This window comes from Lynx canadensis, chromosome A2 (assembly GCF_007474595.2).
Source record: "Lynx canadensis isolate LIC74 chromosome A2, mLynCan4.pri.v2, whole genome shotgun sequence".
NCBI classification, from domain to species: domain Eukaryota; kingdom Metazoa; phylum Chordata; class Mammalia; order Carnivora; family Felidae; genus Lynx; species Lynx canadensis.
The window spans coordinates 46,215,152-46,791,867 of record NC_044304.2 but is presented as its reverse complement, the minus strand read 5'-3'; the positions used below and the strand labels follow the sequence as shown (position 1 = coordinate 46,791,867).

At 42.2% G+C, this 576,716-nt stretch overlaps 2 protein-coding genes, 1 long non-coding RNA gene and 1 pseudogene across 12 annotated transcripts; 1 reads left to right on the top strand and 3 right to left on the bottom strand.

Moving 5' to 3' along the window:
- Positions 1-46,215: 46,215 nt before the first annotated feature.
- LOC115501293 lies at positions 46,216-49,001 on the bottom strand (annotated as a pseudogene).
- A 62,874-nt stretch (positions 49,002-111,875) lies between these two features.
- BHLHE40 (basic helix-loop-helix family member e40) lies at positions 111,876-117,806 on the bottom strand. Its single transcript, XM_030307288.1, has 5 exons — positions 117,244-117,806; positions 117,007-117,076; positions 116,641-116,748; positions 115,469-115,592; positions 111,876-114,186 (listed from the first exon to the last, which is right to left on the bottom strand). Exons 1-5 carry the CDS (start codon positions 117,321-117,323, stop codon positions 113,327-113,329), a joined length of 1,242 nt encoding a protein of 413 aa, XP_030163148.1. The 5' UTR covers positions 117,324-117,806; the 3' UTR covers positions 111,876-113,326.
- Positions 117,807-212,996: 95,190 nt separating this feature from the next.
- On the top strand, positions 212,997-233,637 carry LOC115508505. Of its 5 annotated transcripts, XR_003967025.1 has the most exons (7): positions 212,997-214,650; positions 214,830-214,922; positions 217,306-218,234; positions 230,578-231,458; positions 232,252-232,384; positions 232,612-232,649; positions 232,753-233,637. It is a non-coding gene; the product is annotated as an uncharacterized LOC115508505 (long non-coding RNA). The 5 variants fall into 5 exon arrangements; XR_003967023.1 differs by having other exon boundaries at positions 232,612-233,637; XR_003967024.1 differs by lacking the exon at positions 232,252-232,384 and having other exon boundaries at positions 232,753-233,636.
- ITPR1 (inositol 1,4,5-trisphosphate receptor type 1) lies at positions 218,364-547,449 on the bottom strand. 6 transcript variants are annotated; one of them, XM_030307281.1, is made up of 62 exons: positions 547,205-547,449; positions 546,352-546,422; positions 525,021-525,128; positions 519,785-519,855; positions 427,773-427,888; positions 418,340-418,426; positions 415,968-416,126; positions 413,973-414,071; positions 412,870-412,953; positions 412,615-412,761; positions 408,243-408,338; positions 406,706-406,750; positions 402,645-402,799; positions 394,760-394,859; positions 393,186-393,346; positions 392,545-392,686; positions 390,474-390,632; positions 388,180-388,352; positions 386,853-386,972; positions 385,133-385,327; positions 382,291-382,542; positions 381,238-381,379; positions 380,011-380,164; positions 378,823-379,010; positions 375,579-375,717; positions 374,851-374,905; positions 372,590-372,755; positions 372,320-372,490; positions 371,755-371,820; positions 370,088-370,225; positions 366,535-366,660; positions 363,980-364,180; positions 361,637-361,888; positions 360,159-360,284; positions 357,805-357,933; positions 353,438-353,558; positions 350,783-350,967; positions 346,606-346,754; positions 345,516-345,627; positions 339,610-339,642; positions 331,866-331,901; positions 330,667-330,717; positions 325,166-325,298; positions 322,966-323,156; positions 292,429-292,609; positions 290,472-290,725; positions 284,310-284,510; positions 282,427-282,537; positions 280,187-280,282; positions 277,557-277,679; positions 276,368-276,472; positions 273,326-273,518; positions 266,699-266,821; positions 260,385-260,560; positions 256,058-256,222; positions 251,200-251,395; positions 249,757-249,849; positions 248,410-248,549; positions 247,682-247,847; positions 244,618-244,778; positions 226,676-226,837; positions 218,364-219,689 (listed from the first exon to the last, which is right to left on the bottom strand). In XM_030307281.1, the coding sequence occupies exons 3-62, from the start codon at positions 525,110-525,112 to the stop codon at positions 219,603-219,605; spliced, it is 8,250 nt and encodes a 2,749-aa protein (XP_030163141.1). In that variant the 5' UTR covers positions 525,113-525,128; positions 546,352-546,422; positions 547,205-547,449; the 3' UTR covers positions 218,364-219,602. The 6 variants fall into 6 exon arrangements, with proteins under 6 accessions (XP_030163141.1, XP_030163142.1, XP_030163143.1 ...); XM_030307282.1 differs by having other exon boundaries at positions 330,667-330,714; XM_030307283.1 differs by lacking the exon at positions 406,706-406,750.
- Positions 547,450-576,716: the final 29,267 nt, after the last annotated feature.

The following is a 576,716-nucleotide window of genomic DNA, read 5'->3' as shown; positions in this document are numbered from 1 at the left end:
AGAAAAGAAAGAAACCACATTTCCATTGTAGCAAACCAAGACTTAACAGCAGGAATGTGACCTTCACCCAGTCAATCTGGAATTTCCTGACCAGCACTAGTGAGGTCATCTGCAAGATAGACCACTGTCCTGGCCCCAAAGGAAGGTGACCTTACCTGCAACAATCCTTTCTTTGCTTTTACTAATAACTTCCTTGTCCTGCTCCTGTTTCTGCCTATAAAAGTCTTCCATTTTGCACAGCTGCTCAAAGCTCCCTTCTGCTCGCTAGATAAGATACTTCCAGGTTCGAGAACTGCTGAATAAAGCCAATTAGATCTTCAAATTTATGCAGCTGAGTTTGGGTTTGAACAAATGTGGTGGCAGCAGTCGGATCCCAAGCGAACTTCTGATGGCGTTTGGAAACTGTGAGCAACACAGGCATGGTACCAGTGAATGCTGGGAATTCTCTGTCTTGCTCACTGTTGCTCAAGGTAAGTTCTCTCAGTTCTCAGCTCTGCTCTTTGCGGGTTGAGTTCCCTAATTTGCTTTCCACTATTTCTTAATTGGTTGGAAGCCCCAGCCCTTGGTTTTGTCCCCATATTCCCAGGTTCTACGTTGGGAACTGTTGGTAACAGCTGTAGTACCCCACCTTTTTTCTTTTTTTCAATAATCAGTCTGCAGTCCTCAGTCTTTGAAGTTTGTTAGTTCAGTCCCCAGATTCCACATAAAGAGCACAGTGGTTACCAGCTGAAGGTAGGCTGGGTCCAACATGGGTACCAGAACTAGACTGGGATTGGATTGAGTCTGACTTAAGCTGGGTCCAGTGGGTAAAGGCTATTGCTGATGGGAATCTCAGAAGCCAAAAAAGCCAAAAAATTGGTGGCCATGAGTCAACCATTTTTGTTCTATTTTTTTTTTTTTTTAATGCTTATGTTTGAAGGAGAGAGAGACAGAGTGTGAGCTGGGAAGGGGCAGAGAGAGAGAGACACAGAATCCGAAGCAGGCTCCAGGTGCCAAGATGTCAGCAGAGAGCCCGACATAGGGCTTGAGCTCATGAACCCTGAGATCATGACCTGAGCTGAAGTCGGGGGCTTAACTAACTGGGCCACTCAGGCACCCCAGGTGGTGAACTGAACATTTAAAAGCTGTGAAGAGTGCTGGCCACCTAACCCAAGGAGTTCTGTGTTATAATAAGTTGGTCACAGAATGGGTTAGATTGCTACCAGGTCACCTGCCAACCTCAAGAAAATTTCCATGCAATGAGGTACACTGAAAGGTGCACCCAACCCAGAGATGCATCCGTTTCAAGTATTAACCTGGCTTCATGAGACACAAAAATTCTTAGCTAAAATAAATTAGCTTAGAAATTAGAAAAAAGTAGATTTTTTAAATCTACGGAGTAAGTTACACCACTTCCAGCATACTTGCTTATTTCATGTCTAAAAATGATAGTCCCAGGGGGCACCTGGCTGTGCAATTGATTAAATTTCCAACTCTGGATTTTGACTCAGGTCACGATCTCACAGTTGATGGGTTTAATCAAGTTGTAAGCGCAGAGCCTGTCTGGAATTCTCTCTCTCTCTCTCTCTCTCTCTCTCTCTCTCTCTCTCTCTCTCTCTCTCTCTCTCTCTCTCTCTCTCTCTCTCTCTCTGTCTCTCTCTCTCTCTCTGTCTCTCAAAAATAAATAAATAAACATTAAAGAAAAAAGGAAAGGAAGAGTTCCTAAATTAAACAGAGTGGGGTACCTAGTTTAATTGTTATGTAGAAGCTTCCAATGGGGCTTCAAAATTTCAAAATAGCTTCACTGAAAGAGTCATGACAAAAGGCTAATGAAAAGTTAAAGACACAAGAGATATCTGAAACAAAAGACTGTGAGACAAATGTGACTCCTCCTTCTACTCCCTCTGTCCTTTACTTGAGTGCTCACAGTCTCCTAATCCTCTCTCTGAATTGCCTTTCCACCCTGAAGAGACTCTTAGCTACCTTTTAAAATACAGCCACCGGAGCTTCAGGAAGTCCTCCTAAGGCATCTTTCACTCCTTAGTCAAAGGTAAAACTTAGGGCTGTAGGTAAAAAAAAATTTCTAAATCTAGGGAGGATCCCCAGAAGTTTTTTTTTTTTAAGAATTTCGAATCAATATCCGGACTTAAGCACCCAGTCTGCCAGATCTTTACCAGCTCATGCACATGTTGGTAGGACCTAGTAAAGCCCAAAAATGGGTGCAGGAGGCAAAAATGGCTAAACCCCAAGGATGAGGTTCGAGATCCTTGATCTTCAATGTGTTTCCCTTATGGACCAGCAAAAGCTGGCAAAATAGTAACTGATCTTTTACAAGCCATTCAGAGAATCATCCCTGCCTGCCCTGGGTAGTCTAATATCCAAACATGCAAACAAAAGAGATAAACCTGTGGGAAACATTAAGACCTGTTTGGAAGCTCTCTTCCTAGGGCATCCTGGGGTCCATACAATAAAGAAGGTCACCCAGCCTGCTCCAACTGCCTTATTTGTAAATGGATTATTTCCTGAGATTAGTGGATTGGTAAAAGGGCAGAAAATATGGGAAGCCACCAGTCTGACCCAATTTAGGGCCACAGCTGAGTAGTTTGAAGGGACTTTGGGGGGGTGCCTGGGTGCCTCAGTCAGTTACACATCTGACTCTTGATTTCAGCTCAGGTCCTGATTTCACAGTTTGTGAGATCAAGCCTGGCATTGGGCTCAGCACTGATAATGAAGAGCCTGCTTGGGATTCTCCTCACTCTCTCTCTGTCCCTCCCCCACTTATGCTTTCTCTATCTCTCTCTCTAAAAATAAGTAAGCATTTATTTATTCTTTGAAGTCTGCTGGTTCAGTTCTTTCCCTAGTCCCCAGATTCCACATAGAGAACACGGTGGTTACCAGCTGAAAGGCTAGGTCCAACATGGGTACCAGAACTAGACTAGGATTAGACTGAGTCTGACTTATGCTGGGTCCAGTGAGAAAAGGCTACTGCTAATGAGAATCTCAGAAGCCAAAAAAGCCACAAAATTGGTGGTCATGAATCAACCATTTAAAAAAAAATTTTTTTCAGTATTTATTTTGAAGGAGAGACAGAGCATGAGCAGGGGAGGGGCACAAAGAGAGAGAGAGAGAGAGACAGAATCCAAATCCAAAGCAGGCTCCAGGTGCCAAGCTGTCAGCATAGAGCCCGACATAAGGCTCAAACTCATGAACCAAGAGATCTCAATGAACTTCGAGAATCATGTGAGCTGAAGTCAGAGGCTTAACCAACTGAGCCACCCAGGCGCCCCGGTCAGAAGTCGAACATTTAAAATCTGTTCGAGTTCCGGGTGAAAAAAACTGAATGTACATGTGTTATTAAAAGGTTAACTAAAAAAGAACTTTGGAACAAGATTAAAGGTCAGCCAGCGATTTGCTTTACTAATGTGAGAAATAAACCCACTGACCCAATCAAAGTGATGAAGGTTTGAGGTGATGGTGGGGTGGTCCAGAGCTGATGGCCAAGAAGGAATTCTTTGGTGCAAAAAGGTAAAGATTTTATTAAAGCATGGGGACAGGGCCCGTGGGCAGGAAGAGCTGCACTGTAAGTGTGGGGGTGACCATTTTATGGAGTCAGGGGAGATAAAGTCAAGAGGGAGTTTCCGAAGAGACTTTGACATGCTAAAGACTTACTGGTGGCCTAGCTATTGTCAATCTAAGGTTGTTTTTCCCTCTCGCAAGGAAGTAACGTTGAGACTGGAGGGAGTTTCTGGACTTCAGGCTGTTGATAGGATTGCCTTTTTCTGGTAAACTGGTAGAGATTCTTATCAGTTTAACCTTTTGTTTTTTGTCCTTGGAGTGTCCAAGGAATATCACACACGTCCCACCTGGGAGGGAGATGGTGCTGCTAACTTGTTTGTCCTCAGCCTGCCTCATGCTCCCTCATCAAAAGGAGGGACCCAGAGACTCCGAGCACAGTGAAGCAAGGCTTCAGTCAATGTTCTTGAAAGGGCAGGTGTCCGATGGACAGGCCCTTGGGATGGTTACAGCAGTCAGTTTATTTCCTAGTGTGCAAGTCCCTCTCCTGATTCCTCATTGACTGAGTACTAGAGAGGGTACAGCCTTACTCGAAAGTCGCCTATGCCCATGTAAGGCAAAAAGTAGTTTGATTAGAGCAAATGTACATTCCTTGAGGTGACGCAGAGACTTCGGTTCTTTGGCATTGTTCATTGCAAAGCCTGCGAAAATTAACCCCATGAAATGGAGAAGGGATGAAGAACCAGGAAGTGAAGTGTCTAAGGTTTGGGACTCATTGTGGGGGAGAGGAGTTTGTACATATTTCCAAAAGGTTGTAAACGTATTGTTAACTAGACAGTACAGCTTTTATTTCATTCTTCTTAAAATGAGTCATCTTCCTTCTCACATCACCAGAACACTCCAAAGCCAAAGCCAGGCACTTAGCATAACACGTTGGCCTCCTGCATCGCACCCTCCTAGGAGTCCATCACCAAATTCGGGTCCAAGGATCAATATCTCAGCTGTAATCAACTGCGACACTGGAAAAAAGGTTGTCCTCAAAGGTTCTACCTTTGAGTTTGAGGTTAAATTCTTTAACATCCAATTTAATCCTCCTTATCTATACTGGAAGGAGGGCTCTTCCCAAAGTTGATGGGACTCTGAGGGATTTTTCTGATAAGCTGATGCATTATTTCCTTAAACAGCCAAGGGGAAACTGAAATGAAAATTAATGGCTATGCAGCATTGCCAGAAATATTTACGGTTTGTGCCTGCTGAAAACTGACAAGATATTTAGAAGGATTTAACAACTCTATGATCAGAAATTTGGCCAAATTGGAAGCTAATATACAGAACCTGATAGGAATTTTTTAAAGGCTTTTTCCCCTAAGCTAAATGTAGCCAGCGGAAAAGGAAAACATTCTAACTTAGGTGAGTATGTTAGTCCTTGATATCATTAGATGGCAACACAATTCTTTGAGGAATTCAAGAAAGGTGTCCTTTTTTCTTTTTCTTTACAAATCTATTCTTTACAGGACCACAGGTGCAGTTCTAGAAACAATTCAAAGTCCATCTATCCTTTTTACCAACCCCTAAACCTCCTCCCCTATTTATCTCAAAAGATGTGTAGGAAATTTTTTTTTTCTGTGCCGTTGTGATGTAATGTTCTACTGGGATCTTATCCAGAACTCTAATCGGGATCATCTCTTTGATACCCAAACTTCAGGGAGGTAATTCCTATCAAAAGAAAAAAAAGGGGGGGGGAAAGGTCATTTGGAACTTGACTTGGCAAGGACAAATACAAACCTTCAGTGTCTACTCCACCAATTTTAACACAAAAAGCTAGAGGGCGCGGTGGTGGGAGGGGGGGCAGACATCAAACAGGGGCCACCAGGGCCAGCACAGCGGTGATCTCACAGGTCCTGGATGCCTGGTCCCTTAGTTTCCACACCAGTTTGAAGCGGTTTGTCATATGCTTCCTGCACAACATTTTCTTCTCTATCCTTGAAACTGGATTACTGTGGCTTCCTGGTGACATAAATCTTTTTGCAGTGTTTTATACCCTTGGACATATTGCTGTATTAGCCAGCACATGCTTTTTTTTTTTTTTTTTAAGCTAGTATATGCTTTTTAATGCAACCCATGAAGCAACTGAAGAAAACGTTTGAAACAACAAGATTACTTGCAATAGTTGTTATGCTTTTGTGCTTCGTAGTTCCCTCCTGTGGCACGAGACAGGACTGGCCTTATTATACTGCACATTGCAGTTCTCCTGGATGACTTGGTATATAGCCTGTCGTACATCCCATATGCAAGGGATGCAGTAATTAAATGCTATTCATTCTCTTAAGTTGAAAATCAGGAACTCTTTGAAAAGAACATTGGAATGTTGATGTTGTTCTGTTTTTGGTGACGTATGTTTTTCCTGATACAGTAATCACTCCCAAAACGATTGCTGTAGCTAAGAAGGGCCGGGCCTGGTTAGTACTTGGATGGGAGACCAAAACGATTGCCATGACAGGTTAAGACCCATTTTGTGTATTGGTGAAAACTACATGCGTGATTAAACTGTTAAATACTTGTAACGTGGAAAAAAAATACAAAAAGCTGTAATCATCTGAGCAGGTAACCTTAATCTATTCTATCTGCCAGGAAAACAATTTAGATCCAATTCTTTTATAACTGGTAAGTTTTGTATTAGTGTACCTAGGCACCCCAATATGTGGTATTTTCTACCTCCAGATGGTATTGCCAAAATTAATCTGTAAAAGAGCTCTATTTAGTTGGCTTAAAGAAAATTAAGTGCTTATATAAATTGAATTCTCAAAAATATGAGGGGCACCTGGGTGGTTCAGTCGGTTAAGCCTCCAACTCTTGATTTCCGCTCAGGTTACGATCTCATGGTTCGTGAGTTCAAGCCCCATGTCAGGCTCTGCACTGACAGTGCAGAGTCTGCTTGGGCTTCCCTCTCTCTCTCTCTCTCTCTCTCTCTCTCTCTCTGCCCCTTCCCCACTCAGTCTTTCTTTCTCTCTCAAGAATAAATAAATAAACATAAAAAAATATGTGGTGGAACTAACCCTGATGGTTTTCAGATTCACATGATCTGGCAAAATATTCAATATTAAAGCTAGTTCTATTTTGTTGGTTTAATTAAAACAGTTGTGTCTTTGGGGTGTCTGGGTGGCTCAGTTGGTTAAGAGTCTGACTTCGGCTCAGGTCATGATCTCATGGTCCTGCTTTGGATTCTGTGTCTCCCTCTCTCTCTGTCCCTCCCCTGCTCACACTGTCTCTCTCTTTCAAAAATAAATAATAATAAAACATTAAAAAATAGGTGTGTCTTTACAGTTAGTGTTAGAGTACTTTATTCTACATAGGCTTACTAAAAGTCTGTTAACCTTAAAAATAGACGCTGCCAGTTATATTAACAGCAAAAGATGGATTTATTTTGAAAAAAAAAAAAAAAGAACTGCAGTATGGGGCAAGCAAACTGCAGGAAAACCATAGGCAAGTCCAGGGAAAGAAGAAGAGGCATGCTTTTTGGGGAGAAAAGGGGTAAATTGGGAAGGCTGTTATGAACTAAAAGCCCATTGGTATAAACTGGGAGTTCACAGTATGGTAGCTTCACACTGGCAGAAATGTTGCCCAGGGAGATGAGGAAAGTTTCTCATGCTCTGGCTGGAGTAGTAGAGCAGCCTCCATGTGTAAGGTCAAGTCCATGTAAGGTCAAGCCCATCTCTCCCTGTTGGGTCTGCAATTGACTATGAGTGGTAGTGTATGAGAGCTCCCCCTGCCCAAATCTCAGGACTTCATGTGAATGGCTTTCGTTTTCTTTTTTTTCAGGGTTTATTTTTGAGAGAATGTAAAGGTTGGGGGCGGGGATTTTGAAGGGGACAGAGGATCCAAAGCAGGCTCTGCGCTGACAGCAGGGAGCCCAATATGGGGCCCAAACTAATGAACCTCAAGATCAGGACCTGAGCCGAAGTTGGACGCTTGACCGACTGAACCACACAGGTGCCCCTTTAATGACTTCCCATTACCAATTTTCACAGGTCAAATAAGTTCATAGTATCTCTGTTGCAAAATCTGTCAGCAAGAAAATTAGCTTGAGATGATGGCTGACTTTGTCTAATAACTCATGAAGTTTTTGTGAGTAGTCTAAACAATTATTGGAAGGGAATGATTTAGATAGATGTAAGTGGGATAAGAGTTTTTAGGTGCGATAATTAAGTTTATGGTATATGTCTTTAAAAATAGCTTCCAAAAATCTTTTTGTGTAGGATGTCCCAATCGGATGGAGGGCTAGCAAATGTGAGGCATCCCAACTGTTTGGGAGCCAGTGGTGGGGGCAGTTAAAGAATTCACTCAAGGCAGAAAAAAGGAGAAGTTTATAGAATACACCGCAAGGGAACCATGGACAGGACAGCAAAGGAGAGACTGTCTGCCACAAGGTGGTGGTTAGAGGCCACAGTTATAGGGTGGAGTGAGGAAGTATGGGAACATATGGGATTTTCCCTTTTTTGGTAATCTTAGGAACTGTGTCTTGCTGTAATTGGTCAGTTAGAGCCTGTGGCTCTTTCGAGGTGGGTCTCTTAATGAGCCTGTTGGTATCCAGCTGGGTGGTCACTGTGGGCTTACTCTGGTATGCACTGCTAAAGCCTATTGCCTAAAAGTGGCCTTTACAACCAACGAAATGGGAAAAGATATTTGCAAATGACATATTGGACAAAGGGCTAGTATCCAAAATTTATAAAGAGCTCACCAAGCTCCACACCCGAAAAACAAATAATCCAGTGAAGAAATGGGCAGAAAACATGAATAGACACTTCTCTAAAGAAGACATCCAGATGGCCAACAGGCACATGAAAAGATGCTCAATGTCGCTCCTCATCAGGGAAATACAAGCCAAAACCACACTCAGATACCACCTCACGCCAGTCAGAGTGGCTAAAATGAACAAATCAGGAGACTATAGATGCTGGAGAGGATGTGGAGAAACGGGAACCCTCTTGCACTGTTGGTGGGAATGCAAACTGGTGCAGCCGCTCTGGAAAACAGTGTGGAGGTTCCTCAAAAAATTAAAAATAGATCTACCCTATGACCCAGCAATAGCACTGCTAGGAATTTACCCAAGGGATACAGGAGTGCTGATACATAGGGGCACTTGCACCCTGATGTTTATAGCAGCCCTTTCAACAATAGCCAAATTATGGAAAGAGCCTAAATGTCCATCCACTGATGAATGGATAAAGAAATAGTGGTTTATACACACAATGGAGTACTACATGGCAATGAGAAAGAATGAAATATGGCCTTTTGTAGCAACGTGGATGGAACTGGAGAGTGTTATGCTAAGTGAAGTAAGTTATAGAGAGAAAGACAGATACCATATGGTTTCACTCTTATGTGGATCCTGAGAAACTTAACAGAAGACCATGAGGGAGGTGAAGGGGAAAAAAAGTTACAGAGTGGGAAGGAGGTAAACGATAAGAGACTCTTAAAAACTGAGAACAAACTGGGGGTTGATGGGGAGTGGGAGGGAAGGGAGGATGGGCAATGGGTATTGAGGAGAGCACCTGTTGGAATGAGCACTGGGTGTTGTATGGAAACCAATTTGACAATAAATTTCGTATTTAAAAAATAAAATAAAATCATGAATGGATGTTAAAAAAATAAATAAATAAAAGTGGCCTTTAGATCTTGGTAACTTGAAACCTTTGAGTTTTGCTAAGTTGAATGATGTCAATTCATTGACTATCTAAATCATTTCCAAATAGAACATGAATTACTAAGCATAGATTTGCCTACTTTTGTCTTGTTACAGAGAAACTAAAGATAAATTTGACTCTGTTAGGAAACATGTTTTGTGCCATGTGAAAAGATTCTATGACAAAGAAGCATATGCTTTGAGAAATTATAAAATGTATCCCCTAATTTGCCAATCTAAAGAATATTGGTGTAACAGTTCACAATAGGTTGCTTCTTAGTTTTCACAAGAAAGTAAGGTTTCTAAGGGTTAAGATTTCTAATTAAGGTACATAATTAAAGCTATCAGAAATAATAATATAAAGGAAGAAAGGCACCTGGGTGGCTCAGTCAATTAAAGGTCTGACTCTTGGTTTTACTGGGGTCATGATCTCATGGTTTGTGAGTCTGATCTCCATGTTGGTCTCCACGCTGACAGCATGGAGCCTCCTTGGAGTTCTCCCTCTCTCCCCCCTACCCCGTCTCTCTCTCTGCCCCTCCCCCACTCTCATTTTTTCCTCTCTCTCTCAAAAAAAAAAAAAGGAAACAACTCTGTATGCAAGGAAGGTAGAATGTATTTTGGGGTAAGAAAAGATATGAAATATGATGATGCATTTTGGCTACAGGGAGAGTAAGTTAATTTGCTATCCAGGTCATAATTGCTTTTTTGGCGGTTTTGATTACTAGCTGGTATTATGATTTCTTAGGTAAAAGTATGCATGTTGGAATCAAACAGGTATGCGTTTGCATCCTATTTCTCTCACTTCTGACTTTTGGCAAATTACTTCACCTCCCTGAGCCTAAAATGGCAACTATAATATCTACCCCTCAGGGTTGTCATGAGAGTCAAATGCACTGATATACTAAAATCTCTTAGCACAGTACTCTGCTGATAGAAAGTGCTCATTAAATGCCAATATTTTTACTTCTCACATCCAAGATTCCAATGCCTAATGTGGACATTCCCTTCTGGGTGTTGCTGTGACAGGCATGCTACCCAGAAAATGACTGACATAGTCCCCTCTTGCTAAGAGCTCGCATTCTATAACAGCACGTCCTGGGAATCCTTGCTGGAATGTTCTCACAATCACTTCAGGAGCACTTAGTATACTTCGGGTGGTTGCAGTGTGAAGGCCAGGGTTTCTGAACCTCAGCACTACTGGCATTTGGGACCGGATAATTCTGTGTTATGGACAGCCATCCTGTGCAGTGTAAAATCTCTCGCACCATCCCTGGCCTCCATCCACTAGGTGTCAGTAGGACACCCTGGCCCCCAGTTATGACAACCAAAAGGGTCTCCAGACATTGCCAGATATCTCTGGGTGGCAAAAATTGCCTCCAGTTGAAAACCACTGGATTCAACAATAGTTTTGTTTTGTTTTGCTATTTCTCACTGTCTTGTCCTTTAAACCCACTCTAGGGCAATAGCATATACCAAGGTGGGAGTGGTCCCCGACCTCCCGTGCAGAAGGAGAGTTTTATCACTGACTTTGTTCGAGGTTGCCAGCACAGGGGTAATAAAAAGCAGATAAACTGTTATTGGTTTATTATTGTGTTTACCTTCTCTACACGCAATGTACCCCTTTAACCAGTGTCCCCTTGGTATGCCATTCTTCCCCTGCCCCTGTCACTCTTATGTAACAAAAACATCCTGCTGTCCCCTTAAATCACTGCACATACTCCAATATGCCAAGTCTTAAGAACCCGAAAAACAATTTATTTCAGTCTGAGCCAGTGCACACTAGACCTCTGGAAAGGGGCACAGGGCAAGATTGGCTACTTCTCTTTCCTGGTGTATTTGCTTCCTAGAGCTGCCATAAATGAAGGACCACAGACTGAGTGGCTTAAACTGCAGAAACGTATAATTTCACAGCCTCGAGGCTAGAAGTCTGAGACCTAGGTGTCGGCAGGCTGGTTCCTTCCGTGGACTGTGACAGAGACTCTGTTCCAGGCCTCTCCCCTAGCTTCCGGGGATTTGCTAGCCGTCTTTGGTGTTGTGTGGCTTGTAGAGGCATCACCCCATCCCTGTCTTCATCTTCACATGCCTTCATTCTCCTTGTGTGTGTGTCTATCTCTGTGTCCAAATTCTTCCTTTTTATAAGGACCCCACCCTAATGACTGCATTTTCACTTGATTACTTCTATAAATTTCTTATTTTCGAATATGGTTACATTCTGAGGCATTGGAGATTAAAGCGTTAACATATCACTTTGCCGGGAAGACACAATTCAATCCATAACACCTGCTTAAGTGGCTACCCCTATTCTTCCATCAGTATGATTAACATGTAATTTATCATCCAAAACGAGACCCTTTTGAAAAGTGAAAGGGTGCTGTTGATAATTATACCAGGAGTTCAGATGTAAATCAGAACTGTCCTGAGGCGCCTGGGTGGCGCAGTCGGTTAAGCGTCCGACTTCAGCCAGGTCACGATCTCGCGGTCCGTGAGTTCGAGCCCCGCGTCAGGCTCTGGGCTGATGGCTCAGAGCCTGGAGCCTGTTTCCGATTCTGTGTCTCCCTCTCTCTCTGCCCCTCCCCCATTCATGCTCTGTCTCTCTCTGTCCCAAAAATAAATAAAAACGTTGAAAAAAATTAAAAAAAAAAAACTGTCCTGGTCAAACTGTGCTACATTGTCTCTCAACCCATGAAGTATCAGACCTAGTGGAGGTGGAGAGTGGGGTATGTGAGCCAGAAAGTTCTGACTCGACCATCATTGCCATGATAGATGCTGGCACTTTCTGGGTGTGACAGATGTTTCACGCTGACTCTTACTCTCATGGAGCACTGGCAATATCTCATCAATTCGCTGGATTGGGGCCAACCCATCTCTATTCCAGCAGGTGGCTTGAGGATTCCTTCCTTTGGGATCGGAGTAGCCAGGAGTCTATTTTCTGCCGAGGTCTCCTCATACCATGAGGAAGCATCCACGGATGCCCCACTCCAGTTATCTCCATAGATAATCCACATCTGGTCCCCTGGAAACACTCACCATACTTGGCCTCACAAACCACGGGCACAAAACTGCCCCTTGTGTCCTCAGTCAGAACACCTAGCCAACTCCTGTGCCACATGTCTTAGATTACAGAGGCAGGAGTCCACTTTATTGCCCAGCTTCTCCAAGGGGTTCATTTAAAGCCCCTTTCCCTAGCTTTAAGGTGAGGAGTAGTACCCCCACAAACTCCTTCACTGGGGGTGAGGGTGAAGGAAGGGCTATCCTCACATCAGCTTTCTCCAAACACTCTTTTCCTTTAACCCGCCCCCCCCCCGCCCTGGGCCCCTTTACTACCCTCTTTGGGGTGAAAGGCTCAGCATCTCAAAGCCATCCCTTTTACAAGTCCTCCAAGGCGATCTTACCCAGTCAGTTAAGGGTCTCACTTCCGCTCAGGTCGTGATCTCCCAGTTAGTGTGTTCCAGCCCCATGTCCGGCTCTATACTGACAGCTCAGAGCTTGAGCCCGCTTCAGCTTCTGTGTCTCCCTCTCTCTCTCCACCCCTCCCCCACCTCTCAAAAATCAAAATAAACGTTAAAAAAAAAAAAACTTAAATTTTGGCACTTCAGCCAAAGGCAGAACAAAATGGTTTCATCATAACCATCTTTTACCCGTGACCTGGCGCAGGGATTGTCTTACTCAACCTGGCATCCCCAGCGTCTACCTCCAGGTCTGACATCTGGTAGGGAGGTCTGTGTTTCCCAATGAATTAAGTAACCGCCAGATTACATTCATCTTAACATTGTGATCTCCTTCCGTTAACAGTATTTCAGTTGGTTTTATTAAACCCCTAAATCAACCTTTGATAATGAAATAAAGAGACAGGGGTAGAAAAGCGAGATATACGTGAACTTCTGCCTAGCTTCAGAAAGGACGCCTCTCATTTCCGCAGGTTGGCTTGCTCAGGCCTTGAGCTGGACGGAAGGGATGCGCCCCCGCTGCGAGGCTTCCCACGGTCCCGCGCCCGCGCCGCAGCCTTTTAGCTCCAGCTGGCGGCTGCAGGGCGCACTGCAGGGGCTCCTCCTGGCAGCAAGAAGCAGAAGCAATGTTCTGACGCGCAGCGGGATCGTCTGGGAGGCTGGGAAAGGTTTTCATCCGCTGCCAAGTCAAGTTCAAAGGCGGCCTGCAAGCTTTCAGGATAGACACGTCGGTCCAAAATACCCCAGGCGTTGACCAGGCCTAGGCAGGTGGTCTGCTCTGCCGATGTTCCGGGGGAGGACTGAATCAGGGCATCCAAAGAAAACTTTGTTAATGACATCGGGTTCTGCACACTGCTCTGGGGCCGAAAATATGCTATGGAACAGAAGCACTTAAATAGACATTTAAGATTTATTTTAAAAGTCCATTATTATTTTACTAGTTGCTTGTAGGGGGAGATAAAGGCAGTGGGAAAAAATTTTTGGCATGAGAGGTATTTTTTATAAAATAATTTACATAATACATATCAGAAGTAATGTCTGATTGGTATAAAATACTTCCAACAACTCAGATGTATGTGAGTAGGAAATACAATCACCATCCCTTCCCTCATCACCCCTCAGCTTCGCTTCCTAGAGGTAATTGCTCTTGACAGTTGGGTTAGTTTTCTTTAGTGATAGTAGTATCAATGATAATAATCATAATAGCAAAAATGGACCAAGGACTCATTTCTGCGCCAGGCACTGTGCTAGATGCTTCACCTAGACTGAATCGTCATATCCTTTCCATGTCATGAATACTTTTAGTACTCCTGCTTATAGATCTAAAAAACCAAGGTTAAAGAGAAGGGAGGTAACTGAGATTGCTCAGCTTTCTGCATATTTTCCACATGTGTTTACAAACATCTATTATGCAAGTACATATGTATGGGCTAATGTATGCTTTCTGTTATATAACATTCTTTTATGGAACTTGCCTTTTTTGCACTGAACCTATTATGCACTTTTATATCAGGATTTATGACTCTGCCTCCTTCCACTGAGCAAGACAGTCTCTCTAAACCTCAATTTCCCTGTTATTATCAGCACAAAAGTTAACCCATGTATGTGAAATAGTTGGCTGGCACATAATAGGTCCTCAAGAAATTACAACTATTAATATAGTGATTAGTGTTACTAGTTAATGTTCAAGTGGACCACCATTAAAGGAGGTGTTTTTTGTTTGTTTTAATTTAATATGATCATCCTAATGCAACTAAAATCTACCGAATTTAAATGACCTGCCGGTTGTTTCTGGGTGTTTTGCCTGGAGGGTTTGGTTGCGTGGAGGGTTCAGAAAGAAAACGGAAAAAAAATAAACAGTTGGGAATGAATGTTTAAGGGACTGTTTAATGAGGCTCAGAGAAGCAAACAAAAAATACAAAACAAGCAAAATCTCAGGAAAAAAAAACTCCGACATCAGGAGATCAAGCCTGGAGGCTCTCCCCTCACCCAAATCCCTCTGGCTACTTGAGATCAGCTCCTGGGTCTGGGTGAGGTCTGCTTAGGACCTATCACCAGGTGAGCCTTTAATGGAAGCCTCTCTCACAGAGCTCAGTTACCAACCGAGAATAATGTGGACACACTCTCTTTTTGTCCTATCTTTAGTGTGCTATTCTTTCATAAAATAGTAAATTACAGTTGGCCTCAAGCAGGGGTTGCAAATTAAAACCACTGATTTTTAAGTTCCAAAGGAGGTTACCATTGTCATAAGGGGTAGGGAGGGATTCTGGATGCTGCTGCTTCCAGGTAGAAAATAGATTTGATATCTCCTGCTAATTTCTTCTTGCTTCTGCTGAAACAAAACAACAAATTAAAAATCCTCTGAAATTGTAGTTTCACTCAACAAACATGTATAGAGCACCTGCTATGTTCCAGGCATTATTATAGGCAATGAGATATCAGGGAACAAAACAGAAAAAAAGAAAACCCTCCTGGAGTGTCCATTCTAGTGGTCTGAATCTCCAACGTGCCAAGAAAACCACAGTTCCTGATCTGTTTTCAGTAACACAACAACCCATCTATGGCATACATAGTAATTTAATTCTTTATGCTTATTTAACCAATACAAGTTGCCTCGTGATCTCCAGGTTAGTAGTGATTTTATGCCTTTGAATAGGGACCAGCTCACAGCCTTACATGTCAAGATTAAAAGGAAGTCTGGGGGTTCCTGGGTGGCTCAGTGGTTGAGTGTCCCATTTTTGATTTCGACTTAGGTCATGATCCTAGAGTCTGGGCATGGAGCCTGCTTAAGATTCTTTCACTCCCTCTGCCTCCCTCCCCTGCTCGCTTGAGCTTTCTCTCTTTCTAAAAATAAATTAAAAAGGGAGTCTGGTATCTGTCTCTTGTGGTGTTGTCTCTACCATGGCACGTCAGGATTCCATAAGGGACCTCAGAGTTGAAGAAGGAGGTCTGCTATAATTCCAATGGGAAGCATCCTGAATTCTCAGTTCAGGCTGAGAATTTACCCGGGCTGCTAATGTTCCAAACTACCATTTGATATTATTGTCAGAAACAAGTCACCTGCCACAGATGTGACCTAAAATATTAAACCGTCTGTGTAACATGGGCACCAACCAATCAGAAGAGAGGCCGGCTATAGTGCCCCTGCAGGGTGCTAGAACCTTCACCATGCCTAGCATTCGCCTTTGATTACTAGATCATGGACACCAGGGGGAGGGAACCTGGTGAGAAGGTCAGGTAAAGGGAACACTTGAGGGGAAGGGGGATTAAGGCAACAGCTACTGAACAACCATTACAAAAGCATTTCATTGTGTTGACTCCTCATATAGCCGTACCTGTACATATAGTTAAATGGCTTGCTTGTCTGTCAAGTTGGTCTGCTTACTATGGGAGTGGATTCTTACATGCCAATTTCATGCCCTACAATGGGTCCTTTGAAGAAAGGTGGATCATGACTTCTTTTCCTTTGATGCCAACCTTGGCCTAAGGAGCCCTTTACTACACTACAATATTTGAACCCAGTTCTTACAAACATCCTCCCATGAGGTAATCCCTCCTCAAAAGGGCTGCCCCTATGTAGGCTTAGCAGGAATTTGCTGATTTCACTCTCCTTTCTAGGCAATATCATTGGCCCCACCACAAAAAGCCCTTGACACATAGACTGTGCATGTGCCCTACACACATGCACACACACACACACACACACACACACACAGGCTACATGTATTACAAGGGTTCTCAAACTTCAGTGCACATAAGGAGCAGCTGAGGAAACTTCAAATGCAGATATCAAGGGATTTCCTGTCTACACCCCTAGAGTTTCTAATTAATTAGGCATTGAGTGGGACAGATTTTTGTATTTTATTTTATTTTTCTTTTAATTTTTTTTAACATTTATTTATTTTTGACAGATGGAGAGACAGAGCACAAGTGGGGGAGGGGCAGAGAGAGAATAAGACACAGAATCCAAAGCAGGCTCCAGGCTCTGAGCTGATGCAGGGCTCGAACTCACAAACCATGAGATCATGACCCGAACCAAAGTTGGTTGCCCAACCGACTGAGCCACCCAGGCGCCCCAGAGTTTTGTATTTTAAACAAAATGTCCTCACAATAGGTAGATGTTGATGCAGATGATAAGACAGAAACAAACACCAGTTGGTCACTAGCAAGCACTTTAGCTCCATTCATAAATCACTTTGTGTTTTGCAAAGCAATGACAGATATGTTGCCCTTTCCATAGCCCTAATACTGAACAGAGAAGTAAATTATAAACTCTGACTTGGGTTAGGTCTCATTCTATTAGTCTTTTTCCTTTAAGTCATCTGTGGCAAACATGCCCAGAGATTTATTATGAGATTGGAAGTTACTGCCAGGATACAGTGGAACTAGAAGTAGCATGGTACATTTCCCCAGCCGTGTAATCGCTCTACCTCATGCTCCTTTGATTGATAGTCATGGAGAGACTTAAGGCACAGGAGATAGCCTGATTCAAGTACCCATCCTTATGTTTATGCATTTAGGACATATATTTCCTACAAAAGAGGTTATAATTGGTCAGCTCCCTACCACACAAAGTGGAATGCCTCTTCTGAACAGTTTCATGCCCCACACAGCCTCAGAGGGTCGAGGTGCTTATGTTCAGATGATTTGGGCACCATCTCTGATCTGATGAGACATGGCTTGAGATGTGAGTTAATTTTTCAAGTTATGCGACAGCTCTTGGAAGAAGGCCTCTCATGGGGATATTCTCCTCAGAAAGAGCTAAGAACCAGGCAGTCTTTTGAAGATTCATGGAGACCTCCTGACTTCTCCAAGTGTTTTTCCATTGACTGGGGGCATGTGGTATATACATGCAATGGAATGCTATTCAGCTTTTATTTTATTTTTTTTAATTTATGTATTTATCTAAGTAATGTCTATACCCAACATGGGTCTCTAACTCGTGACTCTGAGATTGAGTTGCATGCTCTTCCAGGTGCTCCTATTCAACCCTTAAAGAGAAGGGAACCCTACCCATGTGTGACAACATGGATAAAGCTGGAGGACATGATACTAAGTGAAATAACCAGTCACAGATGGACAAGCACTACATGATTCCACTTATATGAGGTATCTAAAACAAGTCAAAATCAGAAAATCAGACATTGGAATAGTGGTTACCAGGGGATGGGGGATGGGGAAATGGGGACTTATTTATCAATAGTCATTAAGTTTCAGTTAAGTAAGATGCATAAACTCTAGAGATCTATCGCACAACATTGTACTGGTGTCAACAAGACACCAATTGACTTAAAATTTGCTAAGAGGAAAGGAGATTTTTCACACCTAAACCTTGCTTTTCATCACGTTGATTGTTCACTTCTCTCACTTCTCCTCCAGGAACTTCAAAATTCATTACTTGTGATTTACAAAAAAAGTCTCTTCATTAAATTATTTCATTCCCCTTCTTCCATTCAGATTTTTTCTTCAATTTTGAAAACGTGTGTGTGTGTGTGTGTGTGTGTGTGTGTTACTTTTTTAAGTCATCTGGTCAAATGAACACAGGATTTGGTCTTTCAACACCTATTGAAATGACAAAAAAGACAAAAAACGTGGGTTGGTTTTGTTTTTGTTTTTTTTTTAATACCACTTAAAATAAAACTATGAAGGAAAACAAAATAAGGGAGCCAGGAGCAGAGCTAAAATTTGGGGGAAATTCTAAAAGGTAGAATTTGGTGGATGGAGAAAAGAGTGGAGGGAAAGTATTTGAATAAAGAACAATCCTTCCAGGGGCGCCTGGGTGGCGCAGTCGGTTAAGCGTCCGACTTCAGCCAGGTCACGATCTCGCGGTCTGTGAGTTCGAGCCCCGCGTCAGGCTCTGGGCTGATGGCTCGGAGCCTGGAGCCTGTTTCCGATTCTGTGTCTCCCTCTCTCTCTGCCCCTCCCCTGTTCATGCTCTGTCTCTCTCTGTCCCAAAAATAAATAAACGTTGAAAAAAAAATTTTAAAAAAAAAAAAAAAAAAAAAAAAAAAGAACAATCCTTCCCAAGGAGAAAGAAGCTTGAGAGTGGACGTCTTTAGGAAAGGGCAGTTTGGATGCCATGGCTACAGTCAAGAGCCTTGTTCTGGTTATCTATTGGTTGTTACAAACTATCGAAAACTTAAAACAATGACTATTTATTTGGCTTGCAAATCAGCAGTTTAGGCAGCATTCAGCAGGGACAGCTTACGTCTGCTCCTCTCAGCCCTGGAGTAATTCTATTTTTTTTTAAATGTTTATTTATTTTGAGAGAGAGAGAGAGCAAGAGAGAGCACGAGTGGGGGAGCGTCAGAGAGAAAGAGAGAGAATCTGAAGCAGGCTCCAGGCTCTGAGCTGTCAGCACAGAGCCTGAAGCAGGGCTAGAACTCATGAACTGTGAGATCATGACCTGAGCCAAAGTTGGCTTTTCAACCGTCTGAGCCACCCAGGCACCCCAGCAAAGGAGTAATTCAATGGCGGGGGCTCCATCCCCAAGGTCTCCCAGGGCATCTCTATCTCCATGTGGTTTCTCTAGATTGTCCCTCTAGTGTGGTAGCTTCAGGACAGCTAGGCTTATTACATGGCAGCTGAGGGCTCCAAAGGGGCATGTTCTGAGAGACAGCCAGGCAGAAACTGTATTGCTCTTATGACTTACCTTTGTGAATTCACTTCTACTGTCGACAGACCTTCCCCAACTCAAGGAGAGGTAACATATATCCCACCTCTTGATGAAACTATGTCAACATCATGTTATAAGAAGAGTATTTTTGAAATATCCAAACTTCCATCTTTGAAAAATCTAAATTAGCCATCTTTGAAATATCCAACCTGCCACAAAGAGTCTTTAGACTAACTGGACCAGGTAATTAAGGAAAACCAAAAACAATGAAGAGAAGGATCAAGATGAATAAAAAACTGACCTGAGAAAAAAGAAAAAAAAAATATCTAGGGAACACAGAATCAATTTTTTAATAAGAACTAACTGGTGTCATCAAAATTATTTGCGAATATTTTATACCTATAAAATAATTTAGGTTGATATGAAAAAGAAATCATCAGAATAAAAGAATCTGATCAAAATAGCCAAAATTAAATATTGAATGGACTGACTGAATACTAGAACAGATGAGGTGAGGAGTAAGACATTAACCAAAAGATAAGCTTTGACAACATGAAGAAAAATGAACCTCGAATGCTTTCTTACACCATACACAAAAATAAACTCAAAATGGATGTAAGACCTAAAGGTAATACAGGAAGCCATCAAAATCCTAGAGGAAAAAGCAGGCAAAAACCTCTTTGACCTTGGCCTCAGCAACTTCTTATTCAACACATCTCCAGAGGCAAGGGAAACAAAAGCAAAAATGAACTATTGGGATCTCATCAGAAAAAAAAGCTTTTGCACAGCAAAGGAAACAGTCAGCAAAACTAAAAGGCACCCACAGGAATGGGAGGAGATATTTGTAAGTGCCGTATCAGATAAAGGGTTAGTATCCAAAATCTATAAAGAACTTATCAAACTCGACAAACAATCCAGTGAAGAAATGGGCAAAAGACATGAATAGACACTTTGCCAAAGAAGACATCCAGATGGCTAACAGACACATGAAAAATGCTCAACATCACTCATCATCAAGGAAATACAAAGCAAAACCACAATGAGATACCACCTCAAACTTGTCAGAATGGCTTACATTAACAACTCAGGCAACAACAGATGTTGGCAAGGATGCATTGAAAGAGGAACTCTTTTGCACTGCTGGTGGGAATGCAAACTGGTGCAGCCACTCTGGAAAACAGTGTGGAGGTTCCTCAAATGGTTAAAAATAGAACTACCCTACAACCCAGCCATTGCACTACTAGCCATATATCCAGGGGATACAGGTTTGCTGTTTGGAAGGAACACATGCACCCCAATGTTGATAGCAGCGCTCTCGACAATCACCAAAGTATAGAAAGACCCCAAATGTCCATCGACAGAAATAAGTCAGTCAGAGAAAGACAAATCTACCGAATCACTGGAATCTACTCCTGAAATCATTATTGCACTCTGTGCTAACTAATTTGGATGTAATTAAAAAAGAAAACAGGAGTATTCTAAAACTTCAAAAAAAAAAAAAAAAAGATAAGCTTTGAATAAATCCCCTATGATGTAGAGCAAAAACAAAGAGGTGAAAAATACCTTTTTAAAGTTAAAGCTGGTATTTACCCAAAAGAATTAAAAACTTATATCCATACAAAAACTTGCATATAGATGTTTACAGAAGTTTTCTTTATGATTGCCCAAATTTTTAAGCAACCAAAGTGTCCTTCAGTAGGTAAATGGGTAAGTAAACTGTGGTACACCCAACAATGGAATATTTTTCAGCACTCAAAACAAATGAGCTATCAAGCCATTAGAAGATATGGAGGAAACTTGAATGCATATTACTAAGTGAAAAAATCCAATCTGAAAAGGCTACTCATTGTATGATTCCAATACTATGACATTGTGGAAAAGGCAAAACTACAGAGACAATAAAAAGACCAGTGGTTGCAATGGGTTCGGGGGTAGGAGGAGAGATAAATAGGCAGAGCACAGGGGATTTTTAGGGTAATGAAAATAGTCTGCATGATATTATAATGGTAGATACATGCTCTTGTATGTTTGTCCAGACCCATAGAATGTACAACACAAGGAATGAACCCTAAGGTAGACTGTCAGTCATTATGGTATGTCAATGTAGGTTCATCCTTGGTTAAAAAAAAAAGAAAAAGCAGTCACATTCTGGTGAGTGATGTTGATGATGTGGGATGCTGGGCAAAAAGAGGGGGGAAAAATGTAACATACAAGAAAAGTCCACTGGGTCCCAACTTCTGTGTAGCAGGACTATCAGAAACAGATAACAGAGATAACAGAGAGGAGGACTTAATTTCCCCAAATAGAATAAATATCCTTCATCCTCAAGATGAAGAAAGGTGTGGCCCTTTGGGAGTCCAAAAGATCTCTGAGTACTAAATTGGAAGAATTAAAACAGGTTCATGAATAGAAAGATACCACTGAATTTTCAGAATTCTAAAGATAAAATAAAAAGTTACTCAAGAAACATCCATACTCTTTGTATCACAAAGGCTAAATAGGTTACCTACAAAACAAAGAACCACACTGGCGCTAAACTTCTGTTCAGCAAACATGGATTCCAGAAGTCAGTGAAGTAATGTTTTCTAATTATGAATGAAAAAGTTTTTGACCCTAGTTTTTGACCCTAGACAGCCAACATAAATCGAACAACAGGAAGATACATTCATATACACTAAGGTGCATGTACTCCCAGTTTCAAAAGTAAGATTCAAGGGGGGCCTGGGTGGCTCAGTCAGTTAAGCCTCCGACTCTTGATTTCAGCTCAGGTCATGATCTAGCAGTTCCTGAGTTCGAGCCCCATGTGGGGCTTGCACTAACAGTGCAGAGCACAGTGCAGAGCCTGCTCGTGATTCTCTCTCTCTCCCCCTCTCTCTCTGCCTCTCCCCTGCTTGTGCTCTCTCTCTTCAACACAAATAAACTTTAAAAACAATCTGTCTTAAATAAATAAATAAACGTAAAATTCTAAAAGAAATATTCAACTACAAGAAGATACTGTTATACACACGCCAGAATGGCCAACACGAAAAAGACTAAAACTCTCAAGTGTTGGTGAAGATGTGGATCAGCTGGAACTCTCATACATTGCTGATGACAGTGCAAAATGATACAGCCACAACAGAAAAACTGTGTGGCATCTTTTTCTAAAGTCCAACATGTACTTACTCTATAACCTAGCAAATAGCACTCCTAGGCACATACACAAGAGAAATAAAAGCATATGTGCACAGAAAGATTTGTACACAAAGGTTTATAGTAGCTTTATCCATAAGAGTCAAAATCTAGGAAAAAATTTTTTAAAAAATAAAAACAGAAGAATGGAAAAACACGCAACTCACTTGTAGAAAAAAATAAAGTACCAATCCTCACAACAATATGGATAAATCTTTAATACATTATGTTGAGCAAAAGAAGCCGGACAGTAAACAGGTCTGGCTCCATTTAAAAGGAGTTCTAGAAGGGTGCCTGGGTGGCTCAGTCTTTTGAGTGTCTGACTTCGGCTCAGGTCATGATATCACAGCTCGTGGGTTCGAGCTCCGCGTTGGGCTCTGTGCTGACAGCTTGGAGCCTGGAGCTGCTTCGGATTCCGTGCCTTTCTCTCTCTGCCCCAATCCACTCACATTCTGTCTCTGTCTCTCTCAAGAATAAATAAACATTTAAAAAATATTTAAAAAATAAATAAAAGGAATTCTAGAACAGGCAAAAATAAACAGTGGTGAACAAAGTCAGACCAGTGGTACTAGGAGGGGGAGGGGGCATATTTGACTAGAAAGGAGCAAAAGGGAGCTTTCTAGAGTTATAAGAACATTGTATATCTTGATCTTGATGGTGTATACATATTTAAAAAGGCTAATTAGCGGTACACTTAAGATTTTTACATTTTCCTATATGTAAACTATACCTCCATGAAGTACTGTTAAAAGAAAAAAAATCAGGAGATAAAATTCATTAGTTTTTCTTTCAATGTTCGTTTATTTTTGAGATAGAGAGACAGAGTGTGAGTGGGGAGGGGCAGAGAGAGAGGGAGAAACAGAAAATGAAGCAGGATCCAAGCTGCCAGTACAGAGCCTGACATGGACCTAGGAGCCTAGGTGGCTCAGTTGGTTAAACATCCGACTTCGGCTCAGGTCACGATCTCATGGTTCGTGTGTTCGAGCCCTGTGTCGGGCTCTGTGCTGACAGCTCAGAGCCTGGAACCCGCTTCAGATTCTGTGTCTGCCCCTCTCCTGCTTGCACTCTGTCTCTTTCTCTCAAAATAAATAAAGCATTAAAAATTCTAAAAAAAATAATTGGCTGTAAAAAAGGGGATTGAAGGGAGAGCCAAGTTTGACACTTGAAGGTGATTCTCAGGAATGCTTGGTGCTGTCAGCTGTGATGGAGAATAAAGGACCAGGAGCAAGGCTCTGAGAGCTGGGGTTCTCTGTCAGTAACACAGGATGGCAGGGTAGGCTCTGTTGCAAGTAATGCCTTACCACCAATATCTACCAAAGTTGTAAATGGCATGTTTTAATATCTTTAAGCCAGTAATTATGACTTTTCTACCATGAGGGCATTAAAAAAAATTTTTAATGTTCATTTATTTTTGGAGAGATAGAGAGACAGAGTATGAACAGGGGAGGGATAGAGAGAGTAGGAGACCCAGAATCCGAAGCAGGCTCCAGGCTCTGAGCTGTCAGCACAGAGCCCAAGGCAGGGCTTGAACCCACAAACCATGAGATCATGACCTGAACTGAAATCGGACACTTAACTGACTGAGCCACCCAGGTGCCCCTACCGTGAGGGCATTTTAAACACTTACATTCCAATGTATAATCTCTGATGGGGAATCAAGGGGTGAAGTTCAGACAGCAAAATAGGAATGTGAATCACCTATAGTTCATCTATGCCAGAATGACCTGTCAAGGAGATTAAAGTATTCACGTGCTTACAGGACACCTTTATGGTTACTATGCAATAAAATAAACCAAAACACAGAACAACAAATTAAGTGACAATAAGACATTCAAGCAAAATAAGAAAGAAATTCAGGAAGAAGCTAGGGTAAGATGAAAAGAAGCAGTGGTAGTTAAGTATGTCTCAGAAGAAGAGGAATCTAAAAAGTACTGAAGGGAGATAGCCCTGAGCACTGAGGCTCAAGACATCTCCTGCCAAGTGGCTGAAGGTTAAGGGCACAATATTACATTTTCTTCTCTATGGATCCAATCAGGCTAATTAGTTCTGTGGTAAATAGTGATTACTTATGGTAATATTATAATAGTTTTCTTCAGTTTACAATTTTAGGTGAGTACTAGGGGCCCTTGGGTGGCCCAGTCAATTAAGTGTCCAACTTCGGTTCAGGTCATGATCTCGCAGTTTGTGGGTTCAAGCCCGCATGGGTCTCTGTGCTGACAGCTCAGGGCCTGGAACCTGCTTTGGATTGTGTTTCCCTCTCTGTCTGACCCTCCCCTGCTCACGCACTCACTTTATCAAAAATAAATAAACATAAAAATATTTTTAATTTTAGGTAAATAATAAAAGAATTATAATCCTGCCAGTAAAAAAATAAAAATAATGAAAATTGGAAAAAAAAAACAGTGGAGGTAAGAACCGGGCGAAAATGCTAATGTGCTAATTTCCACTTCTTTCCCTGGGGAGCATCGAGAGAAAACTGTCTAAATTCCAAAAATAAATCAAGATAGGATTACATTATTTTAGGTCATAAATATCACCACTGTAAGAATTAAGAATAATACTTAAGGGGGAAGGAAGAGTGTTAGATACACAGGTGATAGAGAAGCCCTACTGAGTTCTTTGTAACTCACAGTGTGAAGGCAACAGATTCCAACGACAGTTGATGAAACAGGATATAAATATACTATTTGAAAAAAATATTAACTACTTACAAGTGGTTAAAAATGGTCATCTTTAGGAGTGAGTGATGGATTCAGGATGGGAACGTCAGTTGGAAATGTTAACTTTTTAGTCCCTTCTCGGCGGCTAAAATCAGGAACATCATGGGGCAGACATTTACCTTTATTTTTTGTTTGTTTAGAGTGGCTGATGGGAAAGGCAAAGCCTTCCTGCACCTGACCCCCCAGGCTTCCCCTGGGTGTCTTCCATGCCTGCCCTCTCCCTTTGCTTTAGCTTTCATGAGCCTTGTCAGGATTCAAAGCACCAAGTATCTCATGTGACTGTCCTGAGATCACATATGAGAACTACCACTTGGAGGGCTTAAAAGGGGTTACAGTCAAATCCGAATGCTGGTTGATGGCCTACATTAATACTCCTGACATTTCTTGTCAGAGATGCCGGTTAGGGAGTAGAAGGAAGCCAGCTTACATCACTATTATTGTAAAAATTTACTTAAGGGGCTCCTGGGTGGCTCAGTTGGTTGAATGTCCGACTCTTGGTTTCCACTCTGGTCACGATCTCACAGTTCTTGAGTTTGAGCCCTGTGTCGGGCTCAGCACTGATGGCGCTGAGCCGGCTTGGGATCCTCTATCTCCTTCTCTCTCTGCCCACCCTTCCCTCACTGCTCTCTCTCTCTCAAAAATAAATAAATGTTTTTATTTTCACTTTTGTTAATGTTTATGTATTTTTGGGAGAGAGAGTGGGGGAAGGGCAGAAAGGGAGGGAGATAGAGGATCCCAGGCAGGCTTCGTGCTAACAGCAGAGAACCTGATGTGGGGCTCGGACCTGCAAACCGTGACATCATGACCTGAACCGAAGCTGGACACTTAACGGACTGAACCACCTGTGTGCCCCTGAAATAAATAAACATTTTAAAAAAAAAGAGAGAAAAAGTTATTTTAAAAATTTACAGCTAAGGTGGGGCACCTGGGTGGTTCAGTCCGTTAAGCGTCCAACTTCGGCTCAGGTCATGATCTCAAGCTTTATGAGTTGAAGCCCCGTGTTAGTCTCTGTGTGGACAGCTCAGAGCCTACAGCCTGCTTCGGATTCTGAGTCTCCCTCTCTCTCTGCCCCCTCCTGCTCACACTCTGTCTCTGTCTCTCTCAAAAATAAGTAAACATTAAAAAAGATTTTTAAAAAATTTACAGCTAAGAGAAAGTTACTAGTAACAAAGGCATTCATGTTAGCAAGGAACTTCCACGTCTTCCCTCTCCCATTTGCTCCCTCTCCCCTCCCCAAACACACAGAGCCTTCCTCCTTCCATAAAGGAGCTTCCTCTCAAGCAAGGTTCTCAACCCTGAGGGGTAAAGACGTGCACTTGGACATACATGGGTATAATGTTGGTTATTAAATAACCTACAATTCAAGGATATTAAAGCTCTTACAATTTATAGGACAGTTCAACCAAGAACTGACCTGCCCAACATATCAGTGGAAACCATTAAGAAACACCTCACTAGGGTGACACCCCTGCCTCTGTCCCTCTCCTTCCCAGTCTCAGGGAAGGAGTGACTTCTTTAACTGATGGCTTTGGGAGGAGGACAGAGCAGGGTCGCTCAGGTCTGATGGGATCTAGTCTCCTGGGGATCTGCCAGCCTGAAGAGGGGCTGAATTGGAGCCTGCTTCTCACTGGGCAGTAGGCTGCCCAGGAGGCTCTGGTGGAGTGAGAAGCTCTGGAATCCGTTCATATCACTGTCTGGGTGGGAAAAGCTGCTAATTCCAGCAGAATGTTAGCAAGCCCTTCGGAACGCGGTTCTGAAGTCGTGGTCTGCAGTTACCTTTATCAGTAATAAAATTGACTTTTTAAATCTCCATTTATCCATCTCTTGTGTCTTATTTCCTAATAGTTTTGAACTGGGAAGGGAATCAAGAAATGCTATTTATTGGCTTCAACATCAAAAAACAAAAGTTTGAGAGACGAGAAAATACGGAGGGATGTAAATGTCAATATTCTTTGGATTCTTCAGTTATTTTGAATTTAGAAATGTCTATCACTTGGCATGATTTCTGCTACTCAGGTGGATGTCAGGATGCTGAAATAGTATTTTTATTTTTAAAATTACACCCAGCCTAACTCTAAAACAGACTTGAGGCTGCTTGTTAAAAAAATACACACAATTGCATAAGATTTGATTTCATGTTTATTTTTTATTTTTTATTTTTTTGTTTTTTTTTTGTTTTTTTGTTTTTATTTTTTTAATGTTTCTCTATTTTTGAGAGAGAGAGAGAGAGAGAGAGAGTGAGTGAGCATGAGCAGGAGAGGGGCAGAGAGACAGGGAGACCCAGAATCGGAAGCAGGCACCAGGCTCCGAGCTGTCAGCACAGAGCCCGATGCGGGGCTCGAACCCACGAACTGTGAGATCATGACCTGAGCCGAAGTCGGTCGCTCAACCACCTGAGCCACCCAGGCGCCCCGATTTCATGTTTAAAAATATAAGAATGGGCATTAAGGAATCTACTCCTGAAACCATTGTTGCACTATATGCTGACTAACTTGGATGTAAATTAAAAAATAAACTAATTAAAAATAAATAAATAAATAAATAAATAAATAAATAAAAATATAAGAATACAGGGAAAAATCAGAGTCCAATAACAAGCTGAAGCTATGAAGCACATGCTCTCCAGTGTTGTGTGATTATTCAAGGTAGGCAGGAAATAAAGCACTAAACTTTCAGGTAGCCAGAACAAAAAGGAGTGTATGACTCTTTTCTTTTTTTTTTTTAGTTTTTTAAGTTATTTATTTATTTTTGATAGAGACAGAGACAGGGAATTAGGGAAGGGCAGAGAGAGAGGAAGAGAGAGAATCCCAGCATGCTCCACACTGTCAGTGCAGAGCGAGATGCAGGGCTCAAACTCCCGAACTATGAGATCATGACCTGAACCAAAAGCAAGAGTCGGACACTCAACCGACTGAGCCACCCATGTGCATGGTATACAATTATTTTCAAGGCTGATTTTGCCCAGTGAATATAATATTAAATTTATTTTAGCTGACACACACATTATGTACATATAAACACACACACACACACACACACACACATAGTGACTTTCAGAAAAGAGTCAGAATTACTGGCACTGACTGCAAGAACTTTCTTCAGAAGTCCTCATAAAAGGGGTACCGGCTGATGTAATGGAGATATCTCCAACAAGATCTCTGAAGAAAATATAACCGTAAATTGTTTTCAGCTTTTCTTATGGTTTCCTTCAATGCAAGGCATGAACATTATGCCAAACCATAATTTAATAAATGGGCTCTTTCAGGGACGAAGACAACTGAAGAAAACTGCTCTCTGATGGTCTGGCTTGATGCCCAAATTTACAAGAGATAGACTGTTTCATCATTTATAAATATTTTTGAATAGCAGCTATTATCTCCTGTATGTGATAAAAGTTCAAATTCTATACTACCAATACACCATCATCCTTGCAAGGACATAAATCATTCCAAATCTTGGACTTTGTTTTTTATTAAAAAGCACTTGAAAACCTAAATGTTTTTTGCTTAGGATTACACTGCTTGGATTTTTTTTTTTTCAACACTAACAATGTACTCCCTCTGTTATCTTTTTCTTGGTTGTCTATACTCTCTGATCTTCAAAGTATAAATTCATCATACAACGTTTGGTATGGAAGAATGTTCACTGAGGTGAGATGACAAACCATTATAACTTCCTATTTATATGTAGGGAAAAAAAGAAAGGAAAGAAGGAGGAAAGGGAAGGAGGGAGGGAAAGAAGATAGGGAGGGAGAAAGGATCAATCAATCAAGCTTAACCTCACACAATATTCAAATGACTTTCTGGAAACATGTATGAGAGCACTCTTTGGGGTTCATCTGCTCTATTGGACACCTCCTATGTGCCACTTCAAAATCCCCTGGCCCCCCCAAGATGTAAGGGGTGAGTTCCATCGCTCTGTGGAACTAATATCATGGCTTGCCCTGTGGATCTCTTTCTTCTTGTTCTTTGGGAACCTCCTCTCCACAGTCCAGAAAAGTGTGGGTGTTTTTGGCCACAAAGCCACTCTTGACCAGGGCAGGACAAGAGCCAATGGCTAAGTGAGTCTCTTTTGTCCCACAGGCCACAGCTCTGAAATGACTCCATAAGGCTTCCACAAGGTTGAGGTGAGATGAAGTACCCACTTCCCTTAACCAGCACAGTGGGAGGGGCAACTCGGTAGAGATTCTTGTACTGGTTTTCCCTCCTTTTCACTTCCCAATATTGCCTCACTGTTCCCTGGGACCATATTCCCAAATGCACTAGCTGAAGCAAGACTTTGTATCAGGCTCTCCATCTGGGGGTAAACAGCAAGACATCTGCTTCTAGAGTATTTTACTGTGTTCTCATTTATATGGATTTATAGATTTTGTCCTTCAATCTTCCACATAATGAATAAATACCTTTAAAAGATTCCTGTGGCAAAGGTACTGACTGAAGACAAACCAAGAATGCAAACACAAGACAACAAGAAAATAGCAAAGCTGAGTCCTCCTTACTGTATGAATTGCCAATGAGACCCAGAGGAGAAAAAATCAATTTTAGCCTTAATAATAAATAAAAATAAATAATTTGAAATATGCTTATCTTTGTTTCATTATTTTAAAACTCCAGGGAACAGCATTGAAGTTTTTTTGCGACTTGAGTCCATGAAATACAGCCAGATCAACACTAAACCATCCTGCACACCTAGAAAACTAATTTGAGGATTAACACAACAATCTGCACAACCTGAACCACAGAACTCAGCAGGCATGTGGCAGAGAGGTGAACTGGGGGAGAAGCTGCAGAGGGCAGGGAGCTGTTTTTGCTTGCGGAGAGAGGACGGAGATGGGGGGGGGGAGAGTATAAGGAAAGCACCCCCCAAAAGCAGCTGGAGAGAAAACGGAAAAGTGGAAACAGCCACATGGACTGAACTAAAAAGGGAGAAAGTAGAAAGGAGAGGGTTTAAATTCCATGAAGACTGTAAACAGGGGGAGCACAGAGTCTGAAACTCTGCAGCTTGATACCTGGTGGTGCTCTGGTGGGAAGGGTGAATCTCCAGGAGCAGACTGAAGTCTGGGGGACTCTTTGGGCCACAAAGGGAGAGGAGGTTCCCCTGCTGGGGGGGACTCCCCCACAGGCAAAGGTGGCAGCAGACCCTGAAGAACAACCACATTTGCTGGTGCTGGAACAAGGTTGTTAAGGGTGAAGCCTGGTGCCAGATGTGTGTTGTGATTTGACATAGTCCCTGAAAAGCTGCTGCTACACTATCTTAGAAATTTTCTGGGGCAGCTGGCACCGAGCCGTAGTCTCTGGGCAATGGCAGCAGCACGTCCCACAATGTTCCTGTGCGCGGCCGGCAGCTGGCCATTGCTTGGTGAGACCCTCCCGCAGAGAGGCAGAACAGGTCAAAGCCGAGGTACCTCAGAAATAAGGCGTTGGGAAACACAGCCGCATCTGAGATAAAACTCAGGAGGGAGGTGCTGCCTGCAATCTGACGGCTTGGTCATGGACAGTGTAAAATTGGGAATGGACAGAAGCTGAAGACAAAGGACGGGTGCACAACTGCTGATCAGGGAAAACAGACTTAGGATACTAAAGAATGGTAGCTGAGTGACGTCATTTTCACCGCTCCCACGCATGCCCATACACTCCTACAAGCCCACAACAATCCACCCCCAGTAAGCTAAGCAGCGCCATCTAGTGGAGAATGGAATGTTACACTAAGCCCTGCCCAACTGGGCCGACCTCGCTCTTCAGGATCACAAGTCTCTCTGCCTGCTTAATTTACGGACTATAAAGTGCTTCATAGGTTGACTTCCAGGGGAAAACAAGGTAATCTCAATCATATTTCAGTCTGTTCTCTGGTCATCTATTCAATTTTCTTTTTTTTTTTCTTTTTCATTTCTTTATTTTTCTTGAACACAGAAAGAGAAAAAAATAATTTTTATTTTCAATTTTTACTAAAAATATTTTTAATTTTTTTCTACTTATATTTTTACTTTTTTGTAAATTTTTCAATTCTATTTAATTTCATCATTTCATTTATTCTATTTCATTATGTTCATTTTTTTCAAATTTTCAAATGTTTCCTTTTTTTTTCCCTTCTTTTCCCCTTTGTTCTCTAATCTCTTAAGTCCCTTTCAACCCCCAGACCAAAACACACCTAGGATCTAGCATCATTTATTTGATTGTGTGTGTGTGTGTGTGTGTGTGTGTGTGTGTGTTTTTAATTTTTTAATTTAATTTTTTTAATTTAATTTCTTTTTACCTCATCAATTCCTTTTTCCTTCCTTCAAAATGAGGAAACAAAGGAATTCACCCAGAAAGAAAGAACAGGAAGAAATCTTTGGTGCTAGAATGTTCTAAATATCTTGATTTGAGTCATTATACATACTTCCTATTTGTGGTAGCAAGGTTATACCTCAATGAAAGTTTTACAAGATAAATTAGATATGCTCCTGCCCTCAAGAATATTATACTCTAGCTGGAAAAGTAAGGCATGTGAAAACAAACCAAAATAGAAGGCAAGATATCTTAAAAAGTGGTGGGATCTAGGGAACATTATGGCTAAGAGTTAGGGGTGTAGGACTCCACATCAGCAGGTCTTGGATTTGAAACTAGCTCCTCATTTGCCAATTTTGTGAGCTTGGGTCTCTCACTTCATTTCTGTGAGTTCATTTGTGTGAACTCATTAGAGTTTCCTTCTCTATGAAGTGTGAGTCATGGTACCCGCCTGCCAGGTTCCCAGTGATGTTGTGACAAGATCCCTTACACAAAACACTTAGCACAGGGCCTGGTACACAGAAAGTTCAGCAAGTTTCAGCTCACATTGTAATTATTTTTAAAAATTATCACAATATGCTGAGTATAAATTCTCATAGCCACATTAGCCCACAAGCCACATGTGAACCTTTCTTTATTTGTCCACACTTCCATTAGCCTCCACCCAGGCCCTTGTTCTGCTGCCTGGCCAAAACCCCCAAATCTCAGTTCTAGGTTTCTCAGTGATTTGGCTATAAGCCTAGTCACTTCATCTTTTCTATTTCCCAGATGGGGAGGGGCTTTAGGGTGTGTCACTGCACCAGGGACATGGCTGGTCCATGCTGACATCCAATGTGATCTCACTTATTCCATCAGAATCCTGTCCTCAAGGGCCTGGCAATGGCACCCCTCCACACTGTCCCTGACCCCCCAGCCCTTAGACTTCAGCCATCTTTCTACTGGGTGCGTTATCACCACAGTGGAAGATGTGGCCACGGTTTAGCTTGGCAGGAGCTAAATGCTCTCATCACTTAATGCAGACAATAGATGTGGTGAACATATTGTAATGCATATAATTATTGCACCATTATGTTGTACCCCTGAAACTAACGCAATATTATATGTAACTCTATTTCAATTGAAAAATAAAATAAACAATAGACATTTTAAATAATGGAAAATGCTAGGTCCCACAAAGCTAACCAAACTCTCACCACCATGGGACACTTCTAAATTGCTGTTCTACGACTTTTTTTTTTTTTTTTGGCCACTAATCTCTCTCTGGTTACCCAGTGTTCCCATCCTCCAAAACCAGCTATCAAGAGACTTACAAATCTAGGGGAAAAAAATCACAAACTGGATTAGCACATCACTAAAGTACTTCATTTTTCATATAAACAATCAAAAGAATGAGCGGGCAAGGCAGACATGGGGAGGTAAGGAGAGAGGATGATGATGATAATAGTGATAAAAGATGTATTTGTTATATGCTAGCTACTGTGCTAAGAACTTTCTTTTTTTAAAAAAAAAATGGGATTTTTTTTTTTTACTTTTGGTATTGCCTCATATAATTTCTATATTTTTTTTCCTTTAATGGGAAATCACAGCAGATTACAGCAGAAAATATTCTAGTTCTAGTTCTCCTAGCACAATCAGCCGTGGTGCTATTCAGTCCAAAGCAGGATTTCCCCCTTGCTCAGGAAGTTCTCATACGTTAGTTAGCTCATTGAATCTTCCTAATACCAAATGAGTAAGTACTATAATCATCTCCACTTTAAAGATGAGAGCAGAGAAGATTTTACATGAGAAAGAAATGCACTGCTCCTGGTTAAGCCTCCATTCTTTTGGGTATCTCACATCCAAACCTAATACTGAGACAGTCATTAGCTGTCTTGTTTTACTACCTAGGCCTGTGTCCTTCTTTATCTCTGTTGTTCGCATGATGCCATTATCATGATGTTCTCATGATACTCACTGTATACCCAACAGGTATACAGCAGTCACGGAAAGAGCACGCTCAACTGGAATTTTTTTTTAATTAATAGATTTTACTTTTTGAAGCAGTTTTAGGCTCACAGAAAAATGGAGTGGAAAGTAGAGGGAGTTCCCTTATATCCCCTGCCCTCGCAGACCCACAGCCTCTCCCATTATCATTATCCTAACACCAGAGTGGTGCCTTAGTTACAATTGATGAACCTGCATTGACACACCATTATCACCCAAAGTCCATAGTTCACATCAGGGCCCACTCTTAGTATTGTACATTCTATGGGTTTGGACAAATGTATGATGGCATTCCTATTAATTAAAAAGAAGCCTCCATTTTCTATGGAAAAAACATAAAGCCAGACATCGGAGTTACTAATTTTAATAGCCACTTATCGTTTTTATAGGGTGCTCAATAACAGAATTTTCTACTCCATATTCCAGAGAAGCCTGTTTCAGGTGATATTAATAGGTGCCTGCAATAAAAGGGGATTTTTTAAAGCTTTTATATTTATATTTATATTACTTGTAAAAAAATTCTCTATCTATCTATCTATCAAGTTTGGGAAACAATTCATATGCTCTCCTCACAGATGTTCTACTCACCTGCCTACCACAGTCTCGGTAGAATATTAAAGATAATAAGAAATCATGCAAGAGAGTAACGGGCCTAACTGGGCTTAGCAACTCTTTTGGAGACACCCCTGTTGAACACATCTCTCTCTGTACAGACCTAGTCAATTGAATCCTGCCGGATACCAGGTTTGCTTGGTCCTTCTCAGTGAGTGTAGCGCCCTTACTTTACAGACGAGGATGGTGGCTGCTTAAATTGCCCAGCTGGCTGGCAGCCCCTGTTAGGATCCTAAGTCAGGCCTCCTGATAACTTTTACAGAAATCCTTGTGATAAAACTGGCTGAGTTTTCAGTCAGTTCAGGTCACAAGGTAACTTTGTGGATTGGGGTGAAGCATTCAGTCTCCAGTGAGAACCAGTAGCAAACACAGCCTTTTATAAGGAGAATAGTTATCGTCAGAGGATGATACAGCTTATTGTCTGGATCCTAAGATTCTCTGCTGTGAATTACCTATGGGGGCCTGTGAACAGTTCCAAATATCTCTCTGCAGTAGACATTTCAAGCACCTTCCCATCAGCTGTCTCATCATGTTATATGGTCTTCTTATGTTCTAGGCCCTGCATAAGACTGACAGATTTTGGGGTTACACAGCAGTGAGTGGGTTAGGCATAAGGGTCTGGAGCCTGGCAATAGGCCACAACCAACATGCTTGCTAAAGGCAAAGGAAATATGGAATGGGTAGAAGAAAGCAGTTATAAATATCACCTATGACCATGTGATCAGTTGCAAAAACCAGGGGTGTGATAGTTATGAGCCTTCTACCTTATTTCGACATGAATACAGTTGTTAATATACCAACCAATTTTCCCTTCGTCCATTGCTCTATCATCTAACATAAGATGTATTAATAGTCGTAAACCTTATATTTCAGTATTTAAGCTACTGGGCAGACACTTGGCATGTTTTTGGGTAAGAGAGACAAATCGTACTGTTTCCAACCACAGCATTTCCCATTGGTTAGGTTTTCAGCTATCAAAGAAGTACTGAATGTGAAATGGGAACAAAATTCAAAGGAGTCTAATTCAGCTAGTACTCATATAACTTAGAAATAATATTGCCAAAAAAAAAAAAAAAGAATATTGCCTTGGGGTGCCTGGGTGGCTCAGTCGGTTGAGCATCTTGATTTCGTCTCAGGTCATGATCTCAAGGTTCATTAGATTCAGCTCCACACCAGGCTCTGTGTTGACAGCACAGTCTCCTTGGATTTCTCTCACTCCCTCTCTCTCTGCCCCTCCCCTGCTCACTCACAGGAGTGTATGCCCCTTCTCGCTCTCTCAAAATAAGTAAATAAATTTTTAAAAAAGAAATAATACTGTCTTTGTCCATGTGACATAATTCTGCATCCTTTGAAAACCAAGTGTACAACAAGGTTCAAGGAAATCGGTGTTTTGCATTGGAGAATAAATAATGAAATGCCACTTGGGGGAACTCGTGCTCTCAGCCTTCTTAGAACTTACAAGCAGAAGAGACTTTTCGTTGATACCAAGAGATGGGTTGTGGTGGGGGGACGTTCTATGCAGAAATGGTTTTCAGTGCCAGGTGACTCATTTTTAAACAACTTCTACATTTGGCAGATGGTGATAATGCCAGCACTTAACGACAGAACTGAGTAAATCAGGACGGCATGTTTCCACACTTCTCAGATGCTTATTTCTAAACATTATGTAAAAACCATGTCTTTGAGTACCTCTCTCCAGTGAGTCACAGAGCCCAAGCAAGGCTGCTGCTTCCGGAGTCCATGTTGCCCTCCTGTTGAAATGCTGTAATGGACCACACTGACTGGAACAGGGAGAAAGGTCCAGATGCTTGCTGCAGATGCTGAAAACATCAGGCCATGGAGTATATTTACCACAAAGATTTTCTGTCTTGATCATTTCTCACACGAATACTGTCATATTAACAAGAGCTTCAAGTCTTCATCACATTTTCAGGTATTACAGACAAATTAAATTATAAATCCATAGAACCTATGGGATAGAAGGAGCTTATAGTCATTGAGGCTGGGACAGAAGGTAACTAACTTTTTACCAAACATTTTATGCTCCCTCTTCCATGGGGCAGAGTTGATGCTAAGAAATGGCTTAGCATCCCAGGGAGGTATTGCATTTCCCACACCCTTTCATTTGTGAAAGGCCATGTGCCTAGTATCGGCCAATAGAATGTGAGCAAAAAGTGATGTGTGTCACTTCTGGGCAAGGTAGGTAAGAAGAGGGTGTGCCATTTCTTCTCTTTCCCCTCCCTTCTGGAGGCAGAGGCCTCCATGTCTCTAAGAAGTGACAGAGCCATGAGATGAGATAAGCCTGGGTCCCTGAATCACCTCATGGAGGGAAGCCACCAGGAACGCTTTTTATCAGATTGCTATATGAGCAACGAAGACATTTTACTATATTAAACCACTGAAATTGGGGGGGGGGGGGGTTTGGTCATTCTAGTAGCTAACCTAACACAGAGGCCAACTTCCATCTCTGTGTTTAATTCTCTTTATAACTCATAGGAAGATGAGTGGGAATACCCAGAAGGAACGTGTATAACGTCAAGATGATGGACATTGGTGTCAGGTAGACTAGGTCCTGAATTCCATTTTTAAGGCTAAACTATGTGCTCTTGGAAAGCTCAATGAACTTTTCAGGGCCTTGGTTTCCTAATCTGTAAAATAGGCATAGTAATAGTACTTATGTCATAATGTTGCTGAAAGAAATAAAGTTGTTCATTCTTGTAAGACACTAAGCATTCACAAAATGAAGGCTTTTGCTCTTATTGGCATCATCCTGTGAGTGATCATCCTACTTATGATGGTGGTAATTTTAAAGAGATCAATTTGCAAGTTTTTGTTGTAATCAGTCACTTTCTAGAGGGCCAGAGGAACTTAGGGACACAAGTGGCTTCCCTAACTAGATACCAGAACCTTAGAAAACTGGTTGGGGTAGTAGAATTGGAACATAAGGTCCTAGCAGATTCAGGCACCAGGAACCCAGAGAATAAACATCAAATTTCTTAACAATGCCCATGGTCCTTTAGTGCAGAGGAGATGGGAGCCGCTGTTTCCAAGATGTACAGGTGAGGTTGTCTGGGGTGTGAGGCCATGCGTTGAGGGGCTCTCAGCGCAGGGCTGTTCTCTGGCTGGGCCTCAAGAAATGGGATCCTCTACTAAGGCCTCTCAGGAAACCCCAGAGATGTTCTCGGTGACACTGAAAAGAGGAAGCACCAATACTGGGAGAAAGCTTGTGAGGAAAGCAGCAAAGGACAGGGCTAGTCAGAAGTCCACATTCCCTGAAACAATCAATAGTTTCCTGCCTTCAGTTCCTTTATCTGCTCCTTCAGCTCTGCTTTGATCCCTGGAGCCCTCTCTCTTTGTCCTTTTAGCACAAGTCTAGAGCACAGACTCTCTGCTGACCCCCCTGTCACCCATGGCCTCAGGGCACTCCTCGTTTGGCATCAAGAGTCTGAAGGAAAACTTCCCTTCCCTTGCTTTGCCTAGATGCCAGGGTTGGAAGAGCAAAAGCAGATGTTTGACCCAAAACTGCTACAAAGATGAGAACAGCCTGGTTCCTGTCTTCCCTGTGAGTGATAATGGGAAGAGTGATAATTCAGATCCTGTCTCTGTCTGATTCCAAGATCCCTTGAGCCAAGCTGGCCTTCATGAACCTGGAACCACCCACTGCTTCAGACCCACTTCCTGAAAACAAAGGAGGGAAGAAAAGAAAAAAAGAGAAACATAAGCTCCTGTTCAGCACCTTAGGCAAGTGACACTGCTGGCCCAGGCTAACTTCTCTATCTGGCTTTCTTTTTCTCCTGTTTTTGTATAGCTGTTGTAATTTACAAGTTCGTATTTGAATTTGAACAGATTAACCCTGGTGGGGCTGGGAGACAGTGGGGGAAGAGTCTCCAGAATGTGAGGGACAACCAAAAAAATTTCAAAACAATGTATTTTCCAGATTCCTGTCTTTATAACAAAATGAATAATTGACCCTCAAAAGAAGGCAGGCAAGAAGGAAGGAATGAAGGAAGGAAGGAAGGAAGGAAGGAAGGAAAAGAGAAGGAGCTCTTCAGAGTAAATAGTAATTTATCTTGTGCTTACCTTGCATTCTGGTTTTCAGCACCTGCAAGACTGATAACCTTGAAGAAAATGAAGCTATGAAATTAGCAGGTAAGTGACTCTTCCCCGCCAAAACACACACCTGAGGCAGTCCATTCCAGCTCTGGACCATTCTATTAAAAATTTTCCTTTACACTGAGACAAAATCTATGTGCTGGTATTGTTCCACCCCTGGTCTTCTCCCCTGTCTTGGATCCACACAGAACAAGTCTAAACTTGCCTTCACATGTGAAAGTCCAGAGTGAAGGCCTGTCCATGCATGATAGAGGGAAAGAGGGGCCTTTGTGGAGGGTTAGTTCTCTGGGGACAGTTGTCTCCTTTGGAGCAGTAACAGGCAACTTTATCCATGTCTTTATTTGAGAAATACTAAAGGACTCTCAACCCCAAATCTTCCTCCCAAACTCCAGTATTGGCCTCTTTTATCATTACCTTATTCTTCCTCAGTGTCCCCTTATGTGGATCATAAGCTAGAGGGAACTGGACTCAAGATAGTTAGGTTTGGAGGTGAAGGCATGAGAGGTGACTCAGTTTGTGTCGGAATGCAGCTAGAGAGCCCCCCAAATACCAGAGATGCTAATATCCAATCAACACAAAGCACAGCTTCTCCATCATCACGAGGGCACTCAGCTAGGACAGGAACAGGAACCCAGGAACACCTCCTACTACTCATCATGTTCTGACATTTATTTCTCAGCCCAGCTTTCCCTGTCCCACTCACCTCTGTCTACTGTCTTCTTTTCTAGAATGCGCCTTCCAAAAACTGCTGCAGATGCTAAGGGAGATAAGAGATTTGAGACAAAAGAGAGGATATTTATTTATTCAGGACCTAAATGCCTTAAAGTCTACTCATTGTTAATCCTTCTTAGTAGAACTTATTCTCTGATTTCCTCATTGTTTTTACTCATATCTTCCCCAAATGACAAATAATGTTACTGATTTGTCACCGCCCATCCTTTCCTTTCTCAGGGTAAAAGCTCTCTGAGTTTCCTCTGATGGGCCACCCTTCTCAGTCCACATGGTTCTTTGAAGACTGACCACACACAACTTACCATCCCAGGGGTGAACTGAAGACGATGGCCTGACCAACCAGAGTCATGGTGATTGGCTTCGGGGTGGAAACATGGTGGGAGTCAGCCCAAGGAGAGTGTGCACTGGGACTTTTGCTGGAACTAGTAGCAAAAACGTGCTGAATTTGCTAAGTTAATTGACATAAACCTGGAGCAGCTGGTGGTCATTCTGGGAAAGATGAGCATGAAGAAAACACTGAGGGGAGAAGGAACAAGAATGAAGAAATACAGGTATTGGCTTGTGGCTTGCTTGAGTTGCATATCTCTCTGGCATCCACAGAATTCTGAGGAATACTTGACCCCAGCAAGTCTCAAATTTTTGGGTCTCAAGACCCCTTTGCACTTCTGAAATTTATTAATGACCCCAAAGAGCTTATACTTATGTGAATTGTCTGTATTGATATTTGTCAGCCTGGGAATGAAAATTGGAAAATTTTAAAAATTGCTACTTCATAAAACTAATAACAAACCCATGACATGTTAATAGAAATAATGTTTTATGAAAAATAACTATGTTTTTCAAAACAATATCTTTAGTGAGGAGTATGGCTCCGTTTTACATTTTTTTCGATTCCCTTACCATGTCTGGCTTATTAGGATATACCTGAATTCTCATACATGCTTCTACATTAATGTATTGCCATATGTTGTTTTGGTTAAATTGCTTAAAGAAGACCCAGCTCACAGAGATATGTATCATTGGAAAAGAGAGGGATATTTTAATAAACTTTTCAGGGAGTTGTGAATACTCTTTTTTGATATCACTCCAAAACTTGACAAGGGGTACTTTCTTAAAGATTAGTTAACAATGTGGAATCTGAAACTACAAAATGAACTTTTCTTATTTTTTTTTTTTAAGTAGGCTCTATGTCCAGCATGGAACCCAACGTGGGGCTTGAGCTCTCAACCCTGAGACCAAGACCTGAGCTGAGATCAAGGTTCTGACACTTAACCAACTGAGCCACCCAAGTGGCCTGGACTTCTCATATTCTGTACACTCATGAGAGAATGGGAGTGACAGAAGGAAAAATAATATCTTAGAATAAGAGGAAAATAGTTTTCATTTTGTGGCCCTTCTGAAGGAGTTTCAGGGACCTCCAGGGGTTCCTGGACCATACTTTGAGAACAGCTGCTCCAGCCTAATCCTTACCAACTCTGACTCTGTATGCATTTTTCTAACATAAACTTCTAAAGAAACAGGACTGATTTGGCTCATTCAGCCACCATTCAGTAAGATCCCTGGTAGTTACTCAACAAACACTACTGGGCTCCAAGCATCATGCTAAGAACTGAGAATACAGAGGTGAGCAAAACAGAACTGGAGCCTACTCGCACGTTGCTGACAGCCTGGTGTGGCACGCAGACATTAATCAAACAATAGAGGTTTACTATAACCATATTGTAAAGTTGGTTACCACAACGTAACCATATTGCTAGGTGACAATACTGGCATCAGTGTCATGAAGGAAGCTACAAAGAGCATCAAGTCAGAGAGTTGAAAGGGATTGGTTCCTTAGTGAAGTGACTTTCAGGAGAGAAAAGGACAAGTAGTCACTTGCTGACAGGGGTTGGGGGTGATGGTGTAGGAATGTGGCTTGCTTCAGAGAAGAAATAGTATGTGAAGTGTCTTAGGGAGGGAGAAGCTTCAGGAAGCCAGCATGACTGGAAAGGGAAGGTGGAGAAGAGCACATTGCGAGAAGAGTCTGGAGAGGTAGACAGACGCCATCTGTGAGAGCACTTGCAAAACACCATCTTCTCGGGCTACTGGCCGACCTATAAAGGACCGCCTTTCAGTCAGGCGCTTGTCACTGGTCCAGTCACCAGGAACTACAGATGCAGGGTGGTAGCCCATGCCTAAGGGACCACTCAAAGGGGACTGTCCAAGTGGGGTCACGGTCTCCTCCAAAAACGGATTCCATGTCTCATTGCTTCACGGTTGCCTGATGCACACCCTTCCTCCAATTTGGAAGCCTTGAAGATCTTCTATATTTGCTGGTTCATCCATGTTTGATGTTCAGTAGGGACACTATCATAGGTGGGGCTGTCAATGGGGTAGATTCTGAGATAGAGATTAGCAGCAAGATGTTAATCAGGTAGTGCTCTTGGAAAGGAAACCACAGAAGTAGGGAGTGGACAGAGGGAGAACTGACAGGCAAGGCAGACTCAACAAGGTCTCAGCCAATCTCATGGGCTCTGAAGTCCTTCTGAATTGTCTCAAGTTACAGCAACTCCCGAGGGAGGCATGACCTAGGAAGTAAGCATGACAAGGCAAGGCTGTTTTCCTTAGTTAATGTGATCCCCAGTGTGGGCTGATGACAGAAGGCTGTCTTTGAGCATCATTGCCAGCTCCTGAGGGAGTAATCCTTCTTCCCTGAAGGAAGATCGGTGCATCAGAGCCTGCCACAATCATGAATCCACTCAACAAGAATCATGATGGTGTTTATAAGGACAGCAGTGGCCAAGAGGTCAGAGGGACTGAGTTCTAGGGCTGGCTTTCCATAAATCAATCTCACATAAAAACTTGTAGCTGATGGACTGGATCCACTCTGTTTGTATCCCCACTTTATCTCACGTCTTTTCTCTCTCACCAACCCGCTCCATCCATACAGGCCTTCATTCTAGTCTCTCAATGCTCCAAGCTCAGGGCTACTTTGGGGCTTTGCACTGTTGATAGGAATTATCTTATTTGCACATTACACTAGAATACATGCCCCAGGAGTGTAGGGACGTTGTTCTTTGTGACCTCAGAGCCTGGAACACAGTAGGCATCAAAGTATTTGCTGAGAAGACCAACAAGGGGCACAAAGCAAAGTGGGGCGTATTGGGCTGCTAGAGTTGCCATAACCAAGTATCACAGAGCAGTGGCTTCAACAACAGATGTGTATCCTCTCACAGTTCTGCAGGCTAGAAGTCTGAAGCCAGTGTCAGGAGAGTGAGTTTTCTTCTGAGGACTGTTTCCTTGGTTTGCAAATGGCTGTCTTCTTCCTCCTGCCTTCACATGGTTCTCTGTACAGATGCGTGTCAAATTTCCTCATCTTAGAAGGACACCAGTTATGCTAGATAAGGGTCCACTCAATGGATCTCATTTACCTTAATTACCTCCTTAAAGTACCCCATTTCCAAACACAGTCACATGCTGAGGTGCTGGGGGATTAGGATTTCAATATACAAATTTGGGAGGAGGGGAGTATGTCACAGTGCAGTCCATAACAGTGGGGGACACAAAAAGGCTATGTTATGGATTTTCCTCTCTTAGAAGCATAGCTATATTCCAAACAGAGCGTGACAAAACACTAGCCAGCATTTTTGAGTCCTTACGACATACCAGGTACTGTACAGGTACTTACAGGCATTCTTATTTCCCCTCACAAACACCTGTTGAAGTGGGTAATATTACATCCAGTTTACTGACAAGAAGACAGGGGCTCAGAGATCTTAAGTACTTGCTCAAGGTCACAGAGTGGGCCAGGGGAGAAGCTGAAACTTGAATGTAGATCTCCTGACCCTAAGCCTACACAATTTACCATTTCTAGAGAATACCTGTTTATCCTCACAGCCTCCTAACCGCAAGATTTAAATTGCTAACATCCTGCATCAACAGAGCTATAATCAGCTTAATTACATGGTATTTGTGATGTTCTCTCTAAGTCACCTGTAGCCCTCTCCAAGAGAAGGGAATCGTCCGGGAAAAAAAAACAGAAGCCAGATGTTGCCCACAGTCAGGGTAGAGGAGCATCAACAAACATCTTCTTTGCTCCCAGCATTGTCAAGGCTAATGCTTTGGTTCTCTCCCTGAAACTTAAACCAAAATCAGAACTTACTTCATTCTCTGTTTCATTAGCTTGGTATAGGCCCAAGATAAGGTTAAAAATCAAAGAGTCTGAGAAACTGCAACCAATTACCCTGAAAAATATGCTAGCCTGAACAGATTTATTCAACGTTGCTTAGTGGGTGGCTTCACAGCACGGAGGCCAAGATTATCATCTGCTTGGCTTTGCCTTTGATTATTCATTGACTGGGATGGCTTTCTTACCATAAGCTGATATAGTCTCCCGTCTCAGAAAAGGGGGGGAAAATACATAACACCACACTGGCTGATTCATTTCAAACAGAATGTTTTTTAAGAGAGACAGACCTGTGGTACTAATGAATATTCCCTGTTTTTCCTTTGAATTCACAGCAGGAGATAAATGAAAATTTTAGCAATGGGTGGAGGGGTGCTGGTAGAATGTTCTTACTGATTCCATTGGGTGTATATCCAAACAAACATTATAACTGCATGTCATAAGCCACGCACTGTGCTACATACTGTCCCAAATGATCTCCTTTTGCTTTTGCATAAAACCTCACAGGTAGCTGTTGTCATCCTTATTGTATAGATGAGGAAACTGAGTCTTTAGAACTGCATTGTCCAGGTGTGCCTCGTGGCTCAGTAGGTTTAAGCGTCCACTTCGCTCAGGTCATGATCTCACAGTTCACAGGTTTGAGCCCCCCCCCCCGTCCGGTTCAGTGCTGATAGCTCAGAGCCTGGATCCGGCTTTGGATTCTGTGTGTGTGTGTGTGTGTGTGTCTCTCTGCCCTTCCCCTGCTTGTGCTCTGTCCTCTCTCTCTCTCTCTCTCTCTCAAAAATAAATAAATATTAAAAAAAAAAAAAAAGAACTGCATTGTCCAATATGGTAGTCACTAGCCACGGATGGCTATGAAGTTTTTAAAAGTCAGTTCTTTATTTACAACAGCCACATTTTAAGTGCTCAACAGCCATATGTGGCTAGGGCTACCACATGGCATGGCACGATATAGAACATTTTCATCATCACAGAAAGTTTACTGGACACACTCCTCTAGGATCTACAGGCAAAGAGACTTGATATTTGCTTAAGCAAAGACAAGATTCCAATCTAGTCCTCTCTGCTCCAAGTCCATGTTCTTCCCACTATTGCAACACACCCATGCCATCTGTGATCTTCCTTCGCAGTAGGGGAACGATCAGCGACCCAGGGGCAGCAACACTGACCCCGATTTCTTTGGTAATCCCATGAACTAAAAACTTTTTTCTGCCCTAAAGGGTGTGTTGGGAAATGCTAAGAAATGGCCAGCAGGTGGGTGTGTGTGTCCCATGTCTCATAACGTGCACCATCTCAAGGCCCTGCTAAAAAAGGTGTTTGCAAAAGCCAAAAACTTGTTTGTTTGGATAAAGGACTTGAATAGATATTTCACCAAAGACAGATATATAAATTGCCAATAAGCTTATGAAAAAATATTCAATGTCATTAATCTTTGGGGAAATGCAAATCAAAACCACAATGAGATACCACTTCATAGTCATTAGAATGGCTATAGAAAAAAGGAAGATGGAAGGGAGGAGAGGAGAGTGGAGAGGAGAGGAGAGGAGAGGAGAGGAGAGGATAGAGGAGATGTTCTTTTCTATTTCTTTTTCTTTCTTGTTTTCTTCGACCTCACTTACCGTCACTTCTTATTCCCCCCCGAAAAATCTGAACGGAAGGGAAGGAATACTTCTGCTTGTTAGCAGAAAGTAACAAGTTTGTTGTGGTGATGAAGAAATTGGAATCCTTGCACATTGTTCAAGGAAATGTAATAACACAGCCGCTGTGGAAAACAGTGTGGCAGTTCCTCAAGAAATTAAACAGGAATTGCCATAAGATACAGCAATCCCAGGTGTAGGATGTACCCAAAGGAATTGAAAGCAGGGAGTTGGAGAGCTAACTGCACACCAATGTCCATAGCCATATTACTCACAATAGCCAAAAGGTGGAAACAACCCAAATGTCAATCGATGGATGAACAGATAAACAAAATGTGATACATCCATACAGTGAAATATTTTTTGGCCTTTAAAAGGGATCGAAGCCTGATACATGCTATATGTGGATAAATCTTGAAAACATGCTAAGTGAAATAAACCCCGGAAAAATAGGATTAATATATACATGACTGGACTTACAGGAGGTACCCAGAGCAGTCAAATTCATAGATGGAAAACAGAATGTCAGTTATCAGGTACTATAGGGAAAGGATAAAAGAAGAGTTAATGTTTAATGGGTACAACAGTTTCAATTTGGGAAGATGAAAAAAGTCTTGTAGACGAATAGTAGTGTTGGTTATGCAACCGTGGAAGGGACTTATGCCACTGATTGTATACCTAGAATGGTTAAAATAGTAAATTTTATGTTATGTGTATCTTCCACAATACAATTTTGTAAAAATTACAACAAGTTGGGGGTGCCTGGGTGGCTGTCAGATAAGTGGCCGACTTCAGCTCAGTTACGGTCTCACAGTTCGTGGTTTCGAGCCCCACGTCAGGCTCGGTGCTGACAGCTGAGAGCCTGGAGCTGCTGTGGATTCTGTGTCTCCTTCTCTCTCTAACCCTCCCCTCTCACGCTCTCTGTCCATCTCTGAAAAATAAACATTTAAAAAATAATTATAAAAAATAAAACAGGATAGGGTACCTGCGTGGCTCAGTTGGTTAAGTGTCTGACTCTTGGTTTTAGCTCAGGTCATGATCTCACGGGTTCCTGAGACGTGGTCTCCACCCTCTCAGTGGGAAGCCTGCTTGGGATTCTCTCTCTGCCCCTCCCCACTCTCTCAAAATAGGTAAATAAACTTAAAAAAATAATAAAATAAATAATAAATAGGATAAATAAGTAGTAAATAGGATAAAAATCTTTCTTTTTGCAGTTTTCTAGTTGGGGTTTGGTTGCTAGGTAGGGAGAATCCTACACGGTACAGAAAAAAAGGGAAGGGCCACACCTCAGTGCCATGCCTGGCTCTTCCCATGTTACGCACAAAGAAAGATGATCCAGACATTAGTCTAGCATCCTTACATCATGTCTTTGATGGCCAAGTGCAACTTCACTTGCAAAGATACCTTCTTTTCCCAAGATGTGGGCCTTCCAGGAGCTCAGAAAATATGTGGGACAACAGATGTCCATTGCCCATCTCCAGAAATGCTGCTGTGAAGTGAGGCATGGCCTTTAAGAATTATTCTGTCTACCCCCTCCCATGATTAATAGGCATGAGAGTTAACTGCTCCCCACTCAGGCCTACCTGTTTGTGATATTTTCCTCTCCATTCCCTTCGCCAAGATCCAGTCCAAAATTCATGTGTTCCAGGGTGTTGCCACAAAGCTGGTGATGCAGCTCCTGTGAGGTGTAGTGTAGGACATGGAGGGAATGGGTGGCCAGAGAGGTTCCACCTAGGGTCCCACTTTCTATCACAAAAAACAGAGGGCTGTCTCTCAGAAAGTTGCTCTTGTCCATCATCCTTGTCTGAGTTCTTGAAAGTTTCCACATAGCAAAGCACCTGCAAAGGATTTTGATCACGGTGGTTCTAGACTTGTAGGAACCAGTGGTTCCCCAGCTCATATCTGTCTCCACAGATCCCAGAGCAAGGCCACAGGAAGTGGGGGAGCTTACTTTCCAGAATCACCATGGTGGCCAGACCTGAGCCCTCCAAAGCTTGTCCCGCTCATGGGCCACCTGTCAGTGTGTGTCATCCTTCATGGTGATGAACAGGTGGAGCATAAGCAGTGTGGCGATGATGGCAAAGGCAAAGTAGTCCATGCCAAACACAAAGGGCAAGCTCACTTCATAGTTGGAAGGCCCATCAATGATGGTGAGGAAAAGTTGAAAAGTGCTGAAGAGTGCCATGGGATAGTTGTGGAATTGCCCCCAGACTTGTTAGGTCCTCTGTCTGGAAAATGACATAGAATGCAGAGGCAAATCCTGGAAAAAAACTAAGCCATCAGCTGACAGAAAGGCATTAGGTCTTCAAAAATCATCAGCCAGGGGCACCTGGCTGGCTCAGTCTGTAAAGCATGTGACTCTTGGTCTCCAGGTTATGAGTTTGACCCCCACACTGAGTTAGAGATTACTTAAAAAAAAAATAAAGGGGTGCCTGAGTGGCTCAGTCAGTTGAGTATCCAACTCTTGATTTCGACTCAGGTCATGATCTCACAGTTGGTGGGATTTGAGCCCCCTGTTGGGCTCTGCACTGAAAGCGCAGAGCCTGCTTGGGATTCTCTCTCTGTCTCTCTCTACCCCTCCCCTGTGCACTCTCTCTCTTTCTCTCTAGAAATAAGTAAATGAACATTTAAAAAAAGAAAAATGATATGCTTGAGAAGAAGGTTTGAGTCACTTCCGTTGTTTTTAATTAAATTAAGTAAGTAAATAAATAAATAAATAAATAAAATGAGTGCCTAGGTGGCTCAGTCAGTTAAGCATCCAACTTTGGCTCCGATCATGGTCTCACAGTTCATGAGTTCGAGCCCTGTTTCAGGCTTTCTGCTGTCAGCATGGAGCCTGCTTCAGATCCTCTGTCCCCTTCTTTCTCTGCACCTACCCCACTCATGCTCTGTCTCTCTCTGTCTGTCTGTCAAAAATAAACGAACATTAAAAAAAATAAAAACAAAACAAAATCATCTTCTGGATCATAATATTGAAAGCACAGAGGATTCCAGATGGAATGCTCAGTGAAGTATGTAACACCACACAAGCCAGCATCAGGGTGACAGACATGGGTGCCGCCACCTCCCCTTCCATGTGGGACAGCCGCATCCCCATGTTCACTGGTACTATGTAGGCATCAGTGATGATAAGGACATGGAATGGCCCCCAGAGGACAGTCTGTCTAAAATAGCAATAGGCACCAACCCTGAAGACACTCAGGGTCTCTGGGAGCAGGTTGATGACAACCTTGGTATTGGTCACCAACTCCCCCATGAGCCAGATTTTGTCCTGGTGAGTCACATAGGCCTCCTAGAGTGGTCTCTGTTGGAAAATGGTGTTATCTCAGGAATCTGTGCAGTTGCCAATTCAGAACTTGAGGGGGCAGTAGACATAGCAGATCATATAGAGCAGGTACAAGGCACCCAGAACATAAAACAACCACTGACCATATTTCTTCCACTTGAAGCTTGCTAGTTGCTTCACTGGGGTCCGTTCTAGGATCTGGTGAGTCACCTGCTTCTTGGGGGAGACCATGAGCTCTAGAAAGGATGTGTCCTCTCCCAGGAGTTGGTTTCTGTGAGATCGTAGAGAGTGGCGGTCAGTGCTCATATGTCCACTGGATAACGCTTCTACTTCTACATCAGGTGCTAGAACATCACAATGTGGCCCTCCACTCTTGCTGGCTTGAAGGGGGTGAGACCCCCGTGAGTGGGCATGAGGTCCAAGGACTACAGGAGGTCCCAGCTCCCATCATAGGACAGGAGCAGATTATATATCTGGCAGGCAAAGATTTTGTTGGGCTGGAGGATGAGAATGTGCAAGATGATGTTTCCCAGGGAGTCCTGGGCCTGGATGCTGGCTCTGGGCTCGATGAGCAACCTCACAAAAGACAGAGGAATGCTCCCCAAGTAGAATGAGGTTTGCAGGAGCCTGGTGGAAAGCTGTGCCTGTAGCTCTTACAGAGATGCCAGTCCCATGGGCAGGCAAGGCTCACACCAAGTTCATGTTCTGGTTCACGATGGTTATGTGCAGAGCAGTCCAACCTACAGATGGCTCACACATGGGGAGCTCTGTGACCGTCTCCGGGCAGTCTCTGCCAGCACCATGGCATTGTCACAGAGGGCTGCTATAGGCAGCACCATCTCCCCCAGGCCTCCTCTTCATCCAAAGTCACAGGTTCATTCCAGTGAAAGTTTCTTTGGGAAACACAGGTGATTTTCCTTGGCTGCCTGAAGCAGTGGAGACTCTTGAGCCCTCTTTGTTGCAGCATACAGGCTTTGTCCAGATGCTGATCCCAGCCCTGCTCCCTGACCAGCCAGGAGGTCAGAAGTCTGGGGTTGGATCCAGAACTGCCTTCTGCCTTTGGCAGAAGGGGCCCCCATGCCTTCTCCTTTCAGGCACTGGCAGGTTACAGAAGTTCGGTACAAGTAACGGGTCTAGGACTCAGCAGCAGCTGAGAAGGAGGCAGGGTCTGGGGTTGGGACTGAGCGTGAGTATATCTTCCACGTGACTTGTGTATGCAGCTTGTAGTTTGTGGCTGTGGGGTGTGTGTGTGTGTGTACGTGTGTGTGTGTGACCAAACACTTGTTTGGTTGCAAAACATAGCCAAGAGATACCATTGGCATTGTGCACTCTTTATCTTTCTCTCTCTCCCCTCCCTGCTCTCTTTATGTTCTTCTTATCACTCAGAAACTGCAGTAAAGATGTTTACAAACTGGAAAATACAGCCAGCCACCTTCCAATGTCAGTTCCCTTGGCTTTAAATATATCCGTTTGTGGACAGACCCATCCCTGAAACTGTATTTATCTGTCTGCTTGATATCACACTTGAACACCAAAGAGGCATTTCAAAATGAATGTGACCAAAACAGGATTCTCACTTCCCTGACCCCTCTGCCTCCCAAACATGTTCTTTGCCCGTCTTCCCTATTTCTATAAATAACACCATCATTCACATAGTTATTGAGGCCCAAACCTAGGCGTTGGTCCTTTAGTGATCCCTTTCTCTCTCTCTCTTCTCTCTCTCTCCTCTCTCTCTCTCTCTCTCTCCCCCTCTTCACACACACACACACACACACACACACACGCGCGCGCATGAGCACATGCACACCACATCACTCCATCTGCACAGCCTAGTGGTTCTACTTCAGAAAGGAACCTCAAACCTACTTACTTCTCCCCATTTCCACAGCACCTCCCTCATCTAAGCTGTCATCTTCTTTGGCCTGGGTAGCTGCAATGGCTTTTAAGTGGTCTCTGTGCTTGACCTTTGTCCTTCTCTAAACCAAATCAGAACAAGTCACTCTGTTTAGAATAAACCGATCCTACAGTTCTTGTAGGCCTACAAGACCCTACAAGGTCTGGCCCCTGCTTGCTTGTACGATCTCGCCTCCTAGACTCTCCTGGTTGGTCACTATCTGTTGTTCCTCACGTGGCTCCTCAAGTACCCTAAGCCCATTCTTACCTCAGGACCTTTGCATGAGCTCTGGTCTTGATTCAGGGGTCCTCACCACAGAGAGACCTTCCCTGATGACTCTATCTAAAGTGGCCTTCTTGTTCCAGTCTTTAAACCATCACACTATTTCTATCCTCCAGAACATGCACCCCAGGGGTGCCTGGGTGGCTCAGTCAGTTGGGTGTCCAACTCTTGATCTTGGCTCAGGTCTTGATATCAGGGTTGTGATTTCAAGCCCTGCAGTGGATGTGAAGCTTACTTAAGAGAAGAAGAAGAAGAAGAAGAAGAAGAAGAAGAAGAAGATCATGCACCCCAATTTTAAATGATATAGATGCTGTTTCCTTACTTGTTCCTTGGCTTGGTGTTGGTGTCCCACACTAGACTCTAAGCTCTTCTTCCCCACTGGAATTTGAACTCAAATCAAACCAACTCCAAAGTTCCAGTACATTTCAAAAGAGAAGGAAAAATGCATCCATAAGAGCTCATCTATATGAAAGCATATTATTTTCCTTTAAAATTGCCCTCATGTCTTCCTATCTTCAAAACCCCTTTGGCACTCTTGCTCTGGATTTTTTTTCAGAGCCAAGCTACTCAAACACTTGATCACAACATGGTTCTAAATGGGCTGTGATACAGTTCGTGGGTTTGAGCCCCACATCGGGCTCCACCCTGGCAGCCTGCTTGGGATTCTCTCTCTCTGTCTCTCTCTCTGCCCCTCCCCTGTTTTCTCTGTGTCTCTCTCTCAAAATAAATAAACTTAAATTTTTTTTAAATGGGCTGTGATACAAGAAGTGGAAAATAACACATTTTAGAACAGTGTCAATTTAATCCCTTTTTTTATTGAAAAATTTTAAAGTTTATTTATTTTGAGAAAGAGAGAGCACACGAACTAGTGGGAGAGGGGCAAAGAGAGAGGGAGAGATAATCCCAAGTAGGCTCCTTGCAATCAGCACAGACATGGGGCTCGCACTCACGAACCATGAGATCACAACCTGAGCTGAAATCAAGAGTCGGATCCTTAACCTATGGAGCCACCCAGACGCCCTTAATCTCTTTCCTCTGAATTGAAGGCATTCATAAAAATATTTCTGACTCTCCATGTACATACCCACTTCACACACGCATACACCTTCCATGGATGTATTTTAAGTCTGGAAGGAGAATCACTAAATTGTTAACAATTGTATAACTAATTGTTATAATTGTTCGTTATAAGGAGAGGGGAACTTTCAAAACCCACTATTACTCCTCTAACAGTTGCCTCAGGGAAGAGAGATTCCCAAACCGAGAGGGAGGAGCAAGGCTAATTTTCAACTGGAACGTACCAGTGTGGGCACTGGTCACAGCCAGCCTTCACTTTTATTGGACTGTGCTCGTGCCACACCATCTTTTATTTTTTTTAAAATACAATTTATTGGCAAGTTAGCTAACATACAGTGCACACAGTGTGCTCTTGGCTTCGGGGAAAGGGAAACCTTCTTGCACTGTTGGTGGGAATGCAAACTGGTGCAGCCACTCTGGAAAACAATGTGGAGGTTCCTCAAAAAATTAAAAATAGAACTACCCTATGACTAGCAATAGCACTAATTTATCCAAAGGATACATGCCATCTTTTAAATGTTTTCGCTGATATCCAGAGGAGGTTTTGCTTTGTTGTACAACACACTTCTATATAATTTAAATTCAGTACTATGCACATGCATTGATTCAATCCTCTTACCTCAAGCTCACATCACGTACTTGGCAAAATTCAGCTCGGCCCAATACTGAGCATCTACTGGGAGCCCTGTACTAAGTGCTGTGGAGAGGCAAAGATGGATAAAACACAATCTCTGCCCCAAGCCTCACAGTCCGTGACCGAAAATATCATCACCCAGCTTGATCACTGACCTTGACCTCAAAAATTTAGTCTGACAACCTGTTGGCTCTTTTCAAAGAACAAAACCTTTTTCCACAAGCAAAACCCTAGAAAATTCTCAAGGAGGGGAGGAAAAAGAAAATCCTGCCTTGCCTCTGAAAATAATTCCAAGAGAAGAATACCCAAAGTCTTTGGAGAAAATGTAGCCAATAAAATAAGTCCTTGGTTCCCAAAAAGGCTTGAACAGGACTATCATTTATCTGGTGTATATATTCTGGCACCAAAAACATGCATACACACACACACACACACACACACACACACACAACTCAGCCAAACAAACAAAAAACCCTCATTCCATTTCCTGAAAACTGGAGTTTTTAGTTCTATCACAACTCTTTTTTATTAAAACAAATGTTTCTGGGGGATGCTTGGATGGCTCAGTTGATTAAACGTCTGGCTTCTGCTTTCAGCTCAGGTAGTGAGATCAAGCCCCAAATTGGGGCTTAAGATTCTTTCTCTGTCCCTGTGCCCTTTCCCCCCACTAGAACTCTCTCTCTCTCTCTCTCTTTCAAATAAAAAATTAAAAAAAATATTTCTGTAACATTGCCTTTGCTATCCTGAACTGAAATTCTACCCACAAAACATTTCTAAAAATCAGTATATTGCTCTAAATGTCATATAAGGAAGAAATAAAAGATATGATTTAAAGTACAATGTGCATTTCAATATGAGAGTGCTCAGATTATTCAAGAAGACACTGACAAGTCAAATGTTTGCACCTACTTTTAATGAATACGTGTGCATTTCAGAAGAGTGAGACAATACTCAACAGAGAGTTGGCCATTTTGCTTTATATGTGCTATTTCCAAATAAGGGCTGAATAGACATACATAAAATTTCCACAAATGAGACAGCTATTAGTAAGGACTGATGCAGTTGTGTGGCTCTAGTGATTCAGGTCCTGAGTGTGGTACTGCCGTTAATGACGTCATTCTCCAAAATGGCGGACAACTCTTAGTAAAGTGATAGAAGGTTGCTTTCATGTATACAGTAGTAGCATTCCTCAGAATGCTTGGTGACTATTAAAACCATACTGGGGCCACCTGGGTGGCTTATCCGGTTGAGCATCCAACTTTGGCCAGGTCATGATCTCAGGGTTTGTGAGTTTGAGTCCTACGTTGGGCTCTGTGCTGAGAGCTCAGAGCCTGGAGCTTACTTTGTTTGTTTGTTTGTTTTTAAATTTTTTAATGTTTATTTATTTTTGACAGAGAGAGAGAGAGAGAGAGAGAGACAGGGTATGAGTGGGGGAGGGGCAGAGAGAGAGGGAGACAGAATCTGAAACAGGCTCCAGACTCCACCTGTCAGCACAGAGCCCTATGCAGGGCTCGAACTCACAGACTGCGACGTCATGACCTGAGCCGAAGTCGGAGGCTCAACCGACTGAGCCACCCAAGCGCCCCGGAGCTTACTTTGGATTCTGTGTCTCCCTCTCTCTCTCTGGCCTTCCCCACTTATACTCTGTCTGTCTCTATCTCTCAAAAATAAATAAACATTTTAGAAACTTTAAAAAATAAAGCAAATTTTAAAAATATTGGTATTTTGTGTTTATATGGAAAAAATAGGGAGGATCTATGTTAACATAATGAAAAATAAGTTCTCACCTGTGTATATGCCCAGCGGAATGTTTCAAAAAGGGACACACTTCCACTCCTTGTGCCACAGGCCTGTCTCGCACTGGCTCCCAAAGCCAGTGGGACATGGGACCCCTCCATCTTCAACCCCACACCCCTACAACCCTTATGTAAACCAAAAGCACCTTTACAAGGAAACATCCCCTGAGGATGGTGCCACCCCTTTGAGAAGGACTTCCTTGAAGTCACAGCTCTTAGGAGAACCTCTGGTCTTTCAGACATTTTGGGGGTTTTACTGCAATGCAGGATGCTATCTATCATCCAGCTGGGAATCCAAGAGGTAGCAGCAGAAGAAATGATGTTAGCTCCAGGAAAGAAAAAACCTACCCTTTTGAGTGATGGTCTAAACCTCAAGCAGTTGGTGAAACTCCAGCTCCAAAGAGCACACAATACTGGGGAAACACATCGTGACAGGAAGAAACTAGGCCAACAGATGACAGGGACAGGCTCTGCAAGACATGATAGGGCATGTAAGAACAGGAAAGTGAGCTTGCTGTAGCCACAGAGAAACTTGGGGCTGTAGAGCAGGATTCCACCCACAGGACAAGGCCCCCGTTGTTGAAGAATCACATTGTGTAAGGACTTCTCTAGAAATTCAGAGACAGAGTGGTAAGAATAGAGGGTATTCGCTAAGAATGTGAGCTTTAGGGGACACCTGGGTGGCTCAGCCAGTTAAGCGTCTGACTCTTGATTCTGGCTTAGGTCCTGATCTCATGGTTTGTGGGTTTGAGCCCTGCGTTGGGCTCTGCACTGGCGACATGGAGCCTGCTTGGGATTCTCTTTTTCCCTCTTTCTCTGCCCCTCTCCCACTAGCACAGGTGTACTTTCTGTCTCCCAGAAAAAAAAAAATGTGTGTCTTAAGATTAGGCACACTCAAATGCCAGCCCCTCCACTGATAAGTGTGATCTTGGGGCGGTTATATGATCTCCCTTTGATTCAGTTTCCTCATCTATGAAATGGGCGCTAATGATAGCCCTATGGCATGGGGTTGTTCGGGGGTGAGAGGAGATCATAGGTAAGGTGCTTAGCATGCTGCCTGGGGGGCCTGTGAGCTGCTCAAGAGCGAGATTATCTAGTTCTGTTCCCTTTTATCCCTGGGAGTAGTTGGTGCTTAGCAGGCACAGATCAACCCTATTTGCATGAACTGACCGGGAAATCCCTGTAAAAGGTACCATTCTCACTATCAAGAATGATATAGAGAAAAGGAACCAGATACTGGAGCCCAGGTAGGAAGCGGGTACTTGGTTTGTACTGGGACGCAAGATTGCAGGCAGTATCCGTCACAAGAAGAGGAAATCACCCTTGCAATTGAACCAAGGCTCCTGAAACTACCGGTCTCAGTGCCTGGGGGCTGTTGAGATCCTCCGAAAAAGCCATGCAGGCCCACCATGGGGGCGCTGAACAGCCGCTGGGCACCACGGTGCACAGGGAGGAGGCCTCCACCAGACCCAGGGGAGCACTCTGCTGGCCCGCAGACCTGTGGCCCCATAACAGGAAGGGCGGACCTGTCTTCTCCCCTCTAGGAACTGGACATAGCAAAACTCACCGGGAGTCATGCACAGCAAGAGGAAAGTAGGCCAGCCCTGGCTCCTTCCCCCTTACCGGCTCCATATCACGTCACTCTTCCCTTTGTGTTCTGAGCTCCAGCCGCACTGGCCATTTCCTTGTTTCTCGAAAATGCTAAGCTTCCCCACCCACATCCCCACCGCCCACTCTTTGCCTGGCTGATTTCTGCTCACCCTTCAGGTCTCAGTTCAAACATCACTTCCTCAGACAGGCTGTCCCTAAACCCCCAGAATAGGTGTGGGGCCCTCCCACCTAGTCTCATCCTTATCAGTTTCTAGCCTTTTGTGTCTTCACATCTCATGCAATTGCAATTATTGTTGGTATAGGAATCTGCTCCGTGTTCATCTCTCCCACTAGGGTGGACACTCCTGAGGGCAGATACGACATCGAGTCTGTTAACCCATGTCCTTTGATATGTAGCCCAGTGCCTGGTACAGGGTTAGCCTTCAGTAGATGTCAGTTGGAGAAGAAATTGGATGGGAAGGGGGAACGAACTGCAAAACTCAGAGTGGGGTTACTGGGTTTGTCCTAAAAGATAATCAGATCAGAGACTAACTCAACTCTTAAGAAAACCAGGCCACCGACATTCCTGATTGAATATTCATTTTGCAGCAATTTCTCACCCTATTTCAAGACCTAGCTCCCAGTGAAGATTTATGTCATCCTCTTCTCTCAGACGCAAATGGCTGTGGGAGCAAATACTTTGATTTATTTCCCTCTCCTCCCTGCTGTCCAGCAAGATGCCATGAGCAATGTCAGGTGTCCCATCTCTTTGATCTTGCTGGTGAGAAAATGCATTCGCTACAAAGTCCCAGGCAGAAACGAAGGCTGAAAAACAGATTCCTCTCTAGCTAGGTGCATCCTCCACTATCCCACCACCACACAAACAAACCCCCGCCAAGCATTTTAGAATCTGCCAAGTGAGACACCTGGGCACCATTTTCTGGCTCATGGGCAAGAAATCACAGTTTATTTCTAGAGATTTCTTCATTGCTTTTTTTTTTTTTTTCCTCCTGCATCATCACTTTGGGAAGTTCAGGTCCTTTTAGGTGCTTACAGGGTGCAGGCAGAGAACAGTTGGCCCTAAAAGTCCAGCTCTTGTTAAAGGCACAGAAATGGCAATTTCCCAGCATTTGGCTTCTGATATCTAATTATCGTCCCCAATCACTGAACTCTCCTGTTTAATCCTCCCAACAGCTCTGTGGAACAGGTACTATTATTGTATCCATTTTACAGATGACAAAAACTGAGGCAAGTTGAGGTAACTTCCCAGACCCACATGACCAGCCAGAGGTGACAGTACCTGTCAAACCCAGGTCTCTGGCTCTGCGGCCTGGTCTCTTAAGTGCCACACTTTGTGGCAAGAATAATTGCTACTTATAGAGTACTTTGATGGTCAAATTGGTTAATTAATGGAATAGCAGTAGCAACAATACCAATGAGAATAATCATAGCTAAGTGTTCAATGATTGTTACCTGCTATTGTTATTGTTGTTATGTTATGATCCCTGATTTTAAAATATCATCTTAAGGAGAGGGAGAGGCCATCCCTCTGAAGACACTTCTCTACTCTTTGGCCTCTGCCTGGGGTCTGGTCACAGAGGCAGGTGTGTGTGTGTGTGTGTGTGTGTGTGTGTGACTGAGCCATCTGACTGTTGAGGTGGCCGTGACCCAATTGTTCAGTTCCCCCTGGGTCAAGGGGGCACCATCACATGGGCCCCAGAAACACCCAAGTGGGATTTGAGATGCACCCATGAAGGTGACAAACCCCAGCTTCTATTACCAGTTCCTAGAACTAGGCTGTTTCCCCACGTAGCGTCCTGTTATGATTCATATGCAGTGAGAGCTGAATGACAAGTTCAAGTCTTTCTTTTTTTAAATATGCTGACCTGAAGGGACCTTGGGAAAATAGATGGAGCATTTTTCATAGCAGAAGACTCCTTTAGAAAACCTGGAGTGATTTCAAAGAGAAATAATTTATATACATACATATCTCAAAACCAGTGTATAATGGCAAACATAATCCTTTCTTTCATGATTTTTAAAATATGGCAATTCTCTATTGTAAAGAAGATGGCTATCTAGGCGGAAGCTCAGTCAGGAATGGGAATGCTAGGATCAGCGACTCACGCACAGGGGAGGCAATTCATGAATGCAGGGAGCTCTGGGTGTGGGACCATTCAGACCTGGCTTCAAATCTTGGCTCCACTACTTAATAAGTAGTTATTAATACTAAGTAGCTCTAAAACTTGAGGCAAGTTTTTTGTAATTTCTCTAAACGAAATAGGATAGTCATATCCATATCTACCTGGTAGACATCTCATGGGAGAGTTAAAAAAAAAATCCAGTCCTTCAAGTGAACAGAGGAAGTACGATTTAGCAGTGAAGGCCCTTAAGTCTGCAACCAGACCTAAGATAAAATCCAAGTTCAACCACCTCATTGTGACTTTGGATGGGTGGCTCAGGCTTAGCTTCCTTGAGCTTCATCCATGGGAAAGCCACCTCCCGCCAAGAGTTGGAGTGAGAATTATGTGTGATGTAGTGCTTAACTCAGTGCTGGTACTTTAGGAGGGTCTCCAAAAAAGGTAGGGCCACCTATTAGGCATGGGCAGGTCCAGACCCTGCGCTTGTTTATGATCTGGCCAGAGGTTTGAAGTGAACTGCCCAGGCAGGATTGGGCTGCAGTTGAGGGCAGGTTTCGAGATCCAACATGGAAGAGGGCAGGCTGCGAGGTCCAACATGGAAGAAGGAATAGCATGTTGGTGGGCCCTTGTCTGCTCTACCCTGCAACCCTCCTAAGACCTGCTTCTCCATTTCTCCACCCCACGAATTGGATTCTCATGTTTGGGCGCTTAGGATATTTATCAGTGTGTCTATCAGCAAAGGCTGAGGGAAGGGCTGAATTCTAAATTGATGCCAATATTCCTTATGGAGATGAGGTTAAAAAATTTGGTGGCCTGAGAGTCCTAAGACATTTTGCTTTGACCCTAGAATAATGGAGAGTTGCTTCAAAGACAATTTGGCGTCATTCCTTGTCTAGGTAAATTTAGCCCTGGATATAGTTGCAGATTAGTACACCTGCTCTTTTTTCCTTGTCACAAAGTGGGCACTCTTCCTAGTTTTCACAAAGGGATCTTCAGTTGACGTCAGAAAGGGATTCAGCAATTAGCCAATTGGATCATGGAAATCCTATTTGTACCAGGGCTGATTGATGTTGAACCTCTTCTTCTTTTGCCCTCCCCAAAGGACTTAAAAAAAAAATAATAATTCTCACATTCCACTCTGTAACTGTACTTGATGGATAAACAGGCAGTGTAGTAAAGTAATACTTGGGAGTCTGATGTATATCTAATGTCACATTTCTTATCTGTGAAACAAGACAGGAAAACCTACCTCATAAGTTTAATGTGAAGATTCAGAACAGTTATCCCTTTCACCTCCTCCCACTGACCTCTCCCTTCCTGGAGCCTGGGCCACCAGGCACTGTTAGTTTTCTACTCAGCTGTGATTCCATACTCCTATCTCAGAAACAAGATCCCAATTTGGTTCACTCTCCTTTAAGTGGCCATGTTATTTATTTGGGGGGACAGGAAGAACTGGTCCCTTCGGCAGTCCTAGGGAATGAATCTTGCTTCGTTTAAGCCAGTCCTGGCAATCTTGATCTCCTGTCCAGCAGGTAGTTTAGAAAAGAGTGCAGGATACAGTTCGGCCAATGAAACGGGAAAGTCTGCCCAGGAGCCTCTGGGAAGGTTTTTGTTGTTTTAAAAGAGGGATACAAGGGTGCCTGGGTGGCTCAGTCGGTTGAACGTCCGACTTCGGCTCAGGTCATGATCTTGCGGTCCGTGGGTTCGAGCCCTGCGTCGGGCTCTGTGCTGACAGCTCAGAGCCTGGAGCCTGTTTCAAATTCTGTGTCTTCCTCTTTCTCTGACCCTCCTCTGTTCATGTTCTCTCTCTGTCTCAAAAATAAGTAAATGTTAAAAAAAATTTTTTTAAATAAAAAAATAAAAAAGGGATACGAGACAGGTATGTTTCCCTTTCTATCTCTGAGTGTTGTCATCTGTCTGAATGAAGGCAGCCATCTTCAGACCATGAGGAGAGCCATCCTACAAGGTTCAGGCAAAAAACTGAGAAAGGCAGGGCAGAAAACAAAATTCATTTACTTTCTTGATCAGTGAATGAATTAAGCCAGCAACTCCCTGATATTTGGGCTCCTTGCTATATAAAACAATAAATATCTTCATTGTTTTACCCATTTGTGAACCGTTACTAATGGTCAAAGGTGTCCTTCACGGTGGTTATCAGGACTGTTTGCAATTATTTGCATTCTCTGTCTCTAGGCACATGATACCTTTGACATAAGGTATAAATATTTGGCTTGCTTTGGTCAACGAAACATGAGTGGAAGTGCTGTGTGTCACTTCTAGTTGAAGGCTAGTATGTGCCAGTATGATTTTCCACACTCTCTTGACATGCTTGGGCCATCAACAAAATATAGACGAAGCCTCTACCAATCCGAGTTCCCCAGTGACTGATAAGCAAAAACTCCTGCATCCAACATTACACATGTAGCATGAGCAAGAAAGAGACTTGATTGTGTTAAGCCAATGAAGTTTGGAGGGTGCTTGTTGCTGAAACACAGTCTAGACTTTCCTGACTGCTACAAACTGATACATTCAAATAAAAGAATAGAGACTCTGGCAGGGAAGGTGATAGGAGGTAAAGAGATCCACCAACAGAAGGTTAATCTTTGTGCTGTGAAAAGTCTGATTCGTTTCTAGATAATTCATTCTAAGACCAGACTATTGTACAAAATTCTTATCCCCTGGCCATATTGCCTTTAAGAATCGGGCTCCATCCCTCAGGAATACTAGACAGAGAAGCCACACTAGGGAGTAAATGAAAGAAAAGGCTAGACCCTGGGTGGAAGCATGGGACCATGACACTGAATGACGCAGGGAGCTTGGGTAATGGAGATAAGAAGAGGAAAGGTTTGGGGAGGTCCTATTGGGCTCCTAGAGTGTTGAGACCCAGGGTTTACTCAAGTGGTTGGACATGGATTGACTAGAGGAGAGAAATTACCCCTAAATTCCTCTGTCCTCGCTTAGAATTAGCCACTCAAACCCAAAGCAAACTCTTCTAGTTACAATGTATGAAGTTTGGCTAAGAGTAAGTCGATCACTAATAAATGATGTATTAGTTTGCTAGGGCTGCTATAACAAAATGTTACAGACTGAGCAGCTTAAATAACACAATTTTTATTTTCTCAGAGTCCTAGAAGAAGTTCAAGATCAATGAAGGTGAGACGTTCAAGATCAATGTGCCAGCAGGAGTGGTTTCTTCTGAGGCCTCTCTTCTTGGCTTGTGGTCGGCCACCTTCTCTCTGTGGGTGACATGGTCTCCCCTCTGTGTTTACCTGTGTCCAGTCTCCTCTTCTTATAAGGACATCAGTCATTTTGGATTACAGCCCACTCATATGACCTCATTTTATCTTAATCAATTCTTGAATGGTTCTATCTCCAAACACAGTCACGTCCTAGTCACACACTGGGGATTGGACTTCACCATATGAATCCAAGGCTGGGAGGAGGGACACAATTCAGTGCATAAGAGACGATAACATCTTTCCTTTTCACAATAAGAGTAATAGTGCAAAGATCATATACGTAAGGTGTCTGGCACTCAGTCATTCCAGTGAAAGGTAATTATTAATACTGTTGGGTTGTTTGACTCTCTACAGGTTCATAAAGTCCCTGAATTCAGGCACTGTGCTCCTGTGCTTCTTTGTGGTCTATGCAGCTAATAGTCTATCATACACTCAAAACATACAGTGCAGTGGTTAAGAGCATGGGCTTTAAAGCCAAATACACTCAAGCTCAAATTCTGACTTAGTCCTTTTGTGGCTGTGTAACTTTAGGCAAGTCACTAAAATTGCCTCTGACTGTGTCCTCCTCAGTATATTATTTTCATATCGCCTATCTGCATTAGTTTCCTAAAGCTGCGGCAACAAATTACTACAAGGTTAGTGGCTTAACCAACAGATTTATTACCTTACAGTCATGGAGGTCAGAAGTCCAGAACTACTCTCATGGGGATAAAATCAAGGAATGTGCAGGGCTGTGTGCCTTCTGGTGGCTCTAAGGGAGAATCTGTATTCTTGCTTACAGAGGCCATCCACATTCCTTGGTTCATGACACCTTTCCTGATTTATTTATTTATTTATTTAGAGAGACAGCATGTGCACATGAGTGGGGCAGGGGCAGAGAGAGAGAGAGAGAGAGAGAGAAAGAGAAAATCTTAAGCAGGCTCCACTCTCAGCACAGAGCCTGACACATAGCTTCATCCCACAATCCTGGGATCATGACCTGAGCCGAAATCAATAATCAGATGCTCATTTGGCTGAGCCACCCAGGCATCCCACCTTGCCATCCAGCAAATGCATCTCCCCAACCTATACCTCTGTCATGACATCTCTTTCTCTGACCCTGTCTCCCCTGTGTCTGTCTTTCACATATAAGGACCCTCGCAACTACAGTGAGATAACCCAGAGTAAACTCCCATGTCAGTGCCAACTGACTAGCAACCTTAATTCCACCTACAACCTTAAAACCTCTTTGCCATGTAATTTAACATATTCCAGGTTCTAAGGAGGGGATGTGGATATGGCTGGGGCTCTTTGTTTTGCCTACTGTATTACCTCTCAGAATTGTGAAGGCCAAATGAAATCATATATGCAAAGTGTTTAGGACTGTGTTTGGCACAATGAATAATCAATAAACAATGTTCTTTGCTTCTTAAGATTTCATTCCATGCAAAAAAAATAATAATAATTCATTCCATGCAATTATTCGTTGAAGGTCAATATAATTTGGGAAAATATGGCCTGGTGCAAATGAGTTACTTTAAAATTCAGGCAGAATTTGTTTTGGTGTAGTTATGTCCAGGATCATAGCATCTTCAAGCAAAAAAAAAAAAAAAAAAAAAAAAAAAAAAAATGCAATAAATCATCAGAGTCAACTCTCTAATTTTACTAAAGAGCCCACTGAGGCCTGAAGGTGCCTATAAGTGGCAGAATAAGGACTAAAAGCTAAATTTTTGGTATGACACAATAGTTTAATGTGTAATCAGGAGGCTATATTTTTTTTTTAATTTAAGTTTATTTTATTTGAGAGAGAGAGAGAGAAGGAGCAGGGGAGAGGAAGAGAGAGGGCGAGAGAAAATCCCAAGCAGGCTCCACACTGTCAGCACAGAGCCCAATGCGGGTCTTGAACTCATGAACCATGAGATCATGACCTGAACTGAAACCAAGAGTTGGACACTTAACCAGACACCACAGGAGACAATATTTTAACAGTTATTTTTACTACCATTCCTCTTCCTAATCCAGGAACACTATAACCTGGATAGTGGTCCAGATCGGTCAGCAAAATCATAATTTCTTGCATTTAAATAGCATTATTCTCCTAGTGAAGTTAAAAAACCTTACACCGTAGCACTTCCTCTAGAAATAAGAGGCCTGGTTAATCATGGATAGTGACCTTATTTTTTTGCCCTGATCAGTGGTATTTCCTTTGCGTTCTACTCTCCAACTCATTCCATGATAAACCACTCAGTCCATTGTCTCCAACCTCCTCTTCTGGGTGGCCACATGACCCAGGCTTGGTGAGGCAGAGGCATCCCTGGGATTTTTACAAGAGCCATTGGAGATATCTGTCTTTCGGAGCGCCACCTTGGGGCCACCAGCGGCCATCTCATTTATCACATAAAGAAAGAAGCATAATGAAATTGTCTGAAAGCCAAACACCCAAAGACGCGTATTCATAAGGTTCATAAAAATAAACCTTTTTATTTTTTTGCTTAAACCAGTTTCACCTGAATATCTGCAACTTGTGTTTGAAAGAGTCCTCATTTTTTACATTTTTAATTGAAGTATAGTTGACATATAATGTTATATTAGTTTCAGGTGTACAACTTAGCGATTTGACAATTGCATATACTACAAAATGCTCACCACAAGAAGTGTATTTATCATCTGTCATCATGCAAATTACTACAGTGTTATTGACTATATTCCCTATGCTGTACTTTTCATACCTGTGACTTATTTATCTTATAACTAGAAGTTTGTATTTCTTAATCTCATTACCCTATTTTGCCTATCCCCCCCCCACTAACACAACTGTTATCAATGTAAAGCCTTTTTTTTAATTTAATCTCTAATGGAAAATGACTTATAAATTGGAAAGTTTCAGTTCTTAGTAAGTGACTTATGAAACAATACCAAAAGGATTTAGAGAACCATTCATTTTTAAAAGTTTAAGTGTGGTAATCCTTGGAAAATTAAAGAAATCTATTTTGGGGCATCTGGATAGTTCAGCTGGGTGAGCATCTGATTTCAGCTCAAGTCTTGATCTTATGGTTCATGAGTTCGAGCCCCGCATAGGGCTCGCTGCTGACAGTGTGGAGCCCGCTTGGGATCCTCTGTCCCCTTCTCTCTCTGCCCTTCCCCCACTCATGCTCTCTCAAAAATAAATAAACATTAAAACAAAGAAAGAAATATGTTAATTAACTTGGATTTAGATTTTTTTAAGTGGAAAAAAATAAATAACAGTTACAAGGCACAAAAAGGAAAGACAGAAAGAGAAAGAAAGAAAGAAAGAAAGAAAGAAAGAAAGAAAGAAAGAAAGAAATTTTGATGTGACTAAAGTCTCCTAAATTGTATAAGCTAGGAATATGAGTGTACATTCAGTTATTCTAAAAATACTTACTGTGTACTTACTATATGCCAGGTACCACTAAGAGCAGGAAAACAATCAGGGTTCATTTTCCTTCTTTTTACATAAGTAATTTATGTTTATAGTGGCAATTTGGAAAATACAGGCATGAAGAAAGTAAACTAAAATTATGTAAAATTCAATCATCCAGAAGTTATTACCACTATTTTGATGTATACTGACCCAGACTTTTTTCTCCACACAGGTAATAATAACTATTATTTATCGAGTGCCCCATCCATGCTAAGCATTAGGCTCAATGCCTTATGTGGATCACTATTTCCTTGATTCCCACAATAATTCAATGGAGCAGTGACTTTCATTATCCCGACTTTATAGTTTGGTAAACCGAGACACCGCAAAGTTAAGGCACTTGTACAGGATCACACGGCTAGTAAACAGTAGTGTGGAGTTGAATGAGATAGTCTTACTATTTTAATACAAAAAAAAAATACCACCATACTTTTTCATATCTTGCTTTCTTTGCTCAAAAGCATATCTTAAAGATGTTTCCACGCAATAAGTCTACCACTGCATTTTGAAACACTGAACTTCAAATCACTCAACCAAATGCTAATGTGGACTGCAGGCTCATTCTAACTTTCCCACAACTGTGGTGCTCGTAGTCCAGGAGAGGCCTGGTGATTTCCATGAGCCTCATTTGCCAACCAGAAACACACAGGACTTCGTAATCTGCCACTCACCTCTCCCTACACTGTGAGATCTATCTTCTAACCACCCTGAACTGCTGGCCTTCTCCTGATAAGGCGTGACCTTTCGCATGGCTGCATCTTTAACCAAAGTGCTTCTGTTCTTCTTCTGCCAGCGATTCCCAATCCTTAAATGTCACCCATCCTATTTCCTGATCCCTGGCCTGGTGCTTTATCACCTGGGCCAGCCACTTGGGACACCAACATTATAAATAGACAAGGGCCACACTGCTACTGTGTCTAGCGCAGTATACTACCATTATTCTCAGATGTGTTTCTAAAGTGCAAGGCATTTCTTGTTCATCTTGGAAACCCCAAGGCCTACCAGTGTGCTTGGCACTTAGGTCAACAATTATTATAACTGAATTATTAATAATAGCAACCGCAGCAGTGGTGATAGCTGCTTTCTATTGGGCTTTTACTCTGTTCTAGGCACGGTGGCTAGTTGCCTCATGTGTGCTGTTTTAGTTAACACACGCCTATCTAAAGTAGTATTCTTATAGTCTCCTTTTCTGGATAAGGAAACTGAATCTCTCAGAAGGCAATTAACTCATCAAGATTACTATAAATAAAAGAACTAGGATTTGAGTACGGTCCAAGCACAAAGCCCATACCCTTAATTATCATACGCGAAGCCTCCTGCATCACTATGACTTATATCCATCCATTCTTCGAACAAATATTTACTGAGCACCTGCTATATGCTGGCCCTGGATGTAGAGCAAGATACACACAGTCCCTGCCTTCCAGAAACTGATGATCTAATGAATCAAATGAAATTTGAGTAAGCATCAGAATCACCTGGAGTGCACATTGAAAGTGCAGATTGCCTAGCTTTGGAGATTCTGATTCAAGCTATCTGGGAAAGAGCTCAGGAATCTGTATTTACATTAGGTCCCAGGCAGAGCTGACATTCAGCCAGTAGACTGGCATGGCCCCACTGGTTGTTAAAATATTGACATTATTTCCAAACCAGTTGCTACACATACATGGCTCCTGAGTGTAGGTGACCAACTGTCCTAGGTTTGCCTGGGAATGTTCCAGTTTCAGCAATGAACACCCTGGGGAAAACAGGACGCTTGTTTATCACATCTGAGTGTCTCCTGCCACTCTAGTTAACCCTGGTTTTTCCCAGATCTGCCATGGCTGAGAGACTACAGGGTTAAAGCCTGGCATAGGATGGGTCCCTCTGTTCGTAAAGGCTGTCAGTTCTGATTAGTGGAGGTCCTTGCCTTTTCTGCCGTTACATAGTTTGAATATCACCTCTGGCCCAAGTGATTCTGTTGCAGGCGGCCCACAGACCACTCTTTGAGAAATACTACTCCAGTTGCCTGATGCCAGAGTAGGCATTGAGAAGATTTTTGAAAATGTAATGCTAGAAACCTTTGTATGATGTTTCATATGGGCCAGGAACCATAAGACCTCTACACAAATTAGCTCATCCAATCCTCACTACGATGCTAAGGAGATACTGTTACCATCCCCATTTTATAGATGCAGTAACTGAGGCCCAAAGAGGTTCAGCAACGTGCACAAGATCACATAGCTACGGAGGGGCAAAGCCAGGATCGAATACGGCCTGGCTCCAGAGGCTGACCAGCAAGCAAGCCAAGCCAAGTGCTCACACACGACAGACCTAGGCTCTTTGTTACAGCCAAAGCCCCAGAAGACCCTGTCCCTCTGCAGCACACCTGGAGCCACCATCTTGTTCTGAGCCTCCAGTGTCCAGATTGGAGCCGAGGACACACGGTGCAAAGGCTCCGGGGCCCAAAGGCAGCACTGCGTTCTTCCTTCTGATAATTGCTCCTGGAGAAGCTGTTTTCAGTCCTCCCAGAGGCTCTCCTCACATGGCAGCAAACCCCGGGTATCAACCATATTTAGGAGCGAGGGATTGAAACATATGTCAGAGCCAGAGAGAGGAACCAAGTGACAGCCTTCTTCTGGGAAGGAGTGTGAGTTTTTTACAGGCAGGGCTGCTTTTTCAGTGAACTTCTCCTCTTCATTTTCGAGTCCACCTGTTACCAGACCAGATGGCCCCCGCTAGCCTTTTCTTTTACAGGCTTCAAATAAAACGCAACACCCTCTGAGATTTAACCGAATTCCACCCACTGACGCTAGCTCCCTCTTTACCCAGGTGCTCTTAAAGTCAGAAAATTTGACACGTACACAAGCTGACATTCACAATGGGGTAGAGGAGGCCCAGGTGGGTGCTCAGACTTTCAGGGAGCCCTTCGATAACTGCTTCCTGGGCTCTCACTGTGCACCGAGCACCGTGCTAGGTTTGCGGGTACAGATGAGGGAGGCGGCAACCCCCTCTGCCCCTCCTGGAGTTTGCAGGCCAGTGGCCACCAAAATAGCATCATTCACTTTCGTTGAGAGAGGTGCTCTGAAGACATGAGTGTGACCTGAGGGTGTTGGCCAGAGCGGGGCGATCTATTGGTGATCAGGAGGAGCCTTCACCTAAAAGGTGATGCATAAAAGCTGCTGCAACCAGAAGGAAAAAAAGTAGGCGCTGGCTCAGAATGGGGGAAGGGAAAAGATATTCCGAATACAAGGGTCTGTGTTTGCAAGAAGGCCCAAAACCTGTAACACACCGTCCGAGTCATGAGGGGACAGGGGCACAGAGCCGCTGCGGAGGAAGGCAGACGTGCCGGGACTCGCTGGCTTAGTGAAACATGTGGCCGTTGTCCCGAGGGTACAGCAGCATTCCAAACAGCGGAATGACACGGGGAGAGCTGCATTTTTAAAAGACTTCCTTTTGACCTACAGCTAATCAGCAGCGGAGGCAGAGCTGGGCCCTGAATTCAAGTCTCTCCTCTCCCTGTGCGGTATTCTTTCTCACCAGCCCAGATGGATTTGTGTTCGAGGAACCTTGTTCCATTTATGTCCAAACACGTTACGAACGTCTGCATCTTCTGCATCGTCAGAGCGAAGGAGAGCTCAAAATGCAGGCCCACACAGATGGCCTGAGCTACACCCTGGCTCTCTTACTTCGAGCTGTGTGGTCTTGAGCAAGTTAATGAACACTTTGGGCCTCAGTTTCTCATCTGGAAAATGAAAATAAAAATCCAGTTCAAATCACTGTTATGTAAATTGAAAATGGTAATGCATATAATGTGTTTGACCTAAAATCCATACTCAGTAAATAGGAACTCTTGTAACTAGAACTCCTGGGCTCCTGGGTGGTTCAGTTGGTTAAGCATCTGACTCTTGATTTCAGATCAGGTCATGATCTCACAGTTCGTGAGTTTGAGCCCCCCACATTGGGCTTTGCGCTAACAGTATGGATCCTGCTGGAATTCTCTCTCTCCTCTGTCTCTGCTCCTCCCCCACTCGCACATGCACTTTCTCTGTCTCTCTCTGTCTCTCTTTCCCTCCCTCTCAAAATAAATAAACAAACTAATTTTAAAAAACTGGAACTCCCTTCTCTGAAGGGAGCCAACAATTTTTCCTGAAGTTTTCTACACATGTTTTCTTAAGGTCTTCCAAGATGAAAGTCACCACTGCGTTTTGTTTTCCCAGCAAGCCTTCTTTAGTCCGGGAAGGCTCATTCCTGCTCTGGTTGCAGGGAATAATCCAGGCCTGGCCAATCATAGTGCTTCATCCCCATTATGGACTGGGTTATTGATTCAAAGAGGATCAGTGATAATCATGGCCTGGCCAGGGTCCATATACGGATGCCGTGAGCACAAAGTTCTCTCTTTCTCACAGTTGAGGCTTCTGGCAACCATGTTAACCAGAGGCCAACACACAGAGAGAAATTAGAAAAGCGGATCCGAGAGTCAGATGAACAGAGAGGGAGTTTGGGCAGCACTGAGTTGCTGGGTCTAGCCCCTGAGGTCATGGTTGTCACAGCTGTGTGTGTGCATGGTTTTTTTTTTTTTTTTTTTTTTTATCAGTTCTGTGAACTACCTCAACCACCCTGCAAGTTTCTCAAGTCACCGAATCCCCATCTTGCTTTAAACCAAATTGAGAGGAGCTTTGACACTTTCAACCAAAAGAGTTCTGACAAACTGTCTATCAGTCAGGGTCACAGGCAATTCTGAATCATCGACTTAAAGCCCCAATGTTCAAAGAGACCTCAAAAGGTCATCCAGGACAGAGATTCAAAAAACAAAAAAACAAAAACAAGAAAAAAAAACACACAACTCTGGTTTTCAGCAGCAAAATCTTCTTGTCAATCTTTAGGAACCCAAAAATATAAAACAAATAAAAGAGGAAGTGCTTTGTAGCTGCGAGAGGGTGCAGGGTACCCTTAGCCCTGTCTGTCATCTCCTGATTCTGTCCACCTCGCCTGTATCCATCTGGAAGCTAATCAGCTGGCCCAACTTGCGACATCAGGGATCACCTTGACCGCATCTTTGACACCTGGTACTCAAGCCTCAACTGAACACGTCCACAGCAGGCAGCTGAGGAAGCCTCAAGGCAATCCATTTCCTTTTGCAGACTTCTCTGATAGCAACATGGTTCCTCATCTGCCTCCTGGTGATACTCACCCATGGCCCTGAGTCCTCTGGGGTGAAACAGGGCTAATTAAACACACCTATCCTATGGCAGTTCTTCCTGAAGACAATTTTTATGTCCCACTTAGTTCCTGGCTTATGCATCCTTGGTTCCTTCTGACTATTCCTCGTGGGACCTCATGTCCAGCTGGTGAGATGCCTAAAATAGGCAGACTGCTGTACAAGGTGTGATTTAAGGAGGGACAGAGAAACAGAAGGTTTAGAGAAAGTGTTTATTGAAACACAGACACACACACACACACACACACACACACACAAGTTTATGGCACCCCCATTACTTCTCCTGTGTGGCATTCTCCCTGTGTTGGGCACTGTGCACAGGGCTGTGCACACCTCCTCTTTCTCCTTCAACCCTCACAACACATCCATGAATTTAGGGATTATTTTAATGTTAAAAGACAAGGCCTAGAGGAATTAAAGTATCTTGCTCAAGTTCAAGGACTAGGATTTGAATTCAGGTCTCACCTGACTCCAAAGCTGGGGATTTTAGGAGTATTTTTCTTTTTTTTTTTTTTTTTAATTTTTTTTTTAAGTTGATTTATTTTTGACAGAGACAGAGTGCAAGCATGAGCTGGGGAGATGCAGAGAGAGAGGGAGACACAGAATCCGAAGTAGGCTCCAAGCTCCAAGCTGTCAGCACAAAGCCTGACGCGGGGCTCAAACTCACAAACTGCAAGATCATGACCTGGGCCGAAGTCAGATGCTTAACCAACTTAGCCACCCAGGCACCCCAGGAGTATTTCTATTAGAAGACATGGCTCTCTATGCTATTGACCATCCAGTCCTGGAAGATGATAAAATGGAGCACTGAAAGGATAGCATAGTGCAGATAAATTTTGCAGGCTTTATATCACTGTGGTTGGGACACAAGGCAGACACCTCCTTTGCAGGTAAACCTTAGAGAAAATTCTCTTTTTTAATTTATGGGTTTTTTTAATGTGTATTTTTGAGAGAGAGAGACAGAGACAGAGTACCAGCAGAGGAAGGGCACAGAGAGAGGGAGACACAGAATCTGAAGGAGGCTCCAGGCTCTGAGCTGTCAGCACAGAGCCTGACACGGGCCTCGAACCCACGAACCATGAGATCATGACCTGAACCGAAGTCGGACACTTAAACGACTGAGCCAACCAGGTGCACCTAAATTATGTTTTTAACTGAAGTGTAACTGACATACAATAGCCTATTCGTTTTAGGTGTGCATCATAATGATTTGATATTTTTATTCATAATGAAATGATCCCCATGGTAAGTCTAGTTACCACCTATCACCATACAAAGTTATTTCTAAATTATTGACTATATTCCCCATGCTGCACGTTACATCCCGTGACTTATTTATTTTTATAACTAGAAGTTTGTATCTCCTAATCCCCTTCACCTATTTTAACACTCTCCCAAACCCCTTCTCTGGTAACCAACAGTTTGTTTTCTGTATCTATGAGTCTGTTTCTGTTTTGTTTGGGCATTCATTTTGTCGTTTAGATTCCACACATGAATGAAATCATATAGTATTTGTCTTTTGGAGACACTTGTGTTTAAACATAAGATAGTCATTGCATGTTAGAGATGATTTAATCTGTTATTTGAGCAAGTCATCAAAGAAGGTGTGGGGTTTTGGGGTTGGAATGACAAGGCGTGACTGTCTACGTGACCAAACTGATCCCAGTTAACCCAGCTTCCCTTTTTTCTTGCCCATAGAGAATCTTTAAGGTCTTTCCTACCACGAACCCCACTTTAGTACCACCATGCTCAAGGAAGAGAATCTGGGGAGCAGAGAACTGGCTTTCTCCACCTAGGAGCCCCTGGTTTCACCAGTAAGGAACCCGGTCTCTGCTTCCTGCTTCCTGGCTTCAGGGTCGCATCAGCCTTCCCTGGTTGTGTCTGGTGCTCTTTTAAAACACATCTTGGGGCACCTGACTGGCTCATTTGGTAGAGCACACGACTCTTGATCTTGGGGTCGTGAATTCAAGCCCCACACTGGGTGTAGAGATTACTTAAGGAAGCTTAAAAAAATTGAAACTCAAATTTAAAAACAAAAAACCCCCCCAAAATAAAAAAAAAATTGAAGTGCCAGGTGTGAACCCTAAGAGCAATTGTAGCAATACTACTCTTAATGACTTTTCTTGAGCAATTGCTGGGCATAGGCACACACATCCTCTCCTTGAGCACTCACAACGTGCTTACCAAGCAGATACTGCTATGATCCCCTTTTGACAGACATGGACATTGAGGTCTGGGGAAGGGTAGGTAATACACTGAGGTTTCTTGCCCCAGGTTGTCCATTTGTTAATGGCATGGCTGATATTCGAATTCTGATTTTGATCTAAAGACAGCTATCTCTCTATAGTATGTGGGGAAGAAAAGGTTTCAAAACAGTATAGAACTTTATTCAGCAATGAAAGGAACAAAGCATTTTACATGCCACAGCAGGGGTGAATGTCACGATAATTATGCTGGGTAAAGGAAGCTAGATGAAAATGTACACACTTTATGATTAAAGTGACTTGATACATTCAATTGATAGAATTCTAGAAAACGCAGACTGATAGAGAGTAACAGAAAGCAAATCAGCAGTCACCAGTGGCTGGAAGGGACAGGAGGGAGACATTGTCAAGACATAAGTAACCTTGGAGAGTGATGGGATCCATTCTCTTGACTCTCTGGATTGTGGTGATGGTTTTCCAGCTATATAGAAATGTCAAAACTATGGGGCGCCTGGCTGGCTCAGTTGGTGGAGCACACGACTCTTGATATCAGGTAGTGAGCTCGAGTCCCACATTGGATGTAGAGATAACTTTAAAATAAAAGCTTAAAAAAACAGAAAGAAATGTCAAATCCATCAACGTGTACAGTTTAAATGCATGTAGTTTATTGTATGGCAATTATATCTTGATAACGCTTTAAAAACTCAATTAGGCATGATACTGGTTTGACTTTTTAAAAAATTTTTTAACATTTATTCATTTTTGGGAGACAGAGAGAGAAAGCATGAGTGGGGAAGGGGCAGAGGGAGGGAGACACAGAATCCGAAGCAGGCTCCAGGCTCTGAGCTGTCAGCACAGGGCCCGATGTGGGGCTTGAACTCACAAATTGTGAGATCATGACCTGAGCCGAAGTCAGACGCTCACCCGACTGGACCACCCAGGCGCCCCAGATTCTGGTTTGATTTTTAAGGGGAAAATGAAAACATATACAATGCATATGTATATAGATATGTTAATATATGACTTCACATGACTCACAAGGCCCTTTGTCATCTGGTCCCTGACCCTTTCCCCAGCATCATTTCTCACCACCCACCTTCCTGCCCTCCATCTCCCAAGCATTCTCTCACCTCCTGGCTTTCTCACTTGTTTTTATGCCCTCTGCCTGGGACACTGTCTCAACTCCTTGCCTTTCCTTGGTTAACTCCTCTTGACTTTTTAGGCCTCAGCTAAGATGTCCTCACCTCCCTCAGACCAAATCACTTCCTTTTTGCGCCTGGTGTTATAATGGTTTAAGCCTTTTCTCTGAAGTTACCTTGCAAGTTCTGTGAAGGCAAGAGACTGTCTTTGGTTTGTGGAGGTATTCTTAATAAGTAGCACCAAGCCTGGCACACAGTAGGTATTCGCCAGATATGTGCTTGAATGAATGACCAAAACAGTACTTTAAAATCCTAGTGAATAAGAACCATTTCTATATACTAACCTAACAGTTTGTCAAAGCACATGTGATTGATATTCTCCAATCCGCAGGCCAGCATAATGTTAGCAGTGATTATCAAAATAACATGCTCACAGAGCAGTTAAGAATATAACATTAAGAGTCATTCAGGCCTAGTTCTACCAGTTGCCAGCTAAGTAACCTTGGGCAAGTTAGTTTATCTCTCTGAACCTCTGTTTATTTCCACACATAACAGGGATAGAGATATTCTGCCATTGTTATGAAGTTTCAAGCAGATAATGCATGGGAACCGCTTAGTGTGAAACCTGCACACAGTCGGTGCTCAGTTACTATTGCACCAGCATTGCTGCTCAGACCAGCTGAATACCATCTGGCAACAAATGCCTCACACTCATTCTGACTCTCTTCTTTTACGGAGCATTTCTTGTATGCTACCTCAGCTGCCCCTACGGGAACCTTGCAGGGAGGTGACACAGTTGTTATTACCCATTTTATTATTTTTTAAAAATGTTTATTCACTTTTGAGAGACAGAGAGTGCGAGCAGGGGTGGGGGAGAGAGAGAGGGAGACACAGAATCCAAGCAGGCTCCAGGCTCTGAGCTGTCAGCACAGAGCCCGATACGGGGCTCGAACTCACAGACTGGGAGATCATGACCTGAGCCAAAGTCAGACGCTTAACTGACTAAGCTATCCAGGCACCCCATTTCCAATCCATTTGAAAGGGAAGCTAAGGGACACCTGTGTGGCTCAGTCACTTGAGCATCCAACTCTTTAGGCTCAGGTCATGATCCCAGGGTCTTGGGACTGTGCCCTGTGTCGGGCTGGAGATTCTCTCTCTCTCTCTCTCTCTCTCTCTCTCTCTCTCTCTCTCTCTCTCTCTCCTTCCCCTCTCCCCTTCTCATGCTCTCTTTCTCTCTCTCAAAAAAAAAAAAAAAATTAAAAGCAAAATAATGGGAAGCTGAGGCCCAGAATCGCTAAATAGCTTTACCAAAATTACAGATAAGGCAAACAGAGGCACCAAGGGCCAATCCTGTAACAGTTTAGCATCCTACAGAGGCTAGCTGCTGGGGTCTTGTCTGCTCCTTGGACATAAAAGTGACTGAAGGCCCCTATCTACCTCCCTCCTGAGGCAAGCTCAAGTTTGTCTGGAAGTTCCTGGGACTCTGTGTTCTCTCAGCCACCAGGCTGAATCCTGTTCCTACCATTTTATCTCAGTTGCATCTCACCTCAAGCAGCTGATAACTTCTGTCCGCTCAGCTCCAACGGCAGGTGGAACATCGCCTCCCTTCCTCAGTCCTTACGCTAAACTCTTCCCAAACTCCCTCACCTAACATCCCTACCCCCCGGCCTGTACACCATTTCTCCCCCTTGCTCCCTCACACTTGCGGCTTCTCCGTTCCCCAAGACTGCCCTCCCTCTGGGCTGTTCCTTTCCCACAAAAATACCGAAATATCCCCATTTGATTAGGCAAGACACTTCACGTTCACACACACACACACACACACACACACACCCTCCTCAGATATCATCTACCTTGAAGCTCAGGGCTCAGCCAAAAAAAAAAAGAAAAAAAGGCCCACCTAAAGCTGGCTCCCACCTCATTTATCTCAGAGTTTGGAAGATTTGCCTTGTTTGGCTGAACACAAAAGCCTGTTCAGTGGTGTATCCAACTTAATTTTTTTCCTGTTATTAAAAAAATGGATACATTTCACATAAAACCCTGGTTTCAGGCTTTTTTTTTTTTTTTTTTAAATGGGAAGCTACAACAACACGGGGGGCCCCACTCCAACATGGCAGCAATAAGCTGAAGTGGAGTGATGGCTGCCCCCCTGGCCAGGAAAGACCTCCACACTTCACCAGAATCCACCTGGCTCCTGGGTTTGTGTGAATCAAAAGTCTGGCCTCTGGAAGCGTTTGAGTTGTAATCCCTTCTCTGGTAATATAACCCAACTGGCAGAGGTTTTACGTCAGTCTTCTTCCTTCCCTTCTGTAAGTGGAAAGACCCAGTATAGAGATATTCATTTTTCCACTGATGTAAATTATACTACCACCCCAAATTAGATAGCAGAAACAGTTACATGCAGTTTGGTTTTAAATATATTTTCCACCCCAATGCAAAAATGTTATACAGCATATTTAGAATCTTTCCCCCTCTCACAGTAAAGGTTTTTTTCATGACAACTAAAATTCCCATTATTCAACTGTCTACCATGTGCTTTCAGATTTGGGGATGACTCTAGCTGATTCCAGAATTGTAACTGAAGAAGCATCATTTCTATCTTGTCAGTAGCCTGCAACAATGCAGCCCCTAGCATGTTTGATTCAATGCACATTAACTGAATTGTTCTTCACTGTTCAAAGCTCAATGCATGTTTTCCAAGGCAGCTCCCATCCCTCTTAGGCCTGACTCTGATTTTGCTACCTCTCCCAATTTACAAGTTAGCTGACCCTCAATTTCTTCCAACCTGCCTTAGCCTGCAGCAGAGATAAGTTGGTCCTGTGTAAACTTTCTCTCTCACTGCTGACATCGACTATCCATCTGATTTGTTTTCACCTGAGGAGTGCCCCACAAACGCGCTCTGAAAGGGCAGAACAAACCCTAAAGCAGCAGTTCCCAAAGTGCAGATCCCTGGGCCAGCCGCATGGGCAGCACTTGGGAACTTGCTGGAAACTCAGACTCTCGGCTCCACCCCAGAACTACTGAATCCAGATCTGAATTTTAACAAAATCCCCAGTTGATTCTTAAATAAATAAATTTCTTTAGTGAAGAGGACAGTGAAGTAAATAAAAGAGAGGGTGATACCACAGCGGCTAGGGAGAGGCCGCTTTACATACAGCAGCTGTTCTCAAACTTTTTTGGTCTCAGGAGCCATTTATACTCTTAAAGATTGTTGAGGACCCTAATGAACTTTTTCTTTTTTTTAAGTTTATTTATTTTGAGAGAGCGCGCACCGTGGGAGGCACAGGGAGAGCGAGAGGGAGAGAGAGAGAGAGAGAGAGAGAGAGAGAGAGAGAGAGAATCCCAAGCAGGTTCCACACTATCAAAGTGTAGAGCCTTGAATTCACAAACCGGGAGATCACCGCCGGAGCTGAAATCAAGAGTCAGCTGCTTTAAACGACTGAGCCACCCAGGTGCCCCCACCCTGATGAGCTTTTTAAACGTAAGCTATATATCTGTGGGTACTTGCCATTTTAGAAATTAAAACAAATACTTTTTAAAAGTATTGTTGATGCGTTGAAAAATGGTAAGCATTACATATTAACATATATTTTATGAAAGTAGCTCTATCTTCTAAAACCAATAGAATTAATGAGAAGAGGGGCAGTGTTTTTACGTCTTTGCAAATCTCTTTGGATGTCTCCCTTAATAGAAGACAGCTGGGTCCTCCTATCTGCTCTCTTGCAGCATCACGTGTTGTGTGGTCTTTGAAACACTCTACTGCACCCTTGGGAGTGAAACAGTGAAAATGGCAAATATTGTCCGAATATTGTTATGAAAACAGTTTTGGCTTTGCATAACCCTGAAAGGGTAGAAGTCCCCAGACCACTGGAATCGGTGACGTGAGGCGGTGATGGAGAAAGGCCTCACAGCTCAGCGGCATATAAAGCAAGTTCTCAGTGATGGGTCCTTTGTGGGAAGACTTTTCATTTTAAACAACATAGAGGCTGTGCAGCAAGGGTGTCAATGTGACTGCGGGTCCCACCTTTGTCCTGGAGTGGCTGCGGGACGATGGATAGTTCCCTTGCCCTCTCTGAGCTTCAGTTTCCCGGTCTGTTTTACGAGGAGCGCGATCTCTAAAATTCCAGCCCGGTCGCAGCTCCCCACCCCCACCCCAAGTGTGTGGGAGGTCCCACCGGGAACTGTGGAGTAACTGCGTCGTTTGCCCAGCAGAGGGCGATGGAGACCAGCCCTGGCTGGACACCTTACACTCCACCGGCCCTTCGCCGCCTCCCCACCCAGACATAAGATCGCCTCGTGATCAGGGCGGTTTCCTTGGCACCAGTTGGCACCGGCTATCTCAGGCAACCTGGGCCATCTCCGGGTAGCGGCTGGGAGCCTAAGAGCCCTTCACATTGACCCACACGTGGTCAGGTTGGGATGCTCTGATTCCCCCAGGAGGTCTGGGAAGAGCCGAAGGGAAGAAGTGGTGGAGGCAGACACATTTTTTTCCCCTTCTGGGCCTTTCGGTGAGGAACCACCCAGGAGCTGTTGACTCCTCACTGGGAAAACCGGGCGCGGTGGCCGGAAGGGAACAAGACGGAGCGCTGTGCCAGCTCTCCCAGGGGGCTGCGTGCCTGCAGGCGCGGGGCTGTGCTTGCATCAGCACTGCCAGGGCTGGGGCAGTGGCCGCCAGCGACGTCAGCCGCCTTCCCAGAAGAATTCCACTGCCTGCGGCCAGAGGCCCGGGCGGTGTGGGGGCGGGGGCTTTTGGTTTCGGAGGATGACACTACTTGCTAGCCGCGTCTCCACTGTTGTCATGGAGACGACGGCATCCCGACAGCCTTGGTGAGGCCATCCTGCCTGTGACCCGGACCTACTCAGGAAACCACGAGTTCTACGGGTGCTGACCCAATGAGATGGTCCTGCCGGTCCTGGTTCTTCCCTGGGGACGCCCTGCTGGACCTCCTTCCTTATTATACAGCATTATCCAGACTCGAAGCACTCTTAGAAACAACCCCCACCCCCAGAAAATCGAAGCCCAAAGAAGAGCAGAAGAGCCCTAACACAGGATGTGCCTGGCAAAACAGACTTTTCAATCCTCTCAATTCTTGTGTGTGTGTGTGTGTGTGTGTGTGTGTGTGTGTGTGATCTTTATTTCTATGAAGCAGTTTCTTACGATTCTCTCAAAACATCAACTAAAATGGTGGATATGACCCTTGGTCTCCAGAATTGATGCATTTTACTGCCCTGAAACTGCATTTAGTCTTCAATTATGTGTTAAAAACGATTGAGAAGATCAGAGCAAAAATAATCCTAAAGAAGGAATAAGAAATAGATGATAATTATTTAAATGCAGCTGGGGCGCCTGGGTGGCTCAGTCTGTTAAGCATCTGACTTGAGCTCAGGTCATGATCTCGGGCTCTGTGCTGACAGCTCAGAGCCTGGATCCTGCTTCAGATTCTGTATCTCCCTCTCTCTTTCTGCCCCTTCCCCTCTCACAGTCTGTCTATCTCAAAAATAAACACACATGAAAAAAAAATTTTAGTAATAATAATTTAAATGCAGCTAACATTGAATGCCCACTATAGGTCAGGCACTGTGCTAAACCCTGTACAGTCATTACCACATTTGGTATTCACAACTCTCTGAGGTGGGTTTTATTGTTTTGATCCACACTTTGCAGAAAAAGGAACTGAGGCACAACAAGGTAAAGTAACTTGTCCATGTCCTACAGCTAGTAGTTTAATATTTAGTAATTAATAGAATCATATCCTGATCTGTAGTAGGCATTCAACACAATTGCACTCTGCTTTGGAAAGATTGGAAGGAGGGTAGTGAACACAAACATCCCAAGAAAACCTCATTCATTCGTACTGTTTCCATCTAACATTTCTTAAAATTTGAAAGCAGGCTAGGGGAGGGTTCCTATTTTCTCCATGGGAAAAAAAGTTGCTAAGCAAGTATTATAAACCAAGTGAGGATATTTTCATAGGACACTTTGGAGTTTAGAAAGCCCTTTGCTACCAAAGATTTAACTTCATCTTCACAACACTCCTGAGGAGTAGTAAGAACTGGTCATCTGAGCCCCATTTACAGGGAATTTTTGCTTTTCACAGAAAACCTTTTAACCACTAAATATAAAAGTGGTCTTCAGGGACACAAGCCTAGACCACACATAATAGCCAAAAAGTGGAAACAACCCAAATGTCCATCAACTGATGAATGAATAAATAAAATATGGTATATACATCTAATGGAATATTATTCAGCCTTAAAAGTAAATAAATATTCTGACACATGTTACAACATGGAAGAAGCTTGAAGACATTATGGTCGGTGAAATAAACCAGTCACAAAAGGGAAAATTTTGTAGGATTTCACTTTTATGAGGTACCTAGAATAGACAGTTTTACAGAGACAGAAAGTAAAATAGAGGTTATCAGGGGCTGGAGCGGGGGAGGGGTGGGAATTGTTGTTTAATGGCCATACAGTTTCCGTTTGGGAGAGCAAAAAAGTATAGAAATTGATGGTGGTGGTAGTTGCACAACATTGTAAATGTACTAGACGCCACACCATCGTCTACTTAAAGATGGTCAAAATGATAAATTTTGTTATGTATATTTTGCCACAGTGAAAAAAAAAATAAAGAAAACCAAGCACGTCAGTGCTCTCCATTCTTATTCCACTTTGTCTTTTAAAAGGGGATTCTCATGTGTTCATTCAAGCAGGAGCAGCTCTAACCTAAGACCCACTTCTTGACTTTGCAGGGTTGTGCCTCCGCTTGAAAGTAAGAAAACGTCACACCTTTAAAAATAGCTCACAATCGTGTGTTTTCACTAAATACAGGAGACTGGTATTCCCCTCAGGTATTCCAAATGAGCAAGATCTGGCAGGGCAGGGGGAGGATTGGGGTGAGTCACTGGTTTGGCAGGTGAGGTCATCATGGGGTGACCGTCTGCATGCAGCAGGCTCCCCACCTCCCACACCTCCCATCTTCCCCCCTCAGGGGTGGCTAAGTCAACAGCCAGCTTAGCTGGGAGTCTGGCTGCTCTGGTGTGAAGTTCAGTGGGAAACGTTCCTCCTTATGACTCCGTGACTCAACACCCCAACAGATGGGTTCACGAAGGCTCTGGTAACCAAAGCCAACTCCGAGGTTGAGACTCTGGACTGCCAAGTCATGGTCTATAAGCAGAAGAGGGGAGACATACATCCTTGGGAAGGGAGAGGAGAGAGCTTGCTTGTTGGAATGCTAAATATCTAAGAAATGATGGAACTGTTCTACTTATCTTGATTATCCCGATTAAGACAACTTAAGAGAGTGGCACACGGAAGGGGACAGTAAATATTTGCTGAATGATTCTTACTTTGGAGGAGTTCAACCACTAGAACAATTCTAAAGTACTAGTAAAACATATATAGTTTTAGGTTTTTATCAACTCTTGTTTTCTCAAAAAGGCACCAGAATTAGAGCTTGATATGTTTTTGTGGAATTGACACAGGTTTCATGTGGGCACCGATGGTACCAATACAAAGAACCATGATGTTTATTATGTAGGTGACTAGGTTATAAATAAGTGGTAATGTGAGGCGACTTTCTTGGACATGTTTGTACACTCATCTAGCAACCATTAGCGAAGATACCATGCGTGTAAGATGAAAGAGAGTGAGAAAGAGAAAGTTTTTGATTTATTTGTTTTGTCTTTTTCCTCTTTGGTCTCTAAAATGTTGAGTCAATCTGGTATGGTTTAAGGTACACGAGCCTTAGTGTAAGGCAAGCCTTGTATTAGGCAGGGACTCTAGGTAGCAAGGGGCATAGGATGGATTCAAATTAGCTGGGGGGGGGGGGGAAGCAAACGATGGCTTCAGGCATAGCTATATCTAGGTGCCCAAATGATAGTGTTAAGGATCTGTTGTTCTACGTCTCTCAACTCTGCCTTCATAAGCAAACATGATGGCCAAAAATCTTCCCAGTAGCTCTGGGCTTACATTCTGCAGGCCTAAGAAGTCTCATTAAAAAGAAATCTTCCTTCCCAACAAAATTATCTCACAGACTAAGAACCTCACACACTGAGAAAGAGGTAGATGCTGTTTCCATAATAAAAGGTGGTGGTTGCTGGGCAGGCAAAAATAATAGGTGTCTACTCCCTGGGCATAAATGTATATGTGTGGGAGAGAGGGTTTATCGTTTAGGTGTCACTTTCCTAGTTTGTCGGTGAGTCAATGGGGGGGGGGGGTGGGGCGGTGAAAGGTTTGTGCCCTGGACTCAGCAGCCCCAGGTCAAAACTCTGGCTTTCCACTAGCTCTGTGGCCTCCAGCAATTCACTTAAAAGAGATCATAGCTAATAACTACCGTGTTTTGAACATGAGATAGTTGCTAAGCATTTGGTGCGTTATCTCATTTACTTGACAGTTCTGCAAAGTATTATTATTGTTGCATTTTATAGATGAGGAAGCTGAGGTCCAGAGGGATTAAGTGACCCACCCAAGGTCACAAAGCTAGTAGGGGTCGTTCCAGCTCAAGTCACTCTGACTCAAAGTATGTTCTCTGGGTCTCACTCTCCTTGCCTGCAAAACGGGTATGAGATGGAGGAGAAGAAGGAGGTAGAGAAAGATGAAGAAGAAAAGGAGGAATAACAGTAAAATGCCCATAAGAAATTAAGTATGCAATAAATCTAGTTCTCTTCATCTGTTTCTTCCACTCTCTTCTTCCCTTGCTTCCTGTCTGGTTTTTTTCTTCTTTCTTTCTTTCTTTCTTTCTTTCTTTCTTTCTTTCTTTCTTTCTTTCATACTGTCCTAACTTCTCCTTCCTTCCTCCCTCCTTCCCTCCCATCCTTCCCCCTTTCCTTCCTTCTCCCCCCGCCTCCCCCCACTTCTTTTTTCCTTTTTCTAGCCTCTTTTCAGAGTCCTAGCCTGGTTTAGGGTGCTATTTATGAATCACAATGGAGGCAGGACAAATACTGGGGCTGTGTTCATTACTGCACACATCCTCACAAATATGGCACCTCTAGAGGAACCCACAGCCATGAACCCCAGTGCAGCACTCTGGTTTGCACAAGTTAGAGTTCTAGTTCTGGGAACTAGAACCAAGGCGAATGGCATTCCGTCAAAGCCCACCTCATGCCTCCATACTGGCGGATCTTTGCTTGAAACCTCTGCTAATTTGTTTAATTTGAACTACTCTGGCTGAGGTCAGGCACTGGCAGGAACACCCTCTCTCACTGGTTTTGGCTTCAGCCCTTGCCTGACCTCTTGAGCCCGCCTGGAGGCCCCGTGAAAGGGAAAGGAAGTGAGGGCCAAGTGAAGACCGCCTTGGGGCTTTGAGATAAGCACCTTTCATTTGGACGTGTTGTAACTAGAAATCAAGAAGAGTTGACATTCAGCAGAGAGAGCTGGACTGTACCCGGATGCTGGGCTGCTGGGGGTGGGGGCTGGGTCTCCCAGGCAGAGGCAGGGGTGACACCTAGGATGAGGCCTTTCTGAGGAAGGCCAGGTGGTAGGGGAGGGGAGAGGACTTGGAAAACAATAACCCTCTAGCTCCTTAATAACCATTTTATAGAGTTCAGGTCTTGGGGACAGGAAGTCCACAGAGGTGGGGCAGAGGTAAGGGCTTTGTCTCCCCACAACATCCCCCAAAACTCCATCACTCCCAGACTCCCCCACGACAGCTCATGGAATGTGTGTGAGTGTGCGAGCCATTCTGCACATGCCCACAAGCCCACGCCCAAGACTCTGGGGTCATTCGGGTTCCCCACTTGGGTGCGCCCTGCCCTTGGGTTCACCCTCTCCCCTCTTGGGGTGCCACACTAGCAGCAGAAATTGCCTCCTACTCACCCCTCTCCAGCCTAGGGGGAAAGGCTCTTGTGAAGCAGAGTGAGGGTTGAGGAAAGGGGGTCCTGGGCAGCTCACACTTAGGACAGCTCAACCCTGACACAGAGCACTTGTAATCCCCATTTCTGTAGATGAGGAAACTGAGACCGAGGGGTTAGCTAATAGGAACACGCAGTGTCTGCTAGCTGATTTCTTTAAATTCATAGATTTCCATCACCCTCAAGATGCCAGGCACCTGGCACCGTGATTTCCTCACTAGCACTTCTCACGCTTTAATGTGCACATACGTTACCTGGGGAGCTCGTTAAAATGCAGATTCTGATTCAGCAGGTCGGGGAGGGGCCTGAGATCCTGCATTTCTGACCAGACAGGGGACACCACTGCTGCTCTGGGACCACACTCTGAGTAGCAAGCCTCTGTTTTCAGCTGCCTTTGTCATGAGCCTGGAGCGGAGTACATTTAAGCTCGGCACTCAAGCAGCAGCCAGCGATGGGAGGGCTAGTGCTGTGCTATATGAATTGAGATGTGCTGTGAGTATAAAATATACACCAGATTTTGAAGATTTAGTGAGAATAAAGTGATGTAAAATGTCTCTTCAAAAACTTTTTTGTATTGGGGCGCCTGGGTGGCTCAGTCGGTTAAGTGTCTGACTCTTGATTTTGGCTCAGGTCATGATCTCACAGTTCACAAGTTCCAGCCCCACATTGGACTCTGCGCTGAGAGTGCAAGACCTGCTTGAGATTCTCTCTCTCTCCCTCTTTCCCTGTTCCTCCCCTGCTTATGCTCTCTCAAAAAAAAAAATATATATATATATATGTGTATATATATATATATATATAAACTTAAAAAACTTTTTGTGTTATTACATGTTACAATGATAGTATTTTAGATATACTAGGTAAATAGAATATATTCTAAAACTTATTCCACCTGTATCTTTTTTTCTTTTTTAACGTGGGTACTAGAAAATTTTAAATTGTGCACATGGCTTGCATCATATTTTCACTGAATAACTCTGGTCTAACGCAGTGGTTCTCAACCAGGCAGGAGCGATTTTGCGCCCCCCAGGGGATATTTGGTGATGTCTGGGACATTTTCGGTTGTCATAAATAAGAGTGTTGTTGCTGGCATCTAATGGGCAGGGGCCACAGATGCAAAGCATCCTACGATGCATAGGACAGGCCTTCACAACCAAGAATTCTCCAGCCTAAAATGTCAATCCTGCCAATGTTGCAAAATTCTGGTCTAGAATCATCTGTACTGTCTCTGAAATTATTTATTTTATTATTTGTCCATTCATGGCTTTTGTCACCTCTGCTAGCATGAGTCCCATGAGATCAGGGACGTCGCCTGCCCATGGATCCTAGAACAGTGCCTGCTGTGAGGCACACACATTCTGTAATATACACGGAGACTCAACCACCTGAGCCAACCAGGTGGTTTCAATTCATCCATGCAAATTAGCAGGGCTCAGCAGCCACGGGCATCGGGCATCCTCGGAGTACAGTGAGATGGCTCCACCCTGAAATCAAGCTAGGACAAGACAGACTCTGAACGTCTTGGCTGGATTGCCCTCCCAACTGCATATTAATCAATCTATCAGCAGCAGGCATTAACCCAGGGAGCAGAGATAGGAATTGTCTCTGAAAGGCTGTCGGTCTTTGCCTGCCTGCCCAGCCACACCCTGGCAGGCCTTTCACAGATCAGACTGCATCGGTTTCCAGGGACTTTGGGTTTCAAAGGGCTGGCTCCAGCCCATCTGATCTACCGCCTTTCCTTAGCTGCTGCGCCTGAGGAAGCCCAGACCCAGGATTTCTAAGGAAGAGTCATCTCTCAGACTCTCCCTTCACAAGAGGCCGGTGGGTGGGGAGGGTGAGGCCAGAAGAACAACTTGGGTCCACCCAGGGTGTGCAAGGGAACAGAACCAGGGCAGATTAGTTTCTCTTGTTCAGATAACTCTTTAATCTTTGGTGTAAAGTATTGAAAGCCAGGGTTCTGGGCCTTCTCCTTTCCTACTCATCACTCCCCAAGGTGGGGCCCTGTCCTGGTGGGAGTCCAGAGCCCAGGTCTGGCCCCAGAGGTGGCCTGTATGACCTTGGTAAGTGAGGAAAATGCTCGAGGTCTCAGAGTTCTCTTCTGTAAGATGGAGGGAGGGGAGTGGGGGCATGGGTTGTGCTGATCTTTACATTTTCTAGCATTTTGGGGCACCTGGGTGGTTCAGTCGGTTGAGTGTCCGACTTCGGCTCAGGTCATGATCTTACCGTTCATGGGTTCGAGCCCCACATAGGCCTTGCTGCTGTCAACACAGTCTGCTGGGGATACTTGTCCCCCTCTCTCTGCCCCTCCCCCATTCTCTCTCTCTGTCTCTCTCTTAAAAATAAATAAACATTTAAAATAAAAAAAAAATAAAACAGAGGCGCCTGGGTGGCTCAGTCGGTTAAGCGTCTGACTTCGGCTCAGGTCACAATCTCACAGTTCGTGGGTTCAAGCCCTGCATCCAGCTCTGTACTGACCGCTCAGAGCCTGGAGCCTGCTTTGGATTCTGTGTCTCCCTCTCTCTGCTCCTCCCCCACTCACAGTCTTTCTCTCTCTCTCTCTCTCTCTCTCAAAAATAAATAAACAGTAAAAAAAAATAAATAAATAAGATACAAAAAATAAAACAAATCTTCTAGCATTTTGCTTTAGTCCTCAAGGAGGAGTCTGGGCTCCTTAGCAGAACCAAGTTTTACTCCTGTCAGCCTCCTGTGTCCCAGCCTGCATCCACGTCTTGCCTCATGTTATAGATGCGTCCCCGGCTCCAGCTGCAATGGTGCACCTTCAGTTTCATTAGCGTGTCTTGCTCCCTCTTGCCTTCCAGGCTTTGCACCTGTTATTCGGCTTGCTCTTCTGCGGAGTCTTCTCGAGTAGGGCTTGAAAGGATGTGCTGTGGGTCACACAGCATGCGTTGACTGTGTGCCCTTCAGCGAGTTCCTTTCTCTGTGCCTCGGTGTCTTCTGGGAAAGGAGAATAAGGTACCTGATTTATAGGGTTGTTGCGCTGGTTAAGTGAGGTGACTCTTGTGGAGTTGTTAGAAACAGTGCCAAACACCTCGAAAGCAACAGGGGGAAAAAGCTCCAGTCATCGTTACTATCATTTCTGGAAACTGTTCCCACTCATGTCTCAGGAATCAGCTCAGTGGTCACCTCTTGGAGGAAGCGTTCCCTGATTCCTACCTGCCAGCTGAGGGAGCTGCCCCTGCTCTGGGTTCTGACTCACCCCGGACTCACCTCAGTCACCACCCTTATCGCCTGTGTGCTAACTGCCTGTTTACTCGTCTTGCTCCCCTCAATGGACTGTCACTTCCTTTAGTAGAGGTTGGAAATGGACTACCTGCCAGCCGAAACCACAGGTGTGCTTTAACCAGACTACATGGGAATTTGGAAACATTTTTATTTATTTTTGAGAGAGAGAGAAAGACCACAAGTCAGGGAGGGGCAGAGAGAGAGAGAGAGAGAGACGGGGAGACACAGATTCCTAGGGAGGCTCCAGGCTCTGAGCCGTCAGTGCAGAGCCTGACTCAGGGCTCGAACTCATGAACCCCTAGATCATAACCTGAGGCGATGTCAGACGCTTAACCCACTGAGCCACCCGGGCGTCTCTGGAAACATTTTAATGGAATGCTGAACTTTGAAAATTGGGTGATTCTTTTAAAAATAAGATGTATTTTAAAAATCTGCCGGGCACCTGGGTGGCTCAGTCGGTGGAGCGTCCGACTTCAGCCCAGGTCATGATCTTGCTCTCCATGAGGTCCAGCCCCGTGTCAGGCTCTGTGCTGACAGCTCAAAGCCTGGAGCCTACTTCCGATTCTGTGACTCTCTCTCTGTCCCTCCCCTGCTCATGCTCTGTCTCTCAAAAATAAACAAACATTAAACTAAATAAATAAAAATTAAAAATTAAAAAAAAAATAAGGTCTGCTACAAAAAAAAAACCAGGATGATTTTACATAAAAACCCAGATTTCCGGCTTTGCTTGGAAAATTAGAAACTGCGCTAACCCAAGCCACCATCGTCACCTGCACCTGCAGGAATGTCACCTTCAGCGGGCTTGCACTGTTGTTTGCTGCAGGCCCAACCCAGCCCAATTAGCTCACACCCTCTGCCCCAGAAATCCAGTAAGATAAGCCTGTCCTCTTAATCTGGGAATTTCTGAGAGTAAAAGGGGGATTTTATTCATAACCACAAATCAACGGGACAGTTCAGGAAAAACTGGACCACATACTACCACCACCCCCAACTACAGGGCAGGGGCCTGGGGCGTCTTTGGGTCCCACACCACATACTTCCTGCCACATAAATGCTCAGTAAATGGTAATAACAACCACTGGTGTTCCTGACCATTTGTTACATGTGTTAACGCATGCGGTTCTCCCCAGCACCTTGTGAGGTAGGAACTATTGTCTGCATTTTGCAGTTGAGGAAACTGAGGCATGATAAATTAGTCATCTCTCTCAACTGCACAACTAGGAAGTGGGGAACCAAGGCAGTCTGGGGTCTAGAAGCATACTATGTGTTGGCCAAATCAAGAAACAACTCTCAAGGTTCCTCTCAGCTATAAAAATCTGTGGTTCTTTCTGGTTGTTGGTTTTTTGGGTTTTTTTTTTTTTTCCTGTTATTTTCTCTCCTCTGCCCACCCCCTCCCAAGGCTCTCTCTCCTTTTCTCCTGTCCTTTCCCTGACTTGTATATTCCCTTGGCTCTCGCAATTTCTCCCTCTGTGTCTTTTCTCAGTCTTGTTTGGCCTCCGTCACCATGTCTCCTGTGTTTGCTCCTGAGCACAGTTTCTGTCTGTATTTCTCACGCTCCTTCTCTCTTTGGACTCTCTCGCCGTCTCTCTTACCATGTCCCTGCTCTCCTTTTTTCTCTTCTCCTCCTCCTCTTCCTCTCCCTCTTGCTCTCATGCATTCTTACCAACCATGACTAAACAAACACTTTTGTGGTAGTGGAATATGTTTTCAGTAACTCCCCGTTGGTCTTGGCTTTTGCAGGAATCCGACAAGCCAGGCTCTGTGCCTTCTCCACGCTTTGTGGAGAACTGTGGACAGAGCTACAGGAGCCTGCAGCTGGGAGACCCAGACTTCAGGGGACGTGCCAGTCACTACCCACCCCCCCCCCCGCCGCCCCCATCACTTCCAGCCTGTGTCTCTGTCCCCTTAGGAACAGTGGCTGAGATCTTCACGCCTTTCAGCAGACAGCCTGCAGAAAGGGAAGCTGGTCTGGGCTCAGGTCTTCCTTTCCAACGGACTGACAGGTAAGTAGGATTAATGGCGTGTCTTTCTGTCTGGTGAGAGCAAGACAACCAGAGTACCTTTGCCACAAAAACAATCCCTCCAATGAATGTGATCAACGCACATGAAACAAATGTCTTTTGAAGGGAGAAGACAGTCTTGGAAAATTATCTTGAAGGCAAGAAAAAAAGGCAACTTTTCTTTCCTTTCCTTTTCTTTTCTTTTCTTTTCTTTTTTTTACAAACAAGCAAGGAGAAAAGGTATGGGGTGGGAGAAAGTGGTTCTCCTCGCCAGCAGCCAGCAAGAAGAATGAAGGGGAAGGCACTGCAGAGGGGAAAGAGGGGAAGGGAAATTAAACAGGAGTCAGTGGGCGGCAGTCAAAGGAGGAGAGGTTGAGAGAGGGGGAAGGAAGGGGCAGGGGTGACAGATTTTTAAAAATTCAAGGTGACCCTTCAGCAGCGTCAGGCTGAGGCAGCCGCCTGGTTGGCTCTGCTCGAATGAACACGCATTTGCTGCGGAAGGAAGGAGGAGGAGACGCCAGAGAAAGACCACACAGATGTAGATGCCCAGGCTGGAATCCCAGACTGGGCTCCGCCCTCTTTTCACCTTGGTTTCCAAATGGGTGTTCTGGCGTCCTGGAGGGGAAGTGTTCAGACAGAGCTCGGTTGGTGGCAGTGAGTCAAGGCCCCACCCAGCCCGCTGCCGGCCCCAGGGGGCCTCTCGCCTGCAGGTTGGCAGCTGCTGGATGTTATCAGGACAGAGCCAGGCAGCAGGGGCATGGCAGGCCATTTGAGTTCACTCCCAATGATCTGTGGCCACAGGGTCTAGCTCCAGAGCTCTGTCGTGTGGGTGGCTCCATCCATTCTGGCAAGTAATGGTGAGCTGGCTGCTGAGCCTTTGCGATTTCAATGTGAACAGTGAGAGGCAAACAGCCTTGCAGAGTGGAATCAGCCTAGCTGCAAAGATCTGTCGCCCAACAGTTTATTACTCACCCACCTCTTCAACGGTAAGCCCCGAGAGGGCAGGAACACTGTTGTGGACCCCACTTCAAAAGGGCACTTGACATGCCGGCTGGTATACAGTAGGAGCTCAAAACTGAATGCATGAATCAGGATGCATTCAAATCTCCCTCTGCTCCCCTTCCTACTGGTTGTGGGTGACTCTGCTCAGTCCCTTAACCTCCCCAGCTGCCACTTCCCTCGCCAGTACAATGGGATAGGACTGGTCAAAGTGTAGACTAGATGTCTCATTGTCCCTCCTCAACTTAGTGAAGTCAGGCAGTGGGGGGGGGGGGGGGGAGGCACGCCATCTATCACTGTGGCTCGTATATGGCAGGCATGCAAACAGAGGAGATACTTTACAGTGTGGAAAATCTGCAGCTTCTGTTGCTGGTAGTTCCAGGTATGTCGTACAGATGTTACTTTTCAGGAAGACAGTGTGGCGATGTGGTTAAGAGCTCATGCTCTGGAGGCCCATGACTTGGGTTCAAGTCCTGTCTGCACCGCTCACTCCCTGTGTGATTCTGGGCAAGCGTGTATGTACAATAGAGTTGCCGTGCGTCCTAAATGAGATAAATCCCATGCGGTCCCTGGCATGTAGTAGGTGCTCAATTTGTGTTAGTCATTATCACTGGTTTCCACTACCAAAACCTGTGAGGTGGACAACCAGACTGTCCCCAGGGTGCAAAAGAGGAAACCCTAGCTGGCCAGGTGGAGAGGCGTGCCTGCCGGCCAAACCAGAACTAGACGTCTCCTGCCCCCAAGGCCCACCACAGCTGCCAGAAATAAGGTGGCGTATCACAGTGCCTGCCTCCACCCCTCGCCCCGGTGGAGAAGTGAAACACAAACCAGCCAGTGTCAGAAAGAAGAGAAGGAACCAACTGAGGTGAAGAGAGTAGAGCGGCCCCCAAATCCTGTCAAAAGGACAGTCCAGGACAAGGTCAAGTCCAGGGCGACGAGAGGGTGGAGGCAGTGGGAGGATAGTGTGACAAGAAGAGGTCTGGTGGCTGAGTCGGCCAGGGGCAAGGGGTGCAAAGCTGATCCTGAGAATGCGGAAGGAAGCCCTTTTATCAGCATTAACAAGAACAGAGAGGGAAGTTGTTTGCATCTGGCCAGATACCTCGGCTCTGACCTCCTGTCTCTAAGAAAAGGGTCCCTGCAACTTTGTTTTCAAGTCTCTTGGGAGAAAACACATGGCCCGGATTCTTAGAAGCTGTCCTCACCCTCACTGTCAGTGGCTTTTTGACCAGCTCCGAGGAATGGGCCTTCTGCCTGCTGTATCTTCGGCCTCTGATGAGAGTTGACATTTCCGAGGCTTTCAGCCTGTCTATTTTACAGGTGAAAACTGAGGCTGGAACCTGGCCTCTCTGGCCCTCGTGACCAGAGAAGACCTTAGTGGCTTCACCTGCCGGGCCTCAGTTTCCCCATCTGCAAAGTGGAGGTGTGTAGGCTACATTTTCCTTTCAGCCCTTCCTCTTCCTCTCTCTCCAGAGCAAAGGATATGGAATTTGAAGGCAAAAGTCACCCTGATCAAATGGTATGGATTACTCAATAACACAGCACTGAGGTCAGCCTCTGGAAGCGATTGAAGATGGCCCCGGGGATCTGAGATTCCAAACCCCACAGGCAAGCAGAAGTGTTCCCTCCCACACTGGGCCACCTCCCTTCCTGAGCAATTCTGCCCCGATTCTGTGGGTAAAAGCAGCTGTGCTTTCTGCAGAGTTCCGACAGATGCCAAGCACATTGTAGGTCTTAACACCAGGGAGGATGCTCCATCTATACAGAGCACCCACTGAGTGAGAGGCGAGAGTCACCGTGTCTTTCCTCCTCGCAACAACCCTAGGCGAGACACACATGCTTACTATGCACATTTGGTATCCATGGAAGCTGAGGCCCACAGAGGCACCTTGCCCGGGGTCATACACAGGTGACAAAGCAGAGACGAAACCCAACCTGACTGATTCTTTCTGACGGAGCCAGTCCGTTGAAATCAACACCAGGTGATTAGTAGAAGATGTGTAATTTTCTTTCTTTCTTTCTTTTTAAATATAAAGCATTTCCCTCATATAATGAAGAGGGATTACTCGCATTTTAAAAGGGAGCAACCAGGGGCACCTGGGTGGCTCAGTCGGTTAAGCGGCCAACTTCAGCTCAGGTCATGATCTCTCTGCTCCTGAGTTTGAGCCCCGCGTCAGGCTCTGTGCTGACAGCTCGGAGCCCGGAGCCGCTTTGCATTCTGTGTGTCCCTCTTCCTCTTTACCCCTCCCCTACTCATGCTCTGTCTCCCTCTGTCTCAAAAATAAATAAACATTAAAAAAGATTTTTTTTAAAGGGAGCAACTAATCAAAGCATAACATGATATATTGTCTGCAATTTGATCTACACGAATCCAGTTTGGGGGGAAATAGAAATAAAGCAACATTGTGCAGGCATTGATATTTCTTGAAGCTGGGTATTGGGTGTGAGTTTGTTTACACCATTCTCTCCCGTTGTGAACATGTTTGAGGATGTCCCTGATCATTTAAAAACGTAATTTACACTTAACATGTAAAAAGTAATTAATTCAGGATAAAGGAACTAGCCCTGGAAAGGCCCTGTCCCCTAGGGGTGGGGGTAGGGTATGGCCCCGCCCCACAGCTGAAAGCACTTTAAGGGTGCCTCGAGAAGATATTCATTATGGCCTCCTGGTTCTGCTCTGCCCGGACCACAAGGGCCCTCTCTGCATCCAAGAGAACAATCTTCCCCAAACTGCCAGCCAAGTGCAGATGCATGTTAGGGTTCCTGAAGCCGCACTGCGGTCTTTTGAGGGAGTTTGGAACCATATGTGGCTCATGTTCACTCAGGCAGGAGATTTGGGAGTCTCTTGTAAATGTGCCAGCAAAGGCACAGAGGCTGTGCACGTCCTGGGACAGTCTGGAACTTGGGCAAGACAAGATCACCGACTTCCAAATGATGGCCAAGTGTCTGGCCAAGTGTCTGGGAGTGGCCCCTCTCCACAGGCCCCGAAGGTCTAGTGCATTCTGCAACCTTCACTCGGTGTGCTCTCGGGGCTTGTCCTTCCGGACTCCCCAGAAACAAGGATACCTCCTGTTTACAACCGTCCTTGTCTGCAACTGCTCCCTCCTCACACAAGTGGAATTCACTTCTCTGTTGGCCTTCATTAAGTTAAGGTATTTATTCAATAATTCTTTACTGAACACCAACTATATGCACTGGGGTTATAGCACATAGCAAGCAGGTAGGTAGGTAGATGATAGATGGCATAGATAACATAGGTACCTATCTCCAAGAGCTTCTGATTTTCTAGGAGAGAAAGGCAATAATCAACTATTAATACAATTAATCATTGGATTAGAATTCTGACAAGTGCTTTAGAGAAGTGCAGGGGCTGTGGGGCATCATAAGGAAGAATAATATCTAATGGGGTGGGGGCGTGCAGAGGATTCAACGAAGGCCTCTTGGAGAGAATAGCGTCTAAACTGGAGATCTGAGGCATTCGCTGGCCCAACAGGGAAAAGGGGTTATTCCTGACGGAGGAAACAGCATGTGCAAAGGCCAGAAGCATGGCTTGTTGAAGGAAGTAAAGGAACACAGTATGGACTATGTAGTCCTTTTATTTATTTTTTTTTAAGTTTATTTATTTATTTTGAGATAGAGAAAGAGAGAGAGAGGACATGTGCGCTCACGCTAGTGGGGGAGGGGCAGAGACAGACTCCCAAGCAGGCTCCACGGGCTGCCACTGCCCAGCTCGGTTGACTCGGGGCTCATTCTCACTAACCATGAGATCCTGTGACCTGAGCTGAGATGAAGAGACAGAAGCTTAACCGGCTGAGCCACCAAGGCGCCCCTGTCTTAAGGAGTACAAGGGAGGAGAAGATGCTTGAGAAGAAGCTGGTGGCAGAGAGCAAAAGAGCTTGAAAGTCAAGTTAAGGATGATGAGGTTCTCATGAGGTTGCATGTGTATGCAAACATTGTTCTTTTAAACCTGAAGTGATTACTGTGGTTGAAGGGGGCTGAATGGCTCAGAGCAGGGCAAATGTGGATGCTGCAGGGCCTGGGCTAGCTCATGTGGCACATTTGTGAGAGTTAGGAGAAAGCACCCTTCAAGAAAGACACAGCCCTCTAGACTCATGCTTGGGAAATGGAGCCTAGCCTGAATTTCAGCATCTTTTAGCTCTGAGCCTATACCCTTGTGCAGTGAACAACCCGTACAACTGTACATAATAGACATGCATTCTGGGAAGTAGAGAAATCAGAATGCTGTAGAACATTTGTTGTCACATCTGCTTCCTCCACTTTCAGTACCTTGAATTCTGAGTTCTTGAGCTCCATATTCATCTTTGTAACTCCAGTGTACATAGGACACGCTCCAAATGTTTGCTGAATGGATCCTTCTTTGGTCACCTTTTTTTTCCTTTAGACTTTCTGTTCTCTTGTTTTTTTCTACTTAATTCATAATGACTTCTTTTTAATGCACACCTGCTAGGTGTTAGGAAGCACTGTGTTAGACACTTTGCCTTTTTAGTCTTCCAAATATCTTATCCACTGTCCATTTGATAGTGACTAGGGCCATGGTCACTTCTTGGTGACCCACTTCTTAGGTGGGCAGGGAGCAGGTCATACTGTGTGTGAATCTTTCAAGTCCCCAGGGCATGGAGAGGGGGTGGGGGACAGCATATCTCCTGGTAAAGATTCTTGTGGTTGAGTCTCTAAACTTTGAACTCTGGAACGTCAGAGCTGAAATGGACCATTTGGGACTTCATTTTACAGATGGGTCACTGGGGCCCAGAAAAAGGCTGGAAATTGCTCCAAGTCACTAAGTCAGAGCCAGAGAAGGACTCAAAACCAGGTCCCTTGACAGGTTTGGAAGAAGTAGATAGATATCAGGAGTGGAGATTAGAAGAGACAGACCAATGGGGGAAACAGCTCTCTCCAGATGGTATCTGGCCAGGATAGTTATCAGGCTGCCAGGGTTAGGGCAGGACACCGGAGAGTCCTTGGAGACTATCTAAAGGGGAAGAGAAGGTAGAGAAAACAGGACTTCCTGAAGGAACGGGTGGGTCTCTAAACTGGAATCCATCTGGATCCAGCCCGGCTGTGAAGTTTCCAGACACAAAGTGCAATTTCTTGTTTTGGTCCTGGTCAACCTAGAGACCCTTGACCACCAGCCTGCACAGTCTTCACCAACAGTGAGCCACTGACCGCCTGCTCTTCGGGCAGAGGAGGAAGGCAGAGAGGAGGCCCAGTTCCCTGTTCCCAGGGCCTCCCGCCACAGGCACTCTCGGTGGGGGCCCGCACCCCGGTCCTCTGTTGGTGCCGGCTCAGGGGTTTTCCTGGTTCTGAGTCTGCATCACAGCTCCTCTTATGTCACATTGCCTTGGGTCCCACCAGCATTGCCCTGAGCTGGAAAATCCCTCAGAGCCCGAGCAGCCCGTGACCATAAAGGCAGGAAGCTGTGACACGGAGGCACGCAGGGTGTGAGGTTTATTCTTGGTGTGTGGTTGGAAAGGGCGGGGCTGAGCAGGGGTGGAGTGGGATGGGATAGTCAGGAGAGAGCAGAGAAATCCAAAAAGAAGGAACCCCAGAGAATTTCAGGCTAGTTTTCCTTCCCAGAGCATCCCCTTTGCTTCTGGCTCCCAGGACTGTCTCCCTACCTTGGGACTCCACAGCGGCACCTCTTGGGGGACATCTCGGGATCTAGGGTCCAACTTCTCAATTCAGGGAGCCCGATCTATGGGGCTGGGGAGTAGTAGCAATGGTAGTAATGCAAGTAACAGTTGTCATTAATCACATACTTTCTAGATGCCAGTACAGTGCCTGACACACAGGTAGCCCTCAATAAATGCAGCCTTGTTTTAATTCACATATCTACCTAAGAAGTAGGTATCAATCCCATTTTTCAGATGGGATAGCTGAGGCTCAAAGTGCATAAATTTCCCATTTCCCAAATGTCACACAGCTATTCATTTGTCCATGCAATCAGCCATACTTACTGATCCCACCCATGCAGTGGCTACAGTCCTAGATGAGAGGAATAGAGCCCTGAGAGCACTTCCTGTCACCAAGTTTATTCGTGTATGTTCTAGAGAAGGGTGAATAAATAAGCAAGTCAACAAGGAAAGTAATTGCAGATTGGGATAGGAGGCAAGCTAGGTGAGGAAATAGAGAGTATGAATGTGATGGTGTTTTAGAAAAAAGGTTAAGGGAAGGCTTTTTTTCAGAAGTGCCGTACGAACTATGGTTGGGTGGGTGAGGACCCTGGGAAAGGTTGTTCTCAGCAGGACTAACTGGGAGAGCAAAGGTCCTGGGGTGGGAAAGAATCCAGTGGGTTTCCAGGATGTCCAAGGAGGGACTGAGGTGTGAAGGGAGAAGCATGGAGTGGGGGGTGGGGCAGCAGGGCCTGGGTCACAACATCTTGTAGACCACAGGAAAGGGATCGGTTTGTCAGGGACTGTCAGTAGCAGAGGCTGGATTTTAATCCATAATTTTAGGCCAGCACAGGCTCTGCCCCTTTGGCCCAGGCCTCGGTCCTCATTCCCCTAGGTCACCTCCACTTGCAGAGGGTCATAGGGTGGACACAGACATGCCCATTGCCCAGCGCAGGAGCCTCTCAGGCCTGCTGGTTCCCCACTGAACAACAGGAACAAACTCGAATTATCAGACAATCAGACCTAAGGAAGACTTAGGAAGAACCAACCCAAGACTCTCCCTGCAGACTTCTGGGTCTCCTCTCTGCCTCCACTTACCAATCCGTCACAGTGGTATCAAGATTGGCCTGACCTGGGTTCAGATCCTACCCTCATTACCAGTGGGACAGCGGACAAGTGGTTTAATTGCCTCTCTGAGCCCCCCTTCCCTCACCTGTGAAGTGGGCTAATACCTGTCTGCTCTCACAGGGATGTGGGTGAACAGACAACAGGATAGGAGTAGCGTCAGAAAACATGGAGAGCCTGCTCTGGGTCAAGCATGTGCTCGTTGCTTTACGGGCATTAACTCACTTTATCCTTGTATCAACAACGTGGGATCGGTGTTGTTAGCAGATCCAGCTTCGTGGGCATGTGGCCCGTGCAATCACGCAGGGCCACCCTGCACATCAAAGGGCCCCACATTTGGTTTCATGTTGCCATGCCATGCCATGAAATTCTTAATTTTTCAACAAGGGGTCCCACATTGTCATTTTTACTCTGAACCCTACAAGTTATGCAGCTGGCCCTGATTATTTTATATTCATCCATAAATTCAAGAGCTATTTATTAAGCCAGGCATGGTTTAAGGCCCTGAGGAGACAGGAGTCAACAAACAGAATTTCTCACCCTCACGGAGCTTACTTTGTGTCATTTGCCAGAGAGAACCCATGTTCAGAGAAGGTTAGTACCTGCTTAAGGTCACACAGGGAGCAAGGGGGTGCCCAGGTTCCAAGTCAGAGCATAAACCGCAATAGCGTCCATCCCCACCCCTACCCGGCCTGCCCCAGCATAAGGCTGGAAAGTGTTTAACAGGGTGCCCGGTAAAGAAATAGGGAATACTGTTGTTCTAAGAGCTTTAAATGTATTAACGCATTTAGTTACAACCCCGGTTTACAGACAAGGAAATGGAGTCTTAGAAGAATTTAAATAATTTGCCCAGAGTCGCTGGTAAAACACAGGGCTGAGATTAGGAACCCAAGTAGACTGGCCTAGAGCCATGCTCCTAGCCTCTTCAGCATATTGTCTTTTGAAATAATCATTCAGAAAATGATGCGTTTTATAACTATTTTATCACCACCATTTTCATTTTTGTCTCTGGGGCCCCGTGCACACATGACACAAATCACTTTGTGCAGAATGAAAGGTTAACACATGAATGAGCAGATTCATTCAACATGTGTGGCACCCTGCCACAGCACCCCAACCATTGGTCCTTCACTCCCAGCCTTTCTGTCTTGACTTGAGCCAGTGATGAAATCTCTCAGTGCTCAGGATGTAGAAAACAGGGTCGTGCCTTCCAGTAAACAGGCCAGGGCTTGAAGGGAGGGGGTGCTGTGGGGAGGAGTTCACAGCGATGTTTATCACTGAGTAAAAGCCTTCCTTTTCCTCCCTATGGGATGACATGATGATGGGGCTCCTGTAGCAGAGGTTCCCTCCCCTAGAGGCTGTCACTGCTCAGAGGGTCTCATCTCCCATGCTTGGGCTGATTGGAGGATTGTATCAGGCAGACAGTCTGTAAGCACTGGGTGGTTTCTAGAGCTCTGGAAGAGACTACTGCCCAGACTTCACATCATGCTCACTGATGCTGGACATCCCCTGTCATTCATTCATTATTCAGCAAGTAGTTATTGCATGCCTACTATGTGTCAAACACTTTTCTAGAAACTGGGAAATAAAACAGACAAAAAAAAAAAGCCCTCAGGCAGCTTATATTCTTGTCAAAGATATTTCCACTGGAAATTCTTTTGAATGGATGGCAGACATTGGGAAATTTACCTTGTTGGTTGCTGGATATTTTTTCACTCATAAATAAAATTGAGTTTTGTCTAGGACATAGATGAGGCTTTTTTTTTTAATTGTTTCAGGTGGGAGAGTAGATCTGGGGAGAAAGGCTATAGGCCTAGGAGGAGGAAGACTCCTATTAGTTATTATTAGTTATTAGTTATTCATGTGAACGAATTTATAAGATCCTTTCTGAGGCATTGTGGTAACAGGATGGGAAGCCCTCGTAGACACTAGAGTAGAAGCTAGGACTCAGAAGAAAAATCCAAAATTGCTCTTGTAGCCATTATTTCGTTTGAACTCATCACAATCTTGCAAATCGGCCAACAAGTCAAGAGCTTCTATTTCCATTTTATAGATGAGGGAGGTGAGGCTTGGTTGGAGAGCTCAGATGACTGGCTAGTTAAGACTCAGGGCTACTCATGTCTCCCCTAGAGTTCCTTCCAACAAACCTCGGGTCAGGGGTCACGGTCCAGTGAGGGAGAACAAAGGGCATCGATGATCCCCAGCACTTGTGCTGACTTGGTTATTTCACACACCGCTGGCTTTGCTCCTTCTACTTCAGGTTTTTCTGAGAAAACAGCCTTGGGGCAGAAGCCAGTACAGCTCAGGTCCCCTGAGCAGCAGCCACAGGGTTAGGAAGAATGTTGATTCCTTGAGGGCAGGGACCATGGCAGGGGAGATGGTGGGGGTGGGGAGCAGTACCTAGAACACAGCCTGATCCCTAGTAGGTTTTTAAGGAATATTCGTTGAACAACAAGACACAAAGGAATGGATTTGGGAGTTAAATAGACAGTAATAAACACCTGCCTCAGTGACTTCATCTGTAAAATGGAAACAGAGATTCCTTGCCTTTTAATGCTATTTTTAAATTTTGTTGATGTGCTTTATGCTCCATGAGGGCAGGGTTTTTTTTTTTTCTGTTTTATTTAACTACTGGTATATCCCCAGTATCTTAAACAGTACCTGTCACATAGTAGGTCCTTAAGAAATACGTGTTGGGTGAATGGACAAGAGTGAAACATCTAGGTTTCAGTGAATGTGCCTAAACAGGATCCAGCATAGCACTACGCTTAACAGCAGGGAATTTGAGGTCAGACCTGAGTTTGACTCCTGGCTCTACCACTTATTAGCTATATAACCTCAAAAAAAGATCTCTGAACCTCAATTTCCCGAGGATATATAGTGAGGAGAGTCATCTTGTCTGCATAAGGTGTCCTGAGGCTTAAGTGAGGTTCTATGTATAAAGTGCTTAGCTTAGTACCAGGAATACAAAAAAAAAAAATTCCTAAATTATTAAAGTTTTCATATGTCTAAGAGTGAGGGTGCATTTTTTTAAGGGCCATTTTTCTCCAAAAGGACTTTTATCCCCGAGACTACCCCCCAAAGACCCCAGAGGTTGTTCTCCTGAGACATGAGGCTGCATGGAAAATTAATGTCTGTCAAATCTCCTGTTGGCAACTTAGGAACGCCTTGAGCCTACGAGGCAGCACCCCGTCATGCCTTGCACCAGCTTGCTCCTGATGCAGCTGGATTCACTGTGGGGGCGCCAGCCTCTGCTCAGTGCTCTGGTCTTCAACAGCCTTTTGAAACTGGGATGTGCCTTCTCTTGTCTTGTTGGCCTGGCCTCAAAGCTAACAAGCAGCCTGTTCCTGCACCAGGGTGAAGTGGGTGCTCGAGAGATCACCAGTGGAGATAGTGAGTGAAATCTAGTCCCCCAGCAAAGGCAGCCAGCAGATAAAGTGACCGCTGCAGGCTCTACCGTTCCCTCTGGGGCCCGTCCATGCTCATCAATGGATCTAGTCTAATTCATAGGCCAGAGTTTTGGACTTCCTGGGCTCAGCCTCTTGAGCCCATGGGCATCATGAATATTTGTCAATTTTTGCCTTCGAAACTTTGGTCATTATCAAGGAAGATTGCATGGCTTTGAAAAGAAGCCAAGGAGGCTGACCTTGCTGTAGACTGCAAGGCAGGGGAGGACTCCCAAAGGTGATTAGACAAGCCTCTGACACCAGAGGGTGAGGACTCAGAAGATAAGGTAGGAAGGGTGCTGGTCACAGAGAAAGCTCTCGACTCATGAAAGCAATTATTATGTTGATTTAAGAAGGAGATTCCAGACCTAAGTGTCCATATTTCCTTTTGACATTCAAAAGATAACCCAGGTTTGAGGCTCATTCATACCTCACTTATTTGGAGACCTTTCTGGTGCTTAGTCTCAGGCTTCACTACTTCTCTGTGACTTTACTCCCCATCTGTTCCTCACCACTGCAAGCTCCCTTAAACACATGTGTATGTGTGCGTCTGCAGCTTGCTGGTGTGCTTTCATTCATTCATTCAAAAATATGCAGTATGGTCTAATGGTTAGGAGCACACCTGGGAGCCAGGGGGCTAGAGGTCACTCAGACACTTGCTAGCCTACCCGCTTACAGGTAATGGGTGACCTACCCACTTACTCTCTCTGCCTCAGCCCTCTCTCACCTTCAGAATGGGCATAAGAGTACCAACTTCATAAGGTTGGGTGATAGTCAGCTAAATGATTACCCACAAAGCATTAGAATAGGGCCCGGCATAGAGTAAGCACTCAGTATACATACTGTTCTTAATCTCTAACAGCCAAGGCAAAAAGGAGAAATGAGGGGTGATGAACCTGGGGGTAAGTCATGTAAGCACAGGAAAAGCAGAAGTGTAGTCAGACCTTGGGACAGCTGAAGGGTTTTCCCATTCTGTCTCTTTCTGTCTCTCCCATCTTTAAATTTTTTTTTTTTTTCAACGTTTATTTATTTTTGGGACAGAGAGAGACAGAGCATGAATGGGGGAGGGGCAGAGAGAGAGGGAGACACAGAATCAGAAACAGGCTCCAGGCTCCGAGCCATCAGCCCAGAGCCCGACGCGGGGCTCGAACTCCCGGACCGAGAGATTGTGACCTGGCTGAAGTCGGACGCTTAACCGACTGCGCCACCCAGGCGCCCCTCTGTCTCTCCCATCTTGTCTCTGCCTGTCAGCTTCATTCGGTCACAGCAGCCCCCTCTATATGGCAGGAAACATGGCCTCCAAAGCATCCTATTTCCTTAGAGAGAGACTAAATTTTCTACCCCAGATTCAATAATACCCCGCCCCATGCCCGGCCAATAAATAAATAAATAAATAAATAAATTCCCAGGGAAATATTCTGATTGGCCCAGTTTGGGTCACGTGTTTATTCCCCCCACCCCCCCTCCAATAATCAGCTTTGAGGGGAGGGAGGGAGATGGAGTTGCACAGCACAGACACAGCCACCAGGGGGCCTTTACCCAGGTATCAGGAACCCCCTGTGAGGGAAGCCCCCACTTGAGCCCTTGAGACTATCTGATACTGTCTTCTAACCACTCCTAGCACTTTTATTGTGTACTGGCTGGAATGAATGCCATTTCCCCGAGTAAACTAGAAGTCCCATAAGAAGAAAAATGATGTTGGACACTATTTTCATTCCTTCTGTCTTCCCTCTCACCCTGCCTGTCACACACAGGATGGCAACGTGAAGCACACTGCTAGTCACATGGTCATGGAATGTCCCAGATAAGGAAAGAGGTTGAAGAACTAAGGCACAGAGACAGCAATTTGCCCAATGTCACACAGCTCAAACTAGACTCCAGGTCACTTGCCCTGTGATTTCTGATAGCTTTCCCTCTCTTCTAAGGTTAAGGCTGCAGTCCTCATCCTCACAAGGAAACTTCCACCTAGCCCAGGCACTTCCTGTCTCCCCAGGCTTATCTCATACATTCTGTACATCCCCAAGGTGGTCATTATTTGTATTATTTTTATAGTTGCCCGAGGAGCCCATACTGATCCACTTTCCTCTCATTAGAGATAAAGGGATTTGCGCCTCTGCATTCCAGCCAGAGTGGCTTTCTTTCTGAAATTTGCCTCACTCCCCTCACCTTCAGGGCTTTTGCACTTGCAGCTTCCTCTGCATGGAACACTATATTGGTTTGCTGGGGCTGCTGCAACACAGGACCACAGATCGGGTGACTTAAACAGCAGAAATTTATGTGCTCAAGTTGCGGAGGCTAGAAATCCAGAATTAAGGTCTTGGCAGGGTGGATTCCTCCTGAAGGCTTCGAGGGAGATCCTGTTCCAGGTCTCTCCCCCAGCACCAGCCTCTGGTGAATTTCTGGCCATCTTTGGCATTCCTTGGCTGATAGATGCATCACTCGGTCAGAGTGCCTTCATCCTCACATGGCCTTCTCCCTGTATCATGTCTGTCTCTGTGTCCAAACTGCCCCTTTTTACTAGGACACCAGTCATATTGGAGGAAGGCCCACCCTAACAACCTCAGATTAACTTGCTTACCTCTGTAATCACCCCATTTCCAAAGAAGGTCACATTCCAAGGTATCGGTGTGGGGACACAATTCAATCCAAAACAAGCACGCTGCTTACACTCTTCCCCGCTCCAACCAGACAGCTCCTCCTTATCTATTCCATCTCAGGCAAGCCTTCTCTGACACCAGGCCCTGCCGCCTTCTCTTGCGTACTCTTCCTTCATATTTGTCATGGATTGTTGGTATCTGCTAATGTAATTATCTGGCAAGCACCCATGTCCCCCCTCAGACTCTCCACTTCCCAGATATAGGAGCATGACTGTTGTGTGCCCTGCTACAGCCCCAAAGCCCAGAACTTGGGCTTCCAATAAAGGGTATCAGTAAATATCTCTGGCCTGAATGAATGATAGATTGAGAGAGGGGAGTCTTTGCTAGTCACAAAAATGAAAAGGAGGTGGAAGCCAGAGCCTCAGACGTGGAGAGGCTAGTGTTGCCTCCAGAGAGAAAGAATTTATTCCATGAGCCACCAAGGGCCAAAACCCTGCCCACACACACCCTTCCCACCTTTGAGGAGCAGTCATCGCCTCTCCTCTCCCAACAGGTACACTGCATAGCTGTGCAGGGAAGGCTTCGAGAACCTTAGGGAAGCTGGAGGTGAGTCAGAAGGGACTGTAAAGTGAACAGCTCTGAAACTTAACCCCTGGCCTGGAGCTGGGAGGGAGGCAGGTTCATGGAAGGTAACAGTGTTTGCTTTAAGATCCAAGGGGCCCTAGGCAGCAGCATCATTCAGGAAAGCATTCTAGCTGGCAAGGGGCCAAGTGAGCCCCAAGCTCCAGGTACCTGGGCTCGCTGTGCCACCATGGCCTGCGAAAGGTGGCAGGATGGACTCCGCAGGGTACACCCCTTCCCCAGTGAGCCTTCCACAGGGTCACCCGTGTTGGAGATGCAGCTATAACCTTTGTGGCCTCCACTTTCTCTTGTGTAAGTGAGGGACAGTGTCATCAGTGGAAGCAACTCAACCTATCCCCAGCAGGAGAATTCCAGCCCCCAGGCTTCCCAGGACCCCCCTGGGAGCATGCCATAGGCAATAGGATCCCAAAGGGAAAAAACGAAGCCCTCCCAAAACCCAGCCCAGGACCAGGGCCAAGCTGGAAAAAGTGACTTCCCAGCCAGTCACCACGTTTTACCCCAGTGAAAGGCTGACTCATTGCAACAGGCCTGGGCTGGCTCTGACTCGAGCCGGTGGCTTGGAACATGCCTGGACAGTGAGCGCCTTGTCTGAGAGGCTGGTCCATGAGAAGCCACGGGTCGGGGGAGCCCAGGCCACTGCCCTGGGAAACACCCGAATGAGGCCTCAGGAGCCCCCAGGGAAGCGGTGGTTGGGGGGACACCTCCTCACACCCACAAACTCTCAGAGGCTGGCATAACACATGCTGGATAAGGTTCGGAGAGGCTCTAAGACCCCAGGGTGAGTTAAGCCCTAATGTCCTGAGGCATAAATGTCATGGTGCTCTCTCCCCACAGGAAATTCAAACAGAAAACAACACTAAACAAAATAAATGTAGAAAAACTTGACAAGGTCTTGATTTTTTTCATGAGATTGTCTCAGTAGTTTCCTCTGAAATATCAAAAACATTATTTTTCAGTACTGGGGGCAGTGGGAGAGAGCTGGGGCTGCTTCCTCAGGGCCCTTCAGTGCACCTGTGTAGTGGTTAACTCAGCACCATGCCGAGTGCGGCCTGTCTCTGATGGATGCCCCAGACCCTCTTCTCTCTTCAGGACATCGTCCATGTTGTCATCCAGGGCTCTTTGGCAAGGACTTTTGAGTCATGTGTTGGCTTAAATCCTGGCTGTGCCATCTGTTTGCCATGTGACCTTGGGTAAGTCACTTGATCTCACTGAGTCTCAATTTCTGTACATGTAAAAATGGAAATTACACAAGGTAATGCACACATCGTGCCGGGTATAGTACTTAGCACAGCGTCTGGTATATATACTAGATCTCTTCCAGCTTCTCCCTTTATCCCCTACAACGCTTCTTTCCGGCAAGAACGTCATCAGTCATTTGCACTTTAGTACAAATAAGCTCCTATAAGTGTCATTCGTTGTTTTCATTCACTTACCCAACAAATGCTTGTGCACCTTCCTTGCACCTGATTTGAGCTGGGTGCTACTACTCTGTGTACACAACTGTTTCTGTAAGATCACCAATATGCCCATTTGGTAGTAGAGGAAACTGAGATTCGAGAAGGTGAGAGAATGTTCCCAAAGTCACACAGCAGAGTCTAAGTTCACTTGTTCATTCAGGAAACAATGACTGAAATTTCTTTCAGGATCGGTACTAGGGACACAGCAGTGAATGTGTTGGACCCCTATCTTAAGATTCTCGTGGGCTACTCTGTGTATCTTACCTTTTGTCATCGCTCTCATTGTTCAAGTCCTTTTAAAAGCTTGTGTATGTGGGAAGGGAGAGCCTTCCCCTTCTGACCAATTGACTGTTGGATGGAGTTGCCTTCTTCCTGGTGTGGAGGACTGGCCCTGCCCAAGGCTGAGCTGACAAACCAAAAGAGCCTGCTGACTTTTCTTTCCATATCTTTCTGGGGCTCTGCTGAGTGTAGATTTCCAAGACTACCTAGGAAGAATTCCATTCTTGTCCTTTTTTTGCACTTCATGATACATATCACAGACACAATACATGTTCGTTATTAAAAAAAAAAAAAAGAAAATACACAAAAGCAAAAATTCTCAAAGTAACAATAACTCTAAGTGCTGCTAAGATGGTTAAAATTTTGCTATATTGTCTGCCAGACCTTCCTCTTATGCAATTATAACACAATTAATAATGATAATAATGATGATGATAACACTAATTTTCACTAACCCTGACCAGAACTTCCTTTGTGCCAGAGACAGTTCTAAGCATCTTAGACATTTTGGCTAATTTAATCCTTACAGCAACTCAGCAGATTATTGCTGCCTTCATTTTTATGGGTACAGAAATTGAGGCAGAGAAAGAGAAAATTTAAAAGTATGGATGTTATTCTTTATTTTAAAAATAGGATCATTCTGAAGACAGTTTTGTGACCTACTTTTTCCCTTCACAATAAACATATTTTCCCAACATACTTTTTCATGGCTATTTAGTATTTCAGCATTTACACAAACCATAAATTACTCAATTACTCAACCAGTCTTCTCTAGGTCATTTTTTCTGATTTTTTTTTTTTTTACTATGACACAGAAATGCCCATCCTTGCAGCTAAATATATGAACACCTAATTAATAACTTCCTTAGAATAACTCCTAGAGATAGAATCACTTGGGCTGAAGATGTACATGTTCCAAGGCTTCTGACATCTTTTGCGAACTACCTCCCAGACAGGCAACTCTCCTGAGTTGCTAAAGGAATATTAACTATCACCGCTCATGGAAGACAGCTTTGCTAATACCCATCATAATGACAGCCGCTCATGCTACCAATCCAGCAATCCCGCTTCTGGGAGTTTACCCCGTAAGTATTGTTGTACACATTCAAAATGATACATGTATAAAATTACTCCTTGCAGCCCTGTTGGTAATAGTAAAATATCAGAAATAACCCAAATGTCCATAATAAGGAACTGGTCAATAAATGATAGTATAGCTATACAATGATATCCTGTGAAGTTGTGAAAAAGAATTAAAAGCCTTTCTATGTATTCATGGGGATAGCTGCCAAGACATAGTAAATTAAAAATAAGTGCAAAATGGTGTCGATAGCATGTTATTTTTTAAGTTTATTTATTTATGTTTGAGACAGGGAGAACACAGGCATGAGTGGGGGAGGAGCAAAGAGAGAGGGGAGGAGAGAGCATCCCAAGCAGGCACGGAGCCTGATGCAGGGCTTCAACTCACAAACCATGAGATCATGACCTGATCAAAAGTCAGACGCTTAACCAACTGAGCCACTTAGGCTCGCCAGCATGTTATTTTTGTATGAAGAAACGATAGCCTGCGTTCATATTTGCACCTATAAACATAAATAAGCACTAAGAGAAGTTAAAACAGTGTCTAGCTGCTTACTTGTAAGTGGCTTTGGTGAGGCCAGGGGGACCGGATAAAAGAAGATGAATCAGGACAGGAGAGAAATTTTTTTCACTGATCTCTTTTTATGTTTTTAGATTTTGAAACCATTCTGTGCTTATACTCAGACAATTAGTCTTTAAAAATTGCCTTCTAGGAGATGTCAAGTGAAGTGTGTGCATTTTTGATAACTGTGTGTTTCTGGTGACTGTACAGTTTGAAATACTGCTTTTTTTTAATCAAGTTTTATAAAAAAAATAAAATAAATGGAAATTGTCTTCCAGTATTCTTAAGTTATTTTAGGTATGATAATGCTATTGTAGTAATTTTTTAAAGAATGCTTACCTTTTAGAGATTATATATTAAAATATTTATAAATGAAGTTATTTAATGTCCAGATTTGCTTCTAAATAATATATAAGCAGGGGAGGCAGATCAGTACATATATTACAGATGAAATTGATGGGGCATGACTTGATGATTGTTAAAGCCAAGTGATTGATACAAAGAGGGTTCATTATGCTCTTCTATGTATTTAAAAAAAAATTTAATGTTTATTTATTTATTTTTGAGACAGAGAGAGACAGAGAGCATGAATGGGGGAGGGTCAGAGAGAGAAGGAGACACAGAATCCCAAGCAGACTCCAGGCTCTGAGCTGTCAGCACAGAGCCTGACATGGGGCTTGAACTCACGGACTGTAAGATCATGACCTGAGCCGAAGTAGGACGCTTAACCGACAAAGCCATCCAGGCGCCCCACTTCTGTGTATTTTTTTAAAAAATAATTTATCGAAGGGCTCCTGGGTGGCTCAGTCAGTTAAGAGACCAACTTTTGGTTTCGGCTCAGGTCATGATCTCACAACTCGTGGGTTCGAGCCCTACATTTAGCTCTGCGTTGACAGTGCGGAGCCTGCTTGGGATTTTCTGTCTCCCTCTGTCTCTGCCCCTCCCTCTCTCTCTCTCTCTCTCTCTCTGTCTCTCTATCAAAAATAAACAAATAAACATTGAAAAATAATTTATCAAGGTGAGATTCACATAAAATTAACCATTTTAAAGTGGACAATTCGGTGGCACTTAGCATGTTCATAAACTTGTGCAACTACCCCATCTATCTAGTTCCAAAATATCTCCATCACTTCCAACTAAAACCGCTGTACCCATTAAGTATTTTTTCCCCATTTCTTCCTCCCTCAAGCCCCTGGGAGCCACCAGTCTTTGTTCTGTCACTGTGGATTTATCTAGTCTCAATATTTTATGTAAATGGAATCACACAAGGTATGACTCTTTGTCTGGCTTCTTTTACTGAGTGTAATGTTTTTGCGGCTCATCCACATTTTAAGATATATCAGTACTTCGTTCCTTTTTAGTCTAATAATACATAGAGACCACATTTTGTTTATCCATTCATCTACTGGTGAACATTTGGGCTGTTTCCACCTTTTGGCTATTGTGAGTAGTGTTGTTATGTGTGTGCATGTACATGTACTTTGTTGGAGTACCTGTTTTCAATTCTTTTGGGGACCTACCTAGGTGTGGACTTGCAGGGTTGTATGGTAATTCTATATTTAACTTTTTGAGGAAGCACTAATGTGTTTCCCAAAGCAGCCGAAACATTCTACATTCCTGATAGCAGCGTATGAAGGTTCCAATTTCTCCACATCCTCGACAACACTTGTTATTTTCCGTTTTGTTTTTTCTTCATTACAACCATCCTAGTGGGTGTGAAGTGATATCTCACTGTGGTTTTGATTTGCATTTCCCTGATGACTAATGATGTTGAGCATCTTTTCATGTGCTTCTTGGCCATTTGTATATCTTCTTTAGAGAAATGTCTATTCAAGTCCTCTGCCTATTTTTAAATTGGGTCATTTTCCTTTTTGTTGTTGCTGTCTACTTTTATATATGTTTTAAATGCTCCATAGTAAAAAAAAAAAAAAAAAGATGTAAAAATATTAGATATTTTATTTAAAACTTTAAAAAATGTTTTTTTTTTTTTTCTGGAAAGAGAGTACTTTTCCCTCTTTCTCTCCCCCACATGTGAATTCCCCAGAGACCCTTGCATAATCCCTATCTCCATATGCCATTCATAATGTGATTTCAAAAAACTATTTGTTCTTCAAACAAACAAATAAATAAGCATAAGTTTCTTCCCTTTTGCCTTTTCAAGGATGAATGGGGGATGGGAGAGCAGGGCTGGGGCTTAGGAGTAACAGAGGCTGGCTGTCCCTGCCACTTTGGCCTCAGCCTGGGGCTGACCCCCCCCTCCCCCCCCCACCTAGAAGCCTGGTAATTCATTCCCTGATGTCCCACCTCAATGTCTTTGCTAAGATTCCTCCGGGAAGGGAGGGTCCCATCTATAGCAGGAGAAACCTTCTGGGCCCAAATCCAGCGACATCACAAGACTGGATGGCCCAGCCGCGAGACAAGCATGTCAGTGGCTTCCATAGCCAATGGGAGAGGCTTCGCCCAGCTCATGTTCCCCTGTGGTAGTTGGGCCAAACAGATGGCTTGGGATAAACAGGGGGGTGGTGCTGGGTTGGGGGGGTGGGGTGGAGGTGGCTTTGAGTGGCCTTAGCCTCCCTCTGGATCCTAGAGAAAGAGGCAGGGGACATGAAGGCCATGCCTGAGGAATGGGCTATCGTTTGGTGCCTTCCAAACATGCGTGTGATGTTTTTAGCAGTGGAACTCTTGTTCGGACCAATCATTAAAATATATAAGTCAGAGAAGAAGGAAAGAGGGAGCAGCTCCAGCTGAAGAGGCAGTGAGAAGCCCAGAGCCTTCTCTCCCTCCATGCCACGTGGCACCTCTGGGAATTCTGGGTCTCAGGAGAACACTCCGATCCCGTTAACACATAGTCTTTATATGAAAGCACTTGGGAACTCAACACATTCTGTCTCTTTGAACCTTGCAGTGGGTTCCAGAGCCCTGAGGAGAAACTAATAGCAAGGCAAACTCCAACCAGAGATACTGGCTCTATTCTCCAAAGTGCGGTGGCCTCTTGCTTACCCCTCACCAGCCGAGCACTGGGGAAGTGGTCAAGGGCTGGAGAGACACGCTAGGGTTTGGGTGGGCTGAAGGAAGCTGAGAGGGACAGTGGGTGCAGTGGCCTGGTCTCCAAGCCTGCTCAGGTCCCCTTCTAGGGAGAGAGGGTGGAACTCAGTCTGCCTCCCTCTCTCCCTCCTTCCCTCTGGCAGAGCTGCCTTGGGCCCCAGGCATCTCTACCCTACCTCTCCTAACCTTAAGAGAGATGTGAGCACACCCCTATTCCCACCGCAGAAAATAGGACATAGAATTCCCTCAAACCCAGATCCTGATTCTCAGCACAATCAATCTGTAGGATGCCCCTAAATGTCCCCCAATTCCTGTGGGTTTCGTTCTTTAGAGAATGGGCCCATTTTATTTTTGTACTGCAGGATGGTATGTGGGGGCATTTGTAAGGAAACAAAGAGTTGGGCAAGTAACTTAACTCTCCGCGTTTGTTACGTCTTCTGCCCACGGGGGATCAGCGTACCTACTCCACGGGGCTGTTGTGAGGGTTACATGAGTTCATGCATATCCAAGCCCAGCAGTAGCTCAGTTTAGAAGCAGTTCCATACCAGAGAAAGGGCATGATACTTGCTGTCTCTTCCATGAAGTGTCACCTCAGATAAGGCATTTCCTCTCTCTGAGCTTCAGTTTTCTCATCTGTAAAATGGGCATATTAATATCTACCCTTCATAGTTACCAGAGGAAATAGAGATAATTCACACAAAGTGCTTAATATCGTGCTTGGCACAGGGAAAGTACTCAAAATATGGTAAGAACAGTTGTAATTATCACTACTTTTACTTTTATTATTATTATTATCATTTCACTAGAAGGGCAATGTGGGTTAAGCACATAGACACGGGAGTCAAACTGCCTGGGTTTAAATTCCACTTCACCTCTGGAGCTGTGCTACCTTATGCAAGTTACTTAACCTCTCTGTGCCTATATTTTTAAAAACCACATAAGGGGAATAATACTTGTACCTATCTCATGGAGTTGCTGCAAGAATTCAGTGATTGTATGTGGAGCGCTTTGAAGAGTGCCTGGCAAATTATAAATTCTACAAATGTGTTTGCTGTTAACAGTTCTGTTATTATTATTATTATTATTATTATTTATTATTATTATCAACAACCAAACTCTGAAAGTCTTCACCTTGGATCCGATTGACAGCCACAATGCAACATTAATGGTTTGGCAACTCAGAAGCTGTGTAACTTCAGGCAAATTACCTCCCCTCTCTGAGCCTGCTTTTATTTGTCTCCAAAATGCGAGTTGTAATACCACCTATAATGGTGCTTCTAGGTTGTTAGGCTTCATTAACGAGCGATGACCCGTGGGAAGCTCCTAGCTTGTAGTTAATTAGGCCCTTGTCCCAATGCCCTGACTAAATCCAGCTCCCCACCCCACCCCTGAGGGAAAGCGCTTGGATTCCTTCCTTCTGGGTGCGAAGGGGGGAGGGGGGGCTGCCCGGCACCCGCTGCCAGGCCCTATTCTGGGGGCCGAGCGATCCCGTGGCCGTGCCAAGCTTCCCCGGGGATCAGGTTTCTGCTGACGCGGTGCCAGGCACGTCTGCTTCCAGGAACCGGCAGCCGCATTTAGCCGCGGGCCGCACATGAAAGGGCTGCAGTCGGAAACGTGACGTTGTGTCAACAGGCGAGGCAGGTCAGCGCTGGGTGAGACCATCCCGGCAGGCCCGGAGGGTCACGCCCTGTCTGAAGGCGGCCAGATCCCAGGCCTGGGCTCCCCTGCCTCTCGCCACCTCTCTCCGGCGGCCTCAGAGCCCAGCACTTCACCCCCTCACACTCACACCCCTTTTAAACAGAGGCCCTCTTTGTACCCAATGGGCAAAGGACTGGGGTGGAAGCCTCTCCTCGCATCTCGCTCTGAGCTACTTGGAACCTGCTGCAACTGGGCTAGAAGGCAAGGCAAGGGCAAAGGGGGCAGAGGGACAGCTGCTACTTTTAGGGGTGTGCGACAGGGCAGGCTCGTGGGGGGGGGTGGGGATTCTGGGCTGAGGATGTGTCTGAAGCCTCAAACCCTTTCTTAGTTGAGGTTGCTCCAACCACTTCCTTCAGTCCCCACAGCTACTCCTTGAGTTATGGCCCCGGAAAGAGAGAGAGGCATGCAAAACGAGTTTGGCCCTGGTGTCAACCCCATGTTCCATCTCCAGAATAAACTTGACTTGTTTGGGTTTTTACCAAAGAAGTCTAGCTAGAAAAGCCTAGCAATTCATGGAGGCATTTCAGGGGTTTAGCAGGTAGGAGAGCTGGAGGCCCAGGCCCTAAGGATCTAGGAGAAAGCGGGATTTCCAGAATTTGCCATCTGTCTTGCTGTAGAACATGTGAGAAGGGCTCAGGATCCTTATTTTACCTAATCAAGAATAGGCATGGAAGGGAGATGATGGGCCACCAGCTCATCTCTGGACGCCTTGTGCAGGGCTCCTTCCGTGACACCATGCTGCCTGGGGAGGACTGTGTTTTTTACAGCCTGCATTCTGCATCTCACACAGCCAGGCAACTCTCACTCTTGCCTGCTGGCTCATCAGATGGCAGGGAAGCAAAGTCCTGCCGGGCAGGTGGCGCCTTGACCTGGCTGAGAACTCCCTGGGGGCACGTTCCCCACTTAGGCTCCAGACACCCAGAGGGTTCTAGAAGACTCCTGTGCTTGGGGATCTGAAGCATGGCAAACCAGGCACTGGCCGTCAGGACATCCCTTAGAGGGAGAAGGGGAGAAGCAAAAATACTCGACTGGGTCATTTCCCACTTCTTTTCCCGTGGAATTTTTTTTTTTTTTTTTCTCATAAGAGCGCTTGACTAAGGAACACCGATATTCATTCACGCACAAACACACCCAATGAGAGGAAGTCCAGGAAGGATGTAGAACATAATTATGGAATGTTGCCTTCAGCAGCAATAAGGCAGGATATGGCAAATCCATTAGACATTGCTAGACTCAAAAAAGTTAGACTGGCTTGGCAGAGGTACTATCCCCAGCACCAATTATTATTGCATAATAATCCATTAAATCTTTTCTCCATGTGCCTCCCCCTCCAGCAAGCTCCCCAGACCCTAAGGCCCAACCATCCCACATTTTGATTTTCTGTCAAGTTCTTAAGGACCGTGTCAAAAACAGGCTGGGGTGGGGGACAATGTACTTTTTTTTTGCTTAACTCTGAAAGGAGGCACAGGGTGACTATGAACCTCTAACAAAGGTTAGTTAAAAAAAACAAATTAAATATTTACCTACGAAATTGACCAAGTTTATTCTGTCTGATTGAATACGAGACTCATTAAAAGCTGAATGAAATGATGCCAAGATTAAGTAGTTGTTGCCTACAGCCAAAAGGGGAGGGCAGGAGACAGCCATATCACACGACTGAGCTATTTTTAAAGATGCAAAAGACCATCTTTCTCTTCCACAGGAAAAGGATTATTTTATTAAGTATTTTAAAACAACTACTTAACATTGACTCATAGATAAAAATATTTACAATTTCACACCTTCAGGAAGGTTCCAAAATATAAACACTGTACCTCTCCCTAGAGAAAAAAATTATTCTTCTCTTCAAAAACAGGGATACATTCATTTTTCTCACTTTGTAGATCAAGTAATTATACAAATAAACATCTGAAACATTTTCCTTTCAATATATTTATATAATATATATTTATAACAGTTTTACAAATAAAGGCAATGACTTTATACCAAAATAAAAACAGGAAAAGAAAAAGTTAAAACACGATCGGCGATCAAGCATAGTGCATTTTGAAAAGCTGGTGCAGGGCTAGCTGGACAAGTCAGAAAACAAGTACTCTGGACCAAAAATAAAACTTCTTTGAAGGAGGCAGAATCCTTTTTAGCAATAAGGACGCTCCCTATGCCGTCGGTGAGGGGAATTAGCCTGCAGAAAGGATCTTGCTGTGCCGAGAGCTGGTTAGGCCTTTAAGCTAAGCTTGGTGAAAAGCAGTTTTAAGGATAGAACTGAAACCCGAATCTAGCTCTGCTTGTTGAAGGTAGCAGTTTGTTACTTGGCTTTATGCATTTTGGGGGTACTGGAACTTAGGCACCTGCGTCTCTCAGACCCTGCTTTGGTTCTCCAGACAGCGAGATTGTTTTCTAGGTGAGACCTAGAAACAGGTGCCAGAGGCCCCAGGGACTCCTCCCTCTTTCCCTGGCAGCTCAGCCTTATCAGGGGGCCCTTTTCAGTTCCTTATTAAGCTAATCACTGCGAAAGCCTGAGTAGGGAACTACATTCTCTTTATTCATCAGAGGCAGGGGTGGGGGGCAGACCTGTAGAAATCTCCCCAAACCACTACCGTGCTATGCCAGTGTCTGCTACCTCACCGCTTAGCAGAAAGCTCAGTGTGGCTGCCCTCTCCCCATTTGGTGAGTCACGGCAACAATAAAAGGGAGAAGGGTGGGGTCATAAGAGCTGGCTGGGAACTGCGCTCTGGAAAGCCCTCTTTTGAAAGTACCTTTTTCTCAAAGCCACAGACCCGGCTCCCAAAATGAAGACTGACTCACAGACCAAGAGTCTGAAGCTTTTGAATATCCAGCTGATTTGTATGTTATCGGAGGGGGCTATTTTCTGGGTGGGGGAAAGTCCAGAGGTCTGCTACAATCCCCCCTATATCTCCTGATGTCAGGCAATCCTTCATATCTTCCCTATGCCAAAAGGAGCTTTAATGTTCTATACCAACCCACCAATGCACATGCGTGCATGTGCACACACATGCACCCCAAATCTTCTCTCCATGCCTCAGATTATCTCAGCATACACACTAGAACAATCTTGCTGCAGTCACACTTTGGGGGGGGGGTGAAGTAGGGAGGAAAGAGAGCAGAGTGGCAGGGTCCCTTAGTCTTTGGTTTCTAAGTTTAAAGGGGGGATCTGCTTCAAAGCCTGGAGCAGGGCAGAAGAGTCGATGGCTGGATGGGCTGGCAAGGGAGAAGGGAGTCTCTGGGGCATGAGCAAGGGGGCTGAGATCTTGTCTGGGTTCATGAAGCTGGTGAGGGCTGCAGCAGAGGCGTTGAGGCCTGGGTACAACACTGGGACGGAGGTGGGATACCAGCACTTCTCCAGCATGGGTAAGTAGGCGGTTGCGGACGGCGGGATCAGATAGAAGGGCAGACAGAAGGGAGGTTGGTGTGGGTGTGGGCCCAGGAACGGGGAACTGATCAGGTCACTGCCAGTGAAATGGCCTTCATCATCTGACAGCTGCATTCTGCTCTTTTTCGTTGGTGGTTCTTCAGATTCTTGCTTAATAACACCGATCCTTTCTCCCATGGTGAACCTACTACGTCCATGATCACTTTTGAAGTACGGCTGCTCACCACGTAAGTCACTCTTCTCGGACTCTCCTCCATAGCCACTGTCTGTGTCCGTGTCACTGCCACTCTGCTCCCCACTCGAGTGAGCAAAAGTCCGCTGGATGACCGGCACACAGTTTTTCCCAGGGCCTTCGGAGCCTTTGGCTAGGGAGCTGGGTTTCTCCTTGAAGTCCATGGCTTTGGGAGCTGGGTCCGACGGCTTCCTGGAGGTACCACCCTGTAGCAGCTCTGAGACCACACGGTGCAGGTGGGTGACAAGCTGTGAAGACTTCAGGTCCCGAGTGTTCTCATGCTTGGCCAGGTACTGAAGCACCTCCCGGGCACACGTCTGGAAACCTGAGCAGAACATCTCTTGACCTGCTTCCACATTTCTCCCCGACAGCTCACCTGGATCAACACAGATCCAAAGGAAGACATTTCAGAAGGCCCTGTGGTTCAGCCGCATCCCATACCTCAAAGACTGAGAGCTTTCCTTTTTTTTAAGAGCACCTGCTGATGTGTGTCCCTAACTCCAAAAGTAATCTCAGAAAAAATGTGGATTACACCGAGAAGTATAAATACAACAAAAATAATCCATCATCCTGCCACCCAGAGGTAAACTATGAGTTGTGATGGCTACATAATATCCCATCATAGAAACAGAACATAATTTATAGAGATGGACTATTTTCCCTCTTTTTCAATTTAGAGCTTGTTCCCACATCCTCCTATGTTTATAACAAGAGTCATTTTACAGAACATCAACCCTACCATATTGCACAGAGACCAGTCAAAAAATGAGATGAAGAATAAAGGAACAATGTCCCCTAAGTAAGCTTATTTTCAATTATAAAAGTTACAGCCATGCTGGGATCTTTACATTTCAAAGCTATTTCAAAGCCTTTTCCATGTATTCTATCCCCAACCCCCAAGAAATTAGGTATGTTCATCTTCCTATTTTCCATGAGGGAACTGGCAGAAAAAAAGCACTTGCTAGGTTTTGGGGATTCTCATCATACTAGTCTTGGAAAGATGGGGGAGAAGAATGGAACGAGGCAGTGGGTAGAAGAACTTCTCCCCAGTCTGTTCAGTATTATTTGGAACGGGTGAAACTAGAAGGTTACAAGGTGACGGTGATTCTCTGGAAGTCAGTAGAAACTAATGATGAAACTTCAGTGGTTTCATTAGATTGTGCAACGCACCGAGATACCTAGTGGCTATTCAGGGAACCACATGAAATGCAGGAAAAACTCCTGCTGTCATCCTGCCAGGATCATACCACACACGGAGTGATAAGGAAGTACAGAAACAGGAAAACACTGGGGCATACCCATGATTTATTCTCCAGTGAAAGAGGACGAAGAAGACCGACTGTAAAACACCCATGATACAAATTAGAGGTGCCTTGGCATTTTAAACAGGAGGGGGAAAATGTCCCAGAACCCAGAAACCCTTAAACCAAAATGCCACAAAAATATTTTATCATTTGACTAATACCTATTCATGCCAGGTGGAACACAGCAACATTCCAAATGAAAAGTCTGACCTTTTAGGAGAGATAAAATGACATCTCCCCCGACGAATGTGCATAAGCAATTTGTTGTAGGAATGTTTCTTATACCAGATGTTGAGCCCACAGGCTATTTGCGCTACAACTCTTAGGTGATGGTAACCAGACTCGGGCACTCACCAGCTTGTAAACCGCTCTGCAGGGCAATGATTTTCTGCTGCTGCTGATCAATTAGGTTTGTTAGTGCTTTCACATGCTTCAACGTAAGTTCAAGAACCACTGCTTTTTCCAAGTGACCCAAAGTCTGGAATAAAAAGAGCCTTAGTCAGCAGTGAGCTTTGAGAAGTCCCACCTCTGGGACGCTTATTAGCAATGGGAAACATCTCTAAAGGGAAAAAGAAAAAAAAAAAAAAGAAAGAGAAAGAAAGAAGGAAAGAAGGAAAGAAGGAAAGAAAGAAAGAAAGAAAGAGGAAGGAAGGAAGGAAGAAAGAAGGAAAGAAAGGAAGAAAGGAAGGAAGAAAGAAAGAAACAGCCTTTCCTGGTTGACTACATTTAGTTTTAAGTTTGGAGATGATGTTTTTAAAAAGTGTGTGTGTATACGTCAATACATATGCACACACTTCTGATTAAAGAGTAAAAAAGAAGTGTCATTTATCTTTGGAGGCATTTTGGAAGAGGCAGCTACATCAGCTCTGACAGATAAATTTCTCCAGCAGCCACTGCTGACCTTAACTCAGGGGAATCCGGAGATAACATTTCTCTGCCGTGGTGTCAACCTCAGGAGGGACTTCTACCGTGTCTGGCAGCCAAGAGGCTTCCCCTAGCTTCTTTCCTGACACCCTTTCATAACTTGCAGCTCATCCAGCCTTTTACTTCCTCCTTAAATACATTTTTTTCCCCTTTCCCCAACCAAAGGCTGCCAAGCCGTTGGCTACTGACAAGAAAGGACAGGACATAGAAATCACGCACCAAAAACAAGTCCTCTTTATTTTTAAAAAGGAAAAGGTGGCGAGAAGGGGGTAAATAAAATCTGTGTGTTGCTTGGTTTTACCCAAGTCAGCAAAACTAAAAAACCCTGAAAATCACCAGAAAGGAAAGGCTTAGACTCTTGAAAACGAAGGCTAGTTGGTACTGGAGCCAACTTGGAGAAGCCCAAGTGGTTCTCACTTCATTTGCTGAGGACGCCAGAAAATTCCAGGGCTGGGGAAGGGTACCCCCAAACAGAGCCACCCGCCAGCTCCGAGCCGGCCATCTGCTCTGCAGTTCCCTGAGGGGCCTGCAGGCGGCGAGTGACCCCCGCCCGCCCTCTGGGCAAAAGAGCTGCCTTGGAGAGGGGCCAGCTTCTCACTTACTGTAAGTTTGAGATGTTCGGGTAGGAGATCCTTCAGCTGGGCGATGCACTCGTTAATCCGGTCACGTCTCTTTTTCTCGATGAGCCGGTGCGGCAGTTTGTAGGTCTCCTGCGAGGCGCACGGGGAGGCGGTGGGCGCCAGACCAAGCGGGTAGTGAAGCCCCTCTCCTCCCTCACCCGGCAGCGGGATAAGAGTTGGGGCAGCGAAGTCACACCCAGAACCACTTTCTGTCCCTTCTTCTCCAAGCATTTAATAGAACCACCGATCCCACACCGTGCATACCCCCGCCAAGCTCAAAGTGAGAAAACTTTTCTTGGAAACTGCGCGCGCCAGGGGCTGGGGTCCCGAGAGGTGCGGTGTTCTTACCTTGCTGTCCTCGCTCCGCTTTATTCCTCTCTTCGACTTGAACACTTGGTACATGTGGGCAAAATCCATCCTGCAGGGAGAGGGGCCAGGTAGGGTCGTGACTTTGCGTGCGCACAGGCTGCAGGAGCCCTGGCGGGTAAGAGCCCCCGGATGCGCCCGAAGCTGCTCCGAGTTGAGAGCGGCGCAGAACGTAGGGTTGGAGCCGAGGCTTGAAGGCGCCAGGGAGTGCCAACTTACCCAGGTAGGTCTCCGGGCTCCAGTCCTGGAGCTTTGGGCAGGCAGGCAGGGGGCGGTTGCGCGCTGGGGATCCGCTCCATGGCGCGGCGAGCCGGGGCCACTGTGCACTCCTGTCTGCAGTAGCGGAACGTCGGGGTGAGGACTGTCCTGCAAGGGGCTTCCGGGAGGTCTCTCCGCAAGGGTTCCTCTGAGTCTGAGCTCTGAAATCCGCTGGGCTGCGGGGCGCTGCGGCTTTGAGGTGCTGCTTCAGTTGGGGGCGTGCATGGTGTCCCCGCGGCCTCTGGCTCCGGCTCTGCGCACAGACTGGCGGTGTGTGCTCCCTGCGCCGTCTGCGCGGTGCGAGCCAAGTGAATGAGAAGTGGGGCGGGCGGGGAGGCGGGAGGGAGCGCGGAGGGGGGGGCGGTTAGGGCGGAGGGGGGTGGGGGGGCGAGCTGAGGAGTAATGGAGAGGCTGCGGGCTGGGTTAAATGGGAGCGAGTGGGTGGGTTGGAGCTACGTGTTCTACCCTGTGACTCCAGGCACGTCTGGCCGCTGCCAGGGAGGGAAGGAGCGACCTGCCCGCCCTCCCCCGGCTTCATCACATGAGTCTCACGTGTTGGACAACGCTCCCGCGGCTGCGAGGGAGCCCCCACCCCCAGCCCCGGCCCCCAGGTGTCTGCGGCTGCGGCTGCCTTTCCCCGAAGAGGGGGTGGCAGCGCGGCCCGGGTCCTGCCCAGCCGGGTGGGGGGCGCGGAAGCTGGAAGGGGCCGGGGAGCCGCTGGGACCGGGGGGGGGGTGGTTAGTAACGTGGGCGAACCTGCCCCAGGGAAATGAAGTAAGTTCCCGTCTCCTGGGAGGGAACGGGGGAGGACGGATCCGCCCGCGTCTGACTCAAGCCGGGAGAGGAATATCCCCTCGCTCGCTCCAGCCCAACCCTCTTCCTCCTCCCCCGCCCGGCCGGCTCCGAGGAACCGGCGCGCAGCGGAGGGAGGCGCCCGGCCCCCCTGCCTTCCCCAGAGGCTGGTGTTTCTTTCCGTCCCGGCTTCCCCGCCCCCACCCCTCAGCCGGGCGTCCAGGAATTGCCCGCCGTGGGGAGGGGCCTAGGGGCGGGGCGGATGTCACCCCATGGGAAGCGGGCCGCCAGCCAAGCGCAGGGGCAGCCGAGGCCGCCGCCGAGCACGCTGCGCGCACCTGACCGCCGAGCGTGTGCGCCACGGGCCCCTCGCTCCCCCGGAGCTTCGCTCCTGGGTGCAGCCGGCGGGCACCCTCTTGCGCGTACCCCCTGGGTGTCCCAGTGCCCATCTCCACCCGACTTCGACAAGTCCAACGCTGAAAGATACCGGGCGCCGTGCCCTGCGTTCCCTCCCTCCCCTGCCCTCCCCAGAGCAGAGGCTCCCGGGTCGCCTCCCCTCCGGCTGCAACGTTACACAACTGCGGCGGCGACGCCTGCCCCGCAGCAGCACGGGGCGTGACGCTTCACGTGGCCGGGGCTCGGCCTCAGGGCAGTCGACTGCGAGCCCCTCTGCGCCGGCCATGGGCCGGAGACCCCGGGGACCGGGACGCTGTGTGCCCGCCAGGGTGGGCCATCCCTCCGCCTGCCAGGAGCTTGGGCGGCGCTGTTGGCGGTCTGCACCCAGAGCGGGAGGGAAGAGAGAGACTAGGACAAACTGTCCATCACATTGAAATCCTAGCATTCATTCAGTGGATACACATTTGCTGAGCCCCCTACTCTGTGCCAGGCGTTGTGCCCGTTGCTAGAGATACTGTTGGGAGTCCAATAGAGTCCACCCTTGAATTTACAGGAGCCTCTGGAAAGAGGATAAATTGGGCAATGAGGGGAAGGCGGCCCTGGGAAAATTATAGAGGTGCCAGTGGCAGAGAAAAAAAGAGAAGTTTGTTTTGTTTTCAAATTTTATTTAATACGGACCAAGATGCCTTGGAAGAGGAGGAGGGGGAAGAAGCTAACCCATTGCCCTCAGCTTGGCGCAGAAAGGCCTCCCGCAAGGGGCCCCAGACCTCTGCAATGTGCGCGGGCGGGGGCCCCCACCTACCTCCGCCGGCAAAGTCCGGTCTCTGTGACCTTCTAACTCAGCCTGGAGCAGGGAAAACAGCTGAAACTCCAAGCCCGCGGTGTGAGCCGCGCTGATGCAGTCAGAGGAGGGAGCCAGTGGAAATTCATGACTAAAATAAGGCCTGGCTGGGGATTTCACTGACCTCTGTGCTGCCCTGCCCTGCAAGTTCGGGGAGTTGAGAGATGACTGTAAGCCGTTCCCACCGCGCCTCGGGTCAGTCACCCCGCTGCTGAGTGGCCTGGCTGTGGGAAGGATTGAAAAAAAACGGGGTCGCCGCTGGGCCTGGGTGAAGTTTAGCCTGGGGCGCAGTTTGGGGGTGTCAGTCTTAATTGGCAGTGTCCTTGACAACCTAGAGAACTGGGATTCACACTTTGACCAAACTGGGAGTGGATTTCCTCCAGGTCGCTTTGGAGAGCTCCCACTTCCTGTTTATGTTTCACAAGCGTCGAACTCATTAGCAAGTGTGAGAAATGCCTCCTTTTCTAGCTGCTAACCGGCTTGTGACCTCTTTTGGGGGCTCAGGGATCCTTCCTTCGCAGAATGTACTTTTGCTGGTTTCTGTTGTCGGCCATCTTTAGGGAGGGAATGACGGCACTCAACTTCCTGCCAGGAGGTGGGCAGCAGAGAAGGAGAAGGAGGGGACTGGCCTGCCCTGGGTTTGTGCTTTCAATCTAGGGCGACCTGCTTCACTGTGACTTTAATACGGGTGAAGAATTGTCATGACTGCATCAAAACCACAGTTCCATCAGGAAAGAAGCACTAGGGGAGGAAGGAACACTTGTCCCTGAGCTGTCATATACGCCGCGCACCCCGTGCCAGTCGTGAACTCAAACATTTGAGCTTCCAAGCCTCAATGTCATTCTTAGATGCTTTGATGTTATCAATACTTTTTGTCCTTACCCGTTCTACAGTTGGAAATAACAAAATGTATGCATTTCCTACTTTTTGTATCAAATGTATTCTCAAACTTCAAGAAATATCTCAAGAAAAAAAGAAGGAAAGGGAGAGAGAGGTGGGGGGAGATGGGGAGGAAGAGAAGTGGGGAGGAGGAGAAGTGGGGAGGAAGAAAGGTGGGGGGAGGGAGGGAGGGAAGGAAGGAAGGAAGGAAGGAAGGAAGGAAGGAAGGAAGCAAGCAAAGGATCTCCACCCTACCAAAGTTTTTCTTCTCTCAATAGCTTGTGATTATTTTTTCATTAATAAACAAAATAATTCCTTCCCAGCCTGTGTCTTTACACCTTGGAAAATCTTAAACTTTCATTCTGTCAGCTTTTGTAGATACTTGTTTAATGCTGTTGTAGTTTTTAGACTGTCTGTAAAAACTTTGGTCTATGTTAATTCATTTACTCACCACCACCTTATAAGGCAGCTATTAGCTCATTCTTACATTGATTTAACACAGCTTTATTGAGAACCACTATATGCCAGGCATTGAATTATGTCCTAGGAATACGTGTGTGTCCTCTTAAGGAAATTGAGGCTCAGGGAGGTTAAATAACCTGCCCCAGAGGGTTAGATCTGGAATTAGACCCTAGGTTTGTTTGGCTTCAAAGCCTGTACTCTTAATCACTACATTCTTGGCTGCTTGGTAGGGTTGTATGTGTTGTGTACTGTTCAACTCTAGGGGGAGCCATTCACATCACAGTCTGTGTGAGAGCACCCTCTAGAGTTGTGCATTATAACATTGAGCAGCTGCACTGGGTAATGGTGACATTTTGTAGCTCTCCCCTCTGTTTTGTCTCTTTTACATGTAGAGAAAACATAATTTTGTACAGAGAAGGACAAGAGTCTCCTTTTATTTTCCTACTGAGACTCAGCATTTTGAAGGTATGATGCTGTGTGTTGGGAAGAGTCTGTACTGTTACCAGGTTCCTTCCTGTGTAAGAAGTTGGAGCTCATAGCCTCCTGCATTTACCCACACCTTTTTTGCTCAGATATCATCACTTTTTGCCTATTTATGAATCCTCAAATTTTTAAAATCACATTTCACATATCACATTTTTATACATCATGATCCAATAAACACACAAAAACACACACACTTTAAGTACATTTAAGCATAAGGCAGCCAAGTCCAGGGCAGGGCTATAACAATAAGTCACCACTACCCTCTGTCTCTTACTCCTGAGTAACCATTGCTAACTTAAAGAGAAACTTAAACCATTTAAGAAGAAGCCAGCTCAGTGTATTTCAGACATAAATTTTACAAAACAAAATTCCCTTGATATATGAATTCTGGTATTTGCTAGTCTACTCCATTTTATTTAAAAAGTATTCTGGTCTTTACTTAACAAATTGATTTTACAACTCACCAGCAAATCCTAACCTACAGTTTGAACCTACAGTTTGAAAACATGCTCTTTCCACTAGTGATGTATTGTAATTTTAGCTGGTTCCCATCAGAAAGAAGTCAATAGCATTTGTATATCTGAAGATCTTTCAAATCACTTGTAAAAATGTTACATAAGGCTGCTGGCCCTGGTTGAATTCAATGTTATAAATGTCTCCATTCAGGATATCTTGCCTTATGCTCAAATGTAGGAGTAAAAATATTCAGAGTTTCATCAATGCATATAATGTTATATGTTGATGAAATGTAGTTCCTTCGTTCAGTGAAGGAAGTTTTCTTCTATTGCTAGAGCTCTGTGAGAGTTTATCATGAAAGGAGGTTGAATTTGTCAAATGCTTTTTCTGCATCCAATGAGAAATTCGTATGGTTTTTCTCTTTCATTTTGTTAATATCATGAGTTACGATACTTTTGAATGTTAAGCCAACCTTGAATTCCTGAAGAAGTCTATCTTGATCAGTGTATTATCCTTATTTTTATTTCCAGATTTGCTTTGCTTTGCTAATATTTGCTGGGGATTTTTGTGTCTATGATTGTGAAGGATATACATCCGTAGTTTTTCTTTTCTCATAATCTTTGTCAGGTTTTAGTATCAGAGTAATGCTACCCTCATAAAATAAGTTGGGAAATATTCCTTCTCTTTTTTGTAAGACCTGATGTAGGATTGGTACTGCTTCTTTCTTACATACCAGGAGAAGATTCCTGGGCCTGGAATTTTCTTTGGGGGAAGGTTTTTACTATGTATACATTTTCTATAATACGTGTCAGATATATACTTTTTGTTTTTTCTCAGTTGGTAATTTTTGTTTTTTAAGGAATTTGTCTATTTCACTGGAATTTGTCAATATGTTGGTATAAAGTTTTATCCTTTTAATGTCTATATGATCTATAGTGATAAACACTTTTTACTCTTAAAAATTTTTTTTGTTAATTTGTGTTTCCTTTTTTTTCCTTGATCATCTTGCTAAGAGTTATATCAGTTGTATGAATCTTTACAAACATCCAAATTTTGATTTTGTTGATTTTCTCTATTGTTTGTTCATTTTATATTTGATTAATTTTCTTTCTTTTTCTTATTCTCTTTCTTCTAGCTATTTTGGATTTCATTTCCTCCAATTTTTCTAGTTTCTTGTGATGTAAGGTAATATCACTGATTTTAAACCTTTCTTCTTAATAAGTATTTAAAGCTAAAATTTTTCCTCTAAGCACTGCTTTCACAGAACCCCACAATAGTGGGATTTGTGTTTTACTTATCATTCAGGTGAAAATATGTTCTAATAGTTATTATCAGTCTTCTTTGATTCATAGGTTATTTAGAAGGGTATGTTTAATTCCCAAATCTTTGTGAATTTTTCAGATAACTTTTTTCTTTCTCTTTTGAAGTAATTATAGAATCATAGGAAGTTACAATAATAATACAGAGTAGTTGTATGCATCCTGCACTCATCCTGCACTCATCCTGCTTGGCACCATTTTACTGTCTATAATACAATGTTAAAACAAGGAAATTAGTATGGGCACAATCTACCGACAGTTTTCAGATTTCACCCATTTTACATGCACTCACGTGTGTGTGTGTGTGTGTGTGTGTGCGTGTTTCTAGTTCTATGAAATTGTTATCACATGCATAGATTAATGTAACTACTGCCACCATCAAGATGCAAAACTATCCTATTACTACAAAGTCCCCTCATGCTATCCCTTTGTAGTCATACTCATTCCTTTCTCCTCCCATATCTCTAATGTTTGACAACCATTAATCTGTTCTCCATCTCTATAATATTCTCATTCTAAGAATGATACATAAATGGAATCATACAGTATTTAACCTCTGGGGTAAAATTTTTTTTCTGCTCAGCATAATCTCTTGAGATCCATCCAAGTGGTTATGTGTATCAGTAGTAAGTTTTGATGAGTGGTATTTCATGATATAGCATGGATTGTTTACCCATTCACCCACGGAAGGACAGTTGACTTGTTCCCATTTTTTGTTATTATAAAACTGTGAATATTTTCTTTTTTATTTTATTTAATCTATTTTTAAAATTTACATCCAAGTTAGTTAGCATATTGTGCAACAATGATTTCAGGAGTGGATTCCTTAATGTCCCTTACCCATTTAGCCCATACAGCCCCTCCAGTAACCCTCTGTTTGTTCTCCGTATTTGAGTCTCTTATGTTTTGTCCCCTTCCCTGTTTTTATATTATTTTTGCTTCCCTTCCCTTATGTTCATCTGTTTTGTATCTTAAAGTCCTCATATGAGTGAAGTCACATGATATTTGTCTCTCTCTGACTGACTAATTTAGCTTAGCGTAATACCCTCTAGTTCCATATATGTAATTGCACATGGCAAGATTTCATTCTTTTTTATTGCCAAGTAATACTTCATTGTATATATATACCATATCTTCTTTATCCATTCAGCCATCGGTGGACATTTGGGCTCCTTCCATACTTTGGCTATTGTCGGTAGCGCTGCTATAAACATTGGGGTGCATGTGCCCCTTCAAAACAGCACACCTGTATCCTTTGGATAAACACATAGTAGTGCAATTGCTGGGTCATTGGGTAGTTCTATTTTTCATTTTTTGAGGAACCTCCAAACCGTTTTCCAGAGTGGCTGCACCAGCTTGCATTCCCACCAACAATGCAAAAGAGATCCTCTTTCTATGCATCCTCGCCAACATCTGTTGTTGCCTGAGTTGTTAATGTTAGCCATTCTGACAGGTGTGAGGTGGTATCTCATTGTGGTTTTGCTTTGTATTTCCCTGATGATAAGTGATGTTGAGCATTTTTTCATGTGTCTGTTGGCCATCTGGATGTCTTCTTTGGAGAAGTGTCTATTCATGTCTTTTGCCCATTTCTTCCCTGGATTGTTTGTATTTTGGGTGTTGAGTTTGAGAAGTTCTTTATAGATTTTGGATACTAACCCTTTATCTGATATGTCATTTGCAAATATCTTCTCCCATTCCTTTGGTTCCCTTTTAGTTTTGCTGATAGTTTCCTTCGCTGTGCAGAAGCTTTTTATTTTGATGAGGTCCCCATAGTTCATTTTTGCTTTTGCTGCGGCTGAGCTCAAAGAGGTTTTGCCTGCTTTCTCCTCGAGGATTTTGATGGCTTCCTGTCTTACATTTAGGTCTTTCATCCATTTTGAGTTTATTTTTGTGTATGGTGTAAGAAAGTGGTCCAGGTTCATTTTTCTGCATGTCGCTGTCCAGTTTTCCCAGCACCACTTGCTGAAGAGACTGTCTTTATTCCATTGAATATTCTTTCCTGCTTTGTCAAAGATTAGTTGGCCATACGTTTGTGCTCCATTTCTGGGTTCTCTAGTCTGTTCAACTGATCTGAGTGTCTGTTTTAGTGCCAGTACCATACTGGCTTGATGATTACAGCTTTGTAATACAACTTGAAGTCCGTCTACTGTGAATAATTTTCTACACATGTTTATGTGGACATAAGTTTTCTTCTCTGAGATAAATGCCCAGGAGTATAATTCCTGGGTCATATAGTAATTTATGTTTAGTTTGTAAAGAAACTGACCAACTATTTACTGGAGAGGCTATACCATTTTATCTTCACAATTGCAAGGAATGAAAGATCTAGTTTTTCTTTATCCCTACCAACATTTGCTGTTGTCACTAGTTTTAATTTTAGCTTGTCCAAATAGGTGTGTAATGCCAAATATCTTTTTTATGTTGGTTTCTACTTTATTACTATTGGGTCAGAAAACATACTCTATTAGATTTTAATTCTTTGACATTTATGAAGATGTCTTTCATTACCCAGCATATAATCTATCTTGATGAATGTTCCCTGTGGGTTTGAAAGAATGTGTATTCTGTAATTGGGTGCAATATTTTGTCAAGTCGGTATTTTATTGAGTTGGTTGACAGTGCTATTCAAGTATACCTCTCTACTGATTTTTTTTTTTCTCTGTGTGTCCTGAAATTACTGAGACAAGAGTATTAAAATCTCTTCAACTATGAGTGAAGATTTGTCCATTTCTGTCTTTTTTTTCTTTATACGTTTTGGAACTCTGTTATTAGTTGCAAATATGTTTAGGATTGATATGTCTTCTCAATTTTAAAATCATTAAAATTTTTTCCTCTTTTCTTCCAGTATTATTCTTATTCTTAAGTCCAGTATTATTCTTTTATCCTTGTCTGATATTAATATAATTACATAAGCTTTTTTTTGTTTGTTTTTTTTAAGTAGGATCCACACCCAACATGGGGCTTGAATTCATGACCCATGATCATAAGTGGCGTGCTATACAGACTAAGCCAGACAGGTGCCCCCACACTGGCTTTTTTATACTTAGTGATTGAATGATATATGTTTCTCTACCCTTATGCTTGCAATATGTGTCTTTATAATTGAATTATATATTATTAAGCCACATGTTGCTTTTATATCAGTCTGACAATCTTTGCCTTTTTATTGCAGTATTTAATATATTCATATTAGAGGTAATCATTAATACAGTTGGGTTTAAATCTCCCATCTTGATGTTTATTTTCTATGTGCCCTATTTATTCTTTGTTTCTGTTTCTACTTTTCTACCTCCTTTGGGTTTATTGCATTTTTGAAGCATTCCATTTTATCTCCTGTTTTTAAGTATACTTCTTTGTGGTATATTCTAGTGGCTGTTCCTGAGCAGTGGTTCTTAAACTGTACATACTTTAGAAAACAGCTGGAGGTCTTATTAAAATATAGATTTCTGGGCCATACCCCCAGAGTTTCTTACTCAGTGGGTCTGTGATAGAGCTCAAAAATTTGCATGTCTGAAAACATAAGAGACTCTTAAATACAGTGAACTAACAGAGGGTTGCTGGAGGGGTTGTGGGAGGGAGGATGGGCTAAACGGGGAAAGGGCATTAAGGAATCTACTTCTGAAATCATTGTTGCACCATATGCTAACTAACTTGGATGTGAATTTAAAAAAAAAATTTGCATGTCTGCTAAGTTCTCAGATGCCAATGACGATGTGTATCTGGGGACCATACTTTGGTAATTTCTGCTGTAGAGATTATACTCTATCTTTAAGTTATCACAATCTATGTTCAAATACCATGCTGACAAATACTATTATACAACTTTATAGATGTATAAGAATCTTACCATATAATTCTATTTATTCCTCCTCTTAACCTTCGTGCTCCTGTTATTTCCATTTTACTTCTGCATAAATTATAAACCTCATAATATATTGGGTTTTTTTTCTTGAAACACTCAATAGTATTTTAAAATATCATGCATGCAGATAAATAGATATAGATGCACATATATTACTTTAAAAAGGTCTCGGGACACCTGGGTACCTCAGTCAGTTAAGTGTGTGACTTTGGCTCAGGTTATGATCTCGTGGTTTGTGGGTTCGAGCCCCATGGCGGGCTCTGTACTGACAGCTCAGAGCCTGGAGCCTCCTTCAGATTCTGTGTCTCCCTCTCTCTCTGTCCCTCCCCCGCTCACACTCTGTCTCTCTCTCTCTCAAGAAAAACTTTTTTTTTTAAAGGTCTTTAACATTTGTTAAAGAGCATTTCTTAGCACTTTAAGGATATTCTATTGTCTTCTGGCCTCCACTAATTCCAGTGAAAAGTCACCTGTTATTCATACCATCAATCCTTTATGTTTATACCTTTTATCCCCTTTCAGATTTACTGCTTACCATTGCTTTTCACCATTTTTGCTATGATTTGTTTAGGTGTGGTTTTCCCTGTATTTATTCTGTTTGGGGTGTGCTGTTTCCTGGTTCTGTAAGTTGGTATTTTTCATCAGGTTTGATAAGTCTTAGCTAACAAAACCTCAATGGTTTCTTCTGTCATGTTGTCTCTCTTATTTCTGGGACACCATTTACACATTGGGTTGTTTGAAACAACAACCCCTTTTATATCAGTCTGACAATCTTTGCCTTTTTATTGCAGTGTTTAATATATTTATATATGAGGTAATCATTAATACAGTTGAGTTTAAATCTTCCATCTTGGTATTTTTTCTACGTATCCTATATATTCTTTGTTTCTGTTTCTACTTTTCTACCTCCTTTTGACTTTATTGAGCTTATTGTCCAATGCTCAGGTTCCTCTGCTATTGAGTCTGCTACTAAGCGCAACTTCTAAGCTATTTCTGGATCTGCTTCTATTGCTTCTTTTATATATTAACCACAAGACACATTTTGTTGGTTTTCTGTAGGTCTTAGATTTTTTTTTCTTTTTTAATTTTTTTTAACATTCATTCATTCATTTTTGAGAGTGAGAGAGCATGAGCAGGGGAGAGGCAGAGAGAGTGGGAAACACAGAATCTGAAGCAGGCTCCAGGCTTTGAGTTGTCAGCACAGAGCCCGATGTGGGGCTTGAACTCATGGACCGCCAGATCATGACCTGAGCTGAAGTCGGACGTTTAGCTGACTGAGCCACCCAGGCAACCCTATAGGTCTTAGATTTTTATTGTGTGCTTCGTATCTTGTAGGAAAGCAAAGTAGAACAGAAAGTAAGTATTTACCTCCAGAAAGAGCAAGCCCCTTCTGTGAAAGGCTGAGTCAGTCTGATCTGTAATTGAGCTGGGCCAGGGCTCTGTCATAGCTTTAGTTAGATTCATTTCCCTGCTGCTTTCAAATGTTTTCAGAGTGAGATTAGGACTTCCCCTTCCGCGAAGTCTGAGATCTGAGCTCTGGTGAGAATTTTGAGATCTTACCTGTACTTCAAAACCAAGCTAACAGGTATGAGAACTGAGGGAAATCTCTCCCTGCTCTACTACCTGGATGATAACTTTCTGATTTCTCTTTGCCTTTTGCCCCCTTGTTTCTGCCCCTCTGGAGATCTCCTCCAGCCCTTTTGTGCCTCTCAGTCGTTTGCAGATCCCTGGACTTTGTGAAAGCCAAAAATTCCTCAAGGAGTGAACCAGGCCTTTTATGGCTCTGGTGTCTGCCTGAGGCCTGGGAACACTGCTGCAAGGAGGGAAGGATGGAAAAAGGACCTGTGGAGAGGGTTTGGGCAGCTCCCTAGGAGTTCAGCCAAGAGTTTGGCTTTGTACATGGAGTGGTGGCAACTGCAGAGAATATTCAAGGGGTTACAAATGAGCACCTGAATTCCCCTGCCCCGCTTTTCCTTCTAATAGCCAGGTAGATTTGTTTTCACCAAAAGAGACTTACCAGTTGGAATTTTGTAGTTACGATATTAGCTATTGGTCCTATGTTTTTTACAGAACTAATTAATACCTCAGTAGAAGAGAAAATAAAATTTCCTTCAGTTTCTGAACTTAGTAATGCAGTACTAATCTCAAACAAAGATGATTACAGTCCAGATTGCCTTGTTAGGAAGAAAGCATGGAGAAATCTGGAAAATAATGACAAACCAGCTGAAGGTACAGATTCAATTTAATAAAACTTTACCACTCAAAAAGATGTAGAGGGAAATAATCTAAAGTTTTGGTGACATCTAGTTAAAGAGAATTTAAGGGATTGCAGTATTTATTTAATCAAAAACATTTACTGAGAGTTTTCTATGTACCAGACACTATATGTGAATAAAATTTTTATGACTTTACTCTCATGGTGCTTGTGGATGGCAATTTTATTACTTTAAAGCACGTAAGTAACTTGAACTAGGCTAACTAATTATTGCATGCTATTCCCTTGGGGCAACTGTTTAATGAGTAGACAAGAACTATTGAAAAATTACCATGATTTTTGCATACAAACAAAGGCATTTTAACTGGAAATTAATTTGTTCTCTTAAGTGCTTAAATCATATTTCTTCAGATATTATCCACCCGATTCCTTTTCTTGAGCAGTGCCCTTACCCTCTTCAATGGCAAAGATAAAGTTGAAGCTGACCTCTAGCCAGTTAGCACAGTGTTTTCAAAGAGTAAGGACTTATAAATGGTGAATGATAAAAAAGATTAAGAGGTCCAAGGGGCACCTGGGTGGTTCAGTCGGTTAAGCTGCCGACTTCAGTTCAGGTCATGATCTTTCGGTTCATGAGTTTGAGCCCCGAGTCGGGCTCTGTTCTGACAGCTCGGAGCCTGGAGCCTGCTTCGGATTCTGTGTTTCCCTCTCTCTCTGCCCCTCCCCCACTCACACTCTGTCTCAAAAATAAATAAACATTAAAAATTTTTTTTAAAAAAGAGGTCCAAGAAAGCAGAATGATATTTTTAGTAGTTAGAACCAGTGCTTTGGTGCAAGAAGACCAATGAGGATGAGAGCCTTGTGGGAGTTACTTAAAACCTCAATTTACTCTTCTGTAAGATGAGGTAACAATGGTAGCTATCTCATGGGGTCCTTGTGAGGATCAAATTAAATATGTTTAAAAGACTCTCATGGTGCTTGGCACATACTAATGACTCAATGTTTGTCAATACTATTTATTTTTATTAGTAGAATGCCAAGAATTGCTTAGCATATCTGAGCAGAATTTTCTCTGCGAAAGGTATTGACATTGACCTCAGATTCTAAGACTGGAAGGGTTTCGTATGCAAATTGTCCATTGCTTTTGGAACCAGCAGCAAGGTAACAATTTGGGAATCCTAAGCTTTTTGCCCAATAAAACATTGACCTTGTTGTGTTGCCCTTCCCCAGCATGGTGAAGTTTCCAGAGTAACCTAATACGTTTTAGTTGTTGTTGTTCATGAACAAAGCAAACCTTAAATTTTAGCTTTTAAGTATATAAAAAAATCAATAGGGGTGCCTGGGTCGTTCGGTTGGTTGACTCTTGATTTGGGCTCAGGTCACGATCCCACAACTGTGAGTTGAGTTCCTGGATTAGCATGGAGCCTGCTTAACATTCTCTCTCTCTCTCTCTCTCTCTCTTGCTTTGCCCCTTCCCTGTGCATTCTCTCTTTCTCTCTCTCTTAAAAACAGAAATAAAAAATAAATAGATGATTCTGAGGAATATAAATTAATGTTTATAAGAATTGTGACTGAACTGAAAACAAAATGATTAGACCTATGTGAAAGTACCTTCCCTTAGAATCTAAGCAAAGTCATGGAAATTTTTAGAATTAACCTACATAAATTCATTCCACAAAGAGGCAGTTCCATGGAAGTGTTCAGAGCTCTGTGGTTTTGTCTACAGGGTGCTGAAACTTTTGAACAATTCAAACAATTGGCCAGTATTTTTTAAAAATAAAATAAAATAAAAGCTGTTTTACAGATGGGCCCAGTAAGTTAAGACATCTGATCCAATGGCCAGCTGTGCCTGGGTGGACTTTGCCTGGATGTATCTTTTTAAATAGTTTAGCAATAATAGGGATTTGTGATAAGAGTAGCAAAGAAAAATAGACAAGTTGTATTTAATAAAGCTCCTAATAAATACAGTATGAAACTCTGCCAACACATACTTTATTTAAAAAAAATCGTCCAGGACTATTCATATTACAAAATGTGGTTAACTCTTGATTATGTATAAGAGATTATATACCGGTTCATTCAACACAGATTTATTGAATGCTGAATTCATCTGCTTGGGCTGACATAATAAAATACTATAGACTGGGTAGCTCCAACAACAGAAATTTATTGTCTCATTGTTCTGGAGGCTGGAAGTGTGAGATCAAGGTGCCAGCATGGTCGGATTCTTGTGAAGACTCCCTTCCTGGCTTGCAGACAGCTGCCTTCTCACCGTGTCTGTGCGTGGCAGAGAGAAAGGGAGAGAGCAAGCTCTCTGGTGTCTCCTCTTATAAGGGCACTAGTCCCATCACAAGGGCCCCACCCTTATGACCTTACTTAATATTACTTACCTTCCAAAGGCCCCAACTCCAGATATTATTACACTGGGCCTTAGGGCTTCAACATACAAATTTTGGGGGAACACAGTTTAGTCCCTAGCAAGTGCCTTCCTGTGGTTGGTACTGGAAATACAAATATTATCTCTGTCCTCCTGGAGGAGGGGAAATAGACAATAAGTGAATAAACAAGTACGGTCAATTGATTTCTGAACATGATGACTGCCGTGAAGGAAATGAAGGGGGTCTCCAGAGGGAAGATAATGGAGCAAGAGATGAGGAGGCCACTGGCACTTCTGATGATGAAACATTTAAGCTGAGACGAAGCAATAAGAGGGAGCCAAACACCAGAGACCAGCCAGGAGAAGGGTATTCCATAGAAGGGACCATGAGGGCCAAAGCCCTGAGGTGGCAGGGGCTTGCCACGCTCTAGGAGTAGACACAAGTCTTTTGTGATTTAAGGGTCATGAGTGACACAAGAGGAGATTGTAGTGGTAGCGAAGGGCTGGATTATCTGATTATCTCCATTTTTTTTCTTTTAATTAATTAACTAATTAATTAATCTTTAAATTTACAATAATGATTTCAGGAGTAGAATCCAGTAATTCATCCCCTACGTATAACACCCAGTGCTCATCCCAACAAGTGTCCTCCTTAATGCCCATCACCCATTTAGTCCATCCCCCCACCCAATACCCCTCCAGCAACCCTCAGTTTGTTCTGTGTATTTAGGAGTCTCTTATGGTTTGCCTTCTTCTCTGTTTTTATCTTGTTTTTCCCTCCTTTCCCTTATGTTCATCTGTTTTGTTTCTTAAATTCCACATATGAGTGAAATCATAGGATATTTGTCTTTCTCTGACTGACTAATTTCGCTTAGCATAATACACTCTAGTTCCATTCACATAGTTGCAAATGGCAAGATTTCATTCTTTTTGATTGCCGAGTAATACTCCATTGTATATATATACCACATCTTCTTTATCCATTCATCCATTGATGGACATTTGAGCTCTTTCCGTACTTTGGCCATTGTGGATAGTGCTGCTATAAACATGGGGATGCATGTACCCCTTTGAAACAGCACACCTGTGTCCTTTGGATAAACATGTAGTAGTACAATTGCTCGGTCATAGGGTAGTTTTATTTTTAATTTTTTGAAGAACCTCCATACCGTTGTCCAGAGTGGCTGCCCCAGATTGTATTCCCACCAGCAGTGCAAAAGCGTTCCTGTTTCTCTGTATCCTCGCCAACATCTGTTGTTGCCTGAATTGTTAATTTTAGCCATTCTGACAGGTGTGAGGTGGTATCCCATTGTGGTTTTGACTTGTGTTTCCCTGATGATGAGTGATGTTGAGCATCTTTTCATGTGCTTGTTGGCCATCTGGATGTCTTCTTTGGAAAAGTGTCTATTCATGTCTTTTGCCTGTTTCTTCATTGGATGATTTGTTTTCTGGGTGTTGGGTTTGATAAATTCTCAATAGATTTTGGATACTAACCCTTTATCTAATATGTCATTTGCAAATATCTTCTCCCATTCGTTGGTTGCCTTTTAGTTTTGCTGATTGTTTCCTTCACCGTGCAGAAGCTTTTTATCTTGATGAGGTCCCAATAGTTCATTTTTTCTCCAGTTTTGCTAATAATAATACCGAGGCATTTATTCGTACCTTGTTATGAGCTAAACTCAATCACCTACAATACTGTAGAATGTCTGTTAATAATTCAGCTTCCTCAATTCACTTTGCCTACACTGATAACTTTTGACCCTAAGATGCTTAACCACCTATTTAGAAAGACTCAAGGGGTGCCTGGGTGGCTCAGTTGGCCAACCCTTGACCTCAGCTCAGGCCATGATATCACGGTTCATGGGTTGGAGCCCCATGTCATTGGGCTCTGTGCTGACAGCTCGAAGCTTGCCTGGGACTCTTTCTCTCACTCTGCCCCTCTTTCTCTCAAAATGAATAAACTTTTTTAAAAAGGGTATTTAAAAAGAAAGACTCAAGATGTATAGTGTCATCACCAGCATGAGACAAGTCAAGCCCAGTCAGTTACCTGAGGCAGGTTGTCAGTCACCACACTGAGACCAGCTGGGGATAAGCAGCCATGCACAGTGGTGTGACCAATTAAACACTGACTTTGTTGGACTGGAGACTGTCCTGAGCTTAGGTGCAGTGTGACTCGCTAGAACTGAGGAAGCAAAGTAGCCCATATAGAATTAACGCCCACATGGTTTGCCTGCCTCTGTAATCAAGCTCACCCTAACCCTAACTCAACAGGTGTATTTCCCTCCTCATTTGGTACAAGACATCTTTTATCTTGGCACAAGAGCCCAAGGATCTTTGTTTACAGCCCTGATGTTATGCCAATGACATTCTTGAGAGGTAGAAACTATTTGCTTCCTTGGGCTTTTGAGAAGTTCAATAATTTTCCCTAACTGACATCACCAAGTGTTCAGGAGTAGAATTCAAGTTCCTTCTCATCCAGAAAGGTACTTTCTTCTTTTTTTACTCTCTATTTATTTATTTTGATAGAGAGAGAGAGTGTAAGTGAGCACAGAAGCAGAGGAGGGGCAGAGAGAGAGAGGGAGAGAGAGAATCCCAAACAGGTTCCACGCTGTCATCGCAGAGCCCAACTCAGGGCTTGAGCTCATGGAACCATGAGGTCATGACCTAAGCAGAAATCAAGAGTCGGACTCTTAATCGACTGAGCCACTGAGATGCCCCAAAAGGTAGTTTCTGTCTGCTTTCATGTGGTGTGGTGAAAGGGTTCGTGAAAAGTATGTGATGATAAAATGCAAAAGCAGCGTATAAAATTGGCTGCTTTTGACCTCCAGTGTCTGCCGTCTGGAGGGTAAGGTTTAGTGACTTTTCTGGGCTGGGTACATTGCATGGATCCTCATCAATTCAACTGCTTGATTATAGAAAGTACTGAATGTATTTACTAACATCTAAGTACTAACTGAGATGTTTAGTCATTGAGGGAAAGTGTGTATTGTTACTTAAGGGTCTGATCTAATAATGCAAATACTGGAAAGAGAAGGAATATTTGAAAATTCATGAGGGGCAGGACAAATGGATCATGTCATGTACCAATGCAGGTGTAGTCCCCATTTACACCAATGAGTCAGATGAAATCCGGAGAAACACAACAATTCTTTCAGCTTTATAGACCTGGAGTGTGGAACTTCTGATGCCAACTCTCAGGAACCAGTTATTGCCCCAGGAGTGTAGAGACATTTAGTGAATGCAGTAACCTTTTTATTTAAAAAAATTTTTTTAATGTTTATTTTTTTGAGAGACAGAGAGATACAGAATGCAAGTGGGGGGTGGGGGCAGAGAAAGAGGGAGACACAGAATCCAGAGCAGGCTCCAGGCTCTGAGCTGTCAGCACAGAGCTCGACACAGGGCTTGAACTCATGAACCATGAGATCATGACCTGAGCCGAAGTCAGATATTTAACTGACTGAGCCACCCAGGCGCCCCAACAGTAACCATTTTAATTCTGCAAATATGCCCTTTGTGCTTTTTAATTCTTTCATGAACTGGACTATAATGTAGAACTATTAAATACCATTTGCTTGTATTAGAGTCTAATTAGATTAATAAACAACCAAATGAAGCTTTGTTTATTACCTTATATTTCAGTGTGCCATCTGAATGGGTATGGTTACCTTACGATGTGGTATTTAAAAGCCATGTACTTTGCTACATTTATTTGGATTGAGTTTACCACAAAGTGTTTTTACTTAAAAAAAAAAAAAAACAAACAGCCCAGGATTTAAGATGACACTGAACTCAGGAGTATATATTTCTTATTTTTTTAAACTTTATTTATTTATTTTGTGAGAGAGAAAGCACGAGCAGGGGAGGGGCAGAGAGAGAGTGAGAGAGAGAGAATCCCAAGCAGGCTCCATGGTGTCAACACAGAGCCCAGCTCCGGGCTGGAACTCATGAACCGTGAGATCATGACCTGAGCCAAAGTCAGACGCTTAATGGACTGAGCCACCCTAGTGCCCCTGTACACACTTTCTTGAACAAATGATTTGTGCTTAGGCTTTTGCCCCACCCAGCCTTAGTCATTAGCTTTAAGATCAAACAGGACTTTACATTGGGAGGGATATCAATGAGGAAACCGTACAAATGGAAAATAGGAAAGATTTCAGCAGAAAATCTGGCTCAGAAGAGAAACTCTGAAAAGAAGTGGGGGGCCTCTCTCTGATTCTCACCTGTTAATCCTGTAATTCTTTCCCTGGCTTCTCTTCCATTCGTACATTCACTCACTCATTCATTCAATTTATTGAGTGCCAGACATTGTCCTTTGGGAATTGTCATTAAGGAATCTTTTATTGACTTCCTCTTAGTCTGTGTTGTTTTCAAGAATGAAAGAAACAGCAACCAGTGACTTCTGGTATGTGGAACAGATGAGTCCCATTTAAACTTCCTTTCCCTGAATTAGCTCAAAGGGGCAGCCTGGCTCTTTCAGAACACCAATCCGTCTCCAATGCCCTTGGCCAGATATCCACAGAAGGCTCTGGCTCTGGGACAGGGCCAAGAAAAGACGAGGACTCTAACGCTGAGCCAGATTCTCTACAAAATGTGTAAAAGAAGATCCGGAAATGTTTGTTGCCACCTTCAAAATGATGACCCCTGACTAAATGTTGCCATTGAGGAACGGCCACAGAAAGTTTCCCAAACTGTGTTCATGGGAGATTTGTTTCAGTGGTGGTGGCAGGTGTTTCTTCTGGTCTGGGGCTGGGGTGTAGCAAGGGAGGTACCTAGGACAGAAAACCGAAGGGGACACTCACTCTTGCTCAAGTGCTTTTGTGCAAGTGGGCGCTTTCTTAAATGCTGTGTCCTACGTGCCTCCCTTGCCTAACCCTATTTCCGGCCTTGCAAGTAATTCTTTTTTTTTTATTCCCCCCATTTCTTCCCCAAAGAATCCACTGGCAAATAAATTTAGAAAATATGGCTCGCCATATACAGTCTGTTCTTCAATTCTCCATCTGCATTTTCTGGTTTATACTCAGTGCACAGCTGTCTCTTACGGGCCCTGAGAACTCCTGCAGTAAAGAAATCCTATAAGCCTAGTTAACCCTGCATTTCCCCAATGTATTTGTGGAATTATTTTTGCTTTTTAAAAGGAATACTTATTAACATCTCATGGGACCTTTTGGAAGTTGGTTAAGAGCTACCTCAGAATGGTTGCATATGGAACATACTCTATTTTGAAAACTTTTCTTTGTTGAGTAATAGCTATTTTCTATTCTGGTTTTGGGTTCATTTGCAGGTTGCACTAATTCCTCCAGCATCTGAATAAGGGAAGGGTTAGAATGTTTAGTCATCCCTCCCAGTTCCCAGATTATCAATTCATTTATTCAACCAACATCAATTAGGCACCTACTATCATCTAGGAATCCAAAGGTGAGTGAAATAGAGTTCTTTATCCCTGAGGGACTAAGGAGGAGTGGAATAAGTCCAAATACAGTTTGATAATCGCTATAAAAGAGCAAAAGACAAATAAGAAAAGTGGCTCATGAAAATATCCTTTTATGATTACGCCACCAGACTAAATTGGCTGCTTCCTAGAGAAGAGCTATTTACAATAGTTTTCGATCTTATAACACCCAGCAGGGGCTATGCACATAAGAGATAATAAATATTTGTCAAGTGACAGTTGAGAAAAAAAATCTTACAATTTAATAGATGTACACTTGGTTGTAGTATCTATTAGGGATCCTTGGAAGAGGATCCCTTGCAAGAGGGATCACATTGAAAAGAAAAAAACGAAAAGTGTGTACTGACCCCTCTAAGTTTCTGTTTCCCTCTCCATAAAATAAGGATAAAGGCACTAATTTCATGGGGTTCTTGGGAGGACAAAATGAGAAGGTACAAAAAGCAGCTGTGTTCCCTGGCATGTCAATAAGCTACAGTTATATTATGACTACAATACAGTGTGCTTTTTATCCACAAAGTTGCTAAAAATGGCCCACTCTGATTTGACAGAGGTCACCTAGAGCTTTATACAGTTTCATCCATGGTCTCTCCTTGTTGAGAACACCGTTTTGAAAGGCTGGGATGAACACATGTATCTCTGGGTAACACTGCACACACGCAGACACACACACACACACACGGACACCATACCACACCCACTACCAACACCACACACGTACAATACACCACACACACACTTGCACAACCGAATACATAACACACACATACCCCACACCCCAGTACACACACCACACCACACATACAGCGCTGCCCCCAAATGCATACCACACACACACCACGCCACACAGACAACACACACACTACAACTCACCCAACACACACATACCACACATCCAGTCATACAACACGATACATAATACACACACACCCTCCCTCCACACTCCACAATACATACACCAAACCACATACAGGGCTCTACCCCCCAAAACAGACCACACACACACTTACACAACACAATATAAAATACATGTACAACACACTGCTTCCACAATATATACACCAAAACACGCACAACCCTACCCCTAAATACACACCAGAAACACACACTGCACACGCACACCTGCGTGCATATACACACCGTCCCTCCCCCCAAAGGCACTAACAGTAGCTCCCTAAATAATCTGATTTCCCCAATCTGCAATGTAAACTTGCTGTGAAAGAGTCAGGTTGGTCATTCCTCTGAAGGCTGTTTTGAGACACAAAGCAGGCAGGGTAACTAGAGGAAAGCCGTGAGCACCCATCAGCAAGACCAAGGACACATTACTTGCGGTTAGCTTTAAATTCCTCGGCCGGCTCTCTGTAGTGTTCTCTTCGGACACCTCGCTGATTTCTGCTGGATCATATAATTAGCTGAATTGACTATCATCCCCACTAGTCTACATGCTCCCTGAGAAACAGCTTTGAGCCACATTCACCATGATATCGCTGGCTACTTACCCTTGTAGTGTTTTCTAAATTGGAACAGGCATTCCAATTGCACGAGTGACTTGAAAAAAAAGTACCGATTTTCTCCTAAATCTCAAGGAAAGGGACACAGTGAGCTCTGTTTACAAGCCTTTTTGGGAGATTTTAGGCAGCCAGTGTGGTGTTTGGGATGCACAGCCCCAGAGTGCTGTGCTCCAGGTCTTACTCATGGTTAGCTTTCATGCAAAAAAAAAAAAAAAAAAGAAGACGAATGTATGAGAATGCCAGGACTTGACAAATAAGGCGTTTTGCCGGGTGCCTAGATGGCTCAGTCTGTTAAGCATCTGATCCATTATTTTGACTCAGGTCATGATCTCACAGTTTGTGAGATAGAGCCCCATGTTGGGCTCTGTGCTGATGGTGCAGAGCCTGCTTGGGATTCTCTCTCTCCTTCTCTCTCTGTCCCTCCTCTTTGCTCTCTCTCTCTCTCTCTCTCAAAATAAATAAACATTAAAAAAAAAAAAGCATTTTGCAGAGGTGTGTGTGTGTGTGTGTGTGCGTGTGTGTGCATATGTGCCACATGATTTACAAAATAGAGATTGGTCTGTAGTACAAGATGTTGCCTGTGTCCGGGACCAGGTGACCCAGAAGCCAGAAGATCACCAGGAGGAAACTGGTACCACAGGGTGGCAGTAACTTGAAGAAGCCTGAAGCAAAGTGGATCCCTCCCATTTTGCCTGAGGCTCACCCCGTAAAACAGCACAGCTACCAACTGCAATAGGCTTCATTCTTTTGGTTGCTGGTTACAGGCAGCCCCAGGTTTACATCATCCTGTCCAAAGGATCCTAGAGGAGAGTAAGAGATTTTCTCTCCAAGAATCCACAAGTAAAATATTAGGAAAGGAGCCTGATTGGTCCAGCTAAGGTCACTTACCTTTCCCTGGCCTAATCACTGTGGCCTCAAGGCTGGAGTGTATTGCTGGCCAATCCAACTTTGGCCAGGGGACAGGGTCCTGCAATCAGCAACCCTGATGGAAGCACCTGGAGGGGAGGCAGCAGTTCCTTGAAGGAATGGTGGCCACTCCCAGAAGATCTCAAAGGGATGGCTGTGGGGATGAAATACATGTCTGCTCCCAGCCATGACTCTGATCTGCTTTAACCTCAGGCGGTCAGCTAGCTCCAAAAGGATGCAGTCCATCCCCCAGGTAAAGCTTCTTAACCCTCTCTGTTGAAGAGACTTTCACCTCCAAGTATCCTTGAAGATTGTGTGTTTTTATTTCCTTGCATCTAGAGTCAGAGCTCAAAGCAAGCATGGTCAGTCTAAACATCTTTTGGAAGTCTAGTGTTTCAAAGAAAATATCTTGAACTGTGTTATCCCCATTTGATGCCAAAAATTATGGTTTCCCCCTCAAATTTTTATTTTGAAAAATCTTGAACCTACAGAATACTTGAAAAAAACAGTATAATCAACATCTGATTTAACAGATTTAACAATTGTTAACATTTTGTCACACCCATTTGATTTCTCTCTCTTCTCATGTGTATGTAGAAAGATAGAGACCTACACAAAAATAAAAATATTTCCTTTCTTTTTTCTTAACCAGTTAAGAGATGGTTGCAGGTATGATGACACTTTACCCCTGAATACTTATATCTACAAAGAAGACATTCTCCCACATAATCTCTAGCTAAATGATATGTTCAAGAAATTGAACATGGTTGTACTATTATTACCTAACATATAGTCTATATTCAAATTCCCCCCAAGTGTCTCAGTAATGTCCTATAAAGTTATTTCCCCCAGCTCTGGGATCCAATCAAGCATGACACATTGCATTTTGTTGTCTTATTTTTTTAGTCTCCTTTTTTGTCTTTCATGTCATTGATATTTTTGGATCCCAAGCTCCAGTGGCAAATGTTCCTTAATTTGGAACTCTGAGTCTTTCCTTATGATGAGATTCAACATTTTTGGATGGAATACTATGTACTTCTCAGTGTATTCCCTTAGGGGCACATGATATCAGTGTGTGCAATTATTGGCCATGTTCACTTTGATCACTTGATTAATCTAGTACCTGCTAAGTCTATCATTATAACAATACAGTTTCCTTGTATAATTAATAAGTAATTCACATACGATCATGTGAATACCTTGTTTTCCAACAACCTTCCACCTTATGGTGATTTTTTGTCTGAACCCATTATTACTATGGTGATTGTAAAATGGTTATTTTTCTATTTCTGCTATTTCTCCCACATTTATTAGTTGGTATTATTCTGTTAAAAAGAAGCTTTCTCTCTACTCAATATTAATTTTTATTTTTATTAGCAAGATGGACTAGTGGATTTTTAAAATTTAATGTGTTACAATCCATTTCTATTTTTATTCATTCTGCTGCTCATAGTGTCTGAAATTTGGCCAGCGAAAGTACCTTCATGGTGGCTCCTCTGTCCTTTGGAGATACCATATCAGCTTTTGAAAGTGTCTTTAGTGTCTGGCAGAAGATGTTCCAGAATGGCATTGTATTTTCTCTGCTTATCCTGGAATCGGCCATTTCTCCAAGGAGCCCTGATTCTTTTTTTGGTGTTTAGAAATCAAGGTATAGGTGGTGGGTGTACCCATTACTATTGGAATGACACTGCTTCCACATTCAGTAGAATAGAACCTGGGAATACATGTATGTATATGCATGCACATACACACATATACCCCCACATATCTATAGCTATTTCTATGTCTGTCTACACATATTAAAAACTGTGAGATCATACTGTTAGCCTCAGTTCCAAGCAAACACTACAGAATTCATTCTATTCTTCTCCCTTTCCATGTTTTACAACTCTGTTCTTGAACAGTGAAATAGATATATAGATATTTATATAGAAGATAACATTTAATCTTGCAAACACTGTGCTATATCCATAGAATGGAATTCTACTTGGTAAAATAGAGGAATGTGCTAATGCTCAATGTGGATTAATGGATGAATCTAAAAAATTATGTTGACCAAAAGAATCAGACACACAAAAATCAGACATGTATATTGGGTACATTGTATATTCCATTTATACAAAGTCCAAGAATAAGCAAAGCTCATCTATGGTGATAGAAATCAGAAAAAGTGGCTGTGTCTGGAGATAGTGGGAGAATTGACTTGAAAGAAACACAGGGGAACTTTCAAGGGTGATGGAAATGCTCTAGATCTTGTTCTGAGTGGTGGTTGCACAGGTGTATTCAATTGTCAAAATTCATTGAACTGAACACTTAAGATGTGTACAGTTTAATGTATCTAAATTATCTTGATAAAAAGACAAGTATAAAAATATGAAAAATAGCTCTTAAATGAAATGTCACTCTTAATAAGAAAATGCAAATTAAAACAGCACTGAAATACCACGTTCACTTATTCAAATGGCAAAAATAGAAACTTGACAATACACGCTGTTGGTGAGACCATGGGTAAAATAGGCAATAATATCTAAAAATTTCTGGGGCACCTGGGTGGCTACTGACTTTGGCTCAGGGCATGATCTCATAGTTCATGGGTTCGAGCCCCACATCGGGCTCTGTGCGGGCAACTCGGAGCCTGGAGCCTGCTTCAGATTCTGTGTCTCCCTCTCCCTCTTCTCCTCCCTGGTTCATGCTCTCTCTCTCTCTCTCTCTCTCTCAAAAATAAGTAAATATTAAAAAAAAAATTTAATATCTAAAAATTCCTAATTCCTAAAAGTATCTAAAAATATTTTTAAATAGCTGTATTTGCCCTTTGCTCCATCTCACTTCTGGGAATTTATCCTGACTATATAGTCTGCTGCTAAGTTTCCATATAGACTTGAGTCTATTTCTGGATTTCCTATTCTTTTGTGCTAGTCTTTCTATTTATGTTATAATATTATACAGTTTTAATTATAGAAGTTCATAGTAAGTTTTAATGTCCACCAGGGCTAGTCCTCCCTCCTTGCCTTTCTTTTTCAGTTTTTCTAGCTACTCTTGTGTGCTTTATATTTAAAATATGGGTGAAGTTTAAAAGCAACTTGTCTAGCTCTAGAAGCAAAAGTTTAATGGTATTTATTTTTATTTTTCATTTTCTTTAAATCCAAGTTAGTTAACATACAGTTTAATAATGGTTTCAGGAATAGAATTTAGTGATTCATCACTTACATATAACACCCAGTGTTCATTCCAACAAGGGCCTTCTGTAATGCCCATCACCCATTTAGCCCATCCCCCCACTCAACACCCCTCCAGCAACCCTCAGTTTGTTCTCTGTATTTAAGAGTCTCTTATGGTTTGCCTCCCTCTCTGTTTTTATCTTATTTTTCCTTCCCTTCCCTTATGTTCATCTGTTTTGTTTCTTAATTTCCACATATGAATGAAATCATGTGATATTTGCCTTTCTTTGACTGAATTTCACTTAACATAATACATTCTGGTCCCAACCACATTGTTGCAAATGGCAAGATTTCATTCTTTTTGATCACTGAGTAATATTCCATTGTATATATATACCACATCTCTTTTATCCATTCCTCAGTGGATGGACTTTTGGGATCTTTCTATACTTTGGCCCTTGTTGATAATGCTACTATAAACATTGAGGTGCATGTGCCCCTTCGAATCAGTATTTTTGTATCCTTTGGATAAATACTTAGTAGTGCAATTGCTGGTCATAGGGTATCTCTATTTTTAATTTTTTGAAGAATCTCCATATTGTTGTCCAGAGTGGCTGCACCAGTTTTCATTCCCACCAGCAGTGCGAAAGTGTTCCCCTTTCTATGCATCCTCATTTACATCTGTTGTTTCCTGGGTGGTTAATTTTAGCCATTCTGACAGGCACAAAGTGGTATCTTATTGTGATTTTGATTTGTATTTCCCTGATGATGAGCTATGTTGAGCATTTTTTCATGTGTCATTAGCCATCTGGATGTCTTCTTTGGAAAAGTGTCTGTTCATGTCTTTTGCCCATTTCATCACTGGATTATTTGTTTTTTGAGTGAGTTTGATAAGTTTTTTTTAAAAATAGATTTTGGATACTAACCCTTCATTTGATATGACATTTGCAAATATCTTCTTCCATTCCAGCAGTTGCCATTTAGTTTTGATTGTTTCCTTCTCTGTGCAGAAACTTTTTATCTAGATGAAGTCCCAATAGTTCATTTTTGGTTTTGTTTCACTTGCTTCTGGACACATGTCTAGTAAGAAGTTGCTGTGGCCAAGGTCACAGAGGTTGTTGCCTGTTTTCTCCTCTAGGATTTCAATGGTTTCCTGTCTTACATTTAGTTCTTTCATCCATTGTGAGTTTATTTTTGTGTATGGTGTAAGACAGTGGTCCAGGTTCATTCTTCTGCATGTTGCTGTCTAGTTTTCCCAACACCATTTGCTGAAGAGACTGTCTTTTCTCCATTAGATATTCTATCCTGCTTTGTTGAATAGTAGTTGGCCATACATTTGTGGGTCCATGTCTGGGTTCTCTATTCTGTTCCATTGGTCTATGTGTCTTTTTTTTTGTGCCAGTACCATACTGTCTTGATGATTACAGCTTTGTAATACAACTTGAAGTCCAGAATTGTTATGCTTCCACTTTGGTTTTCTTTTTCAACATTACTTTGGCTATTCAGGGCTTAATGGCATTTCTATTGGATTGCATTACATTTATAATTTAGGGATAAGTGACATCTTTATGATGGGGCATACTTTCCAAAAACAAGGGATGTCTTTCCATAAAGTTTACTTTTACATCTTTCAGGAGTGTTTTAAAGATTTCCTCATAGAACTGATACACATTTCTTGTTAATACCCAAGCATTTTAGCTTTGTTGTTGTTGCTGTTGTCATTGAGGCTTTTGTTTTCAAAATCTCTTCTAATTGGTTATTCTTTGTCAATATGAAGCTATTGATTTCTGTGGGTTAGTTTTATATCCTGATATATCATTGAATTATTTTATTATTTAAGTTTTATCATTGAATCTCTGGAGTTTTGCATATCTACTATCATATCATCTACATAGATCATTTTACTTCCGCTTTTCTAATTCTTATGCCTCAAATTGCTTCCACCTGTCTAAGTTCATTGGCTGATACTTCCAATATTGTGTTAAATAGTAGTAGAGATAGTTGGCATCCTTACCATACTTTAGTGGTAACATCTCTAATGTTTTCCAATTAAATAAAAAGCTGGCTTTTGGACTTAGGTATGCTTTATTATATTAAGGAAATATCTATCTTCTTATTTTATTGAGTATTGGAATGAATATTGAATTTTATCAAAAGCCTTTGTGGCATTTAGGGAAACAATCATATAACTTTTCTTCTTTAAAAAAATTTTTAATGTTTATTTATTTTTGAAAGAGAGAGAGAGAGACAGCATGAGCAGGGGAGGGGCACAGAGAAGAGGGAGACACAGAATTCGAAGAAGGCTCCAGGTTCCAAGCTGTCAGCACAGAGCCCGACGCAGGGCTCAAACTCACAAACTGCGAGATCATGACCTGATCCGAAGTCAAACGCTTAACGGACTGAGCCACCCAGACACCCCTAACTTTTCTTCTTATACTAATATGGTGAATTATGTTAAAGGATTTCCTAACACCAAACCATTTTTGCATTCCTAAAATAAATTCCGCTTGATCATGATATATTTTTAAATGAGGTGTTTTGTGGGTTTTTTATGCATCAATATTCATAAGTGAGTCTGATCTTTAGGTTTTTGGTGTGCGCTATATTTATTAGGTTTAAGTATAAATGTTAATCTTTATAAAAAATTTAGAAGTTTCTATTTTCTATGCTCTGGAATAATTCATATAGCATTGGGATTATTCAAATTTGAAAGTTTGATAGAAATCCCCTGTGAAATCATCTGAGTGTGGTGATTTTTTATGGGGTAGTTCTTTGAAATAGTCCTTAATACTCCTATGAAAATTTGTCTGCTTAAACATTTTCTCTCTACTAAAGTCAGTTTTGTAAAACTGTATTTCTAGGAAGTTATCCATTTCATCTAAGTTTTCAATTTTATTTGTGAAGGATTGTGAGTATGGTCTCATGCTTTAAAAAATTTCCTCCCCTTAAAACTTTTCACTTTTCTTTTTTATTTATTTATGCCTTTTTGTCTTCTTGATTAGGTTAGCTAGTGTTTTCCTCCACTTCCAAGGAACTATTTTTTTAATTTATTAATTAGTTATACTATTTTTCTGGGGTTTTTACCCTGTTAATTAATATGTATTACTTCTTTCCTTGCGCTTTCTTTTGGTTGACTTAGTTGTTGGTTTTCTAGCTGTTATCAGTTGGCATTTCATTCGCTTGTTTTCTGTCTTTTATTATTATTTACATAAGTATTTAAGGCTATGAATTTTCCTCTGATCGCTGCTCTAATGTATCCTCTAGTTTCTCATATGTAATACTTTCATTATTGTCATTTTTTAGAAATCCTGCTTTTGTGGTTTTTACTTCCACTTTCACGTAAGTGTGGTTTAATTGAGTGTTTTAATTTTCACCTCTAAAGGTCTTTAAAATATTTTGTAGTTTTATTGTATTGAGGTCACAATAATGTTTTAAATTACTTACTAGTTAAAACATTTTTCTCTGGAAATATTAAATTAAAATTAATATGAAGAAGATGTGCTAATTCATCTGGTGACATCTTGTAGCCCCTGGCATATGAGCACATATTTAGTATTTTCTGGTCATACTTTTTAACGGATAGAACCTTCTCATAATGTTCTAATATTACTTTCTTATCAATAAAGCCTTTGTGGCATTTATCAATAAAACTATTTGATTAAAATAGTCTGGATAGGGCACCTGGGTGGCTCAGTCGGTTAAGCAACTCACTTCGGCTCAGGTCATGATCCCACGGTTTGTGGGTTCGAGCCCCACATCAGGCTCTGTGCTGACAGCTCAAAGCCTAGAGCCTGCTTCGGATTCTGTGTCTCCTGCTCCTGCTCTCTCTCTCTCTCTCTCTTAAAAACAAATAAAAAAAAATTAAAATAGTCTGGATAAATCAAGCCATATTGTCAACCTAAAATATGTATGTATGTATATATGTGTATATATATATATATATATATACACATATATATATATATGGTATGTGATATAATATATTATATATATTATATGTATCTTTTCTTATGGCTCAATATTTTTATGAGAACTAAATTCCTACCTTTTTTTTCAGTCCACTGAAAATATTTGCTCTCTGCAGTCTTTGTTTTCTGTAGGGTCAAGGTCATGTAAGGGGCTACAGTTCTACATTAAGGACAAAGTGATGGTCGTATATACCACAACCTAGCACAACGCCCAACCATTAGTGTGTTCAATAAAAATTTTAAAAATCGATGAACAGATGAATGAATATACTACATATAGATTATAATTTACTTACTTTCGCAAAATAATATCACTCTGATAGATCATCAAGTAGTTAAGTATGAATGCTTTGATCTTACTGCTAATAACCCCTTTCCTATCACGCTTATAATCTAGGTTTAATGGGTTGGGGTGCCTTATAACTTAAGTACAGTGTGTTGAAAAGAGCATTTTCAAGGGTGAGTACAAGAAGACTAGAGTTTTCTCAGGCTAATGAGAAGGAAGTAATTTCTCAGCCTGTCTTAAAATAACAACTCATACACTCTTTCAATTGATGATACAAAAAAAACAACTCTTGAAAGGATCAGTGTTGGAGAGAAAAGATGGCTTCACAAGTCACTGAATCTTTTCCCCAGGTAAGTGTCTCTAGACAGAATATGGAAGGAAACATAGTTTTATTTTATTTTATTTTATTTTAATTTTATTTTGTTTTATTTTGTTTTATTTTATTTCATTTCACTTTATCTTATTTTACTTTATTTTATTTTGGAAGTATTTTATTTATTTCATTTCTTTTTCTTTTTTCTTTTTTTAAGTAGGCTCCATGACCAACATGAGGCTTGAACTCATGACCCTGAGATTAAGAGTCATGCTCTACTGACTGAGCCAGGCACCCCTGGAATATAGTTTTAATAAGCAAAAACCTCAGAATTATGTGGCAGTGTGTTGCATTTGATAGCCTCCAGTTAACCATGCCTTCTGGTATTTATACCCTTGAATAGCTCCCTTCCTTGAATCTGAGCAGGCCCTGGGACTCACTTTAGCTGACAGAATACAGTGGAAGTGATGCTATGCAAGCTCCAGGCCTAAACTTTAGAAGGCCTGACAACTTCCACTTCACTTTTGGAACCAGACACTGTGTTGTCAACAGCCCAAGCCACATGAAGAAGAAACATAGAGGAGTACCAAGGGACTCCAGGAGCGAGCCATCTTGGATATACCACCATAGTTGAGCCTCAAAATCCTGAGTGGGCAAATTATGGCTTTCAGTCAAATGTGGCCTACCACCTGATTTTGTAAATAAAGTTTTATTGGAACATAGCCATGCCCATTCATTTATATATCATCTGTGGCTGCTTTCTCCCTACAGTGGCAGCACTCAAGAGTCACGATAGAGCCCTTACAACTTGCAAAGCCTGAAATATTTTCTGTTTGACCCTTGGGAGGGAAGTTTGCTGACCCCTATCCCAGATGGTTGCAGCCCCAGCTGACATCATGTGAAGCAGAATGCCCACCTGAACCAAATCAACCCGCAGAATGCTGAGTGCTAGCCAAATGGTTTGCTGTCTGAAATCATTAAGTTTTGGGATGGTTTGTTATACAGCAACAACTGAAACAAATGATAAAACCTGATATCTATATTTCATAAGCTTGATGATTTCATGGCTTAGCTTTTTACTTTCTTTCCTTTTTGCTTAACTTTTAGTATGTTCTATTGAAATTTTTCTAATTTGTCTCGGTCACGTGTCACTGAAACCTCTCTCACCAAGGTCAACACACTCCTTGTTACTAAATCCATTGGATGTTCTTCAGTCGTCATGTTGTTAGACTCTTGGTCAGCATTTGACACTGTTGGCTATTTCTTTCATCTTGAAACACTTCCCCTTTTATTTGTTTAAATCATAACCTCCTACCTTTCTTTTGTCTTCTATGAAGTTCTTTATCAATTTCTTTTTAGGGGAGCTGATCCTCTATCTACCACTTAATGTTATAGTTCCTCAGGATTCCTTCCCTTCTTAGACTTCATTCAGCATTTAACTAATAGATATTGAGCCTACTAAACACTAGGCACTGTTCTAAGTTCGTGGGATCTGTCAGTGAACAAAATAAACAAAAACTCCCTGCCCTGGGAGAAAATTTTAAATGTATACATAATAAAATACATTATTACAGAAGCTTGAATTTAATGTATGTTTTAGAAAAGAAAAGAAAATGGGATTAGAGAGTATGGGGTGGGGGGGGGGAGGATTTAAAGAAAGGTGGTCAGAATAGAGATCTGAATCATCTAACTCAGAAAGCATCTCTTTGAGATGATGACATTTGAACAAAGCCTTTGAAAAAAAGTGGTAAAGAAGCAGGCATGTGGATATACAGAGAAAGAACATTCCAGGCAGAGGGAGCAACAGTGCAAAGACAGTCAGGCAAGGAACGTGCCTGCAGTGTATGAGAACAGGTCAGATGCCCCTGTGGTAGCAATGAGCAAACAGTAGGAGATGAAGTCTGAGAGAGAATTGTCTCCAGATCCTGTAGGGCCTTGTAAGCCACTGTCAAGACCTTGTCTCTTCTCAGTGAGATGGGATGTCACTGGGGCATTTTGAGGAGATGAATCAAGTTATCAAGGAGACCACTCTAGCTGCTCACTTGAGAGGGGAATGGGACTGGCAGTAATGGCAGCAGAGCCTCCGAGAGGGCAGACCAACAGGGTGCAAGCAGAAACCAAGAGGAGTGCTAGTGTCTTCTCACTCGACACGCTTTTCCTAGACCATCCAAGGTACTGGTGCTGCCATGTTTCTAATTATCATTCATGTGCTGCTACTCCCAGGTCTATTTTTCCAGCCCAAATCTCTCTCCTGAGTTTCAGACTCACATATGCAAAGACCTGCTGGCCATCTCCTCTCCCTGTATTCTGTAGGCACCTCAGACTCTATTGTTTCCTCTAAAGCCTTTGTCCCCATCTTGTTTCCTCTGCATCACCACTAAAGCCATGCAGCCACACCTTCTTGTTAAAGGCATTCTTTTTAAGAGGCCACTGCTAACACATATGTTAGTGAACAATCTTTGCTGGCCTATAAATGCTTTGGGTTCCATTAACATGTCATTATGGTTTAGTTTATCAGATTTTTCTGCCTATAATGGTGGCGTGAAGGATAAGACATAGTATAGATAGGTTTTAATTGGGACAAGATGATGGAATGCTCTCTTAGGAGACAGTTCAGGGCAAGGCGCCATATTGGGAGAGGGTACTAAATGCCCTGAAGACAGAGGATGGAACTGCAAAGGGAATTCTCTACATTTTACAATTTTGCCCAACAGAGGCACTGTCATTGTGTATTATGAAGACACATAATTCTGAAATTGTCACTTTTGTTACAAATAGTACATTTATCACATAGCAAGAGTTGGGCTCTGTATATATCACAGACTTTGAATTTGTGAATTCAATTTTCTACCATCTCTCGCAGGAATTTTTTTTGTCCACTCCCCATTATAATTTTAGAATTTAGCATTCATTCTTTTGACTTTTAGCAAAGAAACCAGTTTTGTTCTGGAAAATATTTTGTCAGAGGGTGTGTGATGCCTTTTTCCATGATCTTGTTTTTTTTTTTTTTTTTAATTTGTAAAGGAGCTTAAGAAATATCTTAATCTTTTCTCTTATAAATTTTTTTTAAATAACTGATACAAGGGAAGTAAGTCTTCCTAGGTTATATTTTTCCCATATTATACTTATGTGTGGGAAAGAGTCTTGTAAAAACCATTAATGTGAAACTAACTAGGCCAATGAGAGCTATTATTTTTTATTAGAAAATCAGCTGCAAAATGAATGTTTAAAGGCAAGCTTAGCATAGTTAAAAATGTAATTAAGTCTCATTCCTTGACACTTGAAAGCTCTGTCTTATTTATTCATCATATTCAACAATATTTATCAAAGGCTTGCTCTGTCCCAGGCAGCATGCTTTTGCTAGGGATAGAGTATAAACAAAACAGAGAAGGAGCTTGCTACCATGGAGCTTAATTCTAGTGGGGAAGGCAGACAATAAAACAGTAAAAATAATTACTACTTGTAATAAGTGCTAGGAAGGAAATAAACAGAGTGGTGTTGGAGGAGAGAGAGAGAGAGGTGAGAGAGAGAGGTAGACCCCCAGACAGACATGGGGAGGCTGCTTGAAGAAGGGCCTCTCTGAGATAGATGAATTTGAGTCCAGTACTGAAGGGTGAAATTGAGGCTGCCAAGAGAGCTAGGAAAGCCTCCCTGACAGAGGGCCCAACAGGAACAAAGGCCTAGAGGCCAGAAAGTCTTCGTGTTCAAGAAACAGAAAGGAGGCCACCATGGCCACAGTGAAGTGACCAAGAATGACAGAGGCACAGGACAGGCAGCAAAGAGGGGTGGGAGCCAGATTGTGCACGATATGTATGCCTTGGTAAGGAATTTGGGTTTTATTCTGAGTGTGATGGCCAGACCATGAAGAGCTTCTGCAAAGGAATGTGGTGACCAGATGCTGTTTTTCTCTTTCTAAAAAAAAAAAAAAAATTGTGGCAAAACATACATAACATAAATTGTACTATTTTAACCATTTTAAGTGGACAATTAATGGCATTAATGTATTCATAATGTTGTACAACCATCACCACTACTCATTTCCAGAACTTTTTCATTATCCCAAATGGAAATTTCCGTACCCATTAAAAGTTACTGTGGGCTACCTCAGTTGAGAATCATTTTTTGTTCTTTTAACTTTTCTATACCCATTATGATTTTTTTTAGGCTCTCCCTAGGTAGAGACTGTGATGGCGACTCCACAAATTCTGTCGCTAAATCTTGTCCTCAGACCTGTAGTCCAGACTGGAGCCCAGGGGAGTGCAAGCTGATGCTTCTGGTTGGGGGTGCGTGGGAAGTAGCAGCTGGATTTTAGACCAGTTCCAAGCAAATAATCTTCCTCGTGTCAAAAATCAGCCACACCACTGTGGAAAATAGTTTGGCAGTTTTTCAAAACATTAAAACAGGGGCGCCTGGGTGGCTCAGTCGGTTGAGCGTCTGACTTCGGCTCAGGTCATGATCTCACGGTCCGTGAGTTCGAGCCCCGCGTCGGGCTCTGTGCTGACAGCTCAGAGCCTGGAGCCTGTTTCAGATTCTGTGTCTCCCTCTCTCTGCCCCTCCCCCGTTCATGCTCTGTCTCTCTCTGTCTCAAAAATAAATAAACATTAAAAGTTAAAAAAAAAACAACAACATTAAAACATAAAACGATCATATGACCAGCAATTCCACTCCTAGGTACCTACCCAAGAGAAATGAGAACCTGTGTTCCCACAAAGACTTGCACATGGATGTTCATAGAAACTTTATTCATAATAGTCCCAAATGGAAACAACCTAAGTGTCCATCAACCATTGAAGGGGGAGACACAATGTGGCATATCCATGCAATGGACTACTTTATAGCATCCAAAAGCAACAAGCCTCCAACACGTGTTCCATCATGGAAGCTCAGAGACATGATGAGTGAAAGAAGCCGTACACAAGAAAGCACGTATTGTATTTGGATGAAATATACAGAAAAGGCAAATTTATAAAGACAGGCGCTAAATGAGAACGTGTGGTTAGAACAGGGAAGGGAAATCAATAGTAAATGGGCATGAGAGATGGATCTGTCTTGGGTCAGTAAGATGAAACTATACTTAACACGGATTTATGATTATAGTTGTATCACTTGGTAAAGTTACTAAATATCATTGATACACTTGATATGGGTGAATTTTATGTATATAGTCTGATACTTAATGCTCTTTGGAAGATAAAAGATGCTCTGCTGGACCAATGTTGAGACCTTTTTTTTTTAAATTTTTTAAATGTTTTATTTTATTTTTTAAGAGACAGAGAGGGACAGAGAGAGAGGGAGATACAGAGTCCAAAGGAGGCTCCAGGCTCTGAGCTGTCAGCACAGAGCCAGATGCAGGGCTCAAACCCAGGAATGGGAGATCATGACCTGAGCTGAAGCTGGATGCTCAACCGACTGAGCCACCCAGGCACCAATGTTGAAACTTTTTTATTGAGCAGAGTGGGAGGGAAAACCTGTCCTAACATTGCTGACATCTTGCTTAATCTGCGAAGATCTTATTTTGAAAGGTTCTCAATCTCTCTATTTTAAAAAAGAATTAAAGCCTCTAAGGCCATTTTTTAAAATGTTTATTTATTTATTTATTTATTTATTTATTTATTTATTTAGAGAGGGTGCAGAGGGCAAGCGCATGAATGGGGTAGGGGCAGAGAGAGGGAGAGAGAGAGAGAGAGTCCTAGGCAGGCTCCACACAGTCAGCACAGAGCTCCACGTGGGTTCCATTCCTTATGAGATCATGACCTGAGCTGAAATCAAAAGTCAGCTGCCTAACTGACTGAGCCACCCATGCACCCGTCTCAGGCCATTTTTTTTTAAATGTGAATTATTTCAGTTTTACCCAATAACTGCAATTCTTATTTCTGTCAGTTTTTCCTGACCAAGATTCAGGATCTGAAATAATTTCTGTTCCCTGAACTATTTATGTTTGCCGCCATGAAAATTGGTTATCCCAAAGATTACTGATGAAGATTTCACTGTTGGTGATATAATGGGTTTGAGGAATTTTTTTTTAATTTTTTTTCTTCTTTTCAACGTTTTTATTTATTTTTGGGACAGAGAGAGACAGAGCATGAACGGGGGAGAGGCAGAGAGAGAGGGAGACACAGAATCGGAAACAGGCTCCAGGCTCCGAGCCATCCGCCCAGAGCCTGACGCGGGGCTCGAACTCGCGGACCGCGAGATCGTGACCTGGCTGAAGTTGGACGCTTAACCGACTGCGCCACCCAGGCGCCCCGGAATTTGTTTTTTAAACTTTCAGAGAGGCATTTGTTCCTCAAAAGGCTAGAAGGTTCTGACAAATACGATGAGGTGGGTAGGGGAACCCTTCATAAGAGAACTTGACCGATGTTTGCTAAAATCCTGTGCTTGGCTGTTATTGAAAACTATCTTCGAATTAATTTTAGTTTTATAGGGTATGGTAGGAAAAGAAGGGCTATTTTACTAAAATCTTTTTGTAAAGTATCATTTTAGAAAGAATTCAAGAACAAAGGCCTATGGTGTGATCTTGGGTAAGTCTAATTATTTCCATTTTCCCTCTTTTTCATCTATACCGTGGGGACAGAATCTACCTGAAATAAGGCAACATACAGAAGCACCCAGAACAGAGATTGCCAACAGTTGTTGCAAATCCAACTCTATAGTGTTTTGTTTTGTTTTGTTTTTATTCTCATGGAAAATACTATTGGCGGTAGTTTGTGCGGTATTGATTTATTTGGCTTTTTTTGTTGTTGTTGTTCTATTTACACAGTCATTTCTTCTCAAAAAACAAACAAACAAACAAAAAACCCCAGAATGATGGGGCACCTGGGTGACTCAATCACTTAAGCGTCTGGCTCTTGATTTTGTCTCAAGTTATGATCTCACGGTTTGTGAGTTTGAGCCCGGCAGTGGGTTCTGTGCTGACTGCTTGGGGCCTGCTTAGGATTCTCTGTCTCTGTCTCTCTCTCTCCCCCTTCCCTGCTTGGTCTCTCTCTCTCTCTCAAAAATACATAAACCTTTAAAAAAAGAGAAACAGAATGAAAACCCTTCTATACCATGGCTTTTGAAAGAACAAAGTGATAATCATCATCTGCATCATCATCACCATAAACAATAGACATTTATTTATAAATGTAGGATGGGGTTGTTGTTATGAGTGGGAGCTGGGTCAGCCTACTTGGGTTTGAATTCCCACTCTTCCATTGCTAACTCAAGTAACCTTGAACAACTCACTTAGCTTCCCTTTGCCTGCCTTCCATTAATAAATTTGGACTCATTAAGGTACTTTTGTCATAGGACAAATATTGGAAGATACAATGTGTAAAAAGCACAACGTGGTGTAAAAATGGAACCAAAATGATGACGATGAGGAGGTATCGATCTTTAGACTCTGTATGAGACCCTCCCCTTCAGTAGCTAGCAATCTCTGTACTTTAATTCTAAATTTTATGTGACTTTAGTGAGTTTTGAACTGATAAACTTCGGGTTTCCTTGCTCATAAATGGAAACCACTATTGTAGTTTTTTTTTTTTTTTTTAATTTTTTTTTTCAACGTTTATTTATTTTTGGGACAGAGAGAGACAGAGCATGAACGGGGGAGGGGCAGAGAGAGAAGGAGACACAGAATCGGAAACAGGCTCCAGGCTCCGAGCCATCAGCCCAGAGCCTGACGCGGGGCTCGAACTCACGGACCGCGAGATCGTGACCTGGCTGAAGTCGGACGCTTAACCGACTGCGCCACCCAGGCGCCCCCCACTATTGTAGTTTTAATGAAAGGCAGAGAAATGTATTGTCTGACTCTTCTCTCCTTTAGGTTTGAGGAGGTATGTGTAGTTGGCAGGTCCAAGGAAGACTTGAATTAAGCATTGCTTATCTTCATCTCTTGGAACCTCCTTTTAGGAGTCTTCTCTCTCTTCCCCTTCCAGACTTTTCTCTGGATGATTAGGGTCTTCTTGTTGCCTCCTGTGGATGACTGGAAAACATGACAAAAATATTTTACAGGTACTTCCATCAAAAGGTAGAGTCTATATGTCCATACTTGGGGTCTGGGCTGTTCTAGTAACTTTCACTGACCAACAGAAGTGCCCAAAGTGATAGCATGCAAATCCAGGAGTTGCAACAGGCCTTTCAGCCTCTGCCTTTGCCTCTTTGAACACTTCCGTGTGACCACCACACCATGAAGAATCCTAGCATGAAAGACCATGAGAAGAGAGAGGCCTATACATTCCAGCTTTTCCAGCTGAGTCCTTTGGAGTCCAGCCTCTTCTGATTCACCTGCTGCCTGTGGCCACATGAGTGAGCACAGATGAGACAGATGTGACCCAAAGAATTGTTAAAATAGTAAACCATAGACCATTGATTGTCCTGAGTATATTCCTAGGAGTGTAATTGCTGGGTTGTGTGATAGCTCTCTGTTTGACTATTTGAGAAATTGTGTTTTTGTTTTGTTGTTGTTTTGAGAGAGAGAGAGACCATGAATGGGGGAGGGGCAGAGAAAGAATCCCAAGCAGGCTCTGCATTGTCAGTGCAGAGCCCAATGCAGGGCTCAATCTCACAAACCATGAGATTGTGACATGACCCAAAATCAAGAGTTGCATGCCTAACCAACTGAGCCACCCAGGCACCCCACTGAGAAATTGTTAAGATGTTTTCCACAGTGGCTGCACCATGTCACGTTCCCACCAGCAATGTATGAAGGTTCTAATTTCTCTGTATCCTCATCAAAATGTGTTATTTTCTGTTTTTATTTGTATTTGTTTTTATAGTCTTCCTAGTGAGTGTTTATTGCTAGTGTATGGAAATACAACTGCATTTTGTATATTGATTTGGTGTTATGCAACTTTGCTGAACTGGTTTATTAGCTCTAATGGGCTTTTTGTTGGATTTTTACGGGTTTTCAATGTATAAGTCTTGTTACCTGTGAATAGAGACAGTTTTACTTCTTCCTTTCCAGTCTGATTTTCATTTCTTTTTCTTGCCTAATTGTACTAGAACTTCCAGTACTATGTTGAATAGAAGTGGTAAAATCAGATATCCTTATCTTTCTCCTAATCTTAGGAGGAAAACTTTCTTTCACCATTAAGTATAGGGTTAGCTTTTGATGTTCCATAGACACAGCACAAGGGTTTTTATGTGTTCTTCCAGGGATGATTTAGTCATACATAAGATAATAGGTATTAACATAACCGTTAGATGCAATGTGTAGACCTTGACTGGTTGCAGTTATAATATATAAATTATATATACATAATAAAAATATAAAATAAATAATAAAATATATAATATATATATTTCATAATATCGACTTTTTATTTTATTTATTTTTTTTTAATTTTATTTAAACGTTTATTTATTTTTGAGACAGAGAGAGACAGAGCATGAACAGGGGAGGGTCAGAGAGAGAGGGAGACACAGATCTGAAACAGGCTCCAGGCTCTGAGCTGTCAGCCCAGAGCCCGACGCGGGGCTCGAACTCACAGACCGTGAGCTCATGACCTGAGCCGAAGTCGGACGCTTAACCGACTGAGCCACCCAGGTGCCCCTAATATCGACTTTTTAAAGAGGCTAAGCTACTTGACTTTTGGAGTGTCCCAGACTCTAGATTTGTCTGATTGTTTCCTCATGGTATTGTTTACTGTGTGCTTTTATTCCCGGTATTTTCTGTAAGTGTGAAGGTTAATCCTAAAGGTTTGATTAGATCCAGGTTAAATATTTTTGGAAGAACATTTAGTAGGTGATTCTATATACTTATTGCATCCTATCAGGAGGCATGTGATGTCAAGTTCTAACTCTAGCCGTGAGATTAAGTTTGATCACTTAAGTGGTGTCCAATGGAACTGTCCTTTGGAAAAGTACATTTTCCCCTTTCTGGCTCTGAAATAACCACTCCTTTAACCATGAGAGAATATTGAAGACTTGGATTTGGGGGTGCGGGGATAGGAAACCATTTGCTTTTTTGTCTTCCTCATATATCCTAATTCCAACTAGTGTTCAGACAACTTTTAGGTACAAATATAAATCAAAAACATTAAAACTTTTTTTTTTTAATTTTTAGAGAGAAAGAGCACATGAGTGCAGAGGGAGAGAAAGAGTCCCAAGCAGGAGCCATGCTCAGCATGGAGCCTGACGTGGGCTCAATCCCACAACCCCAGAATCATGACCTGAGCCAAAATTAAGAGTCTGACGCTCAACTGACGAGGCACCCCCACAAATAGAAATTTAGAAGCAAGCATGCAATAGATCGTGTGACATTCTGTAATTTGGAGTAGTAGGTCATGGTCAGTCAGCTTCTTACTCTGGGATCAGTGGAAAGGTCATTGTGTTAGAAATAAAAATAGGGATCAAAATTCCAGTTTCTGATCTCCCACTAACTAGCCATGTTACCTGAACTCATTTAATGTCTCTGGGTTCCAGTTTCTTCATCCATGACTCAAGGTGGTCTTTAGAATCCCCTACCTTAGAGTCTTCAGAATCATGAGTTATGATTCTGTGGTTTCACTCCATTTCAATTAGTGAAAAATATTAGATCACATTTATTAGCCACACAATGTGGGAGCTTTCATTTCTCTCCAAAATTAAAACACTTGGGAATTTCAATTAATCTCATGATTAGGAACTGCCTACTCCATTTGGATGCTCAGTAAGTATTCTTGTGAGCCAGGTACTAGTTTTGATGAGGAGTCTACTTTGCTTTCATCATCATGTTTTATTTTAATTTTAATGTTTCCCTTTATTCTCCATGACCTAAGAAAATTGTTGGGCAGCTGGGTTACTTTTTCTCAGTCCTGCAACTTGAATTGTGTCCATGTCCTAACCCCCAGGACCTCAGAATGTGAGTTGTCTGGAAATAAGGTCATTACAGATGTAATTAATTAAGTTAAAATAAAGTTCTTAGGGTGGGCTTTAATCATATGACTGGTATCCTTGTTAAAAGAGGGAAAGTTGGACACACACACACACACACACGGAGAATGCCACTTGAAGGTGAAGGCATAGACTGAGGTGATAGATACATAAGCCAAGGAGTGCCAGATTGCTTGCAAACCTCCAAAGTGAATAGAGAGGCCTGGAACAAATTCTTCCTGATAGCTTTCAGAAAGAACCATCTCCACTACCACCTAGACCTTGGGTTTCTAGCCTCCAGAACTGTGAGACAATACATTTCTGTTGTCTAAACCACTCAGTTTTTGGTACTGCCTATGGAAGCCCTGGCAAACTAATATACTTGCTATCTCTGATCTGGTAAGGAATCCCTTGAGGAAATGTAATACTAGCCTATGTGGAAAGTAAAGAATTCACAGGCTTTCTCTTATGTAGATGTCAGAAGCCTGACCCCAGGTTGAAAATGTCTCTTTTTTTTCTTCTTCAAATTCTAACTCAGGCCAGACATGTCTTCTGAACTGTTCGTGGTGACTTTACTGTTATTGTGTCTCTGCTACGTTTTGTGCAAATGTACACAGGAGTGTGTATGTGCTTGCAGGCACATATATATGTGAACGCTAACCTTGTCCTTTCAACAGATTTTGACTTTTGATACCAAGGACACAAAGAGAGACTAGAACAGAATTTAAATATCTTAGTTGTGTTACCATACATATGGTCACATCTACAATACAAAAAAATTATAACCAGACTTTTGACTGAAAATTTCAATAATCGCTTACACTTCCTGCATGGATATATAGAAAGATTTCAGCCATAGAGAGGCACAGAGGGGCCCAGCTAAGTAAAAAAGACCTCTGAAGAATACAGATGATCTAGACATTTTCATTCATTTCTAAGCTTTGCCATAATCTTAGAATGTAGAGCTCTCACTACATGTTATATTTCAGTAAGTAGTTTGAAAAGCACACAGACGCAAAAATACTTTGGTTCAGATGAGTGGCTTCAGAAAACTATATGGATCTAGTGTTTTTTTGTTTTTTGTTTTTTTGGGGGGGGTTTTTTTGAGCATTTCTTGCTTCATCTATTCTAACAGTATAATTCAGTATGCTCTGAAAGATTTTCCTCCCCTGTGCCCTGATGATCACTATGGCCCCTTTCATTTACAAAATGTTACCAGTCTAACATAAATAATGGCATAAGTAGTTGGTGTTAACATGGATTTTTCAAATATGACTTTTCAAGGTTGACATTCTCATATAAGCCCTCATTGGTGATGTGTAACAACAAAATCATCTTGCAAATTTAACAAACAAGTCTAGGTTTTGTTATCAAAATTTTAACTGTCCGTGTCTTTGATTATGTGCTGTGGAAATAAGAGAGAACTTAACCAGGGAGTTGATGGATATGAATAAAAAAGGGACAATAATAGGATTTTTATACTTATTCATAAGGAGAAGGTCACAAAGATCTGCATTATCTGCAATTAATGCCCTGTGTCAATATAAGCGAAATGTACTCGTCTGCCTGAAAAGAACTCGAAAAACTTAAGGTTTTAAAGGAATTCTGTTTTATAGAAGGTAAAGTGACTTGTGATGAATGGAGAGTTTGTGTGGAATCCTTGATCTGGTCTTAATTCCTTGAGGAAATATAATAGCCCTTAGGGAAAGTAGAAACAAAACAATACAAAACAGCCTTTCTCTTGCATAGTTGTCAGAACCCTGATCAGGTTGAAAAAGTCTGTTTTTCCTTTTCTTTGCAAATTTTATCTCAGACTAAACACATTTTTCTGAGCTGTTCATGGGGTACTTTGCTGCTGTTGTGTCTCCAATAGGTTCTGTGCCCATGTACATGTGCACATGTGAACCTGTCTAGATGCCACAGGGCCACAACAAAACTGTAACATCTGTGATTGAGGTTAGAATGGTTTTCTCAGGGGCATCTGGATGGCTCGGTTGGTTAAGCGTTGGACTCTTGGTTTCGGCTCAGGTCATGATCTCGCAGGTTCGTGAGTTCAAGCCCCACGTAGGGCTCTGTGGTGACAGTGAGGAGCCTGCTACAAATTCTCTTTCTCCCTCTCTCTCTGCCCCTCCCCTGATCATTCTCAAAAATAAAGAAATAAACTTACAAAAAAAAAATCTTCAGGGTTACCTGGGTGGCTCAGTTGGTTGAGCTTCCGACATCGGCTTGGGTCCCGATGTCACAGTTTGTGAGTTTGAGCCCGGCATTGGGCTCGCTGCTGTCAGCACAGAGCCCGCTTCAGATCTTCTGTTCCCCTCTCTCTCTGTCTCTCCCCCGCTCACACTTTCATACTCAAAAATAAATAAAACATTAAAAAAAAAATTTTTTTTAAATCTTCAAAAAAAAAAAAAAAAGAATGGTTTTCTCAGGCACACAGTAGAACGTCATTAACCAGACGTTATACACAACACTCAACTTCTCCGGTGGTATAAAAAGAACGGAGACTTCAGATTTTCCTCTTAAGATTCATGGTGTTACAAAGACAAATGAAAACCAAAATGAACTCCTACAAGCCCAAAGGACTTTAACATAACTTTGACACCATCAGCCTAAAATACTCCCTAGTCTCGTGGAAGTTCTAATAAATTCTGGAGGAGGCATTCATCCAGGGTAAAAATTTATTCCATAAAAATTGTCTTTTCTTTAGGGATGCTTCTGGAAATATCAACACTTATCTCACAAATGGCTCCAAAAATGACTCCATAGTCCATAATTTATCTTTACAAGCATGTATCCTGAGATTCTGGCTCCAGCAGTGTGGGGTTCAAAACCCAAAGAGGTACAAGCAGGACTGTGACTTGTAACACAAACGTGATAATAACTGGTGATCAAATGTAATCTGACCCAAGATTTTCTAATGATGATACAGGGTTACAATTTGGGGGCTTCAACAAGGTTGTAGATAACACATTTTTAAATACCGATGTTTTTATGATCTCATTTCATATCTGTCAGTTCAGGTTTTCAGGATATCCATCAGTGTATATGGAACATTGTGCCACTGGTTTGACTTTTCCAGGATCCAAATGCTTGTTTTCAAACCTGTGCTGAGTTGGGTTCCTGAATTATGCTAGTGCATTTTGAATGTTCACATATCTGGCAAACAGATTATTTTTCTATTTACAAATTCACTTCTTTTGTTGTTTTCTAGGCAGTGTGGGCTACCAAACACAAATTTGGTGAGGCTTTAAGAAATGTGGGAGGATTAATTATTTAATATGGTGAACTATTCCTGTTTTGTTCACAGTAACAATCTGTCTTCAGACACCCCAGGACATGCCCTGTATTTGGACTCTTTCTCCCCCAAACTCATCAGTGTTAGCAGATATTTAAGGACTCAACAAGACAATTATGGATAAAGTACTAACTAGTACTCACAAGACCTAACTAAGGCTCGTATACATTTAAGCAGCTCATAATAAGAGAGGGCAGAGATGGGAATGCTTCATCTACTCAACCAAGGATGACCAGTATCCACACTGGTCTTTAAGGGTCAGGTGATGCTTACAGTGTGTATATGCATGCACCATTCTGAACCTGGTGTGAATTATCCAAATGATTTCCCCCTTTCTTCCTTCTAAACCTCAGTTTAGAAATCCTGCTGGGAAGGCTTTCTCCACCAGCCTAATACAGGGCGTGGGTCAGGGCTACCATGTTGCCCAACTAGAAGGGTACCATTCACATTGTGTTTTCAGTGGATGGTGCCCCTGGAGTTAATGCAATGAGGCAGACCTTCCCACATGTCCCTCTTGTGTGCTATCAGAGCACCCTGGGCTTACCTCTTCCTCTGACTTTACCCATCTGGACTGCAACTGCCTGTTTCCTTGTCCATCTCCCCTCCTTAAGAGCAGGGACTGTCTTCCTTTTATAGGGCTGAACTTGGCAGAGTATGCACTTAGTACAGGTTTATAAAGGACTAACGTGAGTTGTTCAATTGGGAGACCCTGGATCCTGCACTCCCCGACATCCAGCCCTGATCAGCCAGTAGGAGTGGTCTTGTTTTATTCTTTTAATTTTTATATATTAAAAATTTTTTTTTCATGTTTATTTATTTTTGAGAGAGAGACAGACAGACAGAGTATGAGCAGGGGAGGAGCAGAGAGAAAGGGAGACACAGAATCCAAAGCAGGCTCCAGCCCCAAGCTGTCAGCACAGAACCTGACGCGGGGCTCGAACTCAAAGACTGTGAGATCCTAACCTGAGTTGAAGTTGGACACCCAACCAACTGAGCCACCCAAGTGCCCCTGTGGTCTTGTTTTAGAAAAAGGTGCTACTCAATCCATATGGCGGCTTCCTGTTCCCTGTCACTTATGAGCATTACCTCCTGCCAGGCCCAGTGCCCTGTGGACCTTCTGAGAGAATGGGGCTGCCTGAGGGGCTGGAATGGGAGACAGGAGTTAAAGAAACCCAGGTGCTCCCCGCTTGGTTGGCAACAGGGTTTTAAACAGAAGCACTTCCACCCCCTCCTACAACCCCTTCTCTTTTCTAAGGTGGACCTGTCAATCCTAAATGCCGTTTTTTTAATGGCAGAGGATTATATAACCAGTGAAGACTGTTTTTTTTATTTATTTAATATTTTATGAGTATATAAGTATAGATGGAAGTATCAAAATCATTGACATCAAAAAAGTTGGTTCAGCTTTGTGGAAAACAAATCCTTCTGCTGTAGTACATTTTTCCATTAAAAAAGAAAAAAAGAAAAACTGATTTTCAGAGTCCTGCCAACAACACTCTAAATGTAAGTGCTAGATTTGCAAATAGGCTTATATTCAAATTTAGAGAATATGCATATTCAGAGACTTATTATTCAGGAAATATTTGGTTATCTTCAGACTAAGTAAAACTTTTGGCTAAAAATAAAAGGGGTAACATATAAATAGTGGGGAAAGTTAGGGAGCATGCCATCACAAGAATAAAACAGAGAGAAAGAGGTAAGGAGAACTGCGTGTTGTTTGAATTGTCTTTACCACTACCTGAAATTCAATTAAATTTAACAAATATTAACTGGGTGCCTAGCATGCAGAGGGTGGGAAAATGCAGTCTTGACTCCCATGTTCTTCGAGTTGAGTAGGCAGGATATAATGAAACAATGAGACTGATTCATCCTCTCCTGCACCATTATGAAGAGCAGGTGTAATTCAGCGTTTGGACTTCTTCAGTTCCAGAGGTGGCCTCTGATTGGTTTAAGCCTATTATGGTAGCCCCACCCCCTAATCAATGATTGGTTCAGGCACTCAGCAGGCCACAGTGGTTGGTTTAGGAATGACTGTGTGACCCAGTTAAAGCCAATGAAACACCAAAGAGAGTTTTTTTCCTCAGGGTTTCAGGGAATGTTTCCTCTCCTACGACAGAGAATAGATAGTAGTCTTCCAAGAGCCCCTGTTGTATATGAATAAATGGCCCCAAATCATCGCAGCCTCTGGCCATTTGTCTGAGGATAGAAGATGTGAGCAAAGATAGGTAGCATCAAGAAAATCACAGAGAAATGGATGGAGAACTTTGATCAAGCCTTGCCTGAAGCTGTACTACCTACTTATTTTAGTTATGAGTCAACAGATCTTTTTTATTGTTTAAGACAGTTGGAGTTGTCTTTTTTTTTTTTCATACTAACTGATACAAGTGATAAGCACACTGATATTTGTAACACTGGTCAAAATATATGATAAATAATGTTCAGGTTATACGAAAAGAACAAAGCAGATTCCATCAGAGATGGGATCTTGATGCTAGTAATCATAGAGTTCAATAAGAAATATATTATCAACTAGAAATTAAACTAGGCTTATGATGATGAATTACCAGCCTACAGAACAAATAGCAAACATTAAATAAGAGAAACCTAAGTTAGAAATGAATCATAGAATTTGAGAGTTGGAAGAGATCTTAAAGCTTAGATAGGAAAGCCCCTAGGTTTCCTGTACAGAAATAGGCCCCTAGAGGTTAAGTAACTTGCCCAAAGTCACAGAACTGAATTGAGCAAGACTGAGGACCTAGTTTTCTTGAATTCCAAATGGGGTTCTTTCTGCCACAGTTTCCTCTCTAAAGATAGGAAATGAAATAGGAAAATGGTATTTTAAAATGTCAGCATTGGAAGAGGAGAGAGGAAAATTCTGCATTTTTATTTAACAGGAATTTAGGAAGCTTATAATAGAAATTTTGGATATTTTGTTTTTAAATCAGACCGTGGCCTTTAGTAAAAGGTTGAGCATATGCTACCATGTGGAACCACCTGGGGTGGCACTGTTGCTAAGCGTCCCACCTAAAGTAAGGCAGTGCTGGTTCAACTCATTCTCGACCCAAACCCTGACTCCCCTTCCCCCCCTAGAGCTGTCAGTCAGCTGGCTATCACCAGAGTTAGACTATACATTATTTTACAAGATCGAAAGTCAGTCTATCAGGGGTCACGAGCAATAGTGCGTTCAGCCTGGTGCTGCCCCAATATAAGTAGTAAGGGATGTTTCTCTCTCTTCCTCCACATATCGAGCAAGGTAGGAGATTCCAATAGAACTGTATTACGCTAAAACTGCAACAAAGCAGATCTCGATTTAGAACTGTGTTCTGGTCTCAGGTGTTCTATTTTAATTGCTCTAAGATCTTAGACATGTTTAATCTCTGGGCCTCCATTTCCTCATCTGTTAAATAACAACTGTCCTGCCCACCTTTCGGGGTTGCTATGAAGATCAAAAGAGCTAATGATTGTGAAAGCAGAGGGTGAATTCTACAACCCTGTTATCATGATCTGCTTCATACCCCCTCGGTTTAAAGATCAGGGGGCCAAGAGCAGCTGAGTGATTTCCTGAGGACTGTTAGTGACAGGTAGAGGTACCCCTTCCTGAGAACAGTGAGAGCCGACCTCCAGCACAGAGATTCATAATTACCTACAAAACAGCCACAAGATTTGCTAGATTTTCTCAGCAACTACCTAATGAAGCTCCATATGAGCACTGGATTATACCCTCTCTCTTAGAATGATGCCCCAAGTATAATTAAACATTATATACAATGTCAAGAGAGATTGGTAAGAACAATCTAGCCAAAAGAAGCCCGTTTTAAAAAGTTGCCGGCACTATTTTGCTTTTTAGCTAAAGAAAGGAAAAATGCTCAAAGAATGAGTAGGAAGTCTGATGAAGGAAATGAAAATGATTTCTTGTGGACTTGCATTAATATTACAGTCATCCAACAAATCATTCTCTTCTTCAAGGAAGAAGAATTTCTTCTTCAGGGAAGAATTTCCTAAATTCTCCTTCCACCCGAGTTGGTGAGCCCTCATACTTGAGGCATTTACCCATAACTTAGCTAGAGTCTCCAGAGTTAACAGTTTAAACAAGTGACGTCTTGGCTTAGCCAAAAGGACTCTAAGATCTTAGGGTCTATCATATTAACATTCTTTCTATACTCTGTCTTATGTATTTGTCTGTTTGCTGCTTCCACAGCCGGATCTGAAGCAGTTTATACAAATATCTCCTCTGTCCAAGAATAAGATAAGTGGAGCGAGTATGGAGAAAGAAAAAAAAAATGTGGGTAAGGAAATGTGATGAACTGCCAAGACATAGATACCCAATAGCCCACCTCAGTTGCCGGAAGTGGGGGAAAAAAAGAAAAAGAATGAAACCAACCAACCAACCAACAAAAAACAAAAAACACCAAAAAGCAAATTCTAGGCTTTCTAGAAGCCAAGAGCAAAGACAATCTTTGCTACCTGGTGATTGCCATGTGGCTCACACTCAGCGGCCTGTGTGGGGATGGAGGGCAGGGGCCGAAGGCAAGCTTGGCTTATAGCCGATGCAGTGCACCCCTGTGGCATCATACTAGTGAAAGCATTAAAGTTCACCCTGAACTCTGAATATTCACTTTTAAAACATCCATCTGCCATCCACCCACTGAACCCAGTGAAGTGGCTGCCTCACTTCTCCAGTGAGTACCCTATTTACAGATTCTCCTACCTCCAGCAAAGTGGGCACTACCCAAATTCAAAGGCTGTATTTGCTCCCAGGGAAGCCACTTGGAGAGTCTGCTAATTCACTGCCCTAGGCAACTGCTTGTTTCATCTCTGTTCTTTTCCCAGCCGGAGTCTTTGTTCCAACTTATTTGTATGAGTTAATGCTTCTTGATATCCAGAGGCCTATTCCAGAGCTCACTCATTAGTCAAATCTGTTTTTTCACTCATCAATTATATTCTTTTGTAAACTCGCTAATCCAAAGGAAAGTGAGTTAGGTAATTTGGAAAAACAAACAAACAAACAAGTGTTTAAATATTGGTATTATAATGTTTTCATGAAAAGTGCTTCTCTAAATTAGAGTCAGGGTGCATATGTGAATAATGCAAGTGGATGTGGAATTTTAGGAACAGGTCTTTATTCCTGGGTCCCATCTCCCTAGAGTTTCTCTCCTCTGATGTTCCTTTTTAACAACCGTACTGTATATAAATAACTTTATTCCTTGTTGAAAAAATAGAAGTGTGAAATGATAGGACAATGGGTGTGTATGGGAGGTAGGATTGAGACATTTGAAGTAGGAAAAGGATGGGCAATACGAACTGGGCAGCTTGATTTAGCTGTGTCTATAATCATTATTTAGTGACAATTTTTTTTATCACCATCTGCCTTGCTAATCACGGTTTAAGAACTAGGACCTTAATTCAACCTCTACAGATTGTTTTAAAGTATTTGGTCTATCTAACCACTGATGAGAAATTACCAGAACCTTTCAGAGAAAATTTTTAATTCATTTACACAGACTTGAATGTTTAAATTACATGAACATATCATCACTTTTATTTTAGTCAGTTTTCTTCTCTTGTTTTGATCTGCCGTTTGACTTTTTGCCTTGCCAACCCAGATTCAACTGTCTTCAAAGATGTCTTTAGCTATCATTTAAAAAATCAGCTCTCTTTTCTTTGGATAATTTTGCAACCTGGAGAATTCAAACAACATTGTCTAGTTGTGTTGTTGACTCATGTGCAATCTTCAAAAAAATACATCATTTTTGTGTGGCTGATTAGGTTTTGTAGCAAGGTTCTCATAAACATATGCTCTTTGGAGAGTAGCGATAATTCCGTCTGTTTTTCTTTCCTGTTCTTTGTAATACACAAGGTGGAGGATGTACAGATGTACAGGGGATGGAAATTACTCAAACTCTCCATACCTTAAAAATGCATTTTAGATAGAAAAGATTTTTGTTATTTGTGTTGAACAGTACAGTTTAGGAAAAGGAACCATAAATCTATAAAACGTATCTATTGGAATGTTTTCTATGGATTCTAGTGTTTTTTTTTTTCTTGGCCATCTGTTGCTACAAACTAACAAATGAGAAATAGCAATTATTATGAAAGCAGAAAAACCAAAGAGTGGTTCTCTCCAGTTTTGGAATAGGTTATACTGCTTTGTATTCATCTTTATCTGAAGATGTCAAATATCAGCGGAAACCTCAATGCCTCTATGGGGCAGATAATTTTGTGTTATTTTCTAGAGGAGGATAATGATAGACTGAGAGGTTAATTAAGTCCTGAGGTCATATCGCCATAACACAAAATAAGATTTATAGTTCAAATTCGAGGAGCAGAAGTAGGATTGGCTATGAAACCACATCAACAGAGATTCCCAGATTTTTGACACCAAGGCTATGTTTATTTGACATAAAGATAGGCAGGTCGACTGGCTAAAATTTTTCTCCATCTCTCCAGTCTTCCCTCCACTTAATCAAATAAAACATAAGCTCCTCTTGCTCTCTCCAAAGTTTTATCTGTAAAACAGGAATTGTAATACTAATACTTACCTCCTAGAGTTGTTTTCAGGAAGAAATGAGAAAATGGAAATATCTTATTACAGACACTAGCACTTAGTAGGTACCAATGAACGTTAACTGCTATTATCGTTGTGATCAGATCATAAAGAAAATAAATGGAGGACTTCAAAACTCCTGACGGGGGAATGTTAAAAGAATGCTTGCTTAGTTTACAAAAGAGAAAGTTTTCTATTGTTTCTTCCAAAAGATTGGCAGGGATAAAATATGCTTCTTCATGACCTGAGCCAAAATCAAGAGTCGGATACTTAACCAACTGAGGCACCCAGGTGCCCCATGTTCCTTATGATTTTCTTAATAACATTTTCTTTTCTCTAACTTACTTTATTGTAAGAATACAGTACATGAAACATATAAAAAATATGTGTTAATCGACTACCAATGTTATCGGTAAACCTTCTGGTCAACAGTAGACTAATAGTTAAGTAGTTAAGTTTTCAGAGAGTCAAAACTTATACTTGGGTTTTCAATTGTGCAGGAGCTCAGTGCCCTTAACCCCTGCATTGTTCAAGAGTCAACTAAATATACAGAAAAGAATACAAAATATAAAAAAGAAAATGAAAGCTACACAGGATTCAAAAAAGGTATACGTGTAATCAAAGTCCGAGAAGGAGAGGAGAGAAAGACCGGAAAAATGAATTCAACAGGAGGAGGTGGTCAACAGCCACACCCCTCAAAAAAAAAAAAAAAATATGCTTCTGTATCCTGTCATGCGTTATTATCTATCTAGCATCTATGTATTATTATCTATAATTTTCTGTTTTCATCTTTTATCTATTATCTATCATTACCTATGATCCTGTCTATTTTGTAAGAATAAATTTTTATCCTGTAACTCTTCATTTACCCACGACCAACTGACGAGTCAAAAACAGTATCGTTGGGATAACAAAGGAGAAACACAGAGGAGGTAGCCAGCAGCCACTTATGAAATTGCCAATATTTGATAATTTTTGACTTAAATAAGTGGCAATTTCCTAAGACTCAACCTAATAGACTCTGAATACAGCCACATCCAGGCTAAGAGTTAAAAACCAGAGAGACTATTTTCTACTGTTTCTTCTCACCTACTTCCAAAGGATATGGAACAAACATAGCAGAAAACCAACAATTGAATAGGAAATAGTAATTCACCAGGATAGTACAAACTGTAGAGGATACCCAATGTCTGCTTATTGTATTTTCCATCTTCAAAAGCCATTTTAAATATAGCAAATGTTATTTTCTAAATGTAAAATATAAGCAAATATCAAATGATATATATTTTTTAATTATGGCTATTTCTACCATGAAAACCCACTATCTTTTAATGAGACAAAGATATTTTAAAAATTTACCATAGATCAGCTTCACTTTCAGAGGACAAGCCTATTTTTAATAAAATTCTCTATTGTTTTAGCCCATGTATTTTTATTATGTGTTAAATAGCTCTAATTTTGAAGAGTATTATTATAAGATAATTTTGGACCTTTCTTCTTGCTGTTTTCAGCTTCCTTAATTGGTTGCCTAGCTAACAGAAACATTAGCTAGAAACACCTAGCTATTTGAAATATTATGGCTTCGCTGTCAAAAGGGAGAAGTCAACCGGCTTCTTAAGCGTGTCTTCGAAGCTGGGACTATCACACTTCAGCAGACCCTTTTTTCATACAGGCTGAGCAACCATCCATTATAGTGTGTATGCCCTCTCCCAGGACGGACTAACTCCAGCACACCAATAAAATCATGACATGCCCTCCAACACACAGTTACATTTCACTGAAGTTCAAGGGTTTTCAGATGTGACATCTTTACGAGAATTTCCTATGTCAAAGTTTCACGACTCACACACTCTGGCAAATTACCAGGACACTATTCTCAGTTGGATCTCCTCAGGAGAACAGGCTGAAGTATTAACGTGAGGGTTTTTGAAAGGCTCCCTATGGCACCTTTGCTGAAAAGATATTAAACCAAACAGCTGCTGATATGGAAACCGGCTGTTTGAACTGTAACTTGGTTAGATATGTTAATAGGGGAAGACTATGATGTCTGACGAACGTGACGCAGGAAGTGACTAAACAATTAATGCTTATTACTTTGCAGTTTTCCTGGGGCCGGGGAGGTGGTGAGGGTGGTATCGTGTGGGCACTAAACTGTAACCCAGGTCAGTGAGACTTGAAAGGGACCATTTCTTTGTTCTTTCTAGAGTTTCAGGCATTATAAATATTAACTTGTCCAAGATCCTACTTCAGAGCAATCATTGACAGGACAAATGAAACATTTTGCAACACCTTAAAAAAAACAATCCTATCAGTGTTACAGAGCTCGTTTTATTATCCTGCTTCCTAAGAAAGCCAGGAGGCCTCAATAGCTCTGGCAGAATTTCTGTAAAGGTGATGGAATTTGGCCCTTTAATGACGCAAAAAGATGTACGCATGGATTTTGCAAGTTCATGCTTCCACATACATAAATGCTGGATTTAATCCAGGTTTTAACTGTTTGGACTTTTAAAATAACACAAATATAGATACCGTAATATGGAATTTCACTTAAAAGTACAAAGAGTTCAGCATATAGAAATGTACTGGGGCTCTGTGCACCATTGATCTTTCACAATATTAGAAAACTGTAAGAAAGGGTTTTCCCTTACAATTACTGTCATTTTCTCACCAGTAGAAAAATGATCAATTATGCAACATGTTTATAAATACAAAATAAGCAATTTCCAACATGATTAAGACCATTGATGATAATGCAAGAAATAATTACTAAGCCAGGGTCAGGCAAATTATGGTCTGCCAACTCACCTGGGAGCTAAGGATGTTTGTTTTTATGTTTTTATGTTTTTATTTTACTTATTTCAAAAAAGTTTTTTTAATGTTTATTTATTTTTTGAGACAGAGAGAGACAGAGCGAGCAGGGTAGGGTCAGAGAGAAAGGGAGACACAGAGTCTGAAATAGGCTCCAGGCTCTGAGCTGTCAGCACAGAGCCCCATGCGGGGGCTTGAACTCACGAACCGCGAGATCATGACCTGAGCCTAAGTCGGACGCTTAACCGACTGAGCCACCCAAGTGTCCCTGTTTTTATGTTTTTAAAGGGTGTAACAAAGCAAAGAAGAATCAACAGTGACTATTCATAGTCGGCAGAGTCCAAAATGTTTCCTAATCTGTCTTTTACAGATTTTTACCTGTAGTAATAAGCAGTTCCAAACTCTATGAGGTGAACTGCGCTTGCCATCTCAGATCATGTGTAAAGATGAATAAAACCTTCTGTGCCTGTAAGTAGTTTATAATCTACACGTCCAGGGCATAAGGCTAGTAAGTAAGCTAGACCTTGAAAGAAGATGATGTCAGATAAGGGCTTCAAAGGAACAGGCCCCAGGGTTGGTGGGAAAATAGGGAGTGGCCTCTTAGGAGGGTGATTCTTAAAATGAACCTTGAAGACAATAGAAGATTTTGAAGGATACCGGTGGGGGGATGAAGAGGGGATCGGAGAGACCAGAATGCAGGGGTGTTTCTGTAACCAGTGGGTGATCCACTCTCAGAAGCACTTAGGTGGCTGAAGGTGGCCTACCAGAATGGAAAGTGAAGGTAAGTGGTGTGTGACAGAGACTGTGATAAGGAGTTTGTGTGGAATGGAGAAATTCATTCTCTTAGAGACCCAAAGGACAATTCATATTTTTACTTTGGTTTCTGCTATTACTGTACTCTGTTAGGGTCACAGGGAACTGTTTTTTGATAATCAGTGAAAAGGAAGGAGATAGTCCCTCTTAGGCCTGGTGCATCTAGTAAATGAATGGCTTTTGTCTGTAGGCCATGAATAATAACATTAGTATATGCAGTTACCAAGTCGCCATTAAAAAAGCAAGCAGAGTTTCAGTCTACTCATCAGAATTCTTGAAAGCCTGTTTTCAAGACAGTTCAAACAGAAGCGAGGCAGCCCAGGTTGGTAAGGCCACCAGGAACACGGAACATGGAGTTCTGAGTTTGCCCTTGACTCAGTGCGTGACCTTCGGCAAACCACTCAACTTCTCACTATCTCAGCTTCCTTGGCAATAAAATGGGGATAACAGATCTTAGCCACCTCATAGGAGTGTGACAAAGAGTAATAAATGTCTGCAAAAAGCTTTCAAGATAAGTGCTCCTGAAAACTGGGGGAGGGAGTTGGGGAGAAGTTCTCTTTCAAGAGTTTAGGTGAAAAAATGAGATTCTTCAAAATTAAAAGAGGACACAGTTTGCAGCTTCTGAGCCAAGAGCTTTGCAAAATAGAAGGGATTACCTATGAATTGTACAGAACCCACAGACTGCTGAAGGTACATGTAAACTACCAGTAGAATTCTGTGACTGTATTTTCTAAATTAAAATCAGGAGACAAATTATTTTGGTGGGAGAGAATATTGAAAATCAGACAATACCGCCCTAGACAGGGTGGCTACATACGACTACTATATCTGTACTCCAAAGCTTAGAATGTTCCACTCAGTTCTCCTGCGTATTATTCAGTTACAAAGTTGCAGAGAGAAAAACATCCCTTTCTCCACTTCTTTTTCTCTTCAGACTTTTTTCTTTTTTTAAGTTTATTTATTTATTATTAAGAGAGAGAGCACAAGCTGGGCAGGGGCAGAGAGAGGGGGCGACTCAGAATCCAAAGCAGACTGCAGGCTCTGAGCTGTCAGCCCTGAGCCCAACACAGGGCTCGAAAGGGGCTCGAACTCACGGACCATGAGATCGTGACCTGAGCTGAAGTCGGACGCTTAAGCGACTGAGCCACCTAGGCACCCGTCTCTTCAGACTTTCACAATCCGTCCTAGAGAGGGACAGTGGCAGTAGCATCTACCCTGCTGTAAAGGCTGCCTCATAGCTAACGGTCTGTCATTGGCCCTTAGAGGCCAAGGGAGATACTAAATTTCCTAAAAAGCTGAAGAAGCAGCCCTGAGATATGCAGCTTCTGGAGCAGACCACTGGGGATACCAGACATGCTCTGCACTGCTCTGGAAATTTTGGGTGGTGAGATATTTCTTAGTATTCTTGCCTTCCCCTATCCCCACCCCTTCTTCCCTCTCCCTCCCTTCCTCTTTCTTGCTCTCTCTCTCTCTTCCTTTCTTAAGGGAATCTTTTACTTTATAGTTGGCTAAACTGGAGAGACAAGCCAAAATAGTTCAATTTGCAATTTGCTGTCTTGTTGGGAGGACAATAGCTCAAAACCACGAAGCCCTGAGTTTGACCCTAGCACTCTGTGGCTACTGTTGACTCATCCTGATAATTATCAGATTGAATCTTCTCTACTGGTTTGATAATAACAGCGAGTGGAAAAAGAACTTCAATCAAATGTTCATGCCTAATAATCGGTCTCCTGATTGCCTGTGTAGACTCTTGGTTCTCTTAATTTTCCTGGTATGGATAAGAATCTTGATTGCTATTGATGCAATCCTTGGGTGCTGCTAGGTGAAAATCTTAGGTCCACTGTTTTCGGGCCCTTGGAGAATGCTGCCTGAATAAAGAAGGGAGCAAAAAAGACAGAAGTACCAGTTGGAGGTGGCTGGAATAGGAGAACGTGCCCTCTGATGAAATCTTGATTTTATGTGGCTTTTCTTTATAATAGGACGGCTAAATAGGAAGTTTAGCTGGAATGTGACTGCCATGATTCTACCTTTCTTATTTTTTGGAGCTCTCATCCACTGATGCTCCCTGCCACTTATAACTTTCATCACTTTTTCCTCAAGGGAAAGAAAACGTACCTCTCTGACTCAGCAGCATGCCAAGGCCATTTGAGCCTTCCAAACGTTCCAAAGGAACATTGATTTGAATTCACCTGCTTAAACAATTAGTCTCTAAGATGGCAGCTTGCAACTTCCTTAAAGTAATGGTGTGGGTTTAAAAATTGTTTTAATTTTTCAGCTCATATTTATTCGTCTGGTTGCATGTGGTCTTTCAAGCCTGATACTCTGCTGAATTACTCTCTATGTTAAAGTAAAATGGGAAGAAGACCAAATTTCTGTTCAGTGGAACTATGCATTTTCTGACACTGAATCACTTGCACATCCATAGTAAAAATTACGTATGGATGACCCACCATTCCACTCAACAATGTGTAAGTTATATACACTTATATGTATATAACCTCTGAGTGATATATAAGTGTGTATATGTACACCAAAGAATTACATTATTCACAGCAGCACTGATCTTACTAGTCAAAAATTAGAGATGACCCAAATGTCTATCAACTGTAGAGTGGATAAATAAACTGTGGCATCCTTATAAAGGGGAATGTTACATAGTAGAGAGAAAGAATGAGCTCCTGATATACACAACATAGAAGAATTTCAAAGAAAATGCTGAGCAAAAGAAGTCAGACACAAAAGAACACATACTAATGAATCCGTTTACATGAAGTCCATAAACAGTTAAAATTAGTCTACATTTTGTATTCTGATGGAAATCTGAATGGTGGGGTTCTTTGGGGTAGGGGATATAGTTCCTTAAGGGAAGTCCTGTAGTCTGGCGATGGTTACACAGCACTGAGCAGTACAATAGTGATTTGTAAACTTTTATGTATCTATGGTATACTATAATAATGATTTAATTAGAAATATACAGAGTCATTATTATCAGTTTTGGTTTCATGTTATTTCACTTTTCATCAGAATGAAATTCACATTCATCAGAATGTTGTGCAAATGTTCTTAAGCTGAAAAAAATAGGAGACCCAACTTAAAATGGTTTAAACCAAGGGTTGGCAAACATTTCCTGTAAAGGAAAAAATAGTAAAGACTGTAGGTTTTGGGGGCCATGTGGCTTCTTGTGAGTACTCAGCTCTGTGTTGTAGCAGGAAAGCAGCTATAGACAATAGGTAATGTGGGAACCATCTTAGAATTCTGCCTTCTATGAAACAACTCTAATCTGAAACATTAAATCAGGGAATAGCACAGTAGAAAATTGCACATTTGGAAGAAATAGGCTTTATTTGGCATTCTCCTTGCTTGGAAGATTTATATTTAAAATCCAATTCCACAAAAACAAAGGTTACATGAAAGTCCCATAAGATCTTTAGCTATCCACTGTAGCAAGACTGTCAAAATACCAAATTAAATACCAAAGAAAATACTGAACTGTTTACATTAAAAACAATCAAAGTGACAAGGGCTTTTTAAAAACTTTAATTGTTATTTATCTATTTCTAGACTCGGTAATGCCCTCACAGCGTTCACATTTCCAAAGATAAAGGGATGTGCAGAGAAAAATCTCTTTCCTAGTTGTTTCTTTTCTGGAGATAACTGATGACTGCAGTTTCTGGTTTACTTTTTACTTTGCAATAGGCCATGGAAATCGTTTCACATCAGTTCATGAAGAGCTTTCTCATCCTTTTTAACAGCTGCATAATGTTCCATTGTAGAGATGTAACCCAGTATAACAAATTTCCTGTTGGTAAACATTTAAATTGTTGCTAATCTTTTAGATTAGATTGTTCCTAATCTTTCTTTTAGAAAGTTCCGAATCTTTTGCTACTACAGAAAACTGTGTATTAAATAACTTAGTACCCACATTATTTAACACATGTTTGAGCACACATATAGGATAAATCACTGAAGTGAGATTGCTGCATTAAAATATAGGTAAGCTTATGATTGTGATATCTAGTGCCAAATTGCCATGATAGTATTGTGCCAATTTAAACTTTCAGCAGTAAAATTGGAGTACTTGTTTACCATGCTTGTTTCAACAGCGAATTTTACTTGAGTTTACCCAATCTGACATGTGAAAATGATATCTTGTTACGAGTGACCTGGAACTTCCTTCTATTTATTTCTTTTTCTGCAGAATGTCTTTTTTTATTGAAATGTTGATGTTTTTTCTTATTAGTTTGTAGGAATCCTTTATCTGTTATATGAATTGCAATTTTTTTTGTTTATTTTTTTGTCTTTCAATTTTGCCAATGTTTTGTTGTTGTTGTTTTGCCATATAGAAGTGTTAGGTTTCGTGTATATTTCAATTTTTTAAATGGATTCTGGCTTTTATTCTATACTTCAAAGGGCTTACCCTATTCCAAGAGTACATAAAAAGTTGCCTAACAATTTATTCTGCCATACTCAGAATTTTCTTTCCCCTTCTTTATTTCTAAAAATGTTAATCCATTTGGAATTTATCATGGTGAAAGATGCAAGGTCTGAATCCAACTTTAATATTTTCCCCCCAGAGAGCTATTCAATTGCTTGAACACCATGTATTGAATGATATCATTTTATTATATACTAAATTTCTTATGTATTTGAGTGCATTTCTGTTCCATCGAGCTACTGTCTATGCATGTAGCATGCCTTTTCAATTATTACAGCTTTACATTTTAGTACTTAATGCAGCTAGGTTAACCCTTGTTTTTTTGGGGGGGGTGGATTTTCCTGTATACTTTGGCATGTTTATTTCTTCATATTAATGTTATAGTAAGTGTATATCATTTCCTAAAAACTTTTTAACATCGATATATATGTTTACATTTAGAGATAATTTAGGGAGAATTGACATCTTTATAAAGTCTTTTAAAAAAATTTTTTAATGTTTATTTTTGGGAGAGAGAGGGTGGGAGAGAGAGAGAGACAGAATGTGAGCAGGCGAGGAGCAGAGAGAGAGGGAGACACAGAATCCACGAAGCAGGTTCCAGGCTCTGAGCTGTCAGCACAGAGCCTGATGCAGGGATCGAACTCATGAACCGTAAGTTCGTGACCTGAGCCAAAGTCAGATGTTTAACTAACTGAGCCACCCAGGCGCTCCTATAAAGTCTTTTTAATTTTTTTTTATTTTATATATTTTTTTAACGTTTATTTATTTTTGAGAAGAGAGAGACAGAGCATGAGTGGGAAAGGGGCAGAGTGAGGGAGACACAGAATCTGAAACAGGCTCCAGGCTCTGAGCTGTCAGCACAGAGCCCGACGCGGGGCTCGAACTCACGGACCGTGAGATCATGACCTGAGCCGTAGTCGGACGCTCAACCGACTGAGCCACCCAGACGCCCCTATAAAGTCTTTTTTATATAAAAACATAAATATTCTCTGATTTGTTCAAGTGTTCTTTTTGACCCTCGGTAACTTGAAAAGTCTTCGTACAGCTCTTCACTTCTCAGGTTTTTTCCTGGGAATTTAATCTTTTTGTTGCTAATGCAAATGGAGTCCTTTCTTCACTTTTATTTTCTGATTGTTGTTTCAAGGACTTTAGAAACCAAAGAAAAAATGTATATTTAGCTAAATACATGGAATATTCTAAACCATGATAAGTAACCATAGCCCTTGTAATTTAATTCTGTTCAAAATAGTGGAAAGGGGGAATAAAAAACCCATTCCCAAATTCATACAAGTAGAAAGATATTAAGAATAAATTAAAATCTTTTTAAAGTTGTTTCTTGATTCACGTTTTAACCTTAAAATAGAATCCATATAATTTTCTCGTTCTCACACATCATTCACTGTTCATCTTCTGCCTGGTAGGGTACACATGTTTTTACTCAGTGCTTCTCAAGGTGCTGTGCTAATTGCCTACCTCTCCCCAGGGGAAGGCTGGCAGCTCAGCTATTCTCTTCTTTCTCACCTAGATCTTAAGGGACAAATGCTGCTGGGGACTGGAGTTTACAGCTCATGCAAAGGAGCTGGCTGATGCCTCCCCCCTGCTGTCACCTGCCAGCTCCCCTCAACAATAGCCTGGGAAAGCAGTCTGTCTCCAGGAAATCCCAGCTCTACCGAGAACTGAGAACATTTCCAAGGTCAGCTGGAAAGAAGAAGGAAGTTCTCAGAGGACTTCCAGATTTGTAACCTGGGAGGATACGGGATGGACGACTAAGTTGTTCTGGGAGGGCAGCCTGGAGCTGGGAAGACACTGGGCTGTGTAGCCGTAGGGTAGTTTTTCCTTTAGTGAGTGGCCACTAAAGGTTCTCATCTTTTTTATCTTGCTCTCAGCCTTAGAACTGAGTTAGTAGGCTCTCTGACTTTGGAAGAACCACTGATTGGGCTAGGAAAGGAGAGAGTAGGGTGCCTTCTCACCTCTCCTTTCAAGCAGGGAAAAGACTGGAAGCCATAACCTTCTCTTCCTGGCAACCAAATAGCCTTTTTACAGGCAAAACTCTACTGATCCCATTGCTTGGCTTAAATGGTAGTCTCTATATTTCTTAGAAGGCAGTCAAGAGGTCTTTTGCATAATAATAGTAAGAAGAAGAAGAAAAGCTACTGTATTTGGAGTGCCATGCTCTGTCTCTGTCCCTAACGTGGATTCCCTTATTTTAATCCTCACAATGGCCTTACAAGTCAAATATTACTATATTTCTGATTCACAGATGAGGAAAGTTAGGTTGAGGGACATTACATAACATTGCAGAAGACAGAGTTGGAATTTGAAATCAAGTATCTGATCTTAATGATCATGCTTTTTACTATCACACTTCAGTCTTCTGAAAATGAATGGCAAATCTCAATTTTTGAAATAAGGATGAAAGAAGAGGTTAACATTTTTCTATATATTAAGTATTTCTTCCTATAATTTTACACATTAATATATCCCTTTTAAAAATGTAGGTTTTACTTAATACTGACAGAGCTCATGTCTGTGAGGGATGTTGTAAAGTCCATTCACAAGCATACAATATTTTTTGCTTTTAACGATAGATATACTCAGATAGACATTGAAGTATAAGTAACAGATCAGCCAGCATGTTTATTCTACAACGTTCCAAAGACTATTCTACTTGTGACTATAATTCTGTACTCATGGTTTGTAACATTCTTCCAGAGATGTCAGATGTGTGTGTATGCCTGTGTGTGTGAGTGTGTGTGTGTGTTTATGAATAATGTGATTTCCTTGTGGGTGTGAATTTCATCCTCTCTGTGATTCCTGTGCCCTAACCATATTGCTAGGCAACACAAAGCAACACACATCCCACATTCTCCTAATTCCGTTTAATGTTTCACCAATGGACCTTTGCTTTTATATGCAACCAGAATCACACCAGTGTGTTTAGGGTTTGGATTTTTAAATACTCAGGTGTTCACTCTGATCAAACCAAATGACCATAACTATCAGAAACTGGCAGAAAAAAGGAAGACCTGGCATAAGGCAAATACACATATTTGTTTTAAGAGTTCGGTGATAATTCATTAGTAAAATTGAATGTGATTCTTGCAGGTGGTATCAAGGAGAGAGAGAGAATGCCGGCTTCCTTCCAAAGTGTACCTAGGACTTGCAGGGGGATGGAACATGGAATACTCTTTCTGATATTGGTGATGTTGCACATATATAATTTGCTAGATGAAAATGAGGTGCCCATCTCCTTTGTCAGCAGAGAGACCAATATTTTCAGGTCAGCTTCCAGCTTAGAAGAATACAGTGAATGTACTCGTCGTTATAATTCCTTGTCACAAGCTAAAGTCCCTTACAGTCCTCCTGCCCTCTGTTCCTAGGGAAAGGCCAGAGGGAGGCTTCAGTAGGCATGACGAATACTGGAACTGGGCCCACCATGGACAAACATGGATCTTCATCACTACAAAAAAGGTCCCTTGATGTTTGTTCCCCCATCCCTTCAAGCCAAACCTCAGAGAACCACAGGAAGAACTTTCAAGTCTTTATGCTGCTGATTAGCAGTACTTAAGAGGTAGCACTGCACAAGTCAGAAAGTCCTATGTTGACACTCTGAAACTGACACTTTACCTGTAAAAGCAAACATCATATTATAACACCTAAGTTGCAGACTTAGAAAAAAGGACAACAAAATTTTTGCCAGTTGAGAGATGACAATTGGAAATGAGGCCACTGGGAAGAACAACACATATGGGAAAGTATGATTGTATTAGTTACCTAAAGCTGTGTAACAATTTCCCCCAAAACTTAAAACAATAAGAAACGTTTATTAGTTCACACAGTTTCAGTGGGTTTAGAGCTGAAGAGTGCCTTCGCCTGTTGATTTCGTCTCATGATCTCTTACGAGTTCACAGTTAAGAGGACAGCCAATGCTGCAGTCATTTGAAGGTTTGACTGGGGCTGGAAAATCCACTTTCAAGATGGTTTATTCGTATAATTGGTAAGTCAGTGCTGGCTGTTGGCAAGAGGATTCACTTGCTCACCATTTGGCTTCTTATGTGTCCTCAAAACATAGTATCTAGCTTCTCCAGAGTGGAAAATCCAAGAGAGAACCACACAGAAGCCCAGTGCTTCTATAAAGTAGCGTTGGAAGTCATCAGCTCCACAGTATCCTATTGGTTATTTAGGTCATCCCTGTTCAATGCAGCAGTGGACCACGTAAGGGTGTAAACGACAGGAAGTGAGGATCATTGGGGGCTATCCTGGAGGCTGGCCACCATAATGATAGAGTTGTTTCTGAGAGGAGATTCATGGATTTGTTGAATGTTTGATCGCACTGGATCAGTGGTCTCAATACAAGCTGCAAGCAGTGTCTGTATCAGAATCACCTGAGGCACTTTAAATATTGGTCTCCCTGGCCTCTTCCCCAAATAGCCTGATTCAATCAGGGATGCTGCCCAGACTTGACAATTACTGGATTATGTGGTCTCCAAGGTCAAGTCCAACCTTAACCCTGTTCCCTAAAGTCTCTAGATCATAGGTGTTACTTAGGGAGTTCGTTTAAAATGCAGATTTCCAGGTCCTACCTCCAGTTTCCTGAATCAGAACCTCTAGGGAGGTCCCTAAAAATCTGTATTTATGCTTAAATTTTAAAAATTTTGACGAAGTCATTCAACATGATTGGAAATTCTATTTTTTTTCATGTTTATTTATTTTTGAGAGGGAGACAGGGTGCAAGCAGGGAGGGGGCAGAGAGAGAGGGAGACACGGAATCCGAAGCAGGCTCCCGGCTCTGAGCTGTCAGCACAGAACCTGATGCGGGGCTCGAACCCATGGGTTGTGAGATCATGAGCAGTGCTGAAGTCCTATCTTAACTGACTGAGCCACCCAGGCACCCATCGAAATTCTAAAGAGCATAAAAGAATGTCATTAAAAAGTGTTCTTCCCAACTTTGTTCTCCCCAAATCCCAATCCACCTTTCTAGAGAAAGTGATCAGTATTGCTGTGTGTGTGTGTGTGTTTGCGTGTATTCTCTCAGCAAATGAATATATAAAACATATATAACATATATATGTGTATGTATGTGTGTGTGTATATATATACATATATAAATCTGTATTTAAAATTTTTTTATATTTTATTTATTTTTGAGAGAGAGAGACAGAGTACTAGCAGGGGAGGGGCAGAGGGAGAGGGAGACACAGAATCCGAAGCAGGCTGCAGGCTCCAGGCTCTGAGCTGTCAACACAGAGCCCAACACGGGGCTTGAACTCGTGAACCACGAGATCATGACCTGAGCTGAAGTTGGAAGCTTAACTAACTGAGTCCCACCCAGGCGCCCCTAAATGTGTATATTTTTAATTTTTTTAAAGGCAAATCCAAAATCAAAAGCATATATGGTGAAAAGCAAGTCCATTCCTGGTCCTAATCACCAGCTCTCCCCTTCAAATTCAAACACTTTTACCAGTTTCTTGTATGTTTCTTTCTTTTTCAGAGCCAGGTCTCTGTCATTTTAATAAGTGACTTCTAATCTGGTGTGTTTGGGACACCCTAAGTCCATTGTAATAAGTTGAAGTAGCTAGAAAACTTCATTTGGCTATTCATGAGTTGTATAAAATGCATTTAGTTGGATTCTATCGTGGGTATTATACTTAGATTCATTCACTTAACCATCATTTACAAAGGCCTATGATGTGCGTGGCCCAGTCAGTGGTGAACAATGAACCCAGCTCACAGAAGCTCACGGTCTAATAGAAGAAACAGCGGCTTTCAGCCCAAGTGCTGTCAGAAAGTTGGGCACAGGGTGCCACAGCAGTTCACTGGCACTGGAGGTGAGTGAAGGCTCTGGAAGAAAGGGGTTTGCCTAGTGGGGCAAGAAGGATGATAAGGTGGTGCTAATTGGGCAAATGAGGAAGCAATCCTTCCTGGCAAAGAGAAAGGAAAAATACAAGGGGTACCAAGTTTTGATCTAGCACACTGTTCTCAGGCAACCTTAAAGTGTTTTGGTGTTTATGTGCAGGAGAGGCTCAAGGTGACACAAGGGAGGTAAACTGAGGTCAAAATAAGAGGGCAGGACATATGATGGCTCTGTAAGTCAGGTGTTAAATTTGGGTATGATATAATCAGTGCAAAAAATGGATTTTGGGGGTGACTGACTGGCTCAGTCAGCAGACCATGTGAGTCTTGATCAGAGGGTTGGGAGTTCAAGCCCCACACTGGACATAGAGCTTACTTTAAAAAAATATATTAAAAAAATTGATTTGAATGCAAAAAAAAAATGTATTGGAAAGGGTAAGAGTGGGAGGTAGGGAGATGATTTAGGAAGTTGTTGTCAGAGAAGATAGGTATGGCCTGATTTAGATGGCCGTTGTAGGGATGGAAAAAATGAGAAACATTTTGAAGTTATTTGAAAGGTAGATTTAGCGGGACTTGGTGATTGATAGGGGATGGAACTGGGTCACTCCCAAATTTCTAGCATGTGCAGTTAGGTGTTTTGCCCTCTTCTGAGGGGAACACAGGTGGGAAAGCCCTTTGGGAGGAGACATTTGGGAGAATGAAGGATGAGTTTGCCATTTTGAGTTTGAGGAAGAGAGAGCAAACAACTAGATGAAAATATAGTGTCCGACTGAGAAATAAGCATTGGTCGGTGGTGGTCAGTGGCAGGACAAGCATCTCCTACTTTGTCTTTAAGCCTTGCACTTCACCTCTACTCCTGCTTTTGTCCTGCCTCCCACCCTCTCCCATCCCTTCTAAAGCAGGCTGGTAGTACGGATGGTAGACGGATGGTCCTGCGTCATAAGCTACTGCCTTCACAAAATTCAGTGGCCGGCCAACAGTGTATTCGTTCAGTCGATTATAAATGTTTACCTGATGGCTCCATGTTTACCAGAATGGTGTACAAAGCGGACTCTAAATCTTTTTTAGTTTTTAGATTACTGTGGGTACTGATGCTACCTCTTCAGTATTGCACTGGCCACCGATTGCACTGTGGATTTTTCTGAAACAAGGTAAGCCTGCAGCCATAGCTTTCTTTGCCTTTTGGAGTTATTAATTCTCGTTGCCAGAATTAGTAGAGCTTACTAATTAGGGTTGAAAATGCTCACCTTTGTTTTGTGCTGTGAACAACCAGCCAGATGCATTTTAAGTTGAGAGGGTGACTAAGAAAATAAGATCTTTGCTATTGTACAGAGAAATCTGAAGAATTTTATCCATTCTTCAGTTCTTGCTAAATGGCTCATTGTATGCTATCTGTATGGTATGGGTCTAGGACAGATTTCTCTCTGAACTTCACAGCATGGGTGGAAGAGAGTAATTTGGCCTTTCCTTTTTCCTGGCAGTCGGTGCCAGTCCATTTATATGGTATGTTCACAGGAGAGCTGACAAGTGTTGAGAGGTTTTATTTGATATGCATTTTTTTTAAGTAGAAAAAAATCCATAAAAATAGGTACTTTTAAGCTAGTTTTCCTAGTTAGTCTTAAGGTCATAACCCATTCTGTTTCACTAAAAAATTCCACCTCAAACTGACCAACTCCCTATGTTAAATTCTTTGGGCTGTGTTTAATATTTATGATGAAACCATGTACTACAGGGACAGTTTTTAATGATATAAATGCAAAATCACATTATTTTTCTGTGTAACTTGTAAAAGCCATTCCTTCTAAAATGGGGCTGCTTATGCTAATTTGTTATAGTTAGTGAGTTGCAGGCAGCTCTGTGAATTTACTTTTCTTGGCAGTTCTAGAATATCCTGCCATAACACATACTGAAAAACTGTTTGACGGATTATGAAAATCTGGATGTACTAAAGGTACATCTTGTGCAAACCATAAGATAAATACATGATTACATCTTTAAAAATCTGTTATCTCATCAGGTTAAGGAAATTGTCATTATAACAACCCAAAGAAAATTAAACTGTTTTGAGTAGAAGATATACTTTCCATTTGTAATGTCTGTAAATATTTTTAATATCCAATGCTGGTTCAATTTTGCTGGTCTTTCTGAATATACTGCCTGCTGGAGGTAAAGTGTATTCCATCTAGAACCCACCTTACAGATGGGGGGAGCACATCATTGCTCTAGTTGATATTCTTAGTAAAGTGTAAGAAATACTAGTTGTTAGGATTATTGGTGTAAAATATATTTTGAAATCTTATCATTACTCTTAATGAGGCCAACCAAGTCCTATTACTTCAAAGACATTGAATTACCAGGCCTGTCAATATTAGATTTGCCACTGATATGTGTTTTTTCATTAGTAATAAACAAAAAAAGTATATAATTTGGTTCGATTATGTATTAGCTTCATGTAACCAGCTTCTTTGAAAGAGTCTCTAACCTCTAGCACCTTGCATTTCTAACAGATGAAAAGGTGTTGGGGGAAAAAAACAAAGGCAATTCATTTGTTCATTTATTAAAAAAAAAAATATATATATATACATATATATATATGGATATATATGTATATATTGAGAAGCTGTTATGTAAAAGGCATTCTGTTACACTTTCTTAGGGCCTGAGGAATATACCTTGATGAATAGGACAGATTTGGTTCATATCTTTGCATTCTATCAGGGAGACAATCATGAAATGACCAATTATACAATTAATTCTTTAGCAATTATTAGAAGTATTTTAGAAGATACCTATAGGGTGGGTTGAGGACAGATAACTAGAGTGGGGAGGAGAAGCAAGCTTGTTTTAAGGGAGTTTTTAAAGTTGAAGTTGCATTTGGAATGAATTGGAATAAAATCTTCATCATGTCAATTAAAAAAAGAAGAAGAGTTCTAATATTTAAAGGTAAAAAACCGAACCATCTCTAAGAGAAATATGGTGTGGTTTGATAAGAATCTTAATACAGACAGGAAAATATTCTTGTGTGTGCTAAAGACAGCATCTTAACACTTGAAGGAATGATTTTTAACCTTACGATAAGAGTAAGATATTATATTCTACTTTAGAAGGAGGAAAAATGGGTAAGAAATGCAGATGGCCAATTAACTTCTGAGTCAAACTTTATTGCTTATGCACGTGGTAAAATATGTAAAACTTAACATAAAAAACTTTAACATGTTTATATGTTTATAAATGCTTCCAATTGATTAAAATACTTCAGTAACAAGGTTAGTCTCCTTGATTAGTGAATGTTCTTACATATTTCGAAGCAAAATGGAATGATTTTTATCTGCAGCTGAAGCATAAGAACAGAGTTGTACAATGAGAGCCTAAACTGACTAAGAAAAGTCAGGGATGAGATTAATTTTTGCGATTAGGTAAAAATATTAATTTACCTTTAATTTTTGAATAGGTAATATATACATTATTTTTAAAATGCCAGAAATCCAGAAATTAAAGTCCCTTTCTCTCCTTCCTGTTTCCTACCTACCCTGTTCCCAACCATTCTAGACCACATATAGAAACAACCAAACACTTGAAATTATTATTACTTATGCATAAATACAGGTTACTTAGTACATACTAGCAAATCTCAAATTTAATCTCTTTTAACCCATCCACTATGGATAAGCATTTCGGGTTGTTTCCAATAAGCAGCTCTATAATGAACAACTTTGTGTGTGGTCATTTCACACATACCTTCACAGAGGGAGAATTGCTAGTCAAGGAATATAATCATTAATAATTTCAGTAGTTACTGCCAGAATGGCCTAGGGCTTGTACCAGTTTTCACTTCAGCAGCAATATACAAGAATGTATATTTTCTACTTGGTGTTATCCATCTTTTAGATTTTTTTGTGAATGATTGGAGAAAATGGCATCTCATTTTCTCATTGTTTATCTCTTTTTCAGATTTTCAGTTGGGCTGTTAATTGTTTTTGTTTTTTTTTTCCTCCCTCATTTTGAAGAAGCTCTTTTATATTAGGAAGGTAAGCTCTTTAGTAATATGAGCTAAAAGTATTTTCGTCTCACCTTATCATTTGTATTTTGATTTGCCTGTGGTGGCTTTTGCTGCAGCAGTTTTTTGTTTGTTTGTTTGTTTGTTTGTTTTGTAGTTGAATTCATCAATATTTTCTTTTATGGCTTTTGGGTTTGGCTTATAGCTAGGAAGGACAACTATCTTCAGGATTACTAAGAGAATAACTTACTTTTTTGCCAGGGCTTGAGTACTTTGTCATTGTTTGTCTTCAAATCTTTTATCCATTTCAAATTTGTCCTGGTGTAAGATATGAGTTTTCCTCCTAAAATGGTACCCAGTTATCTCAATATCCAGTACTGAATTGCTCATAGTTCCATACTCCCTTGTGATGTCATTTGTATCCCATATGTATTTGGATCAATTTCTACACTTTTATTTTTTAACATATATATTTTTACACATTTCAACTCAAAAATATTCCCATGCTGTTTCTGTGTTTAGGCTCCTTTTAGGTAACTGGAGTATTTAATTCGTTATTTGAAGAAAAAAAATTTTTAATGTTTATTTATTTTTGAGAGAGAGAGAGACAGAGTGTGAGCAGGGGAGGGGCAGAGAGAGAGCGGGGGACACAGAATCCGAAGCAGGGTCCAGGCTCTGAGCTGTCAGAATAGAGCCCGATGCGGGGCTTGAACCCACGGACCGTGAGATCACAACCTGAGTTGAAGTTGGATGCTTAACCAACCGAGCCACCCATACGCCCTTTAACTTGTTATTTTAAATATGGTTTTTCCTATTAATAAACTTTGCATTTGTTGCTTCCCTTGAGCAACATCTTTAGAAAGTTACACAAAGTGAAAAAAAATGTATGCACGATTATGTGAAAATATTATTCACAGCAGAGCAAATTCTACAAAGCCTGAAATCTTGTAAAAAAGAAAAACCTATTTCAAGGGAAATCCCCTCAATCTCAGGGAACCTCCATATACTCAGACCAGAAGTGTTTTTTGGTTATACATAATACATTTTAAAGAGAAAGATGGATCAGTTGGGCATTACATCGACCTCAGAATCCCTTGGTGAGGTTACTTAAAGATTTAACCCTAAATCACATTTATTGCAGCCTGGTTTTGTCACTTTTAAAATATATTTTTAATTTGGAAACCACAGCGGGCTGGTTACATAATACGTGAAATTGCAGGATTTTGGTGACAATATCAGGCCCGCAGGTTTTAGATAATCACAAGCAAAGTCATGTTGCTTCCTTCATGGAAAAGGAAGAGAAGCAGAGATATGTCTGTCTGATTATTTATTCTCTGTGGGGTGTACACAGATTATTTCTGGTGTAATTTAATCTGGAAGATTATATAGCTGAGAATAAGAGATCAAATAGACATCCTCCAGACATCAGAATCTCATGAGTCAGTTGTAAACACGAGGCACACAGGCTGCGTCTGACACTGGACAACTCACTCAAGTTCTATTCCTGACTTTCCTTCATCAAATAAGGTCTGCTTGAAAAGCCTGAAGTTAGCATTCAGATAGACAGGGAAGTGCCGAAACCAGCTGACTTTCTGTAAATGAAATCAATAGAATGGTGACTTGGAATACTTTTTTTTTCTTGGTTATTTTGCTAGGTTGTCACCATGAATGGCCCAAACCTAAGTCAGCTCTGTGACTCCTCCTGGGGGGCGGGGGGGGGGGGGAGACGTCAACACTAGCCTTTTACGGTGTTTATTGAATAATTTTCAGAGCATATGGTGAATTTAATATAGACTTGGCTATTTATAAGAATACAATGACTACGTGACAATTTGGGAAGGATTCTGTAGTATGCTAGAAAAAAGAGAAGGCGGTTCCATTACTATCAGACATGGAGTGGAACTTAGTTTTAGCTGGATCCTACATACAAAATGGCAATTAAAAAAATCAAAGGTACTTTTTAAGTGTGTATCAGAATATCTTTCTTCTTCTGATTATTGATCCTGAAATTAAAATGAACACATCAAAAGTGCAGGTCTAATCTCCTCATCAGAAACATAATACAATTACTTGAGAATCATTAACTATACACTGAATAGGTTTCTCTTAATGTTTATTTATTTATTTTGAGAGAGAGGGAGTTCGCATACATGAGCAGGGGAGGGGCAGAGAGAGAGGGAGAAAGAGAAAATCCCAAGCAGGCTCCACACTGTCAGCCCAGAGCCCAACGCAGGGCTCTATCTCACCAACCATGAGATCATGACCTGAACCGAAATCAAGAGTCAGATGTTTAAGACTGAGCCACCCAGGTGCCCATAAAATGAATAGTTCTGTCTGTAAATAACAACACATATAACATAAATACATAAAGTCAAAATTAATTTTAAAGTTCCTCAGCTCTATATTTTCCATGATCAAAAGGGAGAAAAAGTGAGCATTACTGAGAAAATGTCCGAAATCTCTTTTTAAAGACATTTTATTAAATATGAGCACCGAACTATTTTCTTGTATGAAATGATTGACCAATGTGTGATTTTTCCCCCCAAAGATAAGGAAATAGGCAAATCAAAATTAGGATTAAGAGACTGGATGATTTAAATGCTATGTTTAATTAAATGTTCTTCATGCTCTAAAAATAGTGCTTTGTTGGGCCTGCCTGCACAATAGTGAAACCACCTACAGGTGTTAACCTGTAATAAGTAAGTATACAGTAACTATACAGTTGATAAGAAGTGAATTGATAGTTCCTATTGATGAGTAAAGAAAATACTGGAATAAGAGGGAAGAAGAGAGGAGCTGTCAAATTGCTAGTAAGAGGCAAAGAATGGATGAAACAGTAGCTTATGGTGATTATTTTGTGGTAAAGCAATGAAGGCCAGGATTACAGGTTATATTTATTTTTATAACCTTCAGTGCCTTGTATGGCTTTCACTGTTTGCTGATTTTGTTGCCTGAGCAGCTTGAATCTCCCTGTTTGATTTCTTTTTAGTGGTTCTTCATTTAAACTTCAAATTTCTGGCGTGCCTGGGTGGCTCAGTCAGTTAAGCGTCTAACTTTGGCTCAGGCCAGCATCTTGTGGTATGTAAGTTCCAGCCCCATGTCCAGCTCTGTGCTAACAGCTCGGAGCCTGGAGCCAGCTTCAGATTCTGTGTCTCCCTCTCTCTCTGCCCCTCCCCCAATCGTGCTCTGTCTTTCTCTCTCTCAAAAATCAATAAACATTAAACTTCAAATTCCTTTCTGATTAGTGTGTATAATAGAAAACAATTACATTTAAAATTTAAAACTCCCTCTCCTGATATTTTAGACATCCTAAGGCTTGTGGTTTTTTAATTAATGTGATTTATTAAGCACGTTCTATGCCTAAGGGGGTAAGACTTGGTCCCTATTCTGGAAGCAAATGATTTTGTCTGAGGGACATAGTTGATGCTTTCTTCCATGTAATAGTTAAGTCTATATTAAGGGTTTAAGATGATTCCAGTCACAGAATTTCAGAAATAGGAAGGCTACATGAATGATCATTTCAGGAAAGTGTCCCTGTTTCATGAAGGATTCCTTAGGAATCCAAGAATTGGATTGTGTTTAGGAAAGAATGAAGGGTAGGACTTAAGGGATTCGAGAACTTTGTACATAAACTTGAAAAAATTGCTTACATGGGGCGTTGTCACTGGGGGCACTTTGAGGGTATAGGGTATGGGAACAATACTCCCCCTGAATCATTTCTTTTCCTAGAATTTTTTCCCGAGTTTGTAGCTGAAGATGCCTTAGAGGGAGTAGAGGTGATACCAGAGAATGGATAGAATTAGATTTGAAGAAGAAAGTGGTGGTTTCAGGAGGTTCACTTCAGCTTCCGAATCTGGGAAAAGATAACCTGTCCAGGGAAGTATGAAAATACTGTCTCTCAGGAAGCTGGCATTGGAAGGAATTTCAGTAGAACTCAGGGAAAGACAAAAAGCACCTTTGTTTTTGATAGGAATTGGAGATAGAAGCAGATAATTTGACATCATTATGGGGCTGCTTTTGTCTCTGCTTACATTCTCAGCAGGCTTCCTGGAAGGCTTTCCAGCCGACTGGGATCTTCTGGTTTTCTGTCTTAGACATCTTCCTTCCAGCAATTAATTAAAACACAGGAGCACAATTCCTGATCTGTTCATCTCTAGCAATAACCTCTTCCTTTGAAAGAGAACCCCTCACATTCAGAGTCCTGTCTCTGCTTTCTGCTCAGCTTCTATCCCAGAATGTCCCTCTGAAGTCCAAGGTACAACTCTGAATTCTAGGAATTCTCTGACCTTTGCTCTGGTTCCAGAATGAACATTTGCCTGATTCAATACTCAGGTCATTCTTTACAAATAAGTACATTCTAAACCAGCCTATGCAAACTACTATAATACTACTGGACTTTTTCTTACAGGTCTGAATTTTCTAGAAATGAATGTTTCTTCAGCAATGTTAGCAAATCTACAGTCTCAAGGTGTCTGCCAAATCTTACCTCTGTTAAGCATTTTGTTGCTTAGTGAATTATTCTTTTGATTCTTTTAATCTATTTACAGCCGAAAGCTATGATAATTTGCTATGGTCCGTATGTCACCCTGACCCTCATTTAACAAATATGAGTGTTCTAACTATGTGTGTGGCACTAAAATGCTTTGTTCTTGCTCTGAGTAAAGCACTATAATGACCCTCCTTGTTTTTTGGGAAACGGGGGGTGCTGCTTATCCAACACGTTTCTGTGTTTGACTTACCATCATAATTTTTCTTCTTTTCGTTTAGAGTTTTCTGTATTTGGGGGAGTTTCTATACTGATTGTGTATATATATTTAAAATTAAATATAAAATTAAAAGATCATCTGAAACCTAAATAGAAACGTCATGCCCCCAGACCAACAAAAATGGCACACACGTACGTATGTACACACACACACACACACACACACACACACAAACTGTAACTTTTAAGTAAAGGTTCACAGCGAGGGAGTTTTAATAATAGTGATATTTGATGTTGGCCTATCATTTTACCATTCAATAGTTGTTTTCATTTCCTTATATTGGAGGTGGAATAGCTTAGTAGTTAGAGGTCAGTTCACATCTTGCCTTTACCACATACCAGGTATGACCTGGGCAAGGCACTGAATTTTTCTAAGCCTCAGTTTGATCTCTGTACCTGTCTCGTAAAGTTATTGTGAGGATTTGGTGGAGCAAAGCATATAATGTGCCAAGAGGGTAGAGATCATAGGAAATGTTCACTTCATGTTACTTATTGTCTGACCTTTCTGTTCCCCCCACAACACTCTTGTGGACAAGTAGGCCCGGTGGGATGACCTTCATTTTACCAAGAAGAAAAAGTGTGCTCAGAGACATTAGGTGAAATGACAAGCAATTCTTCAGTTATTAAACAGTTTCAATTGCACTATCAATGCCAGGACTGGAAAGGGCCATCAAGTGAGTTTACTGGGACCTTTCTCTAGGGTGGAGTAAACAGACAGGAAACCTGAAACTCCTGTTGAACTACTCTTGTGGGTTTCAGAGAACCCCTAAAGATCTGATACCATCAGACATTCTACATAGTCACAGAGCCAATGGCCTAAAGTTCAATTTGAGCTGAACATTTGAACAAGGCAGGTTCAAATCATTCTTCACTTTTTTGGGGGAGGGGGGAAGTTATGCAAAGAAAGGATATTAATTTGTAACTTCCTCACTTTTATGTGAAAATTACTTGTCTTAGGATTTCTGCGAGTGCATAGTTACTTTAAAAACTCAGCTTCATTGGTTGACGTGGCTTTGCAAAAGGGACACACACAGAGGCTTGGAACCTCAGGGTGCTGGCTGGCCCTTGCCTTACTTGGCCACATGTGTTGATCCAGCAGCTTTATATGAGACAGGGCTCCTCTTTTTAAGCTACTTGAAAAGTAATTCATCTCATCAACTTGTGGCAAAGATGCCCTCTGTGGTTTCTTTGCAGCAATTTTATTTGTTTCACTAGATTAAAGTTACCTCCTCACAGCATACTTTTGCCATTCTTTGGCCTGTAACCCAATTTTATTTTTTTCTAACAAATACTTTCTGACACAAATTCATTCCTTTGAAAATGACCTCAAATAGTAAAACATTTTAGCTAGGAACAAACTCCCCCCTCACTCAGTTGTTGTGCTGCTTGCAAAAATAATCTTGGACTGCTCAGCTTTAAGGGAGATAAACTATGTAAGTGAAAAATTCCCAATAAATAGTTAAAGGGTGACAATCGCATTATTAAAGATTTTGTTGTTGTTGTTCAGTGATGGATTCTGTGAGTTATACACTGAATTTATAGGCATGAAATGTTAGAAGTCAGCGGACCAGCAAAATCTTTGAAATCACATTGTTGAGGAGACCATTTAAAATGCAAACATTTGATATATACCAAAGTTTTCGGCAATGTAGCTATTTGGTAAACTTGAAAATGGCATCTCCAAAGATAGTCTGCAAAGCCGATGTTAAAAAATTCATAATGGGTGCCTGGGTGGCTCGTTGGTTAAGCGTCTGACTTCAGCTCAGGTCGTGACCTCATTTGTGAGTTCGAGCCCCGCACCTGCTCTCAGCACAGAGCCTGCTTCAGATCTTCTGTCACCCTCTCTCTCTGACTCCCCCCCTCTTAAAAATAAATAAACATTTATAAAAAAAGAATTATAAAAAGTTCATAAAATCCTATCTTCAGGTTATGATGAAAACATAGTTTAGGAAAATAACCTGAAAAAACTAGGTTAAGAGATCAGACCTCAGATAGACAGGTATTTAACATCGGTACAATAATCTGCAGAGTATACGGATATTCTTACTGGATATTTATTTTTACTCATAACAGTTTCAAAACAATTACAAAATGCCATAGAAGTATAACAGCTCTTCTCTGATTGGTACATGTCCTGGGGCATGTTTTTGCAGTAACAGAAAAGTTAGTTTTCTGCTCACACATAAACTTCACTTTGGCTAAGTGCTAGGCACCATATGTATACCAAAATTACAGTGGGATACTGCACACTTTACTTCCTGTCCTGAGCATTTAAGTGTTGCTAGGCAACAGTTAAAAAGGCGCTGCGTGCTTTTGGTGTGGCGTTGCCAGATTACAAACAAAATACCTGGTGAACTGGGTTGAGAAACTGGAAATCCCTCAGGAATAAAAGATAGCGAATGAATGTGCTGTGTGCGTCCGCATTGGATGTGCGTGTAGAAATGTAAGTTATTCGCATTCGTCCAAAACTGGTTATAGAGCCTACAAAACGAATTTTCTTTAAAATATGTGGTTGCCAGAGCCAGATTAAATTCACAATGTCTCAACCTTGCTATGAATACCCTACTTGTTTCAACTGTAAGCAGTGAATCTATTTTTTAAAAGAAGGGGCAGGTTTACAAAACAGCAGTAACAGTAGATTATTCACATTCCCCTTTCCCCAGTTGTCCTCCAAATCTCTGGGCAAAAAGGAGATATACTATGACCCCCAAACATGTCCTCTATAAGGAAAATGAATTAACTCTCACAAGTATTGCAATCAGCAATAACATTCTTTTAAAACATCAGAGCTCCTGGAATTCGTCTTTCTATCAAGATTTTATTCCTAGCATGAAGTTCAGATGTGGAGTTTGGAAGCTGGGTCAGGCAAGATTGTGTTTTCCAAATATGGCGGCCCTAACCTAGCCTTTCCCACATGCTCTTCTAACAGTATGATGTTGGCACTCCTCCATCAAGGGGGGGGGGGGCTCCTATTTCCTTGAATATGGGTAGGCCAGTGACAGGGCAGAAAGGACATTATCTGACTTCCAAATCTAAGTCATGCAAAGTGATACAGCTTCTGCTGGGATCCTTTCCTTAGGACTGTGTCTTAGGATCACTGAACAGATGTAAGAACACCAGCCAGCCTGAAGCAATTGAGCTGGGGAGACCACATGGGAAGCTCCATGGAGACAGTAATCTCAGAGAAGCCCAGCTGTTGTAGCCTCCAGCTGCTCAAGTTTCCTTCTCACCACCAATCTCCACATGGGAGAGAGCCAGCCTTCTAGTCAGCCCTACCTGATGCTGAGTATGCAGCATGACTGTCCTCATGGAGGTGTGCCCAAATTGCAAAGTAGTGAGCAAGAGGAGAAAGGTTATCTTAAGCCACTAAGTTTTCTGGTGGTCTGTGATGCATCATGAGATAGCCAGAACATTAAGACCTGGACAAAATTTTGTGATAGTTAAATGGTAAGTATAAGTTAACATAACCATAGTAAGGTTGGTTGATCAGCAAATTAATATACTAATTTACACCCTCAGTGTCTGAGTTAATTTAAAGCAGAAAACCATCTTGTCTTGATAAGATACACAGAAGTGTTGGTTGACCACGTTCCTTCATAAGACTTCTGAGACCTAACCGTGGTCTAATGTTATGATTTCTTAATTATGATAATCAAGTGAACAGAATAAGGCAGAAGATGTAGCAGTCTTTCAGTTGTGTATTTCTCATGATTCTCTGGGTCAGGAATTGGGGTAGAGTTCAGTTGGGTAGGTCTTCTGCTCCATGTGATTTTGTGGGGGTAACTCATTCAGCTATGTTCAGCCTGTGGCTGGGCTGGGCTGGAAGGCCTAAGGAGGCTTCCCTCATGTCTGCTGCTCTTCCACATGTCCTCTCCATCCATGTGCTGAGGCTCATCACTCAGCAGTCAAGCCCAGCTTCGTTAAAGCATGGAGGCTGGCTTCCTAGAGCAGGAGGCAGGAGCTGCCAGACCTTTTAGGGCCTGAACTGGGAAGACCCAGAATGTTACTTGCACTGCATCCTGTTGGTTAAATGAAGTCACAAACCAAGTCAAGGGGTGGAAAGAGACCACTTGTTGATGGATGCTGTGTCTTGCACATCCATCGGTGAAGTGGGAGGAAACTGATGGTTATTTGGGGGATAAATGGGAAGAGTAATTGTCTCTAAAGAGAGAGAGTGGTTCTCATCCTAGTTCTGCTATTCTAACTAGCTATGTGGTGTTGGCCAGGTCACCTATTAATATGCTTAACCAGTTTGCACACATGCCAGGTGAGAGGAATGAGCCATGAACTCCAAAAGTCCTTCTCATCAGGGCAGAGGCTACATTAAGCCTGGAAGGTGGGGGTGGAAGGGGATGTAAACAGAAACATGATTAATGAATTCTTCAATTGTTCTCTCCTGGGCTATTGTTAACCTGTGTTTAACCTTTAGCTGTGGTCTGGCTAACTAGTGACATCTCCCTAATCAATCATCATATGATCTCCGCTCTTGAGGGATCAAATGTTCCTGTTACAATCTACCCTCCCCTTTCTCTGCCTTCTCCTCGTCAGCCTGATGGGATGGGAAATCAAAATGCTGTTCTTTTTCACAGCTGTTATTATCTTTTACAGGGAGCAGGAGGCACTAGGGCTTCAAAGGGAGTTGGGGTAGGGATGCTGGAACAAAGATTTGACAAAATAATTTAGCCAACTTTATAAACATTGTGTTGACCAGTATGAACCCTGAAGCAAACTGAAAGATTTTTGTGTTTCTAAAAGTCTTCAACCAGGAGCTTTATAATTTTGAAATATACAGCTTCTTCAGCAAGTATTCTAGAAAAACCTTCATTTTAGGAGGATTATAGGTTGCCACAGGGACACTCCTGAACTAGATCTGGGATCATTATTTGGTGAGATGTAGTACGTATAGGATCTATGGTAGGTGTACAAGGAGCTCCTTAAGGAGCTCATCATTCAGTAAGTTATCTAGTACCTTCCAACCTAAGTTGTGGACCTAAGTTTGACGTGGCATTGGAGCCCTTACAGGCTGTATCGCTCCAGGAATTTCAGCAACAGCATCCAGATTTAGGCAGAGACCTGTGTACCTTACCCAGTTACTCCTTCACTATAGCCATTGACTTTCAATTTGGGGGTAGGGTGGACACATTAAAGCAATGTGTACTGAGGTCTACTGGATCCCAGATTATCTTTCCAGTACTAAACTATCAAACCCTCCTTGTGTCCTTCCAACTTTATTTCCAGAACTGTCAGGACTCTTCAAATGAGGAGATGGTAATGTTTTTTGATCACAATGTATGCATCTTCATGCCCAAGAATATGGCTTCTCATTACTGTAAGAACATAGAATAATCTGCTAGATCTGCCACTCTATTTTTTTGTCTTCATTCTTTCTCTAAGCTCTAGTTATCTCCCCTCACCAGCATCTCCTTATCTTCCTTTCCTTGACACACATCTCCATCTCTCACACACCCTATTTCCAGGGATTCCATTCTGCCAAAATTTCAACTCAGGCTATACAAATCCAAATGCAGTAAAGATATTCTTCCAAACATTATGAAGAAAGATGTGATTAAAAGCATTCACTAAAGGGGTGCCTTGATGGCTCATTTGGTTAAGTGTCTGACTCTTGATTTCAGCTCAGGTTTTGATCTCATGGTCGTGGAATTGAGCCCTGCAATGGGCTCTATGCTGACAGTCAGACCCTGCTTGGGATTCTCTCTCTCTCCTCTCCCCACCAACTGCCTGGATCACACACACACACACTGTTTCTCAAAATAAATAAATGAACTTAAAAAAAAAAAAAGGCATTCAGTAAACAATGAGTTCTAAAATCTCAGGAGGAGAGGGTGGCAAAGAGGAACCAGAACATTAAGATCTCAAATCTGTGAAGGTTTTTTTATTTGTTCAAATCTCATTGTTCCTTAATCCTTCTCCCATTCTTACAACTGTCTGAAAAAATCTTCAGTAAAACTACCCACCCTAAGAGAAGATAGAAAGAAAAGCAGGAGGAGGAGCCATTCTGTATTAACAAGAAAATGACATTTGGAGGTAGAGGAGCAGATCTGGGGTCTTTGCACCCAGGTAACAACCTAAAAAAACTGTCCACGGGAACTCATAATCAAGCACAACTATATGCTGCTAGATGTGACAAATGGGGGACATATGTTCGGCTAGGTCCTATGTCAGCAGTGTCCCATTTTGCCAGAGGCCATCATGACAGCTTCGAAGCAGTGTTAAAACCAACAAAAATACTTCGTGTTCCTAAGGGGTAGGTGGCTTGGTTGAGGGACCCGTGGCATAAGAATATACACAACTGACATAGGTACGTATGTCAGGTTTTGAACACAGCAACATGGTCTAGATACAGTCTTATCTTTTCTTCATAAAACCATGCACGAGAAAGCTGCACAAGAATACCTGGAATTGCGTTAAGTTAATGATAGAAGTCTAAGTGTCACTGAAGTTCTAAGGGGGCCCTGAACTAGCCTACAGAGAACGCCACTGGCCAGGTGGGTGCCTTCGAATGAGATGATCTTTATGAGCCTGCTATTCCTACTGGAAGATCAGAGACCTGGCCCACAGCGGTGCTCAATACATGATCATTACTGGTCCACGTGTAGCTACTCTAGACAGAGTTAGTGAGGGTTCAAGTAATTTAGCCATAAAATGGGAAAGCCTGGAGTTCTTTCTGACTTCCCCCAAAAGGGCGGTGTGTGCAGCCCACGACACCTACTTCCTTCCTTTTCCAGGGAACTGGCCCTTTCCCCACAAAGCACTGCCCCCACATCGCGTCTTCCCCCGCTTTCCACTAGTGCTTGTGGCCTCAGTTACCTCAACCAAGTTTCAAACTCCGCCTCCCCCACCTCTACCAGCCGCGCGCGCGCGCGCGCGCGCACACACACACACACACACACACACACACAGGGCACGCAAAGAAGCGGTGCACACGCCACAGCAGGGAGGAACACGGGCCAGCTGGGGGTCCAGCTCTCCCTCGAGGGAGTGCGGCAGCAAGGGGGCGTGGCGAACGCGAGGCCCGTTTTGCAATTGGTGGCTGCAGGGCCGCGTGGAGCCCCACGTGACCAGTGGGCTCGAGGGCCCACGGGCCTACTGGCTACGGGCCCGGGCGCGCAGACGTGCTCAGCTGGGCTGGGACGTGGGCGGAGGTGGTAAAGGGGTAAAGGCGGAGGAGGGAGTGTCTGCGAACAGGCAACACATGCCTGGCGTGGTGCCTTGCAGCTGGCGGCGGGTGGGGCCGGCGGGCGGGCGGCTGCTTTCCCCTGTCCGCGGACGCTGCGGACGGGAAACGATCCGGGTGGGGAGCACCCCTGCCCAGACCCCTTCCTCTGAAAGTCTGCGGGATCCAGGGGCCGGGTAAGCCAGGTAGAAGCTCGGGACCATGTTACACACAGACCTTGAGAATCGCAAAGATCAACCCTCTAGGCTTCTCTCTGCCCATTACGGACTCTGTGATCTCTGGCAAGTCAGTTAGCCTGGGCCTCAGTTTCCCCACTTTTCCAGGGGGCTTGCGACCTGACAGTGGCCATGAAGAACAGAAAGTTCACTTCACAATCACTCCTTGCCTAGTGAGTATTTAGAGCACCTAAGTCATGCCCTCGCCCTCAGGGAAACAGGTGCCTAGTTAAGGCACTGAAGACCAAAGTTTCATGGTGGTTTAGTGCCAGTGCTTTGGAGTGGGCCCCCTGGTGGGTCTTCAGCACTGCCTGTGTGAGCTTGGGCCTCACTTTCCTTATCAGGGCACAAAACGTGCTTCAAAGACCATGAAAAGATAATGTGGGGCGGTTACGTTGTCCTGGGCACGTAGTAGTCTCCTAACACTAGTTAGAGGCTGAGGCAGCGCAAACGGCTTGTAAGTGCAGTTGCTCATTTCAAAGCCGTTGGAATGTCTGGGAATACAAGCACAGTGTGGGAGATGGGGGTGCACGCCCGCAGAACAGAGGTTGATTTTTGTTTTCTAGGCTAGCCAGAGTGAAGGAATGCAGTTATTAATTTATTAAGCACATTCCTATCTCTCCCTGCCTTAGAAAAAGGCTTCTGTGGGGCGCCTGGGTGGCGCAGTCGGTTAAGCGTCCGACTTCAGCCAGGTCACGATCTTGCGGTCCGTGAGTTCGAGCCCCGCGTCAGGCTTTGGGCTGGGCTGATGGCTCAGAGCCTGGAGCCTGTTTCCGATTCTGTGTCTCCCTCTCTCTCTGCCCCTCCCCCGTTCATGCTCTGTCTCTCTCTGTCCCAAAAATAAATAAACGTTGAAAAAAAAAAATTTAAAAAAAATAAAAAAAAAAAAAAAAGAAAAAGGCTTCTGAGCCTTTCCGAATCTCTAGTTGGTAGTGTTTCAGAACTAATAGAGGAGACATTTAACTGATTTTTCTGAATTCACTCTTACATTTAGACCAGTTCTGATGATCAAGAAGGAAAATGATTCATTTGCATTTCGGGCAGTTAATAGTGTATTGTAACAATTTGGGATGAAACTGTCAGTACTTAACAGGAAAGTTGGCAAAAACAGATAGTCTTCAACTGTTACCGTGGCTCAATGTTGAAAGCTTAAAAGATATTCGTGTTCTGTACTGTGTTTACCTCTTTCTTTTGGTCTCAATAATACCCTGCCTCCCATATCTCTAGGTGGTCCTTAAAAGCTGTTATTTATTACTTTTTTGTAGGCATGCATTTTGACCTTAATCTCACCTTTTCTTACCAGTAACTAAGATCCTGTTGCTACAAGAGTTCAGGGAAAATCCATTTGTAATATTATTTGGAGAAGGGTGACCACACCCTGACTTCAGCAGAGTGTTGAGTAAATCAAGCTACTGTTCTTTCTGGAAAAAACCTGCAGCTGAAACTGGGATTAGGGATAAAGAAATGCAGCTGGATTTTGCCTCTTGAGTGCCAGTGATAGTTTCTGTTTATGATCTGTTTATCATACAACATGCTTTGCCAGAATATGACCATTTTTTTGTAAGCCTACCATGACTACACATAGTATGTGATGCCTTGTGTCTGAAGTATGTATAAATAGCTGATTGATCTTGACCTGTTGAGTGAATGGGAGATGTTTGCGTAAAGCAGTAGCTTGTCTCCACATAGGTCTTTGTTGAAAAAAGTAGCCATTGATTGATGATATCTAATTGAAAGCATATGAGAGATTCCAGGATTTGACTTTTTCGTTATTTGCAATTATTCATTTTAATATTGTAAACAGTTGTAGAGTGGGCCTGTTTATGTTCCAGTTTCCTGAAATTGGCTTTAAAGAATTAGTTGTCCTTGGTCTCGCTCACTATTTCAGTTCAGCATACAGTATAGTATGCTGAATAACTGCAACAATCGTAATAAACATTTGTTGAGCATGTAGTATTTATGTTGACAGTTTATATGCTTTATTTATTTATTTATTTATTTACTTATTAAGTACCCTCCAGGCCCAGAGTGGGGCTTGAACTCACGACCCTGAGATCAAGACTTAAGCTGAGACCAAGAATGGGAAGCTTAACTGACTGAACCAACCAGGTGCCCCTATATATATAATTTATATCCATTACCTCACCATATTGGACACTGGGGAATCAAACTGTTTATTATATGTTCCTCCACCTCAGAAATTGTATCACCTGTTTTCTCTGTTTTTGTTTGTTTGCACTTTTTTTTTAATCTTTATTTTTGAGAGAGTGAGAGAGAGACAGAGTGAGAGCAGGGGAGCAACAGAGAGAGAGGGAGACAGAATCCAAAGCAAGCTCCAAGCCCTGAGCTGTCAGCACAGAGCCTGATGCAAGACACGAACCCACGAACTGTGAGATCATGACCTGAGCCGAAGTCGGACACTTAACCGTCTGAGCCACCCAGGCGCCCCATGTTTGGTTGTTTTTTTAAATTTTTTTTTTTTTTTAACGTTTATTTATTTTTGAGACAGAGAGAGACAGAGCATGAACGGGGGAGGGGCAGAGAGAGAGGGAGACACAGAATTGGAAGCAGGCTCCAGGCTCTGAGCCATCAGCCCAGAGCCCGACGCGGGGCTCGAACTCACGGGCCGCGAGATCGTGACCTGGCTGAAGTCGGACGCTTAACCGACTGCGCCACCCAGGCGCCCCTGGTTGTTTTTTTAAAGAAAAAAGAATCTTCCTGAAAAGTTAGGCTTTTCAATTGTGATAGAAATCCTGGATGTTTATATTGTTTCTTTGAGAAATACTTGTCTTTAACATTTTATTTTTTTCTTTGTCTCAAATGAAATAACTAAATCTTGCAATGTTAGTGTGGGTCTTAGCCAAAACTGATTATTTTTTTACTTTAATAAAGGGATCAAGAATTTAATTTAACGCATAGCAGGTCCTTAAGAATTTACTAATAAGGTTGATATTGGCTTATAAAAGTTTTCAGACAAGAGTTTTTACTTCAGAAAAGGAAAGGTAAATTTGTTTATCCTCTGTTTCATTAAAATAAAAACAATAAATTTGAAAATGCAGGAAATTAGTTATAGAGAGCACTGATAGATGAAAATAAGCCATTAGACTTTGGGCACCATGGATTGGTTTATGATACCTACATGTATATTTGTACATAATGATAGACGTGTTTGTATATATAGCTTTGTTGGATTTACAAAATGCTTTTACTCTGTCTCCTTTCATCTAATTCTCCTATATCACTTTGATAAAAATAATTGCTTAACTCATGTAAGAAATGAAAAAATTTCAGGGGTTCCTGGGTGGCTCAGGGGAACCTGGGTGGTTCCTGGTTGAGCCTCCGACTTCAGCTCAGGTCATGATCTCATGGTTTACGGGTTTGAGCCCCACGTTGGGCTCTGTGCTGACAGCTTGGAGCCTGGAGCCTACTTGGGATTCTGTGTCTCCCTCTCTCTCTGCCCCTCCCCCCTCATGCTCTGTCTCTCTCTCCTTCAAAAATAAACATTAAAAAAAAAAAAGAAAAAATTTCAGAGGAGATGAAGGGAATTGCCCAATGTTTTTTGAATCCAAGTTAAATATAAAGACATGGATAGGTTAAAAGTAAAAGAGAAAACATATACTACTCAAAACTCTAATGAAAAGAAAGATGAAGTGGCTGTATTAGTACCAAAGTAGACATCAGATCAAGAAATACTATCGGGAAAGATAAAGAGCATTGCATAATGAGTAAAGGGTCAATTCCTCAAGAATATATAACAATCAAAATGTGAATACCCTGGGGCTCCTGGGTGGCTCAGTCGGTTGAGCGTCTGACTTCAGCTCAGGTCACAGTCCATGAGTTCGAGCTGCGTGTTGGGCTCTGTGCTGACAGCTCAGAGCCTGGAGCCTGCTTTGGATTCTATGTCTCCTCTCTCTGCACCTCCCCTGCTCACACTGTGTCTCTCTCTCAAAAATACATAAAATTAAAGAAAAAATTAAAAAAAAATAAAATAAAAATAAATGTGAATACACTTAACACAAGTGAAAGAACCTAAAGGTGAAATAGACAAATACACAGTTTCAGTTGGAGATGTCAACAGTCCTACTTCAGTAATCCATAGAACTAGTATGTAGAAGATGAATAGGGATGTAGAAAACCTAAGCAGCCCTACCAACCAACTTGGTTGAATTGACTTTGAAAGGATACTACATCCAACAACAGCAGAATACACATTCTTTTCAAGTGCATATGGAAAATTCACAATGTTAGATATTCTGGGCCATAAAATGAACCTCAAAAAATTTAAAGAAATATGATTTCTCTGGTCATACATGAATTAAATGAGAAATCAATAACAATATCCCAATAATCTCCAAATATTTGGAGATTAAATGACACACTTCTAAGTAACCCATGAGTCAAAGACAAAGGCATAATGGAAATTAAAAATTATTTTGAATGGCAATGAAAATGTAACACGTCAAAATGTATAGGACTAAGCTAAAGCAGTGCTTAGAGGGAAATGCATGGCATTAAAATACATTAGAAAACAAAAAATACTTCAAATCGATGTTCTCAGCCTGTACCTTAAGAAACTAAAAAACAGAAGAGCAAATTAAGCCCCAAAGAAGAAGAAACTAGGAAATAATGAAAATAAGAGCATAAAGTTTGAAATAAAAATAGATAAAATTTGAAACAAAAATAAAGTCACTAAAACCAAAAGCTGGTATTTGAAAGATAAAATTGACAAACCTTTAGCTAGACTTGTCAGGAGAAAACAGAAGATACAAATGTTAATATTACAAATGAAAAAGAGAATATTACTATATGTTCTACAGAAATTTAATATTCCCTATTAAAATGCTAATAGGGAATATTATGAACAATTTCTGTCAGTAAACTTGATAGGTGAAATGGACAAATTCCTTGAAAGACTACTGAAGCTTACTTAAGAACTAATAAAGAATCTGAAAACCTTTCCTGCAAGATAAGCTTCACTTGGGCAGTTTTACAAGTGTTTAAGGAAGAAATAATACCAATTCTGTATAAACTCTTCTAGAAATAGTAAAGGAGAGAACACTTCCCACTTAATTTTATGAGGCCAGGATTAACAACTCAGGCCCATTAGGATAGCTACTATCAAAAATGAACAAATCAATAAAAGTAAGTGTTGATGAGGATGTGGAGAACTAGAAACCCTTGTGCCCAGTTGATGGGAATATAAAATGATAGCTGCTATGGAAAATGGTATGGTGGTTACTCAAAAAATTAAAAATGGAATTACCATATGACCCAGCAGTTTCAGTTCTGGGTTTATACCCAAAATAATTGAAACTAGGATCTTAAATATTTGTACACCTACATTCATAGCATTATTCGCAGTAGCTAAAATGTGGAAACACTCCAGTGTCCATCAATGAATAAATGCATAGGCAAACCGTGGTACATACGAAAGTGGAATTTTTAAAAAATCTTTTTTAAATGTTTATTTTTGAGAGAGAGACAGAGTGTGAGCAGGGGAGGGGCAGAGAGAGAAGGAGACCCAGAATCCGAAGCAGGCTCCAGGCTCTGAGCTGTCAGCGCAGAGCCGGATGTGGGGCTCAAACCCACAAACCGTGAGATCATGACCTGAGCTGAAGTCAGATGCTTAGCCAACTGAGCCACCCAGGCACCCCCATACAGTGGAATATTATTTAGCCTTAAGAAGGCAGGAAATTCTCATGTATGCTACAACGTGGATAAACCTTTAGACATTATGCTAAATGAGGTAAGCTAGTCACAAAATGACAAATACTATATGAGTCTAATTTACATGAGATAGAGGAGTCAAAATCATAGACACAAAGCAGAATGGTGGTTTGCAGGGGTCTGGGGAAGGCAGAATGGGGATTTATTGTTTATGGGTACAAAGTTTGGTTTTGCAAGATGAAAAGAGGTGTGGAGATAGATGGTGGTGATGATTGCACACATTATGAATTTCTGTAATACTACTGAACTATCTTAAAAATAGTCATGATGGGGGCACCTGGTTGGCTCAGTGGGTTAAATGTCTGGCTCTGGATTTCAACTTAGGTCATGATATCATGGTCGTGAGATAGAGCCTGGTGTCAGGCTCCGTGCTGGGTATGGAGTCTGCTTAAGAGTCTCTCTCTCCTGAGGCGTCTGGGTGACTCAGTTAAGCATCTGACTTTGGTTCAGGTCATGATCTCATGGTTTGTGAGTTTGAGCCCCACATCGAGCTCTGTGCTGACAATTCGGAGCCTGGAGCCTGCTTTGGATTCTGTGTCTCCCTCTCTCTCTGCCTGTCCCCCACTTGCGCTTCATCTCTTTTTCTCTCTCAAGAATAAGTAAACGTTAAAAAAAAAAAAAAAAAAAAGTCTCCCTCTGTCCCTCCCCTGCTGACTCTCTCTCAAATTTTTTTTTAAATGGTCACTATGGTAAATTTCATGTTATATATATTCTATCACAAAAATGATTGAAAGATCCACTGTATAAAAAGAATAATAAATACATCATGACCAAGTGGGGTTTATCACAAGATGCAAAGTTGGTTGACTATTTGTAAATCAGTCAATGCAATTTACCTTATCAACAGACTAAATAAGAAAAACCATATGATGATCATCTCAGTAGATGCAGAAATAGCATTTTACTAACATCTATCATTCATTCATCACAAAACTCTCAGAAAAGTAGAAATAAAAGTAAACTTCCTTTACTTGATAAAGGGCATGTATGAAACATCTGTAGTAAGGATGTTGGCTGTCACCTCTCCTAAAGGAAATAGGTATATGGATTGGAAAGGGAGAAATAAAATGCCTTTATTGGTAGATAGCATGGTTGTCTATGTAGAAAATTCCAAAGAATTTACAAAAAAAGTACTGTATCTAGTAGAAAGTTTAGCCAGAAAGATACAAGGTCAATATATGAAAATCAATGCTACTTTTCTGACAGAATATTTTGAACTTTAAAACTTTTAAGTGCTTTTTATAATAACATCTAAACAGTTAAAATCGTGATAAATGTAACAAAATATCTGCAAGATTTGTATGCTGAAAACTACAAAACTGATGACAAATCAAAGGAGACCTAAATTAGTGGAGCATTGGACTGTGTTCATGGATTGGAAGACTGAATATTGTCAAAATATCATTTCTTACCAAATTGTTAAGACTGAATAGGTTCATTGAAATTCTAATCACAATCTTAGTATTCTTTTTTGTGGAAATTGGGCTCTTCTAAAAATTTATTTATTTTCAAATGAAATGTAGCTGACATAGAATATTATATTAGTTTCAGGTGTACAACATGATTCAACATTTATATACATTAAGAAATGCTTAAGTATAGTTATATCTGTCCTTATACAAAGTTATTACAATATTGACTATATTCCCTATGCCATACTTCAGACCTCTGTTACTTATTTTATAACTGGCACTTTGTACATCTTAATTGCCCTCATCTATTTCACTCATCCCTCTGCTCCCCCCCTCCACTTTGGCAACCACCAGTTGGTTCTCTGTATTTGTGACTCTGTTTGTTTTGTTTGTTCATTTGTTTTTTAGATTTCACATACAAGTGAAAACATATGCTATTTGTCTTTCTCTGTCTAATTTATTTCACTTAGCATAATACCCTCTGGGTCCATCCATGTTTGCAAATGGCAAGATTTCATTTCTTTTTATGGCTGAGTAATGTTCCACATACATACATACATACAACATTTTCTTTATCCATTCATCTGTGGGTGGACCTTTAGGTTGCTTCCATATCTTGGCTATTGTAAATACTGCTTCAGGAAATGTAGGGGTGTATATATATTTTCAAATTAGTGTTTTCATTTTTTTCTGGTAAACCAGAAGTGGAATTATTGGATCATATGGTATTTGTATTTTTAATTTTTTGAGGAAACTTCATACTGTTTTTCATGGTAGCTGCACCAGTTTATATTCCCATGAATAGTATATGAGGGTTCCCTTTTCTCCACATCCTCAGCAACACTTGTTATTTCTTTTTGATACCAACCATTCTGACAGGTTTGAGGTAACACCTCATTCTGATTTTGGTTTGCATTTCCCTGATGATTACTGATGTTGAGCATCTTTCCATGTGTCTCTTGGCCCTCTGTATGTCTTCTTTGCAGAAATGTCTATTCAGATCTTCTGCACATTTTTTAAATCAGCTTGGGTTTTTTTGTTTGTTTTGCATTGAGTTGTGTAAGTTCTTTATATGTTTTGGATATTAGCCTCTTCCAGATTTGTCATTTTCAAATATTTTCTCCCATTCACTAAGTTGCCTTTTCATGTTGTTGATGGTTTCCTTCACTGTACACAAAAGTTTTAGTTTGATGTAGTCCCAATAGTTCATTTTTACTTTTGTTTCCTTGACTCAGATCCAAAAACATTGGTAAGAGGAGTGTCCAGGAGTGTACCGCCTATGTGTTTTCTTAGAAGTTTTATGGTTTCAAGTCTTATATTTAGGTCTTTAATCCATTTTCAGTTTATTTTTGTATTTAGCGTAAGAAAATGGTCCAGTTGCATTCTTTTCTGTGTAGTGGTACAGTTTTCTCAACACTATTCATTGAAGTGTTGTATATTCTTTTCCCCATTGTATATTCTTGCCTCCTTTGTCATAGATTAATTGACCACATAAACATGGGTTTATTTCTGGACTCTGTATTCTGTTCCATTGACCTATTGGGTCTGTTTTTATGCCAATACCATACTGTTTTGACTGCTGTGGCTTTGTAGTATAGTTTGAAATCTGGCTGTGTGGTACCTCCATCTTTCTCCTTCTTTCTCACAATTATTTTGGCTCTTTGGAGTCTTCTGTAGTTCCATGCAGATTTTAGGATTATTTGTTCTAGTTTTGTGAGAAATCTATTGGTATTTTGGTGGGGATTGTGTTGAATCTGTAGATTGCTTTGGGTAGTATTGACATTTAAAAAATATTCTTCCAACCATGAGCATGGTATACCTTTCCTTTCATTTGTGTCTTACTCAATTTCTTTTATCAGTATCTTAGACTTTTCAGAGTACTGATCTTTCACCTCCTTGGTTAAATTTATTCCTAGTATTTCATTTCTCTTTGATATAAATGGAATTGTTCTCTTTTGCTAGTTTGGTATTAGTATATAGAAACACAACCGATTTCTGTGCATTAATTTGTATCCTCCAACTTTACTAACTTCATTTATTCTAAAAGTTTTTGGTGGAGTCTTTAGGGTTTTCTGTATGTAGTATTATATCATCTGCAAATAGTGATAATTTTCATTTTTTATTACCAATTTGGATATCTTTTATTCATTTAATTGTCTGATGCTGTGGCTACAACTTCTAGTACAGTGTTGAATAAAAGTAGTGAAAGTGAACATCCTTGTTTTGTTCCTGTTCTTAGAAGAAAGCTTTCAGCTTTTCACCATTGAGTATGATGTTAGCTTGGCTTTATAGTATATGCTGTTTATTATGTTAAGGTATGTTCCCTCTACACCCACTTGGTTGAGAGTTTTTATCATGAAACTTAAAATTTTGTCAGATACTTTTTCTAAATTTTTTTTTTCAACGTTTATTTATTTTTGGGACAGAGAGAGACAGAGCATGAACGGGGGAGGGGCAGAGAGAGAGGGAGACACAGAATCGGAAACAGGCTCCAGGCTCTGAGCCATCAGCCCAGAGCCCGACGCGGGGCTCGAACTCACGGACCGTGAGATCGTGACCTGGCTGAAGTCGGACGCCCAACCGACTGCGCCACCCAGGCGCCCCTGTCAGATACTTTTTCTGCATCTATTGAGGTGATCATAGGTTTTTTAATCCTTATTAATCTCTTATATCACATTAATTAATTTGCAGATCTTGAACCATCCTTGTATTCCTGGCATAAATCTTACTTGATTTGGTGGTTAATGATCCTTTTAATGTTTAACTCATTTGCTAATATTTTGTTGAGTTTTGCATCTGTGGTTCATCAGGGATATTTCTTTTTGGTAGTGTCTTTGGTTTTGGTAACAGAGTAATCCTAGCCTTGTAGAATGAATTTAGAAGTATTCTTTTTAATTATTTGGAATAGTTTGAGAAGGATAGGTATTAACTCTTTTTTAAATTGTAGAATTTACCTGTGAAACCATCTGTTCCTAGACTTGAATTTTTTGATTATTTATTTAATTTAATGACTTTTTACTAATTTTTTTTTCAGATTTTCTATTGCTTGCTGATTTAGTCTGTATGTTTATATGGATTTATCCATTTTGTTTTTCTAGGTTGTCCAGTTTGTTGGCATATAATTTTTTGTAGTAGCCTTTTAAAATCCTTTATATTTCTGTGGTCCAACAGACTATTTGCAATATTTATATAGAGAGATAAAGAACTTACTACAACCAAAATAATTTTGAAAAAGAAAAAGCAAAATTGGAAGACTCATGCTACCTGATTTCAAGACTCACTATAGAGTTACAGTAATTAAGACCGTGTGATTTTTTTTAAACCTATGCTAAAAAATACATGTTATATGAGATCTACCTTCTGTAATTTTGTTTTGTTTCTTTTTAAGGTCTATTTATTTATTTTGAGGGGAAGAGGGGCAGAGAAGGAGAGAGAATCCCATGTGGACTCCACACTGATGGTGCGGGGTTTGAACTCACAAACTGTGAGATCATGACCTGAGCTGAAATCAAGAGTCGGATGCTTAACCAACTGAGCCATCCAGGTGCCTCTACTCTCAATAAATGTTTAACGGTACAACACAGTATTGTTAACTGTAGGCACAGTGTTATATAGCAGATCTCTAGAACTTTTCAATCTTCCATGACTGGAGGATTAATTATACTCATTGAATAGCAACTCCTTATTTCCACCTCTCCTCAGACTTTGGCAACCACTGTTGTATTTTGTGCTTTGATGACTTCAACCAGTTTAGATACCCCATATAAGTGGAATCTTGCAATGTTTGTCTATGACTAGCTTATTTCACTTAGCTTAATGTCTTCAAGTTCCATCCGTTTTCTGGCATATGACAAGGTTTCCTTCCTTTTATGGCTGAATAATATTTCACTGTTTGTATATACTACATTTTCTTTATACTCTGTTTTCTTTATCCATTCATCTTTGAACATTTAGGTCGTTTCCCTCCCTTGGCTATTGTCAACAATGCTGTAGTAAACCTGGGAGTGCAGATATCTTTTTGAGAACATGTTTCAAATTTTTTTGGATTAATACCCAGAAGTGGGGTTGGTGGATCAAAAGGTAGTTTTATTTAAAATTATTTTGAGTAGCATTCATAGTGTTCTTCATAGTGGCTGCACCGTTCTAAATTTCCACCAGTAGTACACAGTGGTTCCAGTTTGCCTACACGTGTTAGTTTTCTTGATAGTGCCTATCCTAATAGGGGTGAGGTGTTATCTCATTGTGGTTTTGATTTGCATCTCCCTGATGTTTAATGATGTTGAGCATCTTTTCATATATTTACTGGCCATTTGTATATCTTATTTGGAAAAGTCTCTATTCAAATCTCTTGGCCATTTTTAATCAAATTATTTGTGTTTTTGTGCTTTTGAGTTCTAGGAGTGCCTTACATATTTTGGATATTAATCCCTTATAAATTTGCAAAAGGTTTTTTCCCTTTGGATAGATTGCTTTTTCACTCTATTGATTTTTTTTTTTGTACAGGAGCTTTTTAGTTTCATACAGCCTCAGTTTGTCTGTTTTTGCATCTATTGCTTATACTTTTGGTGTCACATTCAAGAAATCATTGATAAGACCAATGTCATGAAGCTTTTCCCGGGGTTTTTTTTCCCCCCGTTTTTTTTCTTGGTGCCCTTGTTGAAGATCGTTGGCCATATATGAAGACAAGGTGATATTGGTGAAAGGATAGACACACAGGTCAATGGAACAGAGTCCAGAAAAAGAAACGTGGCCAAAGGTGCCAAGGTAACTCATTGGAGTAAAAGATGGTCTTTTCACAAAATGGTGCTAGAAGAATTGGATGTCCATATTTTAAAAAAATGAACCTTGATCTATACTTTAAACACAGACAAAAATTAACTCAAAATGTATCATAGACCAAAATGTAAAATCAAAACTGTAACACTTCTAGAACTTCCTGTCCATATGGTAGCTACATGTGGCTATTTAAATTTAAATAATTAAAACTAAATACAATTTTAAAATTCAGCTCTTAGTTCTAGCCACATGTCAAGTCCTCAGTAGCTATGTGTGGTTAGCTATAGCTAGTGTATTGGTTAGCTTGGAGTATAGCACATTTTCATCATCACAGAAAGCGTTATTGTCTACTGCTGTTCTGGAAGAAAACAAAGGAGAAAAATCTTTGGGATCTTAGTTAGACAAAGACTTCTTAGGACACAAAAAACATGAACCACAAAAGAGAAAAATGATAAGTTCTATCAAAATTAAAAAACTTTGGATCATTGAAAAGCTGTGCTAAGAAAATAAAAAGATAAGCCATAGACCAGGAAAAAAAGTATTTGCCAAACATATATTTGATAAAGAATTGGCAACCAGAATATAAAAAATGAAACTTTAAAAATTCAGTAATAGTAAAAGAAATAAAAAGGTAAGCAAAAAAATTTGTACAGACACCAAAGAAGAGATGAGGATGGCATATTTTTAAAATTTTAAAAATCTTACCCAGGTATGTATTAGCTTGTTTCCCTCCCCCATCAACAAGGAGTATTGGCTGGTCCAGTTTTGTTTTCTTTAAATTTAAATGGGTCTTTCTTACTTTTAAAGGGTTAGTTAATCCTCACAGTTAAACTGAGGAAAATAAGATTGTGTGTGTGTGTGTGTGTGTGTGTGTGTGTGTGTGTGTGTGTCTGAAAAAGCAAACACATCTGTTTTATAGTTGCTTTTGGTTGTCCAAGAGTATCAATAGTGAAGTTAAAAGCAAGCAACATAACCATCTTAGGCGATCATACATAGCTTTATCAGCTTTTATGATCGGGTTAATGAGCTGACCTTTTAGCCTATTTGGACCATAAGAAAATGTGTTCTTCCTAATTGTATTCAAATCAGTTAAGCTTGAAAACAGATGGGAGATTTGCTGTTCTACTCTTAAACCTAAGTGCTTGCCTAGATTCTGCTGAGGCATATATGGTAGGCAGAATAATGGCCGCCTTAAAGACGTCCACAACCTAATGCCCGAGCCCTATGAATATGTTATGTTCCATGGCAAAGGGTTTTTGCAGATGTGATTATGTTGAGGGATTTGACATGGGAAAACACAACTGGCCGTTTCAGGTTTGGAGACGGGAGCCGGCCACAGTGAAACTGGGGCTGCCTCTGGAAGCGACAAAGGCAAACAAGTAGATTCTCCCCTAAGGCCTCTGGAAGCAATCTGCTGAGCCATTTTAGACTTAGCCAGCCAGAAGTATAATTGTGTTGTTTAAGTCATTAAACTTTTGGTAATTTGTTATGGCAGCAATAGAAAACAAATGTGGTATAACTATAGGACTGCCCATTTGCAAGTTCTAGAACACAATTTTTTGTAAGCAGGAGCACATCTTTTTTTTTTTTCTTTTAAGTCTTGTAGCCAGCCCTACAGGGCTCTCCAGTGAGCATATTTTTTTTTGCTCTTACGCTCCTACTCAACTCTGTCAAATGGTACTCAGTTCCCAAAGTGTGCACATTGCGTGTGCCAAAAAGGATAAAGGTCTTGTGATGCAGCCCACGCATGAGCAGTGCTTCTCAGACTACGGACTGTGGACAGCCTGCATCAGAATTACCTGGGGAGCAAATGAAAAATGCAAATTGTTGGGGCACCTGGGTGGCTCAGTCAGTTGAGTGTCTGACTTCAGCTCGGGTCATGATCTGACGGTTTGTGGGTTTGAGTCCAGCATTAGTCTCAGTGCTGACAGCTCAGAACCTGCTTCAAATTCTGTGTCTCCCCCTCTTTCTGCCCCTCCCCCACTCACGCTCTGTCTCTCTCAAAAATAAACATTAAAAAAAATGCAAATTCTTGGACCTGGCCCTTTTACCCCTCAACCCCACCCCCCAATAGTTTGTAGAAAATTTTTGGTCAAGTTTACTGAGGTATAATTTACATATAGTAAAACTTACCCCTTTTAATAGTTCTATGAATTTTGAAAACCTTATGTAGTCATGTAACTACTAACACATCGAAGATCTTTCTGTCACCCAATATATTTCCCTAGTGTCCCTTTGTAATAAATCTTCTTGTCATACCTCCTGTCTACGGCAACCGCTGATCCTGATTTCTGCCCCTGTCATTTTACCATTTCCAGAATGTCCTATACCTGGAATGACACATGAGTGTAGCCTTTTGAATCTGACTTCATTTATTTAACGTAATGCTTTTGAGATTCATCCATGTTGTATATATGTTCATATGTAAATGAACCATAATTCTTTGTTACCTAAAATGGCCATAACTTCCTTCTGTTACCTAAATTGTGTTCTGTCTCTTCTGGGATAATCTGAGAACTGCTACAGTCCTCCACGGATTGTGGAGGGAGGGTGTCTTTTAGGGTTGTTAGAGGAGGGGGTATGGTGGAGAGAGGAGTGTGGGAGCACACGTGAGTCTGAATTTACACCTTCATGGAAAGAACACAGTCACATTAACCTGTTACAAAAATTGAAAGCAGGGAAAGATGGGGTTACTTGATTAGAGAGAGCCATAGAAGATGGTTTAGAGGTGTGGAGCAGGACTGTTGGAGCCAAAGAGTTAAAATAAATGGTTAGTTGTAGGATTAAATCGTCAATTAGCAGTAGAAGGAGTAGTGCCTGATTGTTCTAAATAGAACATCCTTTGGGCCACTGCTAGATATTCCTTCTTTTTTGAAAGACTCCTAGGCTCCAAAACCCTCAAGCAGATTAAGTGAAGATTTGCAAAGAGTATTTCCCCCCCCATCAATGTATTGAGCCCCTGTGTTAGGCGCCTGTGATTCAGAAATGAACTAGTGCAGCCCTGACCCTTAAGAACTTTTACTTTCCTTTGTGTCTCTTAGGATTTTTATCTGGTATGTGGAGCTCTTCCCCCAAACAGGTGGGCAAGGAAGAAGTGGAGGCCCCAGCATCTTCTCCGCAGGTCTGCACCTGGTGCAGTGAAGCAGGGGCATAGAGAAGAGTGTGTCTGTGATCTGCCATGGATTCCCAGGTCTGATGTTTTGGTTTACCTTTCTGAATTGGTTTTTTTCTTCTATAAGATAGGGGTGTACAGGAAAGACAAAAACGCTATTTTTTAATTTTAATTTTTTAAAAAATACAATTTATTGTCACATTGGCTAACATACAGTGTGTAAAGTGTGCTCTTAGTTTTGGGGGTAGATTCCTGTGGTTCATCACTTACATACAATACCTAGTGCTCATCCCAACAAAAAAATGCTATTTTAAAAAGCTGGTTGCTTTTTGACTTGGGATCTCAGGACAATAGAATTAGAGTCTTTTTCTTTCTTGGGGTGGTTTTGTTTTTGTTTGTTTGTTTTTGTTTTTGTTTTTTTTTTCGGTCTGGTCAAGGTAAAGGGCTAATTGAGATAGGAGTGGTTAGGACCTGGGGACTAAAATTGCTCTGCATAAAGAAATAAGAACTTTTTGTTTTTAATTGAGGCTGGAGGGAAATTTTTTTATTTTGCTTTTGTTTGGGCAGGAGTGGTGAGAGAGTGGGCCCTAGCAGTAGGGTAGACATGAGAAGTTGCTCCTCCAGTGGCGAGAAGGAAGGGGGCGTGAGTTTGATGTCTGATTGTCTATTTTAAGTAGTTTCCTATTCACCATTAGAATCTTTCTCTGGTAAAGATGTGCTCGCATGACACCCAGATGTTCATGTGTTTTGGAGACTGAATAGAGAGGGCTGCATCAGCAGTAGGGGTGAAGTGAAATAGAAGGGAGATGATGAGAATTGGGTTGCAGTTGGGGTTTAGGATCAAAAGTAACAAGGAATCATTGGGCACTTTTTAGCGCCCTCCCTAGGATCCTTGAAATCATTAAGGAGAGGGCTGGGTCCCAACAGTTATGTGAGATCTGGTCTAAAATAGGCATTTGAATGTTAAATGAAAGATAGTATACTTTGGGAGCATGCAGATGTCAGGGAGAATAATCTACTGACCAGGGTTGGAAGGTGTAAATGTGGATGTAGGTGAAGGCACTTCATAAACTAGGGAAACACATGATCTTACACAAGATAAAACCTCTTTCCATGAAGAATATTTTGAAGTCAGATTTGAATTCAACACTGATCATGAATATAAGAATAATTATCTGGAAGTCATGAGCTATGATAGTTTTCTTTCTGTGTGAAGTCAGTTCAGACTGATAGTTAAAACACAATTGGATGTTAGAGATACAATTTGAAAAAATGGCTCCATATGACCCAGTGTTTCAGGTTAAGATGTGAGATTTAGGATCCCATGGTATATCAGGCCCATTTAGTGGGAACAGAAAGCAGCTTTGGTCATTTAATATTTAGCTGAGACTATGGATAGGTAAGAGAAAAAGGAAGTGATGATGTTGCAAAGCAACGGGAAAGAGCATGTATAGGATATATAGACACTCAACATATATTGTCTTTACTGCTCATTCTTGTCCAAAGAAGTGGTGATACGTCCATTCTTTAGATGGGGGTGGGGGAAAGGTGACATTTACACTGATGGAAGGATTTGCTCCAAGTTATAGCGCTGAAGTGGCAGAACTCCTGCAGACTGTCACCAAGGTCAAGGTCCTTGTTATGTTCATCTCACCATGCTGCCATGTGGGCTCTGAATACATCAGTGCTTAGCCTCCAAGCCTTGTGTGCTTCCAGACTCCTTGTCCCCATTTCACACCACATCTCCATTGTTTTTCTTCCTGAGAATTTTTAAAGAAGGCTTCTGACAAGACTTGATGAGATGCTACAGCTGACAAGCATGTGAAAAAGGATGAAATAACTTGAGGTCTGGAGTGAACAGTTACATTCCTGGATTGTTGAAAGGCCCATTCTTTACATGGGATCAACCATCTTTGGTGAGGTAATGACATAAGTGCTGGCAAACTCTTTCCATTAGTGGTTCTTGCATACAGTATGCACTTCTTATGTTGGGGGCTCTTTTTTTTTGTTGTTGTTGTTGTTCAGAATTCACCTTAGGGGTTTTCTCAAACTCTGCATTCTTATTCTGTAGTGGTTTTTAGCTTTCTTTTTTCTTTCCAGGCTGGGTGGATGATGCAGTTTCACTTCTAGGTGTTAGGATTCTCTTTCACACTGGTTTGTCATGACCTTAAAGTATTTTAAGTTTCTCCTTTGGTAAGTTTTTCTTCCTTGTCTTTTTTTTTTTTTTGTCTTTTTTTTTTTTTTTTTTTTAATGTAGTGCCCCAGTAAGCTAGACATTTATTTTACGAAATGGGTTTAAAATGCCAGCGCCTGGAGAATTTATATTCCATAAGCATTGTTGGAGTTGACAAATGTCAAAACTCACCAGGAATCTGCCTTTGTATTTTATTTTGGCAGGTTTTGGGGTCCAGACTAGAAGGCTAGTTAGGGTTCTGAATTGCCTTTAGGTTGCAGGAATTGCTAATGTGATATATAATACCAAAGAAGGAAGAATGTTATGATCATAATGGTCTTGATTTATAGTTGCCATCATAGCTCTCCCCAGTAGGTAACTGATGAGGCCTAATAGTCGTTTTGAGCTGCAACCACCCACAAAAACCACACACATGGCATTTTACTCAAAACTCTACTTTAACCACTACTTTGTGATGCAAAACTGGTGGAATTTTGGGTACTTTCTGTAAAATTGAAATCTTGATGGGGGTTTTCCAACATTCTAGTTGATTGTTAGCAAATTATCAGTATACTGAACAAGAGCAAAGAAGGGTTTGCTAATAAACACCTGCTTCTGTGGTAAGATAGGGTGCCAGTCTATATCTGAATATTTTCACTTGGAGGAAGCTACCTTCATTGAGAGAACAGATTCTCCTTTTGAAAAATGCAGTTGAGTAAGAGGTATTTACATGAGACCTATAGTTGTAAAAGAGAGATTTTAGAAGCTTCTTGTCTTTGCCACAGTTTACAGTGTTGACACAGTATTCATATTCAATATTTTCTAACTTGTAGATCCCCTTGTAAAAAAGATTTGAAAAGAAAAGCAAATCAATTTGCATTGTAGGACAAAATGCAATTCTCCCTAAGAACTCTCTGTGGAGGGAGAACTGTTAGGGGAACTGATCTCTGATGAGATACTGCAGCCCAATTCTGGAAGACAGGTAGCAAGTGGGAAGAGCACTTTGTGTGTTTGCCTAAGTCAGGAGATCTTTGTTTATTCTGGAGCTGAGTCCTTAGGCCAATTACTTTACCTAAGTCTCCATTTCTTTTTCTTTCTTTTTTTTGAAAATAATCTCTGTACCCAACATGGGGCTTGAACTCATGGCCCTGAGATTGAGTCGCATGCTCTACTGCTTGAGCCAGCCAGGCACCCCTCTAAGTTTCAGTTTCCTGTCTTTATAATTAAAGTATCACTCTTGCTGTGTGCTTTGGTGGATACAACATATTGTCTCAGGAGTCCTTTGTTACATCCTGTGTTATGTAAAGATGACTTTTATTGCCATAAAATTTACATCTTCTATCAAGCACATATTTTTTAGAATCTGTAAAAACATTATTTTAGCAAAACCCAACTCTACTTTTAGAAGCATGTAGTTCTGCCCCTTTTGTATGTAGTAGTTTTGAAGGAGTAAATTTCCATCAGTGCAGCCCAGAAGTCAGCCTTAAAATAACTGTCAGAAACTTTCAGGCTCTTTCTCATTAATACATTGTCATGCTCAGGAGGACAGAGAAATCTAAAATTGAGTTTTTAACAGGTTAATTCCTTAGTTTACTGTGAAGATCTTGATGATTTCCCACCAGCACATAAGTAAAGCTTTGTTTAGTTTGCCTCACTGCATAGACTGTTGGTTAGCTTCCAGAAATAAAGCATGCTTGTTTTATAATTTATGTTAGGAAATATTTAAACAGGATGAAAGAACAGTTTTTATAAGACCCAACTCAAGGAATCCATTTTCAGAAAGTACAACCAAATAAAAAAAACTGGCTGAGTGAAGAACAATGAATAAGGATCATGAACTTGGAAACAAACCAATTAAGTTGAATGAAATTTGTAAAGAATGAAATAAAAGAAGTTGCATTTTGTATGTGTGTGGGGTGACTAGAACAGAGTTCTAAGAAAAATTTTATGGGATGGAATATCATTTAAAGCTTTAGGATCCAGCAAAGAGTAGAATCTTCATTTGTAGGGGGTGGGGGGAAGGAAGGTTTATCACCACGGTTTTATATACAGAAGCAGCAAAGGTCAAGATACTGTAAATGTTAGAAAAGTGTAATGGAATTTCTCAGACCCTTTGACTTAACAAATGGTTTAGTTAAGAAAATTGGCAAAATCTTGAAATTTGGATTGGGGCCATAGCAGACTTTTACATTGAAGGCCAAAAAGACTTTCTTGTGTATTAGCACTGTATTACCACATTTGTTACTCAGCCTGATAACACCAGACAACTTTGAAGGTGACTTGGACCTCCATCATTGAAATGGAAGTGTTGAAAAAGCAACATCTGGAGAAAGGTGAAATCACAATTACACATCAAAGGCCATATAAGTTTTAACTTCAGATTTTATGTTTCAATTATACTAGCTTTGTGTTCACGCCCAAACTCCAAGGGTAGGATCTACCACATAGAGGGTGGAGTGGCATTCCAATTCCATTTATTTTCTGCTGAAGCTGGCACATTGAATGAAGATTTATATCTTAAGTGACAGGATTCAGACGAAACACGACAAACCTGTAAAATCTGCAACGTGGACGTGTCAATGCAGAACTTTCCGATGAACTGGATGGGGCCAGGAAGACAAACCACACACACTGTCACGTTGTGCTGGGCAGCATGACAGATCAAAGAGAATCCCAAGGAAGAGCAAGTCCTTGCTGGCTGCAGTGCACGTGGTGGGGGGTTCAGCACAGACTGCTGTTTGGTTTACGGATTCAGGTGTGCGTCTATCTTGGGCCTGCCTTTTTATGGAAAAATTTTGTGAAGATACACTGCACTGACTGGAAAATTATTCACTTGTTTTTTAATCAAATTTATTGAGTGGAAGCATTGGTTATGAAACTAGTCATTTCACTGGACTTTAATCCTGACCTAGTTGCCAACAATGGGTGGTAATTATTCTTATTTACCAAAGCATAGAGAGAATCTGTGTTAAAAGAGCAACCCAGGCAGGCACTGCTTTGAGGAGGGAACAAGTTTTACCACCTTGAGATGAATTAGTTTTGTGAAACATCTCTGATTGTCTTGCTGAAGGACTCCAACCACTGGACATGAATGGAAGCGTGCGGCAACTTTGTACTGCAGACAGCAAGTTAAAGCCCCCCGCCCCCCCACGCCCAGGAAAGCTCAGGAGTCAGGGGCCTCAGCAGAACACGCTCCTGACTTTACCACTGTGTGCCATGGTGCTCCTGACAGCCTGGTTGGCCGTCACTCATCTAGAAGAATGAATGAACCTCGTATTAAGCGCTCCTCGCTGTTGGTTCAAGTAGATCTCCTCAGAGTTCTCACTAATCAGGTAAGCATCTTCTGAATTAATCTGGTGACCAAACCAGTTGTACTTTAAATTGGTCCCAAAGAAAATATGTAATTGGAATAGCTGTTAAGACACAAAGAAATGCCAAAATGAAAGCCACCAGTCTGCCACTGTATTCTGCATCATTAAATATTTATTTTTATATATGCATTTACAAACTTGACTCATTTCAGAACTCTGCTTTCAGTACACTTTTAAACTTTTTGCAGAGAGATTCTCTTGTAAAATGAGATCCATGTACAAAACTAGGCGACAGATATAAAAGTTTCCTTTCATACTTTTCATCCATCAAGGAAAGAAATCATGTGACAAGGAAATAAAACCAAAACGTGGCTCTTTCACAAGAATAACATGTCAGTGTTCAACTAGGAGTTCTAATGGGATAGATGATATTTCCTCTTTATATGGATGTATATACTTTAATACTTCTTAGCTACTATAGCATGTTGGTTCAAATGAAGAAGAAAATCTACTGTTTGGACTAGATAATCTAGACACCATCAATTATTCATTTCTTTATAATGTGACACCAAAATTCACCTAGGAGATGACATTGATTGGCCAGCAGTGTGCATTTTTTCCAAACGTTGCATCAAAAGTTCCTTTTAAAAAACTCATTAACTTCACAAGCTAAAGTCTGAGCTTCTAATTTAGCTCTCTTATTTAAAGAAATAGTTTAAATGATCAGTTCAGAAGCTTAAAATTATCTTTGAAACTAAAGTTGCTTTTCTCAAAATGAATGCTGACTTGGAGCACTGTCACTATGAGACAGAGGCACTAATGCCACGAGCAACGAGAAACAGTATCACCACAGGATAATTACATGGTACAAAATGCCCAGGGGCCTGAAACTCACTATTAATATGATTTTGGCAGCAGCATTTGATATTTAACCATTTATTACATAGTATTAACACACCAGCTTCAAAGATGTGCACTCCCTTTAGGACACTCAGGAGTTACAAATTTATTGTGATTGCATAATTCGTATTGCACAGTTTTATAAAAAACATAAATACTGGCTATTCTAGTTTTAAATACAAAATACATGTCATATAGTTTAAATCTATAATCTGGTTCAAGTGCAAATCAGGTGCTTTCTTTAGTCCTTCCAAAAAAGGCATTTTTAATATTTTTGGCACAAATGAAATTTCATCATGCCAACAATTCTAATTACAATACATATATCCAAACCTTTAGAGTAGCAATCATATACATACAGTATAAAACTGATTATTTACAAATGTACTAAGCATTACTGTAATCTTTGTGGGTGAATCAGAACTAATTAGCCATACCCACACTAATGATCATTAAAAAAGGTAAATAAGATTCCTTAATTTCATTTGCTTATGCTGGTTGCTGTGGGTTGACATTCATATGAGGAGGATGTCCTAGAAGACCAATTCTTTGTTTCTGCTTCCTTTGTTCTGTCATCTGGAAAGTTAAAAAGTTTCATCATTAGACCCAGACACTTCCTGTACGTCAGATCATATACTGAACCATAGATTTACCTCTGTGGTTATGGTTTATACTGAAACCCACTTTCTACAAATAGTGTACCGTCACTAAATCAAACACACAGAACTTCAAAAGGGACATCTTCCTAGGCAGAATGGGGAATTCTGTGACCTAGTCATGCAATGTGGCAGTCAGAACTATTGCTATTTGTTCATAAGGAAACAAAAAACGGTAAAAGCACTGGATTCTTGATTGTTTATCAAATCCATTTCCAAATGATTGAAAGGTTCATTGGAAACTGGTGGCTTTGTATGGTGGTGTCAGCACACCAAACTATCAAGAGAAGCAGTGTGCTGAGAATTCTAGGTTTGGCAGGATTAGATCCATGAGTTTCAGGGGTTCCTGATTCCATTACTCAATGATGCCAGAGTAAACCTGGTTTGAGAGAAAAAAATTATATAGTTCACTTTGGAAGATGAAGAATGTCCTCACATCTCACTGAGATTCAGAGTGACTAAATGCCATAAACAGTGCTCTGGCACTCATTGGGGTCTACTCTTTGCCACCCACAGACCCAGGACTGCTTAAGGTCAGGAGAGACCTTTCCTAACACGGGTCAAATGAAAAAGTGCTTTCAAAACGCCAAACAGGAGGTTGTTACTATTCATTTCGCTGCTGAACTAAATCACGTCTCATATTGATGGGCAGCTAGCTCTGTTCCAGGTATTTTAGGGCACATTTAGTTCTCTGCATTAACATTTTTCTTAACCCGGCACGTCCTGGCTCTGGATTTGATACTGGGCATTTACAAGGAGTATTTGCAAAAAGTAGCTTTTTATAAAGAATTGAACTAGGATATTCCAGCTAGCCTCTAAAGTTTCTCTAGATGAATGACAAATCTTTTAAGTGTTATATATTCCACTACACAGATTCAGCTGAGGAAAGAGAACCTGATTTTGACACATGGGATAAATTCACAATTAGATTACAATATAATCAGTAATGCAATAATCTTACTGTCTGATACTTCACAGTATGATCCCTTAGATCCTCCCCCTCTCCCCCAAGGGAAGGGGACACACACACACACACACACACACACACACACACACACACTTTGATTCTCCCACTCCTTCCCCTTGGCAGTTAACCCAGAGAGGGAATCCAATGTTAACAATCTCAAGCATTCTAATGGATTTAGGAATCTTGGTGGCCGCAAGCCCTATTGATGGCTACTTTATTTAAATATTTGCTTAAAGTTACTGAGGGCTTTCAACCGTGAAAGTTGGCTATTACAACTTTTTCTGTAATTTTTCTATAAATTACTTGCATTTGAGATGTTTGCATATGTGTTCATACCTGTGGGTTAAATCAGCTTTTCTTAACTTTTCAATCTGTTGGTTATTCAGTCATGCTCTTAAATATAAAAGCCTCTACAACTGTATTTCCTGTAACAGACGAGTCTTCAGCTGATGGGCACACCACCACCCTTCCCACTTCTGTCTACAACTATCACTTGACACCTCATTGCTGGTCCTATTCTAACTTTCTAGGTTTGCCTTCCTAAGATAATGATCACATGGCCCACCCTCCCTCTTAAACCTTAAAACTCCCTATTGGTTGTAGGTTAGTGGCCAAATTATTTACTCAGGCAGTCCTATTCCTGGTAATTTCAAGTACCTAGTATATACCTATCTAATTTTGTTTTCTGTTTCTGTAGAATACCGGTTCTTTAACTTTGGCAGGAGCCAGAATCACACAGAAGGTTTGTTAAGACACAGATCAAAGGGCCCACAAACAGAGTTTCTGATTCAGTAGGCCTAGGGTAGGACCCATGAATCTGCACTTCTGACAAGTAACAAGTGACAGTTATGTTGTTGGTCTGGGACCACACTGATGCTTCAGAACTTTCCACTGGTTATCTCGGAAAGTGGCCAAAGATCACTTTAGGTGTATTTTCATATTCTTGAACATCCCAAAAAATTATTTTGGGTCCATATATCATCATTTTTCTCAAAGAAGGTTAAGATCCTGGATAAGATTCTCTACAGTTGAGTACACAGTAGGCACACAAATTTATCTGAATTCTGTTTTGATCAACCATGGCCTTTTAAATAGAATATCCTTTAAGTGACTAATAAATGAGAAGAGGGCAACTGCTAAAGGATTTAGCCCTTGTGACAGTGGGCATAATCCAATGACGATAAAGAAACAAAACAAAGGTGTCAATCTGGCCTGTAAAAAACCAAGCTCAACACTGCTAGCCAGTTAAGTTTCCCCGGCCCATTAGTGCATATTCTCACATAACTTTTGGCTTTATGAGCTCAGTTCTACCTACCTACCTACATAATTCACACATAAACTCTTCGTGTGTGTGTGTGTGTATAATAATCTTTAAAGCATATTATCTGTTGTTGTTACCTTTATCAAAGCAAATGGAAGTAATGACCAAAGTGAAACATTCATATTCTTGGAGTATCCTCTCTGGATATTTGAAGCAAAACTGACTCAATAAAAATATCCATCAGATTCTGACCTAAGGTAACCATATACACAATGTGAATACTGAAAAATCTATTTGGGATAGCGTGAACTCATTGTGATAGATATGTTTAAAATTCTGAAGATTCCCATTTAGCGGAGGATAAACATTTGAAAGAGCCGCCTTCTTCATATCTATATGAATATAAAAACTAGCTTGAATTTTAGCATTCCTTCTTTTGACTCAGTCTAAACAAGAGGCAAAGAATATTGCAGTTTTACAAATCAGATGCAGCCAAACATCCGAAAGATCTTTCCTGAAAACACTAACTGGCCTCAACAACAGAAGGCTGGCAAGGGACTGACTGCTCACCAACAGCACGTGGATGCCACGATCTGGTTTCTAACACATCTCCTGAGTCCGAAAAACTGCTTTCCTGTCTTGGACCTGTCAAGGTCTCGGATACTCAGGGTCTAAATAGCCAGGAAACTCTAAAATCAGCCATGCTTCTAACAATGAGCCTAAGACACCGAGTAAAAAACAAACAAACAAACAAACAAAAAAAAAAACGCAATGCAAGTCTCAGATGCATCTTGTTTCCCACTCTACACTGTTAGGTGTAGGAAGAGAACAGGTTGTATGCATCTTTCTAACCCCAGAGCCTAAGGCGCCACCTCGCAATTCTATTTCCTAAATGGTGTTTCAAAGAATGAACTGAATTAATCAGAACACAGTGCCATTCCTGGAGCATGCCATGCGCCTTCATGCCTTTGCTCATGCTGCTTCCTTTCCCAGGAGGACCCCGACTACGTTCCTCTGTTAGCACAAAAGTCACCTACTGGTAAGACAGGAGAATCTGGAGGCTCAAGTCCTTCCTTACTCTGAGCCTCAGACAGGACTCAATGGCTCTTGTCTGTGCTCCCTCAAGCTGTATTCATGTCTTGGGTGGGTCATTCCACTTTTTACGTGGTATCATACTGTCCAGTCTATTTCTTTGTCTGTCTTGCTAGATTATAGGACCCCCTAGAGGGCAGTTGCTTTCGTGGTTCCAGAACAGTGTAAGGAACAGAGGCACTCAGTAAACTTTAATATTCCATTTTCTAACTGTAGGCAGTTATACTCATCTTTTGTTATTTTCCCTTCCTTAAGCAATTAATATTCACCAGATAACCCTCTGGCATGAAAAGTGCCAAACACTGTAACATGCTAATGTGATCTGAGTTTTCAAGCACTTTTTGTATTCCTAATAACAACAAATAAGGGTCATTGTCCCATAAGAAGCCAGTCACATTTTCAACAAAGTGAAGCCTTCTCTCGATACTTGCTCTTTTGCATTATGAAGAAAACATACCAAAAAAAAAAAAAAAAAAAAAAAAAAAAAAAAAAAAAAAAAGCAGCTTCTTACATCAGTTCTCCTCCTTGGAATAAGAATGTAAGAGAATCACATTTAGTATTCAGAACCTCTTGGGAGGGAAGCTTCAAAATGAGACGCATCATTAAAGTAATACTTAGAATAGCAATTCTAATCAACCGCTCTTGGCAAGAGTAGGATAAGTGACACGGCCAACCAGGTTTTCACTTCTATCCTTCACAAGAACTTTTTCTCCTCAAATTGGTATTTTAAGAAAAAAATCACCAAAGAGGTCAACAGCAGTATAGATTATAACCAAAGACATTCACATTTAAACTATCATTGCTCCATTATGCCGCTTTTTGGACCAGAAGATCGAAAAAAATATCTCAGTGATGAAGCAATTTTTGTGTTTTCCAGCACTTTTACCAGTGAATGGTATTCTTTCATAGCCATTTTGAAAAGTTATCTATCACAGTTTCTTGCTCATTAATCATTCGTTGGCTTTTATTTTTTAATTCAAAAAAATTGCTTCCCTCAGAGGGCAGGAATTCTTACAATTGCCATTTAAGAACCAGCCACTCTAACATCTCTGCATGATTTTTTATGCAGAACAATTTAAGAAATCTTTGACTGCTATTTCACCAAATTTAATAAAATTCAAAATTTCTAACTTGATTCTTAAATGGCTTAAAGGTTTGTTACAAGTTACATAATCAAAAGAAAATGCTGACTAACTCCTTTTGAAAGAAACACATTTCCCCAATAAAAGTAGCTGTGCTGAATTTTTCCTGGGCACCTTTTTAAAACCTAAGCAGATCAATGCTCGTAAAGGAACTGGAGAATACATTACTGGTTTCCTCATACCTCTTTTTAGGTTATAATGTCTTCCAAGAAAAAACAGTTTATATTCATTCACAGGGGAAGGGCTCTCCGAGGGGTGGGTCCAACTACCAACTTTAAAACAGAAAATGTAAAAAGGGCCAAAACCAAGCAGTTTAAACCATACTGGCTTTAATGTTGCTTAATGAACCCGAGTCCATATGCAATCAAGTTTCACATACCTTGTTTAAGCTAAAATGTAGGTTTAATAGAAACAATTCTACCTCGGCTTTTAAACATGCCAAGTTTCTGCTATGCACAGCTGTGTGAAATGGCAACGCCAAGAAATTTAAGTGTGTGATGCAGTTTCTGAAACTTTAAAGGCTTTTTTTTTTTAAAGAGTAAGAATCTAAACAACCTGAAAGGCAGACAGGGTACGGTGACAAAACAAATGAAAACAAAAATATATGTGACATACAAAAATCAAACCCAGACAGGAGGATCAGGAGTTCCAGCCTTGGCACTGTCCTAGAGAGCCAGAGAGGCCTCCTACGAGCCTCCTGTGCGCCTCAGTACCCTCCTGTGTACAAGGAGGGGAGAGGTGACAGGACAGCCATGGTCCTGGGTGCCCTCCTTCACCTCCGACACCTCCTGCTAATTCCTTGGCCCACCCCACACCTGTGACAGGAGCTCGACAGTTCCTTTATTTAAGTCTGTATTAGATCGATTTCTCTAAGGTTTTTATTTACAACAGTTGATTTAACTAAGGTTCTCGCAGCCACAGGTCTGGCAAAAGGGGGACAGGAACTAAAGCAAGCACTGCTGGATGTGTTAACAAGTTCGCCTCACTCTTGAGGGGGGCAAACAGGAGCAGGGGAGCACGTTTGCCACAGCCAGTGTGGTTCTCTGCAGTATTTGTCAAGTGTGTCCCAGGATGGGGAGAAAGCTTGTGACATAGGAAGCAAGGGAATCGAGTTAGATCTTCATAGTTTTACTCCTCTAGGTTATTCATTTTAGGTGGCTACCACGCTCAGCGCTAGAGACAGCCTTCACAACCAAGCCTTTCTGTGGCCATTTGTCTTTTTTACTCACATCTTAATACAGGCCAAAGAAAAGAACTTTGAGGACAAATGGTGTCTGGGGGCATAGTTCGGAATAATTTAGTTGGAAAAGAAATACATTTCCAAGTAGAATTGTTAAAAGTTCTCTGCAAACCAAGTCCAAGGAGAGTTTATTTCAGACAGGCTGTTCACTGGTTGTGTGCCTAAGGGTTGAAAATCACCTGTGGGTAGATCTTGCAACTTGGCTCCAGGGCAGCCTTGCCTGATCACTACTGCTGTGCAAAATTTATCATCTTGTCCGTGGAGTTGATTAAAAAGCTTTAAAAAACCCTTACAGGATGCTGACCTGTTCCCACGTCTGTACTGGATTATCCCAGTCAGCTTCAGCACAGCACCTGCTCACCACCCAGGTGCAAGTCGCTGACCCACAGCTGCAGCCCATCAGTGGATAACCACTGGATAACAGTGCAAGTGTTCATTTTAAGGGGGTCAGAAGGAGGAACAAAGCACACAGGCTTTGGAACAAATCTCTCCCTCCTCCCACTTCCTTAAAGGGACCAGTGTTTACCTTATGGATGGATGGGGAGCAGGATGGAGTAGTGCTTCTGTATTAAGCTCTGTAGGGAGCAGGGATGGGTCCATATTGTCTGTGGTTTTATCCTTAGCACCTGGCATAATGCCTGCACTGTGGTAGTCACTCAATAAGGACTTGGCCAAAAAAGGAACCAGAAGGAGCTCTACCACGACTATGGTTTATCCCAGCATGCTGAATCTAAATATCCTGGGTGAAGAGTTGATAGATTTGAAGACTAGAAAGCAAAACTAGAAACAGCTTTTAGTCTGTCAGTAAGTGAAGTAAAAAGAGTATGGCTTTGCAGGTTATGTTTTCTGTACAGCACTTCCCTGAAGTCGTTTGCATTTTCCCATTTTCTGGTTTTGTTTTTCACGTTAAAACCTTGCACTAGCAGCACTGAAAACAGTGTCAGGGGCTCATCCTGAGAAAGGGCAGTGAAGGGGTGTGGAAAGGAAATGGGGAGACCAGGTGAGTTTCTTCTCCGTGGCCCGGATCCCTCTTCTACATCCAGATGGTGGAAACGTCAGCACTTTAACCTGAGCACTACTGACTTCGCCTCGTCAAATCTGGTGTGTCTGGTAGTGAGTGGGGTGTGTGTGTGTGTGTGTGTGTGTGTGTGTGTGTACGCATGCGCATGTGTGTTTGTGGGTAGATGGGGTTTCTTTTCTTTACCTGATCCTTTAATTCTGACAGCTGGCCGGAAAGGTTAGTGACAAGCTTCATGGTGGACTCCAGCTTCTCCTGCAGGTTCCTCAGCTCATTCTGCTCCCCTTCAGAGTCACTGCTGACCAGGGACATGGCTCTCATCCTGGGGAACCAGTCAAGGTTTCTTTCCTAGAATCCACATTAAAAAAAAAAAAGTCATTTCCAAGAGTACAGATGAGAAAGGCGATGCTACCACGCCGTCTTGTCTCTGGGCTGTCTTTCATTAGGTTCTCTGTTCCAGGACTAATGTGCTGTGCATGTTACAACACCATTCAGTTAATACCTTTTTAATTGATTATCATTGAATCCTCAGTTCTTAGCAGTCCCTTTAGAACTAAATGCAGGGGAGAAGGTAGGTTTCCGAACAGCTTCCCTAATCTGTAAATAGGAGTGTAGCCACTGCGTGACCTGGCTAACGAGTGGTGGGTTTTAAAACTGTGGTAAAATATATAGAACATAAAAATTTCCATTTAAGTCACTTCTGTCTGTACAGTTCAATGGCATTAAGTGCATTCACAGTGTTGTGTAACCGTCGTCACCCTCTACACTTCGGGAATTTCATCTTCCCCATGTGAATCTCCAACCCCATTAAACACTAACTCTCTCACCCCTGCCAACCACCATTCTGTTTGCCGTCTCTATGAATGTGACTGCTCTAGATACCTCACACTGTGCCGTGTATTTTTAAAAGCATTATACTTGGAAAATGATTTGCAAACACTCTGAAAGTGGAATGAATTTTGAGATCCCAAGTGTTCTGGCATTTACCGGATATGCGTATGAGCACATTTGCTTGGTAGGGAATTGTCAGGAGGCCGAAAATGGGGAAGGGGCTTCTTGTTCAGTTCCCCTGTGAGCTTATGGAAATTACTCTTCTATTCTTGTTTCCTTTTCCTCCCAGCTTGACGTCATTGACAGGTGCCATTAGTTGGTATAAGAAAGGCCCATTCAGTCTCCTCTCCTGTCCATCTCCATCCTTTCTTTTGACATCTACAGCTTACACCTGAAAACAGCTTTTCTCACTGCTGGTTAACAAATGGACCAAGACTCCTCCTCCCACCTCTCTTCCTTCTGCCCACATAGGCCTTTCTCCTAAAAAGTATGCATCATAGATAAGTTCTGTACAGAGAGGCAGGAATGAATAGTAAAAGCTTAATCAGCACAAGATAAGGGGTGAGAAAATTGACTCAGTTCCATAACTATCTGGTGTCATTTCTAACTGGGACCATTTTGTACTTATCAAGATAAATTTTACTTGACATTCTAACACAAACCTTGCCATCCCCTCACCCCCTACCAACACACACACACACACACACACACACACACACACAATTTGTTATTGCTGCTTTGTATACACCAGAGGTCAGCAGAATTTTTCTGTATAGTATTTTCTGATAGTAAATATCTTTGGCTCTGTGGACCATATGGTCTCTGTCACAGTTACTCTGCTGTTGTAGCCCGAAAACAGCCATAGGCAATACATAAATGAATGAGTATAGCTGTATTCCAATAAAACTTTATTTGCGAGTGTTGGTGGCAGCAGACTGGGTTTGGCCCATAGGCTGGAGTTTGCCAACCTCTGGCATATACAGAAGGCATCAGCGTACTTAGACAAAATTCCATGAGACATGTCTAAGTATCAAACAGCAACCAAGACAACCTAGCAATACTGAAGTCAAGTAAGAACGAGTTGAAAAATATTACAAAGAAGGCATACCACACTGGTAACATGGCATCACATGTCTTTGAAAATGTTTGCTTAAACATCTGGGGAGTCTGGTAAGTAGGAACTCACTAGCCCTTCAGCATCATGAGTGCAGGAACTACCTTAGTATAGTGACCAAAACATTGTAGACACTTGATAAATACTTGTGGAAGGGAGGAACGATAGACCCTCTCTGTTGCCTGCATGGGCCCTCATAGCAAATGCTTTAGTGGTGAGCCTCAGTGGCTGAGAAAGATTGCTGAGGAGAAAATGATCTCTACCTTACTGTACCAAACACCCTGTGATCAGCACGTCACTCACATGCAACAACATCAACCTGTGTTCATCTTCATCAGTCTCCCCCCACAGTGTTATGGGCAAAAAGACCATTCCATAAAATATTCCAAAGATGACCAGCCTAAAAATCTGAGCTGTTTCTATGTCTATAATCAGTTTTCTGTGTGTGTCTAGAGCAAAGACGAGGAGAACAGATATGTGAAAACATTTAAGCTTGGCATTGCCACTGAAAGGCAGCTAAGGTAACCTGTCACTGATTATATTCACTGCTCTGGTGTCTTTCAGACACGGCACACCTTCCTACTGAAGAAACATCCCATGTTCAGTGTCCAACTCTACATGAGGAATGAACCTAAGTATTCAGAAAAGGGCACACATAGGGCGCAGTGGCTGGTGCTTACTTACTGCCACTAGGGTGAACGAGCCTGTGGAGGGAGGAGAAGGTGTGGGCTGGGTTAATGAAACTGTGAGCCCAAATCACTAACGCAGTAAGATCACACACGCACAAGGCCGGCCCAGCTATTAGATGCCCCACGGACCCACAGTGACTGCTATAAATTTTCACACACTGATCTCCTCCCAGGAGAACAAGCTGAAGAGGAAAGATCCAATGTTCTGCTTACACTGTCAGACTCAGAGGTGCATACTGGACACACCATCCATTGGGACATGACAGAATGTCATGCCAAGGAGTTCAGAGATCACTAATGCCATTGCTGTGTCTATAATGCAGCAAGCTGAGCCCTGAAAGAGAAAGTAACTTGTCCTTGGGAGCAAGGGACCTAACAAATTCCCTGTATTTCAAAGGGGACCCTGAAAATTATCTGATGTTGATGAGCTGTATACTGCTAATATTTAGTGTATTTTGAGGTGAAGTATTTGCTAGTTCTTTGGATTAAAATAAAAAGTTAAAGCATTATTTTAGTTCCCTGGAAGGACATATTTTAAAAACAACATATTCAACCTATATTGAGTGGTCACTTATGTGCATGGTGCTGAGGGTAGAGCAGTGAGCCACATATACATGGTCACTGCCTCCTGGACCTCGTTAAAGTGGAAATGGCTTTCATACCTGAGTATGAGATAGGCTTTCCGCCATCACAGCACTTGCTATTTAATGAGCGTGGACATACACATTACAAAAGAAGAATGGGATAAAGCAGGCTATGCTCTGTCGAATGAGTGGCAGAGAGTAGGGCCAAAGTCAGAACTGACCAGCAGTGATGATGACTGGTTGGAATTCTCTTGGGCGAAGGCAGGGACCTGAAGGGTCAGTGCTTGGCCGAACTAAACGCAAACATGAGGGCATTCTCAACAAAGTGGAACTGGCCCAGGGAGGAAACCAGTTTGGATGGAAGTGGGGGCAGCTCAGACTGCAGAATATGTGATCGAGGTGTAGGACAGACCAATGCACGTAACAGGAGTAACTCGGGGCACGGAAAAAGGGGGCCTGGGTCAGGGGGCGGCCAAGGGAAGGAGAAGCAAAGAGGTGACCTGGGGCCCCTGTGAGCCTGCCTGCCCAGATGCGGGAAGAGGGACATGCACACACTACTTTAGCAGGTGGCAGAACTCACCTGTAGCTACTTCACTACTGACCTGCAAATTAATGTTCAACTGTGTAAACTGGTTAGAGTGTGCATCACAAGTCTGACTTGCAAATCTTTCCTATGTTCATTTGCTTAGCAAGCCTCCCACAGAATAGACAACACACATTTCCAACACACATTAATGAAGTCTTCCAAAGAATACAGAAAATCGATGCAAGAGTCTGCACACAGATTAAAGTTTAAGCAACAGTTTCTTTGCTGTATTCCAACAGCAAGTGACCAAATGACTACAGATTAAAAGAAATTTTTCATTGTAGGTTCCCACCGTCTTTGGCAGATTTGATTCCTGGACTCCCACAGAAGGATTTCAGAGAAGTCTTTGAACAAATGCAAGAGGCACAAACTTCACCTAACAACCGTTTACTGAAACATGTGTAACTTCTGTGCCTGGCATAGGGCTGAGTGCTGAGGGTCTGAAGCAAGACAGGTCCCTGCCCCCAAGGTGCTGTAGTGCACAGCCTGCAGTCACGGAGCAGGTCTTAGAGCATGGTTCTTCACTTGTGAGGGACTCCAGAGCTGTGAGTGCCTAATGAGAACCTGCTGATCAAGTGAACGGGGCCGACCAGTATCAGGATGGCTGCTACTGGCATCTGTGCAACTCGTCTCCACGGTGAAGAAGATGATGGACTCAGATCCTCTTTGTTTTTGCTCTATTTGTGCTTCTGTACATGAGATACCGGTAACCCTGGAGCATGAAGGCCTTTCCCAAGGAGTACATAAAGCCACAGACAGAAAAGAATGCATTTTTCTTAGAATGTCCATATCATTCAATGATGAATTATGGAAAAGACTTTTATATTGAACTCAAAATATGCCCTGCGACATAACATGAAATTAAATCAAAATTTCAAAATAAAATCTAAGATTTTAAAGAAGTGTCATATTTGCCGCCTAAGGCCACTTTGGGCCATGTGCCCTGATCCCAGGGATAAACCTTCATTCTGCATCTCAGGAGAATCCTTCATTGTAGAGCTAGGACAAGGATTTCCTGGTCTAGATAGTGACTGGTTACCTACCACCTTACAGGCTCTCCCTCGATGCCTTCCTCCAACTCTACTATCTAACAATGAAGTCTAACGTGGGGGAATCCCACTAAAATCCTAAACCAGAGGAAACAAGGTCAACTGCAGAAATTCAGGTACTCTGGATGGCATGTATTATTAGCTTTTCTGCACTGATGTACGTAAATCCCCAATTCTGAGGTTCTAGGTATTGCCAGGAATTTAATTAAAACATTACCCTGAGCTGTTAAGTCAAATCTCAAATTACCAAGGAGTACCAAGTAGCTAAAATTAATTAGCAATTCTAGCCAAACTATTCTTTCAACTTCCATTTGCTTGGGTGCCCTGCACAGGAGGATATGCTGGGATGCAGGGTGAGGTTGCTCTCGGACACGCTCCCCCTCTGTAGACGATCTGAATCTCTGATGGAAAATGTTGAGGCTACCCCAATAACTAGTGGAGGGGCCAAGAGCACACCTGAATCCAGTTACTTTGTATTGAGCTCACACCTTCATACAAAATGCCACGCTTGCTTTCGTGCTACAGGACTTCAGTGAAGCCTGTCACGTAGGGCTCTCCAGCTAGTCAGAGTCTGAAGGTCTCAAAGTGTTTGCAGAATGCTACCTTTATCTGTAGTGAAGATCAGAAATATGTCTCAGTGTCCTGGCTTCTGCATTTTTAAAAAAAATCATCTTCAACTGCAGCATTTTGTTTATACATGAATTCAGTGTGTGTGTGTGTGTGTGTGTGTGTGTGTGTGTGTGTGTGTGCGCGCGCGTGTGCGCACGCACACGCAGGAAGGTGGGGCTGGGGGAGGCTGTTGGTTCACTGAGCGTCTGTCAGCAGCCTCTGTCACTCTGGGTCTGAGACATCCCTCCGTGCTTCCCTCGCTTTCCTTGCTGCTGGCATCTCACATACCAATGTCATTAGGCACTGTCTGCCCCGGTCCTTCTACAATCCAGCCCGTGCAGTTCCCGTCACAGCAAGTGCTTCCTCTGTCAGAGCAGACAAACTGACTGAAGCCACAGCCGGAAGCACGCTGACCACAAGTGCTAAAGTTCTGGTTAGTTCTTTTCTAGGTAAAGTTGGAAAAGTCCCTGCAAAGGCAAACATTGAAGTTTTAGACACGGGGGCGGTACTGACCTCTTGAAATGTCCTTGACTGGAAAGAGGGAGGGTGTGTGTGAGTGAGAGACACAGACAGAGAGGAGGAGGAGAGGAAGTTGGATTGTATGATGCAAATGCTAATCATTCTGAGAAGAGTTTTTTTTTTTTTTTTCCTTCTTCCCAGGTTCAACTGAAGAGGCTGTTCTAAGAAAGACTACTGAGGTAATCAGTCACCTTCCTCAGAGAAAGTCTGCTCAGGTAGTCTTGTTTAGTTTACCATGTAAACAATGGAACATTTACTGTTGAATCCTTTATTCTTCTATAGCCTGATGGGAGACTTGACATTTTTTGGTGGGGGCATGACGGACAAAGAGACCTGGGGCCTCTCTTTCCTTCATAGTCCCCTCTGAGGAGATCAAAGAAGGTAAACACTGTCCTTTCGATCAGACGGCAAGTGTGTTTCTACTCAGCTTACCAAGCAGGAGGACACACCAGGGTTTCCCAGAATGCCTAGGGACACCCAGGATGAGAGCGCAGAGGAGGCAGGGGAGGACTGAAGATCATCCTTTAACTTTCCAAAAGCAGGAATATAGGACACTTAATAAACCTTAAATCACTTGCCCCTTTTGTAGGGAGGGGTGATTATTTTTTACTGAACGGGACTAAAATAATCCGTAGAGCTCACTTTTTTAAGATCACAGCAAAAAATAGAACCCCAAATCTGTTGCTTTCGGTGAACAACGGTGATAATGATCTCTATGCTCAGTGACTCTAGAAGCTATTTATAGCAATTATTATACATTCAGAAAAAACTAAACTAAAAAATGGATCCCAGGTATGGACATGGTAAAAAGATCATGGGGTTGGGGAGAGGGAGGGATGAATAAATAGGGGGAGCACAGAGGGTTTTTAGAGCAGTGAAGCTATTCTGTTTGCTGCTGTAATGGTGGATACATGGCATTATACATGTGTCAAAACCTATAGAAGGTACAACACCAAGAGTGAATCCTAATGTAAATTCTGGTCTGTAGCTAATAATAATGTGTCATCTTGGTTCATCAGTGGAAACAAACATACCACAGTAATGCAACATGTTAATAACAGGAGAAACTGGGTGGGAGTGAGGCAGGGAGGGGGGAGTGTACAGGAACTCTGTGCTTTCTGCTCTGTTTTTATGTAAACCTAAAAGTGCTGTAAAAAATAAAGTCTATTAAAAACAATAGATCCCACACCTGGAATTTGTTGGCCAGTCCCTAATTCAAGGATCCACACTTCCCTCTGTTCCCAAAGTACAGTGAACTCAAACCACTTACGGTATCCCTGCATTTCACAGGTGTGTTTCTACAACAGCCTGTGACATGAGTTTGTCATCAGGAAGAGTCATAGCCTGAATCAAAAGCTCAGGACTTGAAGTCACAGTGCCGCAGTGTGTTATAGACAGTGCACCAGTGAATGGGTTGGTTAACCAACCTGGGTCTCCGTTTCTGTGTTTTGAGAAAGAGATCATGGGCTACCCCCACAGAGTTACCGTGTTAAGGATCAAATGGATGTGACAAAGTGTCCCATAAGCTGGAAAGCATTATGCAAAAGTATTCTAAATCGGTGTCATCAGCCTAAGGTCTCAAAGCTAGTGTGGAGTCAACCCTGCAATCCACATTTTGACTCCAGGAGTAGTGACTCCGTGTCAGGTTCCTTCCTTTCTACGGCATTCCATTTTAGAGATACAGAATTTCTCTTTTGGCAATGCAGCCATATGAAGGTTACCCACACGACTCCCAACTTTAGGTGTCAGAGTGGTTCTGTTCTTGAGCTCTGAATGACATTACCAAAGCAGGCCACATTATATAATCTTCAGCTGGGCTGGAGTGACCACTTACCCTTCCCAGACTCGGTTAATAGTTGTTCTTGGATGATACAGTGTAACAAAGGCCCTCGCCAGCATAGAGAACCGCACCCATTTCTGATGAAATCCCTAAGAAAAGCCAGCTGCAGAATCACTGGTTTAAGTCATTGTAGGCCCTCAGGTGAAGCGATTTCTGGGCCCCCACTGAGACTCTGAGAAAGCAATGCTTGCCACTCCAAGTGAGGAAGCCAGGGGCCACACAGAAGAGAAAGGTGGGGCTGGCAGACGGTGTTGGACAAGGCATGGCTGACCCACTGGAGGTTCCTAATAGAGAACACTTAGGGTAACCTGCCCCCGGTCAAGCTGGTTCATGACCCTTTGCCCCGGCAGCTTCCCCAGCATATTCAGTTAGCTATGAAATCTAGCAGAACATTCCCAGAGGTTATGTATGGGATTTTAGCAATTTTTATTGTTTTTTTTCTGTATTCTTTTCTGGATTCCATGACTTTTTCCAGAAGTCTACTTAAACAGCTTTCCAAATTTCTTTGCTGTTGTTTCAGGAAAAAATACTTGGGATTTTTGAATATACATACACATACGTATACACTCATAAACCTCACTATTGTAAGGTTGTTGTATGTAAGCTGCTTCATATACAACAATGTTCCTTCGAACAGTGTTAGTCATCCTATAGGTCTACATGTTGTCAAACTCTTGCCTGAAATGGTTTTCCTTAAGGTCAGCCCTGCCTAGATAGACTCCCAGAAAAGAGAAAAATGTCATCTCTCTCACCATTGACATGACTCCAGTGAGAGCTGAGGGACAAGTCACTGGCACTGTTACTGACGTGGGAGTGGCTTGGAGGAAATGTGCCACAGAGCTCCAGCTCTTAAGAGTGAAAGAGATCACCAGCTGTGTGCAGGCTCTCTAAATTCCTCAGTCCTTTCCAAATCCCTCATTTTACTGACCTGACCCGGGCACCCTGACCCCAAAGATTTACCGGCTTGTTCACACAGGCGTCCTCTCTCCCTCCTCACACCCTCATCCCTGCTCTAGACAGAGACCCTCTTTAGTAGTTCACGGACTCCTACCACTGCTTTGCAAGTTGCTTCGCTGAATTACAATGCTAAAGACGGCCTAAGAGACCCTGATTCAACTTTCTCACTTTATATGGGGGTCACACCAAGGCCCTGAGAAGAAGTGGGTGTGTGAAAGGAGAAACTGAGAGCCTTGTCCACTTGTGTAATGTGCACATACATAGGACTGTACCTAAATACTAATAACTCTTCATTCTCACATTCCTTAGTGACTTGTTAGCCGGCTTCATTATAAAGGGATATCTTAAAGAATCCTAAACGTATGTACAGTTGACGCTTGAACATCCCAGGGATTTAAGGGTGCTGACTCCCACAGGTGAGAATCTGCATATGATTTCTGACTCACCCAAAACTTAACAATTAGCCTACTGTTGCCCAGAAGCCTTACCAATAAACAGTCTATATTATTTTCTGTGTTATATGCATTACATACTGTAATTTCACGGTCAGGTAAGCTGTATCAGGTACAGTCAGTCTTTAGATTCAGGGGAAAACGGCACTCTAAGTGCAGTGAGGGTGTCTGAGACTGCAGGGGGCAAGGAAGGCAGCTCGGTGGGCGCTGTACTAGGGGAAAGAGCAGGAGGCACCTCCAGTATGTGGAGGGGAGGAAAATACGTTTTTGCACTTCCCATGTCTGCTGAGTTGGGGGAAATATGTGAGTAAATATGTATATACAAATACAAGCGTGTACAGACACATCAATTCCTACATACATCCCTGGACTAGCTCACAATGGGGAGACTGTCACCAGTGGTGGAGGCAGTCCTCAGCTGAATGATCCAACAGTTGCTACGTACCTCTCTCAGATTCTGCACAGGCTCTAAGTGAGCATAGATAATCCTTTCCGATTATGGCTCTGTTCCACTCATTCTTACCAATGGTGCCTTGCACACCCTCTATGAAGGTCAGAGTGTGGAAAATTCAGAGAGAGCTGGGAGGTCAGTGCAGACCAAGGGTCCCAATGCCAAGTGCTTTGTAAGAAGAAGCACGCACCTGTGAAGTGCACAGCAGGGCAAGGGGTGACTTGTTAGCCTCTAGACTAGAGGGCAGAGCGTGTGATAAGCCTGGGCAGGGAATCATAGCTCAGCAACTGCTCTGTGCAGCCGCCACGGACAGAAACCCAAGCTCAAGTGCAGAGGGTGGGGCGCGAGCATGTCTGGCTGGTTGGGAGGCGAGTCCGGTGCTGCTGACACGCTGTTTCCAGCCACCGAACGGCAAGTGCCAAATCCCTCTCCACTTCTCCCTTGCTCTAATATTCTCGCGCTCTGACATGGTGTCAGCTAACTTCAGAAAGCATTCTGGGAATTGTACTGGAGCACAGCACGGGCTGTATCCACACCCACGGCGAAGGGCTTTCGGAGCCTGAGGCACATTTAATCAAGGCTTGTGGCCCCCCAGGTTAGACAGGGAAGCTGACGATGCAGCACTACCAGCGCTGAAATGTCTGTCCCTGGAACTGATGAAGGCACTCTCTTCCTCTCAGCAACCTCACCGGAATCCCAGAATAAAAGTCGGAATCCGGGGCGCCTGGGTGTCTCAGTCGGTTAAGTGTCCAACTTCGGCTCAGGTCATGATCTGGCGGTCCGTGAGTTCAAGCCCCGCATCAGGCTCTGTGCTAACCACCCAGAGCCTGAAGCCTGTTTCCGATTCTGTGTCTCCCTCTCTCTCTGACCCTCCCCCGTTCAGGCTCTGTCTCTCTCTGTCTCAAAAATAAATAAACGTTAAAAAAAAAAATTAAAAAAAAAAGTCGGAATCCACTACTGCACATCTGCACGAAAGCACAGGGTTTCCATGTCACTCAATCACCAGCCAGGACATGCCCGCCTGGCACGCGATGAGGCAGGTGGTTGTGGGGAGGTGGGTGCACAGTCTGCTGACCTCTTCTGGCACTGTACTCTCAGTCCTGGCTACTAGGGACTCCCCATTTCTCATTGCCTTGAGCTGAGACCCTTCGGGTTGACGTTTACGTTCACTTTTCTGCTCACAAGACCACTACCAGCATTCCCTCCTTGCAGACGGACTCACTCTTATCTGATTATGAAACACAAGTAATTCCTGGTTTCCATTTCTGTCCCGAGTTATTTCCTTTCGTCCCTTCACGGAGCTCCTCGGGCAGAAAGCTGCTGCCCTCACTTCGCCAAGTGCCCGCCTGCAGATTTTCTAGCACCAAGGCTCTCTCTTGGGTCAAGAAAGGTGCAAGACTTGGGTCATTTCCCCTCTTAAAAGAAGTCGGTGACATGTAGGTAATTCAGTTCCTATTCTGATCTTTTGCCCTTGTTAACACACTGCTTTCTGACGTGCTTGCTTCCTGTGTCTTCTTAGCTAATACAGATCAACATGATCTGCTAAGGCCAGATGCCCTATGGCTTTGAATCTTCTTACAGTATTTCCTCATCGATGTTTAGTAGTGCTTTATTTGCTAAGAGAATTTCTTTGCTTGGAAAATTTAACTGGAGGTATTTTCTAGCAAAAACATCTCCCTCTTACATGTTTTTTTAAGAGTTTATTTCTTTATTTTGAGAGAGAAGAACAGACAGAGCATGTGATCGTGGGAACGAGTGGGGAAGGGGCAGAGGGAGAGAAAGAATCCCAAGCAGGCTCTGTGCGGTCAGCATGTTGTTCCACACGGATCTTGATCTCATGAATCATGACATATGACCTGAGACTAAATCAAGGGTCGGATGCTTAACTGACTGAGCCACCTCCTACATAGTTTTTTGATGCAAATTGAAAAGGGCTTTCAGCAAAGCATTTTCCAGGAATGGAGGCTCCTGGACTCTCTCCTCTTATGTGAAAGAAGGCACTATTTTCTAACAGCATTTCACCAGCTGCCATGACACTACTTTTGATTTAGAAGATTGTTTCTTTGCTTTTATATCCCCATACAACTAGTTTCTGAAGAGGTCAAGTGAATTAATACAAGCTGGAACAAATTGAGAAGTCTCTAGTGGAATAGTGTGTGAGAGCATGCGTGGGGAAGGGAGGGAGGAAGACAGAGAGAGAGGAAGAGGGAGGGAGGGAGGGAGGGAGAGCGTGGTCTGTTCTCACTATGAGAAAAAGTCAGCACCAGGCTTAAAGGATGATGGATCAGACACTCTAATTATCAGGGAGTTCTAACCATTCAGATGAGTCACTCGGGTGTGGAAGCCCGTCTGTCTATGGTTCTGGTGAATTTTCCTTCCCCTTACCTTAGACACCTCTCCCCCCTCAAATAATGGCCACGAAAGGAACGAGCATTCCCTGTTCCAGGCTCAGGTGAAGGTAAGGAGGTTCATCAGATTTTACCGAGTTAGAATTAACACATAATTTCAGATACACCCTTCGCAAGAGTTGGCTCTGCCTTTCCTGAACTCCCGTCATTCCTATAACCCCTGTAGTATTCGACTCAAGGGGGTTCCCTAACTAGCTGTGCTGGCGGCAGCTCAGGGAATTAACACTCATCTACTGCACAGAGCTTCTATCTCATTGATTTATGCGTTAGCCACTCAGCACCACCCAGGGGGTCAGTCTTCCTCACCCTTCTCCCAACCCCCAGTGGGGCCTTTGCTGGGCCTTGCCTCTTTTGAAGGTGGCTAATTCAGCACCACCCGGATGGAAGGAGGCCCTTGGGGGATGAGCCAGTCCAAGGCAGGAAAACCAGATTCAGCCTGACCAACAGCTGCAGGTTCTTGACACTGAGGGCTGCGTGTCAACGCAGAGGGAAACCACACTGTATATGCACAGGTCAGGACAGCCCCAGGGTGGGTTCTGTCAGCACCAGCCCTTCCTAGCAGGGTGACCCTGCAGAAGCTGCTCAACCTTTCTGGGCCCCAGTTTCCCATCTGTAAAATGGTAATGGTGCTATCTACAATGCTGTTATGGGGAGTAATTGGGATCATGTGTGCAAAGCATTTATATCAGTACGTAATGATTAAACATGGCCTGTTATCAGAGTTATTATCCAGTCTGCCTTGTTACGGCAGAGTACAGCAGAGTCCACTCCTCTGGAAGCAGCCTTTCTCAGGACACTCAGGCTGCGGTAGGAGAAGGTTCTCCCCAGCTGGCCCGGTGGTCAGTTAACATGCCATATGGGAGAAGAGAAGGGTCAGGAGCAGCTCCAGGTAGCAGGGGATGTTGAAATCAGACCCACAGCATTCTCTCTTATCACCCTGCAATTCACTCAAAAACACAATTCTGAAAGTAGAACTTATTTTTGAAGGTAGAATTCCAAGTACAGAGGGGAAATCTAGATTTCATTAATAAAATCTGTACTTGTATAGTTTAAGTTATAGTCTGGTCTTTACCAATCTTCCTTCTTAATATTCCTGGAGTTTCTAACTTTCAGGAATAACTTATTCTGCTTAACAAAGTAAGCACTGGCTTTTCTCCTGAGGTTGACTGTCACAGAAAATTGGGCTGCTGCATCTTTGCTGGGAATCATATATGTGATCTTTTATGTACGACATGCCCAATGTGCAGTATTTAAATTCCTTCAGGCAAAGATACAACTAACTTATCACTTATCCAGGTTAAATATATCTGATTGTGTCATTATCTATGGACTAACAAATTCTCATTTCAGTCAGCAGTGGGTACAAATCAAAGAATGTTGAATTACTGAAAAAGAGCGTGTGCTACAGGAGCGCCTGAGTGGCTCGGTGGGTTAAGGGTCTGACTTTGGCTGAGGTCATGATCCCATAGGTTCATGAGTTTGAGCCCTACGTCGGACTCTGTGCTAACAGCTCAGAGCCTGGAGCCTGCTTTGGAGACTGTGTCTCCCTCCTTCTCTGCCTTTCCCTGGCTAGTGCTCTCTCTCTCAAAAATAACTAAACCTTAAAAAAAAAAAATTTAAAAAGTATGCGACATAAATTACTGTGAAAATTTGAATGCAGTTCAGGGCTAATAAAACTGCTTATCATAAAAGGCTATCACTAAAACTCCACATGGTAGCACAAAAATCAAGTTCCTATGGGGAGAGGAAGGAAACTCAGGGTTTTTTTCTCTTGCTTTGAACTGCCAGGGCTGAGTGAGGTCATTCCGTAGTCACATTTCTCTGAAAGTACAGCTCTGTCTGGGGCCTGAGTCAACGAATCTGAGACTGCATCTCCAGAAGGAGCGATACTGGGCGATCCGTACAGAGTCACAGGGGAGGCCTCGCTTCCCCTCTGAGGCGCTGGTTACAGCCCACCTCCCATCACGTGTATGGAGTCGAGGGACGAATCCACCAGGGAGCCAAGTCCAGTCGTGACAGAACCCAACATACAGAACTCAGGGGCCACTCCCCAAGTTACCTGAACCCCTGGTCCTGGGCTGTGAATGTGAGTGGAGGACACCTCTAGACACACAGATTGTGTGTTTAGTCACAAGTATGGAGGCCAGTTCGATGGAGAACGAATGCTACTGTCAACTTTGTCCTATCTCAACATTTAACAGCACTTAAGATGTTAAATTTAAGAGCCATGAAGAAGCCGGAATTTTCCATGGGAGGAACTTCTTGGAGTCAGGATGCCCATTCTGACTTTTCTAAGCAACAGTGTGCCAACAGCCAAGACATCTTACACAGTTGTGGAAGTGTAGGACGCGATGCTTGCGTCAGCTCTCTGTCAGCACTGCACTCTGTTTCCCTGCTGACTGCTCTGTCCGTCCATCTGGCCCTTCTGTCATCCACCCCCGGGTTCCCCGTATTCATCTCATTCCCACCACCCAGTGGACCTGTGAGGTGGTATTAACCCCACTTACAGACAGTAACTCAGGTCAGGGAAGTCCCCTGACTTCCTGGAGCGACATGGCTAGGAAGGAGCAGAGTCAAAACTCACATCTTGGATTCTCTGCCTCCAAATCCAATGCTTAGGGAGGAAGGACTTCATGGGAGGCGTCAGCCTGGCCTTGGCTCTGCCAGGGATAGCCTCATCTCTACTGAAAGGAGAGAGGGCAAGGAGAGAGAAGAGAATATACAATCTTCTCTTCTGTTCAGACGAGAGTTAATTTGTGGGTGAACATGTGGGTGCTGAGTCCTCTACCGTGATCTTCACACGCTCCTTCTTTCCCTCCTGAGATGGCAAGAAACACAGTGTTTCCTTGTTTTTTGAGATGAAAACCTATTCGCCCTCCCTGACACCCCTGTTGGCAGGGAGCTGTTTTCAGGGCAGCTGTGAAGCTCCTCCCCCTCCGCACTGACCACCTGGGGCCTCTTCTGCTCCAGGCTTCTGGGTTGTCTATAGGCAGCTGGTACTTCACAGTTCTTAATGAGTCTCTGGGATCTTAATTCATGAGCTGAGGGAGAGCTAAAGACCCCCGGCCTCCAGCCAGTGGGCTAGAGGTGGTTTTCCTGAGAAAACCAAGTCCCAGAAGAGCCTGTCTCACTGAGATCTTTTGGGACATGAGGTAAGTGAAAGAGTAGGTGAGCGGCCAGCTGACTCTTTCTTCCATCTCTGACATGGTTAGCTGCCCTTCTCTCTCCTTGATCCCAGAGTAATAGAGGTGGCTTCTCAGAGAGATCACCTGGCTTTTCCTCCCTGGGTGGAGGGCAGGATGCCTGCCTCCTCGGGGGGAATGTTCAGAGGACCTCCTCTCCTGGCTGTGGCTGCCCTGCAGGGTATGACTGAATGGGTCCACCACGTAGGCATGCCCCTCGCAGCTCTGAGTTCCCACGGACTTCCAGCTGAACACCCCCAGGACCCAACCTCCTGTGGCCAGTGTTCTCCGGGGAGTCCCTAGCAGGGATGCGTGCAACCTTAACACTAGGCACCACTGAAAATGGTGTCGGCAAAAGGCACTGCCTTTCAGCCAGTGGATCTAACGCTTTTCCTGAGCCCTCGCTAAGGGCACAAAACGTCTGGTTCCTCAGCAACTCTGACATTTCAGAGTTAACAATCTTTTGATGCTACATATTTTTAGGTCTTTTGACAAGAAGTTCTTGTACAATTTAAGAATGATGTGGATGAGGAAAGCACACTGAATGCTGGATTTTTTCAAAGCATGGCCAAGCAGTGGGCTCTGAGCAGGCTGGGTGGTGACTTCCGGCACTTAATCCTCACCAGGTGACGGCTCACAAGGCCCCTTTACGTGATTGAGACAGAAACCTAAAAGTGCACCAGAATCTTCTCTGACTGTAAAGTAAGGGGATTAACAGAAAACTTTAAAACTGGCCCCTAAAGATTTAAAGATAGGACACAAACACTTCTGAGAGAAGCACACAAAGTGAGGGAGAAAAAGAATGCGGAAAAGGGTAAAAACTAGAGGTACTCTCCTCTCTGCGTTATAGGACTTAATGCAAATGAAGCGACTTATGTGTGTGTATGCAGACCAGTCTCTGTCAGCATCATGCTGACAGAATGTCTTCGTTTGGCAACATCAACAACTGCAGGAAAAGAAAGGCGCTGAGAACTTTTTCAGTTGATGTGTCCTGACCCTGGAGACCTAACGGGAAATCTGCACTGGCGACCATCAGAATTCCTAACCTTAAAAACCAGTCCCGTCCCAGGCCAGCCCAGTGCTGCCGGCTCCCTCCTCGTCTACGGTCTAGCGTGGCTGTCCCCGATCCCTGGTTCCCTCCTTCTGGGCAAGCTACCTAACCCTGAGCGTGGCTTTCATCTGTAAGAGAGAAAGAACATCTATTGACCGCATTCTGGAACTCGCATCTTTCTCTCATTCCTTATGTTTTTTTTTCCCCCTCCCCCACCTCTGCTAATTGGTGACTCTCTCTCTTTCAAAACCCCTTAAAAGTCATCTCCTCTGTCAAGCCTCATCGATTTCTCTTGGAGAGAACCTCCAAGTTCTCTCGGATTGGTTCCCCACTTAAGGTAATTTTAATTACAAACACAGTAAAATATGTGAAAGAGCTTTACAAGCCAGAAAATGCTAAATGCTTACAGAGTATTAGGAATACCTGTCCTTAGCACCCACATCACCAGTTTAGAGGATCATTTCTCAAATCAGCATCTGTTTTGTCTCTTCAGTTAGGTTCTCACTACTCCAAGCATGACCCACCAACCAGAAGCGTGGGCACCCCCTGGTAGCTTGCTGGAGCTGCCCCACCTCAAGTCCTGACAGTGCCCGCTGAATCACAATCAAAACTCTAAACCTGTCTCAGATGATTTGTATGTACACTGAGTTTCAGAAGCATGGCATTAGACTTTAAGGACCTCAAAGGTACAGACGGCACAGTATCCCCAGAAAGCCTTCCAGAACCCAGAGTCCTTTGAGCTGGTGTCAAATGGGGGTTTTCAAGACTATTACCACATGACTGCTGACCTGCCAGCAAGAAAAGAACGAACCTGGCTGCATCTGCTGCATACAATGATATTTATACGAACACACATCACCTGAGATTTCTTTAGATAAAAAGCTTTACAATCACATCTGCATAAAAAACACAGAAGGGTTCATTTAGGATAACTCATTATCGGGCTGAGTGCTTAAGTCCTTGGCAACTGGAAGGAGAGTCAACGAACTGTGTAGTCTTTCTTACGAGCTAACGGCTCCCTCTCCCCCAAGTGAGCTAGTGCAAATCACAAAGGCTCCCCAGACTTCACAGATCATGCCTCCTCACTTTACCGAGGCCCCTGAACGTTTTAACGAAGTTCAGAAACCACACGTATGAAAGGACAGCTGGCCTGGGACTCTTATGGCACACGTTTCGTGCCTCCACAAAGCCCTGACTGAGAAGAGTGCTCTGGAAACTGCAGCAGCTCCCCCTCCTCCCAGGACATGGCGGTCACGCTCCCCAACAGCAACAAGATTAATTTGGGATTCCAGTTCCTCTGTCATATGATCCCTTTATGATGATTAGCGAAGCATCTCCCAGAAAGGGTAGGCCGAGGCCAAACAAACCAAGCTGAATTACAACGACTGATCATTTTTAAAAGCTATCTCTTAGGGACAGGTCTTATTTAAGGAGAAAACAGAAAAGCAGCCATAATGAAGAGAAGAGGCTGAGTACACAGAGATGGGAAATCAGGCTACAGAGTTAGATCTAGGTGAAAACTCCAGTCCCAGTTAGGTGGCTGTGCATGAACCTCTTAGAGCCTCACCGTTTCCTCCTTTAAAGTGTAGATGATACCACCTGCCCGGTGCTTCTGAAGTTCACTTGAGAGGACGCACAAAGTTCTAGAGTTTAATACCTGAACTATGATAAGAGCCCATTAAGCGTGAGATGTTATTTTCCTGCCGTGTGACCTGCCCGCTGGCTCCCAGCACCAGGCCGTGAGCCGCGAGGACAGACCTGCTGTCTGGCCCCAGCGCGAGCTGCCTCCAGGAGCTTCCTGCTCACCTTGATCATTTCTGCCACATAACTCTCGGGCCCGGTGTACTCTGTAGAGTCCTTCACTTTCACCAGCACGATGAAGCACAGATAGTGCCACATGTTGTGTTCTTCCTTGATGTGCTCTTCAAAGGTGACAGTCTTGTTGTCAAACTTGTCTCTTTCCAAGCCTAAGGAGAGACAGAAAGCCCCCGGCCCCAAGTGAGCAGCCATGGTCTAGAAAAATCTGTGAGAGAACTGTCCAGAGAGGAGTCTGTGGTTCCAGCTCCCATCTTGGTGAAGAATTGTATTCTGTTGGCCTTCTACATGCATTCCCTTTTACATCACAGCAGGAAAGACACAGGATGTGAGAGAGATGGACTTCGGTCTGAGTCCCACCTCTGACCCTTACCGGTCACTGTTTAGTTTCCACGTGCCTCAGTTGCTCCATCAGGGAACAGGGGACTGCCGTCTGCGTTCTAGGAGTGCTCAGGCTTAAATGAGCACAGGTGTGACCTGCTCATGCATAGCAGGCAACTGGTGAATGTGAGGTCCCTTCTCCCAGGGAGATGCCAAAATGTACACATGTTAAAAGATTTTTGAAGAGACAGAATGAGGACAAAAAGAACTTTAAGCACATTTTGAACTCTAGCTGGTAAGTTTGTTTTGCAGAGGTCTGGGTGAGCAATTGTGAGACTAGTTTCTGTATATTCTTGGATCGATCAAAGAACTATGTGGTATATCATGGGAGCCAGATTTCTCACTGTCAAAGAAGAGAGCACAAATATGGAAAGGGAGAAAGATAAACACCGTAACGTTGAATTGGAATTAGAGCTATGGGTATGAACTCATCCTTTTTCATATGTATATAAAATAGATACAGAAATGTGTCAATACATATGTATGTGTATACAAACACCCAGGTGTATGCATTTACATGTGTACTCCTCATCTGCACCCTAATAACCCTTCTGGGGTCTGGCAGTGGCACTCCAGCAGGAATGAGCACACCTAGATCCCAGATCTTCTAGATTTTAGCTTCCAAATACCATTCTCTGCTAAAAAGAACCAGGACTTTTTGGAGAAATGGGTGATACCAGGGTTGGGTCAGGGAAGTACAAGTTAAGCTTGAAATGAACAGCTCATGGAACTAAAAATGTAAGGAAAGTACATAAAAAATTATGGTGCCATGGTAAAACAGAAACCACACTGAAGGGCCTCTTGCTGGACAAATCTGGGGAAATCTGATTATTAAAGCAAATAATGATACTGAAGGATTATAATCCATTGAAATAAATAAAAATATAGGAATCCATGTTGTTACAAATCCAAAAGTACTTACACATATATAGTATACATACATAATGAGAAGAGAGAGTTTTTATTTAAAAGAACAAGCCAGTTAACAAAGGCAAAAATAGTAAAATGAGAAAATCATCATTGGAGAGCCATCCTAATAAAAGACTCGGGCAGAAATCATTAGTGGACATTAAAGCTACTGGATTAATGTTTAATTTGAGGGATAGTGGGGTATTTACATGATCTCAAAGTATCTCCCCATAAAATGTTTCTTAATTACAAAGAGATAAAAACCTAACTTAGTGGAAAAACCTGGCAATTATCACCTTAACCTAGTGATCAGAGTTCATGTCACTGGTTATGAGTGGGCATCTCATGCCTCCTGAAATGATGCACTGAGGAGAAAAAAAACAGATTTCTTTGATGTTCCTATAAAAAAATGCATACCCCACTTCTATTGTGAGGAAACATCAGAGAAACCAAAACCAAGGGACATTCTACACAGTAAATGACCAAACTCTTAAAAAATGTCAATGGAGGCTAATGAGCCGTGACAAGTGAATGCAATGACGTGACCTGGGCTTTCATTTGCTGTACAGGACATTTCTGGGATAAAGGGTGAAATCTGAATAGGGTCTGGAGATTGAGTGATAACATGGTATCTTTGTTAATTTCCTAATTTTGATAACCATGCTGTGTGTGTGTGTGTGCGTGTGTCTGTGTGTATATATACAGCTTACTATTTAGGAAATATATATTGAAATATTTAGGGATAAAGATACATCATGCCAGCCAATCTCTGACTTTTCGGAAAAACTATGAGTAAAGCAGATTAGGTAAATTATTACTATTTGGGGAGTCTGGTTAACGAGTGTATAGAAATTCTTTGTACTGCTCTAATCACTTTTCTGTAACTCTGGAATTATTTCAAAACAAAAGGCTTTAAGTGGTTTTCAGGGGGCAAAAAGCAAAGATTTAAGTTTTGAAATGGAAAATGCTCATTTTGTGAGCATCTGTACCAATAGGAAATTTATATATTCAGTAACTATATTATGAATAATCCTGAAATGACTACTCAGCTCCCAGATCCCTACATGATTAGTTTACATTTACATATACTTTTCTGCAGTTATAGTGACAATGGTTTCTTGGGTATCCCCTGTACCTCTCTTCTGTTGCAGTTTACTGCTCATCATCGAGCACCTACAATGTGCAGGTTCTGTGCTAGCTGTGTTACATAAACTGACTCTTGTAGCCCCACAATAATGCAAAGAAGTACATATTATTGCATCCATTTCACAGATGAGCAGTTCAAGTTCAGAGAACTGAAGGGACTATACCATGATTACACGACTACTAAGTTGCAGTAACTTAATCAGAACCCAGGTCTGACTCCTGACACCTTCACCATACACTCTAAGAGGAATATTCTTTCACTTAATGCCTGATACCATCTGCAGTGAAGACATCCACAGGCTGGAACCGGACGAAGATCTCCATTCTGGTTACTTAGGACGGGACCAGGAGATGCTCGGCAGCCCAACAAACACAAGACCATAAGCCATGTTCATTTCCGATCCTGTGCGATCACATCCCCGCCACCCCACACTTCGTTCCTTAAAACAAACTGGCACAGGCAACCCCTACAGGGAACTGACGGGCACTCCAAACACTGCCCGGCAGAGGCAGAACCGAAGTCCACCCGACGCCAAGGCCAGAGATGCTAGGGCAAGAGGGCAGCGCCTCTCCCACAGAAAGCCCGCGCTTCCCTGCTGAGGCTGGCTGCCACACTCACCACAGATAAAGCACGTGGTCTTTAAGATCTCCTCTTTCTTCTGCTTTTCACTCCTCAGGTCAGCAAAGGTGTCAATGATGACCCCGAAAATCAGATTAAGGACGATGATGATGACCATGAAGAAGAACAAGAGGTCATAGATTACTCTGGCAGCAAAGAGGGGCTCCTGGAAAAGAGGCGTTGCCATCAGCAACGTGACCCACCATCCTCTGGCCCACAGAGCTCAGGGCAGAAGGAGGAGGACTCGACGCGCCCGACATTCAGGGCTCACCCTCACCCTATTGGTCTGCTCTGTCACAAGTTAAATTGGGCATCAAACTTGAAAAGTCACAACTGTGTCCCTTTTCAAGCCCTTTGCCCAGACTGTCGGTTCTGCAAGTGTTGTGTGGCATGTGCACAAGAACAGCTTCCTGGGATCTAAGGTGTCTGGGAGATGTGCTGAGGCAGGCCAGACCCAGCCCTGCACGAGCATTTCAGTACGTGGAGTGGGCGGGGCTTTCCACAAAGAGGGTTTCCCTGCACCCTGATACTAAGGCCATGGATGGAGGGGAGAGAAGCCTCAACTGGCCAGTCCTGCACGTCTCCTCATCACTACTCCAGCTCTGCCTCTGTCTTCGGTTTCCATGCAAGCTCTCTGCGTGCTGCTCCCCACCCCCACCCAGCTCTGCCTTCCCTTCGGGATCCAGCCACCTCCCCCCACCTCTGCCTTCCCGTCAGGATCCAGCTACCTCTTTGGATGGTTTCCTGAGCACGTCTCCTACTCCGCCCCCGCTCCTCAGCCCGTGACTCAGCACCGTGACAATGCACATCAGAAGTGTCTCACACGTGTGCTCCTTGTCTTGCTCCGTCTCTTCTGTGAGGACCAGCTCTATGAATGTGGTAAGAAACAACAGATTTACAGCATGTGGGAAAAGACGTACCATGATTTTGACACTGTCTTTCCTGAATGCCATCTTGCCAGCTGACAGACACATGGGAACAAGAAAGAGTAAAACTAAGGAATCAGGTATCAAATACTTTCTTTCAAATATCTGAGGTTACCTGGGGGCAATTCTGTTTTCATCACCAACCCCTGCTAGTTTCTCAAGCCAAATCACAAGTGCCCTTCCCTATATTAAATCTATAATATTCCCTATCCTTCTCAGATTTTAAACTCCAGTCCCAGCTCAGAACAGGTGTTTGACCTTAGATAAGTTGCTTAATACTCTGAGTCAGGAGCATCTTGTCTCTCAGCTGAGGGTAATCCCATAGGACCCAAGCTCCTCACTGGCTAAACCCAGCAACGTTTTACAGCAGGTCCTCTAGATAAATCACTTTATATTGGACGCTGTCCATTCATTCTTCATCATTTTTGGAAAAAGAACCATGTCTTGCTGCCTATCTTGTTCTTTTCTCCAGTTGCAGTGATAATGGTCTTGCTAAAAACACAGATCACTCCTGGATTTCAACAACTTCCATTCATCCTTTGGATGTAGTTTAACCTTCTTAGCCTAACATGTAAGATCCTTCATGATCTGGCCTACTGATGACCCATCTGGCTTCATTTCTTACTACTACTCTTCCTCATGATCATTGTATCCCTCAACATGGTATATTCTACCTCAAAGTCTTTGGACACCTTATTCCCTTTAACTGGAACACTCACTCCTCCTCCTCTGTCCAAGATTTTACCATTTTAGTTTAGCTATCACCTCCTTGGGGATTCTCTTACTCCAGTATTAGGCTGGGTGCCTCTCTTCTGTATTCTGTCCTTGTTCCTAGCATTAGCATACTCTCCAGTCATCAGCAAGGTGCCTGCCTGGCTGCCTACCCCACTACACTGGCGTATCTTAGAGTATATATAGCACAGTCCCTGGCAACTAGAGGGCACCCAGGAAATAGTGGCTGAATCAATCAAGCAGGTATTAGACCTTCTTCCCTTTCATCTCCCTCCTCTCTCCCAGTCTTTACTCTTTGCTATTGGCCTTACTTCTCAAGAGTAAATCTGCTTCCATCTGCTTCCAATGTCATGTGCGCCCTCTAAGCTTCAAGAGGGGCCTGTCACTAACACGGGGCTTAAGGCTACACATTCCTACCTTCTTTGGGTGCAGGAGAGGAACAGTTCTCCCCAGTCTCCACCCTACACACGTCAGAATACAGGAACTCGCTTGCCAAACTCTCTCCGGCTTCTGGGAGAGAGAGGAAATTTTATGATGAACAATCTGGCAGCATATGGTTAAAATGTTTGAAGTCCCCAATTCACGGCTGATTAAACAATTCTTTACATAAATAACACCCTACATTCCTGCATATAAATTCAAGGCAGAGATGCAATTTACACTTTCATTTGGTGATCTGGATGGGAAAGAAGCCAGAAATGTCAATTCCTGTAGGCTTACTAGAAATATCGCACTTAAATAGCACCTCTCCAACTTTAAAGACACACAGCTGAAACTCTTCGACAAATACTACTGAGCGTACAGACTCCAGCAAGATTTACACCAAGTCTGCACGGAAAGCATCAGCAGGCATGAGCGGAAATCCAAGGTCCAGACCAGTTTAGTTCAGAACCCTAAGATGGTTGGCAGGAAATTTCAGTCAGTGTCAACTTGGAAGCTGGAATAACATGCCAAGAATGCAGCATTTAGAAAAAGGCTGCCTGGCGCAGCCAGTGATAATAATTCTACTTTGTTCCTTGGACTCGGGGCCTCTGGTTACCTGATAAAAAACCAGTAACATTTCACTTAACGGTGTTAAAATATTGTGATTGACACAAAGGAAGACTTGGGTATCACTCACTCAAGTATATAATCATTTTATTTCATTCTCAAAACTGTTCTTGCTCTATATAAAAATAATACACATTGTCAAACTTGTATATAGTAAACAAGCCCCAGAGACAGCCACTGCTGGGGGAGGGGGGGGTGTATATTCTTCCATATTTTAAAGGACGTATGTGAGCTTTTAATTTTTAAAAATATATACGTGGATCCTATTATAGTTATTATTCTGCAGTTTCCCATATATTTGTGGGTGCTTTTCATTGAAGGATTATAAAGATGTGTCTTAACTGTAGGGCAAGCCACCCCAGAGGACTGCAGTCTAATAAAACACTTGATATTTAGACTGCTTCCAGTTTCCCAGTGGAGTCAGCATCCTTCATACACATCATTTCTGCATGCACAGGCAGAAGGCTTTTCCTTTAAGGATCAATTCCTAGAAGTAGATTTACCAAGCCAGAGGGATACACCCTCCTATCTTTCAACATATATGGTCAAACTGTTTTTGAATAAGTCCTATTAGTTTAAAATATGACTTTAGGCAATAAAGTAAGTGTAGGCTCTGGACACTCCCACTCAGCATTTGATATATCCTACCACCCTTTGAATAAAGCGACGACTAAGCCCTCTATTCAGAATTCATGCTCTCAGTGCTGGGGAGATACCTACACTGCTAAAGTCATCATTCTCTTTTAGTTCACTTACAATTAAGAAATATTTTTTTAACATTAAAAAAAAGATGAGAAGACTCAAACTCACCTGGAAGAGCTGTTTCATTGGGCAACCTGTCTACTTCCAAGATAAAATCATCTTTGAAGAAAAGATAGCCCACTATTGAGAACAGGTAAACCAGGATCAAAGCCAGAACTGCTGTCAAGATGATGGACCGGCCATTGCGAGTGACACTTTTAATGACATTAAGCAGAGTCTCTTCTCTGTATACCAAATCAAAAAGCTTTAAAAACAAAGAAGACAATGCGATGGTTTTAAGAAACCTCTATATTAGATGTATGTATGTAGATTACATATCTCATAATGACAACTTGATTTATAGAGAATTTACCCTTTTAACAACTCAGAAGCATTCTACTGTTTTCTTAACACTTCATACTTGCCTGTCTTAATGAAAACTGAGATAAGGGAAATAAGCATAGGAAAGGAAGGAGGGAACCAGTTGGAATTTCAAGAGTTACTCAGACAGTTTAGAGGTGCTTGTAGAGGGAACAAATACAGGGTGGTACCAGTGAGTTTCAGCAAGCAAGGGAGAGGAAAGTGATGAGTGTGCATTCATGGAGTAGTTACTGAGCTTCTGCTAAGGGCCAGCCACTCTGGAAGCGGGAGTGGGCAAGCCCTGGTCCTTGTCCTCCCAGAGCTGAGAGCCTCAAGGAGAAGGCCACACCCAACCGGGCAGTGCAGGCAGTGGGCACTGTGGAGTTAAGAGGTGCAAATCTTAGTTCAACCACAGGACATCACAACAGCAAGCTAGGTTCTTTCTCCTTCCCTCTGAGCCTCTGTTTCCTCATGTGCAGACGGGAGGACAGAGAGTTGTAGTGAACAAGAGCTACGTGATGTATATACTGTGTATGGTACATCCCGTATGGCCAGCCTTACATGCTGAGTGCCTCATGGTAAATGGCAATTATAATTTCCTGATGAAGGGACTAGGCCAAGGTCCCAAAGCTCATGGCAGGATCACTGGTGGTGGTAATACAAGAGGAAGTCTAAACCTTTCCCATTTCTCTAGTGGCAGGGCGAGGCAGAGATCCCCTGAAGTGCACTGTGGGTTCAGTCTAGGCTTGCCCTCTGCAAAGAGACTTCCTCTGTGCAAGAAGTTGGCCTGTAGGTACTTCTAGGTATGGGGGGACTGATGGGTTGTTTTTTCAGATATTTGGCTGGAGAAAGAATAAAGAGACATGGAGGAGAACTCTGTGGGCTAATTCTTGGACCTGGGGGCTAGTTTTAATCTGGCCTCTGTGCTGACATCGACTGCATTTTCTGAAGGTTTTGCCTCCACTTGGCTTTTGGGAATGACTGCACAGCCAAGTGAGTCAGGGGACAAGGGTTTCAATCCTCACTCTGCTTTTAATTTGCAGCAAGATGTTGGCGGAGCTCTGTAACCTCTCTGGACCTCAGTTTCCTCATCTGTAAAATCAGCGGAATGAAATAGCTGATCTCTGAGTCCCTTCCAATTTATAGCTTTACATCTGAGTTCATTTTCTGGTCAATTAGCCCTTCTGCCTCCATAACGCCAATCTGTGTCCTGAGACCTGCGTGAAGGACACTGGGTAAAGGAGCATAGTCAAAAGGAAGGAAGGAAGCAAGGAAGAGGTGTTTCATCAATTGAAGAGTACAAAAGGCTAATGTTGCTATTAACGTTGGTTAAATATTTTCCAACAAGCCGCTATGAAGCAGCAAGTGAGAGCAACTTCAGACAATCAACAAATGACGCTTGTTTTGGCGGGGCGGTAAGAACTCTAAGATTATATAGCCACCAAGTTCTTGAAACGACAAGTGATTTTTTTTTTTTCCTCACTCACCTATAACTTCTGGCTTTGAAACAATGGATATGCATTACTTTATACAGGAAAAACTGTCTTCTAATTAGTGAATTACCCGTTTAATGAAGAAAACTTTGAAAACAGAGAAAAGCACACAGAAAACCAAAAATCACCAATAACTCCACCATCTATAGACATCGACTCAAGTTCTCTCCTTCTGCCTTTATTAGAAAAAATGTAATATATATAATATACCGTAATAGTGGCATACAGTCAGGCTCTTTCACCAAGCAATCACAAACATTTTCACGTCAAAAATAATCACCTAGAATGTCAGTATATGGAAAAACCACAGTTTACTTAACCGAAGTATTTACCTTTTTTTTAAAAAACAGTCAAGATGTTTTAAATTGCATGTCATTAAAAATAATGCTGTGATGCACATTCTGTACTTGCCTCTATACATACTTGTCCAGTTATTTCTTTTTGGAGAACTTCCAGAAAGGAAATTGTTGGGCCAAATGTTGTAACAGACTATGTCGCCCCATTGCGTTCCCAAAAGGCTGTACTGCATAGTCCATGCTGTCAGAGGCCGGTGCCTGCTGTTGCACACCCACCTGAGACCCGAGCATGCTCATGCCTCTGAACCTTTCCATACATCAGAGGCATGGCTCAGGATCTCATTGCTGTTTTAACTAGCAGGTATTTGTTTAGCGTTGAGGATGAACAATCTTCTAGGTTTACTGACCATATGGATTTCTTCTTCTGTTACCTGTCCATCTACAAACTTCACACAGTTTCATCTCAGGGTGTTAATATTTTTTACGGATTTGCCTGGATGCAGGCTCGAGACAAGGTTCAGCCAGTCTGGGGGTCCGACCCTCCCACTGTGCCTTTCTGGCCTGCTGGTGTGGTGTTTTCACAGCCCTGGGACATATGGGTTTTCCCTGCTGAAGGTCTCTTTCCAGTTCCTCTCTGTCATCGACTCGCCTTACTTGTGGAATAACTTGAATGGTTTCAGTATTCTGTCTGTGATTCTCAATAAACATGTTAAATACCACTTTTGACACCAAAAGCAACAAGTCACCTGAGGTCACAGACAAGTCAAGGCCCAGAAGCACATATGAGAGGCATCTAGCCACAATCGAGTTTGATGCTAGTACGTTTTCTACAAGGGAACTGAGCTCAGGTGTCCTGAGGCTCGGGGTTACTCTGTGACAGATCAGAGATGTGACAGCACAAATGCAGACTGCACTGGGAGATAACAGATGCATGCAGCAGGGACTTCTTCACGAGCTCCAGTGAAAGGCAGTTCAGGGCTGTGCTTCAGAAGTGACTGGGCAATCAACAGAGCTAAGTTGCTATCTGGTCTGTGGCACTTCCTGGGTGACTTTGGTAAGTCACTTAACCTTGCCAACCCTCGGTTTCACCATCTGTAATTTGGAGATACCATCTACCTCCGCAGTCGCTGTGAGAGACTGTATGAAAACAGCACACAGCACATGTTCAGTAAATGGCTATAACGATGACTTTCTGGACTGTAAGGCCTGTGAGGGAAGATAGGATATCGGTTTGGCTTACCACGACATCCCCACACGTAGCACTGGCTGGCACTGCAAATGACCAAAAGGAGAGGACTTGAATGTATGGAGAAGGAAATGAAACCAATGAGACATAAAGTGTAGAATCGCCTGTCTCTTGGGAGAGATCCCTCAATTGGGACGACAGAGACCTGTACGTGAACTCGGCCTCCCTGCCCAGGAGGACTTGGGTCTTCCCGACTCAAATACCAGATGTTCATCCAGGGACATCGCTGCAGGAGACCAACAGGCTCAGAACTATACACAGGGCTCTCAAGATTTCTGATACACAGTGACCAAAATAGGCCCCATAATGGCCATCACAAGTACATCCAGAGACCTCTTTGCCTAAAACCTCAAAGTCTAGCCAGACCTATTTTAAAATGAGGTAAAAGAATCCATTTCCCTCAGCCTGCCAACATATACCACTAATGGAATGAGCTAATCCTGATGACCTGAATGGTGAATTCTTTATGGTGTTTTGGATGGCAGAGGAAGTAAGCGATGACAAAGACAGTAATAATAGCTAGAATTGCTAAGCATTTCTCGTGTCGTAGTGCTATTCTAAGGCCCTGACGTGCACAGTTGCACATAATCCCTGTGATGGCCCTGTGAGGGGGATGGCTTGTTTTCATTTTGTGGATGGGGAAACTGAGGCACAGAGCAATTAAATAGCCAGTCCAGAGACCACACGGAGGACACCTCCCAGATTTTTCTTTGTTCTGCTGTTTGCAAATTAAGTCCCTCACTTTGAGTCAACACTTGGGCTTTGATCATTTTTTAACCGCACTCACATTTTAATACTTCCAGTCGCTTTATGGATGGATTTGCTGGCAAATAGGTCAATTTTATCCTTCCTGTCACTTGATGTAGGTATAGGCAAAGGTTTCTTATCTATAACTCTACAGGTATAGATTCCCTCTAATGACAGGAGATCGAGTAGATATTTGGTCTATAATTTAAAAACCTAGTCAGGAGGAAGGAAGGTGATCGAACCAACTCATTTTACGGACTATCAAGACATTATTCCCTTGGCTCAGATTGGAACAAAATCACTTCCAATGAAAAGGTCTTCTGGACCAATAAATCTACTGAGCTCAATGTCATGAATCTAGGGACTTAGAAAATAGCTCCTACTCTTTTTCTGTCACTACACGTCCTCCCTGGGAAGTGGACCCCGTGAGAATTATCAGAAGATGACGGTTTCAACAACATTCTCCTCAGTAAGTGCTGGCTGAGTCCAAGAAAGAAAGACAAAGACACAATGGAGGGAACATCCTCTGATCCAGACTGTAGGCACTGTCTACCACTGACAAGTAAAAGGTCCAACGTGCACCATGATCCCACACCTCCCTCTCTCCTGCTAGCTGCCCTGCTCCCTGAGGAGCTTTCCTCTCCAGATCCCCAAAATGAGGCATGTGACCTCCTGTGAGACCAGACATACCAATCACCACTAAAAGGAGGGGTCTGTGATGAGACACAGGTCACAGGGCACTCCTGGTGCTCAACATGTAAGATCCTTCCACACCAGGAACTCACCAGCAAACTGTAGAAGAACTCGTGGACGAAGAGCCCCATGGCGCAGATCAGCAGATATAACAAATGGTAAAGGAACTCAACATCCAGAACCATGGCTCGGTAGCCTCTGGTGAACGTTCCACAGTTGCCCACAAAGCTCATCAGAAAGATGATTTTATTGCAGACCTGAGAATGATGACAGGAACAGCCACATAAGAATGGATCATGCCGAACTTCAGACTTTGTGACAGCTGACGGCCATTTTCACTCAAGGTATTTTAGCAACTATACCCGAGCAAAGCTTCCTTTTGCACCCAAGTGCCCACCAAACACGCCAAGAACCATTTTGCAGATCTAAGTCATATCATTACTTTGCTTTTCAGGCATATTTCAAATTATGTGGTAGTCAAATAACTTCAGGAGCAACAGTAATCAAGTGGCATTTGTATATGACAAAAACAAAATTAACACATACTGAAATTATGATTTTCGAAATGAGATATGAATCATTTCTAACATTCTTATATGACTTAGTCAAACACATAAGTGACCTCAATCTATGAACCCTGTGATCAGCATAAATATTAGCATTTTCTGAATTTCTGTTACATTCTAGGCATTATAAGGGTTGCAGTGTAAAGAGAAGCAGTTGGTTTTTGTCTTTTATTACTCCTAATTCATAGGGGAAATAAGAATTTTCTGGAGGAAAAAAACAGTAAGGGAGACTTCAGGATGAATTGTATACCTCTGCCCCCTCTTCTGGGAATAACTTATAATTTTCCTTTGGGGATCTGTCCCTTTCCATCTATCAGTCCTTGAAATCTGGGCAGGGCTCCACCCAGTTGATTGGAATATACTACTTCCCGGGCAATGTGGATTGGTTCAAGGACAGTCACATGACCAAATGGAACCAATGATACCCAATGAAACCTTTTGCAGCAATAGACAACTTTGTTCTTTCCTTCCGACCTTGAACCTGACAGAAAGTAAGCTTTGAAGCTGCTGGCATCCATCTTGCCATACCAATGAGCCTCGGGGTACAATCAATGCAGACCCAAAAGATGCAACTGGATGCTGAGGCTACTGCCTGGGCAACGGTATTCAGCTGCACCTAAAGCTAGGATCTTCCTTTCTCAGTCACATGAAACTATGCATTTTTTCCTTTGCTTAGACTGGCATGGATTAGGTTTCCCAACATTTGTAACTGGAGGTCGATCTACTCTGTTATAGTCCCACCTTGAACAGAAACCCCAAGCCTAGAACGCTGTCTCTAGCAACATGGTGACAGAAAAACTCGAACCAAGAGAAGGCTGAAGAGAAAGCTTTTCAGATGTATGCGGTAAAACCATCTTCTGCTGCCCTAGCTACCTTGGCTGTAGGTACTAGGGAAATTTTGCCAGTTAATCTGGTGGGTCAGTGTAAGTGAGCTTCTCAGCAATCAGATAAGAGCGAAAGCCCACACCCAAAGAGAAAGTCAGGCTTTCTCAGACAGGATAAAGATTCAGTCTACCAGTTTTGTTTTTTTCTAGTATTCTAGCTGTCGGTAGTACAGGATCTTTCATAGGGTGAGGGAGTATCACTGGCTCTGGATGATCTGTGTTGATGAGGTTTGGGGAGGGCGGGGTGGGGGGTGGGGGACGGCCATGCTCTGGTTTACATTCCAGGACCTCAAACCTGCCAGGGCTCTGAACAGCTCAGCAGAGCAATTCACTTCACTTGAATCCACTCAAGCCCCTTAACAACTTCTGCCCTGGTTGCCTCTATTGCTTCAGCAGCAAATAAGGGTCAGTCTTGGTCCAAGACCAGTGTCCCCACCTCCGACGGATCCTGCTTAAGGAGTCTGACATCTGGCTTCCGGACCCACCTCCCCACCGTAGCAGCTCCGCCCCAGTCTCCAGGACTCTGCCAGGGCACATGCAGCAGTCTGTCTGCCCTTAGCACCTAATCCCAGCGCCTGCAACATGACAGGGCTCAGCAGCCCCCCTTTCCCAGTGCCCCTCCATGTCCCCCTTCCCGCCCCCGTGCCTGGCTGTCAGGACACCACCTCGTCGTGCTTTGCCAGCCCCTGCAGGCCAGCATACCTTCTCTGCGCAAAGCCACCCTTTCGTCTCCTACATACTCCACGTGATCACTTCCCTTTTTTGGTTCACTCTGAACAGTTACTTATGCTAGTTATTTCAGCTCTCCCCACTCAGCTAATGTGACTAGAAATGGCAATTAATTGTCTAATTTAAGTCTTTCCCCCAACTGATGTATGTAACAGAAGAGAGAACCATGCAATGATTAAAGCCCAGAAACACAAAACAACCAGACGGCCGATACAGGACAACCACCTCTGAACTGCTGAGTTTTCCCCTTTTTCTTTACTTGTTTATTCTGTATTTCCTTCTTAAGTGGCTTCCTCTTCCCTTCTGCAGCACTGATGAGTCTTTGTCACTCTGCTCATACATTTCCAAATGCCACAGCTAACATCAATGACTTGCTTTGTCACCTCAAGCCTAGTAAGTCGACAGTTTAAGTGCGTTTTCACCCTGAAAACTAGGTCTCCGCATGACTTCCTTTCTGTCCGTTGCCTCGTTCTTTTTCCAGTCATGTGGGATTGAAGATGTGGAGCTGGAATCGCCTCCCTCGTCTCCCCGTCAAGACGGTCACGCCTTCTCGGCCTGGAGAAGAGGCCCCAGCGCAAGGTGCCCCCATGGCTTTCTGGTGTAAGGCTTGGCCTCTACACCCACCGCACATTACTGTTTCCTTTACAGCTGTGGCATCAGTCCCTTCCTTCCTGCTTCCACACTATGACCAAGACCCGGGCTTGTCACGCCTACTCACAAGCTCTGCTGGGGGTCCTAAGTGGTCCACCTGCCTCCAGTCCCTCCCACTTGAATCCACATCACACGCCACTACTTGAGGGCATTTTGCCAAGAATACTTCTTTGTATATACCATGTCTTTGCTCAGAAAAACTTGAGTCATTTCCCACTACTGGGAATAGAGTTTCCCAACCTATATTCTACCACACTAATTCCACGTGATACTTAAAATGTGGGCCAGTAAGTTTAGGAAACACAGATACACTGTTTCCCTTTCTTAGAGATTCATAACCCTTATCGTGCATGTTAAAGTGTCTCAGAAATCCTACAGTAAAAACCCTTTTATTTTGTTTAATGCAGCCTCTCCCTCACTGACTGGATCATGGAACCCCCTTCTCACCTAAGATTTATCAACTTGAAACATGCTCTGGAAGTGCTGACCTGGAGGATGAGGTCCAAGGGCATTCTCCTCAAATGCAGTGCCCTGGTGACCTGTACCGGGGTCAGGTCCCACACAGCCCTCCCTGAACCACACGGAGGGGAGCTCTACTGCTGGCCACCTCTTCAGAGTGTCCTGGGCCTTCCCTACTGCTTCGGCCTGTGGGGCGTCTCGGAAAATGCTCTTCTCTATCCCTGCTTTCAGGCCCATCCTTTCCATTCTACAACAGAGCTGCAATCCTGCCTCATCCCCTGGGGCTCACTGGCTTGAAGTGGTCCCTGCTCCCCTAATGTCCTTGCTGCCTCTGCCATATGAACACACCCATTTGGGGACACTTACTGATGCAACGAATTACTACATTAGTCTTATTTTGTTACATCACTTCCATTTTTGTACAGTGACCTTAGCTTCCTTATATGAACAGGGCAGAAACCTCTGGAAAGCAGTTTCAATCCCCACACTGCCTCACATATCCAAACTTTCTACTTCTGTTCACCAGGAAACCCCTCCGATTTATGGTCCTGTGTCAGCTGTCTCCACTTGCTAAGAAGTCCCCCTGCAGGGTCAGTTGGCACTTATCCTTCAACTACAGTGAAGGAGCACTTTCAAACTTCACCACTGACTTCGAAATAACGGATCTGCTCCTCACCTGTATATGTGCTCCATTTCTGTTTCAGCGATTCCTCCTGCCTCTTCTCTTGATTCTGTGCGGCCCTCACACAAGTGGGTGTGCTGTATTAATATCCGATCATTTGACGTATTACACTGGCTAAAATCTCCCGTCCCAGCAAAGCTTTGACCTGACTGGGAGAACTAATTTACATCTCAACTGCTCTCCCTCTTCCTCCCTTACTTCTGAGAGGGATTTTCCCTAAAAAGGAGACTATCGATGCCCAGATAACAGATTAAGAGGTTCACTGGACCATGAGAAGGTTAAGAGGGAGATGTCCACCCACACTGCTCTTGCTTCTGCTATTTTAACAGTTGACCCCAACAGTCTTTTTCTGCCCTGAAAACACAGGGCAAGATTCCGGGAACCAGAATGGAAGGCGTTCCTGTTTGCATGTCAACAAGCAAGTGGCCACGAAGGTATTCCTACTTACGTTGAAAGCTCCCAGAAGAAACAACGTGGGTTGTAACCCAACCGAAAATATCAACCGGAGAATTGTGGAGGCAATTAAGGCCCGGATGCCATGGGGCTTGGGGAGGGCAATGACAATGGCCAGAGAGATGAGCATGGCTGTCCACAGCAGTCCTGACCAGTGTGGCTCCAGTGTTCCTGGAAAGACAAGTGGGGCTCTCAGAGATCAGCATTTCACCGAGTAAGCAAAGACAGACCAAAATGGGTATAATGACACTTTCTTCAATTAACAAATGGGCCTCATTGTCCAAATTCTTACCTCCAATTCTGTGCCCCTCGACATAACCCATCATACCCATGTCTTCTCACTGGCAAGCCTTGACCAATGTTCGTTCTACCTGGGGAATTCTTCTCCCCTTCCTATTCATCTTAGGTCTTCACCATCAACTCATCCCCACCTCCTTCCTCTTCAGAAAACTATGCCAGGTGCCCCTCCCTCTCTGTGTTCTCATTCCCCACCCTGGTCATCCGTATACAACACTATTTTTCTGGGTGTCAGTTTACCTGTCTTTCTCTACCCTCCACCCCTACCCTAAATGCCCCCCAGCCAGGTTCCAAATTCCCTGAGGGAAGCACTGGGCACCCAGTAGGAACTAATCAGATGGATTTGTTCCATCAATAAAATCCATACATGTATCACATTTCACTCTTCAGGAAGATGAACTGGAAGCCTAAACTTCTAATTTCTATTAAAAGTATGCAAAGGAAAATTGCAGGTCTCCTGCCTGAATCAGATTTCTTCAAGGGAAGGAGGAAGGCAACTTCCGTATCATTAACATCATCCTACAATTAGATTATCCTTGTAGTCAAAGAGCTTATACCAGTTTTTGTCATCTCTTGCTATTTCAAGTTCTATTTAGAGTGTCCCACGAGACGGCTTAGTTATATAACATGAGCCAACACGGCTAAAAATATAGTTCTGTAAAACACTCATTAAAAAAAATAAAACCCTATTTCAAATGCTGTCACATTTTGAGTCTCCTTCAGATGTAAACAAGCAGCACTACATGATCAAGGCCACTTATATAAAGGAGTTTCGCTTCTCCAGAACTGCTGGGATTGAAGCCCCACCCAGGAAAGAGACTCGCTTGTGAGTTACAGCTCTTCCACGAGCCTGCTGGCTGCCCTAGTTCACTCTGTCCATGTCCGCCGAGACACTTTTTCTCTAGAAACTGTTCCCCCTACTCCCAACCACTTCCCTCTTCCCTTTTTATATCCTTCAAAAGGAAAACCTGATTAGAAATGGGCACAGAGAGGCAGAAGCTTCTGGGAAATTCAGGAAGACATGGATATTGAGGCATATGTCACTTCCTGTGCATTTAACAATGGTTAGGTATCACAGGAAGCTGTTGACACTGATCCTCATTTATTTGATCCTCCCATCCAGCTGAACAATTGTCTTCACCGTACTCTGGAGGAAACAGAGTCTTGGTTACATGTCTTGCCCAAGGTGACAGAGCACATGGCTGGAGTGTGTAAGCCTCTGAAGTTGATGGTCCTTAATGGCCAATTAAAAAAACAACAACAACGCATAAAACCCACCGATTTTAAGCTCATAACGTGATGAGTTCTGGCAGTTTATATAGTCATAGACCACAAGTAACTGCCAACACAATCAAGATGTAAGCATTTTTCCGACCCTACAGGGTTTCCTTGTGTTCTTTGCAGCTGCCCCATCTCCACCCTGACACAACCACTGACCTCCCTTCCATCACTAGGGCCTTGCATTCTCCACGATTTCATAAAAATGGAAACATAATCATATTAGTAGGTAGGCTTTTAATTCTTTCACTTAACAAATTTCTGAGATTCAGTCAGGTTATTTTGTATGTAAGTATTTTGTTCTTTCTGTCGGCGTAATATTCCATAATATGGATATACCACAATTTACTTATCCACTCAACAATTAATGGGTATTTGTTGTCTCCAATTTGTGTTCTTATAAATAACGTTACTGGGAACATTCAAGTACACATCTTGAAACTGGCGTAAGTTTTTGTTTCCCTTGGGCAAATGCATGGAAATAGATATGTGGATCATAAGAATATGTTTAACTTTCTAAGACACAACCATACTGTTTTCCAGAGTGAATGCACTATTGCGTAGTACATGGGGTTCCACTTGCTCTAAGTCGGCACCAATACTTGGTGGAATCAGTGTTTGTATGTATGTGTATATACAAATATGTATCTGTTTTTTCAGTATTTTCAATTGTAGCCATTCTAGTAGGTTTCTAGTGGTATGTCATTGTAGTTTTCATTCACATGTCTCCGATAACTACTGATAATGAATATCTTTTAAAAAAAAATTTTTTAGCATTTATTTATTTTTGAAAGACACAGCATGAGCAGGGGAGGGGCAGAGAGAGAGGGAGACACAGAATCTGAAGCAGGCTCCAGGCTCTGAGTTGTCAGCAGAGCCCGACGTGGGGCCTGAACCCATGAACGGTGAAATCATGACCTAAGATGAAGTCGTATGCTCAACCGATTAAGCCACCCAGGCATGCTCCCCACTCTTTTAAAAAAGTTTTTTAAACATGTGATGTTGAATATCTTTTTATGTGCTATTGCCCATTCTTCTGTGAAATATCTCATCAAATCTTCTGCCCACTGTTCTAACTGCGTAGTCTTTTTATTACTGAATTGTAAGAGTTCTTTATTCTGGATATTAGCCTTTGGTCAGATATATATTTTGTATATATTTTCTCCCAGTCCGTGTACTCTAAGTGTCTCAGTCATTTTCTCTAAGTGTCTAATCACCATCTGGGGTACCTGGGTGGCTCAGTTGGTTAAGTGTCTGACCTTGACTCAGATCATGATCTTGTGGTGAGTTCTGAGCCCCGTGTCAGGCTCTGTGCAGACAACTCAGAGCATGGAGCCTGCTTAGGATTCTGCATCTCCCCCTCTCTCTGCCCCTCTCCTGTTTGCACTCTTTCTCTCTCTCAGAAATAAACATTAAAAAGATTTTTTTTAATTAAAAAAAATCACCATCTTAAACTGCCTAAAGATCTCAGCATAATAAATGGGACCAGTACAGTGGATGTACCTAAATCCTGAAGAGGCCAAAATAAAAACCTGTTGTCTCCCGACTATAAAAGCAGTGTTAAAAAATGCTAGATTTTAAAAAACCAATTATAGAAAGACATCTTTAAGACAATTGGAGAAACATGAATATGGACAGGCTATTACATGATTTACTGTTAGTTCTGTTAGATATGATAATGTTATGGTAATTATACATATTTTGAAATATTCTTAGAAGTTAGAGATGCACACTGAAATATTTATGGGCAAAACAACAAGATGTCTAGACTTCTTTAAAATCTTTCAAAATACAGTTGGAGAATAGATGAAATAAGATTGACAAAATGTTGGTAGTTGTTAAAGCTGGGTTAACAGATACATGGCAGTGAATTAACTGTTATTATTTGTGTGTATATTTGAAACTTTCAAAAATGAAAAAGTTTAAAAGGCAGTAATACATTTGCTTTGATCATAGTAGCATGCTCACAAGTTCAGTAAACAATGTGAATCTGCCCAGGTTTCATGCTTTCCAAAGGCTGTGTGACTCATCAGTTCTAAAATAAAGGGGGAAAAGGATACTTTTGAAAAGGAGCTTTTAAGGCCACCAGTATTCTTGGCAGCCAGAGGCCTAATAAGCCACAGAGCCATATCAGCACTCATAAAAAAAAAAAAAAAAGTGGGGGGGGGGGGGAAACATTCAACTGGGACATTTTAGAAATCCTGGTTTTAGGGTTCAACATGAACAAATACTCATCTCAAAGAAGTATTTTCAGGTAACCAACCAGATCTTATTTCAAGGCAGGCCTAACACACCCCTCCTCTTGAAGATGGTTAATAGTGAACATAGAAGATGCCCCCAACATGTCTTACAAAAGAGAAAAATAAATCTGAGAGTGAATTGATGTGTTGGAAGTGAGCTCAGTCACTGTATAATGGAAAAGGCTTCCTGAGGTCAGATCAATCTCCTTCTTTCCTGGGAGATCTAATTATGCTTTTCCATTTAATCCATCCACATGAAGTTTCTAAAGCCCACACTACCAAAACAGAAAGTCTCAACTACTACGGATCAACCAGATCACCACTGTAGAATTGGAGGGACTTTTAACAATCATCTCCTCACTGGGTCTTGAACTTGTATGGGCGGGAAACAGGATGCCCCCGAGATCCTGACTGGGTCAACCACTATTTTTCCCTGAACCACACGGCAATTCCCCAATTCACACCAAGGTTTCCCAACTACTGGGTCATTTTAAGTATCTTTTAATAGAGAGGATAAGGAAGACTAACAGAAGCTGCCTGCCCAGAGTCACGTGGTAAATGAGTGGCAGAGTCAGGCCTGGATGGTGACTCTGGACTTTGTAGATCAAGTATTCCGTTGGATGAGGCTTACCACAGAAGGGGAGGGGAGCTGTCAACTGCCTCCCTTCAGACAAGGTCCTCAACGTTTTCACAAACGACCAATGAGGAAAATTGTCAAGGTGTATAATAAAAGCTAATTTTAAGTGTTGTGAAAGAAATGGGGAATTGGGGCGCCTGGGTGGCGCAGTCGGTTAAGCGTCCGACTTCAGCCAGGTCACGATCTCGCGGTCCGTGAGTTCGAGCCCCGCGTCGGGCTCTGGGCTGATGGCTCAGAGCCTGGAGCCTGTTTCCGATTCTGTGTCTCCCTCTCTCTCTGCCCCTCCCCCGTTCATGCTCTGTCTCTCTCTGTCCCAAAAATAAATAAACGTTGAAAAAAAAAAAATTAAAAAAAAAAAAAAAAAAAAAAGAAATGGGGAATAAAGGAAAACACATCCAAGGTAATGGTTGAAGAATCAGTGATGATAAGCATGACAACTTTCCTGAAATGGAAAGAGGGCAAGGCTCTTCTGTCACTCTATTTCATGCTCTTATCTCTGCTGACCGGCAGCCTGGCTGAGCACATGTCCTCTCCGAGCAAACCTCACAGCCCTGTGGATCTGCAGAATCTTTTCACACAGGGGTGTTTATGATCCCTGACATGGCACTTAAAAGGAAAATACCCCCAGACTTGTGTTTAGGTAGTGCTTTTGGGGAGGGGGGTGGAAATCACTCAAACAAGGATTTCAAGGTAACTGAAGGCCAAGCAGAAAAGCTAACTCCTCAAATGGGTATGTTGGATACCTAAGCATCACAGAACAAGTTACCACTTTCAAAATGGACCTTAAACAGACTGTAAGTATAGACATGCTGTCTCATCATGTATACCCATCTGCATTATTAGGCTCAAGAGCTAAGCCTGGAACTGCTCTACTGTTTTGGTGTCTTACTTTTGGGCTCCATTCCCTGTATTTCACAAAAGGTGGCTACTGGTCAGTTGTTACATATGTACATGAGACAATCTGCTAGGTAGGTCTGATGAAAAATGTAGCTGAGAAAGAGATCTCTCAAGAGGCTGTACAACGTGTCAGAAAAGGGGCCATGGATGTATAACAGGAGAGGGGCTTCTGCTGGGCCCCAGAACCCCGCAAATGTAAATAACTCTAGAACACTGTCAAGCAAATGGAGGAGCCACAAAGAGAAAAATAAATGGCCCTCCTGACTTGTTTGCCTGTTCTCAGAGAAATATGTAGAATGCACATGGCAGGGGACTAGAAAGAGAGAGGGGCTGGGGAGGATATCCATAAAGATCATGGACATGTTCTACTGCGAGAATGATGGCATAGAGCTCTTAATAGCCTAACCATCCAGGGAGATGCAGTCTTTAGTCATTCAAGTCCCGTCTCATCAAGCCCCCTGCCAAAAAAAAAAAAAAAAAAAGAAAAAGAAAAAAAAAATTCCAGACATGCCTTACAAATTCTTTAGTTTGAAATCAATTCTCTAAATATGGGATGGGGAAAATCATCTACAGGACTGAACATCAAAATGTCTATGTTCTAGGGTTAGCCTTGCCACTAGCTAGCTGTGCAGCTTTGGCTAAATCTCTCAACTTCTCTGAGACGAGAGTTTCCCAATATCTAAAACAAGGAGGCTGACTGAGACTATTTCTTACAGGTTTCGGAGTGTACAACTTCTTCTCGGTCTTTCCTGCTAGATAAATGTGGACACAAAATTTATATTGTTTTAAGTGAGATTTAAAACTAAATCTGTGGTAAAAGCTGCAATCCCATCTTGTCTGAAAATGGGTAACTGAGATCCCGTAATATTGCACCAATACTTCCAGGGATCATATTTAAGATGCAAGTCATAACCTTCCTGCTACTTCTAGTAGTTTCTTTGAAATAGAAAATATGGGTACCTCCTCGAACTCCTTTAAATGGGTAGAAAAACGCCACAAGCAGGTTCATCAGGACAGCCAGGTTAAATGAAATGCTGCTCCAGAAAGACATGTTGCGGGCACACCAATACAGAACGGGCTGGGCTGTGAAAACAAAGACCAAACCATGTAAGGTTCGATTCAGAATGCTGGGAATGCCACTTGGCCCTTCCTCCCGCTCTGCCCCACAAGCCCACTTTTGTTCCTGGTTTTTACCACAACAGTAAGAAAAATGATCATTTGTTTTGAGGTTGACTCACAGGCTCACAACGACATCAGATTGGTTTATTTCTGTTTGGAGTACTTATTGGAACAGAAGATGTATTTGGGGTCAAGGAAGCAAAGAAAAGGAGAAAAGTTGGAACATCTAAAAACCCTGCATGCCCCAGTCAATACCACCAGTTATGGAATCTGGGGGTTGTCCAGAGTTCATGCACTGAATCCTCAATCAACCACTGAATCTGGGACCAGAGGAGATGCTCAGACAGACCCAAGAACTTAATCAGCCTTTTAGAAGCGTGGGGCTCCAGTTGGAGGGACACAGAGCATCCAGAATTGGCCGAGCTGGGCTCCAGACTAGGGTGGCTACCATTTCCATACTCCCGTCTTGCTCAAAATCCTCCACTAACTTACAGATCCTTTGCCTGACATTGAGCCATCTGCCCTTTTCCTCAAGTCTGATGATCACGCCAGGGGCAGGGAGCTGCTGACTCGGGAAGTGAGCAGCAGAGCTCCCATTCTCAAAGGCTACCATGGAGAGAGGATGTGGTACCAAAGCCATCACTAATAGGCGAGAGACACTTTCCATACTGCTGCCATCTTATACAGGCAATACCACACTGGCTGGGCATGCTCAGTGTTAGAACAACAGGCCTCTGGCCACATTGTGTGTGGTGGTGCTTCCTTTTCCACTGAATTCTTTTCCAGTGGTGCCTTATACTTCGGATGATGCTCAAATATAGATATGGTAGGAATAATTTCAGTCTCCATGCCAGAAGCAGAGTTTCTAATACGTAGACTCATTCAACATTATCTCCCTCCAAACAAGTATGGAGTATGGGAGAATGGGTCTCTATGGTGTGTTTCTCTTTCCCAATGAAGTCATCACTTAACTTTAGGACAGCAGCCAATGATATATTCAATGGCCCTATAATGATCCCTAGAGCAGCAGCCAAGTCTTTGAAAGCTTCTCTCCAAAATAAAGTTATGCCACAATTAAACAGAGCCCTGGGTAATTTAATAATTGCTCAATTCATGTTTGTACTTGGGAAACAGGAAATATTTCCAAAGTCTAGAGTTTTAGGGTTACAAGCACCATCTACTTTAAAAATCTCTTTTACAAATGAGGGAAACTGAGGCCCAGCAGGGGGTGGAAGTTATGGAGGAGATATCATCACCCAGGTCAGTGATCCTTTGGGGCTAGTGACAAGGACAAAGGTAAGTGGCTCATGTCAACATTCAGAAGAGGAGCTGACCAGAATTCAATCAATCTCCAGTAACAATTAACTTTTTTTTTTCAAAGCAAAGTGGTGAAACAAATTTAAGATGACAAATCATCTGCCCTGGAAACAATAGATACTAGTGTTTCTTCTGGGAATGAAGCCCATTTCTGATCTGGATATGTAGACTCCAGAAGAGCTGGGTGGCAAGAATGGCAAAGGGTTGGTAATGGTTGAAACTGAGCAGTGGGTACATGGGAATTTATAATGTCCTCTCCACGTTTGCGTATTTGTAAAAAGCTCGTATGGAGTAAAAGAAAAATAGGAAATGGCAAAGCTCAGTAATGGTCTATGTAAGCCAAAATTCTCTTCAGAGGGGCTCTCAATATCAAATATAAGAGCAGCCACTGTAGGATGCTTTAATTGTAATAAATGACCCTCAACTATGGCATGCAGCTCACAAATAAATCATGTATTTACAAAGCTAACACATTTGAACTGTAGTATCATTCTGAATATGATGAATATTCAGTCCTTCAAATCAACTGAGTATCTATCAAGGTGCAAAAAGATACTTAGAGACCAACCTTGACATGCACTGTCTTCTATTTACACATGAAACTGTGATCCCATTTAACTTTCCAGACTCTTTTTTCTCCTGCTTCTCTTCCCCAGATAGGCCACCTTTACATCCCAGTCTAGTGATGCTCCCTGAATGCATGTGGTACCTTGAGCCTCTGTGCACTGTCCCCGTGCTATTTCAAAAATATGTCCCCAAAGTCTTTGATCCTCACCTTTTCAAGGGGTGCAGCTTATCCCCTTTCCCTTGAGTGTGGGCTGGACTTAGTCACCACTTCTAAGACAGTACAGAAGTGATGGGCGTGTTTCCTGAGACTAGGTCATAAAAGGCACTGCAGCTTCCTCCTTTACCTCTCCTCAGTCATGTGCTCTGAGGAGACCAACCACCATTTTGTGTGGAACTCAAGCAGCCCTACAGAGGGGCCCAGGTGTACAAGAAATGAGGCCTCCTACCAATGGCCATGTGAGTGAGCAGAGAAATGGGTCCTCCAGGTCCATCAAACCTTCAGATGAGGAGGGCCTGGCTGCCATCTTGACTGCAACCTCATGAAAAACCCTGAGTCAGAACAACCCAGCTGAGCCACTCCCAAACTCTGGACACTGAGAAACTGTGAGGAAATAGATATTTATTGTTTTAAGCCACTAAGTGTTTTTGTTTTTTTCATTTTTTAATGTTTATTTAGTTTTAAGAGAGAGACAGAGTGCAAGCAGGGGGAGGGGCAGAGTGACGGAGACTCAGAATCTGAAGCAGGCTCCAGGCTCTGAGCTGTCGGCACAGAGCCCGATGTGGGGCTTAAACACAAACCAGGAGATCATGACCTGAGCCGAGGTTGGATGCTTCCCCGACTGTGCCACCCAGGCACCCCTAAGCCACTAAGTTTTGAGGTAAGTTGTCATACAGCAATATAATGCAACTAATGTACATTGTGGGATGGGAAAATAGCAGCCCTCCCCGCCCCCCCCCAGGATGTCCACATCCTCATTTTCAGAATCAATAAATATGTTACCTTTCATGGGAAAATGGACTTCACAGATGTAATACAGTTAAGGATCTGGAGATGGGGAAATTATCCTGAATTATCCAGTGGGCCCAACATAATGACAAACATGCTTACAAGCAAAGGAAGGGTGTGGGAGTGTCAGAGACAGGGTCCTGCAGTGTGAGCAGGGCTCTCCTGGCCACAGCTGGCTTTGCAGATGGAGGAAGAGGCCAAGAGCCAAACAATGCGAAAGCAGCCCCTAGAAGCTGGAAAAAGCTAGAGCCTCTAGAAGGCAGATAGTCCTGACAACACTTGAATTTTAGCCCGAGGAGAACCTTTGTAGAGTTCTGGCCTCCGGAAATGTAAGATAGTAAATGTATGTTATGGTAAGCCTCCAGGTTTGTGGTAATTTGTTACAGTAGCAATTGGAAATGAATACACCTTCCCTCTCCCCAAACTCTCAGGCTTGTGTTTATCCAAGTGCTATCTATCCTCCCAGATGCTGTTCAGTTCCCGCCTTTTCTCAGAAGGCTGCCTTTCCCATACTTCCATGGCGTGTCACTGCTTAATTACAGTCCTGCTCATCATCAGGCGGCTCAATTATAGCCACTTAAAAATATGCCTGCATTGCTTGCGCCCATCACATGGTATGTTCACACAGGAAGGAATCACAGCTTAAACACCGATGAACCCCCCCTGCTGTACTCCGTAGCATGTTTTCTACTTAGGATGGGCAAAAGTTGGCTGAGTGGATATACCTACTACCTCACAGTAAAAACACAGAATGCCACAATCCCATTTAGGCAGGTCAGTCTAAATTACTGAACCCCAGGGCATCATGTGGTAACCCTCTTCTCCAGCCTTTGTGTCTGGGCTGTGCTCGGGGACCTGGACTCCAGAATTCCCTAGCTCTATTTGGATGGGTGTGATAACCATGAGGGAAAACCCCACGCAGGAATACGTCAGCATATGTAACCGGGCCTCTGTTTTCCCTTTCATGATCTTCTCATTCTCTGAGCCCAGAGTTTTACTTCACTGGGGCTGGGAACTTCAGGAGAAGGTGTCAGAGAGGCACGGGTGAGAAAGGATGTGAACATATCGAACGGGCTGTGCGTGTGTGTGTGTGTGTGTGTGCGCGCACACATGTGCATGTTCTGTGAGAAGAGCAGCGAAGAGGGCTTCAGGAGACCATAGGAATTGAGTATCATAAGATTTGCAGAAGAAATTACTAAGCAACAGCAGCCTGGGACAGACTTGACTTTACATCTGAGCCCTAGCTCCAGATGTACCAAAGCACAGGTGGTTCTGTGACACTTTCAGGAAAGGGGAAAGCAGCTTCATGAATAAAGCAGAAATTTTCTTCCTACAGATTTATTAGAAGAGAAACAGGCTACTAAGAGAGAAGAGTGTTTTTCATTTTAATTGCACTTCTAACGAGGGCATTTCTCCCCTCCCTAAATACGCATATCATGTTTCATCCAGTTACTGTTTTCAATTTCTCTCTTACCAGCAGATAGCTTTGAAGCCAATTAAAATCTTTCAGTTGACAACTATAGCTGTGTTTAAGCTATACTGAAACAAAGGCAGACTAAGCAAGAGGAGGCATTAGCTACAATGCAACACACATCGAAGGATGATGACGTGAGCACTCCACAATCAATGAGTCAATCAATCTTCATTCCCCACTTTGTAGGTGGGGGTCTGGGAGCAGTGAAGTCATCTGCTCAGGGCCACACAGCCAGTGGGGAGCAGAAGCGGAATGGAAGTGAGATTCCCCCGCCTCTTGGGGCTGAGGTCTTCCTCCTGTGCCTGCGTGAAGACAACCGTCTCATAAAGAGCGATCAAAAGGTATCTATCCTCACAAGAAAAGGTGAAAACCCTTCTGTCGGTTCCCAAGCCTCCTGGAGAGCCTAGCATGTATTTCTATGTTTTCATAGGCTCCCAGAATTGTGGGAATGAATATACCTGGCCAGTCTTAGTAGACCCATACACTGATCAGAGCAAAGTCACAGTTTTAGTAACTACGGTGGAGGTCTGGACACGGGGATTCAGGATTATCCCTTGATGCAGGAATCGCAGACCACCCCAGTGAGGCTAAGAGCTGAAAACACAAGAGTGCAAAGTGGATAGGGTCTATGCCTACCTTACTTTGCTATTTTTTTTCTGTGTTCACCTAAGCGTTGTGTTGTGTGGGTGTTCAAGGCTACTCATGGCGCTTGAGCTGGAGGAGCTTGGATGAAGGACACACTGATATCGGTTAGAAGTGCACCCTAAATCTTCTGAAGTCCCTACCAAGGAGAACATGCAAGCTGGTCTTCTAAAGGCCTCCTGGCCTCTTGGTCAGACACCAAGCATGGGACTGGGTAATGAATGGGTGTGGCCAGGAAACATTTTCTTTACTTTTTCTTTCCTTCCTTCCTTCCTTCCTTCCTTTTTTAAAGATTTTGAGTATCTCTACATTCAATGTGGGGCTTGAACTCACGACCCTAAAATAAAGAATCGTATGTTCTACTGACTGAGCCAGCCAGATGCACCCCAGAAAACATTTTCTAAGTTCGAAAGTGCTGGATGATGAGGTAGCCTTAGAGATGAGTGAGAATGTTGTGGGGTGGGGGTGTGATGAGAACAGGTCTTCTGGCTGACGTGTGTGCACAACCCTCTTTGCCACTGGCCAAACCTAAGGGTGCAGGGAGGTAGGGAGAAGACTGGTGAAGTGAAAGAAGCATGCAGTGAAGGCTGGTCCGTTCTGGCTCAAGCTGGTGGGAGGCAGGAAGAGGACAGAAGCTCCCAGAAACTGACCTCCAATTCCGCTTCCACTCCCGCAGCCCCACCCCGCACAAAGAGCCCAAAAGATCACAACTGTAGCTGGAATCCAGGGTTTCAAATAAAAAAACCTGGCTCCTGACTAACAGACAGAAATAAAGCACAGTCCTTTCTAAGTTGGTCACAACAGTTGGTGCGGAGTGTACTGTCAGTACTGAAGGATCCCATTAAAATCCTAATGAAAACCAGGAGCTGAGAAGCCCTCTGGGACAGCCCTATAAAAGTGTTTTAGATGAGTTATTTCAGCCCGACTGGCCAGGCATCGCAGTGGGACTAGGTGGTGAGCAACGATGCGTCTTATGTGGCAAATGATTCCACTGCCTATAAAATGATTACAGTAGAGTCTAAAACCTGAGCTACACCTGTAAAAGGGAGAGACCAGTGTCTTCAGAGCAGGTGAGCTAGTAAATGAGCAGTCAAGCTGGCTGAATTTCCTGCTCAAGTGCACCATCCTGAGAGCTCAAAGCCTTGCTTTTTCTCCCTTCCTTTTATTTTCTACATCAAGATACCAAAAAACGACATTCTGAAAGTCTTCCACAGAGCTCTCCAATCAAATAAAATCAAATGGTGAATGAAGGAAGACTTTTCTGGGGAGATGCCTCCCCAAGGCCAGAGCCCATTGATCAGCTACAAAGGTATCTAGGTCTGCCCGGCGCTCAGAGGTAGAAGTACTGTAAATTATTCTAGCTCTGGTCCAACTGGAGGCACACCCACCACCATCAAGCTGAGGTCTCTGAAACCCCAGGAGGACATCGCTCTGACGTGTTGTGGATGCAGTGCTGACCCACCTCTCAGTTTCTTTTGCCAGTTCATTTCATTGAAGAGGTCCTCGGACCGCAGGAAGAAGTCATTGATCTTGCTGCCTTGTTCATCCCTCTCTGTAGTATAGTATATTCGTAGTTTTGACTCCTTGGTTAGGAATTCACATATGCTGGGCACAGGGAACACAATCTGTTCCATGGTTCGGTCTAATCTGACAATCTAGGGTGGAAAAATAGAGGAGCTTTAACGGTCATTTTCAAAAACCTTTCACTGAGGATCTCTGCAATCGGTCATGGGCTCAGTATTCAAGACTGAATATAATACGAACCTGTTCTGGAGCCTTCTCAGACTGGGCTGTGTCTCTCAGATTTATATAAAAAACAGTTTGGGCAAGTCTCCAAGAAGAGTTTTTGTTTGTTTTGTTTTGTTTTTTAAGCTGAGACCCATTGCTTTTACTGTGATTAACTTTTGTCTCCATTTAAACTGTGTTTTGTGCATAAAACCAAATGAGGCTCTAGACTAGGGCTGTCCAATAGAACTTTCTGTAATGATGGAATGGTTCTATATCTAAGCATCTGCCCCGTGCAAAAGGTGGCCACTAGTCACACGTGGCCATTGAGCACTGGCACATGTGGCTAGTGCAACTGACAAACTGAGTATTTAATTTTAATTAAACAGCCACACATGACTAATGATTACTATATTGGACAGTACAGCACCAGACCGTGGTGCAAACCTCTCCTAAACTTCTCTGATGGCAAAATTAGGTGTTTTCTTTTTTCTCCTAAATAGGAACTTTAAAAAAGAGAATTTTGGTTTATCCAGTTGCATTGGCCTCCTATGATGTCACAGCATCTAAGATGTACAGGGCATGAACTAGTATGGCCATTTAACACTGGCACAGCGTTCACTGTTCTTTGAACCAGCTATGTCGAGCCCTGGAGTAGACACCTTACAGGTTTTCTCTGTGCCCTTCCTAGACTGGCTCAATCTCCAGACAGGAGGTAGTCTGGTCAGGATTGTGCAGATTCTAGGACACTGTATTTAGTCACCATCCTGGGGAGTTGGCATTTTAAAAGGGGTACAGGTTGTGGTACAATAGGAGCATGACCTCTCTTTATTCTTTCACCCCAGAGGCTGGAGAAGTCAGGTGAGGGCCAATGCCCTTTACAAGAAGATCTGGTTCTCACTTTTCCAACACTTTTGCTCCCTGACACAGCAAGGGAAGTGACTCAGGTCCAGTTGTAGTGGAAAACTCTCTCAGACATGAGACAGGTTCCCACAGCCCTACCTCTATAAATTCTGGGAGGCACGATCTTTAGACCAGTGGTTCCCCAATCTAGCTGCAGATCAGGTTACAGGAAACTTCACTGTCATAATGATTCTGGTTCTTCAGTCAACCTCATTTAAATGGAATTGTGGTTTGAGGATTGGTGACTGGAACCTGCCCACAGGTGATGCTTCTATTTGAATAGGCTCAGGGACTGAGTCTGTACTGGAGTCTGCCTGTTGTGCAGTCAAGTGGCCTCTGGATCTTCCTAAGCTGAACGACTATGATGTGAGAAGTGCTTTAGTTGTCAAGAGGGAAAGGATGATGACACTGGAGGCCCCCTGACAAGAACTAAGTCCCAGACTCCAGACACACCCAGGCTAACTCCCATGATCAAAGCACTCTATGAGGAAGCCCCAGGGAGTAATGGGGTATTTTCCAGCTTTTCACAGGTAACTTCTTCAGGAAACTGGAAGAAATGGGTGGCTAGCCAAGGGTAGGATTTGAGAGCAAGGGACACCATGCCTGACCATTTCTCCTCATCATTTCATATCTGTCCGCACCTCCTTTTCAGGAGACTTACAACCGGGAGTCAGGAGAACACACTTCAATCCCTCCCCAGCTCTAACAGGCCTGGGTGACCTTGTTCATGCCTCGGAACCTCATCAAGCTTCAGTCTTCTCTCCAGTGAACCAAGGAGCTCTGACATCCTACACTGCAAACACCTGAAGCCTGTCTTTTAAGGGCTCCAGAGGACAGAGTAGGGCTGCCATCAAGCTTCTCACTGTTAACAATAAATTAAGAGTATTTGCCCACATGCACTGCCATGGTCAACTCATCAGTAAAATGACACATTTTATTAGAACAGCCCAGACACCTGATACATTTGGTAAGAATATATTCTTAAAAATTCTCCATCCTGAACATTTCATATGGCCCAAAGGAGTCTGTTAGCCCTTCAAAATCGCTGTTCCAGCAATGATCCTCAATCTGTGCACTTCTTTGTTAGCCAAACAAGGCACACCATGCCTCACTGCCTAGAGCCTGGAGACACAAGTCTGGGTTCAACGCAGGTAACAAAATGCACCCACAGGTTCTGGGGTCAGCCAGACCTGGATTACAACCGCAGTTCTGCCACTGCTAGCTGGGCAAATGAAACGACCTCTCTGAGTCTTATTTCAGAGTTTCCCTCTCTGCAAAATGCAAGATGGCCCCATTGAGTTCACAGAGGATCAGTAAGGTATGGTGTGTGTGTGTGTGTGTGTGTGTGTGTGTGTGTGCGTGTGTAATGCAGATCTGACTGTACCATTCCTCTTTGTAAAACTCTCCCTCAGTTCTGCTTGGCTCTGCCAGTAAATCCAGACTTCTCAAAAGGATGGTGGACAGGATTCTGCGGGCCCAGAGCCACTGGTCTTTCCTTTCGGACCTTGTGTTGTTCACCGGTTTCCAGCTCCCCGTCTTCCCCTAGCGTCTCCCTCCTCAGGGCCTCCACTTGTCGTTATTCCCCAGGTGTGAGAAACTCTTCCCTCCAAGCTCTGCCTGCTTCAATCCAATTTTTCCTAAGGTCTGTGCTTAAATGCCTTTCTTCAGAAAAGGCCTCTGTGACCAGCACAATCCATAGCAGGTCCCTCTGCTGGACTTTCTTACAATACTTTCTACTTGTCCTCACAGCCTTGTCAGAATGCATAACCAACACGTTGCTGTTCAGACGAATGACTGTGTGCCAGCCCCAGCACAGGGCAGAGTCCACTGCAGGCCCTCAACACAGGCCCGAGCCCTGAGTTCCCTCTGTTTTTACCTCTATCTGGGCTGTGTGCTTGGCATAAAACTCCAGAGCTTCATCCCCATCCACTTGGCCACCAGGTTTCAGCATGGTCTGGAGTTCTTTGTTATGCCGAGCCAACTAGAACACAAGTTCAGAAAACGGGGGGAGTCACTGTCACTTTGCGACGGGCACACGTGCGCCCCTTTCCATTGTGGGGCATAAAGAATGCATCATACACAGTGGTAAGCTGAAGGGCAAAGATGGCGGGAGGCTTGCTACGTCCTGTCAAGGTATGCTCTGCACAGCAGCTATTTTGGGAGCGTGGGACAACAGCATGGAGAAAGCTCATGCCCACATGAGGTCCCACTTTCCCCCAATTTCTTCAGCCACGTGGGAGAGAGATGGGGTTTTCTGTACAGCCACACAGGTCTCCACTCAGAAAGTTCTGAAACCCACTGAGTGGCAAAACATGGGTAGTGGAAGAGACGTGGGACAGGAGATGGTTTTCTCTTCTTCTGCCAGCACGCCGTAGCAGGGCATACCATCCCACCCAATTCTGTTACTGCTTTATTCCTAAGTCCTCTAGCCCAGCGGGTGAAAGGGACAGGAAGCACAAGCCTGCAGCAGAGTTACAAGCTGCCCACACACATCAGCGAGCTCAAGGCATATCAGCCTCCAGAAAAAGAAAGTATCTTCAAAAGCCCAGACACTTGGGAAGAGAGTTATGAAACAGGGCATTCTGGTGCCAGGGTAGGAAGAATTACTACTCCCCACCCCCCACCCCCCAAAAGCAAACACAAAGAACTCATAATGACAGGTTAGTTCCCAAAGATTTTTAAACGTGATAGGAGGCAAGGCAGCTGAGGTTTATTTCTTAGATTGTTAAGATAGACTCATCAATATTTATGAAAAGCCTAAGACTCCTTTCAACTGTCTCCAAACACAGTCATAAACTATGTAAGTGTCAAGGCTCAGTGCGAAGGCTTTTAAGAAACGTGGGGATTTCCAAGGACATGACCCTCGCATGGGAAAATGGAAGAGCCCTGGAACGCGGGACATTGGGTCAGGCTGCCACGAGTACCTGTGAACCACATCACCATGAATACAAACAGCCCCAGGTTAAACCCTTAGGAGAGAACCAAGTTGAAGCGTACATTCTGCTGGGAATTCTGGCAGTGAAGGCAAACCGTGCCTGACTCGGGGACCCAGGGACAGGTCATACCTGATGAGCTAATATGTAGATGTTGTGCCCCACGTTCCTGGGGGAGGCAGCTCCGTCCTCACCATTTTCTCCATCCTCAAATTCCACTTCGCCTTGCATGTAGGCTTTCTTGATCACTTCCACCTGTAAGAGTGGTCAAACAAAGGAAGCTCTTGTTTCAAGGAAGACCCACACAGGACTGCCATCTTAGAGTCTGCCCTCTTGGGGCAGACAGTGCTCATCAGGCTCAGCATTTGCTTCCTATCAGGTTTGGACACAGCCTCAGAATCCTTCTCAACACGGTCACGGGCAGTCTCTACCAATCAACTTCCGCGGACATAAGAAATTAAACCCCGGTGCTATAACTAGACCAAGAGGTATTATGTCTCCTTAGAAGGGGACAATGGTTATAGAAGCTCCCTGAAACAATAAAATATGACACAAATGTAGACAAGAAGCCAGACTTTTCCTATCTCCACATTCCCTCCTACCATCTTTCTCCAACCTCCGACCTTTGCCATTTCAAGGGACAACTAGTAGGAAATCCACTAACCTTTAGCAAGAGCTAGCCAAACTGTCATCTCCAATTCCACATTTTCCCATCTACGTTTCTCTGTCCCTATTCCATGTAAAAATAACACCATCAACAAATAACATCTACTCAGGCCTTTCTCCGTGCCAAGCACACTGTGTTTAGTATTTCAACATTCTTTTGGGGAATTTAATACTCATCCTCATTTTATGAAATATCAACAATTCCCAGTTATTATGGATGAGGAAACAGACTCAGGGCAGTAAAGAGGCACTCCTGAAATCATATGGCTAATGAGCTGAGACTTGATCTCAAATGTGCTACCAGAGGACCCATGCATGTCACTGGTTTCACGCTCAGAGCACATTCCCTAGTACATTTTTGTACTTGTCTACTGCTCCCACCTACCTCAGTGCCCTACCCAGTGCCCAGGGGCTGGGTCTCCTCGTTTCTCAATCCCTCCCTGGTGCCCAGAAAAACGCCATGGACAAAGTAGGGCCTGGCCAATGTTTATCAAATGAACAAATCATTCAAGATTTAATCAAAGAATAAGAACAAAATGCCTTCAACCCCTAAGTTGAACTGAAAATTAATCATTTTCTTTAATGATTCAGAAGGCATTTCAGCTTCCTGCATTGCCACAACGCTATTACCCCGAATTATTTCTCATTATCCAAGACCAAGCATGCAGAGGGCCGTACATTTCTGTACTGACACCGGGTCAGGCCCTGAAAAATAAATTTGGAGAAAAGTTCCTTGAGATTCCCGCTCTCTGAGCTCGATTTCCTGTTAGTTCTAATACCAAATTGAATAGACAACATGTTGCATGGAACGAGTGCCAGAATTCACACGGATGCATGCACATATGTGCAGAAGTGTCCTGGACATTAGTTTCTCTTCTATGTGAATTCTTAGAACCCAGTTGTTCCAGCAAGCCCTTGACTTCCTGTGAGCTGTGAATGATGTTCCCCAACCACAAGGGGGCATCCCAGGAGTCTGTGGCATGCGTGACCCTGGGGGCTGACATTAATCCCATCAAGGCAGGGGGGTGTTGTTGGTCTATGAGAGTTGGAATGGGGTCTCTGCGAAGTTATTCTGTCCTACTCACGAGGGACACCTGGAGCTCCCCCCAAGCCTGTTACATAAGTTGTTATGTAAACTCGGGGAGGACATCCATCTCAGGCTGAGAACTCACTCCTGACCTCAGAGATCAAAGAGCTGGGCTCACTGTTAACTTTATTTCAAGGAATACATGAAGGGACTTTAGCCTGGCCCCCAGCGCACACAGGTCACCAGGCGAGAGAAAAGTTTTAGTGCCCTCATTTAGTTCTGTCGGTTACAGTTTATTTGTGTGGGAAGAAGTCCAAATAGAGTTCTCTCCTCAGCCCGTCTCATGGTCTCTGAGAGCTGCCTGTCTCACAGGTTGTAGCGCTAACCCCTGCCCTGGAAGTCACGGCCCATCGTGAATATCACCCTGCAAAAATAAGCAAGATTGGTTTTTCCTATATGTATTTAAAAAAAAAAAAAAAAGCCCTCAGAACATCAGCTCCCAACAAACATTCTTCTGTTGCCCAAACTATTGGCAGCCAGAAGAGATGGGGATTCTCTAGCTCTGGACACAGACAAGGTACAGAGAGCAGTAGTGAAGAACGAAGGAGGGGGAAGGAGCTACAAGTCACGGAGGGCACTGGGCACTGGGCTAAGGGCCTGATGCGAACTGTCTCATCTTCAACAGCCCTCAGGCCTGCATGACATCATCATCTTCCTTTAAGGGATGAGGAAACTATGGTGCAGAGCAGTCAGGAGCCTGCCCAAGGTGAGCCACCAGAAAGGGAAAGCCAGGCCCCCAGATTGCTCGCTGCACCATCTTGCAGGAGGGACAACAGGCAAGGGTGGCTGCCGCTGGCAGCTATGCAGCAGGGAGAGGGCAGATGCCACTTATTCAAAGTAGTACTTCACTTTTCCAGCCGAGTCGTAGACCTGAATCCAATGTTGTCTTTATACTTGTGATCTGTGGCATCTTTAAGAAAGCTCAAGGAAGCAGGTTCCTTTTCTGTCACAGATGCTGTTCTGACTCTCTGCATGGAGTCATGGCTGGGAGACCAGCCATCCAACTCACCAGTTCTTTTGGCCTCATGTTGTAAAGTATCCGCTCTGCATTCTCGCTGTCGTGCCTGCTCTCCATGATGGCCAGCAGCAACTTGGAAGCATTGTTCTAATTGGACAAAGAAAGGGAGGAGGAAATGGAGAGGAGCAGCATGGGGGTTCTGGCCTGAATGTGTGTGCCCCATCGGTGCAAGCCCTGCATCCTGGCTAAACGGACGTTTTATCCCATGGAAGACCTGTGGGTCTAGGACAGCAAAAACCACCTGTATGCAACAGAAAACGTGCTACTACAGACCCCAAAACCATGTCCGTGGACCCTGATTTGGGTCAAAGAGGAACATAGTTGTTTGGGCATACTTTCTCCCTAATGCTACCTTATAGAAGTCTTGGTGGAAATTGGAAATTGTTTTAAATGTTCATTTATTTTTGATAGCGGTGTGTGAGAGAGAGAGAGAGAGAGAGAGAGAGAGAGCGCGCGCGCGCACGCGCGCGCCAATGGGGGGAGGGGCAGAGAGAGGGGAGGGGAAAGAGGAATAGAAGCGGGCTCTATGCTGACAGCAGTAAGTCTGATGTGGGGCTCAAACTCATGACTCAAGCCGAAGTCAGATGCTCAACTGACTGAGCCACCCGGGTGCCCCAAAATTGGAAATTTAAGGGTCTTGTGGGTGTGTGTTGGCACTCTCATGGTGATTGTGGTTGGAAAGAATCTGCTATATAGACCCACGATGCCTTCAGGGCAGGTGTGGTTATAAACCTTGTTATTCAGCCTCGCAGGGCAGAGGAGGCAGGCAATTAAGGTAATTCCTCCCTTTTTAAAAATAATGCTATCAGCTCTCATAACCCCCAATATTATAACTGGAGCATAGCCGACAGCAATTAACAAAAGTGACCCAAAGGAACCGAATATATGCCAAATCCTAATTTCCCATTAGATCAGAGTTTTCACGTGCCCACATCCTGCACTTCTTGGCTTGACCTCATTTTAGGGACTGAGCCTAGGATAACCTGCATGGTTCTTTGTGTACAGGATTGTAAAGTTCTTGGTATGCTGTGTTAAGAGAGGGCAGTATTTTTTTCCTCCCCAAGTACAGGTCACAGCAATTCAATCAGGATGCTGTGCTACCAACTGATGGCTTTTCAGAGCACACACATTTCTATCATAATCCACAGATTACGAGATTAGTTGGAAAAGTCACTGAAACGCTGATCAGTAGCATATGAAATTCTGGTCATTTCAGGCTCTCATTATATACATTCTGATAAATGGGAGCCCGGCACATGAGCTTGAATAATGTTCAAGTCAATTCTACAACACAATTTGTCAAAGGAAGTAAAAATAGCTCACATACAAAAAATCCATTTAAATCATACACCCAAATCAATGATCCGTTTGGACTCTCAGCTCTAAACAATGAAGGAAAAATAAAAATAACTGTGCAATTCCTGTGGACTTCTGTGTTAACATCTTCCCTAATGACCTCTCTTTCCTATGACACTGTTTATGCAATCAATACAGATCAGCTTTAGAGCTAAACCCTGCAGTTCTAGGCTCTTCTGTGGTGATGACAAAAAGTTCCCTGTTGCATATGGGCGTAAGATAGAGGACGGATCTCAACATGACCCAACATGGGAACAGTTAAAAAGGAAACGTGCTCAGTGAGGCCAACACATTTTGAAATACACTTTAGACACCAAGACAGGTTGCAAGTTTAATCTTTGGACTCTTAAAGAATCTTTGGAAGCTCTGGGTACAAATGAGGGTTTTATTTTGTTTTTTGAGGAGTATGCTTAAGAAAGCAACATCAGAAGTAGTATCCTGTCTTTATTTTTTTAATTAAAAAATCTTTAATGTTTTATTTTTGAGAGACAGAGAGAGACAGAGCATGAGTGGGGAAAGGAAAATGAGAGACAGAGGGAGACACAAAATCTGAAGTAGGCTCCAGGCTCTGGGCTGTTAGCACAGAGCCTGACGCAGGGCTCGAATCCACGAGCCGCGAGATCATGGCCTGAGCCAAAGTCAGACACTTAACCAACTAAGCCATGCAGGCGCCCCAGGAGTATCCTGTCTTAAGACTCTTATTTGGAGGGCCAGACTGAAGTTCTGCATTTCAGTCAGAACTTACAACATGGACCATTCGTTTATCTAAGAGAACTGTATTTAGTTTCATAACACTGACCATATCACGTGCTGAGGCAAAACACAAAGTAACTATTTTCACATGCTCCTGTCTTTTGCTTTCAATTCCTACTTGCCTTCAGTTCCAATACAAGGTCCATCCTCTTCTTTCCCAAAGGATTGATGTCATTAAGGATCAGGGCTGTGATGATGTCAATGCCATTGGATTCATGGGTGGCTATGCAGTTCTGAGAAAACACGCACACACACAAACACACACATACACAGATCTTTACACAAATGCTGGTCATAAATCAGATGTCAAAAGCCAACAGGCTCAACTGCTATTTCAACACAATGCGTGCCACTCCTAGTAATGTCTCTAGGGGAGAGCTGCAAATTTTCCGTGAGAAAGTGGTAAAAATAAAAGACAGATGAAAATCGCTAGTTTCAGAATTAACAGTAAACAGCAGGAAAGTCCCCATGCACTGTAACTGATAAATTAGTCGTGTCTAATCCAAATAGTGCAATACAGTTGGCTTTTGTTCTTAAGGGAAAATACAGTGTGTGACTGATTCTGAGTCCTGAGCCCTGTTTTCCCCTTTAAAGGTGTGTTCCATTCTCTCTACTTCACTCGGCTTTCGTATTGCATACTTTTGCTTAAGACTTAAGCCTGGAAAGCAAGTTTCCTGTTTAATTCACACAATACCAAGATTAATCATCTTCCTCCAGGTAAGGTCCCCATTTGCAACAGAATCCACTCTAGTATGTTCCTTTTGACAGACCCATGTTTGGCAGAAAAGCAAACTTGAGGTTATAAGGAAATTCACTTAGATGTTAGATAAAGCCTTTTCCTCCAAGCCTGCTGTAATTTTTTTTTGTTCCTTTTCATTTTAACTTTGACTATACCATCTGTCTCACCAGTGAACCAGGCGAGGAAAGTGGATCCAACAACAAGTGAGCCTGGTACTTATAGCCAACTATGACCAGGTGTGTTTGAAAAACAAAAGGTTGTCCCTTTTGTAAAGCATTTTTCTCCCCTGAGTGAAGGTCCTGGCCTTGTTCCCCATGTAACATAGCGTATCACACCTTCCCGGTCTACTGGATTTAGGACTGGCAATTTCCGGGTCCATCTATCCCCCAGGACAGAGCTCGGTTGAGTTAAAAATCATAATCATCCTAGTATCAATGCAAAAACTCACGAAGTTTGCAATATGTCATGGATAAAAGCAACAATTTTACTCTAGGAACCATTGGGTTCCCCTCCAAAAATCTACTTCTTGAGAGGCCAAAATCAAGACTAATGGGTCATTCATTCTTTTCTCTGAATGTGGTGTTTAAATTTCAACCAAACATTTTCTCATACTGTTTTCAAGCTGTCTTGTGTGTAGCAAGGTTTCTCTCTCTAGGTAGGTTTCAATCTTTTTCCATTAAGTAGCTTTCCTAGTGTTCAAAATAGAGCCCAGTTCTTGTGTGTCTTAATTTAACACCAACTTTATTATTTTTTTTTTTAATTTTTTTTTTTCAACGTTTATTTATTTTTGGGACAGAGAGAGACAGAGCATGAACGGGGGAGGGGCAGAGAGAGAGGGAGACACAGAATCGGAAACAGGCTCCAGGCTCTGAGCTATCAGCCCAGAGCCCGACGCGGGGCTCGAACTCACGGACCGCGAGATCGTGACCTGGCTGAAGTCGGACGCTTAACCGACTGCGCCACCCAGGCGCCCCCCAACTTTATTATTTATCTCTAGTCAAGTTAGTTAAGTTTGGACATTCAAGCCAAGCCAAGCCAAGCATGGAGACCAAGGATAAGTCCTCCAATGCCTGTGGTTAGGTCAATCTTGAAGCATAATAAAGCACCAAAGCTCCTTCTTGACTGCTGGAAAAAAGATCTCTAGTTGTTGCGACCTCCTAGTCCAATAGGCAAATGCTGTGTGACTTCTGAACTAGTTCCTGTCAATAACATTTCCAAAATGATGAACTTTGTTTTTTCCCCACCCCCAAATAAAAATGGAGGTACCTGGTTCTCATGGCACGGTCCTTGACAGTATTCAGTCAGACTTTCCAGGGTTTGGTTGATAAGGGCTACGTTCTTTTCGTTTATATAGAGCCCGAGAAGACCAAGACCTCCAGTAGTGCTTCCGCAAATACAGTCCAGGAACTGTAGTGTCTCACACACCAAATTGTAATTGGTCTTGTTATTTTGACAACGAAGGAAGTTCTACAATTGGGCAGTCCCCAGCATCGGGGCAGCAAAATAGGAGAGAAGAGGGAAAAGGTCATACATAGTGACATTTTGCTAGTATCTAATTCGTTGATGTCCAGAATTGATCAGCAGTTATGAAGAGAGATGCAGCACCGGAGAAAAGAGCCCCCAAGATGGTCAACTGTGGACTTGATCTATGGCAATGGCCACCAAACACAGGAGCTTGTCCTCCAAGGTACTTTTCTATGTGATGCTGGGGGAGGAAGGGTCCTCTTCGACAGCCCACTTCAGATGCCTAAAGCCTTTCAGAGTTCTCCTTTCTCTCTTTCCCACTCCAGCCCATGCTCCTCCCAGCAAGTATCAGGTTCAGAGGCATTTGACATTTCAAGAGGCAATGGTTATGTTTAAAAGATGATGGTGTAGTCTGGATGCTGAATGCCTACAGCCTAGTACTGGGGATGGCTCATCACAAAATAAGGTGTCATAAGCTGACCTGAGCCCACTGCCATGGCAGGAAGCTAGGTTGTCTTTTTTTGGCTATTTCCATTAATTCTTAAAGGAAGGGGCAGGAATGAGTAAATGTTTGTGCGCTTGTGCCCAAATATATGTTCTCCAGCTAAACAGATCATGTTAACAAGAGATGTAAGAGCAGGTACTTCCTCCATAAAATCAAGTAAACCACATTCAACCACCTCACAAAGCAGAGTCTATTTTGATGAAGAGGAGATTTTTGTCAGTGACTCTTCTTAAAAAGAAGCAAAAATTAACTGCAAATATTCTTTTAAGCAAAATTATAAAAGTTACGTTTACCATAGATGACTGGTACTATATAAAAAGATACAAACAAAAGATAAAATAAATGTCAAAGATACCTTTGATGTGGTAATTCCACTTCTATAAAATAATGACTTCTATTCACAAAGTATGTATTGGAAGTTCACTATAGCACTGTTTACAATAGTCAAGAACTGAAAACAACCTAAACGCCCATCAAATGGGGAGTAGTTAAATAAATTATAGCATATCAACATCATTTACTATTACAATTTTAGAAACACCAAGCGAGGTCAATATCTGCCAAAATGGAAAGATCTCTAGGACATACTGTTAAAATTTAAAAAAAAACTAGAAGGTAAATAGCAAATTAATATGTATACACTGCTCCCATTCAAAAATATAGAAGAATGACTGGAAAGATACAACCAACCAGTTGGTTTGTTGTCCAAACCAACAATAGTTCTGAGTAGAGAGGTAGGGATGGGGAGAGGGACAATTCTTTTTAACTAAATACTTACTTATATCTAAACTTTTATAGAAAGACCCTATTCAAGTATTCCTTGTAAAATTAAAATATAAATATACAGATTAAAAGCTGGTAACAAAGTTTAATGCTTGACCCATCAAACTAACCATTTCCCCCTAGCCCCCACATAACTTTAGTCCTTTATGCTCGTCTGTCTAATTAGTCTAAAAATTGAACAATCTTCCAGGTCTGGAAGGGCGGTGGAGCAAAGGACAGATGATTTGGAACCATGTGGGCTTTCATAAGGGGATTGTTTTTCTAAGGGCCATGGAAAGCCACAGTAGGGTCCCACAGCCATTCCTCGATCCAGCTGCCCAGGGAAGGTGCTACCTGTTGGAGGGCCTAGCTGAGCCCCTTATCATGCAGAGAGGAATAGAGATGTATTCAGGAAGAGAACAGGAAACAGCCTGGCTGTCCAAGGCTGAAATTCATAGCATGGCTCTCCAGGCCATCTGCCTCTTAAACTCGTGTTTAAGAGTATTCCTCATTCTCTTTCCTCTGGGGCTTTAGCCACGCTATTCTCTCTGCCTGCCACCCTGATGACTCCTCTTCCTTCAGGATGGGGTCTCAAGTCACTTGTTTGAGGCAGCCCGTCTGAGTCTCCATCCTGACTCCAACAAGATCAGAAATGGCACACACCTCTCTTGGCCCTCCTTACACTTTGTGATGTGCTTATAGAGATGTCTGTCAGCTCTGCCCAGGACCATGCTGACAGCACGGGGTGCCTGGCAGCAGGCACAGGGACCAGAACATGCCAGGTGCTTCATCAACACTGGCTAAAATAATCTGAATTAAATTGAAGGGATGGAGGAAAGGAGACCTAGGAAGTCTTCAAGGCTGTTATGTTTCAACTCCCCATGAAGACAGCTGGCTGCCCTTTCTTGAAAGCCTCTCCCATAGCTCATGGTTTTTGCAGGGTGTTGAGCCACAATGTCTCCTTCCCTAGTTCAGATCCATTTCCTTTTGTCCTCTACAAAAATAGATGGGTGTCACTCACTAGGAGGCTCACAGGGACTGTTTCCATGTTCAGGGAATAGATCTCACCCTTAGTGCACAGTACCCTGCCTTGTTTAGGCTGGAGAAGACCTGTTCTTTCTGTGGTCTTCCTTGGAGGGCAAGGGGCCAAGTCGATATGTGTGAATTAAGAAATGAAAGACTTCAAGTCTGTTCTCACACAGCTGTCAGTGGCCAGAGACCTGCATTCCGTAACCCAGGTGAAAAGCAAAGCCAACCTTTCAGGGGAAGGTTCAAAAGCACAGGCAAAATGGCTCAAGAATAGTCCTTCCCACCAAGTTTCTTACTAATGTGAATGAAGCTTGCTTAAGGCAGCCACTGCCTGTTTGGCAAAGCCAAACGCAGTGGCCTTATCTCTACTGAGCATTTACCAACAGGAAAGTTAAGGTTATAAATATGACAAGCAATGCTGGGCAAATTCAAAAGGCTGGATTCCTTCTCCTCAGGGTTTATCTCCACTTGTTTATACCAGGGAGGCAATCATTCTGTCCTCATGAGAATGTCTTCTCCTCCCTTTGGTACACAAGAAAACCGTGACCCAGAGATCCACCATCTGGTCTGGAACACAGCCAACAGGGTGGTGTTCAGAGTAGCTGAATCCCGCTCAAAACCGTAATTTTGAGAACAAGATTTCTACAAATGTAATTTTATCAACATCTCTAGATGATTCTAACCTTCATCCTTGTGAACCACTGGTTTAAGATCATTGGTTTTCCAACTGGGCCCTATAGGACTCTGGGGGAAACCCAGAATGCCCTGCCTCTCAGGGCTCTGGTAGGTAAGGGAGAAAAGGAAAGTTCTTGTCATCTGTAGTTTCTACTCTGAACAGAGAAGTCTGGCTTTCATCTGCTTTACTTACTACATTTCTGCATAAGATCTTAAACAGAGGATTCTGTGGCCAAAACCAAAAAGTGTAACACCACTGACTTGGATAATCTTTATGATACTTTCAAAGATTAAGCTGCTAAGACTTTTTTTTTAAGTTGCTAAGACTAAAAAAAAGAAAAAAAAATACACACACACACACACACACACACACACACACACACTAAAATATACTATATACTCCCCTTTCACTCAATACTACTGAATATACTATACACTCCCCTTTCACTCAATACTACTGTTTTCCATAGAGCAATGTGTTGGAGAATCAAGTGTATGAACGGACTCATTAACAGGTCCTTCTGCCCATGGGGTTCTTAGGGCCTTAGGTCAAAGCAGAGTTTCGTGACGAGCTAAGGTGAAAAATAGAAACTGTGATGACTTCCAGATGAGAAAAGGTGAACTCCAGCAATGAAAGCCTTACTCTGCTTCCACAGCGGGATGTGCATGTGCTGGTGAAGACGTGAAATCAAGAGGTGGGCAGGGGGCTGTGAGAACAGGTGTGCGAAACCAGAACCATCAGGACGGCCTCTCCAACATCTGTGGAGGGATTTTACTCAAGGTAGTCTTGTGTTAGTTCAGGACTCAGCAGATATGAGCTCCTCTGAGAAGCCTTCCTAGACCCAGCAAAGGGGGCTGGTTTGCCTGCTCTGAACCCACAAAACCCCTAAGATGACACCACGACAGCACTCAGCATGCTGCACAGCAATCTTGGGTTTCCCCGGGTGGCTCCTGCCCTAGACTCTCAGGTCTGTGAGGGAAAGGGTGAGGTCTCTATTGCCACCAATGCCAGGCACAGAGCAGGTATTCACCGAGATGATGAAATAAACATACATGCACAGGCACAGTCTCAACCCACTTCCCTCCAGAGCCCGAGGTTGGTGGAGACCAGTGACAGCAGTACAGGGGAACAGTACAGGGCTCTGACCACTCAGCTCAGCCTAGAAATAGCCCCAGCAGCAGGGAGGTCCCCCCATCCACAAAGATACCACAAATGACTTTGCTTTCCTGCTGGTAGGACAGCCTGGCTTTCCCTGGTGTCATTCACACTCCCATGGCCAGTCTCCCTTGTGACTAATGGTGTACGTATGGAAGGTGGAAAGGACAGAGCTGGCCTGCAGACACAAGAACACCAGCCAATGAGACAATAACCAATCCCTGCATCTTTGAGTCATGAGTACTTTGTTCAACCCGACTGAGCTACACAGTTCCCAGGCCAGTGGATCTAGGGCCAACACGGTCCAAGTCCAAAGTAGGAATATTTGAGCAACAGGCAAGGAAAAAAAAAAGAGCCAGGATCCCACACTCAGACACAGAGAGGGATCAAGCGGGGAAGGTCAATGGAGGAAGTGAATGAACAGCAAAATGGAAGACAATGGGGGTTAGGGAAAACTCTTTCAGTTTTAAATATGGGCCAAATCTGGCCAATTGATGATGACCTTGGATACACCTCCCTTTTCAAAGCTCAGGCTCTTCAGACCAATGTGATTAAAAATAAAAAGCAGTGTAGAAGTAATTAATTAATACTGCAGACTTCACCCAGTTACATTTCATTATTCTGTCTTACCATGTAACAATGTAATTTCTTACTCAACTTCTCCAGGCAGAGACTCTGTGGCAAGTTTTAAGTATGAGGGATTTATGGCCCTGACCCTGAATGGTCTGGCTACAGGTGACATATGAAAGGCCATCAAATCATCTGATAAAGTCAGCAATACAAATATTTTAAGACAGCACCTTTAACTTGCCACGTGTGGACTAGAATTTTCTTTTCATACCATCATTATTCAAAGAACTAAAGTATCACTGCCAACTTGTTTATTTTAGGAGAAAATATTCTATCTTAGCAGAGTTGTTCAGACACACTTTTCTTGTTAATCCTCAATCCCTTTTAGGCACAGAAGGGTGTTTTTCCCAAAAGCCAACAGCAAAACCAGGCAATGGCCAAGGACCTGGTACTCTAGCATGCTTCTCCTAAGCAGTGAGGGGCTACACAGATCTATTCCCATTCAGTAAAAAGAAACTTATCTCTGGAATCCACCCTTAGCCGTTCCATATAGGCTTCGCTGGTGGGCAAACTTTGCAAAGGAGAAAATATGCTATCTTAACGTAGTTCTTTAACACATGAGCATTACCATCTCCCAGATGGTCTGGGTTCAAGTCCCAGCTCTGCACTCCCTAACTATGTCCCCTGAACCTCAGTTCCCTCATCTGTAAAACAAGTACAAGGGGATCAGCAACACTTAGTATCCAACATACCCTAAGTGCCTGATAAACATTGGCCATTGTTTTCTTTCCAACAATAATAAAAAAGTGAACAGAAGATTTCTGGAATAATCAGTTCAACACATATATTTGAGCACCGATTTGTGTAAACCCTGGTAGGCCACTTCATTCAACCAACCATTGCTTAAATGAATTGAAACTTTCTATGTGTCAGATTTTCTAAGTCTCGTATATTTAATCATCCATCCATCCATCCATCCAAGTTTTACCTGTGCCAAACAGGGGCATGCTACCACATGCACGCACACAGAGGTACACACCCACGTTTAAATATGTACGAAGTAGGCACCTGTACTGGTGAACAAGAGATTTGGTTCCTGTCCCTGAGGAGATGGTGTGGAAGACAGAGAGACAAACACCTCAGTTGCCCATATGTCAGAACCATTCTGGGCCCTCAACTCAAGGATGCTGGTGGCGGGGAGAGGAGCTGAGACGTCTGAGGCTGCCGGCAGCTCTGAGGAGCTGCAACTCCCAGGGCCCAGCCTCACCTGCAGGTCTCGGTTGTGGTTTTCACACAGGAGCTGCAGGAACCGGAGAATGGGCTGCATGATGGTGATGACCGCACTCATCTCCAGGTCATCCTTGGTCTTGTCCGCCGTAGCCTGGGCACCTTCCCCAGACGGGTAGTGATCGTCGGGGTCAGCCTCCCTCCTGAAGGTGGTGAAGGCTTTCCTCGTGGCAGCAGAGGCCTCCAGGAGCTGATCTCGGACCTCTTCTGTTATTTGTGTTGAGGGCTCTTTGGCTGGAATGCAAACGTGAGATGATCAATGCTGCTCACGCCTCAGGAGTACTATTCACTGCATGAAAGAAGAGGTTCAAATATCTAAGTTCAGGTATTCATATAAATCTTCAAGGCTGGCAAAATACTCCATGAAGTCACTTCTCTTAGTCCTTAGGATTAAAACTGAGTCAAGCCATGCCAACTTGCTCATGGCTCTGACATTTCATCTATGCTTGCTCTGTGTTTTAGAGGAAAAGCCTTAGCATCAGCTTTGTCAACCTCACAAACCTGGGCCTCAGTGTCCTCATCCGTAAAACAGGGAGAACATCAGTAAATTCTACCCGGAGAAGCTTCTGAGAGAGTCAACACTATCAATGGTTCCAACTGTAATTACTGCTATTGTAATGACAACTGACTGAGCCCTTTATTAAGTGTGGAGACACTGTGGTTAAGCACCTGATGTATATTATCTCATCTAATCCTCAGAGTAACCCTGTGAGGTAAATAGGCATTAGCTTTAAGAAGGTGACACTCTGCACCCAGACTGCCTGGGTTTGAACGCTGGCTCTGCTGCCTACTTGCTACATAGCCTTAACAAGGACAAGTTAATCTCTGTGCCTCAGTTTCCTCATCAGTAAAATGGGGATAACAATCCTATCTATTTTACAGGGTTAACTTCAGTTATAAGTGAACTAAAGGATGTAATAAAGGACTTTGAACAGTACCTGGTTCATAGGAAGCACTTAGCAAATATTAGCCTTCTTCTCTTAATTCTGATTCTAGACCAGTGGTTATAAACTGAGGCTGATTTTTCCCCCATCCCCACCCAGGGGACAATTAGCAAAATCTGGAGACACTTTCAGTTGGCAGTGGGAGCAGGCTAATGGCATCTACTGGGTAGACTACGCTGTTTAACATATGCTGTTAAACATCCTACAGTGCACAGGACAGCCCCCTCCAGCAACGAATTCTCCAAATGCCAAATGCACTGTGGCTCAGAAACCCAGTTCTAAACATAAAAAAAAAAAAAAAAAAAAAAAAAGAGACTCAGAGCGGCTAAGTCACCTGCTCACGGCCATTTTACTCCAACCCTGGTGCATCTAACTAAGTATTATTTCTCTTTAAGTGACATCATGCATACAACTTTAGAAACTTTCAAATATTTTTTAACATAAGGGAGAATTAGCTGACAAAGGATAGACACCCAGTTTTAAAGTGTATATCTTCGGGTCCCCTGGGTGGCTCAGTCGGTTAAGCATCCGACTTCGGCTCAGGTCACGATCTCATGGTCCGTGGGTTCGAGCCCCGTGTCAGGCTCTGTGCTGATGGCTCGGAGCCTGGAGCCTGCTTTGGATTCTGTGTCTCCCTCTCTCTCTCTGCTCCTCCCCCATTCATGCTCTGTCTCTCTCTGTCTCAAAAATAAACATTAAAAAAAAAATAAAGTATCTTCATTAACGTTTTGTAACATTAAATTAAAAATTACAGAGAAAATTACAAATGGATTTCCTGCCAATAAAACCCTGTCACCAAGAAGAAGGTATGTTAATTTTTTTTTCTTTTTATAGAAGAAGAAACACCAAGGCACAGCAATTCAGCTCAGGTTACTCGGGAAGAATTAGATCATAACCAGAATGGTGTGCTTCTTTCTGAAAGCCTGAGACAGAATAAAGTTTGGAGTCTAGAAGTCCAGCTGGTGAGAGGGCCATGCGCAGGAGAGCGCTTACCTTTTTTCCGTGATGGGGCATCCCTGTCTATCTCATCATCTTTCTTTTTATTCCCCAAGTCACTGGTGTTCACAGTCACTGTTGCCTTGATTTCCTGCTGGGCCACCTTCATTCGGTCATAGAAGACCTTGAAGAATTTTTCCGACTTCTTATCTTCTGTTAACCGGCAGAAAAAGGAGTGCTGCCAAAGAAAACCCACGGATTTTCAACACTGTGACAGATTAGTGATTGAATCCCACTCAGGACACCAAAACCTCATGGAGACCGGAGCCAGCCAACAAAACCTCACAAACAGTTTATAGTTCAGACCAAAGTTAAACATGGTTCTATGCACTATCATTCTCTGGATTGTATGGCCTGAGGTTTTCTAAACAGGGACCTTAAAGCAACCTGCCATGGATGTCTTTGATGGAGCAGTCATATAGGCTTGGGAAGCATGCTAAGGGGTGTTGGGGAGATTCCAGTCTACTAAGAACAAGCCCCTGCAAAACAACGCCATTAACAAAGGAAACAATGTATTTGTTTGGTAATTACTGTAGGTCCAGTCATGTGTTTAAGGACTTCCAAGAGTCCCTCCACTCTGCACAGCCTTGTGAATATACACAGATGAGTAAGATGTGCTACCTTCCCCTATAGGGCTCCATACCAGGTTAACAAGTCCCTAAGTAAGACAAAAATGTGCACATAAGAAGGGTTCTAGGAGCTACACAGTTACATCACAGAAGCTCAGAGCTGGCAAGGAGGACGGTGGGCTAGAGCGATCTCAAAATCTTTGTAGAAAAGGTGATTTTCAAATCTTGTCTAGAAGGACAGGTAAAGAGTGGTTAGATGAAGAAGCTCAAAGTTAACAGGTAGCTTGCCTCTTGGATGCACATTTGTTTTTGGACCCACTGCAAGCAATCATATACACTGTTGATATAAAAACACAATATGGTGTCTCAACTTCATTTATGAGTGTTCGTTTTTCACCCCTTGCAAACACCACGCTGTTGTGAATTATTTACATAAAAATACAATACGGTCATTTCCAGAGGAATAAAACAAAGCTCCAAACAATATATTTGCTTCTCTCAGTTGGATCTTTCTGCCAATTTCATATCCTCCCCCATTTGGAAAGATGGCATTTCCCTACAGAAGGTAGACCTAGGCTTGCAATCCTAGAAAAAAGTAAAATCTTACCAGCCTTTGCAACCCCTTAACTCCTCAATCTCTCCCTCCCTCCCAACACACACCTGCTGCCAGATTCAGCAGGCCCTGGGAAAGCCACCATGTTTCCATCTGCCAGAAGGCAACTGCAGTCACCATGACCCTTCTTCTAGCCACTAGCCCATATGCTGTATTGACAAATGTCAGTCTCCTTTGCCTACAAAGCACTTCCTGATTGTGCTGTTTCCTCTCCCTCCCCTGTTCTTCTTTACTTCTGGTTGTTTCCAACATACAGCACAAGATCCATCCTTCCCACTTGTGCTTCCTGGTTCTATCTTTTCCCCTCCAACTACTCTCAAGGCCGGTACAAGTCACTGCCTGCTTACTGCTTGGTTGTACTGTGTGTCACTGAGTCCACTAAGACTCCCACACTCTCTGAACCAAGCTCAAATCTTTAGCGTCCTCGATTGCCCTTTACCACCTTGTATTTTCTTACAGGTTTCTTATTACTTCATCCATCGTTCCATTCATTTACCCCTTCATCCATGCACCTATGCATCCATCTATCTGTTCATCCATCCAGTATTTACTGTGCACCTGTCATGAGTTGGACACTACGCCCATCGCAGAAGATAACAACAGTGAACAAAAAGGGGCCTGGACCCTGCTGCCTTCCATGAAATTGGCAGCCTGGTAAGGACAGACATAGTAATTCAATAATCGCCCTAATGATGTTTTACTAAAGTAGCCATTTATCCTTATGACCCTGACCCAAGAGAATGGGTTAATGGGCTAATACTGTGGCAGATGCTCAGTGCCACCGCCTTGCTCTTCCTTGCTTTGCATGGCTCTTCCCGTGGCTGGGTCCCCTCAGTGTTTGTATCCCCAGTAACATCACCTCCTCAGTGAAGCCATCTCTCATAATCCTCCCTGAAGCAGCAACCCAGGCAACTGCTTATTCTCCCATGCTTTGTTTTATTTTCTACTTAGCAACTGGTATCTGTTGTATTTGTGCTTTACCTACTTACTGCATGTGTTAAGCAGAATGTAAGTTCCAAGAGGGTAGGTGCCTCACCTCTATGGTTCACAGCTGTCTCCAGAGCACCCAGAGGAGGCCCAGCACATAGAAGGAGCTTCCTAATTATCTGACAAAAGAATAAATACAACCCAATACTTCATGGCTCCTTTTAACTATAGCCTCCCAATCAGATCCTGCTTATATTCAGTGGCTGTGCCAGATGTGAATCCTCAACAGAGACTAATTCTAGAAAACTTAATTAATCAAGATATGAAAAATCAAGTTCTAATCGTTCACTCCTTTGAGAGCTGATACATCCACCAACAAAAGAAGTGTGGGGATGAAGCACACAACCTACAGCCACCTACCTAACTGGGGTGACTACAGTTTCCACCAAAATGAACCAATACAGCGTCTCGCCCACATGGGGTCATGGGGTGACAGCACCAGAAGGTGGCTGCTCAGGGCAATTAACTTGAGTTGCTACCCCATTAATCTTCTCGCTGTATGGAGGCAACTGAACAAAGCATCCTTTGGACAATCTGGTCACTCAGAAAAAACAAATGCACTTTAAGTAGGTGAGCAAAAAGATAAATAACTAAAGCCTTCCATCTGTCATATTTAACAGGGCAACACAGCACAGACTGACGGCCAGCTACAAACCGCACTGCTTAACGTCTAGCCGGTTAACCCAACAGATGTCAACTGATAGCGTCAGGGTAAGAAAGCCTCTTATGAAATGGGAGAAGGGCAAGTGACTGAGGATTACACACTTCTATATATGTTTTGCAATGGCCAGTATATTTATTTTACATTATTTATATCAGTCCTTAGTCTCTCAAGGATCTGAAGCAGCTTTATAAACAGAATGTGGTCAACAAAATAATAAAGTAGACACGAGGGTACAGAGGCATCAAGAAGCACAGAGAACTGGAATGAAACAAGGGTGGTGCCTGGAAGATGGAAGAAATGATTCAGGGCAGTCCTAAGTCTCTGAGGTACCCGCCTATCAAGCTAAAATGGGAGGCATACTCCACCAGGGTTATTATTAAGTATCAAAAAGAAAGATGCTGCCACTGCCTAAAAGGAAGGAAAGCATTCTTTAATGACAGGGTTAGAGGGCAGGCTTTCCAGTCAGACCGCCTGGGTTCAAGTGCCGGGTCCCTCACTCACTAGCTCTGTGCAAGTTACTCACCTCTCTGGACCCACGTGGAAGGGCTGCTCCCATGTACACCAAGTGCTCAGCACAGGGCCCAATGAGCATCAGTTTTTTTGTACCGCCATCACATCAGTAGGACGTGGAAGCCCCACGGTGAAGGCATCCCCCTCAGTGGCTAGGGCAGGATAGCAAAGCGTGAGCATTCTGTCTCCAGAGTCAGAGACACTTGGGTTTCAGCACTACCACTCATGAGCTTGTGTCACCTTAAAAAGTGACATCTCTGAAACCTAAATTTTCTCATCTGAAAAATGGGCATGGTAACAGTACCTCACAGTGGTTATGAAGCTCTAATGAGATAATCACAGTAAAACGCACAAGGGCCAGTATTTCCTGACTGTTTATGAGGTGCCAGGAACTCAGAGTAAAACTTGCGTGTGGTGTCTCACCAAAAATCCTACAGAGGCAGTTATTTCTCCTTGGAGATCAGGGGACCCTAAAAGATAATGGGCATCAAGTATTTAGCACACCCCCAAGATGCCCACACCGTGACAAATGTAACCTTGCCAAGACGCTGGTGAGACCCAAGAGCTGTCGCTTCAGGTCTCCTGCCTGAGAATCTAAATAAAGATACTCTGGAAGGAAGAAGCTTGGTCTCCAAAAGGGAAGCAGTACTATCTTGTGTAAGAGGAGAAGTGAAAAGTGACAGCAGTGCAGAAGAACTAAGATACCTCCCCCACAGAGGCAGGATGTGCCACGGGAGAAACGAGGGGCTGAGGAACAGGGGCCCTCAGCCAGAGGCTCGTGGAGACAGTCACTGCCCCTCCCTACTGGACTTGGCGAGCCCAGAGCCCTGCACACAGTTCAAAGGCCTGTTTGTTCAACCTCTTACTGTGATGCTCTGTTTGGAGGGCTTGGGAGGAAAAGGGGACACCCCCCTCTCAGGACTGTTTCCCCAGATGCAGGTTGGACCTCAGAATGGAGGCAGCGGGGGGCTGGTCCTCCCAGACCTCAGGCTCTCAAAACAGGGCCTTTCCACACGCCACGTATCCACTCCTCCGTGAACCTACGAATCACCCCTTTCTCCATCTAAGAACCAGTAGGCAGGTAGAGACTGTTTTGCTTTTGCAAAGGTTTTGCTGCACCCCACCTGGCAGATTTGAGGTAACCATTTGGTGGATGCCCCTGGAGAGTGTGAGTGGGGAGATTAAAGGGAAACAAGAAAACTTTCTGGACTGAAAGAAATATCCTAATTAGGCTGGCGGTAGACAGAAAGGTGTGGTAGGCATAACAGCAACAACAAGACTATACCTGGGACCTGTGAACATGTCACCTTACAGGGCAAAGGGAAACAAAGTTGCAGACGGGATGGAGGTTGCTCATCAGCTGACCTTAAAATAGGGGTATTATCCTAGAATGTTCAGGGAGGCAATCTAATCATAAAGGTCCTTAGGAGAGGAAGAGGAAGTCAGATGCCATAAGAGAAGGACTCCATTAGCACTGCTGGCTATAAGGATGGAGGACGGGGCCATGACCCAAGGAATCCAGGTGGCCTCTACAGGAAAAGGAAAGGAAACAGAGTCTCCAGGGGAGAATTCAGAAAAAAACGCAGCCTTGCCAACACGTGCATTTCAGCCCACTTAAGACTCATGTCAAACTCGAGATAAAAAAATCTGGTTGTTTTAAATCACTAAGTTTGTAGTAATTTGTTACAGCAGCCATAGAAAACGAGTAGAGCTATAAACATTTGTCAAATCTGATCAAACCATACACTTACCATCTATGCACATTAGAGTCTATAAATTATGTCACAACAAAAAGGGAGAGATGGTAAAAAGATGGGCTTTGTTCCCAGAAAGCTCGAGTACTAGGTAAAGTTGTCCAGAGAAGGGGCTACCCTCCGAGGCCATCCCCACCGCAGATGGATCTGTGATGCTGCCCTCACCGCTGCCCTTTCATTACCCTCCAAGTGTCTCCACAACACATGGGACCTCAAAGCCCCTTGCATGCAAGCTGTCTTGTCAGCATGTTAGGAGACTGCCAAGACAGATATCATCATTCATAAATCCGTCACATTATATATCAAAGAGTTGGGTTAGGAGAGGTCAGGGTCTTCCTGCTCCCCCGTCCTGGGCTCTTTCTACCATCCTTCCTTTTTAAGGAACACATGGAAGCCCGGCCCCAGTGGTTGGACAGGGAACTCAGAGGAAATGCAGGCTGCTTTGGAGGGCAGACCCATAGAACCAACTCCAACCTCACAGACAAAGGGTCTGCTTGGAGTAGCTTTAAGGAAGTCGGGGGTTGGAGCAGATGAGCAAGTGACCAGAGGCAGTGGCCACATCCATGGCAGCTCTGGAGGGCAGTGGTGGCCACGGGGGGGGGGGGGGGGGGAGGGGGGTTGCTAGGCGTGGCTATTGTAAGCCAAGCTGAAAGACAAGAACCACAGAAAAATACTTATCACAAAATGTTAAAGCAGGAAGCACTCTATTCCGGCAGTTTCCATTTCCAAAGCTGTTCCCAGCAGAGAAATCCCATTCCCCGCCTCCCTCCGCAAACACCATCTTAGGGAAAGATGCCATGTTGAAGGGAGATACACACAGAACTGTTCAGCTTGAAGCAGGGTGGGAAGAACCGTCTCTCTGCCACTGGAACTCCTCCTTAAAACGGCAGGCCCAGGAGGTCTCTTTAGAAACCACCACTTCAGTCTGGCCCTCCACATTTTACAGAGGAGGCGATTGAGGCCTAGAGGGGCAAAGGGACAGACCAAGGACACAGAATCCTTGGCTCCTGACCATCCATGCCAGTCACTTTATGACCACGCTAGGCTGTGGCTGGGTGACACGATGGCCTGAGTGCACACTCCTGCCCTCAGATAACTGTCAGGTGGCCACAGGTGGCCCTCATTGGGCTACTTAAGCTGTAGAGGTTCTAAGGAACTGAGGTCTTAGTTTTAAATAATAATGAAAACATCGTTTCAGGTTGCTCGAAAATAGTAAGATATTGCCTTGGCAGCCACCCACTATGGCCACTTAAATCCTTGCAAAGAAATGGAACATGGTTTATGACAAGCCCACCCAGCTATTGAAATAAGAGGCACCCTGAAGTCAGACACTTACAGACAGTGGCAGCTATTCTAGGAACAGGCAGGCAGTGTGCAGGAGGGGGTGGGCGGACACTTTTCTTCAGGTGCAAGAGGTCACAGTCTCAATGACACTGCAGGCAGGGGGTCCCAGAGCAGAATGGAAAACAGGCCTTCCCTATGCTCTGGACACACACCAGGGAAGGTACGAGAATGAGCACCTTATTGAAAAGCCATCTTCCCCAGAGTTCAGAGACTTGAGGGGCAAAGACAGACTTTGTACCCCAGAACACAGAGCCAGCCAGCCAGCCTGCACCTATAGGAACACAAGGCCTTTGAGAAGGAAGCAGCCCTTTATAGGTGACTTAACTCAAAGAATGGGGAATGGCAGGAAGCAGAGGTAGACGTCATCCCAGATGGAGCCTGTCAGAAGCAGGGAGAATCCGGGGGCAGTGGTAAACAGCACCAATGGGACAGCTTCAAAACTTTGATCCTGCCCCAAAGGAAAGCATTTCCATGTTGAGGTTGGCCCACCTTCTAGAAGCCCTTGTACTAGGCCTGGAGGGAATCCAGAGGATGAGCTTTTCCATTTCACTGTCTAGTACTACATGACTTGACCACCAAAGCCCATGAGGTTCCCTCTGGTCACTTATCTGCTGTAAAATGAATTAAACTCTCTGAGTCCCACAATTTGAAGAATGTGACTGCTGAACAGATTCCTCCACATAGTCAGATTTCTCTCTTCTCACTCTACCTCTGAAACAAAAGGATCTCAGACTTGGCCTTGGGAGTCTTGGGGACTTGAGGAGACATCTCCAACCAGACCTTCCCAGTTTGAACAGATCCTCTCCGGGTGTCACAGTAACAGCAATGGCTACCTGTGGAGTTCTCTTCCTGTACCTGCGGTTAACTGAAAGTTTACCACTTCCTGGGGACCTCCTTTCTATAAACTATGCTATAGTGAATGGTAATTGAACAGTTCCTATTTTTTAAGCACTAGGTATTTTATACATATTATCTCATTTAATCCTTACAACTATCCCATGAAGTATGTATATGTATTGTTATTAATCCCACTTTACAGATCAGGAATCTGAGGCTCAAAGAGGTTAAATAACTTGCCAAGTCACACAGCTAGGAAATGGTAGTGGTGCCCCAGGACTTAGTCCCCATTTGTCTGTTGCGTCAGCCCATGCTCTAGACCACTCCGCTTTGTTAAATACCTCTCACCTGAGCAAGTCTGTCAACCTCTAAACACTTTCTAACTTTTTATAATCCAGCCCCCACCCCACCCACCCCCAGTCTCCCAACTGCACAAACAGACTATTCTCACAGTAAAGAAGAGCTATGGTAGATACACATGTGAATGTCCCAACTTTCCTCTGAGGCTTGATGCACTTGTTAAGATGGGCTCCCAAATAAGGTCCCTCTGCTAGTTGAAGATTTGCCAGGGCTGTGGGTTATATGTGAACAAAACCATGGTCACACAATGACAGCTATAGGTCTTGAGTCTTTTTCTAGAAACCAAGGACAACAATCAAAACCCAAGACCATGAACCCTGAACTAGGTGATAAAGCACACGTGATTAGGCATAGCTGCTTGGAGAACTGTAGGTCTGGAAACTTACATTTTAGCCTTCTCTCCCCACTAACCAGCTGCCTGACCTGGGCAATTTACTTAACTGCATTTATGCCCTCAGTTCCTTATCTGAACAAGGAGACTCTTACCACCTGCCTTGTCTGCATCACGTGGAAGCTAGGGGCCCATCAAGGTTGCAGCTAGGAAACATTATGTGTGAAGAACACTTTGATTACCATGGGATCCTATTCAAACCCAAGGTGCTGCTGTTATCTTTTCAATTCCCCTTTCAAAGGAAGGGTATTAGAACATAAGACAGGTGGATCAACCTATGCGCTGGGTGGTACATGATGAGCAAAGTCTAGTGTGCAAAAATCATCCAAGGATAAACAATTCTAGCTGATACTGGCAGGTCAAGATGGCCTCTAAATGGACAGCAAAAATACAGTAAATAACAATTCTCAGTAACTGTCACAATAAAGGAAGTTAAAAAAAATTCCAGCTGGTATTTTATTAGTTACAGAAACCATTCAGATTTCTTTATACATAAAAATAAACAATTTTCCTTCCATTTCTCAAAGTTTAATGTAACCCAAGGCACAATACAAGCTTGATGTCAAATGTTCCCCTTAGATAGTCCCTAATCTTTCAACACAAACTATTTTTCCTTTATTTACTTACTTATTTAATTTATTTTTTATTTATTTATTTTTTTTACCATTCTTTATTTGGGGAAAAGTCTGATGAATGAAAAGGGTCTAATAATTAATAAAGTGGTCAAGAATCAAATACTCCCCTGGTATAAATGATCACTCTAAGAAGGAAATTTCTTGCAAGGTTTGAGATGGTTTTTAACCAGTAAACATCAGGAACTTTCAGCTCACCAAGCTGTGTGAGGACGTCTCCAGCTTTAATGAGTTTAGAAATAATACACATTCAAGGCAGAAAATAAAGAAGTGATGAAGCAAACCAACTCTGGGTTAGAAAGATATCCACATTTCAAGTTCATTTTTCTGAGAGAAAGTTCTCCCTCATCTAAACCATATAGCTGTCTTTTGAGGACTTACACAAATGCCCTATTTCAATTACTCTGCCAGCTAGGGCTGGACAGAGGCCACCTTCTGGTACAAGACAGATTTCTAATGCCTGAGAGAAGAGGTGGGGGACAAGGAGATCCTCACTCGAATTAGTCTGGTCACTGAGCTCCGAGTAAGGGCCTGAACTTCCAGGTCAAGGCCAAAGCAGTGGCTCTTCATGATGCTTCTTAAGTTGAATTAATTTTGGGTTTAGCAAGCAGAGAAGTCCAACCTGCTCTATAAAAACCACTCTTCTCCTGGGATGGAAAGCTTAACAACTCTCCTTTTTTTTTGTTGCCCAGTGCCCACAGGAATCAGCACCTGTGAAGAAAGTCTGCCCTGTTTGGTAAGGAGGCTGGTCCCCCCTCAGTGTGGATCAAAACACTAACAGTTTCTCAAATATTCATCAACAAACAACTAACAAAGTGTACTCCCGCCCCCAATATTTAAAGGTGCTTTCTTACATAGTCCCTGTGTATACAGGTAAACTGTAAGTAAACATCTCTAGCAATATTTAACAGAAATATCAAACAGTTTTCAGAAAGGCAGGTCAGGCATCCTTCTAGAGGACCTTGGACCTTTGACCAAGGGAAAAGACATTAAGGAGACTCCACATTTTCTCTGGGTTCAATTCTCAAAACCCACCATCTTTTGTGTGTGTGTGATGGCACTGTCTCTTCTAGCCAAAGATGGAAGAGAAAAACATAAAGTCTCTAGAGGAAAAGACGACCAATGGAATGTGAAATAGTTCCAACCCCCAAACTTGCCCGACGTCACAGTGGACTGTAGTAGGTACCTCCTCAGGAATCTTCTTCGAGGGCAAGAAGGCATCATGGTTGCTCTTCACGTCAACATGAGGCTTATAATAAGGAAAGGTGGGTGTGTATAGCAAACAAGACTTTGATTAGACTTGATGAAGGACTTTTGTTAAAGCACTCAGGGAGGTTTGAGAATCTGTCCACGGACATCTACTCAACTAAAGAAGACGATGAGAACAATCTCAAGTGCATGCCTGAGGCTGCAGGAGGGGCTCATCAGCCTTCAGGAGTGCCCTCCATGCCTGCTTCTAGGACTCAATGAAAAGTAACTTCTGGCGGTTAGGGTGCTCACAGGTCCCATTTTGGCTGCCCACAGACTTGCCATGGCATCTGTAACACGAGTGCACAGGAGCCTTCTCGGCGAGCCTCCAACTTGTGCCATCAGGCCTGAGAAGACATGTGTTGGAAAACTCTTAACACCCCAAATTTCGACTATGCATCCACCCTAGAGGGCACAGGGGGCCAAGGCTGAGTCTGTCTGTTCCCTCCCACTTCACTCAGGGTGACATCTGTGCTACTGAGAAAGAGGACTAACACACGAATTGGATGGTAAGAACTTTGGTCTTTGCTCTTCTTTCCATTCCGTGTGCTGAGGGCCATTAATCAACATTGACCGACTTTTCCTGCCCTAAAACCTACAAAGTTCCCCAGGGCATCCAACTTGAGCTCTGTATCCTTCACACACCCATTTCCCGTGTTTGCACAGAGAGCGGCAGGGGCTCCAAGGAAGGGCTCTGTATCCCTCACACTTAGCAAGGTCCAAGTGGATGGGAAGGGATGGCTGAGGAGATGGGTAGGTTGGGACAGGTCATTTGTTAGCATGCAGCCTCAGTTCCCTCATGTGTAATGGGGGAAGGAAGAGAAGTACCACCCTGCTGAGAGGCCTGCCGGATGGAGTAAAGGAGGCACCATGGATGAGAGCCTGGCAGAGGCCTGGTACGTGGTGGAGTTTTATACTGGCCACTTTCCCTTCTCTGCTCTCAACAAATCTATGACAAATCCACTCGACCATAAAATCCAAAGAAAAATAAATCCACTCCGGCCTGCCAGGGGCAAGGACACTGGCTGGCAAAGAGCAAAACATCAACCAGAGTGAGTGCCTTCCTGATGGAGATTCCAGTCACCCTGAGTCCTCTGCCCAGCTCAACCAACTCTCAGGTGACAGCTCCCCTGTGAACCCCAAAGAAGAAGCTCCAGGACTTGCATCTCCCAACCCCACAGGCCCATTTCACTAGGTACTAGCCCACCATGTAGCTTCCTTGTGGCTGCAGAGAACATACTTGGGATTTGACAGTAAAATATACAGATGGCCAAGAGGATGGAGACGGCAGGATGAAATAACACAGCACTCATCTGTGTAAGTGCTGCGTAATATATTATGGCTTTGGCTTCAGTAACGTGTATCCAAGCAAATGATGGCCAGAGCCAACTTGGTGCCCTTTAGAAGCACTGACTAGGGGTTGGCAGGGGCCACAGAGATCACTTAATCCAGCCTCCCACCTGACGACAGGCATATTACCGGGGTCCAGCCATCATTAGATGCCCTGCTTCCCCCACCCCTCCCCGATGCTATGCTTCGACCACCTTGACCTCCTTCAGCTCTGGCAATAGACCAAGCCCACACCAACCTGTCTGTCTGAACACCCTTGCCCTCTGCTCTTTACATGGCTGGTTCTCATCTGTTAGGTTTGGGCTTAAAGGGCACCTCCTTGGAGAAGCCTTTCCTGACCATCCTAAGTGGGTTCTCCTTGACATTCTACACCCTGGTTGCTTCCTTCCTCATGCTTCTCCCAGTGTGTTAATTATTTAGCTGGTTTACTAGCCATGTCTCCCACTAGACTGTAAGCTCCTAAAGGGCAAGGACTCACTACATCAAGGCCAACTCATACAATGCCTGGCACCCACTAGGTGCTCAGTGAGTATCTGCTCCCTTGAGGAATGCACAATTCTGAAGGAGATTTATTTCCAAAAACCTTAAAGTGAATCAAGCTTTGCATGACAGTAGCTAAAGTTTAACTCAATTACCCAAAGATCCCTGTCTGCGAAAGCCCAAAGTCCTGCCAAATGGAGAAAATGAAGCATTCCAAAGACCAGGTGAAGGTGGCTGATGTGGCCTTCTAGCCTCTCACAGGCTTATCAGGTTTGTACACATGCCTCTGTGATAGGCTCAGGCTACCTGAGATCCTTAATCCATCTAGTTAACTGTTAACTACTCTGGCCCCACTGACACCTGCATTAGTAACTATGGAGCGGGAAGGACAATCAATTGTGAGCCTTCCACCGACTCCCCGACATAACTACAGCCTCTTGGGCTGAACAGTTTGTGGGGTTGTGTTGCAAGGAGGCTAATAAAAACATATTTCTCAAACACTGTATGGTGAGGGCAACTGAAATGCATCCTCCTCAAATGCAATCTAATTTTTTTTTTTTTTACATCCTGAATGCAGAGGGAAGCAAACAGCTTGAAGATGTTAGATGGTTTATAGAACTACCCCTTCAGTGTCTGGGCCATCTTGATGGAAGCAAGTTTAAAACCCAGGCATAAGAAAGTGGTAGAAACATCAAGAGAACCTTTGCCATTTTCAAAAAGGAACCTGGGGGGCCCTTAGGAAACATAAGTGGGCAGAGATTTATCAGTGAAAAGAAGGGTCGTGGCAGAAGTCCCCAAGCCAGCTGTGGAGGTCTGTTAGGTTCTGAGGCCTAGGTTCCTTACTTCTGCACCAGGTGCCTTTCCTCTCGCCAGGGCAGGATTCACACTGTTGGCAGTTTCTAACAAGAAAAATATTTTCAACCATGAAGTTAACTCTGCTGGAAGAGCTCCAAAGGGAAAGTCCCTCCAGTTACTCCAAGGAAAAAAAAATTACCTTCTTGGTCTGGAATCTGGGGATATTTTATGCAGATGTCTCTAACAGAAGTTAATAAAGGGAAGTCAGCTTGCCTTTGATTATTCAAACAGGCTACTGCTATTAAGAGTTGCACAACTCTTGGGCAAGGCAGGGGTGGGTTCTGGCTTTTTTTTTTTTTTTTTTTTTAAGCCTGTCCTCATGGCAACTACTTATTCTTTTCTAAGAATATTTCATTCTAACTTCCCTACTCACATCTTTCCAATACCTCTCTTCTGGCGGGAATGTGGCCAGTAACATGAGGCCAGCTCAGAAGGCTCTGTGGTGGGCACTCCTGGTGCCTGCCACATAGGGGTTCTGAGAATGACAGTTCCATGTCCCTGCTGAGAACTGGATGGAGGAGCCACTATTCTTTTCTTCCTCTCTTTTTTTTGGGGGGGGGGTGCAGGCTGAATAATTTCAACCTGGAAGGTAACAGAAGTTGCCCAAGCTCTAGGAATTATCACTGTGGGACAAACGCATTCTCTTATTTTCATGTGGTTCTATTTTATAATGTGCTAGGTGACACAGGAGACATCCACCCGCCTAGGGCAAGAGCACACAGGAGGATGGAGGGAAAAACAAACAGCCCTTCTCCTCTGGGGCATAGCAACTGTTCATACAACTGACAATGGAATCCACCTGGTTTGGGGGCAATCCAACAGGGAAGAGTAAATTTCTATTGGGTGAGATTAAAGATGTCTGGGATAGGTCCCTATTATGGAGGGGCTGGGCAATAAAAAAAAAAAAAAGAAAACCATGAGAAAATAGGGGAGGGTGAAAACAATATACCTTAGCGGAAACTCTTCTGATGTCCTGGAGCTACACAATGCAGAGCTCTTGGTGGGGGGTGGAGGTGGGGGGAAAGGAAAAATATTCTGTTTCCGGAGACAGCTCCAAGAATCATGAGTAGGTGTGAGAAACAAGGAAGCTTATAGATTACAAAAAAAAGAAGAAAAAAAAAAAAAAAGAAAGAAAAGGGGGGAAAGGAAGGAGTCAGGGAAGAGGGGGGTGAGATCTCTGGGAGACAGGAGAATTAAAGAACACCATGGCAACAAGTCCGTCCACCTACCCTGGCCGCCCACCCACAGCCAGATTCTTTGCTGACGCACTTGAGAACAAGCTGGTTCCTACCAGCTCAGGAAGGTGAGCAAACCCAGAGAGCTCATTAAATCCCTTCTCAGCGACTCTTGTCTGCCTGCAGATAGTGAGCAAGGAGGATATAAATAGAAGTTATATAACATCTCTTTGTTGATTCCTGTGCTTACCAAAAAAATGCAGCATGACCTTGTTTTTTCTGAAGCGTTTTCCTCAGCCTACTGGTTGAGGACTTTAATCAAGTTAGGATCATCTTAAAGTTTAAATAGCAGGACATAGATTTCCAAGTTAAGGGTACTCAGGACAATAGCCGAGTTCGGAACCCTCAGGGTCAAGTCCTCCTCAGGTATACAAAAATATCCAATAGCTATTAAAAAACTTTTTTAAAGAATTGTGTGCTTCTCCTTAGAATGTTTCCTGATGATGCTAGGGGTAATATTAATTCCCAAGAGCAAAGAACCATTAATAAATTGGCTTCTTTGGTTTTCCAAAGGAGGTCAGAGCACTTAAAAAACACAAATATATAAATGTTTAAAGCTAACTGATGGCTTCTAAATGCCTCCAGGCATAATCAGCACACCTTTCCTCTCTTAAAAGGCAAGACATTAAGGGTCCAGTGGATGTCCTCAGAGACACCTTCAAAAGTAAGCACTGAAGGAAACACAAATGTGCCCTGAAATCCAGCCCAACTTGGCCAGTCCTCCAGTGTCTGCTGGGACTTCTGAACAGACTCCTGCTTTGGCGCCTTTGCAGAGAGGTATTTAATAGGAGTGTGTGCTTACAGGATGCGCTGCACAGCTCAGTTACTCTGATACCTCGTCTAACCTGTTGATGCCACATAACTCTTAGAAACTGTTGCCATGGGAACTTGTCCCTCTCCGGCATTCGTCAAGAAATGTTACAGGTGCTAGAGAATTCAATGCCTTTAGTCTCAGTAAGCTTTGTCTGAGTCTTGCAAGGTGTGGCTTCAACCAAGAGGACTTTCAAACCCATGATGGAGGGTTTTGAATACAAATGTCTTCAAAGGACAGGGGTTCACTGCACAGGGCATGGAAGGGAGGCATGTCTGTGCTGGGATAGCCTGAGATTACATATAGGCCCCACTAAGCATTTAAATTCTATATACAGTGTTTTCAACGCATCATATCAGCTAAACAAAGATCGTGTAGGGCTCTAAGTAGCTCAGATGGTGACCCCAGCAAGAGATGTAGTGGCTGTCATCCCTGAAATGGGATTTCCTTTCTCATCAGAACTGGTGGGTGGGCAACAACACAATAATGCATAAATTCAAGTAAGGCAAGAGTCTACATCCCTGGTCGGATCTCTAGTCCAGGGACAGTCACTTGAAATGCTTCAGCCCATCTCTCAACTGAGTTGCTTTAAGCCTCCTGCCTTCTCTTCTTATAAATTCCTGCCAGAAAAACAGGATCTACCTTCTACAATATGAACAGTGCAGATCTGGTAGGAACCAACACATCTCCATGTCCCGACGCAGCAATGTTGCCAGGTAACAAATGTAGAAATATACTCAGAAAACTGTATGTGACAATATACAACCTCCGCGCTGCAGCTGATAACCGAGGGAGTGTTAAAACACCATGTTCTCTTAACACTTGGGCTTTTGGTGTGAAAATAAAATTAAACGGGATACTTCCTCTTGTAAATATAAGACAGGCATACAACTCACACATGCATCCACTAATTGGAAATAGTAGAGGGGCTTGCAACAGCCATCTGCAATGTGCCCTGTCTTTCACTCCCCATTCTCCCCGCCAACATGAATTCCAGAAAACTCAAAACTGAGCAAGAGCCCTTCTTTTATCAGGGAGAAGTTCACCTTTGACCACAAAAAGATACTCAATAAAGACACCAGTGGAAACTAAAGGAAGGCTCTTACATTATTATAAAATTCCTCATGTTTCCATCGTGTGGGTTTGTAAGACAACTTTTATAATTCGTGGCCTAACCAAGCAGTGATTCCTTGCTTCTTAGATCAAAAAACCAGTACATCCTGGCCCTAGCCCCAACGAGAACAAGACAGACACTGCTCTCTACTGTGTGTAGCCCATGAGTGGAAACAGGCTAAGCCCCTGACATTGGACTCCTGTATCTCAAAGACTTTCTAGCATGGTAGAGAGTTGGGAGATTTTGGAGAGGCAGACCTGGGTTCAAATCTCAGCTGTGCTAATAGGGTGACTTTGAATAAGAGCTCTGGCTCTTTTGAGACTCATTTTCCTCACATGTAACTAGAGCTCCCGGACCTAGCCCAGGGGAACTACATAACAGTACCACGTATAGCTCCTGCCCTCTTCCTTTATCTTTGCCCCCAAGTGAATACTGTCCAACCAATCAACGACTCAAATATGAGGAGAATCCAGTGCAATGAGCCTCTTTGTGCAAAATGGGTAAAACGTGAGATCTAACAAGCCTCTCATTATGCCAGAGTACATGTGCTTTTTTTTTTTTTTTTTTTTTTTAAATTTTTTTTTCAACGTTTTTTATTTACTTTTGGGACAGAGAGAGACAGAGCATGAACGGGTGAGGGGCAGAGAGAGAGGGAGACACAGAATCGGAAACAGGCTCCAGGCTCCGAGCCATCAGCCCAGAGCCTGACACGGGGCTCGAACTCACAGACCGCGAGATCGTGACCTGGCTGAAGTCGGACGCTTAACCGACTGCGCCACCCAGGTGCCCCCATGTGCTTCTTTATATACAAGTAAAAAACAAAACTTGTTAATAATGTAACCTAACCTTTCATATAAGCCCTAATTAAATGAGCTGCCACTCTCTCCACAGAGAGGAAGTTATGCAATAGAGTTTCCTTGTCATTAACTTTCATAGACCTGGGAACGTGGAATTTGATAGAGGTGAAGCAGCATGTATAACACTTACAGTTTTTATTTAGCAAACAAGACACTAAGCCTAAAAGAAAGACTTTCACGGTTTCCTTCTCTGTCATTCACAAGCCAATATTATAACCAAAGCAAAGACACCAGCCACACGAGCTGTCTTCTCATGTGCTTCTCACAGCACCCTCCACAGAGTCCATCCACCAAACGAGCAACCAAGAGTGAAGCCACAAATTCTAATTTGCCTGATAGTAGGCAAGGTCCTCAAAAGGGGTCCAGAGCCCCTTTTCTTGGTCTCCAGGGAGGGGAATGTGGACCATGTCTGTGCCAGGGAAATTAATGGAGGCTTCTCATACACCATGGAAGCACCAACACAGAGAGAAGACAACTCAGGCTGTGGCAAGAAATAAACCCAGACACAACTACCAGCTACCTCAGTGGCCCTGAACAACTACCATGACCTCCTGGATCCTTTATTTCCCCTTTGGAAAAAGGGTTCATGGCAGTACCTACCCACACAGGATCACCAAAGAGAGTAACTGAGATCAAGCGGAGAAGGCATGTAGCATACCTCCTGGAACACGCACACTCATATTCTGGTACTCGTTACCATTACTACTATCTCTAGTTATTAAGAACAAGAAAACAGAGACCTTTAGTGTTTCTGGCATCATAAGGATGTTTCTCCAAAGTGACACTATATATTTCCCTTAGACTCAGATAAACCTAATTCCCTTTCACCCCTAAATTTAGATGGTGCCCCTTTATAACTGTTACAACCAGTAACAACAAATTTTTACATCCTTATGTTTATGTTCAAAAAACAATAATAAGGCTAACATACCATGATGGCCATATAAGGGTCAGAACTTCTGTTCATTCAGTGGATATTTACTGAGCACCCACCATGGTCCAGGTGCTGAGGAGTAAGACAGAGGTTTGATCCTGGAAGAAATTACATTCTTGGGTGGGTGAGTGGAGAGAAAAACGTACTACTGACAAGTAACCATAAGCAATTACTGCGTGTTAAGCACCATGGTGAGCTGAGCATCTTCCACATATTACCTCATTTGGATCTCAGAAGAAGCCTCGGGAGTAGGATTCTCTACAATGACATTATGTACAAATGAGGTTCCCCTTCATCTAACACATATGAGGTGTTTTCTGGTTTTTTTTAAATTTTTTTTATGTTTATTTTTGAGACAGAGAAAGACAGAGCACGAATGGGGGAGGGACAGAGAGAGAGGGAGACAAAGAATCTGAAGCAGGCTCCAGGCTCTGAGCTGTCAGCACAGAACCCGATGCGGGGCTTGAACTCACAGACCGTGAGATCATGACCTGAGCCGAAGTCGGATGCTTAACCGACTGAGCCACCCAGGCGCCCCACACACAGGTCATTTTCTATGGAACTTGGAGGTCAACACAAACTTGCTTTCTGTTCTCTCGGGTCTTACAATGAACTTTCACTTCAAGTGTGGTGATCGCTATAATGAATGAACAGCCTATCGGTGGAGACCACTACTTCTGCCTCCAGGGGATCAAGAGAAAGTTTCCAAAGCAGGAGACATTTCAGACAGGGTTTGCTAAGTATTCCAGGCAAAGGGAAACAGGACACATCCTACATGGAGCAGAGGCATCTGAGTACACAGAAGGGACTGGCAAATGAACAGATGTAGCTCCAAGACAATGAGCGTGGGGGAGTGGGTGCAGAAACCCAGGCAGGGCCAGATCACGCAGCATACCACTGGATTCCATCATCTGCAGAAGGCTGTTAAGATAGGAAATGAGGGGGCGCCTGGGTGGCTCAGTCAGTTGAGCGGCCGACTTCGGCTCACATCATGATCTCGCGGTCCGTGAGTTCGAGCCCCGCATCGGGCTCTGCGCTGACAGCTCAGAGCCTGGAGCATGTTTCGGATTCTGTGTCTCCCTCTCTCTGACCCTCCCCTGTTCATGCTCTGTCTCTCCCTGTCTCAAAAATAAATAAAACGTTAAAAAAAAAATTAAAAAAAAAAAAGATAGGAAACGAGGTGGTCAGGCTTCTGTTTGGGGGACATCATTGACAGCAGCATGCAAGAGGTAAATGCCCACAGGCGGGGAGGGCTCTAAGAAGCTATCCCAGTTATCCAGGGGAGACACAATCAGGATCACAACTCGGAGAGCTGCATGGTGGTCAGCAGTAGGAATTCTAAAGCCAGAGTGACTTCTAAGCCCCACCTCATTCCACTTCAGCTGAGCCAATTTGGGCATGTCATTTAACCTGAAGGTGCCAACTGTCTGGCTCATTACAAGTCCTAACTGAACGCTGACCACTAAACTACTGGGAGGTGGAGTGGGCACAGAATAAGTAAGACAGGAGTGACATATAGTGACCAGTGACATCCAGGTATGTCCCCTGGTCAACAGGAAGGGTGCTGGTGAGCCCCTTGACCAGGGCATGGAATACAAGAGAGCAAATGGGACAGAGGAGGGGAGGTGACAGGTGCACTTGAGGTCACGCTAACCTACAGTTAACACAGGTGGAGATGCTCAACGGGGATTCAAACAGAAACGTAGAAATCAGCAAAGAGGTGGAGCCAGGAACTACACCTTTGCGAGCTGTTGGCATAAATGGTAGCCGGAAGCCACGGGAGATAATGAGATCACCCAGTGAGTTTGGAGAAAAAGAAGACAAACAGGCTCCAACATTTCAGATATTTTAAGATTAACTGTATATGCCCCAAGGCCAGGAGGAAACCTTTGTAGGAGGCAAAGAAATAGCACAGCACTGAGCCCTAAGGAAGCAACTAACTTAAAGTGTGGTGGTCTAAGGTAGGTTGGTCAGAGAGGGCCCACAGATGAAAATCCTGCAGTCCCAAGTATATGGACTCTTAAACTGCTTTAATCTGCCTTCCAAATCTGTTGAAAGGTGATAAATAAGGGTAATGGAATATATCTGAGCAGAGATGGTGAAGGAAAGGGAAGACCTCCTCTAGGGAAAAAAAAAAAAAAAGAGTCTTCTAAAACATACTCCCACTGTCCCTATACACCCCTCACACACACAAAAAAGGAAGAAAGTAGACACCCCTCTTTCCCTGAAGTCCTTATTAAGTGAATAAGTGGCCAAAGCATCTTGGAATTTAGGATATTGGTCATCTGGTGAATAGAATAAAGAGGGAAAGACATGGTTCTTCCCCTTTGCCAGGTTAATATTTAGACAGTCAAGATTCAATAAGCACAGGGATTGGCCAAAATTTCGGTAAAGGGACAAATGCTAAATATTCTAGGCTTTATACGAACTCTGTTGCAACTATTCCACTCTGCCCTCACAACATGAAAGCAGCCAGAGATAACACTAAAGGAGTAAGCATGGCTGTGTTCCAATAAAACTTTATTTACAAAAGTAGGTGACAGACTGAATTGGACCTACTGGCCAGTTTGCTAAGCCCCGGACTAACACATCACAAGCCAACAGAGGAGAATCTGGGGTCAGCTTGAAAGTTCATAAGATGCATTCATTCCCTCCTTAGAAGTCATTAAGGAAAGTTAGCAAGAGCACAGACCTTTTGCTAGACCTGAAGGAAGAGAAAGAAAGGAGAAAAATCTGGACTTGTGGATTTAAAAGGATGAAATGAAATGATGGTTCAACATACAACCTCTTTCAAGTCTTCTTCTTTTTTTTTTTTTTCCTGTTCTTTAGTCAAATGTTGGAAACTATGGAAAACCCAATGGTTTCTTTGAAGACCCTCCTTAGAAACCAATTCCTGCTTCTAGGTTTTGCACAAAGTAAAGAGCTTAACATTCTGCTTCCAAAGATCTTCCCTCAATCCCCAATGAATGTAATCCTCTACTGGAACACTAGAAGAGCAGATACATGTACCTGTCCACTTCTGCCTAAACTGATGGCTTTGCTATTCAGGAAAAAGGAAAAATAATACTGGGTCTCCATTTCCTCTAAAAACATGAGCCAGGGTGCATACTTTCCCTTCAAAGCACCTCAACAGGAATGTGTTTCTTTCTTTTTTAAAAAATGGTTTTTTTATTTTTGAGAGAGACATAGTGCAAGTAGGGGAGGGGCAGGCTCCAGGCTCTGAGCTGCTAGCAGAGAGCCCAACACGGGGCTCAGACTCACAAACTGTGAGATCATGACCTGAGCCAAAGTCGGAAACGTAACCCAGTAAGCCACCCAGGCACCCCCGGACTGTGCTTCTTTATACCCAAGTGAGGAGGAACGACATATGGACGTGCTGATAATCCCTGCAGTCACTTCTTGTCCTGGACTGCAAAACCAAGCCAATATGCCCATGCCTTCTCTAGTGTCCACTAACGTCTGGAGAACTGCCATGACCAGCTGCGTGGGGTGTCACCTTTTTGGAGAGTTCTTATGTTCTCAAGAATGGTAACTACCTTCAAGTGTTGACTTTCTACCTGAAAACCTGAATTTAGACCAAAAATCTTGAAAGACCTTTCAGTGACACATCAGTTTCATGGGAATGGAGAAAAAGGGTAAGACGGTAAGGTACCTATGTCAAAGAAGTTCTCTGCACCACAAAAAAAGGGGGGGGGAGCAAAGTAAGCACATAGGTCAGGGAGCACTTGAAACCACAGAGTGACTGGAGTTCCCTTCACTTCCCGCTTCACGCAGAATGTCTGTCAGGAAAGGTAACCAGTACCCAAGACATGGAAGTGTCCTGACCTTATGGACCTCTAACATCATTTCAAATATATAGTCAGAGGAACTTAGGTGAACTGAGTATGAAAACAAGGTAAAACAGCACCCCCCAACCCCCGGCCCAATGGACCATAAACCGCTACACAGAAGCAAAAGCTCAGGAGTCAGCTTTTTTTTTTTTTTTTTAATTTTTTTTTTTTTCAACGTTTATTTATTTTTGGGACAGAGAGAGACAGAGCATGAACGGGGGAGGGGCAGAGAGAGAGGGAGACACAGAATCGGAAACAGGCTCCAGGCTCTGAGCCATCAGCCCAGAGCCTGACGCGGGGCTCGAACTCACGGACCGCGAGATCGTGACCTGGCTGAAGCCGGACGCTTAACCGACTGCGCCACCCAGGCGCCCCAGGAGTCAGCTTTTTGACAAGAAACCTATTTTAAAAAATGAACTCCACTTTTTAAAATAATAAATGTTTATTAATAAAAAATCAGCATATTTTGAGATCCTTCTATGACCCTGACAACTGTCTGAGGCACTTGGTGTGAACTACCCTGTTGCAGGAGCCCTGTGAGGTGGTCACTCTCACCACCCTGATCTCTAGCTGGCAACCACACTGACAGAGGTCAAAAACTTTGCCCCATGTCCTGAAGAGGGACGTGGCAGAAGCAAGCCTCAAACCCGGGACCGTCCTCATTCCACAAAACCAGTCCCCACGGCAGCAGCTCACAGGTGCGCACTGTCTATAGGGACACGCGCTTTACCCCCAATGCTACTCCATCTTATCCTCGCAACAGCTCCATAAGGAAGGGACTTAGTTTTTCTAACTCTTACTTTAGAGATGAGAAAGCTGAGTTTCAAAGCGTCCTGAGAAAGTCCAAGGTCACCCCACTGGCCGAGGGCAGGGCTGGGGTTCCAACACAGGTGTTTCCACTGTGGAGGTCAAACTCCTTCCCACGTCAGAGGCTCCCCTTCTAGGCAGTGTTCCCAGAGTCTGCAACCCATTACCACCAGCTCTCAAAGGAGGGGCAGCTGTTCAGACCCTTCACAGCTTCAGCTGAAAGGCAGAGAGTCCAGGGAAGCCTGCGGGGGACAGGCCACCTGCCTCCCTCCTATTTCAAGGCCAATGGCTCCCAACTCCGCCACACTAGGGCGGGGGTTGGGGAGCCATCTTCTGACTGTGGCAGGCCACACTCATTTCCCACATGGATAAAACCTGAGGTCAGAAAACACCACTCAGAAGTGACTCATTTCTGACTTCCCTGCCAAAAACAACACCCTTTTACGTAACTTGCTCACACACCAATCTCCTCCTCCTTCTAAGGGTGAGAGCCCTGTCAAACCAAGGCTGCTTGTCCTCACAAACTGGCCTTCTATTTCCAGCAAAGGCAAATCAAATTGCCCTTTCTGCCCTCATCTCCCTGCTAAGTGGGGTCAGAGGTAGCCAGATCAACATGATCCTCCAATGTGCCCTTCTGGTAACTCCTTCTGGAAGGGGTGGGAGATTTCATATATAATATTGGCTCTTGGGCTGATTTCTTAAGCCAACCACAAAAAATAAGTGTGTGGTGAAGGAAAGGCCCCCAAGGACTAGGGATCTCTCTCAGATGAGTTTGCAAGCCAGTTTCCCGAAGGAGCACTTCTCACATTTTCCATCTCCAGCTGCGTACGTGCAAAAAAGAAAGCCCTTTTCGGGTGTGTCTGTAGGCTAGACTTGGCATAGGAATAGCTGTGGGCAGCCATTTGATACATAAAATTCACTGTGCTTCTGCAACCAGAAGCAATTAGTCCAAAAATTTTTTTTTGTTATGTCTGTCTCCTTAATTTGCTATGAGGTCCTCTATGGTCATGTCAGCACATGTATCTCCCAACATCTGTATTTGCTTTCAAAAAACCCCAAAAAGGGGCGCCTGGGTGGCTCAGTCACTTAAGTGTCTGACTTCAGCTCAGGTCATGATCTCATGGCTTGTGAGTTTGAGCCCCATGACAGTGATCTCATGGCTTGTGAGTTCGAGCCCCATGTCAGGCTCTGTGCTGACCGCTCAGAGCCTGGAGCCTGCTTCAGATTCTGTGTCTCCCTCTCTCTCTGCTCCACCCCTGCTTGCTCTCTGTCTCTCTCTAAAATAAATAAGAAATTTTAAAAATTAAAAAAAATTAAAAAAAAAAAAAAAGACGGGTGCCTAGGTGGCTCAGGTGGTTAAGCGTTCGACTTTGGCTCAGGTCATGATCTCACGGTTCGTGGGTTCGACCCCCGTGTCTGGCTCTGGCTCTGGCTCTGGCTCTGTGCTAACAGCTCAGGGCCTGGAGCCTGCTTCAGATTCTGTGTCTCCGTCTCTCTGCCCCTCCCCGGCTCACACTCTGTCTCTCTCTCCCTCTCAAAAATAAACATTAAAAAAATAATAAAATTAAAAAAATTTAAAAACCCACAACACGAGATATGTTCAAAGATATACTTTACTCCTCCTCTTCTCCAGGTGAGGACAGCTTCTGCCCTCCCGCAGGGAAGAGGAAGCAGAGGGAACTTCCCCCAGGGTGCTGGTGGGAACGTTGCAGGAGGAAGGAACACAGAAATTGGCAAGGACTTGAAGGACGGATATGCAAGTGCCGTAAGGCTTGCTGAGCCCTGAGTGTGCCAAAAATTAATTCATAAGCAAATGCTTATTTTATAGTTTCCCACTTGCTACAAAACACCAAGCAGAAAGACTCCTTTTGAGAGCTGGTAGGAAGGGGGTGAAGCCGGAGTGGGGAGGTAACGTAGGGGTTGCTCGAAGAGAAGCTCGATTCCATGGTTTGACAATGTGTCATCCTACCTTGCGGAGCTGAAGGGCAGTGGTAGCATCTCCTTGTTCCTGTAAGCACAGGGTTCACCATAAAGTCTGAGCTGCTCTCAGGTCAGAGGAGTTTGGAGATTAATATCCACCCCTCAGATAAGCCAGGGCACAGACAGAAGATGCTCGAAGACTTGAGGACACTGTCCCTAAGAGTCCATTATGCCAGGATGGGAAATATCCTAAATGTGGGTTCCTGTCATTTCAGGGCTTTAGGTGATGATGTGACAGATAACAAGGTTTCAGAATAAAGGAGCAAACTCTCTCTGTGAGGGTTCCTAGCAAGCACTACATGTCTTTATTTTTGGATTCCCATAATTGATTCCTCCAAGGTCTGGGCAATGAAATTCACAACTTTTGGAGAGCTAAGGGCCCCACCAACTTCATCCTAAGGACTGGGATGAATATTCACAGAACACCCAGAAAGGCAATGACATGAGCCGTCGCTTCTGCAAAGACAGGACTGAATTTTCAGGGAGAACAAAGCTCCTGTGTGACAGACAATGGTGCCTTTTTTTTTTTTTTTTTTTTTTTTGAAACTTTAGCGCCCAACTCAGGTGTTTGACTGACCCATGATAGGTGCTCAATCGTTTATAATGCGGGGGGGGGGGGGGGGGAGCATGGAACCAGTCTCCAAATTGCCCACCTCCACACAGTTCCCTCCTAATATGCACATGCCCTCATCTCAACAACAGGTGGGGCTTTTCTCACCCCCCCTCTGAAATTGGGCTGATCTTATGACAAAGCCTTATGACTGGTTTTGACCAAAAGAATGCGGCAGAAGTGACATTCGAGGAATCCCCCTCAGCCCAGGACTTACAAGGATTTGTAGCTTCCACTTTCCACTTCTTGAAACTCCACTTAGACCCCAGTCAAGATGCTCTAAGAACTCTAAACCACATGGAAAGGCCACAGGGAGGAGAACCAAAGCAATCCGAGTGACAGTCCCCAGTAAGCTCCCAGATGAGAGCCAGAACCATGTGGCCACCGTGGCTGACTACCCAATCAAGCCCATGCCAAAATCACATGGTATAGAAGAACCACTCAGCTGAGCCCAAGCCTACAGAAGTGTGACAGCTGTGAGAACGGTCACTGCTTCAAGGCACTAAATTTCAAGAGGGCCGCTAAAGTGACAGAACTAAAACAGGGGGGTGGAGGAGACAAGAGGCACATGGCATTTAGTCTAGTTCTGTAGCTCTGAGTAAGTCAGAACCCTCACTGAACTCCTCAGACTCCAAAGAGATAGCCTGAGTGGAAGGACTTTATACACAGTAAGCGCCCAAACCCAGGGAGAATGGATGCCAGTTCCACTGTCTTCACTACTGAGCTCTGCAGCCAAGAACCCACCCCTGGCCCACCTACAGCTCTGTTCCTGAAGGTGACAAGGAGTTAAGTGGTAAGAAGGAGCAAGTCGTCTTTCTCTATAAAGCACCTACCATTCTTCCTCGGACCTTTACCATCATCCTACAGAATGAAGGCATCATAGGGAATGAGGAGTTCAGAGAACCCAGCTGCCCTGGTTTAAATCTTGGCTCTGCTACTTACTTATTGTAGGATTTGGGGCAAGTTCCTTAACGTTTTTTCATTTTACTTTCCTCATGTGTTAAAAGGGGTAATTATGGCATCTACCACCTATAGAGAGAGTGAGGATTAGATGAGAGGATACACTGAAAACACTGAAGCATAGTTCCTGGCTCATAGTAAGCACTTAACTGGCTTTTATCATCATCATTATGGCTTTTACTTTTGTTAATTTTTAAAATGATCATACAGTAAAACTAACTTCTTTGGTATACAGTTCTACAAACTTTCACACATGTATAGATTCACGTGGCCACTACCAAAAGCAGGACACACAATAGTGTTATCACACAAAAAAAACCCTTGTGCTGTTTCTTTAGAGTCAAATTCTCCCCTCGCCCCTAGTCCTGGCAAATACTGATCTGTTCTTCATCACTACAGTCCTGTCCTTTCGAGAATGTCATAGAATTAGAACCACATAGTATGCCTCCTTTTGAGATTGGCTCCTTTCTCTCAGCATAATGCCTTTAAGATGCATCCAAGTTATTGCATGGATCAATAGTTTTTTCCTTTTTATTGCTGAGTAGTATTCCATTGTATGGATCACCTGGAGTTTGTCCAATCATATTTTTCATAATTATTTTCACAAGCCAAAGAAAACTTCAGAAATGGAATCGGCCAAACATCACTGATAGATTCTAAGAATTCCTGGAAAAACATTTAATAATTGCTTACAAGTTCTGATTCAAGGCGACAAGGAACCCAGGGGTCTGTACTTAGGCCTCACACTTGATAGACACAGGAACAGAAACGCAGTAATAACTTCCTTAATCCCACACAGACCCGGACTGGAAGGTAGTACTTATTCTCCTTTTTCTCCACGTGAAACATGTTCTAAATCCTGGGAAGAGGTGCTTATAAGCATAAGGGTCCTTCTGCAGCCCTCTTTCTGAATAGGCAACACCCAGTTCTGGAACCCTATAGCCCTCTATGCTTCCCTTTGACTGCCCTTTCTACCACCAGTCACTGAGAAACATTACTCCATGGAAGCCCACCTGACCTCAGACCAGTTTCCCTTCCTGACACCACAACTGGACAATACAAACAGGAGTAACGGGCATGGAGTTGCAGTGGGACCTTAGGCCACCTTCAATGGATTACAGCATTTCAGCAATCATTAATGGTCGCAGTGACAGTGTTAACCCAACTCAGACTAACTTCCCACAGCTACTCATTTACTACTTCAACCAGCTTCTCTAAAGCAGGATGAAATTTTCAATCACTCCCCCTGGGGCTTCAAGGTTCTTAACCAGCTCCAGACACAACCTGAGTTGCACATCATTCTCTCCAGAGAAAGAAAACTCGGGGCCAAGGGAGAGCTCACAACTCAACTCTAGGCTAGAATCAATTTTCCTGGAACCACTGGTCTCTACTAAAGCCATGGGCCAGATTCTCCCCTCCACCCTCTGAGGTCACAGAATGGGGAGGATGAGGGAGAAAGAAAGCGTAAGCATGTGTGCCCTTGGTGCTATGCCCTCCCATCCCGGCTCACCCCCTCATGAGCACACTGGCTCCCTTAAGAGAAAACATCTCCACTCCCTGCGAGGCTGAACTATTGGAACTCTATTGTGGCAGTTCATCTGGAGCCTGAGCTTATGAGTAATAAATGTGTGAAAACATGAAACTAATATTCATAATTACTTTACAAGATAAAGAACTTGAAGGAAAAACAGCTTCTGTGTGCCTTGCCATCATCATGAGGGGTACACTGTGAAAAACATGGCATCCTGCCAGAACCGCAGACTCCATCTCGCCAGCCAGCCTTAGCACCGGCGGCCCTCAGCCCCCATGAGCCCTTTCCAAGTTTCATTATTCCTTAATTAACGGTGCCTTCATGCTTCTCCTCATCCAGACGCTTTTGAGCCTCAAAGAGCCAAATGAGACCTCTGATCTTCTCATCTTCCACATCTGTTTAGGTTCCATTTTGGTCAGCATTTACCAACTATCAGTGGGTCTAGGGTCCAGTCTCAAGCAGGGAGTGTTGGAGAGTCTGCATTCATGATATCCCATCCCTGAGCCTGTTGCCCCACTAGGTTCAGTACCTCTTCTTCTCCCCATTTTTTTTTCTACTGAAGTATAACTTATGTACAATAAAGCACACCAGTTTTCATTGTATGGGTCACTGAGTTTGAAACAGGTATGTACCCGTGTATTCACCCCCTAGGTGGAGACGTTAATTATCTCTAGCACCCCAAAAAGCACCTATCCTAGAAAATATCCTCTCTCACATTATGACCAATTTTATCATAGAATTATCTTCAGTTTAAGTTCTTGTTAGCTCTCTCCTACGTTATTGCTAATTAACTTACTTATTTCAACTGCCACCTTCTGGATCCTGTTCTCATGTCACCTGTCCAACACTGCCAGATCTGTAGTCCTAAATGGCAGCACCAAGGTCCTTGACAGGCTGCCCTATACTGCATACAAACTCTCACACCCCCCGCCAGTCCCCATTCACCACCCTACGCCAGCTCTGCTCAGTGTGACGGACCCAATCCCTGTTCTCCAGCACCCCTCCAGCTCCTGCACCCTGGGCCTCCTCTTCCCTCCCAAGCAGCACAAAAGGGCTGGCTCATGACCCAGTTCCACGTCATTTCCACCCTTCAGACCCACAGCCATCCTTCACAGCCAATCTCATCAAAAAAACCTTTCACTGGGGCACCTGGGTGGTGCAGTCGGTTGAGCGTCCGACTTCAGCCAGGTCACGATCTCGCGGTCCGTGAGTTCGAGCCCCGTGTCGGGCTCTGGGCTGATGGCTCAGAGCCTGGAGCCTGTTTCCGATTCTGTGTCTCCCTCTCTCTCTGCCCCTCCCCCGTTCTTGCTCTGTCTCTTTCTGTCCCAAAAATAAATAAAAACGTTGAAAAAAAAATTTAAAAAAAAAAAAAAAAAAAAAAAACCTTTCACTGACTCCTCACACAGATGTCGTTACTTCTTCCTTGGAGGGTCTGTGTTATCATTCTTACCTTTTAGAAGGCATTACCATTATCCTTGAGAAAAATACATGTGTTTGCATTCTTGTATTCTTGATTTTTCAATTTCTCTAAGACTAAGCTTCTAGGATTCTAGGATTTCTCTAATTAGTAAAGCTTTAAAAGAAAACTGCAATTTCCAAAAAACTGGAAGCAATAACCTAGGGTTTCCACCTTTTTCTTTAGCCAGAGGGGGAAAAAACCTGTCACCCACTATCAAAATCTTTTCATTAAAGCAAAGACTTTGGAGCTAAAAGAAAAATTGGAGAGGATATAATATCAGAAATAAAAAATAGTAAGATGGTCCTTCAAATTGAATTTACTTGGTTTGTGAAAAACTCCTCCTAAGCTCTCCATTTTTTATACTTGGCTGTGCCTGGAGAACCTTCTCATAGACCAACTGGCTCCAGTGTCCAAAAACCACTGCCTTATAGTTCCTACTAAAGCACTGTGTACACACAAAGCACTCGATACATGTTTAGTTCAACTGATCTAGTCACTGCAAATCAGGTGGTTGAAAAACAAGGAGTGTTTGACACTGCTTCCATTCCAACAGGGCAATAAGTGGGCCCTATTCTCAGGAGAATGACCACAGGATCCATCCACGCTCACAGTCAGACTCACATGTGACAAAATCAGCAATCCCAACTTGTCACAACTCCGGTGCAAGTGATGACTCAGGCAAGCACTGGACTTTGCCCCTGTCACAAATCTCCAGTTAGGGAAGTGCCTAATAATGAACTTCAGAATTGTGTGTTGGGGCAAGCAGGGAATGGAGGGCGAGAAGACAGGACCACCACAGTTCGCTGCGCAGCGTGTTCAAGCAGCAGGGCGTCTGGGAGAATGAGCAGGGGCTGAAATTCAACCTGGCCCAGGCAAACCTCCCCACAGCAAGGCATGTCCTTGGCTGGTTTGCACAAAAAACCAAGACTCCATTGATCAAGACTCTGAATTTAAGTTCAAGCCCAAGAATTTAATGTCAAATATACACATAAGGGTAAATTTTATGGTGTATTGGTATATCTCAATAAAGCTGTTAGTCAAAATGTGTATACACACACACAGTGAGCAAACCCTTATTCAAGAGCCAACAAAGAAGGAAGACTGCATGATGAACGGGATAAAATATTTAAAGAAATAATTTTAATTGCCATTTCTACATGAAAATTATAAATATATTATTAAATTTATTAAAATTGACTTATTAAGGACTTCTGTCAAGAATTCTATCAAGTTTTTATTGTTTTAAAATATATATCCAGCTAACAAAAAATCATCTACACATCTTTGACTAACCTCGCCTGACTTTTCCCAGTTAGTACAAATTGGTGTTATTAGTTCAAATGGCTGTATTGAGCTTTTCACTTCAAAGGTAGGGAAATTTATAGCCATTATCTACAGATACAAAAATTAAATCCAAATAGCACACACAGTCTAAACTCTTTTTTAGTCATCCTCTGATGGGATCCTCTATGATCTTGGATAAAAAAAGTAAATACACTTCATTTAATCATTCATTGAACAAACATTTATGGACATCCTACCATGCCTCAGATCTTGGACCAATTTTCTTCATACATCCTTAGCAGTTTATCATTTTCAAATGTGACTTGTGTTTTGAAACCAAGTCTAAACTATGACTGAATGACCAAGGAAGATACTGGTAGAATTCATTTTTCAGAAGAACAGAATTTTGTACTCTAAGAATGAGGGTTCCATTAGAAGATCTTGGCATCACCTAGGTGCCTGGCTCCCAGAACAGATTCTCTTCCTGCTCAGTGGGGATGCCACACAGAAACCAAGTTGCCTTCTTACCTGTATAGTGGTGTTGCCTCCTTCCAGAAGGGCAATGGCCAGGAGAATGCTTTCATGAAACACTCGGTCACTGGACGCGTTCATTATGAGGTCAATGACCAGATTAGAGGCACCCTCCTTGTCGAGGTGGCACTGAACCTCAGCCAGGCTCATCTCACCCCTGCTTGTGGAGCTGGACCCAGAGCCTCCCGCTAGGAAGATGGAATATTGTTCTTATTAACCACAATCAGAGCAGCAAACGTGTATTGCATACCTACTATGGACCAACACTTAATGCACTAAACATTGTAACAGTATTATCTCCTTCAACCTTCTTAAAAAAACCCACAAGGAAGGTACTAATTATTAGCACAGAGGTGAAGTCACTTGTCTTCAAGGGGGACACCCAGCTTGTGAGTAGCAGAGATTGTAACTGAACGTAGGCAGGTAAGATGAAGAAGGATATATTTTCAGCAAGAGACCCAAAGCCATCCAGTCAAGTCTCTCCCTAGCATTAAAACACAGTGACTTAGTGCAGAATTATCAAGAACTAGTTTGAGTTCAAGAGATAAATCAAACTTATACATGTCTTAGAACACTCCTAAGAAAATTAAGACTGTAACATTCACTATAGCCCTGTTTCTAACAAACCCACCCTAGCTAACCCCAGACTCATTCTTTCCCGTAATTTACCTGTTCATTCATTCAATCAATAGTTACTCCATGCTTGGCATGGAGCCAAGAGCTGGGGATAGGAGAGTGGAGAAAACAAATGAAATTCCCATCCATACTGAGCTTGAGATGACATGAATAAACTTAAGGATACATGGCCTATGTCATTTAGTGGAATGGATTCCAACTGTGCTTAGAAAATGCCTATTTATGAACTTGACTGGCACTATTATTGGCAATAACTGAAACACTAATGTACACGGGGACATGGACTGATTAATTTCAGAAAAAAGAAAATCAGCCATCAGTCCTTCCCTGCAGACCTCAATTCAAATGCCACCTCCTTTACACTGCTTGTCTTGACTATCTGAATCCATTACATCCATAGTGCAGAGTACAAATTGGGTTGCTGATCTTCTCTTTTACAGCTTTTTAAAGTAGTTTCTAAACACCCAAACACCCTCATAATGCCTCCCCAGGCCTCATATTTGTGGAGTGACCCCACTACAGAAAATAAAGTGAAATCGTTTTGAGATGTTATGTGAGGAACTTCTGCTTGAGACTCCCTGGGAACTTTCAGATGAAATGAGAAGGTCCTGTTCCTGAAATGGTCTGAGAAGTGTGTCGTCACCGAAGCTGCTCAACCCCATGAAGCGAGCAGATATGTTTCAAGTTTTTATCTGGAGAGAAACTCAAGGTTCTTTCCCAGAAATTGCTAGGATAACTTTATTAATCACCAAATATTTTGGTGCTACTTACAGAATCTGCAGTCCCTAACAGTCTTCATTAGAGATAGGGAATCAGACAAGTCACATTTGTGCTTCAAGCAATGAGCTCCCACCCCAAACTCAAATCAACACCCCCAATGAGTTCAATGTACTTGCAACTTTTACCTGTAATTGTGCTTACCATGTTTTGTAACATCTTTAAGGATTTACTTTTATGCAATTCTGAACTTTTTTTTTTTTTTTTTTTGTAGTGGGGAGAAAAACTCTCTTAAGAGTTTGGGAGGCTTACAGCATAGGCATTAGAATTAGCTCTATCAAGGTTCAAATTATAGGCCAGTCACTAAGAAGCTTCCAATTTCTCTGTTAAAAAGGGACAGCAACACTACCCACCATAGAATGAAGAACTCGGAGGAGCACACAAGAACGTAGAACACTTAGGAGAGCCTTGGCACTCATTTATAACATAAATGTGAGCTTTTGCCATCCTTGCTGCTAACGTCATTGTTATTTAATGGTAAGAATGATTCCTAATGACCACAAGAAAACAGGCAGTGAAATCAAGTTCCTTGAGTCATTCAAAAATCACCAAGAGGGTTGCTGTACTGGAAAGAGGGGCAAGAGTCTTAGCCAATATCTAATTGCAGGGAAATATTTTTAGCTATCACTTTGATGGTAGACCAAAAACAAAACGAATTGCTAGAAAACACACTGGCAACCCAAATTCATCTGTCAGAGTTTCAACCTGTTAAGTAGAAACATGTAGCTCTTACGTGGCACACTCAATTCACACGTGCAGCTAATTAGCACACAACACAGCCTACCTCCTCCCCCAGGCTTGCTGGGTCCTCCTGGTGACAGCGGGCCATTGCCAAAGCTGGTGAGGCTTTCTCTTCTTCCTGAAGGTCTGATGTTTCCATAGTAACGGTTGACCAAAATTTGCCTGAGCGCCTCACCCTTAATTCAAACAGGATAATAAATCAGGTTCTGAATTCAATGCATAACTAAGCTACTAATATTCAAAAAACACAGAGGTACTCAGTTATAATTGGCTCAGTTTCACTCAGTGAAAAAATAAATTATTAATAAAAGCATTTGGAAACTGTGAAGTTAACTTCTTCAATATTTTCTCAGGAAACCACATCATTAAAAAAAAAGCAGCAATCTAGAATACTAAACATCTCAAGTACTCTCTCTCACGGTGATAAATACAGAACATTAATTTTGAAAGGTAACTAACAATAACAAAAACAAAAAAATCCCTTGGAGTAAGCCAATAAAATTCAGACAAAAAGAGACTTTTACAGGTCACTTTTCACATAGCAATATAAAAATGTTACTCCAGGCACAGAGTTATTCATAAGATTGTAAGAGAATACTAAGACATAAAAGTAATACTGCATAATGATATGATAAGCTGAACATAAGCCTTTCTAATAGAAACAGTCAATGGGTCAAGTGGTGAAGAAAAATGTTATGGAAAATAAGTGGCAGATATCAGATACGTCATTCAAAAAATAAGCACCATAGATGAAACGACATTTGACATTTGCTTTGAAATAACAAGGGAAGGGAATAGGTAGGGATATAAATGAGACAAGAGCAGCAAGGAGTTGATGGTTGTTGAAGCCGAGTTATGCATGCGGCTTCTTAAAAGTTTTCTGATTCTTCTCGTATGTATTTGAACATTTCTGCAATAAAATGTTTTAAAAATATAACCATCAAAAGAATCTTGGACAGAAGACATAACATCTCTTTCACACAACTCCAACCAAAAAAATAAATAAATAAAACTGTGATTTGTTCTCTAACACTGCGGGGACATTGGCAAAGCGGCACAGAGCAGCAGGATTTTATTCTCAGCTCTATTCCACTTTCAGTTATGCTAAGTGACTCCCAGGACACCTCCCAGTCTGGAAGCTTCTGAAAGTCAGAGGCTGTATGGTTCTCCCCCACGCTCTTTCCCAGGGACAAAGTAGTAAGGCCTGGAGTTCCTCTGGCACATCATCAGGAGGGGTAAGTGAGAAGTCTAGCAGAGAGAAGGCGTGCTGAAATATAGCAGGTGTCTAAAATAGAGGCTCAAGAGTTCTTCTGAAGAGACCTGCAACGGTAACATGAGCCAGTAGAATTTAAAGTGATTTGTTAATTAGCTCCAAGAATAGGTCTGGAGACTTCAAGTAGGGTGTCTGCAAAATAAGATGGGATGGAGCAGACAGGAGGCCAGGAAGGTCCCTGAGAGTAGCAGAGAGGCTGGGGGCCAGAGGGAGATGGGACCAGGGAACCAAGGAGAAAGGAAGAAAACTCCTTAATTCAGCGCCAAAATCACGTAAGGTCTTAGGGCTACACTGCCAAATTTTTCTTCTCAATTCATGCGGTTGGTCAAAGACCCCAGGGACAAACTGGGATGGGATAAACAGGAGAGGAGGGGGTGGGCAGTACTGATTCTTAACTCAAAGCTCAGGAAATGGAAAAATCTCTATTTTCTTCTATCCATTCCACCCACAAATGTCTCTCATCGTAGTTCAGCAAAGAATGGTGCTTCTATTAGCTCCTAAGACTTGTTTCCCACCTTGAACAACTGTAAATACAAAATTCCAAGAGTTGCTTCCGATGGGGAAGTTATTTCTGAGATTTTCACATACTTTTTAAATGGACTGCATTTGGTACAGTAGTCTTTGGTGGCTTAGAAAACCACATTTTTGTTATAAAGGTTTAGCTCTGCTGCTGTTTACGTCTCCAGGACCAGTACAAACACATCGATACTCTCCAAAGCAGTCACTGAGAGCATGGTGATTTGAAAGGGTGACTTCATTTTTTCTTTTTTTAATGAAGGAAATTGAATAAGACACAAAAAAATGGAAAAACATTCCATGCTCCTGGACTGGAAGAATAAATATTGTTAAAATGTCAATACTACTGAAAGGCTGACTTCATAAGAGAAATATAAATTTCAAAGGATAGTTCAAAAAAGCCTACTCAAAAAGAAAAAGAGAAAGAAAAGGTTACCTCCACATTGGAGGTAACAGGAGACTGAACATGATTTCTTTTTTTTCAACATAATGATGTATCTATTTGATTTTCTTTCAGTAACATACAGACTGAATTTCCACAATAGGGAATGGTTGAGAGTAAACCACCCCAAGTCTCTAACTGGATCCCTTTGGGCAGCACAGGGACTGGGAGGTTGACAACGGAGTTGAGACCTAAGAGCTGCAATCACAGAAGACAGCCAATATAGCCATCCTGGCAAAAGCATCTGGAGGATCGTAGGGTGGAATGGTCAAGTCACAAGCAGGGCGATTGTGACCAACTGACAAACACGCATCTTTAAGCAACTGTCAACCACAGCCTTTGCACTATAATCCCACTTAAGGAAGGAGAGACTCAGATTTTCCACTTCTGAGTTCGAGGGGAATTAGCAAGACTATGGTCAGTTTGTAATCAAGCAAGCGGGAGGTGAAGAAAGGAGCACATGCCATCTGGGAACACGTGGACTCCAGGAACAGGAACTTCACATTTATGCAGCTTGGACGCCAACTGAAGTTACAGAGGGATCTCACATTACCATTTTGTCTCTCTTTCCACAGAAAAACCCTGGCAGTTACCATAGCAACTGATGCATCAAATGGTACATTTTTTCCCCCATAAGAGAATATCATGAAATGTGCTAATTATGGAAAAACACACACACGTACATTCTACCCTACGAACTTTTATTTTTTTTCCCTTTTAATTATAAGGTTTTTGGCACATATTCACCTCACCTTCTCTCCACAAACACACACACACACACACACACACACACACACACACACAAAAGTTTAAGCTGCAAAGGAAAAAAAACCCACAGAGCATGTGGGATTTGCCTTTTTTCTTTTCTTTTTTAACAAGTTGAGATTTATTCCTTTTTCTGAAAGAATAAAGATTGATAATTTTAGGTAAAAAGGAAAAAAGAAAATGGACAACATTATAAAAAGTTATGCAAATCCCTAGTGTAAAAACTTAGGTTGAAGAAAAATTCTGTTTTCTGAGCCAGTGGTTTAATTTAGGAAAAATTAAAATCCGCAGAGAAAAAACCTTCCTAATCATCGTGATATAAATTACTCAAGAGCACAAAACTGTTCAGAGTACTAGGCTCAGAAACCTGACTGCAGAAAAGGAAAAACAACAACAACAACAACAACAACAACAACAACAAAACCCCCCAAACTCCCCAAATAACCTTACTTCTTCAGTTTTAATATTTGGCCACGCAGCCCTTTTTAAAAAATAAGAGTAATTTTTTTCCCAGCAGTTCACACCTGTAGTATACAAACAAGTATCAGATGTTTGTCTTGGTAAGTAACTCCACACACACATTATTACCTAAGACTGAGTAAAGGCAAAGGCCAAGAGCTTCTTTTGCAGGAAGTGTGATTTTAAAACCGTAAAAATGGTAGACCAGTGATGTAGAGTAATGAAACCAAGCTCCTGCCTTGCAGTTTGCTCACACAAGTTTCATTTCTCTCAGACTAGTGGCTAAGGACAGGTGGAAATATAGCCAAGTGTCGAACAAGGCACTAAGGAGTTAACATTGCCATTTACACAGGAGAGAAAAAGTAACTTTTTGGCTTCCCAGGTTCCAGGCACTTAAAAATCATGTGCTGCAGGAAAGATCACCCTCTCACATGAGTGGTGGGCCTTTCACATCTTAGTCAGCATTAAGGTAGTGCCTCGATTTTAACATACCTGCCTTTTGTTACTAGTGTATACTGAATCACTGAAGTGTTTCAAGCTGGAAGGTAACTACAGCAGTTAGCAACCCTTGTCATAGTGCAGCCATTGTGCTAAGTGCTTCACGTGCACACCCCAGCAGAACAGTCCTAAGGGGGTAGAGCCTATTAACGGCCTCATTTTACAGCAGAAGAAACTGAGGCCCAAATCACACTGCTAGGACTTGGCAAAGGGAGACCTGAACTTGTTTTTAATTCTAAAGCTGACATGCTTGCGCAGCATTCAACAGTGTGCCCCCTGGGAACCCAGGGTGTAAGGGACACCTGTATGGCCTTACCAGCTACTTCTAAGGCCCATGGTAATTCTTAGAGGACAGGCAAGAACAGAAAACACAGGAATGCAAGGGGCCCTCGCTCAATGAACTGCAAGAGATCCAGGATGCTGGAGAGGAAGGGTTGAATGCCAACTCTCTGGGAGCTATTCTTTGGTCATAGCCTGAGAAATTATAATCGCAGAAGAGTGGAAAGAATTTGGGACAAAGTGGGACCGGGCAGGGGCTGGATCGTGTGAGCAGAGCAAAGGTGCACCAGGCTGCCCCCTGATCTCAGGCCTATGCCCTCCGGACACTGATGACCACAATTCCAAGGCAATCTTTGCAATAACTGCTTGTGTTCTAACTCCATGACTTTGAGTAAAGTACTTTACCTGCCTGTGTCTCAGTTTCCTAATGCGTGAAATGGGGATGAAGGTGGTGTCACTGGATTAAGGTCAGCATTAATAGAAACTGATGAGTTAACGTATGTACAAGGCTTAGCACAGTCACTGGTATATGATAAGTACTCAGAAGCCCAGGATATCTGCTTATCTTCCAAACATGAATAACATGAATTGGTCAGCATGCTAATGATGTATACAGGCCTTGTAGAAAATGGTTTGGCAATGCATAATCAGCACCTTAAGAAAGTGTCTATCCTTTAGCCTAAGAGTGCCCCTTCTAGGAATCTATCCAAAGTTGTACACATTTCATTTCTTCATCAAAGGGATAAAATGACAGACTACTTGCTTATTTGTGGAACTTTAGACAGCTATTAACGTTCAAAGACTTTCAAAGAAAATGACCATATATAATATTGAATGACAAAGGTACACAAGTTGTACACTTAGACTAATCCCAAGGACAGTGAAAATGCTCAAGGGCACACATTCACATCTGTGTAAAAAATGGGCAGAATAAATATATCGTTAGCTGTTTTTATAGCTGAGTAGTACAATTATCAAGTTTTTCACTATACTTTATTATAAATTACCCATAATGATCATCAATGACTTACAAAAAAATATTTATGACTTCACCTAACTAGAAAGCCACTACAGAAAAAGAAAAGAGGTCACAAAAAACTTATTAGCTTGCTGGTCATTATTTGAGACTGGTCCTATAGGTAGGTAAGAGGGAGACTCTCCAGTTACCCTCATTGATACAAATGGCTGTGACTGGTCCTGAGCCAGTTAGCACTTTAAGAATATCAACACCAACAAAAGCTGTCTTTAAATTATAGTGTATGGCTGAGGGAGGTGTTATGGTCATTAGCTCCCAACATCCAAGACTACGTACCCTTTTATGGTCTTCCAGTTGCCTCAGGGGGGGACTCGGTTCAAGTTCCTGCTAAGCATGCAGAAATTCCATTTTAAGTACAACACTAGGCAGACATGACCATCTTCAGTATCAGTCACAAATGAAACACACCAAGAGCTCAGACTGAGCAAAGAGTTACACAAAAGGATTATAGGCCCTTAAAAAAATTTTCCCAGACACATATTAATGCTTGATTACTTTGAATGCTGAACAATTGTCCTGTCCCCAACCCAGATGCACTGTTTAAAGTGAGCAGACTTATGACTTTTTTGCCATATGTTATATTATGTACTTTTACATAACAGGGCAGGTCCTCACAATTCATACATGCATTAACTGCATGGCACATGCATAAGAACATCAATGCACACACTTCTGAACAGACACATACATGGCACCTTGGCTCTCCCCGACCCACCAGTACACAGCATTCTAATCCAAGCTGCTAAGAGTGACGTGCTCTGATCAGCCTATTAGAGACTGATCATTACAGAGCATCCACATTGCAACTCAGCTACCTGGTAATCGGTTTCATTTTTAAGATCTTCATTAGACTTTTTTTTTTTTTTTTATATATAGTGTGCTTCATTCATGCTTTACCCTACTGCGGTTTTAGAATAGTTTCTGAAAGTAAATTTTCATAGTTAGAAATATGCCGCCCCAGAAAGCATCTCTAAGACTTTAGATGCCTTAATTAATTCTAGTTCCTCATTTAACAAGATTAGTTAGCAAGAAGAAGAGAAAGAGTGCAATGTGAAACTGACTATATTAGCAGCTTTCACCAAAACTACACATTAATATCCAGAACTTCAAATGTGCATCATCTCTGCACAGGACCCAGGATTTATTTTGTGTAACAAGAGAAAGGTCTTGACATTCCAGAGTCTCTCAAAAGAACATTTCAAGAGGGAGACAGTTTTGTGTGAAAGCCTTCACAGAGCCCTATCTCCTCACCTGGAGGGACACTTTGGTTTACCTCCAGCAACTCAGAACATTCTTTCTACAGAGAGAGCCACCTCAGTTACAGAAACCATCAGTTCCCAGCCCAGCTAGAGGACTTCCCTCCTGTATCTACCACCAGGACAGAAATTCCCCCACAACAACTCAGACACTCAACCAGGACAACTGAGAAGCACCCATATTTGCTGTCATTGCAAATATAGGTAAGCAACACACACCTCTGTGGAGTTCTCAGAATCCGGAGCTTGTGGTAGCTAGTTGGGAGTAAAACAAATCATGTTAGTTATGGCACTTGAATCTCGTGGGGGTACAAAGAAGTCCAGAGACCAACAGTCAAGGACAAAACACAGAAGGCAAGATCACAGATGAGGTGACCTGGCTATACCACATCTTCAGCAACCGAGGCAGGGAGATCATTTCTCTCTTAAATTGGATTAAATGTGGTCATGCTGGAAGAACAATTGGCCCGAGATAGGGAAATTTATTTAAAATGAGCAAAGAAACGAAAGACTACTAATGACCAAGGAGGAAATCTGTATTTAAAAAAAAAAAAAAAAAAAGGATGCCAAACAAAGAACCGCTGCACACCTGTGTTTTGATCATCAAGAGAGGAAAAGCTATTCCAGGGCTATCCGCAAAGGTGCAGGGAGGGAGGAACAGGTGGGTAATGACAACAGAGGTCTCGGGGGCAGTCTCCTTCCCAGGGGTCCAAAGGTTGCCAAAGACAGCACCACCAATCTGTCCTCCACAGGGTACGTGCTCCAAGCAGGGAACTGATGTCAGATGTAACTGCCAGACCCCACCCAGACCTCCCTGGACCAAAGTCACGCACAGGGCACGGCTGGCTGGTTCAAGGTGCAGTTTGGGACTATGGAATGAGGCCAAGGCTCTTGCTGCAAGGGAGTGACCTTGGCCTGCCTTAGCAGTGCTCCAGTGACATAGCACACCCGTACTGAGGCTCGGTTGTGGCTGTTTGGTGGTGAGCCAGGGGATGTGCTGAAAGCACAGAAGGACTATACCTGGGAAGTCTGGTGGTGTCTCAATCCAGCTCAATGCTACCCACCTCCTTGGTTTGATCCCCCAGATGGAAACGATGTTTTTGATGTGAGAATGTTATTATACAACATCATGTTTTCTATTTCTAACAGGTAAAATGAAGAAAAAAAATATAGGAGATCTCTTTAAGTACAGAGATTAAAGCAATTCTCCAGGGACAGTGCAGACATATAGAGAGGGCTGCTCACTCAATAATGGACAGAAGAATTTTGAGACATGAGCACAACTCCCCTAACCTCAGGGGAAGGAAAAAATGTATCTCCAGAGCACTGAGCTTCCTGCTGGGGTGGGGATACACAGAGTGGCAGGACAGACGGAAGGAAGTATGGCCAGGTCAGTTATAGGTCTTTTCGAGACATAAATAATATCACAACCCAAGAAAACACTTTATTGTTTTATTTGGTATGCTTTAGGCTAAAGAATTAAAATTGTGTAAACATTTTTGCTATCTCAGTGCGAAAGGGACACAGAAGAAAAAGGAGAATTAAGGTAATGGCCCATACATTTTAGAGCAGTTGGAGGTATCAATGGAAAAACATGTCATCTCTGGCTGCATTCTCACTAACATATCCTTTTATAGTGATCCTGTATGATTAGAACAAAAGCATTCTAGGCATGGGTTTACTGGAGGAACTCCCCAGAGCTACCGTCTTGCTCATTTTCCCAATCCAAACAAAAGTTAAAGGAAATGAAGAAGAGAGAACCTGGAAGTGGTGGGGTTTGGTTCAGTTTTGTCAATTTTCCTGTCTGACATCTCTGTGTCCGAAGAAGCATCGTGAGTACGTTTAGTATGCTCATAGGGAGTATATGGCTATTTCTTAATCACTCAGGCATCAGTGGCCTCTGATAGGCTTTATGATTGTACAGTCAGTCCACTGCTTCCTTAGACCACAGTCATGCTTGTTTTGCAATTAATTTCCAAGATAAAAATGACATTAAAATTATCTTTTCTCCTTGAACATTTCATGAAGCCTTTTGAGACAACAAAGGATGTTGTGCAGCCTTGGGAATCATTATGTAAACAGAAGGACACCTTTTTAATGCTATCCGTTCATGAAACAGAATAGAAACACCCAACGTACTGCACAGGGTCATGTGTCCAGAAGCTCATCCAGGCACTGGCTTTATGTGAACCTGAGCCAGTCACTGAACCTCTCTGGGCCTCCATGTCCTGACCTGCAGTCAAGGAGACTGGAGCACATATTCTTTAGGGTTTCCTCCAATTAAAACATTAAACAATCGTTGGTGTATTTTTAGTAAACTTCATTTCATTATATTTAAGAGCCAGTCCCCTAAATAAGACAACTTGCTAGGACATAAAATGAGTTCAGGCATGGCAAAGGCCAAACTATACGTGGCATATAATTTGGTAAAAACAACAACAACAACAACAACAACAGAACTCCAACGGCCTTTGCCAGCACTTCCTCCTATGAGGATTTCAGTTCTATTTCCTTGAGGATGAGGTTACTTCACGGCAATTACTTGAAATTTTGAAAAATAGAAGCATATTCCTAATAAGCTACATTGTTCAAATAAGATAACAGCTACATAATTACCAAGAGCAATTGATAATGTTTAGTAAACGCATGAGGTTATTTTTCTCAGCATATTTTCATTATAAAATTAGTTTTTTTTACATGAAGCATCATCCTCAATGTTAAGGAAGGATGCTGAGAGAGAGAAAACGGTCAAGTCTGAATTAGGACAAGTCTGGTCTTTCCCACCCTATTCCCAGGATCAGTCACTATATTCAGGTGCTGACATCTTCAATCAAGGCAAAGCCTCCCGAACCAGCAGATGATGCACAACAGTCTGATGCTGTGTGGTTTTGAACTTGGAAACCCACTACTGCGCCCTACTGCCTATTCTTATTTCTCTCATCTTAAGCCTTCCCGTTGCTTTTAGACAAGGTCAGCAAAATTTAAACTAATTTAAACTAAAATAGATTTCAAATGATTGGCTTTGAAAGACAAATTCAAAATCAATCTCAAGTCACTGAATCCCAAGTGTCCTTGGATGAGGCCACAAATCAAGGCATCATAACTATGGTCCTTGAGTTGGTAACTACCTATGTGCTTCTAAGACACTGGCATGCTCACTTTCAATGTGCGATGTACCTAGCACTTTATAAAAGGATGAAGTTCTACTATAAATGAAGGAAATCATACCTTCTCATCTTAAAAAAAAAAAAAAAAAAAAAACACAGCTCTTAGTCTTCCTAGACTATACACCTATTTCCGGTGTATGTACAAGACTATCCGTTCACATACATACATACATTTCATGTATGCCTCCAACAGACTAGCAGAGACCACAGCCTTGTAAAAAAAACAAAACAAAACCTTTTGTCTTCCGCTGCCATCAACATAAATCATCCTATTAACCATAGGTTTCTAGAATTTTCCTTTGAAAGATGAAGTCTTTTTCCATGGACCATCCCTAGTAGAAACTGAATACAGTTTAAGAAATACAAGCGTATTATGATCCTCATTATCAGCACATCAAAGGGAATGTATGAACTCCAGTACCCCTGAATCAGCCTCTGGTTCCTCTTCACCCACTCAAAACCTCAAAGGGGCAAACCAACCAAGCAGCCAACAGTGAACAGACTTGCAAATATGTTTGCAGGAACCTGTCCTTCATGAGCGTATGCAAACCCACCTTAAGAGACCAGAGAGCTTTAAAAAAAATTGAGCTGACATAGGTTACCTAAGCATTTTACCAGAACAATTTAAAACCATCACACTTGCTAACACAATGCCCTTTATTAATGGTATTTGTTTTTAGAAACAAAGAAGTAAAAATCATTTAGTCCCAATGACAGTTTCACCTTTACTTTACAGAACACGTTCATCGGAACTCAGATAAATTCATTTTTAAAAAACACATCTGATTTAATTATACAATTCCAGTCATTGTGGAATAATCTCACGATATTAAAAAAAAAAAAAAAGCTACCAAAAAAAAAAAAAAACACCAAAAAACCTCAAATCATCCAGAGATTTCTTCAACAGCTTCTGTATGCTCTGAATTGAGCTTGCTTGCTCTATGGTTGCTAGTGTCTAACAGTAAACAGCCCCACTGCATTTATTGGCAATTGCTGCTGAAGGTCACACATCAGCAGTGAGCCTAAATTCCAGGAAAAAAAGAAGCTCTTATGTAACTGCCGCCTGAATGTTGGCAGGTGCCCAACCCAGCAGTTCACAGCAATGTAAAAAAGTAGGACACCTCCACCCTGGGTTGGACGTCATGAGAACGCCCCCTGAAGGTGAAATTTAATAATTCTTCGGTTTCTCTTCTCTTCTCCCCTACCCCCCCCCCCACCCCAAGTGAATCTTACAAAATTCTCCGTTGGTGGCATCCTTTGCTTGCAGAAGCAGCTCAAAGTGGGGTAAGCTGAGGGCTGACGTTAGCGGGCTGCAGCCACCCTGAACAAGTGGGCATGCCACTCTAGCTCTTCTGTTGTGATGCAGGAAGCCCAAGCTGGCACAGGTGGCTCTGCAGATTCCATGGGTCCAAGTGACAGTGATTACATGGGGATCACATCTTGAATACGAAGAAACGCAGCATGTTCCACTGAGCTATAGCACATACTTATCTAAACACACTGTTTCCTTTCATAGACACATACGCGAAAATGAGGTGGATTACTGTTCTGCCCACGGCCTCCACCTCAAGTTGGAGTATTTGATCGCAATCATCTGGTCAGTTAGCACAGCACTTTACACTTTAGAAAGGTGACTTACACGATCACCTGCTGGTGCTACCCACTTGTTGCTACCTGACCTAAGCTCTTACAAGACCTCAGGTCTGCTCAGGTAGACGTGCCCAAACTCTATGTTCTCATGAGTCCGTGTACTTCTTCATGCTAGCAATTCTCAAAGTTGACAGTTGTCACTGAACATTAATTTTAACCACTGCCCGTCTCCCCCACAGGACTGTGTACTTCAGAAGGGCAGACGCTGTGCTTATGTGAGGGCATCACCATATTCATATCCCCTTGCACTGTGCCTGGAATGTAACAGGCACTCAAATGTTACTCATATAACTCAGTGTTGTTGGCATCATTAGTGTCCATTGAAAGCCAAGAATGGGTAGACAGGAGAACTTTCTGAGGGTGATGGAAATCTCTACTACCTTGAAGTGTGTGTATACATATATAACAATTCATCAAACTATAAACTTTAAGAGTGAGCTGAAGGAACTCAAGTATGGTGTTTCCTTTTCTCCTTCACCCAATCTATACCCCTCAACCAACACCCCAAGGAAAAGGTAAAATCAGGGGGATGAAGACTGTGCCTGTTTATTTGCCAGAAAGAAAGAAAGAAAGTAAAAAAGAAAGAAAAGAAAGAAAAGGGAAAGAAGAAAGAAAAGGGAAAAGAAAAGGAATGAGAAAAGAAAAGGAAGGAAGAAACCTTCTCTTTTCTTAGTTTCAAATGAAATTTTGTTCTACAAGACAGCTGGGAAGGCCCCATACCATGCCCTTTCCTTGCAGGGACTCCATGACTCTGACCTCATTTCACCCTGTTTTCTCAGAGCACTGACAGAGACACAGAGGCGCTGTGTTGGTTTTTTTTGTTTTGTTTTTTGTTTTTTCTTTTTTGTTTTTACAAGTCGTTCATAGCACATCTCCTTCCTTGAGATGCCCAAGTGGCCTCTATCATCAAAGGGCAGTGGCCCTTCCCCAGTCAGGGTATCATGAGATTACCACATATGCCTTACACTATTCCGGGGGCGATTCCCCACCATGTTTAGAATGGAACAGTGGTTTCCAAGTTAGGTGTGATGCCTTGTCTGTATCCTGGGCCAGCATGAACTCTCTCATTAAGCTTCCGTAGAACTCCAGCTGTGTGCTGCAGGCTTCCACCAGCACACACTGACAAAAGGCCGGGTAGAGTAGAAGCTGCAGGAGCAGTGGTGGTTTCCAGAACAGCCATTGATGATAAAGGCCAATCAGACATCTCTGCTTAGAGGACCAGATCCAACAGCCTGAGGGACTGGGGACAGAGTGTTGGTGTCCCAGGGCTCTGACGGTTGCCAGGGGTAACAACGAAGAGGGGATCCACAGTTGCTTCCTCAGGGAATTTTCAAAGAATCCAAGCGGCTGCCAGAACATTCTTCTTTTATAAACAGACAGTATTCTATTTCCTAGAGTATAATTATAAACACACCTGCTCCAACTGTGGAATCTTTCCATAAGCAAGCAATAAACTCCCAGCCAGGATACCCAAGTCCTATCTTGAGCAAGCAAACACATCAAATGATTACTATGGTGCAAAACAGTATATTAATAACATTGCAGACTCCGACGAAGGAAGATCTTCTTTTCTGACTTCATTTGTACTTAAGCAAGTAGAAATACAACTTCAGTATTTAAGAGTAAGAGTTCAAATCAGTGAGGCATTTATAATACCAGGTAGAAAGACGAGTAACAAAAGGTGCTGACACGCTAAGTCGGCATTAGGTATTTTTCAGGGGCACACCAGGAAGAGAATAAACCAGACGGAAATGGCAAAAATATCTATGGGGTAAAGTTATTAATTAACCCACCACACAGCCTTTTGTTTTTCTCCCCTTCTATTCATCCCAGAGGGTATGGCCTCCTCCTGGGTTCATGTGGGATTAATATAAGGAAAAGTCTCTGCTTACAGAGTTTACTGTGGCAGAGAAGCAAACACACCAGGTGAGGGGCTGAGGCAGCAGTGTGCTAGCCTCCATTTAGCCTATCTGGCTGTGTGAGCTAAGTCCAGTCACTTAACCTCTCTGAGCTCCATTCCTGCAGGAACACGGTGAAATTCATCATCACTTGCTTTAAGTCTGTATTTCAAACTCTCCCTACATACATCTGAAACATCTCTTAATATTTTTGAAACGATGGTAGTGGATATTAGAATAGACAACATATTCTATCTGGTAGCTCTACCCTACCCCAAAATAAGGAGTTAATTAGCCTGTCAAAAGAAATAATAGGTATCTAAAAAAGTAGACCAGGTAAGTGATTTTTAAAAGTCTAATAAAATTATTTTCCAGGGCGCTCAATTTGCCAAGTAATTAAACTCCTTCATTTATATACTTTAATTCCCCAAATTAATACATTCTAGTACCATTTACCAAATGTTTATTGCAACCTAAATATACGGCAGGAAATGCTGAAAATATTCACCAAACAAAAAATATTTCAGAGATCCCCAAATCCCAAACAAAATGACTACTCATTGGTCCCCAGGATAATTCTGGGTAGGTAAAACTAATTTGATACTTAAGTATAGAAACCATCAGATGACAATTACATTTCTTGACCTTTAGGTATTTTTCCAAGATGTAAAGCCATGGTAATAATATATTCCTAATCCCATTTCAAGTCTGTAGCTGGAAAGTCTCAATGTGTATTTTGGAATTCACAATGCACTCTGGCAGAAATTTTTAGGACCCCCTCACACTCAATACCTTCCAACATGGGGACCAAGAAAATAGTGTTGTTTTTTTTTCTCCTTTTACTACTTTCAAACTATATGAATGCAGTTATTTCTTTTTGTATTGGTGCTTTATGTGCAGATAGGAAAGCTCTTTATGAATATCAACACTGAGTTTAGGAATAGGTTAATAACCAGCATCAACCACAAATTCGGTTGAGATTCTAAACAGTGAATGACGGAAATCTTATCACAGTTTAGAAAATCTTTATCTAGACTCAGATGGGATCTCCAAGGACAAATGGCAAACAAACTCATGGGAAATGCTAACACAGACACAAAGGACTCAACTCACGCCCAGAAGGCACACTACACAAAAGTCAGATACTAGACACTGCAAAGACTAAGGAACAGACCACAGTGTTCACTGGAAGGATGTCATGGAAACATCACCATGGGACATTTAAAAAAAAAAAAATGAAATTAGGACCTCAGCATTATCCAATTCATCAATGGAAATTAGCTGGAAAAGAAAAAAAGGGGGAGAAAAAGAAGGAAACGTTAGGAAACAAGAGCAAGCGAAGCATTAGAAACTTCGTCAGCGTGTTCTTAGCGCTGAGTCCCCCACGGTGGAGCACTGTTACATGGTGACCCTCCAAAGGGGTGCAGGCACCAGGGGCACTAACTACAACAGCTCACAGTGACATCTGCTCTCAACCCCACTGCTCAGGAACAGACAGGCAGGATGCTGCCCCACTGTGTTCACATGCCAGGGAGCAAACCTGGCAGGTCACTTAACTAAGAGCTCAGAGGCACACCTTCCCTCTCCCCTGCACAGGTGAAAACTTGCACTGAGCTGGGAGCAAGGGCAAACTGCCCAATCAAGAACCACAATCTTTCAGAAGAGGATGGGAAAGAGGAGAGCCAAAGACTACAGGTGACCAACTCAGCTAAGGAGAAAATTCATTCTTTCCATTCATTTTACCATTCAGGGGGGATCTGGGGCCTAAACTGCATTTGGGCTAAATCAGAACCAGGTTCAATTTCAGCAAATATGAAATGACGTAGGGGCAGGCCAGCCAACATATCCTAAGACTAGAAGCTCCATATCCTGGTAACTGTTGATTATTAAAAAAAGAAATGTTGGGGCGCCTGGGTGGCGCAGTCGGCTAAGTGTCCGACTTCAGCCAGGTCACGATCTCGCGGTCCGTGAGTTCGAGCCCCGCGTCAGGCTCTGGGCTGATGGCTCGGAGCCTGGAGCCTGTTTCCGATTCTGTGTCTCCCTCTCTCTCTGCCCCTCCCCCGTTCATGCTCTGTCTCTCTCTGGCCCAAAAATAAATAAACGTTGAAAAAAAAAAAAAGAAAAAAAAAAAAGAAATGTTTTCCCCCAAAGATGATTAGAGCCAACGCAAGTGATATTAGTTAGTAAGTAAGTGACTTATTAGCATCAGGTTCAAGAAAAAGAAAACAACTAGAGCATTAATCACAATTGTGCTTAAGGGGGGAGATAACCCTCGAGTTATTTATATTATGGTTCACTAATAATACATTTGCAAATTTAAGTTCCTATTAGAAATCCTGAAATACTTTATTCACCTAGACAAAAGAAGCATTAGTAAATTAACAGGTTCTGCCAATTAATAGGAAATGAAAACCCTGACATTACTTGAGGTCAAAAACTCTCTGGTAGTAAAAGAGCTACTACTATCAGAAGACAAAAATTTTTTTAAATGTTTATTTATTGATTTTGAGAGAGTGAGGACAGTGAGGAGAGAGGGAGAGACGGAGGGAGGGAAGAGAGAATCCCAAGCAGGTTCCGTGTTGTCAGCACAGAGACCAACTTGGGGCTCAATCTCACAAACTGAGATCATGACCTGAGCCAAAATCAAGAGTCGGACATTTAACCCTTTGAGCCACACAGGTACCTCAAGAAAACAGATTTTAAATAAATTCTGATACCCTTTCAAATTAATTCTTGGCCTCTGAATTTCTTTTCAAGCTCTTTGAACCTACAGTAGACTACAGAGGAGCCAGTATGTAACATACAACATATGTTCTAGGGGCATATGGGTCTAGGGGGCTTTTAGATGTTCTTTGAGTTAAAGAGAGATTCAGATTAAATTTTAGAGATGTTTAGCCATAGGGAGTTTTTTGTTGTTTTTTTAAATAAAGACATTGTTTAATTTGTGGATTAAAAGCAGAATTCAGTAGGCATTGCATACAAAGAGTGGTGGTAAAGTCCTGATATGATTTTAAAGTTCATTAATTTTGAATACACAGGATAGCAAGTCATTGTAGGCACCATACAAAAACAGACTCCAACATTATTTTGGTTATCGTTTTTCATATGTATTTTATATTTACCACTCTATGAGACAAATACTCATTGCTGGTCCTTAGCATTTTAGAGACATAATAAAGATGATTTTTTTTTTTTTATTCCTAAATGATCATGATTAAATCTTTTGACAATCTTCTAGCAGTCCTGAGCTTAGCATCATACGTGACAATTCTTGGACAGGCACTTCTCAGTGAGCTGACCAAGACAAGAGGACTGACCACTGACTACTCACCGATTGGATGCTTTCTTTTGGGACCTAAGCGAAACCACAGGTTTTGGATGACTCTGAGACAATCATAATTTGTAAAGCAAGATGGCATCAAGTGGAGACTGTTTTCAACAGGTGAGAAGTCACAACTGAGCTGAAGATTAGATATTTAAGTCCTGCTACGTGCAGCACAGTCAGGGTCACTGCCTCAGGTCACTTACATAATGATGTAACATAATTGAACTTAAACTTGTGGGAGAACTTCAAATGGTGTCAATCACAAATGATACAGTGGAGAAGAGTGAGGACTCTGAAGTCATGGTGTTTGCCTCAGTTTGAATTCCTGGTTCCCCCATTATTAGCTGTGTGACCCTAGGCAAGTTTCTGAAACTTTCTGAGCCTAAGTTTTCTCCCCCAAGAATAGTTAATAACAATAATGATATTCCTGAGGCTGATCTGACAAATGGTAAGAGATGCTTAGTATAGTGGCTGGCCCATAAGAAGCCAAAGAATGTTATTTTTATTTAAGACATACTTTACGACACTAATGGGTACATATGGCATTAAAAAAATTTAAGTTGGTGTTACAGCGATTCTGTTATGTTTTAGCGTATCCAGTAATATATGGGTGGCAGTACTCAATGGCTTTCTTTTCAGACAAGTAGATCCATATAAGCACACCAATGTTTCAATGTTTTTTAACAGAATAATCATGACCTCATCTTTCATTTTTATCTGTGACCTTGATAATCCTAAATGTTGAATGAAAATGTAGAGATGAGGGCACCTTGGTGGCTTAGTCAGTTAAGCGTCCGACTTCGGCTCTGGTCATGATCTCATGGTTCATGGGTTCAAGCCCCACGTGGGACTCTGTGCTGATGGCTCAGAGCCTGAAGCCTGTTTCAGATTCTGTTGCCTCCCTCTTTCTCTGCCCCTCCCCTACTCGTGCTCAGTAGTATCGTTGAGTATCGTGTCTCAACAATAAAAATTTAAAAAATGTTTTTGAAAAATAAAAAAAAGAAAATGTGGAGATGAATAAAGGCATCTATTTCTCATGATCTTTAAGGATTATGGCTTAGAAGAAAACTTGGCACACAAACATGGTGGAAACCATGTTGGGGGTGGGAGGAAAGGACAGGGATTCAAGACCCTGGCTTTCAGTCTTGATCCTGTCACACATTAGCCATGTGACCTTGGGAGGTCACTTCAGCTCTCTGCTATGGCCTCCTTGTGTGTGGACAGAGGGCTGGACAAAGCAATGCCAGATCAGACTATGGCCATGAAGACTCAGGACAAGGCAGAGAGGCAGAACAATTCTGCACATCCCAGAAGGGTAGTAGTCATGGGACAAATTCCACTTAAGAGACAACTAATAGGAAAACTGGGCCAGGAAGACGGAAATGACTTCACACTTGCCCTTGTGCCCTGAGCATCCAGTCCAAAGAACACCTCATTTATTTTATCAACTAAAGCCAACTGGTTTGCCTGAGAAAGGTTAGTTCTTTGGCTCTGGGTTCCTTCCACCCTTGAAAGAGCTGGCCTGCCCCTACGTCATGCATCTTTACTCAAATAGGGACAGCCAGCAAAACATCAAAACCATTTTCAACAGCCTTAATAAAATAGGACAAATTTAATACTCACTATTGGATCGGAAGAAACAGAAATAGTTTAACGTCCTCCCCCCCACTCTTTTTAGTTCCATTAACATGAAGGGTTAAGAAGCATTTTCACACAAAGCATAGGGCCAGAAGCATTCTAAGTATGTGCTATAGGCATTGAAACTGTTGACTACCATGGGTTTCTGGAATGTCTTCCTTGGTTGCATGGCATTTCCCACATTTGCCTGCAGTATTTTCACTTTCATAAAGGGGGATGACAGCCCCCAACCAGACTGGAAAGACATGCCATCTTTCCTTTAAGCCTCTCTGCCTGGGTGTGGCTAATTTCTTCACCAGCTGAAAAAAGAATGTGAGCCAGGGTCTAAGAAGCTCTTCTCAACTATTTACTTTTTCCTAACAACCTCCACCTACTGCCCTCTTAAATCCCCAGGCTTTAACATTTTCCAAGAGCTTTATAACAGACAATTTTACAACATCTCAGATCCAGTATCTCCCGTGGTCTGTAATGATGTTCTCCCAGTTAGCACCAACAGGCAGGGAAAGCCAGTGGGGAAGCATACCTTCCACACAGCCCAAAGACCCTGACGTACTTGGCTGCCAAGCAACAGATTCGACTCCTAGATTTTCTACTTTCTATGGTATAAAAAAGAAAACTTCAGAGAAACGGAAATATAATCACAACTTGTAACATTTGTGGGAGTAGAGACACCAAGTTTACTATAAAAATCTCAGTCACAGAGATGAACAGATACTCTAAAAGAGAGAAAACTGGTCTCAACCTTTGAAAATCAAGTTTTATGCCCCCAAAGCTACGAATATATTCATAACTGTTTATGGCCCTTTTGGTGGATTCTATCTTATTATGAAGAGTGAATTTCTGTAACTGGAATTATATTTTTAAAAATTTCTTAAAGCTCACTCAAAGAAAAATAAAGATCTTGTGAAAAAAAATGCCATTTGTCTGGTATTCTCTGCTGTTAGTTCCTTCCTATTCTTCTTTTTCTTTTTTTAGTGCAAGACCTACGTAGGTGCCTATACAGGTGTATGTATGAACGGGACATCTCATCATTTCTCATCTGTACAATGTTTCTTCATGTCTATCATTTGTATTTATAAACTCTTTTCTAGCAGGTTTCCACCATCAAATTCCTGAGTTATAGATACTTATTTCCTAATTAGTCAACATTCATTCACCTTTTAATTTATGTATTTTTAAAACTTAGAGTGACATTTAAAAGCCAAGTAATCTGGGTACAGTGAAGAAATATATACTGCTAAAGGGCTTGTGTACTTTGCTGTTTTATGTTTCTTATCCAAAGATTTTCATATGTGAAATAGCTCTAATATTTACGTTCGGTATTGCTTAGGTTAGAAATCAGGATCCCTGCAGGCCTCTATACTTGGAATAATACAGTTGTAACTATCCACTTTTAAAAAGAAGGCTGTGATTTAATTATTAAGGCTTCTTCACAGAGATGAATCAATGAGTTACTGGGTTTTTTGACAAATCAATGACATCAGTCGATTTACCAATTCAGAAAAAGCTGCTTAAGTGGCTTGGAGATAATTAGTGACCTATTACCTTCAAATGAAAACTGGTGAGATTTTAAACTGAGGCCCAGATTTTTTTTAGTGGGGGGTCAAAGGGTGGGGGACAATGAGATTGTTGTTTTTTCCCCATGTATTGGACCAAAATTGAAACTGTGAGGGTCTCTAAACATCCTTACTCACTGCTGATGCCAAGAAGTATCCTGTCGCAGGGATTGCCCATTTCCCAATCTCAGCTAGAAATGGTGTGTTTGCCTGCCTTAATTCCAGTTAGAACTGGAGGGAGTTTCTTAGTACACTGCAGGGATTGTGCAACATCTCCCCAGAAAGAAGTAAACCCACAGGTATGCTTAGCTGGATCCAAAACTCAGGAATGCACGCTGGGATACACAAGAGGTGTCTGCATTCCCGTTGGGAATTTAGATGAAAAGTCTTATTACTATTTCCCTGACATTAGATTCATTATGTAGCAAGCAGTCTATACAACAGCTAAGTATATGTGCCTTTTAAAAGAGAAGGAATATGATGTAGCTACTCTTCGTGACAAGATAATTAGCTTTAAAAAAGAAAGAAGTTAACCCCTTAGTCAATATGCCTGAACTATGGTATATTTCTAACCCACAACCCCAAGTCAACTTCATAGAAATACCCTGTTTTAACAAGAAAATAACATTCAGTACCTTTTCTCCATAGCCTCTATCTTTGGTCATCATTTCTCTGAGAGTCTGCAGGACCTTAATGCAGAGTTTCTCTTCATTCTCCTCTAGTAGCTGTTTAGTATGCTTTATTAACCTGAATGTGGTAGGAGGAAAACCATGCATTAGGTCCCTGAAAACACATTTAAATAAGTAAGTAAGTAAGTAAGTAAGTAAGTAAATAAATAAATAAACAAACTTCACAAGAAACTTATTGTAACTAGGCAGTAAATGAACAAATATTTATCAAGGACTCCCAGGTTAAACATGCTTGGCCATTCACTGTTTTGAGAACAGCCAGTTAGTGTCTCAATAGCGTCTCAATGGCGACACCTGCTGGTTAGTAACCGCAAAAGGGCTCAGAGGGCAGGGGTCTACCACAAGTGATAGAAAGATTATAGGAAGAGAAGAAACAGGACAGAAGTCCACTCAAACTTGTTAATTTATACAGTGCAGCTCTTTATCCACTGAGGAGTGCCCATAGCACTGTTAAAATATAAAGTATAAAAAAGCCTCATAAGGATGATTGTGAAGGCGAAAAAACACCGTTCCTTTACCCACAGTCTTGTCCCTTGAGCATCCCAGAAAAGTACGAAACTCAGAGGCAGAGCTGACTCTCAAGTTAAACAACCAACTAAACTTAGTGGTAAAAATCAGATGAAGATTTTTGGTCATGGAACCTGTTGTTTAGGTAATGCACCAATGCAAAACCTAAGCAACTACAAAGGTGTTAGGTAAAGACTGTGGGGTCCTGGGAGATCTGAGCTTTTTGAGGGCAGCAGGCTCACGACGTTTCTGCATCTGTACTGCAGCCCATGGTGGGCGCTCTGTCAGTTCTTGTGGAGTGGAAGACAAATGATGGGGTATGCAGGGAAAAGGAGAAACTCACCAAAACAAGTGTCGGGAAGAACAACCAAACCTACAAACTTACTTTGGAAAGGTCAGCACAGGACTCTAACACATGACCTTATATTGATCAAAGTGAAAAGGCGAGCGTCTGCTTCTTCATGAGCAAGTGCTTCATCTGGTCAGCAGTGCTCTGCCCCAGACCAACCCAGAGCACGAGGCTGCTTACTTGCAAATGAAGCCACCGCTTTCGCACTTTCTTCTGGCATCTGTGTTCTCTGGGAAAAGTAGCTCAGGTCGGTGGAGCACATCCACGAGCACAGATAACTCTGCCTGGACCAGGGGCCTCAGACGGTCCTCCAGGGCTGAGACAATGTCCTGGAACAGATGGACAGCTTTGGTGAGCAGCTTTGGTGAGCAGCTCAGGCCAGGCTGACTACAGGAGAGTGAGAACATTCATATCTGACCTCAAAAATGACCACAAGCCAGGCTAGGTTAGAGTACCTTTAGTAACGTCTGGTATTTATCTCAAATTATTAAACGCTGCCCCAGAGGTATCCGAAGCATTAACCCCTGATGCAGAAAACAAGGGAAGAATAGCCCCACCAGCCCTTCTTTTTAGATGATCTTTAAGCTACTCAAGGGATCATTCCACATATTTTAAAATATAATGCACAAAAGTACATTCAACCACATGGAAAAATGTCTACAATGAGTGTAAAAAAATGGTTAAACAATAGGATGGACTATATGATCTGATTTTGTATAGAAAATATCAACATCAAAGGATATATACCAAATATCATCAAAACATCACTCCTAGTTTTCTCTGGGTGGTGGGATTGCAGGTGATTCTGATTTTCTCCCACATATGAGTACTTGTAAGTATTGTCAAATTATTTCCAATGAGCATGAATTATTCATATAATAAAAAGTCATACAAAAATGAGAACACAAATGAATGAACATGCTGTATCAACATGCTAAATACATGTACCCTGATAGCATGATGGTCTTCAAATGCAAAACACATAGCTGTAGGAGAGGAAAACAGAGAGAAGTTGAAAGAGCAGCAAAACCAACACAACAAACACCATATAAAGGCAAATGGCAGAAAACAGATGAGAAGTTATCTTCAAAAGATGCTAAAGTCATCTGGATGGCTCGGTAACTCAGAACTTAACTAGAAGCTGGCTAAGGCAGGTGCTTAACACATCATGTTGGACAGTATTAGGAGGGCCTAGTTAACCAAAGAGATTTGCATGGGACAGGGCACTTAAAATGCATTCAACTCAAGTGGAGATGTAAATTTCATAGGCAATGGTCATAAAGAATTGATTTATCTTTTACCCAAAAACTAAAACAGGTTTATATTATTTATTTTATATTTAACAAAATTTGCAATCACTCAATAATATTTAGGATGCAGACAGAATGCATGAATCAAATTACTTCTTGGGGGAGGCAATTTCCCCAGAAAAAATTAAGAGTATACTCCAACACTCCTTAATTCATATGGACATTCACAGCATAGACAAAAAGAGGGTCGTTTTTGCAAAACTCTCCTAGCTTCCCCAACAGTTTGAAAGCTTCCCAAAGTTCTCTTCTTCAGTAGTCACTGGTCCTAACTCTGGCAAATCTTTGTCTATAGCATTTTCAGGGGATTCAAGTAGCTTCTCAACATTACATTCATAAAATCCTGCATCTTTTGCAAGGTTTGAACTTTACATTGCAATTGATTTGCATTGTATTGTCAAATGTTTAACAGTGAGCAATCGAGAAGAGACCAACAGACAAGGATGGCAAAGCAATGGGCAGGGAAAGATGCTGGTGTTAAGTGAGGGGGATGTCTCAATGGGGATTAATTATATAAGCAGACCACAGGTGAATGTTCTTACATTATAACTTTGGCTGTCCTAGGCAATCTTGTTAACTACCAGGGATTCATTAGATAAATCATTAGATAATGAGGACCCTTTCAGCCACTAGCCAAGCATTACATGGGCATACAGATTTTATTTTACTTCTCAAGAATATGTATAATAAATTCAAGAAGGGCACAAAAAAACTGGCTTGGCCGTAGATAATTTATTTAGTTTGAACAGACAAAAAAGTACTATGCACTCAAACAATTCTGAATCTATAATACCCTTCCCCTTTAAAAACATAGTGGAGTCAGGAAACACTCTATTTGGAACCAAATTATCTTTAAAAACTGGGTCTGTCACGGTGCGGCTAAAATTCTTTCCTTGACCTAAGAAATGCTTCCTTTTCCCCCAGCTTCATGGGCTCCAGCCATACTAACCTTCCTTTGGTCTCTGAGTGCACCACACTTTTGTCCCGTATAATGTTCTTTTCACATGCTGTTTCCCTCCCTTCTATTTCTTTCTTCAAGCAAGTCACACACATTCCTCTGATCTCGGTTCAAATGTCCCTCCTCCAGCAATGCCTTCCTGGATCACCATCCCAGCTGTGGACACGATTAGGTTCCTTATCATCCTTCTGTAGCACTACTCACTTCTCTGCAACATGGTCTCTCCTGCCATTTTACTTTCACCTGTATGATTAGCTGAGTCACGTACCTCCCTTCCAAAACTTGAGAATCTATAAAGGCAAAGATCATTTGTGGTTTTGCTCACCATTGTATCCCAGTGCCTAGCATGAATGGGGCTGATGAATGAATCTTTAGGCAGGTTACATAAACCTCACAGAGATTCATGTTTTATCTAATCGTCATTATTACAGTCATCACAGAAGTGACAGTAACAGTAATAATCATAATAGCACTGCCATTGATCAAGTGTTCACTACGTGCCAGGCTCTGTTCTATGTGGTTTATGTGTACGCAATTTTCCAAAGATGGCCACTGCAATATATCTTATCTTACATGTTCTTCTTACACCGTGTCACTGACATTCTTCCCATCAAATGCTGGTCTATATCCCCTTCCCTTGAACCTCAAATAGACACTTGTGACTGCCTTGACCAACAGAAATTGACAGACGTGATGCTATGTGATTCCTGAAACCATGTCATAAAGGCAATACAGCCTTCATTTGTCTCTCTCTAGAGATGCTGATCTTGGAATCCAGCCGCCATGTTGTGAGAAAGGTCAGACCACATGGGGAGACTACAGGTGAGTATTTCAGTTGACAACTCCAGCTGGGGTTCCAACATCTACTGCCAAACATGTGCAAGAGTTCAAGATGAGTCCAACCACAGCTGCCATCTGACCATTACTGCATTCAAAACCCTGAGCAACAGACACCTTATTGAGCCCAGTCAACCTCTAAACAGACTAAGAGAATGAAAAAATTGGTGTTACTCATTAGGCAGGCACAGATAACCGGAACATGTAATCAATGCTCGCGATCTTCACATTAACCCTGAGGTAGATGTTATTATTATGCTATTTTACAAATGAGGAAACTGAGGCATAGAGAAGTGAGGTAACCTTCCCAAAGATACACTATTTATAAGCAGTGGAGTCAGGATTTGACCCGAGGCACTGGCCTGAGTTCATGCTTTTAACCACTCCAGCAGGCTCATTTGAAACGGCTGAGACTCTCCAACTATAGCCCATGCACTACCTGTGAGAGAATCACTTGAGGTGCTTGTGTAAAGATGTTAATGTTATGATGGAAGTTTAAGTGTTTCACATGCACCTAATATTCACTACTCTCCACTTGACAAAGGGATTGATCTCTTCATATGTCCAAGAAAAAAGTAAAATACAGATACAATTTAGTAATGGTTTTATTTTCTTTTGACTCATTCTGAGAGAAAACTCTTCTCTTGGACATTATAATACTTGTTTACCTGCTGATTCCAGAGGCTAAATATCCCAGAGTGATTAAAAAAAAAAAAAAAATGGAGCACTTATGCCCTTATTCTAAGCATCCTTTTGTAATACTTCATTATTCCTTCCTAAAAAGAGCAGTCCCCATTCTTCACGAAGAAATCTGTCAATACAGGGCCACCTGGGTGGCTCAGTTGGTTAAGCGTCTGACTCTTGGATTCAAGTCAGGTCATGATCTCTTGGTTCCGTGGGTTCAAACCCACATCAGGCTCTGCGCTAACAGTGCAGAGCCTGCTTGGGATTCTTTCTCTCCTCTGTCTCTGCCCCTATCCCACTTGTGTTCTCTCAAATAAACTTAAAAAAAAAAAAAAGCAAAGAAAGAAATCTGTCGAAAACCTTTAAAGACCATGACTTTGCCAGAAGCCTTTCTCTTCCCAAGCAGCTTTGCATTCTTGGTCCTACACACATTACTGTGCTTGACTAGCCATTCACATGCTGACATCTCTTTCTGGCCCATCTTGGATTTCCTCTGGCTCATGGAAGCGCTGCTTTGTGGGAACCACCTCAGGCCAGGTTCAGGTTCACTCCTGTCTGGGCCTGACATTACCTGCAATCTCTCAATGATATTCCGGTAGTCTCTGGAAGCCGCCAGAACAGAGTCTCTGCGAGCCGCATTGCGGGCGGTCAGTCGCCAGTTCATGGCAGTTTTCTGCACAATGTTGTGAGACTTCAGGAAGAGGTTGTTGACTTGGCTGTCCAGGTCCACAGGAATAGCGATGGCCCGGCTCTTGGCTACACAGAAGAAACAGGACTCATGAGCCTCCAACTTGCATGGGAGATGCCTTAAAGACAGACTTAATTCCCCCCATCAACCCTTAGGCAGATTCATCCATGCCTGTAATAGGTCACTTGCATGCTTGTGTCAACACTGAGGAACTCAAATGAACTTTGACATCGTTAGGTCAGGGCTTTTCAATATGAATTCGGTGGGGGGGGGGGGGGGGGTAGCTCTGAAGTATGTTGAAATGTTTTAGGTCAAAGTTTAGGCAGGCAGGTCAAAGTTAGACCTCAATGGGTTTCCTCAATGAATGGCATCTTAAGGTCTCTCATGTTGTTCATATATTTGAAGAATTATCACAACAGGGAATTATTTTTCCAAGAAATTATTCTTCCAAAAATTCTCTCTCAGTGGTGTTCTATACAACAATCTACAAAATGCCAATTTAAGCCAAACATAAAACAAAAGATAACATTTTTAATAACATAAGCTATCCTTTCTATTTAGGCTGTTCTCTTTTCCTCTTAAAAAAACCTCCAGTCTAATCATGAGACAGATGACAGTCAAGTCCACAAGGGGGGATACTCTACAGAACACCTGACCAGCACTCTTCAAGATTATTAATGTCATTAAAAAAAAACAAGGAAAGTCTGAGAAACTGTCGCAGACCAGAAGGGACTGGGGAGGCATCACAACTAAATGCAACATGGTAGCCTAGATTGAAACCTGGAACAGATTAAGGACATTAATGGAAAAAGTGGTACCAAATCTGGAGTGTAGTTCATAGCTATGGGCCAACATCAGTTTCATAGTTTGGAAAAATATACCCGGGTGATGTAAGATGTTGACAGTGGGGGAAACTGGGTGAGAGGTACATGGGGAACTGTGTGTGTTATCTTGGCAACTTCCTATAAATCTAAAATTATTCCAAAATAAAAACTTTAGTTAAACTTTTTAAAAAGGAACATAACTAACAATCCTTTTTTTCAATATGGAAAATCCAACAACCTCCAAAAAACAAGACAACTATTTCATGTCTTCAATGCTTCATAAGACCAGAAGCAAAGAAGGTGTTATATTACCTATATCTAATTCTAAAAACAACTCCAGCACCCTGGAAGAAGAAATCTGAGAAGCAAAGGTTTAAGTCCCAGTAAAAACAAAAGAAAACAAAACACAATGTGGGGCAAGAAAACATCGGCCAATCAACAAATTTCAAACAGTTTAATACAGCAAGTAAGAAATATGGGGGGGAAATATGACTAATATCAAAAAGCAGGATGCACAGCATACACTCAGTAGAAACTATGTGCCTTAGATACCCCTTTAGAAGATGAACAATGAAAACAGTGAATTTTGGGTGTGATTTCAGTCAGGAGAAGGCATTCCACAAGGGACAGAAGTCTGAGTTCCTGGGCTGAGTGTGCTGTGCGGCTTTCATGCCCTGCCATTTTGCAGACATCAACTCCCTTTGTCTTTTCGAATCACTGCCAAGACTATTGAAGCATTTCATCTCCCTAATGAGTGCTGAGCTAGCCAACTCCGCAACCTGCCCAAATTTCAACAAAGAGCTTCATGATGCACAATCCTATGTGGGTAGAGAACAGGGTTTCGGGGATACAGTCTCAGAGCCCTGGATCTAAGATATCACATCATGAACCTATAATGTACACTCTTTCAAAAGCTTCATCTCTTATTGTGAGATAGTACCACATAAACAGTAAAAAGACACCATTACCTACCATATGAGAATCAAGGAAATCAGGATGGGATGACTGAAATCAGGCAAGAAACCCTAATCAACACAATTTATATTTGGTGGACAGCTACTTGATAATCCAAGAACCCGACTTGCCTCTGTGCTGCCTGTCTGCAGGAATGTAAAGAGATACCTCTTCTTAAATTTATGCAGGAAGACAGCCCCTTGCTTCCCATTTATGAAGGGGAGTAGGGCCGAGTAACAGAGTCTGATAAAGTCAGGGTGAAGGGAGCAGTCATTTTCAGAGCTACCAGAGAGGCGACAATTGATAGGCAATAGGGAGCAGTGTACCTTTTCTGAGAAAGGGTGTCCCCCTGGGATTGGATGTGCACTTAGCAAGAAAAAAAGTTCCCATGTGGTTGAATACACTTACTGGAGTAAACAAATTAGTTTCTTGAGAGAGACTTCCCAGGGCCTTGAGTAAGTGTGTGTGCACTGGGACCTGCCAAGAGATGCCTAACATTTAACCATGCACCTGTATTTTTCAAAGCCTCTCTCTCTTTGGGACTTACTGGCTCTTCGCTTTGGGAGATGCCAGCTTGGTAGATGAAAGAAGGCAAGGGTTAGCTATCATGAAGACCTCCATTCCTATTCTACCTCTGCCAACTTCCGGTGTGTGGAACTCTAGAAGAGCTGTAACAAGTGCTCAATAAAACTGAGTGGCCTTTACTGCTGTGAGGTAATTCATTGTCATCATGTTACTCCCAACTGCACTGATAGCTTACCTACATCAGAGAGCACCCGAATACAGCTCTCCACAGAGGCTTTTTGGCTCGGCATTAACCAGTTGCAGTGGTAAACCCTGAACACACCTTGTAGCAGTTGCACAAAGACAGGCTGGCGAGTCTGCAAGGAAGAGAGGCCAAGAGACAGGCAATATGACTTTTCTGTAGATCACTGACACACAGATCAGAAACAGACATTGTAATGAACTGTGAATTAATGGTAACGGACTCTTTGCAAGAGTGGGAAGGGGTGACTAGTTATGAGCAGGATTCCAGCAGGTGCCTCATCAAAGGAGGAAAAAAATCTGAAGCATTTTAAGGCCACGTACAAACTTGACACCGTTCAAGTCTGACCATAAGAATCAACAGTGGAATCAATGTCTGAAAACTTGTATTCCTGTCCAGTTACCAACTGGCTATTTGACTTGAGGCAAATGAGCTTACATCTGAGCTATAACTTCATCCAATACATAAAATGAGTGGATTGAGGTAGAATAACCCAAAGTTCTTTCCAGACATTGTATACTCTATGTAGAACCTCTGTTTTTGATTAGCAAAAACAAACTATTAAGTGAATCTCACGAAGAATGCATACTTATTTCTAGCACTGTCTTCCATGATATAAACAGAGTAGAATTCTGATATTATACTTTATAAATATTCATTTACTAGAGATGAGTCCTGGGAAGTTAACTACATGATAGGATTTATTCTATGACAGCATAAATTTTGCTCTTTTTAAAATAAAAGAACTCAAACATTTACTTTATCAGTTTGATGGTGATTTCTGAATGCATTTCAAAGTTATAATTTTGGTCTCTATCCATAGCTACCTGGATCCAGGTAGCTTTGGACTTTAGTTTGTAGGAAGAGGACTTGCACAGCCCCTCCAAAAAACAGCAGGAGCTAATATAGCAAAGAAAAAAAGTAGTGAAACACTGTAGAGAAGTTTCTGAGATGGAAGGAAAAAAAAACAAACAAACATGGTGCTAGGGAGAAAAACATGGTGCTATTACAAGACAACACAACAGGTTAATAAGAATTCAGAACCTCTTCTACGAACAATGTTTGGATAACTTATACTTATTAAGTGTCACATATCAGGTGAAAGCTCATTGGGGGCCTCAACTAACAATCCTATAGCACATGAACTGCCTTAATGCCACAAATAAGAAATGGAGGCCCATAAAAGTTAAAAGAAAGTATCCAAAAGAACTAACAAGTGGTGCCAGAGCAGTCAGTCAACCTCAGGGCTCTCTGATGCTGACAATTTGTGCTCTTTCCACGAAGTTCACCTGCAAAGCAGAATCTTATTGCTTTCTTCAGGAAGTACTTTCTGTTCTACACCTCCCAGCTACCCAGGACAGTAAACTGCGTTACTAAGAGAGGACAAGATCATAAAGAGCCTGAGAAATTGGCTGCAAAACCCTGATATTTAGCTCCTGAGCACAACGTTCCCAATGAGAGAAGCCATTTATGGAAAACACTTCCCACACGCCAAGTGCTGAGTGCTTTCTGCATATCTCATGGAACCCTTACCATGACCATAGGAATTAAGCAGTGGTATTATCACCCACCCCACTGGGAATATGTGTTAGAGTTGGGATGGGAACCCAACACCCAAACTCAAAGAAAGAAGTATCCTTTGACTCAATTCAATTTAATCAGTATTTATTTGGCATTTGCTCTGTTCCCGTCTCACCTCTGGATAAACAAAAGAGGAATACGTTAGCCAGTGTAGCTGCTTTCTAATGACCCACTCCAATGGGCAATCTGGTGCCATCAACTCACTCAAACTCTTGGACTAAAGAACACGGCTGCCCATCACCCTCTTCGTAAAATCCTCCCTTCTCTTATCCTGAAGCCCTGCTTGTTCCTGAATCCCACACTGCCTGCGTGATCAAGTGAAGACCTTCCTCTGGCCTCTTTTAGATGCTATCTTTAATTACACGTGCTCTGACCAGTCTGTTCTAGTAAAATGCTTCATTTTCCTGGCCATGACTTCAACTAACAACTGTTTATATCTGGATTCTACCACTCCACTCTCCTGAGTCTCATGGACTCATTTACTTACTCAGTGAATCAGCACCTACCAGGTCCCCAGCACAAAAAGCTACAAGGGACAGAGCAGTATCAGAAGTAACTATGCACATAAGGCATAGCTATGCCCTTCTTACTGTAGCTTATGGTGTAGCAGAAAAAGTACAGGATCATATTTACTAAGCAGCTACTCTGTGCCAGGCATTATGCTAGATGTTTCGCAAATATTTTCTCTCTTGCTCACGATAGCCTACAGGATTGACATTACAGCCCTGTTTCAAATATAAGAAAACAGGTTCTGTGACCAAGCCAAGTTCACAGAGCTGATAAGGCAAAGAGTGCGAATTTGAAACCAGCTTTATCCTGCTCTGAAGCCTCCAAAATTCTATCCTTCCTCCCTAGATCCCATAGTCCCAGCTGCCTCCTGGACATTCCACTGGCAATAAGTAAATAAATAATAAAATAAATGTGACATGGCCAAACCCAAGCTCACCATTTTCCTTCCTCATATGCTTGGGTTGAAAGAAAAGAAGGAAAAAACTAAACAAACAAGGAAGGCAGCCAGGAAGGAGGTAAAAATCTAGCTGGGAAATGACGCATATACTGTTCAGCATATAAACAAAACAAGATAGGCCATGAGAACTCCAAAAATAGTATTCCTTGGAAAATACATGCTCTAGAAAGCCATAAAAAAACAAACAAACTAAAATCCACTTTGGATTTTGTATTCTAAGTATATATGGACAACCTGAGTCTTGCTGGGACTTACAACATTTATACTGAAGATTCATATCTCTGACCATTCTGGCTTATTAGGTGGTCCAAAAATTGGTTTCAGAGTAAGGCAATAAGAAGAGAGAGGAGTGACCAAAATGGGAAACCAAAACTCACATTCCTGTTTAATAGTTTTCCAATTAATTTGATTGACTTACTTTGACATTTTGGTTTTGCAATACTATTTCACGATCCATAGAAGAATGGGCATTGCTGTGAGGATTGTCACTTTAAATTGCAAAAGCAGCAAGTCCAATCTTAGCAACCATGGCAGCTTTCCTGGCTGGCTCTCAGCATAATAGCACTTGGTAAAGAACACATTCTGGCCTCTGGTAACTCATGCGCTTGGGATCCAACCAGTTTCTGCTCCCCAATTACTCAAGAATATATACAGACATTTGAAAGATAGCATTCAAACTTTGCAATACTTTAGCTTAATTGCTAGCTTTTATAGTTATTTCTAACCAAACAGAAGGTTACCAATAGTTCCCAGCAAATGCACCTCACTAAAAACTCCACAAGTTTCAGAATCAGAGAAAAGTAGGTTGAAATCATGGTTATGCCACTTAATGGCTGTGACCATGACTCAGCATGGTAATTAAACTTTCTGAGCCTCAGTTTATGGAGCTACAAAGCTGGCAACATCATCTACCTCACAGACTATACTGAGCTTATATGAACTCTCTGCATGTTAATGAAATAGAGCAGGATGTGATAAATATACTAATGAGTATGATACTACCATGAATCACCTTTCGCTTGGAGAATTTACCTGCATTAGGATTATCTGTCTATAATCCAATAACCCTGGGCCATCCTTCAACCCCAGGACAGCCTCTACCTCTTTCTATGACAAGGATGGTTACTATTTCTCTTCTGATCACTGGAGACCAAGGCCAACTTTCATCTTGTAGGCTGTACCAACGCACCTGCTGTAAGACTCCCACAGCAGTTGACCCAGACCTAAGTTATAAAAAGAGGAGTGATTTTTTCAAGTCGAAGAATGAAATTCTCTTTCAGATCCATGGATTCAAAACTTTGAAACTGTACAGTGAGAACCAGCATGCAGGGCTGCTGCACTGCACACCCCAGGAGCACCGTGCACAAAGGAGTTCACATGCCCATGTTGCTGTACAATACACCAGCCCTGCTGTCATGGCTAAAAGACTTCTCACTCTTGCCATGCAGCACTTGGGATGAGCTTAAGGCACACACTTCAGGAGTTAAAATGGAGGTTTCCAAACATGTTTTTAAAAAGCCTTAATAACATGCTAGCACCTATTTGAAAGCTGCTTCTCCTAAAATTGGAAGGGAGGAATCAACAAGATTGAAGGGGGGAAGAACAGGCATTGTAAGGAAAAAAGATCAACAATCAATAGAACCATCTGGTGAAGAAAAACATCCTCAGGTGCTTATTTATCCAAGGGCATCCTGAGAAAGCAAAGGATCTTATATCCACGAAGGCTCGTGTACAGCTGCTCACTGCCATATCAGCACCAACAGCAATTGCTGAAGCTCTGTCGGGAAGGCCCTGCACCGCTTGTGTTTCTTACCTGCAGGGTAGTACTCTGGTCTGAGAAGGGAGAACTGAAGAAGGTAGTAACGATACTCATGACGATTTCAGTAACGTACTTTTCCAAAATTGAGTCTGCATGCTTCCTGTCACTTGTGTTGTTACAGGCCTGCAAGGCAAGTGGATGCTTTAGACAACACACCAAACCTGTAGATCAGCTGTAGAATTAAGAAATCTGTAACCACTCCTGCTAATCCAACAAACGAAAATAAAGGCTTGAAATAACAACAATAAATCATGCAGCCAGAGAAACTGATCAACTTGTGTATCCCAGTATAGACTCATAAAACAAAATTGATAAGGGACCAGGGTGCGTGAGTGGCTCAGTCAGTTAAGCAGCTGACTTCAGCTTAGGTCACGCATGGTCTCATGGTTTGTGGGTTCGAATCCCTTGTCAGCTCTGTGCTGAAAGCTCAGAGCTTGGAACCTGCTTCAGATTCTGTGTCTCCCTCTCTCTCTTCCCCTCCCCAACTCACGCTCTCTCAAAAAAATAAACATTAAAAAAATTTTTTTAAAGTCGGTATGGGACCTACAGGGCTTTTGCTTCCAAATTCCTAGCCATGTGTGGCAAATCTAATACCTTAAAAGGCAACAAGAGGCATAGTAACTACAGTTGTCTGTATTTTCCCCTAAAAGTGAAGTGTGCTCCTTGTTAAGCCATTCATCTGTTCTACGCAATGTTTCCTAACATATATGATCAAGAGAATCAAATATATCAGGTCCACTGTGTGTAATATTCTCCAACGCTACAACACTCTTCTATTCAATAAAAATGCTACTGTAGCATAACATATAAAGTTGTCAAATTGCTACAATGTACAGTAAAGCTAATATAACATTGTGTGTCAACTATACTTCAATTAAAAAAAAAGTTACTGATATGCAATACTGCTGAAAATAGTGGAGTTTTGAGTCAAAATCATTGATTCCATAGGTCTTGGGGTGAGAGACTTTAGGTTTTACTGGCATTATACTTAATTTTGCTACTTAAAATAAGATTAGGCATTTAGAGGAAAAGATTTAGAAAATACACTTTTAAAAATCAAGTTTTACTACCAAATTCATTAGTGCTGTAATTTGAGATGTAATGTTGCTTACAATAAAAATTTATGAAGGAAAAAAAAATCATGTTTTATTAACTAATTGCCATATTGTCAGCTTAAGACTGAGCAGTTTAGACACATTCAGAGAATGAAATTAGTAACTGATTTTACATTTCTGAATAATGTAATGTAGAGGTCAGCACAGTTACGGGTTGGTGGCTGCTTTTATAAATCAAGTTTTATTGGAACACAGCCATGCCCACCTATTTACCTATTGTCATGGCTGTTTTCAAACTACCAGGGCAGACTTGAGTAGCTGTGTCAGAGACCAGATGGACCACAAACCTGAACATATTAATATCTGGTCCTTTACAGAAAGCTTTGTTCAGCCCTGATTAAAAAACAAACAAACAAAAAAAACCCCACAAAAAAAAGAGCAGGCCTTCCATTCCAATCTCCAAAACCAGATTTATGGGATTAAAAGACTAGGAGGAAATTGAGATTAAAAAAATAGATATGTATACATTTGTCTGTGATACCAACATGTGAGTATTATTAAACACAGACCTTGATTAGAAAGAAAACAAGTTCTTGCAGGGTGTTTTACACTGTAATTTGTACCATCAAGCGAAGAGTATCACAGTGTAAGACTCTCCAAAGCACCTTTCTTATTAACATGAAGATTCCGAAAATCATCTTACAATCATTCTTTCAAGAACTTGGTTACCATCCCCCATCCCCCAAACCCACCACCACAAAACTCATCGTGAATCCATGGTGTGCCTTGTTAGGTAGTGGTCTTGCAGCTTTAGAAACAGTATTAAGCTCAGAGCAAAACCAAATCCAGAATATGAAGCCCATCCAACTGCTAGGTCAGGAAAGCAGATCCAAAGGGAAGTGCTTTGCAGAATCCTTGACACCAGACTGAAGGAGATAAATGCTCAAGTTCAGGAAGGTGTCCTTTAAGGAGAGATATCGTCAAGGAAAAGAAAACTTTCAAATGTGATTTTAGTATGTCTCGGATTATTATTCACAAATCAGTCCATAAAGGATGAAATGAAAAGCAATAACCCACCTTTCTGACATGTGATGAATAAAATCAGTTCTCAGCAAGAGGTAAAAGGCATTAAGAAATGAGGCGTGTGCAAGTGTAGAGCCACATCTGCCTCCCCGTGTCACATGAGCAAGCTGAAATGACGTGAATATTTTCCTCATGCCTGCATAAGGATGTCCAGACGCACGCACATACACAAACATTTCCGCTCTGCCCCTTAGTTCCAGAAAGCCTTACCCTGCAGATGTCTACAAGGAAATTCTCAAACAACTTCCACATGTGATTGCTGGTATAAATCTCCTTCATTTCCACCTCAGTATCCACGTAGCAGTGATTAAGGAAGTTAATGTAGGCAATTTTAACCTGAAGACAGAAATAGATGTTTCTGAAAAACCAATTTCGTATACATAGAAAAAGGGAAATGCAAATTAAAACTATGTCAAAACACCATTTCCATCTGTCAAATAAATGAGTCCAAAAGTCTGATAAAATGCTGTGTGGACAAGGCTGTGAGAAAAATGTGATCTTGTTTTTTTCTCCTTTATTATAGTCATCAGTTATTAATTATCTCATTTTATTAGCATAAGCTGGTTAAACAGACATGCAAGGCAATTATAGTACATCCATATGATAAAATTTTTATGTAACTGTAAAAAAAAAAAAAGAATGTGGAATCTCTTTATGGACAGATATGAAAAAGAACAACAGTGTATACAGAATGTCATCTTTTGTGTTTAGGAAAAAAAAAAAAAAACGGGGGAGGCAATGAAGAATATTTATTTCATTTGTTTATATACAGAACTCTAGAAGGATGTACAAGACCATAATAATTTTCTGTGGGGTGGGAAGGGACAGATTAGGAGATATGTCATAGTTTACTCCTTTAAAGTCTCTGCTATTTGAACTTTTCATAATGTATTAACTTTTCAAAAATTCATCTAAAAACATCTATTTGATATATACTACATATACTATAAAAGTATATTCAGTTTAAGATTAAGTTACCAGCATATATTTTAAACAAAGACAAAATACACACTGTATCTGCTATAAATATATGTGTATTTAGTTTAAGATATAAATTAATAGCATGTATTTTAAACATACGAAGGCAAAATATAAACTGTATGATGCACTGTTTTTGCTGTCATTGTTGTTACTAGCCAACACTTATCAACAACGAAACAGAAAACTTGAAAGGAATCATTTCCAAAACCCAACAGGTATGTATGTATGTATTTATTTATTTTTAACAGGTATTTATTATGGGTGGTAGAATTATAGATTATTTTAATTTTCCTATTGGTTACCTGTAGTTCCTAAATGTTTTATAATTGTCATTCATTCATTTTTGCAATACACATTTTCATTAAAGAATCTACTTGCAGAATAGGTCTTAGGTGCACATGAACCATATCTCAAACCACTCCATCTCATTTTTCAGACATTCATTCCAAGCAAATACTCTTCGCTCAACAGGCTAAATGATTAGTTTTCAAGAGCGGAAGCACAGAAGCAGATTCCCACTCTTCTTGAGGAGACATCAAGGAGGACTAAAATCCCCCCAGTGTTCTTCATACACTAAACTGGCATTTGAGAAAATGTTGTTTCCTCACTACAAAATGAGCTGCAGATCTTATCGTACTGTGAGGCCACATCGGAGCTGGCTGCAAGTCCACATGCCACATGCAGAGACATGAGAAGAGCTTGCTCACCTCGGGGATGCAATCCTCATGGGTCACTACACGGACAATGTCATCCAGTGGGAGCAGAGAGTTGCACTTTATCTCTGTATAGACGTTCTTGCCCTCAGTGCATACGGCCAAGAGCTCAACCAGGTGGATGTGGTACATGAGAGGGCTGTTCTCGTCCATCCGGTCCCGCTCTGACCTCATCATCTGGATTAGGGTCTGGAAAGAGGCTCTGTCATTGTAGAACACGAGGACGTCCTCTCCCGAATTAACCAGCTGCAGAAAGAATGGGGCTTGCTTATAGTATGAGCTTGCAGAGGTGGGGACATTTAAAAAATGAGGGAAAAGGGAAAAAGAGATGTTCTGTCGGCATTTGCTTTCTAAAACCAGTCTCACCTGTTTTACCAAACTCGTCTAAACTTCATTTATATTAATGAACAACTGAAAGTCTTCAGCAGCAGCATTTCGATTGACAGATACAGGTATAGGACAGTGGTCCTAAAGCCATTGGGGGAAGACAAGGTCTGCATACCAACATTCATGTATCAAGTGGAAATGCAGACTGTAAGCTTGCACTTTTAATTCCAAACCTAGTAATTAGGCTATGATTTTTCTACTTAAAAATATTTACAGGGGCGCTTGGGTGACTCGGTTGGTTGAGTGTCCACCTGACTCTTAGTTTTGGCTCAGGACATGATCTCTCGGTTTGTGACATCGATCCCGGTGTCAGGCTCTGTGCTGATGGTACAGATTTTCTCTCTCCCCTTCTGCCACCCACCCCCAAATAAACAAACATTTCAAAAAATGTTTTCATCCTTTTATGCCCGAAAAGCAGTATCCCTCTTACAACTCTCTCATGCAGTGCCTTCTCTCTTCACAAATTATCCAGTTCTCATTAAGATACACCTAACTTTTGGGGCGCCTGGGTGGCTCAGTTGGTTAAGCGTCCGACTTCGGCTCAGGTCACGATCTCACGGTCTGTGAGTTCGAGCCCCGCGTCCGGCTCTGGGCTGATGGCTCAGAGCCTGGAGCCTGCCTCTGATTCTGTGTCTCCCTCTCTCTCTGCCCCTCCCCCCATTCATGCTCTGTCTCTCTCTGTCTCAAAAATAAATAAACGTTAAAAAAAAAAAAAAAGATACACCTAACTTTCAACACTCATCAAAAAATCAAGGCTTTCCTACTTATAACTTGTCCCCAGGACTGAATGTGGCTTCTCATAAATCTACTTAAGAATAAATCAATCTCAGCACTGCATGAAATACAGAAGATCCAAAAAGGGCTGGTACAGAAGCCAAAATAAATATAGTCAATATTATTTACACAATAACATCTAACCTTCATAGGCTCTAAGTAAGTGCCAAGAATTGTGATAAATACTTCACATGGATCAGTGGATCAATTCACATGGATTCATTGTGCCTCAGTTTTGTCCATAAAACTGAGGACAAAGAAGATAATGAGCTCATGGTGCTGTCCTGTAGATTAAATAAATGATTATATGTAAATTGCTTAGAGCCCTGACTAGGGTATGGCAGGCTTCCAAGAAATGTTAGCTATTTTTGTCATCATTATTTCAATGAGTTCACATATCAGTTCCTCAGGTGAATACAGCTACACCTTCTTTCACAAAAATGCATGCTGAGGGTTGGGGAAGTTGACACGTCACATAGCCAGTAAAGCAGTACAGCCTTCATTCATATCCTAGGTAAGTCAGTTCTTTTAATTATGCGACACTACCTTCCACTGGTATCGTATGTTCTTTATTAGATGACATTTTAAATCCAAATGGTAGGTGGATTTACTTAAGTTTTCATTTTTTAAACAGGTAAAAGATGAAATGGAGTGTATCTGAAAGTGGTGGCAGAGGGCTTTTTTGGTCAGACAGCATTCATGGGGCATTGACTTCCCACAGAGAACCAAGCAGGACTTTGTCCCAATCCCACGGTCTAGCTTCTTCTCAAGAATCATCAAGTAACAATTTTTCTAGCTAATGAAGTGAATAATTAAAGACAACTTATTCACAGGAACATAGGCTGTTCTGGCTCACTGGTTTCTATCCACATTTAATCGCTATTCATCGTATTTTTGGTTTGTTACTCCTGGTTTTATTTTCCCCCTCTCAAAAAAATCTGATCCCAAACTCCTCAAAATAAACAGATTCACTGCTATGAAAAACCTGATAAGACTCTTGCCTACGTGTGTATCTGATTTATGCTCACAAACACACTCTCTCACACAAACAAACCACAGTTATGTTTTGTCCCTTCATGTGGGTCCAGGAGAGGGTGCTAGTTCATACAGAGAGTAGTAATTTAAAAATTTGTGTGGAACACCAAAGGTAGGGATATAGAAATAAGCAGTTGTTACCTCAGCCATAACCATGTCTTGGCACTTTTTAATGAATTTCCCTTCCGCCTTGACAATCGTCTGCAAGAACTTGATGTACTGGACGTTCCGACCGTGAGTCTCGATGCAGTGAACAAAGTGCTGGACGACCCTCTCATTGATCTCACTGCAGAGCTGGAAGTTGTTCATGAAGATGTGCTGCATGGTTACCGCCTCCAGGATCTGACAGAAGAGTCAGAGCAGGAGCACAGGGACATCAGAGAACAAAGTGACAAAGAGTCTAACAAAACACACAAAGAAGCCTTTAAACCAGTGAAGAGATGGCTCTCCTTTCTCACTTCTGTACGGCCTTTTTTCATAAGCCTTTTCAATCATGTGTAATAAACATATAGAAAGGGAAACAACTAGTATTCACCTCAATGAACTATGGTGGGAACCCCAGCACTCAGATCAAGAAACAAAATGTCTTACCACCCAATTTAACTCCTATTTTGATTTCTGCAACCACAGATTAGTTTTGCCTGTTTTTGAGCTTCCTGTACTGTCTTCCGCCTGCTTTCTTTTGTTTAATAGTACATTTGCGATGCTGTCAACATGTTGTTGCATGTATCAGTACATAGAATATACCGCTATGTATATTCCATGACATGAATAAACCACAGTGTGCTGATCTCTTCTATTGCTGATGGGCATTAGGGGCGTATCCAGTGTAACGGCAGGTTTTAGTGGCACTACTCTTCGCACAATAGGGCTGCTCTGGGCATTCTCGAACATGTCTTCTGGTAAATTTTAATGTGTGTGCCTGTTGGCTTTATATCCAAGAGTGGAATTGCTGGGTTGCAGAATATAAATGTTTGGCTTTAAAACTACTTCTCAACAGGGGCACCTGGATGGCTCAGTTGGTTAAGTGTCAGACTTTGGCTCAGGTCATGATCTCACCATCAATGAGTTTGAGCCCCACAACGGGTTCTTTGCTGACCGATAGCTCAGAGCCTAGAGCCTGCTTTGGATTCTGTGTCTCCCTCTCTGCCCCTCCCCCACTCACTTTGGTGTCTCTCAAAAGTGAATGAACAGTAAAAAAAATTTTTTTAAAAAGTACTTCTCAACAGCTTTCAAAAGATATTAACAATTTCCATTCTACACCACAGCTTTTCCATACCCTTGCTGATTTACAGTGTTGTTGGTCTCTGAATTTAGTCATACGTTGTTTTGCCTATCTTAGTTAATTTATACTTCTCTGATGATCACCTTGTCCCAGTGACAGGCCATCTGGGTATGTTCTACTACAGATGATTTCATTTTAAAGTTTTTTTTATCCATTTAAAAAATGGGTTGCCTTTTTCCTTATTGACTTTTCTTAAGTTTATTATAAATTCTGGACATGAGTTCTTAATTGAACATATATGCAAGCAAACATCCTCCCCCATTCTCTGGCTTGCCTCTGGATGATCTTAATGAGCTCACCCGGTGAACAGAAGTCTTTATTTTATGTTTTCCTTTATAATTAACTCTATTTTTATACTGTGTAAGAAAACTCTGGGCGCATCTGGCTGGCTCAGTTCAAGGAGTGTATGAACCGATCTCAGGGTTGTGAGTTCGAGCCCCAGGTAAGGTGTAGAGATTACTTAAAACTTAAATTAAAAAAAAAAAACAAAAACAAAAAACTTTGCTCTCCACAAGGTCATCAAAATATTTTCATGTTCTCTTCTAGAAGGCTTATTTTCTGTGGTTTTTACCCTGAGTTATTGAGGGATAAGTTTTATGTCTGGTATGAAGTAGGGGGCTTTCAGCTTTGTATCTTTTGTCTTTTCTCTTCCTAACATCACAATTCTAGTAGTCCTGTCCTCCAAAGCTCCAGCAGTACTAACAAATACATCAGTGTGCATGTATTTACAAGGAGGTCCTTCGTAGAATTATACAAAGCCAAAAATTAGAGCTGGCCTAAATGTCCATTAATATGGAAATGGGTTTTAAAAAGTTACAGACATACTATGGAATGCCACATAGCCATCAAAAATTCTCATCAAAAATCAGAAAAATTTATCTCTGACTTGCAAAGATAGCCACAATGTATTAAGAGAAAAAAGCTACAAGTAGGGTATGCCACCATTTATCTCTAAAAAAAATGCACTCCATGTACTTCGAAAACACGTGACACACTAAAATATAACAATTATGTTTTATATGAATATATTGTGTATTTATATGTATCTAACGTATTATTATGTATTGTATTACATACACAGAAAACTTTATGCAAGACCTCAGGAGGATGTGGCTGGCGAGTGAGAATTAGCAACTCACTAGTGCTAAAATTTGATGTAATGAAGAATGTTAAGAAAAAATAAAAATATACCTTACCTTGTCCTACCACCTCCTCCTCCTTTTCCCTTTCTCCCCCCAAAATAAGGGGAATATTTATGTCCTCCTGAGAGATGGTCCCAACATTCCCCTTGGAATGAATGTTGCTTTGTAACAAGTCCCCGTGGTCACAACAGCAAAAGAACCAGCTGTTTTTCCTTAGTGCTTCGCACCCTCCTCCCCTCACAGATTTCCAGATAGGCCTCAAGTCTTACCCCTGGGTTGAGAAACAGGTTTATGTGTTTGTGTAGCAATGCTTGATTCTGCTGGTTGCCAGCACAGAAATTCTGTAGAAATTCATGAGCCAGCCTCATTATCTCCTGCATCTTGGTATCTTCAGCCTGTGTGGAAGGAGGGAGATGAAAAATCAGTTGAAAACGGGCAATGCAGTAGACAACAGAAGGTCAGCAGGAGACAGCACTTATCTCTAGGCCAAGAGATCACGTTCTATGATACGCTCACCACCTGCTAAGTGGGTTCCAGCCAAGGTGCTTGCCGAGGGACTGTTGTGTAAAGACACTGGGGTGCCGCATCGCTGACGGTGAAAAGACGCCAGTAACTTATTCAATTCTCCTATATTCTCTTCCACTAGCCTTGGGTAGATATAAAAAGAGTTGATTCGGGAAAAATGCAATACAGAGTGGAAGCTGAGAGGAAGCCTCTGAGATTTCATTTCTAGCAATGCCTGAAACTTCTGAACGCCCCACTTCTGAGAACAGAGTGACAGCAGAGCCGTGGCCGACCGCATCGCTAGCGATGAGGTCACACCGCCCAGGTCTCGGGCTCACTCTCTTTAATCCACCTCACAAATGTATGCGTTCATTTTTGGCAGGGATCACGTGACAAAGTGGGACTCTCTTTGGATTGTAAATGTGGGCAAATATACCTGCCACAATCCTTTCCTTGTCATCTCTGTCTTAGCATCTAACCTAAGAGTTAATTTTCCCATCTGCAAAATGGGGATAATACCTGCCCCAAGGCATTTCAACAGCTGATCATGCGATTCTCATTTCCTATAGTAAAAGCATATACTGTACTCAATATTTTTAGAGAGCGTTAGATGCCCCAAGATAAGACAAATGCATAAAACCTATCACCATTTTGCCCAATTCTAAACAAGCAAAAGTTTAAATATAGTAAAAATGAAAGAATTCCAAAAATGGAATCGTCCCTCCTACTCACTTAGCCCACAACAATCTCCCTACGTCTTCTCACATACACCACCTCATTTCAAATGCCAGACAGCATAGCAGTTAGCAACGTAGACCCTGAAACCAGACTGCTTAGCTCTTATCCAGATCTACCACTCACTAGCTGTGTGACGTTGGGCAAGTTACTTAACCCTTCAGGGCTTCTGTCTCCTCATCTATAAAAGTGAGATATGAAAAATGCACACTTCATACAGTTGCTGTGAAGATTAAATGGGAAAATCCAAGTCAAGGGCTTAGATAATAATTACTCAGTAAAGGTAAGCTACTGGTTCTGGTCTAGACCAAGGGTCAGACAGATACTTTGTGGCTTTGTGGATCAAAAAGCAAAGGAAAGGATGTTAGGCAGGTACTACTAAAGATGTAAGATTTAAGAATGTGTTCTTAACTACTACGCTGTATAACAACAGATGGCAGACTGGATTTGGTTCAGGTCTGCAGGTTGCCCACCCTGGTCTAGACAATAACCCTGGAAGAAAGGATGCATCTGTCAGAACAACGGACAGAAGGAATCTGAGCTACCAGCTTTGACAATCAAAAACAGAAGAGTTTAAAAGGACATTAATAGCAAATCCCATACAACATACTGGATATTACATTTGTCTCCTACTAACAGGGAAAGTGGCAAATCCTCCAGCTCTAAGAAATCAGTGGCCTTGAGACAGAGAGACCCTGCTGGTTGTCAGCAGTAATCTCTAACAGTTCTGCACTCTTTCACTTCTTAGGCTCAAAGGAGTATCTTCGGGGGCTCATTGAAACCAAACGCTTCATCATGTGAAACAAATTTTTACAAGGCAGGTAAACTCTAAAGATACCACCTAACAAGAGAGTATCTGATGGTAGGAATTCTTCCCCTGTTCTCCCACAATGTGCTATCCGTACCCATCCCAAATCAAACCAGTCTCACACACACACACACACAATGGTCTACCCCAATTCCAGCTGAATCGCGTTACCTGTTACTTTCACACTACTCTATGAAGAGCTGTCTTTCTTTAAGGAAACTGGTGAAATTGTAAGGCAAAGATACGGCCAGCAAACTACCTTCTCACGTTCTGTATACGTAGCAAGGTTATTCAGCTTGCTGGTTCTAGTTACATGTCAGCCAAGTTTGGATGACAAGCACACTTAGATTGAAGTTATATTCAAGTCAGTTAAGTTCCTGACCTATCAGAGGGATTAAGCTTACACTTTATCTGTGGCTGCAGAAAGGCTTGACCAGGCTGAATCACATGGGCCCCATGATTGTGGCAGCGGCCTTTGCAGAGAAATTCCTGGAGCATAGGGCAGCAGGCCCAAGTGAGGTACGTGGAAGATAAGGTACAGCAAGCAGGGCCTGGGCCTCACGGGTGAGCAGATCTGGCTCTGCCATGTGTTGCTGGGCCGTACAGGCAAGGTACTGAACCTCTGGCCAGTCTTCTTATCTAAAATGGGGCTACTAATAGTAAGGGCGCCTGGGTGACTCAGTCACTTAAACGTACGACTTCAGCTCAGCTCATGATCTCACGGTTTGTGGGTTTGAGCCCCGTGTTGGGCTCGGTACTGAAAGCCTGGAGCCTACTTTGGATTCTGTGTCTCTCTCTCTCTCTCTCTGCCTCTCCCTTGCTTGTGCTCTCTCACTCGATCTCAAAAGTAAATAATAGTTAAATAACATAAAATAACATGGAATAACATAAAATAACATAATATAAAATAATAAAATGGGGCTACTGATAGTACGACCAATCTCAAGCGCTGTCTTAAGGATGAAATGAACTGGAGAATGAATATGACTCAATGCAGTGCCTGGCACCCTCCAAGCACTAGCAGTGAGCCTTCTTTAGCCAACTCTTCACCACCAAGTCTCTCTGGAAGTCACTGGTGATCTCAAGAGACTAAATCCATTCCCTGGGACTCTAGAGTTCCCCAAGCCTCGGTCTCCTCATCTGTCAAGTGGGAATAACATGATAACTGTGCTAGATTTTAGAAGTGAATAGAGGTTTTTGAAAGTGCCCTGTCAGGCTTCACAGCACAGAGCACTGTTACCCTACTTCCCTAAATCCTATCATGGTCAATGACAAATGCTGGCATGAAAAAATGGGACAGAGAGTGTAACTTCTAACAACAGAAAAGAGGACTTGGAGCCAAGTATCCTGAAAGATCCAAATAATTTAACCAGAAATCAGCACACTACTGAGGACCTCACAAGTGGGCAGGCCCCATGTCCCCACATGCATCCAGTCACTTGCAGGGCTTACGTTGCCCAAAAGGCATTTGCAGATGACCCAGGACACAGCACATGCCCATGTGCATATACAGGTCCATCCATCCCACCTTTGCATCTAGTGCCGCGTGGGAGCAAGTGGAGAAGCAACGGATTCTGGAGGCAGGTTACGGGAGGCTGTATTTCATGACACCCTGTCTGTTTAGCGCAAGTTGCCTACAAGTGCCTTATGTTCACCATCGCCACGTCAGCTCTATGTGGCCACCAACACTATCCCAACATGGAGGGTTTCGAAAAATGTGGAGACCCGCCCCGGCCCTGGGAACAGCTGCCGCCGCCAGAGGGGAATTCACTCACCTTCTCGTAGGGGATCTGCAGCAGCTCGAGCACCACTGCGTGCGCGCCCATGTTCCGGAGCAGGCGCTGCTGCTGCTTCTTGCTCTTCCTCACGGTGGCGCTCTCCTGCACGCAGAGTTTGCTGAGCCGAATCAGGATCTGTCAGAAAGAGAGACTCCAAGTGTGTACCCACGACCAGCACCCCAGTTCTGAGATCCAATGCACAGAGCGGCGGAAACAGTCAGCGAAGGTGCGCCGTGTGCGTAAAACCGGCTGACAGTAAATCTGAACTGTTCTCACCCACCCTCCAAAGAGCTTGCCATGTGAGGTGGTGGATGTGTTAAGTAACCTGATTGTGATCATCACTTCACAGAGTGTCTATCAAGTTATTACGTGTCACACTTCAGCAAGATGACAGTTTCTTTTGTCAATTTTATCTGCATAAAGCCTGAAAAAATTATTTCAAAAAAAAAATGAAAGAAATCAACTTCAGAAAACTGGGAAGCATAACTGAGAAAAGGCTGTAGGCTCTGGTCATGGGCAGGGAGGCAGAAGTGATCACGACATATTAAACACAGGATGGGGCGCCTGGGTGGCTCAGTCAGTTGGACGTCCGACTTCGGCTCAGGTCATGATCTCGCAGTTCGTGAGTTCGAGCCCTGCGTCGGGCTCTGTGCTGACAGCTCAGAGCCTGGAGCCTGTTTTGGATTCTGTGTCTCCCTCTCTCTCTGACCTTCCCCCACTCATGCTCTGTCTCTCTCTGTCTCAAAAATGAATAAATGTTAAAAAAAAAAAAAATTTTTTTTTAAACACAGGAGATTCCTCCCATATGTAGTATCCCTTAATCACATCAAACCGAATTTACACATGGTTAAAAACATGCCCTTCCAGAGTATGAAGTAGGTTATGTCTTCAACCAAAAGTGGGATAGTTTCAGAAAGATCTCCAGGGGTGCCTAGGTGGGTCAGTTGGGTAAGTGTCCAACTCTTGACTTTGGCTCAGGTCGTGATCTTACAGTTTGTGAGATCAAACCCTGCATGAGGCTCCACACTGACCGTGCAGAGCCCATTTGCGATTCTCTCTCTCTCCCTCTGTCTCTGCCCCCTTCCGCTTGCATGTGTGCACACTTTCTCTCTCTAAAAATAAAGAAACTTTAAAAGGGATGAAGGGAGAAAGGGAGGAAGGAAGGAAGGAAGATCGACCTCCTAAAATGGTGAGACTCATATCATTGCCAAGGGCTTGGGAAGAGTTTGCTCTGGGGTTAAAAAAAAAAAAAAAAAAAAAAAAAATACAAAGCTCCCAACCTTCCAACTGTGAACCACCCTATGCAAAGATATCTAAAGAACTAGAGCCCTCACTGGTGGACACTAAGTGCCAGTCATTGATATAAAGGCTTGACAATTCTATAAAATTAGTCCTTTGGTCAATTATAAACTTTCAGAATCACGGGTGCTGGCTGCACCTCTAAAAGGTGAGAAAATTGAGGGCACACAAATAATAAGCAGCAGAGGATGATTCGAACCCAGATATGACCCTAAAATCCATGCACTTAACCTCTGAGAGCTTTTTCTTTCCTGTTAAACTTCACATGAAGAAAAAAGATGAAGTGTTTGCATCTTCAAGTCGACTCTCACTATCTCTCCTTAGAGAATTAATACACAAGGAAAAAGGGCAGTAGGACCACTCACCTCTTTGACCACCCTGTAATTGTAGCTGCTGGTGCTCTCATGCTTCTGTGACTTGTTATTCCCCTCCTAGGGACCAAAACAAACATAAGTGTGGTTCGTCCAGCCCCTGGACTGTAAGGTATGTGTGTTTATACGGTCATTGGAGTTTAGGAAACAATGGGAGTTTTTGCAGCTTTCCTATAGTCACGCTGGGTTTAAGCCCGAGTCACGTGTTCATCCCCCTTGCGACTGACAGGATTTCCCTGATGTGGGAGAGGATGGCGGACCAGCCTACTGACAACAGGTTCTTCCCCAGGTGGGTCTGGAAGGGAAATATGGGGCTAATCCACTCAACAACCAAGTATTTTCCCTGTGGTCCAAAGTGACACAGGCGAGGTAGCTACCCTTCCATCCTGCAGCTTATTGCCTGGGAGAATGGCTGTTACTTTGGCTACTCAACATGCAGGTCTCTTGAGAATAAAGCTCATCCCATAATATACACTTTTATGTGAAACCAGAGTAGGCTATTCACTTGTTTGAGGAGCCTATCCACCTCCTCCGGCAGCGTGACCTGGGTCTCACCCACCTCTGTTTTCTTATGTTCGATTTCACCAGAGACACCATCCATGGCCTCATCAGGGCCCTGCCCTTTGTACACCCAAAGCTCCGACTTTTCCACAATGGATCTCAGCTGGTCCAAGTCTTGTTTGATCTGTTTGTAGTTGTCCACATCTTGGCTGGTAACAAGCAGCTGAACCTGAGCAAATGCAACGTGCCCATGTCACCATGGCCTCTTGGGCAGCTGACGACGACGATACCACACACACACACACACACACACACACACACACACTACCTGTTTGAAGGCCTGCAGGACCTCCTGCCTCTGACTGAAGTGCCGAAAGAGGAGCTGCAGGGCCCCTGACACCAGGGGTGGGTAGTCGTGCATTGTCAAATGCAGCAAGACTCGGAGGAAGGTTCTGCCACCATGGTCGTCCAAGTCCAGCGGTGTGTTCTCCTCACTACAGGAGTGCACAGAAGGGGAAAGGACAGATGAGCCACAAGCACCCTTCTCTCACGCACTTGGACCCAGACACACGTTAACCAGAGTTCTAACCCCGTGGTCAACCCTGGGTGACCTGAGTTTTAGTAAGTTCCTGTAAGAACACAATCTTGCTTTAACTTCAACTGGACTGCGAGCAGACTATGAGGAGGTCACAACTGTCAAATTCTAAGCCAAAGTCCCTACCTTCCCCCAGTGTCAGGAATTGACTTTTTATCCATATTTCTGACTCTGTGAGTGTTCTTCTGCGGGGTCTTATCTATGGTTTGAGAATGGCACACCGTTGTGTTTCTTCTAATGAGAAGTTTTATTTTTTATTTAAGAGGCTGTAACTCAGCACCTACCAAAACACCTGTGGTAGAGCACCAGTTTCTTTTACTTTAACTTTACAGCTAACTGATGTCTTAGTCTATACCAGGCCCGCTGATCAGGCACTTGGAGGCTGTGGCAGGGTCTAGCTGCCATAAAAGTACCCAAAATGATTACTCCCATGATCTGGACTTACCATGTCACAAACTGGTAGCAAGCAGTCTGAAGACCGCACTTTGAAGAGTGTTCTTCAAACGGATTAATAAGCAAATTGTCAGGGGTTATCTCAGTATCTGTGATAACTGTGTGTTATTTCCGTAAAGAAAGAATTAATGACCATGTACTGGATCAAATGGCATTCTACTGCAGAACTGAGCACTGCCATTCAATTACATCAGTGCCTATATTGTGTTCACCATCTAAGGAACCTTCATGTGTGCAGGCTAGCAGGAAAAGCAGAGAGGATCTCCCAGGAAAATACTCTATTTGTGCTACATCCTCCAAAAGAGGAGTGAAGACAGTGTCACTGCTGTGTCAATATCAGGAAAGGTGAGATACAAGACAGCACAAAGGAGTGTCATCATACTGAACTCAACACACTCTGTTTCCGAAAACCAAGATCTTTCATCACAGTCAGTAATATTACGAACTCAAAATTCAAAGGCTTTACATTAAGCACTGGGGTAGAACGTTAACATTGGTGGCCCTCAACAAAATAGACCCTTATGTAGGCTACTCCCACATTGACAGTGGGCTCAGCCATGTGACTTGCTTTGACCAATAGGACATCAGCAACATACTACAAGCAGAGGCTTAATTAGTGTTGTACACTGTTGGCCTATCCTGTTGGGAACTTTGCTCTTAGAGCCAGTCACCACGCTGTGAAGAAGCCTAAGACAGTCAGGCATAGAGAGAGAGGAAGGGAGGGAGAAAGAGACGTCCCAGCCTTAGAGAGCCAGAAATGTGAGTAAAGCACCTTGGATGTACTAGCCCCAGTCACCAGACCACCACAGTTTTACAATACACTGAACAGTGACCAGCAGACGAAATAGCCAGCTTAGCTCCAGTCAAGCCATTGAATTGTGAGAAGCAATAAAAGGCTTATTTTTTTAATCCATTAAATTTCTGGAGTAGTTTATTATACAGCAATAGATAACTGAATCAAGGGTATATGTTAAAAGAACTAGGTGCATAAGGTATTTATATAAGCTTACAGCTATTCAAATCTGATAGGTATTTAGATCTCAATCAACAATGAGTAACCCACTCTTTTAAAAAAGGAAATCATACATTAATTTAATGTTAGGGACAGGTATATTTTTGTTGCTGTTGTTGTTGCATGGGCTCTAAAGAGCCAACGGATAAAAATGTCAGTCCATCAGCAGCAGAAGGACATGATCTTGTTAACCTCACTCTGTTTTCAATCTCCTTTTTTCTTTCAACCCTATTTTTCACCATTAAAGAAATCCTAGCATATATGTATTTGGGTAAACCTACTTACATTCTTTCTATCCTAGGCAGGAAACACACACACAAACAAACACACACACACACACACACACACACACACAGCCTAGTATCATTCTGACCTGAGCACTAAAAGTTACAAAGATAGCCGTAAAATAACCTAAACCCAAAGACTAAGCATTTCCTAGAAGAATGAAGGAAAGAGCCTTTCAAAGCTATATGAAAGAAGCTTCCCAACCAGAACCACCCACAAAACTGAACACCGAAAATGTACTTTCCTTCCTCCAAAGATGCCTTCTGCTTGCTCTTCAATATGTTCAAAGTCAAGAGTACCTGAAAATTTAGAGAACACAGCTTCAGGTGCAGAAAGGTCTAGAAAAACAGGATGTTGGTGGACTTTCCCAAAAATAGACTTGCCCCTGTCCATAGGTTAACCTCAAGTCTTCCAGAATCTTATATTGCAAACCTGTGAAGCCACATCAACTCAGATCACACTGTCCAGCGGCTCCGGTGTGCGATGTTCCACATTTCTGCCAATTTCCTACCCACTCATGATTCCCTTAGTAGAGCAAAGTGATGACCTTGTGCCAAGGAAGCTCAGGCCTTGACAGGTGGGATTATGTCTACTACCCCTTATTCTTCACCACTATTTCCTGGGCAGGGGAAAACTTCCATCATGACTAAAAGCTGCTGGTGGACAATAAATTTTCTTAGAGGGTTATGTTTTGTTTTTTTGGCATTTCTGTAACCACAACACAACCACATAGTGGTCCTATGATTAAGACACTCCAAGATGGAAGGAAAGAAGACCTAACCCAGAAGAGATCTGAACTCTTTTAATTATTCCTCTGCCCAAAAAGGGTAACTCCTAGGATTTTGTTCTAAATTACAGTAATATTCAAAATATTCACATTTTACCTTTTGTAGTGTGTACTGTTTGAATCCCCAGCTTTTATTAGTCCCACATCCCATTCTATGGCTGAAATACCATTCTGAAATCACTAACCTGGTACATTACTTGGCCCCTCTTGGCTGCTGCCTCCAGAGGATGTTTCCGAAGTCTGGGAATTGCTTTCATCAAATTCTCGCTTAAATATACACAGGAGGCAGGAGATCCTATAATCCAACCTCACATTCAAAATAAACTAAAGATTCAAGTGGAAATGGAAACAGATTGGTTACATTAGCATACCACCTGTAACACTGTGCCAACCCACCGCACTCTGGCTGGGTCTGGTATCTGCTGCATCAATTACCTTAAGCATTAAGGGAACCAAATATTTGGCTTAGACTTCAACAGTTACTTCAACAACAGACTGCCATGGGGTCTATCAAATCTGTCTGCAGCACCTTTGCATCTAAACTTCAGCACCCTGATAATTAATTTAATAATCAGAACAATTAATCACTCACTACTTACTCCATCCTCTATAAAACATTATTTTTTGCAAGTATTAAATCCCAACTCTGGTCTATGAGAACGGTGATGTTGGCCACTTTGCTTTTAAAAAATTAAGAGAGAAAAATGTTTTTACTACTAGAAATTAGCTTGGTTTGTCTTTTTCATTTCTGATGGTTTCCTTTGATTTATATACTAACTCTTGGGTTCCCTCTTCATTCTCTCTGCCCCTCCCCTGCTTGCACTGTCTCTCTCGCTCTCAAAAAATAAATAAATATTGAAAAAAAAAAAAGAAAAGAATAGAAAATCAAAGTTCAAGACCCTGGTGACCTTACTCAATCCCAGGACATACACTTCTCCCAGACTATACTACCTAGGCTTGCTTTCCAAGGTCTTGGGTCATGGTTTCCTACTTACTACTGGATACCCCATTTGGTTTCTTTCCAGAGTCTCCAACTCAGTATTGTATAAAACTAGCAATGTCAGTCCTGCCTGGGTTCTCTCATCCTGAATCAATCTCAGTCAATCTAACCCTCCCTCTCTGATACACACATCTCATCAGTGACGATGTCCTGTTGGCTTCACCTCTACCAAGTCTCCTGGATCTTTCCTATCATTTATCCTTGCTCATATCTTCATGATCTCCTGCCTTGCCATACCAGATCCAGCTCCCAAAGGGGCCTATTCTTAGGTCAGTCCCCTACATAAAAACTCTCAAAGGCTCACCAAAGAATAAAATCCTGGCACTTTAGGCACCCGGAGTGCTTAGGCACCCAGAGTGCTCAGAACCTGGTCTGCTCCTCCTTTCCAATCTTATTTCTGACAAGCTCGATACACTCTACGTCCTTGCCCAAGGAGAGTTGTTACTGGTCCATGTGATGTCATGCTCTGGTCTGACATGCTCCAAGTTCAAGGGGACTTGAGAAGGTCCCCTTGTTTCTATACTACAAATCCTTTTCAGGGTTAAAAGCAGAGTTAAGATCCTACCTCTTCTGTAAAAACCTTCTCTGGTGCTTACCAAATGAGATCCCATGACCCACCCTTGTGTCCCAAGAGAACACGTTCCTCACAGTTTTATTTGCATGAAGACACAGCTTCATCACATCTTATTTTCCTCTTAGACTATATAATCCCTGGTGGATACAGTCCCTGCCCAAATCATCTGTGCATTCCTGCCAGTGCCCGGCAAAGCGCCTTGCATATGGGAGAGGGTCAGTAAGCATTTGATGAAACAATGAATCCACCAACCAACTGCTGTCTGTTCTCAGATGGCTACAGTGAGAGGACCTCAAGGTATCATCAAGTTTTACAACACATCACTTTTTTTTTTTCTTTGAGAAAGACAGGGTGCAAGCAGGGATGGGGCAGAAAGTAGAGGGATACATAATCCATGGCCTAAGAAGTCCTCCACAACTTTTGTTCAGGCATAAGTTCAATGAGGTTCCTTCCTAAGTCATTCTCTACAGCCTTAAATATTTGAGGACTCTAATGGATGTTTTCAAACTACTGATAAAATGTGATTCAGACTCAAGAGACAAATTAAGTCTACAAACATTTATAATCATCTACTACATGTTCTGGGGTTGGGATTAGACAGCATGGGAAAAAGAAGTGGTAACAGTCTTCTATTCACTAAGGAACAAATAATTCTGCTGATGAATAAAAATGATGTATGAACAGAAAGAGGAAAACACAGAATGTCATGAGATCAGGAGGGTTTTCATACCTAAGATCAAACCCTATCTTCAGGAGACTGACTCCCGGACCTCATTTTGCCAATGTAGGGAGTTTACTCCTACAATTATCCTCTCTCTCCTGTGTCAACAACTTGTCCCTCTCTACCTGACCATTCCATTCAGGATACAAACTTGCTATAATCACCCAACTTAAAACTTATTACAACAAAAACTTCCTGTCACCAACAATCACCCTTCAGTCACTTCCCCACTTCTCTATACATCTTTATACCAAATCTCCTCAAAGAGTTTTGTACTTACTCTCCCTGATTCATCTTCTTCCATTCCCTCTTGAACCCAACCTATTCCAAAATTTGCCAAGTGTGCTCCCACCTCAGGGTCTTCTCACTGTTATTCCCTCTGCCTCAGAGAATTTTCCTAGATACTCACATATTAGGTTCCTCACTTCATTCAGGTCTCTGATCATGTTCCCTTACTAGAGAGGCCCTGTCTGACAACCCCATCGAAAGAAATATCCCTGGCCCCACATTCCGGTGGCCTCCAAACCATCCTGACCCTCTTATATTTTAGCATCCTTACCACTTACCACTATCTGACATAGCATACCTGTTGTTTAATATGCCTATGACTCTTACCAACATGTAGGCTCTTTAGAAACAGGAAATTAATATATGCTGTTCAGCCCTGGCTCTCAAATGCTTAAAAGTACTTGGCACAGAATCAATTTCAATAAATACTGAATGAAAGAATTAATGAATGAATGAAAAAGGGAGGGAGGCAGTTAATTGAACCTTAAGCTGAGTTGTGAGCAATAAATAAGCAAGAAATCTGTCTTTATGTAGAAGAATACCTATGTGAGTTCTAAGCAAAGGGAGCATCTTGGGGGCAGACCCAGAGGCCAACGGTGATGGAAAGCTAAGGTAACTAGAGGAAGTTGTGTCATGGCTGGCAGGAAAAGGGCACACTGGGGAGGGGTATGAGATGACAAAAGGATGAAGACAGCTGGTTCATAAATGGCACTTAACAATGAGCTAAGAATTTGCTTCCACTCTCTTCCCAGAAAGTCTAGGGCTTTATAAAAGGACGGACACAATCCAAAATGGTAGCCCCATGAAGTACATTCTGTCCCCACCACCTCTGGCTGAGACGGTTACCTGGAGTATTTCAATGATCTTCAACTTGGTGTCCATGACCATGATATCCTCCTTCTCTGGCTCTGTCTGCTTCACGTTGCCTTCAGGGGCAGCAGCCATAGGAGTCATGGGTAAAAAGCCTCCTCCGCGGAGCACCACCTGGGTCATCAGCTCTCCAACCCCATGGATGGACCGCATTACATTACTTCCTAGGAAGGGCCAGGACAGACCCCAGTCATGACAACACTCCGGGAGAGTACTCTGAGGCACCTGACAAGGAGCACAACTCTAAACATATTTAACAAATCTGTCCCAACACGTTCTCAGGATCCAAGGAACTGGAAAGGGTTAATACCCATCAAAAATACGGGGAAAAAAGAGTAGTGGAAAACAGATGGGCTTTGAAATCCATAAAGGAGCACTTTGGTATATTAATTCGCCTTCCAAATTTTACTGGTCACCTAGCACATGCTTGTTGCTACCCACAAAATTAGGGGCACAGGAGCTAACGAGGCACAAATTGAGTGCTGCTACAAACACTATTCTCAAGTACGCAGGATTACCTCTGAGGCTCAGTTTCTTCATCTATAAAATGAGACTAAAGGAGCTCAGAGGATGAAATGGTGAAATATATGTGAAATGACTGAGCACAGGATCTAACACAGTATTTTTCTGTTCTAGCTATAGAGACAAGGTCAACAATTATCCGTATGTGAGTACATAGTAGGTACCTAAAGCAGAAGAAAAAATAAACATATAAAAGCGGAGTTATCTATTCACAGACTGGAAATACAATACTCAGATACAAGCCAGGATTTTATTTCATCATATACTAATATCATCATTGAATGCCTCATGATACATTGAAGACAAGGCTAGGACATGTGTTCTTAAGAGATAAGCATTCAATTTGTCAGGTAACTTTCAAATGGTTTTGCAAAATTTCCTAAGGAGAAATACAGATAGACTTATATATGAAGGAAACAGAGCAAAATGTGAATAATCAAGGACTCATATGTATTGGTATCGGCTGTGCTATTCTTTCAGCTTTTTTGTTCAAAAATGTCCACAATGAAAAGTCAAGAAGAAAAGGACAGGACATCACAGGGAAACATGACAAGAGTAGTAACAGAAGAGGCTGGGAGGGCATGTCCCGGGTGTGCAGGTGCCAGCAAATATCACTTCTCCACTTTGCCATGACATTCTTACCTTTATTCTCTTCTCCTTTCGCCATCTTACTAATGGGAAAGATGGTCGTCACATGCACACAGTCCAGTATGGCCAAGAGAATTTTGGTCAATCGGAGAAGGTCAGAGAAGTTGTAGAAACCAAAGTAGATGAGATTCCTAGCTAAATTTACAACCTATTATATTAAAACGAGAGAGAGTGAGAGAGAGATGGTATTAGGTCAACTGCATCTTTTAGTTCCATTTTATGCTAATTTATAAATGTCTGATTCTGACCCTTCTTATGGTAAGAGGAGACATATATTTTGCTTGCATTTCTGATCAAATTCCACTTTGTTTCCTAAGGAGAAAAAATAAGAAACAAAAACCTGCAAAGCTACTGATCTGTTTTAATAACTAGTTGATAAAAAACTGACATAATCATCTGTGGAGTGTGGATGGAACTGGAGGATATTATGTTAAGTGAAATTAGTCAATCAGAGAAAGACAAAAATCATATGACTTCACTCATATGAGGACTTTAAGAGACAAAACAGATGAACATAAGGGAAGGGAAACAAAAATAATATAAAAACAGGGAGGGGGACAAAACAGAAGAGACTCATAAATATGGAGAACAAATTAAGGGTTACGGGAGGGGTTTTGGGAGGGGGAGGATGGGATAAATGGGTAAGGGGCACTAAAGAATCTACTCCTGAAATCATTGTTGCACTATATGCTAACTAATTAGAATGTAAATTTTTTAAAAATTTAAAAATTAAAAATAAATAAATAAATAAGATACCGCAGGGCAAGCCACGTTGCAGCCCAACAGGACACAGAAAACAATATTGCAATCCTTGGAAATAGACTCCTCAAAAGGAAAACTGGTCTCAAAAAGAAACGTTTTAAGTCAAAGGTAATAAGGATTTGTGTCCCTCAAATGATTAATCTATGATGGATCCCAAGCATAGTCTGTTTCTTTCCTGTTGTTTTTAAGATCACATACAGAGTATACGTAATGTTCTATCATTTTATGTGATTCAATTAACCCTGGATATTTATTCTACCAGCATAACTACCAGTAAGTCAAGCGACTGGTATTCGTTCTATTTTCTTGTGGAACAAAATTGAGCTCAATTCCCTTTTATTACAAAACCGGAGTATCATCACAGAAATCACCACATGCTAAAATATTTTCTATTTATCCCAGAGAAAAATGACCAATGAAAAGCAGGTAAAACATATAGATTATTTCATCATGAATTACCTCAAATGTAAGCTTATTTTTCTCCTTATCAGAGAAAGGAAACCTCTGACAAACCACATCTCTTAAATACTCCTCCACAAATTCCATGGTCTGAGCAAACCTCTCCTTAATTTCATCTTTGGAAGCTCCGCTACTATCATAGCTAAAAGGAAAAGAGAAAGAAAAGGAAATCAGGGGCGCCTGGGTGGCTCAGTCGGTTAAGAGCCTGACTTCAGCTCAGGTCACGATCTCATGGTTCATGGGTTCAAGTCCTGCATTGGGCTGTGTGCTGACAGCTCCAGAGCCTGGACGGAACCTGCTTTGGATTCTGTGCCTCCCTCTCTCTGCCCCTCCCCCGTTTGCACTCTGTCTCTCTCACTCTCCAAAATAAATAAATATTGGGGAAAAAACACAAAGAAAATGAAATAAAAGTTCAAGATCCTGGGGCCCCTAGGTGGCTCGGTTAAGCGTCTGACTTCAGTTGAGATCATGATCTTGCGGTTTGTGAGTTGGAGCCCTCTATCAGGCTCTGTGCTGACAGTTCAGAGCCTGGAGTCTGCTTCAGATTCTGTGTCTCCCTATCTCTCTGCCCTTCCCTTGCTCACACTCTCTCTGTCAAAAATAAACATTTAAAAAAATTTAACAAAAAAAAAGTTCAATATCTTCCCTGTTGAGCCTTCCCCAGCTGCTCAGCCACAAAGCCAATATCCCCTCCCCAAAATCCCCTCTCCTACCCTCTGTCCTTAATTTATTTCTCCTCCTTAGCAAGTATCACTAAGACATGTAATCATTTATCTTGTTTATATCTTTTTTCCCCATCTAGTGTACAGATAGTGTTTTGGTTTGTTCACTGATACATTAGTTAAGGCTGACACAGAGACAAATATTTGTTGAATTACAAAAAAAAAAAAAAGACAAGACATAAAAAATCAAAGTATGCCATCTTTTGCATTCTTGAAAAAAAAAAATACACTTCACCTTTCGTCTTCACTGAACTTGAACTTCACTGAACTTGACCATAAGTGGTCTACAGTGACACAAAACATTAATGAGGTTTTAAAGCAGCAGGCTCACTCATCAATGGCGATCTCCGAGGGAATCTCAGACCAGAGGCGGGCATATTTCACGGGAGTGACTTGTTCCTGGGGATCTCGGTCCACGTGCATATGAAGCATGAGGCGACAGAAGGATGCCCTCAGGTCATAGGGCAGGTTCTCATCAGACATGCAGCGGAGAATGAGATCTACATCCAGCTGGCCTGATATTTCATTGATGGCCAGGTACTGGCGGTCTAGACACATCCTAGCAAAAAGGTTCAACTGATACCTGAAGAAAAGAAAAGTTATGTGAAGAAATCAGAAATCATTGAGCAAAGGGGCGCCTTGGTGGCACTGTCAGTTAAACGTCCAACTTTGGCTCAGGTCCATCATCTCACAGCCCATGAGTTCAAGCCCCATATTAGGTTCTGTAGTGACAGCTCAGAGTCTGTAGCTTGCTTCGGATTCTGTGTCTCCCTCTCTCTCTGCCCCTCCCCTGCTCACGCTCTGTCTCTCTTTCTCAAAATATATAATAAAACACTTAAAACAAGAGAAATTATTGAGGATGAATGGCAACACACAGCAAGACCATTTGAATATCCCCAACTTTCACAGGAGTGACATTTGGCCACCTGATCTTATACATCGACACCCTTAAATTGCCTGTGTACCAAGCAAATGAAGAAACTGTTCAGGCTTTACCACCAGTCATACAAGTCCACGCTGCTGAGTTGGAGTAATTATGTGACTACTTGATTCCATTTTGTCCTTGTTTGTTTTATGATAAAAAGGGGGGAAAATGTTATATTTAAAATGGTTGTCTATTTCCTCAGCTGTTTTTTTATACAGTACATTAAAGACCATGTAGAAAATGTTAAACATCATCTCCCATACTGAAACTCATAGAAATTTTATCATCCTCTTTGGATCTTATCTCATATCAGCCTCTTTGACTTCTACATGAAAAACATGTTGTGCAAAGTAGGGGACTCCTCAAACTGTTTTGTTTTCTTCCTCATCCAACTACATGTGATCTTTGTCACCTTCTGAACTGGACCATAGAAGTACCCTTTCCCATTCACCCTCAGGAGAAGATACATCAGACATTAAAAGAAAAAACAACTTGTAATGTGAAATCAAAAAGCTATAAGCTTCCAATGTGGCCAATACTGACTTCTGAATCCAAAATCCTATTTATTATTGATAACCATGAGTTGAAAATGTTCTCAATCTCACTAGATTTCAGTGGATACAGATTAAAATATGATTCTATTTCATGCTTATAAAATTACCAAAGAGTAAAAAGCATCACAATATTCACAGGTAGCAAACACCAGGAGAAACAAAGTTCTCACTCACAACTGGTGTGAGTGTGCACCACAATACCCAATCTAGGATCGCTCAGTAAAACTTGCCAATTCAACAATTCCACTCCTAATAGGAAAGACAAACTCTCACTCATACGCATACCTTTTGAATAAGGAGGTCCCCTGACATGAAAAACTAAATTGTGGCATATGATGGAATATCCAAGAGCAATGAAAACATGGCATAATAAAAGGGAATGCCATCCAGAAGTCGAAATTAGAGAAACAGATCTACCACCATTAACACGAGCACATTTCAGAAACAATACAGGATAAATGAGACAAGTACAGTACCATTTACATACAGTCCTAAGAAATGGCAAAATGCTATATATTTTTTATGAATACATACAAATGTAGTAAAACAGAAACACAGAGAAAGTAGGAGGGTATACACTACATGCATGAATGGGAGGGAAGAGAACACAGGAGCTATCAAAGGGCACTGTAGCTGCAAAGTTTTACTTGTTAAAAAATGCCCTAAGCACTTTTCCATCTTTGCTTCTCTATTCTTTGAAAAGTTTTCCTTGGCTCTCTTGCCCCTTCATTTCCTTTCCACTGCCTTCCCTTGAGGTGGCAGGGCCAGCAGATCTTAAAGCTGGGACCCGGGAGACCCTAGGGCCAGATGAGGTAACCGGCAGAGGTGGAGAATGAGCAAACAAGGATGCACACCAGGTAAAAGGCCAGCCAGGTTTCTCTCAAGAGTAAATTATCAATACGGAAAGGTGAAGGCTACAACAACACTATGGTGTGAGAAAGGAACTGGAAGTACAGATGGGGACGGGACTCAAGGTTTTATTCTGTATTTGTACAGGGGCACCTGGGTGGCTCAGTCGGTTAACCATCCGACTCTTAACTTAGGCTCAGGTCGTGATCTCATGGTTTGTGAGTTCGAACCCCACGTGAAACTCTGTGCTGATGGTGCAGAGCCTGCTTGGGATTCTCTCTCCCTCTTTCTCTGCCCCTCCCCAACTTGTACTTGCTCCCACGCTCAAAAAAAAATATTTGTATAGATATAGAAAGACATATGTGTTATGTGTGTGTATAAACATACACACATGTATGAATACACGTATTCATGTTCTACCTCTGTCTGCAAAATTCTATGAGGTTGGCACTACTGTCTCTATTTTGCAGATAAAGGAGCTGGGGCATGAAGAGGTATATGACTTGGCCAAAGGCAAAAAAACCTAGTAAGTAGAAAGGTCAGGCTTTGAACACAAGCAATGTGACCACATGATATGCGCCTGTATGCTATTATTCTGTTAAGGACAAATAGTAATGAGGGGCCGATGCAAGCACTCACTGTTTTCCCTACTTGGCCACGTCCAGGAATCAATTTACTACCTAAGTACCAATGAAACCTTACACGCCCAAATCGTAAAATCTACATCTTTTTGCTAGATAGGTGACAACATGTGATTGTGTGGAGCAATCAATAAGCAAGCAGTAAATTCCTCATCAATTCCCTCCAGGGCAGCCTGAACTGAGCCCAGCGGGACTCCCCATCACCTGTAGTAGCTGAGAACATCGCGGTCCTCCTTCTGCCCTTCTTTGGCATCTTGGGCCAGTTCCCGGACACTTTTGCTGCGAATCTCCTTGTTGCTGTCCCTCCAAAAGAGCCACACCTCTTCCTCGTCTTCTCCTGCTTCCAGAGCATTCTCTCCAGTAGAAACACCCTCAAATTCAAAACGAGAAAGAACCAGCCTGGAAAATAAGAGGAGTAGTGAAAACTCCTTATGTTAGCAATACTTGCTAATGTAAGATCAACTCTAGCAATATATTGAAATCTAGCTTCACTTTCAGCATAGGGGTGCCTGGGTGGCTTAGCTGGTGAGGCAGCCGACTTTGGGTCAGGTCATGATCTCGCAGTTTGTGGGTTTGAGCTCCGCACTGGGCTGTGTGCTGACAGCTCAGAGCCTGCAGCCTGCTTCGATTCTGTGTCTCCCTGTCTCTTTCTGCCCCTCCTCCACTCAGGCTCTGTCTCTCAAAATTAAAAAAAAAAATAAAAAAAAAAAACAAACATAAAAAACTTTTAGCATAAAAACACATAGATAACCTTTTTTTTTTGCCCCTTAATGGCAAAATCACAAAGAGCCAAACTTGAACTTCTTCATATACTTTATTCCAGTGGTGCTCAAGCAGGTGATTTTGTCTGCCCTGCACCCTCCCCAGGAGACACTGGGCAATGTCTGCAAACATTTTAACATTTTTGTTTGTCCCAACTGAGTGGGAGGGGTACAATGAGCATCTAGTGGGTAGAAGCCAAGGATGCTGCTAAACACACAGATAGTCCATCATGATTAACAGTTATTCAGGCCCAAATGCCAAAATGCTGAGAGGTTGCATTAGCCCAAACCCAAAATTAAGTTATGAGAAGCAAAAAAAACCAAAAAAACAACTAAACAAAAAAAGCAACAAACAAACAAACCCCACTAGAGCTCAGGGCATAATTCAGTTTTGGGTTTTGTTTTGTTTTCTAAACACTGGCCCTATTACTAGTACTGTACTTATCAGGAAAACTGTTCCCCTGATAAAAAATCAATCACTACTATTACCAAAATTTTTATGTACCACTAAACACATTTTCAACAGTGATAATTAAAAAGCTCTTTCCTACAGTGACCTAACATCACCATTGAATTATCTCCTTTAACTTTTAAAACTGGTGATCCTACCCAAAGAACTTTAAACTCTTAACATTAAATCAAGTATGTGCAAAATGCTCTCTGGTGAATTCACATTATTTTTAAGCCAATGTGCAAGGGGGCGCATGGGTGGCTAAGATGACTAAGTGTCTGCTGATTTCAGCTCAGGTCATGATTTCACAATTTTGTGAGTTCAAGTCCCACATCAGGCTCTGTGCTGACAGTGTGGAGCCTTCTTGGGATTCTCCCTCTCTCTCTCTGCCCCTCCCCTGCTTGCCTTTCTCAAAATAAAACTTTAAAAAATGTATTAAAAAAATAAATATATTCAAAAATAAATAAACAAACCAGTGTGCAAAGTGATACCTATGTACAGAGGAGGCCACTCTAAAGGTAAACTGAATTCCCCCATCAAAGACCTTTGCATAAGCAAGATCCCATGCCAGCTCATCTGACTTCAGACCAAGTCTAAAGAAATCAAAGTGTTAAGTTCTATTATCCTAGAGTGCAGACATCCACTGGACCATACATTCTCCATCTAAATCCCTTCCTCATCTGTATCTTCAACCCCAATAGCCCCCACTCACTTGGTCTCAATCAGGATGTCGGCATTGGTTGGATTCAGCACAGCTTTACATATCAGTTCCTGGGTCACCGGGATCGATTTGTTCATGGAAACACAGAGGTCGGAGAGGTAATCTAAGAATCTATGGAGAAAGAGAAAGCAAACGAAATGTTTTCTGCAGCCACAGCAGAGGTTTGGCTCTCGGAGCGAGACTCCTCCTCAAGCGGACAGACCCAACGTATCTTCGACACAAGAAACTAGAGACATTTTAGGTTTTGGTGCCAGTGTCTACAGCACCAGCAGAAACCCGGTTGCGCTAAGACAAGAAATCAAGAAAGGAGAAAAAGAAAAAAGATGGCAAGGGCCAGGGCAGATGAACAGATGATGAGATTAAAATGAAACAAACAAGACAAGGAAGACGTTTGCATAAGGAAGAAATGGTGGAGATGGAGGAGGACCAGAGAGGTGAGGAAAGGCTCTGAGGCCTGATGGCCCAAGTTGGAATCCCTGTTCTCATTAGTGATATTCTGATATGCAGTGTTACATGGGAATATGTCTTAACCTCACTTTTCTCATCTTCAGGAGAGGGTAACGTAAAACCTTGTAGGACTGTCCTGAGCATTAAATGCAATAATACATGTCAAGTGCTTATCTAGTTGATTCCCTGAACATGAGAATGCTCCATGGAACATTCTTCATCTTTATGGGGTGGGAGGAGTCACTTTATAACAACACTATCAGCTCTCATTGTATCTCAGTGTGACCATTCACCATACCTATATTATAAACTACTTTCCACTGCTTCTGAAATGCTGTAGATCTTAATGAGGAGAAGAAAAGAGGAAAGGGGGGGGGAGATCTATGTGAATGAGAAATGACAGAACTGTAATGTAAAATAGAAACACTCAAGTGACAACTAAGTTTGCAAAAGACTCTTACTGATGACACTTGGGGGAGGTGTTCTAAGTGATAATTAGGGGGTGCTAAACTGTGAATAAATGGCCATCACTGTGATTTCCTGTGTGTCTACCAAGTGCCAGGCACTTCACGTGTATTTATTCTCATTCAATTTTCATAAACACCCATTTAGCATAGAAGAAAATTAAAGCTCAAGCGGAAAGAGAAAGTCACCCAGCTGGCCAAGTGCAGAACTAGGATTCCACTACGGGTCTATCCCACTACCATGTTCTTTCCACTACTCACCCAAGAGCCTCTCCAGACCAGCCTAACCGAAATCTGTCACTGGCAGCCCTCCAAAGGAAACCTCGCCAAAAGCACCCTGACTAGCTCAATGCCTGCATCTTCAAGGCACAGACACCTTCGGTGGATCAGACCCACTTCCACCTCACCTGGGCTCCCTGTTCTTTCGCACCAGACTGACAAACGTGTCGATCTCAGCGGCGGTGATGTGTTTTTCCAGGAGTTTTCGGTTATTGTGAAGCAGGGCGGTGATGGTGTCTTCGGCCAACACATCATAGCCAATCTGCTTCTGCATAAAGCCAAACTGCTTGGCTATGTACTCCTTTTAAGGATGAAAAGGGAGGTCAAGCGGGGAGAACAGAAGATTTTAAGGTTAACCCCAAACTAAGCAAAGCAGCAACCTTCCCTAGCGAGAAGGACTGTTCATAAGGGAAATCCTAGTTAGGTACCTTTCTACAACTTTTTCATCTAGGTCAACAGCTGCAAACTCCCTCACACCCTTGGTTTTACTAAACCTGCCACACAAATGTAATTAAGCAAATTACCCTGTATGTACAGATGGGCATTTTATCAAGTGCACAGTATAAATATTAATGTGGTGACTTATTTTTCTAAAAGGTCAAAAGCTGTTTTTCAGCTGTGATTTTATTGCTAATTCAAGAGGACTTAACTGTGCCTTATTGCTCTGTGCTGCTGAATAAACATACTTAAGCCTACCTAGATGTTTAGAACAGTACCACCCTATTTTGTTTTCTTTAACTGGGGTGAAAATACATTTGCATAGTCAATGGGGAGCAGAATCAAGTGAGGAATACCTAAGCCAGTCAATCATATTCACAGAACGCATAAAAACATCGCTGGCTTTTCTCTTTGGGGAGCAGACATGACATTCCATAAAAAATATATGAGAAGTCAGGGAAATCTCTTGTCGGTATTTGTTTCTATTCAGAGACGTTTCCTGCCTAAGACAGACTCAAAGTTCAAACAGCACTTGAAACTTGGTTTAATGTTTCAAAATTAATTCCCAAATCCTAAAAACTACTCAGGGTGTTTACAGTGGACACTGGCCACTTTTCAGCCCATACTCAGTAAGGATGCATGTTTCATAATTAATCAGCCTTCAGGGACAGACTGCTGCTGGGTGGCAGACAATCCGTAACAACAAGCAAAGACATTCAATGTAGCAGCGACAGGTGGGACTGGTTTGGCCTTTTCATGTACAAGCGAAATGTGCTAGTACACTCTAGAGGCTCTGATGTATCCTCATTGGAAGATGGCAGAGAGGAACAGAACAAAAATCTCTTTGGCACTATTTGAGTATGGTTCTAATGCACTGGCAGAATTAAAGTAACCAGAGCACCCAAAGGCAACCTGTCCAGGCTACTGAACAAAGCATCATAGGTACATGATACCTTCTATTTAGATAATAGCAAAGGCTAAGTCAAAAGCTTATACTTGCTAACAAGGTTATATCTAATACTTGAGAGCACTGCTGAAGTTTAACACTTTCTTCATGACAGAACAGAACAATTTTCATTACAGAGAGAAGTTTAAATTTAAAGGCCAGATGTGGTGGCAGTCCAAAGTTTACAAACAAAAGCCTTTTGTAACACAATGCAGAGAGGAGGAGTCAAGGTTATGATAAGCATCATCTGTACACCTACACTAATTCAATGCAGTACAAGACTTCTCAGCCTCAGCACTACTGAATTTCTGGGTTGGGTAACTGTTCATTGTTGGGGGATGTCTTGTGCATTACTGGATATTCAATAGCATCCGTGGCTTCTACCCACCAGATGCCCCCTCGCCCCATCCCGCCCAAGTTGTGACACTCAAAAAGGTCTCCAGATATTGCCAAGTATTTCCTGGGGGACAAAATTACTCCCAGCCGAGAACTACTAAGTGTGGCAACACAGTTTCCAGGTTTCCTTAGAATGGCAAATTGATGGGAGACCCCAGAGAGGTTAGAAAGTTTATCTCATGAGGACACTATATACAGTGTCATGACACAGATAAGAACTTAGAATACCATAAAACATGAGCCACAACCAAGATAAAGAGAAAGTTACCAGCACAGATGGAAGATATGGAAGGGAGCAAGAAGATTCCACTCTTGCTTTAATATAAACACATGCAATCATTTCCCTGATTTTTAAGATAACATGCCATAAAAAATACTAGAAATGTACTAACAGTATCAAAAAAAAAATCTCACTGAAAGGTGGCTGCAGAAGGGGACTTCTTGGGTATCCTTCTTAAGGACTCTAGAATGTATCTTCTTCTCAGGCTTGCAAAAAATCTATTTCCTTTCTACACACAAACCTAATGAACTATTCTCTAGCCATTAAGTAATTACAGATTTAACACTTAGAACTCATGAGGCAAGTAAGTGAACTTCAGGGACAAAACTGCCCATCACTTCCCATCAATCCTAAATCCCAACCTGGTTTTTCCTGTAGTCTTGCTGAGAGTGTCTCAGGACCCTGTAGCAGAGCCGACAGATATGTCTGAAAGGAGCATGCCGCTGGTCCCCAAGCTCCTCGAGCCGCAGCATTGGGCCATCGCCACAGTCTGTGAACGGGGCTTGTAACAATTTGAAGATCTGGTTGTGAGAAGGAAGAATAAACACCGTCACCATTTAGTGTGTTAATGGCTAGTCCTCTGTCGCAAACTAATAGAATCTCCTGGGAGGCAGCACTACACAGACCACTCTCTCTACATCAATGTCAGTAACCTGAAAATTGTACACCCACTCACCACAGTCCACCTGGACCTAACTGGTCCTCAAACACTTCCCAGTACAGTGTGTAGGGCTGTGGTTAAGAGTGCGGACTCTGCAATCAGCAGATTCTAGGCTGAAATCATTCACCTGCATTATTCCCTAGTGGTAAAGAACACAGTCAAGGTAACCTTTGGTTTTCTCAGGAATAAAATGGAAAGAACACTACCCAGCTCACAAGGGAGTGCTAAGGATAAAAGATTAAAAACTGTCAGTTGCATAAATATAGTGCTCAGCAAAGGCTTCTGCCACGGAATCTGATCATTTTGGCCCCTCAAGGAATTGTTATTGTAGAAATGAGCATTGGCATTGAGCCAATCTAATCTGGGAGGTCATCACCTGAAACAGCTGGACATAATTTCTTTTTGGACTAGAAAACCGTGCTGAAACATGATGAAGTGTTAATAAATTTTCTTTCATCAACCAACAGGAAAAAGTGTTCTCAAATCCCAAGTTCCTATGGAGAACTGAAGGAGTAGTAACTAATATATTTTTCTTTGGGTTCTAGTGGCCAGGAATTTCTATGCCAAGCGTACACCCCCATCTCTGACAGCTTTAGAGAACTATATAGTATGCATTTCTGTGCACTTCATCTACCCTTGTCACTTACCTCCCTACAATTTGTCTTTACACCAGCTTACTTAAATTTATACCAGATAATACCATCTATATATGTCCTGTAAGCCATTACTCATTCTTTGTGGTAAGATCTTGTGTTGATTTATGGAGGTCCCTGTAAGAGCTTATACAGGCCTGAGTTTACCAAATCCTCCAAATTTTCCAGTCCTATTAAATAACATTAAGAACACATGGCACTTATTATTATTTTTGATGAAAATACAGTTGTCAACTGAACTCTTCTTGGAGTTCCTAACAGGTGAATTGTTAACATGCTGACATTCAACAAGTGTGTTGTCAATTTAACTGAGCTATGAAAGCCTGGGTGGCTCAGTTGGTTAAGTATCCAGCTTCGGCTTAGGTCATGATCTCGCATTTAGTGACTTCGAGCCCTGCACCGGGCTCTGTGCCATCAGCTCAGAGCCTGGAGACTGCTTCAGATTCTGTCTGTCTGTCTGTCTGTCTGTCTCTCTCTCTCTCTCAAAGGCAAATAAACATTAAAAAAAAAATTAACTGAGCTATGAAGCCATGAAAAGACACAGAGGAACCTTAGATGCATATTATTAAGTGAGAGAAAGGCTACATACTGTATGATTTCAACCACATGACATTCTGGAAAAGGCAAAACGATGGAGGCAATAAAAGGATCAGTGGGTGCCAGGGGTTGAGGGCAGGGAGGGATGAACAGGCAGAGTACAGAAAGTTTTTAGGTCAGTGACAATACTCTGTATGAATCTATCATGATGGATATGTTATTACACATTTGCCTAAATCCAGAGAATGCATACCACCAAGAGTGAACCCTAATGTCAACTCTAGATTTGGGGAAATTATGATGGGTCAATGTACGTTCAGCAATTGTAACAAATGTATCACTACAGCGGAGGATATTAATGATAGGTGAGGCTATGCATATGTAGAAGGAGGAGGTATACGTGAACTCTGTGCTTTCCATGCATTACTGTTACGAACTTAGAACTGCTCTATAAAATCAAATCTGTTTTCTTCAAAAGTCAGCTGATCAAGCCTTCCAGGTGGGAACCAGTCATGTCCCTCTGTAAGAGCAGTGATCCCACTGATTTCTTACAGAGATCCCAATATGTTGCATCTCACAGACCTGCTTGAGGATATTCTGTTCTCTCATCAGCTTCTGCCGTTCTCTGTTAGGCTTGGAGAAGACCACTTCAAGCACATCTTGACCAGAGTTAGTGCCACCAGTGACAAAGTAAACCAAGTCTTCCAGCAGCTTGGTTACAGACCTTGAGAGCAAAGAAGCTATTAGAGATGGGAAATGTTCGACGTGTAACAGGTTGGAAACTTTACCTTGAAAGACCCAGGCCTAATGAGGCACTTAAACGCAAACAAGTCCTTTCTTCCCAATTTCCTCAAAAGTGAGGACCAATGACCAAAAAGAGTAAAATACACACAACACATTATTGTCCACAAAAGGATAAACACCTTCACAAAATATGAGCCTTCAAATTTTACGTCAGAGTAACTGTGGCCCCTATCATTTATTAGAAAGTTCTAGAGGCCAAACTAGAGACGGAGAAAAAGGTCTTTACAATTTTAGAGACTTTCAAAGAAGTGAGTGTGGTTCTTGAAAATCACAAGTTAAAGCCACATATAAATGTTAAGGCCTGACCCTCTCACACAAAGCTGTTCAGAGTTGGCATTTTCTCTTTCTGCAAACAACAGATTTAAGAGCTCCACAGTGGGTGAGGTTGAGTATGTCTGGTTCTTACGTGAAGCCCTTACCTTCTTTCATTCTGAGTGATGGTGCCTTTCTCCAGCTTCCCAGCTATAGAGCCCAGCACCTTGCTGGCGTCATTGGCAAAATCCAGGTCCCGAACCTCAGCAGGAGAAACCGGAACTATGGCAAATGCTTCCTTATCCTCCTTCACAGGGGAGGTGCCAATCTGAAAAGCAAAATGGTCTTTATGGGATTGTCTCTTGGACTGAGACAGTAAAACATTAATCAAAACACTATTTATGTGACACTGGGCAATCCAAGTAGCTGGAGCTATCTCGCAGTAAGAATCAACTAGACACAGAAAAACATATGAAAGGAAGTACCTCAAATCATTAACGGTTGTTACCTCTAGAGATTGTTACTGTGGGAAAGAAGGAGGCAGAAAGGGGGCTCTGATATCATTTTACACCTTCATTTGTGAAAAGAAGCATGTTAAGACTGTTAACAATTGTAAAACATGTTTATAAACACATACAGAGGTGTGCCTGAGTGGCTCAGTGGGTTAAGCATGTGAATCTTGATTTCAGCTCAGATCAAGATCTCTTGGTTCCTGAGAATGAGCCTCACATTCGGGGCCTGTTTGGGATTCTCTCCCCCTGCTCCCTGCCTCTCTGAGCCTCCCCGACTTGTGCGTGTGCATGCACACACGTGCTCACTTTAAAAATAAAACATTTAAAAATAAATAAATAGGTGGGAGACTACGTGGCTCAGCTGGTTAACCATCCAACTTCAGGTTATGATCTCACATTTCATGAGTTTAAGTCCGGGTCGGGTTCTGTGCAGACAGCTCAGAGCCTGGAGCTTGCTTCGGATTCTGTGTTTCCCTCTCTCTCTGCCCTTCCTCTGCTTACGCTCTCTCTCAAAAATAAACACTAATTTTTTTAATAAATAAAAATAAGTAAGCAAATACATAGGGAAAAAAACAAATGAGCAAAATAATTATTGACTCAGAGTATCATATGGGCAGACACTGTACCAATCTTTTAACTTTTCTATATATTTGAAAATGTTCATAAAAATAGAAAAAAAAATTCCAGTAACCTCCCCCATCACTAAAAAAACAAACTAAGAGTATCATTTGACTTTTTCAAAACAAAATCCCTATGTTTGTGTTTTTATGTTTTATGACCCTAGAGAAGGTAGGGAAGGAGAGGTGGGCTTGAGGGAGAGAAATTAAAGGGGCTAAGAGAACTTCCAAAAAAATAAAAGTGTCTATTTAAAGACAGAGAGAAAGAAATAATAAAGATTGGGGAAAACCAACTAGGTATGTGATGTGCCTCAAGGCACAAGCAAACACTCCCCCAGCCAAAATCATCCTTCAAACAGACATGAAATCCAGACAATTGCTCAACCTTTAGGGCAAAAGCCATGGAATAAAAGGTTCTGGTTATTTAAAAAAGGCTAGGCTTGCTTTAGCCAAGTCCCTTGGAGAGAATTCTTTCACTGCATTCAAGTCTGTCCATGACTACCTCTGGCCAAAGCAACAAAATGCAGCTCCCTCCTCCCCAATGTGTCCTCAAAGGAGCCCTTTCATTAGGGAGCACAAGACCAAAGGAGGCAGCCAAGTTCCAGAACTTACTTTCAGCATTACAGGTTTTTCTTCTTCCTTGTCGATTGGGATATTTGTGCTATGAACCCAGGTATTAGTGCAAAGGTGTCTGAGTCGGACATAGGAGTTTCTGGGGGGAAAAAATAAAAGGATTTGGGTGACAGGAATTTTTAGGTTCTCTAAAGCCACTGGCCTAGAATATATTCTATCAAAATAAAACGGGATACCAAAATGGTTTCCTGCTACATACACTAGACAATATAAACCAAGGCACAAATGAATGCACACCAAAATATGTTTTAATGTATTTACAATAAAAAATCATTCATAATGATTCTAACATTGTGATAGGCTGTATTTCTAAATGTAAGATCACTCCTGTGAATGAATATCCCAGAACGGAGCATGAGACAGAGTAACAAAAACTATTTATTGACTATATATTAATGCATATCATGAGAAATGATAGAGCAATGCATGAAATTTTCCTATGGATCCATGAAGCAAAAAATAAAATTACCAGGATAAAACGTGAGTCAATATTTAATAATCTTGTGGTAAGGAAGGCCTTTGAAGCACACAGCAACATACAAGTTTCATCAATTTTAAAAGTAAAAGATGGATACATCTTATAATATTGTTTACATTTTTCATCTTCCATAAAGCAAAAAAAAAAAAAAAAACATCATGAACAAAGTTGAAAGAAAAAGGACAACTTGGGAAAATAAAAGAATAACACAAAGCATAAAAAGGTAATTAATCTGCATATATAAAGAGATCTTTAAATCAGTAAGAAAAAATGGGAAAAGTGGCAAGGAAAATAAGACAATGATATCAGCCAGTAATTTAATAAAGCAATATAAACTGCCAATAAACTTGCAAGTATACATTTAATTTCCTTAATATACAATTCACACAAATAAAAACTATGCATCTTTTTACTGAATGTCTTCCAAAGATCTTAAGAGACCAACATAACCCAGTATTTACAAGAGTTTAGGGAAATGACCTCTCCCTGCACTCACGGTGACAGTGTCAACAAGTTAAACTCTAGAAGGGAGTCTGGCACTTTGTAAAACAAATAAAATGTTCGCCAAATAAAAATCTTTTCAACTAGCAATCTCACTTTTAGATAGTTCGCCTAAGAGATGACAACCCAAGTACAAACTGGGGCGTAAGTATGTTCAACAAGGCATTATTTACGGTAGTAAAAAACTAAACAATCCAATGTCTCAATAATGGACTAGCTAATTATCATACATGCAGTGGAATACTAAAAAGTTATTAAAAAAATATTACAATCAATATTTATGTGGAAATATGTACAGAACATATCGTTCAGTGAAAAATTGTTAAAAATAGCTTATAATTTTTATTAATGACAAATCATACAGAGGTATTCTGCATGCCCAGAGACTTGTCTAAAACTACATAAACCCTAATGTTAACAGTGTTTATATCTGAATGGTTAAATTTTACATAATCTTTATTTGCTTCTTTGCTTTCCATGATGTTAACACATTTTTGTGGCTTTACAATGGACATGGATAATTTTACAACATTTTCCAATTTTGCTTTAAGGAAGTAGTTGAAATAGTGGCATCATTTTTGCATCAGGAGCCCACCCCATCAGTGAGACAAGACCAATGAACACCAAACAACAGTAAGTAACATGAAATGCAAATGAAAAAGCATTAAGTTGGGAGACAGTCAAGGTACGCACTGAAGCACTTTTAGAGGAGGAGATCAATGAGGCTACATGAAGTCATGGACATTTTCTGATACAGAAAACTTGAATTGGAACTTTAAACACTGTTGGGGCTCGGGCAGACAAGGGACCAAAGAAGATATTTGCATTAAGAGGAATTTAGAGCAATGGTAGAGACATGGAAAAGAGGTGGGGGCAAGGGGCATCAAACCACACATCTATCTTTAGTACACACTCTCTGCCTTCCGCTTTTGTTCATTATACCTGTCCTGAATATTCCAAATAAGGGCAACCATAGTGATATTTAACTAGAATGAATATACATCAAACAACATGAAGAAGAAACCTGACAGAGATGTGCCAATTCTTTTTTGTCTGAGTGACATGGACTAATTCTCTGAATTTCAAAATATAACCAAAGCCTGGAGCTTAGCTTTTAATTGGATGATTACCTTCTGTAAAGTTCTATGTCAAATTATATTTGAGACACAAAAGGGTGTTCTATCAATTCATCTCAAGTCTCATTCCCAATCCTTAACTCAAAAGCCATGGTATCAGGACAATTACAAAGGCAGTCACAAAGTTGGGTGCTCTCCCAGTGTCCATCTAAAGCATCTATTTTACATATACTGGAATTTTATTATCTTATTCAGTATACCCAGGATTTGCCATTATCCTTTTCACTTCGGCTTGGAAAGATTCTTCTAACCATTGACTATCACAAAAATTCCTTTGCTGATAACATTTCAGAGACATTCATTTATCTACTTTCAGTCTTCCTCATCTTCAAACAAGCAATATTTAGCACAACTTTAAGATGCAGGGAAATGAGTGTACTACTCCTAAAGCTTTTTGATCCCTCCACAGGACAAATGAATAGGAAGCCCATTCAATTCTGGCTCTCACGTTGTTGGTCAGGGGCAAGAATGAATAAAAATTTTTAAAGTTAAGACCAAGCTCAAGATTGTAACTGGTAATTAATACTAGTAGACCATGCCGGACACTTCTCCCATGGTGAATGCAAGGCTTCCATTGTTTAAGAGTTTAGAATCCATCTACCTATGGACAACTATCCACAAAGACAGTTTTCCAATTTGGCTATGTTACCTAAAAGCTTAGACCTCCCCTTCCTACAGCATCATGCAAATTTCCAACCCACTGGGGAATATGGCCAACTTGCTCACTCCTCTTGCCAAGGAAATGCATGAAGCACCTTGTGATGGAACAATGTGGTATTTTACATCACAGGGTTCTGTTTTTTGCTATCCCTTGCAAATTAAAACATTTAACATGTAAGATAAACGTCATTCCCTTGTCTCCTGGGAACCTGAACAAATTCATTAGATAACTTCCTGAAGAGAGGACACAACATATGGAAATTTACTTAAACCAAAATGGAAATGGGTTTTACAAACCTGTACCTATCTAGTTAACAAGTCAATGAGAAAGGAAGCTTTTAAAAGGCAACCTACCCTACCCAAATCATATTTAAAAAGGATCTCAGAATGGATCAAAGACCTAAGAGTAAAAACCAAAAACCATAAAAGTCTTAAAAGAAAACATGAGCATAAATGTTTGTGACCTTGGAATGTGCAATGGTTTAAGAAACTGAAAGCATAAGCAATCAAAGAAAAAACAGATAGGACTTTGACAAAATTAAAAACTTTTGTACTTCAAAAGATACCATCTAGAAAGTGAAAAGACAACCTAGAGAATGGTCGAAAATTCTGGCAAATCACTTACCTGGTAAGGGATCTTTCTTGAGAAAAAAGAACACTTAAAACTCAATAATAAAAAGACAACTCAATTTTTGAAATGGGCAAAAGATAATGGGCAAAGGATGTGAAAAGATACTTCTCCTAAGATGATACACAAGTAGCCAATACGCACATGAAACCATGATGAACCTCACAGACAGAAAAATCAAAACCACAAGGAGAGGGGTGCCTGGTGGCTCAGTTGGTTAGGCATCCAACTTTGGCTCAGGTCATGATCTTGCAGTTCGTGACTTCAAGCCTCGCATCAGGCTCTGTGCTATCAGCACAGAGGACCAGAGCCTGCTTCAGATTCTGTGACTCCCTCTCTTCTCTGTCCTTCCCCTGCTCCAAGCTCTCTCTCTCAAAATTAAACATTAAAAAAAATTAAAAAAAAAAAAAGAAACACAACGAGATACCACCTCACGCTTACCAGGATAGCTCAAACAAACAAACAAACAAAAAGAGTAACAAGTATTGGAAAGAATGTAGAAAAAGTGGAACCCTCACACACAGGTGGTAGGAATGTAAAATGCTGGATCCATGTTGAAAAACCATCTGGCAGCTCCTCAAAATGTTACACAGAGTTACTGCATGACATAGCATTCCAGTCCTAGGTATATACCCAAGTGAATGAAAACTTATGTCCCCCCAGAATGTGTACAAGAATGTTCAAAGTGGCATAATAGCCGAAAAGGCCAACAACACAAATGGGCATCAAGTAATAAGTGAGTAAATACAGGGCACCTGGCTGGCTCAGTCAGAAAAGCACACAACTCTTCATCTTGAGGTCGTGAGGTTGAGCCCCTTTGGGCATAAAGAGTACTTAAAACATAAATAAATAAATGAAAGAGTAAATTTTAAATATATTAAAAAAAAGGATTAGGTATTAGCCCTTTTTTTTTTCTTCTTTAAGGAGGTTTCACACCCAGCATGGAGCCCAAAGTGGGGCTTGAAGTCACAACTGTAAGATCAAGACCTGAGATGTGATCAAGAATCAGACACCCAACTAACTGAGCCAATCAGGCACTCCCAACCCTTTTTTTAAAAAAGAAAATAAGGGGGCGCCTGGGTAGCTCAGTCGGTTAAGCGACCGACCTCGGCTCAGGTCATGATCTCACGGTTTGTGAGTTTGGGCCCCGTGTCGGGCTCTGTGCTGCCAGCTCAGAGTCTGGAGCCTGTTACAGATTCTGTGTCTCCCTCTCTCTCTGACCCTCCCCCACTCATGCTCTGTCTCTCTCTGCCTCAGAAATAAACAAACATTAAAATTTTTTTTTTAAATAATAAAATAAAAAATAAATAAAAAAGAAAATAAGGGCACCCAGGTGGCTCCGTCAGTTAAGCATCCGACTCTGGACTTCAGCTCAGGTCACAGTTTCCAGATTCGTGGTGCGAGCCGCCCATTGGGCTCTGAGCTGACAGTTATACCTCTCTCTCTGCCCCTCCCTGCTCTCTCTCAAAATAGATAAATGAACATTTAAAAATAAAAAAAAATAAGTAGATGGGGCGCCTGGGTAGCTCATTCAGTTTAAGTGTCTGACTTCGGCTCAGGTCATGATCTCAATGGTTTGTGGGTTTAAGCCCTGCAACGGACTCTCTACTGACAGCTTGGAGCCTGCTTCACAGTCTGTGTCTTCCTCCCTCTCTGCAATGCCCTCCCACTGTTCATGCTCTCTCTCTCAAAAATACACAAACATTAAAAAAATTTTATAATTAAAAAAAAATAAGTGGATAAATACAACGTGTTATAACCATATAATGAAATATTATTCAGCAATAAAATAAAATGAAGGGCTAAAATATGCTTTAACATGAATGAACCTTAAAAATACTAAGTGAAATACACCAGTCACAAAAGAGCACATGATACATGATTCCATTTAGATGAAATGTTCAGATCAGGCAGATCAGTAAAGACATGAAGCAGGTAAGTCTAAGGCTGGATGTGGAGAACAGGGAAATAACAGTAACTGAGAAAGGGTGTGGTGTTCTTTTTTGGGAAGAATGTTCTAAAACTGTGATGATAGTTATCCAGCATTGTTCATAAAAACTACTGAATTGAGCACTGTAGGTGAATTGTATGGTATATGAATTATATCTCAACAAGTCTGTTACTGTAAAAAAACAAAACAAAACAAAACAAACAAAAAAACTGGGGACAACTCATTCAGTTCAGCGTCTGACTTTGGCTCAGGTCATGATGTCGTGGTTCGTGGGTTCCAGAGCCACATCGAGCCTGCTTCAGATCCTCTGTCCCCCACCACCACCACCACCCCCCCCCCCGCCAATCCAGCTCCTCTCCCACTCATGTATGCTCACGTGCTCTTTCCCTCTCAAAAAAAAAAAACATTAAAAAAGTATGGTAAAAAAAAAAAAAATCAGTGTACATCAGCTCAATCAGGGCTTCCAAACCTGGAGAATGCAAAGCTGTGCACATACTTGGGATTTCCTGGAGGAACATCTGTAGCTTTCCCCCAGATTCTCAAGGAATTAACAACCCAGCAGAGTTGAAGAACCAATTGACAATTTTACTGGGTGGGAAGGAAAGGCCTCCTTGCAATGTCAAGTACTCTTCCACGTGGACACTGTCCTCCATTCATCACTCTGACAGCACAAGAGAAGGTACTCATCTAGTGCTCAGAGCACCCGCACTGCAGAGACCAGTCTCACTGACATGGTGCATTGCTCTGGGCCAAAGCAGGTATGGAGAGGAAGAAATGAAGGAAACCAAAGGTCAGCAGATCTGCAGATATCACACCTTGCTCGAATACTTATGCTGCCAACAGGCATTCGACTGCTCCATCCACCCAGGGGACTTGTGCTTTGGCCGCTGATACCAACTCAGCACATGCTGGTAGGTTTTTTTTAAAGACAGGCTTACAAACAGGGACTGGAGTCTACTAACTTCTGGGACATTCTGAGCAGGATCTTTGGGTCTCTCTAATGTTTGACTTGGATCTAAACGTAATTTTAAAAAGTGCATACATGGTCAAATGTCCTTTATGGAAAATGATCAGTAGTTAATTTGCATTAATAGGTTATTGAGTCTGGGTTCAGACCGTGGAATGAAGCTTCTCCTGCTGTCTCTGTTTGAAAAGTAACTGGAGATTGCAAGGGAGCTGTTAAATCTTACTATTTGTAACCAGGTATGTATATGAATCAGAATTTTGTTAATAGGGTGTCAAACCCCCAAAATACAGAAATGAATCAGACACCATGGCTCATAAAACAATGTAACTGCTTTCCATAATCCCCTATTTCACATTTTTCTCCTCATGAAAAAAAAAAAAAAAAAAAACCCGATTTTTTTTAACCTAACAAATGTTATAAACTTTTATTTCTAAAACATTTGTATTCATTAAATACTTGTCTGTATGTCAAAAATAATGTGTAAAACCTACAAATGCCAACAAGAGTGCTACTAACCACTGCTGTATTCAAGAGTCAGAACTGCCCACGCAACCCTGTCTGTCTTAAGCATTTAAGATTTCGGGCTCTGCAAAGGAACTGGCTGACATGTGAGAAGTTGCTCGAACTCTCTGAGCTTCAGTTTCTTTTTCTATAGGAAGGGAAAGATAACCTTTTGTGCGGATGAAATGATGTAACACAAAGTATTTTGCATTGAACATAGCATGCAGTCAGCATTCAATAAGTGTAAGCCATTACTAACAATACTGCTGCTGGTTTTGGGGTTAAGCATGACCTTTCATCCCATTTAGAAGCCAGTTAATCCCTCCACCAAAAGGCATTGTTATGCAACAAAACTAAGAGTCAAATTTAATAAAAGTACAAAGAACACTGGTCTGACATCTCAATATATTACTATATTCAGTGAACTGCAAATGTTCCTTTTTCCAGAATTTCTTTATAATTGTTTCTTCAGTTAACTAGGAGATCTCTCAAGTGTGGGAATGTGGAAGAGAGTAGAGGAAACTAGAATTATGGAGCTACTTGAGGGGCGCCTGGGTGGCTCAGTTAAGCATATGACTTCGGCTCAGGTCATAATCTCACATTTTGCTAGTTCAAGCCCTGTTGTCAGGGGCTTCCTGCTGCTCAGAGCCCGGAGGCTGCTTCGGATTCTGTGCCTTCCTCTCTCTCTGCCCCTCCTCTGCTTGCTCGCTCGCTCTCTCTCTCTCTCTCTCTCTCACACACACACTCTCTCTCTCTCTTTCTCAAAATTAAGTAAAACATTAAAAAAATATATATCAAGCTATTTGAGCTTATGGTTTTGACTTGTTTACCTCAATAAAGCACTTCTTGTCCAACTACAGAGAACTTACTAATTGATGAGCCATTAAAAAAAAAAAAATCAGACACCATTCCAATAGGCAACCAGAACAAATCTTTTACAAGAGCTTCGAGAAAGGCAATGGTGATTTGGAACCCAAGAAGCCCAGCCAGGCCACAGATATCAGCTCTGACTTACTTGGGATAAGTCATTTTAGAACCCTACCTTGGGACAAGGCTATCACCTCCACGGAGAGTGGTGGGGTCCAGCTCAAAAATGGAGGAGATGTCATTGCCCTCAGGCACAGAGACCAGGGAGTACACCATCTTTTCTTGGGCATTTCGCAACCTGCTTCGAGAGGCATCCTGATCAGGATCCACCTGAGGAGGAAAAGTCATCAAGTCATGGATTCTGTACGCCAGACCCTTCACTCACTACAATCACTGCACAGTCCACAGGAACAGGGAAGAAACAATAGTAAACATCAGCAGTTGGCAGGAAAAGAACAAGAGTTTCAGAGCAGTCATAAAAGATGATAATCGGCCACCCACGCCAAGAATACTGACACTCTACCTTCTTGTGTTGCAATAAAAATGTTTAAACAATGCAGGGTTACAATAACAGATGTCCATGGAAAGAGTGCTATAGGTGACGAAGAAGTCCATATAGCTACATCCGTCTGCAGTAGTTGGAAGAGAAAAGAAGCACTTTGAGAAAACTCATCCTGTGGATTTGGTTATGGGACACTGTGTTAACCTACAGTTCAATTGTCTAGCAATAATATGATACAGCTACTTCCCAGGAGGAAAAGGAAAATCAAGTAAGCCTGAACCCAGGTGTTCGTAAACAGAGATCCCAGTGTGGCCAACAAAAATATCTGAGAAGTCAGACTAGCCCTGAAAAAAACATTTGAAATTATTCACGGAGTACTGCCAATGACAATTCAGGGGAAAAGAGGCCTCTGTTGCGATGTAAGGGATTTGGCGGAGATTGAAGAAAATCTCTGACAGTCAAGACTAATGAACAATGAGGAAAGCTTTCCTGAGAAACTGTTAAGAACACATTCTAGGCTCCAGAGCCCGTCTGCCTGAGCAGATCTAAGCACCAAGCTCAGACTACCGTGCCTTTTCATATGCTTTGCGAGGTCTCTCCCAGAGCTGAGACTCTATGTGGGATTATTTTTAATTTTTAACAGCCTTATCCAACAATATCCACCTGCAACTACCAGGAAAAACACATTTTCTTTGTCACTAACTTGCTTTGCTTGAGCTGAGGCACTGACTCCTTTCCAAACGGGAAATGGATAAAAGAAAATTAAATCCAACAGGCAAAGGAGAGAGCTTGAGAGAATTTAATTCTAGGGACTAACATCTAAGATGGAGGGCAACAGTGTGCTCTAGGAGTTTATCTGCAGCCCCAACTTTTGTACGGGTAAAGGAAGAAGGGAGTGGGGGGGTGGAGAGGAAGAGAGAGGAGGGATGAAGGGATAGAGAAACAAAGAAAATACAAATGGTTCTTTTAATACCCAAAGGCTCTGTCTCCTCCTTGCTATACACTCCTCCAATATCTTATAGCACTACCTTAACAAACCTACAACTTGTTGATCTATCTACACTCAAGTAAGAACCAACTAGAGAGTACCAAACATCTCAGTTCAAGAAAAAAGAACTCTGAATAGAATTTGTCCTCTTCTAACTACTTTTACCTGCAAAGTCTTCCACATCACTTTCAAAATAAACCCTGACCCGATTCTGGTCTGAGATAAATAGCTCAGCGTCTGAGCTCAGTTCAGCTTCAGACCTGCCGGCAGACTGAAGAAAAATTGAAATTGCATGAAATGCACTCTATCTGGACCTGTGACTGAGCAACAGCGTCTTCATGTTCTTTGTGTTCAGTCGGCGTTTGCCACCTAGTGGGAGGAAAGGCACATGTACAAAAGGCTGTCAGACAAGAGCTAGTGTGCGTGGGGCTCATTGGTGCTGATGAATTGAGAAGGACAAGCCCAAGAAGCTAAGTAGGATTCCAGGTGAAGGTTCCCACGAGCACTGGGTGCCAAATCCAGGGAAGTAGGTGACCCAGAACAGAATCAAGTTTCCTCCCCCCAACTTTTACAACTCCAGCTTTTCTGCCCAAGTTTCCTAGCCAACAAGAGGGGGAGGGTTGCAAAAAAACTCCTTCCTGCCTCTTTCCAGGGGCAGGAGCTGTGCTGATGGCCTTGGGGGTACAGGATGAGCCCCCCCAACCCCTCCTCCCCATGAAGACTAACCACCCATGCACCATTCCAGAGCAGCCAGGACAATGCAGTCCAGACCTGCACCCAAGCCTGCTGGCACATTCCACCACCATGGCATGTAAAAGCATGAGAAAGATAAAGAGATGACTGAACTCTCAGAGACCCGAAACAGGTGATGAGTTAGGACCACTCTCTGGTTCTTTACTGGTCCAACAAAGATCATAAAATCTCCCCTAACTCCTTCACGCAGCTGCTGTGCAGCCCAGATGAACTTGTGGACATAAAGGCACTAAAAATGTTACTGATCTGATGCAACTTACATAAATGCCGCTTACTGAGAGCTTACTAAGGGGCCGCGTCTTATGCACACATTACTTCGTCCTTACAACAAGCGTAACTATCCACCACTCTTACAGGTGAGGAAATGGAGGCCCAAGGAGGAGCAAGGAGCTTGTTTAGTCACCCAGCTCATACGTGATGATGGGTCTCCCATTTAAACCCAGGTCTGCCTCTCTTCCCTGCCCTGCTTTTGATCATTATGTTCTTCCTCTTGCACTACAAATGCCAGACCTCCCCTCGCACATCAGCAGTTCAGGAGAGCAACCCCATTACTCACAGAGCTCAAGGTTCAATTGCACATCGGCTCTCAGGGACAGAAGCCACAGCTCTCCTTCAAAGTAATCTCAGAGGGGAGACTTGCTCTGTGTGGCAACTCCGATGGCAGCACTAATACCCATAGATTCAAGTCACACAAAGCCAATTTTTTTCTCTCAAAGTAAAGAAGGTGCAGGGACGAGAGCTGCCTTATGAAAAATAATACTGCTTCCAGCCCAAGCCTCCCAAGACAAGCCACATGAACACCGTGCACAGATGATGGGCAAAGATTTTCCTGCACATTGGCAGAAAGTTGGACCAGGTCAGTGCTGCCTACCTTCCAGTTAGTTGCAAGGGCAGCTTTTACAATGAGCTCTACAGATTAAAGGAGCAGGACACCCCTGAGCTCCCTCAAGAACTGGGAAAGACCAAGTACAGGAATTAATGATGTGATGCCCTTAGAACTCCTCTTCTTTCCTTCCAAAGCTAACATTGTATTCAAACATAACTACAAGGTTCACCCTTCCCACAGAATTCGTACTTTCCAAAGACAATTGCATTCTGTATTATCTCCACCCCAAACCCCTTTATTAACGTATCCACTTGAAAACCTTTCAATTCTTTCAAAAATTTATCCCCCAAAAACAAGTAACCTCAATACCTCCTACCATATCCCACCAGAGATGACTACATGAACACACCATGTCAAATACAGTAGCAAATGTTTGCTTTGTTGTTCTTTTTTTTTTTCACCCTAGACCAGAATGAAGCACTCCACAAGAGAAGTGTTCTATTGATATCCATCATTTTCATGTAACACAACCACTGCCCTCTTTAACCCGTAATTGTAGACAACTCAACCCCCAAGGGCCTCCAAGTCAGCATGAATTGGCAATATGGCCTCCAAAGAGAGATCCTGTTGGCATTAAATTTCAAACCAAATTATAAAATCTATTTCTGAATTTGCATAAAGGACAGATGGATAGACAACTGAGCATCTAAGCAGATGACAGGAGCACCATGCCTCATGTGTTACCTCCATCACCTACATGATACTATCCACTTCACAAACTCATTCCTTGAAAAAATCTGAGACAGTCATAGTTTGAGGTCAACAGCAATAGAACACTCATTTGTAGAAGACCGACTTCTAAGGAGCCATCCCTGTCTCTAACCTAGGGGCATTCCCAAAGATACCATCAGCTTCTCCCACTTAAAGGTGGAGATCGCTTGACTAAGCACACAGAAAGAGCATCATCACTGGAAGTCTTGGACCAATGGAACACAAGGAGTAATGACTGCCTTCAAGGGAAGCATAGAACAAGACCCTCTTTTAAGGCTTCCTAATGGCTCCCCTTCCCCAGCACTCAGTGACAAGTGGCAGTTTCTTAAACAGGGTTCCAGATCACTTGGCCTCACCCTACCAGATGGAGACAAGAAGGCTCTTGCTCATACTTACTGAGGGCTGAAACTCCAGGCATTCTTCCTCAAAGTCAGGGTCTACCTGATGAAAAAGAATCATTAGGAAATTAAAACATCCATTGATTTCTCCAGGACTCGGCCCCACTTGCAGGAGACTTCAAGGCCCGCGAACATCTCTGAACAGCTAAAATCTTGTCCCTTCCCTCTGTTTATGAAACCGGCATGCCACAACCACACACGTCACATAAGTACAACACACATGGAACGATCTACCAGTTACCAATAGACGGCTCTCAAGTGTCGACAGAAGAACACAATGAATTCACTAGCAAAGAAACAGTTAAATGCCTGAAGTAAATAAAAGATCAGTATCCAGTCACTGATAGTCCTGCTTCGTTTTAGTTAGAAATAAAAAAAAAAAACTAGAAATAGTTTTAGTTCGTGGCCTCCAGCAAGAGTTACACTCGCTTCAGAACATAACAAATAATGCAACCATTAAGGAGCTTTGGCAAACCATGTAATCAACATTTCCTCGCAGCTGGTTAGCTGGGTCCAAAATTCCGTATGGCACCATTTTAAATCGCAACTTAGTGTTGATCTTTGGTTCTTAAATATTTCAAAATCATCAGTTCCTCAAGTATCAGGCATCCCAGGGGATTCAGGACATTTAGATTCAGCCTTCCTCGGGGTCAGGTGTGGAAGCAATACTGATACCCAGGCATCACACTGAGAATCTCTGAGCCATCCCACCGTGAAACCAGACAACAGGAGGTATCTTTTGATGTACATCTAGAATCTGATATGAGTAGGTATTGTACATCTTCCAGCAGATCAGAGTAAAACTCAGCATCTGTCACACAATATGATGGCTCCTTAACTTAACACAAAAATTAAAAAGTAAATTCCTCCTGTCCTTCAGCTTTGAGTTTTGCCTTTCCCCAAAAGCCTTTTACAGACATTTAAGCTAAAGTTAATTTCCTTGATTTTTGGCATTCCTGCAAGTAAAAGATAAGGCCCTGCCTATTTCACTAATGCCTGAAAACCACAATACTTTATAAAGTTGTCTAATTCTTTATGTGTCTTAATGCTTCCGGCTTTACAAAGCATGTTTCCCTACAGCTGAGTCTTGGACATTCATGTTAGGAGCAGGGTTGGTAGATAAGATGTGGGGAGAGCAGAATGCAAGAGCAAAAATTTCTATAATCCTAAAATCCAGATTAGCATTCTTTTCTTTAAAAACAAATCTACTCTCTTAACTTTCAAATATAAAGTACAGTATTAGTAACTACCATCATCATGCTGTACATTACATTCTCACGATAGCAGTATTTTCTAACTTACTTTCTCCCCCACATCTTGATCAACATCCCTGTGAAGTACTAAAATGTGTTTATCATCTTTACCTTTTCTTGTCTACAAGCAGGAAAATGAGGCAGGAGGAAACAGAAAAGCAGAAGGAAAAACAAGGTGACTGAGCATTACCCCAAGTGTCTAACTACCCAGTGGCCACAGGTAAATGAAGAAAAAGCAATGTATCGGCCTTGAAAGAGAGAGACACGGAGGCCGCTACTTACCTCTGCTGCTAAGTAATGCCCAGTAGCAAGATGCTTGAAACGGAAGAGGCTATTCCAGTATCCGGCTCCACCCCGACATGGGTCATGTTGGACTACCTGCAAGGGGAGGAATGATTAACAGGAGTAGAAGAAATGTCAACCCATGCTAAGATAACACGGACACTTCACACATAGATCACAGTTCAGGAGTCATATCTATTAGCCGAAAATCTTCTAAGAAAGCCACTGCAATGATCATATGTAATGTCAGAGCTCAAACATATGGAAATTTTATGCTTCTCCTAAGAAGATAGTCTCCAAGTTAATACAAAATGCTTATAGTAAAAAGTTGAAGGGAAGGGGTGCCTGGGTGGCTCAGTCGGTTGAGCGTTCGACTTCAGCTCAGATCATGATCTCATAGCTCGTGAGTTTGAGCCCCGCATCAGGCCCTGTGTTGACAGCTGAGAGCCTGGAGCCTGCTTTCGATTCTGTGTCTCCTTCTCTCTCTGCCCCTAACCCACTCGCATTCTGTCTCTGTCTCTCTCAAAAATAAACATTTAAAAAAAAATTTTTTTTTTTAAAGTTGAAGGGTTTTCAGGTTATTAGGTTTAATGATAATGAAGTAGAAGATTCTACAATTCATCCATAAAAGACATGACAAATGAAAAGAAATTTCAGAGAAACTGTAAAAGCATGCTTATGCTGGTATTCATGTGCTGCAATACATAGATAGACCTATGCTCTGAAACTTGAAGCTCAGAGAGCCAGGGGTCAATTTACCCTAAAAATCCATGTAACTTCAGCGTCTGGTCATGACAGAGTAACTGGCAATGGCAGCTGATGTCATGAACAATTAGTCACTGCACAAAATACATAAACTTGCCATAGACACCTAGAATACCTAGAAAACTGTATAAAACATAGGAAACAACTGTGTTCAGATGATGGACAACAGGTAGTATATAACTGTGATCCCTGAGTAAAGGGAAACAAAGTGATCTCCATGATTTGTCCAGCTTTCTGCTTTAAGGTCCTCTCTGGATGATACCACTGAGAGGGCGAATCCAAGCAGAAGGCATTGGTCTGAGTCGAGGAGGCAAATCAGAATTTAGGGAGACTGAAGTGTCTGGAATGTGTGGGGGCAGAACACAAAGCTTCCCACAGAAGCTCCAGACATCTACGCAGGGGCCCCCACCAGTCTTTGGTTGATTACAAAGTTGCGGATGTGTAAGGTGAAACCAGAAGGCCAAATGAAAAATAACAAGGAAGCTGTGAGCTCCACGTTCTCAGAGCTCATTCTCAGAGCTGGGATGTGTTCTGAGAGACTCCAAGGAACACCTGGGGCATTCAGTAAAAATGTCAAAAGGGTGACACCTTAGTATCAGGGCCAATCCAGGCCTTAAAAAAGGACTGTAACATACTTGACTTAACAAAGCTTTAAAATAAGCCTCCGAAGCATCGAACTCATTCACAAGTAACTGTACTGTCTGACAAAACTCAAAACTTTTTTCTTTTTTAAAGGAAAGATTTTTTTTTTAATGTTTGTTTATTTTTGAGAGAGAGACAGAGTCTCTCACAGAGAGAAAGGGAGACACAGAATCTGAAGGGAGGCTTCAGGCTCCCAGCTGTCAGCAGCACAGAGCCTGATGTGGGGGGCTCAACCTCACAGACCGTAAGATCACGACCTGAGCCAAAGTCAGATGTCCAACTGACTGAGCCACTCAGGCGCCCCAAAACTCCTTAAAAGAAGGCAACAGAATGCAAACACTCCACATAGAGTGCACTGTCTCTCTCCCTCTCAGTGTTTTTTTTTTTTTTTTTGGCACTAGTATCCAAATCACACATGAAAAGTCATTCAGACTCTTTTCATAAAACTCTGTGCGGAGTACAATGGTGGCATCAATGATCAATGACCAAGGTCTGGCTCACAAGGAGTTTATAACCTAGCAAGACTGATAGTGTCTCTATGTAAACCCTAACCCTAAAGAACTACCAACAAGTGCTAGGTGTAAAAAGAGAAGGAGGCAAAGCGGAAAATATTGAAGAGGAAGGAAATGAAAACTTCACATAGATTCCTCTCATAATAAAAATAGCACAAATTTTTCTATAAAACAGGCAAGATAAACCTGAGTATTACAACATCCACAGTAAAGGGGAGGTTAAGACAATTCTTTAAATGGGCAAAATATGAGAACAAAAACTTCAGTGAAAAAGATGCACTGATGAAAAATAAACACATGAAAAAATGCTCAATATCATCTGCCATCAGGGAAATGCAGATTAAAAGCATTAAGACGGGCACGTGGGTGGCTCAGTTAGTTTAGCGTCTCTTAATTTTGGCTCAGGTCATGATCTCACTGTTTGTGAGACTGAGCGCCACATCAGGTTCCGCACTGAGCATGAGCCTGCTTGGGATTCTCTCTCTCTCCTCTGTCTGCTCCTCCCCAATTCTCTAATAAACATGTGAAAAGAAAGCACCACAAAATTTCACCACACACCTATTAAAATGGCTACCATGAAAAAGACTGACGTGCCAAGTGTTGGTGATGATGTGGAAGAACTGGGACTTTCATACTCCGCTGGTAGGAATATAAAACGGTACGAGCACTCTGGAAAGCAGTTTGGTAGTTTCTTTTAAACATATATCCACCATATAATGCAGCTATTCCTTTACTAAATATTTAGCAAAGAGAAACAAAAGCTCATGACCATAAAGAGACTTGTACACATTTAAAACGCCCACAGAAGCTTTAGTTGTAAAGCCAAAAGTTGGATCAACTCAAATGTTCATGAACAGATGAATACATTGTGGGATACCTTACGGTGAAATACGACTCACCAACAGAAAGGAATGAACTATTGATACATGCAACAACATGAATCTCAAAATAATTATGCGGAGTGCAAAAACAAGACCAAAAAAGGTTATATACTGTCTGACTCCATTTATTTAAAAATTTTTTTTCAATGTTTTATTATTTATTTTTGGGACAGAGAGAGAGCACGAACGGGCGAGGGGCAGAGAGAGAGGGAGACACAGAATCGGAAACAGACTCCAGGCTCTGAGCCATCAGCCCAGAGCCTGACGTGGGGCTCGAACTCACGGACCGCTAGATCGTGACCTGGCTGAAGTCGGACGCTTAACCGACTGCGCCACCCAGGCGTCCCTGTCTGACTCCATTTATACGAAGTTCAAGAACAGACAACACCCAACCATGGAGATGGAAATCAAATTACTGGTTACTTTTCTAGGAAAAAAGACAAGACAGTTCTGAAAAGGAGGTTCAAGGGAGACTTCTAGGTGCTACTAGTCTTCTAGTTCCTGACCTGGGTGTTGGTTACATGACTGTATGTGTACGTAAAAATTCATCAAGTTGTGTCTTTTTGACCTGGGCACTTTGTCTGCTGTATCTCAATAAAAACATATAACAGTTGAAGGAAGGAAAAAGAGAGGAGGCAAGCCAAGACAAAAGCATGTACCCCAACAGCTGCAGTTAAGTAGAGAGGAGGACTTTGGGGGAGGGGCCATGTCCCTGCCGATCAGGCCCTAGTCACCTCTGTCACCAAGCACTCATGCCACTGACTCTTGGGTTCGACCTCATCTCTCTCCACCTCCTCTCAATAAATGGCATGCCGTGAACAGAATCATCTATCTCCTCAAGCGGCACACTGACTACATTACTCCCCTTCTCAAAACTACTCTCCAAGCTCCTCCCCTGCTTATGACTTAAATCCCAGCTCCTCACAGCCTGGGTATGAGCCCTGCAACCTCTGGTCTCTAAAACCAGTTTGTTTCATTTCCCTGCCTATCCTTTCCACCCCACCAAAATGAGACGTTAAGCCTGATCTCCAGACCGTCTCACATTCCCAATTCCACACCACTGTCTGATACGAAGTGACCTTCACTCTGTGTATCTCTGCCTTTGGAAATACACATCACTCTCTAAGTACCAGCTCAAATGTTACCTTCTTCACCCAACCTGAACTCCTCCCTCCCTCATCTCGATCTCCAGAGCACGGGGAACGTGCCTCTACCCACTTCGCCATCCAGTGATCTGGGTATCTTTCTACCCTATCAATGACAGGAGACACCTCTGTATCATGCTGAGTAGGCACTCAATAACATATTGTTGTGACAGACAAATGAGCAAGGGAAATTCGACACAGAAGGAAAAGATGATACGATGCCTAAGAGAAACAAAGGTCCAGTTCCAGTTGCCAGCTTGCTTCCAAAGTAGACATCATTTTCCTCCAGCAGCACATCCAGCTTCCTTCAGATATGGTATGAAACACTTGTTTATCTGTCATCCTGACCCATTTTTGGAAAGAGGTGGGCTTATGTACCCAACAGGCCCACGAGTCCTCGCTCTCCCTCTCTGGCCCCACCTCTTACCTCCACCTCCCACAGGGCCTTCGAACTCGTGGCAGATGTAGCTGACTGCCGGCCGGTAGTTCTCAAGAACACATGCTGCTTCTTCCTGTGCTCATCACAGGTGAGGAACTTCTCCTGCTCCGCATGGAACAGCCTTACCACGTCACCCTGAAAGTCAACGCATGGAGGAATTAAGGGAAACCAATTCTAAAAGAGAACTTAGCTGCTGCCCCATATAGAGCCGAGTGCTGGTGGCCCAGAAAGTATCCAACTCACCCCCTTCAGTATGTCATCTTTGTTATCGCTCCATTTCATGAAAAGGACAATTTTCCAGCTAGTATTGCAGTTGACAGAATTTACCTGGAAAACAGATGACAGTTATTATTTTGTTTGTAATGTCCCTCACAACTGTGTCTTCCAGCCCAAAAGCCCTAACATTAAGATCACAGGAACTGCAAATTCAACTGGCCTGTCAGATGGGTTTGGTAATTGATGGTGCATTTGTGCCAACCACCATGTATGCCCAAAATGACTCCAGGAACCTCGCTCCCTGACCTTCTTCTCCAAGTCTCTTGTTCTGTAGCCGAAAAGTAAAAGCTCAATAAAAACAAGTACTAATAAAAGCTATAAAGGTAAGAAGCGTCCAGGGAATACATTCTGAAATGTGAATGATCATCACCAAAAGCAGCAGCCACTGCCGGAACACTAATTATGTGCCAGGCGTGGGGCTACCATCATGCCCATTTCAGAGATGGGAAAACTAACGCACAGGGAGATAAGGGAGATGCACACTAACTAACCTACAGACATGGAGCTAGGGAATGGCAGATAGGGGATTTCAATCCACATCTACTGGACTCCAGAGCTGATGTTTTCAACCATTAGACAAGTACTTCTGTCACAATCAAGCCACTGTCCTTTTGTCTTATAATTACCAATTTGAGACCAAGGAGAGGTCCTGCCAAAAGCAACCTAACACTCTTGCAAGGTTGCTGATGGCCTGTAGCAAACCCACCTTAGTCGGCCAAAGGCAGGCTCTTAAGGGAGACCAATTGGAAAAAGGTGCCCCTCTGGCCAGAAAAATTTTGTACCAGGGCACTTTTCTGGCTGAACAAATTAGACAACAATCCCCCAGTGATATAAGGCTTAGTACACTGAGCCCCAGGGTAGCTACCAGCCCTCACCCACCACCCACTGCCTAGGCTTGCACACCACCACGTGACAACACTGATTCTGGGCTTTGATTGCTTACCTGAAGAAGAGGTATGCTGCCCCAACTCAGTCATGAGGTCACTTTTAGCACGCACATGTTTTGGCCCCAGGAAGGACTGCTCTTACAGCATATGTCTACCCACAAGCCATAATGGAGTTTCTCTTACCTCATTGCAGCCTGGGTTATCCACCAGCTGATGGCTGCTGGCATGTAGGGGCTGGCCAGCATTGACGGGGTTCAGTACAACCTTGTCACCTATGACCACCTGGCAAGGAAGAGACCAATAGAGCTTTTCACCAAACAGGTCAGAAGTGGTGGAGGGCAGGTGAGCATTCTTAGTCTTCCCCTTAAATGTGGCACATCCTAAGCCAGCAGAGCTGAAGCCCTCGTAGTGCAGGCCAGGCACAGAAGTCCGACAGCACCTGTCCAATCCCTGGAGAAATGCTACAACCAGCATAAGACGCCACTTCCGGCTGTCAATATCCCCTTTTCCCTATGTTAACAGATACATATAAATAAGCCCTAACTAAATATTTGGAGTAGAAGCAGAATACTGTCTGAAGGAAGTCTATCTCTGAAACAATAAAGCTGTAATTTTATAGATCTAAAGCAATGACTTTCATACTTTTTTGGGGGCAAAGTCACATTAAGAAATACTTCTCCATTATATTCCAGTCATACCTATTTATGTGCACATATGTGGGTGTATGTGTACATATATAGATATACACGTTTATATTTACCTGAAACAGAAGTTCCCTCCCTAAAACAATACTTACCTCATTATGTTTAGGACAGCTTGATACTATCTATTCTATTCCACCTACTAAAATGAGAGTCACAAGCCACTAAACTGATCTCGTGGCCCACGAATGGATCAACACTTGTTGTCTGTAAAACACTGTCCTAAAAAGGATAACCAACTGCTCAAGTTCATCTTATCCTCTCAACGAAGGCACAGCTAAACAGGTATGTTTGAAGGATAAGAAAGCTAAGGACTTGCTGAAATTCAGGACAAAGCACATTTGTCTTTTATTACGAGGGTAGAAGGTAGGAGAACAGAAACGATGGTTTCCAAGAGGTAAAACTCATTTATTACCAGTTTGATACGTTTGGGGAGTATATACAATTAAATTTTCCCTAATTCCAACTATATATAAGTACCTCAAAAAAAAGCCAAAACTTTTGGTGAATACTAAGCTTTACTGGATTAGTTCTTCTATTCTCAGCTGAGGATCAATATTTACTATAACTGGGAAGGAACAGAGTGCTTCTGTATGCTTCTGGTATGACGTATATAACGTAATACACCCACCAATATATAAACTAACACACATGCTGTCCAAAGCTTGTAAGCTTAAATGGCAGTACTGAAAATAGCAAAATCCAGTTTTAGGTTAAGGCTAAATGAGCATTTTGAAGAGATTTCAAGCTGTTTAAGGGCACATTTCATTCTGGTAAAAAAAAAAAAAAAATTACTGTTTTGGAATCTTTAACAAGGTCAGAAATGCAGCCTGATGGCATATAAACACACTCATTGTCAACTCTATGCCCACATAATGACGTGCTAATGTAGCTGACAAATAGCAGAACTGTTCTAAGTCACATGAAGAAGTATTTCAGTGGCTTTATATCCTAATGATCTGTTAGGAGAGGAGCCAGCTCAGGACCAAGTGCAGTCACTGAAATGGGATGGAGAGCCTACAGGCTTATCGACAAAGAAACAAGTGAAGACAATCCTAAAATCCATTCTCTTTCCCTGCTGTATCTCCTTATTTTCTTTCCTCCTTCTTTACTAACTTTATTTCCAAAATAGAGAGGCATTTCTATTCCACTACGGATCTAAAATGACAGGAACACTGCCCAGGACATTAATATATGAAAGCTGTTTTCGTGAAGTTACTGAAGTAATGGGCTATTCATACAATTTTTTTTTTTTTTTTCTCAGAAACTCCGTAGGAAAAACATAGCTACTGTATTTAGGTCACACTTCTCTCCAAATTTCCCTGTTTTCCCAAACACTGGTTTCCATAGTGATTCCCCTCTCTTCACACAGGATAAGTCTCTGGTTCCAAGTACAAATTCTCCTAGTTGACTTTTATATACAATTACGGTTTGAGGCATGGCACGGGCACTCCCCAGGCTGGGACTTCACACTTACACTGTCTCCGATGGATCGCAGTTTGTAGAATGGCTGAATATAAAACCAGGACCCTTCATTTCCAGCTTCGTCCAAAGTCACTCTCATGGCATTCTTCTCCAGGAGCGCTGGAAGCCTCTTATTCACAGTTAGGTATTTATTACTTTTCAAATGCAGGAGCTGAAAACCCACCGAGAGAATAAGGTGAGTGCAAGCATATCTCTGAATCTCTAGGATTTCTCTCTCAGTCAGATAAATATGTATCAAACATTCCTTCCACCCCTGAGCTAACTGTGAAGTTACAGAGCCATAAAACTGCCTGAGGCAGAGAGTAATTAGAAAACAACAAAGAGCAAAAGAAGAAGTTGAGGGAAGAAGAAATATTTTGTTTTTTCCCCTCAACATGGCCCTGGACAAGATGGATGCTGCTCAGGTCAAGCGCACCATCAGCAAGGTAAACCACTCTGCCATCTGTTAACATCTAATTCCATGTAAAGGAGCTGAGGAACTGCTATCTGACTATCCCTGACCCTAATATGGAGCTAAGGAAAGGCACCTCTGAGCACAAGAAATAGTTTAAGTGGATACCCTGTAAGGGGTAGTCATTTCATGTGGAAGAACATGGCTGCTATAAATTTCCACTTTGAATTGCTAAGCACTTAATTCTTTAGAATTAAGGGTTCCCAATTAATGGGAAACAACTTGTCTCAGAGTAGGTCTACATCAAGAAGCATTGATTAATGCTTCCCGACTTAACAGGCTGTAAGAGAAAAGGAAGGGTGAATAAAAGACTGCCAAATCCTGAAAAAATATTAAGACTGGCAGGGAACTTCATTGCCAACTGCCAATATCACTTTTTCCTATGTCAATACATACAGTGTCTAGAATACGCCTAGATAGTCTACATTCTTCTACCAGCATTGTTGGGGTGAAGGAGTAACTTGTCTGATTTGTGAGCCCAGCCATGATACACAGGGGAAGATGATACCCTCTTGACATCTTCATTGTTACCCTGGTGAGTGGCCCCTGCTTCTCCACACATCTGTCCAGGTGCTGAACTCACTTGGTTTATAAACTGACATTATCTAGAGATGGATCCCAAGATCCAGGCTTTGAAGAAGGCATAATAAATAACATCAGCTAAAATGTATTCAAAGCTTACTTTGTGACAGGTACCTCTCAGTTATTCTTGGAAACAAATACCATTATTATTCCCATTTTGCTGGTAAGCAAACTGAGACATTCCATTTCTTGCTATAAATCTCACAAAATCTGAATTGGAATGCACTTAAGGGCTTACATTCTGAGCTCCTGTCCCCATCTGTCATCTTTAGTTCAAGCCATATTCTCTCATCTTACCACATCATGGAATTCTTCGCTCTGTGAACGCATTGGCCTGGCCCAGCGATAAAGCAGATACTGAACTCTGGGCCCACCTGGCCCCCTGTGTCCTTTCTCAGCCAGATAGAATTTGAAAGGGAGGCAGAGCGGGACTGGCAGGATTTGAAAGCCACTTTACTATTCCAGAAGACCAAATAATAATAACCATTTAAACATAAAACTTTGCTGTTACCCATGTGGCAATTCTAGTTTTCCCATGCTCCAGTTTATCACTGCTCTCTAATAGAAATAACAATGGGAAAGAATACCTTTGTAACCAGAAGGTTTAAATGTTAAGTAAAATCTTTCAGAGAGGGAAATAATGAAGCAAGATAACGAAATGGGTCAGGTCCTCAAAAGTTAGTAACTATTACCCTTTGTCAAAACTAGCTGGCAACTAGATAAACAGAAAAAGGCTACATTTGGCCCTGGATATCTTCACACACTATTTTCTGCAAGGACAGACCCAGAAAGATTTTCTTAGCAAAGCCCTCAGTAGCTCTTTCCTAGATTGTGTTTTATCCCCACACCAACTCTAAAGGCACAAGGGATAAACAAGTAAACCTTACAAACCTGTGAGACAAGACTTGGGACCTATTCACCAAATATTCTACCTGAAGGCCCAGAATTGCGCTTATTACCCCTATGACCAGCTCTTGAACCAACAGATAAAAGTTACAGGGAATCCAATTTTCACCAATAGGAAGAACCTTCAAGGAAGGCATGTGAAACAGAAGTGCAGTGGCCAGGCTGGTTTCCAGGTGGGAAATACCCACTTAAAATATCTGCATAGAACTTAAATCACCAACTACGGGGCAGAGTAGTGGGTTCCCGCACTGACAGAAGGCCAACTCAAAAGCAAGCCCAAGAGACCACCATATAAGAACAAACACTAGACCTTTTGCAACAGTCTGTCTCCATGGAGTTGGAACCTTGTCCAAACCCGATCTCACGTGCTTGTTTTTTCAGTTTTGTTCTCTGTAATGCTCCAGAGAAGAGCAGCCATGACCTACCTGGATCACGTTGCCATACTGGATTACGGTCCCAAGCAATTTCCTGTTTTCTGTCTCATTCTGCTTCTTTTCCAAGTCTGCAGCATGCTACACACGGAGAAAGGAGACTGGTCACAAACAGGAAACAATGGCTTATATTTCTCCTCAATGATGCAAAACCAATGTTGCCAGTTTTATACGAGAACCACAAATATAAGCAAATACTGTACATAAATATGCCCTGAGGCTATGCAAAATGACCAAGGGGTTCAAGAGGCCAACCCCCACGCCCTTGTTTTGTTGGCCTTTTTTGCTTTTTTAAAATGTATTTTTTTTTCTTTCAGGAATTCACTGACATCTGCTTAGGTTAAGACTACGTCAAAAGCTTATATATTTTTGAAAAAAATAGGGTAGGGGTGGGAGAGAATTTACATAGCCTTTTTATGATTTGTAAAAATCCTCTTTTAAGGTTTCGCAGAAAAATAAAACTAAATTTAAATGCTGGTTTTGGGTGATTTCTGGATCTGTGTCCTGGAATGCATTATTTAATATTCATGATCCTCAGTTTCTACTTTCATAAAATGAGGATAAAAAGAGCACCTACACCTCAGAGGAATCACGTACCATTACGTCTGGTCATTGAAGCATTTATGAAGTTATTATTGTTAGACATTATTATCATTTAATTTTCATAGTAGCTTCCTGAGGGATTATTCCCATTTAAAAACTTTTTTTAATGTTTTATTTATTTTTGAGAGAGCGCAAGCAGGGAGGGGCAGAGAGAGAGGGAGAGGATCTGAAGTGGGCTCTGGGATGACAGCAGCAACCCTGATGTGGGGCTTAAACACACCAAACACAAGATCATGATCTGAGCCCAAGTCAGACGCTCAACTGACTGAGCCACACAGGCGCCCCATCATTATCCCCATTTTAAAGAAGAGAAAACAGGTTCCAAGATTAAAGGGTTTATTCAACACTACACAGCTGGATAATGGGTACAAAAGGGATTTGTTATACTGTTTACTTCTGTGTACACTTGAAATTTGGGACGCCTGGGTGGCTCAGTTGGTTAAGCTTATTACGACACTTGGTTTCAGCTCAGGTCATGATTTCATTGTTTCCGGAGTTGAGGCCCTGTGTTGGGCTCTGTACTGGCAGCGCAGAACCTGCTTGGGATTTTCTGTCTCCCTCTCTCTCTGTCCCTCCTCCACTCACGCTGTCTCTGTATCTTTCAAAATAAATAAACAAAATTTTTAAAAAATAAATATAAAATAAAAATCACACATCTATATTGCAGTGTAAGTGCACACAGAAGCACACATACACACAATGGAGTATTCCTCAGCCATTACAAAGAATGAGATCCCGCTATTTGTGGCAACATGGGTGAACCTAGGGTGTTGAGGGTGAACCTCAACAAAAAAAGCACAAAGAGACCCATCAATAAGGGCAACAATGTGGTAGTAACCAGAAGGGAGAGGGTGAGGGGTAGACAAAGTGAACGAAGAGGACTGGGAAGCAGAGGCCTCCAGTTACGGAATGAGTAAGTCATGGGGATGAAGGGCACAGCTCAGGGAATATAATCATCGATATTGTAATAGTATAGTCAGGGGACAGATGGTAGCTACACTTACAGTGGGCATAACATACGGACTTGTCAAATCATGATGATGTACACCTGAAGTAATGTAACATTGCATGCTAATTACCCTTCAATTTAAAACAATTATAAAATAATATTGGATATTTTTAAAAATCACAAAGCTACTAAGCAGAGGTAATTCTCAAATCCACATTTGGATTAACTACAAATGTGTAGTTACAAATGGGACTGGGAGACATTACCAGTCCAAATATGGCATACTAGAGAACCAGGTAAAGCTGAAGAGAGGGTTCCTGAATAGTCTGCCAGGGCCATCAACATGAATATTTTTTTCATTTATTTGTACAACGGAGAAAGCACTGTTATCATATTATAACCATGTTGAAGGCGAACTACTTTTGCCCTAGGCAACAAAGAAACTGTTGATCGCAGCCTTTTCCCCCAAACCTAGACTCGGTCAAACAGAAGTACATTAAGAAGGAACAAATTCAGTATCTGGTGGGTAATAAAACCCTGGTGACCAGTTGTAGATTTCAGAACACTTTCCATTGTTCTCTTCCTGGAGTTTCCCTTTCCTTGAGGCCAGATGCCAATGAGTTAAAGGGCCTCTTTCCCAAGGAACAGTCTGCATTTTCATAGGACCCTTCTGGGCTTGGGCTTGGTCCCACACATACTAGCTTTATCATGTTGGCCAGGTTACTTCATCTCACCAAGCCTTCTTGTTCAATATTCTTCTTCACAAAATGGGGACAAAAGCAAGTCTTTCTGGGCAGATGTGAAGATTAGAGAAAATAAACTCAATAAATTCTAACCATCATTATTATACGTAAGTTTCTAAAGTTAAGAAATGTTCTAACAATGAGAATTTCAACTGGTGAAGTAAGTTGGCTGGGTGAAGGATCTCTCCATTTCCTTCAAATTCAGCGTCTGCTCCACCTCTACCTTGAATGTAGGTATTTTTAGCTAAGTATGTCTTTTGACAAAAATAAGCTGTAGAAAGCAATTGTAAACCAAAAAGAAACCCGTGTTGCAGGAGAGAATGATCTGCCTGTATCAGTGTAAATCACTTTAAGTTTCTCACATCTGTCTCAACCCCGTACAACAATGGTCCATTCAGAGGCTTCCTACCTTCCCTCTCTCTCCTAGAATTAGTTACCAGCCTGCTCTTCTCAGTTACACAATGATAAAATCCACTGGGTTCAAGACACATCCAGAAATAATACCCGTGTGGATGAGATGGTAATCCTAGGCATCCAAACTCCTTCAGCACCATTCTCAGCTCTCCCTTCCCCTGCATCCACATCCTCCCTTCATTTCCTCCCACCTTCTGTTCTGCTTAGTTTCATGCCTGTGCGGCACCCTTCCAGAGATCTCTACAGTATCCACAGGTTTAGCAGGTAGTTTCCCAAACACAATATTGCACTGAATCCACTTGGAAGGAAGGTTTATACTTTTTAGAGAGACATTTGTTCTTTCTGCTAAGTAGTTGTCTCAGCTAATATGGACAAGAAATTCAAGAAAAAAATGTCAAAGTGGGAAAAATCAATACCTTCAGTAAAATAAAATTTAACATTTTCCAACATAATTTTTGTCTACTCAAAACCCCACAGTAAGTTTTCATCTTTAGTAAATCACAAAGCCGTGTTTCTTGGATTTAAAATGATGTAAAGATTACTGTTTAGGAGAGAAAATTCTCATGGGCATTCCTCTTACTTTTAATTTCCAGTGGCCTCAGTTTAAGTAGCACCAATCTAAAATACTAAGTTCCTACCTATGCCTAGATGGAGTACAAAAGTGGTAACTCAGTGTTTGCTGGCACATCTAAAAACAAGCATCAAGTTAGTCATGAAGAGGCATTTTTCCATATGAAAAATCAATTAAATACCACCACTTTCACAGATTCAAGGGCATTTGTCTAAAAATATATAAAAAGTAAAATTAGAAAATTATATTGGAAAATAAATACCTAAGAACCTCACTTAAAATACCCAAAGTCACATCTCTAATTCTGTTTAAAAGATTTAATGATAACCAAGCCTAGGTAAGTATTAAATGAACCAATGCATTAACCTTATGGACCATTCAAAAAATTTACTTTTTCTATAAGCACTCTTTAAGGAGAAAAGTGTCCAATTTATATTACTTTTTGCTAAATACGTAAAATACCAAATGTATTCATTTGAGTTCACCCATCAGTCCTTAGCTAACTCCTTCCACAAAGCCAAATAAGAGTTTTAGACAAAAATAACCTTCATGATTTTTAGGTTCAACAGGTAAGGCACAGATTGCTACAAAGATAGTAAGGTACTAACTATACCTGGGCCCACTGATTAAGGTTGCTTCACCCTTGCACAGAGTGAAATTTTGTCTGTTAAATCCTTTAAGTAAATTCTAAGAAATGGCCCACACCGTAAGATGGTAAACCAATAAATGTATCTAAAGGATAACCTGGCAATGTCGCTCAGAAAGTTTTTCAATGGGTTCAACTTTGATTTACCAATTCCATTTCCAGAAGTTTCTCCTTAAAAGATAACCTTGCACAGACATCAGTCCATAACAACTAGTTTTGACACTGTAAAAACTCAGAATTCTGAATACAACACACCGCACAAGGATTGGCTATCTAGAATTAAAGTACTAGAGTACAATGGAGGAACCATGTAATCATTACAATGAAGGTAAAAGATTCTTACTCATTCATAACATATTAAGTGAATAAAACAAAGTTAAAGAAGGAGAATACAGTATGTTCCCATTGATAGTTCCAAATGTAGAAATACAGGAATATAATAGGGGGTGGATGGGGGGACACACCAAATAAAAACCAACATTATAGTTGAGGATTAAGATTTAGGGATTACATTATTTTTTCCCCTTTTCTTACTCATGTATATTTTGGAATTATTTGTCTTTAACACTCATGTATGTTATTTCTTCAAAAACCTCTTCATTGTATCTCTGGGACAAATAGCCTGGATTTTTTAAAAAGCCATCTTAAATGTGTTCTTTTTCAACGTTTAAAACCTAATTATTTAAATACCTGTTGCTCTTTTCCCTAACACACTAGGTTGAGGACTGTTTTGTTCTGAGGAAGAAATCACACTTAATGCTACAGCCTCTATCTCCATGGTTCATCATGGATACTACCATGCTCCCTAAGCAACATCAAGGTCACCCCTATCATAGCCACCTGTTACTTTATTTCACAAACAGACAAACCATTATTCAATTACTACAGAAAGGTCACAGGAACAGTGGGGAGAGGTTATTTAAGGTCAAAAATCCCTGAGCCATGTAATAAGACAAGGAAGATAAGGAATTAAGGCTTCTGAAAACAAGCAATACAAGACTCAGGCTTCTGAGGACAGGAGATGGGTCACTTCTTCGGGTTCTTCCTAGCTTGCCCAAACTATGACTTAATGTAATTGACTGTTTTTCAGAACCAAAACAATGTCAGTCAAAATGCTGTCAGCAAACAGTAGTCAAGGCCTGTAGAGCACATTATATGATGTGCAGATAGGAGAAGCTCCTTTTGCCAAGAGACTTTTGAGAAATCATGAGCAGACAAGTTAGAATCCAGTTAGTGCTGTAGAGGGAATGAACACACAGTATCCAGCCACTAGATGTCATTCTCCTTCAGAATGCTGTTTCTATGTGGCTTATCCTAGTCAAAGGGAAGTCAAGTGGTCTAGACAACTAATTCCTTAAATGGCATTAATTTAAAATAATCTGACCTTTGATTGGGGTACTGCACAGTAGTTGACAAAAATAAAAATGAAAACTCAATGGAGACTGGCCATTAACCCCCAAAGGCAAGTGGCTACCCAAAATACAACATTTTTAATGACTGAACTAAGACATGTACATGACTTTCAGACACTGGGTGGGGGTCGGGGTGGGGGCGGGGGTGGGGGTGGGGAGGTCCAAATAAGCAATAAAAGTAGGAAATGCACAAAGTCAACACCCAAGCCACATCAGGAATCAGGAATCCCAAATCAGGAAAAAGTATTGGTTTCCTTTTAAAAAATATAAAGAATCAACAGCATGAGACAAATAATTGTGTTTTTTTTTCAAATAAGGAGTTCAGAGTTCTTGCTCACCTTGAGGATTATGTTTTCTCAAACGTAATGTGCAGTTTTTTTTCACAGTTCATTCATGGGAAGGAGCATTGCACGGAATTTCCATTGAAAGGAAACATAATACATATCACAGGTTGCAAACAGCTGACTAAAGAACCCCACTCAGCTTGAGACATTATTGTGCTGAATGCATGCTTTAAACTATAATTGAATTAGTTGCTGACATTTTTAAAAAACTGAGATAATAGACATAAAGCATGAATGTGTAGCTTCTCTTGAGAAAGCAGAAGATGTGGCAGCAGCTCTGAGCCCACCTTCCCACACAGCAACAGCAGGGGAGTGTATCTGCCCCCTGTGGACCCACACACACAAGCACACTCCACTTAGCAACCAGGCCCACCAAGTTCCCTTTATTCTGGTTGATTATGTTTCCAGCACGATCAAGAGGAATCTTAATTTACAACCCCTGCTGTAAAAAGCATACGAGAAGGAAGGTTTTGAGATGTCCTAATAAGATCTCATTGAACAGAATGATTTTCCTTCCAGAAAAAGAAAGGCGGGACAACAGAAGATGCACTTCTTGCAAGATAACCCCACAGGCATAAGCACTAAATAGCTCACATTAGAGACGTGAAAGATTTAACAAACCCATTCAACTGGATTCCACAGTCCCAGATACAGACTTTAGGAGGACCCTGGGTCATCACAGTGGTGAGGGGCAGTGGGGGGCACTACTGATGTTGAGTGGACAGGAGCTAGGAATGCTGGGTGCCCTGAAATGCAAGGTAAAGTCTCATTCATCCCGTACAATGTTATGTCTGGTTGACATTCCCATGGGTTAAAAGGTGGTCTGCAATTTCTGGGTCTAGCCCCTAACTCCCCTTTACAGATCAACACAAAGTAGTTTTATATGGTCTAATTACTACCATTAATACATTTAAGCAAAATGCAAGTCCTATTTAATAACAGGAAGAGTACACTTTGCACTCCTCCTAACACTGCCAAGGGCTGCTGACCATTTTGGAAAATCACATTACGAAAAACATGCTTTCTGGTGGCCAGCACTACACACCTACCTGAGTCACCATCTTTGGCTGCCTCATGCATAGAGTTTATACAAATAGGTGAGAGCATTTATTTCCTTAAATCCTCTAGAATAATTGTGCCTGAGCGTAAATTTACCAGAGCACACCATTATAATATTTATTACTTTCCTGTTATTTCTCCTTTTTTAAAAAACTGGTATCTTCAGGGGTGTCTGGGTAGCTTGGTTAAGCGTCCAACTTCGGCTCAGGTCATGATCTCATGGTCCATGGGTTCCAGCCCCGCATCAGGCTCTGTGCTGACAGTTCAGAGCCTGGAGCCTGCTTCAGATTCTTTGTCTTCTTCTTGCGCTGCCCCTCCCGTGCCACTCCCACCTCCCCTCTCTCTCGCACGCACGCGCGCGTGCATGCGCTCTCAAAAATACACATTAAAAAAACACTGGTACCTTCAGAGGTTGCATTATTTATGAATGTTACTTCCTGTTCATAAAATTACATAATATTTTCTCTTAAGAGGGAGCAATCAGTCTGCTGAGGTTGAGAACGTCGGCCCTGAAACCATGAAAATAATGATGCAATTCCTGAAGTATTCACAACAATCTCTTGTTTGTGCTCTTTCTTCTTCTCCTACTCTCTGACTCCCACAGATGCCTCACATTGAGACTCATCATTTCCTCCTCGGGGAGGCCCTCCCTGACTACCATATCGCTACTGCTTATTCACAAAGATGGATTTGGGTGCCCCTTCTAAGTGTTTCCACAACCTCCTGGGGGCTTTAAGTTCACCCTGTAAGAGTACTTGCCATGGTGCCTTGTCACCACCTCTTTGTTCTTGATTAGCTATTGAGCTCCCAAAGCGTTCATATACTATCACAGTTTCATTACCATCACCTAGCACAGTGCTCATTTATTCAGCAAGTATTTCTTGAGCACCTACTACATACCAGACACTATTCTAAGCACTGGGGATACAGTGGTGATCAAGCCAGCCATTGTTCCTCATCTCGTGGAGCTGTCATTCTAATGAGTAAGACAGGGAAGAGTGCTGAGAAAAATCTGAAGACAGGAAAGTAAGCAGGGCATCACTTAGATAAGGAAGTGAGAAGAGGCCTCAGTGAGGTAACACTTAAAACAGAGATATGAAGGAGACAAAGGTCTTAACTTAGCAAGAGTCAGGGGAAGAATGTTCTAAGAATAAACAGAAAGCACAAAAGTAGCAAAGCTGTTGGAGCATCTGACTTGTGATTTTGGCTCAGATGATGATCTCACGGTTTTTCTGTCTGAGCCCCGCATCATGCTCTGCACTGACAGTGTGGAGCCTGCTTGAGATTCTCTCTCTCCCTCTCTCTTCTCTCAAAATAAATACATAAACTTAAAAAAAAAATCTGTAAGAGTCTGTGGTGCTCAAAACAATAAAGTGAAATAAAGCCAGTGGAGCATAATGAGTGTAGTTCAGAAGCCTCAAAGGAGAAAGCACAGTCCAACAGGCACAAAGTCTCGATTTCATTTTAAGTGCAACAGGAGTGACTGCCTGCGTGCTCTCAGAGGGTACAACAAGCTTGCCAAGGCTGGGAACCAGGTCTTTTCAGCATACCTAGAGTACCTAACACCCACCTAACATGGTATCACTGAATAAAGACGGTCCTCCACATGTCCCTTCCCTTACCAAATGCAGCTGGTGGTGACTCTGTCATATGTTAGTCCGGGAGACCCAGTGTGAGACATGACCTGGCAAGTTCCATGGTGCTCATAGATACTCTATGTCTTCAACTGTTATCACTAAGTCTCAATGAAGACCTTTTTTTTTTCATTCTGTTGGTAAATATTTGAGTGCCTACTACATATTGTAGGCACGAAGGATACAGCAATGAGCAAACCTGATACAAATCTGTGTCCTCAGGTAGTTTACATACTAGTGGCGGTAGCCAACTGATAAATTAGAAAGATCATGATAAACAACACTGAGAAAAACAAAGCAGGAAAATCCTGGGATAGAAAATGCGTTGCAATTTTAATACCACTACATTGGATATATGTCATGTCCTTCTTCTAAACACCTCCAAGTAGTTCCACACAAATTAGCCTCACAGAAGAATTAGGTCATCTAGATACTAGACACTAAAAAAACTATGTCATCATTTTAAAGATGGATAAACATGCGCAGAGAGGCTCAAAAACTTGCTTATGGTCACACAGCACATTAACAGTGGAATACACTTCTCTCTTATATGCCAAGATAATAGTCAGGATCAATACAATGGTAATAGCTAAAATTTATTAAGCACTTACTACATTCCAGGCACTGTTCATGTACCTTTTATGTTTCATTTCATGTTTTATTTCATTTCACAAGAGTCTCCTGGTGTGGATATTACCATTCCCTTTTTATAAGCAGGGAATGGCACCAAATAGCTAATTAACGTCCCCAAGATCAGCATTTAGTGAGTGATGCAGCCAGAATTTGCTTCCAGAACTTATGCTCATAACCAGTACTGTAGCCAGTCATCTGAGAAGTGGAATGGCTAAGCAGAGAGTAACTCTCAAGATATCTCAGGCTGACTATGATATTTCTCTCCTTAGGGTCAAGCTCCCCTTTATCCCTTTCACAACGGTCATATGAAAGCCAGTACCTAGAGCTGAGGGGTTGTAACGCTAACCCATTTCGCTCAGACACTACCCAGTGGCCACTCCAAAGACCCTCCTCATGGAGAGACCCCTCGCAATACATACGTGCAGTTTGTTGAGCAGCACTGCATCGGTTGTACTGTTGGCCCCTGGCTTGGCAGCTTTCCAGAACTGCTTCTGGGCAGAGTAGCGATTCATGGGACATAGCTTAAAGAGGCAATCTAGAAGTGAAACAAACAAAAATGTTTTTGAGGAAGTATGTGCATTCAACGTATGAAAAAGCTTTGCCCTTTTATTCATACAAGGCATTATAGATTATATGTAAATATAAATGACAAGTTACAAGATCCTTTTAGGAACCTCTCCTTTGACCTTTAATCCTCACCACCACAATGGTGGTGCCAATGAGGAAACTGAGGCTTTTAGAAATTAAGTCAATTCATTTGCCATTGTCACCCAGCCAGTTAGTGGCAGAGCTAGGACTCAGAGTCCAGGGCTCTTAAAGCTACCCCCCCTCCAGTCATCTCCTTTCCTTCATGATGGACAGCTAGAAGGACAGACATCCTAGTTATATGCAACAACACAAGCATTTTCATTTGTAAATACAACTCTCTTCAATCCAACCACACTTAAAAAAAAAATACTACAGAAGTCTTTTTGCAGAGACTTCCTAGGGCAGTGGTCTCTTGAACACCATGTACTAGATGATTCTCAGGAGAATAGAACATCTGGGGGTTGTGCTGAGACAGTACATGCCCTTGTCTCTCAGCATCGGCACATCACAATGTGCTCCCATTTAGGTATGCCTGGGCTCACACGACTTTGTATATTGTCCTAGGTGGTGCAACTGGCCCTCACAAAATAGACTAGCGGCTTCAAAATATTTCTGCCAAGATATCCAAACATCGAAGATAATGGTAATGCAAACCCCACAAATGAAAAAATGGCACAATCAACCATCCTCATGTTCCTCTCGTGAGCCACTATACAGAGAAAATAATGATCTAAAAAACAAAAACACCTAACATCACCTAGATAATAAAAATGATAAAAAACCATTTAAAGTATTGTCTCTAATTATTAGCCTTACCCTACAGCACTTCTGTGCCTTACAGTATGATAGTCATAACAGGATAATCATGATTGACAGGATACTACACTATTATTTACTCTTTTCATCAATGTCTATTTTCCTGCTTATTTTTACAATATATACAATATATTAGTACAGTGACACATACATAAAACTTTTACATATATACATACACATAGTTTAGGGGTGTATTTGCTGAATTTTTTGACAGGGATATGCCACCTATAAGTTTAGAAATAATTGTTCTAAAAAAAAAAAAGAAAGACTTTTGGGATGAGCACTGGGAGCTGTATGGAAACCAATTTGACAATAAACTTCATATATTGAAAAAAAATAGGCAGAAGAGAGAAGAATCAGAAAAAAAAAAAAAGAATTGCTCTTGAAAACTAACACTAATAGTGACACCTATTCCCTGAGAAATGTACATACTGGCATACTTAGGTTTTCAAATGGTTAAGTATTTATATAGTACAATCAGTAACTTTGGAATGAAAACCCAGATTTGGAAAAATTATACCCTGAAGTATTTCAGAACAAGCTTCTAAGGAAATTCAGCCTACTAACCACACACTTACTCTCGTCTGTTCACTAAAACAGATTTTCTTAAAGGAACTTGAACAATATTGAGTTTTTGTAGTTCCCAACTAACTCTCTCACAGCAACAAAAATTCATTTGCTATCAAGTACGCAGACACTAGGACTTTGCTCTAAGTCAGACCACCATTTCTTTTAGTTGTGATCAGTGAATTTTTACCAATTACTGCACAAATACAGTGTGGAGGAAAAAATAAAACATCAACCATAGAAATAAAAAGTATTTTCTGTTCTGTAATCTTCATCACTAAATATTTCTATATAGTCATAAGCAGTTATAAGGTATATACATACTCATCAAGAACATAAAGTAATCATCAATCAAAGTAATCATTAGAGCATATGAAAGATGCCATCTAGATCTTTAGAAAACAGAAGACAACACAGGTAACTTGTTAAAAATAGAGCTGCTGGCCCCACCTTTTATGAAAGCCACAGGTCACTGTTACTGTATCAATGGCCACTTAATGACATCATTGAGACAGTATTCCTACCAGTCTGACATATGTGAACCCACTATTTACCCCATGAACAATTACACACAACCACGAGACTATTGGTTAGCTGTTAAGGTCCTTTCTTTGGCACAGAATAGAGGGTGGGCAAAGAGTGGACTGAGCAAGGGTGACTTCCTTGATAATCACAGGACTTAAAAAAGGCATTCAAAACATGTATGCCGTTGGTATTAATATTTCACACAGGACTTACTTTATGGACCAAACAGAGTAAATAAACAGTTTTAAATTTCATCAATAATGAGAGTACAACGGACTTTTTCCTCCAACAAACTTCACCTGATAATAACTAAATGGTATGAATTGCAAACAAAAGAATTTAAGTTGATTTTAGGAACAACCAGAATGGAACCATAATGCCAATGGATTAACATGCAATGGAAAGAACTATTCTACAATGTTCAAGGGACAGCCAAGTCAAACACCCCACATGACAAGTAAGTGGGTCACAACACAGGCTCAAAACTTCAGATGACTTTACATTCACCTAGGATAAAAGTGTAAATTTAAGCACTATCAATGCAACCAAAGCCTTGCCATGACTTCCACACCAACTATTTTCCTTGGACAAAACAATGCATTGCAATGGATTAAGCCTATTTACAACCAATCAGCTATGTAAACATAAGAGATGCTAACAAACTAGTAACTGAACCAAATTAGCCTTGCTGATTTTGTCCTGTCTTGCCAGTTGCTTAGCAACTGATTCAAAGAGAAAATTAAATTAAGCAATTCAAATGTGATGTTAAACTAACCTTCCAAAATTCTGCAAGTCAGCGGCTCCACATTGCCCTTTGCTATTTGGATGGCACAGCAGGACAAAATTAAAGTTCCACTGGATCTTAATACTGGGCTAAGTATAGAAATACACAAATGCAGGAAATCCAGTAGAAAAAAAATATATATATAATACATATTTGAGGGAAGTGCGTATATATATATATATATATATATATATACACACACACACACATATATATACACACACGCATGTACACACAGAGTAGTTTGATCTCACCCCAAAGAAATGCCACAAAGAATACCTTATGTGACAACTGTTATTTTAAGCCTTTGAAGAATAAACTAAATTAAGCTTTCAAAAAATTACTCCTGAATATTCCTAAGCTTTAGCAGATGCCATGCTGGGCTAGCACAGAAGTTAGCTAAAAAGAGAGCTGGGTTAAGTGAGAAAGGGCTGAGTGGGCTGGAACCCATGGCCATGGGTGATGTTCCATGGTTTAAACAGCATCCCAGAACTTGGTGGGAGGGAGAACGTTCAACAGCCTTAAGATTCATCAACTATGAAATGAGCACTTATGGTACAGTTAAGAGAAGAGGAAGTCAAGAGGAGCCACAGGTGTGCCCCAGAGTCCCTGGGGGAGTGAAAAAGCAAAGAAGCGCACCCAGAGAGAGTCACATTAAAGACTAAGTCACATAACAAAGGCTACCAGAAGAACAGGCGAAACCCCACTGTCTCCATATCACCCTCCTTTGGTTCCCGAGTGCAGAGATTTTTGTCTGTTCTCCAAGCACTTGTAACAGGGCCTAGGAATACAGAAGGAGCGCAGTGATGGTTGCTGAATTAGTGACCGGATTGTGCTGTAATCTCTACAGCTCCCCAAGTGGGGGCAGGTATGTCCTCTCAAGATACCTCCAGCTCTAAGTCCCCATGCATCTATTCACCGATTCAATTACTATTTATTAAAATGCCCACTGTGTGTTGGGTGTGGTACCGGGTGCTGAAAATAAAACACTGAACCCAACTCACACGTTTCTTAGTACAATTCTAATGATAGCAAAAAACTAAAGACACGAGTTGAACTACATCAAGTCAAAGAGTACAACAGAGGATTTATGTACTAATAAGAATTACATGCTGACACAATGTGGCTGGTATACAGCAGCAGCCTTTTACACAGGGCCGTGGGGTTGGGCAACTCCAGCAGAGGGGCACCTGACAGACAGCTCAAGGGTGTGAAGGAGCCATGTTGATAAACATCTGGAGGCATAGCCTTCCAAGGGGAAAGACTAGCAAGCACAATGGCCCTTGAAAGAAATTTTGACATGGTTACGTAAAAAATAGAAAAAAAACAGCCTGAAGGGTACTGGGCAAAAGGGAGTTACAAGAGATGTGGCCAGAGAAGCAGGCAGAAGTTCCATCATGCAGGGTCATATAGACCCTGGCGAAGCAGGGAATAGTTATTTCTAAAAGCAGTGAGAAGCTACCCCAGGACTTTAAGCAGAGAACCTGGCAAGGGGGCTTTTTTCTTGTTTTTTTGTTGGTTTTTTTTGGTGGTGGTGGTGGTGTCAGTGCCCACCAAGAAAGGTTGAGGCGAGGGAGGGGCGGCTTTGGGGAGAGAGGTAGAAATCAGTAATTTTAGCTATGCTTAGTTTGAAGTGCCTATGAAACATCCAAGCTGAAATGTTGAGTAAGCCATCCATCAACTAGCAGGTTGGAAATACAGCAGTTATTTAAGGAGTGAGGGTGGGGTGGTGGGGGGCAGAAGAAGGATGGTAAGGCTGAAGAGGAGAAAACTTGAGGATGTCAGCATTACAAATACAACATGGCTATCCATCTGCAACTAGGCAGGGCAGAATAAAGACCCTTCCTCCCGCTTTCCCTCCCTCCAGAAGAGGGAGTCTCTCAAGAATAAATAAACATTAACAATTTTTTTTTAAAAAAGAGATACATATCATCTAGAAATACAGGGGTAAATGTCAGTAGAAAATGTTAAAACATTTTAAATTGTTGCCTCTGGAAAGTGGAAGGCTTGAGGTGTCAGACATAGAATTGTTAGTTTTATTCTGCATTTTATCAGTATTTGAACTTTTTTGAGGTGAAATTCACATATCATTAATATTAGCCATTTTACTTTTACTTTTTAACTTTTTAATTTTTTATTATTTTTTAATGGTTTATTCAGTTTTGAGGGGGGGGGGAGAGGGAGACAGGGAGAGGGAGTGGGACAGAGAGAGGGGGAGAGAGGGAGAGAGAAGGAGAGACAGAGAGCCTGCAAGCAGGGGAGGGGCAGACAGAGACAGAGACACAGACTCTGAAGCAGGCTCCAGGCTCTGAGCTGAGAGCACAGAGTCCCACACAGGGCTTGAACTCAAGAACCGCAAGATCATGACCTGAGCTGAAGTTGGTTGCTTAACCGACTAAGCCATCCAATTAAGGTGCCCCTTCATTTTATTTTTTAAAGATGTTATTTTTTAAGTAATCGCTATACCCAACATGGGGCTTCAACTCACAACCCCAAGAACAAGAGTTGCATGCTCTACCAAATGAACCAGCCAGGCGCCCCAAAATTAACCATTTTAAAGTAAACAATTCAGTGGCGTTTAGAACATCATAATGTTGTGCAACCACCACCACTGCCTAGGTCCAAAACACTGTCATCACCCACAGAGGAAAACCCTGTATCTATGACGTTCATTCCCACCTCCAGGATTTCACTTTTTAAAGAAGGTGCACATACCATTGAAAATATTTAACTTTTTTAAACAACCTTTTTGTACTCAAAGGCATTTCAGTTTTTACTGACTTATCACTTTGCAACCGAATGACAAAAGGCAACAAGCTGGATAATGCCACAGATCAGTGGAGATGTGGAAACCTTTCTGCACTGTTGAAAGATAGGCAAACTAGTGAAACTAGGGATGAGTAAAGTTACGTAGATATATAGAACCTGTAACATATAATCTGGCAATTCTGCTACTGGGCATACATTCCAAGGACATCTCCCACAGGCCCTCAGGTCTCCCACTTGAAGGAGGAGGTCTCAGCAAAGACAGCCACGAGAAGGCACACCTGCTCTTAGCTGTACTGTCCTGGAAGGAACACAAAACCTGTATCACCAGTCATCAGTGATAACCAAACACATGACCCCACCAAGATATAAGGAGCTAAAAAATGCAGTTCAGATGAGTGCCAAGAAAGAAGGAGTTTGCTGTATACCTAACCAACCTCTGCTACTGTCTGTCCTTGAATTTGCCAAGTATCCATTTTGCTCTTTCCTACTACCATGCACCGGCTGGAGTTGTAGCTGTTAACTAGACAAAAACAGTTCCTTCTTTCATAGAATGAGCTCTTCCAACCTACTTGAAAGACCAAAAACACAATCAACAAGCTATGATTTTTTAAAAATGTCTTCATTCACCCACCATATGTACATGCAATTTTATATCGAGAGAAATCAAGGGGGAGAGTTTATGTAAGTTACAAGTATGAAAAATTTAAGTGTTGTTCATATCCTGCCTTCTTTTGAAATGGTTAAGAGGCAGAGGAATGAAAATTTCAAAAGAACAGACAGTATGATTACCAAAGAGAAGACAGGGCATTAATTCCCCAATAATGGAGTTAAGATTTAAAAGAAGTAATCAAAGGGGACTACAAAACAATTCATATTTTAAGTATTTCACAAGGGTATGGCTTCTTCATCATTCTGTTCCCTATTGCATTCAATAAAATATTAGGCCAATAAATAAGTGGATACTCGAGGTTTAAGAGTAGTCTAAAATGGCAGTTCACAAAAGTAAAACCTACTCCTATTTCCAACAAAAGCCTTCAATGAACAAGTAATTAACTCCAATTCACAAAACAGGAAACCAGTCAGTACAACACACTGTTGTGTCTGTTGCTTGTTAATCACATTTCCCAAGTCATGACAGGAGTCCTTTGAAGTTAAGTGACATTTTCCAACTGAGACTGCAAAATAAACCTTCCAATACCTGTCTGCATAAGAATATACACATTGTTATTAAGAGACGAAGGGAGGGGCGCCTGGGTGGCGCAGTCGGTTGAGCGTCCGACTTCAGCCAGGTCACGATCTCGCGGTCCGTGAGTTCGAGCCCCGCGTCGGGCTCTGTGCTGACAGCCCGGAGCCTGGAGCCTGTTTCAGATTCTGTGTCTCCCTCTCTCTCTGTCCCTCCCCCGTTCATGCTCTCTCTCTCTCTCTCTCTCTGTCTCAAAAATAAATAAACGTTAAAAAAAAAATTAAAAAAAAAAAAAAGAGACGAAGGGAAACGAGTTAATTTTTTTCCCACTTAGGCCACCAGATGCTTTTTCTGAGTAGAAAACTCAGGACAGTAATTGTTTCAGGGTACAAACTTACAAGTAGTAAGCAGGCCCTAGAGATCTAACATACTATCCTGTAGATAACAGTAGTGTGCTACAATCATTCAATTTGCTTAGAAACTAGAACTTAATTTTTCCAATCACTAAAAAAAAAAAAAAAGGATAATTACATAATGAGATGGAGGTGCTAATTATGGGTAAATGGCAATCACATTACAATATATAAATGTATCAAAATATCAAGTTGTATACCTTCAATTTACAACAGTGTTATACATCAAATATATTTCAATTAAAAAGTATATGTCAGGGACACCTGGGTGGCTTAGTTAAGCATCTGACTCTTGGTGTTGTCTCAGGTCATGATCTCATCGTTCTTAAGTTCGAGCCAGGCGTCAGGCTCCGTGCTGCCAGTGCAGAGCCTGCTTGTGATTCTCTTTCGCCCTCTCTATCTGCTCCTCCCCTACTCGAGCTCTCACTTGCTCTCTCTCTCTCAAACTAAACAAACACTAAAAAAGAATTTTTTTAATTTAAAAATACATGTTAAAAAAAAAAAAAGGAAAACCCCAGCTAATTACACTCAAGGCTGTTATCGTCTACCTTTTTCACCTTTCCTGGTTGTAGAGCCATCATTCACAAACACATTAACTAAGTGGAAACGCAGGTACACACTTCCTTTTTGATCTACTTTAGCTCAACCAATTAAATTTTTATTTACCAATTCATGAGCATTATTGAAAATAATCAATTCTAAAGGCAAGGCCTCTTCCCACTATACAAAAGTATACACAAGCGCCCTCCAGCTACAGCCACAACACAAGCATCTGCCTGCCTTTGGACTGTCAGATGTCCCTCCCTCTGTACCTGGACAGACAGATGCAAAGACCCAAAGCCACTTAAGGATCACTTGTGACAGCAAGATCAGATGTCCAGGGGCAATATGCATAGTGGATGAACAAGGGGTGACGGGTTACTGTGACAGAGGTGACACCCCCCACAAAAGGTTCCTCAACAAGGACCAGGTGGTGCTCCTACAGCTCCTTTGTGCCTGAGCCTGGCTGTGTCCCTGCTGATTTTGAGCTATCTGATATTCTTCCAGCAGTTTGCTTTTTGCCTTATCTTACTCCGTTTCTATGGTTTACCACCAAGAGTCCTAGCCGACTTCCAGAGTGAAAAACCACTTCACTTTGGTGGCAATAGAAATGAACAAAGGCTTTTACCATCACCTAAGAGAATGCCAGAAAGTAAGACACAATCAATCTGGAAACCTGGCTATCAGTCCTGGTTCCGCCACTCAGTACCTAAGGAGTCTTGGCTAGGTTACTGAAGTTCTCTGTGGCTGCGTGTCTTCCTCTGGCAAATGAGTCACCCTTAAGGGACCAAAGATCCTTGAGACCCGATGGAGTATGTGGAAGCATACATTCCAAGTCAGGTAACTCAAAAAGACCCAGATACAGAAGGACTGAGTGGATACTGCTCTGCAATCTAGCTGACTGGGTTTAAACCTCAGCTCGACCATGGGAGCTGTATGATCTGGAGAAAATTACACAGTCTCTATAGGTTTTTGTCTCTTGCCAATACAAGGGCAATAATCAGAATGACTAACTACAAACTAACTTAAATTATTAAATTAACTACTTCATTTAAAGCACTTACTACAGATCCTGACACAAAGTAAACACTCAATAAATACTCACCACCATGATAGAATGGATACACAGACTGCATACCCATTATATACCGCACAGCTAGAAGAATACACTGGCTTTAACAAATTATTTTGAGTGAAAGAAGTCAAAGCAAAAAAAAAAAAAAAAAAAAAGAATCCAATTATACTTAATGAATCTATTTACATGAATTCAAAACCAGGCAAAACTAATCTATAGATAGAAGAGTCTGAATACTGGTTACCTTTGTTGTGTGTGTGTGGTGGGTGGGTAGGGATAATTCCTGGTAAGGGGCACTTTCTGAGATGCTAGAAATGGTTTCTACCTCAATGTGGGTTGGGGTCATGTGAATGTGAGTGAGTGAGAGAGTGACTGTAAAACTTCACTGAGATGTGAATTTAAGGCTTGTGTATACATGTATGTGTATGTGTAATACCTGAATAAAAAATAAAAATAAAATAGTAGCTGTTCTTACCAAAAGGAGGATTAAACAAAATTTCCCTTTATGTGGAAGGTTAACAATAGTGTCTGATTTCCATTGCTGGGAAAACATGCTTTGTTTTGTCAGGGTTTGGGTTGGGCATTTGTTGGTTTATAATGGAGAGGAGGAAAGGCACAAGAGAGATTACATCACTGACTCCCCAAATGGCCTCAGTTATTTGCGTTACTCGCAGGACACCCTGGGCAGTGAGCATTCCCTGGCCCAAAGCCTAATACCCAGAGGGACTGTGACCAAGGGAGGCTTTGCTTTGCTGACTCCCTGTATTATCCAAATATAATACCATTAATAGGCAGCAGTTTTAAAATGTAATCTGTAACAAAATGCTAGGATACCTATTTGCTTCAAAATAATCAGGAAGAGGGGAATGGGGGGATACAGATCGGCCAACAAGATTGGCCATGAGTTCATAACTATTAAAGGTGGGTGTTGGGAACATGGATGTTCATTATACTATTATTCTCTCACATTGTATATGGGTTTAAATTTTTCTATAATAAAATCATCTGTGAAATTTCTCTTTAAGTATGAATTTTTTTTAATAAAAACCACACAAGTATTCATCAAGTTCAAAACAAGATTGTTTCTAGGTAGGTAGGTAGGTAGGTAGGTAGGTAGGAAGGAAGGAAGGAAGGAAGGAAGGAAGGAAGGGTAGGTAAACCCTGTTATATATGTAAACCTGGTCCAATTTCCCAATCCACCTGAAAACCAATGTATTCTATAAAGGAAGAAATAGATGGAAAGATCCGTTAAATAAGAAATACAGTGAACTGAAATGTATCTCAAAATGAGAGAATGCCCAGCTCTAAATGAGATCTGTGAATAGCATGTAATACCACAGATTTTGCAAAGCCTTGCTCTAATAGAACTCTAGATCCTGGGCACCTCTCAGAGTTAAAAGGTAAATGAAACTTCACTGTGTATAGCCCTGGCTATTTAAACAAACTACAGCACTTGTGAACCTCTGAGAATATGTCCTATCTTCTACAAAAGGGCATTCAAAAAGTCTGGAACATCCAGTCTGAAAGGAGTTACATAAGCTATTGGACTGGTCATCCTGGGATCCTCCTGGAAAAATACTTTTCCCATTAGAAACTCCCATTACACAAAGGAAACATAGGCAGTCTCTCTTGAAGTAATTTGATTTCTCCTTCATTCAACAAACATTTTTTAAGCGCCTGTGTACTAGAGATAAAGAGTCAGTACAATCGGGTCCTAAATGTTCTCAGGAAGGGAGAGGAGCCAACAGATAACTCCAGGGTGTATGGAGCAAAGGGGCACCTAACCCAGTGTGGGGAGAGATGGGAGAGTCTGTGAGAGAAGGCCCCTCAGCAGAGCTTTCAGATCTATTGCTGAAGTCAGTGGGTAGGGCAGGAAAAGGGAAAAAACAATTTAAAAAGAATGGAAAATTTGTTGCATTATATGCAGCATATTAGCCCCAGAATTAACTTACTTCTCTGTGAAGTGGGTCAGACTTCCTGTTATGGCCCACAGTTCAGAATGAGAAAGGCTAATACCACCAACCTGCTGTCCACTCTCCGCTACCTGGGAACCTCAAAGGTGTGTTGTCTTCCCTTGTTCTCCACTTGGGGTTCAAAGCAATGGCACCTAAATCAACAAACCTGTCATGGCTGGTCTGCACCCATTTCTTCACAGAGAGATAAGACAGCAAGTAAACACCAACAACCAAGAGAAGACACTAGCTCGTTTGTCTTGTTCTGGTCCTTTCTTCATTGGTCTCCACTGAGGACCTAGAAACACAACTCTGAGCCTCCCAGCACTTCTCCCCCACGCTGGGATTTCCCAATCAGCCCCTACCATTTGTGAGCAGGGCCTCTCCTCCACATGGCTTTGACTTTTTACATATTACTCATCCTGTCAATGAATAGATTCCTTCCAAAGAGGCCCTTTCACTGACTCTAAACCAGCCAAAAGGAACTAACCAAACAAATCAAGAGTCAAAGATGTCATATATTTACCCTAAATGAAAAGTTGCTTTCTGAATTTCATGACCTATGTTTCCTTTACTTGCACTCTATTTTTATCTTAGCAAACACACACAGTCTACCATCAAGCAGCCTTTGGAAGTCAAAATATTTGCCAAGAATGATTATCGAATTTTTTCTCTCCCCAAAATACCTACCTGAAAGATACACACTGTCACCCCAGATAGTGGTTTGTTCTAATAGAGGTTCTCCAAGAAGCCTCCTCAAAAATGATAACCTTGTCTCAAACCAGGAGATTAAACCAGGGTTTCTCAACACTGTTACTTGTTAATAGGGTATCACCTATAATCCTTTGTTTGGTGTGGCAGGGTTGGGGGGGGGGGCGGGTGGTTCCTGCATGCTGTAGGATGCTTAGCAGCATCCCAGCATCCCCAGCCTGTGCTCTTCAGCTGTCAGTAGTACCCCATCCCCCAGTTTCTTACCAAAAAAATGTCTCCATATGTTGCCAAATGTCCTCTGATTGGGGCAAAATTATCCCCCATTAAGAACCACAGGATTAAACCATCCTTCCTAACCTTCTTGAGAATCAATGCCCTTAAGTTACCAAAAGTGACAAGATGGACTGACAAAGACAACAGCGAGAGGCAAAAAGCATTCTAGACTCTTATGAATTATGTCTCAAAAGCAGCTTGTTTGCTGTACTTGGACTTCTACTTGACGGTTAGAATTCTCTTTCTATAACTGACTCCCCTGCCTAAAATCCTTGAGGGCTGTGATTCTCAGCCCTGGCTAATCCTCATAGTCACATGGGGGAGCTTTCAAAATAATACAGTGCTCTGACCCCTCCCTCACAGATTCTAATTCATTGGTCTGCAGGTGGGGCATGAGCAAAGTTTCCCACCAAAACTCCCCAGGTGATTTCCACTGAGAAGAGCTCCTTTAAGATTTCACACCGCAGTAGTATGCTCTAACATGGGTATATTAAAATCGCCAGGGGGTTTTAGTAAAATACAGATGCCTGGGTGGAACATAGTGGCCCAGGAATCCTCATTTTTAACAAGTTCTATAGGTGATTCTTATGTAAATGGCCCCCAACCACACTCTGAGAAACTGCAGCCAGCAGAATAAATGAATTCTAAATACAGCATTTCTCCAACTTTAATATGCAGACAAATCATCTAAGGATCTTGTTAAAATGCAGGCACTAATGCAGCAGCTCTGAGGAGGGATCTGGAATTCTGCATTTCTAACAAGCTCCCAGGTGATGGGAAGTGCTGGCCCGGGGACCACTCCACCTAGCAAGGTTCTAACAGTCTCAAGCGACTGCTAGCAATGTGCTTGCTGGAGGCCTTGTCGGTACATAGATCACAGAGCTTAGCAGCGGAAACGTCCAGATGCTTCGCATGCTCAGGCGTGGTAGAAAGAATGGCAGCCAGGAATGTGTGGCCCTTCATGTGGCCCATCTCCAGCTTCACTTCTTCACAGCACTCCCCCACCAACGTCCCACTCCGGCCATTCCAAACTACTTACAATTCTTACAAACATGTGCCATCTGTCACTCTGCTGTATCTGTACCAAGTATTTTCCTCTACCGGAAACCGTCTTCCCATATCACCATCTCAACCAGGATCGTCACCATTTTCTGCCCAACCCACTCTTTATCTATCAAGCTTCAGGTTCACCTCCAAGTTCAGCTCCCCAGGGAAGACTTGCCCGTCCTCCATCCTACCCCTCCCTACCACGGGATACCAAACAGTATCTTCATTCCAGGACTGCCTTATGGTTTGTCGATGTAATGGGTATGCAGACTCGTGATTTAACCAGAAAACATCTAACGCTGTTTTAAAATTTGGTGGAGGGGCGCCTGGGTGGCTCAGTTAGTTAAGCCTCCCAATTTTGGCTCAGGTCATGATCTCACGGATCATGAGTGTGAACCCCTTATCAGGCTTGCTGCTGTCAGCTTGACAGCACAGAGCCCACTTCGGATCCTCTGTCCCCCAAGTCTCTCTGACCCTCCCCTGTTCATACATGCACATAGGCGCATGTGCACACACTCAAAAATAAACATCTTTTTAAAAAAACTCGCATAGTGGCACTTGTACCCCAATGTTTATAGCAGCACTCTCAACAATCGCCAAATTATGGAAAGAGCCTAAATGTCCATCACTGATGAATAGATAAAGAAATTGTGGTTTATATACACAATGGAATACTACGTGGCAATGAGAAAGAATGAAATATGGACTTTTGTAGCAACATGGATGGAACTGAAGAGTGTTATGCTAAGTGAAGTAAGTCATACAGAGAAAGACATATACCATGTGTTTTCACTCTTACGTGGATCCTGAGAAACTTAACAGAAGACCATGGGTGGGGGGGGGAAGGGGGGGGGTAGAAAAAAAAAAGTTAGGAAGAGAGCCGAACCATAAGAGACTCTTAAAAAGTGAGAATAAACTGAGGGTTGATGGGGGGTGGGAGGGAGGGGAAGGTGGGTGATGGGCATTGAAGAGGGCACCTGTTGGGATGAGCACTGGGTGTTATATGGAAACCAATTTGACAATAAATTTCACATTAAAAAAATAATAATAAATAAAAGTAAATAAATAAAAAATAAAAAACTCCCATAGAGTAATAAAAATAAAATGTATTTGGTGGGAAAGGTCCTTTTCTCTGTCCCTGGATACAAAAACTTGGATAAGACTCTGGTAACAGCAAGACACTGACTATCCTAGGTTGCAAATACTGCCAATTCAGAAATTAAAATTATCCGGACCCATATAATGATCAAAGTTCCCAGTATTATTTCAAGCTAAGATTCCACTCTCCCGACTTCCCATCTTAGGCTTCCATCCTCCCCGCCATACTTTTATCTTGCCTACTTGACTTCGGATCCCATCTGGGTAGAAGCAGGGCATGTGGGAAGAAGGGCAGCAGGGTTCTGACTTGGCTGGAGGTATCAAGCTGCCTTCATACACCAACCCTAGATGATAGATGCTTAAAGCTGACTTCTTCATTCACTGGGTACTTTTTCATAGATTTTTGTTTGTAAATAATTGTAAACTTACAAAGAAGCTGAAAGAATAGTAAATACATGAACTACTCTTTACCCAGAGTCACCTTTTGTTAACATTCTACCCGTTTGCTTTATCATTCATATTCTGTCTTAGACACATAGAGAATATATAACCTTTCAAGTGTATGATATATACGAATGATATAGGAAATTATTTCCTGAACCATTTGAGAAGAAGTTGCATTACATTATGCCCTTTATACTTCTTTCAGTGTCCATTTTCTAAGAATAAGGATATCCTCTAACATAACAACAGCACATTATCAATTTCAGTAAAGTTAACATTGACCTTGTGCTTTTATCTAATCTACAGTCCACATCTCTACTTTGTCATTAGACCCAACAATGGCCTTCTTAACACTTTCCCCACTCTGGTTCAAGATCCAGTTAGGATCAGGGACTACATTTACCTGTAATCTTACTATAGCTAATCTTCATGTTTTATAACCATGACATTTAAAAACACAATCCCCCATTTTTTAAAACAGAATACTTCTCATTCGGAGTCTGAAGTATCCTCGTGGTTCAATTCCAGCTGAAATACTGCATAAAGGCTATCATACTCTTCTCAGGGCATCGCATCTGGAAGTACCCGGTGCCCATCTGCTCTGGCTGGCACTTTAACAGGCATCCTGGAGATCAGCCAGCCACCACTAGAGGTCCCTCCTCTGCAGTCCCGCTTCAGGGGGAAACCTATCTATCCTGACAGTCACAGCCCCTCCTCAGTCACTGAAGATCCAGCATCGTGCACCCAGGTTCTCCTCTGCAGAGAGTCCCTTTCTAGCGAAGACGACCTCCATACCAGCTCCCTCACACATGGCCCATATATGCCCAATGGAAAAATTGTGAATTCTTTGCTTGGGCAAAAAGACACCAACATAACAGAAATGCTTTTTTGCTTTGCTATTAACACACCTAGACAGCCACTTTCCTCCCCTAGATATTTTCTAGTTGGAATCAGACACCCTCAACTCTCCCCAAGCAGAGGGGACACATACTCAGCTTTCTAAATAATCCCATTGTAACTCAATGCCTTTATAAATACTCGGAACCTATCCACATGAATGTGTTATCCTTTGAGCCTTGGTGCCACAGCAGAGACTTCTAACTTCTACCCTACCTACCTGATCTCCTCCTACCTCCTGAATTCTGCAAAGGCCTGCAAATGCAGGCCCTGGGTCTTATTCATCACTGTGTTCCAAAGGGCCTATCCAGTACATAAGCCTTCCATAACCTTTGTTCAGTGAACTATAATGTACCTCCCACTTGGAATATATCCTCAAACACATTCAAATATGGCCATCTAAACAAGAGGTCTTGCTTTATTTCCTTGCCTTTTACTTCTTTTTCACTGTTTTTTTTGGTCAAAAGTTGGTATTTCATTTTATTTTACAGGACTGTTTCATTTTCGGGTTTTGTTCCAGTAAGCTTCAAATTTTTCTATACGTACCCATTTTTTAATTGAGATTTCATTCATACCCAACAAAATTCACACTTTCAAAGTAAACAATTCAGTAGGGGTTTTTGGAAATTTAGGGTTGGTGTAACTATCACCACTTATCCCACAACACCTGCATCATCCCGAAAAGACACCCAGGCTGATTAGCAGTCACTCCCCAATCTCTCCTCCCCTTAGCACCTAGCAACTACAACTCTACTTTCTGCCTCGATGGATCCTGGACATTTCACATAAATGGAATCACAGAATACATGGCCTATTGTGACTGGCTTCTTACATTTAGCATAGTGATTGCAAGGTTCATCCTCATTGTGATGTTCCTTTTTATGACTGAATAATATCCCATTGTGTGGAGAGACATTTCATTTATCCATTCATCAGCTGATGGGCATTTAAGTGGTTTCCATTTTTTAGCTATTATGAATAATGCTGCTATGAACATGTGTGTATGAGTTTCTGTGCAGACATGTTTTCAATTCTCCTGGAGATATACTAAGAGTGAAATTGCTGGGTCATATTGTAACTATGTTCAACCTTTTGATGAACTACCCAACTGTTTTCCAAAGTGGTTGCATCATTTCATGACCCCAACAGCAGGAGGGCTCCAATTTCCCCAGTCCTCACCAACACATGCTATTCTCCACCTTTTGACTCTGGTCATCCTAATAGTTTCTCTCTGTATTTCCCTAATTATGGATGATACAGAACATCTTTTCATGTGCTTATTGGCCAACTGTATACTTCCATTGAAAAAAGGTCTATTTAGAGCCTTTGTCCATTTTTAATTGGATTATTTTTTTAATTGTGGAGTTGTAAGACAACTTCATACACCCTATATCCTACCCCATGATTAGAAAAATGATGTTTACCCCTTTCCATGAACTGTCTCTTCACTTTCTTGATATTATCCTTTGAAGCAGAAAAAGTTTTATGCTTCATGAAGTCCAATTTATTTTTCTTTTATTGCCTATGTTTTTGTGTCCTATCAGGAAACTATGGCCTGATCCAAGGTCATCAAGATTTATACCTATGTTTTCTTCTAGGATTTGTATAGTTTCAGCTCTTACATTTACATCCTTGATCTAAATATTCACTTTTGTTTATGATGTGAGGTCCCTAGGGGTCCAACTTTTGCATGTGAAAATTTGTCCAAGCACCACCTGTTGAATTTACTATTGTCTTGGATACATGTGGAAAACCAGTTGAGTATAAATTATGGGTTTCTTGGGGCACCTGAGTGACTCAGTCGGTTAAGCATCGACTTCAGCTCAGGTCATGATCTCACAGTTCATGGGTTCAAGCCCCACATCGGGCTCTGTGCTGACAGCTTGGAGCCTGGAGCCTGCTTCAGATTCTGTGTCTCCTTCTCTCTCTGCCCTTCCTTCACTCCTGCTCGTTCACTCTTTCTCTTTCTCTCTCTCTAAGATAAACATTTAAAAATTAATTAAAAATTAATTTTAAAAATTAAAAAATTAATAAATAAATTGAAAAAAATTATAAAAAAAATTTTTTACATTTATTTATTTTTGATAGAGAGAGACAGAGCACAAGTGAGGGAGGGGCAGAGAGAAAAGGAGGGACAGAATCCGAAGCAGGCTCCAGGCTCCAAGCTGTCAGCACAGAGCCCGACGTGGTGATCCAACTCACAAACTGTGAGATCATGACCTGAGACGAAGTCGAACGCTTAAACAACTGAGCCACTCAGGCACCCGAAAAAAAATTTCAAAATTAGGGGTTTTGTTCCCTTTCACTTTTCACAGGTAATTAATGCCCACTAAACCTTTCGACACTCAGTTGTTACCAACAGAAGGAAAGAAAAGAACTTTATTTATTCAAAAAAGTTGTTCTAGAATTTCACAAGAAAGCTACAAATATAATTAAGGACATTTGAAATGTAAAATTAGCATAATTTCTCTAAAAGTTAGCCATAGCATTCAGAAACAAACAAAAAAACCCACCACTTATAACACACTCTAGTATGTGAGAATGTGAGGGGATATAAAAACCCAGCTTTTCAATTATAGAAAGAGGAAAGAAAGTTTTCAAAATGGATCTTGTTGACATAAAAGTAGGAGACGATTTGCCGGGACATTTCTCTTTACTATCAATATTTTTTAAACTATGCATATGACACCATATTTGGTCAAGTTAGCTTTGACCAGGTTCTCTTCCAGGAATAACTGCAACTTATAACACTGAATTTCTCTGAAAACCACAAAATTATGATGTGGTTTCATGAACTGTACCATCCAACCAAGAAATTAAGTGGAGCTCATATTTTTATTTCTCCATTCCTGCATTATGAAGGCTATCAATATTCTGTAGAACCCATTTTTAGGGAGCAAACCAGTCTTCTATAGAGGGAAAGCCACAGAAATTAGCTTGTATGACACAATCTTGACCTTTTTCCAAGGAATGTGTCTACCACCATTAACTTCAAATTCCCAGAATACCACCCTTCACACCATAATCTCCACATTATCATTTCCAAACAGCCCACAGACTATCCTTTTACATAGAAGACACGTAAACATTCACATGTATTTCACAAATGCCAGGAAAGTGTTCTCAATTTAGAAGCTAAAAATTAAAGCTTTTTAAACTCTTCACAAAACAAACAAAGAAACACACAACAGGAAGGTATGGAGAGATGGCATTCTTTCTGAGCTCCAAGCTGGGGACCTTCAAACAGCCCATCTGCACACTCCCCAGTAAAGCCATATACAATAAGACCCATGGATGGCATCTCCTTAGAATCAAAGAATAATTTAAGACCTTAGAAATCCTCAACTATAATTCTAACCCATGGGAAGAATTTGAGGGAGCATGATGAGTGGGCAGAAACCAGGCCCATAATGTCCAAAAATCTGCCTTGAGTGGATAAACATACTGAGGTATGCAAGGGACCATGCTCAGGAGTAAAAAAAAAAAAGACTACTGACAGACTCAACTATACGAATGAATCTTAACGTAAGTATACTGCATGAAAGAGGTCAAACAACAGAGAGTATATACTGTATGGCTCCATTTAAACATAAAATTCTAGGAAATGCAAACTAATCCTTAGTCATCAAGCAGATCAGGCTACTTGGGCAGGGAGGGGGGCGGGTGGCAGTGATTGTAGGGAAGGGGGAATAGGGATTACCAAGGGGTAGGATGAAACTTTTGGGGGTAGTAACTATATTCATTATCATAACTGTGGTGATAGTTTTACGAGAATACACATGTATCAAAACTTACCAAACTGTACATTTTCAAAATATGAAATATACTGTATGTCAATGACACCTCAACAAAGATATTAAAACCCCCACAAAATTACATCACCACTTTGCAACTTTAGGCACTGACATGCCAACCTGACACTCTCTAGTCCAAGACTGATTCAATGCAGAGTAAATCTGACTCGTGCTAGAGCTAGGAAAGTAAAGCCAAGACCCCTAAGGAATCCAACTGAAAACCTGCCACCACTGTCTAGATGGGTGAGGACTTTAGTCAATTAATTTTGTTCAACAATTTTCACTTTTAGAGTTAACTACTTCCCTTATCTCCAGTTTTCATTAATCCAGCAAAACATCACAAACCCAACTGCCTGCAGGAGCCAATCAAGAATTAGAAGGTGAGTCCATAGGAAATCAAGGAACAGGAGCAAACCGTTGAGTGCTTCCCCTGGTGAAAAGGAGAAAGATGCTACTCAATTTCTAATAAACGCTGCCATCTGGGAATGCTAATCCAATGTGGCTAGATCTGAATTTTACAGAAAAGCCAAAATTTTGTGTTTTCATGTAAAATCTGAAATTTTTAAGGGTGAAGCCAGTAACTCAATTTTTCAAATACCGTGTAAGTTAAACAAAAAACAAGTGTGAGCAGGAGCCAGCCTATGGGTTGCAGATCTGCAACTACAGGCAGAGCTATGAACACAGGCTCTGGGTTCTAGGACCAACTTTATCCCTTCTTGCTCTGAGAGGTTAGGTAACAGACTCAGCCTCTCTAAGATGCCATATCCTCACCAGCCAAATAGGCTAACAAAAGAGGTCCACATCTGAGGGTTGCAGATAAAAATGAGATGTTTTACACATGGAAAACCTACAGTAAATATTATCGGTAGTATTCTCCAAATTAGAGCATGCCTCACTTTTAATAGGTTTCTCCAAATATACATTTTTCTTTTGTGTTGACACTGCAGATGGCTCGTGGCTGCCAGTGCTCATACAAGTACCGGATAGCAGCAAGTGGGCTGCAACAAGCAAGAGGAAGGGGACAAAACAAAGCTCGTCACACTCAAACACAGAGCAAACTCTAATGTCACAAGTAAGACACAGGGAAAATTGTCTTGGGAAGGAGTTTGAGTGATGGGAGTAGAATGTGCCAGTGTTATGTGGCACCACAACATGATGGCCAGGAAAAAAAAAAAATTAGTAATGATCCAGTGCAATGATTAGACCACACCTAGAACATGCCCTTTAGTTTTGAAAGCCACACTAGGAGACATGAGCAAACTGCATCCCAGCCAGACAGAGGAACCAGGACACTTCACAATGTTCTCGGAGGAAAGGGAGGCTCAGGGAAGTTAGGTAAATTACATGAGATCACACCTCGACTGGGTTACTCCCAATCAACAGACTGTGAGTATACTTCTGGAAAAGTTCATTTGGACAAAGCTAAAACAGTTTCTTTACCCTAAGACTTGACGGAGCCTTTAATGTAACTCCCACATTTTATGACCATCTTAATGGTAGATGCATTAATTGTGCTTCCTCAAAGTTTTCCGCTTTCATTTTTCAATTCTCTGGTCAAACTAAGGTTTCCTGAAACACACCCAGGAGAGTAAAGGGAAGACCTCCTTGCTGTCAATAATCATGCCACAGTTAGAGATTTGACTGCTACATGACACATCCAGAAAAAGAGCACGAGTGGTCACAGAAAGGAAGACCTGCTTCCTTGCAACCAGGAGGGATGAGAAGGACAGGGAGGAGGACTTAAGCTCAGCACGACTCGCTATCCAGAGCTGTGCAAGGCCATGGAGACCCTGGATAGGTGCCCAAGGCCCATGCCCAGTCACACTCCCCTCCCTAATAGGTAGATTCAAGGGAACTCAGAGAACCGCACAGCAGGGGAGCTCCAGGATGGTTTATCAACCCAGCTCTCTGACTCTGACAGTCTTCTAAGAGTATTAGACTCTCAATGCAAGAGTCTCTGTAGTTGTTTGCAAATCCAAGTGCCAGGATTAACACAAAAGAGGAGACCACTATGACTCTGTACTTTAGAGACCAACCGGACAGCTAGGAATGGCCTGCCAAGTTAGGAGGGGTGGCGTGGGAGGAGCAGCAGCTAAACAGGACCACACAACACACCAGATCAGAATCTCCAGGCAAAAGTTAACTGGATCTTTACTTTGAACCAAACCAAGTCACGGACCGTTATCTGAACGCATGTGCTCTGTCTCACTTCTACAACTTCGCTGTGCTTCTCCGTGTGACCTTTTGTGCCCTACTGCCTTCACAGGGCAACTCAATGCACCAGCCACAAGTCACCTCTCCAGCCTGGAAATCCCTCATCACTTCTGCGCTTGCTCTCTTACAAAAGTGTTCGGGGATGGCCCTGGATTGCTCTCTCATTTGTGTACCGCACTGTAGACAGCAGCTCCGTTGGGGCTCAGGGGACATCATCATCACCTGTGCAGACCCCCAGCTCCATAAAACCTTCCTCTGTAAACACAGACACATGCAGTGAATGAACAGCAGTAGCAGCTTCACTCAAAACGCTTGTTACCTCAACCAAGAGTTGCCAGCTGGTGGGCTTAAGGCTAAACCCAGCACATAGACAATGTTCTATCTGGCCTGCTCAATGTTTTGAACAGACTGATACTAATTGCCACTATTTAAAAGGCAATTTCACATTAAAATCCAGCTCTCCAGTTTTTCATTAAATGACAAACAAAAACAGAATTGGCAATACTGACTCTTATTCGTGCATGGCAGCAAAGAGCCTGGAGACGAGTAAGAGGACCCCTTCAGGCAGAACAGATACTTATTCCCTCATCTACCCAGTTGTCTCCGAGCTAAATTACTTATTACTCTACTGTCCTAACCCATGTTTACTGAGTATGAGTAAGCCTCTAACCACTGCTGACATATGAATACACTGGGAATATCAGCCCCTAAGAGATTACACCCTTTTATTGACCCAGAGAAAAAAATAAAGTTTTTTTTTTAATGTTTATTTATTTTTGAGAGAGAGAGACAGAGCATGAGCAGGGTAGGGGCAGAGAGAGAGGGAGACACAGAATTCGAAGCAGGCTCCAGGCTCTGAGCTGACAGCACAGAGCCCGACGTGGGGCTCATACCCACAAACTGTGAGACCATGACCTGAGCCGAAGTCGGACGCTTAACCGACCAAGCCACCCAGGTGCCCCTAAAGTCAACTTGTTTTAATGTGAATTACAAACATATTCCTATTCCGCCATAGGGTGACTTTTGTCTTTTCCTGTGTAATAAGCATGGAGTAGTTGCTGGAATGAAACACTAACAAGGTAAATAAATGAAGGGGATTATGACAAGAGTGAGCAGCTAGTGAGGAGTTCTGATCATAAGAAGTGGCCTAAGATTTTAGGGAGGAGAGAGATTTCCATGTACGAGAATAAAAAGGATTCTAGCAAAAAGGTAGTCCCCAAACTGGAAAGGTAACACTTCACACCTTTATCACAATAACAACCTGGTTGTTGAGAGCTAAAAACCTGACTGTGACCACTTACTAAACGCTGCAGACCATAAATAACCCCCACGTTCCACCTGTGCCTCCTGTAAACAAGGGAGCAGCAGAGCACCAACACCACTTTACACAACATAACAGACTTCTCCCACTTAGCTACGAAGTCTAAGATTTGGAACTAAAGATGATAAAATACAGGGCAGGCATAAACATTATTAAAAATACTTTACAAGCAGGAAAGAAAACTCACAGAGTTATATGTTTAGGACCTTAGTTTTCAACCATAAAGGCAGACAGACCCCTTACAACATCCTAAGGCATTTTTTCTCAATTCTTGGCTCATAGGGAGTTTTACTGTTAGAGGCTTACCTGAAATACACAAACCAATTTAAGCTTAGTGAGTTTTTTTAAAAATATATATATATGTTTTTGCTATAAAGCTTAGTGAGCTTTCTGAAATAAGGGGGGCCTTTTACAACTCGATTTGTCTGTAACTGGAGCTTATCACTATTTTGTAAATGCTGCTGGCATCCATAGCAAGGCCTTCATAAGCAGGGGATCTGGATTTAATTTCTGGTTCCACCTTAATCAATTGGGTGGGGGTGGTGGTGGCAGGGCAGGACGTGCTTAGGAAAACTCCAAAGAGAAAAAAACATATGCCATAGTTCTCCATCTATGAAATGGCAGTGACACCTGGCCTTCTGATTTCATAAGAACATTCTGCCCCAGCCATGCTATCAAAATTCTCTCAAAGGTCATCAGTGACCTAAACGCCGAAAAGTGAACTTACTTTCCAGATGGCATTCTCCCCAATCTTGGCGCTCTATGACACTCTACCATGACCCTCCACCGAAGCAGTTACCTTCATGGCAGTTTCCAACCTCCCACTCTCTGCCTCACTTCCCTCTTGAGGCCTCCTCATTACCTCCTCTGTCTCGGCTCCTGAAAACATCCTTGAGGGGTGCCTCGGTGGCTCACTCGACTGATCCTCTGTCCCCCTCTCTCTCTGTCCCTCCACCCTCCCACCCCCACCCCCAGCCCCATATTGCTCAAATTCTTTTTCTTTCTTAAAAACAAATAAACTTTGGGGAGCCTGGGTGGCTCAGTCAATTGAGCGTCCAACTTCGGCTCAGGTCATGATCTCACGGTCCGTGAGTTCCAGCCCCGTGTCGGGCTCTGGGCTGATGGCTCAGAGCCTGGAGGCTGTTTCAGATTCTGTGTCTCCCTCTCTCTCTGACCCTCCCCCGTTCATGCTCTGTCTCTCTCTGTATCAAAAATAAACGTTAAAAAAAAAGTTAAAAAAAACAAAACAAATAAACATTAACCTAAGAAAACATCCTTGAGCCAATGTCCCTGTTCCCATTCTGTAATGGCCCAAACTAACTATAATATCTATTACATTATACTATTACTCAGTATTATACTAAGTTTCATATACAACTTCTACCTTACTCCTTTTTGAGCTAGGTCCCATTAACATCCTCATTTTTCAGATGCAGAAACTGAGCCTTAGCAGGGGAGGGGTTTTAAAACCAGGTCTAAGTCCAGAGACCATTTCCTTAACACCATGCCCGACTTTCTCCACCTCACTCAGGCTTCAATGAGCAACACCATCTGAATGCTTAGTTTTGATTTTAACTTCCCAAGCAGCCATTGTTTGCGGCTTACTCAGTACCCATTCCCCTTCATCCTAACCAAACACTTCATCATTGGTGGTAGAAATGGGCCCAGATTTACACACACACACACACACACACACACACACACACACACACACACACACATTTCCCAGCCTCCCAGTAAGATACCCATGGGGAAGGGCTTTTGGCCAAAGGCTTTTAAAGGAGGCTCAATGACTAGGTAGGTGCATCCTTGTGCCCCCTCCCTATTTCCATAGACTGGAATGTGAACATGATGGCTGGAGCAAAACCAGCCATGTTATGGTAAAGACACAACCTAAGGATAGGCACACACTAGGGATAGGAGAGCAGAAGGGACAAGAGGCCCAGCTCTCATTAACCATGCAGGTGCCACACGAGACCCGGGACACCTGTATCTGGACTTCATTTATCTCAGGTAAAGACCTATCTTGGGCTGGGTCCCCCAGAAGGGGAAAGTGGGGACAAGAATTCAGGCACCAATGATTTATTAAGGAAGTGCTCCCAGGATAAACCTATGGAGAGGTGAAGAAAGCAGAATAGAGAAGAGAGAAGCCCATCAGGGTGGACTTTATGGAAGGATTTCTAGAAGACCATCCTATGAAGAACCCTGAAGTATAAATGATGCCTCTTATTATCCCGACCTGAGGCTGGGTTCCCATTCTTCTATATCAGTCAGTCCCTGGTTAGGGTGAAGAATGACACTTTTAGCTCTTCATGTTTTAAAGTATCTTCCAGATCCCGAGGACAATCTTCTGATGATGAGGCAGGAGCTCAGGCTGTAGGATGCAAATGTTCACAAAACCCAGTAGGAACACATGGAAGTGTTAGGGGATCAGCAGAGCAAGGACACCAGCCACTACTATGTCCGTTTGGTTTAAGTCTCTATGATTTGTATTTCTGCCTGGTAACAGCCAGACCCAATCCTGAGCGATGCAGCTTCTTGGCTGAAGACATGTACACTTGCATCTCTAACTCCAATGGCTCTCCAGAACTCCAGACCAGAATTTGTCTGTTGTGTGTCTCCACATTTCCACATTTGTTCATACCTCACTGGCTTCTTCAAAGATATGAGCATCTGACACCTGTCCCATGGCCAGGGCAACATGACCTGAACCAGTGTCAAATCATTCTCTGTCCCTGTCCCCACCCTAAATCCTTCAAACATCTGTCTTGCTTAATGGCATCACTAACCTCCTCATAAATCAGGAAAGAATGCTTAAATTATTTCATTTTATCTTTCTCCTACACATCTTCCAAAGCCAGTATACAGGCTCTAGTGAATCTACCTTCCAGTATGGCCACTCCACCTTTCGTGCTGCCTCTGCCTTGGTTTTTGGTCCCACTGTCTCCCATAGGAACCCTCCCCAAAATCTCTTTGGTTCCTATCTTCCACCTCTCCACTAGAGGTGGTTTTCTTAAACACTTGTTGACCATATCCTTCCCTAGGCAGACATCTTTAAAGCCTCTCATTGCCAAAATAAAGGCCTGACCTCCTCAAACCAGGACCCAAGTTCAAGGGGCTCCGCTCCACATTTCCAGTTTCCGCCATATCCTGCACATCTTTAACAACACGTCTTCAACTTTGTTCTGTTCTGGGCTCTCCTGGTGTAGGACATGCGTCTGTTTAGTATTTATTTTCTCATATCTTGTAATAGAATTGTAATACAATAATAAAGTTGCCTTTTTCTCCTATAGTGTTCTACATGACTGGAGGCAAACATCTTATTCACTTTGGTATTCCCCAAAGCAACTAACATCAGAACTCTGCACACAGTTATTCAGTTTTTATTGCTGAATTGACCTCAAGGCTGTGAGGGGGGGAAAAAATCCATCACCAGCCCACTTGCTGTTGTCTTCACTTCTTTGTAAACTTAGCCCTTAGATAAAATATAACATGCAACCCAGACTCTGCCACTGGCAGTGGTCACTTATAGTCTCACAGTGGCCTGAATGACATCATCAAGTTTTAGAGCTAAAAGTCCCCTTACCTAGGCCTCCCACTTACAAATAATTTTAACAGTTACACGGAGAGGGGGGATGATGTGTCTAAGTTCAGAAAACATGCAAATAAATACTAACCATGGAAGCTATGAGGAAAGCATCAATGAGTTATTGTTAGACATGGCACCAAGTGACAGAGCAAGTCTCCTGACTGAGCAAGTTTTCATCTTAGCACAGAGCATGTCCTGAACTATCAGAACATGGGTTACTTTCCAACAATTACACCAGAGACGCCAATTGCTTGTTCCCAGCATGCCCAGCTACGACCAACCCCTGCTCTCCCAATACTACTCAGGATTTTCCCCAAAGAACCAGCCTCCTCCCAGAGTCCCGTATTTGACTGAAGTTCACTCAACCCTCCTGCTCCAAAGGTGGGATTGTGACAGAGCCCTGTTTGAAAAAGGGATCATGTCCCCTGGCCACAGTACTAAGAAGAGTCCGGTGGGATTTACTCAGCTGGAGAAACTGGGAGGGGACATCTCCCCTCTCCTGGCATGGCTCAAGAGCATGCAAATCCAGACCTGCACACCAAAGTCTGGACACCACCAGGGGAGGCCTGAGAAGGAGGCCCAGCCACAGAGAAGCAGAGATGAAAACAAGGAGAAAATGGCAGAGTATAGCCCATGAAGACACAATGAGAGCATTTCAGCCTCTACATGCCAGTCAGCTACATGAGCCAATAAACTCCTCTATCAGCTAGGTTTTCATTTTGTACCCTAAAGAATCATGATAAATATAAAGGTCATGAAAATAACAAGAACTGCTTTGATTAAATAGCCAGATATGGATCTCACAGTAGATGAAAGACTATATATACACTTTGTAAGTTATGGGCAAAATTTGATGCCAACAGTTAACATACAATGATTATCACATAAGTGTTGAAACTACAAAATAAGGTGCCTGAGACCAACAGGGATTAAACACATAACCTAAAACAGGCCAGTCAACCAACATTGGGTACAAAGACTGACTCCTGCATCATAACCACGGTGGCTCGATCACCTTCCTGGCATTCTGAGGTAGAGCGGGCAGGTACTAGTGATACAAGACTGATGCTGTCCCCTGCCCTCACTCACTGTGTTCTTTTTTTGGTTGAAGAATCCCTTAGAACCTTGGCTCTGAATTAACCTACTGAAGGAGGGATCAAGGCTATCAGATCAAAAGCAGGAAGATCAACCCTCAAAGCATATAAAATAAAAGAAGTTCTAAAACCGAACTGCAATGACTTTTCAATTTGCATCCTTAAAAAGTCTGATTATGTAATTGCAGTTATGTCAGAGCTGTTAAACTGACACTGTTCCAAATGAGGACTTAAAAAGAAATTGACTAAGATAAAGCAAGCTATCATTTAAGTACATCAACGCCAAATCAAAGCCAAAATAACCTCTGACATTTAACACTCCGATATCAGTCCTAAATGCTATAGGTTTCTGTTACTCAGTTTTAAGCTTCTCTTGAGAAAGAAAAAGAAAATGCCCAGGTTAAATGAAAAAGTCTTCCAAACGTTACCAAAAAAAAAAAAAAAAAAAAAAAAAAAAAAAAGGCAAAACCAGCTCGAGGTGAAGATCTGGTGATCTGAAGACACTCAACTGAAGTAGGTAGGCTATCTTGCTATTCAGACAAAGAATACTGTCCAGAATCAAAACATATAGGCAGGATCAGAGTTACAGTTTACTGGGGATGAAGCAATTCTTCCTGCCTCGTGGTCTTGAAACAGCATGGGCAGACTCCTTGGTAAAAGTCCAGAAAAACCATGACACAGTCATGTACTTATTCTACTGACTCCCATTCATTCATAAATGCTAATTCAGCATCTCCTGAGAGCCAGGATCATAGCCCAGCTACGAAGCACACAACGTTGAGCAAGACAAATATGGTAGCTGTCCTCACATAGCTTCAGTTTTAGAGGGGGGGATAAAAGAGTCAACAGGCAACAATGCAAAATATAGTACTGGGAGTAACAACCGCTAAGGAGAAGAATAAAGCAAGGCAGACAAACAAAACGGATAAAGCTGTGAGAGATGTGGTCATCTACGCAAGCACATGCAGGAAGTGAGGGTGGGAACTCTGCACTAATACAGAAGAGAATTCCAGGCAGCACAAAGGCTCCGGGGCATAAATTAGCTCCTCATGTGCAAGTCGCACTAGAGCAGCCAATGTGGTTTGAGCTGGGTGAGCCAGGAGAGCCACACTAGGTAAATTCTGAGCAGTAAGCAGGGCTCAGTTCGCATCAATCAGTAGCTCTCAATTCTGGTTGCACACACAGATACTCTGATCCAATTCTGTGATGCATTCCAGGTACTATTTTTTTGTATGTTTTTCAGTTCCTCCAGGTGATCTTCATGTGCAGCCAGCACATGGTTGCAAGCAAGGTTGAGAACCTGGCTTGATACAGTGCCCTGGAGGATTTTATTCTAAGTGACATGGGAAGCCCTGTAAGCAGCTCCGGGCACAGTGCAGAGGACTGCAGGGGACATGGCTGGAAAAAAAAGAGCTACTGGACAACCACAGTAACCATTCCAGACTAGTGCCACTCCAAGTTCAAGTGCAGACAAATCACCCGGGATCTCCTTCCATGCAGAGTTCGATTCAATAGGCCATCAGAAGAGCTGAGATTTCCATTTCTAAAAAGCCCCCAGTTACAGAAAGGCTCTTGGCTCTACAGGTCAGCTTAAATAGTAAGGATCCAGACCAGTGTTTTTGAAACTGCAGCTCATGACTGAAATTGGGTCAACGAAATCACTTTAGTGGGTCTCAACTAATATTTTTTTCCCCACAAAATTAAAAAAAAAAAGTGAAATATCAGGGTATGCTATAAGCAATAAAGGTAAATACTGTTTTGTGAACCTTCTGTTTTAGTCACATAATCATATAAATACAACATCTACACATGTAGCTATACACATATGAGTATGCCCGCTGGGTTGCAATATGAAATATATTTCTTGTAAGGAGGTCCAGTGCTGAGAAGCACTGGCCTTGACAACACATGATGGTGGCTACAGACTAGGAGGTGAGAAGTAGGCAGATGTGGAGCATAAGGATGGGAGAGGAAGGCCTCAGCTGACTAAGATGTGGGTCAACGATGGAGAGCTATCAGAAAACTTAAGGTTCTGACTTGGGCAACAAGAGTGACCATTCACCAAGACAGGGGAAAGCAATGATGGATGAGGTTTGGGGCAAGGGGAACCTACCAATTTGAGACAGATTCAAAGTTTAAGATGCCTCTGAGGGCCATTCAAATGGAAAGTTGGATGTATGAGTGGTTAGCTCTTGGGAGACAGATGTGGGCTGGAGAAACACATTTGTTAGCACCTTGAAGGACTGGATGAGAGCATCTAGACAGTGAACACAGAGAAGAAACGAGAGCCAGGAACCAAGCCCTGGACCAGACCAAGATTTACAGTGATAAAGAGGAAGAGACAGTGAGGAAGACCCTGGTTCTGGAGAACCAGCAGAGTAAAGTGTCTGCAAAGCCAAGTGAAAAAAAGGATGTCGTCAGTGCTTTCAATAACAGGTTTAAACCCACAGTAAGGCTAAAATACACTCTCAATAATAGGATTAAGAAGGAGTAAATGCAGAGAAAACAACATCTGGAGTTACAGAGCAATCTGATAATAGCGGTCAACTAGGAATGGAACAAAAGGAGACAAGCCTTTGCACCAATAATTCATTGTTTTATGAGAAGACTGCGTTTCTTGCATAATGAAAAAAAATTTTTTAAAGCTCATAAATGATTCTGACAGACAGCCCAAGTCTAAGTGTCACTAGATGGGGATGCTCAAGGGGACACAGTCCAGGATCAAATATCAGACTGAATGAAATGTCTTTGAGGGCTTTGAGATGTTGTATGACTGATTTCATACCAGGAAAAAAAAAAATCAATACAACCTTAACAGAGCATGCTTGGCAGCTGAAATATGTGCTAAGAGAGAATCTCCCTACACAGCTTCTATTTCGGATTCCAGTAGGCTATTTAGCAGAGTCAGATGAGAAGTGTTAAAAAACGTCTGCAGCTAGAAACTGTCTTCAAGAAGACTCTAGGCAGCTTGATTTGCAGCTCTCAGTGACAAAGATTAGATACTAAGCTAGTAATTAAGAAAGCCTGCCTTTTTGGGGCGCCTGGGTGGCGCAGTCGGTTAAGCGTCCGACTTCAGCCAGGTCACGATCTCGCGGTCCGTGAGTTCGAGCCCCGCGTCAGGCTCTGGGCTGATGGCTCAGAGCCTGGAGCCTGCTTCCATTCTGTGTCTCCCCCTCTCTCTGCCCCTCCCCCGTTCATGCTCTGTCTCTCTCTGTCTCAAAAATAAATAAAACGTTAAAAAAAAAAAAATTTTTAAAAGAAAGCCTGCCTTTTTAACAAGTCCTTTCCAAATCAAGACAGTTTCTCTTTCAATACCCTTCCATTCTGCCCTTTTTCACACTTTAGCCCAGAAGCAAGTACTTACAGTAAGTTGTGGGAAGCCACAAAATCCAGCCACTGGGAGATACTAGTCATTAAAGTGATTTGGAAAGTAAACAAAGTACAGTCAAGATTCACAGTCTAGGTGCTAGCTACTTGAAACAAAGACCGTGAATCAGTAGCTTCAGCATCTCCGAGTGCTCATTAGAAGTGCAGGATCTTGGCCACATAGACAGCAATCAGCAGACTGATGCAGAATCTCCGTTTTAACAAGATCACTGTGTCGTTTCACCAGTAAAGTTTCAGAAATTCTGTCTTAAAGTCTGGCTAGTTGGTCATGAAAATCTCCACTGAAACATTTAAAAGAAAAAAAAAAAAAAAAAGTATTTCCACGCCCTGTCTCAACTGAAGGAATGAAGCCCGGGAATCTTAACTTCTTTATTCTCTCAGGTGATTCTGAGGCACAGTTAAAGTTCATAAGCTAATGCTTTGGAGGACCCAAAGTTCTGAGAGCTACCTGGATGTAAATGAACCTGAAACTGAGAAAAACCGTAATCAGGGAACAAGGGACATGAAGTTTAAAAGACACCATGGCAATAAAGCAGGGCAAAGGGGTGACCTTATTGAAGTAACAGCAATCACAACAAATAACTTACGTGCATTTAATCTAGGTTGTAGTCCTTGCACCACGGGGTCCATATACTAGTTCAACCAAAAAGCACTCGAGGCTCTGGGTGGCCAGATAGTGACTTAAACCGTGTTAGGAGGCAGTAGAGTAAAGCAGTTGGCAAGAGGTACATTTTTAGCTGTGTTCCTTTGGGCGTGTTAATTCCCTAAGCCTCGGTTTCCTCGACCATCGGGCAAAGACAAAACCAGCACTAGCTTCCTAGTGTTGCTGTGCAGAAGTAATGGCAAACTGTGGGTAAAGCTTTCAGTACAGACCAGGTACACTGTAAGTGTTTGATTATTATAAGCGTGACAAAGAATTATGTGCCTCAGGACAGATAACAAGAAATAAACAGAATTGAGGAAGTAACTCCAGCCAAGAGACATTAATCTCTAGTGCAGAAGGACTACAGATAGTTAAATCAAAATATTCCTATTTATCATATATAGACAGATAATTGGTTGGATTTATCCACTTAATCCAGCATTAGGCAAACATTCATAACATAGCATCTTTGCAGACTTGCTTGTTATTTCCTAAAGATGAAAACAGAAATACCCAAAACTGACAGGACTGAACTGAGCAGCCGGGTGTCAAAACAGCTGCCTGGTCACAGAATGGCATAGAGTTAGTACCCCAGGGGGGAGGGGTGTCCCCTAACTGGCTTTGATAGGTGGGTGATACATTCTGACAGTGTTAAGGTGAGTTTAATTCTGGTATTAAACACCCTGAGGCTGCCCTTCTGTTATTCTCCCTCTGGTCTTCCATTCCAGTAAATTTCTAGATGTCACACATAGGCCTCTTTAGCCTTTGGGATGCCCCATGGTGATAGCATCCCCTAACTCCACATATACACCAAACACGAAGTACAAAGGAAGAAAAAAGAACAGCAAGTCTTTCTGTGACAGGCAGAGCTAGAAGACAGAAGTGCAGCAAAGATTAAAAAAAAAAAAAAAAACTGCTCCACCAACAGGTTCTTGAAAATGAAAGTGAGTTTGGAAGCTTTGCTGCTTCTCCCACCAAGTGGCAGGCAGCCTCTGCATTCTGGGAGGTGAAAACATTTCCTTCAGCCCCCTCCTTCCAAACCCTTAATAAGTCCAACTTCCTTCAACTTAAACAAACAAACAAACAAAAAAAACCAAAACCAAAAACCCAAGAAACAAAAAATGACTGTCCTTTTGGCAATGAGTTGAGGATTAGCTTACATCAACCTCACTTCCTCTCCTCCCCCTCTTATGCATACTTCTCTTTCACCAGAAAGAATATAACTATCTTTCTGAGGACTAGGGGTCTACAAACTTCCTTTTTAGGGTAAAACACAAAACAAATCTAAGCTCCAAGAAATAAGCCACACCTTCTCATCTATCTAAAACTTATGCCAATTATTTTTAAAAACAATACCACTTAGACACAAAGGAAGGGTATGTTGTCAGAATTCTAGATTTCACTTGGTTAAGGGAAGGTGTGGGGAGCTGAAGGGATTCTAAGAATATGATTTCCTATATCATGTAGTATGTTAAGAATAAGTTTTCCTATAAATAACATCAAAAGAGGTACTTAGAGAATAATAAACCCTGATCTCTACTAAAACCTGGGATGTAGAGCTTTCATGCGAAAAAAAAGTATCTATTCCCTAAAAGGACAGGAAAAAGCTCCAAAAGAGGCAGAGAGAAATCAAAACCGGAAGTTGTAACTGGGGAACGGCAATCTAGATAGCAAGATATTGGCAAAGCAAGAAGGACATGCTCCTTCCAGGCAAAGCAAAAAAAGCTGGCCTCTTTCATGAGTCCTAGCTTCAAGGGGAAGCTTACACTGCATTATATATATTCTATGTAAACATCTCATTAGTGAGGGATAGATCACCATCAGCCCTGTATACACTGAGAATTCTTAAGGATACTCCAACCCTGGAATTGCCCCCGTTAAAAACAGACGCTACAGAGCTGCAAGCAAGCTCTGGTTTCCAGCTCAGAACTAGATGAAAGTGGGAAATAGTCCTTGAAACAGCCCTTTCCAAGAACAACGAAGCCCACAGCTTTACCAAATAAGGCAAGTGAAAGCGAAAAGCCAAGGAAGAGCAGGCTCCAGCTCTATCTTTCCTAAAACTAGCCAGCTGGATGACAGAAATGTGAGTATCCTGATTCTACTAGCGAGGATTGCAAATGGAATGAAAAATGCAAAGGAACTACAAAAGAAAGAATACTTTGCCAAGGAGAGGCCTGCGATGTACTGCTTCCAACCCCTGAAACTATCAGGAAGTTTCAAACCCACTGAGCTGCCGAACATTCTCTTGTGAAACACGTTAACTCAAACTGAAACAAGTCGGTACCATGATTCCAACCCTTTTTTTCCCTCAATGTCATGTATGTAGTTTAATATCATAAGGTTGCGATATAACATAGTTACGCGCTATTACAGATGAGCTTACCCAATGAATTTTCAGTTTTTAAAATGAAATTATTTATGAGACTACTTGTGTTAAACATCTATGTAAGAGCTTTTTGGTTTTGGGGTTTTTTTTTTGCTTCCAAAGCAGCTCCAAATCCAATTTCCTGTTTTAGCAAATCTCTCATAGGAAAAATGGCCTAATTACTTAAAACATCTTTCTACCCTCAAAAAAAGTCTTCCCTCTTTTTTCCCCTAAAAGACTCATGTAAAAGCCACATGCTGAAGATGAATTTAAATAAATATTGGAAAGAAAGATTGCTAAAAAAAAAAAAATGTAAAGAGAGAGAAAAAAATTCTCCGTAGGTGCAGGATTTAGACTTTGCCACTGTCTTCAGCAGGTTTTCAGACATGTCACCAGCCCACAGAGTATGGACATCTTACAGAAGAGAAGACAGCTTCACTTAAGCACACACATCACTGTGAGAAGAGGGCACATCCCATAAACTTTTCCAGAAAGTCTAGTATTGCTTTTACTTTCCTTGAGACATTGAGGTTCCTGAAAGCTCATCATCTCACAGAAAAATCAAACAAAGGGTAAGAAATTTTCATAGACATGATGGGATGCATTCACAGAGTTAAGAGGCTCGGAAAAAATGCACTGCCCAGTCAAATGCTAATCCCTTCAAATCCAATGTGTGTCTTCTCTGTCCATTGCCTTTTGATGCAACATGGCAAATCACTTACACCTTGGATCTTTTTTTTCCTTTGAAGTTTGGACATAAGAACACAAAGTGAAATTGTATCGAGAGGTTGACATGACTGCATGCATCTCTCAATGAACATCTGCTGGCTGCTGGGGCAAGGACCTGGTCACTACCCATTCTTCCTAGCACACTGAGAAGCGGGTCAGCGGGGCTCATCTTGGACATACTCAGACTAGGAGAAGAGCATTTTCCTACAGATGCAGCAGGAACACAGTCTTTAGGCATTAAAACAACCAGCTGTTCCTTTGGCACACTCTAATGTTTCTGGACCTGCAAGCCTGTTTATTTGCTAGGGAGAGAGGGAAATTGCCTACTTGATAAAAATCAGAGGCGTCTAACCTAGAAGCTCAGAGCTGCATTTCTGATGTCACGTTGACAACATTGGCAAATACACTATTTGGTAGGAGGACTCAGGCTAGTACGGAAGTACAAGGATATTCAAGTGTCATGCTAGCGTAACTTATAAAACAACGTCAACATTAGGTAACATGGCTAAGATTTTAAAAGGCCTAACAACTCTGTCTTTTGGTTACTCTAACCTGTGGTCTGTTTGTTTCCATTTCTCTCTCTTTTTAAGCCCTATTAAAAAAAATAAAAACAACTAAGTCTTCAAAACCCAAATAGGCCATTTCCTTTACGCAATTAAAAAAAAAAGTCTGTCCAAGTTATTTTAAGTTTCTTTAACAGTTTGAGTGGGCAAGAAGACATTTCAAGTCCACAGGGAAAACCATAGAGCCCTTCAACACCAGAAAAGCCTTGGAATGACCTAACAAAACCAGTTCTAGGGCACAATTTCTGGCCTATACTATTTAGTCATTAACCAGGGCAGAAAACAACACGGTTCCCCCTACAGTCCTTTTCTGTATCACAAATGGTTTCTGAGCATTTTGGTTATTTTTAGCACTTTATACAGTGGAGTCTGCACAAAGCAAAAATAGATGTTTACTTCATATGAAACTTGTAATAGAGTGGGCGTTGCTGGTTGTCCTAGACTCATTTAATACCGAAGAGGGATGGTTCCCAAGATAGACTACCACTACCAGGCTAAATTTTCCTAAGAGGTTTATATAGAATATGGCAAGCAACTGAAAGTTATGTAAAAGTAACCAACATACACAACACTGGTCTGGGAACAACAAAGAAGCCTTTCCTGGGAGTTCTGAGCCCTCCAACAAGGAGATGTACTTGGGACATGAGCCCATAGCATCACGGTAGATGGGTTTCATCCACACAAGCAACTCTCTTGCTCAAGCATCTCTTGGGCCTCCCAGTAACACAAGAGTGTACCATTTGACATTCGTCCTCTACCCTAATGCTGCTTCAGCAAAAACACTCTCCAAGATGACTGGGCTATCAGGTCAGTTCTGGGTCACTTCTTTGGAGAATTACTTTGAAATTTTACCAGTACTTGAAACAGGTTCATATCCTAGGGTCAATACAGCTAAGTCCTAAGGGCCATAAAGTCCAGAGGTACAGAGTTTAATTAACTACACTGCCACCTAACACACTGTTTGGTGTTTATAGAAACAATAAACATTTGTGGGGACAAGGTTCCTACCTTCATGCCTCTTCCCTGATGTTTCCCTTGGTAGGGGAATCTACCCAAGGATGACATACCTAGCCTCTCACCAGTCCCCCTCAATCCCTCCTCCCGGTAGGAAGAAGTACCATTCCATGATTGGAGGGCTTGGAAAAGGCTAGGCATGCTCAGTTCAGCCCCTGTGGCTTGCCCACAGAGTTTGTTCTGATCAGCTCAGCCATGGAAACTCTCCCTGCAAGGGGTTGGGGATAAGGACACTTGTGGGGGAGTATTAGCAAGCATGTGGGATAGCAGAGCTAAAACCACATCCTTCATGTGCTTTATCAGTGAGCTATAAAACACAGGAGCAAAAAGCTCTCCACTGTGCTCATCTATAACTTCCCTGTAACACTTGTTCTTCCTGCCAGGGATATAAGGAGATTGAAGAACTATGCTGATTTGAATAATTGACAAGGTAGTTTCTATAAAGCAAAATAAGGAGAATCTGTGGGATTCTCTTGTTCTGTCTCCTGAATGCTTAGTGAGTTAAGATTCTCCATCAAGGGGTCCCTTGAACAAATAACATGGTTTACAAAGAAGTCTTTAACATTCAAAATGCAATTATATCTAACTATCTGATCTAGATGAAACATAACTATAATCTGAGACTAGGATATGCTTTTTGAAAAAAAAAAGCAATAAAAGAAAACAATTACCCATAAAGTCTATGTCCAACTTCTTTTCATACAGGACCAAAAAAAATCCACTACGTCATCTGAGAATGCCACTTTTCAATTCTCTATCATTAAAACAAAAACTCTAGTTTAGTGTCATTGTTTAATATAGATTTTCCTATAAAAAGGAACCAAATCAGGATAGACTTTTTGTCTATCAAGGGAAACCACCAAAGATGTATGCATTGAGTAGATGAGTGACCATCATTTCCTCTAAGCACATCTAAGCCAGCAACCAACCATCTCACAACCATTTATCCTGAAAAGAATAAATTTCAATGAAAATAGCACTTGGTCAAGTTACATGATCTACATGATGCTCCCTCTAATTTATTATTCTAAGCCATACATATATATTTATATTTATATTATATATATGATTTACATACAAAAACTATGTCAAACAAGTATTTAGAAATATATATTGGGGTGCCTGGGCGGCTCAGTTGGCTAAGTGACTCTTGATTTTGGCTCAGATCAGGATCCCAGGGTTGTGGGATCAAGCTCTAGGTTGGGTTCCGTGCTGAATGTGGAGCCTGCTTAAAATTCTTTCTCTCACACTCTATCCCCTCCCCTGCTCACTCTCTCTAAAATAAAAATATAAATATGTACACTTATATTAATGAGGCATGATCATTATTATATAACTAGTAATTATAGAGTTCAACAAATTCTCAACTGTATTATTATTAAAAGCTTCTCATAAGAGACTCTTAAAAACTGAGAACAAACTGAGGGTTGATGGGGGGGTGGGAGGGAGAGGAGGGTGGGTGATGGGTATTGAGGAGGGCACCTTTTGGGATGAGCACTGGGTGTTGTATGGAAACCAATTTGACAATAAATTTCATATATTGAAAGAAAAAAAAAGCTTCTAATGTTCTATGTAGTATGTAACTACTTTACAGTACCATGTCATTTCGTCATCAGAGCCAACATATCTCTTAGAACAAGAAACCAAGGTTGGGAGAGGTTAAGTATTCTTCCCAACATGCCACAGCTAATGAGCTTTCAGGATGGAAATCAAACCCAGGCCACGTGATCCCAAGCCCACCACAGGAAGTCAAATGCCCAAATGGAGTTTCTTATTGTTCACGTCTTGACAGCTGTAGTTAACTAACTACAGGTAGGTAGAATCACACACAACTAGGTAGGTAGAATCAAATAAAACACTTTGGTAGGTCGAAATTGAAAGTATCACACAGGTCAAATTTTTGTTCTAGTAAGAATTGTAGAATGCTCAAAATTACAATATAAAAAACAAAAGATGCCTTGATCCCTTGAGTCCTACCCTCCTGATGATACCACAAAGACCACTGCTATGACTTCTATCTCTACACAGACCAGCAACAAAAACTCTGTGTACACAGACAAAAATGTGAAGGGAGTTAAAAAAATCTACAATTAAAACAAATTTTTTTGAGATTTGGTCATTTATAGTAATTTTGTTGTTCCTTGGAAACTAAATACTTCATTATAGCTATCAGAAGAGCCCTCCACAGTCAAATCTCCTGCACAAATGTCAACTGAACAATTACTCAATATAAACAGAGGCACTTAGGGGACAGGCACGTCAGCAAAAGAAACACACACACTGAGAAATTCTACCATACAATACAGGATTACTGGGCTGAGAAGTACCAAGATCAATTTTCACCCTACAAACACAGCCAGTTCCACAATTTTAGGTGGCAAAGGATCCTGGAGCAACTCGATGAACACCCTTGTTGTCAGCCATGGAAATTTCTAATTTGAACATGGGTGCTAATACACAATAGAAGGAAATTCACTAAGAAGGCCAAACAGTTTCTCTCTCCTGTGTTATGTTATAGTCTCTGATAGTATCATTGAAAAAATGGAAAAATCACTCTTTAAAAAAAATGGCAGAGAAAAATCTATTTTCTATAGAATCTTATGTAATTAAGTTTCTAACCTCACATCAAACAACTTAAAAAAAAAGAAACATTCCTACACAAAAGCTCACTTTATTCACCTACGACCTTTAAAAATCCCAATAATGTTAAGCATTATAGCAATCTGAAAGTAATAATTTTTCTACTTCTGCTTGCTATAAACAAACTATGAGCCAGAAGTAAAACAGCTATTATTTCAAGACACATAATGGAATATGCAGTTTCACTAACAATTGGTTGTTGGATCAGCTTCAGGTAGTATCATTATCCTCCAAGATTTTCTGTGCCAGGATATGCTATCTTATGCACTAAGATGGGGACATGGGAGACAAGAAACCAATATGGCTTCTACCCAAGCGTTCTGAAGTTAGAACAACCCGATACGACATCCCCAGTGTCCTTCCCATTTCCTTTGTAACACTGGTCACATTTGCCATTACAGCCTTTCCTGCTCTCATGTGATAGCTGGTGAATTCATGAAATCTTTCATCCAAAATGAACTCACAATTTTTTTCTGAGGTAGAAAGGGCTTAGAGAGGAGAGAACTTGCAAACATGACCCAAACACATTCAAAGCAATCCCTATTAAAATACCAACAGCATGTTTCACAGAACTAGAACCAACAATCCTAGAATTTGTATGGAACCACAAAAGACCCCGAATAGCCAAACCAATCTTGAAAAAGAAAAGCAAAGCTGGAAGCATCACAATTAAGGACTTCAAGTTATATTACAAAGCTGTAGTAATCAAAACAGTACAGTACCGACACAAAAACAGATCAATGGAACAGAATAGAAAATTCAGAAACAAACCTGCGGGAGATGCAGGAGAGAAGCATCAAAGGAAAAGACTTCAAAAGGGAAAGGCTGGAGAAGGTGCAAGGACTGAGGACATGTTTACACACCTGAACGCGGCTGCGGCTTGTAAGGAACGCCTAGAGCCATTAACATTTTCCAGAGCCAGATTCTCCTTCACACTTGACCCTTCCTAGTATTATAGAAACCAATTAACTCGAAACTCAACCTTAAAAAGCTAAACCATTAAACTGATTAACACACTTGCTTAGCTGACTTTACACACTTAGTCTTTAGCAATTATCCTAATAAAAAGAAGCTTCATTCTGGAGTCGGGGCCTCATTCCAACTCAAGTATGAGGACCTTCACTTAACTGCACTTTGCGGACTCATCTTTTGCGACTCTGGTCATACTCCCTGCAACACAAACCCACAATTACATGGTCAATTTACCTTCCACAAAGGAGGAAAGAGTATCCAACAGGAAAAAGACAGTCTCTTCAACAAATGGTGTTGGGAAAACTGGACAGCAACATGCAAAAGAATGAATATGGACCACTTTCTTACACCATACACAAAAATAAATTCCAAATTCTAAATGTGAGACCTGAAACCATAAAACTCTTGAAAAGAACACAGGCAGTAACTTCTCTGACATCAGCTGTAGTAACTTTTTCTAGATATGTCTCCTGAGGCAAGGGAAACAAAAACAAAAACAAACTATTGAAACTGTATCAAAATAAAAAACTTCTGCACAGTCAAGGAAACAATCAACAAAACTGAAAGACTACCTATAGAATGGGAAAAGATATTTCCAAATGACATATCCCATAAAAGATAAGTATCCAAAATATATACAAAATTTTAACTCAAAACACCCATAAAACAAGTCAATTAAAAAATGTACAGAAGACATGAACAGACATTTCTCCGAAGACCTACATATGGCCAATGGACACGTGAAAAGATACTCATCATCCCTTTCATCAGGGAAATGCAAATCAAAACTACAATGAGTCATCACCTCACACCTACAATGAGACATCATTTAGTTAGAATGGCTAAAATCAACAACACAAGAAACAACAGGTGTTGGCAAGGATGTGGAGAAAAATAAACACTTGTGCACTGCTGGTGGGAATGCAAACTGGTGCAGCCACTGTGGAAAATAGTATGAAGTCTCCTCATAAGTGAAAAATAAAACTAGCAATTGCACTACTGGGTATTTACTCAATGAATACAAGAACACGAATTCAAAGGGATACAGGCACCCCTATGTTTATAGCAGCATTATCTACAATAGACAAGACCTGGAAGCAGCCCAAGTATCCAGTGACTGACGAACGGATAAAGACGATACAGTATACACACACACACACACACACACACACACACACACACACACACACAGAATATTACTCAGCCATCAAAAAGAATGAAATCTTGACATTTGCAATGACGTGTATGGAGCTAGAGAGTACAATCCTAAGCAAAATAAATCAGCCAGAGAAATACAAATACCATAAGATTTCACTCATATGTGGAACTTAATAAAAAAAAACAAATGAGCAAAGGAGGAAAAAAAGGGAGAGAGAGACAAAGCAAGCAACAGACTCTTAATTACAGAGAACTGATGGTTACCAGATGGGAGGGAAGTGAGAGAATGGGTGAAATAGGTGATGGGGATTAAGGAGGGCATTCTCATCAAAAGCAGAGTGATGTGTGGAAATGTTGAATTTCTATACTGTACATCTGAAATTAATTTAACAGTATGTTAACTATGGGAATTAAAATAAATATTTTAGGGGTGCCTGGGTGGCTCAGTCGGTTGAGTGTCTGACTTTGGCTCAGGTCATGATCTCACAGTTTGTGGGTTAGAGCCCCGCATCAGGCTCTCTGCTGACCTCTTACTCAGAGCCTGGAGCCTGCTTCAGGTTCTGTGTCTCCTTCTCTCTCTGCCCCTCCCCCGCTCACACTTTGTCTCCGTTTCTCAAAAATAAATAAATGTAAAAAAAATTTTTTTTTTAGTATTTTAAATAAATTATTTGTAGAAAGGAAAAAAAACAATCACTAGGGGTCAGGGTAATGCACAGTTTCCTAGTAAAACAACCCTGCTGTATTTAAGTGACCCATGGGAAAAAGAACTAGCAGTAGGAGAATTTCCTGTACTTGTCCTACAGCTGACATGTTCATTAGACTATAAACTCCTTAAGGGCAAGGACTCCATCAATTTTTTTTTTCCCCATAGAATCTCAGAGCCTAGCCCAGGACTAAGTACATCATAATGGCTTAGTAAGTGATGAACAAACCAGTAAGTGAAATGATTACCTATTGGAGAGCTCGGACTTGGAGCCAAAGCTCGGCTAGGACTCTCGAGTTACTTCCCTGACTCTGGAACCCCAAGTCTGCTCTCTCACATAACAGGTTAGATCAAGAAGCTCCTCTCTGAGACTAGTTCCAGCTCTAATATGTAAAGACACAAACTCATCTAAAATGACATTTAAATATTAACCTCATTTTTAAGCCACCTTCAAATAAAAATATTAAATATAGACCATAGCGTTTGAAGAATACAGGTTCAATTGCTGTTATCTGTTCCAACATCAGACCTTCCAGTACAAGAGACTGCTGCCTCATTTGCTCCTTCTAGACTTTTTTTTTTGTTGTTTCTATCTTGGGAACTAGCCTGCCTCCTTACTGAATGTCATCATTTTTTACTTCCAAGCATTTGCCTTCCACCAATCTTCTCTCTCCCTATCATCATTTCCAACCATCACCTCTCACAACAGTCTGTGAACCACCCACACCTGCATAATGCTAGGCTTCCCCTAGACCTGCAGAATCTGGGGACAAGACCTAGGAATCTACATTTTCAACTTTTTACCGAGGTATTTCTTAGGTGCCTGCAAGTCTGGAACCCACTGTTCAGAGATCAATTTGGGTCTTAATGACTCTACATGTCCAACCATTCCTTACCCATCAGTTCCTTCTATGAGCTCAGTGCATTTATTTTAGACAAAATAGCTTTTTACTACCTTGTGGTGCTAGCTAATTACTGCCTATTACAATTTTGTTCAATCATTATGATAAAAAGAAAAAGCTAAACCTTTTGTGTCTCATTAGAACCTTTCACAGCAACGTTTTTTTTTAAACAGTGATGTCAATTTTGTTTTAAAAGAATTACTACCCCAGCACTCCTAACACACACCACACCAATACCAGTCTCCTCCAAAACAGGGTCAAGGCCAGCCATCAAAAGTAACAAATATTTCACATTAACAAAACACTTCAATGGACAACCTCAAGTCATGTTTTCAATTCTATTCATTCACCCATCTAGATATCCATGACAAAACAGAAGTAGGTCTGGGGAGACAAGTCCCCTGAGGGCAATGATATTTTTAATGAATATTTGCTTTTTTAAAAAGGATATTTTATCTTCCAAGCGTGCTAATCACAGAATTAGAATCTAACCTACTTATCCTGGTTTTCTCTATATAAATCCTGATCATGTACAGAGGAAACCAGGAAAAGGTGATAAATTCCACTTAAATTGTCTCTTCAATGTTTCTCGCCCTCCCCTTAAAAGATGAGCTCAATCCCTTTTATTTGTGCTCCTATAATATGCGTTCTCTAATCCCAGCACTAATCTGAGTTGTAATTTATCTGAACGTATCTTCACAAGGAGGAGATTTTCTTGCAGGTAGCAATTATGGTTGATTTGTTTTCTTTGGAGAGCTTTTTTACTGAAGGGTAACATACGTACACAAAAGTATCCAAACCGTAAGTAGAGAACCTGAATTTTCACAAAGTGAACACCCTGGTGTCAACAGCACCCAAATGGAGCAACCAAAATCTATGCTGCAATCACCTTTTAATCTCTTGAAATTGATAAACCTTGATTAATACCCAAAGACCCCAGGAGTCCACAAGACCATTTTTAAAGATCCTTGTTTCTAACAGACTAGTAAAAGTGAAAAAGCCTTCGCTAGGCCATGAGGAGGCGTGAGCAGACAAAGACAATGTTCCAATCCTATGACATTATCACAGTGACTGACGTGTCAGAAGTTCACTCTTGCACAGCATGGAAGACCATTTAAGGTAGCAGCGTTCTGCTCAGCAAGTGCGCGCAGATCCTTCAGAATTAACTGAATGTTTCCATCAGAATAACTTCATCACAAACCCAGCTGGAGGGAAACAAAGCTAATACACGTAATTCGATTCCCAGAGCCCCTTAAGTATAGATAGCAGGTAGCAGAGTACCAGGAATGTCCCAAAGGAAATGGGAAGAAAAGCCCATTGTTTTGGATATTTTGGTATCTTTTATAAGACAGGTAAGGGAAGATCCCATTACTTAATTCACAGACTTGTCAAGCTATCAACCCCCCTGCAGGAGGAATTTCTGGCTCTGCTTTTTGCTTTAAAACCCATTTCCAGCATTTACTGTGCCAATGAAGCATCGCCTTCACATTACAAAAGGAAATGCGCTTGCTGGGTAGAAAGAACAGCCAAAACTCATTTAGGAAGGGTAATCTAGGGCCAAGAGGACAGAGGCAAACAACTCCCATCAATCTTTGGATTATTTTTTTCAATACGAGATTGGATGAGGCATCTCTGTTTTCCCAGAGATCTCCTAACAACAGCCCACAAGTGAGTAAGAGCTGGAGAAACCAGATGGAGCAGGAAGATACACCACAGCCATTTTCCTTGGAAGTTACCCTACCTAAGACACCATGTGTGCACAAGGTATCTATGTCACCATGGCCAAAGCTGTTTTAGATTCAAGAGTACAAATTATTCTTTTATTCGTTCATTCAACAAATATTGGTAGAGCATCTCTGAAGTGCTTCAGGATGGTCTTCCAGACGCTGAGATAGAATTCATGGGGCTTACATTCTATTGGAAAAGAAAGGCAAAAATAAAGTCACAAGCAAACATGCTATGATGTCGAAGAATGGTAAGAAGTTTGACAGCTCAAAGAAGTTCGACAGTGAATGACCTTTTGGATAAGATAATTTGGGAAGGCCTTTCTGAATAAGTCACAATTGAGCAGACACCAGAATTAAGGGAAGAAGTCAATCAAGGTGTCTATGAAAACAGCAGCCCAGATTGAGGGTACATCAAGTACAAAGGCCCTGAGGCAGGAACGATCTTAGTGTGTTTAAGACACAGATGGAGATCAGTGTGTCTGAAGCCAATATATAAAGGGATGAGAATTTTTCAGACACTAAAACCAGGGGAGAGACTGGATTTTTAGCCTCAGTGTGATGGGAGCCATTAGAAGGAATTGAGCAGAGTGATAAGGTCTAGGCTTATGTTTTTAAATTAGAGTTCTGGTTACTCTGTGGAGAACAGACTGAAGGAGGCAAGTGCAGTGGTCAGGACAAGAGCCAATGTTGATTAGGAAAAGGGTGACAGTGATGAACAAGCCGAGAAACAGATGGGGGACATGTTTTAAACATAAACCAAGAGGATTTGCTGATGGATTCCACGGGCAACGTAATCTAAATTAAGAGAGAAAAGTTACAAAGACTCTAAATCTTGGATGTGAGGAAATTAGAATCCCTGCGTACTGTTGATAGGATTGTAAAATTGTGCAACAGCTACGGAAAACAGTATGGAGTTCTTCAAAAAATTAATAACACAACTACCATGTGATCCAAACAATTATTTAGCCCTAAAAAAGTAAGGAATTCCTGCCACATGCTACAACAGGAATCAACTTAGAGGGTATTATGCTAAGTGAAATAAACCAGTCACAAAAAGACAAATACTGTATGGCTCCACCTATATGAAATATCTCAAGCAGTAAAATTCAGAGGAACAGCAGAATGCTGGTTACCAAAGGCTGAGGCGAGGGGGAAAAGAGGAGTCGTAGTTTAATGGGTATAGAGAGTCAGACGTGCAAAATAAAGAAGTTCTGGGAGGTCTGTTTCATAACAATGTGAATATACTTAACATTACTGACTTGTACACTTAAAAAAAAAGGTTAAGATGGTAAACGTTATGTTAAGTGGTTTTACCACAATAAAAAAATGAAACCCACATTTAAAAATTTTTTTTATTTATTTTTGAGAGAGACAGAGACAGAGCATGAGCGGGCAAGGGGAAGAGAGAGAGGGACACTCAGAATCCAAAGCAGGCTCCAAGCTCTCAGATGTCAGCAGAGTCCAACACAGGGCTCAAACTCACAAACTGCGAGATCATGACCTGAGCTGAAGTCAAATGCTTAACTGACTGAGCCACCCAGGCACCTGAAACTCACATTTACGGCACATTTAAGCATTTACTGTGTTTAAGATATTCATAAAGGAAAATGAAACTTAGCAAGAATTTTATGATTTTATTTCATCTATATCATGTTAGGCTTGCAAATTTGTTTTCTTTTATAATATGTGCACTATATTAGAGCTGTAGTACAGGCTTGTAATTTAAAAATAAATCTAAAACAAATAATAAGTAAAAATAAATACATAACCAAATGTTTAAAAAGATTCCAAAGCTTAAACAAATGGGACATTGGAACTGCCAATAACTGAAAAAAGACTGGGAAGTGCAGGATTATAAAGAGGAAATCAAGTCGTCCGTGTGGGATATAAGCGTGAGATTCCTAAGAGATACAGCCAAGTGGAAATGTGGAATAATGTAGAATATGTGAGTATGGAGTTCAAGGGAGAACTCTAAGCTGGAGACAGAAATTTATGAGTCACTAGCATCATGACAGAATTTAAAGTGATGGCACTGGCCCAAGTGAAGAGAGTAAAAAGAAAGATGAAGTCTGAGAACTCAGCCCTAGGAGCCTCAAAGAGCAGACCTGAGAATAACCCATCTGTGAGCTAGGATTTGGGTACCTGAATTTGAGACTGACAGAATTCACACAGAGAGATATGGTGGATGCTTGAGCTCAAAGTCCACACAAAGTTGGGAATGAGGGGGCCATGCAGGGTCACAGGCAAGGGAGAAGAAAAAGGGGCACCTGGGTTGCTCAGCCGGTTGAACACCTCACTTCAGCTCAGGTCATAATCTCACGGTTTGTGAGTTCAAGCCCCACATCCGGCACTCTGTCAGAGCAGAGCCCCCTTTGGATCCTCTGACCCCCCCTTCTCATGCCCTCTCACAAGTAAACAAACCTTTAAAAAAAGAAGAAATAGGAGGAGCACCGAGAGAAGCCACATGGACTCTTTCAGATAAAAGAGAATGGTCTCCAAGTCTAACATCTAGCAGTCCCCATGAGACCTGCCTATTCTTGGTTTTCTACTTTTACATGTGAGTGAGCTTGCCTGTTGTGTTTACAGTAACCCTGAAGCCAACTTGAATGGGTTTCTATTCCTTATCACTAAATAATACTAATGAAATCCTAAAGAGAGGAGAAAATACACACAGTGGATACGAAGTGCAATAAAGTGTTCTTGGTAAAACCTCTAAATCCTACGTGGTGGGTTGTAATATTTGGCCCTAGTTCTCTGCTCCCCCCATACCCAGGTCCTTTGCCATGTAATTTGCACTGCCAACATACGCTGGGTGGGGTGGCCTGCTTTGCATCTTGACTTTGGCCTCAGCCCAGAGTGACAAGCTTTGGTCAGGAGACATGATACAAGCAATCATCAGCTCGTGCTCTGAGGCTTGGTCTGTGGAGCCACTGCGGTGAATGCAGGACAATGAGAGACACATGGAGCAGAGCCAAGTCACCTCAACCCATTGGACAGCCAGCCAACCTCCAGACACGTGGGTACGCTCACCCATGATCCATCAACAGAACTTCAGTGATCCCAGACATGAGCAATAAACCCTCATTGTTGTGTGCCCCCCGATGTTTTGTAATTGCCATGTAGCTAAGATTAACTGATACATCATGTATCAAAACATGGAGTGGATTTCATCAATTTATCTCCCACTTGGTTATCACCACTGGTAAGTGAGGACAAACCTGGCCCCCAAAAATGGCCCAATATAAACAAAAAGTAATTGATAGAGCAAAAAAGAGAGTTTCAAAAATATCTAGATGATACAGTTATCCATAACTACTGTAGAAGTAACTACAATTGTAAGGCTTATTATTAAATAAATAAGCAAATAGTCTTCCATAATTGTCTTATTTGCTTGGTTGTCTATCAGGCATTCAGAGTCTTCTATTCACAATTTGCTATACGTGTGGTTTAAAAAAAAAAAAAAAACTGAAAAAGCAGTCTCTTTAAGAACCAGTCTTTTATTCTTTCAGCATAAAAACCTCATTCATCTTCAATGAGTGGTTATACGGTCCAAAGCATTACTTAGAGAATGATTTTACATGAACTCAAGTTAGCATAGCTCTTATAAATGCTATTCATAGATTATAAAAAATTGTGAACATAGAGCTGGATATTTTATGAGAAGTGCAAAAGTTCTCAGTGAACTGAAATAAATATTTCAACAGTCTAGTTTTTGTTTAGCAATCAACATCTCAGCGTATTATCTTATTTGGAAATAACCTGGCATTCAAAGAATATCCAATATCTAGTGTAACAGCATAAGCTTTGATCCCATTTACATTTAAATTACTTGCTTTTAACAATTATACTTGGATTATAAATTAAACAGCCATCATCTTATTTCTCTCATTGGCAAATTTTGTAATACATACATAGCAAGAGCTTTTATGATTAGTAAACACATGTAGACAAAGGTGTTGATCTGCACTATGTAATGCTGATAACTCTGAACACATGCCTGTTTTTATTAAACAAACTAAAAACCCGGGTTTATTAATCAAAGATTATCTGAGATTATGTGAACCCAAGAAACCTTTAGTTCCTATTATATTTCTGAGAATATTTGGAATACTTAATTCATATAAGTGCTTCACTTTCTTTAAGCCAAATTAAATAAAGTTGTTTTACAAATTAACTTTGTCAATACCATCTAGAGGTAGAAAATATGACATATCTGTGACATATACATAGACATATATAACATACAGAAAGACAAACAGAAACCTTAGTTTCATTTTTAAATTCATGCCATCAATCAAGGACAAAACACAAAATAATAGTTGAAAACAAATAATATTTTTGGCAGATGAACTAAGTTAAGGTCACCTGCTCAGGTAGCTGAAGTCTTTTACGAAGTCTTTTATTTGCCCACTGTGAGGATCCTTTTAGAGCTGGTTTTTTTCTTTTTTTTGACTGAAGTATGGTTGGCACACAATGTCACATTAGTTTCAGGTGTACAACATAGTGATTCTACTAGTCTATACATTACCCAGTGCTCACCTCAAGTGTGGCTACCATCTGTCCCATACAACCCTATTACAATACCATTGACTGTATTCCCTACTCTGTACCTTTCATCCCCATGACTTATTCTGTAACTACAAGTCTGTATCTTCCACTCCCCTTCATCCATTTTGCCCATCCCCCTCCTCTCCTTTCCAGCAACCATCAGTTTGTTCTCTGTATTTATGTGTCTGTTCTGCTTTTTTGTTTCTTTGTTCATTTGTTTTGTTTTTTAGATTCTACATATAAAAGAAAACATACAGTATTTGTCTTTCTCTGTCAATAGTCTATACTTTTAATTTCATAGTATCGTGAGGCTTAAGGGTTTAAGAATTTTGAAAGAAGACAACAACCTCATATTTGCCTCTGACCAAGCTTGAAATCCGGTCATTTTCTCCCAGCAACTATACTTGTATTGTACAATGAAACAGTGAGCCTCAAAGCTGGAGTGTGAAACTATGTAAGGCTCCAAATTGAAGGGTAGCTCAATTGTAGAGTTGGGAGGAGAGAGGCAATGAATTGCAATATAATCCTCAACTGTTATACTTGGTACTCCTGAAGTCAAGAATATCAGTAAATACCAGTCCTTGGTGTGCCAACAGTTTAAAAATATTAAATTCCCAAAGGAAGTCCTTTCCTTGAACCTGAATATAATTGTCTTCAGATCCTTAATAGTGATTAAAAAAAAACTTAATTAAATATGCATGAATGCATTCAACAGCTGGTCTTCAAAAACCACAGTTATTCTCGAGTTCAATGTGAACAAAGTTGAAGGTGAAAATGGTTTCCAAAACTATGCAACTCCCACAACAAGCTCAAAGACCTATTCCTTAAATATCAAAATATTCATGCACCCTTTTCAAGACCTCTACAAAACAGGTGTGTTACCTATGCTGGCAAAAACATGGAATCACTGGTTCCTAGTTTTCAGATAGGGGTTCTGGGATCTCTCATAATACACAAAAAGAAAGGAAAGCATTTCAAAAAGGTGCCAGAGATGTGGCTTAAGTTCCTTTATCTCGTGGTTCCCACAAACTAAGTTTTGTTCTTTGACACTCAAATTCATTTTTCCATAAAAAGCATGGTCACAAAAATGACTTCATTTATAGGAACCTAAAATATGATTTGCTTTAAAATTTGTAAAAGTATTGCCATACATGCGGCACCTGGGTGGCTCAGTCGGTTGAGCGTCTGACTCGATTTCGGCTCAGGTCGTGATCTCACAGTTGCACGTGTTTGAGCCCAGGACAAGCTCTGTGGCAGCCCAGAGCCTGCTTGAGATTATCCCCCTCTCTCTACCCCTCCCCCGCTTGTGTGTGCTCTCTCTCTCGCTCACTGGAAATAAACTTAAAAAAAAAGCACAGCTATATTATTATATTGTCAGAACAGTTTATATATATGCATACAATATATATATATATACTGTTATAGTGCTAGAAATTAATGTTTTAAAAATTAAATTTTAATTTAAATGGGTGGAAGCAAACATATCTTCTACACTATCACCAGAATTAACTTAAAAAAAAAAAGTCATTTTTAATGATTTTTAAGCCAGTTTCTGGCTTAAAAACTTTCTTGGAATCTGTGGATTCTACCAGATAAAATGCACATGCCTTGAAAAGAGCATAAAAATGCGTCCCATATACTTGCCCTCATGAGCATTTCTAGCCTCATCCGGAACCACTCCTGCTCTCCACATCAGCTACACAACTCTGCCCATCCTTAACTCAAACTCTAGCCTTTCCTATCTCCTTGATTTTGGAGGCTCTGTTCCATGTGCTTAAATGCCTTTTTCTACCTGGTCAGTGTCAATCCATGGTTCAAGACCTACCTCAACTTGAAGCCATCCCCACAACACGCTAAGGACAAGCTCCCGCCTGAGCACATACATTCTCTATACCCCACCAGCCACACCTGACATTATCATTAGTTCTTCACACTATCTGGAGGCTATCTGCCTCCCATAGGTGAAATCACCTCCAGGGCAGGGATACTGTCTTCACCCAGCTTCCTATCCCCTACTGCCTGGCAGGTAATAGGTTTTTAGCAAAGTTCTGTGGGAGTGATTGGGAAGGAAAGAGAAGTGAAATTAAAATAGAAACAGATGTAAGCATACAAGTGTCCTGAAGGACAGTAAGTTTCCTAGCAGGTGAGTATGACTTATTTTTACTATGTCTCAGTTCACATCCTGATTTTTTGTCTTCTGTATTTCTCTAAAACATCACTAGCACCAGGAAGTTCTATCATAAAACTCTACAATAACAACCATCACCTTCATGGCCTAACTTTGTAATGAGAATACTTTTGGGGGGAAGGGGACCTGGGTGGCTCAGTCAGTTGAGTGTCTGACTCTTGATATCAGCTCATGTCATGATGCCAGGGTTGTGAGATCAAGACCCATGTCCAGCTCCACACTGAGCATGAAGCCTACTTAGGATTCTCTCTCCCTCTCTCTGCCCCTCCCCTCTGCTGTGTGCTCTCTATAAAAAAAATATTTATTTATAAATAAAAAAGTATTTTTTTAACCTGCTCCTCTCCTCAGTTCCTGCATTCAGGCTCCCCCACCCCATCTCCTGCTATGACTTTGGCATAGACTCCTAGTGACCACATCTGTTAAATCCAATGAATGGCTCTCTTGCCTCAACCTGTTTCATTAGGGGTGTTGGGGGTGTTAACTATCCCATCACTGAACCTCTTGTCCCACTTGGCATCCAGAACAGTATCCTTTCTCACATGTTCTGCTATTCTCCCCCAACTGTCTTTGCCCCTGTGTTTTCTCCCTTCCCTTTACTTCTCCTCCAAACACTGGTGTTCCCTGAATTACTAGCTTTTACCCTTTTGCCTTTCTTTTTTTCTATGCCATCTCTTCCATTCCCACACTTCTAACCTGCCATCTACTTGTCAGTGACTTCTAAACATGAATCTACCTTCAGCCACATCTCACTCCTAGACCCTTTTTTCCAGCTACCCATTGAATACTGAACACTCCCTATACTGCAATCAGCATCATTTCAACCTTTCCCTCATACACCTCCTATCACGGTTGGCTGCACCACCATGCCACCAAGCTCCCACAGCAGAAACATGGGGAATGTTCCCAGAGCCTCCCTCTCCATCAGCATCCATATCCCACCGGATACCAAGGGCCGTCACTGTACTTCCTGGATTTCTCTTCCGACCACCCCACAGCCAGGGCTCCTTGCCATCTCTCACCCATACTGTAGAACACCTGGTCTTTGGTTTTCTGAAGAATTCCCTCTCCACACATCTTACACACAGTGCTAACAGAGCTGTACCCAAAATGCAAGGGTACCAGACTCACTCCTTTGCTAGAGACCGTCAATGGCACTCCTGCCTAAAGGTCAAATCCCAGTTGCCTCAGTGCCCACAGCACTCCCCCTGACCCTGGTGCCTGTTCATCCAGCCTCAACTGCCCTGCAGCATGACAACTCCCTGCTCCTTCTGGCCATGGTAAACCTCTTACACAGTCTTCCCAATACTGTTTCTATCTCCATTCTTTCACATGTTAAGTTACTTCTTTCTGGAATTCTTCTTCCTATCATGTGTGCCTAGAAAATGCCTCCTCATCCTTTAAAAAGTAGCTCAAGTGTTACCGCCTCTGTGAAGCCCTCCAAGACTAACCCCTGTCCCCAAGCCTATTCTATATGGTTGACTATTGCTTTCCTTTGTCCTAGGTCTAATTTTGGTTTGTTCTTGGGGTCTAGCACCTTCTGTAGTATATTGGAATCCCTTCCTGGCATGTCCCCTCTCCCACTACACTCTAAGTTCTATGAAAAAAGGAATGTATCTTCTTGGGCTTTATTGTTTCACCTCTGACTTGGAGCATTCAACAAGGACTTGATCTAACAGCAATCAGATCTTTTCTTCTTCTCATTAGTGCTGTAAGAATGAATAAAAGCAAGAACTAAAGAAAAATAGAGAGTGATTGTCCAATGTTACCCAGGTAAGAACTGAAAGGGATAAAGAGTTCACTTCCTCTTCCATTACTACCAGTTGAAACATTACAGGTTACACCCCAAAAGCTTAACATATATTAACACATTTAATTCTGAAAACATTGTGATCAAATAGGTATCACTAATATACCCATTTCACTGATGGAGAAACTGAGGCAAGGAGAGACTAACTTTCCCAAGGTCATATAGGTTCTAAGTGGCACAACCAGAATTCACACTCAGGCCATCTTAACCTACCCAGCAGCACCAGTCAAGACACACACCCAGGAGAGAGAGCTAAAGAAGGATTGCCTAAATGAGGAATGGAGGAAGCAGAGGCAAGGAAGAGAACCACATAAACATTCAACTCTCCTGAGGAGAAATGAAGACAAAACAAACTGGTCTTGACTGCCCTTGGTGCCAGGAGATTATCTAGTAGTGGCCAAGACCCATGACTGGTTGGTTATTGTCCAGAGCCATACGGGTTAGACAGGTAGCGTAACAAAGGAAGGCAAGCAGGGAGGCATCTGTATTGCATTCAGTAACCCTACATTTGCAGGGTAGGAATGTTTGTGTCTATCTCTAAAGCCAAACACTGCTAGCCACTTCTTTCCACCCCAACTCTGACTTGGCTCTGAACTTGGCTCACCTGGCCTCACTCCTGGCTGAAATTAGTCACCTACTCCTAACCTTGCCTATTCATTCACAGCTCAGGTTCTAGGAGCTAAGTCCAACAGAAGCTTGCTCACAGGTGAGACTTGAAGTAAAGGTCTATGTACGCTTGGAAAACAATTCCCGCTTCCCGCATAATAAAATACTGCAGATACATATTGCTCTTTTAAAAAAGCAACTGTTAAACTCATGAGTTGAGGGCACTGTATAGAAGATCTACCCAAGAGGAGAAGGCAAGAATACAGTCTTTTAAAAATCCAAGATTCTGGGGCGCCTGGGTGGCTCAGTCGGTTAAGTGGCCGACTTCGGCTCAGGTCACGATCTCGCGGTCCGTGAGTTCGAGCCCCGCGTCGGGCTCTGTGCTGACAGCTCAGAGCCTGGAGCCTGTTTTGGATTCTGTGTCTCCCTCTCTCTGACCCTCCCCCGGTTCATGCTCTGTCTCTCTCTGTCTCAAAAATAAATAAATGTTAAAAAAAAAAAAAATCCAAGATTCAATCTCCAACTTGGCTCCCAATTTGGCTTATGCATTCTTACAAGTCATAACTTTTTACATTTATTTGTCCTGTGAATTTATCTTCTCCCCCATCTCCAAAGCACTTTTATGAAGTTCATTTGAGGATGTGTCACAGCACACTGTTTAGGGATTTGGCTACCAAGAAGAGCAGTGGACAAGACTGAGCCAACACCACGACGCTCAGATTCATTAAGATTGACACATCTGAACTTCCTGGCACAAGTCTCAGGACAAAATGGTAACAAATGTAGAAGACAAGGAAACAACTACAACCTAATGTTCTGAAACCTCGATATCCCTTCTGGCATTCATGCACTCAGCTGAACATCAGAATCACTTTCCAAACTACAGTGACATTCATCTCCGAATTTATGGGGTTGCACTCAATTTAATTCCCTCGAAGTTAGATTTAAAACATGTTTCAGTATCAACCACACTTCTATTTAGCAGTGAGTCAACTGTTCAATAGTTTGCAGGATCCATTCTAGGGTAAAAGAGAACTGGTCACCAATTCAGATCGTCGCCTCGGGGAGATAATCAACACCGCCCGCTCCCTGCCAGGACGCATGTGCTCTCCTGCAAACTAAGGGGAAGATTTTGACCCCAAGCAGGAAGGAAAAAAAACTGTTTATTTCTTGGCACCACAAGACCAAATTTAATTTTACTTAGTGTCCATGAGCTTTTCGTGTTCAAAGTGCTTCACAAATATTAACTAATTAATCTTCACAGTACTGCTGCACAAAGACGTAAGATCTTACAAGGATAAAGACCAAGGGAGGCACCGAATGCAAGGGTATATACAGTTCAGAAGGTAAGAAACTCCTTTTGCCTAGAGGTGCTGTTAGCGTGGCAAAGGCAGGCCCCTCGTACCCCACCAAGTCTAGCAGTTTAAAATCCATTTGAAGAGTAGCAATGAAACTAGACCTGACGAGGTGACAAGGCCAAGGGTTTGTTATAGAATAGAAAGCCTCAGGGTCCTCAACTGCAAGGGAGGCTGATTCCAAAACCATCCTGAAAGGGTGCTTCTAAGGATTCAACAGGGTAACACCTGTCAAGATCTTTGCACAGAGAAACAAGTGCCTAGTAAGAAGAGCTCAATAAACCCTGGGCCGCTGATGGCTCGGAGCCTGGAGCCTGTTTCTGATTCTGTGTCTCCCTCTGTCTCTGCCCCTCCCCCGTTCATGCTCTGTCTCTCTCTGTCCCAAAAATAAATAAAAACGTTGAAAAAAAAATTTAAAAAAATAAAAAAATAAAAAATGAACCCTGGGCCATGACTTCCATGTATCTAAGCTGAAAAATGGGTTAACAGCTTCACACATTTTCAGGCAGTGTCCATTTTTCCATTTGTGAGAGACAATGAATTTAGCCAAATTACATACAATGAGTTGAACTGTGTTCTGACCAAATTCAGATGCTGAAGTCCTAACCCCCTGTAGCTCTGAATATGATGTTATTTGGAAAGAGGGAGACTGCACATGTAATTAGTTAAGATGAAGTCACAATGGAACAGGGTGAGCCCTAATCCAATATGCTGCTGCCTTATAAAAAGGGTATCTGGACACTCACACCTGTAGAATGCCCTGTGAGGACACAGACAAAGATCAGGGTGATGCAGCAGAAGCAGAAAGCGGCCAAAGATGGCCAGCAAACCACCGAAAGCCAGGAGAGAGACGCAGCGGATGTATTTCTTGTTTGCCACTGTCAGAATGCTGCCAACACCTTAATTTAGTTGAGAAAATAAATTTCTGTTGTTTAAGCCACCGAACTTGTGGTGCTTTGTTACAGCAGCCGTCGCAAACTAATACAACCTCTAAATAAAGTCAATTTTGTTTAATCAACAACCAAGAACCTACCAAATACCAAGCACAAGTATACTGGTCTGTGGATTTACAAGTTCTCCTAGCATCCTGAATGAACAAATCCAGTACGGTCCCACCCCCTTGCCAAGAAAAGAGTAGGCAAAAGAGGAAAGGGGGAACTGGAAATCTACACAACCTGAAGGACTGGGGACAAGTGGCCCTACAACCAGTTAAGAAATCAAACTTTTGTCACCTCAACTTTACATGGCTTATCAAAACCTGATTTACATAATACTTCTCGGTATCCATATGAAGAGGTCAAATCACTTCTTACATGGTCTTAACCACTCCATATAGTGAGGATGAGTTAGAACACAATGATGGGCTCCCTGGTGCCCTCTTTTCTTCCTATTTCTCCAACACTCCATGCACCCACATGATAGCACTTACCCTTGATATTCCAGGGGCCTACCACACCATGCCCCACAGGCTCACATGGCTCGTTCCTTATAGACTTGTAAGTATCAACTCCTATGTTACCTTCTCTGGAAGATTCCCTCAGCGCCAAATTTAGTGCTGGCCACACCATTTTGTCCCAATCACACTGCATGTCACCATCTGATATTATATTCTTCACAGCATTCATCACTCCGACGCACCTTATTTATTACTGTTTACTTGCCTGGTGTCTGTCTTACCCTATCAGAATGGAAACTCTATGACAGTAAACACTTCTCTTGTCTCATTCAGTACTATGATTTTGAAGCTTAGCATGATGCATAGTGCACTGCAGGCATGTAAGTTTTTTTTAATGAATAAATGAATGAGTACTGCCTTCAAAGGTGAACCATGTTCAGCTAGTTGCAAAGTTCTGCAGTTTATTCAAAGGGAAGGGAGAACAACCATGAGTTTGTGCAATTGTAAGATTCTGGAAAGTCTCAACATACAGAGTTGGCAAATCTCAAACCTCAGATATTGGTAATGCATATTTAAATGATCGCTACTATAAACAATTTCCTCAGTGTAATATAAACATGTCAGATATCCTTTCCTAAGTAATCAGCTTAAACAATTAGTCTGCTTCACCCACTCATGCAACTTAACGTTTCAATCTAACAATTTTTTTCTTATAAAAGATAGAAATTAACAATTTTTTTTAGAGTATCAAGGTATTTTGTTAAAAAGTATCTCAATTCTCATGTTTTACATGTTTGGAAAGTTAACAAGCATTAAAATCAAAGTGAATAGATGTCAATGACCCAGGAGATACACACTAAATTCAACTTGTCTAAAAAATTCCTTTAAGAAAAATAGCTACCCTAAGAGTCATGAGCTCTGAATCCTGAATGTGACCTTTAAAGGAAAACAAACAGCTATCTGTTTATATTTTAAAATAGTTATTGGCAGGTCTATTACTCATGTTCTTTTGTCCCACATTAAAAAAACAAAAAACAAAAACAAAAAAACCCTTTAAGTCATGTAGGGCAACCATGAATACAACAAGCCAACACTGGGGAAGGGGGAGAGAGGTACGTAGGAAAATGTAATGCTGTACCACAATCCATTTCAGATTCAAAAATTGGACATAAAATTAATTAAAACACATTCTTTCTTACTCTTTTTTTTTTTTTTTTTTTGGTCAGTTTATCACAGTGCACCAAAATGCATCAGTAAGCCTGAAACTAGAAATGTGCTTTAATGAGTTTTGGTTAATACACAAATTCTAAACAACTATGTATTAGCAAAGTTCAAAAGGTTAAACAAACTAACTAACTAAACAAGATTTCTGGAGCCATCATTAACAACTTGGTCACATTATTGTTATGGTCCCTGGAACTCACTGTATGTTATTCACAGAATAAAGGTACACAATGGAAAATTCCACCTTGTCCTTCTCAATCAGAGAAGTTGTTGCATCTGTTAAGACAGAATTTCGTTCACTTTATTTACCAATTCCAGGAACAATTTACTAGGCAGACCAGATCACCTTCTTTCATCTAAGACCACATATCCCAAACTACCTGACACTTACTAACACCTATTATACACGAGTAATCAGCAAATTACAATCAACAAGGTCAGTTGCTGGAAATACATCAGGAGGAATTAACTACAAGATTCTTCACCTCATTCTACATCTATCTGCAGCAAAATCAATACAGGATCTACAGTCAGATCAGCCTGCAAAATGCCATCTTGAACTGGTCTCCAGATTGCTCTAGACTCCTACATCATAAACATTTATGTGTTAGCAAGTTGAAAAGGTTAAAAAAAAAAAAAGTTGGTCAAACCAAGTGAGAAGTTCTGTGTCATCATTAACTGCTCAGTCACATTATCATCATCTACTGTCACCTGTACTTGCTCTTCCTTGAGACCTTGAGGACGCATTACAGCAGAGGTTCAATTACTCCATCTACTACCCACACCTAAAGTTAATCTGTTCTTCCAGAACCTTTTGAGATTTTTTTCAATACTCTAATGTGACTAACATTTTTTTCTTTCTCCTTGAGAGAAAAACCCAAAGCCAGTTCTCTCTCCTCCCACAGAAAGCTTAACATGATAGTCACCCTTACATTTCCTGATTATTCATAGGATTTGAAAAAAAAATGAAAAGAGTCAGAAACTTGACATGAACACTAAACACCAAGAAATCCATCAACAAAATATAATGACGCTGACAAAGCATCTTACTACTGATCTTTCACTGATGAAATAGAAGAAAAAACCTACAACTTGCTTCCACTTTTTCTTATTTGTCCTTCTGTCCATCATCCATCCGTCCACATATATGCCAATCACAGGGTTTCCGGGTGGCAGTTATTTTTCTATTTATGTATGCGCCAGGTGCTGTTCCAAGGTCCTTAAAATTACGAAGTCATTTAAAACTCATAACAACCTATGAGACAGGACTATTATCCTCATTTAAAAATTTTTTTTTATGTTTATTTATTTATTTATTCATTTATTTGAAAGACACACACACAGATCACAAGTTGGGAAGAGACAGAGAGAGGGAGGGAGATAGAATCCAAAGCAGGTTGCAGGCTCTGAGCTGTCAGCACAGAGCCCGACTCCAGGCACAAACCCACAAACTGTGAGATCATGACCTGGGCAGAAGTCAGCCTCTTAACCGACTGAGCCACCCAGGCGCCCCACTGTTATCCTCATTTTAAAGATGGAGAAACTGGGGTGCCTGGGTGGTTCAGTCAGTTAAGCATCTGAATTCAGCTCAGGTCATGATCTCACAATTCATGAGTTCGAGCCCTGCATTGGGCTCTGTGCTGACAGCTCAGAGCCTGGAGCCAGTTTCAGATTCTGTGTCTCCTTCTCTCTCTGGCCCTCCCCTGATCTCTCTCTCTCAATAATAAACGTTAAAAAAACTTTTTAAAAAAATATAAAAGATGGAGAAACTGAGACACAGAGAGATTAAGTAATTCACCCAAGGCCACAAAGCTATCAAGCGTCATAGCCAGAACTAAAACCAGGTAGTCTGACTCCATAGTTCATAGTTTGAACCAGAACATGATGCTGCCTATTAGGAGGGATAGCTAGCAAGTCAAAACTGGAAAGCCCAATGTTGTTTAGAAATGAGGGCTCAGGGTCCAGCATCAAAAAGACCTTGCTCATATACAGGCTGAGTCCCTTACTGGCTCGGTGACCTTCCAGCAAGTTACATAATCTCCTCAGGTCTCAAGATTCTTGTCCTACACACTGAGGATTCACTCATAAGGAAGGGTAAAGATTAAATAATATACTTAAAGCACTTAGTGGCCAGCACCTAATAAGGAATTCATTAACTGTTACCTTAAAAAATAATTACAATTCCATATGGCAAAATGCCTCATGAGGGATGTTCAAAAATCCTTGAAGAAAATAATTATTTTTATTCACTTTCGTATGCTAAGAACCCTGGCCAAAGAGTTGATAAATAAACACTGCTACATTGGAGATGTTTGAACTCAGGCATTAAAAAGGAATTTTTTTATTACAATATAGTTAAGGAGAACATAAAACTTTTAAAAATAAAGTTACCTGCACTTTTGTTTTTAACCCTTTAAAGGTTTTAATCAAATTACTACCAGCACGTATTTTTAATATCAAATATTGTTCAGTAAGTCAATGGCAGGGTAAAAAGGAAAAAGGAACTATTCTAGATTAAAGGGACTTAAAAGAGCCTAAAGACACATAATGTTCATATATAAGCATGATTGGGAACCTCATTTGAACATATTAATTTTTTCACATCATCAGAGAAAAATCAAAATGGTAATGATAGGAATTGTTAGTTTCAAGAGGTGTGATAATGGCACTGTCATGATCTAAGATGTCTTTTTATTTTGAGATTCTGTGTTTAAATTATTATGATCATGTAACTACTGTCCAAAGCACATGAAACAATATGAATAAATTTCCGTTTTAGTTCAGTTTCAGTGTTTTCTGCAGTCTAATGATTTTTTTTTTCTTGCACTACTTGCCTTTAGAATATCCTCAACTTTCTTCAAATTTTTCATCCTATCAGGCACTATACTGGATGACTTTATTTCCAATTAGGATTGTTTTGGGGGGGCACCTGGGTAGCTCAGTCAAACCTCCAACTCTTAATTTTGGCTCAGGTCATGATCACGTGGTTCATCAGTTCAAGCCCAATACCAGGCTCTGCGCTCTCAGAGTGCAAGGAGAGTGCAGAGCCTACTTGGGATTCTCTCTCTCCCTATCTGCCCCTCCCCCACTCTCATTGTCTGTCTCTCACTCTCTTTCAAAATAAATGAACTTAAAAAAATATTTTTCTCCTCCTAGGTTTTACTCATCCTCCATCTGTCAGCTGACAGAAGAAATTCCCAGATTATCTCTTCTAAAGCATATTTTCCCAGTTTTTAAACTCAATTGTGAAGTTGACTAGTTTGGAGACTGTCTAAACACTGTTATAAACTTAGAGTGGACAGGCAATGTTCTTACAGGAAAGCAGTGGGAGGCAGTATGGAGCAGCTTATGTGGTTGTAATAATGCTTACTTTTAAAACTCAGTAAGGGTGCCTGGGTGGCTCAGTCGGTTAAGCATCCACCTTCGGTTCAGGTCATGATCTCAGGGTTCATGAGTTTGAGCCCCACATCGGGCTCTGTGCTGACAGCTCAGAGCCTGGAGCCTGCTTCAGATTCTGTGTCTCCCTCTCCCTCTGCCCCTCCCCTGCTCACACTCTCTGTCTCTCAATAATAAATAAACGTGAAAAAAAAATTTTTTTAACTCAGGGGATTCGCCCATGAATTTATGAACTTCAGTGAATTTACAATGAATGCTGAAATAATTAATTATAGAAGGGGGATATGCATCCACATGAAACCTCTGATTCACATTTATATTTAGACTAAGTGCAAACACCCCTATTCTTAGCTGGCTTCATAGTCATATCCCTACACTTTAACTTTGATCAAGGGGGAAAATACCAAATCTTCAGAAATAATCTGAAAGAAAAATCCCAAAAATAAATTACTTTGTAAACTGACTTCCAAATACTCTTAAAGAGATACTACTCTTAAGTTAGAAAGCCACAGGTAACTATTTAGAAGTCCAAAGTCTTAGCCAAAATATTTCATCAAATGGAAACCCAACTGAACCTAGTCAAAAGGAAATTACACAGTATTAAGGGTTGAGGCTCTGGAACTAAAGAAACCTGGGTTCAAGTCACCACCTGTCATTCATTAAATGTGTAATCTCTACTGGTGGAAATGTAAACTGGCAGCCACTATGGAAAACAGTATGGAGGTTCCTCAAAAAATTAAAAATACAACTACCATCTAACCCAGCAATCCCACTTCTGGGTATGTATCCAAAGGAAACAAAATCAGTATCTTTAAACAATATCTCCCACGTTCATTGCAACGTTATTCACAATAGCCAAGATATGGAAACAACCTAAGTGTTCATCAGAGATGAATGGATAAAGATGATACAGCATGTACATACAACAGGATATTATTCATTCTTGAGAAAAAAAGACACTGTCATTTGCAACAACCTGGATGGACCTTGAAGGCATTATGTTAAATGAAGTAAGTCAGACAAGGACAAATACTGCATGATATCACTTATATGTGGAATCCAAAAAAGCCAAACTCCTAGAAATAGACCAGAATAGTGGTTATTATGGGATGGGGGATGGAAGAAAAGGACAGATGTTGGTTCGAGAGTACAAACTTCCAGTTATAAGATGGAGTTCTGGGGACCTAATGTACAGCATGGTCATTACAGTTAACAATATTATATACTGGAAAGTTGCTAAGAGAGTAAACCTTAAATGTTCTCACCACATACACGCACATATAGTAACCCTGTGACACGATGTGGTGCAGCTGTTAAAACTTATGGTGGTCTGCCCCTCCCCCGTTCATGCTCTGTCTCTCTCTGTCCCAAAAATAAATAAACGTTGAAAAAAAAAAAAAAAAATTAAAAAAAAAAAAAAAAAAACTTATGGTGGTAATCATTTTGTAATACAAAAATGTATCAAATCAACACATGGTACACCTTAAACTTACACAATGTTACATGTCAATTATATCTCAATAAAGATTAAAAAAAACTAAATAAATGAATGAATGATCTGGGGTCATAAAAACCCTCCCACACTGTAATTTCCTTAGAAGTAAGAGATTCCATCTGGCCAAGTGAGGACCAAATGTGGGAAAGCATATGAAGCACTTAGCACCGTGTGAAATAAAGGCCAGTCACTGACATCATTATCAACACTCAGAAGCCATCTTGTGTCTGAATGGATGGCCATTACACCATAAAAAAGGGTCTTTGAGAATTCCCTTTCTATGCTACCCGTCATATAGAAATGTTTGCATGTGTGGATGCAGAGCTATGTAAGATATACTCATTGATGAAAGGCAGCTCAGTGCAGTGGTTAAGAACACGAGCTCTCCAGCTGGACCACAGGGTTCAAATCCTGACTCCAAACCATGTGGCATTAAATACTTAACCTTTCTGTCTCACTTTCTTCATTTATAAGGCAGATAAGCCTCAGTAGGCAGTTACAAGCAACACATTACATACTATGTGCACAGCACATGGCACAAAGTAGTGACTGTACGAGTCCTTGATAAATTGTGGTATTGTTCACGACAGTAAAAAGCAGCAACTTATGCTTATCATTCAGAGAAACGTTAAAGAAATGCTGTGCAAAAAGCAAGTTGTAGAAGAATAATTACAAGGTCAAGAAAAGTCAGAAAATATTATTTTCATATTCTTCTATAAGGCTTCAAATAAATGGAAAACATTCTAAAAAGATACATACCCAAGTGCTAAAAACCATCAGTTATCGCTGAAAATGTAGGTTCTGGTCCTCTGTAACACCTAGCTATACAACTCTGGCTAAGTCACCTAACTTAGGAAACACCCATGGAGAGTTTCCTCTTCCGAAAAGATGGGAAAGTTAGACATGGCTGCTGCATTCAGTAATCCCTCCAGTCAATTCCAATCCTCCAAATACCCTGACTTAGATTATGCGATTCTGGTGCTTTCTATAAATAAAAAACACCACATTCTACAAAGCTTCATGCTGCTCAGTATTTATTAGAAACGCTATGGAACAGGGTGCATTGTTTCAAAAGCACAGCCAGTGCCAGATGGAAAACATTCCGTGTGGGTACAGTTCCATCCCCAGATCATGCTCTCAGTAACAAAATCTTTCTTTGCTCCCAGCCCCCACACTCATGCCATGTGTTCTTACAGAAGAGAGTTGCTTTATCAATTAATATATGAGCAACAATTCCTTTATTGCCTTTTTGTTGCTTTTTCTCTGGATTGTCATCAGAAATATATTTATACCATCAATCACAAACATATGTAACCCAGTTTGTCTACCCACAAGCAGGAAGACAAGAAATCGCTCTTTCAAAATCAGGGTTATCTTCCCATCATCTTCCCAATGGACACTGAGAGTCACACCTTCTGTCACTAACACCCATCATGATTCTTGGTCACGAGTGCGTGAACCAGCAACTCGGTTCTCAATCTCCTTTATGGTCCATCCTCATCCTGGTCCACTCATCCTGTTGTTGCTGAGGCCTGTCACTTCACCCACATGCCTTCCTGCCTGGCCTCCTGCTCCCCTACAACCTGCCCAACCTACCACTGAGCTCACCACCACTGGTCCCCAGCCCCTATGTCACCACCTAGCACAAAGCAAGCATCAAATTATTAATTCAATAGGAATGCTCAGTCAGAAGAGCAAGGGACTCTTGATCTCGGGGTCATGAGTGTGAGCCCCATGTTGGGTATGGAGATTAATAAATAAACTTAAAATTCAAAGTATTAACTCAATATATTCATGCCATCAAGAAAGTTAACTATTACGACGAATCTTCCTAAAGGAAAATAATGATCCTATCTGTGAATGGGCAAAAAGTCATTCTCTCACACCCTATAAGTGTGTATAATGTGCTCATTTCTGATGTTATAAAGAATGATATATTGCTCCCACCTGCAAAAAAAAAAAAAAAAAAATGCTAGGCTCACAGATTTCAGTGACAGATAATACATATCACCAACTCTTCTACTCAGTGATAGATATGATCTGAATGTTTGTGTCCCCACCCTCCAAAATTTTATGTTCCAACCTAATCCCTAATGTGATAGTATTAGAAAGTGGGGCTTTTAGAAGGTGATTATGTTATGAGGGTGGAGGCCCCATAACAGATTAGTGCCCTTATGAAAGAGATTTGAGGGAGCTAGCCCCTTCTACCACATGAGGACACAGCTAAAAGGCACTTATAAACCAGAAAGTGAGCTCTCGCCAGGTACCAAGACTGCCGACACCTTGATCATGGACTTCTAGTCTCCACAACTGTGAGAAATTAATTTCTTTTGTAATCCAGTTTGTGGTGCTGTAATTACAGTAACCTGAAGACAATGACTTTGTGATTTCGGTCGAGTTACTTAAGCTCTGTGGGCGTCAGTTCCCATGTCTGTAAGATGTGGTATCATCACTATCACTGATGATCTCTATCATCATCAGTCCACCCCATGGACTGATTCAACTGCTAAATGAGGTCATGTATGTAACTTTTTCAGCACCCCAAGAGTAATACATGTTCTTTCTTTAACGTTAACAGTATGAACAAAACCCCAATGTCTTATGTAGTCAATCAGTGGTTTCAAATTCCTACAAATAGGATTACTTCTGCGATCTTGACACTTAGAAAGTCTGTTTCAACATAAAACCTCCAGAATGTACTTAGAAACTATGTTCATTGGAGTCAACTAAATTATGTAGAAAACATTAAAAGCAGAATTGGTTGAGAGGAGAAACCATGTCTTAGAGAGTAAAGAAAATGAACAGGAGAAAAAGAACAAGATAGGGTCAATTGCAAGTATAGCTCTTTGACTTGCCAACAATATAACTTTAAACTGTCCTCTCCCATTTTCAAATTCCTCATTGTTTTTAACAGAATAAGCTTTAAGAAACTGTTCAGAGCACTGCACATGGAATATAATCTTTGTCTCTACCCCAATATTGCACAAATTTGGGAAATATTTACTGAATGGGTAAATAAATCACTAAGGCCAGGGGCTAGCTCTGTTACAACCTTGTTTTACAATCAAGGACCAATGTCAACCCTGAAAAATCTGCTCAACCCTTTATAATTAAGACATGGAAGGGCGCCTGGGTGGCGCAGTTGGTTAAGCGTCCGACTTCAGCCAGGTCACGATCTCGCGGTCCGCGAGTTCGAGCCCCGCGTTGGGCTCTGGGCTGATGGCTCAGAGCCTGGAGCCTGTTTCCGATTCTGTGTCTCCCTCTCTCTCTGCCCCTCCCCTGTTCATGCTCTGTCTCTCTCTGTCCCGAAAATAAATAAACGTTGAAAAAAAAAATTAAAAAAAAAAAGACATGGAATAAACTCTCTAGATAAGAAGCATAGGCATTTCTTGGCAATGATGAGAAATTAGAAGTATCTACCCTCATAAAAGCTCTGTATGCCAAAGCTATCAGAAGACAGTGTTTTTCTATGGAAACATTTCTGAATCATTCCATGATTTCATATCTCTCAATCTCAGCACGAAGAGCAAGAGGTAAGTAAGAGAGTTCATCCCCTAAATCCAATGATGAGGCAATTCTAACACACTCTCCCCATTCTCATTACATTTTCCTTCTAGACTCCAGCTGGGCTCTCTCGTGCGTGTTCCCGCCCACCCCCCCCCAAGTCTGTTACATGCACACTAAGACTAGAATAAAACCAACAAAACACACGTTGTACAAGAGGTACTTCCCTGTATCCCAATCTTTGGCCTCCAAACCTCCGCTGTGACAAGCCACAGCTGGCATCCTCTTTTCCCAGTCACCCCCCCTCTTACATACAGAAATGTGAACATTTCAGCTCTCTGCTCCATGCAGGGGAGAAAACAGCTCCACGTAAGATATAAACACAAAGCCAGACAGCATTATTCTATCCTTAGTCCTCCCTTCCTCCAGCCATTTTGGTTCCTCACGGAATCATCTTCAAGAGATCAGTGTTTCCTATTTATTTCTTCAAGCCATGGTCAGGAATGCGTGTCACTAGTATCATGGATGAAATCTAACTTAAAGATAATTGCTTTAATTATGCACTCAGGGATTTTTTTTTAACAGTTTAGGAGCATTTATAATATGCCAGGCACAAGGAAAACAAAAATTTACAATCATTTATTACACAGCAGGTAGTAAATGGTTTCTATGAAACAGCCAATAAAATCATCACCACAGGGGCACCTCGGTGGCTCAGTTGGCTGGGCACAGGACTTTTGATTTCGGCTCAGGTCATGATCTCACAGTTCATGAGTTCAAGCCCCGCATTGGGCTCTGCACTGACAGTATGAAGCCTGCTTGGGATTCTCTCTCTTCCTCTTTCTGCCGCTCCCCTGCTCATGTTCTCTCACTCAAAATAAATAAATAAAACTTAAAAAAAATTAAAACCATCACCACAACACTGTCAGGTAGATGCCACCTTGTCAGTAGGTGGGTGAGATGGGTTCTGTGCATTCTGACAGCAGCCAAGTCTCTGCCCTTTTGCTGTCCTGTGTGATGGGAGCATCTGCACCAATAGCGTTCCTACCATATGGAGGTGGCTTGCTGTGGCCCTTTGGAGTAGAATCTAAACAGCACATGTACTCAGAATCTCCAATCTGGCCCTGATCAGAGAGTGACAGGGAATTTTTAATAGCAAGGAGCCAACACCACCAAGAATGGCTTTCTTTCTGGTACATGCCAAGTTGTTAGCAGATTCAATGACAGGTGAATGTTACACCTTTCTGAAAGAGATGGAAAGCACAGGAAATACTGCAGACACTGATTTCATCAGCAAAAAAATAAAATAAAAATAAAAATAAAGCCCTCCAAAGAAAACAGGGGTAATGAAGAGTTGTCTCAAGAAGATAACCGTGTTTTGTTTTCTCAGGGGTGAGGGAATAACTCCACCCTTGAGTTAGCAGAAATATCCAGGTTCCTCATTTATTCCTCTTTCCTACCTTGAAGGGCTCACAAGGTGTAGAGGATTTATTAGACCAGCATAAACCCCACAGTAGAAAACAAACATGGACAAAAGGAAAAAAGTAACAGTTTCCATGGACACCCTGCTACTTCTCAGCCATCCAGGTTACAGTTATGATGGGGGCGGGGGGGGGGGGGGGCGGAGCCAAAGGCTACTGATGAAAACACAACATCAGGGATGGGAGAATTCGTTTGCTGGTTTATGCCTCTGAAGAGTTCCCACTGCCCACAATGGGGTACAGCAGCTGCACTTTTCAGAAGGAATTGGCATCAAACACACACGGGGGCAAACGACCTGTTCACAGATTCCAAAATGTTCCATGTTAAAAAAAAAAAAAAATCAAACTTCAAGACATATTTATAAGAAATGAACAAACACTTTAATATTTCATTCATGGTGAAAGTTGTCAGGATTTTAGAAGCTTGGAAGTCCTTTTAAAATTTTTTTTTTGCATGAAAAAAATAATTTCAAGTCCTTCTGCTTTAAATAGCTCTATGGATTCTTTCAGTTTCTGTGACTTCCATTTTAAGTATTTTTGTGACAACACGGGAAGGAGGATTACTAAATAGCTCTGTCAGTCCATTTGCCAACTATGAAGAAGCAAAACCTCACATCTATTTGAACTATTATAGAGTAAATTAGAATTTGGAAGGTGCTGTGCTCTCCTGAAGTGATCCCTTAGTAACATGATAACACCCATCAGCGTTCTGTTCAATTAAGTCATTTTTTGCTGAGAAGACAGAGTTAACAACCCAGATTTTCTTAACAAGGTTTACAGATTAGGTGAGAATTACAACAGTTTTACTCCCAAGTGTAAAATGCAAACACTTACTTGAAACTTGTTTTTCTGACAGAGAATGTGGGGTTCTACATTATTTTAGATTAGAAGACCACTCAGCCCTTAGACCCAAAATGTGGCCTCAAAATACAACCCAGGACTTGAATGAGACATTCCTTGCTCCTTCTTCACACAATAAAATGTCCTTCATGCCACCTTGAAATAACTGACATGACCAGGGGAAAGGGTCACTGAAACAGCGCTCATCAACAGGACAAAGGGTTCATTCATCACTACCTGTACATTTTGTTAGGAGGCATGCGGGCTTCAGGAAAGGTGCTGAAATTTCCTTTCTGCATGAGGTAAATTGAACAGCTGCTAAATTTGATGAGCTGAACTGAACTTAAGTGCCATCCGAAAAATGAGAAATAAACGACTGAGTATTTGCTGTAAAGTCAAGAATAACCTGCTCTCTCACACATGCATACCCCTTTTTTTACTTTACAAGTTATTGGGTAATGTGGCTAAAAACATCATGGAAAAGGAAATACAAATGTGTAAACAACTCAAACTTGGTGTCCAAGGGCAGCACAAACAAAAGCGAAAAACAGAAGATGAATGCTGAGACATAATTCTCCATTTTTATTAGCCAAATTCAATACCATTGATTTTAATTCAACAGCAATTTAATATTGGCAGTGTCTTTCCACTGAAGTCAGATTAAGGTCTTATTAACTTTACTCACTACTAAAAACAAACCTGAGAGAGCTGGGGACAGACTGTATTTAAAGGAATTTTTTTAAATATTTATTTTTGAGAGAGAGAGAGAGAGAGAGCAAGCGAGCAAGCATGAGCAGGGGAGGGGCAGAGAGCAAGGAAGACACAGAATCTGAAACAGGTTCCAGGCTATGAGCTGTCAGCACAGAGCCTGATGCAGGGCTCGAACTCAGGAACCATGAGATCATGACCTGAGCCAAAGTCAGATGCTTAACAGACTGAGCCACCCAGGCGTTTCCTGGGGTACGCCCAGGAATTTTTTTAAATGATGGTTTCTAGTAACCTCTCTGCCATTCCTTACCCAATCACCCTCCATAATCCTGGCCAATCGGAGTTAAGTGAGAGTTTCTTACTAACTCCACATGAGAAGTAAGGAGATAGGATGGCTTTGTCATAGGCAGGTAGCCAGACTGAGCCAATCTCGTAGCTGTGTTTCTAAGTGGGTACAGAAGAAAATGCAAATTTAATAGAGTAAAATAAAATGATCTAAAAATGGTATGTAAGGCCTTCTTGCCAAGAAATGGGCTGGCATCCTGTTTCATACCCCACCTATAACACTACCACTCTGTCTTTTGGGTAGGAGGGAGGAAGAGGATTCTGATGCATTTAAGGCTCAACCCCTTGGATTTGAGTAAGTGACTTATTACCCCAAAGGTAACTGGATAGGAAGAGGATTGGGAATTAACTCTTACCATGTGCCTAGGAGATGCATAACAGGCCGTCTTTTTTTGATAGACTTATTATTTTACAGCTTAAGTAAGCTTCAAAGACATTAGCACATTGTAAATGGGAAAGCTAATATTTCAACACAAGTAGTATTATGAAGTCCTTGTTACTGCCACCATGCCAAAGTCCTTTGAAGACATTCTGAAGAGGAGTACAGTTACAAGAGACAAATCCATGTTACCTAACAGGAAATGGAGGCAGGGAATCTAGAAGCAGTCACAAGCGATGGCTGAAGATCAGTCTTTCCATTGCTTATTTTAAAGCTTTTCCTTATGGCTAAGTTCAGACACCATTATAAATTCTTAGCCATAAGATTTTAATAAATGCATATGTAGTGTTTATTTACGTAAGTGTGAATGACAAATTCAAGGGATTTTTATGGGTCTCTTATAAATGAGAAGAACAAAATGTTAGATCTAATCTTTCATAAAACAGAGATTAAAATTAATCAGACACAGGAGCGCCTGGGTGATTCAGTCAGTTGAGCATGTGACTCTTGATTTCAGCTCAGGTCATAATCTCATGGTTTGTGGGTTCAACTCCCAGCATGAGGCTCTGCACTGACAGTGTGAAGCCTGCTTGGGGTTCTCTCTCTCCCTCTCTCTGCCTCTCCCCAGCCTGTGTGCACTCTGTCTCAAAAATAAACAAACTTCAAAAAAATCAGATACAGAGGAGGCCTGAGTGATAGAAGAGATTGTAAATACAACTGTAATATAAACTCTGCCTACCTCAGGCCTTGAATGGTACAGATATTCAATAAAAGTTTCATTGTGTTTCATTATCCAATTCAACATACTCCTGTCACAGGGGAAGAAGCAAGGACCCAGATATGGAAGAGCGTTTGGAGGTCACATTGCTAGTCAAGGACAAAGCAAGGGCTGGGATTCAGGTCCTTCAGTTCTTAAACCTTAACTGCTTTCTGGAAGCTCTAAGTCATTCTGTCCCCTTGTCCTACCATCCATGTACACATTTCTTCACCTGGGGAGGGTCTTCTAAGATTTACTACAGAATACAGTATACCATAATCCAAAAGGGAAAAAAGCCACAACTCTCAATAATGTTTGGGATTTTTTTAAAGCATTACCCCACCTCTTCTGCCTTTAAATTATTTGCCCACTCTTACGACAGACAGATACGCAACCTTTTTAAGTAGATGAAGTTTAAGAAGAGACAACAAAAAGTGTAATACAGCTTTTAGATTCTGTGGCCTGTAGGCAGAGCACACATTTCCTACTGAGTGGTCAGAACACCATGAGAGCGAGCTTAGGCCAATGTAAGAGCTCCAAAGCAAGAAATTCTGTAGAGAAGAAGAGGTTCAGGGGTTACTTCTTCTTAGCTTCAAGCCTTGCTCTTCCATTTGCTAGAATGTCAAGTTTGGGCAAGTTTCATAACTTATATGGTCATCTTCCCTCAATGAGAAAATGGTTATAACCCACCAGCTTCACAAAGTTAAGATGAAGACCAAATGGTATAAATGTAAATGAAAGGTTTGAGCATATACACACTCTAATGCACCAGCGATCCTAATGTCTTCTTATGGTGCCTTGAGGATACACATTCTGCTCTTTCACTCTATCCTTCCAAAACAAAAACAAAAAACAAACGAAAAAAGGATAATTCTCTTCCAACTCAGTCAAAACTCAAAAGAAATTCAGTTTTAAAAAAGTGAAACAATTTACCTCATTATCATAACAATAACGTTCAGCATTAGCTACATGCCTACAATGCACTTAGCATTGCTCTAAGATAATTTCTTCTATCCTTTAGTCTCCTAAACCCTATAATAAAGTTGTTGGTACCATTTTAGTCATGAGCAAATCAACACAGAAAAAAAATTAAATACTTTGCCCAAGATCACACACCAGTCGGGATTTGAACCCAATAAAAATGCTTCCAGAGCCAAATTCTTCACTATAACATGTACAGTCTCCATACACAAACACTAGAAGTAAGAATGGAAAGGTTTCCCTGCCACTTTCTAGGAAAAATACTTCCTTCTTAAGAGAAAAAAATACTGAATTTAAAATAGACATCTAACTTATTTTTGGTTTTTCTCACAAGCTTAATCTTTTTGAGGATAAGTTATTAACCAAACTGTTTTGGATGCCACAAGTGAGCTTTTGTTTCTTAAGAAGTGGTTCCAATCAAAGCAAACCTAAGGGCAAGCTCACAGAATGACCCTTCGACATCACTATCACATACAAGAGATGACAGATAAAGATAAAATCTAAGACTATCCACTTCCGTGTGTGAGCTGGCAATATCTTTCCAAAATGACTGAACGGACAGCCCCCAGGCTTGGTCAATGGATATCCAGTCACGTGTGTGAAATGCCTCTCTTCACCTAGCCCTGCTTATCCAGCCAAACTAAGGAATTACAAACCAAAAGCTTGGGGCATACTTCTCATATGCAGACCAATAACATAAAACAAGCGGCTATGACTCATTTAATTATGTGTTTCACCAATCGTCATACTATGGACACCGGCATCTGGTGAACACATATAGTTGCTTTCAACCAGTTGAGATGCCTTTTTCACTTATTGTCAGTCAAAATCATTCCTAACAGACTCAGATGTTATTCCTTTCCCCCTGATCATCACCACAGGAGACATCTGGATTGTATATCCAATACCTGTTCTTTTAGAACCAATCCTAGCACAGATGGTTTTCTTAGAGGCTTCCCACTTAACACATACAACCCTAACTCCCTGCCCTGGCTTGATCCAGATGAAGAAATCTGACCCAAGCTCAACCAGTCCTCTTCTTAAGACTTGTGAGTATTAAAACAACAGAGATCAGTCTCTCTCCAATTATTAAAGCTACAAAATTATAAAATTTAGGAGTTACTGGCAGCCATGTTTTCCATCACACAAAAAATGATAGTTTGGGAGCACCGGGATGGCTCAGTAAGTTGAGCATCTGACTTCGGCTCAAGTCATGATCTCACCGTTTATGTGTTCGAGCCCCAGGTCGGGCTCTATGCTAACAGCTCAGAGCCTGGAGCCTGCTTCAGATTCTGTGTCTGTCTTTCTCTCTGCTCCTCGCCCACTCACGCTCTCTCTCAAAAATAAATAAACATTAAAAAAAAAAAAAAAAAACAGGGGGTGCCTGGGTGGCTCAGTCAGTTAAGCGTCCAACTTTGGCTCAGGTCATTATCTCACAGTTCATAGGTTCAAGGCCTGTGTCAGGCTCTGTGCTGACAGCTCAGAGCCCAGAGCCTCCTTTGGATTCTCTATGTCCCTCTCTCTCTGCCCCTCCCCCGCTCATGCTCGGTCTCTCTGTCTCTCAAAAATAAATAAACGTTAAAATTTTTTTTTAATTAAAAAGAAAAGAAAATGACAGTTTGAAGTGAGACAAAAAGTAGCAGATGTGTATTTCCATTTTTTACAGTATGACAGACTAGATATCCTGAATGAGATCCTCAATTAAAACACAAAAAACACTGGATGAAGTATTAAAACACAAGTGTAAACCATGCACTGAAGTAGTTAGCTAGTAGGGAATCCAGAGAGACAATAATTAAGTGAAAACAAGACCACCAATAGTTATGTCAGTCCTAAAGCCAGCATTCACCCTGTGATTTTGTTGGATAAAGCTTTGAGCCTACTCAAGGTCTTCTAGGAAATCCTCGCATAAAGCTTGAATCCCTAAGGAGTTACACCTTCAACACAGTGGTGAATGAAAACCAACTAACCTTGAAAGATGGGAGGGTAGGGTAACCTATCTTGAATTTGGCACTAGCAACAGAAGAAAAAAACTCTAATAATTCATAACCACAAGTGGGCCCCCATACTGGTTTGTCACCCACATTCAATGCTATGTGGGAAATCCTTAAACTTTAAGCAGAAAACAAAATTCCACAAAACTTCCAGCAGAAAATTTGATTTCAAGTTCCTGAGTTGTAGCACCTCAGACAATTGACAATAAGAAATGACTTTTCACTGGAGGAATACAGCTTTAACACAGGCCTCAAAGAATTCCCAGATGACATTCCAAGAAACACAAGCTAATAATCAAAATTACAAAACACGGAGGGAAATAAAACACCATTTTTAGAACAAGTCACTATAGAAAATAGAGTAACATCTGCAGAGATTTTACCTACTGGCATTTTTAGAGATTGAGTATTTTTAAACTATAGTTTTTATGTAACAGGAAACAAAATAGAGACTTCAAAATATGGAAGCATGAGAATGAACAAACATTTTTAGAACACACAAATAGAACTTTTAAAAATGAAAAATATAACTGAAATTAAACTCTCAAAGAAGAAATTAAAACAGAATAAAGAATGATAGATTAGAAGAAATCACCCAGAGTGCAGCATAAAGAGCAAAGATGGAAAAGATAATGAGGTTAAGGAACACACAGCCTACCACAAGTTCCAGAAGGTAACCGACCAGGGAAAGGAGTATTCCAATAAAGCCTCAAAATTTTTCATGACTGTTAGCCAAAAAAGCAACCTCAAGTTTAGGAATCTAACAAATATGTAAAATACATGACAACAAATCACTACCTGGACTCCCACCATTAAAACTGAAGAAAATCAAAGGCCAACAGAAGGTCCTAAAGTCAACCACAGAGATCAAGAATCAAGTCTCTGTCAACTAATTTTTTTTTAATGCTTATTTTTGAGAGACAGAGAGAGAGAAAGAGCATGAAGTGGGAGGGGCAGAGAGAGAATCCCAAGCAGGCTCCATGCTGTCAGCTCAGAGCCAGACGCAGGGCTTGACCTTATGAACCATGAGATCATGACATGAGCTGAAATCAAGAGTTGGCCACTTAACCAGCTGAGCCACCCAGGTGCCCCTGTCAATAATTTTTTTTTAACAGCAAAAATGAAACTCTTAAAAAAATAAAAAACAAAAAACAAACAAAAAACCGAGATGTTGAGAGAAAGTACCTATCCACCTAAATTCTATACCAAGCAAAACTATCACTTGAGAATAAAAGTGATATTTTCACACAAACAAGTGAGTATTTTCAAATAAAGAGAATTTACCACTAACAGACATTCTAAGTTATCTAAGATGTTCTTCAGGCAGAAAGATAACTATCCCAGATAAAAAGTCTGGTAAATGTAACTAATATATAAGTCAATTTCAGAAATGACAATGTAGGGGCTACTGGGTGGCTCAGTCAGTTAAGTGTCCAACTCACAATTTTGGCTCTCGTCATGATCTCACTGCTTTGAGATCGAGACCTACATCAGGCTCAGAGCTAACAGCACAGAGCCTGCTTGGGATTCCCTCTCTCCCTCTTTCTCTGCCCCATGCCCATTCATGCTCGCTCACTTGCAAAATGCATAAATTTAAAAAAACTATACAAAAAAATGACAATGTAGGGCGCCTGGGTGGCGCAGTCGGTTAAGCGTCCGACTTCAGCCAGGTCACGATCTCGCGGTCCGTGAGTTCGAGCCCCGCGTCGGGCTCTGGGCTGATGGCTCAGAGCCTGGAGCGTGTTTCGGATTCTGTGTCTCCCTCTCTCTCTGCCCCTCCCCCGTTCATGCTCTGTCTCTCTCTGTCCCAAAAATAAATAAACGTTGAAAAAAAAAATTAAAAAAAAAAAAAAAATGACAATGTAAAACAAAATCATATCTAATATGCAAGTTTAAAGAAAATACTAACATTACAAACAGCATATACTAACAGAGAGTGAAAAGGCCTTACAATGTTCTAGGGTCCTCACAGTGTAGCAGAAAAAGAATGATAGTTATTAATATTAGGCTTAATTAAACATACACATTAAACTATCAGAGTAAGTACTATAATGAACATATAAAGTATAACCCTCCAGTTAGGAAAAGGAAAAAAGTGGAATGGAGAACAACAAAAGGCTTCCATGAAACATAAGGAAGGCAAAAAAGGGAAAAAATAGAAAAAAATTTTGAGGTAAAAAAGAAAAACACAAACTAAGACTGTAAATCCAATACCATCAGTAATTACAACAAATGTATATGAACTGGAGATTCTAATTAACAAAAATGGTCAGAATAGTTTTAAAAATCTGGTTATGTGTGTTTATGAGAGATCTCGAACACATAATGACAATTCAAAAGTTAATGTAAAGAAAAAACTACACCAAATAAATACTAACAAACAAACCAATTCAGGTGTGCATATGCTAGTAAACAGAAGAGACTCCAAGGCATAAAACAGAAAAAAATGTTCCCTACATAATTACAGAATGTTTAGTTCACCAGTAAGTTAACAATTTTACAGGTGTTAGTTAGCTTTTAGTGACCTAACTTCGGTAAGCTAAAAACAAAAAACAAACAAAAAACTCACCAACTAGAAGGCAAGATTGCAAATCCACTTTCATGGCGGGAAATTTTTAAGTGTTTTAAAAATTTTTACATACAGTAAAGTTCACTTTTTTCTTTGGTATACAGTTCTATGAGTTTTAACACATACATATACTATATAACCACCATCATAATGAGGATGTAGAATAGTTTCACAACCCCCAAAATTAACAGTGGGAAATTTTAACAAATGTCTTTCAACAATTGATAGATCAAGCAAACAAACAAAAAACCAAATGGATTCATATAGAAGATTTACTGCACCCCAGAAATGGAAAATTCATATTCTCTGAAACACAGTGGAACATGTATAAAAATTGGTCACATGCTAAACCCATAAAGCAAGCCTCTCCAGCCATAAAAAACTGATCTGATACAGTTATTGTCTGACCAACATAGAACTTGTAAAACATTTTTTTAAATAAGAACTAGAATGTACACTTACACTCCATGTAAGTGGAAATATAAAACACTTCTAAATAACGCATACATACAAGAAATGATGGCAAATATAATATTCAGAACTCAATAGAGTTCATATCATATCAAGAGTTCATATCATATCAATATATGTAGGATGCAACCAAAGTACATGGACGCAACCATGTTTAAAAGCAACTTAAAGCTTTAGATGCTTACATTACAATGTGAGAACGGCTCAAGACTCAAAGTTGATTTTCCAGCTTAAGAGAGTAGTTAAAGCAAGAGCAAAATAAACCCAAAGAAGATAGGAGCAAGAAAATAATAACGGGCAGTAATTAAGGAACTTCAAAACCAACTTACAATGTAATCAATACAGCCAAATTTTGTTATCTGAAGACTAGTAAGACAGCAAAACATGTGTCAATACTTACACAGAAAAAAGAACACAGAAATGAACAATATTGGGAATATTATCATAGTAATGTTGCCATTGATGCTGTAACACATTACCAAAAACTGGGTGGCTTAAAGCAACACAAATCGTTTCTCTTAATGTCATGACATCTAAAATCAAAGTGTCGCCAGGGCGGTATTTTTTCTGGAGTCTTCGGAGGGAAAATCCATTTCCTTGCCTTTTCCAACTTCCTGCACTGCTCGGCACAGAGCCACATCACTCCAACCTGCTGCTTCCATCCCCATGTGTCCCACTACTAACTCTAATCCTCCTGCTTCCCTCCTTTAAGGACCCTTGTGATTACATCAGCCACACCTGGAAATCCAGGAAAATCCTCCCAAGAGCCTTAATTTAATCACATCTGTGAAGCCCCTTTTACCAATTAAGGTAATGTACACAGGTTGTAGGGATTACAAAGTGGACATGGGGGTGAAAAGGGGGCATTCTTAAGCCTACCACAGGGACCAAACCAGACACTTAAGGAATTAACAACATAATAGGAGGATATTACAGATTAGAAAACTTAAATAACATTGGGTAAATTTCTAGACACGTACAACTTACAAAACTGAGCCAAGAATAAGTAACCCTTTAAAGAAACGGTATCAGTAGTTAATCTTGCCATAATGAAAACATAAGGCCGGCAGGCACCTTGGTGGCTGAGTCATTTGGGCCTCCTAACTTCAGCTCAGGCCATGATTTCACCGTTCGTGGGTTCAAGCCCCATGTTGGGCTCTGTGCTGACAGCTCAGAGCTTGGAGCCTAAATGGGATTCTGTGTCTCCCTCTCTCTCTGCCCTCCCCTGCTCTCTCTCTCTTTAGAATAAACATTAAAAAAATTGTTAAGAAAAAAGAAAAAAGAAAAAGAAAACATATGGCCAAGACTGCTTTACTTACCAAGCACTATAGGAACAGGTAATTCCAACACTACAGAAACTCTCCCAGAGAACAGAAAAATAACAAACACTTGACAACTAGTTTTGAGAGGGTAGCATAACCCTGACACCCAAACTAGATGAGAACAGGACAAGAACAAATTAGAAGATGTGCAGAGAGGAAATGACCACAGACAGACACAGGCTGCTGAAGGGACTCAGTGCCCAAAATGGGTCTATCCTAGGTCCTTGCTGCATCCCTGCCCTTCATACAATTCAGTTGTTCAGTCAGGACTGTTTTAGCCAGTAAAAGTCCCCTTTTCGTTAAAGCTAGTTCAAGCTGGCTATCACCTGGAATACAGTCCTGACTAGTTCACTCTGCCACCAACCAGCCTGCCACATCCAAACTCTTTAATGATATTTGCTAAGTATCATCAACTCAATTATCCATACTAATGCAAGGGCCTGAGGACAAATGGGTAGTGAAAGCCAGGTCAACCAGAAGTACTTTAAAATGCATGCTGTTGCTTTTCCAGCAAGCTCTCTAACTGCATTTTTTCCCCCTAAGCTATTATTAAGATGAATTCAAATTATTTGGGCACAGTGAACTGACGGAATAGACGAAAACAATGAACATCAGGGCAATAAAAACATGTGTAGGATTCATCATTTTCCAAGGATAATCCTCAAAGTAGTTCTCACTCATCTCTCCTCATAGGACTGCTAATTCCTTAAGGGCAGGGACCATTTGTATTTGTTCAGGTAGATGACCTTATAAATAGTCAAGAAGCTTGCACAATCCAATGACCTCTGGGACTGTGTTTCTAAGAGTCTTGCCAAGGACATATTTTCCATCGGAATAGTTAAGATGCCAGTACAGAAACACGCAAAATGGTGAAAAAAGTCAAGTGGAGAAACTCTGTATTCCCGTAAGTAATGCCCCACACTTCAAATTCTCTTAACTAATTAATTCGTTTAAGGTAAAAGAAAAAAAATCCTGAAATAAAAATGAAATTGAGAGAGAACATTTATCAAGATGTAATTTTTTTTTTAATTTTTTTTTTTCAATGTTTATTTATTTTTGGGACAGAGAGAGACAGAGCATGAACGGGGGAGGGGCAGAGTGAGAGGGAGACACAGAATCGGAAACAGGCTCCAGGCTCCGAGCCATCAGCCCGGAGCCTGACGCGGGGCTCGAACTCACGGACCGCAAGATCGTGACCTGGCTGAAGTCGGACGCTTAACCGACTGCGCCACCCAGGCGCCCCTCAAGATGTAATTGACAAGGAGAAAGATGAAAGTTCCAGAAGAGCCTTAACAATGTTCTCAATCAATAAAACACCTGGCAAACAAATTAACTCCATTGTACCTTCACAGCATCCACAGCAGGTGATGAAAAATTAGACAAGAAGGTCAACTAGAGACTGGAATACATGTCCTGAAACCACAAAACCTGAAACCTACTTCACTCAATAACTAGTACCACAACTTTCTGAGTAAGCACAATATTGGTAACATTTTCAGCCATCACCAAAATGATGAGCTATTACAGGGATTCTTAATAGGTGGGTGACAAGGGAGGTCAAATTTTACATAATCTAAATGCAGATCATTGCTTGGGGCTAAGTCAGGGCTCAACAATTTGATGGACTGTAGGGCTGCAGGAAGGAGAACACAATTATACTCAGAACTCGGGATAAGGGGCCAATAGGGAGGCACTGTTTCCTTATTCACACATTAAGTGTTCAAAGGAACAAGAATCTAGACTCTCCATGCTCAAAAAGATCCAGATTTCAGACAGGAAATAACTTTCGAAATGCCTCTGCTTCTCAACAAGCACAAACTACAAGATCACCCACAAGTATCCTTGTTAGGGTCCCAGCCAACATCACTTTACCCTCTTGCCTTGTTAGTCTGTACCCTGTAGGGGACAACTGGAAATAATGTTGAATGTTGTTTTGCTGTCTCAACAAGCATTATATATTCATCCCCAAGAGATCTGAAAATAAAGTCAAAGCTAACATTAAAAAAAAAGAAGAAAGAAAAAAAAGGTCTTCTAGCTAATAAGAGAGCAGTAAAGCACGATTATGGGTTTCCTCCCTCCCCCTGCCCAGATCAAGGGACTGCATTCCCTCGGGTTTTTATATTCTTGTATAATATTTAATTAAATACTCTGTTCCTACTGGTTTATGTACTAGAGAACACTAATTTTAGAAAACCGATTAGCTAGTTCTTTCTAACTGTATGTTATTGTAGCTAAGGTCAAATTTTTCACTGAAACTATGGCAACAAAACTCCAGTATTCTTTGTCGACAAAACTGAGGCAAAGTTCTCCAGAGATAGGCCTCCACTAGACGGCTAGACCTAGGCTGGATTATTCTATTCCTTACTTCTACCTGAAATGCTATGTTCCTGGGAATGGTTGGGGGGAGGGGGGAGGACCTCAGTCACAGAAATTTGCTAGCATAAGTCCAAGTGAGCTTATATAGAAGTGTCATCACTGATAACATTTTTAGACACATGTAATTTTAGCAGCACAAAACATCAAGACATTTCAGAAGCACCCAAATTGGAACTCAAATGTACCCGGAAAAATACCAGATGAAAAAAGGAACTTTTAAAATTTAAAAAAAGAGGAATAATTGCCCAATTTATTTTCTCAATTATTACAACTGCTCAAATTGGAGTTTTTCCTGCACTGATCTCCAGCTATTGCTTTGTAAAGGAAAAAAACACTGAGTCTTTGAAGGGACAAATTCTTCTCCCCACACCTATGGCCACTTTCTACTTATTTCCCCAAACCAGTGCCCATGGACACAAGCACAGTTTTTGCCTTCTATAGGAGTCATGCTGGCCTCTCGCCTTAGAGGTTCCTCTGCCTTGGCTGACAGGACCAAGGAAGCAGCCAGTGGTTCACCCCTTCTCCTCAGAATTAAACTGTCCTCAAAGACAGGGAGAATGTCACTCTGCAGGCTAACTGGCAAGAACCCCTCCAAACTTACAACACGTGGGGGTGGGGGTAGAGGACTTTCAGGAAAACAGCAGATTGGCAATATCTTCCTCCTGTCTGTCAAGAGTGGCTGGAATGCCTGCTGCTTGGGTTAAGATAAACACAACTTCCTCTCCCAGCTAGCCTTGTAATTTTATACATAAGGCAGGATTACCATCTGGAGCAAATGCGCCATCAGTAACCGAAGCTCTGGTCAAGGCTTGTGCAAGTAGGAAAAAAAGGCCTCATGGCTTCCCTTCAAAAGGTCACAAGCTCTAGAGCTCCCTCTTGATTATGAGGCAAAGCCAATAAAAATCTAAGAAATTCAGAAAGGTCAAAGTGTGGTTGTAGATACCTTTGTATAATCCACATACTCAAATTTTAAAACAAACATATCATGGTTAAACAAGGCAAGCGCTAGGTGTGATCTTCATAAAAAATGTCCTGAGAGCTGCTAATTGCAGATTTAGTCATGACAGCTACTTGACTACCACTTCCAGAGTGCTTAGGTTGTGCTCAGCATGTTGCTAACTCTGCTATATGCACACACCACATCAGCCTAAAATAATTCAATCAGTTCCATACTATTATTAACCATAGTAACCAGCTGGAGAAGTAAGGTTTAGAGAGATTAAGTCATTGCCCATGGTCACTCAGCTAATTAAGAGGTAGAGTAGGAACTTGACCCCACCTCTGACTCCAGAGCCAGCCCTCCTAACCACTACCTTCCATGGCCTCCCCACCATACCTCACAGTCATTAAAATCAGATTCTGCAGGAGTTTAACTCAGATTTTTGGTTTTTGTATTCATTCACCTTTTCCAATATTCAATAATTTCATCTTTCCACTACTTTGTAATGTTATCTGCTGGTTGGACTGAACACATTGGATCCCTGAGAGTTCCTCACTTGGAGAGTGTATCTGTCCTCTCCCCAGCTGTTTGCTGACCCAACGCCCCCAACCACAAGGCTTCCACAGGAAGCAAAACAGAAAATACAGCTGGGTTCTTTGGTGGGAAAACAGACACTTATGGTCAAATGGGATCATCTACCTAACCTCTGTCCCCAAAATGAAATTCCCTCTTCAAAATCCCTGACAAATGGCTAGTCCCCTTTGAATGAGAGGAAACTCAATCATTTGAAGCAGGCCTCTTCCTTGAGCAATTGTTTGGCACTTATAATCAGAAGCAAGTTCCTTAAATCCGAAACTCTGACTCTGGTCACTTTTATCTGCTGGCCCTAATTCTCTATTGTTGTTCTGAGCTCAGGACATCCGTCTTCCATATGACAGCCCTAAATTAAGGGAAGATTGACAACTGGTCCTTAGAGCCTTGCAAGAGAATGGCAGCCACTCAGAAATGGTACAATCTCAGGCCTCACCCCAGACCTACACAATCAGAATCTGCATTTTTAACAAGATCCCCTAGTGGATTCTATACACATTCAAGTTTCAGAAGCAATGCCTTAGAGGGCTCTTTTCATTTATTCTACAAATATCTAAGAGCCTACTATAGGCCAGGACCTGTGCAAAACCTTAGAGGAGACAGGCCTCATTCCTAACCTCAGTTAAGATAGAGCTGGGTAGGAGTGAAGTCATAAACCAGCAATAACAGCAAAGAGTTTTACAGCATGTAATAGAGGCCAGCTGCTCCTTTAAGTACTTAACATGGACTGGCTCCTTTGATCCTCCCCAATACACTAGGAGACACATAGAATCATAGCCCCATTTTCAAGATGAGGAAACAGAGGTACTGAGAGGGTACGTAATGGGTCCAAGGGGACATGATCAGCAAAACGCAGAGGTGAGAGTCAAACCCAAGAAGTCTGGCTTCAGAGTCTTTGAAAAGGAGGAGCAGCTTAAGTGCACACAAGAGGCCAGTGAAGATACTTCAGAGGGAATGTATGAGGTCTGAAGGATGGGTGGGCATTAGGGGGACTGGGGAACCCAAGAGGAAGGACAGAGATGGGGAGATCATTTCAGCGAGAAGAAAAAGGGCATGCAAAGGCCCAGAGGGTAGAGCAAGCACAGTGACTGCCAGGAAGAAATAAATCAGTTTGGCGGGAGCACAGGACGTAGCGTGGGACTGCAGATGAGGCTGAGAGGTAAGCAGAGTGACTCATGCAGGGCCCTGTGAACCCTGGAAGTACGTCGTATATCCTAAGCACAACTAGGGAACAACCCAGGGCTCCACCCAGCCAATGACACCATCAGATTTGCACAGATTCCTCTGGCTGCAGGCAACACTGCATCAGAGTGGGGGGGCCCCACATTCAAAACAGGCAAAGAGGGAAATGCAGCAACAAGCAAGGAGGTCATTGTAGGAGCTTAGATGAGAAATTCTTAAGCTGGTCTAAAATGTCTTAAGTTTCCTCCATTACTCATTGGGCAACATGAATGCAATCATTTTGGGACCCTTCCTCCTAGTTACTCCTCCTTGAGCTTTATTCCCACTGAGCAATATGCCTCTTAAATGTGGAACCCAGGACTTGGTAAGAGGCCCCAAATGTTTCCTGAGCAGCACAGATCTATTCACTGGAGTGGTTCAGTGGAGACTTTCTAGCCCTCCAGATGTGGGTTCAAATCCTGAGTCTAGCTTGATTACAGGTCCTTTCTGGGCTTGGGGTGCCCAACTGTAAAATGAGGATAAATACCACCTACCACACCACAGGAGTGTTTCAACAGTCAAGAAGAAAAGTAGGCCATGAGCCTACCAAGAGGCCAGGCACAAAAAAGGAAGATCTTTAACCACATCTTTTTCTTGATCATGAATTTAGTGAAGGCAAGGAATCTCAAAACCATAGGCATCAGAGAGAGAAAAGAGATCAAACACTGGAGGTCAAAGAGAAAGTACGCTCAGAAGGTAAGGCCAGTCCACTACTCCAGGAGAAGACAAGTCAACTATAAAAAAAAAATCTTTTCAGAAGACCAGACTCAGGTAATGTGGAGAGAGGTGATAAAACAGTATAAGGCACCCCTGTAAAAAAAAAAAAAAAAAAAATCACTTGTTGACCTAAAATGTCACTAGCAGAAACACTGGTAGCAATGGGAAAAGTGAAAACCTTTTCAGGAAAAAACATGAATTCTTCCCCAACCAGCTTTGAAAAAAGGACCGACATTACACCAGGCACTGGGCCAGAAGTGCAGGGTAAGATGTGGTCCCTCCAGGTGCTCCAAAATCTAGCTATGGAGACAAAAATAGAAAACAGCTGTGATAAATATTATAGTCCAGGTTGTTAAGCAGGCAGGTAGCTAGTACCTCTAGTATGTAGACATTTGTTCCTGTCAGCTCATCTCAGAAGGACTTATTTTGGGGTAATAGAGGAGGAACCTGAGCAAGAAACCAGCAATTTAGTGAAGGAATATTTGAAGACTGGTCCCCTTCTAAATTTTTTTTTCCTTACATTTTATTTATTTTTGAGAGAGAGAGAGAGAGAGAGAGAGAGAGAGAGAGCGCGCGCGCACACGTGGGGGAGGGAGGGGCAGAGAGAGGGAGACACAGAATCTGAAGCAGGCTCCAGGTTCTGAGCTGTCAGCACAGAGCCCGATGCGGGGCCTGAACCCAGGAACTGTGAGATCATGACCTAAGCCAAAGTCGGACACTTAACTGACTGAGCCACCCAGGTGCCCCAGAGACTGGTTCCCTTCTAAAAACAGTTTACGGTAGGTATTAGGGGGGGTTTCTGATATCAGATTGTCTGGGTTCAAAGCCTGGGTATTCGAACTTCTACCTAGCTAATCCTGGACCAGACATTCAACACATTGTGCTTCAGCTCCCTCACCTGTAGAAGGTTAACTATAGCTGCCTTATGGGGTTATTACGAGGGTCAAACAGATTAATGCGTATAAAGGTAATGATATAAATTAAATAGATTGAGCTAATTAATGTACATATGCACTATACAAGCTATTCACTCTTATTTACAGAAAAGACAATACCATTAAATATAGAAGGTAATGGGGAAAAAAAATGCTTCTTAAATCTATGGCCCAAACACAGCAGCCTAAAAGATAGTGTGTGTGGAAACCCAGACTGTGTCCCAATACCAATTTTGATACAGAATTTTTCTTTGACCCCAGGAGTTTTCCTAAATCTAATTTCCATATCTGTCAAAAAGAAAGAAAGAAAGAAAGAAAGAAAGAAAGAAAGAAAGAAAGAAAGAAAGAAAGAAAGAAAGAAAGAAAAATGAGTTATCTTAAGCTCAAGTGATTCACCACATATCTTCATCAATGCTCTGAAGACAGGATAATAAAAGCCTTTCCCTTAAGAAAAAGTCTTTCATCAACCACTATGTTGTACTTTCAGGAAAACCATGTAACAGCGTGACAATATGACCCCATTACACTTGCTTGCTGTCCCAATCAATTTTGCCCTCAATGGAGGAAGCCACAACAGCAATATTGAGATTGAATTACATGACAAGGTCAACATTCCCATTGCAATGCAAGTGTTTTCTGCATTGGAGCTGAAAGCTGTTCTCCATTAGTAAATCAATTATTACGTGTAAACGAATATAAAAACAGGGGTCCGAGGTCTAATTTCCATGCGTCACTCAGATAGTCACATAGGAAGCAATCCAGGGCATCAGAGTAAGCACAAGCTCTCTTGTGCCCATGTGCAGGATGCCCCAGAGCCTTCAGACAAGCAGCTCAAAGCTTTGAGCAAGTAGGCAGAAATCCAGTGAGGGACACATGCAGCAGTGTGTGGGACTCCAGCATAATCAAGCAGCAGGCATCATCCCAGTGAATGTGTGACACACTGTGAGCATTCTATGTTGCCTGGGGAATGGATTTAAATTACAGTGTTGTTCCCTTTGAATGGAGTCTGTTGGTGCAAGATTGAGATAAGCTGGTAAATCTGAAATGAAGATTATAAAAAACCTACTAATCTTTTTATTAAATTTGAATTGATTTTGTGAACACAAAAGCGACTTTCCTACAAAGCAGCTCCACACAGGCGCATGCACACCCAAAACCTTCAATATGCCTCAAAGCATATATACTTGACAAGCACCTCAAGTAGAAGGGTTTTTCTGCCTTATTTTACAAGACAGGCAGAAACTAAGTCCTTTACCCCCACTGTGAGAGGCCCATCATGGATTAGAATCAAAAGAACAAACAAATTTTAAGTTAGGCCTTCCCCTTTGCATGTGGGTATTTAAAACTAAGATATGGGTTCATTCCTTCAATGCTTTGCCAAAAGAAAAAAAAAATGTTGCCTAGCAACAATTAAGGCAACGTGCAGCAAAGGAGGGTGGTTTGAAAGAAAGCTAAGCCAGTGAGTTTGTTATGGTCACCCTAGTCCAGAGACCTTTGTGACCCAAGACCGGGCTGTGTCCCCATCTGGCCTCAGAGTAAGGCCTGGCTGTTTCCATCCTTTTGTCGTATCTGATCAAAGGATATCTGCAATCCCAAAGAAATAAAAACCTACTTCTGGACAGCACCAGACTTCTGAACATCAATGCTCTCTTGTGAAATGTTAACTGGCTTGTTTCTGGCACCAATCACAAAGTTCTGAGCTGAAAGAGATCTTGGAAGTCACTTTGCCTACATTCCACTTAACAGATAGAAAAACTGAGGCCTGCAGAGAGGGAATGACTGCCTCAAATTACCATAGCAGTTGGCAGCAGATACTGGTCTGGAAACTGGCTCTCAGATAAGATGATGCTCTTTACTTCAGTCTTAGTTTTCCCACAAGGGCTAAGAACCACTGCCTACCTCCACCTAAACACAGGTAAACAATGATCAGGTAAGCGGGTCACTGCTACTTAAATACTTATCACCCGACCATGAAAAATGCCATTCTTATTTCAAGCCCCTTTCAAAACCACTGGGGGGTGACGTGTGATATGAAACCACTTTCTCTCCATCAAGACATCCTAAGTCCACAACTCCCCTAACAGGTGGGCTGGCACAGTGCAAGCACACTGGGACTGTGGAAAACAACAGTAAATGTGACAAGGCCACAAGCCTGACCTTCAAATTCATGGCCAAGCTTTAGGTCCAAGACTGGCTTGTCATAGCCAAGCAACATAGACTTCTTCCCAGTATGATCTGGAGACTGTGATTCCAGGCTTTCACTGCTAAGCAGGACACTTGCTGAGCAATCTAGAGCTGTCAGTCAACTTGGAGATGCCCAGGAATCAGGTTATACCTGCTCAGACCAGACCTTCGCTCTCAATACAGACAGGACTCACATCAAGCTGTAGGTAACATGTTGCATATCCCACATATGCATATATACAATATACCCAAAGATAACTTGTCCTGGATGTAGTTAAAAACACATTAAGTCAAGGGGCGCCTGGGTGATTCAGTTGGTTAAGTGTCCAACTTCGGCTCAGGTCATGATCTCACAGTTTGTCAGTTCAAGCCCCTCATTGGGCTCTGTGCTGACAGCTCAGAGGCTGGAGCCTGCTTCAGATTCTGTGTCTCCCTCTCTCTCTGCCCCTCCCCTGCTTGCACTTTGTCTGTCTCTCTCTCTCTCTCTCGAAAATAAACGTTAAAAAAAAAAAAAAAAAAGATTGGCCTCTTGAACTGAATGGAGAAGATCAAGTTTTGAGGGTAAGAACTTTACCATTGCCCCATTCTGAAAAAGCAGATTACACAATAAATAGCGTGTTCAATACTAACGCCTATCTTATTTCCGGAAAACCCCAGACCTTGTTGCTCCTCCAACACCCCTGGAGGTTACATTTAAAACAGTAAAGATTGTAGGATCAAAATAAGAATGGTAGTTAATTTCCTTTTTTTCTTTAGAGAAGATGCTGTTATATTTAGTAGGGGGAAGGGGTGGATGGGGGTGGAAGAGGAAAACATCATCTCAAGAAAGGAATTCTCTAACCACAAAGTTTCTATTGCCGGTTTCAATCTAATGTTTGTCTTCCTTCTTTCAAGATCACAGGCAAAGCCAACACAAACCAGCAAGAAAAGAGATTCTGTCTTACTTGCCATGGACACTTCCACTTTAAAATGGTACTATATTAACTAAAGGGCTAAAGTAACTGAATTATTCTACTTTTCAGCTCTTCTCATCACCTAGAGGACAAGGCATATTGTCCAAAATTCTTTTGGATAATCAAAGAAGCTTGTAAAATTTTCATGAAACAGATGTGCACCCAATCCTTTCTTCCTACTGATGAAGTTCTGGGCAGGAGATATATTCAAGGGAATCACCACAAAAGCAATTTACTTGGTAATGTACTTTTACCTATCAGGAAGAAGCAAGTGTATCAAGATTTTAATTCTTTTGCATCTACTATGAAAAATAACAGCTATCAGTCACTGAGCAGGTCTTAGGTATCAACCAAGTACTCTGATTGGTTCTTTACCCTTATTATCATCGATCCTATTACCTTTAAAGGGAAGGAATTCTCTTCCCCCATATTATAGGTGAGGAAACAAGCTTAGAAAAATTAAGTAATCTATCAAGGTCACTTAGCTTGCATACAGGAACCCTGGGACTCAAACCTAAGCCATTGGGTCCCTGTGCAAACCCCTACTCACAAAAGCATTTAAACACAAAAAGACAAACAATAATTATTTTCATATCGTTAAAGGATTCATATATAGGATGCCCTTCTGCCAACATTTATGAGCACTAACCTCTGTAAGAAGTACCAGGAATGAAAAGATAGGAGTAAATAAAGCTTACTCTGTCCTTAACTCAAGGGCAGGCTCCGTCACTGCTAAATTTGAAACACACACTTAATCTTCACGGTAACCGTATGAGGTACCGACTCATATAATCTCCCATTTTACAGATGAGAAAACCAAGCTTCACAGAAAACCAAGCTTAAACATTTTGTCCAGGGTCACACAGCTAAGAATTAGAACGTGGATGTGAACCCAGAAAGCCTGATCCTAGGGCCTATAATATTAATCACTAGAGTAGCAGACTTTAAGAGGAGCCCACAAAATTAAAAACCCCAAGTCAGAAGCCACAGGGAGCATTACATAAATAGGCCTTTGGTTTCCATTTACTTAAGAACAGGTTATGATGGTTCTCAATATAGGAAATAACTTGGCAAGGAAACAATGGAAGCAACAACAAATCCGAATGACTAAATGTAGCTCTGCTGATTGCTCAGATAAAGACTCCATCATCCCATCCGGCTGCTTGCCAGCATCTCACTTTTCCATATGTGTTTGTTAAACTCCACGGTGTAATGGCACGGCAAGGAAATGGACTAGAAATGCCTCCAAATTGCCCAAATGCCCTATGCACAATTTCTAAACATCAAAATGGCTTCAACTTCAAAAAGCACTTGTATTTGGAAAGGCAATAATCCCTTCCAAAAGAGAAATCTGTTTCTTCATTTTAGGGGAAAAAAAAAAATCTTTTTTCAAAGAATGCTGCACCAGAATTGAAGGGCTGCTTTGGAAAGTGTTTAAATCCTCGCCCAGACTCCAAGGTGGAGGAGATCTTCCTGGCACTCTGCCTGGGCCCCTCACCTGCGTGCAGGGGCCCTCCAGTGCAGCAAGAGGAATTCAGGCAGTCCTGACCCACATTTGAAAAGCCTGCAGCAAAGCTTGTTTTGAACCGGATTTTCCCACAAGTGCAAAGCACCTCACAACCTAGAAACCTTTATTTTTAATTTATGAGGAAAAGTAGTCAACTTATCAAGTTGCTGTCATGTGACTACCTGTAGAACCAGGCCAGGCCATAAACAAAGTTCGGTTCTTTCCAAGTGGCCTCTATCAGATTGTCATTTTTATCTCCAAACAGCCCCTTCAAACTGGCCACCAGATACATATCTAAGCACAAGCACTTTTACTCTAGTGCCAGGAAAACAAATATGTCTTCTGACTTCCTGTGGGTATGGTCCTATTTAACATTCTAAACCTATATTCAAATAGCCACTGGTTAAATTTGTGCAAGGCATTAACATCTTTCTCAAGGTTCCTTTCCCAGCTATCACGGCCTGTGTGCAGAGTGGGATAGAGCTCACACTAGCAATGAGCTCCCTGCATTTGGCTCCAACTGCAAAGCCACACTTCAACCAGCTCACCCTTAAGTAATAAAGCCAGTGGTTTATAGCCTAGGCTACATTAGCAGTGGTTCTTGACCTTGGCTACACAGGAGAATCACCCGGGAAGCTTTTAAAAAAAATAAATAAATAATAATAATAATGCCAAATTAAATGAGAATCCCTGAGTGTGGGACTCAGACATTATTACTTTTCAAAGTCCCACAACTGACTGTGCAGCCAAAGTTGAGAACTACAGCTCCTACTCCATCCATCCCCAGGTATGTGACCCCAAACAAGATATTTAACGTCAACCATAGAGGGCTTCAGTCCTCTCACAGGGCGGTCAGACCAATCCAGGAGCTAAACATTTAGCAAAGCCCTTAGCACAGCACCTGGCACTGAGTCCACTGAGCTTGACCCTGTTAAAAGATAAACTGAGGCATATTTTATTATTCAGTGTAGAGAATTATTCCTATAAGTAACTGGCTTATGACTATTAGATCAAATCTTTCATTTCTGCTACATTCAGGATTCTGTTCTGAAAAAGTCATGGATGAAGGGTTGAAAATAAAAGGCCACTGAGGCCAGAGCTGCCTCAGGATCCTGTCACAGGGGCATATGCCAACAATTTTTTTTCAATAGTCTTCCCTCCTGCCCCCCAACCTCCCAGGTGAAAACATTCTCCTGATAGTCTCATGCCAACTGGAGGCAGCTCAACACTAAACATCTCTAAATCCTTCTCTCCATCTGAACATCTGCCTTCTATTTTATTCTAAGTCCTTTAGCTTTTATCCAAACAGTTGCTATATCACTACAGTTTCTACATCTACCAATAATAAGAACTCATAACTCAAATGATGTAACCTGAAAATGGCAAGGTCTGAGCCCTTTGGGATCAAGGCCAAGAGTCAAATAGTGACCCAATGGGTTCTCAACCCAAGGTCAGTATTTTTTTTAATGTTTATTTATTTTTGAGAGAGACAGACAGACAGACCAACAGAGCACAAGCAGGGGAGGAGCAGAGAGAGAGAGGGACACACAGAATCCAAGCAGGCTCCAAGCTGAGCTGTCAGCAGAGTCTGATGTGGGGCTAGAACTCAAAAGCCTTCGGATCATGACCTGTACTGAAGTTAGACACTCAAGCGACTGACCCATCCAGGAGCCCCAACCCCAGTTCATCATTAAAAAAAAAAAAAAAAAACACTTGTGGGGGCACCTGGGTGGTTCATTCAGTTAAGCACCTCACTCTTGATCTCAGCTCATCATCTCACAGTTCATGAGTTAGAGCCCTGCATCAGACTCTGCACTGACAGCGTGGAGCCTACTTGGTAGTCAGTCTCTCTGTCTCTGTCTCTTCCCCTCCCCCGCTCGTGCTCGCTCTCGCTTGCTCTCTCTCTCTCTCTCTCTCTCTCTTTCTCTCACACACACACACACACACACACACACACACACACACACGCTGTCATGCGTGCACACGCGCGCTCTCTCTCTCTCAAAATAAATGTAAAGAAATCACTTGGAAAGCTTAAAAAAATGCCCGTGCCCAGGCCACAACCTTCCAAGATTCATTTGATTGGTCTGGAGCAGGGCCCTAAGTATCCGTTTAATTGTATATCTCTCCCAGATATTTCTATGCAGCTAGAGTTGAGAACTACAAACCACAAAAACAAGAAAGAAAAACAAAATGTTTATCATCTTAACACACCAATTATATTTTAAACACCTTCTGGAATAAAAGTAAACTACCTTGGGAGGAAAATAACAAATGTAAGAGGCTTAAAAAGCCAGGGGGTACCTGGGAGGCTCAATTAGTTAAGTGTCTAATTTAGGCTCAGGTCATGATCTCGTGGTTTATGACTTCAAGTCCCACATTGGGTTCTATGCTGACAGCTCAGAGCCTGGAGCCTACTTCGGATTCTTTGCCTCAGTCTCTCTCTGCCCTTCCCCTGCTCGCACTCTCTCTCTCAAAAATAAACATTCAAAAACAAAAAGAAAAGAAAAGAAGAGGAGAGGAGAGGAGAGGAGAGGAGAGGAGAGGAGAGGAGAGGAGAGGAGAGGAGAGGAGAGAAGAGAAGAGAAAAGCAAGCCAGGAGTGGTGGGGAGCTACTGGTAGTAAGGCTGTCATGTGGAGGTCTTTTACTTCAAAAAATAAGTGCAATAATCAAGAACTCCTCACTCCAGGTTGAAGCATCTAGAAATACCAGAGCCCCTAAGGCAGAGCGAGATCTGCTTCAATGACACATGTTCCTTGTGACCAGATCGATAAATCCTGTTCAGGGACATACTTGCACAAATGTAAACATTTAAGCTGAATTTACACTGACCAACATGTATTCAATATACACATGAAGGCTCTAATAAAAGTCATTCCAATCTTGACGTTCAACTTATTTATGCATTTTCAAAAGGTCACAAAGCTTGGACTTGAAATCATACTTTTAAAAAAAATGTAAGCAAATTAACCTACAACTGCTTATTAAACTCACATCTGCATAAGCAATCGTGCACGCATGCGTGCGCGCTCGCGCACGCGCACACACACACACACACACACACACACACACACACACAGCAACACACTTGCTGAATTTTCAATTAAAGCAGGGTACCCATTCCAGGAAGGTCATCAACTTACCTCTGAATTTCTTGGGTGGATTATTAAGGTCCCCAGCTTCTGGCTGTACAACACAACGATCGTCAACCAGGCTGTGAAGACAAAGATAAACATTCTATGAGGCCAAGTCTAAGAAAATAAAACCTAAGCACTATGCAAAAATTGTACATCCAGGGCTGCTCCTGTGCAAAACTTATATGGCCATGTTCTCCTGCCAGGGAGCTGTTTACACGAGAGGTTTCCCATGCAGGGAGCTAAACCTAATCCACAATCCCAGGTTGTGCTTCTGCAATGCATACATGAACCTCCTATTTTTCTATGGCTCTTTTCCCTTAACCACGTCCATGATGGATTTGAGCACAACATGCAGTAATGCTGAAGTCGGGACGGATAGCAAGGGGTGAGTGCATTCAACTCATGGTGGATGAGGGGCCCATTTGGTGCCAGGCACAGTGCTGGGCTCTGGGGTGTGAGGACAAATATGAACCAGGCCCTGCCCTTAGGGATCTCAAGGCTAGCACAGGAGCCACAAAGGCAAACTAATGAAGAGAATCCAATCCAAGGGCTCTAAGAGAAAGGACAACAAAATTCAGGAACTAACTGTGCCTGAGGCCATCTGAGAAGCTGCTAGCAGACAGTCATATGGAACTACTGGAAATTGAAATAGAGGTGGGGAACAGTACAAAAAGTTATAAATAACCAGCCTGCAATTATATACAGACCCTGTATTTAGAAATCCAGACTGACCAATCGAACTTACACGATTCTTTTAGAAGAACCTATTTAAAATACTGTGTGTTTTGAACAGATGAGCAAATTGAGAGTGAGAAGTTTAAATGATTTATCCAAGTTCCTAACACTAGTATTGGTCATTTCCAAGTGACTGCAGAACTTGCACCCAGCTAATATACTATGGATTTCCAGGGTTTCTTCCATTTGTCTGTGCTGCTTTTTCCCAAAAGCAAGGTACCATTAGCCAGCCTTTCTCTTACCACTGCTTCCTCCAAAATTCCACTTCCCCTCCTGGACCGTTTTTCAAGACTGACTCAGAGCCCTCATCTTCTCCATGAAGGTCTCCCTGCCAAGCCTGTCCTGGACCAGGCATTCCCTGCCTCTCCTCCTGTCTTCCCTACCTCACTGGACTGAAGCACAAATGGTGCAGGAGGCTATGAGCTCCCCGGGGGCAGAGAAATGTGTGCGATCCAAAAGATGCCCAAGCCTAGTACATCTTCCTGCCCAGGCAAGGTGCTCGGTGCATCAAAGTGGGTGAATCAAAGTGACTAGAGTAGCCCACCAGCAGCTTGTCTCAGCTCTAAGACGCAAGACCTTTCTCCATCAAGAAGAGCAACAGTGTGGTCAATGGCTTGAGCTTTTATGCAAAAATCGAGCAGAATGTGCACATTTCCAACTCCCACCTGGAGCCCCTATGAATGTAAATACAGTAATGCCACCAGAACTGATATAATGTGTGAACTGGGGGAGTGGCTTGGAATTTAATGTACAGCTGGGTTAAATACTCATCAAGTTCTCAAACAAGGACAAGGGGTAGGAGAAAGGGCCCCAGGCTAAGCCAGAAGACAAATGAATTGAAGATGGCACTTTGCCATCTACTAGCAGCTTGACTGTGACTACATTACTTGATTCCTCCTGGTCTCAGTTCCTTTATATGTAAAACTCAAAGAGCTGGGCTCAAGGATTCTCAAATAGGGATATGTTCATCAGACTTTCCATTTGTTTATAAAATATATTGATACCAGGTCCCTATCATACCCAGGCCTACTAAAGCTGTGTTCCGGGATGGGACCCAAGAACTTCTATTTTTAACAAGTTCCTCAGGTGATTCTGCAGCACACCTCTACACAGCATGTGCACACACTCCGACTCTCCAAGGTCCGATTCAAGTTCTAAAGCTCAGTGAGTCAAGAGAGCCAGGTGGGAGATAACTGCCATCTGTATAAATGGAATGTGACTGGGGAGTTAGAATGCCAAGTTCTACAAGAGCTGGTGGTCATTCACTGTCATTCACAACTAGTACCCCATAAATGTTAACAAATATTAAAAGGAAGAAGAAGGCCAAACTTTATTTTCCAAGTCCATTTTGAACCAAGGAAAAACTCATCTGAGGTAAGTAGTAGAGCCCAAAATTCAAAATGGGCCATCTTCACATTAGAGAAAAAGGAAGGAGGGACACCTGGGTGGCTCAGTCAGTTAAGTGTCTGACCTCCACTCACGTCACGATCTCACAGTTCATGGGTTCCAGCCCCGCATCGGGCTCTGTGATGACAGCTCAGAGCCTAGAGCCTACTTCAGATTCTGTGTCTTCCTCTCTCTGCCCCTTCCCCACCTGTGCTCTGTCTCTGTCTCAAAAATGAATACTAAAAAAAATTTTTAGAAAAAGTGAGAAGGAACCTTATAATTAATTTGTTTATAATACTTGAGAGAAACTCTTATAAAGCAAAGAATTCATACCTCATAAAAATTCTAAGAAGGGACGCTCTCGAAGAAGAGGACAAAGGGAAAGGCAGCACTAAGATTTCAGGGGCTGCCACAAGTGGGCTCAGCTATCAACTGAAAGTAAGCCTGGGTGACTGGAAGGGCAATGGCACCATTAAAAGAAATCAGGGCCATAGAGAGGAGATGAGGCATAAGGTGGGGTTGGGGTTTAATAAGGCATCCACAGGAGTACGAGCTGTGGGCAGACAGCGAGGAGGGTGAAGAGCCGATTCTGCCTGACAACACGGATTGTCAGGAAAGGTAGGGAATGCAAAGTCTACCCCTCTCAAGGCAACTGCTAAGAGCACTGGTCCTGGAGTCAAGGTTGTTCACAGCTGTGAAACCTTGGGCAGATGACTTCACCTCTCAGAAGCTCAGAGGTTTTTGCCTCCATAAAGAGGAATAATAATAATGCTCACTCTAAAGAGGTGTTTGGGGATTAAAGGCAAGATGTATATACAGTACGGAGCACAGTGCTATAAACATCCATAGAACTCCTGTAAGGGGTTACTCCTATTTATTACCATCGCTGGGAAATAAGCAGAGGATCCAAGATTCAAACATGAGGAACAGAAAAAAGAAGGACTCAGCCAAGAAGAGAAAACGGGCAATTGGAGACGCACAAACAGGAAGGCCTCTTAGCCAAAAGCCACGGAAGAGAAGTTGTGAAGGGTGGGTCTCTGGTGTAGAGAGGTTAAGAAAAGTAAGAACTGACAAACACTTAGTGAGTTTGGTGATCAAGATGACTTTTGAAAACAAACATTTTCTACAACAAGGTCCAACTGAGCTAACTAAGATTCTACATCTGAAGTAACTTGTTCCTTGAGGCTAGAGTAACCTGAATGACAGCCTGAGAATATCCATTCTGCACAAATACCAGAGAACAAGCATGCTTTCAATAAAAGCTGTTATTAAAAGAGAGGTTCTGGCTGCTATAAGAATAAGGTTCTTGGAGAAGCTGTTGGCTTTCCTTCCCCCATTTGAGATCAGCTCCTGCCAAATTCAACAATTCCACCCTGGGGCCTAACTACTTTCTACACAAAGACAATCAAGACCATTCCTTTGTCTTCTGGAGTTAACCATCTTGATTCTCCATTCTGCTTCTCTCTGCCTTTGGGGCTATTTCACTTCTCATTTCCTCTTGCAGACAATGGGAGGAGGAAAAGGGAGAAGATCATCCAATAAGGACATTATGGAATGTAGTTACACTCTTACAAGTTGGGTAAAAATTGAATAAATCACAAAAGAACAAAAATCTTATTTACAGAACTTTGTGCAATATGTAATTTTCAAATGCGTACAGCAATTTATTTTTTTTAATTTTTTAGCGTTTATTCACCTATGAGAGACGAGAGTGTGAGCGGGGGAGGGACAGAGAGAGAGGGAGACACAGAATCTGAAGCAGGTTCCAGGCTCTGAGCTGTCAACACACAGCCCCATGCAGGGCTTGAACTCACAAGCTGTGAGATCATGACCTGAGCTGAAGTCAGACGCTTAAACAACCGAGCCACCCAGGTGCCCCTCAAATGCGTACATCAATTTAAAATAGGAAAGGTTAGGGGCGCCTGGGTGGCTCAGTCATTTAAGCGTCTCACTTTGCTCAGGTCATGATCTTGCACTTGGGGAGTTCAGGCCCCACATTGGGAAGTTCAGGCCCCTGTGCTGTAGGCAGAGCCCAGAGCCTGTTTCAGATCCTGTGTCTCCCCCTCTCTCTGCCCCTAGCCTATTCATGCTCTCTCTCTCAAAAATAAACAAATATTTAAAAATTTAAAAAGAGGGGCGCCTGGGTGGCGCAGTCGGTTAAGCGTCCGACTTCAGCCAGGTCACGATCTCGCGGTCCGTGAGTTCGAGCCCCGCGTCGGGCTCTGGGCTGATGGCTCAGAGCCTGGAGCCTGTTTCCGATTCTGTGTCTCCCTCTCTCTCTGCCCCTCCCCCGTTCATGCTCTGTCTCTCTCTGTCCCAAAAATAAATAAACATTGAAAAAAAAATTTTTTTTTTTTAAAAATTTAAAAAGAAAATAAATAAATAAGTAAACTAGGAAAAGGTTCTACTTCAAAGAAAAGAGATAAGCATCCAAGAAGTGCTAGTCTTCGCTTAAATGACAAGTAAGTTAGCATTTGAAAATAACAACTGTGTGGTGCCTGGATGGATGGCTTTGGTTAAGGATCCAACTTTGGCTCAGGTCATGATCTCACAGTTCATGAGTCTGAGCCCTCTTGGGCTCCCCTCTTGGGCTCCCCTCTTGGGCTCTATGCTGACAGCTTCGAGTCTGGAGTCTGCTTTGGATTCTGTCCCTCTCTCTCTCTCTCTCTCTCTCTCTCTCTCTCTGCCCCTCCCTGCTTGTGCGTGCGCACTCTCTCACAAATAAATAAATAAACTTTAAAAAACAAAGAAAATAAGAGTTTTTATGAAAGCTAAAAAGCATTTCTTTCAGGTCTGTATAAAATAGTATTAAAATTTTATCCCATACACTTCGCACTTTTCCCCTTATGATTCCCCCTTGTATGTGAATAGGAAATTATAGTAAATTCTGAATTGTAAGAGTCCTAATTAATCAGATTTTGCTCTTCCAGAACTGACAAGAAAACAGTACTTTTGTGTAAGAGGTAAACTTGGCTAACCTGAGATTTGGTATTATGATTCCAAATGCTCCTAGAAAAGCCAAGTCAAATAGTAACATTCTTATCTTAGAAAAATCAGTTTTTAAGCTGGCATTATGAGGTCTTAAACAAAACCTGCAACACAAGAAATCAGGCACTCTTACCCCAAGGTGCTAATAAATCCATTTGTCGATCCTTCTGCGTACAAAGAACAAATGTCTCCAATATGTAGGAAACTAGACATCTTGTCAGACATGTCTTTCTCGAAAAGCCTAGACAAAGTAAAATATGTAACGTTATTAGAAGGAAAGAAATGCTCAGAGGGGGGGAAAAGAGTCACTGAGAGTTGGCTTAGCTCAACTTTCCTAAGCGCCCTACTTAAAAGTCAAATTTAAACGAGAGTGTGACAGGCAGGCAATTAAATGAGCCAAGCAAGGACATATGCAACAACATTTTTTTCCATATATCATTTATTTCAGGATATTCCAACCACAATAACGCTGATTTCTAACAAAACCACACCCAAATCCAACTCTACAAATTGAGGACCCTCGATAATGAATAGTGAATATAAAGACTGCATGGAAGTCAGCCAACAACTCTGCAGTGATTAAGGAGTTGGAAAGTCTGACTTATGAAACATTAACATATTCAATCTGCCTCAGGCAATGTGAAGTCAGAAGGAAACACCTGGTATAAAACTTGGGTCTGGCTGTGCCTGTGCTGAGGTACCAAAGCAACAAAATTAATAAAAGGAAACCTAGTAACAAATACCACAAACCTCCAGTGGCCTTTTAAAAATTCAACAACTGTACCCACTTCATCCAAATGCTATTTCAATTTCTTTCCTTCTTACCCTTCTTACCCTTCACCCAAACACTTGGGGAGAAAGGATCTTAGCACCTGGTCCAAACCCGGCAGGTAAGAATAAGATGGCTCAGGTCAGGTAAGAACCCTGGTCAGGAATACATAATGGCTAGTTAGGGGCAGTCCTAGAAAAGACTCTTAAGTTCCAGGAAATCTCTCCACAGCCCAGAAATCATTACACACACACACACACACACACACACACACACACACACACACACCAACAAAAATATTGACATGACTCATAGGCACAGCTTTCATGAGGGCCATAAATATTGAGGAGTGGGAGCCAATTATAAAAATTTTGACATTTAAAAAACAAGCTCAGTTATGTGGGAAAACAGTGCGCTGGTGTGGACCCCAGCTAACATCCCATGGCTTCCTCAGGCATCTGATGTAGATGCATGGAGTAAACCGAGTCTTTCCAGAATCTCTCCTCCAAACCCAGAGCCTCTTAAGCATCTTCTCCAATGTCTTTACTCCAGCTCCCCAGCTAGAAATCATTCACCTGCAAAGCCACAAGACTTGTAATGGCGTGGAAAAGTATTCTCTTCTGGAATTGCCTTCTGGGCACCAAGTTTTCTTTTGGTTAAAATCATGGAGCAATGATCATCAGGAAACCTAGGGAAGCATTTCTCCTACTTAGCAGGAGTGCCAGGTGCTAAAAATGAACTGTTAAATAACCTCAGTTCACTGCTTGAGAATCTACAAGGAAAAACTAATCCCTCCAAACAACCCAGATATAGCAAGAGAAGGAACATTTCACTGAACATGAACTTATGCATTGAGAAAGACAGCAAGTGAGAACACATTCTCCAAAAAAACAGCCAACATCTGTAAACCTTGTGGAAAGACACACAAATCATGTGTAGAGGGACAATTTGCCAGCCAAGACCCACTCTCCAGAATAAAGTCTGTTATTTCTTCCTAACTGGTTATTTTATACCTAAAAGGCAAACCAGTGTTTTAAACAACACCCGAAAAAGCTGCACAAGTGGAAAACACTAAGGACTTTAATATTTCCCTTATGTGCTTATATTTAAAAGCCTCATCATAAGGGGTCAGCAAGTCAACATACATCTGGGACTGATTATTGGAAATCAAGTTCTGTTTGAATTTTGAGCCAGACCAAATTTGTGTCTTCACACTCTGGCCTCCCAGAAGGACACAGGGGAAGCCTGGATACAGGAGAGCAGGGATGTGCTCAGTCAAGGAGGCCTTGTCTAGTAGGCCAAAACTCTGTCCTTTTGGGCTTGCCCTTCAAATTGGCCTCCGTGGAGATCAGGCCAGTAAATAGCAGTGTGACCCCTGTTTTCTCAACTTTCCTCACCTCCTGGTTACCTTACTGAAAGATTCCAGGTCCCTAATGGAAAGAAGCAGACATAATTCAGTGTTCTGGAATGATGTACTCAGTATCGCCTGCAGTTGATAATTGAAATAGATGTCTGAACACAGTGTTTCTCTAGCACAGTTCTGCAGTGCTACCATTGCAAATAATAATGACTAACATTTATCAAGCATCATCAGGCTCACGGTGGTGCTTAAGGGCTTTACACGTGTTCTCTTACTGAATCCTCACGACCACCACATGAAGTGGGTACAACTATTATTCTCATTTTATTGTTGGAGAAACCAAGATCCAGAGAGGTGAAGATGCCCCAGGCCAGGGTTTTAAGTCACGTCAGAGTCTTAAGCAGAGCTTCTCATCAACCATGACCCCTGGAACATGGACGAAAACATCAGCCATCCTTATTAAGATTATGAAGACCTGAATTTCTGTGTTCTGTACAATTCTGTTTCCTAGTTCTTCTACCTCGGTGTTCCCTAATTTTTCTACCATAGCCACACAACACTTTGGTAAGTCAGAAAAAAGGAAATTAACCTTCTTCCTAACCATGTTTGTTAAGTAGACAACTAAGTCAACTTTAGCCATATTTTACAGTTTTCCCAGAAAACAATGATCAGTATGTCCACCATAGTTAATGATCCTCAACTGGGAAATCTGCCAGGGGTCCCCAATTTAAAGCAACAACCAAAAACGGGAAGTGGAAGGCGCTACAGAGTCTTCCCCAAGGGCCTCAAGAAGTAGGTCCCCTCAAAAAGGACTGGTCTGGCTGGAAAGCTTTGAAGGGCTCCCCTCATCTATCATTAGTTAAGTGTAAGAAGAGGAGAAGGATAAGGGAGAGAGGGAGGAAAGGTCCTGGGGCCATCATCAGCCCTACCCTAGAAGGAAAAACAAAGGCCAGGAAAGTCAACAGAACAGGCCTCTGGAGCCTGGAGGGAAAAGTCAGCCAGTGAGTGATGGGTGTGGGAGCAATCTTTTGGAAGACTTCCTGTTGTTTATAACAGGGTGGGAGAACCTGTCTCTTTATCTGATCCTGGACCATCTGTGCCAGCCAACTTCTCACAGCAGTACCCAGTGCTCCCAGCCGGGGACCCCCTAATACAAAAACAGCCAGCGCCAACCTTGATCTGCAAGACCCTGATAGGTCAAACACTCTAACGACACCCAGGGCTCTTTGCTAATCAACTTTGAGTCGGTCCACGATATATTCGAAAAGGCTCAGATGGTCAGGTGCAGAGCTCCAATCTTTTTTCTGGGTGCAAGCTATTATTATTATTAGCTCAACACTGCCATCCGGCCCACTTAAACCTGTTTTTGTTTCATCTGTAAAATGAGGATAACACTTAACTGCAAGGGATTATTGTAAGGAACAGATGAAGCAGTGCCTGAAAAGTACCTGATACAGAGACTGGTAGACTTTCACTCAATGCTGGCTATTTATTATTTTTTAGTCAGATGAAGTCAAAATGAAAGATTCTAGGACTTCAAAATTTAAACTCAGCAAAGCAAAGGATCCCCGTATAAAAAATCAGGTGGGTATCCTAACAAATGCACTCCTGGATGATCTGTGACAATATATTTCACTTTAGGGAAAATAATTATCCTCCCTAATTCACCTATTAAAAATAACCTGAACTCTATGGAATTATGCTCAGTTCCCAATCACAAAGCATTGTAGTCTTTCCAAATATACAGAATCATGGCATAAAGGTTGGAGGGAAGCTATAAAGTGTGTAATTCCATCTCTTGCCCACTAAGGGAATCCCCCTACCATGACTCCTAAGGATGACCTTGCTTCTGCTTAAACACCTGGCAATGTTTCACGGTTCAGATGGTTTGGGCAAGGGTTCAAATGGTTCCAGAAATGGTTCCAGGTTCAAAAAGCCCAGTTAGGAAATATTCCTGTGTCCCCTGCACAAAAAAATCTCCTAGAAAATCTGCTACTGGTCTATCCCCCGATGCTCAGAAACCTCTCAAAATGTGAACGCCCTCTGATCTCCTTAGGACTTTGCTTCTGTTTGCAGAGCATCATCATCCTGGGTGATTCCAGACATGGCCTGGTCTCCAGAGCAGTCCTCACCCAAGGGCAGACAGGAGCTGAAGCTCCAGAGTCAGATTGCCAGGCACCTCCAGCTCTGCCACCACGTCATTCTAGGACTTCAGGCCAGCTCTCTCATCTTCCTAAACCTCACTTTCCTCATCCATAAAATGGGGATAATATGAGTAGCTCCCTCAACAGGCTGTCACTAGGTTCAGTAAGATCACGTGCATCAACAAGTCAGCAAAACACCTGCAGGAAATAAGTGCAATGTATGCAGGCAACTACTGCACCCCCCCCCCCCACCCCGCCACCTCCCAGCACTGCTCTGACAGGCTGATGTACCTCTTAAAATAGGATTCTCCCAGGGTGGCTGGACCAGGGCACAGAAAGGGGGCTCACTGCCTCTGTGAGACACTCAGGAGCCTCACACTGCCCACTGGCTCAGCTTCAGTTCTTTGTCCACTGAAACCTGAGCAATGTATAAGGAAAAGGTACATTTGATTCCACTCAAAAGAAAGGCGGGAATAAAAACACACAAATTCAGAGATCTCCTAGGTGAACAGAAACCAGAGGTCGTAGTCCTCCACATCTGTGGTCTCACAATCTTGTTGTTCTCTGCCTTTTCTACACCCGCCCTGGGTCATCCCACCCCACCCCCACTGGCTCCAGGGGCTTCTAGGATTCCTCAATCTGTACCTCAAGGCCAACAACTACTGGGATTCAGCTCCTGGATACTGACAGCACCTCAATATACCAGAAAGAACTCAACTATCTCCCCAATCTGTTTCTCCTCCTCCCCACCCACTTCATCTACCTCCACAACGCCTGGTGGCACCTCCAGTCTTCCCTCGCCTTATCCCTGCCACAAGGCCTTTGCCCATGCTCTTCACTCAGGCCTAGAATACATTCATCTTTATCCCACGCCCTGTCCTAGTTTAAGCCAACATCGGTTTGAGGGATCTGTTTTGCATACTACTTTATTCCTCTCACCAATCCCTAGCACATGGTAGGTGCTGAGTAAATATTTAGCAAGTAATGAAGTAGAAGCATCTAATCTTACTGATTTTAAGTTTTAGTCTCTCTCTTGAATCCTCCAATTCTTTGTAACTCTTTTACTCCCGCCCAAACCTCAGCCAGGATCATTGACAAATGGGCTCCATAAAGACTCTCTCTGAATCCTTCTTTGCCCCTCAATCTATTCTACACATAAGTCAGCAAAATCTTTTTTTTTTTTTTTTCCAGCGTGATCTTATAGAAACATAAATCAGACCATGTCATTCCTGTGCTTAAAACATTCCAAAGAGATTTGGGACTCCTCATGATCTGGTCCTTGCCTACCTTCGCCTCTTCGTCTCGCTGTACTGCCCACCCACCTTTTACCCTCTGGCCATGATGAACATTCTCCCGGATCCCCCAACATGCCACGTGCCTTTGGACACGCTGTAACTGCTGCCTGACATTCTTCTCTACTCGGTACTCTAATTACCCTATCTGGGCACTACCACTGTCCTAAAATTGCTTATTTACTGGTTTGCTTATTTACTTGTCTTCACCTCTAGACTATCAAGCCCATGAGGACAGGAGAGCTGAGTTCTTCCTTCCCTTGTACAGCGCCTGGGACACGACAAGCACATCTGGGTCCAATGTAATCATGTCATCTTATCTGTTACCTAAAAGAATTTAAACTATTTTTAGGTGATTGTTTTCCTAAAACTAAAGAAAATCAAGTTGACACTGTTGGAGCAAGGGTAGAGAATAGAGGTCTGTTAGACCTTTTCAACAGATTTCTAGGACATTTGGGAGCCAGAAACAAAATTTTAACTTCTGAAGAAAAAAAAAATTTTAACTTCTGTCTCTGGCAGAAAGTACCCCCCCCCCCAGTGACCATCCCCTCTGTGTCCAAAAAGTCTAGAAACAGAACACTTGAGTCTGAATTCCATCTTCTTGTGCTTAGACAACTGACATAACTTTCCTGAATTTCAGCTCTCTCAACCAATTAAAAGAAGAGAGGAGCAGTGCCTGGGTGGCTCAGTCAGTTCAGCATCCAACTCTTGAATTCGGCTCAGGTCAAGATCTCACAGTTCCATGGGTTCGAGTTCTAGTTCAGACTCTGCACTGACAGTGTGGAGCCTGCTTGGGATTCTGTCTCCCCGCTTCTCTCTGCCCCTCCCCCATGCATGCATGTGCGCTCTCTCTCAAAAATAAACAGACATTTAAAAAAAAAAAAAAAAGGAGCAGGGACTCTTCCTATCTCAGGGTCACCAAGAGAGGTTAAACAAATAATCCACACAAAGCGCTCAGCCCAATATATGGCCTTTAATAAACACCCATTTTTGTATTTTTGAATGAGACTGAAATGGAAAAGTTCACTTTCCTTCCTCCAAAGCCTTCACTCACTTCTGTCTATAACTTATTCTTCTACTTCATATATGCTTCTTACTTTGTCAGCACTGTTGGAAACACATCCGAATAAACATGTCTCAGAAATGTTTCAATCTCTGTAAGCCTAGGAGGTGGGCAGTACTTGCACAGGTCATCCAAGGTACTGTTGCTTTTCAGCCCCCAAACTCACCATACCCAAGACAGTCAGACCTCAACTCCATTCCCACTTCTAACATCAAATCAGGCCCCTGTGGGAGGCAAGGAGGAGATGAGGTGGAAACATCTTCAAAGGAATAATTCAATATTTAGAACCTCTTTCACTTCGGTGTGAAGACAGGCTAAATCATAGCCTCACTGAAAAAGAAGTATATTCGTTTCATTTTAAGCATTAAGATAGGTTTTGAGTTTCCTTTTTTTTTCCTTTTTGCTAAAAGCTTTGACTATGCCAGAAAACTCACTTATTATAATTTTTCCCATCTATTTCTCCCGCACACACTTAACTAATTGCATTATATTCATTTTTCTAAAAAAAAAAAAAAATCTCAATTTTCGCCTACACACAACTCAGAATTTAGAAGTTAGCAACTCCTGAAATGAGACTAAATTAGAATACTTTCATTAACCAAGAAGTTACCTAAGGTATCACTTAATCCTAGACAGGCAAAGGAGGAAGTCAGAAGCTTTATTTATACCAGGTAATGGACCCCAAAGCCAGGGACCAAAATATTTTGACCTGAAGATTTGTATGGACACATAGAAGCAAGAAGCCTCCTTTATTTAAGTAAGATGAAGCCGCTTGGGCCTTGGAGCTAAACAGTAATTGGAAAGGAGAAAAGCCCCACAGAGTCTGCCCTTAAATTAGGTCCTTCCAAGCATTGGTATCAGGAACTAAGGCCTCCCTGCCACACCAGCCCCCCAGGGCACCAATCATCTCCTGAGGTCCAAGTTCCCTGTGTGTTTTACCACCCAATTACCTTAACTTTCACAATCTTATATACATTACCCGGAGACGTTCAAAATACCCCCCAGAGGCCTGGACTGTAATCATTTGCCTTTCTTAAATGGCTGGCTAGCAGGGATTATCTCATCTATTTTTAACAACCTCCACCTTGGTATCTTTAAGACCAGTTGTGACAATATCTGAGACCAATAAAGCACTAAGCCAATCTAATTTCTATTATAGGACACAACTTCATCTGAGTCCAAAAGCTACAAGGAGAACCAAGTAAGAGTTTAGAGTAACAGCTATAAAGGGAGTTATATTTGAAGCTACTATTCTCAGACATGGAGAAGAACCCACGCTTTATTATTTTTTAATGACCCATCCCACTGCAGAACTTCTAGAATGCTTGCTATAATCTTGCTCATCTGAAAAAGATGAAACTAAAACAAGTACCACTAGCTTCCAAGTTTTCAGGGTCCTTTGCAACAGCACTTTAGCTGGGAAGGGTTTTTTTTTGTTTTGTTTTCTTGTTTGTTTTGCAGACACAGCTTCAATGTATCCCCATGCATGTATTTCTAAACAAAAAGCTCTGATTCAATATCCGGACTTAGGAACAATCAATTGCATCCTGCTACCTAAGCCTTCAGGTTCTCAGTCTCTGAGTTGTTCCATGGCACCACCCACCTTTCAAATTACCTGGCTACTCTATAAGCTAGTGGCTCTCCATGACGCCCAAGGACCCCTGGGAGTTCAACCCAAGACCCTTTCAGAGGCTCTTCAAAGTCCTAACTATTTTCATAATAACACCAACGCACTATTTGCCTTTTTACTCCATCTCTCACACCATGGTTGAGTTTTCCAGAGGCTGCAGGACATGAGATGTCAGAAGAGACTGGAGGTGGAAATATGTAAGATACAGGACTCCAGCTATCTTCTATTAAGCCAGATATTCATCAATTTGCAAAAAAGTAAAACAATGCCACTCTCTTGCAAAAATTTTTTTTGGAAAATATAGCTATTGTTCATTAAAAATATGTTACTGTGTTAACATACGATTGGCTTATTTTTCATGTTGTCTCAGTGTTAATTGTCTGGGTGTTAATTTCTAATGAGGTAAGTACAGATGGTTCTAACTCACATAAACCTAAGTTCTTTGGGGTCCTCAGAAATTTCTAAGCATGTCAAGAGTTCCTGAGAACCAAAATTTTGAAAAATGCTACTATAAATTTTAAGTTCTGGTTTGACACTGCCTATGTGCTCAGGACTCATACTGCATAAACATGAAAAACTGGACAGGACTAAAATGCAAAACATACAACATCCAAGACTTTAGAGAAAACCCCCTGATTTGAAACCACCTTTTTATTCAACAAATTTATCGAATACCTACCATGCACTATCCCTACTCCAGGTATGTGGGACATAGGTAAAAAGAAGACAGTCCAGGTCCTGGTTCTCATGATAGTTTTACAGGCACAACCAATCAGATAGTGTTAAGTACTAGGCAGAGAATTAAAACTGTGTGACATTTTACTTTTGGCTGGTCAGAGAGAGCAAGTTGAGACATTTAAGCTAAGACCTGAAAGTCAAGACAGAGGCAATCATGCAAAAAAATCAGGTGGAAGAGCATTTTAGGCAGAGCAAATAGCTAGTACAAAGGCACTGTGCGCAGAAAAGAAGTTGGCAAGTTCAAGAAAAAGACAGCCAGCCACAACGTCTGGACCATTAACGGGGAAAGAAAGAAAGTGAAGGGTAAGGTCAGAGAAGAAGAAGCCCGGGCCAGTGGCATTTCCCAAGCCAGGGTAAAAAGTCTGCCTTTATTGCTAAGTGTGACAGGAAGTTTATAATCTTGACCAAGTTACTTACTCTTTCTGGAACTCAGTTCCCTCATCTGCAGAATGAGGATCATGAGAGCTTGCCTCATAAAGCTGTTTTGAGGTTCAAATGTGTAAAAGAAAATAATGGGCTTGCTTAGCACAAAGAAAGTAAAAGATGGGAAACATTCCTGTTTACTGGGATTATTCCTGTCTGCCAATTTGCTGTATTTTCAACTCTCATAAACTACTCTTACTAAACTTTTTAGGGCTTACAATCCGTTGAGGATTAACCCTATCAACCAGCAAGTCCACATGATGAGTGGTATAGACAAAGGACACACTGTGTGATGCATTTATCTGAATTTGTCAATGCCAACTCCAGCAGAATGTTCTTCCCACTCTTCCTAGTAAAACTCAAACCCCCAAAGTACAGCCAGGTGAAGAATGAATGACAGCATCCCACCTCCATAGCCCCCTCTGGGTCTACCCTTCAGTCACTAAGCTTTGCCACTTGGCCCCAAAGCACAGGGTACTCCAAAAAGCCAGTCTTCTGCTAAAAAAGGTAGCCAATGGAAATCCATCAGTCTTCTCTGCTCTTTCTTGGCATATTCACATCATCTTCACCTCCTAAAAAACAGAAGGCCTCTGCCAAAGACTTAGTGCTGGTTTTATTGCTGCTTGCTTTAAAAATGATTGCTTAAAAGGAATAAAATCAAAAGGCTTCCTTTCAAGCTAGGCAGCAAAGAGAGGGCTCATGCACAAAGACTTAAAAGCGCCTGGAGATTCAGCAGGCCTCGGGCAGCTGGTCTCCAGGAACACAGATAAGACCTGGGGGCCACAGCTGCCATCAACACAAAAGAGCAGCACTTCACTTTCAGGTCAAGCAGCCCCCCGTGGGCCAAGCCAGGCAAACCACAAGGCCTTTCAGAGGGAAAGCAAGAGCGTGCACAGAAAAAGGAAGAGTTGCCGGCATTTGATCAATCTCGTGGCTGGAGGCCAAGGACACTCCTTCCAGAGGAGCACAGGCCTCCTTAAGATGCCCTCACCCAGGTACATATATGGTAATATGGCTGTAAATACAGGGAAGAGAAAACCTACCACACTCACAGTGGACTTTTCCAAGACAAGGACAGAGGCGCTCTTTTACACCATCTCTTCTGTAACTGGGCACTCTCACAGTTAATTTTGAACTTCCTTTGAGCAAAGACTTGACGATATCATCTTTCTTGTGAAACGAGGAGCAGAAACACGGTATTTCTGAGGTGGACACCGGCCGGCAGCTCCCCCCACCCCACCATACACATGTTTGTGCAGCCCCCTGCTTGCCTTCTGGTCCTATTAGTGGCTAATCAGATTGTCCTCAGAAATGCAGTGTCCCATCAGGAGACCACTTATTCTACTGCAAAAAGCACTTCTCTCGGAGGATAGAAAATTGCATTCTGCTTTCGTTTTCAGACAGTCCCAAAGGAAGTCACCAACTCAGAAGTTTCAACTTTAAGCAGGGCCCTCTATGACAATCTCAGAAAGAGCAGTTGTAAATCAGCAGTTCAGAGCAATTCTCTAATTTAAGTGTTGCTCATTAGACACACAAGAGATAAACACACGCACACAAAGATAAACCTATGTGCCTTTTCACAAACATGCCCACTAAATAGCCTATTCTTGAAAAAGGTACATTATCTACATGGCTATTTTTCAGCAAAGATGTCAATTCTGACACATGCTCTCAAGTTTCCTATTCTCCCAGGCCAATATAAGAAAAGCCAATCAAAAGCTCAAAGTTGGCAATCAGAAAATTTTCTATTTGGTGGGTAGAGATCATCTAGCTGAAATTCCTCATTTTATAGGCGGAAAAAGCAAACAACAATAAACCTGAGTGACTTCTTGTAGGTCACACAGCCATGTACTACCAAAGCTAATAGACCATAGGGGCACCAGGGTGCCTCCGGTGGTTAAGCATCCGACTTAGGCTCAGGTCATCATCTCAAGGGTTTGTGAGTTGGAGCCCCACATCAGGCTCTGTGTTGACAGCTCAGAGCCCAGAGCCTGCTTCAGATTCTGTCTCCCTCTCTCTGCCCGTCCCATGCTCACACGCTGTCTCTCTCTCTCAAAAATAAACATACATTAAAAAACAACAACAAAGCAAATAGATCACAGGGCTCCAAAAACCAAAGCCAGTACCTAGGGGAAGCGGGGGAAGGGTGGTATTTATTTTATTAAAAAGTTAAAGTCATCCCCAGCCTGAAAAGACGCCCCTCTGCTCACAACCTGAACCACCAAAATAATAATAATAAACAAAAAACAAAAACCAACAAATCAGATTTGATGAACATCCTCAGAGAGAGAGCAGTGTCTCAATTAGTCTGGGAAAAATGAGTCTAGGACAGTTTCTCAACCTCAGGGCTACTGAGGGCTACATTTTAGTGCAGATAATTCCTTGTTGTGGAGGACATATCATGTGTATTGCAGGATGTTTAGTGACATCCCTGACCTCTACCTGCTAAATGCCAGTAGCACCCACTTTCCCTCGGCTGTGACAAAAAAGTCTCCAGACATTGCCACAAGTCCCCACAGGGCAAAATCACCCCACTGGTTGAGAACCATTCCTCTAGGGACACAGGCTTTGTTGTTGTTTTTTTTTCTTTTTTTAATCTCTGAGACTTTTTGCAAATATTTGACTTGGCAGCAATGGCCCAAAGCAGGTATTTTTATACCTATTCTACAGAGGAGGAAACAGAAGCACAGATGTTACATGTTTAGCCCCTACTCAAGAGGCAGTCAGTACCCAATCCCGCGGAGCCCCCATCCTGTGGTTCGGCAGGGCGATACCATTACAGCCTCAGAGCAACTATGCTTCCCTCCCTGATTATTACCTTCACTCCCTTTTATTAACACTCAACAGTTTCCCAAGCCCAATGCCCACCCAAGAACTGTTCTGAGCAACATCTCAAAAGCTATCAAAAGGAACCACTTAATACATTTCTGCACAGTCCTCACTTTGCTCTCCACAGCAAAAGAGGCTTTTCAAAGCAAACCACCAATTTCAGAAATGTTTAATCAGGAGAAGCTTACAAATGATTAGATTCTTCTGACAAGCAGCCTACATTCTTCCAAGGGAGATATAACATGGAGATACATAACTTCTTTCAACAAATCTCTTGTGGACACTATTTCTCAGGTGCATTTGTAGGTTAAAAATCAAAAAGGCCCGTGAGGAAAATAGATTTAAAGCGCCATGGAGTTTCAAATAACAAAGATTTTCAAATTATCAGGAAAGGCTTCCCAGAAGAGGAAGCATTTGGGTAGTATTTGGCAAGGTGGATATAGACAGGGCAGGGATGGGGACATAGTCACAGGCACAGATGCACCAAAGCAAATAAATGAATGTCCTTAAGTCTAGGTACTGTATCAGCTTTTTCTATTCTGAAATATGTGCATGGAGGGCACCTGGGTGGCCAGTTTAAACACCCCGACTCTTCAGCTCAGGTCATCATCTTGCAGTTCATGAGTTCGAGCCCCATATCAGGCTCTGCGCTGGCAGTGTGGAACCCACTTGGGATTCTCCGTCTCTTTCTCTCTCTGTCTCTCTCTCTGCCCATTCACATCTCATGCTCTCAAAATAAATAAATGTTAAAAAAAAAAAAAAAAGAAAGAAATACGTGCATGGTTAAGTCTTGAAACTGTTTTTGCAAAACAAAGTCACGTCCCAAATAAAGTTCCTAGTGAAACACAGACAAACAGCAAAGAACTTGGAGGTCAGTGATGTTTCTTCTTACGTTCATCTATATCTGATAAGCAACCATATAAGCAGCCCAGAAGTTCTGCTAATTCGCTGGGTCACACAACATTATAAAACCTAAGTTGCTCGAAGTGTCTGAAAACAGCATGTTAAATGCAGCCTTGTTCCTACCTGTGACCTCCCAACCCTAAGTAGGTTTCACACGTATCATTTCTATCTGAAACTGCTGCCAATAAGAGAGTCCCCCAAGTGTAAGAACTAATGCTTCCAGTTTTGTCAGAGACAGTCCTGCCAGACCTTCATGCTCACCTTCAGTGGTGACTTAGCCTACCTTCCACTTGATTGAGAATGAAAAGGCCACTAAGGACAAGTACAAAGGTCAGTTCCAACAGGTGAGAACAAGCCAGGAAAAAATAACCATAAAAATAAGACAACACTGAAAAAACACTGGGGGTTAAGTATAGAGGTTCTCACACTTTCGAGTGTGCATGAATCCCCTGGGGATTGTGCTAAAATGCAGGTTCTGATTCACTGGGTCTGGGGTGGGGCCTGAGAGTCTACAATTCTAACAAGCTCACTGTTGAAGGCAACAGTGGTCTGGTGACCACAAATGGGGGAATAAAGACGTAGAGCAATGTTTTTCAAATTTTTGAGTGAAACCCACAGTAAGAAATACAACCCACTGTTCACTCTGTATGAGAGACAGAGAGAAGGGGGGGGGGGATGTCCTTCTAAGTATCCATACAATACACTTTGATGTTTTTCTAATTTACTCGACTTCATTAAAAAAAAATATATATATATATATACACACACACACACACACACACACACACATATGTATGTGTATATATGTATACACACATACACTGATGGAGGGGCACCTGGGTGGCTCAGTTGGTTAAGCATCTGACTCTTGATTTCGGCTAAGGTCATGATCTCATAGATCCTGAGTTCAAGCCCCAGGTCACGCTCTGTGCTGACAGCGTAGAGCCTGCTTAAGATTCTCTGTCTCCCTCTCTCTGCACTTCCCTCGCTTGTGTTCTCTCTCTCCTTCTAAGTAAATAAAATTAAAAAAAAAAAAAAAACTGTTAAAGGAGGCCCACTAAACTGATTTCAGGATCTCATAGTGGGTTGCCATACAGTATGAAGAACATGGATACAGAACAACAGTAACATTCCTACCAATCTGGGGAGTACTATTGTTACCTGAGCACCAGTACACTAAGGTTAAAACTGATACCAAAGTGCAAAGTTAGGAGTACCTTCAGAATCCTTTTTAAAAAGGCAAAGATGTGTTAACTATGCTTTGGAAATACCTTCATTGAAAATATTCAGGTTTTAAGTTTTCTTCATTCTGCTTTCTTTTCTGACCTGTATGAGGAAAATAAGAATACCTATCTGGCCCTGAGCAGAGGTCTCTGAACACCATTTCCCACTCAAAAGAACTATAGCTCCTTGGAGAAAAGACTGATTCCAGGCCTGGGGCAAGAAATATAGAATATGGGCCTGGAACATTCTCTCATATTGAAAGCAAGAAAGCTATCAAAGACTACTACAGTTGTGTTTTTGAACCAACTTCAAAAGCCTCTCTCTTGCTGAGCAAAAATTAGCACTCTGATCAAGAAGGATAGCTACACAAAAAGAGATATAAATTATGCTTAAATTCACAAGTTCACAAAGATAGTAACCAAAATACATACCCACTGGTCATCTTGGTACAAGGGTTTCTCAATAGTTGCACTGCTGTTAACTGCGAAAGGGAGAATTCTGGGCTGCACATGGCTATGCAATGTATTGTAGGCTGTTTATCAGCACCCTGGCCTCTAGGCCAGCAGCACCCTCTTCCTAGCTGTGACCACCAAAAATGTCCCCAGGGTCACCATGTTGAGAACCATTGCCATGTATCAGGTAAGGAAACGACTTGTTATTTTTGAAAACTAGTAAAATAGAGAACAAAAAAACTTAGTGGAGGAAAATTTCTTTTTATAAAATAGTTCAGCTAATGAATGAAGAATGAAAAACAGGAGTTTGACAAGTCCTAACAAACTAATGGATTAAGGCAATGAACATCAATGGTTCCTAATATCATAAGGCATATCCAGACATATCATATACTTCCCTGAATGAAGTTCAAAAAAATATAAGTAGCCAACAACAACAATAACCCTGATTCTGATCAAGCCTCTACATTTAAGCACCAGATAGGATAATACACAGGGAACACAGGTACATGTTTAACTATACCACTCTGACACAGTCAGCAAAATCTTAAGTATGGGAAAATAAATCACCCCATTTCCTTAATAATAACCATAAAATGCATGGAGAAGAAGAGGTATAGAGAAAACATAGATTAAAAGACACATCAACCATTTGTAATCTATTGACCTTATTTGGATCCTGATTCAAACAAACGGTTAAATATACATATATATTATTATTGTGTGTATATATTGTAAGCATGTGTGTATATACGCACCTGTGTAATATATGTTGTATGTATGTACATAAACATAAAAGGAGAACACAGACTCCATTAAAAAATATGTCTTTTTCTCCCTGTGATGGGTCACAGTATTATGTTGTTGTTTTTTTGTTTTTGTTTTTAAATCCCTATGCTAGAGCTACATACTAAAATACAGATGGAGCCTGGGTGATTCAGTCAGTTAAGCACCCGACTCTTGGCTTTGGCTCAGGTCATGATCTCATGGTTTGTGAGATCAAGCCCGCACTGGGCTCTGCGCTGACAGTACAGGGCCTGTTTGGGATTGTCTCTCTCTGCTCCTTCCCTGTTTGTGCTCACGCACACGCTCTCTCTCTTGCTCTCTCTCAAAATAAATAAATAAACATAAATAAAATAAAATACAGATGAACTGGTATCAGGGATTTGTTCCCAACTCACCCAAGATGCGTGTATCAGAATGCAGGTGAAAACAGAATGGTCATGAATTGGTAACTGTGCAGATAGGTGATAAGTAAAGAGGGGTTCATGATACTAAGATCTCACTGTTCTATGTGTTTCCAATTATCTACAGTGAAGGTTACTCTGAAGAATAAGACATTCTGTATTGAAATAAATCATTACTAAGCTTTATCCCTGTAATGACCCAGCTAACTTTGGAATAGTTAGTGCTTTACCTTCCATTTAGTTTTCTTAAAAACCAGTATAAACTGAGAGAGAAAACCTGGATTCTATGATGGTGATGAAATCTGAATGATGTTTTCCCCTAGTGATTCCATACCTGTCACCACCCAAATGCAATCACATCAAAGGTACAGATACCTTCATAAAAATGAAGACACGGGTGTCTATTGATTAACAAGAATAGCTGTTCAGGATAGAGTGAAACCAGCAAGGAACAAAACTTGAGGTACGGTATGAGTCCTTTTTAATGATATTATACACATAATTTTTACTTATGTATACATGCAGGGTTCTGGAACCCTCATCTTGAATGGTGGGATTAGGGATGCCTGGCTTGTTTTTGTTAATTGAATATGTGCATCTTATGCACTAAGTATCACCAGGTATGTATGTTATAAATTTGTACACATGAAGGGATCCCCTTCACTTATCAGAGAGAATTACTTATTTGGATATTCCCCAAGGATGATGCTAGACAGCAGAACGTAAATTCTCCTTGTGTAATTCCTTAAAATGAGACCTGACAGACTGGAGGGTGGTGGCAAAGTACACAAGGTTTCTGTTGAAAAAAACTACAGAATATCATGAGATTCTTAAAATTCTTATCCAAACCAACTGCAGGTTCATCTATTTATCCAAGAAGATTCCCTTCCAACTACAGGGGATTATAATCCGAAGTAAGTCATGTGACTAACAAGACATCTAGGTTTTACCCCCCACCCCCAATCAAGTTCCAAACTGGTAAGTGATCTTGCCAGCCTCACCAGTCTCTTCAGAAAGTACAAGGTAGCTCAGGGATGCTGAGAACCACATGTAGAGTTCTGAGAAAGTTAAGAAATCCTCAGGGAAATAAACCATTGCTTACCTGCAAAACCTTGGTGCCTGCAGGATCTGACCTGGAATCCCTCTCCCATCTGAAGGCCTAGCACTCTCCCTCAGCTGCAACCAACTTAGCCTCCTTCCTTTCCCTAACCTGTCGAACCTTTTCCCAACTTAGGGCCTTTGCACTTTCTGCTCTAGCTCTTTGGAATGTCCTTTCCCCTCAGATACCTACTGGCTAACCTCCCTTCCTTCAGATCTCTGCTCAAATGCACCATATTAAAGAGCACTTTCCGGGGTGCCTGGGTGGCTCAGTCAGTTAAGTGTGTGGCTCTTGATTTCAGTTCAGGTCATGATCTTTCAGTTCATGAGTTCGAGCCCCACACTGGGCTCTGCGCTCACAGCGCAGGGCCTGCTTAGGATTCTCTCTCTCCCTCCCTCTCTCTTCCCCTCCCCTGCTCATGCTCTCTCTCAAAATAAACATTAAAAAATTAAAAATATGGGCACCTGAGTGGCTCAGTCAGTTAAGTGCCTGACTTCGGCTCAGGTCACAATCTCATGGTTCTTGAGTTTGGGGCTTCCCATCGGGCTCTCTGCTGTCAGCGAGGAGCCCACTTCAGATCCTCTGTACCCCCCCCCCACCACGTTCTTTCTCCCTCTCTCTCTGAAAAATAAACATTTAAGTAAATAAATAAAATTTAAAAAAAGAGCCCTTCCCTGATTCCCAATCCCCACTTAATACCTCCTTATCCCCTTTACACTGTTGTTATTGCTGTCAATTTTTATCATGGTAAAATACATACACAACATAAAATTTACTATTTTAATCATCTTTAAGTGTACAATTCAATGGCATTAAGTTCATTCACACAGTTGTGCAACCAACACTGCCATCCACATGCAGAATTTTTTCATCTTCCCAGATGAAACTCTGTACCCAATGAACAAACTCCCCATTCCCCAGGCCCTGGCAAGCACCACTCTACCTGTCCCTATGTGTATGGCTTATTTCACCTAGCATAATGTTTTCAACCTTCACCCATCCTGTAGCATATATAACAATTTCATTCCTTTTTAAGGCTGAATAATATTCCATTATATGGACATGCCACTTTTGGTTTGTCCATTCATTTATCAGTGGACATGTGGGTTGTTTCTACCTTTTGGTTACTATGAATAATTCTATGAATATGAATGTACACATATCAGTTGAGTCTCTGCTTTCAATTCTTTTGGTTATGTACCCAGGAGTGGAATTGTTGGATCATTTGGTAATTCTGTTTAATTTTTTAAGGAACCACCATACTGTCTTCTGCAGTGCCTACACTATTTTACATTCCTACCAACAGTGCACAAAAGTTCCAAATGCTCCAGATCCTCACCAACATCTGTTATTTTCTGTTCCCCTTTAGTTGGCTTTTTCTCCATAGCACTCACTACCTGTTTGCTTATTTATAATGCCTATTTCCCCCTAACTAGGATCTAAGCCTCTTGGGCACAGGACTTTCAGTGTTGTATCCCCAGCACCTAGAACTCCTAGATCTCAGCACACAGCAGGTGCTCTAGAAATTTGTTGAATGTAGGAATAAACACTTGGATCATATCAACGTTAGCAGGTATTAGAAATTCACAGATTTATCACACCAAATGTCGTTAACTATGTCCAGCTGAAGACCCTAGCCATAGTTCAATAGAATTAGCTCCACAGGTGATGGTTTTAGTGGTGTTTTCAGCTCATCCTCATTAGCAATTACCTCAGAACCACAGACACTACGAAAATTGGTAGGAATCATAAAAATTATGTTGCTGTCACTGACTTCAAGCCTTAACTGATTTCATTACAAGAGCAGTGCAAAAGCTTAAAAACACAAAAGTAAACCAAAAAAATTGCATGCACTTACAGTTAATAAAGAGCTTGCAAACCCAATGTGTTTTATTTTAAAAGATCAAACCAACACTAAACAAGATGGGACAATGGCCTTGTATAGACTCCTTAATTAGATATATCCAAGGACAGCTTGACCTAGGAACCTAACTTTAAGCCTACTTTTATTTTTCTGTCGTCTTTTTTTTTTTCGGGTGTTCATATTTGGTGTTTGTTGTTTCGTTTTTGTTTTTTAAGAGCTGCTTGTAAAGAAATCAGAATTTCCACAAGATCATTATAAGTGAGCTAAAAAGCCATGCGATTCTTTTTGTCTAGAAGTCAGCGAGTTGTATACCATTGGATTAGAGGTTTCATTCCTTTCTCTATCTCTCCCTCTAATACCCTGGTCCTGCTCACTTGAAAATATTTTGAGGAAAAAGGCAAGAGATTTATCTGGTTGGGTTCACCTGTCTCTTTTCCTCTAAGCAACCTTTCCATCTCTCATTCCTCAAGAAAGGATGCCATTTCCCTCCAAAAGGCACCACTTTGTTAAATGGATAATATTGTCAACCCCAAACAACTTCATGGACTTAAAGAGGCGGCCAGGAGTAATTCATATAGAGCATGAAAAACTTTCCCTGCCTGCTACAAGGAAATCTTGATAGTATATTATGTTCTGAATTATTTAAAGAACAGACTGTACTTTCAACACACACACACACACACACACACACTCATGCACACACAAGAAAGAAATGAAAAAGTGTTCTACACAACTGTCCACAAACCAAACTGAAGAGTATATGAAAACATACCGATACTTCACAGTTTAGACTCACCGCAATTTAAACTACTGAATTATTCAGACTGAGAAATTCTGATTCTTTTAACCTGCACAGATGCCTTGATGTAGATGATCAAGATGGATTTCAGTTATGAGATGAACCTAATGCTGAACAGTGTTCCTCGTGGTTTGATTTCTTTTACTCTCCCCATTCAGCTTTCAGCACACAGCTCTCTAAAACACAGTCAGGGTAACATCTAACACCTCCTCAAATAGCCACACTCTTATCCCTACATCTACAGCTACATCGTTTCCTTCTTAAATCAATGTATTACTATTTATTCGTCACTGCTGGGACACAAGAGTTATTTCATCAACAGAAATAAGTACCATTTTTCCAGCTTTTCCCTCACCTCTCCCACCCAACTTAAATGCATTTGTCGGACACAGTGCAGTCCCAAAACCTGAAGTTCTATCTTGCCTCTACTGTGTACTAGCTACTGGGCAAGTGTTTTCACTCTTTACACCTCCACTTCTTCACCTGTTCCTGACTTAGAGTTTCTGTGATATATGGCTCTAGATCTGGCTTACAAGTACTTAATGTGTCCGTGCTATTTTTAGCAACAAGTTGGAGAAGAGTCTGTGAATCAGTTTCTCCTTGTCAAGAGCTTGCTCAAAAGAGAGGAACGTAACCCATTCCCTGGCCTTTTGAGTGCCCAGGTAGCCATGAAGGTCTACACAACTCCAAGAAGGAACTACAGCCCACACATCCCAATGTTTCCCACTCCACCAGCCCTCCTAAGGATCTTATCAACAGGAAACAAAAGCACTATACTACTATAATGAAGTGTCTGCCTTTTATTTTCTAATTTCAAAAACCCAAAGATTGTAGCCCAGGGAACAGCTAAATATTTAGAAGGTTAAAAAAGTTGCTGAGACCCAGACCTCCACCCGTTTACCCTGTTCCTGACCATTTTGGAAGAAAAAACTTGTGATGGCCAAATCTGCAGCAATGGGCTGTACATGCAGCTGTTAAAACCTCCCTTTCTTAAAGAGCAGTATGACCATGGGGAGGAGGGGGGAGGAGCTGCTGGTCTTCACAGAAAAATGCTGCCTTCAACTCATATCCCACAATAAGCACCTAAACAAGAGGGACTCATCAGATTCCTTGACATTCAGGTGGCTTCAAGTCAAGGACTGGATACTACTCTTTCATGCTTCAAGAACTAACTTCCCTTTTTAAAGTACTAATTCTTTCAAACTGCCAGCAACCACTTTCATTTCTTGCAATCCAACCTACTCTGATTAAACACATGTTACAGTAAGAAAAAAGTGACTATTTTTGAAAGACAGAGGCAGTTAATTTTTGCTTACATATCTTGGCAGATGAAATGTACTGCCTCCTTCAGAATTTAAATCATCAGCACGCTGCCAGGCAAGTTCAATTCTCAGCCACCAATGGGCATTCCTTTTATTGCTCCATTTAATGGCTTTTCCCCCCTCCTCTCATAAACTTTCAGGCTGCTTTAAGTCTGAGCCTTGGCCAAAAGTGCTAGGCAGAACTGCCCCCTGTATCTCAAATGCTCTCTAAAGCTGTCACCAGAGGCAGTGACAAATTTTGGACACTAAGCCATGGAGTTTCCATTTCTTTCCTATTCCTATCCCCATGGCTCTTTAGAAGAGGACAGAAAATACACTTCGAACAAAAATTCATTATTGACTACAGCACTCAGGCTTCACACTCACCTGACCGAGGTCAGGCACTCTGTTGCCCAAACACGCCAGCTGTGCGAATCCTGCTCCTCTGTAGTCAGCTCCTAAGTATTAAGAAAGAAACTGAGTGTAAGACCACGAAGACCGGCCCCCAACAGAAATGCTTCGAATTGCAAGCTTCCATCTTCTTTAGCCTCCTTCCTGGAGAGACCCACCTCTTCCCCAAACAAGACACGAAGATTCTAGGTAACTCCGCTTACTTATTTCCAGTATGTAACTGACAAGTGAGACTAGGCACGCAAAAACTTCGAACGTGCTGGGGAAGCTGGAACTAAAGGAAGTGTTTGGCAGATCCCAAAGCACTTGTTTCCCAGAGCCTAGGCCAAGTATCCGAAGCCCGCATCCTCATTGGGCGTGAGCTTCGTCCACATTTCATCCCTCAGCGCTCCCCGGTTTTCTTCCGTTTTTTTAAAACCCTCCCCACTGAGGCCCCCACATGCATTTTTCTCCCAACCAAACAGGTCGAGGGAGGGCTACATTTTTTAAAAGATTATTTCTTTGATTGGACTCACATATGACACCCCCCCAACACCCGCCCCCCCCCCCCCAAAAAAAACTATTTCCTGCAGCTGCTGCAACAGTTTCCAATTTGGGGGAATGCCATTCCGGTCCAGAATGGGTAGCCCTCGAGGCCAGTCACTCGAATAGAGATTTTTTTTTCAGCCTAAAATGAACACCCCAAAAATGCCCTCAGTAAAAGAACCCCCAAACGTATGCAAGTGCATGCAAATCCACCAAGAACTGCAAGAGCGGGGCAAAAACTTCTGCGCCCGGGGTGGGGGACAGTACCAACTCCCCGCGCCCTCTGCCCGGCCCCAGCCGCTACCTTGGTGCCCGGGAGCCACGCCGGGCTGGGGGAGCAGGGCGAGGAGAGGGGTTAGCAGCCGCTGGGTAATCCCATGTCCGCGAACAGGGAGTTCGTTCCGTTAGGATGGAAACGGAACACCCACACCTCCTCTCGGCGTGCGCTTTCTCTCTCTCCACCCTCTGCCTCCTCCTCCTCCTCCACCACCACCACCTCCTCCTCCTCTCCTCCCACCCCAGCGAGCTTGAGGAAACGCTTCAGCAGCACATCCACATGGTTACTGCACATCGAAGCGGCTCCTGGCAGCTTATATAGGCCGGGAAGCTCCCTGGGCAATGTAGTCCGAGTCCGAGGTCGTGGCGGCGCCTGGGGCTGCGGGAAAGGACTACGAGTCCCAGAATCCCTTGGGCTCCGGGCTGGGCTCTGAATAGAAGCGCGCGGGGACTGGGAGGGGCGTCCTGCGGGGCGTCTGGGCTTCGAATCCTCCTCTTACCAGAGAGCTGTCCGGGTCTGGAGCCCGAGACCCAAAGCAACCCCTGGGGGGCGCCCCCAACCCTTGGGGACGCTCCTCCTCCGGCTGCCCCCTTTCCTTTGAATCCAGGTATCTCTGGGTGAGGGGGGTGCGGGTAGGAGCTCGGATTTCTGCTTTGGGAAGTTTTTACAAGCTGTTACGCATCCTCCCACCCCACCCCCCCCACCCCACCCCCCCCCCGCGCCTTGAGTCCCTGAGCCAAGAATTTCAGAAATCCAGGGCACAAAAAAGCCAGTATTTGCGGTCAAGGATTAAAGGCGCGAGGTTGTCTTTATTTAATCTGCTCCATCCTGCTCGGGTTTGCATAGAAAACGAACTCTGGCAGGGATGATCTACGCAGGAGGGGACATAGGCAAGTAGCTCGAGAGACCCCGAGCCGCGTTCGCCCCACAGGAGATGAAGAAACGCTAGCCTCTCCGGTGCACAAAAATAAAGGAGCCGAGTTGTGACTCGCCGGCGCGGAGATTGGGAGGCAGAAAGTAAATACAAACCGCGACCTGGGTCCTGACCCTTGCTTCAAGCAGCCCCTCTGCTCCCCGGAGCTGTAAATGCTTAAGTAAATAAACCGCAAGCCAGAAAAATTAGGGCTTCGGAGACAGCTGCTGGCACGATGTTGCGCGTTCAGGCGGGGCGCCCTCCGGCAGCCCCCGATAACGGCGGCTGGGATGAGATGGGTTGCTGCCCCCTGCTAAAATGTGCCTGGGCTCCTGAGCTGCATGCTGTTTGGCTTTTGGAAGGAGGGCAAGGGCTAAGCAAAGAGGCAAAGTCAGTCGGCTGCTCTCCCTTCCTGAGATGATAGGCATTCCTTACACAAACGTTTCCTGAATGTCTTCTGGGTGCCAGGCACTGTGCCAGGCGCTGGGGCATAGTGGTAAGCCTAAACACACCACAGCATCCCAGATAAGCACTGCCTGCCGTCCCACATGGTGGCTATAACAACAATAGTAATAATAATAGTTTGAGAGGCAGATTTTACCGAACCCAGACCACATGCACTTTTCATGCATCATGCTATTGAGTTTTAACAACCATGGGCATATTATCTCTATTTGATAGATGGAGGCCTAAAGGCTCAGAGAAATCAGGTAATTTCCCAAGATGACACCGTATATTAAGTAGCGCAGCCTGGATTCCAATTCCAGCCTTAGTTCTTGTACTAAGTCCTTGTCTTTGGGGAAATCCATCACCACTGCCTTAAATGGCCTCCTTCCCCATTTTAGGAGCAGCCTCTGAGCCTTTGGGCAAGTTATGTTCATCTCGTTGCCCCAGTTTTGCCATCTTGGAGAAAGTCATTAGAACTTTGCCAACTTTGTATCAGGATTGCTTGACAGAATTAATGGTCTTATGAAACTTGAGGAACAAATTAGGGGAGCACCAGAACTAACAATTATTATTCATAAAATAATGCCAAAACTAATAATAATTACTGACATTTATTGAGTACATGGCATGTGCCAGGCATTATTCTAAGCTCTTTGTGTGCATTTTCTCATCAAATCCTATTAACAATTGTTTTTTATTTATGGGCAAACTGAGCCACAGAGAATTTAAGCAAAGTCCTCCAAATCACATAGGTGATGGGCTGTCTGACTCCAGAACCCTAGACATTAACTACTATCCTCCGCAGCCTCCCCAATGAAAACATATGCATTCAAGGCATCTGCTCATATAAGCATTTAATACCAGCCCAGGAATGGGCAATGCTCAGAGCAGACAAAGTTTATGTTCATTGTATTTACTCTTGCCTCTCCTCCCTTTCAGCAGTAGCGCTTTGTTACTGGGCACTAGAGCGTCATGTTTAATGCCTGAAGCTAGCACTCCCTATCATCAAGAAATACCCGCATCTTGTCACAACAAAAAGGTCCACACCTTTCCCATCTGTCCCCTTTCTTCTTTAACCCTATGAAAACAATTTGTTCTGTTTCTAAAGGGGTTTTGGCTCTACTTTTTCAAACAAATTCAATGAATCACTCATTAGTATTAAAACTGGTAAATGCTGGGGCGCCTGGGTGGCGCAGTCGGTTAAGCGTCCGACTTCAGCCAGGTCACGATCTCGCGGTCCGTGAGTTGGAGCCCCGCGTCGGGCTCTGGGCTGATGGCTCAGAGCCTGGAGCCTGTTTCCGCTTCTGTGTCTCCCTCTCTCTCTGCCCCTCCCCCGTTCATGCTCTGTCTCTCTCTGTCCCAAAAATAAAATAAAAACGTTGAAAAAAAAATTAAAAAAAAAAACTGGTAAATGCTAAAGGGTAATTATTTCAGGTGCTTCTAACAGAAACAATGGAATTTTTTTAAGCTTATTTACCTATTTTGAGAGAGACAGAGACAGCACAAATGGGGGAGGAGCAGAGAGAGAGAGAGAGAGAGAGAGAATCCCAAGCAGGCTTCACACTGCCGGTGCAGAGCCTGACACAGGGCTTGCACTCACGAAACTGCAAGATCATGACCAGAGCCAAAATCAAGAGTTGGACGCTCAACTGACTGAGCCACCCAGTCACTCCAGAAACAGTGGAATTTTAATGTGGGTTTTCTAAAGAAAATGTGGTCTTGTTTGAGAGCCAGTTACATGGACACTTGACCCTTAACTGCTTTATCCAGTCTTCCCTCCTAGACCACAACTTTCACTGAAGACAGGGATCCTATTTTATTCGTACTTGTATTCCCTCCTCCCCTACCCAGCAGGCCTAGTTCTCTGCACATTTTAGTAGATATGTACAAAAAAAAAGTTTGTAAGCAAAAGGATTGTAATAGAATGTGTGTCAGGCATATGGTAGAATAGATGAACATATTTTTTGAGCACACAAACCATGGAACCCACTCCTACCATACACTGTTTCTTCCACCTGTCTGTGTGTATGGTCCTATTCAAAAGTTTGCAACTGTCATCAGGTTCTCGAAGCTACTTGGGTCACTAGAAAGTAGTTTTGATAAATATGCTATGATGCTAATAGGTTCTCTACAATGCTATATGATGGATGATGAAATATGTCATAATAAAGGGGCAACTGTTCAATTCATTCTCTATTATGAATAGAAGGAAGGAGGCTTTTTTGTCTTAACAGTTTTTTTTTTCTGGAAGAATTTCCCAGAACTGTGCTTCCAAATCCAGTAGCCACTAGCCATTTAGACACTTAAGATATGGCTAGTTCTAACAGAGATGTGAAGTAGATATAAAATACAGGTCAAATTTCAAAGACTTAGTACAAAAAAAAACAAAAACAAAATACCTCAATAGTTTTTATATTGATCACATACCAAAATGTTAACATTTTGGTTGGATTGGGTTAAATAAAATAGGTAATTAAATTTAATTCTGCCTTCTTTTTACTTCTTTAATGTGCTACTATGATATTAAAATTTTCATGTGTGGCTAATATTATATACTATTTGACAGTGCTGGTTCAGAAAACCAAGAATCGAATTGTTAAGACCCAGTTCAAGATGACAACCAGCCCTGAAATTGCCATTTATGACTTTGCCCTTGAAATGCCCATGCAGGGAAGTAGGAGGGCTTTGCAGAGTCAGGATAGTATCATAGACTGAGCAGAAGCCTGAAGAACATCCAAAACTAGCATACCAGCCTACCCCCAGGGAAACCCTACAAATAGAAACAGGTTTCATCAGCAGTGTATAGCTAAAAACCGCAACTGAGTGAATCTTCCTAGAAGCCCACCTTCAAATGCCACCCTGATTAACACAGTAAAATGCACTGGAGAAAGCAAGAATCAGAAAAAGTGGGTTTGACATTCAGCTGCACCCTTAATATCCATGTAACCGTGGCCAGTCACCTAACCTTGCGGAGAATCCGTTTTTTTGGTAGTGAGGCCGGTAGTCTTTGCCCAGCCAGCTTCACTGTATCAAATGTGTCACTAGACATGAAAAGGCTTTGTAAGCTCACCCAAGCCATACCAAAGTAAGAGGATGTTATCAACAAGCTTGGAGAAAATGTTGATGTGTCACAATATAATACTCAACTCCACACCAAACTTTTGATTATTGGGGCAATGCTAGTCCAGCTTTTCTCCCATGCAAAAGATTTTAATTGCCCATAAGTGCCCCCAATAAGCCTTAAGTACTTTAATTATCTCTTCTCCAAATCATTATTAAATGGCAAGACAGAATGATCCTGAAGTCAGAGAATTCAATCTATTTTTTGGCACCGATGTATTACTTATATGTGCAATCAAACATGAGAACTATCAGTGAAGAGAAAAAGCTACTAGTCAGTCCTCCAACTAGTCTATCTCGGTCATTGTTAACTTTTGTGGTGAAGGGATGGTGCTTTCTTTGAGAATCTTATAAAAGTCATGGACATTTGCTCCAGCATGACACAGATTCTCACAATTTTAGCACCAGTTCTTAGAATTTCTGGTACCAATGGCCACCCCCCACCGCCAAACTCATTCATAGATACCCCTGGCAACTAGACTATCTTTCAGCTCCATCTTTGTGTGATATTGTCTCTCCAAGCAGATAAACTTTTTGAAGACAGAGATCAAGTCCTATATTTGTGTACCCTTTGCAGCATCTAGCTAAGCTCTGTATACAGAATAGGTGCACAGCATTTACTGGCTTAATCCATTTTTGGAACCGTAAGAGTAGCCAGAAGAAATCACCCACAGGCACATGGCAGCCCTAGATGAGACAGAAAAGTGTAGGGGGCGCCTGGGTGGCTCAGTCAATTTAACATCTGACTTTGGCTCATGAGTTTGTGAGTTCAAGCCCCACATGGGGCTCTCTGCTGTCAGTGCAGAGCCTGCTTTGGATCCTCTGTCCCCCTCTCTCTGCACCTACCCCCCTTTCTCAAAATAAATAAACATTTAAAAAAATTTAAAAAGAAAAAAAGAAAAGTGCAGCTGGTGTTTGGACATGAGCAGGAGAGAGAACAATTTGGCATGGAGCTAAGAAAATGAGACATTTTTCCCAGGCCCAGGCATCCTGTGAGGCTAAAAGAAGGCATGAACAGGGAGACGTCCTGTATTTGTTGTCCTGTCTGGAGTTTAGAAGAGACTGCTAGTCCGTAAACTTGCAAAAGGAAGGGAACATTGGCAAATTGTCAATGATTTAAGGTCTGGGAGGCAGCATCATGGCTACAGAAGAATGCAGAAGTTGAGGAGTTACTACCACTTTATCGAATTTAGAATTGACAGCTATAGCATCTCTGATAATTGCTGCCAACATTGTCTCCCACTGTGTAAGCAAATAAAGAGGACTATTACTGTCTACCACATTATCTTCCTGAGACACATGCAGAACCAGGAGTTTATTATCAACTCAGATCATTTCCCCCCATCTCCTGCTTCCCATCTGCAAGGCTATCATCCTGAATCACTCTAGTAGCCAAGTTAGATCTGGGGAAGAAATTTGGGTAAAGGCCTTCATATCTTATCCTAGTGTTTGAACTAAAGGAAATATGTTTATCAAACGAAAAACAAAAAAACTCTTCTCTACAGGGGAATTCATCCAATACATGTAGAAGAAAAATGTAAAATTAGAAAATCACCATTTTGCAACTTACAGTGCAATAATTTACTTAGATATCAGTAGATGCCAAACCTCCTGAGCAAAAGGTAATGGAGACAAAGATATTCATATAGCCCTAAAAAATCACCCCCATGGACTACCCACTAATTATGAGGTGGAAAATGGAACTTTATAATGAAGAAATATGGCAACCACCACACCCAAGTGATCAAATTTATCGTCAGCAATACTGGCACAACCAGACACTATTTGCCTCCTGGTATGACTCGATAACAAATATACAACACCACATAGAAATGTTTTTGCCAAAGATGTCTGAGGATACAATCAGACCCAGAATATGGAGCATTCCAGAAGACCTGAACTCTTCAAATAAATCAGTGTCATGAAAACAAAAAATAGATTTAAAAGACAAACACATAGCATTACCAGCTAAATGAAACATATGACCCATGATTGGTTCCTGGATAGAAAGAAACAAAAAATAAATCTATAGAAGACATTTCTCAGCAACTAAAAAATTTGAATCTAGACTATGTATTAAAGGAAAGTATGGAATGATTAATTACGGGGGTGTGATAATAATACTGTGGTTATATAGCAGAATGTCTTTGTCCTTAGGAGATGTAACCTAAAGTATTTATTTATTTATTTACTTACTTATTTAAAGTTTATTTCTTTATTTTCAGAGAGAGAGAGAGAGAGAGAATCCCAAGCAGGCTCAGTGCTGTCAGTGCAGGGCCTGATGCAGGGCTGGATCTCACAAACCGTGAGATCATGACCTGAGCCGAGACCAAGAGTCAGCCACCCAGGCACCCCTGTGTCCTAAAGTATCTAGAAATGGGATCTCATGGTGTCTAAAGCCCACTCTCAAAAAAACATGTATCTTCTGAATCTGAAAACAATCATATGTTTATGTATTTAGACTTGTCAACATTATTCAAAAAAACTAAAATCTTGACACATTTATAGATATTTCTATGACTGTTTTTGTGATCATTTCACAATTATGCTGGAAAATTATTTTATCTTTAAAGACTATAGTTAACAGCAATAAATTATTCTAAAATCTACATTTAATTTTTTAGATAAATTACAAAACAAGCTAGTAGTTATAGCTAGGCAAGTTTTCTGTCAACAGTCTCTCAAGTTGTGAGTAATTCCACTTGTTGCAACATATCCTTCCTAGCGTCTAAGTCAACCAGAAAAGCAAAGGGAATTAAGTATGAGAAAGGGGAAGTAGACAACTTGAATTTTTACAGGCTTCAATTTTGCCTTCTCCTGGGAGAGTTATTTGATGATCGGTAGACCTACTCACTAAAGCAGGCACACTGCATTCAGTTACTAATAGGATCTCAAAGTTCTATCTTCACTTCCTGTGCTATCTCGGTGTATCCAGACTCAATCAAGTTAACAGTTTCCTTTTTTCCCACTTAGTTTTGTTCCCAGATTTGAAGTAGTATTTGCCTTTAATTGTAGTTTTAGGATATGGTTAACCTGTCTCATGAGTTCACACCCAGATGGTGTGAATTGAGGTTCATCATGAAACAGATAAGGCAGGGTCATCCCAGTGAAGTGGGACTGGATGGGTCAGGGGTCGAGTGGAGGGATCCACACAGGAACATTTTATTGATTGCTTAAGTGCCTGGCTGTCAGTATTAAGCTGGTATTTAATGGGTACCTCTGGGGTCACTAGGTGCTGTGCTGGGCATGGGGAGGGTAGAAAAGACAGAATAGAGTACACTGTGCTTTTGCTGTCTGCCTTTTTCTTAATCATGACCTTCCTTCGAAAGGAATTTCAAATGTGGTGTTCAGTGGGTCACAAACAGGAAAACTGTCTTCTTTTTAATCATAAGTTTTTGACCTCAGCTGGCCATTAATTCTATTTCCTGAAAGGTTTCTTCTTTCCAGTAATATTTTGCAGACCTAGCAGCTGTGACTAGGAAATCACCTAGATGCTGTCCAGGGCCTCTGGCCTTCCTTAATTATTTAACCACCATCCAGGCACCTGTCTGTTTACATTGGAAATTTTCTCCATTAGAGGTACACATTATCAAGATGATCTTCTGTCAGGGCGCCTGGGTAGCTCAGTTGGTTGGGTGTCTGACTTCGGCTCAGGTCATGATCTCAGGTCATGAGCTCATGGGTTTGAGCCCTGCGTCGGGCTCTGTGCTGATAGCTCAGAGCCTAGACCCTGCTTGGGATTCTGTGTCTCCCTCTCTCTCTCTGTCTCCCCTGCTCGTGCACCACCCCCCCTCTCCCTCAGAAATAAACATTAAAAAAATAAAAAAAAAGATGATCCTTTGTCACTGAAATACTTACAATGAACATAGTACAGCAAGTAAAGGACAAAATAATGTCTCCTAAGTAGTTCTTCTACTCTGCTCCCTCTCAAAAAAAGTCCTTTTATTTACATTGATAACTGTGCTACTTGTTAGAAGGAAAAGGAGGAGGAAGCACAAAGTGCATCACTCAGCACCTCAAATACCTTGAGAAACAGATGAAATCAGCAAGCCTTGAAGCAAATGAGCCATTTTGTAAAGATTAGTATTCATGAGGAAGAAAATTAAACATATAGCATTCTTATCATCAGAAATAAGTAAGGATATTTAGGGGCACCTGGGTGGCTCACTCAGTTAAGTGTCTGACTCTTGATTTTCGCTCAGGTCATGATGTCACATTCGTGAGTTCAAGTCCTGCATCGGGCTCTGTGCTGACGATGCAAAGCCTGCTTGGGACGCTCTCTCTCCTTCTCTCTGCCCCTCCCCTGCTCATGCACTCTCTCCCTCTCTCAACAATAAGTAAATAAACAAACAAACAAACTTTAAAAAAAAGAAATAAGTAAGGATATTTAAAAGAGCAAGAGGGGCACCTGGGTAGCTCAGTCGATTAACCGTCTGACTTTGACTTAGCTCACCATCTCCGTGTTTCGTGAGTTTGAGCCCCTTGTCGGGCTGTGTGCTGACAGCTCAGAGCCTGGGGCCTGCTTTGGATTCTGTGTCTCCCTGTCTCTGCCCCTCCCCCCCGTTCATGCTTCTCTCTCTCTCTCTCTCTCTCTCTCTCTCTCTCTCAAAAATAAACATTAAAAAAATTTTAAGAGAAAGATTATTTCTGAAAGAATCTCACTCATAAGAAAAACAAAGCCTTTATTTCTAAGTTTCTGAATATACTGTTTTGAACCTGAATTTAAAAAAAAAAAATTGTAATAAAGCTCAGTGAAAATGTTTACACATAGTAACAAGTGAATAGATCCAGTTTTTTCAAAAAATCAATCAGGTAAGAATGTACTCAGTATTTTTAACTTGTGCATTATTGAATGATCATTTGACCTTCAGAAAAAGCAAAATGTTTAAGTTTGTCTGGTTTTAGAAAAGTTCACTTGGTTTAGAAAGTAGGGTGAAAAGCTGCTATTAGAGAAGTCTTTGTATGATGTCTGTTGCCCTCGCTTTAAAAAAAAAAAAGAATGTACATTCTGACCCCAAATCAGTATTAGAAATTAGGTTCTGAGATTAAATTAGCCTTTATGTCTCTTACACTTAACTTACTTTCAAAACACTATCACAAGGGAAGAGACATCAATATAGAAAAGAAAAGGGGAAAAAAGACTTTTTATAATGCTAACCTATTTTGGAACAATGTTTTACAGCAATAGAGTGGCACTTGATGATATGCCAATCCATATGCAAAGCAAAGGAAGAAGAAAAACACTTTCATGCATTTCATGGCATAATTTTTAATCGGCAAGTAATTAAATTTTGATTAATTGTAGCCATTAAATTATGAATCCTGTTTTGTGTCACCATCTCATTTGAAATGTAGTAGAAGTGAAACATCTTGGGGAAATGAGGAAACAGTAGAATTCACCTTGAAACTCTATTTTAGGGGAAAAGAAATGATGGATTTATATCATTGCTCATAGAGAATAAATCTATTCAGGAAGTATAGGAAACGTTTTGCTCATATTATAGGACACCCTATTAGAGACACGTATTTGGCAAATTTTGGCATCTGCAAAGCACATGATAGCAGAAAGAGTTGGCAGATTTGGGTAGAATTTAGAATGCATGCCTGGATTTCCAAAGCTACGTTTTTTGATTTTGTGGGTCCCCCCATTCCTCCCAAAGTGCCTGACACATGGTGGAGGCTCAAAAGGTATTTATACCATGTGTAGTCAATATATTCCTTAGACATAGGTCCAAGATATGAATAGGTATTGGTCTCCAAGTGTCACTTTAAGTGATAATGGAGATCCCTAAATTATTATAAACAAACTAGATGGGCCTGGTTAATTAATATTCATCCATGGATTCTAAGAAAAGTATGTTAGTATAAAATTTTTTACTGAATTGAGATATAGATACTACTAACTGGTAAGTGATCTGTATTCTAGGCAGGCCAGACTTCAAAAGCTGACCATGTCTGCCAGTAGAATGAAGTGAAAATACTTGGACTTTCCCATTCCTGGGTATCTGCCTACCCAACAGAAATGAAAACATAGATTCATAAAAAACCCTGTACAAGGGGTGCCTGGGGGGCTCAGTTGGTTAAGCGACCCACTTCAGCTCAGGTCATGATCTCACGGCTTGTGAGTTCAAGTCCCACATTGGGTTCTGTGCTGACAGCTCAGAGCCTGGAGCCTGATTCAGATTCTGTGTCTCTTCTTCTCTCTACCCCTCCCCTGCTCACACTCTGTATCTCTCTCTCAATAATAAATAAATGTTGAAAATTTCTTTTTCAAAAACCCTGCACAAACGTTCACAGCAACATTAATGGTAATAGGCAAAAAGGGGAAACAACCCAAATGTCCATCAGCCATAGAAACTATATGTAGATATACCTATACACTAAATATCTATATCAATAACTAATATCTAATGTGGGTATATCTATATCTAATATAGAATATCTATATAATGGAATATTATTCAGCCAGAAAAATGAATGAACTACTGACACATGATATAACTTGGAAGACCCTTGAAAACATCATGCTAAGTCACAAAAGGCTACATATATTATGTAATTCCCTTCATGTGAAATGTCCAGAATAGACAAAGCTACAGAGACAGAAAGTAAATCAGCATTGGTCTAGGGCTGGTGGGGAATGGGGGTGACTACTAAGAGGTGTGGGATTTCTTGTGGAGGTGGTGAAATGTTCCAAAATCAACTGTGAAGATGATTGCACATCTCTGTAGTTATGCAAAAACAAACAAAAACACATAGAATTGTACACTTTAAATAGATGAATTGTATGTTATATAAACTGTTTCTCAATAAAGCTGTCATAAGAGAAAATGCAAAAGTGGGTTTGGATCCTACGACCTGTTGCTCACTAATTTAGGTAGATTACTTATCTCAAAATGGGCCGATATACTGTTTACCTGGCAGGGTTGTTGCTATAATGATTAAGTAAGATAATCCTGCTGAAAAGCCTCAACTAGAACAAGCATGTAAGTGGTAGTTATTCTCAATTATTATAGTGCATAGGTCCAACCACAGCAACTTCTGCTGTATTTCAAACCATTTAGGGTGTGTTCCAGGCCCCATAGCTTCATGTTAAAGGTGAGCATGGCCAGTCAAATTACCGCTGTTTAGATTTAAATGGAGAAACAGAGAGGGGCGCCTGGGTGGCTCTGTTGATTAAGCGTTTGACTTCGGCTCAGGTCATGACCTCATGGTTTGTGAGTTTGAGCCCCATGTTGGGCTCTGTGCTGACAGCTCAGAGCCTGGAGCCTACGTCGATTCTCCCTCTCTTCCTGCTTCTTCCCCGCTTATGCTCTGTCTCTCTCTGTCTCTCTCAAAAATAAATATTTAAAAAAAAAATAAATAAATGGAGGGGTGCCTGTGTGGCTCAGTGGGTTAAGCGTCCGACTTCGGTTCAGGTCATGATCTCGCATTCGTGAGGTCAAGCCCCTCGTCGGGTGCTGTGCTGACAGCTCAGAGCCTGGAGCCTGCTTCAGATTCTGTGTCTCCCTCTCTCTCTGCCCCCACTTCACACTCTCTCTCTCTCCCTCTCTCTAAAAAATAAAGATTAAAAAAATTTTTTAATACAAAAAATAAAAAAATAAATGGAGAAACAGAGTTTTGGATAAATGTTTCAGTTTTCAAGGTCACAGGTGTTGGGTGAGCCCTATGCAAATCAAATTGATGAGGGAACCAAAATAATGTTGCAGGGGCAGAGGGTAGCACAGAAGACATGCTGAGGAGAAGGCAAGATGCCATGAGTGGGGCTGAAGGTGGCCAATACCTAGAACTGCCTGGATTCCTGATAATTTCCTGTCTTAGCTGAAACCATTTGTAACCACACAATATGCTGGCCCCACTGTTGAGTCAGCGTCACCAAGGGCTAAATAGCAGGGATGCTGCAATCACATTGCAGAGATCCAAGACCCCCTTTCAAACCCTGGCTTAACACTTACTAGCTCTGTGACTTTGGGCAAGACACTGGATTGACTTCTTTTCAGATAAGACATTTACCTAAGCCTTCTGAGGCTCAGTTGCCTTATTGGTCCACTTGGTATCAGGATAGAACTTCTCTCACTGCATTGTCGAAGGAATGATATGAGATAATGCACCTAAATGCTCAGCACATAGTGAATACTCAATAAATGAGAGAGATTAATAGTTAATGTACAGTCTCTCTTTTTTTAAATTAATGTAACTTTACTCCTTACCAGCAAAGGCATTTATTAAATAGGTGGTTATAGAGTCAGTTACAATGTGAAGCCTTTAGCTGAAATGTAAACTGTATAAAAGGCAACTTGATAGTGAAAATTTTAGGAAGAGTGACCTACTCAATCTTTTGTTTGGCTGATGAAGGAAGGGACACCTAAAGATTCAGTATTCCTGGGATGCCTGGGTGGCTCAATTGGTTGAGTGACCAACTCTTGATTTCAGCTCAGGTCCTGACTGCTTGGGATTCTCTCTCTCCCTCTTTCTTTGCCCCTCCCCTGCTCACACATGCTCTCTCTATCTCAAAATAAATAAATAAACACTTCAAAAAAAATTCAGTAGTCCATCCAGCTCACACAGCCACACAGAAGTTATGTAGGGATGAGAAGACTTGCTCCCTGACCTCAGGGTAGAGCTCAGTCCAATGAATTTCAGATCACTGAGATTGAAACTATTAACTTAGTAAAACTTTCCCATTATTCTCTTAACCAGCAATTTATTATTAGATTTTTAAACAGAAGTTACAATTAAAATCTTAATGCTACTTACTTTTTTATTGTATCAAGTTTTTTTCTTAAAAAAATTTTTTTTTTATTTTAGAGATAGCATGGTGGGGCAGAGGGGCAGAGGGAAAGAGAGAGAGAGAGAGAATCTTTTTTTTTTTTTTTATTTGAGAGAGAGAAAGGGTGAGAGGAAGGGAGGAGGAGAAAGAGAGGGAAAGGGAAAGATAGAATCCCAAGCAGGCTCCAAGCAGTCAGCCCAGAACCCAATGCAGGGCTGGATTTCACAAACCGTGAGATCTTGTCATGAGTCAAGAGTCAGATGCTTAACTGACTAAGCCACCCAGGCACCCAAGGGAGAGAAAATCTTAAGCAGGCTCCCGCTCAGTGCAGAGCCCAATGCAGGGCTCATTCCCACTACCCTGGGATCATGGCCTGAGCTGAAATCAAGAGTGGACACTCAGGGCGCCTGGGTGGCTCAGTCAGTTAAGTGTCCAACTTCAGCTGAGGACATGATCTTGTGGTCCGTGAGTTCGAGCCCTGCGTCAGGCTCTGAGCTGACAGCTCAAAGCCCTGAGCCTTCTTCGGATTCTGTCTCCCTCTCTCTCTGCCCTTCCAACACTCACTCTCTGTCTCTCTCTCTCTCTCCCTCAAAAAATAAACAAACATTTAAAAAAAATGTAAGAAAACTGAGTTGGACGCTCAACCACCTGAGCCACCCAGGTGCCCTGTGTCAATTTTTTATTATATAAATTATGATCAATTCAATCCACTATTTATTATAGTTAGATTTTATTCCACTGAGCTATTGGTTTGTCCATCTATATAGCCAAGTTCCACCAAGAAAGAGACACTTTTCCTTGAGGAAATCAGAAGAATGTTGTGGGTTCCCAGTGACCTAACATGTTATTCTGTTGGCGTGTTCTGGAGAAAGAATTTCTCATAGCGGAGGGCAATGAAGTCATTCCAGGGGTGACATTTTTGTTTTGTTTTTTTTTTTTTTTTTTTTTTTTTTTTTTTTTTTTTACATAATGGTAATACCAATTTTCCTAGAACTGGGAAGGGCAGAAAAAAAATAAAACCCTTCCTTTTTTTTTTTTGTCAGATTTCCCAGAGGCGAGAGCATGACACAGTTCCTTTTTCTTTTCTGAAATTATTATCAAATTAATTTGCTCCTGGCCTGGTTTACTTTTATTCATTTCTACAGCCTTTGCATCATACCCAAAGGAGTTTCCTTTTTCTATTGTTAGACAGATTTTCTCAAATTGTTTTAAAACTTTGTGCTTCTTGTTCATTCTGTTTTGTGGGTGAAGCATTTTTAGACTCTTTCCTCCAGAGTTCTTTTGAGTTACAAAGTTAAACAATGTGATTGGGAGACTTTGAGAAAGTCCTGGTGGTTTGTGAGGTGCCATTATCATCTGCCATTAACTTGTCTGTGGTGCCTTGCCTGGTACACTTATTAACTTGGCATTAACCGTAATACTAATGGTAAACGCATTAGAATAGAAACCATTTATTGTGTACTTACTACGTGCTAAGTGCTTTACATAGACCATTCTATTTAATCCCAAGAGGTGGGTTTTAGTAGTCCTGTTTGATACATGGAAGAAAGTTGAGAATTCTAAAGTTGCCCAAAATTGTTCAACTTGTAAGCAGCAAGCGCTGCCTGAGTCCTAAGTTCTTATTTACTGTGTCTATTGTTCTAATACTGTGGTCCTCAGTCCAGCAAAACCAGCATTCCCTGGGAGATTGTTAGAAATGTGAATTCTCAAGCTGCATCCCTGTTCTACTGAATCAGAAATTCAATGAATGAAGGCCATCAATCTTTGTTTGAACAAGCCGTCTGGATGATTCTGATGCATGCTGAATGAGCAGCATCATGTGATACTTTCTAGGCATCAGGTCATCACACCTGTAATGAGGGAGCTGGAAGGTCTGTTTGTGAAATGACTCCAGGAACTTTGGGCTGCCTGGCCAAGAACTGATGTTACTTCCTGGCTTTCAGAGGTTAAGGCTGAGACTTCCCAGGGCTCTAGAGGACCCCAAGACCGCCAGGAGTTGCAGCTGGCATTTCTCTGAATCCCCAATCAGCTGGCATCTAAGTTCACATGGTCTGTACCTAAGCCCTAAATAGTTTTCAGTTATCATCACCTTCATGCCCCTACCTCATGCAGAATCACTCAGACTTTCCTAGCAACAAGGGAGAGAAGTGGGAAGGAGAAGGTGAAGGGTAGCTTACCTTCTGGAACACACACACACTCTGGTCTAGCTATGTTCCAACCACAGCACGTTGTCCGACTCTCCAAAGAATGCCCTGTGCATCTGCTGACCTTCTGCCTGTGAGTTGCAGCCTGCACCTCATGAGAACGTTCAAAATGAATATATACTCGTGCTAGTTTCCTATTGCTGCCATAACGAATGATTAGAAACTTAATGGCTTAAATAATGAAAATTTATTATCCTATAGTTCTGTGGGTCAGAAGTCCAACATGGGTCTCCCTGTGCTAAATCAAGGTGCTATCAAGCCCTTTGGGGGTGGGGGGGATCAAGAGGGAGAATCCATATCCTTGCCTCTTCCATCTTCCAGAGGCAACCCACATTCTTTGGCTTGTGGCCAAGGAATATATTATTTGTCAACTAGAGGAACATGTATAATTCTATTTCCTTGATTCCAAGATCACTTACTGGATATACCCCTGCTTCAAAAATGTTTTTTTGAGGTGAAAGGAAGCATAACCCCATTATAGGTGTCTATAGCTCATATCCATAGCTTCTATTATGTTAGGCAAGTTTTCCCGGAAAGAAGTTACTTCTTAATGATAGCCAAGCTTTAGGTCAAAGACCCTGGGGAAACAGTAATTACAAGGATTGGAAGTTCATTCATATGCTAAGCATTAGCTGAAGCTTGAAAGAGTAATGTACATTTGTACCTTTCTAATATACACAGGTGCTAAAACACACACACACACACCGCCAAAAAAAAAGAAAAAAACCCTACAAATATATACAGACGCTGGTGTGATTTAATATGCAGTTTCCTTTGCTAATGTTCCTGCCTTCACAGTGGCATCTTGGCATTTCATTTTCTAAATAAATGAACATGAAAAGTAAAACGCTATTTGATGAGCTTCTGAAATAAATATGTATATATTTATTATATATGTATTTATATATTTCCTCCTTATTCTTGACAAAGGAGGGCATCATTCTTCTCCCTCATTTTATTTGATTTCAAACATTGAGAAAGATAGGATCTACAAGAGAACCATGACTGTGATTTCTTATTCCTTCCTTTTCCTTTCCAAAGGCACAGAAAACATCTTTTATGCTTTAAACTTGTTTTGGTGTCATTCTATCTTTCTCTTCCCATCTTTCTCTTCAACCACCACTGTTCAAGAACATCAGGAAGATTAAATGGATGGTAAGTTTGGAGAAGGAATATTATAGGCCATATGGAGCTGTCAGTCACAGTGCTTATTGTGGCCCCAGTGTCGCTAAGAGAAAAACATCCCACCCAGCAGAGGTACTAAAGGGGTAGCACTATTGGTTTACAGGCAGACCATGCAGGTTTGGGGCTAGAACACGCAAATAATGCAAATATCACAATAAAGCAAGTCAAACGAAGTTTTTTGGTTTTCCAGTGCATATAAAAGTAATGTGTATATTATACTGAAGCCTTTAGGTATACAATAGCATTTTGTCTTTAAAAATACAGACCTTAAGGGGCACCTGGGTGGCTCAGTCGGTTAAGTGTCCAACTTCAGCTCAGGTCACAATCTCGTGGTTCACGGGTTTGAGCCCCACATCCAGCTTTGTGCCAACAGCTTGGAGCCTGGAGCCTGCTTTGGATTCTGTGTCTCCCTCTCTCTCTGTCCCTCCCCTACTTGCACTCTGTCTCTCTCAAAAATAAACATTTAATAAAAAAATTTTTAAATAAATAAACATACATACTTTAATTTAAAAATACTTTATTGCAAAAAAAATTGCTAACCCTTATGTGAGCTTTCAGTGAATTATAATCTTTTTTGCTGCTTGATGGTCTTGCCTCAATGTTGACAGCGCTGATTGATCAGGGTGGTGGTTGACAGAGGTTGGGGAGGCTGTGGCAATTTCTTAAAATAAGACAACAGTGAAGTTTGACTCTTCCTTTCAGTAGCTTGTGATAGTGTTTGATAGCATTTTACCTACAGTAGAACTTCTTTCAAAATTAAGCTCAATCCTCTCAAATTCTGCCACTGCTTTATTAATAAGTTTTTTGTGATATTCGAAATCCTTTGTTTTCATTTCAACAAACTTCACAGCATCTTCACCAGGAGAAGTTTCCATCTCAAGAAACTACTTTCTTTCCTCATCTGTAAGAAGCAATTTCTCATCAGTTCAGGTTTTATGAGACTCCAGCAATTCGGTCCCATTGTCAGGCTCCACTTCTGATCCTGGCTCTCTTGCTATTTCCACCACATCTGCAGTTACTTTCTGCACTGAAGTCTTGAACTCCCTTAAAGTCATCTATGAGGGCTGGGATCAGCTTCTTCCAAACTCTTATTCATGTCAGTAATTTGGTCTCTTCCCATGAATCATGAATGTTCTTAATGGCATCTAGAATGGTGACTCCTTTCCAGGTTTTCAACTGATGTTACCTAGATCTACTAGAGGAATCACCATCTATGATAGCTACAGCCTTATGAAATGTTGAAAGTCAAAAGGACCCCTTAATTCTTGGGCTGCAGAATGGATGTTGTGTTAGCAGGCATGAAAACAGCTTTAATCCCATTGTATATCTCCATCAGAGCTCTTGGTTGACCAGGTGCATTGCCAATGAATGGTAACATTTTGTGAGGATTTTTTTTTTTCTGAGCAGTAGGTCTCAACAGTGGGCTTAAAATATTCAGTAAAGCACGTTATAAATGGATGTACTGTCATCCAGGCTTTGTTGTTCCACATATAGAGCACAGGCAGAGAAGATTTAGCATAATTCTTAAGGGCCTTAGGTTATTTGGAATGCCAAATGGCATTGGCTTCAACTTGAAGTCATCAGCATTATCCCCTAACAAGAGAGTCAGCCCGTCCTTTGAAGCTTTGAAGCCAGGCATGGACTTCTCTCCAGCTATGAAAAAGTCCTAGATGGCATCTTTTTCCAATAGAAGTCTATTTTGCCTGCATTGAAAATCTGCTGTTTAGAGTAGCCAGCTTCATTAAATATCATTCGTTAATGAACCAGATCTTTTGGATAACTTGCTGCAGCTTCTACATCAGCACTTGCTGCTTCATTTTACACTTTTATGTTATGGATAACATAACCAACCTCTGCTGGCTTCAAAGTTTCCTTCTGCAACTTCCTCACCTCTCTCAGCCTTCATAGAATTGGAGAGTTAGGGCCTTGCTCTGGATTAGGCTCTGACTTAAGGGGATGTTGTGGTTGGTTTGATCTTCTATCCAGACTACAAAGTTGATATCAGCAATAAGATTTTCTTATCGTTTGTGTGTTAAACTGGAATAGCACTTTTAATGTCCTTCAAGAACTTTTCCTTTGCATTCACAATTTGGCTAACTGTTGGCACAAGAGACCTAGTGTTTGGCCTATTGGCTTTCAACAGGCCTTCCTCACTAAACTGAATCGTTTCTAGCCTTTTATTTAAAGTGACATATATACAATTAATCCTTTTACTTGAACACTTAGAAGCCATTGCAGAGTTATTAACTGGCCTAATTTCGATATTTTTGTGTCCCAGGGAATAGGGAGATGAGATGAAGAGGAGAGAGAGGGGAGGGACTGGTGGAACAATCATACATATTTATTGATGAAGTTCACCATCATATGGGCACGGCTTGTAGCACTCCAAAACAACATCAAAGATAATGACCACCGATCATCATAAGAAGTACAATAATAATGAAAAAAATGGAAATATCATGAGAATTACCAAAATGGACATGGAGACATGAACTGAGCAAATGCTGTTGAAAAATGGCACTGAAAGACTTGTTCCGTGTAGAGCTGTGGCTCAGTCGGTTAAGCATCTGACTCCTGGTTTCCACTCACATCATGATCTTGGGGTTCATGGGTTCGAGCCCCACATTGGGCTCTACATTGACAGTGTGAAGCCTGCTTTGGATTCCCTCTCTCTCTTTCCCCCAAAATAAATAAATAAAACTTAAAAAATATTTTTAATAATAATTAAAATAAGAAAATAGTAGTTTACAAACTGTCCAGATCAGCAACATCGGCAGCATTGGGAACTCATTAGAAATATAAATTCTCCATCCCCACCCCAAGACCTACTGAATCTGGGGATAGGCCACCCAATTGTTATTTTAAGTAATTCTGATGCACACTATAGTTTTGCCTGAACTTCTAATGGTAGCTGATTGGACCAAGGGTGACTACCTGACTCAAGTACAGCTAAGCCATAGGCTCCTGTAGCCTGTGGTAGGCTGTGGTGTGAGACAGAGGAACTGGACAAGCCAGTCCTCCCCTTCTTGACAGCTGAGTGGGGAAACAGCACAGGCAATACTGAGTGAGGCTCTGCTGTGGTGTTGAGGCCATGAAGGGTCCTGGGTACTGGAAATAGGAACTGTACTGTGATTAAACAGAAGCTGTGGGGAAAAAACGATAAGAAGATACACTCCTCAAGGTAAGGCAATTGCAGAAGAAATAAATGTGCAGGGAATAACAGACCTCTTGGGGAAGTGGGCAGTGAACCAGGGCAGCACCCAAGTGAAAATCAAGAACACCTGCTACAGAATCTTCAGGTTCTGGTTCCATTCTCAACGGTGTTACAGTCCCTTCTGAAGTGGAATAGTTAACTTTTCTGCTGCTCCTGTTCTGTTTGTGAATCCTTAAAATGTATCTCTTCTTTGCATTTTCTTTAAGGAAGCTGTGTGTGTGTGTGTGTGTGTGTGTGTGTGTGTGTGTGTCTGTGCGCATGTGTGTGTGTGCTTTCAAGGAGGGAGAGAAGTAAGACCAACCTATTATAAGAAAAGAAGAAAACCAACAAACAAAAAATGAAAAATTTTCTGTCTGTGAGTTTTCCTCATTGACTGCAGCACAATTTAGCACATTTAAAAAGCCTAAGTTAATAGGCTTTCCAGTCAGGTGATTTCACCACACAATGGCTCTGAAGAATGCCTAATGAAGAACTGCCTGGCAACATTTTCCTGTCTGTAATTATTTGCACTTCTCATTTTTACTCTCTAAACATGCAGAGGATAGTGTCGTATTAAAAATGAAAACCTGGGGTGCCTGACTAGCTCAGTCGGTTAAGTGTCCAACTTCGGCTCAGGTCACAGTGTCATAGTTCGTGGGTTCAAGCCCCGCATCAGACTCTGTGATGACAGCTCAGAGCCTGGAGCCTGTATCACATTCTGCGTCTCCCTCTCTCTCTGCTCCTCCCCCACTCATGCTCTGTCTCTGTCTCTCTCAAAAATAAATAACCATTAAAAAAAAATGAAAACCTTTGGGGCACCTGGGTGGCTCAGTCGGTTAAGTGTCTGACTTCAGCTCAGGTCATGATCTCACAGTCAGTAAGTTCAGGCCCCACATTGGGGCCTGCTTCGGATTCTGTATCTCCCTCTCTCTCTGCCCCTCCTCTCCTCAGGCTGTTTCTCTCTGTCTCTGAAAAATAAATAAACCTAAAAAACAATAAATAAAAATAAAGAAGTTTGGAATGCTCATTTGAGATACTAGATAGTTTAATAATTATAATAATCATAACTAATAAATTTTTAGCTATTACTGTGAACCAAGAAATGTTCTAAATATCTCACATATTTTGAATTATTTCATGCCAATTCCACAAGGGAAAGAGTTTTTATCTGTTTTGTTCTCAAACCTGGAATCATGCTGGATAGCTAGTCAATATGCAACAAATACTTATTGAATGAATTACAATGGGGCATCACAAAATCCTGGATGGAGGTGCTATCCATTCATCTCACAGACACTCCTGGCTGTCAGTATGGAAAGTCACATCCTGAATGTTTATGTGAGCATAACAATGTCAGGCAGCAAGCTTCTGAGACAAAGAACCTGATCTTTAGGGTCCATCTTACAAATGTTTTGAAGCATCGTTATTTAAGGAATTTTGATGTTCCACAATAAAAACCTTTCAGAGTCTCAAGGTTTTTATTCCTTTAATGATTCATTCATTTATTTGACAAATATTTACTTAGCACTTATACATACCATGTGTTGTTAGAGTGATGGAGGATATAGCATTGAACACTAAAGACGCTATACTTGCCCTGATAGGGAGACAGGTTACAAAAAATAATTTCAGGTAGTGACAAGTATATGGAGACAATAAAAGAGGTGATGTGATATGACGTAATAGAGAAGGGCTGCTTTATATTTGGAGATCAGGAAAGGCTTCACTGAAGAGATAATACTTGTGTTGAGACCTGAATGACAAGAAAGAGCCAGCCATGAAAAGGGTAGGGCATCATAGATGGAGGGAACAACAAACGCAAAGACCTGCAGGTGGATTGTGCTTGCTGGGTTTTCAGAAGCAGTAAGAAGGATACCATGGCTAGAACGTGGTGAGCAAAGGTCACATGATTGAAGATGAAATGAGAGGGGGAGACAGATCAAAGAGGGTCCTATGAGTCATGGTGGCAGCCAGGAGGTGTGTGTTCTGAACTCTCTTCAAGAACGAACCTGCCACAAGGAGTACAGTCAACTGACAGTCTCCAGCAGCAGCCCCTGTGGGATCAGCCAGTATTTAAACTGAGGACACACTTGTCCTTGGCATCTCCAGCCAATGACTGAACACAGTGGGAAGACGAGGAGCTGCCCATTTTGGCTCCATGCAAGACTCCTCTAATGAGCAATCTTTGCTCTAGAATTTCCCTTTGTGCTTGCTTAGACCTTCTCAGTGCAGCACTGTATCGGTTCTCCAGAGAAACAGGACCAACAGAAGGTAGATCTAAACATAGACATAGAAGAGATGCAGACATAGATAATGAGATTTATTATAAGGAATGGGATTATGTGATTACGGAGGCTGAAAAGTCCTATATCTACCACCTGCAAGCTGGAGACCCAGGAAAGCTGGTGATGTCATTCCAAAGCCTGAGAATCAGGGAGCTGATGGTGCAGGTTCGAGTCTAGGTCTGAAAGTTTGAGAACCATCGAGTCCCAAAAGCAGAAGATCAGTGTTCCCACTCAAGTAGTAAAAAAGCTAATTCAACCTTCCTCCACTTTTTTTGTTCCATCCAGGTGCTCAATGGATTGGACGATGCCCTCCCACATTGGAGAAGGCCATATGCTTTAATAAATCCACTGATTCAAATCCTAATCTGTTCTGAAACACCCTCATAGACATACCCAGAAATAATGTTGACCCCATGGCCAGTCAGGTTAACACACGAAGTTAACATTCACAAACACCAGACACAGAGGCTTTTCCTGCCCAGTGTTTCCTCCTGGTTCCTTCCTTTCATCGGTGTCGTGCCTGTATTGGAGCCTGGAGGCTTTTGATGCCAACCCCTCCTCATTCTCTCTCCATTTGTAGTTTTCACAGGTGTTAACACCAAAGAACTCTCTTGCACTTCTAATGGAATCTTGGCACCTGTTTTTTGAGAGAAACCACAATAATACAGTTGATACTAAAAATGGTCCAAGAACTCAGGTGACAAGATGAGTTTTTGGACGGGGTCACTCACTGCCTAAGTGGCAGTGAGGGCTCCCATTTTGAGTGGTGTGTGGGACACATATAATTCCTGGCACAAGGTGGCAGCCCATCTGCTAAAAATTTTACTGGTTGTGACCTGGGAACATGTCCATGTGGAAAGGAATGTCTGTGATGGTGTGCGGACTCAAATTTGAAAGGTCAATAGGTACAATAAATCCACGGATAATGGGCTGTCTGGTTATTACCAAGTTGCATTGATCCCCTACAAAGCATGATGAAAAACTGAAGGCAGTTAATAGTCAAAAACTGAGTGAGAGAGCCAGAGGGCCTCTTTGGTAACTGGCAAAGAGGCCCTTATCCATTACTGTGCAAGACCAGACTCAGTTGAGTGGTAGGCTGATGGGCTAATTGTTAGAACCCAGAAATCCAGAGATGTTTGGACATTCAGCTAATGCAAGTCTCCTATGCTAAAGTTAGGGATCAGGTTGGAAAAACCTGGGGCCTGAAACATGGGACAGGGACATTTAGGTGGATGCGCTTTGGAAATGTAGCTGTATAGACTTTGAACCCCCATAGCCTGTGGAGGTGGCCTATCCCTCCCTATAGAGAAGTAACAGCTCCCCCATGGGGGAAGACACTGTAGAACCCCCTCCCTTACAAGGTAATAGGTCCCCCTGACACAAGGAGCTGCGATGTGGTGTCTAATGGGGTGTCTCTTGATTGGACGAGGGCCCCCAAATGTAGGGCAATGATCAGGTGGACGCCAACGGTGCAGGAGGTGAAAGAATTCACCAGAGGCAGAATAAAGGCAATAGAAGTTCATTGAATACACTGCAAGGGAGCATGGGCGGGACAGCCAAGGAGAGGCTATATGCCATGAGGCAGTGAGTGGGGGCTATTTTTAAAGAGGGAAAGTGAGGAGGTAGGCTATGTATGGAATTCTTCCTTTTTTGGTAACTGTGCCTGGTTGTAAGTAGCCCATTGGTCATTTAGGGCCTATGGATATTTTGGGATGGGTCTCCCGATGGGCCTGTTTGTATTCAGCCAGGTGATTGCTGAGGGCCCTTTCTACATTCCATCACCCAAACCTGTTTGTCTAAAAGTGTCTCTTTATGCTCCACCTCCTCTGTGGCTGCCAGGCTATAAACAGGGTTAAATCCCAGTATAGCCAAACATAAGAAACGCTGGGCCTGATAAAAGGAGAAAAAAGACTTTATGTTAAAGGAGATGCAAGAATAATTATCATGGTGGAGACATTGGAATGCCTTATGCATTATTGATGGGATGTAAAATGGCACAACCATTTCGATTTTAGCCATCCTGACAGGTGTGAGGTGATATCTCATTGTGGTTTCGATTTGCATTTCCTTGATGTTAAGTAATGTTGAACATCTTTTCATGTGCCTGCTGGCCATCTGTGAGTCTTTGGAGAAATGTCTGTTCATGTCTTCTGCTCATTTTGATTAGATTCTTTGTATTTTTGGTGTTGAGTTGTGTAAATTCTTTATATATTTTGGATACTGACCATTTGGATATGTCATTTGCAAATATCCTCTCCCATTCAGTAGGTTGTCTTTTAGCTTTGTTGATTGTTTCCTTCACTGTGCAGAAGTGTTTTATTTTGATGTACTCCTGATAGTTTACTTTTGGTTTTGTTTCCCTTGCCTCGGGAGACATATGTAGAAAAACGTTGCTATAGCTGATGTAGAGAAATTACTGCCTGTGCTCTCTTCTAGGGTTTTTATGGTTTCAGGACTCACTTTTCAGTCCTTAACCCATTTTGAGTTTATTTTGTATATGATGTAAGAAAGTGATCCAGGTTTATTCTTTTGCATGTAGATCCAGCCACTTTGGAAAACAGTTTGGCAGATCCCTCGAAAGGTTAAAACGGAATTACAATATGACCAAACAGTCCCACTCCTAGTTTATTCCCAACAGAAATGAAAACATTACTCATAATGGCTAAAAGTCAACAGTTCAGGCAAGAAGGAATGATGTTTGCATTTGTTCCAAGAGGCCAGAAGACCCACCGAGGACTATAACCCCTTGGAGGGCTCAGAGGACACACATTCCCCAAGGCCATCAGACATGCACCGGGCAGAGGGGCACCAGCATCAGTCAGCAGTTCAGTGGAGGCTTGCCTCTGCAGGCCAGGGCTGACTGGGAAGAGCAGCCACAAAGCTGGAGCTTGCAAATAGCAATGGAGATGACAGGGTCCTGGGGTAATACAAGCTAGCTGGTGGCATTTATCATTAGCCTCCAGGGGGATAGCATTAGTGCAACAGCAGACAAGTAGGAAGGGGAGCCAAGGAGACTTGCCCCACAGGGCGTGTGTGGATGGTAAAATAGGTGAGTAACCAACAGAGCGCTGCTACAGTTAGAAGGAGGCTAAGGGTGGTCAGCCCACTAAAAAGAGTGCAGACATCAGCAAGCTCAACCAATACTGGCCTCGATCTCAGCTGCTGTGCTTGATGTGGCATTGTTTCCAGAACAGACTTGAATTAAGAATGGTTTTTATGTTTTTCAAGGTTTGTAAAATAACAACAGCAATGAAATCGAAGAATATGCAACAGAGAAACTGTGCAGCCCATAAAGCCTAAAATATTTGTCATCTGGCCCTTTATAGAAAAATTTTGCCCACCCCTGCTTTACAGTTTTACTCTCCATCTGTGTTAATGTTCTTGCCCTGTGTCATAGTACAGTTTGAAGAGAGCTGGACTAAGTTATCTGGACATCCTCAGAATATTATGAAGCTATATCACACTGATGATATTAGGTTAATCAGCCAGGATGAACAAGAGGGGGTTAGCACTGGAGGCCTTTGTATAAAACATAACACTCCAGAGAAGGGAGATAAGCCCGTGAAGATTCAAGAATTGTCCATCTCTGTAAAGGTGGGTTCACTGGTCAGGCCTGTGCCAGGACAGCTTCTCCAAAGTGAAAGACAGATTGCTGCATTAGGCATCCTATGAAAAAGGAAGCACAAGGGCTAGTCTGGTTCTAGAGACAACTATTCCACAGCTAGGACTGTTGAGATAGCCCATACACCAGGTAACATGGAAGGGCAGGTTTAAGTGGGGCTAGGAGAAAGAAAGAGCTCAGCAGCAGGAAATAGGCCATATGGAGAGAATGGCAAGCCCAAGTGAAAGAATCACTACACTAGGCCTCAGGGATTCATTAGAAGCAAAGTTGTGCCATCCACAGCAGAGAATGACTGTGATGATTAATTTTGTGTCACCTTCACTGGACCATGAGGCATCCAGATACTTGGTCAAACATTATTCCAGTTGTTTCTGTAAGGGTGTCTTTGGATTAGGTTAACATTTAAGTTGGTAGACTGACAAAAGCAAATTGTTCTCCTTCATGTTGGTGGGCCCCATATAATCAGTTGATGGCCAGACTAGCATGAAAAGGCTGATCCTCCCCTGAGTAAGAGAGAGTTCTTCCTCTCCAAATGCCTTTGAACTGGTACATCACCTTCTCTCCTGCCTTCAGGCTTGAACTGAAACATTTGCTCTTCCTGGGTCTTGAGCCTGCCAGCCTTTGGACTAAAACTACACCATTCTCTCTCCTGGTTCTCAGACTTAGACTTGGACTTATACTATCAGTTCTTTTGGATCTCCAGCTTTCCCATTCACCCTGCAGATCTGGGGACTTGCCTGCCTCCATAGTCATGTAATTCAATTCCTCATAATAAATCTCTTTATTATTAATTTATTTATTTTTAATTTTTTTTAATGTTTATTTTTGACAGAGAAAGAGAGAGACGGAGCGAGTGGGGGAGGGGCAGAGAGGGAGACAGAGAATCCGAATCAGGCTCCAGGCTCTGAGCTGTCAGCACAGAGCCTAACACGGGGCTAGAACTCATGGAACTGTGAGATCATGACCTGAGCCGAAGTTGGATGCTCAACCGACTGAGCCACCCAGGCGCCCCTCTTTATTATTTATTCACACACACACTCTCTCTCTCTCTCTCTCTCTCTCTCAGTTCTGTTTCTCTGGAGAACCCTGAGAAATGAAATTATGCAGCTTTTATTTTATTTTTTTAAGTTTTATTAAGCAGGTAAGAGGGGCAGAGGGAGAGAGAGGAAGAATTCCAAACAGGCTCCATGCGGAGCATGGAGCCTGATGCAGGGATCAATCCCATGACCCTGGGATCAAAACCTGATCTGAAATCAAGAACTGGATGCTCAACCAAGTGGGCCACCCAGAGCCCCAATTATGCATCTTTTAAAAGCAGTTCTTGCTTTTAAAAGCACTGCTCCTAAGCAATGCTCCTAAGCACTGGTAGAGATAGAAAGACATGCTCCTAAGCACTGATAGAGATAGAATCGTTGGTGACCAAGTAATCATGAATCTGGAACTGCATTATTAACTTGTTCTGTCAGACCCACTAAGTTCTTAAGTCAGGAAAGCTGAACAACAATCCATTATGAGATGGAAATGGTACATCCAAGATCAAGTCCAAGCAAGACGTGATGACATGAGCAAGCTGCACATAACCACCACTGCACCAGTGCCCCTTCCTCCACTCATATTTAGGGTCATGTAGGGGTCTCTTATGACTTACAGAAGTAGGAGAAAAAAAGCCCAAGCTGGGTTTTTGTATGGGCAGCCTCAGGTTGAGGATGCAACCTGAAAATGGATGGGAGCTAGTAGAATCCCTTATCCACAGGCATGTTTTCCCACCAACACAGCAATTGAGCAGGGGACCCATTTCATAAGGAAGGAGATGCAGGGGTGGACCCATCCAATGGTTTTATCTCATACCACATCAACCAGAAACAAGCTGTCCTTGTGGAAACTGGGAGTGAGTTACTGAGGGCACAGTTGAAATGCCAGCTTGGAGGCCATCCTCTTCGGGATGGGGTCATTTATAAGGATGCCTATATGGCACTGTGTCCCCAAGTAGTAGGAGTACATGGTTCAGGAATCAAGGGGTGGTAGTAGAAGTGGCCCCACTTATTATCATTTGTAATAACCCACTGGGGACTTTGTTCCTCCCATCTCTGGAACTCTAAGCCCTGCAGAGTTGAAGGTCCTGGTCCATTAGATACAGGAAGGGTCCCACTGAACTGTAACTCATGGCTGCCATCAGGGCACTTTGGATTCCTTGTGTTCAGAGACCAGCAGGCAATATAAGGAATCTCTAATTTGGCAGGGAAATTGACCTGATTGTCAGGAAAAAATGTGAGGTGTCTTCTTAAAACTGCACAATGGCACTGCTTTTCACTTACAGTAAAAGTTTACCATATCGTACATCATCTAGCCCTCTGCTACCTTTCTGATCTCCCTTTCTTTTTATCTTCCTTTTGCTCACTCTATTGTAGCCAAACTCATCTTCTTGCTGCTTAGAAAACATGCATACTTTCAGGGCTAGGGTTCTTTCATCCAGCTTCATTAGTAGAAGGAGCAAGAAGACCAGCACAAGTACCTCAAAAGGGAGGTGGAGAGTGGGAGAGACACTGAATAAAATGACCTTATTTGTACAGAGTTGGTTGGTGAATTGCATGTTTACCTCTACTGTCTAGTGTAAGCCTCTTCATGTAGGGATTTCTTACCAATATCTTCCACTCACTCTTTGATTGGTGACCAGTAAGAAATTATCCAGTGGCTTGAGACAGGAGGTTGACACTTCCTGGAGAATCTACAAAGTATCCATTTTGGATAATGATTGCTAAAAATAGCAAACTATTTTTTGAGGTACTATGAAATTCCAAACACTGGGCTAAGCCTTTACATACTTTAACTTAATCTTTTTTTTTTTTTTTTTTTTTACATTTTAACGTTTATTCATTTCTGAGAGACAGAGAGATAGAGCATGAACGGGGGAGGGGCGGGAGATAGGGAGACACAGAATCCGAAGCAGGCTCCAGGCTCTGTGCTAACAGCACGGGGCTCAAACTTACAACTGCAAGATTGTGACCTAGGCCGAAGTCAGACGCTTAACAGACTGAGCCAGGCAGGCGCCTCAACTCACTTAATCTTTATAAAACTTCTAAGAAGAAGATATTGTTATCCCTATTTCACATATAAAGAAATAGAGGCTCAGAGAGGTGAATTGGCCTATGTCCTACCTCTCTCAAGTGGATAGCTTTAAACTCAGCTCTTTCTAAGCCTAGATCTGTATTATTTTCTCAGCAATCTGCTTCCCTTTAAGAGAGGTCACATTCATTCATTTATCCATTAATTCAATAAATTCACTGAGTGCTTATCACATGCCAGGCTTTGGGCTAATTTTTCCGATAACAGGGGTGAAAATTGGCAGGCTTCTTGCCTTCATGGAGGTCATACCCTAATGGTATAGCAGGATCTTGAATCTAAGGTGTTCAGTTTTCAGAAGGGAAGCTGACACAGCATGTGCAGAGACTGAACTTTTGCATAGAAACTGATAACAATTATCTTTGACCTAGACTTTGGAATCTAAATTGTCCAGAGTAAATTTATAACCATAATTAAAACAATGAACTTTTAGCCTCACCAACTGTGAAATGGGTATAATCATAGTAGGCTCCTTGCCAAGTGGTTGTGATCTCAAATAATAAAGTGTGTGAAAGCTCTTGGAAAACTGTGAGATAGTCAACAAGGGGGAAAGGACTATCCTATATTCTTTTTTTAAAGTTTATTTATTTATTGGGGGGGCAGAAAGTGAGAGGGAGAGAGAGAACCCCAAGCAGGCTCCATGCTCAGCACTGAGCCCAAAGCAGGGCTCTATCTCACAA

What these genes read in the sequence shown, in the direction of transcription:
- BHLHE40 (XM_030307288.1), bottom strand. Translation starts at nt 117,323, where the DNA reads ATGGAGCGGATCCCCAGCGCGCAACCGCCCCCTGCCTGCCTGCCCAAA. An exon ending in GAGCCCGGAGACCTACCTGG is followed by an intron (nt 117,077 to 117,243) that starts GTAAGTTGGCAC and finishes CTCTCCCTGCAG; the next exon opens with GATGGATTTTGCCCACATGT. An exon ending in AGCGGAGCGAGGACAGCAAG is followed by an intron (nt 116,749 to 117,006) that starts GTAAGAACACCG and finishes TGCGCCTCGCAG; the next exon opens with GAGACCTACAAACTGCCGCA.
- ITPR1 (XM_030307281.1), bottom strand. Translation starts at nt 525,112, where the DNA reads ATGTCTGACAAGATGTCTAGTTTCCTACATATTGGAGACATTTGTTCT. An exon ending in GATGTTCTCAGCTACTACAG is followed by an intron (nt 382,543 to 385,132) that starts GTGATGGGGAGT and finishes TCTTTTCTTCAG; the next exon opens with GTATCAGTTGAACCTTTTTG. An exon ending in GACCGTGCCATGAGAACCAG is followed by an intron (nt 282,538 to 284,309) that starts GTACCTCCATTT and finishes GTGTTTTCTCAG; the next exon opens with AACTGCATAGCCACCCATGA.